This window comes from Diaporthe batatas (genome assembly GCF_019321695.1).
Source record: "Diaporthe batatas strain CRI 302-4 chromosome Unknown Contig00019, whole genome shotgun sequence".
Taxonomy (NCBI): Eukaryota; Fungi; Ascomycota; class Sordariomycetes; order Diaporthales; family Diaporthaceae; genus Diaporthe; species Diaporthe batatas.
In genome coordinates this window covers 330001-770000 of record NW_025408566.1, presented here as the reverse complement: position 1 = coordinate 770000, position 440000 = coordinate 330001, and the positions used below count along the sequence as shown (strand labels likewise).

Genomic DNA, 440000 nt, shown 5'->3' with positions numbered 1-440000 from the left:
TCATTTATGTTTTTTACTCAGAGATTCACTATAGAAACAAGAGTTTGGTTGGCCGCCGGCGGGCTGCTCCCCGTCTCCGGGGGGCCTCAGCTAAGAGGCCGGCCTGCGCCGAGGCAACAGTGGTATAAGTTCACAAAGGGTTTCTGGGTGCGCCAGGGGCGCGTTCCAGCAATGATCCCTCCGCTGGTTCACCAACGGAGACCTTGTTACGACTTTTACTTCCTCTAAATGATCGAGTTTGGATAACTTTCCGGCCCTGGGTGGTCGTTGCCGACCTCCCTGGGCCAGTCCGAAAGCCTCACTGAACCATTCAATCGGTAGTAGCGACGGGCGGTGTGTACAAAGGGCAGGGACGTAATCAACGCAAGCTGATGACTTGCGCTTACTAGGGATTCCTCGTTGAAGAGCAATAATTGCAATGCTCTATCCCCAGCACGACAGAGTTTCACAAGATTACCCGGGCCTTCCGGCCAAGGAGGAACTCGCTGGCTCTGTCAGTGTAGCGCGCGTGCGGCCCAGAACATCTAAGGGCATCACAGACCTGTTATTGCCTCAAACTTCCATCGGCTTGAGCCGATAGTCCCTCTAAGAAGCCGGCGTGCCGCCTAGGCGGCACGGGCTATTTAGCAGGTTAAGGTCTCGTTCGTTATCGCAATTAAGCAGACAAATCACTCCACCAACTAAGAACGGCCATGCACCACCACCCACAAAATCAAGAAAGAGCTCTCAATCTGTCAATCCTAGTTGTGTCTGGACCTGGTGAGTTTCCCCGTGTTGAGTCAAATTAAGCCGCAGGCTCCACCCCTTGTGGTGCCCTTCCGTCAATTTCTTTAAGTTTCAGCCTTGCGACCATACTCCCCCCAGAACCCAAAAACTTTACTTTCGTGTAAGGTGCCGAGCGGGTCAAGAAATAACACCGCCCGATCCCTAGTCGGCATAGTTTATGGTTAAGACTACAACGGTATCTGATCGTTTTCGATCCCCTAACTTTCGTTCCTGATTAATGAAAACATCCTTGGCAAATGCTTTCGCAGTAGTTAGTCTTCAATCGATCCAAGAATTTCACCTCTGACGATTGAATACTGATGCCCCCGACTGTCCCTATTAATCATTACGGCGGTCCTAGAAACCAACAAAATAGAACCGCGACGTCCTATTCTATTATTCCATGCTAATGTATTCGAGCATATGCCTGCTTTGAACACTCTAATTTTTTCACAGTAAAAGTCCTGGTTCCCCGACACACCCAGTGAAGGGCATGCGGCTCCCCAGAGGGAAAGGCCCGGCCGGACCAGTGCATGCGGTGAGGCAGACCGGCCAGCCAGGCCCAAGGTTCAACTACGAGCTTTTTAACTGCAACAACTTTAATATACGCTATTGGAGCTGGAATTACCGCGGCTGCTGGCACCAGACTTGCCCTCCAATTGTTCCTCGTTAAGGGATTTAAATTGTACTCATTCCAATTACAAGACCCAAAAGAGCCCTGTATCAGTATTTATTGTCACTACCTCCCCGAGTCGGGATTGGGTAATTTGCGCGCCTGCTGCCTTCCTTGGATGTAGTAGCCGTTTCTCAGGCTCCTTCTCCGGGGTCAAGCCCTAACCCTCCGTTACCCGTTGTAACCACGGCTGGCCAAGACCCAGCCGTCGAAAGTTGATAGGGCAGAAATTTGAATGAACCATCGCCGGCGCAAGGCCATGCGATTCGAGAAGTTATTATGAATCACCAGTGAGCCCCGAAGGGCATTGGTTTTTAATCTAATAAATACATCCCTTCCGAAGTCGGGATTTTAAGCATGTATTAGCTCTAGAATTACCACGGTTATCCATGTAGTAGGTACTATCAAATATACGATAACTGATTTAATGAGCCATTCGCAGTTTCGCCGTTTATGTGCTTAAACTTAGACTTGCATGGCTTAATCTTTGAGACAAGCATATGACTACTGGCAGAATCAACCAGGTAACTATCGTGAACGCCAGTAAGGGGCCCTTATGGCGCCTGCCGCTGGTTGCCCAGCGGAAGAGATTTTTGTCACCTTCGTGATGGCGCCTTCCCCGGAGTGCCTTGCGACAGACCGGCTGGGCGCCGCCAGGAGCAGCCCCCGCGGCGTGGCCGCAGGAGCCACAGCTGGCTTCCGCTATCCCCTTCCAAGTTCCCCAGGGCGCTGTCGGCAGGCACAGGTACCAGGCCCCCGGGGGGGTAGGTAGAGTGCCGCCTAGGCGCCCCAAGAGGAGGCCGCACCCCGGGACTTCAGCTATTCAGCGTCCGTCGAGGGGGCGGTGTCTCCTGTTGCTCGTGTTTCAGGCTTGGCCAGCGGCCAGTCATCCACAGAGCCCATCCTCAGGCGCCGAGCAGACGAATCCGCCGACGCCGTCGGGCATACCACTGACGAGAGCCCCCGGGGGGGACGCGCTCGTGGCGTTTGGTTCAAGCTATGAATCCCCCGTGACCGAGGCTACTGGGCCTGCTAGGCTGTTTAGAGGACCACGCAACAAGAACCGTACAAGATATGGGACAGTGCCTTTGGACTGCCACGACCCGGAGGCCGCGTGCCGCAGGCGGTTTTGGTTGAGCCATGTGCCCCACCGTGCCCCCCGAACCCGACTTATCGTCAACCACCTACTAGCGAGTTCCCCCAGAGACCCTTCGACCTCACGAAGAGGGCCGGGCCCGCATCAACCACTTTATACCCCGAAGGGGACCACTGGCTATCCCGATGAAGGGTCCACCAGTGGCCGCAGGACGCGCTGTACAAGGATGAATCAGGCCTAGGGCCCGAAACAGAGCAGAGAAAGGAACAAGTTTTCAGCGGAAGTTTACGCCTAGGAACGAGGTGCCCGGCAAGCCAGACAGCCCCCCCTAAGAGCCACAGGGCACACCACCGCTGGGGGCCAGGGCAAGCCCCGACTTCCCACGGTTTTCGTGTGCCCTCTCATAGTCCCTCCGACATCGTCTCACCCGCCAGCACGCTCTGGTGGGCTCCGGTGCGAGTTTGGCCGTGCCGGAAAATTCATTTGTATGGGGAATCGAAAAAATCGACTCACGACCACCAAACTCATCTCCCGGCACGCACGCACCGTTCGGACTTGGTCAGATTTCGAGCCGACGCCGGCGAGGTAGCCTAGCCACAGGGGCTTCAGCTGCCTAGCAGGGGGGGTGGGTTCTAGGGGCAGAGCGCTGGAAGCCACCGCTAAGCCCACTGGAACCCACTAAGTCGGGTTTGACTCCAACTTTTTTTTTTCCCCCTCTCATAGTCCCTCCGACATCGTATCACCCGCCAGCACGCTCTGGTGGGCTCCCGTGCGAAAACGCCCCACCCGGAAAATTCATTTGTATGGCAAGTCCAAAAAATCGACTCACGACCACCAAACTCATCTCCCGGCGTGCACGCACCATTCGGACTTCGACAAAATTTCGATTCCCCCATACTAAAGCGACCACTGCGAGCACGATGGGAGGTGTCCCAGACCTCGCCGTCGCCAACTGCGCCCACCCACGCCGCCGCCACCAGCCCACAGCCGGGTGCACGCCGACGACGGGCGATGCACCACACATAAAACACACCATTATGTGCGCCTTGACGAGACGGTTCGAATGGTATAGTTTTTATTGCCGTCGGACCTCGTTGGCGTGCTGCAGGGTCGGTTTTGTGCGGGTGCAAAAAAAAGTCTAGGGTAACTCTCCAAAAAAAGTCTAGGGTAACTCTCCGTTTTGCGGGCGGCTGCTCACGCCCACCTGCACCGACAGCCAGGCGGTGCATCGAAAATCTAAAGATACGGTTTTGACCGTCTAAACGAGCTCTTTCGAATAGTATGGTTTGCACCGCCGTCGGACCTCGCTGGCGTGCTGCAGGGTCGGTTTTGTGCGGGTGCAAAAAAAGTCTAGGGTAACTCTCCAAAAAAGTCTAGGGTAACTCTCCATTTTGCGGGCGGCTGCTCACGCCCACCTGCACCGACAGCCAGGCGGTGCATCGAAGATGTAAAGATATGTTTTTGACCGCCTCGACGAGACGGTTCGAATGGTATGGTTTTTGTTGCCGTCGGACGCCGTTGGCGTGCTGCAGGGCTGACTTTGTGTGGGTGCGCAAAAAAGTCTAGGGTAACTCTCCAAAAAAGTCTAGGGTAACTCTCCGTTTTGCGGGCGGCTGCTCACGCCCACCTGCACCGACGGACACGGGGTGCATCGAAAATCTAAAGATACGGTTTTGACCGCCTGGACGAGCTCTTTCGAATGGTTATACCCGCGCCACGGTCGAAAATTCCTACGCCGCGCTGTGGTGGAAAACGCGCACGCCCAGACTTTAGGCCTCACCTGTGCCGCCCACGGTGGCCCGCACGCGGCATGGATGGTACCGTCCGAACCGCAAAATTCAGCGCTATCAGCCGGTAGTACGTTTATGTCGGTGCGGTGAGTTTTGGTGGAGTTGCTCAGAAGGTATCGTGCTGGCACGGTTGTCCAGCGAGAAACGAGTGTGAGATGGTGCATCTTCAATTTCAAAGTTGTCTAAAAACACAAATCCGGCAGCCACGCCCCCTGTGGTGGCCGCACCGGGGAGCTTCATATACCGATCGATAGCCCTAATTTTTCTCGTTCGAATGATATAAGTCTTGCTGCTGTCGGACGTCGCTAGGGTGCTGCAGGGCTGATCTTGTGTTGGTGTGTGAAAAAGTCTAGGGTAACTCTCCAAAAAAGTCTAGGGTAACTCTCCGTTTTGCGGGCGGCGGCTCACGCCCACCTCCCTCGGCCGGAGCGCAGTCTATCGAGAATTTAAAGATAGGGTTTTGACCGGCTAAATAAGCTCTATCGAATGGTATAGTTTTTATTATCGTCGGACGTCGTTGCGGTGCTGCAGTGCTGACTTTGTGCGGGTGTATAAAAAAGTCTAGGGTAACTCTCTCGGGTGCCAAGAAGTCTAGGGTAACTCTCCCTAGAATAACTTTGAGATTTATTTGTGCCACCTATGGCGCACCTACGGGAAATGTAATGATACGGTTCTAGCGGTAAAAATAAGCTCTTTCGAATGGTATGCACCTCGCCGGCGTGTGGCTAATATTCAGAAAGTCGACTCCCACAACTACGGCGGGTGCACGTCATGTCTAGGGTAACTCTCTCTCGAAATTTCACCAAGTAAAAAAAAAAACACATGTGATAAAACTTTTTTTCCATGCTTAGAATAGCTACTTAGATGGGGGAGAGGAGGTCTCAGGGAAGTTTAAAAGTAAGTCTAAGGTAAGTCTAGGTAACTCTACTTGCCGGAGCGCCAAGAAGTCTAGGTAAGTCTAGGTAAGTCTCTTAAGGCCGACCTCAAGTCTAGGTAACTCTCCACCGCCGACGCCCTCCTCCACCGCCTCAACCCCTCCCGTCTCGACCCCTCCCGCCTCGCCCGGCCCAGCAGGCCCCAGCACTACTCGCGCCGCCGACCGCCCCCCTAAGCCGGGAGCCCCAGCACCGCCGTCGTGCAGGATCACGAGCAGAGTTACCCTATTATTTCTAAAAGAAAAAAAGATAGGGTAACTCCCCGCGTGCCGTGGTCTAGGGTAACTCTCCCTGCGCCGCGGCCGTCCGCACGAGACACCTCCGCCATGTCTAGGGTAAGTCTCCGCGTGGGAGCGCCACGACCAAGGAGTCACCTTATCTCTTTAAAAGTCTAGGGTAACTCTTCTCAAAAAAAGATAGGGTAACTCTCCTCGAGCAAGCAGGCGGGCAGCCCCCGACAGACAAGTCGGAAGAGCTGCCTTATAGCTAGTAATTAACGTTAATCTAAACCTCTTCGAGCCCCCAACCTAATCCGAGTCCTACTTCAACAATGACGCTCAAGCCTATAGCTCCATTAACTGGCGTTAAAAATTACGGCGACGCCCAGTGATTCATAGAATAAGATATTAAAATAGCCGATAAGGAAGTCGAGATCAATGTCGACAGTGTGAAGTACCTCCTAATACATATCCTAAAGGTTGTGGCCTATACCATAGGTCCCTGCCGTATTAAGTGTCTTTCTTCTTTACCTACCCTTTCCGTCCTTTCCGTTGTCGACTGATAAATCATATATGATGGCCGGGTTTGGGCATCGATTCCATTACTGCCGGCGACGGTGGCCCTGTCTTAATCCTTTTGTACCGAACATCTTCCGGTCAGACCATTTCCAAGTCTACTCTACAAGACTTTCAGAACAATGTGCTCGCTGCCGACGATGTTTTTCAGCCTTAGTTCTACCGCAATATGCTATTCTATGGAAGTAAGAAAGAGGATTTAAACATCGAGCCCGACGCTTTTAATTACCTATCAGATTGCAAAACTAAGAATACATGCTTTGTGGTCAGTGAAGCGGACACTCCACCGGGTCATTATACCATCAAAGGAGGACGATGTTGGCAGCCGTGGAGAATCTACCGCGACTTCAACTCGATCTTCATAACAACCTTCAAGCCTGCTATTGACCGTTCAGGGCACCTAGGTGAGTGAAAAATAAATTCATACTAAAGACATACAGGTGAGTGGCTGACCACACCACCACGCTAGTCACCCTCGACCCTCCATATGCTGGAACGAGTGGAAGAGTCATTGCACCATCTCGTTGCTATTAAAGACCGTCCAAAGAGCGCCCCTAGATGGAGCCCGAATCACCGTCAAAGATAATATCGATGTTGCGGGATACAAGACCAGCCTGTGCAACAGAGCATGGCTGGAGCTGTACCCAGAGAAGGCTAAAACGGCCGCTTGCGTTCAAGTGTTAATGGACGCGGGAGCTATCATTCTAGGGAAGGTCAAGCTCCAGGCTATGATCATGAGGGAGGAGCCATTGGAATGTGTCGAGTTTACAGCACCTTTCAACCTGCGAGCCGATGGGTACCAGGTCCCCTCGGGATACTCCCACGCGAGCGCTGCTGGTGTCGCTTCGTATGACTGGCTTCATTTCTCAATTGGGTCTGACAGTGAGTGCTTTGTAATATTTGAGTCTTATATTTTGCATATACGCTCACCACTCTGGCACAAGCAGACGGAAGTGGCCGCAAGCCAGCATCTTACAACGGATGCTATTTCATTCGACCTTCAACTGGTATCATGAATACGGAGGGCGTCGTCGGGCAGTTTCGGTGAGTCTGAACGATTTCCTTTTCACGAAGGCCGTCAACTCACGCTTGATTAAGTCTGTTTGATATGCCCGTTTTCTTTGGCAGGGATCTATCCACATTCTCGGAATTCATCTCCGTGTGGTATGGAGATTCGTCTATGCTTCACACCACTTCCGAGGTTTGTATCCCTAGTTAAAATTATACCAATAATTTCAATCTGCCGAACGTGATTAGTCATCCTTTAAAATCTTGTATCCTCCAGATTAACTTCCTACTCCCAACAAAGCGCAGACGAACCTTATCGAGAAATTCGTCAAGGGCCTTAAGGCATCATTAGGTGTCTCCAGGACAGATATATCATTATCCGAGCTCTGGAAGCTGGATCTTCCTGACGGCCCAGAGCATGACGACATTTCAAAGTACTTGTATTATATATGTGGACTCACTTTCCATCCCCAGGCCCTGCTAAGTAGTCACAGGCTAGGGCCTATCCCTACTATCATGACTCCTACCATAACCTTGCTAGTTTTAGGCATGAGTACCATGAAAAGTTTGGCAAGCCTCCTTTCATACACCACGCGATGCGATGGCAATGGTGAGCCAACCAGTCCATGCCGGTGCCAAGGGAAGACACAGGCTGATGATTGCGAAAGGGACGTTTCCAAAACGATATCTCTAGAAGAGCATGACAAATATTGGCGTCGTTCTAAAATATACCGCAAATGGCTTCTAGATCGGGTCTTTGATTCCGATTCCAGGACTGTAGTACCTGTCATGGTCTTCCCAATACAAGTCGGGGAACCAAACTACCGGGAATCCGAGATCCCGTTAGTCACTATCGCACCTCTTGAAAGTTGAGGCAGCTACTTACTTAAGTACACATTCACAGACTGATGTCCCTGTTGCCGGGGTTTGCGTCACTGAACATGTCCCCGGTTGCCTGATTTGCTGCCTCCGTCTTTTGCGTACTGACACGTCACTACCCTCGGCGGTTTTGACCGTTCAAGTGAAACTTCCAAAGGCAGGATTCCCCATTTCCTCCAGCTGGTATAAGACCGCTACCTCCCATAGTCAATTGCTGCCGGGAAATCTACGTTCAGTGCTGGAGCTGACATATTTCCAGCCAGTCATCGTTCCCCAGTCAACTGATATTACTCAACCTACCGGCGGCAAATATGATTACCATTCACCATTCTCAACAGCCCTTCTGATCCCTTAGAGGAATGGACATGGCAACGGGGAATGGAGAGCGGCCCAAGACATCTGTCATCTGCCGATGCAATACGGCTCCCGCCTCGACAAGGATGTTGCGAGTATCGACGCGCTATTTGGACTCAGCGAGCTAGCTATTCCAGTTCGCTGCAGCCGCGGAAGCGCAGTTTTTGAAATTGATATCTGAAATTGATATCTGCCCGGATTCATCGAAAGATGTCCTTCGTTGGATATTCGAACGTTGCGCACAACTATCCTACCTAGGTACATCACTCCTCAACCTCAAATACATTAAGACACAGCTAAAGCTTCACATGGACAATTTGTCTAAGATTACCAGTACTGTCAAAAATCGTCAAATCTTAGACTGGCCAAAGCCGAGCTAACCGCCAGCCCGGAGCGCCCCAGCTTCGCGGAGCGCACTGCAGTCCTACTGACCCTTGATTTCGAGCACCTGATCCATCGTGTGGGGGACCTAGCATGTGAGTGTGACTTGATTGTAGACACACTGGTTAATAGTTCTATACTAGATAAGTCTAGGCAATTATATTAAATGGTAGTAAAAGTGCAGAGGCTCACGATTATTACGATAATATTTATACCTCTTTCCTTTATATATTTAATTTAAGGTATAAACTTCTAAGAGTTTAAGTTAGAAATATAATTAATTTAGAAATATTTCGCTTTTACTCTACTAATTATTACATTCTCTATAATTATATACACTTAGGAATATTTAATTAAATTATATAGTATATTTAAAGCTTTAACTAGATTATATAAACGTTTATATATAGAGTGAGGTAGTTAGCCTCCTTATCTCTAAGCCCTACACCCTATTATAGCTGGACTACGTAGCTTGCATTCCGGGAAGCTATGATCCCACTTTAAAGACTCGATTAGCTGGGGTATTTCTAGTATGCACTACATGTGTGGTTACTTTTTTCAGACTGGGGCCTGGACACATTAGGCCAGTTCCGTTCTGGGTGGATTCAGTACATTTATTCTACCTCCTAACCACAGTGCCATTGATCAATCATACCTGAGGGGCTGGTTCATTTAACTATGTCTACTCTATGATGAATATATTCAGCGCATGCCCTAAATATTAAGTTGTGAACCCTAGGACCTGAGATATTCCAGAGCATAAAAGATTATATTTATTGCATTCTATATCTTTAATCGCCTAAATGGATGCGCCTCGGTGTTGAAGACAAAGTCGTCTAGGCTGACCAGCCCTGGGTCACTGAAGATTAAGTAGAAGTATTTGAGCGTCTCCCCCATCCAGAAGCTCTCCATTGAATCTGTCCCTGCCGGCATGTCCGGAATCATTACATCTGCGACTGCCGTGTTACCGTAGTGCCTAGATGTGATTTTGGAAATTGCGGTGAACATCTCCCATGCCGTGTCCAAAAGGTCTGCACGTCCCGTCACGCGGTAGAGAATGAAGACACTCTCGATAGCCTCTGGGCGCAGGATGTAACGACCATCCGGCACCTTGGTGAAACCCTGCGGCAGTTTCTGTTCGGCGATTATGGCATCGGCACGGCCAATATCAGAGTTAAAATCGCCGGTGGCCTCCTCACCAGCAGTGTATAACACCTGCTTCTTCCACTCATTTTCGTCCCATGCGCAAGCATCCTTGGACTTGCACGATGCTAAATGTAGCGTTTCAGGCATGACCCCGTGTGGCGAGGCCTTGTATGTCCAAATGCATCCTTCCGTGAGCTTTCTACCGATCTCAACGTCTTCATTTCTCCCATAGAGTTTGCCACCGAGGGCGTACATACCGCCCACGAAGCAGACTAAGTGCTGGCCTTCCCGCTGGGGGCTGATGAGAGTCCCACCATCCTCATGTGCTTGGACATGGCCTGAGATGAGAATGTCTTCATCTGTGGGGGTCATTGGCCGGAATAAGAGCCATTCGCTCGCCACGTCCATGGCTCTCTCATACATCTCCTGGTATTCGGGGAGTTTTCCCCCAAGCAAGGCTGACATCTTGGGCAGATATTCATACAATGAGTCGGCCATAGCACCAAGAGTAAAATGTGAACCCAGGTTGAACACCTCATCCTTGGGATTCACGACCAAAGGCCACATTCCGTGCAAAGAGGTTGTCATCTGTTGCTTGTAGAATATATCAGTGATTCGCTGCACAGCATCAAACCACTTAGGATCCCCGGTCAGTAATGACAGCCTCGTGAACTCCATGGTCAAGCTGCCAATCTCGGCCACAAGCTCACTGTCAGGAGCAACCTGTTTCTCTCCTTCTGCTGCTGAATTCACGCGCCACCTGGTTATGGGCATCCTATTGGGGGTGTCAAAGGCCTTGATGAGCATTTCGCCAACCTCATTTGCCTTCCTGAGCAGTCGTGCATCGCCACTCAGATCATAGGCGGCCAGAAAGCCACCCAGGTAGCGGATGTTTGTCTCGAAGACGTTGATCTCTTCTTGTTGGCTCTTTGTGAAGTCGATGGTGACAGCAGCATCAACAGCCTCAGCAAACTCGGCCTTCAGGCCCATAATCCAGAGCGTGTCGAGGGAGTCGACCAGCGTTGCCCCCCAGCCGCCGAAGGTATTGCGTGATTCGCCGCTGATGGGCGTAATCTCATCGGCAAGCCAGGCCCTTTCCCGATAAGCCTGCCAGCATTTCTTAAAAGCTTGCTTGACGGCGTCGCGATGGAAAACACGGTCGTCGCGTTGCTTTGATGTCTGTGGGAACTTGACAGCTTGGACCCTGGGGAATGGTTTCGACTTGCCCGAGGGAAGTGGCCGTACTGCTGAAGGAGGATAGTGGGTTGGGACCTGTTTCCAGAAGTAGTCGTCTGGGACCCTCCACTGTGAGCTGCCTGCCGCGGAGAAAGTCTCGAGGTTCGCATCGAGCCAGTTGTCGGAAGTATGACTGGCGAGTGTGTAGAATGCTGCGATGAGAGAGATAGCGACGGCGGCGATTAGCCATCTGACACCTCTCCTGGTGGCAAGCATGGTGAATAAGACTCAGCCGAGGTCGATAATGCAGAATAGCCGTCAGTTCTGTGCACAGTGTCGGGCAAGAGAGGGCACAAGGGGCGGGTCGAGGCGAGTTGAAACAAGGGCTGTAGGGCTGTAGGTTTTCGAGAAACGGGACCTAATCAATCTTTGGACGGTAATGGATATATCAATCGCGTAGGCAAGACAAGTAAACCACCACGGGCTTGGCTTAAGTTACGGTGCAGCACACAGTATGACGATAAAGAGTGGTTTGTCTCGCAGGACGGGGTAACAAGGGAAAGGGACGAAAGGTGGAAAAGGCCGCTCTCGATGCTGTTTCGCAGAGGGTGGATAGAGACGAGAGATGGTGCAGGGCTCGAGATTCTCAACGGGCGTTGGTGGCGCCCGCAGACAAAAGGAAGAGACCTACGTACTCGGGCGCTGTCTCGGAAAAACGAAGCAGAGCCCCCCCCTGGTAAAATTACCCCTGTCAAAATTTTTAAAGGTTTATTAAAAAAGTAGTCTTTTTTATATAACTTTTTTAATACTTAACTTAAAAATATATAGAAAATATATTTATAATTCTTATAAATATCTTTATAAAGTTAAATTTTTAAAATAATTCTTATTTAAAGTTTATATATTATTAAGATTATAGACTAATTACTTATAAGACTAACTAATAGGTCTGTATATTTTTTTATTTTATTAACCTAGTAGCCTCTACACCGCTTATAATAAAAACTTAATAATAAATATTCTAAAAATATAAATATATAGAGATTTTAATGAGGATTATAAATATAATTTTCCTGCCGCGGGTGCCTAATCAGGCAACTCTGTGGGTCCTGTGCCGGTTGCCTAATGCAGTAATCTGCGGCGCAGCTGCTATGTACCTGTGGCGCCGCCGCCGCCGCCCGCCCAGGTACCTCGTGTTCCCTGCCTATGTACCTCCCCCGCGCGGCCGGCTGCGTGCCCTGCTCGGCGGCCAAGGCTGCAATTGCGCGGTGCTTAGGCCCACCTGCCTCAGCTCGCCTACCGAGTGCGCATCCGCGCTTTTATGTACTATTCCTGCTATAGCCTTAGGGTGAAAGAGAGAGCCAGAGAGAGAGAGGGAGAGGGAGGGAGGTGCCCTTATTATCTATGGGCCTTATGTCGCAGGACTGACACCTATCACGCGCAACAAAGATGTGGGAGTTTCAGTGAAACAATTAAATTTGTTCTCGAGTTCGTAAGCGCCCAGCGTTCCCCCACTCTTAACTACCAATGTGTTCGCAAGGCAGCTAGCTCTTTGATGAGCCAATATCGACGAAGTCGTCAGGCGTCATCACGTCTGTCAGCGGGTAGTGCGTGTCCTGCCGCTGCATGAGAGGGATCACGTCTGATAGGTGCGCTGGGGTCGGCTACTCACAAGGACCATCGGAGGGGGAGGCCAATCGGGCTGATTTGGCAGAGACGTGTACGTGAAATATCGGTCGCTCCTGTGGATCACGACATACGCCTGGGCGCCAAAGTCGGCACGGAGCTGCTCAGCCTTTTTCAGGAGTCCTAGACGCCGCCTGCGAAAACGCTCAGTCTCCTTCCTTCTTGCCTTCGCCCCGGCGGGGCCAGTTGTGGTCCTGTGGGCAGTTTCCGCTGGCTGGGCTTCGGGCAGGGACGGGCGGCGGTGTGTGGCCGCCGGTGGACCAGTGGCGGGCACGAGACGGCGCGTGTCATACGAGGCATCGGAGATGAAGCCAGAAACGCCGCAAGGCTCATGGGACCCAGCTGTCTCCTGGGTAATCACGCCCGCGGTTTCCGTCTGAGGCTGGGCTGACATTTTCAACACGAAATTTGTTCAAGGCGGTTGTGGCACAAGGGAGAGAGGGCCAAGTGGGAAAGGATGGCCTCATCATTCAGGGCAGCGAAGATCAGACTGGTGGCACTTGGGGCGTCTAAGCGCTATATGCAGCACCATGTTGCTGTGGACCACCCAGTCTCCCATGCGCACCAAGGTTTGAGGGACACCGGCTTCAACATTGGCTTCAGCATGCAATGTCGCAACAGGAGTTGGCACCTGGGCGGTTGTTGCGGTTGTTGAAGTCCTGCACCGGGATGGCATGACGACGCTGGGAAGCTTTCGTGTTTGTGAAGTGTTCTATGTGAGCTGCCGGAAATCAAGCTGGTGAAATCGTGGCTTCGAATTCTCTGCGATCCGCCACGAATTCTTGCACGCCGCCACGAATTCTCTTCGAGCGCCACGAATTGTCCCCATCATTTGCTCAGCACTCCGATGGCCGTTCTCAAACCTTCGGGGGTGCACGGAGACACGTAACAGCGCGAAGTCTATCCCGCAAGGTGCTTGGAGACCTGCAAGGGTGCGGCAGTTGCACAAGGCAGCAATGCCCACGAAGCTTGCCCCTCAGCCCGACCCCCTCTCGCCGCACGGAAAGTTTATGCTCAAGCACGAGCCCAGACACGGTCCTTGATGGGCGGCAAAGGTCCCTGTGCTACTGCGCCGATTACTCGTCGATCTCTTCAGCAGGATGAAGTTGCCGTGGTCCTGCGTTGTCGCTGCAGGCTAGCAGGGTTGCCTCGTCGATTCCTTGGGAGCACCTTTCCAAGATTAACACCCCGAGCTCTTCCGGAGGATTGCGAAAACCACCAGGGGGGGCGACACTCACGATCTGCTCCGCAGACTCATGCAGCAGCTTGCAAAATGACCGCACGCGCGCAAAGCGTGGCCGCTTCGACGGACTGGCTCCCGTCCCAGGGTGCTCCTACGCTCCCGACCAAGAACCTACACCCGCAGTACATCAGAGACAACAAGCAGAGTGACTGGTTCATCTGCCTCGCATGGGCTATCGATGAGTACAAAAACGACCAGGTGCAGAGCAGGATGCTGTGCAAGCTGTATGCGTTCATGCTCGACTATATTCCCACTGGTCTGGCTGGCGACTTCGCCCATATACGCGGCGGCGACGTTATGGACCAATTGCTCTCCCACAACGAAAAAACAGCGTCCCGCCACAGGGTGACGAAACAGGCAGAAATTGTATTCGCCGAACTGGAGACGTGGATGAAAGGGCACAAGTCTTGGGAGGAAGCCCTGCAGCACCCCAGAGAAAGCAGAAAGAGCAATGCAAGCAGAAGACGAGAGCACAAGCCCCAGGCTAAAGCTACTCAGCTGCTCTCACCGGCAGGTAGGCTGCTCGATGTCTCCAGTCCCAGGCTAGCAAGCGCTCACAATTGCCGATCGCAGGTATGATGGCAGTCTTGGTGATTGCATATCCTAACCACAAAAGGTATAAGGACTACATTCACAAGCTAGACATCTCCTGGATGATGACCCAACCACGGGAAAATTTGGAGGTGCGAGGTGGCTTTTGGAAGGGGATCACTATTGAAAACCTCTACACGGTATTCCGCCCGGCTGAGGCTCGAGAGGCCGAGCAGTCGCATCTGGCCGATTACAACCAGCTCTTCGGGCAGGACTTCATGCGCTGCAGGCAGGATCTCAAACCGTATCTCCAGCCGTGGGCTCGGGGCCTGAGTCTCGAGGAGCCCGCCCCAGACGGCGACTCGGACGGTTCAGATGCAGCAGATGGCCAGCAAGGGACCGGCGACCAACCCGGAGGCCGGTTGGGGGAGGGCACAGATAGCGAATCAAGCGAAGATGACAGCGACCTCAGTTCCGCGGAAAGCACCAGCACCGCGGCGCAGAAAGACGTCATTGTACACGTCGCCGCCAGCAGGCACAACACCAGGGATTTAGCCGAGGTCTATGCTGTTCGCAGCCATGTGGACGCTCTCAGTGGGGCAGAGCTGACTGAACTTGTCCGGTGGCTACTCGAGAAGCTCGACTCCGAAACACCAGAGGGCCCAACCCATATCCTTAAGACCTGGTGCACGTACTGGGAGGGCCGGGTTGAGAGGCCCCAGGACGACCCCGGCCAGGACATTGTCCGTGAACTGTTCATGCAGAGCCTGCAGAGGCTCCGCAGTCTTGGTGCGACCATATCGGATGTGGCAGCCGCATACATGCTGGTGGATATGGAAGGGGGGATCCCGGGTTCCTCCCCGCCCGATTCGCGTGCTGCCTTGCGAAATGTGCAGTCTCTTCCCGGGTGGCGTGCACTCGAGGGAGCAAATAAGGAGTTCATCCGCCTCGCTCAGCTCTCGTCTGAGAACGCAGCGAGCTTCATCAAGCAGACCACAGAGGTGCAGAAACGCGTTCTGTCATCACTTGCCCATGAGTCACCCTACAAATCACACTTGGACACCGCCGTCGAGTTCGAGACCAGCCGCACCAATGCTATTATTAGGAACCTCAGAGATCTCCCTGACAAGGTTCTCCGTGGCCTGCCGGACACCACCAGTGCTATTCTAAGGAACGGAACAGTCCGTCACCTGAGGCTTACAAACTGGCAGTTGCGAGGTCTCCTGCTACCAGGGGCAAACTTCCAGGACCTGCTCACTCCTTCTCAGCGCACAGCCTTTGAGCAAGCGCTTAACCGTCCTTCCCCGTTCGAGCTAGGGAGTCTAAAACCCATGTCCAGCTATCCACTGACCCCGACGAACTACCTCCCTGAGATCTCTGAAAAGCACCCGGGTCTCTCTAACCTTTTCCGCCGCAGCGTGCTGGCCAGCCCAGTGCAACTCCCTGCTGGTCATGCCACAGATGCAAGAACAAGCACTGCACCCTTGCTGCCTGTGCCGCGGCGGAGCAATGCACCTGAACGCCCAAAGCCTCCGGCGGCAGACTCGGAGGGTGCACCTGCTATCCACAAGCCCAACGCATTCTCTGGAAGCGTATATGTGCCTGGGAAGCGGAGGCTGGCTTCCAACGGAAAGGACTCCAAGAAGCCGAGACTGGACCTTGGAGAGCTCATAGACGACAGAAACCAGCTTAAAGAACAGGTACTGACGGGGTTTGGGGATCTTAAAGACATGGTATCTACAGCGACGAATTTCCTGAGCGAAAGTGCGTCTCAGACCAGCATGATCAGTTCCATGTGTGGCGACATCAACGCCAGAGTCGGTAGTGTGGAGTCGATGCTGAAATCGAGTTCTGAGGGGTTCAACGCAGAATTAGGACAGCTGCGGTCCTGCACTGATAGTCTGAAGATGGAATTTGAAGGTCTCAAGCGTGAGCTGAGGACAGACATGGAGTCACTGAGACACGAGTCAGAACGACGTGACGACCAGACACGCTCTGTCCTGGACGCGATCAAGGCAGGCCTCGAGGCCTGTGCCCGCGAGGTGAAATCCGTCGGCCGGACAACCAAGCGCGTAAGGAAGGAGCTCCCGTCGCAGGCACAAAGCATTTTGGATGCGTTTAACAACCCAGCGAACAACCCGCCGGCGCAGGTAGGAGAGGATGGATTCCTCGGCGTGCAGTGCCCTGCACCAGACGGATGGAGCCAGAAGGAGTACGAGAAGCAGTTGGAACGAGCAGCCTGGTCTTACATATGCTTCCTAGGCAGCCCTGACGAGGGCGTATGCCCGGATGAGGACGCCCTTGCCACAGTTCAAGATCAGTTCCCCCACCTTGCGGAGGACCACATTGTCTCGGCACTGGATCACATTCACATGCGAATCTATCATCATCCTCTCGGTCGGGTTGTTCGCCAGGACAATGACAATTTCTCTGGGCAATGAGGGAAATCATCGAATTTATTTGAATTGTATTAGGTCTACTAATAAGTTCTGCTTCCTTCCATCACGATGGCTTCCCAAGCGCCTGTGTCAGCCCGATCACCTCCGAGGCCTCACTTCCGAGGCCTCCTTCAATCCGGCTGTTCCCCCCAGGATCGTAACAGTTTCCGCTCGAAGTCGCGGCCCTTCACTGGTTCGTAGAAGTCTGTGATGCGTGTCTGTAGTCTCCCTTTCAGAAGTAGCAACGGGGGTTTTGTCGACCCTGCAGTCGCTGGACTATGCTTGCGCATCAGTCGTGCGCCTCGGTGATGCAGGCCTCGGATACACCAACGATGGGTTGGCCCTCCATAGTCTACCCGCGCGCAAGGGCACCTCCCTTGGGAATGACGTGAGGTTGTCCGAATGGCCAAACCTGCAATACCTGAGCCGTCTGGACCAGGCATCGGTTTGTTGCACCTCTTCGCCCAGGCGGCCGCACAACTGTGGACTGGTAGCCTCCATAAGGATCTGAGCTGGGAAGCTCGCATCCCGTCCGCGGATACGTATCGGACCTCATAATGAAAAGTGCACCTGCTGTGCCCGCCAGCCTTTGGAGTGGACGCCATGCGGAAAGAGGGTAAGGAGGGGAGAAACTGTGAGTGGGAGGGAGGTGGGAGAAGGAAGGGCACGGCAGTAGGAGGCGTGGCTCTTTTATAGATGCGCGTGGGCACTTTGCCACGCCTGAGCCAACAGCCTTCTATGTCTACAGTGAAGTCACTAGGCAGTCCTTGCCGGGCCAATGCCGTAATCTGAAAGGGTCCGAGACTGTTGGGTCCGAAGGGTGGTGGGTTATGGAGGAGACCACAAGACAGAGAGAGGTGCACAGCGCCGACCACGTCCACAGCTTGGACAAGCCTACAGTGTGAGGCTCGCGTTTAGATTGATGACCGATGTGCTCCACGGCCACGGCCAAGAGACCCCAGGAGGGTTGCATCATGGACGAAGCTGCGCCTTGAGAGGATCCTCCTAGGCAACAAGTGGGCGAGTTGGAGTGCGAGAGCCTGCGCATATAAAGCCTGGTCAGGGCTCTTCGAGGAAGGCAAATTCTCCGTCTTTATCCCCATCCTCTAAATGTCCCACGGCTGAATCACCCCATATCACTCACGAATACCAAACATGTGGACTTACGTGGACCGCAACTCGGAGCTCGAGCTCTCCCTAATCGCCCGTCAAGTACACTTATCCTCCAGGGCTATCATAATAACAGGCGCTGGAATCAGCACCGCTGCAGGAATCCCGGTACGTCGGTCTCTTATCTCTTGAAGGACCTTGCTTAGAATACATAGGATTATCGTTCGCCGGAGGGACTGTACGCCAGAGGCGAGCTTTTCAGCGAGACAGCCATGCATGACGAGGCGTCGAGATATCAGCTGCAAAAGTCTGCTCTGAGCTTCTATCAGCTTGCAAGGTCCAGTGAGCCAACACGGCTCCACGAACTGATCAAGGAGCTCGCGAATAGAGGGAAGCTGCTCCGGTGTTATACCCAGAACATCGATATGCTTGAAGCCAAGGCCGGCCTCTCGACAGACCTGAACAGACCAGAGGTCGAGTGCGTTCAGCTTCATGGCTCATTTCGCCTCCTGCGCTGTTCATTTTGCTCCGAAACCTTCCCATTGGAGGCTCACGAGGTCGAATTCTCGACAGAGGCTGATCTCCCTTGCCCTCGATGTATGGAGTACTCTGCGGCCAGAGAGGCCGCAGGCAGACGTCGCGTGTCGGTCGGCATTCTTCTACCGGATATCGTCCGAATCGGCCAACAACAACACCCATCCGGAGAAGGCATCGCGGAAATCATTCACCGAGATCAGGCAGCGAACTCAAATTTGCTCTTTATTGTTGGCACCAAACTCGAGCTCGATGGACCGAAGCGGTTAGCGAAGCTTTTCGCGAGGGATATGAGAAAGAAAGGAGGGATGGTAGTGTATGTGAACTTGACGGAACCGCGAGCCGTGTGGAGGGACCTTGTCGACTACTGGGTCAAGTGGGACTGTGATGAATGGGCAAAGGATCTCGATCAGCGTCTGTTCATGTTCCGGATTAGGCGCCAGATTTACTGGCCTAGTGTTGGTTCGAGCAGCAAGCGTCCCATCCTGATAGATTAACGTTGAGGACAATTCCCTGCATCTTTTCAAAACAACCCGTGCAACATGAGGATACAAGAGGGCGAAACAAAGTGAATAAGCATAAGCCCATGAAGCCAACCACGGACACGACCCAAATCAGTGCACCACTGTCATTACTACCACATCATCGTCCTGGTATAAGCTCTATTCTATTGGTATCCGGACCCACTCCTCATGGTCCAGCGGAGGAAAGACGCTGTCCAAGGATGACCAAGACTTTTCTGTATTGCTTGCTTGAGAGTGTGAATCGACTTTGGTCTCCTGGCACTCGCTGAAAGACCATTTCAAACGGTAGTTGTATATGGGGTGAAGACAGTAGGCGAATGTGATACGGTATAAGTCCGGTGTGTGTGAAGGAAACAGGTCGTCCTGCTTGTAGTAAAGATCATGGTGTACCGGCTTTGTGGTCCCATCATAGTAGAGTACTGCTGTCGTGCAATTTTGCACGTCAATGAAGCGGTCTAGAACAGAGGTGATGGTCGATTCGTATCCCGTAACAAACTCCTGGATGTTGATGGTAATATCAGCGCCACGGAGTCGCACTTCATACCGATCTGGGTCATAGTGATGAGCTTGCATGTACGGCAGCAAACCTTGACGCGTCACGGAGTGGTGGGATGAGAGCCTGCCGGTCCAATCCATGGAAAGTAGAATGAGGGATATAGGCCCGTCAAGTTCTTTATTGTAGAGTTTGTAAACGTCGCGACCCACTAGGACCGGGTTGGCACCCAGCTCAACAGCGCCTCGAAGCCAAGTGGAGTCTTTGAATATCGTTCCCCAAGCTCGAGAATGTTTCATACTAGACTCCTCAATACGTATGCCAGCCTGCCTTAGACGCCATCGCTCTGGTGGCGTCAACTCGTCTGTAATCTTGTCAATCACTTCGTTTGGTTGCCGGTTCATCACTGCTAAGGGAAAGTGTGAGTAGCTGGCAATTCAATGGCGGTCCTATGAGTCTCGCAGGTAAACATATACCCTATATTCAAGTGCCCATCTAGCGCTGGGGTGACGATCCTTTTAGTACTGTCACGTCACAAATAGTCAAGCTTCCTGCTTCCTGTCTTTTATTTGCTGCTTCTTCTTTATTGCCCTTTGCTTCTCTTCTATCGCTTTCTGTTTCCCGTTTCCCGTTTCCCGTTTCCCGCTTTCGTCAAGCGTATTGCGGATAACCGTTCTCAGAAATTGTGATCCGGATCTTGAGCGCTTGACACAGCGCTAGTCAATGCGACGAGGACCTATCCAGACCCCCTGCTTGTCGCAAGGGAGGTAGCATTCTTTGCTCGCCCCCACTATCACTGCTAGGTATCGTCAGTTGGGGCATGTTCCCGCCAATCGTCAGAGCTTACAATGGCAAGTAGCTAGATCAAACATCACGGAGAGAGAGAGCACTCGAATTATCATAATAGGCTGCATTGTTACTTGTGTAGTTTCACGACAGTAGAGAGCTAGAACTTAAGAGCTAATATATTCAGATGTAAGCTTCGGTCTTTATAAGCCTCGCTTAACCCTTTTCCCTGAACAGAGCATTCAGATGTTGAGACAATGATGGCCTATACTAGTAATATGATTTAGTTTCCTATCATCCACTCATTTGAATCTCGGTTCTAAGAAGTTTCTATATAAATAATGTGTTTCCTTGACAGTATTCGACTTTATATCACTATTCACTTCACTGTCGACCTATTCCAGGATTCTTGTAATGTCTTCATCTCCGAGTCGTACCTCACATGAAGTTGAGGGTATTGCTTTCCTTGAAAAGGAGGCAAACCGGAAAAGAAACTCATGTAATCTAAAGCTGCACTCTAACTCCTCTATTATCCTCGCTCTGCTCTATGTTCTTCTGTTTACTGTTGTTATTGGTTGCTATCTTAAGAGCCTAGATCCAGTCGCCAGTTATCGCCGAACCTATGGGCACTCACCTCTCTATGGCCGAATCCATCTTCAACCATATCAAACAACTGTCAACGGCACCATCTGGCCATCTACAGATAGTGGTGTTGCTAGGCGTTTCCCCAATCCAATCGACGAGGTTACATGGGATGAGTGGGAGATTAAGAATATAATTCCTATTACCTCTGCCGAGATTAGGAGAATGGGGAAAGACCCTGCTACAGCAGCCAAACTGGAGGACTCAATCTGGAGTTTAGGTAACGATGCATACGCTGGTACCTTGGATTTGTTTCATCAGATACACTGCCTCAACCAACTGCGCAAGTATGCATATCGTGATTATTACGATGTGAAGACTGCGAATGCGAACCCACAGAACAGGACTATGCATGAGATACACACAAACCACTGTGTTGATATTCTCTTGCAAGCTTTGCAATGCTCTGGCAATCTGCGTCAGTACCCCTTCCACAAATGTCTGTTAGCTTTGAGGCCCTTTGCTAAATAATCCAACTTTCTAGAAATAGCCACAATGCATTGGACTGAAACACAGCTATATCCATTCCCTGACATGAGTATCCAAAGGCAGTGTGTTAATTTCGAGGCAATTGATGAGTGGCGCACGAAAAATGCAATCAGTATGGAAAATTATAAGAACGTCATGAGAAAAGACAGGCAACCGAGACCTGTGAGGGAGCGACCTATTGAGCAGGGCTATTGGGATATGTTTAAGAACTCGAATAAAGTAGAGGACACATTTGTATAGTTCAAGCAGGGCGTACAATGTAGGCGTGCTGTCACGGGTACTATAGATCGCTAGTCACCTTCATCCTTGCATCCCAGTCAACCGGGCTGAGTACTCCCCCCCCCCTCCCCCCTTTTCATCGCGCATGGGGCGACCTAGCGGCTTTTGATGCCAGTGCCTAATCGTGGTTCATGAGAAGAGGAGTATCATGTACGGCGCCACGAGAGTAAAACCGTTTCGGACTCGTTGCAGTCTAGTGGCCATTGGATCACGATGTTGCTGTATCGCCCGCCGCTGGCTTCAGAGTGGCATTGCGCGCCGATGCCATTTCGGCACGGTCCGGGGTGTCCAGGCAGCACTCGATGGGCCAGCCTTGGCAGAGCTTCGGTTGGAGCATCGCAGGCCATGTAACCCAGGAACATTCACTCGGCGCGAGGTTTCTCGCAGCGTATATAGTTGTATCCCCGAGGGCAGTCGATGCGTCGCGTCGCTTTGCAACGCGACAATATTTCAAACTCTGCAGCGCCGGGCACCGTCATCTCGGGCGGGCCTTTGCACCCTTCCGTAATTTTTCGATTCTGGAAGCTTCTTTTCGCGGGATCCTTCGCGAGGTTCGCTGGAGATTGACGTCGCCTGCCACCACCTGGCGCTGCTGAATCCGAGCACTGCGCCGGACCATTTTATCCTGCTGTCTCCATTTCGCAACCGGTCGTTTGCGTGGTGACATTTTTGGTTTCTTCGATATAGCATGCACTGCGCCGGTCGATCCATCCTCGGATAACTCGGCGTCGGCTTGCGAATCAGCGGGTGTGGAAGTCGAACCGCCTGTGGAAGGAGGCGTGGGGCGCGTTGTATCGATGGGAGGTCTTCGCAAGTTCGGTGGGTGTGGTTGTGATGGGAGAAAACCCGCAAAGTATCGTACATATGCGTCGAACGAGTTAGAGTGGTAGATGTGGATCGCGTCCTTCCACCGCGCATCGGAAGTCGACAGCAACGCCGGCGACGCTGCAATCTGGGTGAATGACAACTGCCAGAGATCAAGGAGCTCCTTCTGCCTGAGATCCCGTCGCTCATCGAGAAGATGGAGGAAGTCATCCCTATCGTGTGCCATGGCACTGAGCTCGCAGACATCACGATTGAATGCCTCGACGTCGAGGACGGGCAGCGTTATCGAGTTGCAACGCTTCGCCAGCGTGGTGAACAGCTCGTCTTGCCGCATCCCGAACTTCCACGAGGGCCATCTCCGGTCATAGTTCAGAAGAAAGTAATCCTCAGGTGCGGACGGGAAAAGATCAAAGGCTCGGGCCATTTTGGTCTGCCCTGGGTAGATTGCAGTGGCTCAGGCGCCGAGTCAAAACTGGCGATGGGGGGGTTGCTGGGTGGAGGACATATGGAGAAGGTGGAGCGAGCTGTGGGAGTCTGTGACTACGACTGTTTTTGGAGCTAAATTGGCGCCACCGTCATCCAGATCGGTCCCACCTAATTGGCCGTAGCTCCGGCATTATGCGCGCGTCTGGGCAGCTCTCGCGTTACTCAGATGGTCGATACAGGGTTCACCTAGTTTAGATACCTAGGTAGTTCACAAGTTGCACTCGCAGGTCTTCGCATCTACTAGACGGGGGCTGCTCGGGATGGACTACAATTGTCTCCAATCGCCCTGCCGTGTCCCGCACTTCTGGCAGGGCGTCTTTCTTCCTTGCGTTGTCCCGAGCCTTCGACATGACCGCAATCATGGCTCAGAAGAAAAGAGATTTTACCAAACACGTCTCATTCATATTGCCTGATGCATCCGGCGATGCCAGTCATAATGCCAACAGGGGCGACACTGTCGACCAGCTCAATACGTACCTTGAGGCACAACGGGCCCGCCAACGACGTATGCAAAATCTGGCGCTGGAACTCCCGATCGACCAGTCATATACGGGACCTCTCCACCGTGTCAGAGTCCTTTTGAAGCAGTCAGGCCAGGACAACAATCATCTGACAGTCTGCAATTCGGCATCCGATCCTATTAACACCGAGCTGGATGCGATCACACGACAAACGATCCTTGGGCAGCACGTTCGTGTGGGACTTCTGGCAGCCACTCAGGATCACCTTGAGATCAAGTGCTCATTCGCATCAGGGGAGGTCGCATGTGAGATCTACTTTGACCCTGCATCTGATGATGTCCTTCTTCTCAACACTGGACAGAGTGTTGTCCAAGTCAACCAAACTGTGGGAACTGCTGGTGCGGAATGCCTTCCTCCCGAGGAGCTCAAGCTGCTTTCCCCAGGTCTCTGGTTTGTATCAGTCGTCGGCGCTCATGCCCAGACTGTTGAGATGCTGGTGAGGCCACGCCACTACAGCCTCTCCGTTCAGGAGGTAGGTCAGCCAATCGCGAAGAGGGCTGGCGGGAAGATGCTCCCGCCGCCCCCGAAGAGGATGCAATCTTCGTCTGGCGCCATGGTTACATCAACAACGGCACAGACTCGCGGTGACTCTACTTCCAGTGCCGAGCGTTCTGCGCCACCTCAACTGCGGGCAACCATCACGAAATCACTGCATCCTCACGAGCTGGCCCAGACGGAGTCTGGGCAGAGAATCGTGATGAAGAACACGGACACGCAAGAGACTGAATACACACTTGAACGACTTGGAAACTGGGTATACGGTAAGACTCAGACGCATATGTTCACGGCAGTGCTGCGGAAGGGCGAATCAAGCCCCACTGTCGCGGTCTTGATGCCTAAGCTCTGGGAGAGCGCGTGGAGAGACCTGCCCAAACGTGAACTTTACGCCGCCGTTCACACTGCCAACAGGTGGTGGAGGCAATACGATATGATGGTGAACCTCAAGCACGTCAGTCTGTCTGAAAGCTCCTTTGGATGAGACACCAGCTGATCTTGTCCAAAGCCTAACCTAGTCTCATGTTTCGGGGCAGATCTCCGCTGCTTGTCTCTCTACCTACAATGGCCTGGTTCAATAAACCTTGCTTCAGCTTCCAAGGACGATCACTACACAGGGGGGCCGGATGACGTGCGTGTCATCTTAGCAGATTGCTCGCAGGCCCTCGACTATCTAGCGTCCCATGGTATCGTACACAACTCGGTCACTCCTTGGAGCATCGCCTACAGACCAGGCGACAGGGCCGGAGCAGTCCTTACGGACTTCGACTGTGCGATGAGGCGATCTGGCGTGGACGACACCAGACTTGCTCCTGTCTGTTACGCGGCGCCCGAAACCTTGCAACACAGTGGTAGTGTGTATAGTGATGTGTGGTCCCTCGGAGTGGTGATGTTGTACGTCATGAGACTCAGCGCTCTTCCTGGGACGCCGAAACACGTAAGGACTTTAGGACAATGCCGATTGGATCGATTGAAGGCTTGGCATGAAAATGTGGTGGCGATTCGTGCGACGCTCGACACCTCTGACAACGACGTCGCCGGCATCGTCGCACTCATGCTCATGCCTGAGGAAACTACTCTCACAGGCAGTAATGCAGGAAATGGCAGGATATCTCCCTCGGCTTTGGGGCGAGAGACGAGAAGGTGGGCGTCAACCAAGATATTCTCACCACCAACTCCACACTCAGCAGAAGAATGAGCTGGTCTCCTGTCCACGGTACTGCAATGATAGCGCAACGATTGATGAGGAAATCAAATTCGAGTTTTTTTTGACTATCAATTTACCATCAAACTCCCCAGACGTCCCCTACGTGCCCCGTGTCTCAGTGTTATTCCGTCTCATGGTTTTGATGCCGTGTACTTTTTCAGTATGATTCTGGAGATGTTTCTTGTGAATCAGCGCTACCTTGCAGATTGGACAAACGAAACTGTCACCTTCGCCTTGGTAGTTCAAATGGACAGTGATGAAGTGTTCGCGCAAATGATCCGAGCGAGAAAACGGGTGACAGAGATGACGGAATCTAGGATGAGACCGCCCAAGAATCTCAGCTTTGGCAACACAGAGAAAGCATCTCCGCACGTTGCCAAATGCAACGAGCGTTGCCTCCTTGTACTCTTGCATCTCAGCCTTGGGGGTCTGCTGTGGGTTGGACTCCGAAGCAGACATTGTGCCCCGGACTAGCAGCGGCACAACAGGGTCTTCCTCGCCGCAATATGCAACAAGCGCCTTGATGGCCTCGGTTCTCCGCCGAAGCTGCGCGTCAAGGTCATTGACCAGGGGTGATGTCAGAGCGTCGAACATCCTTTGCTGGACTACCCCCATAGGCTGCACAGAACGCGGGTCCTCGAGGGCCTGGGTGATGTCCTCCCCAGCAATCTGTCGCTCAACGTCCTCGACCCCCTGTGTCTTGCCCCAGTCGTCACGTATCTCGTCAAGCTTCCGCTTCTGCAATCTGGTCCAAAGTGCCTTACGCTTCAGGCCGAGCTTCCTTCTCCGATCTGATCTCGGCACAGCCGCTGTCCACTTTCGATCTAAGCGCTGGTAATTCGGATCCTTTTTGAGCTCTTCAGTCTGTTTCCGCGTCAGGTTGATCGGCCGACGGCGGCTCAGGGAGTGGCCGAGGCTTGTGGCTTGTTCGAGAAGGGCCTGTTGTGGTTCTAGACCACGGTGAATAGCCCACAAATCGGCACAGATAATGCGCTGAAGGTAGTGCTTTTGGAACGTGATAGAGTTGGGGGCATGGTCCATGACCAGATCGCGTAAAGCGCTGCTAATGTTGACTATTTCGTGTCAGATACAGCACTGAAAGCAGGCGTAGCTTCGATCTCGGAAAATGTAGCACACATACCATCGCGGTCCATGCTGTTCCCTGCCATGTAGCGGAGGCCGTACGCCATCGTGGGATGCTCGAAGCCTGAAAGCATACCCACCGTGGAAATACATTTACTTATCGTCCCCTGAGAGAGACGAGCCTCTCCCATACGGTATCCCATTGCATCTCTAATGGGGTTGCGGAAGATGTAGGTGTCGAGAATGCCGGGACGAAAAGCAAGCTCCATCTCTTTTTCACCTGGGTGAATACGTAGTTGTCCAAGTTCATGTGGATTCTGGTTGAGACTGGGTGATTTGAAAGCCCTGTGTCGGAAGGCAAGTGCAAGTAAGAAGACATGAGGACTCAGCAGCAGACTAGGATCACACATAATTTCCGGGACCGTGAATGATTTCCTTTGCCCCCAATTAGCTCTTGCACCATCGTTCCTTGTCTGTTTTGGTTGAGGAGATACTTACCTGGCCTTGGCTCCAAGATATGTCTTGGTGAATTCCAAGCTCAGCCTGATCACAAGCCTGGGACGCCCCTCGGGGTTTCCTGGGTCCCGGACGAGGAGGATGTTGATATCCCTGAATCTCAGAGATAGCACGGATGTAGGCCGAGAGCCCTGGGGAGCTAGAAGGAGAAGGAAGAGAACAGAGAGGATTCGCAATTCCCCTGTTTTAAATGACTTTTCCGTCGTAGAGAGCGTTGTGCTGATGAGAGTTTTCAAGTCATTGATAGTCATTGGTCGGTTGGGACGCACGTTATGTTCCAGGGACTTGCCAATCTCGGCGATACCCTATTGTTGTAAGTTGTGGTTAAAAAGATCAGTAGATCTGGGACAGGACTTACGTTATGCATCAACCCACGGTCAACCACGGCGTCGATCTTCATATTGGTCGCCCTTTGGTACGCGAGGCGAAAATTGCACCAAAAGGTGATGAGAGACTGCTTTGCCTTCACAGGCCGTTTCGCACCGCCGTTCTTGTTTGTCTTCTGCCCAAGATACCAATGAAGGAATTGGTAGGTAATCTTGAAGTTGATGCGCAAGAAGGCTTTGTTGCAGTCCTCCTCCTGCAGAACCGTGCGGCAGTACCTACAGGTGTCAGCTTCCCCAACCAAGCGATGATGCAGTCTCGATCAACTCACAGCTTCCAGTAATTTTTGACACGTAGAATCTGCTTCATGGTTCCTGGCGCGTACACTTTCCTCGTGTATCTGTCCTCATTCATATTCTCGATGCCACTGCGATAGTATTCTGGAGGATGCTTGTTGCCATGATAGAGCTTGTCGAGGTTATCATCATCATCTGAGCTCATTTCAGACATGTTCTCTTCAAATCGCCGAACCTGCTCGTCGATCTCTTCAACCTGCAAGGGATCGAAGTATCCACCGAGCCCATCATAGTCATCGGTGGAGGCATCACTGCCGTCGTCGTCGGTGTCGTCATCGGTCATGGAACTGAGATCCGGCTCAGAACAAGTACCATCGGATTCGTCCGAAGGTGTATATTCGGACCCAGAGTCTGAATACTCTGTGCTTGGGGTGTTTCGCGTGGGCATGGCTAATGCGTTGAACGGTGTACACAAAACGAGGAGACAATGCACAGGTGTCGAACAGGCTGGTTTGAACTAACACATAGAGGAGAGAGGATAGTGGGAATAGAGGGGACAGAGAACTTGGAAGGGAAGAGAGAGTGGAATGGGCACAGTCCGGGCTCATGCGACGGGGAGACCCAAAGACAACGCTCGGGGGGAGGGCAAATGCGGCTGAGTTTGGCCAAAGTTCAAGCAGCCTCGCTCATTCCTCAATGCTAAACGGTCTGGGCCCCAGGCCCACAGTAGTGAGAACTTTGTTGGTGTCGACTCCTCAACCTACTGCTACCCTGTTGATTTTGGGCAGCGTCACAGATGCCGCACATCACATCCCCCGGATGGAATCCATGGCGGCACTGAGCTTAGACACAACCAGACCAACCACACAGGTTGGAACATAGAGCAACCGATCCTTCATTCACCACGATTCAAACACACCTGCGCTAAGCGCCAACCTGACAATAGGCGCGGAGTGGATTTCCTGCTTCAACCCGATCTTGGTCGTATCCGGGCACTCAACCTCTGATGGGACGCCTCCAACTGGAGCGTCAATGTCAGATCCGGCCATGAAGCTATGCACACGCCCCTCCACTACCAAAGTGGTGATCTTTGACCATGTCATAGCACATGTGCTTGGGGACCTGTGAGCCGTTGGCTGTCCTGGTGACTTTCTGATGTTGGGGCTAAGTGATGTTACCACACCTGGGCAGTCGGAACAAGCATAGCTACCTAGGTACACATAACAACGTGTTAGTGTTGTGGTAAGGCATGTATCTATATCATTCCGATATCACAATGCAACCTGTTGCGCTAAGCCCCAAGTACCCCACACACACGTTATCGGATGAAATATACACCCTCCCACCCACCAACGCGGCAAAGCACCAACAGATGCCAATGCAACCCAACTAACATAGACCCTACTAGGCTCAGTTGCCACAGCCTTCCTAGGCAGCAGCACACCACCCCAAGAGGATCCAGAGTCCATTGCCACCCTCAACATACTCGGAGAAGGTTGCCTACCAACGAATTCCAGGAACCGGAACATGAAGTCGTAGGCCAGTTACGGGTCAGAATACATGGTGACAGTCCCTGGGCAGTTGTTCCCTTGGCATTTTGAAGCTCCCCGCTTGTAGTCCGTAGTCTCAGAGTACGGCATTATTCCACAGCTACCCGACACGTACAGAGTGAAACCGCCATGGTCGGCGCCGGAAGCGGTATTTCCTCGCCACTCTGTGTAGCCAGCTGGTAGCGTTACCCCGGCTCGACTCAATAGTACTTACGACAGTTAGCGGCCGGTACAAGATAGTGGTAGATAGATGTACCTGGAATCGTCGATCGCGCACACAGCGCACACATCACACACCACCGGGAGCAACTCAGGGTCGGAAAAATGCCGGTTAATCTGATCCAGTGTACACAACCGCCCGCAAGCCATGAGGCTCGGTCGAGTACAGCCACACAAGTACCTGAACGGTTCAACGACGCACATCTTTTCGGTGAGAGAACGTACAATGCCCATTAAGGGGTGTTGAGAGCCTATCTATTATATCTCCAAAACCGTCTGTGGGGCTGCTCAGTGCGCAGCTCCAGATCAAGGATCTGTGTTCTTGCAAACGAGATTCATCACTCCCTTCCTCCTCTCTGTTGCCCCTTGTTCTGGTACTTTACCAGCCACGGAGGCAATGGGCCAGGCCACCCTAGACCAGGCATTCAGCATAAGCCGGACCACTTCTAAATCACCGTGTGCCTGTGCAAAATCCAGGGCCGACTTTCCGAACTCGCCCTTGATGAAAGGACTAGCTCCGTGTTCTAGTAGTAGTCGTAGACATGCCGAGTGGTCGTACATGAGGGCAAGGATGAGAGGCGTATCCCCGAACCGATTTTGGGCATTGATTCCTTGGCGAGCGGCCTGCTGCGGGCGCCCATCACCAACCAGCAGCAGACGAAGGAGTCTGTAACCCTCCGTCGCACAATCGTGGTTGCGTTGCACAATGTTGGTAGCGAGGTGATGCAATGCAGAGTTGCCTAGTTGGTCATGCTGAAGGGGGTCGGCGCCGCACGTCAACAGGAATTTGACCGTGGCCGCCTTGTCGTGTAGAAATAATGTCTCAGGGGTATTCAATACATGATGCAAGAGTGGAGAACCCCGTGTGACAGTATTGAGGTCTGTATCCGGATCTACAAGGAAGGCCTGAACCATCTCGGGGCCACGAAGGCACGCCTCGAACAGAACCCAGCTGTATCCGTGCGAGAGGGTAATGTTGAAAGTGCCTATGAGCGATCGGACTCGGTGAGCCTGCCCCCGCAGCACGGATGTAGCTACCTCGCACTCCAGGTCCTCGTCGTATGGAGTGGCATTGGTTGCATCGGATTCAACGGTCGGCGATAGTCGATCCATGTTGGTGGTACATTGGCTTTTTGGAACAGCTTGCCCGGAATTTTGGGTCGTCGCAGCTGTTCATTTGTATCTCTGTATTTTGCTCGCGTGACGACTCATCCCGATCTGGTCTTCCTTTGAGAGTCGTCAGGAGATCGGGAAAAGCAATCGCCTCTCCCTTTCATCAGGTCTGTTACAAAGAGAACAGAAAAATACATTTCGAAACCTACGGCCGATTTCGAAGACAGAGATAGATGTAGTCCACCCTGTATGTCAGTGGAATGGGAATTGAGACGGGAAAGTGATGCTGTTTGGGGTGCATGCTGTGACCTTGATTCGGAGTCCACTGAGGGGCAGCCACATCGGCATCAGAAGAATCAGTTTCATTTATCGCTCTTGCTCATACAAGGGGGCTCACGGGATGATGGTGTTGTGTATAGTTCTGTTTAAGTGAAGGATGTTGTGATATTGTCCACACACGGGTGTGGCTAGATCTTGGTGATGTTCCTATCACCTGATGCGAAGTTGACACAGCCTATCCTCCATGTGGTCGATCTTGTCTACAATTGCTACGGACTCAACCGCTTCGTGGCTCTGACCACCAATTTGATCCAGGTCGAACAGCGTCCAAGGGCTGTTACTCAAAGGCACTCGCCCTTTGCCGAGAATGCTATCTATTTCGATGTCTATCATGGTTGTGAGAGACCGCACGAGAATGTGACATTGCCGCAAGAATTCACCCCCCTGCTTTATCCCATTCCACACATTGTCGTCACAAAAGTCGGCTTTCCTCATCGCCTCATCACCCTTGAAGTACATTTGTAACTTCCTGGTCCGCATCCTTTGCAACAACGTAGCGAGATGTGGACTTGGTTTGAGCCTGCATTTGATGCTTACTGTGACCATGAGGGGTGAAGCTGAGTAAAATATGGCTTTTTCTTGAAGCTCAACGTAGAAGAGTGAGACGAGGACACGGTCAGAAACTTCCGTAGGTAGGACTTCGAAGGGAGATTGAAGATTGACGATGATGTTGGCTGCTGAGTCGGGCCACAACCTTTTGATCTCACTGTCGACATAGAGCCCACCACCATCTTCCAGACTTCATTCATTGCTGTAAGTATGAGGTTCAAGTTTGTTTTGCCAAAGAGAACATACCCGCAGGCAGGCAGCTTGAACGAGCCGTGCTGAAAGGAGAGTCTCGGTCCATTCGTTCTCAGCTCGTCAATCTGGAATTTGAGACTGTTTCCGAATCGGATTTCTCGCTTCCTGGCCTTGATGTGTTGGATACCTCCAAGATGGTGCACGCAATCCGCTACTGTCGCGTTCTTGCAAAAGATTAAGGATGCAAAGAAGACGCCAATCCCGGTGGCGACCACGAGATCAAAGTACTCCTCCAGTGGGCCACCTAGCTGTGAGCGCAATGTTTGTAGAAGGTCTGCCAAAAGCTTGGCATCTTTTAGGGAACCTCCTAGGTGCAACACGCGAACACCGGCGGTTGGCGGCTTCAGACTGACGCGTATCGTGTTTGTACGACCGCATAAGGTGCATCTAGGCACCCATGGTTCTTGGTATGATGTGCCAGTCTGCTCCTCGTGGAGCGTGATGCACCTATCGCACAGTATGTGACCGCAGGAGAGGGTATGTGATGGGAATCTAGACAAGCAAGACAAGCAGGCAGTTGTTGCCCTGGCGGCCCATGACAAGTTATTGGCGTTGATGAAATTTTTCCTGCAATATCCATCTGTCTTTGACGTGTTCGCAGTGAGATTTAGGAATCCCTGGTAAACCATGCGGTCGAAGTGTGTAAGTGGTTTCAGGTCCAATTGCGCTTTTTTGAGAAATTCGAGGTAAACTACGCGGAAGATATCATCTGGTGGAAATGCTGCTTTCTTTTCAGTCCAAACATGTCCAGTCTGCTTTTTCGAGAGAGTCATGCGTACAGAATGTGCCTTGCGCATTGCTGTCAAGCAGGAGAGCCGACGCAATCAGTTGCCCGGCGGACCCGAGAAGCCTGGGCTTGCGTGCCACAAATTGAATGATCTTAGTTATTTCACTCTGCAAGCGTTCAGGCATTTCTGGTGAAATTCGCGAGCACATAATCAGGCTGTGTGGTTCCTGAAATGTTGCAGAGAAGCGGACACAAGCTGTCCGTAGGAGATAACTAAGCTGCTTCCCAGTGAACGGTGGGTGCACCTCAGTATTGTGGTGTTTTGCTTCAAGAGACTCGTCGAGTATATTTTGGATGACTGCGTCGTGATCGGCTGGGTGCTTGACCAGCTTCAAAGCGCTGAAATGGCGTCGCAAGACCTGTTCGGCGGACTTGACTGTGTGTTCTCGCGATGGGTCGAAGAATTCGATGAATTCACAAATTAGTTGACTCTCTAAAGACGTGGAGGAGCGCAGCGTCCCATCATCAGGGTTGGAAAATACAAGGACGGTGGGGCGGAGGCGTGGCTGAGAGGACGGGGATGAGGAAGCAATGAACACCCATTGTGCGAGCTCCCGCAAGATAGGCTGTAGCCCTGCATACTCCTCTTCTAGAAACACGACTACGTTGCTCATAGATGACAAGACCTTAGAATACAGATGCCTTGCAATATCTGCAGCTCCCATCAACTTGTCGATGCCTTTGATTGGATGCAGCATGAGGCCGCTTGGAATCGGCCCCGCCTTCTTTGTTGGAATACGTTGGCGTTGGTGTAGGCTGCAGTCCAGAACGACTGTCATAGATGAACCTAGCTGTCCCATGGAAACTATATTGCTGCATGGCCGTTTACTGCCTCTCACCAACATAACGGTACGAGGAAAAGAGTCAGCGTGGTCGTCTAGAAATTTGTAAGGCCCATGGTGCTCTTGCAAGAATGGATTCTTCATACCGCCGGCACCTAGACGAAGATCAAGCCAGGGGGTAGACATGATTGATAGTGAGATGAGATAGAACGTGATCCATGGACTTTTCCACCTCATCATAAATTACACAGACATCTCAAAGATATAAGACTCCTGTTCTTTCAACCTATTCTACCAGGCACAGTTAACCGCCTCGCAGGAATTGTTCCCAATCGTGCCTTTATGTTTTCTCGATTTTTAGAATCTGCGCACCAACAGCGACAACCAGTATCTATATAACAAAGATGAAATTATCATAAAGACCAGAAAGAAAATCACGACTCCGAGTGTCACCCAGGCGGTGGGAGACCAGTTTCCGTTTTTAGCAGTGTAAACATTAATCAGCACCGAAAGAAGCCCACTAAGTGAGTTTAGAAGGCCTGGTCTACCACCATAATTAGCGAGGACTTAATTTCGTGATGTTCTGATTGACCTTACAAAAGCAAATGCGTCAAGATCCAAACATAATTGTTTCTAAACCTGGACCAAAGAAAATAAAGCCCTCCAGCACTCATCGTGCAGCACATGGCGGCCATCGGGAGCAAGGTGATGTTTTGCACGACTTTCTGAACAGCCTGGCCTTGTTGGGATTTTTGCAGATATTCCGAGCCCTCAAGAGATGTGAATGTACCTGGGAGGACAAAGAACCCAGCCAACATGGTCCAGGAAGCTGCTGCCGCCATCATGTTGTAAATGACGGGAACCTCGTTGGATTCAATGATCATTCGGTGGTAGGTCGAAGCCATTGTGCAATAAACTGATTGCGAACGACTGTAAATGGCGATACGTGTGGATTCTTCAGCTTCACAAAACAATGAAATCCAGACGTTGCCAAATCCATTCCCAGACACTGAAGGCAGGTTTTCAATAGAGTTAATCCGGAATTTGGCAAAACAGGCGACCCGCTAATCAAAAGAGTTTATCCCAGCAACGGTGGAACAACCCACCGGTCTTGAAAGATCACCTGATTAGGTTAGATTAGCTTGATTCTCACTTTCCACTAGAGTGTGCCCTTACCTCGTCCTCGCGATGCCCCCAGAGATAAAATAACCAGCCAATCAGGTAGTAGAGAGCTGGATCAGTCGACTGATACATCCAGATAGCTACAATCGCGTTCACGGGTAGAATGACGAGACGGAAACGAAAGCTACAATGCAGGGTTGACCGAGAAATATAAGGCAACGGCCATTCCACAAGAAGTGTGGAGATGCCGAGGAAAAGGTTCAGCATCTGCAGATAGGGCACTGGCGCTACAATGACATCCATGCGTTTACTGACAACGTCGAAGAAGACCTTGGGATATAGAAATCCTTGTAGAGCTGCCCAGCCCTGATCTAGAAAAAAGAAAGATTAGCAAGCCCGTCTGAAATGATCGGGCTAGAATTACCGACATGTCGCAGCAGTTAGAACAATTAATCTAGCTACATGATTCTTAACTAATCCTCCCATTACTTTGCAAGTACGAGGGATTATTCTCCTTATACAATTATCGGCTGGACAATCTTCACTCAGAGATGTCCATCCGGCCTAAGTCGTTGGCAAGCTCTTCCTCGTCGGTTCTCGGCCTGCGAGACTCAGAGAATACAGTGCCAAATCTTGCAAAGCGCACAGTATTCCTTTTGGGTCGTCTTCTAGCAATTCTCGCGTTTTGAGCGGCAACGCGCAGTCTGTAATTGAGTTCGGCTTCTCGTGCCCTGCTGGATTCACGAGAGTGATCTGTCCCCCTCTCAAACCGGTTGAGACGTTCAGGTTCAACCCAGACATAGGGTGTCGGTGGCCTATCAGCGATTGAGCGGTATCTTGTCGTCTGTAATGGGGGTGGGCGGCGTGGGTGGCGAGCTCGGTCCTGCCGAGCTGGTGCAAAATGGCGTCGAGTCATTTTTAGAGGTTGTGCATGTTGTCTGGACTTTTGTCGGCGGCGGTTGCAGCCATTTTATACAGTCGTTGGTCTGCTGGCAGGTGTCGCCATATCCCGGTAGTCTTCCGTGCCGTTCTTGGAAAAAGATGAAGCATATCCGTTCCGAATTTTCTATATTCGTAACTCAGTCTACTCTTTATTTTAAACCCTTTTTCCATCCTGCCAGCAGGGAAGATTTGCCAGCAGACTCAATTCTTTTAAGTACAATGGCATCTTCCCTCTGCCAGCAGTCCGAGGTTATTATAATCTCACTCCGTACATCGTCTGTTGACAGTTTAGACCTGCTAGTAACACCTACATCCGGTAGCTTACCTCCCGATATCCAATCTGCACCATTGCCACTTCCGTATTCTAAACCTCACGCGGCGTCCTTCTCGGGAACATGGGCGAAGAACTTCAAATAGGATTCGGCCAACTGCAGCTGCAAGACTTACGGTTCGAATTAGGCCGTGATGTCACGGAAGAAATCATGCGTCATTTGGTGCCAGTAATGGAACAGCAGTGTCATCCGGATGTGCCTGACAACCATATCCCTGTTGTGCTCTTTCCAACTGAGCTTCATGCGCTCATCGCTTCTTCTGGTATAACTCTCGAGTCTCTATCTCCTTTACGAGCCGGACCATATCCAAAACTCACCGCTACCAACAAGGTAAATTGTCTTCATGGCAAGCAACGCCATGCGGCGGCTCTACGGGTTCACGGACCTCAAATGTGGTGGACAGTCAAAATATTTTGCATACCTGCCGGCTGCAACCCTATGCGACTACTCAGAAGAGAAGTAGAAAAACATTACTTCCAGACAAGTCCCTCGGATGGTGAAGTATTTACGAATGTTCGATTCTACGAGAAGAGTGGGGAAGTAGATCTCGCAGCAGATTGGCGATTACGACTTTCCCCTTACAAGAGAAAGGCCCTGGGCCGACTTTTAGGCAAGGGCTTGTCAAATGAGTTCATGACTGAACATCAGAGGCTGGTTGATGCATTGGACCGGCTGCTGGTTTTTCCCGGCCTGTGGTACGGCCTGGAGTTGGGAAACGTTGAGAAGCTCTTGGCATTACACATTAAGGAAGAGATGACCACGTATCTCGACCATGTTTACTCTGTATGGTCTGGCTTCACACTGTCTAATCCCGAGATTCAAGGCGCTGTTGATTTCGAGACCGTAGAAAACCTTCAGTTGCGAGCGCCTTGGGTTAGCAGCGTTGATCGTCATGAGGTACAGCGCATGATGCGCACAGGAGTCCTGTTCAAACGAGTTTCTGACCCTGCGTCACGCCAGAGGATAGAAGCGAGCATTCTGCATACTACTACTGTGATACCTAGTATAAGAACTTTCCATGAGGATGCAGCCTATCTAGGGATTGGGACAACGATTATAAAATCGCATGTTTTGGGTGGTATTGGCCGAGGCGAATCTGTCTTTCACGCGCTATCGAAAATATGGCAGCCTCCGTCATGTTGCATTCTTGAGTATCACGACGGCGAGTTTCAAGAAACAACATTAGTAGCTTGCCCACGGATAGCTTACCAACAGCTTGTCATTTCTGCACTTAGGCGCTTCAACAAGCTTTCCAACCTCAAACCGCGTTGCGAACCAGGCGAGGGTCCCACGTCAACACCATCGGCTTTGGTCGATCCAAGGCATCTTGGACAGTTACTCCGCTGCGCCAAAGCTCTGGGGTTTCAGTCCGAGCGAATTCAGTCAAAACTGGCAGAGATCCGCGTAGATGAGCCCATATCTCCGCTGGAAGCAGCATTTGCCAGCGGTCGGAGAGAGGAAGTGGAACTGAAGCGCAGGTGTGGCCGTCCATTTACGGCCAGCTTCGAACATATTTACCAAAATCTTTTCCTGCCTCAATTGGTCAATCTAATGTGTCGCCTTACCGAGTTCCCGACTACCATGTTTGTTCAGAGAAGCATAATATGCGCTTTCTTCAAAGACTTCCCCGAGAGCCTCCCACACGCTGCCTCACCTACTGGCATGCCACTTCCAGATTTCGAACAGTTTCAGACTTCCACAACAAATCAGGCAAACCTTCACCAAGATGGCAGCAGTCTGAACAATATGTGGGGAGACAGCCGAGACTCATCCATAGGAGCAACATCATTTTCTCGATACTCGGAGAATGGAAATATGCCATCCAAGCGGCATGGACCCAGTCACCAAACACAGCAACCTCCAAGAACATCCCGTGGCCTGAGGCATGGCGATTATCGCTCGCTGTTCTATCCACAGCAAGCGCAGCCCCAAAGGGCCACAAATGCAAGTACAGCAGAGGTGTTGTCTTGGAACAACTTCAATGAGGTCAACCTTGGGCAAGGCCGTCTTGGAAGTCCGATCCCCTTAAACCCCAGGTTCTCGGCACGTCGCTCATTAGCCAACCTGGATCAAGGATCCAATCCAGAAGTTGAGTCACTAGCATCGACTTCTCGGGTGAATATCAACAACCAAATGCAGTCCTCGGCAATCTGGGCGCAGTATTCTAGGGGGAAAAGACATTATCCCCAAGCGCCATCATCAAATGGTGGATCCGAGACTGCATCATTTTGTCTCTCTACACGTTCAATATGGAGACCGTCGCCCTTGCCGGGGACGCCACGTTATGTCACGACTTGGAACGCTGGAGGAACTGACTCAGATGTGAGACATTAAGTTGATGTGAAAATATAGAGTACACTATTGGAATACATGAGATATAATTTTGAAGCAACCCAGTCATGACTAAATCATGTTTGTGCATCATCAAGCGAGACGAATCTGTCCTGGAGTCAGACACCACCGGTCTTGATCCTCAGTCTGTTCGAACGTCTTTTCCTGGCCGGCGGCCCGTCCGCCTCGACGTGGTTCACGTCCCGCTTCAAACAGTGATCATTAGCCACCAATGGAGGGTTGGTGTTAGAGGCAGTGAAACGGTGTTGATTGACTGGAACGACAGGGCTTGGTAATCTGAATTCGGAAGTGTCTTGCCGTGTCGGAGCTCCATTGATGAGCGACGGAGAGGGGGCAAGACTCTCGGTTTCCGGCTCGCTGTGAGGCCATCGCGAAGCATTCGACAATCCTCGCTGTCCGTGGCTCTCTACCTCAGAAGCATGGCCAAGATCTGAGGAAGAAGTCAAGGGAATGTAATCATATCTTGAAGGTCTTGGTGAACGCGGATCAGGGGAAGGCACGAGGCGGATCAAGGGCGAAACATCCTCCACAACATTGAACACCTCGTGTGCTACCAGGGTCGTGGTAACTCTAATATGGATTTGCTGATCCACGGAGAACTCTAGGGTGAACGGCAGAAAGCGGCGATCCTCGGGTGCTATCTTGGCAGCAGCTGTAGCGCGGAACTCGATGCTCCAGCAGGTGTTGTTGAGAGCGAACACCCGGTCGGGCCGATGACCTTGCGCCATGGCGTAACGGTCATCTGGATACCACTCGTTCACTTCACCTTTCTCATCAGTGGATGAGATGTAATATGGGCTTGGATAATCGTGGCATCGCAAGATGGCAGTCAAGCCAGCAACTGGCCTCGCGCAACCCTGCGCCATGGCTTTGATCCCGGCGACCATGCCCGTCGACAGGAAACGACAGGTGATTGTCATGCTGTAATGATTGTGGCAAGAAGAGTATGAAGCGGTGCCAACTTCACAATAGACAATACCCTTTCAATACGTCTGTCCTAATATATCGATGGCATATGTCTGTCTGCTGACGCACCAGACGCCGTGTGCGTCGGTGATGACTATCTCCAACTCTCTTCCCTGCCCTTCTGAATTGCTCGTGTTGCTGACTTCATGATACCGGAAAACTGCCGCGGGTTTCGCACCATTCGAGAATAGGAACTGGTGGCTTGGTTGTTGGTTGTTGGTTGTTGGTTTAAGGTTGGGTTGCAGTGGCACTGCGAGACTTGGTGTGTGCAACGTTGGTTAGAATGGTCGATGTGATCAATTCCACCGGCGGAGGATTGGAATGCCTGCAAACATTCCAATACAACATTACGCCAACATGTGAACCACGCGGGATACACAGGGTCAGGCATCTTGGTGCCAAGGCAATACCTAGGTACTTTTACATCACTTTTGGCGACACTTTTGACGCGAGCGGAATGCTCGTCTGATGAGGTATCGAGCCAGTATTCTAATGTAACCTCGATTTTGAGTTCAATAGTGTAGTAACCTCAAGGTCGAATGCCCGTCTTGACCAGCCTCCATGTTCATGCACCTTATCAAACTAGTGGTATGTGCCGCCTGCGGCTCAGCACGGCCAACAACACATTCCTCCTAAACAGGAACACACCATGGATGTGGACTCTAGACGGTAGAGTCGGAATCAAAACCGCTATAGCAGACTGTCACCTCCTCTCCCCGGTTGGTCAAGACATCCTTGTAGCGCTGGAACTCGCTGATGATGGTGTCAGCAATATCGGCGATCAACTTGTCGCGGTGTTTTAGCTCCTCGCTGTGCCGCCCAATCTGTTCCGTCGACAAGCGCCGACGCTCCTTCTCCACGTCGATCTTCGCTTCTAAACTCTTGATGTGTCCCTGGAGCTCCCGGTTGAGCAACCTGATTTGTTCGTTCTCATGCTCCAGCAGTGAGATGTACGTGTCCGAAGAGAATGCCTTGGGCGCTGTTGGTCGTTTCGACGACTTGGGCCCCGGTGTGGGCGGCCGTGGAGGGAACGGCGTCTTGCTCTTTCCTGTAGGAAAGCCCTGTTGCGAAAGAGGTGGCGTCTCAATTCTTGGCGCCCCCGTCTCTGTGGACGACGAGATCTCTTTTGAGGAGGAGGGGGTTTTGGATGCCGGGGAATTCTCCATTGTACAATCTGAGGTCTTTACGGAACACTTAAGGTGAACAATCGAGTTTCAAGTGTACCGTGCCGTTCTTTTTATCGACTCTATAGTCCCTGTCCAAGTCACTGTTTCTGAAAAGACAATAACATTACTACAGATTTCGCAAACTGGCTATAGCCCTTCCAAAACTCGAGTGCTGCTACTCATCATGGTGTCTTTTACGTGCACATGAGGCCGTAATCACCGTCTGCTGACGCTCATCTCTATGATCTTCACCATTCTGTCCACCTTATCCTCTACGCGATCAAGCTGATTGCGACGTTCAACCTCTACTTTAATTGCATCAAGCTTCTCATCAAAGTTGTTCGTGCCGTTTTGAGTCACAACCCCCTTTGTATGGTCGTAGAGCTTTTGAATGAGGATTTGGACCTCGTTGATTTTCGTCTCCAGCCTTTCCAATGACCTAATGACTAAGCCTTAGTAGGGGTGGGAGGCAATGGCACACCGGGGTACCTACGCTTGCACAACGTCGCGGGTCAGAGACGGCCCATCGAAGCCTTGATGTGGGGAGCCTCCGTACTGGGTAGGCGCGAATTCCGGAGGATACATGTCCGATTGTCCTGAGGCTTGTACAACACCAGGCATAGCTCGGTTTGCCTCCTGGTAGAAGTTCTGTGGCGCTGCCATGTTGTAGTTTCAATGTTACTGGTGATGATCCTGTGTCTGGCTCGAAATAATTTACTGGACACAGAATGTTGTTCCTGCCTTTCTCTTATACTTTTCCGGATACTCGTCACACTGTTGGTTTCCTCAATCCTTTCGCTTAGATCCTTAGAACTGTTGGTCTCCAGAGTCTGGACTTGGTGTATATAAGGCGGCTTCCATTCGTACTCTACTGTGTGCAAAACGTCATAACCATCACAATGCATCCCGCCAATCAAGTGAGCATGTTGGCACTACTGCTTCTAGCTGGTCCCGTTTCAGCGATCATGGGTGAATCTTTGCCAAGCATCTGTCTCTCCCAACCGCCTGTCGCAGTGGCGGCTGGGGCTCCCTTCACAGCAATGTACGTCTTGAACTGCCACACACGAGGACTCTTTTTTTAACGTATCTACAGGATAGACAACCCACTTGGGAAAGCGTGCGAGGCAGTTGTCAAATTTTCTGATCCTAGCTTTCTCCCTGTCTTTTGGACGTTCGAAGGAACGACGTGCCCGTTGTATGAAGTGGCGAAGTTTTCGATCCCGACAGAGTCCCCCAATGGAGACGCTTACGTTTATTGGTGAGTTAGCCGCCCTGAAGTCAAGGTCCCCCCATTATTAACCTCTATTATCGGGATCAGGCGATGTGCCGGCCAGTCCGCATCCTTCTGCAGTCACGCCATCGTATCCGGGGGGGCTAACGACTCTCTCTCCATCGTCAACGCTCGAAATGGAACAGTTGGTTGTGTCCAGCAAATCACGTCGACCATGACCTCTGTGGTTACGGTGAGTGATGGCACCTCGACTGGCATCTCGACTGCCACTACGTTGACGCCCATCCTTACTACAAGCTTTGTCGCGGGTAGTACTCCCACATCCGCGACACTAGCATCAAGTGTCGACACCCCTGTAGACGCCAAGAGCCTGGTTCCTGAAGGCGCCCAAACTGCTCCGAGTAGCATGAACTCTGTGGGATCTGCGCCCAATACCACACTGCTAGAGCCAACGTCGTCGGCTGTTGGTCTTGCTTCAGTGGCCGGGGTCGAGACCGTGGTTGTCTACGCCACAGTCACCCAACCATGCTCTGCACCACGTCGCGGATGAGTCGGTCGGAATTTCGGGTCAGTGTTGCGGTAATAGGAGACCCTAGCTGGGATAGGGCCTGCAAGACGGCATCGTATTTAGGTCTAGGTTGATAGTGCCCCAAATTGTATACAATAGACCGCCAATATGCGAAAGGTCTGCTTCAGTCCTCAGTGAATCTCATCATCTGCATTGCACCTTGAACTTTCACCATGGAACACTCACAGCACACCTCACAGCCTACGCAACTCGCCGAGCTGCCTGCCCAGGCCATCGACCAGTCCATAATGACTGCACAGCTCAGGCTCAACCACGAGGTCTCACAACACGACCTTACCAAACAGGCACTTGCCACTTCACAATCGAGTTGCCAATGGTGGATAGCTTCGTGTAGAAACCTCGAGGCCCAGCTTAATGCCACCCGGGACCTCCTCACACAATCAAACGCCAAGAATGACGAGTTGTCTGGCGAAATTACCATGCTTGAGAACGCTTTGGTATGTCCTTTCATTCGACGGATTACTGCTTGGGTCGTAACTAAGGCTGACAGGACTCGCTGAAGTCTCAATCTCAAGCTAGCCTACCGGCGTACGTCCGGAACATTCCTTCAAGTCCACCAACCTGCAATCCGCGATTCATAGCACCGAACCCTTCGAATACTGTCATGCAAATTGGAAGAATTCTAGCCGAGAACGCCGAGTCCAGGAGAGCTCACTCGGAGCAGAACCAGCAGCCAGTAGACGATGAGCCCTCCAGCCCCACTCGTTCACTCTGAAGCTTCCTGTTCGCCCTGCTTGTCTTCATTTGTCGCCTCGCCGTCTCTACCTCTCCCTTTCTTTGTTTTCTGGAGCTTTTGAGGGACTTCGAAGTCCATTGGAGTGAGCATTATTGGAAGGGGATAGTAGTTTTCCTGTACAGATTAATTTAGTTTCGCTACAGTCAATCAAGTTTCTTCGAATCCATACAATTACTCCCGGCGCCGGCGGCCAGTTAGAATCCGTCAGGGAAGAGTACGTGAAATATCGATCTCCCATGTGAATGACTACATAGACCTGAGCACCGAAGTCGCATCTTAGTTGTTCTGCTTTCTTAAGGAAACCTAGGCGGCGCTTGCGAAACTTTTCCACATGTTTTCTTCGAGAAGCGGCTTGAGTAGACATGATAAACAGTACCCTAGGGTAGCAAGCAGCCTTGACGAATGGAAAAGGCACCTGGATTTATGCGTGTCCTTTCCAACCAAGTTCGTCTTAGAGGAGGACAAATTCCACTCATGAGAGGTCCTGTAGCACAAGAAGAGGGCCACGAGAACCATCTTTAGGCCGTTACGGATTTTCTCAAAATATTTCCGTAAACACAGAGGAAGATTGATCTCCGAGGGAATAAAGTCGCACTACCCCGGGACCGAGAGGGCTTCTCCTCCGCATCGTCAAGCTCATCACGGGCATCAAGAGCGGCGTTGGAGAAAGCCCGGTTGGCGCTACGGGGACGTTCCCCTGGTGGGGGCTTAAAACATGCTGGATATAGAGGGGGAGTGGCTTTAAAACAGAACTCACCCTAGTCTATCTAGGCGAGGCCCGTCCCGACACACCGGTACGGCATATCCTTGTCTGACTTTCCAGTTTCCAGATTCGAGTTAGTCAATTACCACTCTAGGAATCCCTGTTCGCCTTGCGCTGCTAGCTACATCCCAGAGCTTATAAAACTCTGTCAGTACGCAGGGAGGTCCCTGTACGAATTACCTGAAGAAGGAAGGCCCAGACCTGGCGAAATGAAATCGGCCGACCAGGTGAAAATAAGTGTACTTGCATACATTTGGCAGCCTTTCTCACTTTTACCACGACAGTGCAGGGGATGTAGCGGAGGCGCAGCGCGTCTGCATCGAGTATAAGAGGGACAGTCTTGGGTTCTAAAATATGGGCAACATGTAACCAGACTGCGATATGGGGAGATTCACGATAGCTATGATTTGCATTATCCTCGTCCCGTTCTTCCTCCGTCTTGCGCAGGATATACTCTTCCACCATTCTCATCCCTTACTGCTCCTGTGGGAGGCAGCACGAAACCTAGTCGATAATGAGACAGTAAGTCTGCCAAGCCATTCCTCCTAGTCTAGTCCTAATTGAGAACACACATGCAGTAGCGTCATGAATACACTTTTGGGCGGGAGATTCAGGCGAGGCAACACACCCTCCGAAAAAGTCGGGCCATGAGACCGGGCCGACTATGTCTTCAGCCGACATTAGTAATATACATTATTCAGAATTGTGATGCTTTCTGCTACCTTGATTCGATTGCCTCCCTGCATTCATCGCAAGGCTCTATTCGGGTCTCTGTTGTGTCGATGTAAGGATGCTCTCCCACTCTTTCCGGAGAGCACCTCCGGCCAGTTGCTAGTGCCCATGGGCATGGTTGGATTCTCGCGTTCGGCCTGTGTTGTTCACAGCCGCAGGCATACCGGATAATGTCAATGTAGCACATCAGGAGAAGCACCAGGCAGATTGTTGAGTTTAATGTGCCCGCCGGGGGGGGGGGGGGCATATGCTTAATTTATAATACTGCGGCGGCCATGGAGTCAGTGACATGACTGTAATGTAGGACTATTCGTCGCTTCCCCCTTCCTCCTTTCTTTTCCTCGTCTTTCCACCTGCCTTTATCTGCCCACTTCTCTATTCAACATACAAGCCCTAGACATTACCGTCACCCATCCCTACTCCTCAGGCACCCACTTTCTGGCAATGCTCTATTTATAATTCCATGTCGAAAAGGCGCCGTGTTTGATTAACATGCATTTGCATCGGCATTGCTTTGATGTGATCCATGAGATCCATGTTTGATACAGGAGTCGACGGCCTCTCAGAGCCACTCTCGATGTAACGTAGTTGGTCTGCGACGGTGATGAAGTCATTGGGAGACATCTTGTTTGTAGGTCTGACAGGACCTGGAGCCGTCTCAGGGAAGTTGCTGTGAGACTGGTATGCATGAAGCACGCCGTCCTTCTCGATGAAGAGGGCAACTCTGGCTTCAAACTTGTCGCGTATCTCATCAGCTTTCTTCATGATACCTCGCTTCCGCTGGTTCCAGGATTTCTGAACCTGATACGTGTTTTTGGTACTGCCCATTGAGAAAGACATGGTTTGATGGTGATAATAGTGTTAAACTATGGTAGGAAAGGGAAAATAAAATCCTGAAGTTCACCTACGCCAGGAAATTCGTTTCTAATGAGGGTTGTCACCGGAGTATCAAAATCACTTGAAAGGACTGGGTCTGGGACCGATCGATTGGACCCCTGGATGATCCCGATTAATCTATATTTTCGCGGGGATCGACAATCTGCGTGAGCATCTCTTCTGCTCGTGGAGACTAGAATCATCTAGACAGTCGGTGGGGTTCCAGATTCAAATAGCGCGAATCTTAACAGCTTTTACCAATGTAGAAATCCAGCCTGTACATTTCTCAGATTCTAGTCTCAGGTTCCAGGGACGTAGCTTAGTATAAAGTAACCTTGTAGCCTTGGTACCTGTACATGGGTTTTGTATGTATCTGGTATATCCGTTGTACTTTCAAGGAAAGTTTTCGTTCCATAAGTGGCGAGTTGACCTTTCTCCCTGTATCGAGACGAGTCTGACTACTCCAGAGTAACGAAATCCCTCCAACAATTTCCCGGTACTACAGAACGATACCTGCATTATAGGAAAACTAATCAATCATTCCAGGTCTTGTACCCCTTGTGCTTCTCACCCGTGGCAACTGAGCTCGTACTGATACAGTCCACCCTACTAAACGTAATGATGTTGTTGGAATCCATGTTTTCCTGGACCATATCTTGTATAGCGGTTGTGAAATCCATGGCGCCACATGCTGGTTCAGAACATGTCAGTATCACATGACGATCCGACTCCGAGATGTAATACCCTTACATATGACCATGGTGCGACTTGGTGTACGTAGTGAGTCGTGCTCTATGAGCCTGGAGGCATGCTCCTCAAACATGGCCACATTGTATGCCTGCCAATTTGGCTTGTCTTCATCCAGTTTAAGTTCATCTCGACGCGCCTTGTTGATCTCTTCGGTGTTTGTGGTATTAGGATAAAACTCCAGAATATGCACGTGTCGCTGTATTGCTAGTATTAGAGCGCGGATACCATTGACCGAAGAACACTTACAGCTGCAATCTGCCCCTTTTCCCATTGGAAAATCTCTCGAAGATGAGTAGAGACCTGTCCTGTATGGTCGCCGTCGTGTACGATCCACAACAAGTTCACCTTCCGTGCGACATCCCCAAATGGTCGCTCCTTCTGCACCCGGTCGTGTCGCTTCCGCGATGTTATAGCTAACATCATTGGGAGCAGGGTCAGTATGCCAACACCTTCAGCCACTAGCATGACTGTTTCATACTTGAAAAGCCCCATGTCTTCGAAAAAAGGCCCCGCGATCGTTGGGGTAAGGTTGCGAAACCTAGGTGTATCTGTGAATAGAAAACATTTGATGCCTCCATTCTCGGCACCGGTCCACCACGTGACAGGAACGCATTCACCATGTAGACCATGATGTAAATAGAAGTAAGCCGGGCACATGGTGTAAAAGGACTGTTTGCTGAGCGTGACCGAAAGTTTTCCATCCTCCTCAGCTGCCCTGGCAGGCGTGTAATGTGAACAAAGAACACGGCCGCCAAACATAATGACGGCATTCAGGCCAATGCAGGCAATAAAGGCCCACGGTACTGATATCCAGGGCTGGTTCGCCACCATCAAATGCCATGCTATACTAACAACAGTACATACAGATAGGGACTTGTGTAGCAAGAGAAGGCCATGTCCAAACCTTCCAAGCCTCCATGGTGCAAACAAGCAGCTCAGAACCAAGGATGCTAACACAAAAGTGCCAGACATGATAAGTATTGAGCCTGTGGGCTTTCTCGCCGTGCTAGTGACCGCGTGTACGATAGTTGAGGCCAGAGCCATCAAAGAGACGCACAAATGCGCTCGAAACATTGGAGCCCGACGTATGCGTAAGAAATTGAGAATTGGACTAGTCCTTCCACCAATGAATAGTGGCAGGAGGTTGAATAGGGCAAGTTGCGTGGATGTGTCTGTAGTAGGTGACCCTGCCCAGCGCGGGACGAGTAGCACGGAATTCATGACGAAAAAAATGACCGAGATGCAGACTTGATTTGGACTGATCATCCAAGAGGTCCAGGTGTGAGCCAAGTAACTGTTGTGGAACAAGTGAATGTGTCGTAAGCCGCGCTGGAAGAGTAAGTTCCAAGTCAGAATGATCACAATGACCACTGATGAACAAATGGTGTAAGTCCAGATTGGCTCTAACTCTAGCATGGTGACGGTCAGTAACTTGCAATTCTACCTATGTATGAAGGATACGGTTCTGGGTACGTGCTTTTGTATTGACAGCTATGAGTGGCTTTCAAGAAAAGGTTGCGGAACGTTGAAAGCACATAAATCAAAGTCTGAGGTCGTCATTCTGAGGATCAACCGATAGATTCGCAAAATAGTGAACACAGATGCGCGAAAGGAACTCTGGTCAATAGTTTCCATCCTTGCCATACGTGTTGTTATAAATATCCTAGTTTAAGCCATCTCATCGATTAAACCTCTCCAAACTTTGCTCACACAACATTGTCACAATGGAAAGATCAAAGAAGCGAAGGTCTGCCAATGATTCAATCCTTAGTCAGGGCGAATCAGTAATCATCCCAGCAAGAACGAGAGCACAGTCTCAGAGCCAGAGTCAACCTCCGTCACCTTTGCCACCCAAGTCACCAGGAACACTTAATTTTACAGTTCCACAGCTCAAAGAGATTCTCAAAAATAACGGCGTACCCTTCGAATCTAAAGCCACAAAAGCGCAGCTACTTCATCTCTATACTGGATGGCTATACTCGCAGGCCGAAGACCCAGACTCTTCAACTCCAGCATACGATAATACGAATTCAACAAATCAGGCATCTGGGGGGTACAACGGCATCATATCACCACCTGCAAACACTGTTGACAGTAATCAACCGGCATCGACACACGTTGAAGATGGTATGCCCCAGCAACCCTATGAGGAGGCTCGCGGTAGAAGCGCACAACGAGCTGAATACCAAGAGCTCCATAAAAATACCCCAGGCGGTGAGGGCAGAGCCGCGCAACAAGTTGTGGACCAACAAGACTATCAGGATATACTAGACAGTGGGGGGACAGATACATCAGACACAGTCTTAGCACAAGAGCGCCAGCGTATGGGGGTTGGAAACGATGACATTCCTGTCGGAGAGCAGGTATACGATGAGCAGGTCATGAGAGACCGTAGCTTGAGTCCACCTCGTCTCCCATATGGACATAGTGTACCATTTGGGGGGTTTTACAATACCCAGACTATAAGAGACCCTAATCCACCGGGTCATCAACACCAGTCACTCGGACAACACCCACCATCAAATCAAGCTAGCTTACCAAATCAAGTACCAACTCATACCAACCACCAGGGGAGCCAGCCATTTCAGGGGAGCCAGACATTTCAAACCATTCAGGCACCTCAGACATACCAGGACCCTCGGGCAAACCAGCCTCAGGCATACCAGCCTTTTCAAGCAAGCCAGGCACCTCAGACATACCAGAACCCTCGGGCAAACCAGCCTCCTCAGACGGTTAACCAGGCACCTCAGACATACCAGAACCCTCGGGCAAACCAGCCTCCTCAGACGGTTAACCAGGCACCTCAGACATACCAGGACCCTCGGGCAAGCCAGCCTCCTCAGACGGTTAACCAGGTACCTCAGACATACCAGGACCCTCGGGCAAGCCAGCCTCCTCAGACGGTTAACCAAGATCCCACTAATGATTACGACGAGACCGTACAAGTACCAGAAAGAGCAGGTCACCAATTTCGCGATGGGCGTCTGAGACTGGAGATGCTGGATCCTCAGCTTGGTATTCCAGTAACAGCTCGTGTTGAAGGGAAAATAGCCAAAATAGGTTTCATGGTCTCTTATGACCCTATTCCGAGAGAGACTGGCCGCCCTCGAAGATGCTTTGTCTATCGGGAACTTCCTATCGATCCCGAGCTCATACTAAACTTGAAGCGGGGCACCAAAGAGCAGTTTGAAGCTTTTCAGGGAAAGCTGCATCCACAGGATGCCGGGTACACACTTACGAACTTGGAGGAGCCCCAGCAGAATAATTTCAGATGGCATAGTTTCAACGATGACTTCGGTGTCGAACATCCGGACCCTTCCTTACCAACATGGTTTGCCTTCCAGATTTGTAAGGTCCGCCTTAAAAAGAACACATTAGCCATGTTTCTCAGGACATGGGCATGGGCAGGCCAGCCTCCCCCCCGAGCGCCAAGGCAGAGGGACGAGCGTGCAAAGCTCCAGTATATTGGAAACGAACTGAAGGATGAGGCCTCATTGTCGATGTGGCAACGTGCACGCAGCGAAACACCAGTCTTTAGCAGGGAAACTACGGCTGTTGCATCACCTGAACCTGAATCTGCCCCAGTAAAGTCCGCACTGAAGACTGGACCTGAACCTGCTCTAGTCAAGTCGGTACTGAAGACTCCTCGTGTTAAATTTGAGGAACCCGACACACGACCCAATGGCCGTTTCCCGGTGCGCATTCAAGCCCAGGAGGGATGATATCTACAACAGGACATGGGAGATGGCTTCCTGCTGGCAGAAGGCTGTCGAGGGTGGAATCAGAGTTGCTGCCTGCATTGTTTGATCTGCCTTGCCTTTATAGCTGCGGAATTTTGCTTTGAGTGTCGCTATATCCAGACTGATCCATAGCCTCCTTGTAATCCAATAGAGCACCATAAAGATCATATGTAGGTCTCAAATCGTGTGAACGTTGTCTGCGCCGCCACCGCCCCGTTTCGATCCCCCGGCTCCAGCCTAGCCAGCACAACTACATCGGCTCGTAGCGGAGGGGCCCCTGGGGCCAACATGAATGCGCTCGGAACACAAATGGCTTCACGCCGAGGAGGCAGAGGGATAGACAGTGTGTGCTGGCGCTAACGTAGAAACTGGGTACGATAATGTTGGCAATTCTATTCCAAAGCTTCTCTCAGCTGCGACTTAAGCCTCTCCATCGCAGTATCTAGAGTTGTGCGAACCGCGTCATCTAATTCATCCTCCTCCACATATGCGCTCAACCAAAGATCAACTTCGTGCCTGGTAGGGTAATCGCCGGCGATCTCATCGCGCAGCTCGTCGATCTGCTTGTTTATATGTGATTGAATGCGGTCCGAGATGTTTGAGGACGCGGATGCAGTAGAAGGTGTAGGAGATAGAGTTGAAGCCTCGGAGGCCCCAGGTCCTTTTACACGTTCCCGTCCTTGCTCCACCGACTGCATACCGGCAGCCTCACGCAAGGCCGCCTCCCTCTCTTGCACCTCTGTTAGTAGCAACGTCAGGCTGGCAACCTTTTCGTCTACGACCGCCTCTTTCGCCTCCATATCGGCCATCAAGTCTCTCATGCTCTTCTCTTTCTCAGCCATGAGCCGAAGTAGTCCACACAACATCTTGTTATGCTCTCCATGGGGCAGGTCAAGATGCTCCCACGTATGGTAGTCAGGCGAAGAAGCGGGTGGTGACACCGACGGTGTATCTGTTCGTCTGCGTTTCTTTGGAACGGGCGGTGGAGATGGTGGCGGTGGCAGGGGATTCGGCCCAATATTTGAGTAGGGTGGCAGCTTGTCGCCACCTGGTATTGATGAGAGCCTTGATGGGGGTAGCCGTGTACCAGACGAGGCAGTTGTCGACACGGCCGGGGGAGGCCATAACTCTTCATCACCCTCGATTATCCGACCGCCTGTACCCCAGTACAGTGACTGTAGATTTGCTTGAGTGGGATCTGGGCGTAGGTCGCCTTGGCCAGCAGCCTTGCACAATGCCGTGAACTGTGATGTTTCATAGCCGCTGTCAGGTAGCAAGACGCGCACAGTGCTCTGTTGCGCTATTCTGCGCAGAGTTTCGAGCGTGGTGTAGTCTGCCTCTGTGACAGGTTGTAGTAGAGGTTCCTGGGGAACAATGCGGGTGATACGGGTAGCACGGAAACAAAGGTAAGTAGGTGGGCCTGGCACAAGAGAAAGGCTTTGAATTTTATCAGGCGATATATCGAGAAATAATGGCTTGGGCGAAGCACTGATGACCGCGCGTAGGCGGAATAGAGCTAAGTTCTGGTCCGGATTGAAAAAGACTCGTAAGTTGACAGGCAGAGCTAGCGAGGATGGCGGCTCGGTTTCAATGTAGCAGCCATCGATGCCGGCCCGGCTGAAGCATGGTAGAAGATCGTTGGAGGACGTCGGCGGCATAGCTGCGGGAGGACATGCGTACTATCTGGGATCTTATGGACATAGGACTGGTTAGCACACAAGGAATTGAATACAAGTAAGTAGGAAAGGAGGAGAAACGAGTCCCCTGCATGCCCAGCGGGCACGCAGGATCAGCCCACCCGCCCAGGCTTAGATATAGAATGAGAAGAGAATGGGAGGGGGGGACTGGGAGCAGCCTTGACTCCTGTACCCGCGATTTTCCCGAACGTAGAGTTGGAAGAGAAGTAAGTAGATGCCTCATCAGCCCAGCCTCTGTCGCGCACAAGAAGTTCCACCTCTTGCTCCCCAAAGCCCAGTAGGATCCGAGAGTCACACCCCCGGGATCTGTTCTGTGGCATGGCAATGGGGCACAACAGAGAAGTGTATGCCACGGGGAGTGCACTGCAGTATACACAACTGGTATGATGGTTGACGTGTAGAAGGGGGGAGAGGGAGCTTCGATGAGCAGGTTTGGAAGTTAAGGTGTGAGAACGGGTAGTCGTGCAAAGTGCCAGAAAGAGGAGAAGCACTCGAGCGGAAACCAGTGATGCGGATTGGCATGTTGGGGTCCGCTCGCCTGCAGAGTCAGCCCACAGGCAGCCACGTTGGCCTGGTCCGAGGCCAGATGGTTGGCCAGGGATGTCGGTCATGCAAGGCAATCGTCCGTGCTCATCGCATATTTTACTAGCGCCCTCTTGGCACCTGGGGTGGATGGGTGAATTTTTCTGCGCATCCTTCGTGTCGCGCGGGGTCAGTAAAGTTTAATAGCGCGACCTAAAGTGTGGCCGCTCAGCCGTTGGGGGGAGCTTTAACGGGCGCTGGGATCCGGAATCTTGGATCCGGACAATCAATGCGCGCACAAGGGGCTGACATGGCACAGAACCAGGTCGAGGGTGCACGGAGGCGGACTCATGCAGCCTCGTTCGAAAGCGTACTAGTAGTGCCCAAGTAGAGCAAACGCTGTGATAGGCTGACGGCATGTCAGGCGAGGCTGGTCGTGGGTGGCAGTTTGACCAGATCTCGAGGCTGGTTAACGTGAACTGGGCCAACCCACTGTGGCTATCACGAAACTTCTTTCCGCAACTGTCGGGTACGACGCCCCGGAGTATTCTCATGGACAGCTGTGCATCGATTGACCGGCCCGAAGATGAAAAGGGTGCTTTTACGCAGGTTGTCCCAATTGCGTTCGGCTCGAATAAGATGTTTTGCTCCATCTCGCCTCCGCTATGAAACCAAACATAGAGGTCCAAAGCCCACAGCCCGCCTCGCGCATGCCAGTCACCATGACGATGCAGCAGGTGCGCACTCTGCAAACCCGAACGTTGGAAGCCCTCGTGAGCCAATTCAGACACAAGCTTTGGGACATATACGGGCAGTCGACAATGGATGTGGACGGATGGCAGCGAGCTACCGTCCTTGAGTGGCAGGCTTTGGTGAATTTCCACTTAGACCTCGCGGGATCCTGTTTGCTTCTCCTTCTCATGACCCAACCTTTTCAGTCGTCCATAGGACTGTCCAGGGAGATATGGCAGAGTATCGACGCATTCTTCTATCTACATAGCCGCTCACAGTCAGCTCCCGCCGGGCCTGCAGTTGCCATGGTCGATATGGCAGCTTGCGTCATGGCGCTGCTGTACTTCTATGAGCCAACTGATAGAGAAAATTGTTTCCAGAATTTAAGGGACCTGGGTCGATATCGGTGCGTATTCTCATGCGGCATATATTTCCCTCCGTGGCTGACTTTATTCAATGTTCTGCTGAGAAGACGGGCGCTGAGCACTCAAACTGGAGATATTGCAGAGCAGCTGACCTGGGCCCTCGTCGCTCGCTCGGACGGAGCCTTTAAATTGGATACACAAAGCGCCGTCAAGTCCTTGCTTCAACTGGAATCCATCCGGAATTGTGGCAAACGCATCGACCGGATTGTTGTCGGGTTTGTCTTTGGTCTTTATGTAAATTCGCTTCCGAACAGAGGCTCAATGGAAGGTCTGTTCTTTTCGCCAGCAAATTGTGTTTACAAGTCGGTCTTGGACACGGAGGGGAAGAGCAAAGATGAGGCAGCCTGTACCAATGTGACAACGGTCGGACTGGACAGGAAAGCATCGGGATAGTGCACCCCATATCGATGGGTCGACGATCGCAGCCATCTTGGAAGCAACGGAGATTTGCACTTTTCAGTAGTGCAAGGCAAAATGGCACTTGTCCGGCAACCGAGAGTGATCCATGTGGAGCGCGCCTGGAGTGGTGAGGGTGTGAAGGGTTTCCGAGGTGTCAGGGACCAAACTCAGCTTAGTTCTATGTTGCATCATGCCAAATCATCTAGGAATCCGAGACAGCGAGTCCTTCCAGTGATCCTCGTCCATGCACGATGTTACATTAGGCTGGGTAACGTCCGACCAACGGGCACATGTGCAGCCTCAGAGCCTTCTCCAAAGGATCTGGGGGCCTCGTCGTACATAAGGCTTGCGCAGCTCCATTTTGTCTTCAGCCATCTGCCTAGGTTCACTCTATTTTATCCACTACGTGTGAGCGATAAACATGACGACTGAGCAATCCACAAACTCTGAGCCCCTGGGGTTGGATGATGCCTACTTTCCCCTAACGGCGCCACCGGGCGAGAGCTCAATGAGAGTGGCACAGCCCTCCCCAGCGAGCTGTGAGATAGCAACACCATCTGATTCCGATGTCAAAGACGGAGAGACATCGTTTGAGGGCTCTTGCACAACACAGCCGTCCCCTTCCGTCGCAGGAACTGAGGGGTTTTCCGTTGAAGACCGTGAGACCTTGGGCCTGTCCATGCAGTTCGCGTATATTGCACCCACTGACACAAGAGACAACAGTTCAAGCCCGTCTACAGGATGTTTTCCTGCGTGAAAACGAAAACGAATTTCATCCCTCCGAGTCAGCAGATGTTCCAAAGGCCAAACCGCCCCAGTTCCCGCCAGCCCTGTTCCCCCATCCCACCATTTTCGAGAAATTGCCCCCTGAAGAAACCGTGACTGTCGGTTGTGTGCTTCAAACAACTGCAATTCAAGTGGAGTTTGACCAGGAGTTGTTCATCCCCTTTTCTCAAGACCCTCTCTGGATAACTGTCGGGCTACGTGGCTTGGGCGATCACGCAGTAGTCGACCACGCGTTAAAAGGCCCGACATCTTTCCAGAGCAGACCACCCGTCGCAGGACGTAATCACAATGGATTACGGGTCCTCAAGTTTGTGTTCTTCGCTCATTCTATGCGACTGAACAAGAAAGGCTGCTACCGCTTATTGTACAGCGTTCACTTTCCCGCTGCTCGGGGCTTCATGGCGCCCATCATTTGGCTCAGCTCCGGTTTCATCGCCCGCGATCACCCACGTTTCAGTAAGCGTCTACAATGCTGATGTGCTCAGAGTTCTTGCTAATCTTTTTTTCTGAAACACAGCCTTTGAACAGATGGCGTTCATTGAGGAGCAAGAGCGGCAAGGCAATGTACGACTTCGCGAGGATGGAGGTCTCGACATCCTCATGCCTCCTCCTCCTTCCGGCTACCTAAATGGTTTTGGCAGGAACTAAAGTCCATAGTTTTTTTCAACCCAAGTTATTTTAGGATGGTAAATTGTATTCGAATGTCAGTATTGCTATGGTCAATGGGAAAACAATATTGCGAGGATTTCTGAGCTTAAACCATCGGTGATTGCCACGTGCCGTAGATCAAAGTCAATCTCTAAGGTTTGTGCGCCTGTGATCAAATGCGTTCAGCGATGTGCCCCATAGGGGAGTCGGGCATGATGACGACCCTGCCTCGACGGAGTAGTCCAGCGCTTCCGACCCAGTGTTTGTCAAAATGTCCCGTACACTACTCTAAGTCTTTCATGGTAGCCGCCCTTTTGCTCTTCGCAGGCTGAGCGCGAAGCGTCAATGAAACCATTAGTCTCGAAATGTTGATGCTTTTGGCCTTCCGTGGATGCTTGCTCGTCGAGTAGGAGTAGGCAGACCCAACACATTTTTCCACTTCACACAACGACAAGAGTGCGACTCAGTAGTAGGTCAGCGTAGCATAGATAGAAGACGGGGCCGGCAGGTCGGCCACTGGCCCACAAGGCGACGCCAGGCTGGCCCAGCGTGGAGTGTGACGAGATGATCGTCCTCTGACGGATCCAATCACAATTCGATTGATGAAGAGCACGTCCACTCCGCTCACAGAGGGATCACTCTATTGAAGGAAGCGCTCCTTATTCGAGAATGGCCTCGAATCTTAAATATGCAGGCCTCCTGAAATGTCCCGCGACTAAGTCTGTGTGTGATTTCCGGTCAATGGTGTGAGGCAGCCCAGCTGAGTGGGTATATATGTGTCCGGTGTCGAGCCGCTAGATCGAGAATCAACTGGCTTTTAACATCAATAGACTGGCCCAATATGTCATTTCCAACTTACGATGTAAACCGATACTTGACTCCGCACTCGACCGACGAACAGATCGAGACGCGACAGCAGGCCTCGCCCGTCTTGGGGACTGGGCAAATAGATGGTCCCGGGTCACCTGTGCCACAGACAAGCACCAGCCAATTTAGAGTCTACTTGGATAAAAGCATCCCAGGTGAGCAGATGCTGAACCTTCAGGGCCCTGTACTATGCTGATCTTTTCTAGAACCTTGCTGGGCCTTGTGTAATATGAGAAGTCCGTTACACTTCCTTTTGGTTGCATCCATAATGGTGGAAGAACCTATGCCTGAGAGTCCTGTCCGTTGTCATCAAGACTGCTCTCTGTCCAGCTACGAGCTTGAGTGGCCTCTACCACCTTGGTGTACCGTCAGCCAAGCCACGAGCTACGAGGACGGGGAGGGTACACTGAACCTCAGCACGGTCATGCTTCACGCTTGGTTGACTTTGGATGAGCTTGCTTGGTTTGTAATGCATGGGGCAAGGGTGGAAGTGGCTGAATAAGGTGACAAAAAGTATTTCCGGCATTGTATTGGTGTACCTAAGTACCTAGGTATGGAGGACGACTCGCGAGAGAAGCGGTAGAGCAGTGAAGGCAGCACCGCCTTCCGCGTATTATGACCAGGATATTTGTACTTTCAACTTCATGAGTGACGGGTAGCAATTCATCGACATCTGCAGCATCTTTGATGTTCCTTGTAGTTGCCAGCACTTGAGGTGACAGGGACGCTCACTGCGTTGCCCCGCTTGGCAGATCACGTGCAGCGCTGAGCAGAACTCCAAATTGACGGCCGTAGATTAAGAAGGCTGAGACGGTGTTTCACACTCAACTCTCCTCTCCTGTGTTGTCTCCACATCAAGATGGCAAGACGTGTTTTTGTCAGTGTCTCGAAAAACAGTCCTTTGTTCAACGCTGCCTGGGAAGATCCTGAAATGGTTGTCTTGGAAGCGTTCCGTCTAGTCCAGCATCATGGCCTCGTCCCATCTGGTTCGGCTCCGGCGACTCGCCTCCTCGCTGTAGAGAGGTGGAACAGGATCCATCTCGTCTTTGACATCGGTCATGACGCCTACGATGCCGGAACTGCCCACCTTCCCGAGGAGAACAAGTTGACGGTTCTCGCGGTCCACTTCAGCGGAAAGGGCACACAGGGTACCGAGACTGCCAAACCGGCGCCCGGAAAATTGGCGGACGAGGTCAACAAAGAGATCCAGGAGATCCACGACTTGACTGGTATTGGAAGCCAGCCTCCTTTCATCATCGACCATGCCAATGGCAAGGTCCCAGTCTACTCAAACCCTCGGACAATGAGAAGGAATTAATGTGGTTCATGGAATGAATGCATTCTGCTACCAGCTGGAGTGCAATCCGCTGTCCGTCCTCACTCTCTCAATCTGACCCTGGCGAGGGATACGCACAAGCCTGGCACGTGCCCGTCCTTTCAACTGTGGTGCGTCCCGCATCATCATAAGCTGGGTGGTCGCCATTCCCACAGTCCACCGTCCTCCTTCTTGAGATTTCGACATTACAATTGTTGCATTTGTTGATCAACCAGTTGCACATTTTGATTGATAAGTCAGTCTATTTCGTGCAACACGTATCAGCCTTGTTCTGGCAACCGGAAACTAGTGGCCCCACCTGAAATCCTGAGTTCGTGGTGTGATACGAGCTGTTGCATGCAAAGGAGCTTTGGGTGTGAAGTTGGCTTGACAGAAAATGCGAGGAACTTGAGGGTTGGCTGTCATCAACTTATAATAAATCAAATGCTCTGCGATTTTGCTTCATACTTCCGAATCGTGTTGCTTCCCTCGCCCAGGCATATCCAATGTAACGGTCCACAGGTGTGGTACACAACAGCCACACGTCGGGGGATAATTTACTAGCGCAGAAGCATAAATTACTAGCTCGCTGTCACTTAGTCATCGCCGCCCACAAGGCCCGCAAGACCAGAGTGCGGGCAAGCTTCCGTGACTGGCCCGGTCCGCGCTGACGAGGCCGCAAGATTTCTGCCTGAACAAACGCATGCAGGCCTTCTGTCCACCATGCACCAGGGCCTCTTCGGTGTCGCAAGCGACTGCTAGTAAAGGAACGTGACCTCCACCGAATCTCATCCATCTCCCCACCCTGTCGTCCCGGACATTTGCCCGAGCCAGAGAAGCGCGATTACGCACTCCCAACCACCGACGCGGAGAACAGCCGGGAAGCGACTATGGGTGAGCCGGTACGTTGTACTACTCTCGAGCTGCGAGCTTCGAGCTTCGACTGATCTAACCGCGCTGGGCTGGCAGGACTTCACAGCGCTGCTACCATCCGAAATCGAGCAAGTCTTGAAGGAAGGTTCGATCCGGAAGTGGATAGAAGGGCAGAACCAGGTGGTGCGCTGGGCCGGTTCAACCGTGCAGCTACTGCAACAAAACGAAGATCAACAGTGGAGAGAAGCGAAGATATTGGGGCGCGACATGAAAGGGACGCTTCCACGGGGCTGGGTCCTCGAATTTTCAGGCGGCAAGGTTGTAGAGAGCCGAGGATAACAGATCCTGCAGACTGCCACGGAGGGGGAAAAAAAGAGGGAGTACTGAAGGATACACAGCGGGCTAAGGGAGCTGGAATCTTGATTTCGATGACTTGAACAACTTCTCGTACATCTTGGAGGCTTCCCTCCTTCCCAGTGTGACGATGAGGACGGCACCATCACGCGCGTCAGAGAAGTCAGTCATCATGACGCAGCGAGTGGCCTCATCTACACCGCGATCTGATAGCTCAATCTTGCGCCATGGAGCGGACTCAACTGCGGCTGCCACTGTCACGCCGAGAACATCGGTGACAACCTGGGGACGACACCCGTGGAGCCGTTTTGCCAAGACGCACAAGCCCCCGGGCAAGATCAATTCTCGCGATGTTCCGTTCGTAGCGAGGTACACATTATCGAACAGGAGGGATGCGATGCGCTCAACCCTCTCTGGGACGATCGTAATGGACATGAAGCAATTGACGTCGGCGATGCTATCCCTGGGGAACTCGAATGTCACGGCAGCGGTTCTGGGGACACGGTCGTGTCTCTTGATCGCTTCGCGCAGGACCTCGGGGAAGATCTTGAGTTCGTCTATGTCCGCTCCTGTGAGTATTTCCGGCTCTGCGGATGGGCTCAACTTGCTAGGCCCCTGCGCGGTGTCTGTGAATAGTTGCGAGGCCCTCAAGGGAGAGTCAGCAGTGGACGAGACCGTCAGCAAGGGCTCGCGTGGTTCTATAAAATACTGGTCAGCGCAAGGGCTGTTACGAGGAGGGAGCCGCCGGACCTACGAGGGGTCCAAGTTGGCACGGGTCCGTTCACAGTCGGATCGGCCCGTCGAGCAGCATCAGGAGATACCAGCGCATTGTCGTTGAGCGACTGAGAATAGCTAGGTGATGGGTATGCGGGGGATGACGGTGGAAACAAGTCATCGTGTTCTAGACGACGACGTTTGGAATGTCTCGAATTGGCAACAGCCGAGCCATCTGGTCGAGCTTCCTGCTCCATCGAACGGCTGAGGCTGGCGACCGTCGGGTGGGGTGGCACCTCGTTGACCTTCAAGGCAAGCCTCCTTTTTTCACTCGCGGGCAGGCGGTCCAATGCCTCGAAGTGTCGCCGGCGAGCGGCTTGTCCCTGAGCATTCGCTGTTGTCGGCTTGGCAATGAGATATGCCACCCAGGCGTTGAACCCAGACTCGAGGAAAATGCGAGACGTGTCGTCACTGGGCGCAGAAGAGGCAGCGTGGAAGGTTTCAAGATACCTGTACGGCAGACGGTCTCTTGTCCATGCTGTGGAAAGGGATCCAGCCAGTGACCTAAACAGCTGGTCAACGACTTCTGCGTCTGGCATCCTGTGAAAACATGGCCATGGCGGACCGCCGTCTTGAAGCTGATGGGGGTGTGCCGCTAGGAATTCTAGTACCAGGCAGGTGACAGGGTCTGGGACATCTGCCTTCTCCTGAGGGGTCAGAGAGGGGTCGCGGCCCCGAGGAGGTCGGGTGGGGCGGGGCGGCTGGGCGGGTGGCGAGTCATGGGCAAAGGGGGGCCTGCGATACACAGGTACTTTACTAGCGTCGCGCCTCCCCGGGCTCGTCCAGAGTCTGGACTCCAGACTCGCCTGCCATAGTACCTGGCTATGGCACCTGGACATGCCAAGTCCGACCCACCCGCGCAGCTGCCACGCCAATCTCGGCGTGCCTGAGGGCTCCAGGGCTAAAAACAACCCTGGGAAGCGTCTCGCCGCATCGCGACCAACGTCGCGAAGGGGACTCATTCTCAGCCACCGGTCAAGCTCTGGCACCAATCGCCATCCAACACGTTACTTTCTGGCGGCGCAGACCGCGCAGGCCAGGCGGAAGCGCATTTGCCGCAATCAGTTGGGTCGAAGCCAACAGGACCGGCCATCACCGAGGGACACGTTCCTCGTAACTATTCCGTCTGGACCGCAAAGACACAACTTCAGTCTGTTTCGTGGCTATGTACCTAGAGTATCTGTGTGCCCCTTCATGGAGACCACTTGTTTCTTGCCTGGTCTCGCTACCACCGAGAAGTTGCACCCGAAGAGGTCAAAGTCATATTGCTTCCCTACCGCAAGATTTATCGCCAAGACCACAATGTCCTTTTCCGCCACCTCTGGATGTTGCTTCAACCACCGCTCTGCATGCACTTCGTAGTCTCTGACCAGACGATCAATGAACTCATCCATGGCGTCGACTACCCTCGGCGGCGACGCTCCTGGCTTTCTATCCCCGAGCGTAAACTTGGTCCGAGATGGGTATAGTATCATGAAGGATTGGTCGGTCACAATGGCAACCCGATGGGATCCAGAACCGCACTTTTCAGTACCACCTGTGCCCACCTGTTCAGACTGGGCACAGGAGACCAATCCGAGGTTGGATCTCGATTCAACATCCCTACCCAATGGCTCTTTCCATGTCGTCTCAGGCAGCACAAGAGTATCGTGTGGGCGCGGCTCCCAGCTTTGCTCGCAATTCAAGCAGGAGGCAATAACTCGTTGCATCGCTGGGCAGGCTCCGTCTGCTCTGGCTGTTGATATATCGCCACTGGCTGTGGTAGGGCCAACGGAGACCGTTCGTGTTCGAAGTGGGCCGTTTGGCGGCTGAGATGCAACTGCTGGTCGCTCAAAGGCAGCTGTAGAGAGGCACACGCCTCACAACACTTCCCTTTTGTCGGAGCCTCCGGATCTTTAGGCCAGACAAGGGGGTAGAAACATGCTGCACTACTAACTTGCTCCGGCTGCGTCCTTCGACACCGATCTACATCCAAAATAACAGGAACAGATTGCTGGTCAACCCCCTGAGAATCTGCCCGCTTTCTTTTGGGTCGATGAATCAACGGTTCCCAGGGCACAGGGTTGCGGGGCTGACACTGTGCTACTGGTTGTCAGGACCTGGACCAACTCAATTTTCTTCTCTAGGTACGAGGCATACGTACCACAGGGCTTATCTATGGGCCATGGGTTGACGTGTTCCGCGTTCGGTCTTGGGAAGGGACAGCCTCGCTTCAATACAAAATCCGGACACCACACGGATGCTTGCAAGTATCTGTGCCCGCAGCTGTATTCTAACTGCCAACAAGAAGTCAGTTACTCTGACGAGGTAAAGGTAGGCCCGGGACAGTACCCACCAAACTATACCTGCACATGACCTCAAGTGCTAGGCGAACCACGCTGCCCTTGGATGCCTCTTTCCAAACTTCGGGTCGTTGCCTGAGGGAGACGGCAGACATCGGTGTCGTCTTTTAAAAAGGGGCTGCACAAACCAGTTTGGCAATGCAGAGTGTCGAAAGAGCATACGATCCGATTAGCCTGATGCAGAGGGAGCGGGAAGGACCTCGGTCAACGAGTTCTAGAACCACCGGCATGCGCCGTTGGCAGGCGAACTCTTCAATGCCTTTGGGGACAGTAGAATAAATCGCCTCTACGCGAGCCAAAAAGCAATGACCCCGGGTATATTTTGGTCGAGCCACCTCGCCGATGATCAGGTGAATTGGAATACCTTGGAGAATCAGCGGTATCTCACCTCGGCGATGGATGAATACGAGTCCCTACTACCCGCCCATGATCACGATGCACACACGTCAGAAAACGGCTTACACGGCTGGCCAGCATTTCAGGCGTCACTGGTTTACCACGTCAGGGCTGCCACACATACCATGTGTGATGCCTACGACCGAGTCAAGCACAGTGATGTAATTTCTGCCTCCTGTCAATTGCTGAAGGCGGGAGCGAGGTACCGCGCTCAAGCCATTCCGTGTATTTCCATCTCTTGCGCTTTGATCGGTGTCAACCTCCTGGGCACTAGGCTGGAGCCTTTGGTTCCTCCCCAAGCCCTCCTTGGCGGTTACCTTTTTGCCACTACAGCTCTGGAGTGGCTCGGCAAACTGGCCTGGACGAAATTTTCATGTGCCTTCGACGATTTCATTCAGCTGGAGGCTGCTCATCAGTCCGACGTCCCTGCCGAGCAAAGAACAGCGCTCAGCAAATCTGAAACCTTGGACAGTTGGGGCCATACCTTTTTCTTCAAGTTCGTGCCGACTATAGCCTCAGTAATTCTCATGTCAGCGGGAACTTTTCTCGTCCCACTCCTTGCTCTAGCAACAGTCGGGGTGCTACGGAAAGTGACAACACACCTCGGATTCAGCACACACATGCGTGTCTCGGAAAAGAAGGACATCAGAAACCAGAAGTAGTATGTATTGCGGGAACCCCCCTGCCAGATTGCAGCTGCCTGATGCTACATAGTAAATCCATTGACCGTGATGGTCAGGCAGAAGCCCAATCAGAGTTTACGGCGGCGAGGACTAGCAGGATCATGGGGTGTGGGCTACGACAAGGGTTCTTGGCCACTGTTCTCTTTGGTCTATACCTCACAACTGGATCTACATCGGGGGGCATTGTGGCAGGGATGGTTTTGAAGGATGTCATCTTGTTAGATAAGCACCTGGAAAAACTCAGCAAGAACTGGGACGCATCCCGACGGATGCTCGAGCTCAGCAGGGACACTTCGAAATGACTATTGGTTGACCCGAGATGCGTCCAAGACTCCTGGAGACATGGATCCTGCAGCTCTCTCCCTTGATTAGTTTGAGACGATTCCACGGGATGGAGTGCATCAGATAGCGCAACCCGGTCATTTATGGAATGGATAAACCTGATCGGGATGAATGCGGAGACGAGTGACCCACTTATTTGAAGAATAGCTATTCTTCAAAGTACGGAGAGATGAGTCCCGGAATTAGGCGTAGCCCCGCTTACTTTGAAGAATAGTGTATTCTTCAAACACGAACGAGAAGCTTTGTCTCTGGAGGAGTGAGCAAGAGGACTAGTAGGAGAAATGGCAGACGCGGCCCCGATCTCTCCTGAGGGGGACGGGCTCTTTATATCCGATCTCGAGATCACAGAGGCACTCCAAGTCAGACGGCCGGTTCCGAGGTTACACACGGACAAGGCCACCAGCATCCGTTTCTCAGTGAAGCATAACGGTTGTTGTGCTTCTGTTCGTATCGACATCACCCCTTTCCATCTCGAAGGCACGGTCAACTACGGATTTCGACCCTTTTGTCACGTCACTCCGTGTCAGCCCACCTTCGAAGACGGTCAACTATACGATCAGATCCAGAAGATCTACGATGTCATTGTCCCTTTTCAGTGGACCTTTGACGCCAGCTGGTAGGTACTTGGCTGCTGCGCCTGGCCTCAAACTGATGTCTCGCCCCAGCACCGATATCGTCCGGGAACAACCAAATGCCCTTTGCTGCCAGCTCAATACATCATTCAACTTGACGCACGATGTCCGTCCCAACAAGCGTCAGTCTTCGGCTCTACCGAGAAAACGAAGTCATAATAACACGTCCACCGCATCGAGCGATGTCATCGGCTCCGGGCTTCCGAGCCGGCTCGGAACTGCTGAGCAGGGTTCGAAAAGGCGAAACACACAAGAACGCAAGTCCTGTAAGGAGATGGTCGACAAATTCGTCTATAGAATAGTAAAAGGACAAGATCGTCTGAAGAAGAAGAAGCCCATAGAAACGAGCCTGTCCGGGATTCAGGCGATTCTATCACGATTTGAGGAGGCAGACACAAGACAGGTACTTGATGAACTTTCAAAGGAGTTCCACAAAGAGAGCGTGGCCAAGGATACCACAAGCGATTCTTGGGACTGCTGGTACTTCGAGGGCTGTATGGACTTTGTCAATTGTGGGAAGGGTAAGGCGGCCCCAAGCACGAACGCAGCAAAGGCGATATGCATCATTAACTCGATCGTGAACCAACTGCTCGAAACCGAGGGAGCGGTTGCCACGGTCCTTTTTGGCATCCTAGCCGGTAAGCGAAATGGACATCTTTTTGGGACCACGGCTGACCCAATTCAAGAGATTAGGGCCCGTCTTACCGATATTGCACGTGAGAGTTTTGCGATCCGTGGGCAGTTTGTCGATTCGGCTGTCCAAGCGTTACGAGGGAAGCTACAAATGCCTCCGAGATCATACGAAATGCCCAACGCGCCTGTCTGGGTCACTCTGGTGAAGAGTCGTTCCGGTGGGGACTCGGCGTACGGTTTTCAGGATGCTTGCCGTGACCTGGCCTTTCCCAACTTTGCCGTTTTGGATCTGAAGCCTCAGTGGACAGACAACTCAGGCAGTAAACAGCTCCTAATGAAGGTCGACTTTGCTCTTGTGGATGCGTGTTGGGTGAGGGCACACCCGACACACTCGGCACACTCGGCACGTCAGGCACAGGGCCCCGATTCGAGAACAATGCAGCCCGGCACGAACCCCACAGAACATTCTGCGACGTTTGATAGTGCTGACTCTATGTTGGGCGTCGTTACATGGGATGCGGACTGGGCAAATCTCGATGTCAACATGACAGCAAACATGGGCGGCATTGACTTTGGATCAGCTGAAGCCTTCGGGCTGGGCTCCTTGGATGGTACTATCGGTGAATAGAACAAATTTCAACTATCTTCGGTCTGCTGCGCATGCATCTTTTTGTCAAGTCGGACCAGTACGTATGTGAGCTCTCCCCTAGACACACAGATGCTGGTGTCTTCGTCAAAAAGATATATCTCCGACTTCACTTCTGTGATGGTTACCACCGAAGGCCGCTGGGTTTGTTGGTCGCGATTTGCCGAATGGAATATGATTTGGGTTGGCTCTGCGCTGGCACCCTGACCGATGGGGAGAAGCGCACTGAAATAGCCCGCTATAGAGCCATATCTATGACGGATGACATTGGCGCGCCACCTTATTTCGTCAGTCGGCCATCTCTCCCGAATCAATGTCTTCTGTGTTTGGTCAGCAGTATTGCCTCATCTGAAGCGGCCGTACATACGCTTTGGTTCACGACCTCTTGGCCGATCTGTTGCACCGCTTTGTTGTAAATAGTGTTCTCGATCAACTTTGATACATCCAAAATCTTCTTTTGACCAGACTGGTCATTGTCAAATTGGACGGCAACGAAGTCTTCCTGCTTGATGATCGAACGAAGCTCACAAGTGGCCGCTTCAAGCTTAGGGCTTCCTTCAACGCGTGTTGGCGGCATGCTGCTGAGAATTTAGATTTGATAGAATGTAGTACTAATCTAGATGCCATCTTCACCCTTCTGTTGGTTTTTGAGTCATTTTCACTTCAAGAAGGCTTCGAGGTATTGCATTCAAGCCTGGAAGTCAGTCGCTGCCTCCGCCCGTCAAGATCCCGCTAATCCCCTCCAAGAATTTTTCGGCGCTCGGAGAAACGAACTGCCGAGTCGATCAGCTTGGTCCACACGGACAGGGTATCTATCCTCTTACATTATCGTGGCACTGTTCCTTGGCCTGAACCTCCTCCGATTGAGCCCATAGAGCCTGTGCTGCTGGTACCACTACCTTGCTCCCCTGGGGACGCGCCGCCAACATTGCCCTCTTCTTTATTGGTAACAAGACAACAACCCATGGTACTTGGCATTGCTTGTAAGTCGGAGTTCTGTGCTTACTTAAGTATAGTGACACCCGAGGGCCGATTGTAACGCGATGCCAGTGTATCGTACGGCGATAGCTTGGTGTTGCAAGATATTGAATGCTGTTAATACAGTGGATATATATACTCTCGCAGTGACCGGCCTCCAGAACTGAAAAGCACTCATCGCTCAAGATCCTGCTCGATGTGTTGGATGTGGCCTTCCTGAATTCAGCAGCTACACCACATGAGGCGTTCTTGCTCATCGATGGCTAACACACTAAACCGTACGTAGAATGCGTGGACAACGCCTCCAACGCGCAGCAACGTGCTGCTTCCATGTTCCTGCAGCTGCATAGATGACAAGGGGTCGAATATTACGAATGTGTGATTCTTCAAGGGTCTGAACTTTACGATGTTGTGCGCTTGAGGGAGGGTGGGATACATCATGGAACCCGGCACCCATGATCTTAGGTGAATCCTGCCCGATTCAGACTTAAAAGCTGAACGCATTCTCGGCATTCTAGACTTGGTGTGACCATCTTGAATAGTCCAGTTGGCCTTTTTGAATAACCTCATACAACCTCCCCTCAGTCGTCATCATGAGCAGCTTGAAGAAGATAAATGGACCTCAAGTTAAAGAGTCCGCCCCAGACAGGTACGAGACTAAATTGTGCATAGGCAGTACGGTATGTGCCCGTGTTTCCACCTATACAGAGGCCTTGAAATGCTGACGAGCCATGATAAAGACTATCATGGCGCAGGGGGGCGGGGAAGTCGCAACCTGGGATGGTACCAAGGGTATAGTGCAGGTCCAGGTCGAGATCGAGGTCCATGTGGAAAAGCAAGTGGGCAGGCCGCGGCTTCGTCTCCGCAAATAGATTAGGCGTCTATGTCTGTACTCTTAGTATTGTGGAAGTTTTGTAGCAATGTGTTGTGCAGGAGCGACCATGGGCCATGTGCACGTATCACAAGTGTCCGATCAGCCTTCGAGAATAGCGTCCTTTTGAGTAGGGAAAATTCGAGAATAGCGCCGTTAATCCCTGCGGGTTTCGACTTTAGCGCCAGACGCATGCATGGCTACATCGCATCTACCAACTGTCTCAGCTTTCAGGCGAAAGGAGTAGGGAGTGGGGAGTGGGGTCAGATGTTGTGACACTTGCGGCTCTGCGGGGGTGACTTGTAGTCTTGTCGCCGGCCGTCAAGGGATACGTGTGATGATGCACGCATCAAACATGTCTACATCGTACCGAAAACATTTTCTCCCGCTGGAATCAAACCCGGACGTATTCAATAGACTGATCCGCTGTCTTGGCACCTCTCATCATCTCGAGTTCCAAGATGTTGTATCACTGGATGATCCAGACCTGCTACCCCACCCAGCACTCGCCTTGATTCTGGTCTTCCCTACGACTGACCGATATGAGGAGGAGCGGGCGCGCGAAGACGCGGCACACAGCCATTCCGAGGCAGATAACGAGGACATCATGTGGTTTATGCAAACCATCAACAATGCATGTGGACTCTATAGCATCCTCCATGCGCTCAGCAACGGGCCCGCACGGGATCTCGTCGGTAAGCATGATTTTTGTTACTACTTCAATGGATTTACTGACGTGTGAAGGTCACGGATCATTCTTTGCCTCTCTAATCGGCGACTGCTCCTCCCTGTTGCCGCACGAGCGATCTGTGTACCTTGAGAATTCGGTCGAACTTGAGCGTGTGTATAAACAGGTTGCGGTCGAAGGGATATCAGAAGTGCCAGAGAACGCCGAGGACGAGGTGGACTATCATTTTGTGTGCTTCGTCCAATCTCATAGGAACGGGCATTTGTACGAACTGGATGGTGACCGGAAGGGCCCTCTTGATAGGGGTCTGGTACTCGGGCCCGGAGACGACATGCTCGCTATGGGTGGACTGGGTGTTGTTCGCGAGTACATCGAACGAGAACAGGGCAAATGTACCTTTGGACTCATGGCCCTGGTAAACACGGGACATTCTTCATGAGGGAGAAATGCCACGTGTGGCAGAGGTAGACTAGGTACAAATGTTTTTGGTCAAGGATTGCCCATCGCGGTTCTTCTGAGCCAACTGATCCGCAGTCTCCCAACAGTATGTAAGAAGAGTGTCATCAGAGCATTTTCGTAGAAGTTCCACAGCCGAATCTGAACCCCAAGATGCGGCTATGTGTAGCGGCGTCCAGCCCTCGTCGTCTACTGCGTTGGCGTCCGCTCCATTTTCGAGGAGAAGCTTTACGATCTCCAAAAACGAGGCTCCTCGTTCAGAGACCGGCCCAGCCAAGGCGAGATGAAGCATAGATAAGCCGCCATATCTGCTCTGTCTGACATCAGCTCCACAGCGTATCAAAGATTTCGCGGCACACAACCAGCCATGCTCGACAGCCCAATCTAGAGCCGTCCTGCCTGTGAGATCCCTGGCGTGTAGAATGCTTAGATCCCCATTGTCCAAGACCGTTTTCGTGAGATATTCTTCCAGTGAAATGTCTGCGTTGAGCCTGAGCAACACATTGTGCAAGTCCGTAAACCCTTTCGAGGACAGGTATGATAACCAAATTTCCTCGGCGGGTTTCCCGAAGAGCCCACTCAGCTTGCTTAAAAGCGCCATAAAGGAATGGCCTCTCATAGCAGACTCTACAAGAAAGATGTCGATCATCGTGTCCAATGGGGTACTAGGTCAGTCAGACTTCCTGCTCATGTGATGTTGTTGAGATGGAAGAAAGGGCACATGCTTCCCGAGATTATCCACCCACCGAACGTTGGCACCAGCATGGACCAAAGCTTCGAATGTGGCGACTGAAGTCTCAATACCTCGGTTCCGCCAGCAATAATACGTTGAATAATAGAGCAAACCAAGATTGTACGGGTCGACCGCGTCGAGAGACGCCGAGCCTGACATCCACAGAGCCCTCATTCCCTCGACATCCCCGTTCTGCACGCAAATGAAGATGGGCGAGTCGTAGTCGAAAATGATCGGTATTCGGTAAAAGACTTGTTCGGATTGTCTGTTAATTCGTGTCGTGACGAGAGCCACGTTGCCTTGCGCGTCGTCAGTGGAACTGGCTGGCGTTGACATTGGTGCAGAATAACCGGATGTGACTCGGAGGGGTGCGAGGAGCTTTGTTAGAATGATTTCTTCCAGTGTCTCTGCCTGGAGCTCGCGGGCGTTTTTCGTGATACCTAAAAGTCTCAGTCTATGCATTACCTCTTCTCGCTCCTTGCCCTTGGCTGAAAGCCGGCGCTCCCAGCTATAACTGTCAGAAGTATGTGACCTGTCGGATCTAAGGGAGACCTACATAGTATCGCCAACAACGGTTGGTAGCAAGAAGAGGCATCCAGAACCCAAATTCCGCCTGAGATAGTTGTACGTGCGACCACGACTGGCCCAGTCCCGCCACATCCGTTGCTCCAGCTTACCGAAGCCAGCGTGGCAGATACTTTCAGCCTGAATAAAGAAGACTTTGAAGAACCTTGATCTGATGCGGTCCTTGAGACCGCCCCTTTTGAGGAGGTTAGCATGATGGATTTGCCTGGAGAGGTACCCCGAGAGGTCAATATTGACACCCGTATCCATATCGAGGCCCTCGAAGAAGGTCATCGGCTCTTTCTTCCAACGCTCGAAGTCCCTTCGAAGGTTTCCTGCAAGACCGACATCGGCGGGCTGTAGATGCATGAACGGTCTTAGGTCCTTCCGATCCAGAAGTTCGGAATACTCGGATACCCTGGCCACATCGGGTGAGCATATTTCCTCCGTATCTGATGTTCCCGGGGGTCGCTCCGCTAATAACAACAGGTTCTGTCGGGACTTGTCGGACAGTGATGAGCTATGCATTAACAGCTTCTTGATCACCTATTTATATTAGACATTTCAATCCTGACTAAAATTCGGAAACTCACTTCATCATCTTCCAACATATCATTGATGGCTGCAGCTCTTTCCCCTACAACGGCACTGAGGGTGCAGCCCATGTTGGTGCACAGTAAAGGCGTTGCTCGAGGAAAAGGTTGAGATCTCGAGGTTGGGATTATTCTGGGAAGTTGAAGAGAAATCCGAGATTAGCTAGGCATTTCCCAGGAGACCCTTCTTTAATAAGCGACCGCTGCATGCACTGCCTACTTACCTAGGTACTTAGGTAGGTATGGCACATGCACGCGGGGTTCAACGGCGCAGCACCTACATAAGTACTTGGGCTTCCATGCCAGCACGGCACCATCACACCTGTAGACTTGCAGGATGCCTGCCTAGGTACGTACCCAATGATTCTACAATCTCCTACAAGCGAAATCACATGAACCAACTTTAAAAACGGCAAAAGCTCTATATTAGAGTAATCAACACTAAAATTCAAAGACCACGTACACAGTACCTACTTAAGTAGGTAGTATGGATGGATGGAGGTAATGTGACAGCGTCGAGGTACTGCCAGTGTGCCTATCCGCAAACATTGAAGATTGCCTGCCGCCGCTTCTGTCCGTATCACAGTACGTCCATTAGGTACTCCTCCATGGATAAATCATCTGCCGGGGGCCCTCAATGTGTCGTTTCGAACCAAAAGAGCCGTCAGTATGGTCCTTTCCTTTGGCCAAGTGTGTCATCAGTTCTGCGGACGTCCAAGCAACAGTTTCGTAGGCCTTTACGACCTCTTTGTTCGCCCCCTTAGCAGTTTCACGCGCCTTTCTGACAGCTTGGAACAGCCTCAAAGCTGTAGGGTCGCCAGGTTTAGCTGAAAAGTCAGCTCGAACCACTTCCTCCACTTCCTCCATTTCCTCGTCGTCCTCGTCGACCTCGTCCTCCACATCCTTGCCATCGATTTTCACTGTGATGCAAGCACCTACTTCCTCCCCGGACTCCAGGAGCTCCTTGAGTTTTGCGTGAACGCCCTCACTCTGCACCTGCGTCCGTGCCTCCTTGTTCCTTGTATGGCCTCCTCCATGGGTGTTGGTCCCTCTGTGCGGGCCTGCCGACCTCCGAGCCCGTTCTTTCGCGGCCTTGGCCCCGACGAGCTCTAGATGTGATAGATCCCAAGGATAGTCTAATAACTGGCCCGTCTTCAGTCCGGTCTTCTCCCTTAGCCACCTTTGTAGATAAGGCTCTTCACCTTTTTCAAGGAGTCCGAGCAGGTGTAGCGAGCGCACAAGTCGGATGTATGGTCTCTGTGTCCTGTTTTGGTCCCATACCCGCTTAAGGACGGCCTTGCTTGCGAACTGTCGGTCCTTGGGGGAGACGTGACGAGGCGTTGTGCTGGCATCGTCGTCAGAGAGGCCCATCGCAAACGACCCCATCAGTACCAATTGATCCTCGTCCTTCCCCTGCATCCATTTCGCTGTGATTACTTTGAGCTCATGGAATCCCCAAATACTCCTCGCCGCCTGGCATTCCAGTTCAGAGGGGTTAAAGTCCTGAACGAGGTCGAATATCGGCTTGTTTCTTTCATAGACGAAGGATATGAGCAGACTCTTGGGGTCTACTGCGCCTATGCCGGCCCCGAGGAATTCAAGAGCCCTCAAAATTCCCATATACGAGTCCAGTGTGGAAGGAGCTTGTGGGCCCATAGTCAAGCTGTACACATGGTCGACATGGTCTCTTGTCGTCTGCTTGAGCTTGTAGAAGCTTTGGAGCAAGGCTTCGGTGTAGGTTCTGTAGTGCTCAACTCTGTCCCTTTTGGCATTCATGGCGGAGCACATTGTGGACTGGTTGCAAACGATGTGGGAAGCGTTGTGGTTTCTGTGAGTGAAGAATGGTGTGGATGGGAGTCTTGTTCTAATATGAGTATGAGCTGGGACTTGACGGCATTATATAGATACTGGAGCTGTCACGTTCTCGGATGGGGTCCATGGTCGACCAACAGATCGTGGTCAGTCTCGTCGCGAGCCGCGATCGACGTGCCAGCGCATCATATCGGTCGAGGGCCACGGCCCGCGAGTCCTTTTTCCACTTGGAAGGATGACAGAGGTCTTCGACCAACTGTGAGGCATCCGGTCGACGCGCCTTGCGTCAGCCCCCAATGGTAAACTTCCATCGACCGTCGGGCGCCATTGCTCAGTGGCCAGTGGCATCAGAGTGTGTCCATGATACTGGTGCCTTGACGCCTGCGCAGTTGCAGTAGGATTACAGCCTCGGCAACCACGCTTGCCCACGGCGTAGGAGACCAAGCGGCCGCCACTTCCATGGCGCCTGTGATCCCCTCGAGCGCCCAATGAGCAAGAAGGGACGGAGGGCGATGAGCAGCCCCAACCTGACGCTCTCAGCTTCCAAGAATTTGGGAAAGGATTGAATGGACGGCCGGCATGGTGTCACCAATCATGATAGGTTGGCCAAGGTGACCCAAATTTTGATGACATGCGAGATCCATGACTCCCCCTCCCTGTTCTATACAGCGGATAACTTCTGCTTTCGCCACTGCTGTGCCACAGCACTCGCGGTCCGACCCAAGTCGACCCCTATCCGATCATCGTTCCACCCTTTCTGCTTCAGCTGAGCAAGTCGACGCCGTTCCCTCGATGTCCACTGGCGGAGACGATGCACACTCCTCCTTCGGGGTCGTGTGTTCCTCCTGCCTCTACCGCTACCGCCATTGCTACCACTGCCGTCGCTACCGCTACCGCTGCCCCTTTCCTTGCTCTCAGCCTCTTCCTCATCTTCATCGTCAACATCGTCATCGTCGCCCTCAACACTGCCCCTTCCCTCGACATCGCGATCGTCGTGCTCACCGTCCTCGCTGTCTAGTGTAGCAAAGTCAATGGGGAAATCAAGAAGAGACTTAGGCTGGGAAACTTGAGAAGATGTCCTTGCCCCAGATGTCTTTGACCTGCTGTGTCTCCTGTCACGTATCTTCGGGGTCCGGCCTGACGGCAAATTCCGGGCGGGTCTTGTACGCATTATGTACTCTGCAGTGTGTACCACGGCCTGCATGCGTTTTATCGCCTTCGCCATTGTCTTTGCGATATCTGAAAAATCCTGGTAAAATAAGTCTGGATAGGTAGGTGGCAATTCCCGCGACTTAGCTCGCAATTCGAGTCGGCGGCACTCCTTGCTGCTTCGGGGGAAGACGTCAATCCCACTAACGGCCCGCTCGTCGGCATCATCCGGCCCGTGGTCGTCGGAGACACACTCGATATTGAGCTGTTCAACACTGACATCATGCTGATCGGGCCTTCCTCTGCGGGAGCCAGGGCTGGTGGGGGCGTCGCCAGCCTCGCCCGCCCCGTCTTGGAGAACAGCACAGTTATGGTCACCAGCCCCACCATCGCCAGATTTGTTAGGGTTGCTGACAATGAAGGGCGCAGTGACGACTTTGAGGACGTGTCCAACCTGATGTAGACGGCAGGTCGAACAAAAGTTTGTGTCCGGGCAGTCCTGGCATTCGTAACGCAGGTCGAAGAGCCTCGTTTGACAAGCCTTGCAGAGAGGTATTCGAATCTCCGTCCTAAGCATTTCGCGCGCTTCCTCGTCATCGTAACCCCCGGTGTTCTGCCTAGAATTATCCTCGTCCACAGTGCCGGCGGCTTTGGTCTCTACCTGGCCGGAGAGCCGCGCTTGTTTTGGGTAAGACTGTGTTTGGGCAGGGACACCGACACCATCGCCGTAGACAGAAGACTGGCTCGATGCGAGCCGCATGGAATCGTGCTCCTGCTGACGTGGGCCACTCGTCGTCCTAACCAAGGGCTCCACCAAATCGAATACATGTCCCGGATGTAAGACCGCCGAGTTGATGGAGCATTTGAGGCAGAAATGGATGTCTGGGCAAGTCTGGCACTGTTTCCTTGGCTGGTCACCGACGGGTCGTGAACAGAGACCACAGCTGTACTCCCTGGCTAGAACCGACAGGCCAGATACGGAGGTAGTGGGCTCGCCAGGTTCGGCCGCGTGCCGACTTGTCTTACTCCCTTTTACTCCAGGCTCACTTGTCCTTGCGCGTTTTGTAGGCGTGTGCACATCTCTGCTCGCAGATCCATCCGCAGGCGTGTCGGCGCCGTGGCTTGCCCTTCGTTTTCGAGGTGTCGCTGGGTGGACGAGTCGGAGACTGCGTGTTGTCCACGGCAGCGACCTGAGGTCTTGGAACACCGGCGGGCTGGTTGGCGGGCTCGTTGGAATACTCGACGTGCACCCAGCAGCGACGGCCTCTGACCTAGGCACCCTTGCCTCAGATGTGCCATGAGCCGCGGGGGCTGCATCTACGAGGAGGGCTGACGACTGGTCGGTTGCGGTCTCAATCAGGTCCGTGATGGCGGGTGCTCCTGAGGGCGAGCTGCCTGAGAGCCCCGGGACCGACTTGGAGGATGGGCCAGTGCTTCCTTGGCGCTCTGGTCTTCTCTGCCGCGGCCGTCGCCGGCGGAGCACTTGAGCGAATGAGGACGGGTCATGATTCCTGCTGCTTGCGAACATGATGCCTGACGGTGGTGTTGACTAGTCTGTGGTAATAGTGGACAACTGTTGCTGAGTGGGGCAAACCCGCGATAGTTCTAAGTTTAAGAAGGCCGGCCCCAAATATATATGAGGCGTCAGGCGGTGGCAGGCAGCCTCCATGGTGCATCTGGGGCTGTGGGGGCGGGGCGGGAGGGACATTGTCCTCCATGGAATAGTACTTTCGGTCACTGGACGGCACGCGGCAACGGTACCTAGCCGGGTCTTGGCAGTGTGGCTAGGCCCGGGGCACGCCACGCTTAATGAGGCATTTTGCATTTCCTTATTAGGAACTCAGCCCACAGCAGCTAATAAAAACAGTATAATTCTTATAAATATCTTTATAAAGTTAAATTTTTAAAATAATTCTTATTTAAAGTTTATATATTATTAAGATTATAGACTAATTACTTATAAGACTAACTAATAGGTCTGTATATTTTTTTATTTTATCAACCTAGTAGCCTCTACACCGCTTATAATAAAAACTTAATAATAAATATTCTAAAAATATAAATATATAGAGATTTTAATAAGGATTATAAATATATTTTCTTTATATTTTTAAGTTAAGTATTAAGAAAGTTATATAAAAAAGACTACTTTTTAATAAACCTTTAAAAATTGTGACAGGGGTAATTTTACAGGGGGGGGGCTCTGCTTCGTTTTTCTGAGACAGCGGCAGTTCCCATTTGTTAATTGGTCGCACTCGTCTTCGCGTACATGGCCCGAACATTCTCCATGACCACCAACAAGGCTTGGCGGACCCCTGACCCACACACCATAACCAACCTTGAAATCTCAGAATGTATGCTGGCTTCTTCCGCAAAAAGCGCATGGTTACCATGTGGTACTTTAAGGTGCCACCGCCGCGCCGCATGTATCAGACTGCCATGTGGACGCATCAGCCGCAATTGCTGCCAGCCACGCAACGATACCTAGGTGTCGCTCAGTCTTTATCGTGCTTGTGTCTTCCCCAGGGGTTTGGTTCTCCCGGCTCGAGCTTCACATCGTTGTCGGATGTGGCCTGATTCTGTTCAGCTGCTCCGATGGGGCAAAGCAGCCAACAACAAATAGTTGTTTATCGTCTCGATTATTTGGCTTGTTCTGTGTTGGGAGAACATCGCGCCCCTTGGCACCGGAAACGGTGCGACATAGGGGAAGCCTACGTTATATCTTAGGTTCAACAAAGATATAGTGTCAAATTGTGCCTCAGGTGGTGCTGGGCAAGCCCACCAGTCCTGCACTTCGCTGGGCCCTTCCACATAAAACACCACTTCTTCATTTAAGTGCAATAATGAAAGTAGAGGTGACGGGGTTTTCGATGCCTTCTTTGGCCGCCAAACGTGGATAATGATCTGTCACCTTTTCTCTCCGCCGGGGCTCGTTCGGTTTCCCTTGCCGCCGTACCCTACCCGCCGTGTTACCAACACCCGCATGGTCTGTAGGAGGAGCCTTGGGGCTGATAGATGGGACTGACTGCCTGCGCGAGTTCAAATGATTGCCCAGCTGTCCCCGGCAGGAGCTAGAACGGGTGAATGTTGCCTTCCTCGCGCACCCTTCGACTGATGGCGGTGGCCAGAGCAGACAATCGTCTGCTATTAGTTCCGCAAAACTAATCATGGCAGGACCTCTGACCTCTCTCATTGCTTTACTACTATTTCTCATTTCCACAAGCTCTGCAATTTGCTATTACTCAGATGGTACAACAGCTCCGCAGGACGTTCCATGCAATGACGACACAGACCATTCGACATGCTGCGGCCAAGGATACGCCTGCCTTTCTAATGGCGTGTGCATGGCTACGGGGGACGAGCTTCAGAAACCTGGAGCGTCGAAATACGTCCGCGGCTCATGCACTGATTCCTCCTGGCGAAGCTCCTCCTGTCCGAGTTTCTGTGTCAGCCCTCTATACGACAATGTCGCGGGCGGGAATGGCATGGGCCTGTGGGAGGGGACAACTGATGTCTTGTTCTACTGTATCGACATGCTGTCGTACAATTGCACAACTCAAGAAAATGTGCTAATTTTCTTTGGTAAGAGACCAGCCTATCCATCCAATGCTGAGGCCGCGCCGGCTGCGTCGGGGAGGCTACGCGTGTGCTCAAATGCACTGCAGGCTGACTCTATTTGACTGATACCAGACACCCCATCCGTCTTGACTACCATTGGTGTTATAGCTTCTTCCTCAATCACCACTACTTCAGCACAGGCCAGCACGCCACTCACTTCCGCCACGTCTTCATCGATCTCGACCGTCCTACCGACAAGCATTCCCACAACCAGAGCAGTGACCTCATCCACAATCTCACTCCCTACGGCGTCAACCATGGAAGAAGACTCCAGTCAACCTGGACAAGGCACTATAATTGGCGCTGCCATTGGTGTCTCCGTTGCAGGCGTTGCAGCTGGGGCAGCAGGCTTGTGGTTCTTCCTCCGAGCCCGAAAGAGAAAAAGCCAATCCGCAGCTGGAAATCCAGTTCACGGCGGGCCCACCGAATGGGTTTCAGCGGTCGAGCCCCACGGACGAGGACTCGGATATTGGGATCCCTTGAAAACCGATAGTACTAACAATAATCTGGATCCACGAGCTTCCGAATTGGACTCGACTCAGCGCAGCCACCAAACCTCAGAGTTGGATTCAACTGTCATGGCCCAGTCGGTACACGAGCTTCCGGCTTGGGGAAGAGAAATTAGATACTAGACTGGCAATCCTTGTCAATGAAAAGGCTGACTTGCGCGTGATGCGAATAAAATTGGCCGATGGATTTCGTCCAGGTCATATGATGAAAGATGAAGGAGCTGCACATAGGAGGTCGCGTGTGTCTGCAAATATGCTGTGAATGACATGATTACCTGGATAATTAATGATACCCAGAACTACTACTCACTGGAATTGTTTATATGCTGTCATTCATGTGCAAAACTATGACCGAGGAACTATTACTGCTATCCTGATTTGGAACTCAGATATGTACTCCTGATGCCTGGAAGGCCGCAAGGTTGCTTCATAATAACCCTTCAAAAATGGCCTTCACTCCATGACACTTGACCATAGCCTACGATAGACTACAGCAGAAATGCTCTCATGTAGAGTATTACGTATTACTTTAACCTTTTCAACCACCGGGTCTTGAGTGCTTACCACCGTATGAAGGCGCCATATATGTCCTCAAACGTATACGGAATGGAAGCGAAACCACAGAGTTCTAATTCCGCCCGAATACCTCAACTCTCCTGGATAAGAACAGCGACCATCGATCTGGGCCTCCACACCATGTCATTCGACAACACAACAGTTCATTCTTAACTACAACCATTTCCTCATGGATGGCAAAGGCTCTAAGCCATTCATGAAAGGATGGGCGAGCGTCATAAACGGCAGGCAAGCTGATGTTGTCCCCCTGGCCGGTGCTTAGAGCGGCCCGCTGGACGTGGTCCGCAAGGATATCAAACAAATGGGGACGAGAAATTTGTCTTGCGACACCAAGTGATAGATACCTGGGCATGGAAGACTTCCTACCCGAAGACAAGGCCAACTCGATGCAGGATCCAGTTTGGGACATACCGATATGTTCATCCCAGTCCCGATGGCGGGTCAGTTGCCTGACGCCAAAGAGGCGGGTGTTGTTCCGAAGCAGGCAAGCGCTACACTCCCCTCGAATCCCCTGGCGACCGCAGACGGCACGATTCGCAGCTGGTTTCCGAAGACCATAGCCGGCTTCATCCCGTTCGATAGGCCCTTCAATCTGATGCGCCTGTATAACCTATACCGCACCCTGACCAAGGCCGCCATCTTGAAGCCCGAGACTGCATATATTCAAGACAATCACCGCATAGCTTGAATCTTGACACCAGAAGCCAAAGAGCTGACAAAAGCGCCGCTGAGCGAGATGGAAGTCGATCTCTGCTGGTCTTTCCCTGCGCGCGGCTTGTCAGAAACGATTATGCTGAAGACGCGGCTGAACTCGGGCAGGACATCGTTTGTATGGAGACCTCAAGGGCACGATGTTCATCACCATCACCCGAGTCAAAAACCACGACTGGAGGACAACTGACTTCTCTGGTCCAGCCAAGTGCAAGTGTGCCCCTAGATAAGAGGAAAACCATGCGGGTGATAAGCATGATCACCACGAGGCGCTTGTCCGAGGTTCCGGGCCCAGCCTCGGGCCCGAATTTCATCTAAAGCGCGATCGACTTGCATGGAAATAGGACCATTTGCACCTTCTTGTCAAGCGCAATGTGGCCTGGGATGGAGCAACTACGCCCAACACGACATCATCCAGGCATCGGCCGTTGCGGACGACGCACCACGACATACATTCTCTCCTGACTGCTACAACTCCACGACTCATCAGATTTTGGACAGTCTCTCTGCCGTAGTTGACTCAAACAATCCAAGCCGGACTCCGTTCATTCCCCCTTTGCCGTCAATACTCCCGTACCAGCAGGTCTGGCGAAGGAAAAGAAACTCGGCACAATTTCTACTCGGCCGGACGGTCCCGAGAAACAAACGAGACGAGACGAGACGAGGAAAACAAATAAGAACCATGAGCGTGGGAGCAATCATCGGCATCGCAGGAGGAGGCATCTGCATCACCGTCATGCTTATCGTCCTGCTGTGCAGGATCGAGGCATGGAGTATTTGCGACGCGCTGCAGAGGAGACACCTTGTCTGAGATCAAAGCTGTGGGTTGGCGTTGGATTATCAGCAACATGCGATGCCGAAAGCATGGGACGACATTTGGGTTCGTGGGTCAGCATCTCACATGCACAAAAGGCATATTAGCACGCACGAGAGACACGGTCATCACGGTTGAATCTGAACGGTGTGAACAAAACCAAGTGTTCTGGTGGCTGTAGAGTGTGTTAGCTACGTTAGTTAGCCATTGTAATACTGCAACAATATAATCTAAGTTCGATGTGCAAGAATGTTTCGCCTCACACCCCGATCCAGCTTGATGGCTGAGCAACCACAGCAGCTACTGCTCCGCGGCCGCTTCACCGTTCAGGTGTTTCGGTACCCGCACGGGCACTCCTTCCTCACCGTTCCTTCCGCGAGAACTCTTCCCCTTTCTCTTGCTTGCCGATGGCTGCGGGACCCCCTCCGCAGCGCCCACGTCTTCCTGGCCGAGGTCAGGGCTGCCCAGTCTGGGGCTGCGCTTTCGCCCTCGTTCTTGATCGGCGCCGCGCGGAAGCCTGAGGATCTCGCTGGACACCTTCTCGCGGGCGCGGCTGCTGGCACGGCTACTTGCGCTGCTCGAGCGCCGTTGTCTCTCCCTCACAGCCCGGGGCTCCTGAGATGCGGTCCGCCATAACTTGCTCCCGGGAGCCCCATTCACGAGTTTCTCCTCTGCTTGGTCATCTGCCTGGTGATCTTCGATGAGTGGCAGGGACTGTTGGACGTTATTATAGTTAAGCAAGTATCGAGCATTAGTCTCGACATCCTGCTCTTCGTGGTTCGGCACTTGTTTCCGTAGCCGAAACCAGACCAACTTAAGGGTGGGGCGCCGCCATTTCTTCCTGAAGCGCTCATCCACGAGCGACTTCCAAGGAATCTTGGAGTCACTGGCAGCGCCCGAATCGTGTATTGCCTCGATTAATTGAACTTTCTCCTCGTCGCTCATGAGACGGTAGTCCTCTCGAGCGTTAGCCAGAGCCTCACTGACGCCATTGATAGTCCTGGACTCGGGGGCAGGCTTGGGAAGGTGTTCGTTCTCCTCCCCGACGGCGCCCTTGTCTTTCATCTCCTGCCATTTCCACCGGCATTGCTGCCGGCTGCGGATGAGCCCAATGGCTGAGCTAATCTGTTGCCAATCAAGCAGTGACTCGTCATCTAAGCCCTTGGCGCGTGGTCTAGGACGAAACTGGTCATTGTTTTCCCGCTGGATGCGAATCTTGTGGAGTGCTTCTTCGACCGCTTGTTTGAGCTTTTCGGTCTCATCGGACTTCCAGTAGTACTTGCGCTGTTGCTCAAAGACGACGTAATGATTACGCCAGTAATCTCTGATATCCTTTTGATCGCGGTTGATCAAGCCAGAAATCACAACGAACTTTGTGCCGTGCTTTTGGAAGAGTTCGTGCAACTCCTCTTTCTGGACTGTAGTCCAGCGGCCACGACCGACGAAGTTGTTGTACAGTCTTCGAGTCCGTTCAACAATCTGTTTTCTGCTTCTCTTCGGAATGGCCGCAACAGCACCCTCCCAAAACTCCTTGTGCATTGGGTTCGTATATTGAGGGCGTTCGTGAATCATAGCGTTGACTTCTTGTTGATCCATGTCATAAGACCTTCGAAATTGATCCACGACCTGACCCAGAGCCGTGAGTTCCTCCGTAGTCCAGGGGCCGGTGGCCGTCTCGCCTTGTGGCAGTCTCTTTCTTTTGGGTCTGGCTTCGGTCCTCTCATCATCGCTGGCGCCCAGACTTTTGTTCGTCTTCTTGGACTTCTTCCGCCTGGACGGGCCTGCGAGCAAGTTTTCCATCTCATCCTCCGAGACTTCATTGGTGCGCCGTTTGCGCTTCGGCTTGGACTGTTTCGGTGATGGATCAATTTCCCTGGGGCTATTCGCGTCCCCTCGCATGACATCTTTCAGCTTCGACTTTTGTGACAAGGATATCCGAGACTGAATGTGGTTCTCCCCTTCGCCGAAATCGTCCTCCAGCTGCGAGAGCGAGAGCGAGTTGTTTGAATGCAGGCACCGCTTCTTCTTGGCCTTCTGGGGCTGGCCCGCAGACACCTCGGGTTTGTTGACAGCAGGTGGCTCTATGTCTTGAGCACCAGCCTGCTCCTGAAGCTGTGATTGTATTGCCTGCTCCATGTCGCCCTCATCCTCATCAACAGTGTGCCTAATGGCCTCTGCGCCCAGTTCAACATCATCATGGTCGGACTCTTCAATCACATCCACATGCGTTCTCCTCCGAGCAGGCTGCGCGAGCCAATCTGAGACCTTTTCCACACTCGTGCTTGATGTTGTGTTCTGACTTTGATGCTGGCGGCTGGAACCTTGCTCGGCATCAGTCGTCTCCGCAATCAGGAGCTCGATCTGCTGGTAGTTCTTCGGCTTCCTGGCGGACTTTGGTCGTCTGGGTTGTTTCTTTTCAGGACTGGCATGTCCATTGGCGAGGTTCGGAGCATCCACATCCATTGGATCACCGATTACCGGGACGTCCTGCCTCGCGGACGACCGGGTTGAGGCTCTCGAAGCCGGGCGAGGTTCTTGGGTCCGAGCTGGGATGCTCTGGTTGGAACCAGTTGACGACCGACTAGGAGCAAGGGATGGGGATCGGCCGCCGGCAAACGGCTGTATAAAAGAGGTCAGTGGACGAGGGGAGACCAGCGTGGGGGTGGAACCGAGACTCACATTCTGATCGGTGGGCTTGTTCAAGGTCGGCGGGCGAGACACGGACCTCGACCTGGATCTGGAAAGCCTCGCCAACCTAGCTGCGCTTGGTGATGCCAAGTCGGACTCACTTTCTGACGACGGTGGCTCTGGCTTGACCTGACTGGGCTGAAGGTGTGGAAGGGATGCTTCGTCATCACTGTCGGGTTCAGGGTCGGGATTGTCGGCGATGGACATTTCCCGCTTGTGTATAAACGGGGACTTCTGGCGAGCGCGGTACCCATCCACGATGCTGTTGTCGGCGATACGGAAGGGCAGCTCGTTATCCGGAACGTCGATGTCGGGCGAGGGCGAAGGTTCGACGAAGGGCTCAGTTTTGAGCTGCCTTGGACTGACTTGGTGCAGACTGCCCATACTACTTCCGGCGGCCGACTCTTGCTCCGCCGCTTCGTAACTCAAGGTTGGGGGTTGCTCTGTGACTCCGTTGGTGATGGGCAGTTGGGCGGACGGTGGGGAGCCTCGGGCTTGTTCACCGTCGGGGCTCTGGACACCGTTGGCCTTGTTGGAGCGCGACTTCTTCTTGCCCCTGTGCTTCTTCTTGTGCTCGCGAGAGGGGGCGTTGTCGGCATCGGCGGCATCGGCGGGATCGGTTGGTTCGGCGGGGTCGCTGTCCGTGTGCTTGCGGTGATGCTTCTTCCTCTTCTTCTTCTTCTTTGGCGACTTGGGGCTCGCATTGGAGGGCGGTTCGCGGTGGTTGGCGGGGGCGTCGGGCTCTGGCGTTGGCGACATCGGAGAACCAATGACCCTACCACCGCGCTGCAGCTCCTCCATGTGAGCTTCGTGCTCGCGCCGTTTGGCACGAAAGCCGTTCAGGAAGTCGGCCATGCGCGAAGGAAGACCATGCGGGCGCAAGGGGAGCTGAGTGGTCAAAGATGGGGTGGCGAAGATGCGAGAGGGGGGGAATGGAGGCGGGTCGCAAGGTGTCGCAACAGGTTGGTGAGAGAAAAAAAGCAACAAAGAAGGTGTGACAAAAGGGAAGCCTGCATGCAGCTCGGTCGCAGGTCGCAGACTGTCTCTCTCGCACTGTCAAGTCGTTTGGTTTCTGCAGCAGCGACGAGGCTGACAGGCAGTGGGAGGTTTTGCAGCCCCGCAATTCCCTTTGCTGGGCCAGCGCCCCACGGCGGAAGCCACAGGGTGCACCTAGTGTAAAAGGCAGAGCAGAGACCCGCCCGACAAGAGCCACGGCAGGCAACCAGCCGGTCAAAATGAGGTGCACTTGTGATGGTGATGACAAGAAGATGGGCGACAGAGAAGGATGTTGCGGTTGAACCCGTGTTTAACAAAAGGAATGCAGGACCAAAGCCTTGGCAGGGTTGGAAGCTCAGGGCAACGCGCCAGAGTCGCGACACGCGAGGGGAACGGGGAACCTTAATTGTGAGGGGGAACCTTTTGGAGAGAGGCACATTTGAAAGCGACGGTCTGAGTTGATTGGCCAATGGCGCCGAGGGCAGACGCGTACAAAGAAGCAAGCGTGCACAGTACCAGCCAGGTCAGGTAGGCAGGGTAGGTGTGCTTTGATGGTCTCGCTGCTGCCGCCCAAGCTCCAAGCTCCAACAAGCTCGATCCTGCCCGCCCAGCAATTGTCCAAGCAACGGCAGTCGCCCTGGTTGAAAGGTCAACTACTTGAGTTCCCAACCTTGGAAGAAAGGAAGGACCCTAGGTGCGTGCTGTCGGCAACGTACCTAAGTACCTAGGTATCACTCATTGGACCTTCCCTTCTCAGCTGCACGGCACAGGTGAGAGGACAGGCTGATCCTCCCGCCCACTTGGAAACAGGGCCCGGCCAGGGTCAAGCAAGCCTCCAAGCCTCCAACCGCGCCCGAGGTCAGCTTACTACCGATCTAGATTAAGCACAAGTTCCTGTTTCGTAACACCGAGATCTAGCATATGTGACAGTGTGTGGCTTCCCCAGGTTTGGGTGGAGATCAATGCCTGCATCCATCCATACATAGGTACCTGGGTAATATTAAGCAACAAAATAAAATACTGTGTAAAAAAATGCACTTCTTCAGAAATGCATCTGATCAGCTCCCTGGGGTGTAGACTGCCTCCTTTTTCCGCAGGGACGTTTATTAAACACTGCACAGACCAGCCTAATCACCACCCAGACTGGACAATGTCACCCCGCATACAACACTCTAAGCAGAGATACATTGGTGGTATTAATATCTCTCAGAACCAGGGGTCCTGCCCCCTTTTGGCTCCCTCGCCAGCAAGGCCTGGAGGTCCGCAACCTGCGCGGCCAAGAAACGGTTCCAAGGCCCGATGTTGGTGGCCGGCCCTGGGAGAGTCTGTCTATCGTGTACACTCGGTACTATCAACAGGACAGCTTGACTCTTTGTCTGTACTCAGTAAGTAGGTAGTCTAGTCGCACAACAACAGCCCGAGCCCGCCCCTCTGCCAGCCAGCCAGCCAGCCAGCCCGTCGCCCGCCCGCCCCTTTGGTTGGCCTCACTCGGTAGCTTCACTCAGTCTAATCTCATCTTCAACCCGCCCTCTCCTTTCTCATCAAGAGCCCTCACCCTCACCCTCACCTCACCCGTTGTTCATCTACGCCAGCATCCAAAGAAAAAAAAACCCACCCACACCTTGCACCTTGGTGAATTTCTTCTCTCCTGTCTTTTCCAATTCTAATTTTATTTTGTTTTATCTTAATCTGCTTTATTTCTCGGCTCATCCTGTTCAATCTGAGCCATGCACGTGCTCTCATAGCCAGAGCCATCCATCCACTGTCCTCCTTTCCTCTTCACACTCCCGTTGTCACCCTGCGTGTCCGTCCATGTCCAAGGCCCAGGAGAAATAGGCGGCCAACACACAATCCCACATCATGGCCTCAGGCCAGCGCGTGTCCGGTGCCGTCCTGAAGCAGCTCGTGCGCCCCCGTGCACCATGCAGGGCCGCGCATTACCATCATGCACATTTGCCGCCCAGGCGCCTGCCCATGCGGCAGTCAGACGGCACGGCACCATGCACCACCACCACCACCACCGGGAATAAGGACGCCCTGCGCAACTTCTCGACCGGGCGATCATTACGCAAAGAAGAAACTCACATCAACCACAGCACCAGCACCAGCGGCACCAGCAGCGGCGGCGGAGGGGGCTGGGGCTGGGGCAGGGGCAGGAACAACAACGGCGGCGCCCACGGCAGCGATGAGCCCTCGCTCGGCTACAAGATGCTCGAGTCGGCCGCCACATCCCTCGCCTCGGTGCTGGTGCTGGCCGTCGGCTTCGCGACCGCCGCCTACGCCTACCACAAGCTGTACAAGAGGCTGCAGCTGCAGAAGATCGCAAACGCCTTCGAGCCCGGCGACCCCGTCCTCGAGCTGGCCGCCCTGGGCAAGGGCCGCTCCTCAAAGGTCCGGCCCTCGAATGTCCACCGCAACGGCGACGACGTCGACAAGGACTACTGGGTCCACCGCCCCGAGCAGGCCCAGATCGATGCCATCGTTGGTGGCCATGAGTACGGCCACTACCACCTCCTTCTTGGGGAGAAGGGCACCGGCAAGAGCAGCATGATCATCGAGGCCATGCGCAAGATTGATGGCGACGGAGGTGAGTCTTTGAGCTGCGCACTCCCTGGGTTGTTGATTTGCCCCCTGTTCTTCTTTCTACTTCAACTATTGTGTGGGGGATCACACCAGACGCTCCAGGCCACAGCATCAAGAATTCGCTCGTAAAGGGCCACGGGTCACGACCAAGAAACAGGCGGGTGCAGTCTATGAATCCTCTTCGTAAGAACACTATCGCTACCGAGTAGGATGCACACTTGTGCAGGGCCGTTCCGCCAGTACGGCGCGAACAACTCGGAACATTTCCAATCAAGATCCAGGCTTGTTGAGGCTCTAGGGAATAAGCCTACTATTCTGTCCCGGCTCCCAGGATGATACTTCTTGTTGCTGAGACCTGGACCGAGCCTGGACCTCCCAGATCCATTTCAATTTCATACCGATAGACTGAAGGGGTTCGAACAATCATGCTAATGAGATCCAAGTCGCCATGTTCGAGGCACACTCAGACCTGGAAATCTTCCGCATCCGGCTCGGCAAAGCTTTGGACTACGAGTTCCACGAGGACTACATCGGCGGCTACTTCAGCGAGAAGGGACCACGGGATGTAAGTAACGACTTTGGTGTGAGGCTTTGATGCTGCATGGAACCGACCGTGCCGCCCAACCCGGGAAGGATGCTCTCAGGAGCCGCGGGTGGCCGTAGAACCTGGGAGATCACCTGCGCCCAGCTTGAATCAGCACCTTCTCCACTGCGGCGTGGCTAACCGATGCCCCTCAACCATAGACAACCGCCCTGCTCGACATCGAGAGGGCCCTTAACAAGCTCGAGAAGGTCGCCCTGGAGCGCCGGGCCCAGGTCGGCCGGCCCCTGGTCATGATCATCAACCAGATGCACCTCATCCGGGACGACGAGGACGGCAAGGACCTGTTCGAGCTGCTGCAGCAGCGCGCCGAGCAGTGGGCCGCCTCGAACCTGGTCACCATGGTCTTCAACTCGGACGACTACTGGGTCTACGAGCGCCTCAAGCAACTCGCCACTCGCATGGAGGTCCTGAGTGTCCAGGACCTGCCCAAGGCCCCGGCCACCGCTGCCCTCAAACGCTACCGCTCCCGCTACTTTGGCGAGAAGATTTCCGATGATCTCGCCACCCAGATCTACGATAGGGTCGGCGGCCGTTTGACCTTCCTCAACCGTGTCGCCAAGAGCAAGGACATGCTTCAGACGTGCGACGATATCAAGGAGGTCGAAAAGACTTACTTCTTGAACCAGTGCTGGATCCTCGGCGAGGAGATGGACGACGACGTGATGGACCAGCAGAAATGGGCTGTAAGTGATCGCGTCCCTGGTCTCCAGTATCATTGAGACATGTGGGCAAGCTCCGCCAGGGGCCCGCTGCCCTGTCGCACTCATCATGTCGTGGTTTTCACTCAACAACCGGCGATGAGCCTCATGACACACACCACACCAAAGCCCTCTTACGATCCCCATGAAAAACTCACGTTACGCGAACCACCCGGCTAACAACCTCCAGGCGGCAGCGATGGTCCTCGCCCTGGCCCTAGTAGACCGGGAGCGCGAGCTCGACGACGCGCAGACGTACGACCCGGTCAGGGGCCACATGCTCCCCTGGTTCCCGATGCACAAGGCCCAGGAGATCCAAACGCGCGCCGACTTTGTGCGCCAGCTCGACCGCATGAACCTCTTCACCATCACGAGCAGCGCCCAGATGCGCGCCTCCAGCGTGCCCATGCACCTCGCCTTCCGCGAAATCTGCGCCATCCCCGGGTTCCGCGATCACCTCGAGGCCACCATCGACCGCATCTCCGCTATCGAGAGTCTCGGCCGCACGAGGGAGCTGGTGGCCAAGGACCTCGTGCTGGGCGGCAAGTATGAGATTTCCAAGGAGGGCAGCGGGTGGGGTAGCAAGGCTATTGTCTCGCTGAGGCAGCCGCCCGAGGATGAGGGTGGTGACGACAAAGGTGACGGCGATAGCGATTGAATCTCCCGTGGGGCCCGTGAGCCCAGCGCCAGCATTGGCATTGGAGGCCGGGGGCCGGCCGGATCGGAGCCGGGATCAGACGGCCGTCTGACCCGGTCCGAGGCCACCGACATCTTCGCAATAGCCGACCACCACGGCAACCGCTCGTTTCCCGCAACTTGGGATCCTAATTGCCCCAGCCCTGGCACAGGAAAGCGCTAGGCTAGAGCCAAGGGTCTCACCGACAAAGGCCTTCTTCGTCACTGCCCAACGCCACGCGCCGCATCGTCGACGGCTAGAGTTGCCTAGTAGCCTGGGGTGGGAGTAGACACGAGGCTGGGCAAAATTGACTGGCGTTAGGGGCCTTTGGAGGTTTGGGCGTCGAGGCGTGAACATGCAGGCCGTCCGAGCGAGGAAGAGGGAAAAAAAAAAATCAAGGCAATAGGCGGTGAGCAGGTGGAAAGGGAGAATCCTGCTCTCGTGGACTGAACCTACCACGTGGTATTTATGTATTATATTGTGTAAGATGAACTTGAATTGTCCAAGATCCCGCGTCACCATTGCATTGCAGCTCACAAATGCAACGGTCGGCCGATGGTGGTAGGCATATTCCCTGTGCCCCGGTTCCTGCCCCTTCCCCCGAACCTTCTGTTTGTTCCAGGCACCAAATCTTGAGCAACATTGCGGATCGACAGAATACAGACAGATGTCGGAACAAAGACGCAAGGCTGCAGATGCAACGGCCGTTAGAAAAGCATGACTTCATGTACGGGGGACGCCACATCCCAGTGTCCTGGATCTCGGTACCCCAGAGGGGAGTACAGCACAGCCGGAGTCCGGAGTAAGCAGGTGTTGGAAAGGAGTATAGAACATGCATGTGTTGTGTAACACGAAAAGAAGCCTCGCAAGCCAGGCATGTTTCTGCCGGTCGGTAAAACAACCGGGGTTGTCGAGCACAGCAACAGAAGATGCGAGGGCGCAGTGCCTGCCCAAGCTGTGCCGTGCCTCTTATCTCCCCACAAGACAGACGGGCTCCCGAATGACACCTTGATGGGTTGCTGGCAAGATAATAGTACAGATCTGCAAACCGACCACATGACCGGCACCAGGGCGTCAAGGTGTCGAGGGTTCGCTGGTGTCGGACGCGGTGGTTACCTTGCAGTTTCGGATAGTCCCCGCTGTCGTGCATCGGACCATGACGGGTGGGTGGCAGGCTGGCGAGGGAAAACACACAAAAATAAATCAACAGGCTGGCAGCTTGGCGAGGACGGGCAGACGACAGCTCGAAATCTTCGTGTCCCTGCGCGCAAGTGGACAGGTGGAGCGGTGCTGGGGTCAGACCCCTCCTCCCCTCCGTTGATGCTGGCACTTGCACTGCATCAAGGGACCCTCCTGCGTGGACCATGGCGCCAGTTGGAGGGGAATTGTGAGATGTGAGATGCATGCACGGAGGAAGAAAAGATGGGTACCGAGTACAGTAAAGGATTTGACACAGAGCAAGCAGACAGGACGGAGCCCGCAGTAGCAGTAGCGGGCAAGACCCGCATCTCCTCTTTTCCAGAGGGGAGCCCATCGTCGCACCAGCATGCACATGTGGTCGACGAGCTTCGGTTCAACTGGCCGAGGATGCCAACCGCGTGCCCACCCTCCCACTCCCTGGCCACCCGCACGACTGCTGCTGCGGCCGCTAGCAGCAGCTGGAGCCTGGAGCAACTTGAAGATCAAATGCGCTCGGTTCCCACTCAATGACGGCATAGGCGTGTGTGTGCCCTTGCTCCAGTCGGGACCCGCTTGTCCTTGCTGCAAGTGTGCGCAGTGATGTGCAGCCACAGCACCGCGACTTGGGGCCGCGATCCATCCTGTTGCGTCCTGCTGGCGCTGTTGGAGTCCAACATGTCCACTGTCCCAGAAGCACGGGTAGGCAGTGCGCGTACGCAGTGCGTGGGATTGTGCGATATCGTGCCCGGACGCCAGCCAGCCCGCCCTGCCCAATACCGGATTAGACCCCATTTGTGCGTGGGCAAAGGCCATCTTCCTCGTCAATCAGTGGGGACGATACGCGTGCTGAACGGTGACTGAGTCGGTCGACCAGAGTCCTGAAGCTGAGATTCGGCCCCCGCATGCAGAAACCGGATGTTGTTGGCGAGGCACGGCACGGGATGTGGCGAAACAAAGAGCGACTCCGACCGACGAGGGCTTGGGGGCCGGAGGTGCCTGCAAAGCTCCACGTCGCACGAGTCAACCTCAATACTCCGTAGCGTGTCAGTAGTGCAGCACCACCGACCGACAAGACTCGTCAAAAGCAGCCGCGTTGCTCATCCTAATCAGAGAGGCGCGCGTGTGTCCACGGGGTGACGGGTTTGCTTGTCGGCTGCCTGCTATCTGACTTGTTCGTGAATGGGCCGTGATCGCAAGCGCCGATCGGCAGACCCAGTAATCGTACCGCTGGTTACCGCCGGTCTTCAGTGGCACCTTTCTCCCGGAATTCCCATCACAATAGTGTAGCCCCTAATGAAGAGCCCGCGCTACGAGTTCTTACCATAAGTATCGTGGGCGGGCCAACATGCGTGGGCGGGAAACTAGACAGAGTGCATAGGATAGGATTGCGACAGGCCGGAGGTTCACTTGCCGGTGAACGATGTAACCTACTTGTAGTTGTTTGCTCATCTCGTGTTGCGAACGGGAGACATGCTGGTGTTGAGATGCCCTCGACATTTGGGTGGTTTGAGGGGACGGCATCAGGCAAGCGCTGGCTACCATGGACGAGCCGTGATGGATAAATGCATAACACCAAATATCGCACTTGCTGGAAGTTGGCCGAAGTACAGCCCTGGTACCCATCGCGATTATCCTCAGATGACCTATACTGAGTATGGCGTAGTGTCTGAGCCAGGTGGGCTGGCCTGAGTAGCGGCTTGGTTATTGGCCGACGTACCAAGGCATTGGAAACTGTAAAACCCAGTCGCCCCCTCCCTCGTGCATCACGGCCCATGCTATGGTTACATGACCACGACAAGCAGCAGTTCGCCAGCTATCGCTTGCTGTTCCAAATTCCGCTGCTATTAGGTCGTTCGGCAACGCGCCGTGCGTAGATCATGGGATTCTCGGCGTAAATCTATTTCCAATTCTCAACTTAACACGCGCCAATCCCTCACCAAAACCTGACCTGACTGCCAGACAGCCAGACAGGTTCGGTCGCGAGCGCGGGAAACGGTCAGAGCGCTCACATGGTCGACCGAAGCGGTTAGCAGTTGGGTTTCGTGGCCGGCAAGGCATTGACAACAGGGTAGAGAGGGGCTGGCGCGCACAGATGCTGGCTTCGAAGCTGTTGAGGTTCGAGTGGAGCCGTCGGTCCCGTCGGTTCGCCCCGTTTCCGTCAATCGCAATTATGGGAGACGCTCGACCCCTCCTTCCCGCCCGTCTGGGTATAGGGTGGTCCGAGCCCAGCATGTGCGAATTTGAGAACGTTCCTGGAGGTGCTCTGGCGGTCTTGTGTAAAGACGGAGGCTGAATGCGTGCGGGCTCACATGTGTCGTGACTCGCTCTTCTTCGACCATGTGTTGGTGTTTCATGAGTGCTGCGGCCGGTCAGCAGCACGGGTTTCTCCACAGCTTTTCCCGCCGCTACGCGCTGGAAATGCTGTCAGGCTGTCAGCTGCAGAGTAGATCGCATATGCCAGCCAGCCAGTAGTATGTCGAGTGGTGATCCGACCCCATCTTAGAGAATTATTAGTGTACATGTTTCCCAGTGAAACAGACTGGGTCGCTGAGCTGCAGTGAGCCGCGGCGTGTCCAAGCCTTTCCCCTTTGGGCAAGCCGACCCAGTCACACACAGAGCTGTCCTTCCCAGCGCGCTGGGGGACGACGCGGAATTATGTAGTGCATCTATACTCAAGATTTCTGCCTTACTTCCACCCGATGCTGGATGATCTGTACGCACGCATCAGGGGCGCCGGTCCACAGGGATCGATATGTCGACAGTTGTGAGATGAGGGCCTTGGCAGCTGCTTTTTCGTGGTTCCCCGGAAAATCGAAGAAAAAAAAGCAAGTGAGGCGACCGACCATGCCCGTTGCAGGCCCTGCCAGGACGATTAGCTCTAGATCAGGGTCCAGTTTCCTTGAAAGTCCCGGCCGCCCGTGCCAATGAGCCATGACGTCTGGTCAACGGTCGTCGGCCAGCTTCGCTCAAAATACGGTACAGTACGCACATGGGCAATTGCCGTCATAAATGCTCGAATGCCATCACGAAAGAGAAGCCCGAGGAAAACCCAATTCGGCTCCCGTTCGATGTTGACCGCACCCCCTCTGTCAATGCGGCTTTGTACCGCAGTACTACTATCTTGGGGCGGAAGCTAGGATCCGCCCTGTTGGTGTCCTGCACGGCGTGGGGGCTCGTCATGCCACTGCGTTGGGCTTCTCGCGTCCTTCGTCATCGGCAGCGGCAGTCATATTGTTGGTGACCAATGCCGCATAGCTTTGAAGGCCCAATCGCCAGTCATGAGGATGGGTTCTCAATAGTTTGAGATCAACGACGCAGGACTCTGCAACAGTTGCTTAATCGAGGGCGGACTGGAGCGGTGAGCGTGCTGCAGGCACCGTCCTTTCTGACATCCCACCGATACTCTTGAAGCTAGGAATATCCCAGTTGGCTACCATCGGTCTAGACTTGCACATAACCGATCTTGTAGAACCATGCAATGACGGGCAAAGTCGATCGACAGATGGCGCCCCTCGGTCCGTCAAGCCCTAAATATCTGGCTAGTCCCCAGCCATCTCTGACTTGCCCTGTGTTCGCAGCGGCCAGCACCAACACTACAAGACAAGTAGTGCCGTGTGGAGGGCTGGTGACCGCTAATGGCTGGTCAGTTGAGCAGTCGCTGCCGACCTGGCCATTTGTCCTGTTCAGACCAGCTGCATGAGATGAGGCTTTCGTCCAGCTGACAAGGAGAAGGACTAATCGACGAGCCCTCAGAGCACACAGGCGAATAGGTAGCCTCAATTGCTGTTTGTTTGACTAGGTCGATCCCAGAACAGATTAGCCCGGAGTCAAGGCCGATCCGAACGTGCTGTAAGCTCCGCCGGGCCGCGACTAGCCAGGAAGACGGTTGTTGGGCAAGACCGAGTGACATCGGTAATGGTCGGTCGTCCTGATGCAGGTGCATATTTACTCGGCCGACTCTGTATGGTGAAAGGATTGTACTGTGTAGAGTTGATGCAGTCACAATGTGATGCCTTGGTTCAAGGCACGGAGTCTCCGCAATGGTGTGTTCCGCCGCTTTGGGTGCTGCTTATTAGTGCTGCCAGCGGATGAAGCACGAGTCAAGCTGTGTGATGACAGGAGTGGGATCCTGGGATCCCCATCCGCGTGCACCAGATGGCCCGAAAAAAAAAAGTTGCCAGTCCGATGGCTGGACACAAGCATCCCTTTCTATTTGATGCGAGACTTGGAGGCTTGTGGCACTGCATGTTGCGGCAAAGGCCCTGATGAGGTGAACAGGCCAGCACTCCAACTAGTGGGCAGGAGGTGACGAGGACAGACATGTTGTTTCTTGTCTACGATCGCGATGTCCACCCCCTTCAGGGTGTTCGGTAGTCATTTGGTCCCAGCATATTACTACTGTGTCTGGTACATGACACATCACATTCCGGAGAAAAGCCGCAGGCTATACCTTGATTTCACATCTTCCGGACGAAAATCCATTGCTGGCCAAATGCCGCGATCCTGCGTGAGATGCGACATGGCGACGAAGCAAGCTGGCTGCAGCCTCATCTGCCAATTCTCAGTTGTGCGGTGAGCGAGGTCGGGTCCCACTCACAGCCTGAGACTGCAAAGTTGCTCCTAGGTTGCCCTTCTAATATTACGACGGAAGCCAGCCAGGAGGCCTTGGCCATAACTCAAATCTCGGGGCGTGCTGCGGTTGATCCAGTCAGGCGTGGCGGCCTCGCATGCATGCACATCGGCCTGTTCCAGAGCGCATTTTCGGACGGGTGCCCTGCAGGTCGAGAATGGTTGTGGCGCGCGCCAACATAGGCATCTACCAGTCCCAGCTGGCACGGAAAGAAGAGAGGGTGAGTCGGGGATGCGACTCTGGTCATCCGGTGCTGTCGTCGTCTGGAACTACCACGACGTTGTGCCACCTCAGCATGCGGTGCCGTTTAGAATATAGAGGAGCTCTTTTGAAATGCTGGTTCTCGTGCACAAAGTTGGGAGGAGTGATATCATGATACATGGAACTTTTTGCAGCACGTCACACCGCGTGGAAGGCCGAGGCGTCGAGTCAGTCCGGAAGAAGGTATGGGCAGAGAGAGAACCTCTGAGGCTGCAGAAAGCCCAAAGTTGAAAGCTGGGCTGTCTCACGGGTCCCGCAAAAAGGAGCTGGTGCGTTAGTGATGATCTGATCCTTCCTGATAGGAATGGATCAACTTTGAATGAGAGAAAAACGTTGTGGCAGGCCGAGAGCGTCTGAAAGACGTGGTTGGAAGGGCGCGCCCCGCCGTTGATGCACTGAGTTGCTGTCACCGAGGTTCCCTATGGGGTCGAGTTTCGGAAACAGGGCGGTACTCCTGGCAGGCACATCCACTGGAGCTTGTCTCTCTGGCGGTGCCGGGTCGTCTATGGCACCGCCCATTGGGGTGTTCGCTGAGAGACAAAGACATAGCGAAACCGTCGCCAAAGCTCCTGCAAATGCCTAGCTACCCAATGCAGAAGATGTGTCACAGTTCGTGCCCCAATGAGCCCCGAATCGTGGCCTAGGGACAGCTTGCTCCGGGAGGACTGTTATCCGTGGCCCGCCCAGCTGTAGTGTATTGTACGAGTACACTACTGCGGTAGAGGCTCAGTGGGCTCGGGCATGGCCACCTGGGCAGCGCACGGAGCGGAAACTGCACCGATGCCTTGCCATCCTGCCATCTCGTTGGGAGGGTCGCGCACCCTGGTCGGTGGGGCCATCTCAGTCTGCAGCGGAGAGGGAGGGTCTTGCATGAAGGGGTCGATGTAAATCTACGACAAGCATTAGCACAGCCAATGGAGGACTAGGTGGGGTTGGATGGGGGAGGCCACAGGCTGTCTCTACCGCGTGTGAGTGCGTTGAATGTGTGCTGCGAGAGACTGTAGCACGTACATTGAGCGACAGCGTTGGGCCAGACATGAAGTGCTCTCTCGTGGGTCTCCAGTTCAGGCCTGCTCTTGTCGACGCGGCTGGTGTTAATTGCCATGTCGGGCGGTCTCGGGCTGGGCGAGTGAAGGGCCATGGAGAGAAAGTTGCATGACATGGCGTCGCGTGACATTGCCCCGAGCGATGAATCAGTGCTCGGACGATGACTGATTCCCAAGTCAGGTACGCTTGACCGTTGCCTGTCACGGTCTGCCTCTTTCTGCCCGGCACGCACGACTGCTCGATGGAGAGTGTTTAGCCGGCAACCCTCGATTGACCCTGGATCACAACACACTATGTAGTGCAGTCATGGTACATGTCCTCCACATGGAAGATCCGCTGGGTCAAACGGGTCCAGCGAGCAGTGCTTGGCCAGATAGAGGCTACCTCTTTGAGGAACAGAGACAGCCAGTCAGTCAGTCAGTCAGCCTCGGGTATTTTGACAGTGTCCATATCCGAGGCCTAAGCTGGAACGAGAACGTCGTGCAGCGTAGATCATGCGGCCAATAACGTAGCGTTCGATCTAAAATGCTCCAGGTGTGGATGCCAAGCGAAGGCGGTCGGCACGGTCCAAGGGCCTGGTCACCCCAGTCACTGTGCTTGACGTGATGAGAACGAGGATGGGAGGATTTTGGCTTGCACGTGTTGACCGAGAACCTGTGTCTTCTTTGGTCCTGGGTCAAATTAGAGTTGGCGGGAAATATAATTGTCCATGGCCGGTGATGGAGAAGGAGCGTGGGAGGCGTGATGGTTAATGGTGTCGTGCATTGGGGCTGGTGCTACGCTGTTGTTTCGCTAGCCCCAGAATGAACCCCTCGTCGCTGAAGAGATTTTTTGCCTTCCTCTGTCAATGGCCACTGGACGATTGGAAGTCAATTGCTGACACACTGGAGTCGTGGTTAGTCGATTGCAGCCGTTGCGGGTGCCGATGGAGAAAGAGACTGGAGCCAGCCCCAGAATGACCGGAGTGACCAGAGTGATATGAGTGACATGTGGTGGCCCGTGCACCCGATGGTGTTGCTCTCCCTCCTGCCCTCTCTCTGCCTCTCGCTCTCTGTGTCTTGCAGGTCACACAAGACACACCACCTGAGGTGCATGCCCGTTTTGGACAGCTGGGCCCTTTACAACAAGCAAGTTTGCACGGTGCATCCTGAATCCATACACTACTTCCTGCAGCGCAGCTTGCAGCTCGCAGCTCGCAGCTACCAGACACTCACTACATAGTAGAAAGGGACGCACAAAATTGCAGGACACCAGGGCAGAGCGGAACGGAACAGACGAGCCCGCTTGCATTTGCTCTGCCAGCTTCACCATTACGATAGGGCATGCATGTACGGAGTGCTTTGTACGGGACAAGCGAGATGGTGTAGATGGTCAACGGTCGACCGTCTCCACACGCAGGAAGGATTGGAGCACAGACTGCAATCGGAGTACGGTCATGGTGAGCCACCGTCGCACGGCGGACCCCACTCACTCACTCTCTTTCCCTTGCAATTGCACTTGCACTTGCACTTGCTCTTGCTCCCCCACTTGGTCTGGGGCGACTTATTACTTGCTCCTGCACTTTGCGCCTGCGCCTGCACCTGCACCTGCGGCCTGCACCTGGGGCTCACTCTCCCGTGCCCTCTGTCGCAGGGGACTGAAGCAGCTTGCCTCGTCGCCTAATCGTCCTGGCAAAATGCAAGCACCACCACCATCACCAACATTGTCGGCGCCAACCTTGAGGGGTCCCCTGCTGTCCTCGCCTCTACCCACGCATCATCTCCTGGGATTTGTGGCCAGCTGACGAGTCTGGAGTAGCAGTCGGACCCCTCGTATCAATTGCAGTGTGTCTGAGTGTCCATCCATCTCTATCCAAATTGTGGGCTGTGGACACACACACAATACGGTTACGGCCAACAGAGGAGCCTCTCCCACTCTCTCACCCACACCTTTCCCCCACCATTTGCTGGGTGATATCGACAGACCCTGTCCCTTTCTCCATCCAGCACTGGTCCAATCCCCGTCCGCCGGCCCATGATCAGCAGGCCACCCCTGCTTGCCCGCTGTCTACGGTCTAAATGAATCGCGCCCAGGGCCTGACGCTGTCAGTCTGTGGGCAGTCGTTACCGACATCTCTCTATCCCGTAGATTGATCGTCTGTCTGCCATGTCTGCCATGGATCCCGACCCCCCATGCCCTAGTCGAACCCCCATGCCCACGACACGATTAGACACTACCAAGCTAACACACACACGTACACAGCTCAAAGCACACAGCTGCCCATCTTGACAGGGGCAGGGAAGCTGGCACTCGCGATGGCACCGGCAGGGACATGGGAAGCTTGAAGAATGGGTATGGACCGGGGCTCAGGAGGGGGGCGGCACCCTCTCAACACCACAGAGGAGAAATAAGACCTACTCTCTCCACCTCCCCTCCAACCAGACTACGACCACTCCGACAAACCCCTCCATCCCGCTGCCTGTGAGACTGTGGTTGACTGACCCATCGCCGCAATATTCAACCACCTCTCACTCCTCCTTGTCCTCATCCTCATCCTCCTCTTGCCTTGTGTCACCTACGTGGTCACGGGCTTCCTCGAGACTCCTCTCCTCTGCATCAGTCTCGGCCATTTCCCGACCCCTTCTCGCTCTATCTCTCCCTTTCTCTCCCTCTCTGTCTGCTGAGGGCTCAGCTCAAACGGTCGCTTGCTATCTCGTAGGTGGCCTACATCACGAGGAGAGAAGAGTCAACTCCTCTCCTCACCAACTTGCTGCTGTGTGTATCTCTGTGTCTGTCTCTGTGTGTACGGGTGCGTACGTGGGTGCGGCACGCCAGAGTGCATGCATTGTGTGGAGGGAGGCTGAACGGAGCCGAGTCGAGTCGAAGCGAGGCCGAAAACTCATGCTTGGTCGCTGGCTGCTTTGACTCTCATCGTTCCTTGGTTGGCCCATCTCTTGTTTGAGACTAAACACACACATACACCCCCACAGCAGGTGAGCACTTGACGCCTGACGCCTGCCGCCTGTCGCTTGATGTTATTATCCGACAAGCCGTATACATACAGTACTTACTGTCTGTCTCCCTGCTCGCCGACACGGGATTCCCTGCTGCTGGATCGTCGACTCCTCACTTGCTCCACAGTATCCATGCACATCCCGAAGTCTTGCCCGTCCTGCTCCCGCGCTCACAACCTATAGCTCCCAGGGCCCGGACAGGCATATCGTGATCGACCACCCAACAACGTGTGCCACCTTTCCATATTTGAGCGGCTCGACTGCATCATCCATCTGTTATCTCCATTTCCGCTCCCTGCATCTCTTCTGCCACATACCCAACCAGTTCCACCTATCACCCACCACCCGCGGTGCCTCACTTAAGCTCAACTTCAACTTCAGCCTCAACTCAACCGCCGCCCGGAGCACCCCCTCGCCATCTCGCCTCACACCACGCTCGACCACTTCGAGAACCAGCCCTCTGTCTTCTCGTTGGCATGCCCAGTCATTCCACCCCGGAGCTATGGAACATTCCCTTCATCTTGGTGCCCAAGATAGGATCTTGTCGTGGTCAGCGTCCAACACCGTCGGAAGCCTGGACTCAGACGAACGCAACCATATGATACTGCCACAATCCCCCCCATGGATGGACGCCCTGCATCATATCCACCCCGCCTCCATCTCGCATAACACCACAAGCTCGTCTTGCGCCTCCGCTCCTCCGTCCGCATCGACTGCGTCCTCGGCCACCGTACGACACCCGTTGAACGGCCAGTTGTCGCCCATCAGCACTGGCATGGACATGGCTGTTGGCCACTCACATGACGACGGGCAGTGTCCCTCCACCGCAGAATCGGCCACCGCTCGTCCCATGTCTCAGTCAGAGTCGTCGTCCGTCGCAGATTCTTGGAGCATGATCTATGGGGAGAATGCAGAGGATGTCAATGTGACCCATGCTGTGGTGGATCAAGACGTGCATTGGGACCAAGGGTCCGACGACGACGTCGCCGTTCCCAAGGTTGAACCCATGGATGAGGACATCCGTCTCGACGAGATCAAGGAGGCCCCTCCGACCCCTGTTCCAAGCAACACCAGCCCGACATCAGCCCAGCCAAAAGCCAAGCGGCCTCGTGGGAGACCGCGCAAGCATCCCCTCACCCCAGTCGTCGCCACCAACAAGATCACAAAGGGTCGGTCCAAGACCGGATGCCTGACCTGCAGGAAACGCAAGAAGAAGTGCGACGAAGCAAAACCTAGATGTACGTCACGACATCCTTTGGGTCCCCCCCCCTGTTTGCAACCTTTCTGACCACGCCTGGCAGGCATGAACTGCGAGAAGAATGCCGTTGTCTGCGAAGGATATCCCGAGAAGCAGATATGGAAAAGCGGCAAGGAAAAGGCTGCCGAAGGTATTAGACGAGATCTGTGGAACCATGCCTTCGCAGCGCTGACGATCCTTTCCAGGTAGCTTGAGCCTCAGCCAACCACTACCAGTGATAACGATGCAGCCCATATTCCACGGGCTCGAGAATGCCGAGGACATGATTTTCTGGAAGCACTACCACGCCCATTTGAGCACGGTGCTGACGGTCGAGGGCGAGCACAAGAACGCGTTCAAGGATCTGCTCATCCCAATCGCCACTAAGCATCGCGGGCTCATGCACTCCATCCTCGCCCTCTCAAGCAAGCACCTCGACTTTGAAACACCGTACGGCGCAAAGATTCTGACGGACAACCCAAATACGAGTCTCGATGCCCTTCAGCAGCGATCTGACTTCCACCATGAGAAAGCAATGGAGAAATTCTACGAGGATCTTGCGCGGTCAGGTGCAAATTCGGACAGGGGTGACAACGAGTACTCAACGATATTGTCTGCTCGGTACGGCCAGATGATGTGTTTGCTCCTTGAAGCTCTCGCCGAGGGCAACCCCCGCGGCGAGCACCGGGTCCATCTTGGAGGGTACCAACGTCTGATCCAGCACTCGCCGCCCGAGGACCCAGCGTTCCTGAGCTTTATCACTGAGTTCTTCCAATACCACATCTTCGCCGACGAGCTTGTTCGTTACCCCGACATGCACACTCCACGTCTGGCATCCGAAGACTGGACACCCAGCGTCTCCATCCACCCGCCTCGGCTATTGGGCGTTGCCGATGGCCTCTTCAAATACCTCTGTCAAATCACATCGCTCAGGAACACAATCAGGGCCAACATGGCTGCCGGGGTGGAACCAGCTGTTGATTACACGGGTCTGTACCGAGCTGCCGAGATCGACGCGGCGATCCGGGACTGGACGCCGTCATGGCCCCCCGGGGATAGTCGAGACCGCGTTGGTCTGCTGTACAAACAGATGATGTGGGTGTACTTGTTCCGGACGATATATCCACCGTCGCCCATGTCCCCGCCGCCTTCGTCAACGTTACCGCTCCTCCACAATTCGTCGGTTCTTGGCGGCTCGACCAACACCCCTCCACGGTCCGCAAACAACAGTTGCGCCTCATCACCTTCGATGCGGCCGCGCACCTCCGCATCCAACATCCCGCATCAGCCCGTACGCCGACACACCATCGCAAACTACACCATGTCCCAGGTACCCCCGCCAATCAAACATCACCAGCACACTTCCAGTCTAGAGTGCCACTCATACGTCGCCGAATCCTCGCCGCCAGTTCGTCAGCCGCCCAACTACGACCCTCGCGTCACCCTCGCTGTAAATGAGTCCCTCAACATCCTTGAAACGTTCAAGCCAAGCGATCCCTCGCAGAAACTCCTGTTGATACCGTGCCTTGTGATCGGCACGGCATGTTTTGCGCCGGAGCAGCAAGAGAGAATACGGACGGCGGTGAGAACCGTCAAGGGATATACGGGCTTGCGGAACACTGAGAGGGTCACCGAGCTTCTAGAAGAAGTATGGCGGTGTATGGAGCGTGGTGAGTGGGTGCGCGTCTGGGACTGGCAGGCCATTGCCAAGGGCATGGGTTGCGATGTGCTATGTTCGTGAGTGCATCGCGACTCATGCTGGAAGAACCCTTGGTCCGGTCCGGCTTGGGTGAGGTCTTGGTCTCGTGGAAGCCAGCTTCGACACCTCTGCCTCTGGCACGTAGGCTGTTCAAGCCTGTGGGCTCACCTTTGTGCAGGTCACAGCTTATGCACATCATCGAGGTTGTGATGATGGGAAAGATAGCCAGCCGTCCCCCATTCGTTTCTTTCCACCTTCTGTTCTTTGATTTACTCTCATTCTCGTGTACCTTGGCCAGGCCTGTATCCCGCTCGGTTCAGGCTTTTCATATACCCCGTTTCGCTTCCAATTGCTTCGGCGCGAAGGTTACCACGACCTTGCTATCTCGGACCTCGAATGCTTGGCATGTTGTGTGGCTGGTGGGGGACACTTATCGATGGAATTTGGGGACGGGTAGCGTTGGGTCACTTCCTTGTTTTGTTTTTCGTCCAGCATGTGCGGCGTATCTTGGTTTGTCTCTTTTTTCACCTGTGTCTCCTCTGTCTTGTTACACATATCCACTGTTCAGCATTCGGAGTTCAGTTTATCCGGGCACAATGTAGGCTCAGGACAGGGCGGCTGCTGTTGATTTTATTTCCGTGTCTGTTTGTTTTCTGTTCCATATTATTTCCTGTTTATATACTTTCCTCGCATCTACGGAGGCGCCATTAGAGGACGGCGAGGAGGGGGTATGTGACGTGCGTTTGGAGTAGTTTATCACTCAACGGGGCCGGGCTGAAATGGAAAACACTTGCCGGGCTGCTCGGAAATATTTCCGATGCCTCGGCACCCAACACAACACTTTGTCTCTCTCATTTCGAATTAGTGATATGTTTCATGACCAGTCGTAGCTGACCACGACATCACGGTAGCTACAATGTCTCAATCCATCCCAAGCTAGGTAAGCATAACCATGATGCTTGCCTCCGAATCGTTGTGAACAAGTGGGCATTACATGCATCCACAAGGTCCTATTCTAGCGTCATACCTAGGTATCCTATCAAGCATGCTGAGGGCATAAATTCCACGATGAGGCACAACCTCTACTATGATTGCAGGGCAGGACACACTCAAGTGGTCGGCGTACCTATGGGCCGCAGATATTCCTCGTGACAGCCGGTGAAAAGGGCCGACGCAACCAAAATTGCTTCGAAGTGACGACATGTGAAAAGGAGCATTAGGCCCTTCGCGACGATACTCCGCCAGTATCTCGTTGTTGATGGCATCCTAGTAAATCCCCCGCTTAACGCAACGGAGAGCCCAAAAGGCGCCCTTGGTTTTACGCTGCCCCTCGCACTCATAAGTGTAGCGCAAGCATGCCGCCATGTCTACCACGGGTCGCCGAGAGTGATGATAGGGATCCCATCCCGCTCGGGGATGTCCTCCCATGTTATGAACAATTGCGAAGTGGCAGGGTACAATGAATATAAATCCGGACGAAGCGTCGCCTAGCAAGTGATGTTGCGAATCTGTAGCGGGTGGCCCATCAAGATAAGCGCACTGCGGACAAGTCTTAAGGTTGCAGCGGTTCTAGGGATTTCAGCCCGCCCGCACAGCACTGTCATAGTTGGTTTGTCAAGTTCATGGTCTCTGTCATTGTGCGGAAGCTTCGTCGTGGCGTTATCTCTTGGGTCATTAAAAAAGGTCGCATCACCTGCAGGTCCGACAGTAGAACCCCCCTGCTCGTTATCGAGCAGCTCGACTGGCCATCTCTTGAGTGTTTACGTCGCAACCGCATGCCTGTAACGAGGTTTTAAAGTTGATGACCTGGTCGTTGAGGACTACGAAAACCTGTTGCGGTTCTCGAGTGGCTGGCTTTTGGGTTTGGTGTGCTACTCCGGTCCTTGTCTACCGGGGTGGGAGCTAAGACGAGTCCCAGCCCAGGTGATCATTTGGAAGACATGTTGATTCGGACAGGGGAACAGTTTCTCCGTTGAGGTCTAAAACGCATTCATTGGCTGTATGCAATCTCTCCGGCTGGGCAGGCCGTCGTCGGATGTGATTTGTCTGCGGGCAGCACTGAGTTGCTGGGAATCTGATGGAGTGATGCAATCAGGTCGAGTGACTCTGACCACCAAGTCTTTGGATAAATGTTGCTTGAGCTTGGTTTGAAAATTTTTCAAGGGAACAGGTTTCTTGTTTGGAACAAGATCGTGCCACAGAAGCTCGAGGTTCTACAAGTGTTGCGTTGAAGATGGCCCGCGCTATGTGAGATGCATCTGGTAGAGACTTGTGTATGTTTCAACCCTCTTCCACAAATCTCACAGATCAGATACCGGAGACTACAAAGTAACTGTATATCGTATTATAACTATTGTTATCGGCATCGTATTCTTTCCAAGCGCTGGGTCTTGAGTGCTTACCACCGTATGAAGGCGCCATGTATGTCCTCGGACGTATACGGAATAGAAGCGAAACCACACACAAAGTAACTGTGTACCTAGGTACCTATAATTCATCCGGCCTGCACTGTGGGATGTTCAACGGCTACGGGCAAACGTCATTCGCTGGGCGGGCAGACTGATCGAGCCGCATTGCTACTACTAGGTATTATGCTTGCATCCTGCGCTAACCTCCATTCGCATTCGTTTTCACTCTATTGTGGCATTGTTAGGCCGCCGGCGCAATCCAATGCCTAGCCCCAAGCCTTGCCGTCATCCATCAGTACCTAGGTACTAAGTACCTAGTTACATATGTCAGTTATAAGAACTTGAAGGGTGTCTGAGCAGACAGACTGCGACAAGATGATCCCAATTCATATCTTCGATAATATCTTTACTCTCAAGCCGAACAAGAGCCATCAGCACCCATTTGCCCACTCGTCAGCCATTCGTAATCAGCGTGGAATGTTTCAAAATGGTCGCCCTTGACAAGGTTCAGCAGTCAAATGCTCAGATCACCACGACCTACCCGACAGGTCTAGTTGCGGTCTTTGCTGGCGCCACAGCGGGGATTGGCGAGACCTCACTCCGCGAGTTCGCAAGGCACACACACAGGCCTCGGATATACATAATCGGACGCTCACAAGAGGCCTGCGGCCGTCTAGACGCAGGCCTCAAAACTGTCAACTCGGAAGGCCAATACATCTTCATCAGGTCCGACATCAGCCTGCTCCGCAATGTCGACGACGTCTGCAGGCAGATCAGGGACAAGGAGTCAGCCATCAACGTGCTATTCATGAGCCAGGGGACACTTAACTTCAGCAAACGTGGGTAAAGAAGCTATATTCATTGCGCATATGATTGATCACGAGGCTAATATGTCCACAGAGACGGAAGAGGGCACGAGCTACCTCATGAGCCTGACCTACTTAGGACGAATGCGGATGGCCAAGAACCTACTTCCAAATCTGCAGCGGGCGACCGGGCTGCGGCGCGTTGTCTCCTCCTTCACGGGCGCCAAGGAGGGCAAGGTGTACGAAAATGACTGGCAGGGCAATGAAGGCAAGCTCCCATTCACAGCCGCACGAGGTCACGGGGCAACAATGATGACACTGGGTCTTGCCGCGTTGGCGAGGGAGGCTCCGACGGTCTCGTTTGTCCACGCATTCCCGGGAACTGTCAAGACAAACATCATCAGAAGCGACGATGGTGCCATCTTGAGGATCGTAGACTTCGTCTCCAAGACCTTGTTCTTCATGACTGGGTATACGCCCATTGTGGAGGTCGGAGAGAGGCACACATTCTATTGCACAAGCGCGCGTTTTCCTCCCAAGAAAGGTGCAGAGGATCTAGGCTCAGCGGGAGTAGGTTTACCTGCTGGTGTGAATGTTGCGAACGGTGTAGATGGAAGTGGCGCCAGTGGTGTCTACTCAGTAGACACATACGGCGAGAGTGCCGATGCAAAGATCGAGGAGCTCCTTGCAGAATACACGAGTGATGGGACGGCAGACAAGTTGTGGAGATACACTGAAAGCGAGTGGAAACGAGTCACGGGGGCCTTGTCTCTGGAGGGCTGAGTTCAATATTGACAGCCTGGGCAGAGCGAGTGCATATCTAGACCGTGTTGCTAATCCTCTATTGATTCACAAGTCAATTCTCATATTTGGCACAATGCCATGTGACGCTTCCAAGGTTCTCACTCACTTGAATGCCGACCAAGTAGAGCCCCAAGGTTGCTAGTCGTCTTGTGACTTGCATGCCCAGGTGCTCGCCCTTCTGGCGTTCAATTGTCGGGGAATGAGTGGCATATAGCTCTGCATATGACACTGGCTTTATTCAGTCAAGCGCGTCTGCGGGTTGCAACCCGGCCAGGACTCATCTTTGTCCGACAGCTAGCATTATCGCAAGCGAATCAATCGATCGAGCAGCATATCAGCGAGGTGCGCTAAACCCCTTGTGCAGCAAATGGTGGCTAGGTCTTTGCCGTCAACGGCCACAGCTCTTGATATAAATGCACCAACTCAAGTGTCGCCTCACTTTTACACAAGAGAGACATGGTCATCACTCACATCTGACCCAACTGAGACGAGAAGGTTGTTATGGCAGCCCCAAATGAGCCCTTGTTTTCCCTGCATCCCGTAGTCGAAGGAGACATTCCGACACTGACCGCACTGTCCGGCCTCACCTTCGACAGCGACAGACACACGCAACTCAAAGCAGCCCATCCGACCAAGCCGTATGACCACGCAGCCGGAACTCCTGATGCTATCATGCACTGGCTCAGCCTGCCTCAGAAAGTAGAAGTCACCAAGGCAGTCGACAACGCGACCGGTCAGATCGTGGGCTGTGTCGGCTGGGTGTTCCGAGGTTTCGACAGAGATCCCAGCGCGACGGGCGCGGCTGCTGAGAACGCGCCAGAACCTACCAAGCCGCCTGCCCACTCGGTGTCGTCGGACTACGCCAAGACCGGATCAGCGGACCTCGACCCCCTGGAGCAGCTACGTGGGCTCACGGACGACCACTTCGCCCGGTTCATGAGAAAGATCATGCCCCCGGGTACGCGATGCATGTTCATCGCCGGCATCCAGGTGCACCCTGAGTATCAGGGAAGAGGCATCGGGCGTGCCCTCGTCCGGAAGGGCACCGACCGCGCGGATGTTGAGGGGGTGATATGTTGGGTACACTCAAGCGAGGCCGGGGCGGTGTTGTTCCCGAAGTGTGGCTTTAAGGTCGATGAATCTCTTGAGATTGACCTGGACGAGTGGGCTGGAAGAATGGATATCAGGCCACCGGCGGGTGATGAAAGATGGGGGCAGTACACGTTCAGGTATTTTGTGAGGCAACCTCATGCGTCCTGACATATGAGACAACATATGCGACTGTCATCAACAACGTTGCTAATTCACTCATTGTACAACTTATGATCCCTTGGCCTCTCCATCCTGATCCCTGCAACACGCTGTTGTTCACCTGGGCACTCAGGCCGTGTCATTCTCATGGAACACCAACGCCCTGACCTCAATGCTCTCCCGAGCAGGAACATCCTCCCTGTCAGTGTCCGGATCCACAAATGCCGTGTGCGGCACCCGCCTTGCTCGCCCGTCCGTCTTGGAATCAAAGCACTTGATAAGCAGCACCTCCTCCGGGGTCAAGCCACTCTTGTAATACCACCGATGCGCCTCATTATACTTCACCGAGAGCGTCTCGCCCCTGCGCGGCCTCGGTTTAGTATATATCAGACCAATGGGGACGAGATCGGAGTCAGGCACGGAATGGGCGTCCGCGACGGCAAGAGGGTCTCGGAGCACAGTCGAGATGGGTCGCCACACGTTGATGATCTGCATCCGGCCCTTGAGCAGCCGGCCGGACTCATCCGGGAGGTGGTGCGGGACTCTCGAGAGCGAGGCGGAGTAAGATTGGTCTATGTGCACCCGCTGGACCGGCCCTCTCAGGCTGCGGGATGCTGTGTCGCCGCCGCCGTAGGGCAGCTGGCGGCGGATGGTGTGGTCAAATATAAAGACTCGGGTTGCTCCGGTCCTAGATAAGAGTAATTCATCAGTCGACCAAAGGTCTCAATGTGTGTCTCATGGGCACTTACACGTCCTTGAGGAGCTGCTCGGTCTCCTTGTAGTACCCTTGCTTGATCTGCTCGTCATCAAGGAAGTCTTTCTCATTGGCAACGTGCCCATGGAACTGGAATCCATTTCTGTCGAGAGAGTAGTCATTTTGGTGCCCACTGACGTCTCTGACAGTCACAGAGTGGCTTTCGAATGCTCTGTTAAAAGTCTCAGGCCTGTCGACATAAGTAGGTTGAGGAGGAGACCCATCCTCATTCTCTTTGTGGTAATTCAAGATTGTTTTGACGTCATGAGGCTTCAAAGATGTTGGCTTCGATATGCTGCCGAGCTGGGTCTGGAGTTTGTCCTGGTCGTCAGACCCGAGCCCGATGTTTGTGTGTATCTGTTGGATCGCCGTGGCTGCCATATTCACCTGGCCTTTCTAATATTCGGAATAGTGCTATTGAGTGTGTAGTATTTGACGGTCTCTGCTATGTCTAGCTTTCATCTGTTGCAGGCGGACCATAACTCTTAAAATACACCTCCCGGCGACTTTTGAGAATCGGGCCGTGTCTGGCTGACACTACCCCAGTTCTCCACAGGAGCACGCAATATATTCTATCATCAAGATTGATAATAATACCCTACACCGGTCAGCTTTGGAGATGTCTGACTCCAAGACTCTCCTCCACAGTCACATGCAATCCCGGCGGAGTGATTAGAAATACAAGCCCCGCGTATCCCTAATACGCCCAGCCCGCGCGCCGCAGTCCGTCCAGTGAGACATGACGGGAAGCTGCCAACAGTCCAGCTGACAAATTCAGCTTGACTCACTGGAGTGCTCCTGGTACCAAGAAAGGGAAGGGTCAGCTGGTCACATTCAATCCAGCATACGTGTAAAAAGTTTAAGTACTGCATATGTAGCTCTCTTCATCCAACGGTTTCTAGGTACCTAGGTAGTGAGTCCTCCATGTGTACTTAATGCGGTCTTCACGTCGTTACCTCTGTTGATCAAGATGCTTCAAATGTTTCCCAGGGTTGCTAAGGCAAAATTCGATTGATAAATACAAAAGCATTATATGGTGGTGTCCTCTTATCTAAAAGCACCACCAACAACTTCTCCAAAGAGACTCATTAATAGGGGAGCAATGAGATGATTACTCGATAAAACTATCACACACTTCTCCTTCACCACATAAGAACCTAGATTTGAGGAAGTAGGTATAAAGGAAGTCATTATTAAAATTTTACCTTTTTTCTAAAAAAGAATTACAAATAACTTGTCTAAGAATTAGTCGCTATATTTAAAAATGGCAAGGGACAGATTTTAGGAAGAATCTGGGATATGGCCAGCATCCAAACCCTGTCTATTTTCTATTCTATGGATTATATCCAGCAATGTCCAGTCTTAACGAGTGACTATAGTGCACCGCCACTTTCAACTACCACCATATCATCAAAATACCTCTCATCACACATCTGCCCAGAGCACTGAAGTCCTGCATGCAGTGCCCTAGTTCCTAGTCGGTCAGCTCTGCTACCTGCTATTGGATGTGAAATTAAGCGGAGCCGTTGAGAGCATTCTGGATCTCCTGGATGTCCTCGTTGGAGAGGTTCTGGAATAGCATGGAGTCTGTGCCCTGAGGGACCGGGTTGCCAACGTTGAACTCGCCAGTGATGACAGTGGCAAGGGTCATGCAGGCAGGAGGCATCCCCTCGGCCACCCAGGTGGGCGGCATGAACGCCGAAAACGGATGCTTTGGCGGCGCAAAGGCGTACTGCTGCGAGCCTCCCAAGGCCATCGTGCCCCGCGGCGACGACGACCCATTTGGGGGTAAGCAGAACAAGGAGTTTCAGTTCCTCCTCGAGGGCTACAGGGAGAACCCCACGTGTCCTGCCACCATTCTGAACCCGTCCGAGGGCAGCATGTTCGGCCACACAACCGTTGCATTGCATCTCGTGGCCCATGCCAGTGGTGTAGTGCTGTCCGCCTGTGCCAGATCCTGCGGCGACGGGATGGCCCTCTGGACAAAGTCTCGCATGCGGAACCCCCAGACATCGCACAGCATGTAGGCAGCGATTGAAGGACTCTGAACGACCCTCGATTTGACGTCAACGGGGGCGCCACCATCGACGAGAGTTCTCGCGAGATCGGCCACCTCCGCTTCGAGATCCGGCTCCTGAACTGCTGGCCACGATGCTAAGGCGTGAAGGGCGGTCCATCCCTCGTCTGTCACGGCACCGGCACTGGGACCGGCACCATTCTGAAGCAGAAAGTTGGCCGTCATGCACATGTCATGCGTGGTCTTGCCCGCCGTCGGAGACAGGGCGCAGAGGAGAGGTGTCCATCCGTTGCTGCTGGTGGCGTTGGCATTCAGGCCGGCTTTCAACAGGAATTCCACCGTGGCCTCCTGCCCTCCTGCTGCAGCGTAGTGCAGTAGTGATTCCCCGTGAGAGTTTCGTGCTTGCATGATCTCGGCTTTGGGCGTGTGGCAGTGCGAAAGTAAGAGTTGTAGCTGCTCATAAGTTCCCGTCTTTGCGGCGGCGTGAAGCGGTGTCTCCCCTGCTTCGTCTGGGAGCTCGGGAAGCGCGCCGTGCAGAAGAAGAAGCTCAGCAGCAGTATTGTCAGGGCCTTCGCGACTGAGTGGACTGAATACGAGGTGAAGAGTCGTCTTGCCTCGAGCGTCTGGCCGATTGGGGCTTGCCCCCTTTTCTAGGAGGCCTCTGAGGCCTCCGATGCATTCAGGGGAGAGCACTGTGGTGTGAATGAGGGGCTGGCGAGACCGGCAGTCCTCGCTGTTTGGGTCCCCGCCTGCGTCGATGAGACGGGCGACCACTTGCCGTTGGCGTGTTGTGTCTGCAACAGTTGGCCCTGGTTCTGTTTCGTACTCGGGGAGACTCATCCTCTTCCCGGCCGCCCTTTTCAGAGCATCTTGAATAATTTCCTGCCCGTATGTAGCGCCGGGGTGGCCTAGGAGAACTTCCACAACGTCGTTGCACCAGACCGATGCTGCGTCAAGTAGCGCTCTGTCCTTCTCTTCATTGTCCCAGCCGTTCCACACGTCGAGGAAGTAGGCAGTGAGATCCGCATGATTATTCCTCGAAGCCACCTGTAGACAGTCAGGGCCAGGTCGGCCTCTATTTTTGGGAATGAAGCGTCCGTCAGGGCCGACTCGTTCCCAAAATAGACGTGCCATCTCGAGTCTGCCGTACTGCGAAGCGGACAGGAGTGGTGTGAAGCGGGGGTCCTCCTTGTCACGCGTACTGGGGTCCACGCCAGCGTCTAGCATCATCTGAACAGCAGCATCGTCGGCGTGGGAGAGGGCCCAGTGTAGGGCCCTGCCGATGTCATTGTCGGGGTCGATATCGGGACTCCATGCTTGTAGAATGTGTGCCAAGTATTGCCGATCTCCTGTCTTGTTTCCGTGGCTTAAGTACGGTTCCACAACCTCATAGTAGTGGTCTAATGAAGACATTGTGGTAATAGGGTCAAGGTAAGGAGTGCGGAAGGAACAAGAGTGGCCGTGAGGATGGCTTTTAATGTATCATTCAAGCTCAGTGGCGACATGCGCGGGGTCCTGCGCAGGCGAGTGTGAGCGCATGCGCGTATGTGGCCCCCACTGGTTGCCTAAGTAGTTATCCAACATTATGCTTATAAAAGGACTAAACTTATTTAGCAACTTCCCCCTACATTAAGGTGTTGAAAGTAAGCATTGGGTGCGTCGCCCGCCGGCAAAGGAGTGTGGATTGATAATTTATTCATGTTATGGGGGAGAAAAGCCCCCCCCCTCCAAAAAAAAAAGACCAGAGACGGCCTCCGTTTAAACACCCAGCCGTCAGCCTATCGCACCTTCCTGCCCACACACCCACAGTGTCTTCTATAAGTTATAATAGTGAGTAGTGTAGGATAGAGAGAATTAGTGTGAGATACCTATGAAAGTGGATATAGTTAGCCGCTAAACTAATCCCACTTGCTTACTACCCGGGGGTCAGACCTTCGGTTGCCCCCTACGCCGAAAGGCGTAGGGGGTGCCAAAACCCCCACACAGCCAAAACCCCCACACATTCAAAAAATCCAACTTTTAGTACAAAAACACACCAAAAGCCAAACTTTTTCAATAACAATCCACCACCCATACTATAACAAAACTATATATATCTAATTTAGTAAAAAAGAGGCTATATTAACTATTCTAATTTAAAATTAAATAAAAAAATATACAATCCCTATTAAAATTAAACTAATAACCTTCTATAAAATATATAAATTATAAAATAATAATTAAATTAAATATAAACACTCTATTAACTAAACTAAAAAATTATTAACTACTATCCTACTTATATACTCTAAAGAATTTTAATAAACCTATATAAATAATAATAATAAAAATATATTAAATTAATTTATTAATATACCAAATAATAATCTATACCTTTAATAATCTCACTCCTTTCTATTAAACTAAATATATTATTATTAAAGCTATTACTATAATTAAATTTAACTAAACTACCCTATAAGTAAAGTATTTAAAATATTTCCTTTTACTTAATATAAAAACTATTTATTAACTCTAAATCCTATTAAATTAATAATTAATTTAAACTAATAATAAAATAAAGTAGTTTAATCTCTATTATAATTTAATAAAATATAATTATTACTTAAAAGCTTTAATTTATTTATACTATCTAAATATAAAAATATATCCTTAAATTAAATAAATATTTATAATTAAAATTATTTTTAATTATTAAAAATAATTTTATAAAGCTTCTATTAAACTAATTAATCCTAATTATTCTATTATTTTATAAAATAATTAATTTTAAGCTATTCTTTCCTTATAATTAACTTCCTATTATACTTATATTTAACTATCTTCTATTAATCTATATAAATTTTAAATATAATTTAAATATATACTAACTTAACTTTATTCTCTTAAATATATACTTAATTAATAATCCTTAATTAATACTTAATTTATTAAATATTCTCCTTTTATTTAATAAACACTACCCTAATAATAAGTTTACTATATTAAATTAATATAATAATATTCCCTTTTAATTTATATTCCTTTTAAATAAACCTTTACTTATTATAATAATATTTAAAAGTAACTATTTAATTAATATTAAACTATATAAATTAATTCTTATAAATAATAAATTTTAATACTATTAATAAAATAATTAATAATCTCTTTTAAATATTATTATTAAAAAAATAATTATAATATATAATTATATATTATAATATATAAACTCCTTATCTTTTATATACTTTTAATTAATTAAATAATAAATTTAAATATTTTAATATAAAAACTTCTTACTTTTAATTAATAACTCTTTAATTATAACCTCTTATTAAAATAACTAAAAACTAATTCTTTTAAAATTATATATTATATAACTAAATTTAAAAGCTAATTTAATTATTAAATTAAATACTTTATAAATAAAATCCTTTTATAATACTATATATTAGTCTTTATATACTATATTCTATAATATATTTAAATACTTCCTCTTTAAATATTAAAAATACTCACATTTATAAATTATAACTTATATATTAAATATAATAATAAAAATAAAAGAATATTAAACCTATAAATATATATAATTATATCTATATTATAATAAATAGTAAAACTATTAAGAAAGAGTATTTATTAAATAGAGCTATTAAAAACCTACTTTTATTAATTATCTTTAATAAATCCTTATTATCTTTCTAATTAAAATAAATAAAATAATTAATTTTAAACTACTCTTTAAAAGTAACTTTATATTACTTAAAATATATATAATACTTAAAAATAATAATTAAAATAATAAAATTAATTAAATATAATATTACTATTTAAAAACTTTATCTTTAACTAATTAAATATAATATTCTTATATAAATTTTATACTTTAATAAAATTATAATTAAACTAAACTTTAAATATATAATATATAAATATAACCTTATTAATAATATTATTATAATTTATTAAAAGTATTAATTTATAGTTATTTAAATTATTAACTTTAAAGTTTATAACTAATTAAATATAAATAATAATAATAATTAAACACTTTTAAAACTTTTTATTATATTATTATATTTATTATTATTTTAAATACTTAAAAAATAAATTAATATATAAATTTAACCTACTTAATATAATTAAAAAGAAATTTATATTACTAAATAAAACTTTATAGCCCTTATAAGCTAATTTAATAAGCTTAATATAAACTTTCTACAATTTTAAATATTAAAAAAATTAAAAAAATATCTCTAATAAATAATTACTCTCTTAAACTATAAAGAAGGTTAACTTATTTAACAACTATAAATACTATTAAACTAAAACTATTATTATAAAGAAATTAAATATACTTAACTATAATATCCTCCTCCTATAATAATAAAATATATAAATAACTATTAAGTTATAATAATAATATTAAATATTTTATTATATTATATAATTAAATATATATATTAAAAGTTAAAAGGAAATTAATAGGTTTTAATAAAAAACTTATATAAAGGTCTTTTATAACTTTTTTAACTTAAAGTTAAAAATATATAAAATAGTTTTAAATATATATCTAATAGAAGTACAATATTCCTAAACAATATAAAGTACCTTCCACTCCTTCTTAACCTTATCCTCACCCTAATAAAATTATAAATACTTAAAAACCACCTTAATAATAGCTAGACTACTTATATTAACTTAAAGTAATTAATAGAATATACTCCAACAATAACTAATATAAAGCATAAATCTATACACTAGAGCCAACAAATACTATAAATAACTAATCTTAAAGCTAAAAATATATAAAAATAACCTCTAATTACCTAAATAAAACTATTAATATAATATACTTAAATATATAGTTATAAATAATAGATTTTATAGTTAAAATCCAACTTTTAGTATATTTTTACACTAAAAGTTAGAATTTTTAAATATACAGGGGTTTTAACCGTGCGGGGGTTTTAGCACCCACTACGCCAGCAGTGGGTTCCTCGGAGCGAGAGCGAACCCACGGGTACTATCTTAGACTGGAGCCCTTCTCCTCAATCAAGATTATATTGTCGCCCTCGAGTCCGCCCATAGCCCACCAGGTCAAAGTTCCGGGTCAAGTCTGTGGTCTTAGCCCTGCAAGTTGCATAGTAATTTTATTCAGTGGCCCGTTCATCACTTCCTCTCCAGCTCTTCAACTGTGTTTCTTCCTCATTCCATCCGAAGCCGACCCACGCTCAGCCTCCTGCACTACTGACTTCTCCTGCATTCCATGGTGACCTTCCTCAGCATCATCGTCAACCTCGTAGAGCGCGGGAAATCGCGCGACGTCCCGGCGCAGTAGATACTTGTTAGCGTACCATGGCGCCTTCTTTGCATAATACTGCGCGTGGTCACGGTTGCGGACGGCAAAAACGCTATCCAGCTCCTCAAGCGTGAGACTCTTAGTTTCGGGAAGGAAGAAATACGCGACCACGAAGCCGAAGACGTTCCACCCGGCGTACCAGAGGAAGGCCCCAGTGGCCGTGAAGCTTTCCATCATCATCGGCCACGTGAAGCTGATGATGAAGTTGAAGCCCCACGTTACGGCGGTGGCACTGCTCATTCCGATATCCTAAAAACTGACGTTAGCTCTGCTGCGGATCCTAAAGTACAGATTATTCCGACGCTGGGAATAAACGGAAGATGTAAATGCGTGACGAAAAAAATGTGGTGACTTGCCCGAATATGCAGCGGGAACGCCTCGGCACAATAAGTGAACGGTACTGGACCAGCTCCGGGCGAGTAGACAGCTGCAAAAAGGTAAATTCCGGTTGCGACACAGGCCAGCTGTCCAGTCCCTGCGGGGATATAAAAACTGAATGCTGTAAAGATCAAAGAGAGTGCCATCAACGGGAACGTGACCAGCAATAGGTTCCTGCGGCCGAATGTGTCGATCGTGTAGAAGGCGGGGAGTGCAAACAACCAATTGATCAGGCCCATTCCCATACTTGTAAGCAACGCCTCGTTTCTTTCAAAGCCGGCCTGTTCGAAGATCGCAGTGGAATAATACATACTTGGGCCTTTGTTAGCGCACATTTTGGGTGTCCTCGGGCGATACAATAGCTTACACGACATTGATCCCGCAGAACTGTTGCATGAACATGACGAAGTACGAGAAAGTGGCTGCCCGTCTGTTCCTACGAACCGTGAAGAACTCCTTCCAGCTATGGCCGCTCCTCGCTTTGGTCTCGACCTCAAGGAGCTTGTGCGCGTAGTACATGTCTCGCGTGGCTTGGATCGTGTGGCGACGCAGCCGCTGGACCGAGCGGAACGCCTTCGTATATTTGCCTTTCTCCATGTACCAGCGCGGGCTTTCGGGGCAGAAATAGACCTGTGCAACGTATACGCGGTTTAAGCAAAGTCCGCCGAAACACTGCGAGGAATCTCAGGGGTTAGCCTTACCTGTAGCATCACGATCAAGGGTGGGACGGAGGTGCTTGCCAGCATCCACCGCCATTGCGTGTTAGCACCAAGGAAGTCAGTGTTGCTAAAGGCCACCGAGACGATGAGACCCAGTGCGATTCCAAAAGCTACCACATGTTAGCAATACGAGGGTTTCTGCTCGTGAAAATCAGGGGGGCAAACACACCTGTCCACATCTGCCACATCATGGTCAAAGCACCACGAATAGCTTTTGGTGCACATTCCGCCGAGTATACTGATGTATAAAATTAGTATTTGTATTCTTGATCTGTTTTAATTTGGTCTGCCTCGTACCTGGTGTCGTGCTGCTCTTTGCGCCAACAGCAAGGCCGAGACCGAAGCGCGCAATCAAGAGATTGTACCAACTAGTTTGTAGTGATTAGTTGAGGAAATTTTAATTGAGAATGTGTGAGGACTCACGAGTCTGCTGCTGCCATCCAGAATCCGGTCACAACGGAGAAGAAACATGAGATAAAGATTGTGCCACGACGGCCCGTCCATTTGTTCAGAAATGGTGAGGTCCAGCACCCGAAAAGCGCAGAGAAAGCATAAGGCGCACCGTTCAGGAGCCCTGTACACATGTTAGAGAATCTTTCTCAATGGGACGCTGGGGAGTCGCGGACCTTGTATCTTCGTGTCCGTGATGTTGAAAGTGGCATAGTAGTATTCCTATTATCATAGATTAACTCTGTGCTCTGGATCCGACAACATCTGTCTGCGCGTACCTGGGCACCATTGACAGCGGTTTGGTCCATACCGTGCTATGTTTGTTAGCCAAAGGTATCAGTATATCAGGGGATGGGTTACATATCTGCACTATCGCCGAACCAGCACATAGCAGTCCAAGGAAGTAAAGCATGAAAGGCTGGTCCCAGCGATGGGTGACTTCTTTCCTGAGCGCAGCCTTCTCGTCTTCTGACAATTCGGCGATTTTCTCAAAACCATCAGGGGTATTGCTGACTTGGGCGACCAAGGCCCCTTTGCGAAAAGAATCGCGGTGCTCGCTCAGATCGTATTTCTCTGTGAAGGCGTCCACGTCTGCCATGAGCTGGCTATGAGAAAACCCCAGAAGCGGATTGCGCAACAGGGCGGCTGTAGAGATCTGGGCGGCCTTGTCTGAAGGGCCTTCATCACTCCCGGAAGTGCGCGTGCCCTCATTGATTCCCTTGTCCTCCGCTGGGGGAGACTCGATATCAACGTTAGCTGGAGGCATTGTAATGCACCAAGGATGGTTAACATGCAAAAGTTGACTAAGCCTGCAATCTGTGCGGAGCCCTTCTAGGGAAGTGATGTTGATTCGTGGGAAGAAAAAAAAAGGACGAGAGGAGATATGTGATCAGACCTCGCTCAAGAAGGCGAACGGTGTTTTTAAAGGTTGTGTGTCTGGGGCAATGGCTTTCACTAGATGGCCAACCAACAGACATATTGTGGGTCCGAAAAGATCATGGACGTCTGCTCGGTCCGATGACATTGACGTAACAGCGCTGGGCTATTCAATAGCCCCGTAAGCATACTCAAGAAGACTTGGGGGAGTGGAGCTCCCAAGAAATCAGAAGTCTGGAGATGCACAGGGGCACATGTGTGCGGTGGTCGGGCTGAGCACCTACGTGCAGCACGCAGTATCTGCCCAGCTGCACACAGTACAGTAGATTCGAAGATGATGTAGGGTACGAAATGGGTCTCTGAAAAGGCAACCTACCGTGAAAAGTCGTCTTGTAACGAAGGGCGGTTTGAATTCTTCCGTGCTCCCACAATAATTACACCCGTTTCCACGGACTTGGTGAGCTGGTATGCATCGCAGTGTTTGTCTGGAGGTCAAAATGAGTGCCCACTTCCCACTAGAATCATAAGAACTCTTAGTCTGAGATAATTTTGACCTTTCGTCCCCAGAAGGGCGGTGACAGACGAGTTGACAATCCTGTTTGTGGTTGAGGCAATGCTTCCATCCAAAGCCTTCCGCTTGGCCAATGCAGTCGGCATCGATCGATGCTGAAGGAAGCGTGGGAATGCTTGGAACAGTCCCAGCTAAAGATACACAGGACATAAGACCACCTTGCATGCATCTCATCCGAATGGGAACAGATGCAGCTATGAATGCACATGTAGCCTCCACTCTGCTCATGTACCTAGGTAGCGTGGCTAAACTATTGACATGTCGAAGCCACCCATTTTCTCCTTGCCAGCAAAATGACTCGACAAGGGAATGAAGAGGAATACAGCGAGATAAAATTTCCACTGGCCACTTGGAAAAAAGGTGTCCACCAAGGTTTGTTTACCATCCAACCCTTGAAATGCGGCCAAGGAGATACGGGCAGTACTCGGCTGATGATCGGCAGCGCGGCCAAGCGGGACGCGTCTCGGCGGCAACTTCTCCGTCACTGAGGATTGGAGTTGGCTGGGCGAGTCGACGCTCTCATCACAAAAACATCGGCAGAGTCAGGTCTCGGCGCTTGGCGCGGCGCGCGGCAAGCGGCACACACGAGGCTTGGGTGCTCACAAAGCCCAGAAAGTCATCCGTGAATTCCGTCATCTACCCTAGAGTCTTGCAAGTCGTCCACTCCCCCGAACTGGTCAGATTTGCTTATCCAGCTATGACTTCATACCAAGCCTTGCTCACCAAGGTCTCTCCCACCAGCCACTGTACGTAGTTACCTAGGTACTCATGTGGTTTCGCTTCTATTCCTTATACGTCCGAGGACATACACGGCGGCTTCATACGGTGGTAAACGCACAAAAAACCAGCGTTGAACAAAAACATACAATGTCGATAACAGTGGGAGAAACACGGTAGATCTTGGCATCCTTGATGATGAGAAACACAGGCCAGTACTTGTCATGGCGTGGTGTTGTAACACCACATGAGTGTTGTCAAGACTCCCTCCTAGCTGCCCACCGTGGTATCTGCCTATGAGAAAGACCTGCTCACAATGACAGATGATCGGTACAAAATCAAAGAGCTGGTTAGAACACGCCCAGCCACGTACGGAACTTCTGGTCCATGGCAACGACCGATCAAGACAATAAAAGCAGCCGGTACGCAAGTGTCAGGCAGTAGTAACTCTCATATATACTGACGCGTGGGAACATGCAGCTGGCCTTCGAGGCACTAGAAGCAGGAAGCTTCTGAATGTCAAAATCAATCAGAATAAACACTTTTCGGAACATTTACTGTATAACCTGGGCCTGGTGGATCGCCGTAGCCTCATCCACTCCTAGAACCCGTGGACAGCGGCTGGGTAGCGGCCCTGAGGGGTCCGGTGCTGAGGAAAAGGGCACCAGTGTTGTTGGGACAACAAAAGCCACTAATTAGGCACATGCCATAGTCTTCTACTCAAATTATCACTAAAAAGGCTTACTTAGAGGCTCTCACTAGCGCTGTAGGCTTATTAGATAGTATCTTTAAGTGCCTATCCCTTAACTCCCTACCTAGGTGCATGTAAGTCTTAAGTGTTTACTACTATATAAAGGCGCTATATATATTTTATACTACTTTTATAGAAGGCTATCTTATAGACTATTTTAAATAATAAGTATAATTATATAAATTTAATATAATTAGGTAGTTTTAATAGGAATAAAACTTATACTTTTTATATATATACCTATTATTACAATACTTTTTAAAAAGTTTTTAAAAATAATTATTAAACTATTCTTTTAATTATTAAAATATCTTTTTTAACTTTAAAGTAATACTTTATACCTTTTAATTATTTCCTTATTAATACTTTTTAATAATAACTATAAAGTATATTAATATCTTTCTTTAAGATTAGATTTTCTTTAAAATTAAAGGGTCCTTTAAAGACCTTCTCTTTCTTTAAAAGACCCCCTTTTCCTTTTTAAAAGTTTTAAAAGTTCCTTCTTTTAAAAGGGGAAGGAACTTAACTAAAGCTATCTAGGTAAGTAAAGTAAGTAGAGGGCTAGTTAAAGGTTTATTATAAAGAGGAAGACTACTAAAAGAATGGAAAAGGAATTCTCTCTTAACTAGTTTTTATACTAAAGTAAAAGCTTAATATTAAGGAATCTAAAGATTAAACTTTTTAAGACCTAATTTTTTCCCTAAAAACCTCCTTCTTACTTAGAGATTATTAAGGAAGGAAGGAACTATTAGTAGTTATAGCTGTTGCTAGACTGTAATAGGGTGGAGACGATTTTTAAAAACCCCTAGGGGTGCAGTACGGTAGGTATGTAGGTAAATAAGTACGTCAGCGGGCTGCCCCCCGCTTTGACCGTTGTACCATGAAACATGTCTAGACTAGATCATTTGTACCATAGGTAGGTTGAAACCCCGAAGCACCAAGTCATCGATCCTGAAGATGTGCGTCACCTTCCCGGAAGCAACTAGCTGTCAGGCACCCGGCAAATTTGTCTTTCCACCTCCCATCCACAGTCCCACGTATTACCAGCTCAAGATCAGGGACGTCCGAATGCTTTTTCCCATCGATCAGCGCGTCGATTTCCTCGAGCGTCTTGCCCCGGACTTCAACCCAGTACCATGCGATGAATGCGAACATGCCGATATTCCAAGCCCCGTTAATGATGTAAAGCTTCCAACCGATAATCTCCAGCGCGAAAAGAAATGCGAAGTTGCCCCAAATGCCTGTCACACAGATCACAAAGCTGAACATACTCATGCCCCAGGCACGAATGCTGAAGTTTAACATCTCAGCGGGTATGAGGAACAGAATGGGGATCCAACCGAAACCGAAACATGCGGTGAAGACGAAAATCATAGCCACTGATGCGTAAATACCAGGCTGGTAGTCTGTTTCCCCATAGGTCTTCGTCAAGGCACCGATTATGAACAAGCTGACGGTGAGCCCACCCGTTGAGACCAAAGCCGCCGACTTGGCTCCCAGCCTATCTGTATAGAAGCTGCCCATGATGGAAACGATCAGCGTGCAGCAGTTCAGACCCAAGTTGATGAGGAGCTGCTGTTTCGGGTCGGTAAGTCCGGCATGGTCCAGCACTTTCCCGATCTCGTAGGTCACAAGTGTATTTCCCATTACCATGGAGAACAGCGCACAGGTGCCGGTGATGATCAGCCTCTTTCTCGTGCCCCTATTCTTAAACATTCGGGTCCAAGGCATCGGGTTCCTCTCGTAATGGATCGTATCTACGATCTCGATGAATTGCAGTCGAACACGCTCGTCCTCCTCGTCACCGCCGGCGTTGATGCGCGCGAGCACAGTCAGCGCATCGTTGCCTCGGCCAACATCTACCAGCCATCTCGGGCTCTCGGGCATCCACGGGAGAAGTGCGATACACGCGATGCCCCAAGCGCCTTGGAGCAGGCTAGGCAGTCGCCACGCCCATGAGCCCTCGATCTGGGCCGTCCCGTACGTCACACCGGCGGCGGTCAGGGCTCCGACATAGAAGAGGTCGTCGAACAAGCCGAGGCCCCAGGCTCGCTGGTCCCAGGGGAGCGTCTCGGCGAGGTAGGCAGGGGCCGTGATGGCAGATGCCGTGGTGCCAAAGCCGATAATGATGCGCGCCGTACAGAACATGGCGATATCCTGTGCCGCTGCCTGTACAGCGGCCGCGGTGATGGTGATAACTGCAGCCCAGAAGAGGGCGACACGTCGGCCGTATTTGTCTGTGATCCAGCCCCAGAACAAGCAAGCGATGCACCCGCCGATATAGATGGTTGCGACATTGAGGGAACGTGTAGCAGTGGTCAACTGGAAGTAGTCTGTATACTGAGACATGATATTAAGGCCGCCCATCATCGCACCGTCATATCCTTGGGTCTGCGGAGGAGATCAGTTTGGTTTCAGACGGCACGCTCGTGCAACCTTAAAATTTCGCAAACGGCGCCATGGCATCTCTAGCCCGTGGAGGCTCACTTACTGCCGCCGTGATCACACAGCATGCGAGAAGGATGAATGTGTTGCCAGTTGCCGTTTTCGGGTACCATATTGGGGCATGAAACGGTAAAATACTACCCTGCCCGGCTTGACAGCCGATCGTCGGTGAGTCCACCATATTGGGAAACAACTGGGAATGAAGGGCATGCTCGGCCGAGAAGATCTTCCTCGCAGGAGAAGCCCACCAGCTACATAGGCACGAGTAGGTCGGGAGCGAAAATGCTCCGCCTTCGCCTACGTACAGAAGTCGCCACTGTTTCTTATAAAGCCCAAGGGCCTATTGCTATATCTTCCACCCAATGAAACTAGGCAAGGTAGCAATGACAGCGCACAGGGCAAAAGTCCCGAGAGTTTGATACCTAGGTAGCCAGCAGTCGGGTAGCTCGCCTAAGCCAATCTGAGATCTAGGCCGTGCAGATGCTCTGTTCGAGATCCAATATCACCACCCCGAAATTAATGGATGTGGCGAAACAAGCAGAGCCAAGATCGATTCCGAACATCTGTTTTTTCATGCCAAGGTGGGTCTAATCTGAGAGGGAGCGGAAAATTCTGGAAGAGTGCCTTTTTCAAGTCATCATTTGAAGGTTTGGCCGAGGAAGTCAAAACTCCCAGCCTCTGCATGTTCATCAATCATCCAGACTCTGCCGACATGTCATGGTTCCCTCGTCAAATCAAGTTCTATCAGAAGCAGGTCATGACTCGACAGAGCTGAACGCTGTTGCATCGCAAAGGGAGAGAGCGACGTCCGTCGATACAACCTTGTACGTACTATGTATTTGTTAGACTAGCCTGCTCGATTCTCTTAACCTATCATACCCAAGTAACTAGGTACCCTGGCCTGCTGTTGGCTTCGTACACCTCCACAGGGGTAATAAACGTTGTTTGGTGACCTCCCCACCGAAAGTCGCTTTTACTAGAAAGTTCGCCGAAGCGTGACCTGGTGGGTCCAGCCAACCAATAGCAAAAGATACAAGCTCAAACAACGTTTATTACCCCTGTGGAGGTGTAATGTTCCTCGGATCTTGCCAGGACACGTTCCCATGTATATTTTTTATTCACCAAAGTTCAGCTTAGCGTCCACGCTGATTGATGGCCAGACACACAGATCAGACCTATCATCTGTGTCGGTCTAAAATTAAGTCGTACAACATTAACTAACATCTGATCTTTGTCAAGCAGGGACTCTTTACCACTCGTGTAATATTATCTCCACAGATGTGCTCCTTGGGCTCTCATTTGCACCAGGACTCCTAATGCGTGGAGCCTGGAGACTAATAAATGGGATCGCAGCGCCGAAATGCCCTAATGAGTAGTGTCTTGACGTAGACCATTCACCCAAACCCAGTAACTACTACAGTACATTTGGTCCTAGCTACAGTTGGAATGGAGTGATATATGGACTGCAAGTGATACCAGACTGTGCGCCTACAGGTATCCCATGTTGTCATCTCGTGGATCCGTGTTCCTGGGTGTCTACATCTCATGACATCGATGAAGCCAAGTCTTTCTCCACAGCCGTCATCACCCGTTCTGCATTCTCCAAATAAGCTAACGCAGGCCGGCTTTTGACGCTAGGCTTGACTTCACCAAGACGACGCTTCCAGAATCCCCATCTCTCAGTACTTAGCCCTGGCATACCAGTCCACAGTTCATGACCACAGTATGCTCTCTTCTCTGCCTCACTAATATCTTCATTTAGCAAGGTCTCAACAAGAAGCTCTGGCCCTGCTTGAATGATCCACTCGCTAGCAACGGCGATCTTGCAATCATTTTCGTGTGAGTTAGGGCCAAGCTTCGTTTCCAAGCCCTCTCTCAACTGCCAAATAGCAAAGTTGTACCATCTTGTTGTCCCAAACAAACGAGCACAGTAGGAATTGAGGTTAAGCCACTCATCAGGAGTCAGGACCTCATCCTCGTTATGTCCGTCTTCCGTAGTGAATCCTGTACATGTGTATTAGAAAAGGATCTGTGATTCGGGGATGATATACTGCATGAAGACACCGCCGACGGCTTCGAGACAGCATTTAATTATACGGATTAAGAATGAAGGCACCCATCAGGAATGATGGAGAGTCTGGCTATGCTAATAACTTACCAATCCAGCCGTCCCTCATTTTCATGCCCAGTGCGCTTGGCCATCCATCACGCCATGCCTCCTCCGGTGAGATCTGAATCAGTTTGACAGTATGAACAAGTAGTTCCTGACCAATATGTCGACTTGGAACTTGCTGCGCAATACGCATAAAGAGCGAACACAGCTTCCCCAGAAAGAATGCATGCTCATTCTTATTCGCCGCCAGGGGTAAAATTATTTTGATTTCGGAAACCAGCGTTTGTGCTGCTTGCTGTACCGATACTGGCGAGGATGGCTGAGAAAGAGAATTCAGGCCGGCCTCAAAGGCGTCAACAATTTGTTCGGGCTCGTCGGCGGTAAATATTGGAAGGCGATCTCTAACAGTCTCTAGATCCGGTTGATCGTGGAAATAGCCGGTCTGAGTTAACTTTCGGATAGGGATTGCCATGACGGTTGAAGAACGGGGGTGAAAGAAAATGGAGAGTTAAGGAATTGTCAAGTGTAAGGGTGTGTAGGTGTCATCTAAGAGATATTTATCCCTGGTGCCCGCGAGTGGCGACCTGTTGGTGTGGGGGTTTTGTACTGTTCTAAATTGCTGCTGCCTAATAATTAATAAGTACCTAGGTGCCTAAGCAGTCTTCCAACTAATATTACAGGTCTAATGTAGAGCCTATCAACTATACTCTAAGTTTTTATTTTTACTTATAAATATACTATTTACTATAATAACAGATGTAATTTATTAATATCAGGGGATTCACGACCTGAAAAAGCCTGCTTGGCACGAAAGACGACGTCCATCGCTCATCACTGGTTGGTCTCACGATGAGCATCCGGCTGGCCCAGGCTTCGCAAGACAGGCTAATAAGGTCGTGTTGCCCACTCGAGGTGTCGCTAGCCTCAAAGTATGAGAGCTCTAGTTGGTTGCCAGACGCCCCCAACCGGTTGTAGAAGAGGTCCTTCGATAGGTCGAAGAGACCGCGGACCATGCGGCGCTGTACCCGGAGTACGAAGACAGGGAAGCTGTTGGCCATACCGTAGTACAAAGCTGACATCATGTGCTGTGGTGCAAGGGGGTTGATACTGTGTGGTTGCCCAGTAGTCTTATAGCGTGCACCAGCAGATAACGTCGCGGGTACTAGCTGCTTCGGAACCCCCTGCAAGGACAATACGACGGTCCATACGCCATAGCTGGAGAGTCTCAGCGACTGTAGCAGGACCTGCCTCGTCTAGGAAGAACTCGTTTGCAGTCTTTGTGAATTTTCGGACAAGTGGACTAGCGCCCACGTGGGTGGTGGAGAAGATGGCAGATCCTTTCCAGTAGATCTGCACCAGGAGTGCGTTGACGAGACCGCCCAGACTCTTGCCAGCCAGGGTGGCTCGAACAGACTCGTCCTGCAACTGCTTGTTTGGGTTATCAGTGCCATGGTCCATATCTTTGTCGTCCTCATCACCGTCATCGATGAAGTCGTTCGGGTTGGTATCGCCCTGGGGGGCTTCCCCAGAGGCTTGGGCAGCCAGCCCCTCCTCGATCAGGTTGATTATCTCTTGGACCAAAGGTAAGCGGCGCACCTGCATCAGGATCTCTCTACCGCAGGGAAAGTTGTCGATCTTGCCCAGGACAAAGAGGATGGCTGCAGCAGCACTCCCCTCTCTACACCACTTGGCGACATCTGTGTCGCTAGTCTCCGTGAACGAGGTGTAATGCGGGTCTGCTTCCCACTCGTCCTTGCCATGCTGTGAGCGCATAAACCCAAGCACAATGGCAGTCTCGACGTGCGGGGGATAATGGTGTATTGCAAGGAACTTGAAGTGGTGCTTGCATTGAACCCCGTCGAGGATGGTGAGGTACCGGTCATAGAAGACAGTAGTGGCTGCAATGGTTGGCGCTTGACAGGCGATCTTTCGATTTACAAAGGTCCGGGCGACAGAAAGGTGGCAATGAAATATGTCTTGCCTGTACCCGGAGGACCGAACATCAATAGTATACCACATGGTACGGACGAAGAGAACGCCCGGAACCTCTCCCTGGTATCAGTGTCAGGGATCATCTGCAAAAAGCGTCCCTTTTCACCAGGTGAGAGATGGGTCCAGAAGTCAACCTCTGAGTCCGGGACAGGCACAGACCGACCCAGTAGAAAGCCCTTCGTCAGTGGGCAAGTTGGGTCCCCTTGGCGCTTGATCTGGAGGCCATTGGCGGACCTTACCATCTCCAATAAAGGGTACTCCAAGCTTTCTGGGCTCTTCTCGATGCAATCGCCAATGTGGTCGCGAGGATCATTTGACACAAGATCTGACCAGCCAGCCTCAGAGGTCGTATCTCCGTCGTTCCGCGTGGCCCAGGTTGTTAACTTGGCCGATGTTCTTTTTCGTGCCAAACAGGCTGCGCTGGGCCGTGACTGTCCTGGTATTACCAAAGCAGAGATGACACAATTCCTGAAGGAGACATTCACCACGTGGACCAGCGACCGTTCCCACCAGAAGCCTGATGCCAATTCTATTACCACAGGTATGCACGACAAGACAATTGCTGTTGGTCGCCTTGACAAGGACCTCCCAACTGAGAAGGAGCTGGCGGAGGAGACAAAGCGCCGAGGCCTGTCCGCTACCTAGGTAAGCTGGTGAAGAGTCGCGCATACAAGCACCTACGCTCTACTCTGCTTGTGCAGACCGCAAACGTGCACCGTCGAGCTGGCGCCCAGGTCGGAATGAGGGCGTCTATCAAGAACGATACGCAGGTAAGTAATGTACATCTCGTGTTACCTTCTAAGGTCCCTATGCTTACATTCTGTAGGTCAAGTACGTTCACTTTGTGGATGAGCAAGGCAGGTTTCTGCCACTGATCTTCGACATGACCTGGTTCCCAGGTTATAATGAGCGCCGTGCCTCTTTTGAGGCGTTTGCCGCATTTGACAACTTTGAGCATGACAAGGTGAACAAATACAAACTCCGTGTCGCAATGTTCATTGCGCGCAATCGAATTACTAGCTGGGGAAATGGCTTCCTCCCCACCTTCCGCCCAATCAACGAGCCATTTGAATCCTTGACCCCCCTGAGCAAGATTCGCTCAAAGGCGGCTGGAATCCAGGGTGCCGCCATGAGTGCGGCCTACCAAGACCTCGTGGCCACTCCTGGCTACACTCTATACCCGGGAATCCCGACAGAGGATGTCCCCGTTCGGGCCGCCCCCGCCGACGGTGATGACGAGAGCGACGCCGACGGTGTTGACGAGCGCAACGCCGACGGTGTTGAAGAGGGGATGTGAACAGGAGATACCTTTCAATGTACCTAGGTAGATTCTTCTGCTCTCAATCCAGTCCGAATTTGTATTTCAGACATTATTGTCAGTAGAACAATCATGAGCTGTGAAGAGGCGGGATTATCCATATTATTGTAATTGGTGAAAAGGTTATTCCCCGCTCCAAATTGATGGTTTGACGATACATTTGCGACTCTCTTGAACAGCCATGCACAGATTCCTTGACCCATCCAAATTTGGCCCAGTCCAAATCGTCTGAGCCGCGGTAAGAGCAAAATAGACAGTGTCCTACACCGGGCAGCGCAGTGATGTATAAAGTGTCCGGATTCGTGTACCCTGGACTGCATGTCTCGTAACAATACGGGTCATCCACAAAGCATCCTTTGATGACGGAGAGTATCCCACAAACTTCGAGCTCACACAAGCCAAGCCCGGTCGTGAATGGCGGAAGATTCGTGTTTCAAAACAAAACATCCGCATGCCAAGGGAAGCTCCTGACGATCAAAGCTCGGCGGCGCCTTACTCAAGGTGCGGCCCTGTCCTCCAAAAGGCAATTTGGCCTGCATCGCCGGATTCGGCGGATCCCTTACCTGGGATGAACACAAGATTCACGATCAGCGACTGGGATGCGGCACTGATATGAACTCTAATGGAGACTCCTGCAATAACGAAGAAACTCTTGGTCCGAGGGGCGGGCACATCATGGATAGCTCCAGCATGCCTGGTTCGTTTATGGTTTGTTGCACGTGCAGTCTGTCGCCGTATGATGCTGCAATAAAAGAATATGAGGACAACCTGGCGCATCAGTAAACAGCGTTCTTCGTCACATCATGCCCTCGCTGTGCTGAGCCTCCCTTTCAAGCCACGCCAATCATACATATACCCGCCATGACGAGATTCTCCAAGATCGCTGCAGTGTCGGTGCTGGCCACCACGGCATACGCTCAGTGCGGCTCGGCGCCAGACGCCACTGTTGACGGGACAGAGGGCAGATACACGGCCACGGTTGGTGGGTCAGAGGTTTACTCCGGCAGTGACTACTACACTGCTATCACTACTTCCCTGGATGGAATATCGAGTGGTCAGACGGTTTCAATTCTAGCTTCTGGAAATATAGGTTCCAACACGATCAGCATTGACAGTGGCAAGACCTTTGAAGGCTGCGGGACTATTACCGCCTCCATCGCCAATGGAAAGGGGGCTATCGAGAGTTTGAACACCAAAGATGTCTCCATTCCGTACCTCAGTCTCACAGGAGAGGTTTACTTTGGCCTGCATTTCTATGGAACAACCGGCCTGACTCTGGGTGAAATCGATATGCAGCTTACTGCTGGAATTGGTATCCGATTCGACCGGGACGAGGCTGCCAACTCCAATGTGAAAATGGGCACCATCACCGTCACTGGAGCTAGCGTACGTCGCTTCACACTGTCCCTTCTGGCTTCTGAGGTTGTCTTGAATGATTGCTAACATCATGAACAGTCCCACGCAGTCGAGACTTGGAACATCGACGGCCTCACAATTGACAGTGTGATAGCCAAGGACGTTGGCGAGTGCGGTCTCCTCCTCCAGAAGACAACGAACGCTCGGGTTGGCCTCGTTCAAGGAGACAACGCTGGCTCCGGAACCGGTTACGCCACTCTGAGATTCGCGAACCAGAACGGCATGCTGAGCGACGGCAACTACGAGACCAACGTGGTCATCGACCGGGTTGTCTCGAGAGGTGGCGGCCGTGGGATATTTTGCGTTTCAGAGTCTGGCGGCGCGGAAATTGGCACCGTTGAGCTTTCGAACAACGAGAACAATGCCATCCTCATTGAGAACTGCTACAACGTGGCTATCAAGGGCGGCACTGTCCAGGGAGGTGGCGAGGTCCGCCTCGCAGCCCGTGACGAGTTTGCCATCACCCGCGATATCAGTCTCACCCTTGAGGTCAACGACAACTCGGTCAGGGAGTCTCCTTGCTCTGAGAACCCTACTTTCAGCATCACCGGTGACGCAACGCTGGATGTGTGCTAAGCGCATGGCTCGAGTAATGTTTAGCGGAGCGGTGCTGGGCAGCGTCTCAGATTCCTTTTCTAAAGATAGATGTTGCCAACTATTTTAAACAGTGTGTATATAAATCTATTGCTGTGTCCAACTCTTTTGCATAAACCTTTACTTGGTAATAGGAGTCCCAGACAAAGGGACGTGTTGACCTCGTCTCATTAATGCCGTTCCAAGTCTGGCGTCACCAACACACCCTACCATCACTGCTGTTCCTGTGTAGAGCAAATAACCAGGGCGCGCATTTACGGATGACGAGACATAATTCACTATCAGCTTCACTGGACCCAGGAACGATTGTGGATTAACTCGACGGACTGCCATGTGCGAGGCGTGAAATAACGTTCAGTGTTTATGTGGATGTGGGTCTCAACATCACATGAAACTTGAACGTTATACCATTTTATTCTCTGATGTATGCGACGAGCAAAAGCTCGTGATCCGTGAGAAAACTACCGGTACTGGTCGAACTAAGAGATCTTCCGTATCCAACGGCATTGGACATGTCACCGGGGGAAGAATCTAGATGTACTGTGTAATTCGCATGCCAAGCTGATTTTGCCAAGGATCTACATACCCTAAACTCCGTGGTGGGGACCTCGGGACTGCGTTATCGTGCAGCGGAACTCGCCGAGAGCACAACCTCATCTCGGCACGTTGAGGACGTGTTTATCGGGTTCGCAAGACCCACAACTTGACGATTGCTCCATGGACCAACAGGAAACAGCCTCGACTTCACACCAAGCACGCTCGAGCCTTTCCGCGCAGAAGAGTCCTCGGATCACAGGCGCCACCCAGCGTGGTGAGACTGCCGGCGATGCGGCGGGGGAACGGCCTTATCGGTCGCACCTCCGGCCGGCCTGCCAGGCATGCAGGCGGCGCAAGTCTCGCTGCAAGGTTGACGAGGGGGAGGAGAGAGGATGCATCATGTGCCGAGTGCATGGGACAAAGTGCGAGTTCCCAAGCACAACCTCAAAGACATCGACACAGCCGCGGAGAACTGCTGCGCCTCGCAAAAGGACCGAGCCGGCGGCGGCCCAGAAGTCCCGTGCAGGACCGCGATCCGGCCGAGCATCCTCGGAGACAGCAAGGCAGATTAGATCTCTAGATGAGCTACCTGACCCCCGGCCAGCACTGGCTCCCCAGGCCCAGACGGCCTCGTTGCGTTCGCATGGTCTGGCACGGGTGGGAGACAACAACGATGGCGCCGTCCAGCGTGCGACGACCCTCATCGCCGGCCTGGGGAGTCCCGAGGAGGAAGAGAGCCCACACATCCTCGGCCCCGTCGTGACGAGCGACACCCAGATCCTGGCGGAATACCTGCGCGCCGACCCCCACCACGGCGCAGGCCGGCGCCTGGCGCGGATCGTGAGGCCCGGCCGCGGTGGAGGCGGAGGCGGCGGCAGGGGCGGGGGTGGAGCAGCGGCCGGCCAGGGCAGCAGCTCCGTCATGTTCGCCAGGGTCCGCAGGCGGCCGATGGGCCAGACGCCGAACCAGTCGGTGGCATCGGGCAAATGCCTCATCATCGAGAGGATCATCGAGCCCTTTGGAGACGAGCTGATCGACACGTACTTCCGCAGGGCCAACGCGTGCTTCCCGCTGCTGGACGAGGGCTCGTTCCGGGACCAGTTCCGCCGGCAGCCGGCGCACATCTCATCTGCACTGCTGGCAAGCGTCTACGCCCACGCCCTGACCTTTTGGTCACAGCCACGCCGGGCGGCCGGGCGCCACTGCCCAGACAGCAGGTTTGTGTGGAACCAGGCCACCGACGCGCTGTACTCGGAGCTGCAGCTCTGCCCGGGCATGTCGACGGTGGTTGCGGTGCTGCTGGACGTTGGAGGCCGCCCGTCGACTTCCCTGATAGGCAACGGGGTCTTGATCGGGTCCGCGGTTTCGATAGCCCACGGCCTGGGCCTGCACCGTGACCCGAGCGACTGGGACATCTCCGAGCCGGAGAAGACGATCCGGGTACAGATATGGTGGGCTCTCCTGGTCCATGACAGGTGGTTCAGCCTCGCGTACGGGACGCCTCCGCACATTCAGGGGCAATTCCACGATGCCCCGAGGCCGAGGGCAGATGGCGGTGGGAACACAGTCTTCCTGGCGCTCGTCAGCCTGAGCGAAGTACTGGATGCGTTCCTAGTACACATCTACGCCCTCAAGCCGGACAGCCAAGGCACATCCGAGTTTGACCCGGGGGCTGCCCTGAGGCGATGGGAAGGGTCTCTCATCGGTGACATGCGCCGGCTCATCATCCAAGGCAGAGACCTCAGTGCCCCAGGGGCGAGTAACCTCCGCTTGTCGTATCTGTTCGTGCGGCTCCTCCAGCGGCGAATGGAACTGGACAGCAACACAGACAAAGGCCAGCACGCAGCCACGGATAACCTGTCAGCCCGCTACATTCACCTGCGCGAGGCTGCAGAAGACATCGTACGCCTGGCCCAGGCACTCCGAGCACCGCAGCTCAACGATTTCTGGCTTCCCACTGCCGCATTCATCTTCACCTCCACCATTGCCTTCCTGCTGCGAGTTGCCCTTGAGACGGAGAAGACAGGCAGCGGGCTTGGCGGGAGCGTCTCGCTGAGCCTCGCAAACGACCTGCTGGCTGCCTTGAAGGGCCATCAGCAGAACTTCGGGTGGGACCTGGGCGACGCTTGCATCGCCCAATATGCCGACGTCGTCGAGGAGCTGCGAAAGGCGACCCCGGTGGCTAGTAACGCTGGCCAAGGTGAGCAGGACACAGCTGTGTCCCTGGTAGACTGGCAAGACTTTGATATGTCAGGCTTGCCTGATGTCGACGAGTTGTTTCCGAATCTGTGGGACATGTTTGACAGTAACTATTAAGGGCATATCTGTACAGGTGCATGTGACTTGTTACAGTCCATCTACCGAAACCACCCATGCTGACTGGTGCTCGCAAGCTTATCCTGAGGTGAAAATGTGACTTGGACACCGGGACCTGAATGAACACACATGTTACATACCTGGTAACCAGAATGACATCTGAACCTCACCCAGCAATATTGTGCCCTGAACGCATTATCCGGACGCCCAGGTGCCACGACTCGGGCTGCCAATCATGACATGAATGAAGAGCAGAAACGTGGTTAATAGAGCCATTTCATTTAACCTTGTCTGATTAAGAGCATGCAAGTCGTCGCTGTAACGAGTAACCCAACCCCTTTTGCCCATTCAGGGGTCTTATCGACGCGACCCCACTTCTCCGAGTCTGGCGCATCTCAACGGTGCAACGTTAAGGTTAACAAGGGAGGGGAAGGGGCGATGCTCGCCACTGCGGGCAGATGGCTTGGGTGATTTCGAGATGGTCCATGTCACTCTGCTCTGCAGCTCTGCAGTCCTGCAGTGATAAGGTGAACCAAGCATCCTTTCCTCGTGTCAAGGTGCTGCGTCGCTGACTCCGGCCCGCAAGCAAGCCGTGCAAACCAGCCGACGCGTGAGAGCCAAACGAATAGTATTATCTAGGTATCGAGTATTGCCCTCGCTCACCACCCAGCATGGCTCGTCCAGGATGTTTGTGGCTCGCTGCCACCATTTTGTGTGGTCTGATTTCAACCGTCACATCACAGGATACGTGGTGCGGGAAGGTGTACAATGGGTAAGTCACTCTCACCACGGTGCCTCCATGGCTCCCTTGAGAATCGAGCGTTGAAACTGACTCTTCACATATCAGGTCGGCCATGATCATCCCTGGTGGCTTCATGACACAGCCAGAAGCAGCATCTAGTCCTCTGCTTGACGTTCAGATCGCCACTCGGCACAGCATCTACGTCGACAGCGAGACCACAGCGGACCTCATTGTCGATGCTGGCCTATCCCTCTACCACGGCGCCGTGTACTCCCCTCCCAGGCCTGCATCGGCCCCGGGAGGTGCGGCTGACAGCCTGCGTTTCACTGCCACGGTAGACGGCAACGTTCTCGTCACCGGGGAGGTGCCCGTCAACTCAACTGACAGCCTCTTCCCGTTCGACCTGACTGGGCTTACTTCAAGCACGTCGGCGTCTTACTCCATTGTTCTTACCGGAACCACGTCGAGCGGGGTCAACGTCACCGCGCAGACCGAGCTCTTCTACCTCCCTGAGAAGACCACCGGGAGTGTTGTCAAGGTCGACAGGCTGTATGGCTCGCTGCTGTACCGGAACGAAGCCTCGGGCGGCGTGTTCAAGCCCGTCTTCCCCTACGGGTACTACGGTAGCTATAGCGGGTACTTCAACGACACCGCCAACATCGCCGCCTTTGAGGCAGCAGGTTTCAACGCCGTCAACCCGGTTGCCGACTTTGCCGACTCTAACATGACGGACAGCATCGACGCCATGGACCGGGTCAACCTCCTCTTCCAGTACGACATGCGCAACTCGTTCCAGAACCTGACGTCTGTCGCGGAGCAGATCCCACTCGTAAAGGACCACCCCTCGCTGCTGACCTACTACACGGCCGACGAGCCAGACGGCTGGGGGTATACCTTCGAGTCGTCAGTAGACGCCTACAACCTGCTCGCGTCGCTGGACAAGTACCACCCGACGGCCCTCGTCCTGAACTGCCAGAACTACTACTTCAAGGAGTACACAGCCGGCGCCGACATCCTGATGGAAGACGCCTACCCGGTGGGGATCAATGCCACCTTCGCAGACAAGTGGGGCACCCCCTGCAACCTGACCTACGGCGACTGCGGGTGTGACAACTGCGTTGGCAGCCTGTTGGACGTGCCCTCGCGCATCGACGACTTCAACAAGTACGCCGCGTGGATCGGGGGCTCCGTGGCGACGCGGAAGCCCGTGTGGGCCGTGCCGCAGGCCTTCTCGGGCGAGGGCTACTGGGCGCGCGACCCGACCCCCGAGGAGACGTGGGTCATGGACCTGCTGGCGTTCAACCACGGCGCCATGGCCCGCCTGGCATGGATCTACCCGCCCTCGGACCTGCTCTCCAGCGCGACGGCGAAGCTCGCCAGCGTTGTCACGGTCGACCCCGTGGCGGGCTTCCTGACCGGTGCCAACCCCGTGCTGGTGGTGGACGGGCGGTCGGCGAAGGGGAGCCCAGATGTGGCTTACTGGGTGGCTGAGGATCAGAGCAAGGGGGTCTTGTTTGGCATCGTCAACCCGGAGAACTCGACTTCTGTGGCTCCTGTGCAGATCAACCTGCCGGAGGGGCTCAACGTGTCCAAGATTGCGTCGCAGCCGTGGGGCAGTGTGAGCTGGGACCTGCAGGGGTCGACCTTGGTAGCTGACGGAGGTCTGAAGGCACTTGATACCAGTTATGTGATACTTCAGTAGGGCCTACAGTAATATGCACCTGGTTCATATTTCTCGATAGCTGTCGACTCGAGGAGAGCTCGGATATGGCCAGCCGGTCCATGAGCCTGGGTTGATCTGGCAAGACTGTCATAACGCCGGGCGATGGATGAGACGGATAAAGGCATTTACGAGGTATGTAATGCTGCCCCAGGTCTGAAGGGCTGTATCAATTCCACCTGGGCAGTCACAAATAGCTCGAGGTCGCCTTTGCTTGACCAATGAGCTTACATGATGTGAAATTCGATGGCCCACACTCACACTCAGGTCTACCACCCCAGGCCACAGCATTCGAGTGTCACTGTTGGCATGTTGACGTCGGACGTATTTATCGTGACGACTCCATATATACGTATGTGCATCAATCGTCTGTGGTAGTTATGTGCTTGGCATGGATATTCACCACTATCGCAATGGCTTGCTCCCGACGACGCTCTTGGGCCACGGGAGAGGATCTCTCAATTTCCACGGCCGGGTATATCAAGACATATCAGCAATCTGGGCTCTGTCGTTCTTACATTGTTGCTCAAATTTGCAACCCTCAGACGCACGCCGTGCTCTCGCAGCTGAACTCATCAAGCCGGTGAACCACAAATGAGCCAAATTTCCATGTTGCCTTTTGACCACGCACACCTGGGCAATGAAACCCCCTGTGGTTTACGACAATCCGTGTATCAGGTTCTAGCGGCCGCAAGTACGGATACCTAGGTGCCCAGATGTGGAGTGCCGGGGTCGGTCCGCCGTCTAATAAACCTGCTAGACACCTGGGCAGCGTCACAGCCAAGGGGCGCGCACGTCCGCCGGAACCCCGCTCCAATTGCAGGAGGGTGTCGGTTGGCAGCTCTCACTTCCTTGTGTACACGAGTACAGGCACTCACTTACTTTGAGCGTCCTCTCAGCCCATATCCACACACACACCAGCTTTTGCCATGGCCTCACATCTACCCAACCCGGTGGTAGCACCCCCTCATGTCCACGAGCTGCTGGACCGGCTGCACGCCCGCTCGGCCGAGCAGGAGGCCAAGATCGACAGCGCCGTGTACAAGACGGCCGGGACGCCTGCCTTTGACGACCTCATGCGCGACAAGTTCGTCGCCCTGGACCAGGACAAGAGCCAGTTCGTGTACCAGGTGGCGCGCATGACTGGCGCCACCAGCGTCGTCGAGGCCGGCACGAGCTACGGCGTGAGCACCATCTACCTCGCGCTGGCCGTGGGGCAGAACGTCGCGGACGGCAGGCCGGGCCCCGGGAAGGTCATTGCTACCGAGAAGGAGCCGGAGAAGATCAAGCTCGCGAGGGCGCACTGGATGGAGGTCGGCCAGGAGGCTGAGCCCTATATTGAGCTGCGCGAGGGTGACCTGCTGCAGACCTTGGGCAAGGACTTGCCAGACGTTGACCTGCTTCTGCTTGATAGTAAGTGCATCTCCCTGGGTGCAAGTCCTCGATATGTCTCGCTGACCACCGCAAAGTATGGGCACCGCTGGCCCTCCCTACCTTAAAGCTCGTCCAGCCGAAGTTGAGGCCAGGGGCTGTGGTCATTGTCGATAACACAATATCCGGAGAGGAGCGATACAAGGATCTGTTACAGCACCTGAGAGATCCAGAAAGTGGTTTCAGTAACGTGACTGTCCCATATCACAACGGACTGGATGTCTCGGTTTACCATCCCAAGAAGTCTGCGTAGACTGAGTTGCCCAGGCGGGGTGATTCATGATACGGCTTTGTGGAAGTCCCAGGAGGCATCTGAAACTTGTTCAAAAGCGTATCAATAGATTTCTGGCCTGCCAATCATATTACTGTATCACGTATTCCACCAACTGGTTTCGCTTCTACTCCGCATACGCCCGAAGACATATATGGCGCAGTGATACAGTGTGGTAAACGCTCGAGATCCAGCGGTTAAAAATCATACAGGCTCAGACATTGACAGCATGGCATGTTCAAGACCAGGCAGTGTAGATCGTGCACAAGAGATTGAATGGTCCGCGTGTCATTTCGCGTGTCATGTAGTTGGTATGAAAAATTCAAAATTAGCTGCACTTCACTGTGCCCTGCATGCATTGTGTCTGAAATACAGTTGAAGTGCTGAATTGTTGGTACAAAGCCTTCACCACGTCATTCTTCAACATAGCAAAGTGACCCTTCTAAGCGCAACCCTCAATCAACTAGGCAATCGCATCATATGCTCACTCAACAATTCTCCGCATGTCAGCAAGCTCACATCTACTAGGGGAGAGGTGTTGACATGACTAGAACATAGGAAGTAACTAGATACTATTGAATACTTCTATAAGCATTTCCTACTACTAGTATATGGTTGTAGTGTTGCTTCTATTCCGTATATGTCCAAGGACATACATAGTGCCTACATACAGTGCTACTACTAGTGTACCTTTATATATTTTTTTACATCTTTTATATCATTAATATTTTATATTACATAAGCTTAGATTTTTAAAATATCTTTAAAAGTATTACACCTATTATAGATCTAAGCACGGATACCCTTCTAGAGTCTTTATAACTATAATTAAATGTGCTAGCTGTTGCGCCACACCCTTATTATAAGTAAGGGGCACATGAGACGGTAGGAATTCCGTTAACTGCCGGCACAACAGACCGCTCGGCTAAAAGACTATAATAACTAATTTAATAATTTATAACCCTAGTAGTTTATAAGCCCATACCTTCACAATATAAATAATATAAATATTAAAAAGATCGGAGATTTATAGGGCGAAAAATAAAAAGTATAAGGTAAGATATACCCCTAATATACTAACCTTAATCTACACTATTAATACACTATATATAACCGAAATTTACACTTATTTACTATATACTTCCTTATTAATTCTTAATTCCTTACCCTCTTATTATCGCTTCTAGTTTAGTGTTTTATTACTTTATTCCTCTTTGTCACCTAGGGCGCTCTAACGAGTACCTAAGCACTACAATCCACCTAGGTCTCCTTCTTATTACTAATAAGGTCCTCTACAGTTAGGTTAACCTGTAGTAGCTAGTTAATAGTCCTACAAGCCCTTGTATGGGGCTTCTTGGCTACTGGCCTAGGTATTGTTGGGTGGGTGAAGGAGGATTGGTAGGTCTATAGGTTAGGGTGTAAAAGGTATTTGGTTGGGGTGGTGTGGGTGGTGTGGTGAGGTTGAATAAAGCCCTCTAATTAGCTAGTGGTACTTCTTGCTCTGTACCCTCTGTTTTTCGCCCTGCAAATCTCTGATCTTATATTAAAACAGTATTTAAAGACATCCTAACTAGTGCATATACACTCCCCCACAATCCTTATATACCACAAATGTTTAAAAATGAAAAAAAAATATGGCTGATATGAGGACGGCCTGACCTATTCATTTGTTAGTATTAGACGCATTATAATGAGGATAGAAGGATTTCTCGCACTTGAACAGACAACCTTCTGGATTCTCCAGAGCTGGAATCAGACGCGCTACCGTTGCGCCACGTCCCCGATTACTAATACTTGGTGCGTTGGGGGACTGATGCTAAATTATAATCTATGTAATTTCACTTCTATTCTATATACATCTAAGGACATACATAGCACCTTTATATAATAGTAAGTACTTAAGACTTAGTACTTAAAAAGAATATATTTTAAAAATTAATTAATTATTCTTTAATTAATTAATATTTTCTTTTAATATTTTATAAATAAATAAACTAATAAATATATTTATTTTATTTATATTATATTTAAATAATTATAAATACTTTTTTATAATATTATTATTAAAATTATATACCTCTCCCTACTAAATATACAGCATAAGTTTTTAGTTGCCATCGAAGTGTGTATACACAACCCTGCCAGATAAAGAGTTACAATAGCTTCCGCTCCTCCGAGTATCAATCCGTGGCCAAATTCTACACAGCAGGTCCGTTGGCAAGGGAAAACTAAGATATGCGGGCCCTGCTTCTCAAGGGATCAGATGGCCCAGACAGTTACTACGAACTTTCGCGTTTTTGCTTAAGTTCAAAAGTCCTTGTTTCAAGCCCTTTCATACATATGAGAATGTGGGCAAACTAGCATCGTGCAATCCGATTTTATCGGCATTGCTGTCACCCAAAAAATGCTGCGACGCGTTGCGAAGGATTCGACGCATTTAGGGGTCAGAGATGCGCACCGGAACAACGGGGCCGTATGGGATAATCTCCTACCAGACAACCTCATAGAGGATAACCATGTAGGATGAGTGGTTTAGTATTGAACTGAGTACTTTAATATTCGAGTTATCTTACTTTTTGTTTGAGCCTTATTAGCCATTCTGCTTAGTTGGCCTTGTACAGGTGTACCCTGTGTTTGTACAAGTGCAAATCTCTGAACCACCTTTATGGCGAGACCGTCATCTGGGTAGACGCCGATGGTCCGCAGCCAACAGATGTGTGCTCAAGGGCGCTGTCTCGCATTCTCTGCATGAATCATCTTGAAGCTGTCGAGGTCTCAACGCCGGTTTTGAGGATTAGCCCGATTACCTAGAGCGCCAACCATCTGGCAAGCCTTTTCTAGGACAGCGGGCTCCTGTGGCAGCTCACTCTTACGGGGTACAACAGAAGCGAAGGACTACGAGAAGATTGGAAAGGACGGGCTCGGATATACACGATGCGAGAAGGCTGCACATGTGCGCAACATCTAACTGCATCTTTCTCACTATCACTGGGCTTTTATGGAGCTTGTGAACTTGAGATGAACCTCCAGCAGGAGAGGTACTTGAAGACTAACCTAAATCTCTATTGCTATACTTTGAAATCAGACCTATACGGAGGTCTTGTATCCCGGATGCCCACGGGACTATTGTTTTGCTTTCTGGATACTGAACAAAAATCGATGACTGATTGCATTTGGTCTCAACATCCATGATTTACCATACAAAATTGTCATCCTAGATTCAAGCAGTCAATTTTAGCATCGTCATGGTTCTATGGTTTGCATGTAGACATTGGGAACACAAGCTTTGCCCCGGTGCCCTATGGTTACAGCATCTACAGTGGGCTGCGTGTGGTACAAATCCCTGTGGGACACTCGGTCAGCCTTATATGTAGGCAATAGCTTTTATTGGAGAAAGTCTAGTATTAAATTGTTTTGTTCAAAACTTCCTACAGATCAACACAAAAGGTTAATAGTAAGCTATGAAATATTCCGCACGCAATGCTTGTGAAACATGGCAGCATTGCGGCAATGATACATGTGAAATTATTCTGTTCGAAGCTGGCTCGTCAGTCTTGTATCGGCCTTGTGAGCCGCACGAGCTGGTGGCTGAGTAAGGAATTCATGTTGAAACCTGGCTGCAACACTCGGAAACGGGCACGTCAGGTCATTACTGGTGACGTAAATATCAGTGGCAACATGGCACATGTTAGTAATATAGTTTGACACTTTTCTGCACCGCTGCGGGTAGGTAGGTGCAGATAATACGCTTCACATTTCACTTGACAGTTCACAAATATCTCAAGTCTTCTCAGACCAACGTCCACCAAGTGAGCATTAAATAGGGGCTAAGCTTGATGTCATTCACCAGCAGGCAACCAGATACGTGCCACATTCGAAGACTCGATGTCATTGCAGCACCCTACCATCGATCCATGTGAGCATTTGCTCAACACCACCCAACCACATTCGTGGTTTCTGAACTTCAGGCTTGAGTTAAATTTAAACCAGTTTGATGAACTCTTCGGTCATTTCATTCCAAAAGGTCTGGCCCAGGTCGAGCTGCCTATTTGTTGCTTTCTGCACGTATTTCCGGAGAACCTCTGGCGGTAAAGACGGGTAACTCCTCTTGACCACGAGTACTGCAACCATGATGACAGCGGGTCGATCATGCTTGTCGCGCATTCTGTAGATGTCTCCCAGCCTCTGGAGAACTTGGCGAACTGCCGGCGTTGAGTCCAAGGTCACCCTTCCAGTGAAATGTTCCCAGATACTGGGGCTGCCTCCCTTCCATCCATGAATATGACGAAAACTTGTTGTGAATGCCTTGACCTTTTGGAAGAGTTTATAGGGTTCATCAGGAAGTTTCTCTGCTGAGACAACGAGAATGTCGGCAAGAATGTGCTCAGAGACGCATGACCCCAGAAGCACAAGACAGTGTGCAGCGGCAGCGATTTCTTGCTGTTCTAGGCTGTTCCTGGGGGCTGGAGCAGAAGGGGGCCCTGAAACATCAATGAAGCCCAACAGCGAGTTGTACTTCAGAAGATTCCTGAATTTCCACTCCCAGACCTCGAAATCAGAGTCATAATCTAGCCTTGGGAGGGGCAGCGGGATGGGACGCCTTGGTGGGTCCCTGTCTGCGTACCATTCACGCTCAAGTTGTGAGAAACGAGTGGTGGAGCTCATTTGAAGAGCCTGAAGCCTTCAGTTGAGTCGAGGTGATTTTCCTTGGAGGTTTTCTGACTTCTAGATGTGGATATGGATCTATCCCAGGCTGAACTAGCACCCTGGCGTTTATATGTCTAGCTTTTACTGCCGAAAGTGGGACAATCCATGTGTGACTGTCGGTGCTGTGAGATGACAATTCTGCGGGTTTGATGAGTTATACGCTGGCTGGGAGGGAGCTGTTGTGATGCTGGCAAAAGGATGAGTCGGGCGCCAACATGACCGTGAGTACCTAGGTATGCTGTTGGACCAGGATTCTTCTCATTGTTTGCCGGTTGATTTCTGAAAGAGTTCAAACGTTGAGTAACGTCTGACTGAGCTTTTCTTCTTGAGCCACGGCTTCTGTAACCTCGCAAATTATTCACATTCGCTACCTGCATATGAGTAACTAAAATATGACCTGGGTCAACGTGCCACTGCACCATTCCGCACTCGGGCTGATCCACATGGCTTGCCGGCTATCATTTACACGTCTATTTCCTCTACTTCACAGGCGTCTATCCGTGTCTAAATTTCGGCGAGTCTTGTCTAAGCGCAGCGAACACAGTTGGCAGAGGGCATGACCTCGGGAACGACTGACTACAGGGCCAGCCCGGCTCACAGACGACTCTCCACCGCGACGGCCTCGCCCCCTGCCTCAAGCTCAGCTCTTGCCTGCTCGTTAAGCCTCTTCCACATGGCCTTCCTGAGCTCATGCCCGTCCATGAACAGCCGGAACCACCTCCTATCATACCTGGGCAGCCTCCTCCCCACCCCACCGGCGGGCTCCCCGGCAAGCTCCCTCACCGTCTCAAAATACTCTTCAAAGTCCGGGTGGATGGTGAGGAACCTGGGCCCTTCCCCCTTCTCCGCCACCCTCCCGGCCTCCCAGGCGCGCATCTCGGCCAGGCTGGGCAGCGTGCCCCTCCCGGCCAGCAGGCGCGCGGCGTAGACGGCCTGCCACTCGAAGATCTTGAACGTCAGGCCGGCGCCGACGCCCCCGACAAACAGCAGCGTGGGGTCCTCCTGCCACACGACGTGCTGGTACAGGCCCGGGACCCGGTTGTTGCGGACGGGGACCTGCGGGAGGAAGGGCAGGGTCCAGCTGTACCCCGTGCCGAAGATGAGGTGGTCGACGCCGCGGACCGCGGAGCCGTCGGCGAGGAAGACGGTGCGGGTCTCGGCGTCGACGCGTGCTATCGAGGGCTGCCTCTGTATGCGCGGGTGGTTGAAGGCCTCGTCGCCAAAGTAAGGGTTGAAGTTGTGGCCTATCACGACGGCGTGGACGGGGCCGTCTGTGGCTTTGCTCGAGGCCAGGTCGTATGCGATGTCGGCGGCTGACACGGAGGCGCCCACTGTCATCACACGCTGTTGGTCTCTTGTCAGCCTGTGCTCCAGCCATATGCCATATGGGCCCAGCTCGTCCCCCTGAGCCCGTGTGTGTCACTCACCTTCCCTCTGAAGCCGTCGCGGCCCCTGTACATCTTGCTGTGCAGCACGCTGCCCGGCCGCGACGACTCAAACTCGGCCAGCCCTTCGATGGGAGGTATCCACGGGACATTAAAGTGCCCCGACGCCACGACAACAGCATCGAATCTCTCGGCCCACCACTCATCCGCGCCGTCGCCGTCGCCCTCGCCCTCCCGCCGCAGCGTGACCTCCCACTCCCCGCCGACCTTGACCGCCCTCTCGACGGCAGTGTTGTACGACACGAGGTCCGCGTAGCCGTTGCGGCCCCACAGGCCCTCGACATAGCGCCGCAGGACCGTCCAGTGGCGGAACGGCGTGTCGGGGCCGTGCCTGGCAACGGACCACTCGCTCCGCTCGGCGGGGATGTCCTCGGCGCCGCCACCCGTGTAGCTCATGGCCACGTCGTCGACGTTGGTCTCGAGGTACGGGTAGATGGAGGACTCGGCGAAGCGGGGCTGGGCCGGCCGGGGAGCCCGAGCCGGGAGGGCCTCCGGGATGGGCACGGGCGGATCACCCTCGCGGCGGGCCAGCTCCGTGAGGTTTGTCAGGGGCGGCGGGGGTCTTGTGTCCCCTATCCTGTGCGAGTTGTGAGCGGTCATGGAACATGGTCAAGCAGAAGACGGGCTCCCTTCCCTGGGCTTACCAGCAGCCGCCGGGGCCTTCACGGCGCTCAAACACCTTTATCACGTCGAATGCCTTCTCCTGTGCCAAGGCGTCGACGGCGATGGCGCCAGCCGGGCCGGCGCCGATTACTGCCACTCGCTTGACGGGCATCTCGGCCACAGACTGCCGGTGTGTCTATGATCTCCAAGACTAGAACTATATATTGTGTGTCGAGCTGAGGTGGGCTACAGGTGAGGGATGCCAATGGCTGCTGTCATATCATCTCGGCCTGCTGTGAGCATCATCCACTATATAGTACGACTTTGTCAGACGGTTGTACTATGTATCTCCCACCCAGCAGTCCGGAAATATGAAATACGCAAAGTGGTTCCCACTGGATATGTGTCAGGACAAGGTGAGGTAGGCCATGTAAACCTTCATCCTTCGGCCGACCGGATGGTGTGAGATGGCGCCATCTGCTTAAGCCGGGATTAGCCAGTCTGCCGGTGCGCAATGGAGCACACCTATTGCTATGTGGATTGGTTTGTCCACCTGCACTGTTTATCAGTCTCTCTTTCCTTTTTTTTCCTTTTTTTTTCAACCTCATCGTTGCCTGTTGTCAATATTTGATATGCAATTTTGGTCAAGGGATATGACGATATGGTCTCGCTCAGATCATATGAAACGTGACGTGGGCGTCCAAGTAGATAGTCTGTCTACCAAGACCCTACGGTGTAGGGCCCACTGACGAACTCTGCATGGCATGGAAAAGCATATTGTTTGCAGCTCAAAAACACAGGGCCGCCCTTACAGCCTTATGGAGGCTGCTGGGTCGGCACTGACCACAACCGTCCAAGACATCAACCTTGAATTCTGGAAACCAGTGCCCATCATCCTGGCGCCTGCTATCATTGATGGAAGCCCATTTCTGCCCTGCTGATTCGTGATCTAGCCCATGTAATCCAAACGCCGGTCTATGCAGTATCATCAAGCCCTCACAACGCCATGCCAGCCAGCCAGCCAGCCTCTCCAAGCAGTTTGCCCGCACCGTGATGCCCCGCGGTTTGTCTCAGGCAAAATAACAGAGTTCGAACACAACCCTTCCTGCAGGCGCAGCATCATGAAGACGCCCCGTTCATCTTGACCATCTCATACTCGCCCGCGCCGTCTCTGCCCCTCCCCCGGCCCCTGCCTCTCGAAAACCCCTGCTCCTCATCGCCGTCCGCCGCCTGGCTGCTGCCCTCGCCTGCACCGCCGGCGGCGCTCCCATTCGCATTATTATTGTTGTTGCTGCTGCTGCCGTTGTTGCTGTTGTTATTTCTGCCAGCCCCGGAGGAGGCCCCCCCACCGCCACCAAAGAAGACGGGCCGTAGCTCCCTGTACTGGCACCCCCAGACGCCGAGGGAGACGCCGAGGGCGCTGGAGAGGGCCATGGCGACCCACCAGAAGACGTTGCGCGGGATCTGGCCGGCGTACAGGGACACGACGACGAGGTGGATAAAGTGGGTGGTGAGGCCGAAGTCGAGGACGAGCTTGGAGCGGATCACGATCATGACCATGGCGACGGCCCTGTGTGGGGCGGACGGAACGGGCAACATGTCAGCCAGCTCAGCAGAGGGAGGACCAGCCACCAGCCACCAGCCACCACCCACACCCGCCGGGGAATACTACTCACATGAACAAGCCCCCATCCAGTATCCACATGAAGGCGTTCAGCCAGCCCTGCGTCGTGTCCCCCCTGACTGCGGACCAGCCCAGCACCAGGTCGAGCGAGAACCCGCGCCCGGACACGAGGGCCGTGAAGAGCATCAGGACGAGGGCGGCGAAGTAGTAGAGGGCCTGCAGGGCGGCGATCTGGCCGAGGATGCGCAGCGGCGGCAGCTCCGTCAGGGCGCCCGAGCGCGGTGGTCTTCGTCTCCGCGCCATTTCCTTTTTGTGTTGGGGGGCGGGCTGCGACCCTCGTGGCAGGGTCTGTGGTGGTGGTGGTGGTGGTGGTGGTGGTGGTGTTGATGTTGTGGTCGGCACAGAAGAGGAGGAGGAGGAGGAGGAGGAGGAGGAGGAGGAGGAAGGGAGTGGTGCGCCGGAGGGGGCGTTCGTCGAGTCTCGTGGGCAGCTATATGCCTATCGGTTGTCGCAGGATGGCGGGTGGTCGCGTGTTGGTGTTGGCAACAAGGGTCGAGATCTTGAAGCTCTTTCTCAGAAGCGGTAAGGGAAGCAGGTTGGGGCGGCTGGATGATAGGGTATTCGGTACCTAGGCTAGGGGTGTGTGAGTGTGGTCGTCGCAATGACTCCTGTCCCTTGCTGCCCAGGTGGTTTCCCGTCCGCTAGGGACAGGTAGCCGAACCCTGCCTGCAGCTCTACCCCGGCAACCCGGAACACCACGGCAGTGCACCAAGCTCCCGGCACTGACGTACACTGCCCAGGCCCCTGGCCTGCACCCCTAGGCGAGGCCTGACCGCCCAAATAATTCTGCCACGGCGCCGCGAAGCTCTCGTGTGAGTGAGTGAGTGAGTGCGTGAGTGCATCATCCATCCATCCGTCCATTCAACACCAACCCGTACAGGGCCAATCTACCCCCACCCCCCTGCAGAACAAAAGGAAAATGGGCCTCACAGACTTCTGGAAGTCACCCACAGACAAGCGCGCCGACGAGGTCCGCAGCGGCGCCGTCGCCCCGACCCGCACGGAGCGCAGGAAGTGCTGGGAGAGCCGCGACGCCTACTTCGCATGCCTCGACCGCAACAGCATCCTCGACGCCATCAAGGACGACAAGGCCGCAGCTGCGCAGTGCGGCGGCCAGTCGGCCGCCTTCGAGAGGGACTGCGCCACCGAGTGGGTAAGCAACCAGCCTTCAGCCTTCAGCCTTCAGCCTTCATCAATATACCCTTCAACAACGTGGGCTTGGGACTGACCGCGCGGGGGGTGGCCGTTTGGCTTTCCTGCAGGTGACCTACTTCAAGAAGTGGCGGGTCGCAGAACACAACAAGAAGCAGAGGTTGGCCCAGCTGCAGGCCGAGGGCGCCCAGAGCGTCCAGATACAGACCGGGCCCGCCGGCTCATAAAAGGAAAATCCCAGCCTCGCAAGCTGCGTGTACATACCACACTGTATAAAGAGAAAGAAGATGGGCAAACACACCAAGGCATATATCACTTGGGACACCCAAGGGGGATTACAAGTCGCACTCTTTTACGAGTGGCCGTGGCGGGCGTTTAGGGGCGGGAGATCAAACTGTTTGTTTAATACCAGGAAACCATTCAACTCCAACCAATACCACTGACTCCCTTCACGTCAAGTGCAAACGAGTAGTCGTACAAGGCAAAAGGACAGAGGCTGCAAGGAGACCGACCTGAAGACCACCGGATCCGCCGCCGAGTCGTGGGCACAAAACACGCTTCCGGACGACCAGGCCAATGTTTCTCAATAGGCAGCAGCAGCATAGACAAGAGACAGAGCTCCAGTTCCGATGTTCATCCAATGTTAGTCTATGAGGTATCATTGAAGCTATATACAATGCCCCCAGCATGCAATAAGTCATCCAAAAACTTCCCCCTAGTCCCTTCAGTCAACTCATCTCCATGACCTCGGGGAGAGGCGGCGGTGAGGAACAGGGGATCAAGCCCATCCTGTATTTTGCTTTTCTCTTCCGGCGTGTTTTCATGACAATTGTGTAAAATCCCCCCCCCCCCAAAAAAAAAAAAGAGTGAGAAAGGGTGAGGGAAGGGCAAAAGGAGAAAAGTCCCGATTTAGTCTTCATTTTGAGATTTTTTGGCTGCTGGTGTTGTTGGTGTTGCTGAGGTTTGTTGTTTTATATCCATTCGTCGCGGGAGAGGGGTACCTGTCCACCTTTACTACCCTACTCGCTTCCACCCCAGAAGGGAGAAGAAACACCCCCAAACTTTCTTGTCTCTCCGCCTTCTCTTCCCATCTAAACCCGTCACACAAGAAACTCCGGTACAGAAACAGCAAACACCGTTTAAATTCGACCTGGCCAAATGAACGCAGGAACAAAGGAAAGGGAAAAAAGTGTAAATAAGCTGGATCGGTTCGACTGGGGTGGGCGTGTCAGTCGGAAGCCAAACCAAAAAAAAAAGAAGAAAAAAAGGTGGAGGAAGAAATGAAGCGATAGAAAGAAGACGAGAGATAAGCGGGTGGTCGTGTGGTCGAGAGTCAGGAGTGGGAAAGCTCAAGAAAAAAAGAGTATTGACAAGAAAGGTTTGATTCGATGCTTTCGATGCTGTGTAGTGGTATCATATCGTTCTTTGCGCGAATAAACAAAAATCAGCACCTTTCCCCAAGATGGGGAGAAGGGGTCCTGCTGCCTCGGATGTCTCTTCCTCATTATCGCCCCCTGCCTTGGCCGTTGCCACTTTGTCTTTGTCTCTTGTGGCCATGTGAAACCAGACCCTCGTTGTCTCCATCTCTGTCTGGCTGGCTCTTATCCTTTGCCGGGGTTTTCATTTACGCCGGCCCGTTGACGGCAGGCAGCGGGGGCAGGGCCTTATCCAAGCTGTCCCGGCTCATCTGCCCCTTGACGCCGCCCTTCTCGGAGAACTTTGATACTTGGCTCCCGCTTCTCGCCCGGCCCATCATCTCGTGCACGCCGATCCCGCTGTCGGCGCTCTCCGGCTTGGTGAGTCGCTTCCCGTGGCCAAATGCGCTGCCGTTGCCATTGCCTGCCATGCTGCCACTCGTCTTGGGCGGGGTTGGGGGCGCCCTGGACGGCTCACGCATGTTCGAAACCGCCGGGTTGCCCGATCCGGAAGGCGTCACTGGTCGGCCGTTCGGGCTGGCCATCCCGTTGCCTGATCTGTTTGCGCTGTGGTCATGCTCGCCGTTGGTGGAACCCTCGCTAGGCTCCTCCACAATGGGCAAGATTGCCTGGTTTGCTGTGTCATGGTTGTTTGAGATGGGGTTGCTGGTGCCCATCATTGAGGGAGCAGTAGCGGCCGCTATGGAGGGGAAGATGCCGCCGCTGGTCGTGCCAGTCGTCTTGATGACCCGCTCCGGGACTCCCTGCTCGGAATGGCCGTGCTTCTCCGCCTTGGACGCGACATGTTCAGCTCTCCGAATTGTCTCCTCCGCCTGAGGCGAGATGGCCCCGGAGCCGCGCCCCGGTGGCGGGGGAGGCTCGTGGGTTGGGGCGGCTGGGATGTTGTTACTACTTGACTTGCGGCCTGCACTGTTCCAGCTTGGCACACGCTGTTTTGACTTCTCGGCGGCTGCCACGGCCTCGGCATTCTGTCTCTCCTCGGCCTCCCGCTGTGCCTCCTCGGGAGACATGGTGATGCCGGTCATGAAGTTGAGGAATCGATCACCATACTGCTCTGGTGGCAAGGCTGAAATCTGCGTACGGTCGCTGGAGAGTCCTTTCCAGAAGTGTTCGATTTTTTTGATGACGCCATACTAGACCCAAGTTAGTGCTACCAAGTTCTCCCAGACAGGACATGGCCTTCCTTCTGGACTTACATGTGTCAAGCAATCGATCACTCCCAGGTAATAGATCTCTTCGCCGGGCGTGTTGTCTTCGTGGGTGGCGCGCATGCCGCCGTCGTCCGAGTAGAACAGCGAGTCAGACTTGGAATTGGCGACAGAGTCCTCCAGGACGTCGGGCATGCCAGACATGCTCTGTCCCATGGGCACCGGCCGTTCAGACTTGATCAGCTGCCGCATCTGGGCAGCACGGCGCTGGTTCTCGAGCTTGGAGGGCGTGCGCATCAGCACCTGATTGGGGTCCTCGGAGCCCTGGGCGCCGCCAGGGCTGAAGACCTGGAGGTTTTGAGCCCGCAGGTTCTCCTCGTTACCCTTGCGGGTGTCGTGCACGCCAATCAGGAGGGAGTAATCCATTATGTGAAGCTTCTGCATCAGCTTGACATCCTTCTGCAGCTGCTCCATGAAGAGCCGCTTCTTCTGGATGCCGAGTTCCAGGTGCCTCTGCCGCCTCAGCCAGTTCAGGTCCTTGAGCGTCGCGCGGGGGTTCTTCTCCAGGTCCTCCTCCTTGTAGTCTCTCCCAATAGTAGATCCTTTCAGGTCAAAGGTGGTGTGTATGTCCCGGTGTGGCGGGAACAGGTTGTTCATGACGACAAAGTGGATCTTCCTGCCCCAGGGCGTCTTGACCCGATGCAGGCCGTAAAACTGGGAGAGCAACGTGTTCGGGTTTTCGGTCACATGCTGGTAGTATTCCTTCAAAATCCTACGAAGAAACTTGTGCTCGCCATGGTGGATCGTCTTGATGATGAACCTGTAGTCCCTGGAGAAGTAGAAGAAGCTGCCGCTCTTTCCGGGTGACCCAAGCTCCGAGAGGATGTATTTTCCTGTCAGGGACATGAGGTAGTCGGCCGGGTCCAGGTGGAACAGCTGGCGCAGGTGTCGGAAAACCCAAGGCGCGTAGTCCTTAAACTTGAAGTCGTACTTTGCGGAGGGCACAAGCTCATTTCCGGTGCTGCAATTGCGGGACTGTTAGTGGCCGGGACATGGGATGCGGGTCTGTAAAGATGGCGAGGAGGGGGGGATGCTCCCGTGAGACTTACATATCGAATGTTGTTTTGGACTTAGCCTCAAAATCCGCGTCTGTCAACGGGCGATCCAGCTTGGCATTTGTGCGGGAAACGGCAACTCGGATGCCCGTCAGCATGTTGTAGGCCGTGACCCAGTTGGCATGCTTCTCGTCGACCTTGGTGCCGACCAGGACGCGGTCGTCATCCTCCTCTTCCTTCTTCTTCTTCTTGCTGGCCCTCTTCTGCCGGTATGCCTCTGCCCAGCGCATCGCGTCCTCGTCGGGGAAGGCCTCGTCGCGGGGGAAGTCGCTGTGCAATGAACGGGTGTTGCGCCTGACGAGGTTGATGGAGGCTCTCCTGGCACCGCTGGGGGCGGCATTGGTAGGCGAGAAGCGACCGCTGGTGACTGCAGTGTCTTGGCCGTCACGCGACCCGCGGGGCTGGCCGGGCCTGGGGACCTCTAGAGTGTGACGATGTTTCAGCCCTGGGTTTGCTGGGTGGAGATTGGGCGTGGATGAGTTGAGACTTGTGTTACCCGACATCTGGGCGGGAGAAGAGAAGCGCTGGGGGGGTGGAGGGTTGGGATCCAGGCTGGACCTCTGGTTTGCCGGGCTCGGGGATCGGATGCGGGAGCCCATGTCGCTGTTGGGGCCATTGAAGCTGCCGGCGGCGCCGTGTGCATCCCCCCTCTGGCCTTGGTGCATCGTCATGCCCGCCGGGGAGGGCTGGGCGGAGGTGGTGGTCGCAGAGGCCACTGATGTCCTTATCGAGGGCGGCTCCGCGTAGCTGTGGTACGAGGTGCGATCAGCTGTGCCGTTGGGCAGCTGTGGTCGGGGTGGAGCGGCTCGGTCTGGCGGAGAGACTGTGATGGGGGCAGGGCTGGACACGGGCGGCTTCTGGGGCCCGGCGGCGTGGGCGAAGCCATTCGTTGACGGCCAGTGGCAGTCCTCCCCGTCAATGGCTCCATTGTGGCCATTGGTTGTGCTCATAGTCGAGGTCCGGGTGTCGTTGCCGTTCATGTGGGTGGCGTCCGACGACTCGGAGATGTGTGTTGAGTGGGAGGAGCTGCCGTCAAAACTATCATTTGAGACGTGCGAAGAGTTGGCCGAGTGCGGGACGTGTCCATTGACCTTGATGTCAATGCTGGAGATGGCCTCGTGGTAGTGGCTGGGGCCGTTCAGATGGACGACTCCGGCGTTCTGGAAGTGGATTGGCGAGTTTTGGTCATTGAGGAACGATGGCATCTCGGAAGGAAAGAGAACAGAATACTAAATGAGCGATGATGGTCGGGAAAGCCGAGGGGGGGAGGACTGGGGAGGAGAGGTCGAAGGTCGATAGTCGAGGAACAGGCCAAGGGTGGTCGGGGGTCGGGGTCTGAAGCTGGTCCTGCCTTGGTCGAAAACCCACCCAAACAAGGGAGATGGTCCTGAGACTCTGTGCTCGCCCTACCCGAGGAGTCGATGAAAGGGTGGTGACGTCCTCAAGCAAGGCAAGGCGTGACGGTGATGATCGTGGAGTGTGGTTTTGGTGGTGTTTGCAAGGTGTGGTGGCAGCAGTAGTAGGAAGTGGTGGTGGTGGTGGTGGTGGTGGATTTGGGGAGCGAGTCGAGGAAGGATTTAGGGGATAACGAGACGGGCGAATCGCGTCGGCATTGCTTGTCAGGCAGTAGTAATCAATGGGGGGGCCGGGGGGGTGTGGTTTGCTGTGCTGATCTGAGTACGGGCCGGCTAGGATGGTGTGGTTGGTCCAAGGGGGCGGTCGCGTCTGGCACAGGCTGCTGTTTGTTGTATTGGCAAGCTTGGCTTGTCTGGAGGGGGCGGTCGGAAGGGTGAGGACAGGCCGTCGAGGTCGTCGATATGTAGGATGTGTGAGGATGAGGATGAGGGTGCAGGTAGTGCACGGCAATCAAGGCCAGAGAATTGAGTTCTGAAGGGGGGGACGTCGTCACTCTACTTCGAGATTGCGAGTTTTGCTGGGGCTGGAGCAGGAACTGGGCCTGGGACTGGGCCTGGGACTGGGCCTGGGGACTCGCGGAACTGGGCAGAATGCAACGTGCAGGCAGGCAGGCAGGCACAGGCAGGCAGGCAGGCAGGCACTGAGAGAGAGACACACAGACAGACAGACAGAGTCGAGAGAGGCTGGCAGGGCAGGGGGGGTTGGCGGACGGACAGAGAGACAAGAGAGGGAAAGGAGGTCCGGGTCGGGCTTTGGGGGGCACTAGGACTACCAGGGTATGGGGCTGGCTGGGCTGGCTGGGCGAGGGTGGGTAGCCGATCGGATTGGGCGGCTGAGCCACTGAGATGGGTCCCACCAGCTCCAATACAGCTGAAGTGCCCGTCCAGCCCGCCCAGCCCGTCCAGGGCTGCCAGCCCGTTCAAGCCGTCCTATTGTTAATAAATAACTCTGGCTCCCACGTTTTGCTGCGCGGGTAACAGACCCTGCCCGGGGCATCTCGGATAGGATACGACAGGGCCAATCATCCCACCAGACGCCCGAGGTGCCTGAGTGCTTGCAATCACGAGTGTACTGCAGCACAGCCTCTGACGGCCCGAGACCGAACTAACAATCAGGGACCTAGACAGATAATAATCAGATAGTTCAATCATATCGCGCGCGAATCACCAAAGCATGCTGATGTTCAAGACTAACTACGGAGTAGACAGACACTGCAATAAACTGACTCCTGTGCAACAAGAGCATGCACCTCGCCGTATCCACTGTTTCCTAGAATAACACCCTTGCAGATCCAACGACGCCAGCACGCGCAACCTCAGCAGACAGTCACGTACTGTGTAAACAAGGTTGGTGGAGTGGATGGATGAATGAATGTTCTGCGTCAGGGAAGACCAGAGAAACATCACCACCAATCAACCCACACCCGGTCGTTCGTCTCTGCCCCGACTTGCCCGACCAACAAGCATAATAAGCTGCTGCTACCTGGGCCAAAAACATGCAGGCAGACCTGTCACTGTCAGCCTGCCCAGCCTGCCCCAGTGCCACCCTGCTAGGGCTGCCAGGTACGGGGTACAGTACGGAGTACATACATAAATAGTGGGTAGTGCCACATACGGGCCCCCCTGTCGACGATCACCACCACCACCCCTAATCAATCTCCCAACGGTAATAATAAGCAGGTGAGAAAGCAGGTGAGAGGCGAGGAACCGAGAGAGAGGCCTGAGACCAGAAGGCCACATGTCAAACCGGGCGTGAATGAGGTCACAGCGTCGGATCATCCAGCCAGCCAGCCAGCCAGCCATCTGCCAGCCCTCCTCGCCCTCTCACCCTGAACTTCACTACATAAACAAAGAAAGAAAGAGAAGAAGAAGAAGAAGAAGAAGAAGAAAAAGACGACCTTGATCTGCACTTGAAACGACATGACAGCGAGCCATGTCCCAGGAAGGGGGTGACCCTTTCCACTTCCTACTCCTTTTCCTTTTGCCTTCCCTTCAATCCCGCAGTCGATCAGTCATTAGTCCACTCATGGGCTGGCTATATGGGACCCCTGTGAGGAGTATGCCTTTGAACGACCAAATACAGACGAGTATACACACAAACACTGTTGCCACAGTATCGACGCCCGCCTGATGTACGGGCACCACGCATAAGAACGCACCATAGCATATTATACTATGTAGCATGTTGGCAAAGCAAGCAAGACCCCCAAGACCCTGGCAGCGCATCCGCCTCACCAGCCCGAGTCCCGGCGCGGCGCACGCAACGGGTGCCAGCAGTGGGCAGCGAGGGTGGAAGCCCCACAATTCATCAAAGAGAGGGAAAAGGGGAGCAACGAGACAACAACCCAACAACCAGACAACCCAAATCTCGTGGCTCCGGGGACCCGCCCCCGCCAAGGCCACCAACGAGATGGGCAGTTGATCAAACCTGACAGGGACATCTTTAGTCACGCTTAATTACCCTGGTCGGGTCACGGAGCCGCGTGCCTTTATTTCCACGACGAAATAATAGTTGAGGCGGAGTAGAGAGTGAGTTGCGCGTGAGATTGCTTTGTGGTGTCAGGACTTGGATGGTAATTACCGTTCGGCCGTATCGAAAGTGCTGGGCTGCCTCTTCCTTCCCCCCCCGCCCCGGGCCCTCTTCTTTCAAATGAGATGACGGATGGGTCATTTGCTTCATTGGTGAATGCCACGTTCTGGAGCTGCAAATCCCTAGGCATGCCTGTGGTGTTGAAAGGTGATGAGCATCCCAGGTACATCGCCACCGTCCAGCCGGCATTGCGATGCCCACACGAGCCCGCTCAGAATACAGAATAGTCACACAACAACAACCTGTAAACCCCTTGCTTCCCACCCCTCCGTCGCCCGGAACGGAGTTGTCATCCTTGCCAACAAGCCACTGCCCGGTCAGAAGCACCGTTTTACCTAGGGTATCTATGCCCCGGCCACCACAGCCAGGCCGTCGTAGATCATCTTCTTAACCGCCCAGAACGTGCCACCCTGCTGCGGTGCCCCGGCGGCTGCCGGCACGCAGATGCTCTCCACCTCGATACGCCCCGTCGCGCTCTTCCTCACCGCGACCGCCCCGTCGATGAGCAGCGTGCCCTCGCCCCGGAACTCCGCCGTGTGGCCCGCCGTCTGCATCGCCCGCCGCAAGTCCGCGAGCCGCAAGTCGCCGACGTGTAGCGGCTGCGCCACCGACCGCGATGCCGACGCCATTGTTGTTGGCAGCACATCCAAAGTCGGCACCACTGGCACCGCCGGCACCAATGCTTTCCCGTCGGGCCCTTCTCCGGCTTCAGCCTCGCCCTCGGTCTTGAGCCGCTTGTGCGCCGCTTCTTCTTCTGCCGCCCCGGGCAGGTGCGGGTGTGTGTCGGCGTTGCCTTCCGCGCCCAGTAGCCGCGCCGTGACGGTGACGATCCCCAGGCCACGAACGTTTTGCCATTTGAGGCGTTTGACAAGTGGTTCGGCAAGTTTGACAACCCACGCATTCGTGTCTACACTGGCATCGACCGGCACGCCCACCCCTGGCGTCAGCACCTCGGCCGTCGTTGTGCCGTTGTCGGCGGTGGTGATCTCGGCGCCCAGGAGCTTTTTGCAGTCGGCCGCGAGAGCCATCGTCTCCTCCTCGCTGCCTGACACTAGGATGAGCTTCCGTGGCTCAATCAGAGGGATAAGCATGCTGAGGGATCGCTTGTCATGCAGGCCGCTGAAGTCAACGAACGCGATGCGGAGATTGATAGGGATGATCTCTTTCGTGACGACCAGTTTTGATGGGCCCAGGTTAGGCGCCTCTTCCTCTTCTCCGCCATCGAGCTCCTCGTCCACAGCTGTCGAACCCTCTGAAGGGGCGGTCATAGGCACGTCGTCAGATCCAGCTCTGTTCGGCTGTGGCCTCTTGTTGTTGGCGTTGGTCTTCTTGCCAAGGTCGTCCCACTTTCGCTTCTTGCCAATGCCCTCGGTTTCCTCCTTCTTCACAGCTCCTTGTTCCTGCCCGTCGTCCTCCCGCTCTTCTGCTTTGAGGAAGTCTTCTGGTCGTATAAGATCGCCAAACTCGTCGGCCCGTTTCCTTCGCACGGGAATGGGGAATATTCGCTCCCTGCCTCGCTTCCCACGTACATCGTAGTCATGTACGCCCGTCTTCTTGACCAGCACGTTGATACCCAGGTCTTCGTCCTTCAAAACCACCTTCTTCCGGCTTGCTTGTCCCATAGTCGTCGACACGTTCAGAGCTCTGCCTTGCTGTTCAGTCTCTGATTCTTCTGATTCCGTGGATGATTCGGATGAGGCATCGTCAACGCCATCCCCAACTGTCTCGAGGGCGGTTACTCCACCGGTCTGAAGTGTGGCCTGTAATTGCCTCTGTGTAGCAAGCCACTGCTGGTAAATTGTAAGATCGTTGCCTTCGAGAGGTACCCGTTGTGCCTCGGTGATCTCTAGCTCCCTCCCTCCCCCGTAAACCTGCTCAGCAGTCTCCCCGCTGCTCAGCTGTTCCGCCGCGACACCATCCCGACGCTCTTTCCACCACTCCCACAGAGTCCTGGATATCGACGGCGTGTCCAGTAGGCCGAGGTTTGGTTTCTCGGTAAGAACAACAAGGTTCTTCGGGTCCCGGGCAATGGATCTGAGGACATCTTTCGAGAAGCCCCATTCCATGCTCCGGTCGCTCGCGAGAACAACCATGCCCCGTGTCCAACCCTCCTCGGTCGACCTGCGAAGAAGACGCTCGACCTGTGTCTTCCGCTCCAGCAGTTTCAGGTGCTTAAAATCGAATGGGCCCGAGCTTTTACCCTTGTTTCCGTCACCATTGACGTTTTTGGAGCCGTCAGCGACGGCCTCGAACTCGCGCACGATGCTCTCATCCATCCACTCGAACATGCTCCTAGCATGGCGCAGGGTGCTGCTGATGTTCCTGGCTGCAAGATATAGATGGGCGCCACTAAGGCTGCCCGTGACATCCTTCCCCTTGGTCGCTTCCTCACGCCACGCGTGTTCCATGAGGTACGACAATTCAAGAACTCTGGCGCTGGAGTCGACCGGGATCAGGACCGTGCCGCCTTTGGCAACGCATGCGCGGATGTTATCAAGCAGTTGCTCGTCTCGTTTTGTGCGAGCCAGTGATGTTGGTGTTCTGCTACTGCATACAAGCGCGGTGGGCTTGCGCAGCTGCTCGATGACCTCGGCTCCTCCGTGCCCGCCTCCTAGCCACGCCGCGCCCGCAAACACGTTCTCTCGCGCCTGGTTCCAGTCGACAGCATAGACAATCGACTCCAATCCATGCTGAATGTGCCATATAGTGCCACCAAGCGTGTGTCCAGAGTTGTAGGCGGTAATGGTCAGGCCGTTGAGCGGGGGCGAGAAGGGAGACGGAAGGGGCTGGTGGGGTTGCGAGTATTTCAGGGGCTGGACGAGGGAGAAGTAACGGGCAATCTCTTCAGAGGTTGGGGCCTGGCGCAGGAAGTTGTCGTTGGGAGACGCTGGCTGGGTGTAGGCATACGAGGTCTCGGCAAGGGAGCCATGGTTGATAGTCGTGGCGGCTGCTGGAGTTGATGCGTACAAGTCCTGCAGCAGTGTTCTCCCGAGATCGATGACTGGCCTGGTGGCATAGACGGGGATCCGTGTGAACAGTGGAAAGTTCTTGCAGCAATGGGCAAAGGCCGCAAGGTGGGAGACCGTCGCGTGTGTAAGGAGGATCAAGGATAGCGTAGGGACTTGCCTGTGCCCATTTCCTGATTAGCGACGACAAGCGCGGGCAGCGGGAGGGATTGCGCCCGTGGAGGAGGGGAGCTCCGGCATACTTCTCGAGCTCCTTGAGCTTCTCGACGTCGAAGGACTCGTCCCAGCCGACGTCGATGAGGACCTTGACACCTCCGTCCAGCTCCAGCAACGACTGGGAGGTGGTGGACTCTGAGAGAGCCCCCTGGAGGGGGCAGAAGGTGAACATGGTCGCCCTGGTCAGGTACTATGTCGACATGCGCATCTTCTCCTACAATCTTCTGTTGCTTTGGATCGCGATAGGGAGATGCGGGCCGTTGGGACCCGTGGCGGGAAAACGGCGATCAGATCAAATGAACCTGACTCTGCTAGCCAGGCCTGATGGGCTTGGTAAGGACCGAAGAGTGTCGGAGAGTGTTTGTCGAAGAGTGTTGTTCAGGGAGTGTGTGCAGGGAAGATTTGGAGCTGGCTGTCCGATGCGTGCTGAGACACAAAGGACGAGAATCCCTGAATCCCTGACTGCAGAGACCTGACTCCAATTGACGTGCAGTGCTCCCCAGACTGCCAGAAAGTGATCAACACGAGGGGTGGTCCCGACCGGCAGGCAGTTCAAATGTTTGGGCTACCAGGGGGGGCATCGGGGTATCTAGGTACCTAGGCAGCTGGGGATTGAGCATGGATCCCTGTCTAGTGTTCCTGGTGTCACTTTTTGGAAAGGCCACCTTGAGCTTGACCATCTGGTGTGTAGCGACGATGCGGGCAAGGGCGTCCTCCCAATTCCCGTACCTATTTCTCAATACCCAATCACCCTGGTCCATTGGAGACACTCTCTTTTGAAATACATTCACGTCTGTGAACACACACATCTGATCCTCACCCATGGCCAGGCTGGTCTTTGTGCAAAGCCAATGAGCCTGTTCGCAACTCGCCTCACACTCTTCCCTCCCACTCCCTTGGCGCAAACACCAGCATCCTAGACGGGCCTCGGCCATCATCACCCACGACCACGCTGTCCCACGGCACCCACGCCTGACCTTGCCGACTTGCCCTCCACACACCCGCGCGAGCAGTCCTCTCGTGCAGACGGTCAAGATGGACCACGCCATGTACCATTCTCTTGGCATGGGCCAGCAAGATCCCAATGACCCAAACAACCAGTACAACCAGTCGAACCAGCCCGCACCAAACCAGTTCCAACCGCCCGTTGCTCCCAACCCATACGAGCAGCAGCAGCAGCAGCAGCAGCAGCAAGGTACTCCTCAGGGACAACAATACTATGGCACCCCTTCGCAGATGCAACCTGGCGGCCCCTCGCCACAGCCGACCCAGGGATACTTCCAAGGCCAGCCCCAGGCAGACCCAAATGATATCACAGCGCAGATGGCAGGCATGTCGCTTGGGGCCGAGGGACATCAGGTTGGCACGGGAAAACGGAAGAAGAAGGACAGGCACGCATACCACCAGGTCGAATCCACCGGCTCGTCTCAGGCCTTCAACGGCATCCCCCCAGCAGGCACACCTGCCACGGCTTTCCTGAACGCCGACCCCTCAGGAACCACCGGCTTCGTGGGCCAGCCAGGCTTCTCGCCCCAGCCGAACCAGGGCGCCTTCCCGGCTCCCCATTCCCCGTACACACCCGGTGGCGCTGCCTCCCCAGCGGACTTCGGCGCGAGGAATGGGTCTGCCGAGGCCGCTGTCGCGGCCGGAGGGCAGAACAAGGTCTCCCAGGACGAGCTTCCCAGCGTGCCCGCCGCCCGAGACGCTGCGCAACAGCACTATCTGACCAACATATACCCTACCTTCGAGAAGCATGTCCCGCCTCCTGCTTCTGTCTCCTTCGTCGCCTTTGACCAGGGCAACTCCTCGCCCAAGTTCGCCCGCCTAACCATGAACAACATCCCCGCCACCTCCGAGGCGCTACACACGACCGGGCTACCTCTAGGCCTCATGCTTCAGCCACTGGCCCGGGCTCAGGCAGGCGAGGCCGGGGTGCCCGTTCTAGACTTTGGCGACATTGGCCCGCCCCGCTGCAGGAGGTGTCGCGCATACATCAACCCTTTTATGATGTTCCGTTCGGGTGGCAACAAGTTTGTTTGCAACCTTTGCACATATCCCAATGATACCCCTCCAGAATATTTCTGCGCAACTTCACCCCAAGGCATTCGCGTCGACCGGGACCAGCGGCCGGAGCTGTGCCGTGGTACCGTCGAGTTTGTCTGCCCCAAGGAGTACTATAACAGGGAGCCCGTGGGCTTGCGATGGCTATTCGTCATCGATGTCACCCAGGAGGCCTATAACAAGGGCTACCTCGAGGCGTTCTGTGACGGCATTCTGGCCACTCTGTATGGTGTGGATGAAGCCGAGGAGAAGGATGAGAGCGGAGAGCCAAAAAGGAGACTACCGCCCAACTCGCGGGTTGGCTTTGTTACTTATGACAAGGAGGTGCATTTCTACAACTGCAGTGTAAGTAACTGAGGCCGTACTGTCTGTTCCTGAAGCTGACTAATAATTTCAGGCCGCATTGGAGCAAGCTCAGATGATGATCATGCCCGACATCGAGGATCCTTTCGTACCCCTGAGTGATGGGCTGTTTGTCGATCCCGTGGAGTCAAAGTAAGGACCGCCTCCTGACATTTCCTCACTCGAGAAAGAAGCGCTGACGATAGAATAGGGCCGTCATCTCGTCTCTGCTTACAAGATTACCACAGATGTTCTCCGCGATCAAGAACCCAGAACCCGCCCTGCTTTCCACCCTGAACTCTGCTGTGTCTGCTCTCGAGAAGACAGGAGGCAAGATCATCTGTTCCCTATCGGCCTTGCCAACATGGGGTCCCGGCCGCCTCTTCATGAGGGACGATGGCAAGCACCCGGGTGGTGAGATAGACAAAAAGCTGTTCACAACCGAGCACCCCGGCTGGAGGAAGCTGGCCGAGAGGATGGCTGCCGCTGGGGTCGGATCCGATTTCTTCCTTGCTGCACCCACTGGTGGCTATCTGGACATTGCCACAATCGGCTACGTCTCTGCCATCACCGGCGGCGAAACCTTCTACTACCCGAACTTCGTGAACGGAAGAGACAATGCCAAGCTATCCCTCGAGGTGAAGCATGCAGTCACTCGGGAGACGGGTTACGAAGCACTCATGAAAGTTAGGTGCTCCAATGGCTTGCAAGTCTCTGGGTACCACGGCAACTTCATCCAACATACGTTCGGGGCTGATCTCGAGATTGGAAGCATCGATGCGGACAGGGCAATCGGTGTCACTTTCAGCCACGACGGCAAGCTCGACTCGAAGCTGGATGCCCATTTCCAGTCCGCGCTGCTGTACACCACCGCAAACGGCGAGCGCCGGGTGCGCTGCTGCAACATTGTGGCCAGCGTGAGTGACAATGCCAAGGAGAGCATCAAGTTTGTAGACCAAGATGCCGTTGTCTCCATCATCGCCAAGGAAGCCGCGACAAAACTTGCGAGCACGTCAGCCTCATTGAAGGACATCAGGCTCGTCCTGCAGGAGAAGACCATCGACGTGATGGCGGGCTACAGAAAGCATTTCGTTTCGCAGTCGTACCCACCAGCACAGCTCGTCATGCCAGACAAGCTCAAGGAGCTCTGCATGTACATGCTTAGCATGATCAAGTGCAGGGCCTTCAAGGGTGGCAATGAGACCTCGGACAGACGCGTCCACGAGATGCGAATGATCCGGGGGATGGGCTGCCTAGAGATGAGTCTGTACCTCTACCCGCGCATGATAGCCTTGCACAATCTCCAGGAGACTGAGGGCTTCGCGGACCCTGCAACGGGCCAGCTCAAGCTGCCGCCCACGATGCGCAACACCTTCAGCAAAGTCGAACCAGGCGGTGTGTACCTGATGGACAATGGCCAGCAATGCATCCTGTGGTTCCATGCGCAGACTTCGCCGAATCTTATCCAGGACCTCTTCGGCGAGGACAAGACGACGCTGCAAAGCCTGGACGCGTACACGAGCGAGCTTCCTGTACTGGAGACGCTCCTCAGCGCGCAGGTGCGGAATATTATCGAGTTCTGGAAGACGCTCAGGGGTTCCAAGGGCTTCACTGTCCAGCTTGCAAGGCAAGGCATTGATGGCGCCGAGTACGAGTGGGCGCGCGGGCTTGTGGAGGACAGGTACGTAGCAAGACACGATCAGAACGAGGGACCACAAGCTAACATGACGATCAGGAATAACGAGGCGCAGTCATATGTGGACTGGCTAGTCAACATACACCGCATGGTGCAGCTCGAGCTCGCGGGCCAGCGAAAGAAGGAGGTCGAGTCGGAGAACTCGGCCCTGGGCACCTTTGCCGGTCTGAGGCCTGCCTACTGGTAGACCACTTAAAAAACACACGGTGCAAGGAGCCAGGGAGTTGCCGCGTCGAGGAGCCGCCGTCGCGTGTCGGGACCCAGAAGCCGGGGACGGCAGTTGCCGGTAGGCAGAGTCTTTGCATGGGAGAGAGAGGCGCTGAACATATGGAATGGTTTTTTTTTCCCGCACTTGGAGTTGAGCCCGTAGGGCCAAGATTATGCAAAGCGATGGTAATGTTCAATTGGAAGTATATGTTGTCGCATGGTGCAACTGGCAGTATGAAGATCCAAATCCAAATATTGCAAGATCTGTCTCAGCCCGGTCCCTGCTTGGGACCTCCGCCTCGCATTCAATGATGCATGTTGATAGAGCATAGCCATTGCCTATCTGAGAGGGCTGCAACATTCTGACTGTCGCGCTCGAGAAGAACAGCGTCTGCCTAACGCAGCAGTCACCCCACAGCCTGCAGGGGCCGGACATTGACGCAAGTTGTTCTTCTCTGGTGATGAGGGAGATGCGAGCCGACCGGCCAGGCAAAAGTGAGACGAGACAAATGATTGAGGGCTCCCGAGGTCGTTCCGGGCGGTGCCTGCGTGGACGAGCGAGTCGTTTTCCCGATCGGCAGAGAGGGGAGACCAGAGAGAAGAATCGGCTTCCCAAAAAAGTAAGTGCTTCGTACAAAAAGGGAAGCGGGATGGGAAATGATGGTCTGATACGGCACATACATGCATACAATATATGTACATATTGGTACATGACGTGCCCCCGTCGTGATGCGGGCTGCCGAGATCGATGGATCGCTCAGAGTACCCGTCCCCTACGTGCGTATTGCTCCTGCAGGAGACAAAACCAGGCAGAGGGTGAGAAAAGAAAATTCAACAATAATACAAGTCAGTCGGATGCTGAATGGGCGCCCACGTCGGGTAAGGGCCAGGATGAGAGAGGTTTTGCTGGCGTGGTGACGAGGGCGTCCCGTCTTGCATTGTCCATCTGCGTCTCGCCCTGTCATACATTACCATGCATTAGGCGACCGTTGGATGCTGTGGTTGTTCCGGCCTCTGGCGTTTTCTTTTGAATGTCTTAATCTCCGAGTGAGTGTCTGTCCCCCACCCTCTTGTCGACGTTGAGCTGCTACGTTGCACGGCAACGGCATCCAGGCTTGCACAGTGTATTGCTCGATGCCCAGTATTCTTTTGTGGCTCTGCTCTCAAGGTCAGTCCAATCCGGTGGTCTCTGTACCGTCATGTAGACTTGTCCTCTCTCCCATCCTCAACTCTCACCGCCCCTCCCTCTTATTCTCACGTGTCTCTCTCCGTCTCTCTCGCGCGCACACACACTTACACGCACACACACGTATAAGGAGCGTGTGCGTATGCTTCCTAGCTCCTAACGAGGCCCTGCCTGGCTCAGGAATGCATTGAGGCTTGATGCATGTGTCGCTTAGCCCTCTTCAGGCCGTAGGACCTGCCCGTCGTGCGACCTGACATGCACGATCGGTGCGACTCGATCTCATTCTTGCGTGACGTTCCGCTAGAACCACCGAGGATCCCCTTTCCTTTTTCTTTTCGTTCTGTGTCTTTTGTGAGGGGGGGAGGGGGCACACGAAGCGGTCGAGGGGTGGTGTCGTGTCGTGTCTCGTCTTGACGTGTTTCCCTGTCGTAGCGCTGGAGAATTATGTCAAGGCAAGCCACACTCTAATGTTCGGCACTTTTCCCACCACACTAGAGCCAGCCGGCCAGGCTGCCAGGCCAGCACAACACTATTGCACTGACATGAGGAATGTCTGTATATGCCTCACCGGGCTGTCGTGAGGAATGATATCCAGTCTTGTTACCTGTAGAGGTGAGAAACCCCTTTGCCCGACCCTCGCCTCCGTGGGTTGGACACAAATGTTCTCATGTCGCTTACAGACACAACACCTAGATGCCATTCGTGCTTATGGGAATGTGGATCTGTGGCCCGAGTGACGTCTCGGCAATCTGAGACAGTCGAGTACCATTTTCATGCCTTCACACCGCTTTGGGAGTCGTCTCCCCAATGTGTCGTGATCTGGGTCAGGTCTGGTCAACTGGTTCTATCACCTGGCATAGGCTCTGGGAACTCGACTGACAGAGAAAATGTGGGCTTGCAGGACATAGGAGAGGCTCCCTAAATGGAACTCTTTCTCTATACCTAGGTGGTTCAAGAAGAGGACCTGGATTTAAGCTCACTTGCGCTGGTTCATTGAAGAGCCAAACTAGTCACGTATGCCATTTTAAATGAACATCGGGCTGTGACTCGCATGATTCCGATTCTACCAGATCAATGTCTCAGTGCAGGGGGGCGTACAGCAAGCGGGTACTTGATGCTCGAGGCCGTCAATAAAATGTGCTTCGTCTGAGAAAGGTCTGGACTCTCTGCCTCATCTCCATTTCGTGTCTATTGATCGGCCTCGGTAAAGCTTTTCCTGATATTCACACCATTATTACATGCGCCCCGCTCTAGGGAAAAGCAACGCCATGCCACCGCCCGGCGATGTTGAGGCGTGGGGGTTTCCTTCTTCGCCCGGCGACTAGTGACGCGCATTTGCTTTTTGTATCATTATTTTGGGAGAGACGTTGCGGATGATATGCAGCACTGGATTTTTATTGTCTGATCCCGGCCATGCTGCCATGATATTTTTCCATATCCGTTGGGACGTGACAGACAATTGATTAAGTCAACCAACCACTCGTGTCAGCAGAGACAGCGCCCCTTTCCGCGACAGCAGTGCGAGACTCAGACAGAAAAGTGTGGGCCTTTGAAAATCGACACCAATTAGGCGAGGTCACATGAGCTATATCCGTCTCAGACGATTCAGCCTCCTTGGGTACACCGCATGAGCTGTCGAGGCTGGGGCGCTTCGGGTACGACGTCGTTCCGCATTCCTTAGACCACCACCACACACAGACACACACATAAGATGTCCTGAGACTCGCAGATCACAGATCTTGCATACGCCCTGCGCCATTGCTGCAGCCCTGGGAGCATGGGGTTGGGCAAGATGCTGACGTAGGCGGTGAAGCGTCCAGGGAGGTCCTGGGCCGGACACCGGAGAGACAGCCCGGATCGACATCGCGGTTGGGGATGGAGGGAAAAGGAAACACCTCTAATTTGGAAATTATTGTGTAAAAGTAATAGAGTAAAGTGACCTCAGACGGCCGGCCGGCCAGCCACCAGCCGGAGCAAATCTTTTTTGTTTTTTGAGAATCCCAGGAATCGAGTATCAAGACGAGAAACGAAGCTTCCTTTTACCAAGAGAACCAGACCTCCAGCACAATCCAAGATAGACGCCATCCTCCGTCAAAGTCCCATGACTGGACCGGCCAAAGTAAGCCACAAGCAGCCTCCGGCCGACTACCTCCCTGCTGTCTCCATTTGCTCATGTTTTGCCTAAGAGTAGGTAATGGTCTAACACACAAGGTTACCCAGTCCCATTCTTCCGTCGGGCTGCTGTGTGACTCTCTGGATCTCGGCTGGGTTGAAGACGCGTTCGAAGACGGCCATGTCCGTCGGGCAGACTGGGATCGAAGACGAGCCGGACGACTTTCCTTTCCCCTTGCTTGAGCTGCTGCTGCCGCCGCCGCCGCCGCCCGAGCCACCAGTACCACTGCTGCTGCCGCTGCCGCCCCTGTTCTTCTTGGCCGCTTCCTCGAGGATGAGGCGCATTGTGCTCTGAGACGGGTCCTCGAACACGAAGGCGACGTTCTCGATCCTGCCCCTGAGGTTCGTGTCCCATAGGAAGACCTCGCGCCATAGCTCGGCCATCTCTTGCGGCGGGTTGCGATACCAGTTGCCCAGGCCAAAGTCGCCGATGACGACGTTGCGTATGTCGTTGTAGGCGCAGATGCTAAGGGCCGCCCGCAGCTTGTTCTTGGCCATCTCGCGCTCGTCATCGAACGAGTACTTGGTCCCACCCTCCTTGAGCTTGGGGCGGCACATGGGCGTTACCGAGACCACGGGGAGCGCCCGCCAGTCCTCCAGTTTGCGCTCCTCGTACCTATCATGCGGGCCGCGGAAGACGACTACCCCATTCACAACAGCACCCGTTAGATGAGAGTGTCCCACGAATTTCTTCGGAGCAAGGGCTCTTGACTTACCAACTCTGTCAGAGTAGATGCCTCCCGCCCAGGGTAGAGGATAGTGGCCCCCAGACACGTATGACGCCGGGCCCGGCGTCGCGATCGTGGCGGATAGCGTGCTCCTCCGGCACAGGCGCTCCTCGTAGCCAACGACGCCCGTCTCCCAGTCCCCGCCGGGCCTTTTCTCGTTGGCGGCGCAGATGAACGCCACCCTTGTGTTGTTGTTCCGCGCTGACCAGTTCGTGGCCAGATCCACGGGATCATCCGTGTGGACCCCTACGATGCGTGTTAGTGAGACCATGCGGTACAACCAGGTACGACGTGTACCCAAAAAGCCGGGGCCCCGGTTGTGTAGACGCACAAAAGGTCGGGTTTGCAAGACCCATTGGCCGCTGAGGAAATTGATCTGGTGTGAAACTGAGTGGATTTGAAAAGAGGTAGGAGTACAGCGGCCATGTGTTGGCGTAGTTCTTGCGGATGTAAGGGATGGTGCTTCTCTTGGTCTGAGCTGCCACCTCCGAAGGTTTCGGCTTGGATGATCTGGATGAGCTACCAGGCGGCATTTTGTCAAGTGTCGTCTCCTTCGCAAAGACCGGCAGCGGCGAGCAGCGACCTGAAGAGAGAGGGAAAACGAGCCAGTGTGACAAGACTGGTCAGCCGCAGGCAGTGTGGACTGTGTGAACTGCGGGAGAAGGGGGGCAAAGCAACTGAATGAGAAGAAAAAAAGGAGTGTCCGTTGGTGTTGGAGGGCCAGATTGGGGGAATAGCACCGGGGGACGATTTGGGTCAGCCCATTATATAACTGAACAGCTTCAGACAGCTTGGGCATCAGATACAAACCGCGGGCGGGTGTGGTTGCAGATATGTCTTCGATTTTCGGCAGCAGTGGGCATGGAACGGGCAAGTACGGACCATCCCAAGCGAAAAATCAAAGACTGTCCAAGGCGGCGGTGTAACCAGAGTGCTTGAACATATCCACTCATGTCTTGAACATTCAATGGGAGGGCCAGGACTTGTGACGAGCCACGAGGGGAGTTGTTGAGATTTGTTTATACACTGGCTCTCTGGCCCGGGCTGCCTATCTCGTACGGCGCTCGCTATGGTGGGAACAAGAAGGCAGCCGATTGGTGTAGGACCACCTGATCCAAATTCATGGTTGGCGGGTTCAGAGAGCGATATGAAGGTTGCAGGCGGCCGTCCGCAACCTGCTACTGCAATCTGCCGTCTGTTACACCAGATCTGGATTTGGTTGCTTTGTGACCTGTTCCCTAGCGCCCATACGCCTCCTGCCTTGCCTCTCTGCAGGTCAACGATGCTATGAAACAATAGGAAACGGGACAGGCCTGGCGGCCGAGTGAGCGGCGGCTCTGGGCTATAGCATGAAGGGGCGCCTCGCAAGACTGATGTGGTTTAGTGACGAGCCACACAACGGTTTCTTGGTTCGGATCCTGACCTGAAAAACAAAAAGCGAGGAAATGGTCTGTGATTTTTCTGTTGGTAGTTGCTAGTGCCTCACCGCTTAGCAGCCCTCGACACGGAAAGCAAGAAGACAAGGTCCACAAGGCCATACCTTGAGAGAAACCTGGGCACCCAAGAGGCCAAGAGAGGAAGTTTGTTGCCCTCTGTTTGTGAGCCAAGGCCAGAGCTTGATTCCGACAGCCTGGAACGTCCCACAGTAACACATTGCAGTAGAGCCGCTGCAGGCCGAGTGTCAAACGACGAGGCCTTGCCCGCAGTCTGTGGCAGTCGCATCCAACGGTCCCGGCAGCTTGGGGCTGGATGGCCAACAGCACTGGTATGATTGTCCTGCCTCTTCTGCCTCCCCGGACAGCGTCGCCCGCGAGGCTTCGCAGCTACCGGTGGGCACAGCTGGGCAAGGCATAGGCAGCACCATCATCAGCACCAGCACGTACATCCAGCACGTACATCCAGTCCTTGATTGTCCGCAGAGGAATAAGACGAAGTCGACGCACAAGGCTTGGGCTTGCACTGCCTGACCAGGCACCATACACGGAGCATTTCCTGCCTGACAGGGCCGGTCCTGGCGTCATGGCTTGGCGGGTTGAGTCCGTGACCGGAAGAGACGATGGTCCTCTCCAGATGCTTGGTACTTTTGACACGCAATGCGCTCCGGAGGACTGAGGCACCGAGTACCCGTTTGCTCTTAGCCAAGTCGGACGGCAGGACCCAAGCTACTCACGCGGTGTTCGCGGAGCTGTGGCCCGCGCCGTTGGCAGATGCTGCCTTCCATGTGATATGTGACGGTGCAGAGTGTCAGACAAAGAGATGTGAAGACCATTTAGCAGGTGGAAAGGAGTCAGAAATGATCTGCGGCACTGGCAGTCCTCCTCCCAACACCAGGGCCAACGACAACGCTCTCGTCCTGATCGAGCCTGGCGTGACGCGGAGAGGGAGGTCATTCCACACGCACGAGTCTGAAACATACTGTAGGGATCACCTGAAGGCGTGGTCCCCGGATAGATGTCGACAGGTACTCTCGAGCTGGACAGGTTTGAGGCTGCTCACGGCTGGTGGTCGATGGGGGTTCAGACAGGCCTGTCCACGCTCGCAGCACAACTCTCTCCACCTCCGATGGTGTTTGGTGACAGCACAGCCCCTGGGCCCCAAGATGAGGAATGTCGAGACGTGCTCGGGTGCTCTTGACAGATGTGGGATCCGTTTGCCTGTTTACTTGAGTACTTCGGTACCTACTAGAGTCAAGCACGTACGAAGTACCAAGTATCCGTATCTAGTGGACAAACGGTCGGAGAAGTGGTCTGTGCGTATGTGCTTACATAATGCCCAAGTCGCCCAGTTCCTTTCGCGCTGAGCTGTGCCGGCACCTCGCAGCGGCCGAAGACGTCACTCGAGCAAATTATCATGTCGCCGAACGCGAGGCCGATATGATGCAGATCACGCCTCGGTGTCCTTGAAGTCTCGGCTCTTCTTTTTTTTATCTTGTATCTTGCTCTGCCTCAGTCCCACTGCCTGGCGGAGACATGCGCGCACCCCGCCTGGCACTAGCTGCTCGGCACCTGTCGTTGAGGAGCAAAGCATCCGTCGCGTCTCCTGCAGTGATAACGCTCCCAGCGCGTCGCTACGTGGCCAGTGGAGGTAGCAACGCCAGGCCCAGGCCCATTTCGAGGTTGCTGGAGTGGGAACCGCAGGAGGGGGCTCGCGATGTCGTCGTCAATGGCTTCATCCGATCCGTGCGGTCCATGAAGTCACGCTCCTTTGTCGCTCTTGGAGACGGCTCATCCCTTGCTTCTCTGCAGGCCCTCGTACCCTCGAGCCAGGCCGAAGGGTGCGTGTTCTTCTTCCATACACTGCTGTCTCGGGGCGATCCTTTGAACGCTGACGCTTCTCTGCTACGTAGTCTCGCCATCGGGGCGGCCGTTCGTCTGACCGGCTCCTGGGTTCCCTCCAAGGGCAGCGGACAATCCCATGAGCTGCAGGTGGACACCGTCCAAGTCTTGGGTCCTTCCGACCCAAAGGTGCATTGCCGTCCCGCTCATCTCTCTCTGCAATTGCTGGGACTCGGGCAAGCCTGACATGTCCTGCGCTGCGACTGACCATCTTCGCCTTCAGACATTTCCGATTCAGAAGAAGTACCAGACTCCTGAATACCTGCGTACCATACCTCATCTTCGGCCGAGAACCCCCTTCAACTCCGCCATCCTCAGGCTTCGGTCCGAAAGCATCGCATCTTTGAACCACTTCTTTGCCACTCGTGATTTCGTCCAGACTCACCCTCCCATCCTGTCCTCGTCTGACTGTGAGGGCGGTGGGGAGGTTTTCAAGGTCGCCCCTGCGCATCAGGACGACGGCGAGGACGCCGATGCGTTTTTTCGGGCACCCAAATACCTCACCGTGTCGACCCAGCTCCATCTTGAGGCACTCGCACAGGCCGTCGGGAATGTGTGGACCCTGTCCCCGACCTTTCGTGCAGAAAAGAGCGACACTTCGAGACATTTGAGCGAATTCTACATGCTCGAGGCCGAGATGGCCTTTGTAGATCACTTGGGTGGTGTCATGGACATTGTGGAAGAGATGCTGCGCCATCTGACCACAAGTCTCTACGAGTCTCGAGTTGCCCGGGAGCTTCGTTCCCCAGCCCAAGACAGGGCCTCTGGCGAGAGCGCCGCGGACAGGGCCACTCCAGAAGAAGTGGAGAGGAGATGGCAGGGGATGATGCAATCTTCCTGGCCGCGTGTGACCTATGCTGAAGCCATCGATGTCCTGGAGAGAGATGCCGGGCTCTTCAAGCAGCCGCCGTCTTGGGCCGCAGGGCTGCAGTCTGAGCACGAAAAATACATCGCTCACGTGGTCGGAGGTGGCAAGCCTGTCTTTGTTACGGACTACCCATCAGAGCTCAAACCTTTCTATATGCGTGCAACCCCGGAAACCGGCTCGCCAGGTCACCACACAGCCGACTGCTTCGACCTCCTGGTGCCAGAATATTGCGAGATTGCCGGCGGCTCGATGCGTGAACACCGCCTGCCAGAGCTCCTGGATTCCATGAAGAGGCACAACATGTCCACGCCTGCTCTCGATGGCGCTGGTCTTCCAGCTGCGGGGTCCGCGACGTCGCCCCCCGGTAGCCTGGATTGGTACGTTGACCTGCGACGTTGGGGGTGTCCTCCCCACGGGGGTTTCGGACTTGGCTTCGATCGTCTACTCGGTTATCTGTCTGGGGTTCAGAGCATCCGGGACACGGTGACCTTCCCCCGCTGGCACGGTCGATGTGACTGTTGAGCGGCACACAGGCACAATGGATCTAGATGATCTCGGGCACAGATCGGTCCATCTAGACAGCTCTCCATGCTGTGCTCGTCAAAGCTTACCTACTTGGGACGTCCAAGGCCGGATCGTGCTACCAACCACAATAAACAGGTCCTGCGACACGACGCCGGTCATGTCTCGCTGGCAATTAATCATGCAGCCTTCCTTACGAGGATTATGGAAGACCATTTCCTGGCCAGAGCACGGCTCCAAGGATGAGGCTTACGAATGACAGGTTTCGAGATGTTTTCCGGGCGACCTCCCGTGTGACATCTCTAGAAATTACGGCCGCACGTCCAATAAATCCTCGTAAGTAAGCGGCGCGACTGCACACTGCCGCCTCGCTCGCACGGGTTGAAAACGTTTCTAGCCGTCCTTTGTATGGATGCCCTCTCTAGGAGATGCTGCCACAATCTACTACCGAGCATATCAACCACACTCTCTCCCGTCGCAACCTATGTCCATCACGTACGATACTTTGATAGTGTACTCCTCGCCTCTTTTCTTGCTGTTGTCGTGCAGCTGGGCCGTTGTTCGTGGAGTCTTTTGTCCATGTTTCTCGCCATCGCGCCGAGTGGTTCACTTAAACTACAGGCTTGCTGGCAGTCCTGAACACCCCCTCCCCCTCCCCCGAGCATCCCATGTAACGGGTCGATGGATCAGCCTATTGTCCAAGAGAGCAGGTATCGGCTGGACGAAGCCGGGCTCGGCAGTTTGTTTCAGCCCGCAATCTGAGGCGCTGTCAATTCATCCCGTCTGAAGTTCTTTGCCCACGGCAGAAAGGCAGGATCTGCAAGAGTCATTCTAGCGATTACTAGGCGGGTCGTTGGCTTGCATCAAGTCGGAGGCATCGCAGTAGTTCTGCCTCGAACTCATCATGAGGTGCCGTCCTTGGAGCACGGGAGCATGCCGGTGTATGCTCTACGACTGATCCACAAGATATCAACATCGCCAAGTCAAACTCTATTGTGTGGTGGATAAGACCGCTTGTGAGAGGGGCTGGCAGTAAACCAGATACAGTGCCCTGGGCTGCGAAAGTGTGTTGATCTACGGCAATGAGTGGCGTGAAGCGACGCTATCTCTCCTCGCCTCGCAACGTCAACCAACTCACTGGGCGGCTTCCCATTCACTGGGCCCGCGAGAGCATCGCGTGCCAACAAGACTTTTGCACTGGGGCTACATGTGCCACAGGTGGAGCCGTCTTGAGTATTCTCACATCTAGCTCTACTGTCGTGCATTTGCCGCGAACTGGTGGCCGTTTACACGAATAACTCGCGGCTCGGCGGGCAATCACGCGTGTCAGCAATGGGTGCCCAACACACCCGATTGTTCGCAGCCGAACTGCAACTGCCAGCAGCGAGTCGAAGCCGATCTTCGGGAGCGCATCGCGGGTAATGGCTGTCTGCCAGGCAGGAATGGTGAAGACAAGCCGCCGTGGGTTCGCATTGGACAAACCCTACATCGGTAGTCTGTCTGGTGGAAAGTATTGAAAAATCAAATACAGAGGCCCGGACAGGGAAAACCTCGCAAAGGTCCACGTTCGCGGGTGTTGAAGCATGCCGGGGTGACTATTGCAAGCCGACCAGTTGGCTATGCTACTCGCACACGCAGGTGGCGGACACTTCGAGGGCCCGACGAGGGCGGTCAGTCAGGCAAAGGTGACGAGTGTCTGGGCAGCCGTCCACGTAGTCGGGCATCGTGGCCCTTCGGGATTGGGAGTTTCACGGACTCCGCAATCTAATAGGGCTAAGTCGTCCAAGATTTTGACCGCCGATGACAATACCGCAACTGGTTCATGCAATGCTTGGGCTATGAGTCGCCATCTCGGATCTGGAGCAGTGTTTTGTCTGTGCGTATTTTGCACCCACGCGAAGAAAAGTTTACGCATAGCATAGTTCACCGCAATCATCCCTTCGGCGACGGCGGGAGCTACCGCAGAAATAAACCTTGTCTTGGGTTGTTGGAACTCAGGCCGGCTCCTCCCCACACTTGATTGAGTTCATGACAAAGTTAAGCCTATGGTGTCACCGCCAGCCCTGTCTATTGAGCTGAATTAGCAACCCGCGCAATGCCCTGGCCATGCACAGGTATTTACGCGACAGCTAGGCATTGGCCGGCTTGTAGGAGAAATAGTGCGATAGTTTGCGTATGAGAACCCGAAATGCCAGGCGACCGCGCGCCCCTATCTAGGCTTCGTTCCCGACATGCATTACTTTGTTTGGCTTATGCTCCAGAAATGTGAAGTGATGAAGTCAGCCCGCTCTGCACACGAGTCGGGACGCCCCATAGGAGCTGTGCGCCTTATCGTCGATCACATTGGTCTTGAGACCTCTTATCAGCAACGAGAAGGCAGGTCGGTATAGTTAACGGCACGCGCGACTCCGATGAAAGAGGAGCAGCTAATAAGCAGAGGAATGAGCAATCGATGATCTGCGAACCAAGAAGCTTGGCGGTTCACTCGAAGAGCTAAACTCTTGGGAGAGGACCATCCGGAGGTTCCGCAGCCAAGACGAAAGGGGCTGTCTCGAGACTGGGGGAGATGGTGAGAGAGGATATGTGTCCCATGGCCCCGTGGGGACGCTAGGTTGGGATCAAACGGGTGAGCGACAGAGTTTAAACAAGCTCAGACGAAGATCAATCTTTTGACGCGGCTTGGTTTTGGCAGGCGTGGGCGGGCACAACCTATTGCTGCTGATCGGGGTTTGAGAACTGGGTTGTGGATATAGTGTAGGCCTGCCACTATACATGGGCAAGTTTGGCCCTGTCAACGTCTCACATGCTTCTGGAAAAGCTTCTCCCGCAGCTCTCCTTGGTGGAGCCATGGTGACGGCCTGCGACGGTGGTCCCTGACAAGATTTATGCAAAAGGCAAAAGGGAGGCAAATGGCAGTTTATAAGTACACTACTGGCCTTTGACTTTATGCAGGGCGAGCAGATTGGAGCAGAGCTTAATCTTATGCTGCACGATAGACGAGATTAATGTTCTGGGCAGATAGATGAAGGCGGCCGGCCCTGTGGAAACGTCCTCGTTTCGACCTTTAGTTCGGGCTCCCAACTGCCCTGGCATCCATGGATACTCGTATGGAAGGAAAAAGGAATTGCGGATTCCAAGGTTGCTCGAGGGTCTGCATAGCAAACCCTAAATTCGAACCCACCTCGGAACCCAGAAGCCTGGCCGAGATCTCTGGAAAGGGCCCGGTCCAACTGTTCAGGGCTCCCGAGCTTTCAGCCTCGAGCATTTCTACGCGTTGTATCTCAACCCGCGCCTTGAGTCACATGTCGATCGAGGAGGCATCTCGGTCGCTCGACATGCCCTGAAAGGGTATGCACGCCCGCAGGCTATCACGACACTTGGACAGCCCCCCACCTCCAGGAAGAGGTCCGTCGCATGGCAGCAATCTATACACTATCCTACCTATCAAGGTTGCATTTGAGGCGTCGCGAGGTGCCGGCTTTGGGCCCGCTGTCAAGTTAGGGCCAGCGCCGGTGGACCACAGACTGACCCGGACCCTACCGGAGGCTGGCTTTGGATCCTTTTTCCTCAAAGAGGGCCGCGTAAGCTTGAAGCTCTAGCGGCTCCGCTCGGTTGGGTACCCTTTCATCACACACACAAAGAGGCACCCACATGGCAATTGCCGCTTTTCCTGCTGGCTTGCTTCCTCTCTCTTTTTTTTTCTTCTTTGTCGCCAAGGACTTGTACCCGAGAACTTGGTACTGTGACAGCCACGCCTGGCGAGGGCCCCCCTGGTATCAGAGTGCTGCCATCCGGAAGCCGTCTCAAGCCACCGGCGATACGATGCTGACGCACTATATTTCCCCGTAACTACCTAGTGTAACTTACTTGGCCTCTGATAATGGACACGCCCAACCTGCACGATACCACAACGAGGACCTGTTTTGCCTTGTCACCGGTCCGGATATCCACTCAGGTGATGGGTGAGCGGCGCAAGAGGCAGCAGGACCAACACCGGAAAATATGCTGGCATGAAACCACATCGGATCATAGTGGAACCCTCTTCCCTCCTCTCAGTGTGGACACGTCCATGCACGCACATTGGCAGCTCCACTCTTGGCTCCGCGCTAAACAAGTCCTCGAATTAAGCTTGTTCTGCAAGTCGGGATTGGAGAGCGGCGGCAGATGCCATGGAATTAAAGACGCAGGCAAGGGGGGCAAAGGGGGGCCGGAGGGGGGGAGGAGCCTGAAAGCATGTCTGTCCTCAATGATCCCATCTCCACCGCACAGGTGAGATACGAAGGCTGGCTGGTGTCTGGTTGATGACAATCGACGCCTCGTCTCACACGCCCGACACAATTAGGTCGACGAGCGAAGGGCCCAAGACGACGAACTCACAGCCTGGCTTTGAGGCGTGCCACTGTACGCCGCCCCCCCCCCGCCCCCCCGTCAGATTTCCTTGGAAGGGAAAAATGGCGCCTTTGCACTCGAAGATCTAATGATACCAAGCACGTCCTGATGTCAGACCTGTCTCCAAGCGGCCCCTCGGCGTGAGCAGGTGAGCGAAGCCAATGGTTTGGCTTGCTTCCTTCCCTTCCATCGGCCAAGCCCAGACCACGAAGGGTCAGGCGATGGTGGCATCCTCCTTTTTTTTTTTTCTTGGTCTACACTAGGTCGAATGCGACCGTGAAGGAACTGGTGCCGGCTCGAGATCCATCCTCGGACACCCGGCACCATGACTACCTCCACCACCGCCTCTGGACGGCGTGTAAGCGGCTCGAAATTGGTAATTTATGCCAAGACCCCCGTATTGAGCAAGCGAACGAGCTTAAAAATTTTCTTGGGTTGAAGCGTTAAAACTTAAACTTGGCTGGTGCAGTGCGGGAGACACGTGCGGGTCCTACGGTACAACAGTACAGGTACTGTATATACCTCCTGGCCAAAGCCCCGAGGATTTTCCAGAATGCGAGCGAGGGTGTATCGGACCAAACGCGGTTGCGACTCTTGTGACGGCAGGCACTTGTGCGAGACGGAGCAGGGCCATCATTTCGTAACATTTGAGAATGTTATTTTCCCTCCACTTGACCACGATTCCGAGTCCCCAGCACAGTATGGGGGCCATTGTGCAGTCAGTAAGCTCCCTCTGTCACGGAAAGTGCCGGATTTCCTCGGACTCGTGCCAGGGTTCACTCGTGCCGTGAGCCGCAGGCTTCGTAAAAGACTGGCTAGTCGATTGCTTTCTCCGAGCCGAGAGCCTGACGCTCCGACATCGTACCACATCGAGACACACCATCCCAGTGCGGCGTCGTGGGAAGGGAGAGCTGTTGTTGCTTGGGCTCCTCCTCGGTCCTTGTGCCTCGACATGGTAAATGGCGACCTCGGGAGGCTTTGCTTACAGGTGCACGAGGATGCCGACCAAGGCCTCGGACCGTGTGTGAGATGCCAGACAGTATCACAGCAGCGCAAGGACTCGACCGCCCTGCCCTGGGTATTTTTAAAACAAGATGCACACCTGTGGTGTGTTGTTCAGACACCGCGGTGTCTCGAGTGTGGCCACACATCTTCACCCGCCCCCCTTCGCCTGCACATCAAGGCTCCAGGGCTGTCAGATCTCGAAGCCACAAGCGGAAGGTCAGCCCATTGGGCCCTGCCGCCTTGCTGCGTCTGTTGATTGCGCCGCACATGCAGACAACTGCAGTGGCTACATGTTGTATATGCACACGCACACACGCAAGCACACGCCATACGCCCCGAGCCATTTGATAAATCTGACAAAGCCGGCACATACATGCGAACGAACCAGCGCCGGTTCCGAGCCCTACCTACCCGCCTACGCCCCCGAGGCGACATGTGGTGTGACAATGAGGATCCAAATCTGACATGCATATGAGAAATCGTGACATGGCCGGCAACTTTATCTCATATCGTAGGGCTGCCCGCCTACGCCCCGTCTCTTGTGCAATGTTCTCTCATGTTTCTTCGTCTTATGTGCATGCCATACTTGTGTACCTAGGTAACAAGGTGCAATCACACCGGTCCAAAAAAGGCTCGTGTCACCATCCGCATCACCCATCTGAAAAGGGGCCCCCCGTCACGAGGCTGTATTGGGACCTGGGCGTGCATATGAGTTCGTAACGACATGTAGAAGAAGGCTCCCGGTTGCCCCCAAGGAAGGGCACCAAGGGCAGAAATACCTAGGTAGACAAGCAGGGAAAAGCAAAACCGTTGTAAGCCAGCCATCGTCATTCCCGCCCAAGATGCCGATCTGGTGGTCTCACAAGGGCGGCGGGAACACGCAGCGACACGATTCCGCGACCCCATGCGCAAATCTGATCGATATCAATACGCGGCTAGCCGAGACACGAGTGGACACTATCATGGGCACCCAGCTTGCGAGAAGTGGTGAGGGCAGGAATTACATGGCTCGCCTGTGTCGTGCGTTGTGACTGATCCCGCAGGCCAAGGAAGAGGGCGGACGCCACCATTGATTTCTTCAGCCACCCTGCCTTAGGCGAGGGTGGGGTGGGTACCGCGGCGTACGCGTATACAAGCACCAGGTCCCGGAGAAAGGGGCCGATGTGCTTTTCGGGCAAGTCGGGGCATTCTTGGACCACGAGCCGGACATCTGGGTCTTGGGTGAGATTGGTGAGATGATTGCGCGTGCGGTCCCGTGAGCCGCGGCGTGGTAGCCGATGCCATCCAACACAGCATCGTCGTGATGGCTGACGCCCAGGAGGGGGTCCGGCTCCCCGACTGGCGTGGCCATGTGTGCCATTGACACTCCGGATGGCACAATCAGTCCATGTTGGGATGCAACATCCTTGAGACACCCACCTGCCCACATGCCGATTGATTAAGAAAGGGAAAACGAAAACGCCAGCTGGAACAATAACCCCGTCTGGGGTAATATACTATTAGATGGGCTACCATGGGATTAAGCCTCCTCTGCCTGTTCAGGTCATGCACCCGCCGGCCGGATTTTCCTGTTTGGTCTGTTGCTGACCACCGACATCCCGGACATGATCGATTGCATATCACGGTGGCATCTCACCGCAGCAACTCCCACGAACAGCACATACAACATTGAGCACACGTGCGCATCCGACGCCCGGGGCGTGCCCAGGTGTGGGGGCTTTGATAAGCTGACCGCGTGGCCTCTCCTCCGGAGCCAGGAGGGAAGCCCGCGGACGGTGGGCGCGCCCGGATCGGACCCCGATTCCAATACCCAAGCAAGCAAGATGAAGAGCAACGTCAAGGAAAAGCTTGTCGGGCAATCCATTGAAGCCTATCCGGGTGCGGTGAGCGAACATGGCAGGGCATACCTACCCGGGCCACTACGTGACTAACCCGAATTATACTTGGCAATAAGATGCAATGGCATAAGACGAGGCCGCCAAAGCTTGTATTTGGCCAGATCTGCTGGCGCTGGTGTGCTGTGCTGTGCAGCCTGTGCTCTACTGCAGTCTGGTTTGATGAGATCATTTGTGCACTACTCACACAGTACATACTGTAGTACAGGGTGGTGATTGACATGACTCGGCCCAACCACGCGTGCCCCAACAAAGATAAGACGGATTGACTATTGGAAAGAAAGCATGTCAGAGGACCAACGGTGGTGCTGGGGGGGGTGTTGGGCTTGGCGGCATATCCGAGGCTCTGCCTGGAAAGGGAGGGGGAAAGAGAGGGAGGGAGAGAGAGAGAGATAGAGAGAGAAAACAAGGAGCCTGCCGATGGGAGACGGGGAAACAGATCCTGCTTATCTGGCGCCGATCTGGTGGTTGGAGGCGTTGGTTGGCCGTAGGCGGTTGGTTGTTGGCTTTGTTCTTTTTTTCTTGGCACCCGTCCAACATGCCAAAAGGGAAAAACAGGCAGACAGGCAGAAAGCCACCCAAAGATTTAAGCTCGCCATTAAGCTCATTAAGGTTCAGGCGCCGCCAATGCATACAACCTTCTTTGGACGACCGACAACCCCGGGACGCCGTGCACGTCCTTTGTTTGTTTACAGCCCCCCCCCAATTTCGACACCCCCCCTCATTCTCTCTGTTTGACTGTTTTTTTTCTTTTCCGACCTTTTTTCCCCAAATCCTTATTTGGGGGCGTCTCCCACCACCCACACCCTCCTCGATCGCGTGGTTTGAGATTGATCTTAGGGCTGCATGCCGTTCCACGAATAAATACCGTACACTCTGACTAGCGAAATATATTTTCTTCTCCAAGCACGCGCTGCGGTGCATCGGAGCCTGCTGCGCGACTCGTCTGGCCTATATTGATTTGCAGCTAATTTTGCTCGGCACCCATTGGGAACTCTGCATGTGGCATTTCGGACCAGCTCTGATCAGATGGAATAAGTCACCGGCATTGATCTTGAAATACATGATTCGGTGTGTCTCAGGCACACACCGAACTCGTCGCCCAAGGGCTGCCGTCCCTGCAGCACTATCGAGTAGCCATCCGAAGTTTCTTTTTCCTCTGAGTTTGGAGCTTGGGACGGAAGATTTCCTCTCAGCCTCAATGAGATGTTTCATGCAAGGCATGCTCTGCTGCGACGCTGTAGCTTTTACTAGATGGTGCGCAGAAGGGGCGGCCGCAATTCCTGCGGCACCTGTCGACTGCACCGCGGATTGGACTCGTGCGCGAAAGATTGTTGGCTCGATCGGCCACAGCGCCAACCGCACAGGACATAGATAGACACAACCCCCATAGCATCCTCTCGATATTACTCGACCCGCTTGCAGGACCAACAACATACTTAGGTACCACCCCTTCCCTCGCACGGTGTGACGCCCCTGCGCCCCTTGGCTGGCGATGTAACTCGGCGAAGAAGCAACATTGAACCCGTTGGGGCTCTTGCATCTTCAAGGGCCGCATTTCGTGCCTGGGTAACCGCCGACATGCCGCCGCCGCCGCCGCCGCCGGCACACAAGGCCAAGGTCGCGGTGAATGGGTCAAACGGCGCTGGCCTCACATGGTGAGATGATGCAGTCCACATAAGGACTCCGGCGAGGTCAGTGCGGGGCTGTTCAATCTCGGGCGAGGAAGGGATGTTCACTCGGATAAACTCGTGTGAAACAAGCTCTTGGCCTTGAGTATACCTCTGTAATTACATGCCCAGGCATGCCAGGCAGCGGGATAACATTCCACCCAGGACTGCCAGGGCTCCCAGGTGTGGAGTCTGGCAGGTTTCGTAGACGGGGCGGGCTACCCGAATCGGGCATTCACTTGAAGTGACGAAACCCGTCCCAGGGCAACTCGACGCGGCGATTGACACGGGAGGCGGTCAAGCTCCTCCTGACACGGCGGGAGCGAAATAAGCTTATCAGCCATCTCAAGGGCCGGTGCTAGATTGGATTGGGTTGAGCTTCGGTCACGGGCTCGAAAACACGCAGCAGATCTGGCATGCGATCGTTTCTGTCCCGGGCCTCGTTGCTTATTATAGACTGAATCCGATGACTTCAGACCATCAAAGCACCCATTGGCCTCCAGTGTAGATGCAGAAATGTAGGGAGCTGGCGGCCGATGGGCATCACGCCAATGGCTGACACCTCTCTTCGCAAGAGGGGCTTTTTGCGTTGGATCAGAGAACATGGTGTTTTCTTAGCCCAGGACCATGTGACACACCACACACTCCGACACACCCACATACACGCACAAAACATACTAGCACAGAACACTCAAACCGCCAACGGTCTTATCATGGCCGTAATGCGAATACCCGGCGGGAGGGACGTGAGCAAGACACACGGTGACCTGTCCCTCGGCACCATACTTTTGGGGCCGGCACCATGGAGGTGTTATATACCCACCGTACGAAAAGTCTCCATCAGATGAGCTCGGGCAAGCAAGCCTACGTCAGAGGGCCACAAGGCCGAGAAGGGACCGCAAGTGTTAGTGTTGCTCGTTACTCCTCCGTGGCCGTTGCGGCCCGTCTGACAAGCAAAGGAAAGAGACATGCTACCGAGTTACGCGTATCCCGTAACAAGTGCACGCACCACGGGACGCGACCGTCGAGGTGTTGAAACTGGCGATGGGCGGGGACTTCAAGGCTGCCGCATGCAAGATGACACAGTTACAACTTCCTCGAAACGTGCTCCTCCCAGGAGTGTGCTTTGTTGGATAGCACCCTGCCATTCCTAGGAGATACGGAATTACGGGATACTAGTAGTGTTTGCATGTTTCCGATGGCCCAGAAGGAGGGGCGGGCGAGGGTTTGAACAAATAGAATACTTGTAGAATAAAACTGGGTTTTTTCTTTGACGCTGTTTAGCTCGAGAGTCCCACCGGCCGCCGTGAGCCCCCATGCTTCTCTTCACATCTAACCACAGACCCCACATCAGGATCCCTCTCTCAGCCAGAGCCAGGCGTGTAGGAAAATATTTTGTCAGGGACAAAACCAACAAAACGACTCCAGTTCTCGACTGCAGCCTGCGCAGTACTGTGTACTAGTGGTGCAAGGTCATGCCGCCAAGCCCCGTCAAGGTGGTCCCCTGCCAGCTTACGAGGCCCTCACGATGGGCCTCATCTGAAGGGGGGCCCCACAGCGAGGGCGACGATCACGATGATCTCCGCCCCACAAGAGCAGCATTGTTAAAAGACGCTTAAAAGGTAAAGTACGGATTAGGGATGGCCGCACCGCGCAAGGCACTTCCGTTTTAGGGACCCTGGCCGCTGCGGCGGGTCCTCTTCGGCGGGGGGTCCCTGTTCATTGAACGGAAATGTGAGGATGCTGTGGATTATGTGTTGTGGATGAATAATAAGTGGATAGCAGGCAGGCAGGCAGGCAGGTCCGGTGTGGGCGAGTCGGTAAACTTGCTTTGGGGGCCAAAAGGTTGTGGGTCTACAGCACTTGAGGTACAAGAGACCCGGTTGTGATGGGCCGTCGTCTGCCTCAGTGCGGTTTTGGGAGGAGGCGGTTCCACTCATCTGTTGGACGATGTGCGTGTGCGTGCGTGTCGTCATGTCTGGTTCACCTGCTTGTTTGAAGTCCTCCTGCAGTAGATCCCTGGCATGTGAGGTGGGACAATGTGGGTTCGAACGCAGCCGGCTTGTACTAGACGTGCTGTTTTTTTAGACAAAGTAGACACGGTCGAGAATGAGCATCACAAGTGCGAGGCAACCATGATCGCCACGGCCGAAACGCATTCGTGCCATGGAGAACCAACGGCAAACAAGGTCAAGAGCGCATGGCCGTTTAGGACCGCATCCGGGACGAAGCTCGAGTAAACAACTCGATGTGCTGCGAAGCCTTCCCACCCTCTTGAGAGGTGAAACGTAGCAAGAGGCTTTTCCCGTAGCATCGAGAGGATCGATCTGAGCAGCCAGCCACACATCAAAGACTTCCCCTCCTGTCTGTTGAACCATGCCGTCTCATCGAGGACGCCGCCCGCTTAGGAGTCGCAAAGAGAGACAGATGGCGGAGGGGAAGGAAAGAAACACCAATGTACAAGCATCAATACAAAAGCCACATATCACAGTATGCCGCTTTTCCGTATGTGGCAGCCATTGCAATCAATCCAAATCATCGATGCAGCAGCAGCGCGCGGATAATCGGCTCGGCATCTGGGGGGTCGCGCTCTCGTGGTGCGACCGTTCATTGTGGGTTGCATCGTCGCACTTAACTCTCCTCACGAGCGCAACGGGTGTGAATTTGGCGTACCGGCCAGGTGTGACGTTGCTGATCTCGGGGCATTAGATTAGCCTGCATTTGTGATTTGATAGCGCCCATTGCGTGACATGCTGCCTCTGCAGTGACTCCGCGAGTGTGGAGATACTGGTACACACACTCACACGTACACACGCGCACAGAGGACAGAGGATAGAGGACAGATAGCAACCCGCAAGGATCCAGAGTAACGCAAGGACTCGGCAGCTATAATTCTGTGCACGTGAACAATACCCACCTGGGCACCGACAAGTGCCAGGAGACCAGCTGGACAGCTGGACAGCTGGACCATTCAGGTCTCGGGTGCCAGAGGTTAATTGCCGTATTCGGAAACCTTGCCTCATCCCGTCTCCGCCGTCCGCTGACGCCTGGCCATCAATTGGCAATAATACCTAGGTAAGGGGTTCCGACCCCCAGTGGTTGAGCCTAAAATCTTAGCTGAGCCATCGGCTTGGCCTTATGGGACGCCACATGCTATGCGTTTTGCCCCGTGACCGCACTGCTATTGCAAAAAAGGGGGACACAGTCGAGAAGAAATGATCTGTGCCAATTTGATCCAACGATGAGGTGGATGGAAGTCCGGCGTCACAAGATAAGGTAGCGAACAACAACGCTTGGCAGGGCAGGGCAAGTAGGGCCGAGATGGGATCCAAGAACGAGGCTAGATAGATCCTGCGAAGCCCACAGTCCCGCCACCCGTGAGATTAGTCTTTCCCGATTGTTCTTCGATGACAGTTCTATTCAGGAACGTGTAATCCTACTCATCCTCCCGCTCGTAACATGTTTCCGGATGGGGGAGGAGATGGCGTGCTTACGGCCCCAAGGATCGGCTCTGTGTGTATCAATGTCTGGCCATTGTAAGATAGGGCCAGGCTGCCACTTTGTGGCTCTTACACAGCATCCTCGAAAGGATTGTGAGAGGCAAACGGGATCCTCGAGCAAGGGCCTTCTCTAACTATCTACCGTCTCTGTATGCTTGGGGGATCGCTGGTACCGAAGCGGGAAGGCAGGCAGCCGTCAGAGCTGCGGCCTCATCGATCTCGACCTCTCCAGCGATATCCGGACGACCACAGCGTCACGGATACGCGGGGAGGTACAAGAAATCGACGAACGCCTTGACCTCTGCGGTGCATTGATGAGGGGCGTGGTCTTAGTCGACGCGGCATGATGGCCAATGTCAACTGGCTGACCGAACTTGAATGCGCGGGTCATGCCCACGCGAATACGGATGGCTGGGAGATGAAAACAGAGAAAAAGGTTTGCATGCCTAGGTGGCCATCATGGGGGAAGGGAGGACAAGAACCCGAGGACCCGACAGGAACTATCATCTTGGGATCTCTTGGGAGCGATCGAGACAGACAGGCAGGTGAGAAACAGGTCCCCCCAAAGGATCATTGGGATTCTTCACGAGGGCCATGAGCCAGCAGGTAGCCCACCCAATGAAGGGTGACCTCAGTCCGACTGGCTGGGAGACAGAAAGAAGGTTATCCTTAGCACCTCTTGGCAGAGGGCTCAGGGTACCATCTGATCCAGAGAGGCGTCGAGCTAGGCCCTGGGCATGGCCAGCGGCGCCTGTTAGGGGAAAATAAGCTTGAAATTAAACCATATTCCCACGTCAAGCCCGGCACCGTCAGCCAAGCCCCTTGTCTTTTTTTTGATCCCCTTCTACTGGTGCTGATTATGTCTTGTCTTGTCGCATCCGCTTAGTGTAATTCCCACGCCCATACCAAGACTGGCATTGAAGGGGCGGAAATTATGTGGCACAACCCCCCCCCCCGGATCACAGTCTAGTCCTGTCAGACTATAGTTATGTCATGTCATGTCATGTCTTGCCCTGTCGAGTCAAAGTACCGTTCCTGCGTAACCAGGACACACGGCGCAGCGCTCAGAGACGCCGAGGCCCCGGCTACACAGTACACAAGGACAAATCACCTCGGGACCCGGGGGGGGGCGGCGGCCAGCAGATTGCTCCTGATGCCGCCCAGGCTGGGCCACAGCATTGGCACTTTGCTTGGTTTGCTTGGTTTTCTTGGCCCCTGCTGATCGCGCGTGCTTGGCCTGGTTCTTGCAGTCTTGGTACCCCCTTCTGAGCCCGTCCTGAGGCCGTGCCTAGGCCTGTGGTGGGCTGCTTTGAACGTGGCGCCGGGCCGTTCACTTTCACCGACGCTCCCTCTTTGGCCAGTCGTCTTGGCCTCCGCGATGCCCTGCTGTTGGTGCTGCTGCCGGTGCTGCCTCTCCCCACGCTTGTGTTGTCTCGTCCATGCTTTCATCAGGAGGGGCCTCCCCGCCGAGAGCAGGCAGAGAAAAGCCGATACGAGGCCAAGCAATAGCAGACCAGCCAGCCATTCAGCCGCTTCATGCGCTTCCTCGCTTCCCGCATTCCGGTTTTGTCTTTGGGGGTGCTGCTGTCCCCGTCGCCTGAGCAGGCGTCATCCCCATCAGGCTGCATGGGCTGCGTAGTATACCATTGCCTATCCAATTGCTCCTCTCCCCTGCACTGACTCATTATTTGCTAAGAAAATCACACACACTTGAAAGGAGAAACACTTCAGCCCAGCCCCCCAGCTGCATGCCGCTCTTCAGCGTTCCCGGCACGCCTGGCTGAGACGACAAGGGCCCCACTAGTAGTAGAGATCAACCGCTTCACTGGCATCCGGTATCGACCGTCGTCAAAACACAAGATTTGATAGGACAGGGCCAAAGGATAGGACGAACGGCGCCGAGAACTGAGCCAGACCGCAAACTCCCTTTTTGAGTTTGAGCTACGGGCCAAGAGGCTCCAACAGAAGGGGCGTACCCATCTTGCCATCCACCCAAGGTTCAGCGCCGAGCCGAGCGAACCGAGACGGAGGACATGAGCCTACGAAATTCACAACAACGTCATCATCGATCGCGAACAGTCGATTGCGTCTGCGTGAGTGTGCATTGGTAAGTGTGAGTGAGTGACAGCGCGGTGTGTGGGTGTGCTCTTGGCCCCATGAGGGTGGGAGCGAAGCGAAGCGAAGGCAGCTCTCGGCTGGGTATTGGACCTACGGTAAGCTTAATTAATGCCCATTTCGGAGGAGGTGCAAGAGGGAGGTTAATAACAACCTTATTTCGACCGCTCATCTCTTGTCACCAGGCAGTGCAGGGTTATCACAAGACCGGGCCAGCGGTGAGCCCGCACAGCCACCAGCTCCCTCCCACAGTGGTCATTATGAACACACCTCTTTACTGCCGACTATTTCTGTTCTGATCCGGGTGGCGGCGCGCCCTGCTGTTTTTAGCCCGGCCAAAGAAGACCGGACCAAGAAATAAGGTTTTCCCTTGGCGAGGATCTTGGTGAAGATCGAATCCAAGCTTTTTGACGTTCAGGACGTTTCAAACTGTAACCCGCGAGTCGAGCCAGGTGTGCCCTCTCTAAAACTAGCAGCGAGTCCCCCTTTTCCGGCGGAGGACCCGTGCAGCCCGGACGGAAGTAGCGCGCGGCCCTCAAGCTTTGAGGGGCCTGGTTGACGGCGGCGGGCCCAGGCTCAGGCCGGACACGGCGTATCGAAACTAACTCTCTGAACTTATTTTTCTGGCTCTAGCCCTGTCTCCTTGTTCTTTCCAGGCGGACGGAGGAGAGTCAGTCATTCGGCTTACGATTTGACTTTGCACCAGCGGTCTGAAAAATAAACACAAAAAGGAAAGGATCGAGAAAAGGGAAAAATAGGGGGCCAACAGAGTTTGCACGGCATTGAGCAAGATACCGGGGTTGATGAGCAAAAGAGAGGTTGTGCCAAGAAAGTCAAGACTTGTCCTTGACCTCCAAGTCGACATCCCGTCTCGAGCCCCAAGTGCCCGGAGGGGCCCCCAAGACTACTGTGGTAGCCTGACTACCTAGAAGCGCCTTGGTATCTCTTGTCCTGGTCACAGAGGTGCCGCGAGACCTCTGCACAGCCTCGATCTTCTCTCGCATTCGCCATTTTGACTCACTGCGCCTGGCTGGCTCCGGCCCTGGCGCTGACGCTTGCTGCTGGGACCGAGTCATCCCAAGTTCTTGTCCAAGAGATTCAAGACAAAGACTTGGCTCTGGCCTGAACCCGATTGCCGGGACGTGGATAGCGCCCGGGCGGTGGAAATACTCCGTGTTTGATATTATATATCTCGTGTGTAGAAGCAGCCCAGGCCAGACCGCCGCGCGCAAGCACGGCCTGGACTGTGGATCCGTTCCCTCTTTTTTGTTTTCTTACAATTTCCCCAGACTATTGCGTCAACAAACACCCGGCGACGTCTGCCCCCACTGCCCGCAAGGAGAACTAGTTGAGGGAGGGCAAGGGCAAGGGCAAGTCGAACCACCCACCCACACAAAGACCCAAGGCAAGACCGAGCACACGCCACTCTTGAGGCGGCGAGGAGAAGAAAGCGGCTGCGTAGTCAGAAAATAAGGACCGCCAGAAGGACAGGAGGAGCCGAAACCGGCCAGAGGTTGTCAGCTCGGCAAGTCAGGCAGACAAGCGACAAGGATCTGCGAGAAGGAACCGAGACCTTGAAGAAGTTGACCAAAAGACGACGAGACTATTTTGGAAGCATCGGCACCCGCCGGGCCTCGACCTGGTGGACTCGACCGACAACCCGGGTTACATCTGGGTTGGCAGGTTGGCTTGAGAGGCGCCCTGTTGGCTGCTGGCTGCTGGCTGTTGGCTGCACGCTGCATCAAGCGGCCTGCAGCATCTTCCCAGTCGCTCCAACAATAGTCGGCCACTCGAGCTGTCGAGGCACAGCCAGTTGTGCCGGTGGCGACGGAGAACAGGCCTGGATCGGGCAAACACACGACGCCAGGTGAGTGAGAGGGTGAGAGAGAGATGAGAGAGGATGAGCAATAGTGATTTCCCCTTCATGTCATGACCACCCACCACCGACATCAGCACCAGCCAGGCACCTCCTAGCCTTAGCCACAAGCCATTCCAGGGCCCAGATCGTCCAGACAGACCTACACGTCTGTCTGTCTTTCTCCCTTGCTGAGGCCACGCCAGTGCCAGTCGTACTCATCTTGCTCTTTTTCTTCTTTTTTTTTTTTTTTTTTTTTTTTGCCGCATTCGTCGTGTTCCTGTTCTTATTTTTAAACACTCAGCAAAGACCCCACCTTGCACCAGCCTTTTTGTTTCGAGGGATCCGAATGTGGGTCGATACCGAGAACCCCCTTCCCCTTCCCACCTCTCCTCCCAAAAAAAAAAAAAAAAAAAGGACCATCTCCCTGCAGCCCCAAGTGCGGATGCGCAGACCCCCAACGCTTGAGCGACCGACCGATTGTGTTCCAGTAAAAGGACGGCACTAATCTAGAGGCATCAGACCAAGCCCGCCTAGGGATTGAGCCAAGCTTCTTTGCTCTTTCCTGACACGACCCTGTCTGGCCCACCACTTAGCCGCGTACCCGTGCCGTACCGTGCCTGCACCGCAGAGTGCAAAGGTACACGCTGACTACCGGCTACCTGCTACCCAGGTAAGCTAGCCTTGGTGCCGTCGACCTCTTCCCGAGGTTCCTTCCACCGACCGTTGCGGTTTTTTGATCTTTTTATTTTTCATGTTTTCCTGTGATCAGGGATTTGTTTGTTCTTGTTGACTGCATTTGGATGTGCAGCAGCTGCCAACTTGGTACTGACTGGTCTGCACGCAGACGCACGCAGACACAGGCACTTGGCTCTCGCTTGCCGTGTGTCCGAAAATAACCTGAATTTAACCTTAAATTCTGCGACACCCGACCCTGGATCGCCGACTGCAAACCGCCCTCTCTCGCGCCCGATTACGACCGGCGAGCCACAACACCAACCAACCAGCCTCGGAGACACCCCGTCTCGACAGACACGCGTACGTAACCTATTTGATTGATGTCTTCGTTTGCTGCTGCATCCACCAAACACTGCACCAACCCGCACCCAACTGCCACCATCGCATGGTTTTCATCCTGCCCCATCCCGCCACCCCCTGAGCCCTGGCCTGACCCGGCCTGGCCTTGCCTTGCATCCCCAGTGGGAACCGACTCAGGTCGGGTCAGCTCGGCTCGGCTTAGGCCAGGTCTATTAAAACAGGGCAGGGCAGGGCAGGGCAGAAGATGGGCTGAGGACAAAAAGATGAGTGCGCCACATCACATCCAACAGTCAGCCTCAGGCACACACGTACTCGCACTCGCCCTCGCACGCATCATCCATCATGCAGAGTCCCACGGGAGACGCAGGTCGCAGCGGGTGTGCATACAAAGCTGTGTTGCGCTCCCGATCCTGGCCCTGGTCCCGGGACAGAGATCAGTGAGATGAGATGAGGCTCAACAACGGGTTCCCTGACACGCCGCCGGGCACACGACGGCCCACACATGGGTGAGGATGGGAGCAATCAATCAATCAGTCAGTCAGTCAGTCAGTAAGCAGAAGTGACTGGTCTGGTCCGACCCATCGCAAATGCACTCGCATCAGTCATCCTCCATCCACATCCGCATCAAATCAAGTCACATCACACGCTCACTTGTCCAGCCCTGCCCGGCCATTGCCTGCCTTGAGCAGAGCACACAAGAGTCAGCTCGTCTGGTCTGATGGGTCCTGCCTCTGTCATCTCTATCCCACACCCCTTCGGCCATTCCTCCATGACAGTATCAGTGACAATGACAATGACAATGACGATCCCCCTTGGTGCTGCCCGCGCCAGCCAATATCCACACCCCTACCCACTCACATCCGATGCCGTGTGCAACGCCCATGTGCTGTTGGTTCGGCCTCTCGGTCATTTATTTGGACCTGTCGATGATGTTCTTTTTTTTATGTTTGATCTTATTCCCGCCTGTCACATCATTGCGCCCAAACGGCAAGGCATGGCCAGGCCAACCCTCGTCACCGCCCCTTTATTTTCTGGTCCCCTCTGTCCCTTTTCTTCCCTGGCTTCTACACTACTCGGTACTATACCCACGCGTCCACCGACCACCCAAATCTCGGGAGCCGTGCAAGGACCATGGGCCCCTCGGATTGGGAGGGCTCTGGATCAAAGAATATCCACACCCAACCGAACCAGGCACCAGGCTGCCTGGGCGGATGAGTTAGTTATGCCCTCAATGGGACCTCGGGTGATGGCAGCCCTGACTGGGCAAGCTAGACAAGCTCAACCTTGCCCTGGGGGGGTCCTGGGGGGCCTGGGGGGTGGCGCCCTGTCATATATGTACGTACCGCACCGTACCGTACTGTACTCCGTACTTGGTACTGTATGGCACCGTACCCGCGGGCGGACTGCCCTGACTGCCTGACTGCATACGATCCTCACTCATCCCGGCCCCATTTTTTTAGGTCTGGGCACACGGCTTGGCATTGGCACCAAGGAGTCTACCTGGTACTTGGCTCGGAATTACCACGAGCCTAGCACCGTCCCTTTGCAAGGAAGAGGGATAGCAGGGCCAAGACCAGCGAGCCTGTGCCTGCGCCTGTGCCTGCGCCGTATTGTTATTCCCAGCAGACCTCGTGTGTACGGGGGCCACTGGGGCAATGGGCCTGCTGTTCCAACAGTGGTGCCTGTGCCTCTTGAGCTGCCTGTCGTCTTTGCTCCGTACTATGGTGGATATATATGATGTGCGCCCAAAACACTGCACACGCATGCCGCATGCCTGCTCTCAGCTTCATAACCGCAAAGGGCCAAGCTTTCCCGGCCGTCCCATCCTGCCATCAGAGAAGCCTGTCACCCCGTGCGTCTCGAAGGACACACAGTCCCACCGGCTTCTTGGGACGTCTGAGACTTTTTATGAATCGCACCTCCCCCCCTCCGAATCCCCATTGTGTCGTCACCCATACGCTACCCTCTTTTGCTCTCGTCTGTCGTCTGTCGTCTGCTTCTTCTTCTTCTCTTCTCGTGTTTCTTTTTTAAGCACCTCCCAACCTCGCTCCCTGATATCCAATTGGCGTCATCGTCAATCGCATCTCGACTACTCTGAAGATCTTCCGGGACTAACATCACTGTCCGTGAAAGAGGAAACAGCAATACCAAGGGGATCCACGGACCCCCTCCACACCAAATTTCACACCCTCGGCCAGCCAGCCTCCCTCGGATTCAGAGAGGGTCTGCTCACTGCGTCCGGCCCCCCTCCCCCCTTCATATTCACGCAGCCCCTGCCCAACCGCACATCACAGCGCAACAACGCCAATCAAAGGCCGATCAGCCGGGTTACTCCTCCCGGTGGGGCGATTGACATAGCGCCGCGCAAGCCTCGCTCCTCCTGAGTTGCAGGACAGGGTGTTGGTACCCTATCCAGACAACCATATTTTAAAAGTTACTTTTCTCGATTCGAATAGCGGGCCCACCCTGCAGATCTGGGGGCCATCTAGATTTCGGTTGCACTTGTATTTAGGAACTTGAGCAGCCTGCCACACTGCTGGGTCCTGGCCTTTTTTCCTCCCACACGTCTGTCTCTCCCACTTCACCAACCACCAAACCACCCCTCCAGCCTAGCCTTCACATCCCATGGCTGTGCGACAGAATAACATGATGGAAACATACCACGGTCTCGTGCGGACTCCCGCAGACGCCATCAAACTATTCGAGGCCTGCAGGCTCGGCCTGCTACCCCGTGTGCAGCGCAGGTTATCAGAGAAGGAGCGCCAGTCCATCCGGTCCGGGTCCGTCTTCGTTTGGGACGAGAGGGAGGCCGGCATGCGCAGGTGGACAGACGGGAAGTCATGGAGCGCCAGCAGGGTCTCGGGGAGCTTCCTCACCTACCGGGAAATGGAAGGCAAGCGTGGAGGTGGCTTCGGCGCATCGAGGAGGAGTGCCGGCAAGACACCAGACTCTGGCCGCGGCAGCGACGAGGACAACGACGACGGTGAGCCCGACGGGTACCGGTACAAGGCCGACGGCCTCATGAAGCAGTCCTTCAGCATCACCACCTCCCAGGGCCAGCACCTCCACCTCATCTCATACTTCTCGCGCCCACACCCCAGCGAGCCAGAGCTCCCACAACCCAGCTCGGACCCCAGCCTGAGGCACATCGTGCCCGTCAAGGGCATGTACCCAGAGTCGAGCATGAACGAGCAGCCCGTCCCTGCCATGACCAGGACACCCATGGCGTCGGCATACGCTCCAGCACCACCACACCCAGCAGCAGCATACCACCCACAATACGCACAACAGTCGCCATACCCAGGCTGGCCGCCATCGCCTGTCGCGACGCCGCCTTACAGCCACTACACGGTGTCGGCTCCTTACCCGCCAACGCAACTTCCCCCACCGCCACCACCTCCATCGGCCGGCGCTCCATACCCGCCTCCCCACCACGGTCATCCCCACCACTACATCCCAGGGCCACCTCCTTCGCATCCTGCCTTCGACCGTCCCCAGCTGCCACCGCCGGGATCCGCCTCGCAGCCAAGGGTCACCCCGTCGATGCTGCCACATTACAGCCAAGGGCCACCCCACAGGTCACCTCACCTGGCGCAGATCAGGATAAACGACGAGTCGCCACGTCTGCAACACCTCCAGCTGAAGGCAGGCGGTGGTCCCGGAAGGACGATGCCAGGGCCTCTTCCCTCGGTACATGCCTCAACGCCACCGCCTCGCGCACTGTCACAGTCGCCGCCCAACGCCAACGGTAACAAGGCCAGCCTGTCGGCGCTGCTACACCCGAACCCGACGCCATCGAACTCGGAGCCAACCAGCGCAGCAGGGAGCAACAGTGCGACAAGCAGCCCACGCGGGGCGGGCGCAGCAATGGGCAGCGGTGTCATGAGCAGTGCCGCCATGGGAAGCGGTGCCGCCGCAGGGTTGATGGCAAAGGGCTTCCACGAGGACGCCAGAGCCTTGGACGTTCTCAACAAGAAGTTCTCCATTTGATTTTTGTATCAGCGGAAGGGGCTCCAGCGAGCACACAGAATATCGGGCATGGTGACCTGGGAGCTGGGAAAGGGTGGTCATTTGCATTGTTACGGCGTCGACATTGGAATCAGCGAAAAGCTCTCTGCTTTCCTTCGCGGTACGGATTTGGGGGGCTATCTTTGATACTGTTCAATTTTTTTCATGTTCCAATTCAAGGCATGGTCAGGTCCAACATTTTCCAGCAGGTTTGTACCACTGGAAGCGGCGTCACGGAGGAAATACCAAGGAAGATATCGGTGGGACTGCCACCAAGGCGGATATATGCACTTTAGGTAGCATCAGCTGGTGTGATCACTCTCACCCAGCCTAGATAGCTTTTGCGAACACTGGAGCTATTTTGTTGTCACTTTCGTTTCTGCCCACGTGTGTCTGTCAAGTGATTGTGTGTGCTTCACTGAGATCCGGTTCCCTCTCGCAAGGGGTCATTATATCCTTCAGTCGCCATCATCGGTCTTGCCATTCCTGGAACCACCCGTACCTAGCTCATCCATGCGCTCGCCCACGAGAAGAGAGGAAAGCGGCCTCCCATACTTCTCAGACTCACCTCGGACTGACCAGCCCAACTCATCCTACGCCCGATCCGAGTGATGCTTCCGCACGGGTCTCCTGGTTACCAAGGGAGGACGTCACGAACAAAAAGTCGTCGTCACCGGAATCCGGCAACACGGAAGAGGTCGGGGGGGTGGTCCATCGATTATCCACTCCATGCGCCCGACCTGTACGTCTGCTCTAATGCTGTTCCGTTAACTCCTAGTCTCCCACTGCCTCGGTATTTTCGTCGTCAGCCCTGTGGCCGAGGTTTGACGCGGTTAAAAAACATTAAGAAAATAATTATTTGGTCTCTCCTCTGGGTCCGCCCCGTGCCAGTGGCATGGTCCTCGTCTGCTCCATCTGCCCTCCCTCACGCGCCAGAGCACCTAAATCCGTGGGACGCGTAGAGGGGCATGGCTTGGGTGCGCGAGTCGCCCACATCCCGGGTGGGTGTTTGCGTGGACGGGTGGCCTATCTGATTGGGACCTCGGGCTTATCTACACACGATCCCGAAGATGCGGCTCTTTCGGCGGGCTACTATACTACCTAGGTAGTATTGGGCGGGCGGGCGCCCCCCAGATGCAGCATCTTGCTTGCTGTGGTCAGTCAGTCATCGTAGTCCTCGCCCTGGAGCCATCTCTTACGAGGGGGCGGCCCCATCTCACTCTGCCTCCCTTTGTCCCGCCCACGTACTCTGTAGTCCCTCCCTCCCTACCTAGGTACCGTTTCTGATTCGGGGAGCGCACACAGTACCTGCCAAGAAAAGTTCGGATGGGATGGGATGGAGAGCCATGCCCACCCCCCACTTTGTCTGCGTCGTTGTGCTGGCCGCCAAGAAAGGGGGGGCGAGTAAGCTTAATATCGCGACTCGTAACGCGCCGACGACGCGGTGGTCGACCTGCCCGGGGTCTTGGTCTCTCCCCGACGCTTTGCCGGCTGAACTTGATTTCTTCTGACTGAGGGACTGACTGACTAACTATGTAACCAACTCACCCCGTCCAATGTACACAGTATCTCCATGCCCCTGTGGGAGGGCGAAAGTCTATCTTGCACCATCTCGGTCGATGGCATTAGGTGCAATAGATGAATGACTCTTGTTTTTGCGGGTTGAGTTCCAGGAAATGAATGACATCTGGGGTGACTGTATGTACCAGAGGGAGGGGGGGGCTGTCATGAGCATGAGCACGCACACATTACTCCCATAACTCTTTGTACATACACTAGTACTGTAATGTACAGGGTCGAATGATTTTCCGATCAACGCAACTCTCGCTTGAAGCCCCTGGTGGGAACAAAACAACCTACCTAGATGCTCATCCGGGCTGCCCATTTTGCGCGGCAGAAGCAGGGATTGTGGCTCGCCGCTCGCATTACGAGCCCACGACTCCACGCAAAGCAGCCGCCTCCACATGGGCTGTTCGAGCCAGCCTGTCCCAACTAGACTTGTTGCTCGCTGCTCATCAGTGGGCTGTGCTCGTGCTCCATGTGGAAGGTTCCTCTCCTTCTCCTTCCACGAGCTGGTGCGGTGCGTCTGCCGTTGCAGATCGCCTAAGCCAATATTAATGTAATTAATTATTCTGACGTCCTTCGCTTGCAACCCCCCCACCCCTGCGGTTCCCCACTTGGGCGACCTCGCCGTCGGTGAATTGGCCCTTCTAGAATTGTTCCATTTTGGTGGGGGCCGTCTTGTATATTGCAGACGAGACAACGGGCGTTTTTCGATGCTCGTGATAGGAGAGTTTTGTGCTTCGGCATGGACTCTATGCAATGCATTGATGGTGACGCGTCAATGTCCGGTTCATGCGGGTTCTGTAAGGGAGCAAACCCAACAAAAAAGTTCAAAAGGCCAGATAGAGGGTTAGGGTGCTTGTACGTTCTCTCAGTTCGTCTTGGTCGTGATGAGGCAGTCACTGGCAGTTATCCAGCACTGAGGTGTCCTGATGCAGACCCGGTCGATCACTGACTACTGCAATACACCACTGGCATAGTCTGAATAACTCGAAGTCTATCAGCCGTTCATCCATTATCACAAAAGCTCGTGGATGCCAAGAACCCGCCGGCCACATATCCGGTGCCGTCTTGTGCTTCGGAGCCGGATCAGGAGATGAGACCAACCACCACCAGTGGCAGTTAAAAGTCCCTGACCGGGCTCGCGAAGATTGCTGCTCACAAATTCGGTCCACCCATCGAGCCGCACCCCCCCTCCCTTCCTTCCACAGCCCCACCAGCTCTCATACGCGCGCACGTATTCATCAATGATGTTCGCACACTCTCTCCCTAGACTCTACCTCGCACACCCACGCACGCACACAGACAGCTGACTGAGCTGTGCTGCCGGGGACTTTCAGGGAGTGCCGCCGGACCTGCATGTACTTGCCAACACCTCCCCGGCACCGTCCACTTTCCCCTTCTGGCCGCGACGATCGCCTCATCATCTTACATGCGCAAGAGAAGAGAGGAGATCCGTGCACCAGTCCAGCACAGTTCACGTCATTCAGTCAGTCAGCCAGCCCACCTTGGGATCAGGGGGAAGCCGGCGGCAGATCGCAACCTCAATTGCGCCAAAGGGCCTCGCCTATGTGACGACCCCCCCCCCCAAAAAAAAAACAAGATCATTGCGGGATGGCCTTGATTAGAAACTCTTGCTACCGCAGAATGCAAGACCCTTTTTCCACAGTACTGTTGCTTTCCCTGGCCTGGGGGTCGGGGCTGGCCTGACCTACCTAGGTAACCTGCTCTTATCTGCCAACATCCGCGTCTTGTGGAATGTCCATCCCAACCTCCTCCAACGACGCAGATCACCGGCCAGCCCAGGGTGATATGTGCTACCCGGTGGGTTGTGCGTCAACAGGTAATGCAATGTGAAGCTCCTCATGTCGCTACTACCTGCATGTTGGCCTGCGCCACACAGAAACTCCCGATATATCGACACGTCCTAGAATAGCAACGCCGCTTGCGACCGGAGGAGGCTGTGAACTGGACGACCGGGCTGGGCCTGGTGGGTCTGACTCTCCACATCTCTTGCTGCGAGTCACACCAACAGCCTGCCTGCGCGCTCGCCTATACGTAAAAGAGTGTGCCCCGAAGTCCAAGGAGGCACCAACCGCGCGTTTGTACCTGGACCACCCCAATGTGGGCAGTTGGCGCTGGGGGTGATGGTGGTTGGTGGTAAGAGGCGCATCCGCGTGCCTTTCAAGTTTTGTGTGCAGACTGCCAGCACTTGAGACTGCCAGATTTCAGGATGCCAAAAAACAAAAAATGCGGGCCAAGGGGTTGAGGGCGTACCAAAAAAAAAAAAAGCACCGAACGCGCGCCGAGCAAACCCAATTCCCATGTCTATCCATGTGCCCCCTGCGACTGTATGGACCGGCACGTATTTGGCTTTGCTTGGGCCCGAGAAAAACGGCTCGACGGGCGGCGGCCCGTCCTGGAAAGATTGTGCCGCCCGCTGCGTATGTCGTGGCCGGTGACGAACTGCGGCTGAGATGGTTCATGCAGGTCATTATGCTGTAGTGCTGCTGTACTACCTACTGGTCGCTCTCCCCAGTATCCGTACTGTGCATTAAATCATGCTCATGGACATGCCTGTCAATGTCTCGGCCCGCGGCGCCTGTCAAAGCTGTCTGGGCCGCCGGCGGTATGATTTTCACGTCGTGCATCGCAATTGGCAGGTGTGCAGAGAAACTCGGAAGACCCGTGTTGCGGTGCCAAGGCGAGCAACTGATTCACAGGCAAGAAGGGTTGTTTCAATGAGAGGACCTCAAGCTCGCAGCGCTCGGGGCCCGAGCCAGTCGCATAGGCGCGGCTGGGGGCGGCGCTGCTCTGGGGGGTTGCCAGGAATAATCCCCGTGCTTGGCCCAGAGCCCCGAAGCTTGGCGTGCCGGTCGCGAGTCGGTTGTGTCCCACCAAGTAGACAGAAACAAGGGCTCGTCAAGCTCTTGTTCTGTGGGGAGGAGAGGGGTGGGGAAGGGGGGGATCCCCGGTGCTGGTTATCATGATGATGGTGATGATGATGACGACGGTCTTGCGGGCGTGGCACGCGAGCGATTCGTTCGGCGGGAGGATTTACCTTTGATGAAAGGGGAGCTCGGTGCCCGGGTGGATCTCTCCTTGGCTGTTTCCTCGAGTTGGCTCGGAGGGCCCCACGAGGCACGTCGTGCGGTCGCTATCGCTTCCCTCAATCCCTTTCCGCGCGACGATCGCGACGGGGCGATGGAGGCGGCACTCGAGGCTAGGTTGTGAACGTGTCAGGCCAGGCCAATCGGGCATTTTTCTTTTTGAAACGAGGGGACCGAGCCCGCCGCCTTGATCATCATCATCTTTAGGGGACAGCGGTGGGAATAATGTGGGCATCGGGAGACAGCGAAGACGGGCTCCATTGATTCTGGGGGCTCTTCTGGCAAGGTGTCATGGCAAGTGGGCTTCTTTCGCATCTGGTGCAACCGGGGGCAGATCGGCGACGGGTTGCCCGGACGCATCAACTTAATCTGGGCCGCTGCTGTTCGCAAGGGGCAGCAATAGAGGGAACTTACTGACACGAATCAAATAGAGTACTGTGAAGAGATACCTAGGTAGGGTCTATATGGAATCTGACCATGGGCGTGGAATAATGCCTCCGACCTCGTGAAGCAACATTGCCCGGGTATCAAGACAATACAGAAGACAAAGTCCACGGAGACGCGGTCCGTCCGTCATCTGCCTGACAGACGCATGTGCAACCAGCTGTTCTCCAATGTTGATGGTCTGAAAATTCCGGGTTCTCCTATCTCTGTCCACTGTGGGCAGCCTGGCGGGGGCGTGTCAATTGTCCCCATCAAGGGGGTGGAAGGTGCACACGATATACTGTCAACTAGCACAATTCAATAGGGGCATGACATGATTACCAGCGTGATATTCATGAGCGCCTATAGTCAAATTCAGCGAGGGGCTGGTTGATGCTGGTCCTATTACCGGGCGAAGCGGTCACTGTACCGAAATAGTTCATTTCATGTTGCCCTGTTGTCTTCTCTTTTTGAGATGGCCGAGCTTTGACCGAGTACAATTTTGGATAGTCTTACAAGTTGCCGTATGTGATATCTGGATAACGCCGTCGATATGAAGGCGGCATGAGGTTCAGATGTTTGCACGATAGGTCGAGACATTCGGACGACCGAAACCAGTTACATAAAATGAATATCAAACGTAGTAGTATGCAAGCCTAAGACCCCGAACCATATTATCCCAAGTTTCAGAAGTGGCCACCACTGTTATCGGCATTATCTCTTTTTTTAGAAACGAAAAAAGAACACCGGGTCTTCGAGTGTTTACTACTGCATGAAGACGCCGTATATGGCTTCAGACGTATACGTAACAAGAAGGAAACCAGATATCTTTCTATCTGGTTTGGGGTCAGCGCACTTCCCTGCCAACTCGGCGACCATGAAGTAGAATCTCGGGAAGAACCTCGAGATACCTTGGCAGACACTGACAAATACCCTGGGTCACCCTTACACACGAGAAATATAAGTAGTAGAATGGAAGGCGGCTACGGTACGACCCCTCTGGAAAGCATTCCCATCTCCACCGCGCCGGCAGGGAAACAATAGTGGCCTTGAGCTGTGGCAAGGCGGTCATTGACCCTGTTCGCCAGGTGACACATACTACTTCATGTTGTGGGGGCACAAATCGGCCCAGGAGCGCTGGCACTGCTTACGAATGTGGCTCATACCCCCGGACGTCCGCACAATGTGGTGCGGGTTGATATAGCAGAGCTGGGTCCCGGACTGCGGGTAGTCGCGGCCGCGGCGGCAGACTTGAGCGATGAGAAGCCTCAATGTTACCACCAGCGGTCACCAGCGGAACCGGGGTTGAGGAGGAGATGTATGATTCTGTAGCCCTGCCAGCTGTTATGATCCCAGGGCGGTGCTATCTTCTTCACCGGACGGCCGGACGTGCCCCTCCCGTTGGCCTTGATGACCCAGAAGTCCTCCAGAGTGGTTGGAGGTCGTGGCGATTTCTTCTTGATACACTTGACCATCTTTGTTAGCCCAAGATGTGTCAGCACGTGCGCCGAAAGGATTCCTTTCTGCTACGCCTGGTCATGATCTACACCCTGGTAGAACCTCCTACAGGTCGCCTCGCGGCGGTCTTTGTGACTGCTCCTCATGAACAGCTGGGTGAGGTCTAGCTCGCGAAGGGCTTCGTCCATAGTCGAGTCGATGCTGTCGACGGCCTTTGTTAATCTCAGCTTCCACTATGACTTATTGTCTCCGTGGAAGATATGGTTGTGTTGGAGCAGTGTCGACATCCGCCATGGGATCCTCCTCGTTCTGACCTTCTCTCCAACGCACTCATCGACCTTGGTGGATGAGGTTGGGGGCAAACAAAAGCGCGTCTATTCATTGAGCCCGTGGATTTATCATGTGAGCAAAGATTTGACAAGCACAGCCAAAATATGTAAATCTAGATTTGATGCCACTTCAGAGTTACCCTAGGGAGGGTACTTAGACGCTTTTAAAGTAATATTCTTTCTCGTTCACCTTACAACTTATGATAGAAATTGAAGCGTCTTGCTAGCGGTGATGCTTACGCTTAGCTTGAGCTGTCCATGACCAAGTACAAGGAACTAGATGGCCCTATGTGACGGTACGAGTTTATAGTTGCTAGGTTCCAAGTTGTGAGTATGTATGTCCTCGGACGTATACGGAAAAGCACTTGAGAAGCGAAACCAGCTAAGTAGTGAGTCAACTTGTAATTGTGGTTTTTGGCCGTGGCGTCTATTACGTAGCAGTTCTAAAGTTGACAGGTCCGTTTCGCCCTATGGATGCAATTTATCGACTGTACGGCAGTGGGACTCTTTCCTTTGGGCTTACAATTTATCTTCCATTCTACGTGTTGAGCGTGCTGTGGTATCCGCATTCTCATGATATGTATTCATTATCAGATTTTAAAACTAAGTATTTGAGGAACGTGTCAGACCCCTGGGGAATCAGGCCTAGTTGAGTTGCACCTGGTGACGCGCGGGCAGTGACTGATAATTATACTAGTATATACTATGTCAGATTATGAAAGCGAATAATATGGAACCTGAGCTGGATTTTAGATTTTGCAAGACATGTTAGTTTGACCCTACTGATGACCTCGTCGCAACGATAGTTTAGCTACCTGCTTAGCAGGTAAGCAGGGAAGAGACCGCCAAACCAGATAATTTGGTTTCTGCGTGCGCTCCATGCCAGTACGTGACGATAATGTCCCGCACGTCATTAATGGACAGGTATGGGCTCCGGTCTTGTAGCTTAGCGGACAAATAATTCAGCCTCCAGTGCTCGACCTTCTTTTTTGGTGCATTCTCTAATCACGAGGCGCGTACACAACTAGAGTGTGAAAAGCATCCCCAGACTGAGAAGGTGGTCGGTCATGTGGCAGATACCATAGTACAGGCGGATGGCGCATGGCGTGTAGTCGATGAGCAAAGGCCGACCAAGCACATGTATCGGAGGGGCGCTTGAGGTCAATGGCACCGCACTTGTCGGGATTCGGCATAGCCGTGGCGTGCGATGGGCTGCTTGGTTGGTCTTATCCTGGAGATGTTAAGACCAGGCTAGGCCCGAAGTGAGCTGCCAGACGTGAGACACGGCTAACAATAGAAAGGCGGCTGGAGTATGATCTGAGCTGGGGGACATTCCATCCGAGGGGGGTCTCGGTGCGTGATTGACAGGTTGAACGTCATGGTGCCTGGCGATCCTTGAGTCGAAGGTGCCATCCGATCGTACTGTCACAGGGTCAATTGACCTGGACAAACAGGACCTAGGTATATGCCTATAATGTTATTGTGCGAGTGTCTCGGGTCTCTCTAAAACCTTGGAGGTCTATCCAGCCGCGACTGATGCGGAGGTGAATAACAGGGTCGACTATGAAAATTGTTGATTTAACGAAGCACTGCAATGACCCCTATAGTGCATCGTGTGTCATCGTGGACAGAATTTGAGGAAGACTCCGTTTGTTATGTACACCCTCACCCTCGCGACACGTTGATGTTTTGCTAAGTGTCTACAACGGGGCGAGCGTTTCGTGAGGCGCCTGCCACACGAAGTATCTGGGAAATGGCAATTTGGGTGCCTTGTTGTATTCCTCTTGCACTGCTGCTGGCATTGCGTTTACTACTGTGTGAAGGGACCGTACACCTTAGGGATGTATGGACTATGGACTAATGAAGAACGATACCACTTAATCGCGTGGCATCATTCGCTCCATCGATTGTGCTATTGGAACAGCAGCTACCGCGGCCGGCACCAGCCAGACGTGGCATATGTTCGCGCCGTTGCTGAGGAGGATCGAGGGACGTCTTAGTAATCACAGATGTTGATGACACCAAGCACTCGCCGGGTGCCTCCTGTGGTCTCTGAAGACCTCTCGTGTATCCGACCCATAACCCTGGGCAGCAGTCGGGATGGCCTGTGGCCTTGACTGGGCGTGTTGGACATGGAGCATTTGAGCTCTTGCGACCCGTGTTTGCGTGGAGTCAACCGGAGGGACCAAGACGCTGTGCGTGACATGTTGTGCATGTGATGTCGTCGTGCCTGGCATCCTTCAACCCTCACTTCTTGATGCAGTCAACCAAAGACTTTGTCTGGTGAGACGTCGGGCATTGATAGCACAAGTTCGTCTCGAGGAATGTCGAACGAAAGAACACTCTCACATAACCATGATCTCGTCGGTAGCTGGTGATGGAGGCCTGCGATGGGTGATTTCCGGCCAGGCCGGCGGCAAAGGCGGCGGTAATTGGGCTGCCGAGCTCATGACACACACAAAGTTTCGTTGGTGCTCAGGCGCAGCAGGAACCAGTCTTGTCCCGACCCTAAATCTCCGTGTCGACCAGGCCAGGAGATCTGGTAACCGAGATGAACAAGAACACGATCCGTCGTATGTTAGTAGTGCTGGTGTTGACTAATGGCGTGGCGGGTTCTCCTCGGCCACGTTGTTGTCAGACGCCCAATGTTGTGTCACCAATGCAGCCGCCCTCCGCGAACATTGAATCGGCGAACCCCGGCGATTGAGGCGTTGGGAAGGACACTTGAGATTCCCAATGATATCGCTGAGCATGTTTTCCTACATGCGTAGGATTGTCTTGCTTGCTGCAGTGGCGTGGGTTGGGGCCGTGTCGCGGCAGCGCGAGAGGCGTGCGAGGCGCGAGGGACCGACGCCCTTCACTCCCCAACAGCGAAACTCTGGCTTCTGTCGGCAGCGTCCTGAGGACATGATTCCTCCCCCGAGGCTTATTGTAGACCACGCCCAGCGAGAATGCCATTCGGATGGAATATTGGAGAAATGTCTGTCAGTCCGTGATGCTGTGCTGAACTGCAGGACGAATCGTGTAAACATGCTGCCGACCACAACACGTCGTGCCCATGCTGTGCAAGCCATGGCTGCGGCATCACATGCAAAATGAATTAAAATGAGGAATAGAAATGAAGGCAGGAGCTCACTCGAGCACCCAGTAGCTTTTCAGGCCATTTGAAAGTCCGCAGGGCTGGGGGCCGGCGTTGGAAAGGAGAGGGCAAAGCTGCATCGTGGACGGGCGATCGTGAGGTGAAGCGCGACTTGACGAGAAGGCGTGCATTGCGACACAACCGTCGGAAAATGAAGCAAAAAGATGGGCATGGCCTTTAAATTGATCCACTGGTCAAGCCCAGAGCATGAATTGAGTAAAAAGCAGAGTTGTGGTGGCCTGGGGCGGATAAGTTGAAAATCGGTCGTGAACTTGCGGATAGCTTCACGATGCAGCCCAGACGCGACCTGGCGACAGGACACAAAAAAGTGACATGCCGTGGCCCCACTTATATTGGGCATCCAGACAAGACGGATCACGTCGAAACCGTGCTCAAAAGAAATCTGACGTTCCAGTTGATCGGGCATTTGTATTATATCTCTACAAGACATGGGTTGTTGGCTCGCCATTGGGAATGCGACCGAACAGGTCGCAGCCGGGCTGAGGTGGAAAAGGGAGCCCGCCCGACTTGGGCATCTCGAGCCTCGGCCGGGGTTGTGACAGCGGCTTGGGAGACGGCGGGCATGGGGCCAGCTGCACCGGCCGCCAGTGCACGGGAAATGCTAAAAGAAAAGCTTATGGGAAAGGAGCCAATAACGCAAAAGGGCGTGGCAGAAGCACGAGAATGGAAGAAGAGGGAGAAGGGCGGGACGGTGCAAGAGGAAATCGGGGGGCGCGAGGTGATTGACGTGAGAGCAGCGTGGACGGCATGGCGATGGCAGCGGGCTGATTGTGAGAGCAGAGGAGGGGGTACAACAGGCGAGACGTGAGGTCGAACTGGCGCCCCCAATCGGGGATAGCGCCTGGGGCCCTCCCGGACAGGGATCCGGTTTTCGACCCATTTCCTCTGCTAAAACGTGCGCGGGCCCCGCCGTGCAAGTAACGGACTGGCCAGGAAATCAGCAGTTTAGCCAGCAGGCCCCCGTATTTTTTACGACCCCTGGCTCTGATTCTCTTATTATACCCTGGCCACTTGACACTTCAGGCATGCTGGGGTTACTCGGGCCATATCGAGGAGCAAACCCAAGGGTCCTTCCTTCCTCAGCAAGCTCTGAAATGAGCATTTGAAACCACGGCACAGCACAGGGAATTGCCCATACTGGAGATTTCAAGGTGGCAGACAAGATGGAAATCCCACCCGCCCTGCCACGCCTGTCTCAGTGTAGCACCTGGTGGAGATTCCATCACACACGTGGGATGAATAAGAGGAAACACTGATGATGGTGCGGTGGTGGTGTGTGTGTGTGCGTGTGCGTGAACATGTAAATGCACGATAAGCTGGCAGCTCGGCTGTGCAGCCGGGCCAGACCAGCCCCTCCCCCCCAAGTTCCAACCTAGAACTCAAGCTCAAGCTCACGTGCCGCAGCTGCACGGCAGTGGGATGCGAGTCTGGATGGGGGCCGGCGAGGACGTACGGAGTAGAGAGCTACACGCATACATGCAAGCAAGCTGGAGAAATTGCCAGCCCCAGGCAGAGAGGCTGGTGCAAGAGGACAGCAGGAGGCTCGACGGTGCACGGTGATAGACAACGGTGGTCATAATATCGATCGAGAGATGGGAGGACAGGGAGTTCCGAGGCGGGCGAGGTCGGGAAATAAAAGTAAAGTATGGGGTGGGAGGCACAGAACAAGCCAAGACGAGACGAGACAGCCCGGCCAACAAGGTTGACATGCAGCCAGACAGATGGCAAAGTAAGGTTTCGGGGGGGGGGCATCAGGAGGATTATGAGGTCGGCCGAGAGCAGAGGGAACAACAGAGTGGCAAGACAGAAAAGAGGAGATGGGAAAGGGAATGGATGAATGAAGTGGAGTGGAGTGGATGGGGATGATCGATGGTTGGGCCGGGGCAGCTCCTGCCCCAGAGCCCCCAAGCCTCAGATGATGCCAGGTCGCAAGGTCCCCGAGCCGTTCGGGTGCCTACTGTGGTAGTTAGTCTTGGGTAGGTGGTATCTACGGTAGGTAGGTATTAGTGGGGGTGGGCGGCCAAGGGGAAAAGGGAAAAAAAAGGGTGGAGAGTAGAGAGTATAGGAGGGAGCAGGAGGGAGGAGCAGCAGGAGGCGTGGGCTGGGCGTGGGCGTGTGCGTGCATTGCGGTTTACTGATTCAAATCCAGTTGTGCATCCTCGACCAGTCCGCCCCGCTCTCGTATATAAACACAGGCGCCCACCATGACCGCTCCCTCCTTCCGCCCCGTCCTCCTCCGATCTTCTTCTTTTTTCTCTCTCTCCATCTATTCATTCCACACACATCTCCCGTAGACAACATCAATTCGGCCACCGTCCATCCCGTCGTCAATCCCGTTTATCGACCCCAGCCATCAACACAACCGTCCCAAACCCACATCATCCAAAATGCCTCCCAAGAAGACCGAAGGTGCCACCAAGGCCAAGGCTCCTGCCTCCCACCCTACCTACCAGGTTTGTCGCCTCTGCACCGGCTGTTTCTCAAGTGCATTGTCATCTAACGCTCTACAGGACATGATTTCTGAGGCCATCACTCAAGTATGACTCTCCAACCCATCCTTTCCGGCGCAACACGCGTCGCATCCTGTGTGTGTGTGTGCGTGCCGGCTGTCACGCGCCTGCTGTTGATGCACCACCACGTGCACCCGACAGCAACCCGAGGCAGCCTCCACAGCTCCACGGCAGCTCTACCGTGTCTTCGTTTTCATCTCACTAACGCGTCTTTCCAACTTACAGCTCAAGGACCGCAATGGATCTAGGTAAGCCGGCTCCTACCCCAACTCGGGTCCCGTGTGTTTCATGCCCCGCATTTGGTGCATGAAGCCATCGTGACTCGGCCTCGGTGTGAGACAAGACCAACGCTAACTCTTCTCTCCCAATAGCCGACAGAGCCTCAAGAAGTACGTGAAGGCCAACAATAACATCCAGGCCCAGACCGACTCCATGTTTGACTCGCTCTTCAACCGTGCCCTCAAGGCCGGTGTCGACAAGGGAGTCTTCGTCCAGCCCAAGGGTAAGCACTCGCCCCCCATGATGCTCATGCCTCACCACCTCCCCCTCCTGTGCCTGGGTCCCGACTCGACCATGACCATGCCATCCCATTCTTTATTATCATCAATCATCACACAGTCTAACAATACCTCTAGGTGCATCTGGTGGCACCAAGCTTGCCAAGAAGTCTGCCCCTGTCAAGAAGGAGTCTGCTCCCAAGGAGAAGAAGCCTGCTGCCGAGAAGAAGGAACCTGCTAAGAAGGCCACCGCCAAGAAGCCTGCTGCCAAGAAGGAGGGTGCCACCGCCACCAAGAAGGCCGCACCCAAGAAGGCCGCCTCCACCGCCGCTCCCAAGAAGGCTGCGCCCAAGAAGAAGGCCGATGCTGCTGCCCCGGCCGCTGAGAAGCCGGCCGCCCTGACCAAGACCAAGTCTGGCCGTGTCGCTAAGTCCACCACCAAGCCAGCGGCCAAGAAGGCTGCCACCGCCAAGAAGCCAGCGGCCGCCAAGAAGGAGAAGACTCCCAAGAAGGCTGCTGCTTCCACTGCCGCCGCCTCCTCGGCATAAGATGGTATGGAGAGAGGGCTCCAGGCCATCATCGACAGCGCACTTTGAGTTTATTGTTCCACGCGTGTAGGGCGGTTCTATTGGCGTTTGGGGGGGGAAACAGGATTGTGGGTTCAACCAAAGGGTCTACGTTCAATGTATCTTGCTTGGGTCGGCGAAGGTGTGCACATCATTCCGGGGTCGCGGGCCACCAACGAGTGTATTTATTTACGAAGGGGGTGACTGCCCTTGACCTGTCTCGGCTCGTTGGGCCGAGGTGCGTGTCGCGCCCACTGCGCTTCCGGCGCGGCCGAGGTGGTACGGTCCAGGCACGACGATAGTGTTATTAGCAAAGCAGCCGGTTACGGGAGGATGGGGCTGTTAAAGGGATGGGCATCTGTAATTATACCAACGAGTCCTGCTGGTGTTTGAATTGCAGATTCGGAAAACTTCATAATTGCTGGTCTTGTCGTGATGCGGTGCTGGATCAAAGCTGGTGTGGGAGTTGAATTGTGTGGGTGGCGTGTCCGGTTTGTTGGGCGAGATGGGTCTTGGCCAGTTTCCAGAGGCAGGCCGTGGCACGACGCGTGGTGCAGGGGGGGGGGAGGCCGGCGCGGGAGGTGGGCTGGGTTTGTTTACTTTGCTCCGCTGCAGGCCTCACGTGCCAGATTTGTTTTCTTAGCCCTGGTTCCTGGAACATGTTCGTGAATGTGGGAAGTCTTCTGCCTGGATTGCGAGAAACAATCAATCGGTGCACGTTATCACTACTTATTACGATAGAACTATGCCGTTTTCCCACAGACGGCCGACGGCTTCTTGAAAAGGTTTGCCCGTCGACGCACTTGGACCGTCAATCAACCAACCGTTGCCGTGCCTATTTTCGGACTGGAGATTCCGGACTCGCTCGTCAAAGTGCACTTCTGTTCCTGCATCCTGCTGCTTCTGGGTTAAATCAACACCGTCAAGAGCGCGCTGCCCTCCACCGCCGTACTACGCAAGTCCTCTTTCTTGTTGCACGTCATGTTTCAGACCTTCCCGAGATGGCGCACCTCCATGTGGGTAGCGAGACGTATCGTTGATGATTGAAACGGAGTGGGCGACGGGCGGCGGGCGGGCGGGCGGGAGTGAGCGAGGATGGTTCCTTCTCAGGGCAGGCGGGCACCCTGCCCGTTGGGCATGACGTTTTGACCCACTTGAGGCTGATTGCTGGCCGGCCGGTGCAGTACGGAGTAGTCTACGGAGTACACTCGCTCACTCACCACTCGAGTCTTCCTCCTCGGGACAGCGTTCAAGAAAAACGGAATGAAGGCCACCCTTGCTCGGACAGGTGGGTATGGGTGGCGCTTCATACATTGAAGTTTAGGCCGAGAGCAAGTTCTTGTCACTGCTAATGCCAAAGCTTGGAAGGGGAGGAAGCTCAAGCTCACTCACCACTCACTCACTCACTTGGTCGTCTGCAGCTTGCACCGACAACGAGACTGGGGTGAGTGGGCTGCTGGGCTGCTGGGCTGGCGGGCTGGCGGGCTGGGCCCAACCTGGCACCTGGTTGAAGATCGCCTACTAGTGTCGTTGCAGCATATGCCAGTGCAGCTGCCGATAAGGCAAGCACGGTCTTCTTATCTTGCCTGCGGGTGCCATAAGTCAGGTACCAAGGTACCCAGGTACGGATACCAGGTAGCTAGCTCTCCGCACACCCCTGCCCCGCGGTACGAGACTGACTGACCATAGGACGGGACGGTTACCGATGGGGGAACGTTGACCAGCGACTATACCACACACGGTACTCCGTACCTCACTCAACCTGCCGACTCACCACTCACTCGTCTTCGGCTTCGCAGCGAAGCACAAGACGGCACAGTCCCACGACACCCCCCCATAACACAGCATCACCACTTGCCACGACACTGATCGCACAACCTGTATATACAACCTGCCTGCAGACAAGGCAATCCATCCATCAATCAATTAATCGATCCCTCCGCCCGTCCGCCCATCCGTCCGTCCATCCACCCTCCAGCCCAACAACAACAACAACCACTGCAGGCTTACCCTAAGTCCTTCTCGGTGCACCACCTGCAGCCAAGCTTGGCAGCCTTGATCCGATCCCGTCCCATCCGCCCCAGAGAGACAAGACCCCCACGGCCCTCACCAGCACCAGCACCACCACCACTACTGTGTACTTGACCCTCCGACGATGCTACAACATCTCCGTGACATGACACGACTCCCAGCTTGAAAAACCACCGGCCGCCATGGCTTCTGAGTCGGGCTTCGGCTCCCACAACCCCTTCCGTCGCAGGACTGCCGCCCCCTCGGCCGCCGGAGCTCAAGCTCAACTCGAACCTGAGGCTGGAGCTGGAGCTGCCCCGCCTGCCTCGTCCTTCGTATTACACGCAGACAATGCCCCTCTGAGGCCTCAGGCACCACCACGCCCCAGCGGCAACGACTTTGCTAGATCTCTGACCTTGCTCCCAAAAAGCGATGCCCCCCCGCCCGCCACCTCCTTCCAGAAGAAAAAGCCAGTCAAGAAGGTCAGGGTCCAGAGCCCTCCACCCTCGAGTCCCGAGTCCGCCAGCGCCGAACGCTCGTACCCAAAGTACCCGCTCCCGCCCCGCGAAGAAGGCGACGACAGCAGCAGCCTCAGCTCCCCGTCCCTCAATGGCGAGGCAGAAGATCCCTTCCAGAACGAGGCGCCGCCTCTCCCCGAAGATGCACTGGCCTCCATGGGCAGGGTACAGGCACCGCAGCCGCAGCCGCTCCCACAGCAGTACACCGGCCGCGGCCCCCCTCCCAACCCCTTCCAGAAGACCCTCGAAGACATGGAGCAGGCTGCAAGGGACGGCGGGTCTGGTGCCGCAGAACATGCCTCCCCGGCAGGGAAAGGTCTGGATGTTGAGGCCTTCAAGAAGCTGCTGCTGACGGGCCAGGGTCCTGCACCCGGACCTGCCGGCACCTCGGGCCCGGCCACCCTGCACCCGACAGGTGTGGCTGGTGATGGGGGCAGCATGACGGATGCCTCGTCCGTATCACGGCAGTCCATCTTCGAGAACAACAATCATTCGCTAGAGTCGCCACGGACGTCGCACGAGATATCCGAGCCGGAGCCGGAAGGCGACGAGGAACAGCGTGGACTGATCAGCCCGCCCCCGCCCAAACAACCCGGCTCCCGCAAGAAGCTGCCGCCGCCTCCTCCTGCAACAAGACACGGGAAGTCCATCAGGGCCGGACCGGTCGCACAGGACCGGTCGCAAGCATTAGAGCGCCGTGCTTCTGGAGGATTGGCTGACGCGTCGTCTGGCCGAAGGGCTTCTCTTAGCCCTACGGATGTTAACAAGCCGCTTCCTGAACCGCCAGCGCCATCCGAATATGATCCTAAGGAGAGCATCTTTGACAAGGAAGCCGCAGGCAAGGTGCCCGAGGTCGACATCGACCCCGAAGCTGATGTTGTGCCGCCGCCGCGACCACCCACGCCGCCGAACACGTCGCACTCTTCCTCCACCCCCGTCCAGAACCCGACATCGACGCTGAGGAAGCCCGCGCCGCCCCCACGCAGAGGCGCGCACGCCAGGACCGAGAGCAAACCACAAGCTGAGCTGCCTGAAGAACCGCCCACACCGTCTCGCTCCTCGATGGATTCTGTTAGGTCACGCTCGTCCAGCATAAGACTGTCCACCGCGGCTCCGGTCCCGCCCCCGCCGAGGAGGCCTGCGGGCCACCGTCCGTCGCCTTCGGTCTCCAGCCCTGTTTCAACCATGCAGTCCTCGGCCTTCCCCTTCCCGGCCGGACAACTGAGCCCTAGCAGTGATGTACCAGGCTCGACATATGCCGCAACCCAGCTTGCCACCGATACAAGCAGCGCAACGACGGGGTCATCAACATCTCTGACGCCCCAACAACACCCAGGCGTGTCCAAACTGACGCCGCCGCCGCCTCCACAGCGGAACCCTTCTCTTCGCAAGAGTACCGCCTCCTCGGCAAACAGACCAGCCTCGTCCAGCTCGGTCGAGGTACCGGCGCGGAAAGGCGGTCTCCCACCGCCTCCGCCCCCGAGGAAAAGAGGCAGCAGCCGCGGCAGCATGGAGGGCTCGGAACCCAAAGGCGCGAGCACGGAGGGCGTGAGGAAGGCGTCGGGGGACAGCTTCGCCGGCAACGTCCCGCCCGTGGCCGAGGAAACCGAGACGGTCGACGACGTGACCACGGCTGACGCGGCTGCAACGGACCCGAGCATCCAGGCGATGCTGGCTGACCTCGACGCGCTGCAGCGGGAAGTGGAGGCTGCGAGGGCGGCGGCTGCCGGAGGCGGTGCCTAGTGGGCATGAAGCGACTCACTCCCGCTCACTGCTGAGACTAGAAACTGTGCAGGTGGAGACTGGATTTACTCCCGCCGACATGGCATTGAAGTGCATTTTTTATCCTTTTTTGGAAGGTTCAACATTTACATGGTGGCTATTTGTATATAGACGGACGGCGCAGCATGGGAGTGCGAGTTGTTGTTGGCATGCTCTTACGACGGCAGCGATTCTTTTGACCTGATTACACGACATTATGAGTCAGGATGTACATTGAAAGCACGAGGTCGTCACAGCTGTTACTTTTAATAGACTCTTGACCATGCAAGTGCTTTCATATCTCCAGGGAACGAAGAGGTCTCTGGCTTCCATGATCGATAGAAACGGCTTTTTTTCCCCTTTCGAAGCAGGCTTTATCAAAGCAGATCACTGACTCGATAGAACTTCTACAGATGTGGACCTGTCTGGCAGCATGCGGATATCATATCATGTCGATACGAGACGCGAGACCTGACAACAAACTTATACAACGAAGACATGATGCATCAGAATATCCCAACCCAACCTTGTGACGCCGGACACCTGTCAATGCAGCCAAGAATCTTTCTGGCACACAGCAGCGCTCACGCCGGCCTCCTAAAGGGGTGCGCCTCCGTGTTGAGCACAAAGTCGTCGAGGCTGATCAGGTCCGGAGGTGACAGGGCCAGGTAAAAGTACTTGAGCGTCTCGGCGAGCCAGAAGCTCTGCGTGGGGATGGGTTAGCCAACAGGGTCCCGTCTGGGGCGGGAAACACCAACGCCAGCGCCAGGGCCGGCCTACTCACCTCCATGTAGTCCTCCTTCTCGAGGGGGTAGTTGGCGCGGGTGACGTCCATGACCGCGGCGTTGGCATACTCGGTCTCGGTGCCGTTCGCGACGGCCCGGAACATGTCCCAGGCGGCCTCCTGGAACTCGGGGCGGCCGGTCACGCGCCAGAGGACAAAGAGGCTCTCGATGGCCTCGGGCCTCAGGATGTACCGCTTGTCCTTGGCCGACACGACGCCCAGGGGCAGGTGGTCCTCGCTGTCGGGCCGCCCGGCCGACTCCTCGTCCCACCGCGCCTGCGACCAGGGGCACCTGTCGCGCGACTCGCACGGCACCGTGCCGAAGCGCTCCGGCATCATGCCCGTGGGCATGACGCGGTACGCCCACGCGCAGCCGTGCGCGAGCCGGGCGCCCACGCCGACCAGGTCCTCGCGGCCCTCCAGGACGCGCCCGCCCAGCGCGTACGCCCCGCCCAGGAAGCAGGCGAGGTGCTCGCTCTCCGACTCGCGCTCGACGGGCCCGCCGCGCTGGTGCGCCTTGGCGTTGGCGGCGAGGAGGACGTCGTCGGCGCCGGGCAGCATGGGCCGGAAGAGCAGGTGCTCGTTGCCGGCGTCCATCCACCCGGCCGACATGGCGGCGTACTTGGGCTCGTGGCCGCCCAGCAGCACGTGCATCTTGACCGTGTACTCGAACAGCGAGTCGGCGCCGCTGCCCAGGGAGAAGAAGTAGCCCGAGACGACGTCGGGCGTGCTCATCGAGACCCACTGCGGCCAGATGCCCGGGATGTTGGTCTGGTTCTGGCCGGCGTGGAACAGGTCTGCGATGGGGGCGATGGCCCCGTAGTACTTGGGGTCGCCCGTCAGCTGCGTCAGGCGCGTGAACTCGAGCAGCAGGGTCCCCGGCGACGCCGCCACGACGCCGCCCTCGACCTCGAGGCCCTTGCCGGACTGGCTCTGGCCCATGTCGAAGAAGTCGACGGGCATCCGGGACCGCGTGTTGAAGCCCGCGAAGAGCATGTCGCCCAGCTCCACCGCCTTGGCCAGCAGCACGCTGCGCCCGCTGAGGTCGTATGCTGCCATCAGGCCCCCCAGGTAGCGGATGTTTGTCTCGAACATGTTGACCCGCGGGTTGGTGGCCTGCCCGAAGTCGACTGCGAGTTCCATGTCAGCTATTGGGGCACTGGGGAGGAGGAGGAGGAGGAGGGGTCCTCTGTTTTCAGCCAGTCTCGAAACCTTGAGCCCGACAGAGGCTCAAAGGCAAGCAATGAGACAGGCCACAGCGTATAGCAGGCATCTCATGCTCCCTTCAAAGCCGGAGCCGTGCGTTCCCGGGGGGAGGGGGGAGGGGGGCTGCTTACTGCGTGCCACGGCGTCAACCGCCTCGTCAAACTCCTCCCTCATGCCCATGATCCACAGTGTGTCAAGCGCATCGACCAGCGTCGCCGACCACCCGGAGAACTGGTCACGGCCCCCGCCCGAGACGGGCAGCAGCGCGTCCTGCATCCAAGCGAAGCGCCGGTAGCTCCGCCAGCTCTTCTGGAACACGGCGCGGACCTCGTCCCGCCTGGCCTCGCGCACCGCCCGGGCGGCCGCCGTCTCGGGCGGGAACCGGTGCTGCACGCGCGGGAGGAGGCCGCCGGGCTTCTTCTTCTTCTTCCTGGCCCCCGCCCCCGCCCCCGCCCCCGTGGGCAGCGGGGCCGGGTCGCTCGGCGGCGGGTACCTGAAGTCGATGGCGCCCCAGTCGAAGCTGCTCGTGACGTCCCAGACGCGGCGGGCCGAGGCCTCGTCGTTCATGAGCCGCTGCAGGCGGACCGACTCGGGCTCCCGCCGCGCCGAGCCCGGCCCCCACGCCGTGTAGACCAGGTACACGAGGAGCACGCCCAGCAGGGTCAGGGCGACGTCTTTGCGGCCGAGGCGGGCCCGGCGGCCCCGGCCGAAGGCGGAGAAGGGGGAGAAGGGGGAGCGCGGCAGGGACGGCCCCGCGTGGCGCTTCTTTCTCGCCTTGTATGGCTCCGGGGGATACATGTTTACTGAGTCCTGCGGGGGTGGATGAGGTGTCCCGTCAAGGGAGTGGTGACGGGGTGGTCAAGCCAGACAGGAGTGCACTCAGAGGAAGGCTCGCAGGAAGAGAGAATATACAACCGCAAGAGTATTCATTATCAGATGCGCAACTTTTCACACCCAGTCTACGCTGGAGGTCGGAACCATCAGGTCATTTCGGCGTTTCAGCTGCCGCCATTTCGCCTCGGTCCATACAAAGAGAGTTCAGAGCGTGTTTCTTTCCGAATGCCAAAGTGGCCGATGCCAAGAACACGGCAGACATGGGAGATCAGCCGAAGAGCGTTTCGAGGCATTTGGAGGTCAAGGGGGTGTGTGCTTTTCGTCTCCTTCTGGTTTAGCCTTGACGCAGATAACCCCCAAACCTTATTAAATGTTAAGAGCCCGTGTCTTGCTATTGGGTGCAAAGACGCCACTGTGACTTATTAAAACCAGCGTGGCATCTTGGAACTGAATTCGGCCGTCGACAGCCATGGTGTGCTCGTTGGTGCCGCGGCGTAGAAATACGCCATTTCGGACGGTTTCCTCTCCGTCTATGGCCTACTACTAACGGCCTCTATTAGTCCCTATCAACGAGTCATATTTGTTTCTCTTGATTTCTATGGATATCTAGTGGGAATTTAGATGCCGACATCTAGCCGAGAATTATCTATGAATAAGGGTTCTTCATTGCTCCTCCTCCAGATCTTGAGTTAAGAGAATTTATCCCTACTTTCTTACACGCGGGCTGCTCGATTCGGCCAGTTGCGAAGACCGAGCATATCCTCATAGTCTGTGCTTCGAAGTTCACTTCATAAACAGCTCATGGTCCAAATCTGCGCGATTGCTGCTTTCAATGTTGTAGACTGCTCATCAAAGGTGTCTCACTCGCGGCCACAGACCCGTCTCAAGCCAGATTTTGCAATTTAAAGCCTGCAGACACGCAGATCACTGGCCTTTCAAGCTCACGAACACGTCGTGAGTGCAGCGGCTCAAAATTGACGCGAAAATGCTTACATTCTGCTCGGCTTCCATTTCTTGCCGTGTTCTAAGTGAGGTATCTGCCAGTGTCAGAGCAAGTAAAGCATTTGGATCGCCAACAAAATCCACCTCGCCAGCTAAATGTATCATGGGCACAAAAGCTTCCAACCATGACTTGAAACGGTCTGTATGAGGTGCTGCGCTATCGCTTGAGCAGAAGCTTGCAATAGAACTTGCTCGTGCAATCAAAACAAATTGGCCATAACGGCAACGAAGAAGACTTTTGTCTAAATCATTGGGAAAATATTGTTCTCCCGTAGCTTTATAGTCTCCTAGAGTACAATCTGAAGGAAGAGGACATTGAACCGCTCGAATCTCCGACCTCATGCCTGACTTAAAAATGAGGAGAGATAGGAGGTCACGCTGCGATCTTGACGGTCATTGCAAGTTTGTGGTAGCTGCAAGAAATTGCACGTCTCTGGTGGGAAGTGAGCCCTCTTCAATTTACGGACTGATGACAAACAATCTTGCTGCTTGAGGCTTCCTGTTCGCACCGGCATAACACAACTAGGTCGTAGACTTCTCTTCAGTACCGCAGGAACCTGGTCTGGCCGTGTTGAATAACATGCACAGATTAACGAAAAGTGAGTTTGCGGACCCTTTTGTTGTATTAGGGTTTGAAAGCGTCGGACTCCTACCTTTCTACATGTCAACTGGTCCAAACACTTCGACTGCCATTACCATCGGCTGGTCGTTTGGCTCGCTCTGACGTACCTAGGTACAGAACTCTCCCGACAGTGTATAGTACCTACTTAGGTAGGTGGATGAGTTCCGGGTTCAGACGTAGATTTCTCATGACGATAGAACTCTGAACACCAAGCGAGGCCACGTGCCCACGTATTGTATTTTCTCTGCACTGTTATTGGGTCTCTTGAGAGTTTACCACTGTATGAAGGCGCCCCATATGTTTCATATGTATCGGGATCAGAAACGAACCACCAACTGGAATACCATGCGGTGTATAATATGATCTCGGATTTCCATTCTTCCGGAACATTCCCTTCACCCATGGTCTCCGTTCAAAAGAGTGAACAGGTCTTTGCCGTACAAAAACTCACCCTGAGCTCACAGCATTGAAGTGACTTATCTCGGAGGGGCGCAAGGGAGCACCCCTACAGTTACTGAGGAGAGATAGACCCTTGCCGTGGCATGATGGTGAGTGTGATTGAGAAGCGTTTGCATACCGGCGAACAAACGTCTTGTCCTGGTGAATGGGGACAACATGGAATGGAGCGCACACATAAATAAGTCCGCTGCCCTCTGCATCTTTCTGCCACGAAAGATGTAGCCACCCACTTCATTCAACTGCAAACATCGCACGTTTTGCAAGCTTCGATCACTACCTCCACCCACCCATACTGTATTTTCTTGCTGCACCGTCGTGGGAACATGTTATATACGCTGCTTCTCACGGCCCTCTTTGTGGCGATTGCCACTCCATCATTCGCCCATGCTATCCCAGCAGACAACGCGGCCGGGGGCGCCTCGACCCCTGGCCAAGCTCACGGCAGCATCAGTGGGCAGTCCCCAGTAGCCACCGTATACACGACTGCCCAGTCAAAACTGGAGATCAAGATCGCCAATAATGCCTCCGATACAATGTACGCCTACCTTACGGGTATTGACCCCAGCAACGGCAAAGCAGTCGTGTTCCAGAACGGTGCTGATCGTGGGTACTATCCCACACAATCCGGTGTTATCGACTCTGTCCTCAACCAGCTCGAGATCGAGATCGGGACCAACACCGACAAGACGGTTACATTGAAACAGAACCTCTCGTCGGGTCGGGTGTATATCGGTGCGAAGAAGATGACCTTTATGGCAGACCCATCAGGAAACGTGCTCACGCCCTCGCCCTCGGATCCCAACGATCCCAACTACGGTTTCCCCTGGGGCCTCGCCGAGCTTACATGGTCCAACGACGGGCAGCTGGCCACTGACCTCTCATTCGTCGACTCTTTCAGCCTGGCCCTCGGGCTGAAGGTCACGACAACGGACGGCAACGAAATTTACAACCCTGGCCTGCCGGCTGGGTCCCTGAAGAAGGTCTGCGACCAGCTCTCAGCCGTCAGCGACGACTGGGGCAACATGTGCGTCAAGGACCAGAACGGCAAACCCGTCCGAGCGATCGCGCCGTCCAAATACATCAACGATACCACAGCCGACAGCATCAAGACCTTTTATGATCCTTACGTAGACGACGTGTGGAAGAGGTACTCTACGGACGAGCTCACCATCAACACCCAGCAGGAAGAGTGGGGCCAGAACGTGACGTGCAAGTGTGGCGGGAGCGTCATGGCGTGCGCCCAGCCCGACGGGAAGACGTATAACTACAACAAGCCGACCACCATGGAGATACTTGGATGCAACGGCGGGCCCTTTACGAGCTCAGGAGACGGCAACGACCTCCAGTCACGCACGTGGCCGCGTCTCTGCGCAGCCTTCACGCGCTCGACACTGCTGCTCGATGGCGGCGACGTGACTCCCAGCTCTGAGATGGGTGCGAACAAGTACTACACGACCAATCGGACTAATCACTACGCCCGGATCATTCACAACGTCGCGACACCCAGCAGTGTGGGAACATATGCCTTTGCGTTTGATGACGTTAACGCGCCAGGCACGGGTGAGAACGAAGCTGGCTTGTTCCAAGTCGGGAATGCGAAGTCGGTCGAGATCGAGGTCAGGGGTACTTGACAATGCTGGCATACTTTGGTATGTGGACAAGAGTACTAGTAGTACTATGGGTTTCTGAGGCATTTTGACTACCGGGTTGGGTTGTCGCGCCCACCATTCTTGCCTGATCTCTCACAGTTTGTACCAGCAGGGCTCGAGAAGTAGATACGAGCATTCATAGAACATAACAGTGCAAATGCGGTTTGTGCCCAAATTTGATGCAAGACCGGACTATGGTTCCCGTGATGGTAATTCCCGTTGATTCAATATTATTAGACCAAGCACGCATTTGCAATTTGCATGTAGTGCAAAGCAAATGAGAGAAGGGAAGCAATCACAAGGGCTACTAGCATCACTACGGTAATAGAGGTGTCCATTACGCGGCGACCGCATCTATCCCACAACCTCCCGTGGCATAGACGGGCTCGTGCAACACATCTCCGTCGGGATGGTCTATCTCAGGAAGACATCTCAGATGAAGACTCTCGATAAAATGAATCTCGTGGAGGAACCAGACAACAGTCAAACAAGCGACAGCCCCGGGTATCCCCATTGCCAATTTTGTTTTTCTACTTAAGTAATGTGGCTCTGTGCTATGGTGAAAGCATACATGATCTGTCCCAGTCAACTTTGCGCTTCACCCAAGAAGAAAAGGCGATGCGGCAGATAGGCTTATGAATCCCCACACACCCACCTCCCCACCCCCGTATAAAAAGTATCCGAAAGCCGTGATAGAATCCAGTACGCACTTGTTCTTGACAAATGACCTTAGGACCAACAAATAGTTGGTAGTGTTCAAATGTTCAATGTTAGGAACAGGCTAAGCGCCAGGTCGCCCGACGAACTACCCGCTTCATCTGTCAAATGAGGTCTAAAATTAACGCGTCAATGAGCTCACCACGTTACATTAGCTCAACCAAGTCACATGTATGCTCTATAGGTATCCTGAGGAATCGGTGCTCACACTAGCGCACTGACAGTCCCAAGCTGTCTCGATGACATCTGTCAGTCACAGTCCTAGTTCACGACCTCGAGACCAAGGCAAATCACATTGGAAGATGTCAATTTAGTGCCCGAGCTGTCAAACAGATGAGAAGCTTGGTTGTGGACCGCGCCTTCTTAGGGAGATATGGTCTACGCCCTAGTCAAGGCCACAAATTCGACGGTTTCCGACTGGCCTCTGAGTTCTCTTATATTTGACAGATTTGACTCCACCCGATCTCTGGTATTATTTTCTCCTTTGCACCTCCTTCACACCTCACGTATCAACGACTATCGAGCTCTTTTGGCCGCAAGATTACCTTCGCACCAAGCGAGAAACCATCCACCAACAGCTTGTGCAGGCCGCAGTGTCCCTCCCACTATTTGAAGCCGACCACGTCGTCCTACACCCAAGAAACCAAGCAGCCATGCACATCTCATTTGGTCAACAGCTGGTTGGGCTACTTGCCGTATTCTCCACGGCATCCGCCCTCAGCACAACAGTCGCCGATGCCGACATCACCGGAGCCAGCACCAATGTCTCCAGCACCTTCTCCACCAGCGTCACCGGCACTCGCACCAGCACCCCGTTGCCCAACCCGTTAGAAAAGAGGGCCCCGTCCCCATCAAACCTGGCGTGCTACAACATACAGAAGAATTGCAAGAACAACGAGGTTTACGAAGGCGTCATGGCCTCGATGGCAGACGGTATGTGCCAGAATAGGGATATCAAGGAAGTGGTCGCCGGGCCCGACTTTAGGGGGGTGGGCGTTCTAGCAAAGAACAAATACTGGCTCTCGTATAACGTCAAGATATTGTGGAAGAGCGGCTGTACCATGCCCGAAGGCACCATGAGGATCGACGAACCCGGGTACAAAGTATCCTGCGCCCATCTGGTCAAGTCTACGTGGAATGACTGCAACAACGGCGGCCGTGGCGGCAGTATTGACTATGGGTGTCTGCAGTACCACTTCAATATCATCAACGGCGAAGAGGCAGGGAATGGCTACTGCCGTGACATTCCGTTCGGCAACTACACGGGCTAGTCAGTGGCATCACTACCATCCAACGTCTGAGGCTCTCTTGTTGACCTGGGTATCGTTTCCAGGATGGTCTTTCATTTTAGTTACGACTTGCCCTACTTCTTTACATCACCTTCAAAGGTCGTGTTCGCTAGGGATGTGGAAGTGAGACAGGTGAAAAGTTTTTCTTTGCGATTTAGTTTTACAATACAGAGTCTGGTTTTAAACTATGAGGGTCGAGAATGACACCCAGTGTTGCAGTCGAGTAGACAATACGACAGACAGTCTGCACATGTGAAGACTGCATCGAACATGGTGCCAAATGTCGGAGACGAAGCTACCTGAGGTCCATGGATGTAAGGGAACAAAAAGTGGTAGATTTTCCCAGTGTGCAGCGGAATATTCACGCTGAGTACCTAGGTATTGGTAGAGCGGATTTAGGCTCGTAGCCAAGCTTTTTTGACAGCGACCACGGGTCCACCGGGTTCCAAGCAGAGGGGCAGTTGCTTGGAACTGAGACCATCAACCGAGTTCATGGCCATATTGTTCCACTGGCCGATTTCTATGTGGTCCTTGGATCAGTTTGTAGGGGAATAAACCAGCAACTTCTGAGCTGACGACAAGAATTAAGCCATGATGGGTAGGAATAGAGAGCAGCAATTCTCCTGGTGTGCAGATGATGAGAGGCGCAAGGCGCTCTCGGAACCGTGGGCGCCCGGAATCAGCAAGGGTGCCGCCATTCACCGGAGAAAAGCTCCCAGCATGCTGGAGAGCCCCTGCAGCCGTGTAAAAGACCAGGGCTCCGGGCGGCAGCAACAAGCAACCCTTGCCTGGCGAGGGGGCTAGGCTTATTCGGGGTGGTCGTAGGGCTCGCGATGCGGCTGAAACCCAGATCTGCGGCTCTCTTCGTCTCACCTCCTTCGACGGCACCCAGGCGGGCATGCTTGCGGTGATAAGCTTTCCAGGGCGGTCACATTGGACGGAAAACTCTGCCTTTATCTGCCCGTGGCCAGCCCCTTGATGCAAATCCTCATCACACGTCGGCTGCAGACGCCATCCAATCGCCAGCTTTCCCCGGCCGGGAACCTTGGAAGGAATTGGTCGGGCGAGGAATGTCGTCCATCTTGGTAGTCGGCTTGCGGGAGGGAATCTGCCTGACAGATCTCGACAGGGCTGACCCTGACGGTGCGGCGCCCCCGTGTCAGGCAGCATGACGAGAACCTCACCCGGGGCTGTGCAAGCGACGTCTGAGAAGGCGCCTGTGTGTGGTGAGGGGCTGGCCAGAGTGATTCTGTCCAGGGCCAGAACACGGAGTCATCACGTCTCATATTTCCAGGGTCATGATCGACGACGAGGTGGTGTAGTAGTGCCATATGCTGCACGAACTATGATCGCTCATGATCAGCCAGGATCGGCTTCGTCCCAAGTCGTGAGTCGCCTTGTTATATATAGGCCTGTGCTGATCTCCCTCTCTCTCTCTTGTTTCTGTCTCCTTCTTGACAGCCTCAAGTCTAACCACCACCACTGTCATCCCGTCTGTTCGCTTCCCGGCCCAGCTGCCATCCAGTCATTCTTTACTGCAGAGTTCTGTGAACTCTTTCCATTCTTTACGGATCATCTGATTTTAATACTCTATTCTCGGCATTGACCGCACTCAGCACCACCACCATACCTACCTCAAGATAACCTTTAAGCTTAAACAGCAGCACCATCCAAAAAATGAAGACATACATCACCGCACTGTTCGCCGCCTACCTGGCTCTGGCCTCGGCTGCCCCGGCCGCCAACGACGACGGGTGCGATGTTGCCCCGCCGGCTCCCACCTCGTCGTGCACGACCACCACCACGACGGTGCTGGCCACCAACGCCGTGTCCATGATGTCGACACTGGCGTCCTCGGCCGCAAGCGTGCAGACAGCCTCCGTGTCTGGTGAGCAACCTAGTCCATACCCTGCCCCAACACGCCCCTCGCCCCTCGCCCCCTGCACATGCTAACCCCCGGCGACCAGGAACCAACGTGCAGGCGTTCACGGGCACCCTCGGCGGCGCACCTCCACCGGTGGTGTCGTCCGCGGGCGACCGGCCCTTCTCGGTCAACGGCGATACCTTCGTGGGGTCGGGGGCGGCGCTGGGGCGGTCGTGCGACGTGCAGCACAACGCGTGCGCGAGGGCGGCCAACTCGGGCCAGCTGGCAGGCGGGGTGCAGCAGTGCGACCAGCAGAACCAGGAGTGCCACGCGGCCAACAACCTGAAGAAGCGGCAGCACACGCGGGACGTCCGGGTCCGGCCGGCGCAGCAGCAGCGCAAGCGGGCGGGGCTTGACCTGGGCTCGTGCTCCAACGCCGAGATCCTGTTCGAGGCCGGGCTGGACGGGCGCAACACCAACGCCTTCATCGCGGCCAACCAGCAGGACTTCAACCACGGGTCGGCGCTCAACATCGCCGTGATCGCGGGGTTCATCTGCCAGCGCCTGGGGAGCCCTTGCAACGCGCCGTCGGGCACGCAGCAGTCATGCGCCCAGGCGAGCTCGGCGGCCGTGGCGGCCAAGCAGGACCAGTCGGCGGCCGATGCGTGGAATGCCATCATGGGCGGTGGCGCTGCTGCTGGTGCACCCGCTGCACCTGCTGCCCCTGCTGCCCCTGCTGCCCCTGCTGCGCCTGTTGCCACTGCTGCGCCGGCGACGCCCACCGAGGCGGGCGGTGACGATGAGGCATGCGATGTTGAGCCCGAGGCGGCTGCGACGCCGACCTCTGACGTCGTGTTGATGACTGTGGTGACGTGCAGCTGAGATGCCAGATGCCTCAAGGCCAACAAGACACGGGCGGGGGGCGTTTCGAGGGTCGGGTCAGAGCAAGGGATGATGGGCTGGCAAGGCTGGGTAATGAGAAATGATAACAGTGTCAGCTCTTGTGTTGCTTCGCTGTCTGCAGGTCGTGGGCCGTGCGCGAGACAGGGTAGAATGTGGGGCTGCACTGTGGCTGCACTGTGGGTGGCCCTAGGTACCTAGGTACTTAATCAGAATGATGCAGGGGTGAGGACCAACACTCAAAATAATCTCCACCTACCTGCGCAGCCAGGCTGCTTGAACTCCATCATCGCGTCGGGCTCCCTCTCCGCATCCTGACCGTATCTATCCTAGCATTCTGAACACAAGCAGAGTCAACAAGAACATGGCCGCCTCGAAGCTAGGCAAGGGCCTTCTCTGGGGCACCATCGGCGCAAACATCTTCATCTGGGGCAAGTGGCATGTCTTCGCCGACGCCGAGGCCCAGAAACAGGGCCGCGACTCCCATGCCTACCACCTGGCACAGGCGAGGCACGTCAGGCACATGAACGAGAACTACACCCTCTCCCGCAGGAACATGGCCGACGGCCGGTGGTGGACCCTCATCACCTCGGCCTTCAGCCACTACGACACGGCGCACCTGGCCATCAACATGCTCGTGCTTCGTGAGTGATAGTCTTGCATATGGCCAGACACAACACCTGCGCAGATGCTGACCACACCACCACTCGATTTAAAAAAAAACAGACAGCACCGCCTCGCTGGGTCTCTCCGCCGCCGTAGGTCTGGGCCCCGCCCGCCTGGCTGTTCTCGGCCTCGGCTCGGCTGTGTGCGGGTCACTCGGGTCGCTGTACGACTACCAGAAGTCCGCAGAGGCCGGACTGCCCGAGTCGCGCGGGCTGGGCGCCTCGGGCATGGTTGAGGGTATCATGGTGGCTACCATGCTTGCCCAGCCCAGGTGGCCGGTGAGTATTTATTCCTTCTTTCTTTCTTTTATGGCGGCCCGAGTACCAAGTAGTGGGCGGGACGTCTACTGACAAAAACAAACCCAGATGATGGTCTTCCCGATCCCCGTCGAGATCCCGTACTGGGCCGTGGTGGCTGGCTTCGTCGGCTACGACATGTACCGTCTGTACCAGGAGAAGAAGTCGGGCCAGAAACACGTCAACTGGATGGGCTCATACACCGGCTACGCCGCCCACCTTGGCGGCGCCGTATTCGGTGCTGCTTTCTACTTCCTGGCCTTGAGGAGGGGCATGCTCATCCGTAGGGCCGCTTGGGCCCAGAAGTTCAGGAACATGCGATGAAAACGGGTGAACAGACGTGGGGCATCACGTTTCTGGTTGCAGTCCTGCACTCTGCTGCACATCAAAGACTCTGTCTCGCCCCAGTAACGTCGAGGACGAGTGTGATCGGAAGAAAGCCAGCAGGCTGCTGATGGAGCTGATAACAGTATCTCGAGAGCTCTGGAGGATTCACGGTCGTGGATGTGAAAAGACTCCATATTATAATGCCAAGAACAATGGTATGAGAAGCTGGGTCTATGAGCGTTTACCACTCCAGGGCTGTGTTAAGGGAGCGTTAAGTACACCTTAGCGATGCATTCGGAACAGAAACAAAACCAGACTATTTAACAACAAATACCCCCAAGAATGAGTACACTTACAGACCTCAAGGTCTTACGCGGGCAAGGTCCAACAAGAATCCGTCCAATGTGGATGAAAGCAAGACTGTGTCTTTGTGTTTATCAACAGAGTACATGGATTCCACAAAACGAAAAGTGAGGAAGCGTAATATATTGGAATCGACCAACTCCACAAGCGTGTCTATAAACATTGTCTAGTCGCTAATTCTTTTCTCTAAGATTGAAAGACCACATACACCTGGGCAGTCCGCACTCCCAAAACAACTTGAACATCACACCATGATGTGCTCATTAACTCAGTGGTTATCCCTGGGGGGGTCCGACTGCGCCACACGCTGGAACTGGACAGCACGCTTGAGAACCATGCCCTCGCTCAGGCCGCCGACCTCACGCCGGAATATATCCTGCCATGGCGTCTGGCTCGGGGGCCCGTGGTACCCGCCGCGGGCCTCGAGCTCCCTGCGCCGCGCCTGCAGCTCCGCCGCGGGCAGCATGATGTCGACCCTCCGCGCGCCGAGGTCGACCCTGACGCGGTCGCCGTCCCGCAGGAGCGCCAGGTTGCCGCCGTCGGCCGCCTCGGGGGTGGCGTTGAGGATGGACGGCGCGGCCGAGGTGCCGCTCTGCCTCCCGTCGCCGATGCACGGCAGGTCCTTGACGCCCTGCCTGAGCAGGCGCGACGGCGCGCGCATGTTGACCACCTCGGCGGCTCCCGGGTAGCCCAGCGGCCCGACGCCGCGCATGACGAGGACGGTGTGGCGGTCGATGCTGCCCGCGTCGGCGGCGGCCTCGAGCCGGGCGTGGTAGTCCTCCGGGCCGTCGAAGACGGCGACGCGGCTCTCGAAGGCGTTGGGGTCGCCCGGGTCCTCGAGGAACTCGGCCCGGAACTCGGGCGAGATGACCGACGTCTTCATGATGGCCGAGTCGAAGAGGGTGCCCCTCAGGTGGAGGAACCCGGCGTTGTCCCTGAGCGGGTCGGAAAAGGGCCGGATCGTGCGCCGGTCCCACGTCAGCTTGCCGCGGGCGTTCTTGTCCGTGCTCTTGCCGCTGCACGTGAGGGCGTCCGGGTGCGGCAGCCTGCCGGCCTCGAGGAGCTCGGCCAGGATGGCAGGGAGGCCCCCGGCGCGGTAGTAGTCCTCGCTGAGCATCTCCCCTGCCGGCTGCATGTTCAGCAGCAGCGGGACCGTGAAGCCGAGGCGGTCCCAGTCGTCGAGGTCCAAGGGCACTCCTGCATGCTTGGCTACGGCGCAGAGGTGGATAGGGGCGTTGGTGCTGCCGCCGATGGCGGTGTTCACGACAATGGCATTCTCAAAGGCCTGTCGTGTCACTGATAACGTAGCAATCAGTACTATATAACTATGGTGGCTGTAAGGGGGTTGGGGTGGTCGTGTGATAATAAGAGGGGGGGCGTCAGAGCATAACGACTCACTAATATCGCATGGCTTCATGTCCTCATGGACCATCTCAACGATGCGGGTGCCTGTCTTGTATGCCACCTGGGACCGCTCTCGGTACGGCGCCGGGATGGCTGCTGACCCGGGCAGGGCCATTCCCAGGGCTTCAGCGAGGGCATTCATGGTGGAAGCTTATTATCCGAGCATCTCCAGTCAGCGATCCTCGAAAGCCAGCCGCAGAGGACGCTGTGGACCAAAAAGACTCACCTGTTCCCATGGTGTTGCAATGCCCGGGCGAAGGGGTCCCGCTCGCGACAAAGTCCGCAACCTCGTCGTCCGCAATATATCCGGCGGCGTGCAGCTCACGAGCCTGCCACACGACAGAGCCGGAGCCGACCCTCTGGCCGTTGACCCAGCCGTTCAGCATGGGCCCGACATTGAGGCAGATGGTCGGGATGTTGACAGTGGCGGCGGCCATGAGGCAGGCCGGGGTGGTCTTGTCACAGCCTGTGAGCATGACGACGCCGTCGAAGGGGTAGGCGTGCATGAGCTCCACCAGCCCCAGGTACGCAAGGTTGCGGTCGAGGGTCGCCGTGGGCCGCCGGGTGGATTCCTGGATGGGGTGCATGGGGAACTCGAAGGCGACCCCGCCGGCCGAGCGGATTCCCTCGCGCACGCGCTTGGCCAGCTCGAGGTGGTGCCGGTTGCACGGGGCGATGTCGCTGCCGGACTGCGCGATGCCGATGATGGGCCTCCCGGACACCAGCTCCTCCCTCGTGATGCCCGAGTTGAGGTAGCGCTCGACGTAGAGCGCGCTGATGGTCAGGTCGTCCTTGCGGCTGAACCAGTTGGACGACCGCAGCTTGGGCTTGGGTGCGCCGCCGGGCTTCTTTGCGTTGAGCCTGGCCAGCCTCGCCTCTACCTCCTTGGTCCTCTTCCGGAGGTCCGCCAGCTCCTTCTCATAGTCCTCGATGTCGGCCACGCTGCAGTCGTTGCTGCAATCGCCGCAGGGCACCTCGCATCCCATAGTGGTCGTGTGAGTTCACCACCAGTTGACGTCCGGGGGTTTTCAGGGGTGGTTTAATGTACTCCTGGCACGGGTTTCCCGTTCCAATGGCACGTCTTTGCTCTTCCAATGTCGTCGTCGTGGCCCGGATCCTTCAAGACTGTGTACCAAGTATACCTTTCGAGAGACTCTGACTTCCGCAGCATGCCACTGCGTGGTGAGCCTGTTTGGTTGCCGCATGCATTGACCCGCTCTCAATGGATGGCGGCCGATGACTGAGCCGCGCAATTGGGGCTGCTGCTGAAGCGACTGGCCGTTGCGACTGGCCGTTGTATTCAGTTGAAAGATTCGGCATTGGATGCGGTGAGTGTTTCGCGGTCAAGCCGGGTCGACACGAGCCAAGGCGTTATAAACTCGGCCCTAGCCTCCGGCGCCGGGGGTTCGGCTTGCATAATTATCGTATCTTAACCAGAACAATGTGGGTCGCCGTTAGCAGGCGTGGTGCCGCCGGGTATCGTCGACTAATATCAGTGGCATGAAACGTTGGCAGAGTTTTATCAGCAAACACTAATAGGCCAATGGCAATGGCAATGGCCAACCCCAACTCTGAGCTTGTTCCTCATCTACGGGCTGGTCTCTTGCCTCACGAGGTCGATTGCCTATTTCCCCCCTACATTAACGTCCTCCCGGTTACATGACGTGGACTCGCCCCACTATGAGACAAACGCCAATAATACCGGAGCTGGCTTGAAACGCTGAGACGAACCCGTCGACCTAGTTGCGGAACGGGAAAGTCTTGAGACGGGCCGGCTCGTGAGCGCGGCAGATTGGGCATCGGCTTAGATTACGGAATACTGAGAGGGCACATTGGGCTGTACTGGCTGGAAAGGGGAGGATCCCGCATTGACCGAATCTGAAGTCAAACCACAGCAATTTCTGCTGACATGGACATGCACTTCGACATGACTGGCTCTCAAACAGCAGCACACAATGGGATTGGCCAATGCGAGACAACCAAGCCCCACAGACTCCTAAGTCATTACATTCGGGAAGCAAGGTGTCTCCCATTTAGTATACTTTGATATTGGCTCGACTAGTAATTCAAGTCGCCTGTCGCCATCCACGCACAGTAAGTACCTACCTAGGTATTGACTGTCTTGGCCAGTCAACACTGCATATGTGCAAGTCCTCGCAGATTAGAGACAGGAACGCCGGAATGCGAAAAAGTTCTGGCAGCCCGGGAGCCACGTTGTTTACTCCCCTGGCCGTCCACCATTGTCTCGTCACAACTATACCATTCGCCAATACTGCTCCACATTTTCCCATTCACCCCTCAGGATCACCATCCACCTGAACCTCGCATTCTGCGAACCTGAGGTGGCAGCATTGAACATGAAAGGCTGGGTCTCTCCGTGCGCGCCCTGTTGATGCCTTCTCTCGCGGGTGTGCCGATGGAGTATGATGATTAAGAATTGAAACTGCCTTGGTAGTTTCTTTGTTCAAAGGTTATTAGAAAAGCGCTGTGTCTATGAGCCTTTACCACTGTATAAAGGCTCCGTAAGCATTCAGAGGTGTACGGGTCAAGAACGAAACCACTTATGAATGTGCACGTTTCCCTAACCTCTATTCTAAAGCTCAGTGAACTCCTAGAGGCCCGCCAGGTAGACACCATGGCTGGTCTCCTGCGAAAGTGGTTTCGTTTCTAATGCCCATGCATATAAAACGTAGGTGGCGCCTTCATACAGTGGTAAATGCTCAAGACGCAGCATTTTCTTTTACAAAAAAACACAAAGCTAGTAACAGTGCGGGTAGAATACAATAAATCTGCGGGCACGTTGCCTCAGCCTTGTGCCGCACGTCCGAGGAGGAAGATTTACTTAAGTAGTCGTCACGCACCGCCTCCCGGGGATCCGCATTCAGACCAGCACCAGGCTGCCGAGCTTCTTCACTGACCTAGCCGCCTGCTGGAAAAACCGACAGTTCCAGCGGAGCGGACAGCTTGAGACCAACAGCAAAGGGCTTACCAAGGAACGTGGTACTACCATGCAGCAGCTTTCCGGCAACGGCAGCCCTATCGCGGACCATCACCTGGCTCTGCTGGCGGCTATCACTGATGAGCTTCGCGTGGTGCACCAATGGGAGCGGGGAGACCTGCTTGTGTACGATAACCTCGTTGCCGAGCACGGCCGGCAGGGCTGGGAGGGGGAACAGGGCCGCCGGTTGATACTGGCTAGCATGTTCGATGCCAAGGAGTAGCCTAGTACTGATGGGGATGCCGATTGAGTGCAAATTGTGCATACTACGATGTAGAGTATTACAAGTACCTAGTGATATCCATTATGGAGTGTGGGGACAGTGTTGGTGTGCTGATGTTCTCGTTGGCGTCAGGTACCAACATCCAGACACATACTTGTACTCGGCACATGCAATCCTCATACATTGGGTGCGGAGACCAAATTTTGGAATGAGGACGCACGAGAACTTCCCACGTAGGCTTCCTCCTGTTTTGGGTCTTCGCTACGTATTGTAGGATTTCGAAAGTGGAATCCGGAATGCACTCCCCATGGGGCCGCATCTTGTGGAGCCCCGGGCCAAGTCCCCGCGACTGTACATATACTACTATACGGAGTACTCCGTGCTATCAATTGATAGAAACAAATTGTCAGCTATATACGCCAACTTGCGCCTCCACGCTGCAGCGTCAAGCCCACCGTTTGACGAATACAGGGGCCCTGCAATATGACTGCAAACCTTGGGAAATGACTCGGCCGGCCAGTACTGAAGGATTACATATGTACCGACTTCCGTCCGTGGCTGCATCTCTGTTGGTCTGCCATGATATCCACCTGATCTCGGAATCTGTCCGAGTTCTTGACCTCAGTATGACAGGTCTCAGTCTCAAGACTCTTTGAAAGCCTTGAGAACCCTTGGGCAGACGCACCGTCTCCTTGTGCCCTGTCCAAGTTTAGAGCCAACTTGGAACTTCTCAGGCACGGCTAATCTAACATGCAGCAAATAATTTCATTTCAGTCGCAACGTGTGGATTGCTTCCACCGGTCACGCGCCCCAATCCTGCCTACAGACAGCCAGCGAAGCCCTTTCGACTCTTTTTCTCCCTCTCATCCTTCCACACGTTCTCAAGCATGAGCAGCAGCCAAGGGCACTTTGGCATGCAAGGAACACTGCAACGGCCCCTTGTAAATTGGGGATAATTGACAATGCAATGATACGTGAATACACTTTCCCTTCTGACCGAACCGAGCACTCGATATGATCTTCATTGTGTTTTATTTATGCAGTGTCGCTGTAGGCTAGCCGGAGTTGAGCGGCACACCTCAGATGGATCAATTAGGAAACATCCGAACCAACACAACGCGTTACCAGTACACGGACCACGGCCCGCTGCGGCAACCAACTGCAGGCAGGCAGCCAGTAAACACACGCAGAAGCTGCAGCAAACGCGACAATCAATCAGGCAACTAACATGGAGTCGAGTCTCTGTGCCTCTGCCATTGAGCCACATTCCACATTCCACTGGTTTCTCACCTCACCTCTGCTCTTCTGTGTGTGGTTTCGCTTCTATTCCGTACCTAGGTATACGTCCGAGGACATACATGGCGCCTTCATACGGTGGTAAGCACTCAAGACAACATGGTGAACTCAGACACGACGGGGAGCATGCAGCTCGATCCTTCACCCTACCAGGAGAAAGAGGCCTCGATGCAGCCAGGTGGTCAGCACGAGCCCAGCCAAGCTCCCAACCAAGCTCCCGGCCAAGCTGTCAGCCAAGCCCCTCGCCAAGACGCGAACCCGTCCCAACCTACAGTGGAAACGAAGGGTGGTTCCACTCCGCAAGTTGTCGAGGTCGAGGATCCATTCAAGCATCTACCTGACCACGAGAAGCAAATCCTCAAGAGACAGCTAGACGTCCCCGCCGTCAAGATCACTTACATCACCCTGTACCGCTATGCAACAAGCAAAGACAAGGCCATCTTGGCCGTTGCCAGTGTGGCAGCAGTCATCGCTGGCATCCTCGTGCCCATGATGACGGTGCTGTTTGGTGGCCTCGCAGGTACCTTCCAGAACTTCACCCTTGGCCGCACGTCTCAGAGTGAATTCGCCCACGAGACTGCCAGGTTCTCTCTCTACTTTGTCTACCTCGCCATCGGCGAGTTCATTATGGTGTACGTAGCCACAACCGGCTTCCTGTATGCAGGCGAAGACATCTCGTCCAAGATCAGAGAGCAGTTTCTGGCCGCCATCCTTCGACAGAACATCGCATTCTTCGACGAACTCGGTTCCGGTGAGATCACCACGCGCATCACAGCAGATACCAACCTGGTTCAGAAAGGCATCTCAGAAAAGGTCGGATTGACTCTGACAGCCGTTTCCACATTCCTGGCTGCCTTCGTCATCAGCTACATACGATACTGGAAGCTCGCGCTCATCGTTTCTACTACCATAGTGGCCATCGTGGTCACAATGGCCGCCGTTGGCACCTTCATTGGCAAGCTCAGCAAGGTGTACATTGCGCATTTCGCCCAAGGCGGGACAGTCGCAGAAGAAGTCATCAGCTCCATCCGGAACACAACCGCCTTCCACACCCAGGACAAGCTTGCTCGACAGTACGACTCATACCTAGTCAAGGCAGAGAAGGCAGGGTTTAAGCTCAAGTCCACCACCAGCTCCATGATAGGGTTTCTCTTCCTGTAGGTCTAGCAAATGGTGGACTGCACTGCCGTCTGGGGCGGGGGGCAGTCGCTCGATCCGTTTCGAACACGAATGACTGACGTGATCCATCGGCTTATCCCAAATCCTTACAATTCAGATGGCCATCATGCTCGGTGCCTTTGCTCTTGGAAACGTCGCACCGAACCTTGAAGCCATCACCTCAGCTGTCGCAGCGGCAAACAAGATCTACGCAGTAATCGACCGTGCATCTCCTCTCAACCCTGAATCGACCGACGGCATCAAGCTGGATGTAGTCCGAGGCAACGTGGAGCTCAGGAACATCAGACACATCTATCCCTCCCGGCCCGATGTTGTGGTGATGGATGATGTGAATCTAATGATCCCTGCTGGCAAGTCAACCGCGCTTGTCGGTGCTTCCGGTTCGGGCAAAAGCACCATCGTCGGTCTTGTTGAGCGTTTCTACGACCCAGTCGGCGGAGATGTCTACATCGACGATCACAAGGTCAAAGACCTGAATCTAGCCTGGCTACGACGACAGATATCACTAGTCAGTCAGGAGCCTGTCTTGTTCGCCACTTCTATCTACGACAACATCAAGCATGGCCTCATTGGAACAGCCCAGGAACACGAGTATGAAAAGACAGTCCGCGAGCTGGTTGAGTTTGCTGCCAAGACTGCGAACGTAAGTGTAGCTACTGGAAACAGGCCTCCCTCACAAAATACTATCCGCACAGATCATTTGACGAAGCAACATTTAGGCCCACGAGTTCATTACCAACCTCCCTGAAGGCTACGAGACCAACATTGGGGAACGAGGCTTTCTTCTCTCTGGAGGTCAGAAACAACGCATTGCCATTGCAAGGGCGATTGTCAGCGATCCCAGAATCTTGCTCCTCGACGAAGCCACATCTGCCCTAGACATCAAGAGTGAGGGGGTTGTTCAAGCAGCGCTCAACAAAGCTGCCCAGGGACGAACGACCGTGATTATCGCTCACCGACTGTCTACCATCAGGCATGCCGACAACATTGTGGTCATGTCCAAAGGACGCATCGTAGAGCAGGGCACCCATGACGAACTTTTCGCGAAGGAGGGGGCTTACTACAACCTGGTCGAGGCTCAGCGTGTTGCCAGCATCCAAGCTTCTAGGAGTGAAGACGAAGATATCATCACGCGGGAGGAGGGTGGCTTCTCCGATCCCGAGTTCTCCAAGAATGCAAGTATCTCGAGCAAGGAAGCGCATGGACAGAGACCTGGAGACCTTCAGCTTGACAAGACACCGACAAATGGGACACCTTCGAGGCTGGAATGCGCGAAGGGAGAGGATCACGACGGTGACAACTACACCTTGTTCGAACTGCTGAAGTTTATTGCCAGCTTGAACAGGCGGGAGTGGAAGGCCATGGTCTTTGGAATCTCGCTGTCTGTGATTACCGGTGGGGGCAACCCAACACAGGCCGTCTTCCTCGCCAAGTCCATCACGGCCCTTTCGCTCCCTCTCTCGGAGCACGAGGAAATCCGCAGCCGAGCCAAATTTTGGTCCCTGATGTTTCTGATGCTCGCCTTTGTGCAGCTCATTGCCCTCATCGCCCAGGGCGTCGCGCTCTCGTACTGCGCCGAGCGGCTCACTCACCGCGTCCGCGACCTGGCCTTTAGACACATCCTGAGGCAGGACGTTGCTTATTTCGACAAGCGGTCCACGGGCGCCCTCACGTCTTTCCTGTCGACGGAGACCAGCTACCTGGCCGGGATATCGGGGACCACCCTCATGACGCTCCTCTTGCTCACCACCACCCTGGTTGCCAGCTCGGCCATCGGGCTGGCCGTGGGGTGGAGGCTGAGTCTGGTGTGCATATCTGTGATTCCACTCCTCCTTGCCAGCGGGTACTTGCGCCTGGCCATGCTGGTCAGATTCCAAAAGCAGAGGGAGAAGGTCCACCAACAGTCTGCGAGCTACGCTTGTGAGGCAACCTCGGCCATTCGGACTGTGGCCTCCCTGACCCGCGAGGATGACGTGTTGAGCCACTACCGCGAGAAGCTTGCTGGGCAGAGTCGCCACCTGGTCACGTCGATCCTGAAGTCGTCCTTGCTCTACGCCGCGTCTCAGTCTCTTCAATATCTTGGCATGGCGCTCGGCTTCTGGTATGGAGGCGGCTTGTTTAGCAGGGGAGAGTACACCATGTGAGTGGATGAGATACTCTTGCCATGTGTCGCGAATTCGAAGCTAACTTGTAATTTCTAGGTTCCAATTCTTCTTGTGCTTCATCGCAGTCATCTTTGGAGCAGAGTCTGCCGGCACCGTACTGGCCTACGCACCGGACATGGCGAAGGCTCGGAATGCCGCTGCCACCCTGAAAGCTCTTTTTGACAGGAAGCCCGAGATTGACAACTGGAGCGACGACGGCGCCAGTGTCCCGAGCGTAGAAGGCCACATCGAGTTCAAGAATGTGCACTTCAGATACTCGACACGACCAGACCAGCCCGTCCTCCGAGGTCTCAACCTCACAGTCAAGCCAGGGCAGTACGTCGCCTTCGTCGGGGCCAGCGGATGTGGCAAGTCCACCGCGATTGCCCTGCTGGAGAGATTCTACGACCCCACCACCGGTGGGATCTTCGTCGATGGCAACGAGATCTCGTCGCTCAACATCAACGAGTACCGCTCCCACCTAGCCCTCGTCAGCCAGGAGCCAACAATGTACCAGGGCACGATCCGCGACAACATCCTGCTCGGCACCGACCGGCTCGACGTCTCCGAGGACGAGATCGTGCGCTGCTGCAGGGACGCCAACATCCACGACTTCATTATTAGCCTGCCGGGCGGCATGGACACCCTTGTTGGCAGCAAGGGCTGCATGCTGTCGGGGGGCCAGAAGCAGCGCCTCGCGATCGCCCGGGCGCTGCTGCGCCGGCCCAAGGTCCTCCTGCTGGACGAGGCCACGTCCGCCCTCGATACCGAGTCCGAGAAGGTCGTGCAGGCCGCGCTGGACGCCGCCATGAAGGGGTGTACCACGATCGCCGTCGCCCACCGCGTGAGCACCATCAAGGAGGCGGACGCCATCCATGTCTTCCACCAGGGGAGGATCATCGAGTCGGGGACCTACGACGAGCTGATGCAGGCCAAGGGCGCGTACTTTGAGCTTGTCAACTTGCAGAGCCTGAGCTGAGCGTGGATGTTTTGTGGGGTGGCGGTAGCTAGGTGTGAAGGGCACGCATTGTCTGACACGGCAAAGTTGGTGATGGCCCTCTGGCCAGCCGTGCGGCTGTCGATCAGATTCTGGAACTCGGGCCCGTGGTAGATGCCTCGGTCCCGCAGCCCCGAAAACAGAGCTTCGATGTCAACCTTGGTTGCAGGGGCGTCTCCCGCGCTCCCACGGAGGTAAGTGGCCTCCCGAGGTGACTCCGCCTTGCGAGTCAATTAAGCAGACCTGGCGTTCGGCCTGTCGTCCGTCGGCAGTGACAAATGCCTTGCAGTGCTCTATCCAAGAGCCACCAGACGTCAAGGAGCAGAGCTTGAACTCTGACCGGCCGTCGTGGTCCAGGTTCTTTTGCTCTCAGCTCTGGAGACTGAGCTGAATCTCCAGGCCCGAACTGGGGTCTGGAATGACCATGGCGGTCATGATGTCGATGTCCCGCAGCCTGTTACCTTGCATAGTTGCTTCTGAGGGATCCGTGAGAAGGCGTACAGCCTCGAGTGCCAGAGCAATGTAACCAGCGCCAGGGAAAACCACCGAGCGATCGATCTGGTGATCTTTCAACCACTCGATCTCGGACAAGCGGATGAAGTTCCTCCAGGTTGGTATGAGAGAGCGTTGCCCCCATTTACCGGCGACCCAAGCTGTTCGTGAGGTGGGAACTTCTTGTATCTCTGTTCTCTGCTAATCCGAGGTTCGACCCAGCAACGCTTTATTTGACTTCAGGGGTATGACGCAAGGTCCGTAACGAGCCGGCCTTCTTCCCCACGAGGTGATTTCACAGCCTTGATGTTGACCGGGTAGCCCCGGGCGATCAGGGCACAAGCAACCTGCTGCATCATATCAACACCGTCCTCTGGTCGCTTGAGACATGAAACGTGGGGCAGCTCGGTGTCCCGTGCCTTGAGGATTTGTCGCATCGGGCCTTCCAGAGTGCTATGTGCGCCGACTTCGACGATCATGTCGACGTTGGAGGTTCCTGTTTCTGAAAAGCACATCCTTTTCAAACGCCTGGCTGAACAGAACAGGGTGCGTCATGTTTCGGGCCCAATGCTCCGGGGCCAAAGTACTCGGCGAGGTGATCTTGTCTCCCGTCACAGGCGACACAAGGGTGGTTTCGTTTTTTAATCCCCATACATGTAAAATGTACGTGGCGCCTTCATACAAGGGTAAACGCTCAAGACCCAGCGTTTGAAGAGATACAGTGCCAATAACAGTGGAAAGAGAATACAGTACGTGGGCACGTGGCTGAGCCTCGTACCGCACAGACAAGGCTGGAAGGCGTCGCTCCCGACGGACCCTGCAAGTACCGCATTGGGGAGGATCTCCGAATCTTTGATTTGGATCTCATGGTACCTACAGATGTTTACGTATAGGCGCGAAGGCATACCAGGTCCCCTTCCACAGGGTATGGCCCCGTTAAGGAATATAAATTGACAATCTGGGCTAAAGCCTCTGATCAATGGTGCCAATTGAGCCTTAAGCATGGCGGCGGACGCGCCCGATCCGTGAAGAGCTATAATCCTTATTTTTGTTAATGTGCTAGATTGTATGGGAACGATCCTGAAGAGCAAATATCTAAGAAAGTACGGATGAGTGTGAAGAAACGATAATCCTCAAGCGTCAGCGCTAGTTGCGAGAACTTCTGCATCTACTATAGAACTGAACGATGAGTTGCGTGATATCCTTTGGGTAAGTCTCCTAACCTCAAGCTCGGAACTCTCCTATTCTGGTTGTAAGCAGGGTAGCCGTACACTACACTACATACACTGGGCTCTCTAATGTAGTATAGTGGGCTTAGGAATAGCTTCAGTGTAAGTATAGTATAGTGTAGAGGGCTTTAGTGTAAGTATATATAATATAGTAGATAAAATATAAATAAGGGGGGGGGGAGAGGGAATAGGGGGTCTAGGGTAAAGCCCTAGAAGAAAAATCCTTATCTTATCTTATCTTATCTAATCTTTAATAAGATACTCCGTACTTAATTAATAAGAAGGGGGATAAAAGGAGAGGAGGGGGGAAGAGGGGGGAGAAAGGGAGATATTCTCTATATTTACACTTAAACCTATTATATTACACACACTAGGCTCTTTAATAGAGTGTAATAAAATTTAAAATAGCTTTAGTATAGTATATATAGTATACTTATTTATATATATTTAGTGTAATGTAGTATATTAAGTGTAGTGTATAGCCACCCTGGTTGTGAGGTAGATCATTCGCAGCTGACGAACTGTATTTAATATTTGTACGCAGAAGTTATCAGCTCGCTTACAGGCCTCCTCCTCTTACTTACTGTAAATTCTGAGATCTCCTTACAAATCCTAGTTAATTATATTAGAACGGTTTTTACCACATAAGATTCTGGAATAGAAAAACTGCTTGATTCGAAGTGTTGAGACATATCCAGGCTCCCAAGATTGTAATGCACCATGGAGTACCCATCTGGCATGATATGGGCTGGGGCGTTTTTTGTGTTTTTCGTCGTACCGACATTATTTCTCAACTCGGGGCCACGTCTTCCCAAAGGTCTCCCGATCATCGGTGCACGCAAAGGCGAGTGGTTTCCTTTTTGGGGGGCCACACTGCGAAACTCGCTCGACGTACGACCCACTGTACCCCAACCCCCTCACACACCGTAAGATTTGTATGCTCACCCACTTTTGGTATTGGGTAAGCGTTGACTGCATGAGACTATTTGTATTCTTTGAGTCGCTCTATTAAGCCGGAATAACTAAAAAGTTGCCTACATAGCTGCGGAAATCCATGCCCGGGTCGATAGCGTCCGGGATCACCAGTCCCCCGGCACCTTGATCGGCCAATGGGTCCTGGCACCAGGGAAATCAAGTACAGCAACATTATGTGCATATTCCCTTGTTCATCTATCAGCACAAATCGTTGACATAATATATCTTGACTACTGTTATCGGCATCTGGCTTTCTAGTTAGCGGCGCCGTCGGGAGCGATGCCTCCTGGCCTTGTCTGTACGGCACGAGGCTGAGGCCACGTGCCCACAGACATACTATATTGTGAATAGAAGTAAAACTATATAGAGTGGTCTCCTATCGTATTATAACTACTATTATTAAGATTATATTCTTTCTAAGCACTAGGTCTTAAGTGCTTACTACTATATGAAGGCACTATGTATGTCCTTGGACGCATATGGAATAGAAGTGAAACTATATATATTTTATATGTCTGTGGATTAGAAACAAAACTACTACCTATTATTGGTACTATAGGCTCTTTTTAAATGTTGGGTCTTTGAGCGGTCAACAATTTACGAAGGTGCCGTGTGTGGCTTCGGACGTATATGGAAAGAAGCGAAACCAGGTCTACGTGGCGGCAGTGGGGATCAGAAACGAGACCAGCTGGGCAGTTGTACCACTAGATCCACCGAGCACCTTACCCCGGGAGAAATTCATGCTTCGGCCTTGGAGGAACTCCTATTGTGCGAGGGAATCAGAATTCTTCTTATCAGTTCATATATTGTTTGTGAGTCAAGGGGAGAGGATGTGCGATTTCACTGAGACACCGTGCTGAGGTGCCAAGCCCAAGGGTGTCTCCGTAACAGGCTATTTGCAGCTGAGGTCGAGACCGCCTTCTGCGGCGGAAGCCGTGAGTGATCCTGGCCACGTGGGCAGCTCCGAGGACGAGGACTTGGCTCTCAGGGTCTCCAGACAGCTCGTGACGCAATGCCGAGACCAGCGGTTCCACCGCCGACAATAACGACGTCAAAGGCATAGAAATTCCCAATCACGTCAAGTGAGGTGATGAATCATGTTGAAGCTCAGCCTGGACACTTCTGGCAAGCCAAGTGCTTGTAAAGCTGGACTATCAGAAGGCCTACCTGGGTAATGGGAAGTTTCGTGAAGGTGGAGCCGCTCCGGTTCGCTGCCGGCACAGCCGTGGCTTTGCAGTCACCTCGCTCGTACGATCCCCGAATAGTCTATTATTAGGCGGTTACATTCTGTTCCAACGGGTGCATCGGTTGCCGCCCCAAGAGTCGGGCTATGCTCCGTGTACGAGCTATTTCAAGTCGCTGGCGGAAAGTGCGGAGATGGCCTGATAATGCAAGCAGCCATGTTCATCAACAGAAATCGGGATGCACTCATCATCAGGAAGGGCTCTCCTGCCTAAGAAAGTGTCTGGGTTCTCTCGAGTCCCCAGAATCCAGCTCCTCAGTCACTGAGCTTCTGCTCGAGTTACGCGCGCTGCGGCCATGGCATCGACTGCAGTCAGCGCACTTCAGGTCCAAACAACATGTCGACATCAAAATCCATCTTGGTCGCAGGCTGTTCAGCCGAAGGTATCGGAGCTGCTCCGGCACTTGTAAAGTCCCCGCTGCTCTGATGAAATGCCTCGAGAACGTCACGATTGTGACCCTTGATGTCACAGATGCAACATCGATCACACGTGCAGTGATAACTAAAGGAGTCTGGCCGCGGGTTAGATGTGCTCGTCAACAACGCCAGCGTGGGCTATTTCCTGCCCGTAATAGATGTTGACATTAATGTAGCATATAGGCTACCGAGGCATCTGATGTTAAACTACGGGGCCCTTTACGTATAATCCAGGCTCTCGAGAATCTGAACGTGAGATGCTCAGCCTCTGAGGTCAGTCCGCCCTGGTTCTGTAAGTATTCTCACAACATTATTTCTCTAATTAGTCGGTGCTTAACTAAACGCCCACCAATGGTAACCTACCTAGGGTATGCCGCATCGAAGGCTGCGCTTAAGACGCTGTCACAAACACTGCAGTTGGAGATTGCGCCATTCGGCGTGAGCGCACACATGTGGTCACTATCCTCCCCGGCGTCGTTGATAGCAACCTCCACATTAGCGATTACAAGCGCTTCGACATGCCTCCTGCCTCTCGATACCTGGCAATCAAGAAGACAGTGGTCTTGAGCGCTTACCACCGTATGAAGACGCCGCGGATGGCCTCGGACGTATAATACAGAACGAGACCAGTTAGCATACCTGGAATCTAATAACACTCAGCTGAAAGGGAGTCCTGAACATTTACCAAGTACCGTGATAGCTTGGCCAACGACAGATGCCCAGGTGGCCAACATAAAAAGCGGAGCAGGCAATCGCCCTTGTTATGCAAGCATTCTGCTTGGATAAGAAAAGGAATGAGACAAGGTGGACCCGAGGATGAAGACTACTCCTGCCACGGCTGGCCTGCGCGAATAGAGAAGGGAATGGCCCACACAGCCACACATGGCATGCAATATCATGTGTACCCAGTCAATAGGACTAGGACCTGTTGATGCGAGCGCGCGGGAGACGAATCCAGAAAAGACCCGCAGGGACGCGGATCATAGTGCCGGCCCTCCCGAGGATTTAAGAGCCCTGTCCTCAACTGCAGTGCTTATCAGATGTGCATCTCGATCAAAATTGTCACGCGATCGTTGTTGAAAGGAACTGGGCCACAATGCTATAGCGAACTTGGCGAGCTGCCTTGGATTTTGTCCGCAAGGAGAGGTCGCGTGAAGGGAGCTTGCTCAGCTGGCAATTGGGGAATGTTTCTCTCAGTGTCTTTGATAGGCAGTGATCTCCCAATAATACCCTGCGGTTGTTCCCGAAAATGGCATCTGTCAACTGGTGTCACCGTCGGTTGATGCATGTGCAGTACGGCAGCGTTGGACCTAAGATTAGCTCTCCCACCCTGTACCTGACAATGGGTCCGTTCTGGCCCCTGAATATTCCTAACCCACTCACTCATCATGTCCAGATCCTTCAAGTTCTGTGATCTCGGAAGATCTTGCCCCATCGGATGGGCTCTAGACCTTTGCTCAACTGTGCCGCCCTCGCCAATTGTAACTCGCTGGGTGCGGCTTCTATGCCGCTACAACCGTCCGGAAATTTGCCGAACGCCCTAACTTGGTAGAGAGCGGCACAGCTGTGCGGATGTCAGTTTCCTGGAAGAAGGTACGATCCACATTCACCAGCTGTTGTCGAGGGTAGCTGGGACTACCGGTACTGTTGGTAGGGTGCCGCGACTCGAACTTTCTCCTGAACCGCAGCCAGATGCTGGTGACGTGATACAAACGGGAAATTGCACAGGGGTACAGCGGCCATCAGGTGTATTTTCTACACATTGATCGTGTTTGCATGGCCAATCTTGGGTTTGAGTGCTGACCTTGGGAAAAAGAGGTCAGCACGTAAGAGGTAGAGATGCTCGCGCCCTACGTCAAGCCGCATCGGCAGTTTGCCCCCTTGCTCTCTTTCATATCGATTGGGCCCTCCAAGGTGCTGGACAAGTATAATGGACGCGATTGCCACTCAGCCCTACCAAAGCCTGAAGTTGTTGATCTCATCAGATGACACTTTGCTGGGCCCATGTCAACTGGTCTCCGGCAGATAAACAAGGGGCTAGGATGACCCCAGGCCACCGTTGTTTTGCACCTGGGCAGCGAACGGGCCTTTGCTACAAATAGTATTCAGAGTGAGAGGATTCCACGCCATTCCGTGGAAATTTTCTGAATTCGTTATGCCGTGGATTCACCAAGCAGCCCAAGCGGGCTGGGCGATCACCCCACAAACTTGGCAACCCAGACACACTAGCAGCCATGCCCATGTGAGAGTGGACCAACAAGGCCTTGCGCTACGCAGTGGCAGACGTCGTCCCATATACACTAGTATATTCGGCCCATTTGCCTGGGACCGGTGCATGGGACCGGCCGCAGCACTCCCTGTCCGCCGTGTACGCGTAACCGCTCGATAGAAACAGGTTTAGATCGACTTCAGACGAACATGAAAGGGGGATTCACCGCGTATTTCAAACCTGCCCGAGTCATGAAATTCATCTTTTACCCACCGGGCCAACAACCGATGAACGGAGTACAGCCTTGATGAGGTGGAGACGCGAGATTGAGGACTTGAGGCTTAGGGGATGATCGGTTGGGATCCTGGTTGGCGTGGATAAGGTATCATCCGGGAAGATCGCCCAAAACAGAATGCCACACAAGCCTGACAAGCTGAAAGCCTATGCGACTTAAGCTTATCAATCAGTCAATTCAGGACCCACCTTGTGTCTTCCGCTCGTGCAATGTAATGGAAACGTGACCAATGCTGAGTGATGACGATCGCCCTTGTACACCTCCGCAGGGGGAACAACAGTCGATTGAGGTTGTATCTTTTGCCATTGACTGGCTGGACCCACCAGGTCACGCTTCGGCGAACTTTCCAGCAAAAGCGACTTTCGGTGGCGAGGCCACTGGACAACGATTCCAAGGTTGTTACCCCTGTGGAGGTGTGCTCCATCGCGACGCCCGCGAGGCGAGGCGATGCTATTCCAGGTCCACTGAAGGATGCGGGCAGCAAGGGGGCTGGACGGTTGGAACTCCCGTCTAGATAGATGAGTTGTTTCGAAACCTGGAAGTAGTACTGCATAGCAGAATATAAGTAACGAGGTTTTCCTGGCCCGGCTTGAGAAACGAGTGACCGTGTGCTCAGTCATCTTTGGATCCATTGCAATAATTCAGACAGCTCTTCTCTTGCTGTGTTCATTCTTTTGACAAAATGTTCTTCTCGCAGATCCTGGCTCTCGCCTTGGCCACTGGGGCCCTGGCCGACAACCTGCTCTCGTTCAACACGGCACCAGTCATTGAGGACCGTTCCATCGATGAGATCTACAAGGCCGCGCTCGCCGAGGGCGGCACCGTCACCGTCTGGGCCGGTGGTGACGAGAAGAACCAGCAGAACTCCCTGAAGACGGCTTTCGAGGCCGCTTTCCCCGGCATGACCCTGAACATCACCGTCGACGTCTCCAAGTACCACGACGGCAAGATTGACCAGCAGCTGGACTCGGGCAACGTCTACGTCGATGCCACTTTCCTCCAGACCCTCCACGACTTCCCCCGTTGGTCGTCGCAGGGCGATCTTCTCAACTATGCCCCCGTGGGCTTCGACCAGATCCACCCAGCCTTCCGGTCGACCGATGCTTCGTGGTACGGCCTGTTCTTTATCCAGTGGGGAATCAACTACAACAGCGCCAAGCTGCCCGGCATCACCATCAACGAGTACCCTGACTTCCTCCAGGAGGGCCTGAAGGACAAGCTGGTCCTCACATACCCCAACGACGACGACGCGGTGCTGTACCAGTTCTACCTGATGTAAGCCTCCACGTGTGAAACAATATGAGACTGTCACAAACTAACACACATATACAGCCTGTCACAGTACGGCGAGGCCTGGTTCGACAAGCTCCTGGAGCAGAACCCCCGATGGGTCCGCGGCACCGCCACGCCCAGCACCATCCTGAACACCAAGAACGCCACCGAGGCCGCGACCTTCACCTCGTACGCCTCGCCCTACAAGCCCAGCAACACGAGCACGACCGTGGTCGCGTTCCCGGAGGAGGGCCAGTTCGTGTCCTGGGCGCAGACGGGCGCCATCCTCAAGGGCGCGCCCCACCCCGAGTCGGCCAAGCTTCTCTTCAACTGGATCCTGTCGCCCGAGCACCAGGCCACCGGCTGGAGCGTGCGCCAGGACGTCGCCGTCCCGGACACCATCCCCTACCCTGACCTCTGGCACATGAACGGCACCAACCCCAGGACCTTTTTCGACTTCATGATGGACCGCCCCAGGGTCGAGAGGCTCAAGCTGTACTTTGAGGACAAGATTGGCACTGCCCAGGGCCTGAGCCCCCTCATTGACGACCTGTAGATGCTGCGACTCTTGGAACCTGGTGTTGCACATGAAGAAGGGCCCCAGGGGGGGCCGGACTACAATCCCGGCAGTACTTCACTTGTCAATATTCCCATTTCAGCTGTGTATATATTTTTGTAAATAAGAATAGCTGTCGAAATCGAACATCTGTCACCACATCCCCCGTGCACGCTTGGCAAGCTGACGTCGTTGGAACTGACTGACTCGACTCAGGCGAAACAACATCTTTGAGTTTCGGCAGGGGAGATCTCTCGTAGAGATCTCAGAATAAGCTTCACGATCTAGCGTTCTCAATCGCTCCCCCAGGCTCATGACTCTCCGGCAAACCATTCATCCAGCCCCTGTCCCTGGCCAGCCCCCAACGCCGTTTCCAACCCGTAAGCGAGACCGCTTTCCTTTTACGCCGTCCAGCCCTCAAATGAAGGATTTTACCCGCCCTACCCAGTGCCATCTCGGTTCCTCGACGCCCGGGGCACATTCGAAGGTGGAGCAAGAGCAGGAGCCAGGCGCCATCATCAGCAACAGATCTCACAGAGCGCGAAACAGCAACACGCCGCCAGGAGAACCTCGCAGATCCCACCATTCCTCCCGCCGCCCCGGGTGTTCATCTCGTCGTCCTCGGGCGATTGGTGCTGGTGCTGCTGCTGCTGCTGAAATAGCCCAAACGGGTTCTGTCGGCTGAAGCTGTCCTTCGGGGGGCTCCCCGGTGGAGAGTCATTATCCGGGATGGTCGAGCACGGGCGCTCAGGGATGTATCCAGCGGGTGGCGTGATGGGCATCGGAGACTTGTCCATGACTCGGCTGGGCGATAAGCTCCCTTGAGCTGAGAGGTCGGAGTGGGCCATCTTGGAGTTCTTTAATTGTGATGTGACGATCAAAGCTTCGCCGACAGTGTGGAACCGAGAAGGGGGGGGGGGAAGAAAAGAAGAAGAAAAAAAATCAAAACAAAAGAACCCTGAATGTGTCTCTATGTCGACATGTGGAATGAGATGCCAGAAACAGTCGCAGTCAAGACATCAAGAAAATAAGCGGGGCTCGATATTTAATGTTCATTCTAGACCTATTCCATAGGTCAGGCCAGTTGGTTGCTGCTAAAATCGGCCGGCTGAGAGAGCGTAAGCAAGCAGGCAAGCCAATTTTGATACAGCTGATGTGCGTGGGAGGAAGGGGCCTGCAACGGTAGGATCCCGCCGTGCAGCGGGAGCCTCACGGATCGGGACCTGAAACAACGCCTTGTGGTTGAAGATGTGCTAAAATTGGGGTCGCCCTGATCCGTCCAACAGCCACGGCAGTATAATAATAAGCTGCATGTGGCCCGTGGGACGGCGACGTGGTTGCAGGAGTGGTCTCCGCCATGGGCCGCTGTTGGCGGCAGGCGGGTGGCGCATGAAGTCATCGGCTTCATGAGAACGCGGCCACTTTGCGCACTTGTTGGTATTTTCGCAGACCTGAGCTTGCCAAATTAAGACTATAGCAGTGTGACGTGCATGGCGGTGGTGACCGCCACAGTTCGGCATAAATCATCAAACTCGAGGTCGACCTTTGCCGGCCCAGGCCCTTTGCTGCCCACCACGCGCGTGAGCTCACTAGAGAAGAACACAGGAAGTACTTCAAAAGGGCATATAGATTATTACGTACGAAATAGGTGGGAGCCTGAAGACGAAGGCCATGCACTGAAACGAGGAGACCAAGGGCGCGGAGCATTCGTCTTGACTTGTGTTATTACTACAACACTACTCCATCTTCGGAAAGTTGTAATGTCTAAGTAGAGCCTCTAGTGCCCGCCTGTGACTAGTCAATCTACAAAAGCTTATTCTATAAACCTTATTTTTAGAGGGCTCTCTAGGGGTGATGTCTTACAAGAGGTTGGAAAATAAGTGCGGTGGCCGTACAGGAGACACCCAAGCAAAGCCCGAAACTATCAAGTCCAAACGGAAGAATTGCGCTCGACTTGATTTGACACTTACCAGGGAGAAAAGGAGGCCAGGGTTCTTCACAGATAAAACTGCCCACCAGCAGCCAGAACACTGGACGAGAGAGACGCTAACGTTGAAATAAAGCTTCTTGGTCTAGTTTCAAATATTTCGATACATATGTCACATAGCTCGGTGCCCGCCACACCCCACAATGGGCCGACCGTCTACAGCTTCATGCCTCCCAGCATCTTAGCAACTCTCATCGACTGCCGCATGGACAGATCAAGCCTTCTGAGTGTTAGCCACCTACTCCAGTGTCGAGGGGGGGGGTGGGTCAAGAGGGAGAGAAGAATGACACTTACATGATCTCTTCCGAGCCTCCAGGAATGGCATAGGCCCTCACATCACGGTAAAGCCTCTCGACCTTGCCGCCCTGGCCGCCGCGGGAGTACGAGAGCCCGCCAAAGATCTGCGAGGCCTCGCGGGCGCAGAACTCAAAGGTGACGGTGGCCTGCGCCTTGAGGCCGGCGATGGGCCCGCCCAGGCGCAGCATGGCCTCGGTCTCGCCCATCTTCTCGCACTGGTAGATGAGGTTCTCGAGCCAGTTGTACGAGGCCTCGATCTGGCGGGCCATGTGGGCCAGCTTGAGGCGGATGACGGGGTGCTCCATCAGCTTCTTGCCGAACGTCTTGCGCTTGTTGGCGTACTTGACCGACTCCTCAAAGCACACCCGCGAGAAGCGCAGGCACTGGATGATGATGCCGATCCGCTCGTGGTTGAAGTTGGTCATGATGACTGGGGGGGGGGGCTGCTGTTAGCTGGTTGCGGCACGTGGGGCCGGGGGGGTTTTGTATGGCGTACCTCTGAAGCCCTGGTTCTCCTTGCCGAGGAGGTTCTCAACTGGCACCTTGACATCCTCGAACGTGATGTAGGTGGTTCCGGACGACCACACACCCTGGCAGTCCATCCTCCTCGTCGAGACACCTCCAGCCTCCCTCTCGATGAGCAGGAGAGAGACGCCGTTCATGCCGGGACCGCCCGTCCGAACGGCAGTCGTGAAATAGTCAGACCAGATACCGTTTGTGATCCACTTCTTCTCGCCGTTGACAATGTAGTGCTTGCCGTCCTCGCTCAGCTTGGCCTCGCAGGTCAGGTTGGCGACATCACTGCCTGCATCTGGCTCCGTGATGGCCAGGCAGATGCGCTTGTCACCGTTCAGGATGCCAGGCAGGATGCGGTCCTTGAGGGCCTTCTTGCCAAACTTGACCAGCGGCGGGCAGCCGATGCCGAAACCGCCGATGACGTTCCAGACGAAGCCACCGGAGCCGGCGCGCGAGAGCTCGTCGGTGATGAGCATCTCGTGGAAGAGGTCCCACTGCTCTGGGGCCACCGACTTGATCTTGTTATCGGTGTAGTCGCTCTGGAAGGCCGTTCCGAGCAGGCCAGCCAGGTAACCCCGGCGGCCCATCTCCTTGTAGATCTCGGGAGGAACCTCCTTCTTCTCGTCCCACTCGGTGACGTTGGGCTCGATCTCGTTCTCGACCCATTCGCGGACCTCGGCTCGGAGAGCGGCGTGGGTCTCGTTGAAGAAGGGGGAGTGGAACTGCAAGAATCCAAACGTCAGCGGTGACCAGGACGGGGGCCTACAGCAGGGAGGGGATACTGACTCCTTGGTACCAACTTGGGTCGGAAAAGGGAATCTGCTCGCCGAATGGCTCCAGGGCCTCGGCCTCCTCCTCGCCCTTGGGGGCGACTGGCTTCTTTGCGGGGGCTGACTTGGGAGCAGCAACGGGCATTGGCTCTGCTGCAGGCTTGGCCTCTACCTTTGGCTTGGTGTCGAGGCTGCCGACCTGCAGTTGCCCTTTGTACTTCTTCAGGATACCCTCGTTGTGGTACTTCCAGAACTGTTTGGAGGCATCCTTTCCGGCTACTCTTTGGAGGATCTTCTTGCCGCCTGTGGATCGTTGTCAGAGGGCGGGCGGTTTTGGAAGAGTGCAGCCGATGCGCCGGGAATGGGCTGGAGGCTGATCACTGGTGGGTCTTACCTGGGTGGTCATCTTGGAACTTTGTCAGGTCATAGACGTCCTCGTCGACAATGATCCATAGGGAGTCGGGCGTCTTATGCGACGCGACGTCGTTGGCGCTGAACGTCTTTGACATGTTGTCTTGGAAAGGAGGGCGGTGCTACAGCAAAGCGAGGATAGGAGGATGGACAGGGACGAATCACTCGATGGCGATTACCGAAGGTGTGGAATTTGGGAGGGAAGAATGAACAACAGGCCGGGAGTTGTGTTAAAAAGGAGCGGCCACAGTGTCGGCTATGGCACGAAGGGCAAAGCAATCACATGCTCGGAATGGGAGGGATGCGAAATGCAGCGCAGCGCCAGCGTCAGAGAAGACGGGCCACGAGGACAAACCCTGGACGCCTGTGCCCACCACCCCCACCCCCAGAAATCCCATCGCTGCTAATGAAGCTGCTAGACCAGTCAGCCAGTTCGGTGCCCGTGGGGCAATTCTGGGGAAGCCTTGGACAAGGAAATACATGCCCAGGTACCTGGGTATGTCTCCCTTCTACCACAGTAGCGGCGGCAGGCCGGGCTGGGGTTGGTGTGTTGCACCAATGCAGCTCTCAGATTTTAGACATTTTAGACAGAGTCATGTGCCTTTCTGCCTTTTCTCCATCCAGCCAGCCCAGCCCAGCAAGCCTATCCGCTGCCCTGGGAGCTGGCATGTGAAAAGCCTGACCAGCGTGTCCCGGCTGACATCATTGACAGCCCCTGGGGGACTCGGCCTGCTCGGCCAATGGAACGAGGGCTGATTCGCAGCGACCTGGGCTCGCCTGGGGCCGAAACGGGTAAGAGCCGAGGCTCAGCACCGCGATTGTGGGACCCACTACCCTCCCACTAGCCACTGCCCCAGACTCTGAATTTCCGACCGGAGCCAGTTCTAATGTTGCAGTGCTGCAATGTTGCCCGGCCTGACAGGTCGTTTGGAGTTAGGACGGGCTTCATACAGGCGGCTTTCGGGCGTCCGAGGGAGGCCATGTTTGCTGCCATGATGGTTTGGTTTTGCAGCTCCTGATGATTCAGACTTCAACTTGCTCTGATTTTCTCCTGGCCATGTCTGCCGCGTCTCAACGCATCGGCTCGAGATGCCTCCCAATGCCCTTTTCCGATAATAAACTCCGGTAGCAACGCCAGTCCCCAGTCCCCTGTTCTTCAAGGAAGTATCCCTCGGTATCAGTAGAAAACGAATAAACAAACAAAAAAGAAAACTGGCAAAGAAGCAACTGGCTCGTGGTAAATGCCCGTGACATACGGCTCAGGACAACACACATGTGCCCGCCTCGGCACCTGCGATTCCCCGACTTAAGCGGTGCCACGGGGCTTCGCCTTGGCCTTGGCCTTCTCCTTCTTCTCCTCCTTGAGCTTCTTCCTCTTCTCCTCGTTCTTCTCCTCCAGCTTCCGCTTGTGGGCCTTTTGCTCCTCTGCCGTCTTGGGCACCGGCTTGAAGAACCCCTCCAGCCGGCTCTGCTGCGAGCTCTTGAGGTCCTTCTCCAGCCTGCTCGCGCCGGACCGGACACGGTCCTCCGAGAAGCCCTTCTCGTTGACCAGGAACTGCACCAGGCCGTCCACGTCCGGCTTCTCCCACTTGAAGTCGCAGAGCGGGTCGTCCGCCGACCGCACGTCGGGCTCAAAGAAGAGATCGCGTGCGTCCAGGTACGGCCAGTCGTCGGGGAGGGTGTACTTTCCCTTCGGGTCGTTCTTGATGAACTCGACGATCTTCTCGAGGCTTCCGTGCTCACGGATCAGCTTCAGTGCCGTGTTCGGTCCGACCTTGGGGATGGGGTCGAGGTAGTCGCAGCCGAGGAGGATACAGAGGTCGACGAACTGGATGCAGGCACCGTAAGTAATCAAGTACATGCTTCATATTTTTTTTTGGGAGGGGGGGAGGGAGGGCGGGGCGGGCTATGGCTGCTTCATACCTGTTTGCGGTCCATGTTCAGTCCATCCAGGACCTTGTCCAGGTGAATCTCCTGGATGGGCTCCTTGCGTTGCTCGCTGAACGTGAGGTGGCGCAGCAGGATCGGGGTGTTGAAGCAGAGGGTGTCCATGTCCTCACTGGCCGCGGCGTAGACCTTGCCTGCGCGCGCCAGAACCGCACATTGTGCCTCTGCCTCGGTGGGGGCGATCAGGTACGGGACGCCCATGAGCTTGAGCAGGCGCTGGCACTCGGCGTTGTGCTCCTTTGTCACGCGGACCGTCCTTCGCGAGAACTTCTCCACGTCCTCTGCCGTGCCCGTCTCCTTGGCCTCCTCGAGGCCCTCGTTGGCCTCTTGCTTCCGCTGGTATCGCCGCGCGAGCTCGCCCGACTTGAGCTTTGGCGGGGCACCGTCGAAGACGTAGACCGGTTTGATGCCATTATCACAGATTCGTAGGGTACGGTAGAACATGCCCATCAAGTGGGAGGTAGTCTCGCCCTCCTCGTTCATGAGTTGTTGGCCTTCGGATCGGACTGCGATGAGGAAAGAGTAGATGCTCATGGATCTGTGATTTGGTCAGCGTAGGTAGTGGTGTCTCTGGCATCGCTTCACGTACGCATCCTATGAAAATGATCAGCCATACGAGTTGCAATATAGGAGCGATTGGGGACTTACAATGGCGACTTTGCGGCCGAAATGGTTCTTGATCTCGCCCTCCTTGATGGCCTCGGGCGCCTCATCCTTGATGATGGAGAAGAGTTGCTTGATCCCCATCCTGACTGTCTGCGATGTCGCACCTGTTGTAGTATGACTGAGAACTCTGATTTTTCGGACAACGGGTTGATAGGACTGCACGCAGCAGGAGGGTAAAGGGTGCCTTTCAAAGGGCTGGATTGGGTTGCCTAGAAATTTGGTGATGTCACGCAAGCCTTCTCCAAAACGACGCGCCGCGGGACGGTCAGGAGGGTGGCGCGACGCGACGAAAGGGACGTTTTAAGTGGGGCTCAATTCGCTGCAGGGGGTACCTAGGTACCTGGGTAGCTTCCCGTCTACTGTCAGCTACCCACTGTACTTGCACCCGTTCAGCTCCCTCCTAATCTTGAGCTCCGAATCTACAGCTTATACTACTGCTCAATCGGCATTTCGATGGAAGAATATGAGCGAAAGAGAATCACTGGACACGGTTCAGTCTAACTGACCACGACCACGCGGCTTCAATCGCCCTGGTCACTCTCCGTCTCTGGCTGGACAACACAAGGCAGGTACTTAGGTACCTAGGTAGTCTTCCTTGGAGACTGGATGTCACCACGCCTAGATTTTTGTTCCGGCATATATAGGACTGACAGGGTCTCTTTTGAGAGCAATTACCTCACATACCGGAAGTGATGGCTCTCATCGCCCAGCTCAGCCAGCTCGTCGTCTGACAAGTGCTGGTGATCCGCATGCACCTCGCCAGCTTCCCGCCTCTTGTTCAGGCTCCTGAACCACAAAGACATGAACCCGTATATGACAGTCGCCATTCCCACGAGCGATAGTGTTACTGCATGGCCCTTGAGATACCGCGGGCCCTCGCTGGTGGCATATATGAAGGGCGCCATGACTCCAGAAGCGTTTCCTATCGTCAACTGCATCCCCGTTGCTGTGGTCCGTTTCCCATACCTGGGACAGTTGTTCGGGAGCTGCAGGCGCAGTCAGCTTCCGGGTCGTGTTGGTCAAAGAACTGCAAGGGGGCAAGATACTTACCCAAGCCAGAGGGATTCCCACCACGACATACAACCCCATGGCGACGAGGAAGCACCCGAGGTAGTGCACCCCGGACGGCGTCGCTGATATCAAGAGGCCATAACCAATCACGCTGACGAATCCGAAAATCACACAGAACAGACCTCTCCTCTGGATGCGGTCAGACCAATAAGCTACACACATGTAGGTGGCCGCGCCAAGGAAGTAGCACGGGATAGTCAACAGCTGGACCTGTGCCGGAGTCCACCTCCCCAGGCCGTTGATGATGGTCGGGAGAAATGTAGAGTAGCCTGCATGAGGCGAGGTCAGCCAGTTCTCCTACGATGCATCCCTCGATGGCTTGACCAAACCTACCGTAAAGCATGGTGTCGGCCCCGAACTGCGCGATGCAGAAGATCCAGACCTTCCAGTCCTTGAAGGCCCTCATCATGTCGTGTTTCGAAAACTCCTGCGCGCTCGCCGTGTTGCCGTACTCCCTCGTACGCCTCACGATCATGGCCTTCTTCTCGGCCTCGTCGAGGAAGTAGGCGGACTGCGCGTCGTTGGGCAGCAGGAAGAAGGTGGCCACGCCAAGGCAGAGGGTCGGAAGCCCCTCGACTGTGAGATGGTTAGGAATGGCTCCATTTTCCCCTATTATCCAGCGGCACCGGGTTCGTCTTCTTACTGATCATGATCCACCGCCAACCGTGGAGGCCGGCCACGCCGTCCATGTGGCCGATGCCGTAGGCCAGCAGCCCGCCGAGGGCACCTGCGATGGCGGCCGAGACGAAGAGGTAGCCCATGCGAAGGGCGAGCTCATGCCTGGTGTAGAAGAGCGTGAGGTAGACGGCCAGGCCGGGGAAGAGACCCGCCTCGACGGCGCCGAGCAGCAGCCGGCACGCGATCAGGCTGCCGTAGCTCTGGACGAGCCCGGAGAGGGTGGCGATGATGCCCCAGGCGGTGGTGATGAAGGCGATCCAGTAGCGGGGGGTGAACTTCTTCAGGACCAGGTTGGACGGGACCTCGAAGGCGAGGTACGGCACGAAGAGGATCGACACAGCCGTCTGATACTGGTTGCCGACCAGCCCGAGGTCCGCCTCGAGGTGGTAGAGGCGGGCGTTGCCGATGTTGACGCGGTCGAGGAAGCTGAAGGCGTACAGGCTCATGACCAGCCAGACCAGGTACAGGTCGAGCTTCCTCACCAGCTTCCTCTCGTCGACGCCCAGCGCCTCGGCCGCGGCGCCCTGAGGCACGACCATGCCCGCTTCGTCCGACTTCCTGTCGGCGGCAGCCACATTGAGCGGCGCCTTGGCGGTTTCCAGGTCTGAGGAGTTCATCGTGCCCAGGTGGTGATGCGGGACTGCAGAGTCTTCTGGTCGGGGCCTTTCCCCAACGCATATATCCGCGGACCTGATCCGCAGTCGGGGTCGAGCAGATAACGGTAGACACACAAGTGCGAAGTGCGTCTTGTCCCACCAAGAGAGACGTGTCTCACCTTATGTGTCCCCCTATATGGGTACCTTATCAGTCTTCCCCTCAACTGAGGAAATGCCCAGCTATGTCAGCCGAGTGATAAGTTGCCCTCGCCCCAGACCGGCCTGCCAAGACGCAAATGCCGTTAGTTGCGGGTAAGCAGCGATAACGTCCACTGCCGGCTGCGGCGGCGCCATGGACTGGCCCGATGAAAATCTCGCCCCATCCCGTCGTCAAGTGGTCCCGATTCGGTGGGGCTGTCAGTGTAAAAGTCTCCGATTCTGCGCAGGATGGCCCGACAGCGCCGAAAGAGGAGGCCGCAAGATTGACTGCACCGAACTCGTGCGAAAAACTTTACACTGAGGTATTACCAGTGTTACTGTTGCCAAAGTGCATGTATAATGATCAGAACGAGCTCTGCTCAGGTGCTCGCCAACCTTGGACCATATGGCCTCTTGGTCCACATGCAATCTTCTATAGAGTAGTCAGTTCCATCGAGACATCTCTTCTCAGGTGGTCTCCCGCGGAACAACGTCCTACAGAATAACATAGCGGAAGTGGGAGTTCGGAAGCAAGCCATGCTCCACGATATTGTCTTCCAACTTCCATATGTGAACAGAATGACTGATCATACTCGCTTTGCAGCAACATGAATCTTGGAAGTTTCTTGCACTGGAAAACGAGCAAAGTTCACACAGCATTCTAAAGTTTTGGCCCAGAGCCCATCTCAGGCACAACTTGGAACTAAGGTTCGGCTGACGCTGCTCTCAAGTCGGTCGTGGTCGTGCACATCACCAACACGTCACTGTGCTGAAGCGAGAACAGACGGTTTTTGCATCGCATTGCCGATGCGCCGCCGTTACCGATTCCAAGATTGGCGAGCAAACAAACCTAATCGCTCGTCTTCGAGTGACTCCTGCGCACCGACATCTTTGCGGGTGAGAGATATACGTTGCCTCTGAGCCGTGGCGGATGGCCATCTGGATGCACCCGTGGACCAGGGCAGCATACGATGCACAACTTGCTTTCTATGTTGTATGTCTAACGTTCATGAAGGGCCAATTTTACCAGCCATATCGGCGTCCAACGCACGTGCAGCCTACCCCAAATCGAGCACTTCTTGGCCGCCTGCTCCGAGTCTCCATATAATGTTATTGTGGTATCAGAGGAGGGGTGTGGGAAAAAGATTCTTGGCCATATCCCACCGACGCAGATCCCTTGGAAAAGGACGGACGAACGCTTGGTCGCTACCGTGCTCGCCAACCCTCATCCACCCAGCCAACCAGCCAGCCCGTGTGAGCCAAGATAATTAGCCTCCATCCGGTGTAAATGTGATCTACGACGAAGCCCTGCCGCCGCGCCGAACCCCTCTGCCCTATGTACATATGTGAACGGGACCCAAGACTCCCTCTGTCAGGCCATGATGCAACCAAGATCTCACAAGAGCCCGCGCCCGCGGCCGGCGCAAACTCTATCACGGCTGCCGGGGCGCGTAGGGCGCCGGCCAGCCGCTGCGCCGTGACGGGAGACCACGAGACAAGCACCTCAAGCCTGCAGAAGAAGCAACCCCCAAGAGGGGGCCGCCGTGGCCGGCGATTTACAGGAGCCCAGTTGGGCAACTTGGGCCCCAGAATTGGCGCTGACAAGCCGTCTGAGGCCCCCCCTCCCTCAGGAGTCAGGCCACGAGGGCGCCAAGGGCCTTGGAGGGGCCCCCTCGGCGAGCTTGGGCGAGCTTGGGTGCTCTTGGTAGCCTCTCGGCGCGGCACTGCACGGGGCCAAGGGCTGTCCGTCTGTCCGTCTGTCTTGACACCTGGCTGGCTGGCTGGCTGGCTGGCTGGCTTGCTGGCTGACAAACTGACTGACATGACATGACAAAACGACCCACGGCCCGGGACAATGGCATTCATGGGACACTCGCCAAAACCGGGCATGGGAAGGAGAGACACAGACCAAGGGTTCCCGGGGGCAGCAACACACGTGCGAATCCCCGCAGGCCGCCTTCTCCTGTCCCCTTGGCGATGGGAGGGAAAGGGTAGGCAGGTTCCCTCGTCGAGAGGCCATAACTCTAGAACACGGAAGGGCTTCCAACCCGACCATCATACGTGTCTGGTAGCCAGGCCGGCGGCGGACTGGGCAGGCAACCTCCCTACACCCTCCAGACAATCTCAAGACAAGACATCCTCGTCACCAGGCACGAACATCACCAGCCTCACGGGGGCGTGGGGGCCAATGCTGGACACCGACCACCTGGGCACCTTTCGCACCACCAGAGAGTCCGTCCGCCCGCCCCGTTCCCACGTGTAAAACGCGCCGCGGAAGAACCCAAGAGGTGACTGCGCTGCACGACGAAAATAGGGGAGAACGAGGGTCAAGGGGAGGGAGGGGTGATGTGATGTAAGATGGGTGCCGTATGATGTGTATGCCGCAAGAGGATCTTGCTGGCGATGAAGGAGGACGACAGGAAAAAACGTACGATTTTTCGTCGATCCCAGACCTTTCGCGTTTCGACCGCGGGCGCCAGGCTGGGGTGTGCGTGTGCCAGCCGTGCCAGCCTGCCAGCCTAGCCGCCCTGCCGGCCCAGCCTGGGTTTCTATCTTGGCGATCCCGGGCTCGCACCCGGTGGGACGGGGCGTGCTTGATTGGTGGGAAACGGGAGGCTGATTGGGGGTAAGGCAAGTGGTTTATGCTGTGTCAGATTGGCCTGTCTCGAAGGCCGGTTTATCACGGGGGAGAGGATTAGGTGTACGCGTGCGGCCTGATCGTGTCTGGCAAACGTACTACAAACCGGCTGGACGGCTTCACAAAAGGGGTTTGCTATATTGAATGGTCAGTGGCTGTGATATTGGACATGGTGAGGGAGGCTGAAGCACCCTCTGGAGCGAATCACATTGTCTCATGCATGCATGTTTTCGCAGTAGGATCGAGAGAAAGCCCCTAGGGCAAAAGCGTGGTAATCATGTACAGCTTTCTATTTTCATAAGATAATCGCTAGACAGATGAATAGCATCAAAGGGTAGGAGCAACTAGCCGCCTCCCATGTCGACCGCAAACAGAGCGGGACGTCGTAATCGTGATGACTCTAATGTTATCAGCACGCAAGCTATGCACGACATCTTCCCTTTCTCCTCTCACTCGTCCGTGGACGTGGAGACTCCCCTAGCCCTCCCGTAGCTCATGGAAAATGCCACCTCAGCCAACCCTCCTCGCCTCTGCCTTTTCCAGAGGCATCGTGCCGTCGTGTTGATCGTCGCACGCGCTGTTCTCTCGAAGCCCAAGTCCGTATCCGTCCGGGCAGCCATTGGTAGGCACCGCTCCCCGCAAGCTACCGCGGCTGGCTTGACTCCAAGATGAGCTTTTGAGATGGTCGCACAAAGGCTATCTCGCCAACCAGATTACTCCGAATGAAAGTTGCGTCCGGCGCGCCGATAATTAGAAGAGTTTTGGATATGCATGGCCGGGTCAATCTCGGCCAGCGGTAGAGTTTCTTTCTTGGTCGCGCGTTGGGTATGTGCGCTTGTATATGAGTATTAATATCGGAACACGAAGAGGTGACGTCTAGAAGTTCTCCTTGCCCCACACGAATGCGAACCTAAGTTATGGAGTCAGTATTTAACACATTACATGAAGGAACTGGAAGGGGACTCACCCAGGTTCGCTGTACTTGTTACAGTAAATGTGCAACGAGCTACCCAGACCCTTGGGACCACAGAAGAAGACACCTGCCTCGGCCGGCGCGTGCAACTTCCTGATGCCACGGAAGATCATGTCCCAGTTCGGGCGGCCAAAGTTCGTTGGGGCGCGGAGACCGGTGATGGCGTCCTTGTCGGCGTTGGCGTCGTTAATCATGATGTTGGTTGCGTCATCAGCCTTGATCTTGGCCGTGAGATACGTGTGGATCTCAATGCGCTGGTCGACATCCTGGGCTTCGATGGCGAGCAGGAGGGACCGGAACCACTCGAACGAGCCGAAGTCACGGCAAACCCAGAAGAAGTACACCTTGGCCAGGCGGGTCTTGGTCTGAGGGTAGTTCATGCGGTACCAGATAGACTTGAGGATGGAGGCGAATGGCGTCACACCAATACCGGCACCGACAAGAACTGAAATCTCATACTTGAACACGTCCTCGGATGCAGAGCCGAAGGGCCCGTCGACGTAAACCCGGGGAAGCACGCGGCGGAGGGCCGGGTCGACATCGCTGTTCTCGCTGTTGACGCCAACCACGTTGGAGCCCTTGTCCTTCTTGTCCCACTCACAGCCCAAAGCCTTGGACACCTCGCGGGTGAAGTCACCGACGACACGCATGTGGATCGAAATGTAGTCCTCCTCTGGGGCGCTGGTGAGGGTGAAAGGGTGGTACTGCCAGATCGAGACCTCCGGGCAGCTGAAGAAAATGTACTGGCCAGCGCGCGTCTTGGTGTTCTCCTTCTTGATCTGGATCTCGCACACGTTGCTGGGGTGCTGCACGACCTTGGAGATGTATGTCTTGTGTCGTCCTCTCATCTCACGGGCGATACGCTCGCCAAGGTAGATGAAGCCTCCGTACATCCAGTACTGCCAAAAGACTCCGATCGCCTGGGTGCCCACTGAGATACAGAATGGGGCAACGTCTGGCTGAATCATGCAGAAGGCTCCGTGGAAGGACCAGAACAGGAAGAATATGACGAACATGTGGTGTGTGTACCAGAATCGCTCATAGTTGGCACGGCGCGTCTTCTCCACGCTGGTGATCACCATGCCAGTCAGAGCAATCAGCATGATGTATCCTGTCCAGCCGGGACCGGACACCAGGTTGGCCAACAAGAAACCATAGATGCCAAGGTTGTTCTTGGCGGCGATCTGAGCAAAGTTGTTCCAGTGAGCGATAGTGTGAACCCAGCTGAAGAAGAAAATGGACCAGGCGGTTGTGATGTGAAACGTGATGTTCTTGTCGAACTGTATGATTCCGTTGAGTGGTGTCTGACGCGCCAGGGAGATGAATGTCCTGCACACCGGGAACAGGATCATGGCGACGTCGAAATGCAGTACCAAAGCCGCTGCACGAGCTATCATATACGTCGGCCCGAAGGTGTCCCGAGCGACCTGCAGGTTGTCCTTCACTGCGTAGTTGACAAAGCCAAATGCGAACACCATGGCGTGTAGAACAGCGAAGACGAAGACGAAACTGCGACACATGTTAGCAATGAAGCCCCGACTGGATTACCCACATTCACCCAGACGCCCTGGATGAGCACGTACAATCTTCGGTAACCTTCGTTGACCATCCACCGGTCAAACTTCTCTCTCGACGACAGCTCTTTTTGCCTCTCCTGTGTCATCTCACCAGACAGGAGCATCCTCGTGAGTGGCGTCCATCGTGACCGCTCCGACTGCTTCTCATACCCCCCAGAATACCTCGAGTCGGAGTAGTAGTCGCTCATCGTGAGGACTTGGTGACTTTCGCCGTCTTAGATGTCGGTTTACCCCCGGTAGACTGTCCGTAGACTCCTCACAGGCCCACCCGTAACCGAGATCCGAAGCTTCCTAGTCGTCCTCCACTGTGGTTTCTTGGTGTTTCTCGTCGAAGGCGTCGATGGTGATTATCCGTGCCAGTCCTCCCAAATAGTATTAATCGTTTCCAACAGTCGATACCCAGCGACGGAATATTCAGAGCCTGCTGAACTAGCAAAAGTGATACATAAAAGACAGTCGGGAAGTGAACTGAGCGTCTATCCTGAGCGTGGACAAGGTCTGCTGGGGCCGCAAAAATACGACGGAGGATCAGCAAACTGCACAGCAACAGGTGGTAGAACCTGGCAAGATGGGAAGGGTTGAGTGTGGCGAGAGGGAAGAAAAGGTGTGGAAGGGAAGGGCGGCGGGAAGTGATCGGGTTATGAAGCACGCCAAGGGTATTCGAGCAGAAACAGGGTGGATCTCGTTGTAGATCATACCTGGACGCTATGCCTGTTGCCCACGCTTTCGCATGTAGCAGACAGATTCAGCTATTACCAGGCTAGGTATAGCGGGTTTGGGCCAGGACAGCGCGGGTGCAATTCACAGCAGACAGCGCCGCTGGTGGGTGTGGCCGGGAACAGGAAGATCGCTGATAGAGAAAAGAAGGGATGATACCTGATAGTACGGTGGTGAGAGGCGAGGCGCGCACGATTGTCGGAATGGCAAAGGGAAGATAAGATGAAGTAGAAACCGGTGGAGTCGAAGCCAGAGAAGGACGGAATGGGCCAAGACTTGAAGCCCGTCGAAGCAGGCAAAAGGGGGCCTAGGAGGGGGGCTTGAAGGGGGGTCACTGGTCTTGGGCCCCCTCGAAAACGAAAAGAGGAGGGTGTGTAACGAACATGTCTGAGGGCCCTGGCACCCTCTGCCGGGACAGGAGACGGGCTCGATGGGCCATGATCCTTGGCCAGGCGAGCCAGGCGAGCCAGGCACACAGACTGAACGGCTGCAGTAGTAGTACTCCGTAGGCGACGGACCGCGGCGGTGGGGTGGCCTGTCATGCACACCCCTCGGGGTGCGGCCACCGACTGGCATTGTGAGGCTCCGCGAGCCGCCCACGCCTGAACAGAGGTACCACAGTAGCCTCAATCGGGATACCTCGAGGCCCACGCCCCAAGCTAGGAGTCGATAAACTCGGCGTTAAGCCGCAGCCAAGAAGCCCAAGATGACCGCCCCGTCGGACTGCTGGAGCTCCAGTCCAGCCCGGTGGAAGCTTTTGGCATGTATCCCGGTTGCCGTACTAGGCAAATGCAGAGCACCTGCTGTGGCCCATGATACAGACAGGCACAGGGAGTTCGCTCTCGCTAACAGGAGGAAGGATATGTAGAGTCATGGCCCGGGCTAAACCATGCCAGGCAGGCTAACAGTGATGTGATTTCGCCTCGCCGGCACTGCTTCGACGGCACGCATCTGCTTCACAAGCGGCAGCACAAAAGCCCGAGGGTTGCACAGGCACACAGGAGCGTTGCAGCCAGGCGCAGGTCAGAAGAGGAGCGTCGTCATCTCGTTCTGGAGTGATACCGACGCCGTCTCCCGTCAGCGGCAGAGCCGTGTTTGGGAAGCATCGTTCGTCAGCGATTGAGGATGATCGACCGGTTTGACAGGGCCTCCAAGAGTGGGTTATCGAACGATTTCGCTCCTGTGGTTCGTGCCAGGAGGCCTTGATGGCGGCATGTGTGCTTCACCAGGGCCTGGCATGCTGTGGTAGCACAGCCAAGCACAGCCAGGCACAGCCTGGGCGCTATGGTTATGGTGGGATTGCAAAGGGCGAGGCGAGCCATGGCCCATGGGCGTGTGGGTGTGACTGCGAGGTGGGCGTGTGGGCGTGTGGGCGAGTGGGCGCGTGAGTGGGCGCGTGGTCGGAGTTGGGTTGTGGTGGACTCTGGGGCGGCCCCTGACGAAACTCAGCCTGCGACACGGGCCAAACGGGCGGAAACCGACAAGTCTGACGGAGCCCCATTATGGGCCAATCACGGAGCTTGGAGACGGGGAACAGCGGGCCCGTTCGTGCTGACTTAGCAGAGCCACGCCTGGGCCCCCCGGCCCAGCCCAAACCCGCCAAGATTCCTTCAGACACTCTGACACACCCTCTCTCTGCCTTGGAATGGCAACTCTTCTCGTAGCCTGGCTGGCCACAGTCAGACTCCTCGCTCGCCTCTCTCGACTCGACGCCACAGCTGCGATTGGCAGTCCTGCCCAGCGGGTCACACGCCCACACGCCCACACCCCGCCTCCCGTCCCGTGTCGACAGCAAACTCTCCGTCAACTCTCGGAGATCCCTGGAGAGATCCACCCAGAAATAGACCTTGCATATGTCAATTGCTTCGCTTGAAGCTTAATCTCCCACGACACACCTCTTCCGCCCGGCAATGTCGCCATCTACGGCGTACGTGTACACGCTATATTCTGGCTTCAATACCTCGTGGCCCGGCCAATAGTTCCCAGAACGGGCATGCTGTCGGATGCAACCATCAAGATTATATTATCCAGCGAAGCCCACTGGTTCCTCAGGAGATATAGGGGCTGGGTCAAATGCTGAATGCTGAGGCTGTCGTGGCCCACACCCCCACCAGTGCCGCTGCGCTTTGCCGTGTGCTGGTTTGGGACACGAGTTCACAGGGATCTCGGGTCCGCTGAGAATATCTGGCACTCATGATTGTCCCGGCTACCCGGCAGCACGCTTGAAGGTCTGGAACGCGCTCAATGGCGCGGGATTCCGCAAGGATCTTCTAACAACCGTCCGTGGGCCCATGGAACCCGGCGTCGGGATCTATACTTGTCCTGCTTTAACCTCTCAAGGAGAACGCCCAAAAGATTTTCATGCTGTACAGCTTTATTAAAAGCATCAGGCCTCTTTCCACGAATGGGGCCAGACGTTTCTGCAGCGAGAATCGTCGTCACGCTGAGCACTGTTCTAAGCGGAACACAGATTTGGCGGCCCGCACTTGGCATGGCATCACATCTGTGCAGCCAGCCCACGATGAGCTCACCAACCTCCATTCTGCCACCAGCGTGGTGTGTTCGCTAAGTCTTGCGATTGGTTGTCGTGGGCAGCTGAACGTCAACGTGGGAATAGTGTTCAAGTTCCGTTATCATCCCAAGTCCCTCGCGCGCTTTGAGTTTGCTTTGTATCATCCCAGCTGGGGCCACAAGCAATGCCGGCGTCTGAGCAGAGCCTATGTTTCTAAACGCCCAGGAGGGCTCTCTGGCTCCCACAGCCCTCCCGTGTGTCTGGGCAGCGGCCACACTCTAGTTTGTTTGGCCCGATCTCACCTGCAAAGGGTTTATGATGCTGATCCCGCTGTTCGCAGCTGCTTGGGTACGCGCCCAATCAGTGCCACCGAGCCCTGGATGCGGGATGGGATGCTCAGTATGGTTTGGCCTGATATCTTGGTCCTATCCTGCTCCCAAGGGCTGATCTTCCAAACGATCTCCGAGTGGTGGGTGCAAGAGAAAACCACGACCGTCGACTCGGGGAGCAGGCGCCCTTGATACATCCGTATCCAAGTATACGAAGCCCCTCAGTCCTGCCGGAAGTGAACCCATCGACACGGAGGTGGCCGTTTGCTAACTGGCCATGTTTGGACCGATCTTCTAGTGATGCCATCAGCCGCCCGTTGCCCATCCCACCATCGTGTGAGATCTTGCTGGGAGCCAATCACAATTGCGGTTGCGGTTTATTGTGCGAGTCGCTGACTCCTACCCCTGTTCTCCAACCTAGCATCGCAACATTCACTGCAACTGTATGGCTACCATCGCTCGGCGTTTTCCCGACGCCTCGGTTTACACAACCCAGTACTTGCTGAGCCCAAGGAGGCGACCCAGGAGGCCCGGGCACAATGTTTCCCAAACAGTTTTCAGGTGTCTGAATCCCTTCAGGGCCGGCGTTTGGTTTATGGCACGGCCCTTTGAGGTTCCACTCTCCCCGTCGCCTGGCTCGGCTCTTGACGGTCATGATATTGGCCCCGGGCCGGTCACTCGGCGCGACACCTCAACCGCGAGTCACGTTCAGGAGGCGTAGGGCTAAGTGAGATGTTGTAAACAAGGGCTCAGTCCCACTTGCGACGGGCAGCATTGGACATATTGTCTCATCTCATCGTGTCTTGCTTGCCCTTGGGTATGGAAACGTATCATCAAGAGAGGGCTGATTAATACATCTTGAACAGGTCGGCGACAGCTTCCCTAGGTATGAGCATAGTATGAGCCTCGGATCAATGAGACAACTTAACGGGACCAGCCGGAAGTGATTGCCGGGGAAGGCATACCCATTCCTGAGCTTGCGGGCTATCAAATCTCGGCCGTATCTCTATCTCAGTAATTTGAGTCCTGGATATGGCACGAACTCGCCGTGGTGGGTAACACATTCTGGATAACGGACGTATTGGGACTTGCCTTGCCAGTGCTAAGTTTGCATCCCTCGTGGACTATAGCCCAGAAGCCCGTTTCAAACTGCCTGGAGTAAACAAAGCTCGACAAGTCTAAAGCCTTCTACGAGTCTACCCAGAATGACGATTCTATCAGCGTTGTGATTGCATGATTACCACACTCAAGTAACGATATTGCGAAGCTCGAACAGAAAATGGAAATGTTTGATTCCACACTGTGGTCCTTGACCATTTTCAATACTGCTTCCCGAGGTCTACTTCACATGAGTTGTGTACGAGAGTGAGCGCAACATTTGATACAGACGTAACGAGCTCCAAACCTGAGCAATAATAAGCCGCGGTGGTGGGCACAAAAGACTACACCATGTTGCCCACACCCACCCTCTGGCTGGAAGCAATTTCCTTAGAACAAGCACAAGTTGCCTCGACAGTATCATTTGAAATGCTCCTCATGTCTTGAAATACAATAGTATCCACCAGCTCCCCTATAAGCACTTGAGGGAACGCCTGAGACAGTGAACGGCGGCTGTCGGATGACAGTCTTGGTGAGTTCTGCCTTATCCTGAGACAGCGGCCTGGTAATGAATGTCTAGATTGAAGCAACAGGTAAACATACCGCACTGTCACTGAAGCAATAAAGTACTTGGGTACTGACAAGCACGGTGAAGCCGGCACACTAAAGGTCGGCACACATGCAAGGGGTTTGTCACACGCTTGGGTAGCTTCTACATAGGTGCCCTAGGTTCCATACACGGTCAACCCGTAATATTTCATATGACATGACCTTTGGTTAGGTTCAAAGTTAGAGAAGGTCATGGTGTATTACCAATATGCTTTTGCTCCTGTGACACAGACTACAGAGGGTACAAGACAATGCTCGAGCACTTATGGTTCAAGAGCACAGCATACTCTCTCCCGTGTCATTTTGCGATCGTAGAACTCTGGCTGAAAGTCCAGCGAGTCACCCAAGGACATCTCAGGTTACTTTGGTCTTTTTGTTTCGGGGAGGGGGGTTGGCTTTTCTTTTTTGGTTTTTTTCTTCGTCTGAGTAGATCTTCAAGTGTGTTGACCTGCATTTGTACAGTTGACATCTCCTGTTTTCCGGGAGGGGATTGATGGTTTCCGTATCCTCTGCCAATTGACTTGCTTCCTCGGCCGTAATAGCCATTGTATGCGAGAGTGCCGTCAAGACGGTGCCCCTTAGCCTTGTCTGTGCGTCGCAAGGCTGAGGCCACAAGCACATATCGTATTACAACTATTATTATCGACATCGTATTCTTTCCAAGTGCTAGGTCTTGAGTGCTTACCACCGTATGAAGGCGCCATGTATGTCCTCGGAAGTATTTGGAATAGAAGCGAAACCACATAACATGTGTATAGCGCCTTGACACAGTAACAAAGGCTCATGATCCAGCGCTTAGAAAACCATAATTCCGATAAAATTGCAGAGAGAATACAACACGCGTGTTCGAAAACAGACACTCAAAAAGACACACGTAGTTTAGAAATGCTACATAGATGAAGACCTAGGTAGGGAGATGTGCCAGCGCACAAAACTTTAGAAGACATTTAGCAGGAGTTCCTCAGCGCCTTCGTGAATCATCAGCATGAGAGGAATAGAATGTTCATTGTGCTAGTATCAAAAATGACAGTAATTCATCGTATTGCCGCATCTACCATGAGGATCAGGTCCCGAAGTTGGGTGTTGATTTTGAGAGTGTTGCTCAGTTAGATGTCCACCTGCTTACTTTGGGCCATAGCTGACCAGCAAGTGCGAGCACCCCGGGCCTCGATAGGGTAGGAAAGAGTTAAATGATCCCCATCGCCGCCTAGTAGACCGTCGGGCTGCTTGTGTCGGCCATTCTAGGCAGCGGACGCCGTCTTCAGCGACGCCACCTATCTAGGGCAGCCTTGCCTGTGCGGCACGAGGCTGAGGCCACGCCCACGGGTGTCCAGTCTTCTTACACTGTTGCTGGAGTGTCATCAAGAGACCTTACGCCTTTGGGATGTATACGGATTAAGAACGAAACTACTTGAAAAAACGAAGGCTTAATGCGCATCAGCTATCCTATTTGGCTAAGCCCAAATACTTTTCGCGTGGGTCTCCCACCTCAGGAGGTCTGGACCGCATTCAAGATCACAACAGCAGAAAAGAAACTTGTTACCAAGTACGGTGGGGAATAAGAGAACGACCAGTTTGCCCAGCATCCCCAACCCCATGCCCTCGTGAGCAGTCATCCCTTGGGCAAGTCAGTCTGATGGAGCCTCGTGCACGGGTTCTGTACCAACAGGAGGACAGTCTACAGCCCGACCAAGAGCATAAAGGGATGAGAAATAGCGAGTATGAGGGAGTCCTCCTCGCCTTTCCTGGAACAATTTATACCGGTGCCGCAACAAGCACACAGGCTTCCCGGGGCGATGGAGAAATTCTCGGCTCAAGAGTACCTAGGAGAAGGGTGAAAAGAAAAGGGAACACCAGGCCATTCCTTATACAGCCACTGGTGGAAAGCCAGCCACAGTCGATCACCCTTCCACCCAAGACGTGGCTGGACCCTCCCTTGTGCATAGTCAGCTAACTGGCCCCCCTCGCATTGTTCCTCGCAAAGAATCTACAACGTAGTACAAGTGCACGACAGACGCGCTCGCAGAAACCATGCATTCAAGGGAGGGGAGGGAAGGGGGGGGGGCAACAAAAGATCCCAGACACAGTTCTCCTCGTGCCAGCTGGAAGAAAGTTGTTGGAGTATCGTGCGAGACTCGGCCATGTAGAGTTAGTTAGTCGTAGGCCCAGTCCAGTCTCCCACTGACATTCTCAGCTGAGGCACAACAGCCTTGCGCTTGGCTTGGCCTGGGAATGTGCACCCTCTCAGGCTTTCTATCTACCTGCTTCTTTCCTGTAAGCCACAGGTGGTGAGCCAACCTAGCGATGTGAATCCTCCTCTAGACTACGTCGTAGCCAGGGCTTCGCTGGACAGTGGTCCCGCGGATGTCCGTCATTTTGCCCAGGAGTTTGAGGAAACCACCCACACGGTCCTTGCGCCACGTCCAAGTAGCCTTGTCACGGTCTTCCTGTTGCTGGGACAGACAGAGCCCAAGGAAATGTATCACTCACTGAGCTCCCGCCAGCCACAGCAGACAGGTTTACAAGCAGCTAGTGAGGTCCATGGTACCGTGGACCCAACGTGATAAAAAAAAGGACCCCTCCAAGAAGTCGAACAAAATCTGTATCAACAAAAGTTGATCTAAGATGCGAGCCCGAGGGCAGCACAGCACTTGGAACGGCCCAACACACAAACACTTGGCAGTCAGTTGTCTGGGAAAATCCCCCGGACAAATGCCAGCAACAATCACCTGTACTGCGCCTTGCCAACGCGAGATATTGTCGCAACTGGAGCTGGCGCTCATGTCATGATACCCACATCTCTTCCTTTGCTGTCTAACTATCTGTATGCATAGCATTTCTCCCACAGCCTCGTACGTTGGTCGTCAAGAGAAAATATCGTGACCCAAATCGTCAACCAAGCGGGTCCACTCCCGGAATCAGTCACTCGGAATGCAACGCCAGCAGCCAGCCAGAAAAACAATAGTGCAGGAAAACGTGTCCGTATTGATGTTGTTCTACTGCAAGTCCGAGGGGGATGACACAGTACCCTCCTCATCCTCGCCATGCGTCCACCATCTCCCCAGCTCCCAAATAACCACGCACAGACCCGGGCCCCCGGAGCAGGCGCGAGGCTAGATGGCGTACTTGCGAGTCCACTCCCGCGCAGTCGACTCGTATTGAGATCGGTTCGTCTTGTACACATGTGCAATCTCGGGGACAAGAGGGTCATCGGGGTTGGGGTCGGTCAGCATCGAGCAGATGGACAGGAGGACTAGAGGTGGGTTAGTCATGGCTGTTAGACGCGGAGGGAGGACCAGAGCCCGCCGCAGCCCGCCGCGGGGCCCGAAAAGACCTGGTGGTGGATAGCATACCTTTGGAGATGGTCAGGGCCGGGGACCACTGGTCTCGCAGAATGTCCAAGCAGATGCTGCCATTGCTGTTGATGTTGGGGTGGTAGATGCGGGTGGTGAAGTTGACCTTGGGGGGCTTGAAGGGGTAGTCTGTTGGGAAGTGGATTGCGAGGAAGAACACGCCGCCCGAGTATGGGGAGTCACTCTGCGAGGCTATGGTCAGCATCATGTCCGTCCGGCTGGAGGTCGAGCTCGAGCTCAAGGCGAGGAGGTCCGTCCGCTCGACGGCCGGCCAGCCCGAGTCAGGGGGACAGGTGTCCGGGATGGGGTCCCGAACAGGTGGCATCGAGCACACGAGGGCAGAACTGGGAGTCAACCTACAGGTCCCATGATCGTCGCCTGCCAGTGAAACTGTGTGGCAGAGACATGTCAGTTGAAATTCAAAAACAGTCCCAAATGATGGATGATGCGGGTGTGATGGGTCGCGTGCCAGGCTCGGTCGACTGCGAGTGGTGTTGGGGCTTATCGGAGAACAAGGCGAGGGGCAATGCGTACCAAATCCTCTCCAACGGGACCAGCGGAGCACGACGAGGGAGGGTCACTATTGAGGAAATGTCAGCATCGCGGTTTCCAAAACGGCGAGATGGCCTGGCCGCTTCTCGTCTCCTCCTCTGAACCGCATCGCATCGTGGATAAGGTAACGTTTGAAGGTTGATGGCTGTGGCGGTTGATGTTCACGATGAATGCCCCGCTCAAAGCCAGAAGCAGCTGCAGCAAACACCCCACCCTGCAGCGAGCGATGACGGCTGCTGCTGCTGCTGAGGGAGAAGAGAGGACGAGACAAACGGCCTGAGGGGGAACAGGCGAGATGACATACCGGCCCAGGTCGGTGAGTTCCTTGTTGATTCGCTTCAGAGCCATTTTGTGTGGGTTGCTGGGGTTGTGGGATGTGTGAGGCTGGTTTGTCCTCGGCTAGGTGGTTGGTTTTGGGTGGTGGTTGACGAGGAAGAAAGGAGTCGACGGGCTGCAAGGTCGTGTTTTAACTCGGGTCAGCAGTTGGAACCAGACAGAAGGTCAGTGAATCATCAAAGGGGACAGGCGGGCAGGCAAGCGACAATGAATATCGCGGTCTTAGGGGGGTGCAGGCAGTTGGGCTGGTCCTGCAGGCTGGATTTTGTTTGCAGCTTCAACTCACAAGATGCGGGACAAGTGGCGGGGTGGTGATGTGCTGGTATCGCAGTCGTGGGGTGGTCGGGAGCAGATTACAGTGAAAGTCGAAGGGCAAGAGAGAAGGTGGTCTGTCTGGTGAAGGGCGGCAAATACGACTACTACTAGGTACTACTACTGTGGCCGGCAGGGCAGGGCAGGGTTAGGTTATGGTGGGTAGGTGGGTAGGTGGGTATTGGTAGGGGAACGAGAAAAATCGGAGCAGAGTCAGTCAGTCCAAGTCCAGTCAGGTCGCTCAGGCAGTCACGGAAGGTGGGCTGGCAAGCTGGGCAGTCAGTTCCTGCCAGCCTGCCAGCCTGCCAACACGCTCAGGCACAAACACCCAAACGCCCACAGACCAGGGCTGGCAGGACAGGCCACCTGGGCAGTCGCTGGCTGCAGGTGGATGGGGCCCAAGCAACCTTGGAAGTCAAGTGGGACAAAGAAGACTGCCCAATGCCTGATGAAAAGACACCAAGGGCCGCAGTGGGTTGACCGCGCATGGCCTGAAAGCACGGCCCCTCCCTCCCCTTTCTGGACTGTCTGAACACCCTGCCAGGCCATGTGGACTGCAGCCTCCAGCCTCCAGGCACGCTCTTGACGCCCAAAAGCTCTTATTATAGACGCCTGCAAACACGCAGACATCTTAGCCTCCAAGGTTGTCTGTCAGCGGTGCTGGCTGCGGAACCCACAAACACGGCCAAGTACCCGACTCCCAGGGTTTGCGCTAATAGTACCAGACTCACAATAGTGCAGTCATACACCCGCACAGCCACCAACAAGCTGTTTATTGATTTCTCATCCTTCGCCATGTCTGCTTTGCCTCCTCCTCCGAGGGTTTCAAACCAGCACCCCAACACCATCACCCACATAACCATCTGCCCTATCTGCCGGCAGACGCAACATCCTGGCATGCTCGACCGGCTGCCGTGCACGGCACGCATGTCAAGCTCAGCAATGACGTCGATCAGTCAGGCTGCCAGGGGCGCTAAAGTCAGGGGTTCAGGGATGGATCGTGGTATGGGGCCCGGCTCGATCCGATGACGCCGGCCTGGCCGGTAGAGGTCCCGGAGGCAGGACGGGGAGATCGGGATGAATTTTTCATGACCGGCGCTGAGCCCGCAGGAAAAACAGCATTTACAAGCTCCTCAGGCTTACGGCATGCATCGTGAAACGTTGTTTTCCTGCTTACTGATCCACATGCAGAACATCTATCTTGTTTTTTATGTCTGTCTCACCTGCACCGCATCTCATGATATGATTCATGGTGCGCGGCATATACGGACGGTTACTAGATACACCCCTCGGATCTTGAATGCTCATGTCTTGTACAATCATGGTGTATTGTACGCTCAAACAAAGGCCTGTATGCCGGTGATGGCCCTGCCAAGTATCAGGCCTGCGTCTTGTGTGTCAGTAGTAGGCCCAATACACCTAAAGGGACGCTGCAGGGAGGAGTAGCGGGCTGAACTCACTGTGGATATCACTCTGGCCCTCATAAGTCTGCGTGACAAACAGGTTGGCCACATGCCTTCCGATGCCGTACTCGTCACTGACGGCATTGCCGCCAAACACCTCCTGCAGCACCCGGGCGTTGACCAGCGCCCGGTCGCAGTTCTGCCTCTTGATCATGCTGATCATCTCGGGCGTGGCCTTGCCCTCGTCCTTGAGGCGCCCGACCTGGATGGCGGCCAGCATGCCGTACGCCGCGTCCGTGGCGGCGTCGGCCAGCTTGCGCTGCACCAGCTGGTACCGCGCGATGGGGTTGTTCTTGAACTGGCGGCGCTCGAGGGCGTAGCTCCTGGCCCGGGCGATGCAGTCCTCGAGGGCGCCGATGGTGCCCATGGCGATGCCGTAGCGCGCGCTGTTGAGGCACGAGAAGGGGCCGCGCAGGCCCTCGACGTCCGGGAACATCATCTCGTGGGCCACGGGGGCGCCGTCCAGCTGGATCATGCCCGTGATGCTGGCCCGCAGGCCCGTCTTGTTCTTGATGGCGGGCGTCTCGAGCGTCCCCGGCGGGCAGGCGTCCCTCTCGACCAGGAACCCGCGGATCCTGCCCGTGTCGGCCAGCTTCGCCCACACCATGAACACGTCGGCGATGGGGCTGTTGGTGATCCACGTCTTGGCGCCGCTGAGCAGGTAGTAGCCCTTCTTGTCCGGGTGCGGCCTCGCCGTCGTCTCCATGGAGCCCGGGTCCGACCCGTGGTTGGGCTCCGTCAGCCCAAACGCCCCCAGGATCTTGCCCCTCGCCATGCCGGGCAGGAACTTGTCCTTCTGCTCTGCCGTCCCGAACTCGTGGATCCCGCCCATCACCAGCGACGACTGCACCGACATGCCCGACCTGTACCCCGAGTCCACCCGCTCCACCGCCTTTGTGATCAGCCCGCCCGCCACCGTCGACACGCCCGCGCAGCCGTACCCGTCGATCGTGGCGCCCAGCAGGCCGAGCTCGCCCATCTCGCTCAGGATTTCGCGGTGGTAGTTCTCATCGCGGTAGGCCTCTGTAGTATTTCCGACGGACAAGTCAGCGGCTGTTCAAGAAAAAAAGAGAAAGGGGGGGGGGAGGAGGGAAGCGGGTTGGTGCAGCGCGTACGAAGGACCCTGGGCAGCAATTGCTCCTGGCAATACTTCTCTGCCGTCTCCGAGATTGCCAGCTCCTCCTCGGTCAGCAGGTTCTTCGAATTGAGGGGATCCTGCCAGTCAAAAGGCGGAGCAGAGGAGGCTGCTGCCGCAAAGTTCCGCCTGGCGCCGGCCCGCAGTGAAGGAGCGCTGCGCCGGGCGCATCTCGAAAGCAGGGCTCTGGACATGGTCGCGAGGGTGCAATTGGTCCCACAGGGGGTTGAAAGGAGAGGAGTTGTAAGAGGAAAGTAGCCGGGCAGGAGGGGGATGCTGCCCTTCGTCTCTCCACTTGCTGCACCACAGTTGTCCGGTCTCGGTCTCGGTGACGCCAACGACGGCGCGAGATGGCAATCAGAACCTCGGCTCATCGACCCCCTTGATCCCTCCATGTCACGCCCATTTTTGGCCACCACAGGGTTGCTTGCTGAACAAGTCTTCCATCAGCGGCTACTGGCAACTAAGGGAAGCCTCCTCATATTGGTCGCAAATTGATCCGACTGAAACCTTGGTTGGCTGTTCATTCGGTGCGACACTCTCTCTCTTCATCCCTACCAGTCTGACGGTACGTAGCACTGCATCTCTCTTTGGTCACTACCTGTCTACTGGTCTAGACACTCACTTTCGAAAATCATATGCAAGGGTGTATGTTGTCTCATTATCTGGGTTTTCATAGTCTGTCTTTACTCGTTAAATGGGGTCCCTATTAATGCTTGATCGACCCACACCCTCGGCGGAGAACCAACGCAATTCAAAAAAGCGCCCAACACCCAGGTCGACGGAGAGATACATTCAGATACAAAAGGAATAATATACTAATATCATGCGTGTCCATCCGAGACGATGCAACGATGAACAGACATCCTTATAATAGGAGGAGCGCCCCAAAGGCGATACCGCTCAGCAGGACGAACATCTCTACAAACCGGTCCATGCTCGCCCCTGCCGTGACGGGGATCGTGGGCTTGGCGCCCTGGGAGCCGTTGTATGCGCCGGTGCCGTACCCTACGTTGGGCGGCGGGGCCGGGGGTCCGGGGACGGGGCCGGCAGCCCCACCCGGAGGCCCAGGAGGTGCTGGCGGCGGCGGCGGCGGCGGAGGGGGCTGGACGGGGCCCGCCTCCTTCGTGGGCAGCAGCCTCTGCACGGTCCTGGTGACGGCGACCAGAACCGTGGTCGTGTACTTGGTCGTGAGGTAGTCGACGGTGGTGACCACCACCGTGCTCTCGGCCGGGTTGTACGGGATTCTGCTGATGGTGGTAGTCACCATGGGCGTGACGACGCCGTCAGGCCGTGTCTTGGTGTAGGTCACCTCACAGGGCGTCGTGAAGACCTCAGCTGTGATGCAAGTCGTTCCGACCGGCACCGCGAACAGCGTGACCTCAGGCTTGCACACGGGACAGCGCGTGATGGTGGACGTGATCGTCTCGTAGACGGTGTTGGTGTACGATGGCAGCACCGCGCTGGTCGACGGTCCAACAGGCAAGGTGGGCAATGACGGCGTCGGCAGGGGGCCGCCAGGGGCCACGATGAGCAGCTCGATGGCGAAGGTGTACACGCCGGCTGCCTGTCTGCGCTGCTGGGGCCCGTTCGACCCCGTGGTGGGTTGGCCGGCTGTCACGGTGATAACAAACGGCCCGGCAGGGAAGTCGGTCGGGATCGTGCCGGAGAATGATGTGATGTTGCCATTGTACAGTAACCAGACCGGCGATGGGATCCAGGAGAGCGCCTGGTCGCCAACATTCCTGAGGTACCTGACGATGTTGATCACGAACGGTTGGCCGGGAGCCAGAGGCACAGTGGTCTCAATCGGTGCGCCGCCGGCCCCAGTTGCGCTGGGCGAGGCTGTGCCGCTGGGCGAGGCTATCCCGCTGGGCGAGGCTGTTTCGCTAGCCCCAGGAGGGGGAGGGGGCGGGGTGCCCCCGGGGCCAACAGAGACGATAAAGGAAGACCCCGGTCCTGGCGCTTCAGACGGGCCCGAACCCGGGCCTGAACTCGCAGGAGGCGGCAGGACCCCACCAGCACTGGTGCTCGGGAGTGTCGGAGGGCCACCTCCGGCCGAGCTCGTCGGGGGGATGCCGGGGGTGCCGGGGACGCCGGGGGTGCCGGGGACGCCGGGGGTGCCGGGGACGCCGGGGGTGCCGGGGACGCCGGGGGTGCTGCCCCCAACGTCGCTGGGGCCTGGAGGTGTGGCGGGGCCTGGAGGTGTGGCAACGCCACCTTCCGCGCTTGATGTCGGCGAAGGGGGCGTGATCACCTCGCCGCTACTAGATGTCGCAACCCCTCCTGGGGCAGTGCTCCTGGACGAGGGCAACGCATTCGGATCCGCAACCCCGGCGTAGTAGCTGTACAGGAAGCCGAGCGTGCTGAGGTCGATGCCGCCGCAGTACTGGTTGCTGTAAGGGTCGTCGCAGTTGAACGAGCAGTCCGCATGCCCACTGTCGGCGTACTTCTGGGTGGCGACGGGGGACGATGCCCAGCAAGAGCAGAACCTGGATAGCGTCAGGGGGTGTGCTTCTCCAAGGGGCTAGACCAGGCGCATGAATGGCGAGACTCACTGGGCCTGCAGACCCGCGTACGAGTATCCTATGCTATTGCAGTATGCGAGACATGACGACGGACCCTGAGGATATAAATCGATGGTCCCCTTGATGTTGGAAGTATCGAGGGAGGCGCAGCCCAGATAGGACATTTGCGCCTTCGCCCCGAGGGCCAGCAAGGCGGTGCCGGCGGCCAGTGTATGCAGTCTCCCCATGCTTGGTCGACGGATTCTAGAACGAACGAATGAATGGTCGGTCGGTAGGCGCGAAAGGGGCAATAGAGCAAATCACCAAACCGCAACCAGAAATGATTGCATTTATAACACCGACAGGCAGAGAGAAGGGAGGGAACAGAGACGACACGCAAGAGGAGCGCGAACGCCGTCCACGGTCCTTTTCAATTCCGCGCAACACAGCGCATCCATCCTATGGCGAGCCACACAAGACATAACAAGGCAAGACAAAGGCGCTGTCCAACGCGTCGTCGTTGAGATGGCGATGTAAGCTGGCGGCCAATGAAGCCGTGCGGGCCGAGACAACTCGTGGTTGAAGAATGGGCTCATCGCCGATAGTACGGGAGCCACGTTCCAGTGCCACCCAGAGGAATGTGCGTGACCTCTTGGAGCCGTGTCAACAGACCGAGGTCTTAATTCAGCTGCGCAATCCAATCCTCCAAAATGTCCTGGATGGCGTCGCTATTCTTCTCTAGAAACATCATGTGCCCATTGCCGTGAACCCCGGCCTTGCCCAGCTCGACGTATTCCAAAGAAGCGCACCCTGCCTGCCGGAGATAGTCGACGGTGCAGTAGTCGTATTGTGCATGAAATGACGACTCTGCCGTCACCACCAATATGGGCTTATCAGCCAGGTTGGCCAACCTGCGCGGTGCAGGACTATCGGCCTGCAGGGTGCAGTCGACGTGATCCTCGTCTGGCGCCGGGACGATCTTCCTGACCAGGTCGGCGGCAGGGTCGTCTACTGGCGGATCATAGTTGAGAGGGATGTCCGTAACCCCCCAGGCGCGAGCCGGAGAGCTGCCCTGCACGCCGGCGTTGGTGAAGGGCGGCCCAGATGGCTCGAGGAGGATCAGGCCTGCCGTGAGACCTGGGCGTGCGTCTGCAATGACCATCGGCAGCTGACCCCCCGAACTATGACCCACGAGGATAACAGGCTTTCCGATTTGGTCGAGCAGGGCGGCACCAGCAGCTTGGGTCTTGTGTTGCTGAAACGTCAGGTTTGCAGTGTACTGCACCTGGGATGCGTAAAACCGATCGAAGACGGGGTCTCCCATCAAACCTGTACCGTTCCACTGCGTATGCAGGCCTGCCTGTGGCCACAGGTTGTACTTCTCACTGGCGGTAAATCGCTGCTGCAGGTTCTCAGCCGCAAACGGTGGTTCCAAGCCAGGGCCGGTGGCTGGCTGCCATGTCGAGCGGCCCCTTGAGGGCTGGTCGACGAGGAAGAGCTCGTAACCCAGCTCGACGAAGCGGGAGGCCCAACCTCGACCGCCATCGGGCTTGTTGAGCCAGTTCTTCCGGAGGGTCAGCGCAGTTTTTTTTTTTCTGACGCGTATTCTCATCCCGGGCAATCTGGGGACGACGCACTAACCGTTGCTGTCTGTGCCGAGCCGTGTAGGAAGACGATGGGGTGGTCTTGGGTAGCACCATGCACGGGGCGCAGGTGTTCGACGTAGATCTGGTCTTGGAAGATATGCTCTCCCGCGGCGTTCTCGGCATACTGGCCGCCGGCACACAGGTAGTCCCGGATCATGGGCGCCTCATGTTGGGCGGCCTGGGCCTGGGCGAGGGCAGACGCGACGCCGGTGGCAGGCAAGGGGATCGCGGAAACGGCCAGAAGGAGGGTAGCGAGCATAGTGGAGGCCGAATTCCGTAGACCGGTCAAGAGTGTGTTATTGCAAGAGGCGAGGCGACCAGGATGGAGAGCGAGAGTCAATCCGCTGCCGACGACAGTTGGTTGCCTTTATGTGAGTCGTCGACCCATGCGGCGTATCCGGCGCCTCACCCACACAATTCCTGCCACTCTGCCACTCTGCGTCCCGATGTCAGTTCCGGAATACATGACGCTAGACTGCGGGGAACCCTGGGACCAGAACTGGGGCCGACTGGGGAGCATGTCCAGGGCAGCGGTGGCAGATGGTACACAGTAGAGCGGTAGAGCGGTAGAGTGGCAGAATGGCAGAGTGGGCAGCCAGGCAGCCCGGGACCAAGGCAAAGATTGTGTGCTTGCTTGCTGTGGATTCATCGTTACAACGGGCCGCCGATCCTGGCCTGTCCTGTCAGCGGGACAGATCAGATTATGGCATGTATGTGAGATGCAGCCAGCCCAGCCAGCCAGCCAGCCAGCCAGCCAGCCAGCCAGCCAGCAGGGCGTGTCGTCTCGGGCTGTGGCCGAGGGCGCGAGGCGCATTTCGCAGGACGAGACAGGACGAGACAGGACGACAAGAGACGCAGGCGCGACGAGGTGGCAGTTCTCGATGAGCATGAGCAGGCATCCGCAGGCATGAGCATGGAGGATGAAGGAGGGTCATGGACGAAACGGGTTCGACCAGAACCAGACCGGTCGAGCATTTTTGTGTCTGGTCATCAGCCGCGTTGCCGTGACGGCACGATCGAGGTCAGAATAGGGTGTGCAAGAGGTGAGCCTGGAATGGCAAGCGCAACCCCCGGCGCAGGCCAGCGGCAGCCTCCCCCTTCGAGGTGTGGTCGGTTTTGGTGAGTGTGGGCAGCAGTGGAGGCGCTCGAGGGGGCTCGGTCTGCTGGTTTGGTCCTCCCACGAGCCAAAGACCGTGCAGGAGGCAGGCAGGGCAGGGCGACAGGGGGAGACTAGGTAAATAAGGTCAAAGCCCGTCCGAAAGAGGCGTCCAATGGCAGGCAACACCAAACGCCATATTACCCCGGGCCCAGGTCGACCATGGGACGAGATTCGGTGCTTGTGTGGTTTGACAGGCAGACTGGCAGAGTGGCTGGCAGCCCGGGGGGGGGTGTGAGCCCTGGGTGCCCTGCAGCAAGGGCGTTGTTGCACACTGAGAGCAACAGCAAGCAACCTTGGGATGAACGGCATCGGACGGTACTATCAGCCTGTCTATCAGTCAGTCAGTAAGTCGGGTGGACTATTATCATTGATGTGTTACAGGTACCTAGGTAGTTGTCATTGAATCAATCAGTCACCCTGTCTGCCGTGGTACGGCGGTAGTGTACTTAGGCAAGTTACTTGGATAAGTACCGAAGTACCTGGGTACCTGGGTAGCCACTGAGTCTGTGTGATTTACCCCGTACCTAGCTGTCGGTAATCTGTCGACGAGCGTATCAGCGCACGAGCGCATCAGCGCATACCACAGTACGGAGTACTCGGTAGTGTCTGCTGTGCCAACACTGGCTGCACTGTTGGGTCTTTTGCCTGGCTCCCAGCCTGCCAGCCTGCCAGCCCTCCCGGGGGTCCTGTCATATTCTGTCGGGTTCCATCATGTCCCATCACTGCCAAACCCGTCCTATCAGGTCGTATTTTACCAGCCAGCCGGCCTGTCTGTGACGTTGTATCACAGGCTGGGGAGCTGTTCTGGGCTGAGCTCTGGCCGATTGTTCGTTGCGCTGGCAGCTGGATGTACTGCCAGGGAGCCCCAAGTACACCACACTCCTTGCAGATAGGCGAATGCACCCAATCCCCCACCCCTGAGCTAACAGCCTCTACACCCCTGCTCGTGACCACAACCAGCCCGGTACGGTGCCAGAGCGGATCCTCCCGCCTGCCCGCCTGCCCGCCGACGAGCATCCCCGCTTTCGACACAAGGTGCCAAGTCCGTCCGATTCAATACCAGGGGTCGATGAAGGGGGGAGGGGGAAGGGGGAGGAGAGGGCCCGGGAAGGCAGGAGGGAGAGGGATGGGCAGTTGGCAGGATGGGCAGCTGGCAGGATGGGCAGATGGCGGAGGAACGATTTGAATCCTGTGTCGGACGGCATGATGGGGACGACGGACGGCATGGATGCCTGCACGAGCAGTGGCCAGGCGATACCGGTGGTCTGGGCCAGGAACACACAGGCGACGGACCAGCACCCACCCTTTAACACGCCCACCCTCACACACACCTAGACACACGCCTCTCACACTGACAAACCCGCAACCCGCAACCCAGGCTACCTGGACTACTTATTAGGTAGTTATCACCACCCTCACTCCCTCCACCACAGACCAGCGCCCCGGGACACCCCAGGCCAGACGCGCAGGCCTTGTTACACCTCTGGAGCGCAATCACCCCGACCGACATCCCCCCAGCACTCACCACCAGCTGCACCACCACCCCTCCCTGCCTCATCGACCCGCCACGCCGCCAACCAGCAGCCGCACCAGCAACACGGTATCATTGCCACGAGAGATGGCGCTTACATGATGACACGGGTATTCTTGGAATCGCCTGCGGATCCGGTTCACTTGATGACAGCCAGCCGGGAATAGCCACCCCAGACCGCACGCACCACAGACACACACACACACACATGTACGTACACAGGCACACACAGACAGACAAGACAGACAGACATACGGACAACATACAGACACACGCCCCAACACGCACCACGCCCTCCACCACGGGCGCACAACAGCAGCAGCAACTTCACGACGCACAGCATCAAGCATCATCACGCATCTAGCATCAAGCACTCAAACCACCGGCAGCGCCAGGCATCAGGCATCAGGCACGACGGGCTCCTTTCCCTCTCGTACCACCACCACCACCACCCCGTCCCCGTGTCCCGTCCCCCTGGCCCTGGGATATACCATGACCCTGGGTCGCAGCTCTTGACAGCATCCCACCTCTGGACTACCACAAGACAAAACCCAAATCCGTTCGCCAGACCAGAACACTACATCTCAAGCGCTGTCTCGTCTCCGTCCCCGTCTCCCATCACACAACCTCCGCCGCCAGTCCCCAACAATCCCCAACTTGTGACAGACAATTCTTCCCCATGGTTTCGGACCAGCACACACTGACAACCATGAGGGCTGGCCAAGCAAGCCAGGGTTGCTGGACATGCAAGAGTGAGTAATCGCCCCTGTCTGCCCCGACGCTTACTTGTTTTGTCGTCGCTGCTGGTGCTGCTGCTGCTGTTGTTGTTCTTGCTTTTGTGTCATCCTGTTTGGTGTTGAGGCTGTCGTTGGTGTTGGCGCTGGTGTTGGTGTTGGTGCTGGTGCTGGTGCCGGTGTCGGGTCTCGTCTCTGCAATATCACTCCTTGCCTTATTCTTCCACTGCCACCCCTGACTTGGCCGCACACTTGGGGTCAGATATTGATCTGATCCGATCTGATCTAATATGTTTTTCCCCCTTCCCCTGCGCTGGTGGTCCCTGCCCCTTCTCCACCCATCTTTTGCTGCCGTCGATCCGCCTTCGCATCTGGTTGGACTTCGTCTTTGTTGGCTGCCAAATCCGGGCTCCTGCTGACACCCGGCTCGTACTCGCGCGAATAGAAAGGAAAATCGGGTGTGATAAAGGTCTGCCTTCATGCAACAACTGCGTGAGGACGGGCCGAGAGTGCATGGGATATGGCCTCCGCCTTGTTTGGCCCGACATACCAGATGGCCGCAGAAAATCACCCAAACTCTCCCTGCAGCACTCGCACGGCCAGCTGCAGGCGTCCGGTTTGTATTACGGACAGCAGTTCCTCAACATTTCATTCGACGATATCGAGCAGAACCGCCAGGATGTCAGCACCTTAACCCTCCAGGACCACCACGCCCGCCCTCAGCAGGCACTGAGGCTTCACCCCGATCTGGTCGGCCACGAGGCCGAATTGCTTGCCTATTGTGAGTTGTCGAATCCCCATCCCCGTCACTCCTTGACTCTCCCTGCCCAAGCCTCTGACCACGCCTCCAGATGAGCACAAGATCTCCCGCATGATCTCCACCGTGGATGCCAACAACGGCTTCCGCCATGAGCTCATACCCATAGCCGTCAATGGCTCCAGTTTTGCCGCCAAGGGTCTCCGCATGGCCATCCTCGCCCTGTCAGCATACCACCGTCACGGCCTTGGGGCTGCCCTACCCTACAAGATTCAGGCCCTTCGGCTCTTGTCCCACTCCCTGGAGAAGGAGTCGTCAGCCGATGTGCCCATCGAGTCCCAGCTCGCCGCCTCTATGATGCTATGTGTGTACAACGTAAGTGCCCGCTCCTCGTTTCCCCCAATCATGGGCCCTCGTCATAGGCCCGGGCTGACCTCTGCAGGTTTTTGACGAGGCTGAGGGCAAATGGCATCTCCACCTGAACGGCTCGAGAAGCTTACTGCACCGCTATGCCGACATGAGAGGCGGCGCACTCGACTACGACTTTCTCAACACCTGGTTCCTATACCATGAAATACTGGGCTCTTTCAGTCAGCCACACAAGCACAATTACGAGGGTGCTTCATCACTGGATCTGCTCCAGGGGAGCGATGTCGACAGGACCCTGATTGTAGGCTCCCTTGGGTGCTCGGTCGAGATCATGGAAATTGTTCACCACATCAACCAGCTGCGATATCCGGCTGCACAGAAGTTCCACGAGAAGAGCGGCAGGTCCGAGCTCCCGTCCGTCATGTGGACATGTCAGGGCCTGCAAGACAGACTGAGCAGACTCAACCAACGACTGCCACCGGAGATCGAAAACCAGTCGATCAGGGAGCAGACAAAGGTCCGCTTGACAGCAGAGCTCTACCGCATCGCTGCGGTGCTGTACCTGCGGTCCGTCTGCCCCAACATCGACGCCACAAACCAGACCCCAATGTGGCTTCAGGCAGGTTTCAGAGTTCTAGCAAACCAAGATATCTGCACGAGCCCATGGCCATTGTTTGTTGTCGCCTGCGAGTCGCAGGCTGACGATCAGAGAATAATGATCCTGCGGACACTCGACCGCATGGATGCAGATCGCAAGATCGGTAATGTTTTTGTCTTGAGAAATCTGATCGAGAAGTACTGGAAGCAGCAAGACCTCCAGGCAGACGGCGACCGAACCAAGCCGCTGAAGTGGTGGGAGCTGATGAGCTTCGACACTGCTGCGCCGTGGTTTATCTGACCACTCGGCGTCGGAGGAGCGCGGGCTCATCTCATAACGAAAGAAAGAAGTCTCCACAGCACCATGACTGGGCCATCTTGGACCATGTGTTGCTCTTCCATTAGTTATCCAGTGGGCTTTTCGGCCACACGAATGGCTTCGTTTTGAAACAGTGGCCCCGGCGCTGAGAAACATCGAGCGATTCGGGGAGCCTTACGAGATGAGGTTCCTCGTTGCCTTTCATTGAGTCTGATTCAACCGGGGGATATTCCACCGATATGTGGCCTGCTTCGATCATATGATCATGCATGGCCAGTGCCATCATTGCTAGCGAGGGGTTTCGGATTTGGCGACCGTTTTCGCCGAACATTGCCAGAGGGATTTCAGTGTGTATAGATACCCGGGCTTGTTCGACGGCCTACCACCACAGTACCTGCTGTTGCGATTTTAATTTTTCATTAGCGAACTGGGCATTTACGAGTAAGGGACTGTTTGGAATCTCTAGGGTAAAGGATAGGACCAACTTGGACAAGGTGACGAGTATGGAGCGAGGATTTTCCTCTGTGGATGAGCCTAAATAACACTGGGGCTGGACAAGGAAAAGTTCACCGCTACGATTTCGCGGGACGGGTTTGTCGGGGTCTAAATTGAAGGAACTCACTTTTGAGTGTTGCAAGAACACTGACGGTTGCTCTTGACGAGGTCAGGCCAGGGGGAGACGTTTGGGGAGACTGATGTAATAACCTCGGAGGATTGCAAGATCCCAAGTAATGAGATTGATGTCAAAGTTTACTTCCATCATCATCAGTGCAGTAGACCTCACATGGATTCTCTACCCGAGAGCCCGGCCACCGAATGGATTTCAGGTTGGCGCCCAGGCGAGTCAACATTGGGACGTCCCCAAAAGCTGTTTGAACAAGCTGAAAAGGATTATTCAGATCTGACCAAGATGCCACTGGGACCATCAGATTTCTGGTATGCAATCACCCCTGGAATATCACATCTACAGCCCTCAACACATCCCAGGAGGACTGACTATTCAAGCTTTGTAGCCTGAACCTGAAGGCCCGAGATGGGCCGAGAATATAGGACCGTGCTGCACACACCTCTGTCCACAAACTTGGAAGACCACATCACCACTTTGACCACGACCAAGTTCCCGTGACCTGAGGTCAACCACGGCCGCAGATCATCACCCCATGATACTCCGCAAATGAAACCCCCGCTGGGTTCCAGACAACAGAAAGAAAACAAAACCATAAACTGCCCCGTGCACCAAAGAAGGCCCGAAGACGGCAAGACGGGAACTGCGCGAACAGATCCCGTGGACCCATCATCCCGGCGCCGCCTGCCATCACCTCAGGTATCACCCACCGGCAGCCTCAAGCCGACAGCTGCCAGGCGCGAGCTTCATAGCTGATCGTTCGCGCTAGGACCTGGCGGTTTGCCCCCCGGGTTTCTTGCTCCCAGCCCACCCCGGTCTGGCACCAGGAACATACCCCTACCTAGGTACTGTTGTTAGTATTACCGCCCATACATCCCGAACCCGAGCCAAGGGCCGCGTTCGGCTTAATATCCATACCGCAGGGGGCGGGGAGTGGGCCGAAAAGGGTAAATGTCGAGAATTTTGAATTTTGAATGTTTGGATTGGAGGGGGTGTGTGTGTGGACTATACTATGCTGTCTGAATATACGTCGAATGAGCGAGAGCGAGAACTCCGAGTCATGGTGCTGTTTTGTTTGACAGTAGGGCGGATTGCGAATCCGCATGACAACTTGGTCATATCAATTATTTTTGTGTTCTACGCAGATGTCAACCCAGTGTCGTCAAATTACGATTCACTTTGTACTCTGAGCCGGGTCCAGGCTTTTTTAACTGAATACAACAGGCACGACACATTGGTATAAAATGAATACAGAGCGCGTTAACCGGCAGGGCCGCTCAAGAGACTAACACATGAACCGGTTCGGTTCCTAGTGAAATCGTTGGCAAACACCTCCAAGCAACTGGGATGGGTAGGAAGGATGTGCAAGATAAGCATAATAACCCGTCCATGTCGATCTCCGAGGTCAGCCTACCCTCCTCCAACCCGGGCTGTCATCCGAGGCCAACCCATCAGATAGATTGAATAACTGAGGAAAGCCCAGGGGCGGCTGCAGGGATCCCATGGCCAGCTGTTGTGTCTCGGCCGACCACGCGTGCCGAATCAGGCCAGCTGCCCGAAGACAGACCTCGCTCTCCAAGTGGTGCTGTTGGCTCGAAACATGATCTCTTTTGGCCGGATCGTGGTCGAATCGGCTTCGACCACCTCTAGTATTCCTGGGTGCGGTGCGGCGCCGACCTTGTCCAGGATGATGTCGTGTCGTGCCACGACTCTCACCCACACATCAGCCGCGCGCTACCCAGGCACCCTCTGCCGAATCCAACCTGAGTCCCGCGGCTTGGGTCGTTATGTGTGGTCACATCCGTCACCAATGCCGTTCTTGGACATGAGCTTGAGTGCTTCCATACGCCAGGTGCATGGCAGTGGTTCAACGGCGTGCCGTCGGCCGGCTCGCTTCTTATTTTTTTGCTTTACCCAGCTTGCTCCTGGACAATATTGTAGAACCCGACTTTTTGGATTCGGCACCGTGGGCTTGTCAGACGCGCTGGGCAGGGCACCCCGACCCGCAAGCACAACTTGAACGGTTTTCTGGCGACCGGGCCTAGTCGAGAACTCTCGGACTCGTTCCAGGCTTTTAATATGCTCGGCGTTACTATGGTGGCGCCATCGGCAGCAACTTGAATTGTGCTTCCGCGGACTCTCTTACTCAGAAGCAAGCCAGCCCTTGACCAATCTGAATAAGCTCTGGAGCTACCGTGGAGGAATATATTGTTCTTGTCAAACGGGCCGTTTCTTGCCCCTCATGGCGGCGCTTAGTCCCCGGCATCCAGGGTCGAAATTGCCCCCAAGGCCACGGTTTGTGGGGCTCTTTCAAGCAGGATGTCTAGAGCTGGGCAGGTAGTCGTTTGGAAACGCGGGGAATCATATAACAGATCTCTCTTTGTCTGTTATTGTGGGGGTAGACAAGCATCATATACGGGCCACATGGCGAGCTACCCTTGTAGGTGTGCAATATGTTTGGGACCCGAGAGTGGCTACTCTTGTCTTGGTGATAGCCTCAACGGCCCTTAGCACTGGGGCACATGTTGGAAGACGCAGGAAGCTCTCGTCCATATAAACCACTGGAATTTCCCTCGAGAGTGTCAAAATGCCTTCTACTGCCTCAAGCTCAACGCTCACTCATCTTCTGTTCCCTCTTTCCATTGCAGGCTTCTTTCTCTTCAGCCTCCTTCGAAACACAGGTTGTACCTGCGTCTTTATATTATTCTTCTCTTCACCAACACTCGCTCTCACTTTCCAATTGTATCAAACAGAATGGGTTACTCTAAGTTTCTTGCCCTCCTCGCAGCAGCCGGCCTGCCCCTTTCCCAGGCAGCCGTGCCCACTATCCCAGGTTTCACCCTGACGTGGTCAGAAGACTTCGTCGGCACGGCCAACAGCCTTCCCAACACGGCCAACTGGATCTTCTCCACGGGGACCTCGTACCCGGGCGGCGCCGCCAACTGGGGCACGGGCGAGATCCAGACGTATACCTCGAGCGCCGCGAACCTGGCCCTCACCGGCAACGGCACCCTCGGCATCACCGCCCGCAGGGACGCCTCGGGCGCGTGGACCTCTGCCCGCATCGAGACGCAGCGCACCGACTTTGCCTGTGCCGCCGGGGGCAAGATGCGCATCGTCGGCAGCCTGAACCTGCCGCCGCTGGGCCAGAACGGCGTCGGATACTGGCCGGCGTTCTGGGCGCTCGGCGCGCAGTTCCGTGGCAACTACCAGTGAGTGATATATGAGCAGACACTCACCCGTCTTGCGAATCCCCACCACGAACAAAACTCCCCAACCGGTCCATGCTAATACCACCTTCTCCCTCGTCAGGAACTGGCCCCAAATCGGCGAGCTCGACATCATGGAGAACGTCAACGCCGTGAACAGGCTGTACGGCACGCTCCACTGCGGCGTGAACCCGGGCGGCCCATGCGATGAGACCAACGGGCTCTCGGGCAACACGGTCCCCTCGCCGGCGATGCAGGGCAACTACCTGACCTACACGGTCGAGGTAGACCGCACCAACCCCTCGGCCGAGGCCATCCACTGGTACCTGGGCGACACGCTGTACCACACGGTGACCGCGGCGCAGGTCGGCGACGCCACCGTTTGGGCTAACGCTGTTCACGGCTCGTACTTTGTGCTGCTCAACCTCGCTATCGGCGGCTCGTTCCCAAACAATGTGTATGGGAGCACGACGCCTATTGCTAGCACGGCGGCGTCTGGCACCATGTTCGTCGAGTACGTTGCGGTTTACAACAGTGTTTAGGCAAGCTGTCTGGATGACATGGGGCCGACGTGGTGCTGCTGGGCCAAGATGTGACAAAACCAGTCGAGTTGATGGTGGCGACCGGACGAAGCTCGCAGTGCGGGTGCGATCAAGTGACAACGCGCAGGATGGGACCGTGCTGAGTATGGACAAAGCTTGTTCGATCATCCGTGTGCCACATTTCATTTCTTGTGTATCTGGTTTCGCCTCTATTCTATATATGTCTGAGGACATACATGACTTCTTGTATATATATATATATCCATTCTTCCACCATCTTCTTTGAGCAGAGACCGGATGAAATTTTACAAATATCACTTCTTGATTGAGACGGTCTCAAGAACTTGAAGTATGCGTTGCTTGCATCGGACTGTGGGCTATAAACCATGTTCTAAGTATTTATCTATTTGTCTAAATTCTGTCTATTATGAGTGGAAAAGGGAAACGCCATGTGAACTCCGCCTCTTAAAATATTTACAAGCCAATGCAGGGCTGTGTGAGTCCAGCTCGCGCAATATGTACAACCTCGCGTCCTAACACCAAGCACGACAGAAAAGGAAGATTAAGCAATGGGGAGTCGGTTCCAAACTCCCCGGGGCTACTTATGCAACCACGGACTGCAGCGTTTTCCAGCCGCTGGCCAGAAGCTCCGGGTGCTCCCGCGTAGCCCTCAGCGCCATGATTCCTCCGATTGCTGCAGTGGCCGCGAACACGAGCGCCGCCGGGGAGAGGGCCCCAGAGCTCGTCCTCTTCTGGAGCTTCTCTTCGTCGTCGAACAGTACCGAGTGCTTCGGGACGTTGGGTGCGTCCCAGTTCTTCTGGAGCGCCACGCCCGTCTTGATAACCTTTGTGGCGTCGGCGCATTGCATGGAGCTGGGGAGGGTCGGCACCAGGACCTTGTACATGAGCTTGGAGAAGGTGGTGCCCCATCCCATCGTCCACATCGCCTTCTCGGACAGCCCGACGGCCTCGGTCACGGTCTTGTACCGCGTCTCGGCCAGCTTGGTGAAGGCCTCTTCCAACGGTGCCGCGTCCCAGACGTTCGAGGTCTGGAGGTTATCGCCCAGGGCTTCTTGCAGGCAGTTGATGAGCGTTGCTGCCGAGACCACGCAGTTCATGCCGCCATGGCCGGGGAGAGGGTTGAACTTGTGCGAGGAGCTGTCGTGGTGTTAGCAGATGATGTTTTTACGGGTTGGGAAGCCCGACTTACTCTCCAATGACCACAGTGCGGCCGTGGTGCCACTTCTTCAAACAAAAGTGAGGCAAGGCGGTGACGCCGGAATGCACTGGATCTCTCTGGTCATACAGCTTGTCGAAGTCGACGTTGAGTCCCTTGTCCCTTGGGACCTGAGCGAGGATCTTTTTGGCACGGGCAATTTGTCTCTCATGCTCCTCTTCGCTGAAGCGGGGGATGTTGTCATGGTCGACCATGCGGGTTTCCTGCGGGAGCTTGTAGAACCAGAAGGTGCTATAAATGATGCTGTGGTTAGTAGAGGTATCGGAAGGATGCTTGCCCCAGGGTGGCGAAAAGGGTCCAAGTTGAAGGTGTCCGAACATACAAGCAACGTCCATCTTTGCCCACCATCCAACCGGCGGTGAAGTCCTGCCCTGCAACGCTGCCGGCTTGACCCCGTGGTAGGTGAGACCCGTAGTCGGACACACCAAAACATGTGGCCCAGTCACAGATGATTTCTGCGCGTGTGCGTTAGTGAACTGGATCATTGCGAGAACAAATGTGACGAGGCTGATGCAGCCGGCTCTACACTGACCTTTCTTGTCCTCCTTGGGGATCTCAGCGCCTGACTCCTCGGCGTCCCTCCACATCTCCTTACGGACAGTAGAGCGGACGCCGTCGGCACCGATGAGCATCTGCGCCTCGAACACATCTCCGGCCTTGGTCTGAACGACCACTCTGTCTTTGAAGTTGTCGACACGGACAATCTTCTGGTTAACAAGGAGGCGGTCCTTCTCCCGGATGTTCTTGTGCAGAACACAGAGCAGGTCGTAACGGTTGAAGAAGCCGGTCTCGTAGCCATGCCTCTCTTTCAAGATTGGTGCTATGCCCAGGTCGTGTAATTTGCCGCTTGAATCACGTCAGTTATCCGAACCCCGGTCTGGCTTAAATTGAGACTCACGTTTCTGCGTCAACGCTCAGCATTTGCTTCACGGGCTGGTAGACTGCTTGAATGTCCTTGAGTATGCCCAGCTGGTCGTAGATTCGGAGCCCGTTGGGCTGGACGGCGATACTGGCTCCGACATTAGGGGTGCAGCTGCCGTAGGCTTCGAGGAGGAGGTAAGGGATTCCGAGATGCTGCAGCATCAGCGCGAGACTGAGGCCTGTGAGGCCACTTCCTCCGATGAGGACCGTGGTCTTGCGTGTTTGTGTTTGTGTTGACATTGTGAGCTTGGGTGATGTGAGTGATGTGAGTGATGTGAGCGATGTGGGTAATGTGGGTAATGTGGATAATGTGCAAGTCTTTAAGGAGACTCAGGAGAGTGATAAGGAGAGGGGTAGTGGGGTAAAAAGCTGGTGTGTGATGAATTTGGATCCAATGAGACCTTAACGAGGACGCCACCTAGATATACTTATAATGTCTTCGAGAAAGGGGCTTTGGGACGGAGTCGGGCTCTCGGGCGTCAGGAGTAGGCTGGTGTTGCTTGAAAAATTGAGAATATCGTGGCGTAGTGTATAGGCGTGGTGGATACGTCGCGCTCGCCCTGATTATGGAGCTTCCCGAGGTCTCAACTTGTCCAATGCTGGCTTCTAATTTCATGTGAAGCCTCCATGGCTGCCAGTGTACATCTTAGGCCGCCAAGGCCAAGTCGCACAGGTGGGTCTCTGCTCCATAAACGGACTCCTTACTCGCCCGCACCCCGAGTCACTGGCCATGCCCATTTGATTATCAGATCTCCGTTCCTTTATTATCTCGATCTGTGCATCGATTTCAGGAGCGGAGTCGGAATGATTTATCGGCGCCGGCCGGTTACTGCTCTTCCCGTCTCACGGTTCAGTTGAGCCCTTCACAAATTCATTCATGAACGAGCGTGCGATCTTCGGTACCAGGCCGTTTCTATTCTTGATTAAACCTCACTAAATTGGATCGAACGGAGTCGGCTTTTCGATGGATGATATCTGACGAGAAGTGCCACCACCTGAGCATTGTCGGCACTTTTTAAGGTTCTGACATCATTGCAAGCGATCACTTGTTGGCCGCGATCCCGGTTTCAAGGTTGGCCAAGACTCGGACCTTATCTCAATGCAGGCAAGTCAGCAAAATCCTAATTTGGCTTTCGGGAGGCTGCCGATGTACAACTGTGTAGAAAGACTATCTACTTAGTTTATCTTATCAAAACAATCAAGACACCCTGGTCTCCAAGGTCAATAACCCTGAACCGACTCGAGCATGTCAGCCAGTATCCCGATCCCCATCGGCGCCACATCCGAGTTTGCATTGTTCCAGTCCGAGTTGATGATGGCAAAACTCCCGAGACCCTTGCGAACCATGTCCACAACCCACCTAACCGCGTATCCCGAAGTCAACCCGCTTGTCGCGAAGTGGTGGATGAGCACGGCGGACCTGTCTGCGACGCCCTTTGCCGCGGCCGTGGCCAGCACGGTGTCATTATACCACTCGGCCGAGTTCTCAAAGATGACGACCGTGTCGGCGATGCTGAAGTACTCGTCGTGATTGGAAGCCTGCCCGAGGTTGAAGACCTTGCTGTACCCACCGCGGTCTGCCAGCTCAGCGAGCTGCTGCATAAAAGAGACATCGTTTGCACCCTTTGTGCCTTGCCAATTAGGGGTCTCGTCGAAGAAGAGCCCATCGAGTGTAATATCTGCTGCCGTGTAGTGATTCCACCCATCCCAGTTGGTTATGTCCGTGGTGATGTCGGCCAGCGCCTTGGCCCCATAGCCGACCCGCACGTAGCCCAAGGTGTCTACGTTTTCGTAGGCATGCAGCTTGGAGACGGCTGAGATCCAGTGGTTGTTGTATCCTGGAGTTGACCCGCCGGGTCCGGAACTTGGGTTGATGACGATCTGGAAGTCGATGGACGGATGTGTCTCAATGGCGTTGTAAATGCTGCCCCACCTATCCAGTGGGATTGGATAGATGTACAAGGGCAGAAGGATCTTGGTTGCGGAGGCAGTGGCTGCTGCTAATATAGCAGGATGAAACGAGCGGAGGTGCATCTTGAGGCACCAGTCTTCAGAACCAGACGTTCTGACGGATATACTAGGTGAGCTGTTTGAGTGGAGATACGTGTGAAACGAGTGTAAGACAACTCTAGGGACTTTTTCATAGGCAAAAGACTGCTGTTATAGTCTATGCGAGCACGGAAAGCAAAGACTCAGCACACTGCATCCGAGTCACCTTGTGGTCACAAGCCTGAAAGCATGGAAAAGGTCTGGGCCCGGACGGTGAGACTGGCCGGCGAGGGGAGGCACGGAGAAGACACCCAAGGCGGACGCACTCGCCTTCTGGACCCAGACACCCATGACTGCATTACAGAGGAAGGAACGCGCGGCGTGTGAGACGAGCATCTAAAAGACGATAGTAGAGCTCGCATGCGGCATACCAAGCGAATAGCCTCACTGCCCGTCCCGATGACCCGAAGGCCGGTCCCCCGCTGCGGCTGAAATGGGGTGGGAGGCCACGCTATCGATGACTTGGCGAGGCCCTTAACCATGGGACGTTGGACCTCGGGAGCTCAGTTCTGGGCGACGACGTCGGGGAGGGACCCAGGAAGTGATTTCGAATATGTGCAGGCTCTGGCGTGCCGCAAAGGACCGAATGGCAAGGCCCGCGCCGAGTCGCATATTAGGCCACTAAGGCAGATATTGGCCCTGCAGCATGCCACGCTCTTTAGCCGGGCTAAGCGAGCCAAACACCGTCACAGCTCAGGCAAGGTCAAGAGTTTGGGGCTGCGAACTATTACCTGCATTTGTAGGGGGCAGAATGATCCGAGTGGCCGGCCATCCTTTGCCCTTTCGAAGCGACCTGGCGATGATGACATGCACTTCAGAAGTCTGGTTGCGAGGATCGAGCGAATCAGCCACACTGCGCACGTTTCTAGAACCGTGAAAAGTCTGGTTCTCTTAATCAGTCTGACGGCTGTCAACGAGATGTGTCCGCAGCGTCGCATTGGGCCCAAAATACTGCATGTAGTCGGGAACAGCACACATGCAAAAAGGACTAGGTTTCTCTCAGCAAGATTGCATTTAATGATTGGTCAACTGGTCACCAAGCAAGAAAATGGAAAGAAACGTGTGTAGAGATGCAATGGTACATTTGGAGACTGACGATGCCTTCAAGTTGTGAGGGAAGAGTGAATGTCAAGAGGCTTCAACAACGACGCTGAAAGATGAGAAGCTTTACGGAAGTGGTAATTGACAGAGCTCTAAGTGGTGGTCCCTGCCTAGGTACCCAGGTACTTCCCAACTGCCAAAGTCCGACGCGTGCATTCCCAGGCACCAGTGGTGGACGCAGCTTGGGTGGAGCTCGTGCCTACCTCCTGCCATGTCCCAGTATGCAAACGACTTTGGAAGGGACAAACCCGCCCTCAAACTTGACAGGCAGAGATGTCAGTCCGGGCACAAAAGCCAACTCTCTACCTTCGCGCGTTAACGACAACGCTGAACATCGAATACTGCCCAACGATTCTCAACACATACTTCGTGATACATGGTCGCCTGAAGAGCCTGCGCCAACATGGCTTCTGAAGCGCCAGATCACCTTTCCCGCTTGCCCGCCGAACTCCTCTGCCTGGTAGTCGAGAACGGCAGCCTGTCGACGGGCGATCTTGCAGCTCTCGCGGCCACTTGTCGAAGATGCTACATCCTCGCCAATCCCATCCTCTACCAGAAGCATCTCAAGGAGAATGCTGGCATTGCTTGTAAGCCAAACCGTTTCCAAAGTGGTACACACAGTACAAACAAGCCATCGCTGACTGAAATGAATGCAGTGATATGGGCAGTTGAGCGCGGACGCTTCGGTACCATCACGAGGCTCTTGGAAAATGGCGCCGACATCAACGACGACGGGATGTTTTGGGCTTACGTGGAGCAGAAGGAGACCCTGGATGCCTGGAATGTGGTTTTCGACTGGAATCCTCTTTCCATCTTCACGCCACTGGCACTTGCAGCAGCTCTTGGTAGCGACAACATGGTCACTTTTCTGCTGGACCACGGTGCCGATGTTGAGCAGCCAGGCAAAGGTCTATGCACTTGCGCCAACGGCGAGAATTGTGTTGGCCTGAACTTCCCTCCACTTTCGTGCAACGGGGGTGCGGAAGATGAGAGTTACATCATGGACCTTGAAAGTGAGTTTGCTTGGGCCCCTCTGCACTTGGCCCTGTGTCGTGGCCACCAGTCAACGGCGATACTACTCATGGAACGAGGTGCCGACCCGCGAGGAACATGTCCTGGCGAAGCAGGTCCATGGAACGCTCTGCACACAGCAACCAGACTGAAGCAGGAGAATGTCATCAACTACATCTTGGACAACAATGTCGTCGACATCAATGAAGGTGGCCACGAGGGACTGACACCGCTGCTCCTCGCGTACTACGAGGGACACTACCACCTCGTTGACCGCTACATCAACCTCGGCGCAGATATCAATGCGGTCTGGAAATCCAGCGACGGTGGCTGGACAATATTTGCCATGGCCTGTCTGCGAGAAGAGTGGGACCGGATCTCGTACCTTCTGCGACTCGGTGCGGATCCCGACTTCGTTCTCAAAGACGACGAGTATGGAGATAAATGGACGGCCCTTGGTCTCATCTATGGAGGGTTGTATGGGGATGGGCCCAGGAAATGGAGCTGCTCGTGCAGCAAATATGTTTTCGACACCGATGAAAGAATTATGGTCGAGCAACAGATCATCCAGGCCAAAGTAGACAAGGCCGTGGCCCAACGATTACAGGGAGACGCACCCTGAGGTGGAATTTCAATGTCCAGGGAAACTGACGAGATTTCACTCTATCTCACCTAGCAGAATTTCTCGAATCACAGGTTGCAAGTGGTGCTCCACGAGTGGGAATTTGCATTCAAATAGCTCTCATCGAAGCTTTACAAGCCAAGTTCAAGTTCACAAGTTTCAACACGTCGCGGGGTCATTGTGATTACATCAATTAATATGTACAGACATGCAATCATAAGCTCATTACAGGAAATTACTCCTCCCTCCAGCTCCCTCACACCGCCTAAGCCGAGACGGGCGTGATGGTGGTGGCGACCCTCAGGTCACGGCTGGAGAAGCCGACGTGGAGGGTGAACTCGCCCTCGGGGATGAGCCACTCCTGGGAGACGACGTCCCAGTAGCTCAGGTCCCTCCTCATGAGCTCGAAGGCGACGGTCTTGGTCTCGCCGACGGCCAGGCCGACCTTCTCGAAGCCGCGCAGCTGGCGGGGCGGGGTGCCGGCCAGGGCGGGGTCGCCGGTGGGGAAGGCGACGTAGAGCTGGGGCACGGCGGCGCCGTCGTACTCGCCGGTGTTGCTGACGGCGACGGTGACGTTGTAGACGGTCTCCCAGAGGGCCGGGTTGCCGCCGGGCTGGAGCTCGTTCTCCTCGGGGGCCGAGGTGATGCCCTCGGCGGTGGCCTCGGCGGCGGCGTCGGCCAGCTCGAAGGTGGTGTAGCTCAGGCCGAAGCCGAACTCGTAGCGCACGCTGAGGTTGTGGGCGTCAAAGTACTTGTAGTCGATCTCGAGCTTCTCGTCAAAGTTGGACTGCCAGTCGTCGGGGCCGTCGGTCTGGACGGAGGTGGTGACGGGCGCGTTGTAGTCGGTCTCGTTCAGGGCGATGGTGTAGGGCAGGTGGCCAGAGGGGTTGACGTCGCCGTACAGGATGTCCACGAGAGAGTTACCCGACTCCTGGCCCGGGTAGTGGGCAACCAGGATGGCGGTGACGTTGGGGTGGTCGGCGAAGGGGAGCATGTTGATACCGGACGAGTGGCTGACCACGACGGTGTTGTTGCACTTGCTGGCCACCACGTTGACGAGCTCGGCGCCCTGGTAGTCCAGGTCGAAGTTGGTGCGGTCGGAAGCCTCCTCAGCCCAGGTCTTGACGAGGACGATGCAGACATCGGGGGCGTCGGGGATCAGGAGCACACCGCCGAGAGCGCCGGACTCGCCGGAGCTGCCCAGGTTGTTGATGGCGAAGGTGTTGTTGAGGACGTACTGCACCAGGGCGTTGTCCTGAGCGGCACGGGCCTTGATGGCCTCGAGAGGGCTGACGACGTAGGTGGCACGGCCGGATCCGGAGCCGCCGCCGACGTAGAGAGTACCGTACTCCTCGGTGTTATCGCCGTACAAGCCGTTGGTAACGTCAGCAGCGTCGTTTCCGAAGACAACGATGTTCTTGGGGGCCTTGAGGGGCAGGGCACCCTCGTTCTTCAGGAGGATGGTACCGGCAGCACCGTGCTTGCGGATAAGCTCGCTGTGGTTGCCGCGGACGTCACGGCTGGACGCACCGGTCAGGTTGAACTCGTCCCTCCAGGTCGACATCGGGGAGAAGGTGTTGAGGTAGGCAGTAGAGGGGTCGATGGTGGGGAATTCGGCGGAGTCCTGGCCAAAGAGGTAGTAGGGTGTCATGATACGGACGATCATGTCATCGACACGAGTCTCGTCAAGGGTGCCGTTGTTGACGGCCAGGGTGATGTTGCCTCCGTAGTAGCTGCCGCTTCCCCAGGTCGCGCCGTAGTTTCCGAGGTCACCGGGCATGTTCATGTCCAGACCGCCCTCGATGCTGGAAAGACCAGAGTGCGTCGCGCCCCAGTCAGACATGACGTAGCCCTGGAAGCCGAGCTCGCCCTTGAGGACGCCGTTCTGAAGGTGGGAGTGTTGGCAGGCGTAGGTACCGTTGATACGCTGGTAGGCGCACATCATGGAGGCGACCTTGGCCTTGACGGCGTTGGCGAAGGGCCACAGGTACTGCTCGTGGAGGGTGCGGTCGTCGAGGTTGGATGAGACGGACTCCTGGAGGACGTCGGTGAGGGTTCCGTTCGGGTCCCAGGTGGGGTTACGCTGGGTCTCCTGCTCGTTGGCGATGAAGTGCTTGGCACAGGCCTGCACACCGTTTGCCTGCACAGCCAGAATAGTCTTCTCCATGGCAACACCGGTGAAGTAAGCGTCAGGCGAGAAGCCTTCCCAGTTACGTCCGGAGTAGGCAGATCGACCCATGGGGGAAGCGACGGGTCTGAGCACAACAACGATTAGTCTTGGTCTGGCAAAGCCATCTCGCGAGAGAAACGGAAGAATGCTTACCCAAGGAAGACGTGGGCACCCTTGGCCTTGAACTCCTCTCCCATGGCGTATCCTCGCTCGTAGAGTATCTCCTTGTCCCAAGACGAAGCAACAGAGACACCAGCAGAGAAGACACTGGCGTAGTCTGCGACACGGATGCCCAGAGGGCCATCCATGAGACAGAGGCCAGGGAAGCCGAGACGAGGGATGGCGAGGATGTTGCCGACACAAGGTCCGGGAGTGCCAGTCACCATGTTGGCCTTCTCCTCGATGGTGAGCTCGGCCGTGAAGGCCTTGGCCTTGGCCATAGCGTCCTCCCAACCACCAATACCAGTGGCATTTGCTGAAAGAGACGGGTCAGCAAGGCGAGGGATACCGTGGGGGGCGTATCAAGACTCACGTGAAGGGTAGACGGGCTCTACATGGCCGTACTGGCCGATGATGGTGGTGTTCAAGGGCTGGACATGGGAGAACTGGCCGCGGACTGCGGGAAGCAGCAGGGCAGCTGACAGCAGCAGAGACGAAGCCATGACTGTTGAGTTGATGGCGAGCTGAGGAGGACTGGTCGCGCTGGAGGGCTACGAGAACAGACTGATGCAAGGCGGGGGACGTCTACGTCTTTATAGAAATGGATGTATAGCCCACGATCGTCGCCTCGCCCCCAGCCTTCCGGTGCAACCCATGGGGCGGTTCCTGCCCCCGGATGCGGGCCTGGCATGGCCGGGCCCTTGGATCTGCGTGACATTGTTGTCGACGGGCAGACCTTGCGGGTACCGGCTGGGAGGCCAGGCGGCAGAAAACCGACAGAGATCAGCTGTGCCCAGATGGGGACGGAAAAGGGCCGAGGACTCCGGGATGGTGAACTGAGGTCACTCGATACTGGGGGTGGAGTGGGCGTACGCGGTCCAGAGGTGACCGAACGAGAGACGAACTGTCGCCCGATGTCTATTTCCCTAGCGCAGTCGACTTGTGTGGGGGAACCCAGAGGCGTGGAATGGGGGTGGGGCATATTGATATCCTTCGGGTGGAAGCACCGGCAGACCCCAGAGCTGTTCCTGTGCCTGGCCGGGAGGAGATGCCACCCTCGCAGCCGTCGCCGGTGTTCCTGAATCAGCGATTCAGCATACCCCAGGATCGCCAGGTTGAATGCGACTCCGGCACGCTGGCAGACATGACATGACACCCATGCATGTGGGTATACCTGTACTACTATGTAGTAGTGTAGTAGCAGAGTAGTAACCACTGGCCACCCCGTGGTATAACCTTATTAGTCAATGTGATGCTCGATCACATCTGACAGACGGCCGGGGAAAATCTGACGAGGTCGGCCCGCTGGGCACGAGGTCGGCACTTGGAGTGGCATGTTGAGATGTCGTCATGCAACAGCAGAGGGTGGAAGAAGTCCGGGGGCCACGCCTTGGAACCGTCGGCGTGGTTTTTCGTGGCGCCGTAAAGGGGCCGAGAGGATGGGGCTTTGGGATGTGGGAGCCCACCTGCTTTACCGGATACGGCCAAGCGAGCAGTCGTGTATTCGTGTATTTCTCCGCCTGCATCGTCAACCGTCGATGCCGTGGCGGTCATGTGCGTCGCCCACGCCCGAGATGGCCATCTTTTGCCATGGCAATCTGTGGAAAACGCATGCCTGACGGGTATCAGACCGCCTGGGTGTTTCAAGAGGGTACCACATACCACCAACAGCATGCGTGAAGGCAGGCAGGGCGGCGGCAGCAGAGGAAACGAGGAAACGAGTGGCAGGCTGGGTTTTCGCGGAGATGGTGGGGTGAGCCTGACAGCATAAATCCACCCGCGCCCCAGATTGCTCTTTCTCCAGACCCGCAGACCCGCAGAACCCGCTCCCTCGTGAGTTCTGGGGCGCCCCTGCCCTGCCAAGCACTGTGGCCCTGCCCGCTCTCTCCAGTTCTGGAATGCCGAAATGTGGGGATGCATGGGCCCTATCAGGCCTGTCTCCCCACGAAAAGCCTCAATCAACGCCATCACGCACCTGCATGCAGGCCACTTGGCCACCCCTGCCCCGATGGCTAAACATCGGCCTCTTTCTTTTGCCAAGGCGTGGGGGGTGGGCCAGCTTCCCCAGCCAGCCACTAACTGTGTAATTCACTTATTAGTCTACATAGTACTATAGTATCGCTCACAGCACGGATATTAGTTCTGCACAAATAATAGCGAGAAATATTCTGCGTCATGTTATACGGCCAGTAAATGGTTCGACGTGCAGAATCAGGCAGGCTGGCCCAGCATTGAACACCTGACTCGCCCCTCCACAACCGACTCCATCTCTTCAATACTTGGCAGAGCGGAGGAAATGAGCCTCGGGATCGGGACACAGAAACTTTGGACGACCTGCCCCGCGTTGTGCCCAGGCCCTCGCGGTGAGCCCGATTCCTGGGCAGAGGCTGGTGCATGTGGGATCCATGCATGTCCTCTTCCCCCGTCACCGCTCACGGCAAGTTCCTCACCTGGCAAGAAATCAACGACATTCTGAGGTCAACAACAGCATTCACACTGCAGTATGGTGGGACTCTTGTTGTTAGACTAGCTTGCAATCACTGCCAGTGGTGTTCCTTCGTGTATACCACCAATTGGTCCTTCAACATACATCTGCCCGTCCACAGTTGGCTACTGTACTCTTACCTGATGCACCGGATCTCAATGAACGAAGGAAGACAGGTGACGTCGGCATTCCCCCGCGACACATACCCCAGGTGCCAACCCTGGTCTCGAGACGCTCAAGTCCGACTTCAGAAAGTGTGTGCAATTCAAGTCTCGGGGGTTGAAAGCATAAATGCATGACTGTAACAAGTAAGATTTTGATGCTTCTGTGCCATCAAATCATTCGGGTACACCACATTGTATTACTCGTACTTGACGACAGGCTCCTATGTTATCACACAATGAATTACTACCTAGGTAGCAATAAACACCACAACGCCGCGAGCCAAACAGCTGATATCGTAGCCGTGCCGGAGGGAATTCTAATACTCGTAGGAAAGGAAAATGCCAGTCTTCACACCAAGTCATATCTGAAAGGATAGATCCAGCCAGCCCCCGCAGAAACAGATTTAACTAGGCATCGTTCTTTGCCTTCTTGCCCTTCTTGCCCTTCCCTTTTCCTCCAGCCTGGGCTCCAGCATTGGCCTTGCCCTTGGCCTTGCCCTTGCCCTTGGCCGCGCCTGTTGCCTTTGCAGCGCCTGCACTGGCTGCTCTTGACGGCCCGGTTGCCTTTGCGGCCGGTGCCTTTGCGCCCGATGCCTTCGCGCCAGCTGCGGCGCCTGTTGCCTTGGCCTTGGCCTTGGCGGTTGAGGATGCAGCCTCAGCTCGGGGCAGGATGTTGTCAACTGGCGCACGTGGATCTTGCAGTGCGACGGCACTGGCTGCTAGGAAACAGATTGTCGCCGTGATGAACTTCATGTTGACTAGGGGGTTGGTTGTCTTGACTGTTGAAGAATTGAAATGTGGGTGGTTTGAAGCTATGGGATCTTTTGCTTTGGGTTGTTGATTTTTACCCGGTCGTTGAATTAAAAATTGAATATTCGAGGACTTCTGTAAATTGTACGTACAAGTGAGGGATGAACAGAGCGCTGCTCAATGCTGGATTTAAATGACTGTAATATATTCCTCTGGGAAATTTCTATAGAGACCCAGATACCCATTTGCCACACGTGCACTGTCTTTCCTTTTTATGCCTTGGCATTTCCCGAAAACGAGCGTGTTGCACCATTGGGATCGAGCCCATATTCATCCCAAGAGGTGTAGTGTTAAGGGTTCTAAAGCTGTGAAACCGGGAGGACGGGGACACGGGCCATGCGTCGTCTGGCCGGTAACCAGCCTGATGAGCCTCGTCCGTAGTCCTTAACAACACAAGAATCAGAATTGCCGTTCAGACGATCTCGCTCGTGTCGCAGCCGTTTTGGTCCGAAAAATCTGGCGAAATAGTGGGTTTGAACTCTACAAGCAATTGGGCCGGGCGCTCAAATGCCCAGGCGTCCGGTCCCAAATGCCCAGACGGCCCTGCGAATCAACGTGTCCGTGGCGGAATATTGTGTCTGGCGTTGTCCAATGCCTAGCACTTGGGGACTTGGAGATGGTGGCGCAGAGTCAGCGCCTGGTTTCGTTGCAAAGACTTGTGCATGGTCTTAGCACATGATCGAAACAAGAGGTTTGCCCTGCGAAACTTGAGCAGTCTGTGAAGAGCGCCTCCGTGGGGTTACATGAGCAAACACTTTTAGAAATTCGATCGGCACACGGCAGATCGGCACAGGGCACGATGCCGGGCACGATGCCTGAGGTGGTCTGGCTCGTCCCGTGCTGCCATGAACAATGACGACGATTACAAATTGATACTAGGCAGGACCTCGATGGCTGCACAGACTATGAAACTCCGCATGCCTCAATTCCTAAGTGTTGTTGTCTCATTTCTTAGGATGAGCTCTCTGTCTCGCTCTCGCTCATCCGTAGAACCTACCGCAGAGTGGTCTCATCCATCGGAGGACTGGAATCAGTCGACGCTGCACGGCAACCAAGCCGTGATTAATCAGTTGCAGGGCTTCGGCCACATTATATTATTTATGCAACTGTTTATCTATTCGTTATATTCTCGACTTTTAAACTAGTTACTCCTATCTCTGTTGACAAGGGCGGTGTGTGCAAGATCGTGTGAATTGATATAGCCCTCGCCTAACTATTTTTAATTAATAAGTTGGACAGCCACTTCTTATAGGGGCCATTTTGAGAGACTATTCTAGTCTCACCGTATGACTGCTTTACCAGCTATTAGCCCTTAAGCTACTTATATCGACAATTCTAGTACAGTACCGTCGGGAGCGATGCCTTCCAGCCTTATCTATATAGTACGAGGCTCAGCCACATACCCACATACTATATTCTCTTTCCACTGTTATTAGCACTATATTTCTTTAAACACTGGGTCTTAAGCGTTTACTATTGTATAAAGCGCCATGTATATTTTACACGTATGGGGATTAAAAACGAAACCACTAAGTTGGACAGCCAAGCATATACAACAATATCCGCCTCCCCTCCCCCTCCTTTGATTAAGTTAGCAACAATTATTATCTAACCTCCCGTCTGTATTCCTCTCTGGAGAGCAATACTAGTTGTTAATCCTCCTAGTAAATTCACCCTAGCTTTAATAATATATTAATTGAAGACACGCAGGCAGCCCCATCCTCACCCGGGGCTCATCAACAAACAATGCTCGCCGCCCGTGCCTACGCCGCTGTTGTGCAGCCAGGACTAGCTCTTCTTGACCCTGGGCTTCTTCGGCTTGGGCTCGGCACCGCCAACCGTATCCCCACGGGGCTGTCCTTGGGTGCCGTCCAAAGCAGGCGGTGGTTCATTCTCCTTGCCGGGGGCCACGAGAGAGGCCTGCTTGTTACTCGGCCTGTTCTTGTTACCGTTGCTGCTAGCCCCTATGGCATATGGCTTTGGAGCAACCATCACGGTCTTTATACGGGCCTCACGATCAACTAGTTCATTCGCTTCCTTGAGGCTCATTTCATGTTTGCTTCGGAGATGAGCAACCAGAGCCTTTTTTCGGGCAAATTGTGTCTTGTTGGTACATGTCGCAACGACGCACTCGTGATTGACCCACTCCTTTTTTTCGGTATGCGGTAGGTACGGGGCATAGGACTCCGGTGTCGAGAGGCCGTGTTTCCCACGTAGATATCGGACCAGAGAAGCGTATGCGTCGAACTGTCGCATCTCATGGCACCCAGGAAAGAGACAACCCGAGGGCCATCTGCCGCTGTGCGCCTTGGTCCTGTGTCTTCGAAGCAAACTATCCGTCTGATAGATGACCCCGTTATTGCAGTCCTTACACGCCTGAGGGGTGTAGTCGTGTAATCTCTTGATGTGGTGGTGCAGAGCATTTTTGCCTCCAGCAGTCTTGAAGGTACAACCGGGGTGGGTGCATCTGAGGAAATCCGCATCAGGTATATCCGCGGTTCTCGCCTTGACGAGTTCCGTCCTGCAGGTATTCTCATGCGAGTCCATGTGTGGATGGTGCTGCAGTCGCAAGCCTTGGTCTGGCGGTATTTGAAGAAGAAAGGCGTGGGCTTATCGTGGGAGTCCCCCCTGACTGAGTAGCGGCCGATGGAATCATTAAAGGACGTATACCCTTTAGAAAATTTCTTCTACTAGCCGGCGAACATTTGGTTGTTTACGACATTGTACCTTGCGTAGGTATCGATCCACCCTGGGTGGCTTTTGGACGCCGTCCAGCTATTAAGCTCATCCTGGCCGAACAACACGCGGGTAGCCTCCTCAATGTCGTTGCCTTGGGCGGCGGCAAGACCCGAAGCCGCGCCTTCGAGGACCGCCTGGTCTTCTACCCCATTCCCGTCCTCCTGCACCCCGACGGCGCCGGGATTGATGAGGGCTTGGAGAGCCTCCACGTCTGTGTCGTCCACACGGAGGGACTCCAGTGTCCCCTCATCCAGAAGGGCCGGATCGATTTTGGACAGGAAGTCGAGGTCCTTGCTAACAGTAGCAGTTTCACCCCTCACCGGAAGCAGCAGTGGTGGTGGCAGCTGTACTGACGCGGCTGCTGCGGTGTGGGCTTGGCAATGATGACGCACCGGCGATAGATGCGTCTTCTGCGCCAGCCTCGACCGTCGGCGGCATGCCTCTCGCGGGTGGTGAGTGAGGCGGTGGCTGTGGCGCCGGGGGTGCAGAATAGAGAGATGATGGTGCTGGCGCCACCATCTTTGGCTCTGCGTCCAGGGCCGCGGCCCGCTTACGCCGGACGTGGTCGCCCATGGTTCTCCGCTCGCTGCCAGTGTGCGTTAAAGAGGCAGGCTCCCGGCCGGGCTTGCACTTGTCGATATATTCCTGGATCTCGCTGGCTTGTATGGGCTTCTTGATCATGTCCTAGTAGTCCTCCCCACCGCCGCTGATGGCGAATTTTGGTTCCTGGTTGTGGTTAACACCCCTATTTTCGGCCCTTGCGTTGTAGAAGTTGTGGGTGATATTACCAGCATACTTTTCCGTGACTCTTTGTTGCATGGTCTTGAAAGTGTGGCCTGTAAACCTCCTGGTATTGTCGACACTCGGCAACGAAGCCTGCCCGGCAGCCTTGTCCAGGTGGGTAAAGTCCCGGATTGCGCTATTATGAAGCGAGTAGGTGTAGATCCTAGATAGTATCCATATTATAACAGCTAGATCCCCTTATAAAGGCAGTGAGGATAGGGCTTTTAGGGTACTTCCACTTAATGTGAAGGTTAGACTGGGCTGTAGTGTGGGTGAGAACCTCCCCTATTGTGGTGCTGTGGACTAGGCCGTTATGGAGTGTATGAACTATTAGTAAGGCGATTGGGTAGATATGAATAGATTGAGTATTGAGAGGCTGGAGGTATTTGACCTGTGATGCGTTGTGCTTGTCCTTGTGGCTCTTGTAATATTTGAGCGTGACGACAGCCTGAAGATCCTGGAAACGGGGCTCGCCGCCGCCGCCAGCCCCTGCCTCTGCCTCCAGGTAGAGCTCTATGTGCTTGTAATGCAGGTACTCGGGGCCCGTGTACTTGGCAGAGCGGGCAGCATCACCGCTCCGGCAGCTTGAACGTGGCCAAACGACAATTCTTTCATGTTGTTTAATTGGAGCATCAAGGGAAGCAAGCATTGCCGTACAAACACAATCCAAGACTGTTCATGTTTTCATCGAGTCAAACTTCGAGGGTATTATTCATTATTGATTATCGACGGTCACTAAGACGAAACGACGCGAACTTCTGTTCTCATTATGATGCCTCTGAGGCTCGAAGCGTCGTCATCTCTATCGAGCTCTCGTCCACGAGAGGCGCGTGAAGCCGACGCGTGGTACATACCGGCATGCTTATTTAATGAGTCAAGCTTGAGTGCAGAGTGAAGGTGTCTTCGCCTGAGGAAACTCCCGTTCTGATGTATACTGTCAGTTGAAATCCCAAACCCTCGTCCAATATATTGAGACAGCATGTGGGTGTTGTGGATATATATTTCACTTACTCCGCCAGTGAACTGTACGTTCGAAGATGATTCGCAACACCTGAGCAACGTGTGTAGAGGAGGCAGCGAAGATGCTATCACTCCCAAACCGCATTCGATATTTGAGGACATGTTGATAACTCCTAGATGGTCTATACAAACACAATCTCGGTTAGTCATAGTTGCCAGAATCGGATCAGATGCACTGGCAGGGCACACAACTCACGTAAGAAGTCGTCTGGATATTCATGCATGTCCCTATACCTCAAATAAGGCACACGGAAGCACGCAGAGATACTTGCAAGAATGCCAAACCCTAGCACGCCTGTGGCTAGCAGTTTTGGGTGGCGCCTCATTCGCGTTGCTACCACGATAATAGACGGAATCAAGACCAAGATCCAGTCTGTGGCCAGCTGGGTCATGAAGACGAGATAGCTGAAAGTTGTCTCTCCCAGTGTCTCTTGGCATGAGCCCCTAATTTCAGATCAGTTCTACAAGTCCACGATGCCGTGTTTGGGATGCCTGCGTTTTGCAGTCATCCTCGCCAAGCAAGGCCCAGGTTACTGAAGCTTACAGTAAGGGATTCCATGTTGCTGCAAGGGGGCGACATGTGGCAAAGATGTAGATCAGCGCCAACAGCGTAACGACTACCACAACCGACACGTTGATAGACATTGGGATGACAAATCGTCTCCGCGTATCGAGTCGCATGCAAGTGAGCCCAATGGCACACTTGGCCATACAGGATGACAGAAGATACAAAACCTCCCAGTACATCACGTATTCAGCGGCTCGGATCCGATAAAGTGGCGAAGGAAGTTCCGAGTCCGGTGTACCAAGCCCATAGCGGGTGGCGTAAACGGTGAACACGATTGCAGCCGCGAATGTGAGCTGCCAGGTTGAGATTCCATGGTCAATTTCGTCGCATATTTTCACAGCCCTGGAGTAGAGAGACCTTCTCGCTCCGGCTGGAAGAGCGGTGGCTCTAAAGGGGCAACTCACAGTTCCAAATGCAGCTAGGTAATCGTCTGGACCCAGAGGTCTGCTCAGACCTGTCGAGAACCCAAGGCGAACGTAAAGGCGTAGAAAAAGAGCGATGATGGCGATGACCCCGAGAGCAATCCCGACCGCGTCGGTGGCGAAGCTGAGTCCTTTGGGCGAGAGAGACGGCAGCTGGTAAGCAACAGCTTGAATTTGTTCGCCGGACGCCAATGAGTCCATCCTGAGGACGCCCGCCGCAGGCAGAGCACGATCCGTGTGTGTCTCCAGGTGGCCGCAGCGCGAGAGAGTCGTGGAGACCATCCGATCCGGGTCGACAGCGAGACGCGGAGGAGATAACAGAAGAGGATACATTGAGCTATATCAAAACCAGGAATGCCATCAACAGCAGGCCAAGCTGGAAATCCAGCCCCTCTGATCCTAGCCACCCAGCAAATCAGAGGCCTGGAGTGGGCGGTGGTCGTATCACAGACCCGAAGCGGGCAACGGGTGTTCCGGGGCAGGACCGGGAAATTCGGGGCTAGCCTACCGCACCCAGGAACTCAGGACTGCGAGACGGTGAGCCCGTTGGCCCGCAGCTGGCCCGCACGCCGTAATCCTGGATGTGATCTGCCGTGGACTGCATGGGTTCACGGCACTAGAGTCCGCGCCACCAGGGAAAGGTGACAGCCCTAGTCGCGCTTGAAACAGTGTGGAAAATAAAGGTGCAGCTCGCGTTGGCGCGTCGGAGAAAATCCCAATTTCCATCTGCCTAGCGGCTCTTGACAGAGTCAACACATTTGCACTGCTCATACAGTGACACCGCGAGGCTTCATTTGGATATGGTGTTCCTCGCGCGGTGAGTGTGTGGGTTCATGCATCGCTGCCGAAGGGTTCCTCCAACGTTCGATGGGGAACCATCTGAACATTAGTTTGAGCTTATTCCTGATGGCTCAAACCCGTGTCTGTAAAGGTTCCGGTATGATATGGAGGCAAGGGAGGATCAGAAACAGGATTATGACCGCGACGGCTTCGATGCTGCCGGCATCTGGACAGGCTGATGCGATTGGACTGGGCACATCACACTTGGGCAGGGTTGGCCAAGTGGCACTTGATCATGGTTGATCTTCAGAAACATCTGCAACTACTGCCATCTGGTCCTGAGATTAGACACTGACAGGTCAAGGATATCCATGCCGTCGCTCTCCACACGATACCACTCAATGTGGCATCCTCACCTTTCCTCGGCTGCGTCAGCCGCCACTAGTGAAATAGAACCCAAAATTGCAAATGGTCCGGATGGTCTAGAGAGAGCACCCAGGCTCCCAGGCTCCTCAGGCTTGAAAGCTCCTGAGTCGTCCTGGACACTCGTTACCCTGAAAGTGAGATCCTGGCAATAGAATTCACCCCCAGATTGATAATAGACACTCCTTATCTTCACATGCATGAGCCAACAGCACTTGGGCCGAATGGGCAATTTTCCAACATTTGAAGCGCCCCTGCAATAATAGCAAGCACACATATACCGCATCTTTACAGAAGTTCTCCAGATGGCAGTCGAGTCTTGCGACTCGAACAACTCTTTCCATTCAGTTGTTGGTTAATAATATGACTGATATTCGACGGCGAGTTTCGGTTTTACTTTTACCAAGTAGCTCACTCGAGAGAAACACCAATTGATGCCAGCTTCGGTATTTCCCTACCTTCAACCCGGTATCGAGGAAATTGTGAGAATCCAGCACACTGCATCAATAGGTCGTGCCTAAATGCGGTTGAGTAGCTGGCATCCACGTATACGAGGAAGACAACTGCTTCCTCCCGAGGTCGCTCGAGATTCGGCAGTGACAGCCGCCGCCAGCCAGCCCCCGTAGGAGTACTCCATCGAGAGCTCTCCCTCCTAGGAATCGAAACCTCACGAGAACCGAAGCAAACAGGCACTTCTGCGATCTATTGGCGGCCATAATGGAAATACAACCACTCGCGGAACGAAACTTGGTCCACGGGTGATATGGGAATCCACCTGGGCAGTTGGTACCGATAGAAAGTCCACAGTCGGCAGATATTTGGTTCTCTCCAACGCCGAAAGACCATTATCCTCTACTAGTACCGGCGGTGCCTACGGTAAGATCGGTGATGTCGGCAGCACAAACTTACATGTAAGGCCTCAAGTGCTACTTTTCAACCCCCTACACGAAGTCTGCTAACGTCACCAGGACATGAACGCACATCATCATCATCATCCAGTATCTGCCCGGAAGCCTTTCGAATATATTGGCACGTGTCCCACCTGACCGATGTATTCGGTCCTTCATCTTGCACCAGTGCTATCTGCTCCGGCCAAATGCACTCGTGATGTGGCTTGCTTGGATGTGTTGGCCCCGAGAGATCAGCTGTCAGCTGTGAGTCGTGTGCCGTGAGCCGTGTGCCGTCCAGGCTAACTACTCGCTTTGGTCATGATTTGCGGTCGGTGAAGAGGCTGTCCGACAGCAACGTATTGGCTGCCTGGTGCGTGGCTTGGAGTCTCACCTCTTGGGCCCAGGTCAACTTGAACTGAATGACACCGAGATAACTGGCAACGTGGTGTGGACCATCACGACAACCTCCACGGTATAGCGTGTCACCACAGAATCTGCTCTCCAAAGTCGAGGAAAAGTTTGGGGTCGTTCAAACTATGCCCATGGTCATTGCCAGAGGCTCTGAAAGCGCAGAGCGTTCATACTCGGCGGCCTCGCAGACAAGGTCGTCGCCGGGCTCCCTTCAGAGGTGTAAATCGCCAACGTTTACGCTGGAAACCTCGCAGGGCGTGAGGACTAAACCTCTTTGACGCAGCGTTTCAAAAGAGTTGAACAGACACTGACTAAGTAACGACGCTGCCAAGCACATTGAGCCCGGGTATTCACAACCTCGTGAGGCGGTCGTTCTTCGGCACTTTTGACTGCAGGCGGCCCTCATGTCTGCGGACAGAATCCTGCACAGCAATCCTGAGCTGGAAATTCGTGGCTAGAAACTCATCCTCGGTCCTTCTTATTTCAACCCCGTGGGTGTCGTGATACATTGCCTTCCAAAGTTGGCCATTTGCCTGTGACTCTTGACAGGTCATCCGTTCCGCAGGTCGGAATGCCGCCTTTGGTCCTGCCGGCCACAAAACCTCTGGTAAAGGGCACGTGGGATGCGTTTACGTGCCGTGTTTCTCTTCAAGGCGAAGGTTTTGCCACACATCGCGGCAGCGTCCGAACGGTCGAGAATGCGGGCCGAGGAAATCGGGGGCGTGGCATGCATCGGATGCCGGCCACATCACGGCCCTACTCACCCCGCGCTGGTTTCCAGTTCCAGATATGAGGCCCGGCACTAATCGAAAATGTGCCCCGGAGGCATGCTCCCGCACCTGGGACAAGCTTAGATCCGGGCAATCGAGTGCGGGTAGGGCCGCTTCGCTTGGGGGTATCTCGGCGCTGTCTGCACATGTGGTCACCTGGACAGATATTGTGCGGCGGGATGGTTGAGTCTCGATCGCGAATAGTGGCATCACGAGAGCGCGCGTGGAAAAGTGTCAACTCTAAGTTGGCTGTTGCTGGATATAAAGGTGGTGAGGTGTTTGATAGAATTCGAAATGGACCTGGAAGACATTGCCATCCACTCGCCGAGATTGCATTCGAAGTGTGCGACGAAGCATCAATATCAGTCATCCCCGCACCGCGACTTGGTCTCTCAACGATGAAGTCAACATCTGCATTGGCCTTTGCCAGTCTCGTGACGTCCGCTCTTGGGCATGGATACTTAACCATTCCCTCCAGCCGTACACGGCTTGGTTCGGAGGTACGGGAAAAGACATCTGGACCCAACTCCTCGTCCTCGTCTACTCACATGATGCATGCAGGCTGGCATAGACACCTGCCCCGAGTGCACTATTCGCGAGCCCGTCGAAGCCTGGCCAAACGTCACCGCAGCCACTGTCGGGCGCAGCGGGCCTTGCGGTTATAACGCCCGAGTGAGCGTTGACTACAACCAGCCGTCCGCCAACTGGGGCAACTCCCCAGTGGCAACATACACGCCCGGTCAGACGGTTGACGTGGAATGGTGCGTCGACAACAACGGAGACCACGGCGGGATGTTCAGCTACAGGATCTGCCAGGACCAGGAGCTGGTCGACAAGTTCACAAATCCGAATTACCTGCCCACCGACGCGGAGAAGCAGGCCGCCGAGGATTGCTTCCAGCGAGGCACCCTGAAATGCACGGATGTGTCAGGCCAGACCTGCGGCTACAGCCCTGACTGTTCAGAAGGGCAGCCCTGTTGGAGGAACGACTGGTTCACGTGCAACGCGTTCCAGGCCGACAGCCGACGAGCGTGCCAGGGCGTTGACAACGCGCCGCTCGGTTCTTGCTTCACCACCATAGCCGGTGGATACAAGGTGACCAAGAAGGTCAAGATCCCCGACTACGTGTCGAACCACACCCTCCTCTCCTTCCGCTGGAACTCGTTCCAGACGGGTCAGGTCTACCTTACCTGCGCCGACATTGCAATATCTGGTGGCGGGAGCGGAACCAGCCCCCCTCCGGCGACGACCTCCGGCTCAGGCTGTGCGGTTGCCCAAAACGTCGCCGTGACGTTCAACGAGATCGTCAAGACGACACCGGGCCAGACAATCAAGATCGTGGGCTCGATCCCGGCCCTCGGGAACTGGGACGTCTCGTCGGCGCCGGCCCTCTCCGCAGCGCAGTACACGAGTTCCAACAACCTTTGGTCCAGCACGCTGACTCTGGCAGCGGGGCAGACTTTCGAGTACAAGTTTGTCAACGTGCCGTCCAGCGGGACCCCGACGTGGGAGAGCGACCCGAACAGGTCGTACACGGTGCCTCGCGGCTGTTCAACAGCTGCGACTGTAAGCACAACCTGGAAGTAATCTGTTGAGGGCCAGCCGTGAAGGATAGAAAGCATCTTGAACTGTATTCAACGGTGCCGGCCGTGGCGGATTTGAATTCGAGTATGTATTCATGTGGAAGGAGTATCGTGGTATTTTCTTGTGCGTTGTATATATGAACAAGCAATATTATTGACTTTTGTCTCAGCTTTACTCTAAATGATTTGTAGATCTTACACCTTTCCCTCTTGAATGCAATCCATTTACTGTTATTATTAATAGAGTCACTTGATACTATACTACACATATGAAACTTTGTAGTACAATAGAATTAAGTTTTAAGTATGTTAGAGAACCAAGACCCAAGACAACCAAGTCTAAAGCGTTGTGCCTCAGTTCAGCTCCTCTATTAGTACCTGGACTTCTGAGCTGTACACCGGTGCAGACGCAGATCCCAACAGGCATCAAGGAAGATGCTCGTTGAATCCTGCCGCAATTAACCTCTGACCAGCCTCCCAGACATCCTCCGGGATATCTTGTTGTATCTGGTACCCCTTGGCGGGATAGTCTCGAATCCTGATCAGATCCCCAACCATGATGTTGGTGACCAGATCCCGCGGGTTGCCCTCGTCCGGATACTCTGCAAACTCGAGCTGTGGCGAAGTCACGCTGAACTCAACCGCCTCGCCGCCACCGACGCCTGCGCGGTCAATGCCCGGCCACTGCCTCATGAAGGTAGCATAGGTCCTCCTCTCCATGTACGGCTTCTGCACGAGGATGAACGACCGGATCCCGCCCTCGCCCCCGAGCAGGCCCCGCCGGCGCAGCAGGTCGTGCGTGAAGCGCACGTTCTCACCGGTGTTGGTCGACCGCGGCTCGACGATGATGGCGCCCTCGGGCACGCCCTGGGCCCGGGCGATGTCGGCAAAGACCTCTGCCTCGGGCCTGGTGAAGCGGCCCTCGGTCAGCTTCCCGGAGCCGCCCGAGAAGATGAGGTAGCGCCCGTGGCCGTCGAGGTGCAGCTGCGCCGCCCGGTGGGCGACGCGGACGTCTAGGCTGCAGAGGCAGAAGACGGCGTCTGCGCTGGCGGGGAGGGGCATCCGCGTGCGGTGGTAGTTGTAGACGAGCTCTGCGTCTCGCATTGTGTGGGCGTCCATTCTGCTACGGTACCGTTTTGAGATGCAGCGAGGGATGATGGGTCTTTTCCGCCAATTCTATGAGATCGTCACACCACCGGGACACACGGTCGAATATCAGGTGCCCTCATGGGCAGACCATGACGACAAACAGGAGGATCTGGAGGTCAGCAAAGGCACGACGCATTTAAATACCCTAACCCTTCATGCTTTTCGACCAAAATAGTTGTCATTTTGTGAAGGTCTTCAAGTTGAGCGTTTACCATTGTATGGAGGTGTCATGTATGTCTCCAGACGTATACGCAATAGAAGCGGACCGGTTAGAATAAGACCGGGAGCACACTTGTTTACATCCGTTTCAGTTGGCCGCTTGTTCTCTGACTGTTGTGAATTCGGAAAAGGAATCCCGGGTCAAATTCCGGCCCTGCAGACCCTCCCTGAACAGGCGCTGCAAGAAAAGTGCCGGGACAGATAATTGCGGGCATGCAAGAGCAACAAAGTGTGACCTTGCCCGGGTTCTATTTTCGTATGGTCTGGTGATGGTCTTCCGATCTGTCGGAGGGTTGTGATACTCACTCCCTCCGGGAATGCGCTGCGGGGCATGATGACGTTTAATCCCACCCTCGACACCAGACTCGGATCGCCATCATCTGTCATTTTCAACAACAACGTCCAACCCATTTAACCAGAATAACATCCCATTGCAAATAACCATTACTACCGACCGGCAATCATGGGGATCGTCCATATTGTGATGTTTGCCTTCGAGCCTCTGGCTCCTCCCGAAGACGTCCAGAAAGTGAGTGGTGTGACAACCCGTCTACTGAGCCGTGCCTGTGAAATAGACAGCTGCTGATTCGGATTTTGGATAGGCCTGTGATGCAATGCTGGCCCTCAAAGACAACTGTATCCACCCGGAGACCAAGCAGCCGTATGTCAAGACGGGAACAGGAGGCAAGGACAACAGCCCCGAGGGAAAGCAGGTAAGCTCCAAGTCCTAAAACATTGGATCCGGGTGGAGGCAACGAAGAGCATGCTTGCGTGAGGCTGATCCAAAACACCTCTAGAACGGCATATCACATGTGTTCATCAGCGAGTTTGAGAATGAGAAGGACCGGGAGTATTATCTGAATGAAGACCCGGCTCACCTGGCCTTTGTCAAGAGCCTCGATGGTGTCGTTGCGACGGCACAGGTCGTTGACTTTACCCCTGGGGTGTTCTGATGGGTGTGCCATTTGGAAGGAAACACAGTTGGTTTCTGGAGGTGGCTTCGACGATGGACCCGTGGAGGATGAAGCGCCTCGCGGAGGAGTTGGGCCATGATAAGTGTGCAGAAATATTACCTTGTCTCAACCTGGCTGGCGGACAAAATGCATTTAGCCTCCCCAGCACGGCTTCTTTCCTAAGCTTCCCATCCATAGAACTCTAAAAAGTCTGATGCAACTTGCAAGCCATTCATCAACGGCTCAGTTGAAGTTAAAAAGCCAAATCTCACTACTGCTTCGGGCAAGCTAGCAATGATACTATCGTCTGCCCCACCACCTTCGCTCAGACTTGAGTTCTGCCTTGACACTGTACTCAAAACTAGTCTGGCATCTCGGGTTATTGGCATGCCACTCCCTTGTTCCCCACCGTAGAAAGAAGGATTCAACAGAAGCTGTCTGCGATGAAGCGGTTATGCCGATATCTTGGCATCCCGGATCGGTGTCCTCCTTACCCCTCCCGGCCACCGTTGTCACTCTGACTCGCTTCAATTTACCACGAGATATGGCGGCTTACGGACATGCACCCCCGCTAGACCAAGACCTGGGGCTCAAGACAACCCCATGCTACCCCAGACCCTGTCCAGAATTGGAAATTATCCTCCGGGCCCGTCGCTTGAATGACGGACGAATGGTTCTAGCACTTCTCTGGGCGGCTCGCCGCAGAGCCACATAAGTAGTATCAAGAGCTTCAGCATGTATATGGCTTGATCCACTTCCTTGCTGCTACCGCTCAGATCAGAACCCAGAACATAAGGGCACAATATTAGCCAGGATTCAAGATGTTGCCTTCGCTGGCACTTCCTGTTGTCTCCACTCTGCTTCCGCTGAGTGCCGCCTTACAACATACAGGGCGCCAGAGCCGGCGGGGTGGCAACTCTTCCGACATACGCCGTGACCTGGCCTTGAATGTGCCGTTGCGGCTGTATTCCGTGAAGCGGCCCATTGACGGGTCATGGCAATCCCTCTCCATCGAGTTCTCCTACATGGCGGACTACTTTGGGAACCTGACGTACGTGAGACCTCGGCCAAGTGGCCTGCCTGGCTACATATGTGCGAGACGCAGAGACGTGCAAGCTGATGGGTGCTCTTTTCAGAACACCAAACCAGCTCTCATACAATCTTCTGGAGAACCTGCAGAGCCTGTCCGGGTCCCCCATAATCATCCGCGCGGGCGGCTCGACGGCCAACGTGGCAGTCTTCAACGCCAGCCAGGAGCTCGCCGTCGAGAACCACTGGAACGGGTCGACCAACACCGGCCTCGAGGGCGCCCGCACCGACCAGCCCAGCCTGACCAACATCGGGCCGGCGTGGTTCGAGGCGTTCCTGACGTCGCCCAAGGGCACGCGGTTCATCTACGACCTCAACTACCGCGACAACAGCTCCGCGGGCGTGGCGTCCACGGTCGACGTGGCGAAGCGCGTGTGGGACACGCTCGGGTCGGAACTGTTGTATGCCTATGAGATCAGCAACGAGATGGAACGGTGGGGAGGCAGGTATCGGAGCGACGAGTGGGGGCCGGAGCTGTACACGGAGGAGTACCTCATGTACACTGATCTGATCGAGGAGGCTATCTGGGGCGGCAGCGAGGACAGTTCTCAGTCCCAGCCGATCTTCCAGATGGGCACGTTCATGGGGAGTGGGAACAAGACCATCAACACGCCATGGAACTCGGAGGTTGTGTTGGACCTGGGGATCAACAGGAAGCAGCAGATCAGGAGTACTTCGCAGCACGACGTGAGTCCCGAGGGATTAGCCCGCTAACCCCCCAGTTGTGTTTCGAGAGCTTGACTGATGAAGCATTTATTGCTTGGGTTAGTACCATGGCTCCAACTGCGCCTCGACCAAGGAGATTTCGACGCTGCGGCAGAACCTCCTCAACCACACCAACATGGCCAACCGCGCGTTTCCCCACCAGCAGATGGCGCCGTATGTTGACGGGACGCATGGCATAACCTATGTGATTGGCGAGACCAACTCCATCTCATGCCAAGGTCGCGACGGCGTCTCCAATGTCTTCGGCACGGCGCTGTGGTATCTGGACTACACGCTCTTCATCGCGTCCAACATCTCGGCGGTAGGGGGCATGTATTTCCACATGGGCACGCCCTACCGCTACAGCCTGTGGGCGCCATACGAGGGCGCGACCAACCATAGTGCGCTTGTGCGGCCGTCGTACTACGGCGCGTGGGTCCTGGCTACTGCCATCGGCAACGGAGAGGTGTCGTCGGGCCAAAACGAGTCGGCCGGGGCCTACTCGCCGTACTACTCGGGCGACGGGGCGCCCAAGAAGGTGGTCCACGCGCTGATTGCGGAGGAGACGCTGACGGCGTATGCGCTGTACAGGACAGGACCGTCGCACGCCATCGACTCGGTCATCATCCTGAACCTGGAGCCGTACAACTCGACGGCCAACTACACCCGGCCGTCGATCAGTGTGACGCTGCCCGAGAGGATCCAGACGCGTGGGACGGTTCGACGGCTCACGGCGTCCGGGAGCGACGTCAAGGACCTTGGGCAGACGGACATAACTTTTGCAGGACGGAGCGTGAGCAAGGAAGGGCTCGTCCAGGGGGAGGAGGTGACCGAGACGTGGGCGCCGGGGGAGAGCGTCCTGGTTGGCGACGCTGAGGCGGTGTTGATCACTTTCTGAGGCTTCTGTTGGCGTGGCACGTGGGCGCAGCGAGGTAGCAGATAGATAATACAAGATGTTTCTCGCCTAGACAGCTGCTAGACTGGCTCAGACTGGTACTGTTCGAGTTGCAGTGTCCGAGTGTGGGGCACTGACGGCCCCGAGTCCCCGACTGGTGAGTGACAGGGCGGGCAGGGGTCCCAAGCCTTACGTCACTCGGTCGATGCGCTTAATGCGGGAGGTACTCTGGCTGGCCAGGGCAGCTTGAGCTGAGCTGAGGCCTGCGGTAGAGCGGTCGTTCAAGCGCAAGGCGAGCTGGGATGTCCAGGGGAGACTGACAACAACTTCCCGCCTCGAATCACCCATGCAGGCCAACCAGACAGTCCAGGGCCAGGCCGCCCAGGCTGACTTTGGGAGTTGGACCTTCACCTCTTTGGACAAAGACCGCATCTGCATCTACGTCTGCACCCGTCCATGTCCATTCGCCCATCCATCCATCCATCCATCCATCCATTTGTGCCGTCACCCCTTGTCTGCCTGACCGACTTGACTGCGCGACATCACTCGACATCACTCGACATCGCCGTCGCACCCACTTTCTCCACGCAACACCGGCGACGACCTCGTCGCGCACAGATACCAGACACCGTCGCAGTCGCAGCCCGACTCCTCCCATCGTGATTCGTCATGGCGCAACCACATCCCACCCTCATCAACATCCCCCAGCCGCCCTCCAACCCGGACACGCCCTCAGAGATGCCGTGAGCTACCCCCCATTGCCCCCAGCAGCACTGGTGACTGACCTGCCTGAACCAACAGCGGCACTCCCACCTCGACGACAACCTCCCTCTCGGCCCTCTCCACCACCGCCATCAGGGACGGCCACCGCGGTCACGCCACTGCCACAACCCACCACCCCGGCCACCAGCAGCATTCCTCCCAGGGCAGCCTCGAGGCCGAGCGCGCCGACCGCATCTCGCGCCTCGCCGGCCTCTCCAATGTCAATCAGCTGCGCTCTCCTCCCAGCGCCGGCTCCGCCGCCCCCGCCCGCAACAGCAACAGCCCTCAGACCACCCCTACCTCCGCCGTCTTCCCACATACCACCCACCGCCCCATCGCGCCCCTGATCCAGGGTGCCCCGGCCTATTTCGACTCCAACGGACAGCCGGTCGCCGTGACCAAGATGTCTACGTCCGGCACTGCCTCGGCGACCGAGAGTGCAAGTATACCTGGCCAGCCAGTCGGCACAGCGCGTGATGCTTTGTGGTCCGTGGCGCCTTCGCTGACAACCATGCTTCAACAGGACATCGACATGATGAGCACAGATACCAACTTTGCGCGTGACACGGAGGTCGACTCGGCTAGCGGCTACGTGGGCACCGGTCACAACGAGCAGCCGGACATGGACGTCGACGAGGACTTGACCAGCCGCAGCGTCGGCCAGGCCGAGCAGGACGACAACATGAGCGACGACGGCTCCGCCAGCCTGGTCGGGTTTGGCGAGGGCGCCAACAGCACCATATCCGGCCCCATCTACGTGCGGCGGCCCCTGCCCGGCATGGAAGGCCTGCAGAGGAGCAGCTCTGGCCTGAGCGAGGGGGCGATGCTGGCCGCGAGGCAGCAGAGGCTGGACCGCGAGGACGCCAGCGCCTCAACCGAGAGGAGGGACGCGCGCTTCATCGACGGCGTGGCGTCAGATGCCACACCAGGCGGCGCCGACGAGGACGCGTTCGTGGACACGACCAACAGCGGGCCCGTCCCCGTGTCCGGCCCGGGCTATACCAGCTCCCTGCGCGAGACCCAGCACGGCGCCCACACCCGGCACCACCTGCACCACCAGCAGGCGCCTACGGCCCGCGAGGCTGCGGAGAGGGCGATGCGCGAGCGCGGGCTGGACCCGAGCCAGCGGGGTGGAGGCTCTGCGGCCAGCAGCCCCAGCAAGAAGCTGGCTTTCGAGGACCAGAAGTGATGCAAACGGGGCAAAGGATAACGCTCCTGTACTCTTGTACGTGCCGGCTTGTCCTCACCAGCACCTGTTATTCCTGATCTGGTGTCGCCCCAGCAGCCGGCCTTGCAAGGCTGCGCCAGACAAGTCCTGCGGGAGGGCAGGTCTACTGTATGATGGTTGAAAGGCTCGGTCATTCTACCTTTGGGAAGCCCGTATGCTGGGGGCGCGGGCTGAAGATTGCCATTCTTTCAAGTCACCCCGAGGGTGGAGGCTGACAGTGTGTGTGTGCTTTGTTCTCTCAATCGGCGTACCGGGCGAACTTTGGAGTCATTTGGACAGGGAGAGAGAGATATCACATACTGGCTTAGCGAAAATTGACCAAGATATACATGGTCTTTGATGAATAAAATGAGCTGTACCATCATATGGGTGTCCAGGTGGACCAAGTCCTGCATCAAACGCCTGGCGGGTACAGCTGTGTTGCAGTTGAGCCTCAGATTCCCTGTTTTGGTGTCATCCGCCTCACTTGAACCATGCCACGAGAACATGGAATTCTCGGCACCTATTCATTCCGAGTGAGTCATTCAAACAGCACCAGCCAAACTGTTGGCGATGCCTCCTATTCGTGTGCTATTGTGACCGATATTTCTACACGCTGGAAAATTGTTCCTGGCACTCATGCCGCGGAAACAGACTCAAAGGATGCCCTGAGCATGCCAGTGACCTCAAAAGATCTGTACGGGCTGCCGCATGAATGCGTTTAGAAGGGCCCCAAGGCCACGGTGCTCTCCGTTCAGAACAGAGACAGCGTGCCACTCGATCAGTCCGCGCTTTGGAAGAAGGGATGCCAGGAGTGGCCATGGTGTGGTTCTATTTTCTCGGAGAAGAAAGTATAAATGGTAATCCTTAAGCTGTAGGACTTGTAGATAGATACCTGGTGAACTGCGTGCGATGATGTAAAAACTCAAAAATCATACATTTGTTGTCTGCCTTGATGTGTTTGAGGCTGGATATCTAGGTACACATCACTGTGCTGCCTGAACGCTACCTCCACTTAGGAAAAAAAGAGCATCGAGTTTCAGCTTGCACTACTGCTAACCTACATTGATTAAACGACTTTCATGTCTACCCGCTAGAAATAAGTACCATTCGTTGCGTGATTTCTCCACAGCTCAAGACAGACTTGTACATAATCACGTTCGACTCTGAAGGTGCTTGTGTGTTGTGCGTGCCACAGAATGACGGCGCAGCGCCGCGTTTTGACTACCAATACTGTGAAATTTTGCCTGATAACTTCATGAATACATTACAGTGAGAGCTTTTGTGTCCCTTCCCGGAGCCGGATGCCCATGTCTGCTGCTTTGCTGGTTGGAATGCTTTTGGTGACAATTGAAACAACGACAACAATAACCGCCCCCTCCCGTCCCGGAAAACAAAAACAAAGATGACATCAGGGGATTTCCTGAAAGCAGAACAGACCAAAAGGGACACCGGATCGGATGGTGGCATGTGGGGCCGGAATAAGGTGCAGTCAAGCCATGAGTTGACTGACGCAAGCTCGGAAGCCCACCGTGGAAGACCATGGGAGAGCCAACGGATGCATCCACGAGCAGCACTATCAATAGCAGATGTGCTCGCCCCCTTTAGAATAATCGACGGGGACTCGTGGACAGGAATCGCTTGCCTCGCCCACCAGTCCACACGAACACAACACCCAGACCCACTACCTCACAAACACCCCCCGCGGGAAAAAGATACACGGCTTCCGCACCTGCCTGGTGCCATCCTTGTGGACGGTCTTGTGGCCGTAGCACCTGCCGCGGGCCTTGCACTTCCGGCGCTCACCAGCAACGCGGTCGGTCTCGATGACAATGTGGTCGGGGCGCATGCACGCATCCACGTGGCAGGTGTGTCCGGCCTTGAGCTTCTGGCTCTGGTGCTGCAGCAGGCTGTAGAGGGACTGCTCGTCGTGCCATAGACGCACGGCCAGGCGGGAGAACGAGAAGCTGTGCGTCTCCCCGGAGTCCGTCAGCTTCATGCGCAGGTCGCACGCCGCCCGCCTCGACACCACCCAGCAGCCCAGGTGCGTGCTCCCGAGGTGCGTCGTCTCGAAAAAGTCCTTACCCTCGATGAGCCTGCAGAGACGGGCCAGGATGAACGCCTGCGGAAGCCGCATCAGGAACGCAGTCGCCTCGCTGATGTGGTGACGGTCGCGATCGTCAAATTCGACCCTGGGGTTGAGGCCTGATAAGGGGCGGTTGAAGACATCGTGCTGGATCCGTATTTGGATAGCGTCTAGCATTCTTTGAGCTGGGCGTGATAGGGCTTGTGCCTGTCGGGTATTGTTCTGTAGGCTTCTCGCCGCACACTGAATCCGTTCGGCTTGGCGGCGTTGCTCCTGCTCCAGCTGTTGCTCCAGCTCGAGGTCTTCCTGCCTCTCTTGCTCGATCCGCTCTCGCTCCCGTTCCAGCAGGCGGACTCGAGCCACGCGGGATGATCTCCGTCGCTTGCGCTTGTCTCTCCTCTCGGACTGACAGGTATCTTGCCGCTGCCGTTCCTCTCTTCTCTCGGATTGGCGGCAAGGAACGGGCGCAGGGGGGGAATCTTGATGGGCAACATTCGGAAGAGGGCTATCAACAGCTGGCTCTTCGACGGCCTGTGGTGCAGAATCTCGTACAAACTCCTCAGGCTGCCGTCGTCGCTGCTCGAGATCATCGATCCGTGACTTCTGCTCGGCAAGCAGCCGCTTCGTATCTTCCAGCAGGGCCCTTTGCTGCTCCATTTCTTTTTCGTGGTTCTGAATTCTCGCCAGCATCCTCTCCCACTCCGCAGCCTTGGACCCTGAGTCTGCACCCGCAGCCTCGTCGAAGGTCCTCTTCCCTTGTCCACGCAACGCACTTTGCGAAGGACCATGAGTTCCAACAGATGGAGCTATTCTTACGGACACAGCTCGCGGCGTCACAAAAATTCCAGGAGACGCAGGTGGAGGCGCAGTCCGGCGGGTAGATGGGCCAGGGGTTACCACCCTCGACCCACGGCGAGACAATTCATTCGCTGGTGGGTTGCTGATGCTGATTGACTCTACGGGCGGCTGCTCAACGCTTTGCATGATGCGACCGGATCGTGCTGGCCCACGTCTTTGCTCACCTTTCTGCTGGGAGGTGTCTTTGGCAAATCGAGGGCCACGGAGAGGCAGCGACGAGGGTCCTGGCACTGACTTACTCACGGACTCACTGTGCTTCCGTGTGGAATCAACCGGCGCACTGGCGGGATGAGTCTCGGCAATTCGCATGGCTCGCGGTTCTGTGGGGGCATTTCGGGGCGGCGGAGATGCACGATTGATGGGCATGAACCCCAGGACGACGGGCGAACTATTGCTGGGTCGGTGGTGAGTGGAATGAGCGGTACGCTCGGCCTATTCCAGCAACTCAGTCATTTATCCCGATAATGAATGCGGTGATGTCAGCCTACCTGAGCACCAGTTGGCTCTACCGTCGCCGAGATGTGAGATCTTGACGGGCCAGGGAGGGCCGAGGCTCCCCGCAAGGAATTCGCAGGTAGGTCAATGAAGAAGTCCAATGGTGCGTGCCCGGATCCAATTGACGGTGCGTTCTGCAGTGAGCGCCGAGACGGAGACGCACCCACCAGGTTGACAGAAGCTCGTTGGACGCCAGTCTCCTTACCCCGTGTCCTGAGTGGGCTTGATCCTATGCTGGAAGCAGGCGTAGTTGGTTGATACACGCTGGCGCTTGCATCATCATCAGATGATGAGTCCTCGCTTGAGCTCGAGTCCGAACACGAATCGGACCCGTCTTCAGATTCCGACGAGTCTGAGCTATCAGATCCCGAAGAGTCCGAGGATGAAGATGAGTCGCTTGGAGGATGCGATCTTTGCTGAGACTGTCGCCGACGTAACTGCTCATCAACCCGAGCTCGTCTTGTATCAGAGGCAACAGCAGCATGTCTCGTCTGCCCGTGAAGTCGCTGTGGTCCAGATTGATCACCCGAAGGCTCTTGCTTGATGCGAGGCTGGCTAGACTGACGGTCCTGTTCAATGGCACGGAGCGGGACACGCGAGCGTTCGCGCTTGACAGCTTGCGGCCTAGGGGAGCAAGGTCTCTCGTTCTCACCATCGGAGAAGATGGTAATGACGCCAGGCCTTGCGGGGGTCAACTTGTATTTGTCCTTGCCATTGACTCGCTCTTTCTTGACACTCGGGGCTTGTATGTCTGTGAACGTGTCCAGACGCGGAGGAAGCCGTGCAAGCTTCAGGTCTTTTGGCTGGCCCATTTTGACCTGATGAAGATTGCTGTGGTGGATGTATGGAATTTGCCGAAGCTGAGGATGATACAGAGAGAGAAAAGGTGTATTTGGCGACCAAAAGGGAGCAGATCTTTCAACGTTGTAGCCAAACGCGTCGCGTTACCACCCGCAGCCCTTGCGCACAGCCAGGGAGCCGACGCGTAGAGTGGGATACCGAGAATCCTCGCCAATTGAGTATAGGGAGAAGGGTGTACATATGGCCCATGAGGGGGATACATTGGTGCAGGTGGGCAAGAAATAAGGCGCTGTTAATACTTTCACTCGAAAGTATGGAGAATGTAGACTTCGGCCTATCCTCCGAAACTCTAACCGTTGTACTGTGCAGCTCGGCCGCGCCCCTAGGTACACGAGGCCCAGCCTCCATCAGGGGAGAAAGAAAAGGAAACCTTCCCTCGGGTATCGTTTTCACCGCCACCATGTGGGTACAACATGCATGTGTTGGTCCGTTCATGATGCGGCAGAGCGGAAGTACGCGGAGGGCTTCCTCCTACCTGGGCGAGAAAAAGCACCAACGAAAGGGACTAGACAAAAGTCCCTGCAGGCCAAGGAGTCGATGACCACGGTCGTGGCATGATGAGGTGCAGAGCAAACGAACAATCTCGGTACGATTCGGTATGACCTGCAGATACCCAGCCTTTCGGAGGTCAGTGAGCCTCAAGTCTCCGGAAGCTCGACGCGTTCTGGCGCCGACGAAGCGTGACCGGGGGACAGCGACGGAAGACGTCTGAGAGGACAGCCAGTTGGACCTCAGTCTGACTCTTAACGCGGCAGGTGTGCGGATCACGTTTTCTCTGGAATCTGCTGCCCTTGTCTGGCAGTCTGGGCACACGTTCCACATTCCACATTCTAACTGCGCGGTGCCATGATCGCGAGGCGTCGGGCCGTCTGGGGCTCATCCCATGGGCGCCCCGAGGTTGATCCCATGCAGGGGACGAGGCCCTGCATGCGGCCCGATGTGGAAAGAGCATCAAATGTGACAGCTCAGATAGAAAGTTGACACGATATCCCGCCCAGAAGCAAACCGAACGAACGGTGGAGAGCCAGGTGCCCGGCTGCAGGGAACGAGCTCAACACCGTGCCTGACGGCTGGCCCTGGTTTCTACTGAAAGAGTCCAGTTGAATGCTGGCTCTCATTTAGCATCAGTGTTCATTCCACCCGCTGGTCCAGAATGGAAATGATGCGCGCGTCTCGAGGGCGACGTGGAGCTCGTGCACAGGCAGGGTTGAGGTGAGACATGGAGCCGCGCGCGGAATCCATCCCGCGCTGCCCTTGAGCTCGGGGACTGACAGACAGAAGAAGAAGCATTAGAACCTGTCCTTGGCCAGCGGCAGGTAGACAGGTAGACTATGCGTATGCCGAGAAGTGCATGGCTGAGTGGCCGTCGGCTGGAAGAAGTATTGCGACGTGCCCGGTGCCCGCTAGCATTGGAGCTGCCATCACGCATCACGACATGACAGCGAGGCCCTCGGGGTCGATGGACGGTATCCCGTGTGACCTGATGCGCGTCTCATCTCGGCGCCCTGCCCGCCCCTGAACCTTTGGCCCAGCTTCGCAAAGCATCCAGGCACCTGCAGCCGGGCCTCAAGAGCTCGAGATCGGATGGGAGGACCAACTCAGGTGCTGCGGTCGGCCGTGCTGTGCGAAGGCCACTTGAGTGGCATGCTGCCGGTAGAGCAGGGAGTGGGGCAAGTATTTGCGTTGCTGGAATCAATAGCGTCCTGGTGGTGTTCTTCGGCAGATGCGAACCGCTCTTGACGAACAGGTGCGACTCTGGTTGCTGGTCGTGGTTCGGTGTGGCAGTAGTAGAACGAATGCTGCTGTAATGTTGCTGTGTGGTTTGTTGGGTACGTAAAACCACTGGACCATCCAGTCGGAGGGCACTTCACGGCAGGATATGGCGCGCTGGTCATGCAGGCCCTGCGTCGAGGGCTGCAGATGCCGAAAGTTTAATTCAGAAGCCGCATTGAAACGAGGTGAGGTCATTACTCCATTTTTACTCGATCTTTACTCGATAGTTACTCGATCAAAACTGCTGAGGCCATCGTCAGAGCGAGCCTGTTCCGAAAGCGGAAGGACACTTAATCTGGGCCTCGCATGGAAGGTGCCACTGAGTAAGCCTCAGACGTTGGGTGAGCCGGGCGAGATTAACCCGATGCAGTGGGAAGCGGGCCCATTGCTGCGACGTCGCCCAATCGTGCCACGCCGATAAGCAGCCAGGGGGCCTCCTGGCTCCTGACTCTTTGTAGGGTCTTCCTTGCCCCTGATAACGAACGGTAACCGTCCAGCCGTCCCGACGCCCTTTTTTTTGTATTGCGATTTACTAGCCGCGGAAACACGAGAACCGCCGGGCTAAGGAGGCCGGAGACGGCCGAGTCTAACCTCTACGACGCCTGCTAAGATGACGGCACGGAGGACTGGCGGTATGGGCTCGCTGACAGGAAGATTCGCGGCGAGGGTCTGGACAACAACAGCATGTGCTGTCCGTGTGGGCCTTGGTCGTAACTGCCGACTTGTCAGGCTTGTCTGGGTCCAGATATTTCTCTTTGACTCTCTCTCTTGTTTCCTCGTTTCTTCTCCTGAAAAAAAAAAAGAGAGAGAGACAGAGAGAGAGAGAGAGAGATAGTAAAACAGGTCAACAAACGGTCAACCTCTCACATGTTTGCTGTCCCTCCTCGTGGTCCCCTTTGAGCCAGCCTTATCTACTGAAAGATAAGCCGCCTACACCCCAGCGTCCACCATCCCACCATCCCACCATCCCACTCTCGTCACTGCTGATAAGGACCCTGAGGTGGCAGAGCAGACGGGGTGGTTCTCCTTCGTTTCGTCCTCGATCCCACCTGTTGACTCCTAATCTCCAAACTATCCTTCTTTCCAAAACTGTCCTGCCCTCACCGTCCCGCCAGTCTGAACAACCGTCAAGATGACCGTTTCTGCCACCTTATCTGCCTCTGAGCCCCTGACCGTCTTGGTGTCGACGAGGGCGGTGCTCACCCTCCCTGATGATAGCCTTATCCTGTCACCAGCAACCATATCAGTCTCCCCTCTCACTGGCAAGATCATTTCGATAGTCCCAGAGGTCCTCCCGCCCTCCTCCTTCCCGCCATCGACCACCTATGTGGACCATGGTTCCAAACTCATACTGCCAGGCCTGGTGGACGCCCACGTCCACTTGAACGAGCCCGGTCGCACAGAATGGGAGGGCTTCGCCACCGGCACCCGCGCTGCCGCGTCTGGCGGCGTCACCACCGTTATCGACATGCCTTTGAATGCGATCCCCCCCACCACAACGGTCAGGGGCTTCGAGGAGAAGCTGGCTGCTAGCCGTGGGCAGTGCTGGGTCGATGTCGGCTTCTATGGTGGTGTCATTCCTGGCAACGCAGACCAGCTGGTTCCTCTCGTGGAAATGGGCGTGAGGGGTTTCAAGGGCTTCCTGATCGAGAGTGGTGTAAGTGCTTCCCAGGTGGTACAAACTTGAGAAATGGAGAGACACGATGGGAACACCACTAACAGAAGACCATCTTCAGGTCGACGAGTTCCCGGCCATCTCCTCCCACGATATCGAGCTTGCCATGCGCGCTCTCGCCGGGCGCCCGACAACCCTCATGTTCCATGCTGAGATGATCCCTCCCATCGCCGATAGCGTGGGAGACGCCGTACAGTCATCAGAGCCCCCTCTCGCCCCCACCGGCCAGCTGACGTCTTACGACACCTTCCTCGACTCGCGGCCGCCAGTCTTCGAGACATGTGCCGTGGAGGAGATCTTGTCGCTGGCCCACCTGGCACCACAGCTGCACCTGCACATCGTGCACCTGTCGGCAACCGAGTGCATCCCAATTCTGAGGCAGGCGAGGAAGGACGGCGTCAACATCACAGCCGAGACATGCTTCCACTACCTGGGGCTTGCCGCCGAGGACGTGGAGGACGGGGACACCCGCCACAAGTGCTGCCCGCCCATCCGGTCACGCATCAACCAGTCCGGCCTGTGGGAGGAGCTGTGCGCAGACCCAAAGGAGAGCGTGATCAAGACCATTGTCTCTGACCACAGCCCCTGCACGCCCGAGCTGAAGCTTCTGCCAGGCCACCTGCAGCAGCAGCAACACGCCGACCCCGTCGATGCTGTCGAGGGCACGCTGTTGCACTCGGACTCGGGCGTCGACGTGACCATGCCAGGCGAGGAGGGGTCCAAGGCCCACACGGCCGTGGGCGACTTCTTCGCCGCGTGGGGCGGCATCTCGTCCGTGGGGCTGGGGCTGCCGATCCTGCACACGACGGCCAAGGCCGGCAACCGGCCGCTGGGGATCGTCGACATCGTCCGGCTGTGCTCGCAGGCCACGGCGGCGCAGGTGGGCCTGTCGCACCGCAAGGGCGGGCTCAAGGTTGGGCTGGACGCGGACGTGTGCGTCTTTGACGACGCCGAGGAGTGGACGCTGGGCTGCCGCGGCATGCACTGGAAGAACCGCTGCTCGCCGTGGGAGGGCAAGAGGTTCACGGGCCGCGTGCGGGAGACGTGGCTGCGCGGGCAGAAGGTGTACGAGTTCGGCGGTGCAAACAGCGGGTTCGTTGGCGAATCACCTGTTGGGGCGGCTATCGTCGAGAAGAGGACGGTCTAGGTCGAGACGCATCGTCATTTGCATGAGGGTTTCGGTTTTGATTTTTTGGGCATGGTTTGGGACTGATATATCCTTATGAGGCGTTGTTTGGGCGGCTGCATTGCATGGTGAAGGGTTTCCTCGAAGGTCTGGATGACTTGGAACTTGGGACAGACTGCTTGTGTATTTACATCGTGGGCCAGGAATGCAATTCTCAATCTGACCTGTCGTATTCCACCCTCGAGGTTGGAACAAGAAATCGCGTGATGCGGAGGTGACGTGCGGCTGACCCCTCGCGTTCTTCCCCCGTGACGTGCCTAGGTAGGATACATACATACAGTCGAGTGTCTTACAAGAGCGTAATAGAAACTAGGATCGGATGCGCCTCGCTGGTTTACCCGCCTCTGCACCCCCTGAAGGACCAGGAATCTTTATTTGGTAGTCTAATTATCGGGGGTTCAGGCTGTAAAATACCCTTGTTCGCAACTCTCGTCTGGGTGTCGATTAAATGTGCACCACCATTATGCGCTCAGATGGATGCACGGGATGAGAGTATTCTCTCTGCTGGGATTCCACGACAAACCTTCTCGTCGAACAGCTCCCAGCGACGATTTGGACGGCGGATTGGAAGTAGACGCCTAGGAGCACAGGCACGTTGCAGATCCGACGTCAACATGTAGCGACAGACAGGCACATTTCAGGCAAATTGGTAGCAAGACATGAAATAAATGCGGGTATTGTGTTGAATTTTCCCTACAAATGCGGTCCTCCGTTTTCATGTACAGGTCCCGGCCCAAATGAACTCCCAAGCACATACTCACACACAAGATCAATTAAAAAGACGCGGCTTTTCCTTAAAACTTGTTCTGGTTCGCGTTCTGCATCAACATGGTGTTGTCGGGCTTGTACTTCTTGGAGACGAGGCGCACGTCGTACTCGACGTCGAGGACGGCACCGTTCTTCTCGCCGGTGACGGGCTTGAAGGTGAGCAGCAGGTCGGGCTTGACGGCGCAGGCGGTGTCGGTCTCGAGGTACTGGTCGTCGCTGGGGTAGAGCTGGGCGGTGACGCCGACGTAGTCGTCGTGGGTGACCATCATGTGGATGTGGGCGGGGCGGTAGGGGTGGCGGCCCATGATGCGCAGCAGCTCGGCCGAGGGGCCCGAGGTGTCGATGGCGTACTCGGTCGGCTTGAGGCAGTAGAAGTAGAACTTGCCGTCTGCGTCGGTGCGGAACTTGCCGCGGAGGTTGTGGCGGGTCTCTGAGAAAAAGAACACAAAAAAAGTCAGCTGGCTTGTTTGGTGCCGGGATGGTGGGTGAGGGTGTGTGTGTGTGTGTGTCAGTCAGATGAGGGAACTCACGGTTCTCAGGGTCAAAGACATCGTATTTGCCGTTTGTGCTGGCCTGCCACATGTCAAAGACGGCGTTGGGGATGCCCTTGCCCGTCTCAGCATCCTTGATGACACCGTGGAAGAAGGTGAGCTGCCCATCAGCGGGCATGTTCTGGACTACGCTGTCGCCATTGTTGCGGAAGGGCGTCTCGGGCGACCAGAAGGGGCCCAGGATGGTGGATGATGTGGGCTCTGCGCCGTTGGCGGCCTGAACCTTGTGGTTGATCTCGTCGACGAGCCTATACGCGGGGGGAGGAAAGAATACCCCTGGTTAACCATGTGAAAGCTTCGGGCGGGATATCTTATCGCCTGGGGAGATGCCGGCGGTCCAGAACTACTCACGACTCAATACCGAGGATGTCGCACACCCGCCATGCCTCGTTGCGGTTCTTCTGGTAGGCCTGGCCAATGGCATTTACGTAATTGACACCGACAATCCACTCGTCCTGCTTGAGCTCGACCTCCCTGCAGAAGTCGTGCATGTGGCGGATCAGCGAGGACAGGATCTCCCTATGCCTGGGCAGGGTCTCTGGGCTCATCAGGTCGATGACATGCTGTGTGAAGTTGGGGTCGTATTTGCTGTTGTTGTCCTTGGCGGCAGCGCCGTTGGTCCCGTTGGCGCCGTTGGAAGCCATTGTGGCGGTACGAGCAGTACGAATGGGTGATACAGATGGCGGGGTTCCGCGGGGTAGTGGTGATCGTGGTGATCGTGTTTGGTGGGTGTACAGCAGGCGGGAGGTTACGCAGGGTGCAAAGAGGGATGTCTGGGAGTCGATGATGATGGGGTTTGGGGTCAGTCTAATAGCCTCCTCTTTCCTTTGCACGGACGAGGAGGGCCTCACTGGCATTAAGTAGGCTAGTAGTACATGGCGAGTGCTAGTGTCGCTTCCGACTGCTGAAGATCGAAAGTCCGGGGTCGTATGACGCGGCAGAGTGGGCGGCATCGAGGGTCCCACGGGTGGCAGAAGAGGTCGGTATTTCGCCCGGGGCCAGGGGCTGAGGGGGTAAACTTCGATCCGGCCCGCCGCGATGTCCTCGGGCGGACGAGCTGCCCTCTGGCCATCGACTGGACCCGTGGTTGCAACCGAGATGCCTACATTGGCCTCCAGGTGATGATACGATGCTACCAGATTCGTATGCACAGCAAGGGCTCGCGCTCTCGCGGGGTCTGCATATAAGGCCGACCAAGTGTGCCGTCGGATAACTTATAACACCCGAACTATTGCACTGATAATAATAAGTAAGAGGTGCAGCCGGTGACACACAGGCAAACATACACACACACTCACCTCAACAAGGTTTCAACATCGGCCTATTATTATTAGGACTGGACTGGCTACACCAGACCACCGCTCTCAATTGCTGCACAAAACAATTTTCCGAACACTCCCAGATGCAGCCTCCCACCATGACAAGTCTGCAGGCCGGCGTGAATTCGTTTACGCGCTCGCGGGCAGACTTGTTCGATTCTCGCGAGAATGCTTAGCCGCGGGGATTCCAGTTGACGCGGGCCAATACACCAGGCCCAAGATGCCATGACCTGGACCCGACACACAGGCTTGGGTCGGAGCTCCCCTCCTCCCCTGCTCCCCTGTCCGCGCTCGGTTCCGCGGTGGGTAATCCAAAATCGTAGGCCGTTCATAGGCCTGTGCCTGCGTGCCTGCGAGAGAAATCTGGGGCAATATGGAGAAATCGCACGAGCAATCCCCCACCCCCACCTGCCCTCCAGGCACTCTGTCCTTATCTTATCGTGGCGTAGTGTCCTGCTGCTGTGCTTGCGTCGTGTTCGGAACACCAGCCGAGCCCTGACTTGCCTGCTGTGTCATGGTCGACGAGATTGGGTTTGTGCGAGCCGCAGCCAGCCAGTCAGTCAGTCAGTCAGCCAGCCAGGAATCATCACCACAATTGAAGAGTATGGCTTGCCCGTGACAATGTCTCCGACTCATGCTGCACATGCAGCGCGACAAAGTCCTCTTCGTCGCGATCCGACCGCTCAAGAATTAGCCCGTCCTGTCATGGCCTGCATGGCAGGTACACTAGTAGAACTAATAGAGTTCTGGAAGCAAACAAGACCCACGATGCTACTGGATATCCAAGATGCGGGGACAATGGGAGCATCCCGTGTCGACAGCACAGACACCACATCAGAAAATACCTCGAGTCGCCACGATGCCACGATACCACGATGCCATCTTTGACCCTCGTCAGTCTCATCTCCCAATGGCTCAGCGTGCGGCTTGGATGCCACCCCAAGCCGTTCACATCCTTGGTTGGCCATCCGGGCCAAGAAATCCACCAACTCGGCACAGGCCCAGAATGGGTCGTCTGCAGGCCCAACATGCCAGATGCGTGCTTGCGTTGTGCGACCCAGCGTCGCACTCATCATAACCCACAGCTGCCAAAGCGGTATGGTGGCATATGATCCTTCGCTTATGTTGTTCGCTTATGTTTTTTCAATGGACCCCTCCCTTTTCGTACTCGTTCCTGGGTACCATGTGATACCGACTATAGGTATTCACCGACTGCCAACCATCTAGAGCATTCTTGTCTTCTTGGATTGATAGCCACACATCTCGCTCATCATGATATGACCCGATCTAGTGGCGACCCCAATTGACGGGTTGCACACAAGCACTGAGATCCGTGTTTGCCTGACTTGTTTGCAACGGCTGCCGAGATCAGTTGGAGTGTCCTCTTCGCCGGGGTCAACAGCTCCGTGACCCGTCGTTTTGGCCAACACCCCTGAAGCCCGACTATCATGGAGTCAACACTCGCCAGTGAGCCGGGAGGCTCAGATGATACCGCGCCGCAGCCTCAGCGTGAACGCCCTACCTCCTCGGTCCTAGACATGGACAAGACAGACAAGATCGACCGTGCCAGCTCCGTCGCGACGAGCATGGACATCCCGGCCGGTGGCCCCAATGCTCACAATCTGTCCCTCGGCGTGGGCAATCACCTGAGTCTGGACGATGTTGCACCAGTCGATGTCCAGATCCGCAACCTCAACGTGACCGTGGACACGTCCCCTTCGGTGTTGGAGCCGGCCACATACCCGGCGCTGCTCAAGGACCGCTTCGGCCGCTCCAAGGCCGGGCCGGAACCTTCCTCGTACACCAAGGACCTGTTGTCTTCGGTCTCGGCGTCCCTCGCCCCGGGCACCCTCACCGCGATCTTAGGGGGATCCGGTTCCGGAAAGACGACCCTGCTGAACACGGTGTCTTCCAGGATCGCTTCGTCTCGGCTCAGTCAGTCCGGCAGCATTCTTTTTAACTCCCAGCCGAACATTGAGGCGATCCGCTCGGCGTACGTGACCCAGACCGATATTCTTCTGCCAACCCTGACGGCGCGGGAGACGCTACAGTACTCAGCCGATCTGCGCCTCCCGCCACCCTCGACGTCCGAAGAGCGGCAACGCGTCGTGGAAGAGGTCATCATGGAGCTAGGGCTCAAGGAGGCGGCCGACACCCGCGTCGGAAGCACCACCCACCGCGGCCTGTCGGGTGGTGAGAAACGGCGCGTGTCCATTGGTGTGCAGATGCTCGCGAACCCGAGCGTGCTGTTCCTCGATGAGCCGACCACGGGCCTCGACGCCAGCAGTGCCTTCCAGCTTGTCCGCACTCTCAAGAACCTTGCCGCCAAGGGTCGAACGGTCATCGTCACCATCCACCAGCCGCGGTCCGAGATCTGGGGCCTGTTTGACAACATGATCCTCTTGTCACGGGGCTCACCTGTCTACTCGGGCCCCGTGGCCGAGTGCCTTCCGTGGTTCGACGGGCTGGGCTTGAGGATGCCCTCGTTCGTCAACCCGGCTGAGCACCTGGTCGACCTCGCGGCCGTAGACAACCGCACCCCAGAGCTGGAGGCCGAGAGTCTGGCACGGGTGGAGCAGCTCAAGGGTGCGTGGAGGGAGGAGAATGAGAGGCGTTTCGCGCCTACGGAAAAGGGCGCGGAGACACCGGCCGAGCGCGGTATGATGCTGAGCAAGCACACCAATGCAACGTCCTTCACCCGCCAGATGCGTGTCATGACCTCGCGCACCTTGAAAACGACGTACAGAGACCCAATGGGCATGATGGCCGCAATCATGCAAGCTGTCGTCATGGGCCTGTGCACTGGATATATCTTCTACCAGCTAGGGCGGGATCAAGCTGGCATCCGGTCGCGGCAGGGGTTCCTTTATACCACCAGCGCGCTGGAAGGATATCTCTTCCTCGTCTTCGAGGTGTACCGGCTGACACAGGAGATCGGCGTCTTCGACCGCGAGCACAGCGAGGGGTGTGCAACGGCACTGCCGTTCCTCGTCTCCCGCCGCATCGCGAGGTTCGTCACCGAGGACTTTCCGGTGCCCCTGATATTCGCCGTCATCAGCTACTGGATGGCCGGGCTAGACCAGGCACCCTCACGCTTCCTGACGTACTTTGGTATCGTGCTGCTCAACCACTACATTGCCGTCACCTGTGCCATGTGCTGCGTTACGGCCAGCAGGAATTTCCCCGGTGCGAGTCTGATTGCCAACTTAGCATATACGTTACAGTCGATGGCATGTGGATATTTTATCCAGAGCAACAGTATCGCGATATGGCTTCGCTGGCTCAAGTACTTGACTTATACGGTGCGTTGCCCGCATGTGCTCTGAGCGGTGGGTGAGCTTACTGACATGGCCACAGTACTACATCTTCAGTGCCCTTTGTGGAAACGAGTTCCACGACTCGTTCTACGACTGCCCATATCCGGGCGGCGAGGCCAACCCGTCCTGCGCACCGTACACCGGCTCATATATCATGAAGTCACTCGGTTTCCCGAGGGACTGGCTGATCGCTCCGATTGTCATAGCGCTGGCCTTCGTGATCTTCTTCTACCTCCTGTCGTGGGTCGGTCTCACCTTTGTGAAGAAGGAGATGACCATCGCACGGGCACGTGTATCGGAGCACGACTACTCGACCGGCAAGGAGAAGCTGGCAGCGCGCTCGATCGAGGAGATCCGCACCATCGACCTGGGGCTGGAGAAGTTCGCCCTCGACCTGGACAAGAGGTCACCGTGGGGCAGGAAGCTACCTAGGAAGACGATCCTGCACCCGGTGACGTCGACGTTCGAGGCGGGCAAGCTCAACGTGATCATGGGGCCCAGCGGGAGCGGCAAGACATCCTTGCTGAACGCCATGGCGCTGCGCTTAAAAAGCTCTCTGGGCACCAGGTACCGCCCTGCTGGGAAGCTAACATTCAACGGTGCCGAGCCGTCTGACTCGGTCATCCGTTCGGTATGCTCTTACGTCTGCCAGGACGACGATGCTCTTCTCCCGTCGCTCACCGTCCGCGAGACACTGCGCTTTGCGGCCGGGCTCCGTCTGCCCAGTTTCATGACCAAGGCGGAGAAGAACCGACGCGCCGAGGAGGTGTTGATGAAGATGGGGCTGAAGGACTGCGCCGATAATCTCATCGGTAATGAGCTGGTAAAGGGTATCTCTGGGGGTGAGAAGCGCCGTGTGACGATTGCTGTTCAGATCTTGACGGACCCTCGCATCTTGCTGTTGGACGAGCCGACCAGTGGGCTTGATGCGTTCACGGCCAACTCGATCATGGAGGTGTTGAGCGGCCTGGCCAATGAGGGTAGAACTCTGATCCTGTCAATCCATCAGGCCCGGTCGGACCTGTTCAGCCACTTTGGCAATGTGTTGCTGCTTGCCAGAGGTGGCAAGTCTGTGTACAGCGGAGCGGCAGGCGGGATGCTGGGATATTTTGCGAGGGTTGGTAAGGAGTGCCCTCGCAACACCAACCCTGCCGACTTCGTGATGGATCTGATCACGGTCGATCTCCAGCAACAGAGTCGGGAAGAGGAGACGAGGAGATCCGTCAATGTGCTGATCGAAGCGTGGGACAACAACCTCAAGAACCCCCAGGTCCCTGATTCCCAGACGGCCGCGGCTCAGGAGAGGCTGGAGCCCATCACCGAGGAGAAGACCAGTGGGTCTCCGCGCCTGTCCCGAGATAGCAAACTCGCGGCCAGCACCAGTCAGCAAGGCCAGCCACGACGATCCAATGGGAAGAGCCATCTCGCCACCCCCGCGGAGCTGGGCGCCCTCGTCCGCAAGCGCACCTCATTCCTGACCTCGTTTCCGCTGCTGCTGCACCGAGCGACTATCAACTTCCGACGCCAACCGCCGCTGATCCTGGCACGGCTGATGCAGGTGGTCGGGCTGGCGGTCGTGCTGACTGCCTTCTTCGCACCCCTCAAGTCAGACTACACTTCGGTGCAGAACCGTGTCGGGTTCGTGCAGCAGGTGAGCTCCTTCTACTTCGTGGGGATGCTGCAGAACGTGGCCGTGTACCCAGCCGAGCGGGACGTCTTCTACCGCGAGCACGACGACGGCACGTACGGCGTCGAGGCCTTCCTCCTCACGTACACGACGCTCGAGCTGCCCTTTGAGATCCTGTCGACGCTCATCTATGGCATCCTGGGCGACCTGGCCGTGGGGTTCCCGCGGACCGCCGAGATGTACTTTGTGTGCGTGTTCTCGTGCTTCGGCATCGTCAGCTGTGGTGAGAGCCTGGGGATCATGTTTAACACGCTCTTCTCCGACCACACGGGCTTCGCCGTCACGCTGACCAGCATCCTGCTCTCGGTGGCAAACATCATGGCGGGAATCATGAGCATCGACATGCCCCGCCTGTTTGACGCCTTCAACTACATCAGCCCCTGCCGGTACGCAGTGCGCGCCCTGGCGCCGGTGAGCCTGCGGGGCCAGCGGTTCAGCTGCGACGCCGACCAGACGCTGCCCGACGGGAGCTGCGTGCTCGGCACGGGGGAGCAGGTGCTGGACCTGTACAAGCTGAACGTTGATGTCGTGGTCAACATTGCGGCGCTGGCGGGGATCGTTGTTGGTTATCGGGTTGTGGCATATCTGCTGCTGAGGCTGGTTCGTACCAAGTGGGAGAGGAGGGGCAAGCTGGTCAGATAGAGGCGGGGTTGCGATGCCTTCTTTTTACTCTCAATGCGATGGTCTGGTGCTGGCCGTTGTGCTTGGGTCAGACAGCATGCGATGTACCTCGTGGATGGAGCAGGGGTCGAGGGGGGGTCGAGGGGGGGTCGAGGGGGGGTCCAAGGGGGGTCCAAGGGGGGCGGTCGATCTAGGTACCTAGGTACCTAGGTGCTCAGACCACACTGTCTCCCATGGGACCCCAATTCATAAGGAATCAAAACCATTTGATTTTCACCGAAGAAAGGGCCTATAGTGTAGTCTTAAGGAGTACCGCGACATTCACAGAAATTTGGATGGAGTTTGCTTGCTATAGTTCCCCTGTCAAAGGTGCCTGGTTCAATCCCTGGACACAGCATCATCTCTTTTTTTCTTTTTTACCTTTTTACCTTTTTAATCCCTCACCCTCTCTCTCCATCCCTTTTTAATTATTTCTTCCCTTCCCAGGACATCTTTCTCGAGCGTTTTCCCTGCCCTCCTGCCCTCCTGCCCTTCTACATCCCCTCCTGAGGTCTTGACCTCTCCTTGGGCCTGTAGCACCACTGCTTATTTATTTCCTTAGTTGTTTAGACTGATGATAACAATGCCTATGTGATAACATGGAATGATGAAGGGGAAGATTAGCCTAGACATGGATGTTTAGTACAACTGATATTCAAGAGAATAAACTGTCCTGGGATGCCCCTAAACTAGAGAACGGCTTAATCTAGACTTGTATGTAAGAAACAATCTGGAAGTTTCAATAACCCCCCCCCCCAAAAGCTATGCTAGTACACCAAGCGTATCAGGGCCACCAAGTATGAGGACCCTGTCTTGAGACCAACACTACAGCAGAATATCCTATCTCTATATCTCCTGAGGTTGCATTGGTGTGCAAGCCTGCTAGACTACTCACGCTCGTCATATCTCCTTTTTCTTCCCTTTGAATCGGCAAGACGCTCTGGCAGCTCGACTTGACCATACTGAGGAGGATTGGCAGGGGCTCGGAGCGTCCGACTTGGTCGTGGTGAAAGGGGAGTGTATCTCTGGCGTGGGCAATTAGGGCGGACTATAGGACCAGGAATGCCGGTCGCACGCTTGCGAGAGTAGCGATTACCCTGGCGCTTGTTGTTTCCTAGCAGAGAAATCATGTCAAACATGCTCAATTGAAAATCGTTGGTGGAAGTGTGGGTATCATTAAGACGTACCTTTTTTTCTGACAGCACGAACTTCAGGACGCTTCGCTTCCAAGTACTCAAATGACCTCACGTCCTCTGGGTCGTTCTCCTCGAACCACTCCGACACCTTGGTGATCTTGTCGTTCAACTCCTTGTTTTTGTTCCGAGGTCCTTTCAAATTGTAGAAAGCCACGTGGGCGCTGACGAGCATGAGAGTTACATGACGAACAAGACGTTGGCTGAAGTCCCTGGCAAAGGACGACTCGTCAATGACTGCCTGCCAATGTCGCTCGCGACGTTCCTGGAGGCTCATGTGCGGCGGATCCCCCTTTCCTCTCAAGCGCAGGTCGCGATGCTTTGAGACGACGCCCAGAAACATGCAGAGGCAAGTAGTAAGTCTTGTAGTGCCAACACGGTTAATTGCAACGTCGTGTGTCCTAGCGGCGGCCTTGAACACTTTCTCGGCGTCGCTCTCAAAATGGAACCAGTTGAGTGGAATGCAGAGGTTGTTCTTCGGGATCAGGTCCAGCAAGCGATTCTGCGCATCATGGACGGGCTCATCGAAGTATAGGCCGTTGCGCCTCCTCTCGTCAAGTCTCTCTTGCTCCTGCATCTGAGGCGTGATTCTCTTGTACTTGGGGCCATGGAGGTCCACGTCGAAGCCTTCGGCTCCATAGTGCGGCTCGCCCAACTCTCGAGGGTCGAGCAAGCAGTACTCATTGAAGGGCATCGTGAGAAATGAGGATGAAGCATAACTGAAAGTGGTTTGAAGGTGTAAGTTGAAGGGATGGTCGTTTGTGTGTCCGTCCAGGTGTGGGCGGAAGGACTGTCAACTGGTGAAATCGCTGCGAAATTACCGCTCGCTGTTGTTGACATGACCCTTCCCAGCCCACCTTGACATTGCTTCAAATTGTTTGCGTGGCAGCTGGGTAGTCCATTCACCCACGAACCTTCCAACCGCCCGCCTGAGCTCCTACACCCCTATCCGTTCGAGCTTCCACCTCGCGGCAACAAGTCTACCGCCTTCCACGACCTTTGCAGCACCTTGTGAGCAGCAGCACTTGTGTGGACGCCCTGAAATTCACTCGTGACCCTGCCAGCCAGAGCGCTGGTTCCAAACCGTCCTCGGCCCACAAAACCCCAGAGACCAGATCGGGCGTCGCTCTTGCATTTTACCACAACGACACCAGCCCAGCCTCTCATTCTTTCTTGGTCACAGCACTCCAACGCACCCCCGCTGTCTTCCCCATTCAAATCCTTGTCTGCATCTGCAATTAATTCTCCTGAGGACTCTGCAGCTTCACTCGACATGGGCACCGAGACCGACAATGACCACGACCCCGAAGTCATGGTTCGCCGGTCCAAATCAGACCTCAGGTAAGCGTTGGCAACTTCAGCGTTTGGTTCCTACCTGTGGAGTCATCCCTCTCATTTTAACGGCCACCAGGCTCCTGAACACTGGAGAGTTCTCTGACTTCACCGTCATCTGTGGAGATCGCCAGTGGAAAGCGCACAAGGCAATTCTCACCAAGGTTCCGTACTTCCACGCAATTTTCAGCGGTGGTTTCAAGGTATCGACCCATCCCGCCAGCCTCGGCAACAGATTTGACCAATGTAGTGACAAGTCAACTACACCCCAGGAATCCACTCAAGAGAAGATCACCATCGAGGGGTTGTTCGAGCCCTTTGAGATTCAGTGGCTTTTGGCCTACATTTACTTCCCCCGTAAGTCATCGACATAACTAGGCGGCGCAGTAGAGACGCAACCGAAGCTAAACAAGGCGTCCGCTAGACTTCGATCCGTTCTCTGCACGACATGATAGCCCCAGCGCGTCCTTCATCGAGACTATCGTCCGGCTTTGGCAGCTCGGCGACTACTTCCAGGTCGAGGGCATGACCAAACAAGCGGAACGTAATATGGATGTCTGCTGTAATGAGTTGCGTGCGAACTCTCAATCCATGGACAGAGACAGCCTGTCAGACCCCGTAACCTTCCCCGTTGATGTCGAGTGCGCCATCCGTCGGGCGTGGCATGAGGACCTGGCTTCGGGCCCTCTGCTGCGTGAGAAGCTCACCAATCTCTGCGTCGATTTCGCCCCATACCTCAAGCGTCAGAAGTCTTTCTCCACGCTGTTGGAAGAGGTCCCTGGATTCGCCATTGCATTTGCGCAACGGGCTTTGGGCACTCTCACGACACACCCGAGCCTGCCGATGCCGCCAGCCAGCCCAAGGACTCCCGAAGCCCAAAATGTGTTTGACTCTGAAGATTTCTCAGACTGAGCTATGATGTCAGAAAGGGCCGCGCTGGTCATGGCGTTGTCTTCGAACGACACAAGCCGCGGTGTGACGTTCCCAATCAATCAGCTAGTTGACTTGGGCATCTTCAGGTCAAGACCTCAAAGGCGGTGCTCAGCAGGTCTGCTGGCATAAATCAGGACAGAAACGGAGTTCTCTGGCGATCACTTGAGTCGTTGTACGCTCATACTGGCCACATTCCAAAGTTGCTGAGTACTAGGGCTCAGGTTCCTCGCTGCCACAAAGACGACTTGATGTTCATATCTCGGCAGGCCTATAGGGCCTGCCTCGGCAGTGAGGGGGATTAATACTGTCCCCTGGGTTCGCCCACGGTACCATCCTACTGGAGGTCATGTCGTAAGACAGTGAAACCTTTAGATTTGCAGGAGGCTACCATGTGGGAGGCCAACCTAAGGGCATGGGAAAACAAAATAGAATTTAGGCCTATACAATGCAAAGCTGAATGGTGCGCTTTGTTCTTCCTCATGCGTTCAGCCTCAACGTGCTAAATCAGCCCGTGTCGAACTAAGAATACCCGGCTTCGGTGTCAACGGGGCACAAAGGTCGAGTAACCCAACGGTGGGAAGGGAATTATTCCCTTTGCATTTGAAGGATAAGGCAAAATGAGCATGGAATGTGATTTCAATAATGATCCTATTGCTATGGTAGGCATAGCATCAGTGAATCTAATGGTTGGAGACATGACTTCGTAAGCAGCATCCTCCTTGGGCAACCAAGGCCCACAGTACTCCAGATCATGGCCCATTAGTGAATCCCATCATACAGTCATTAACAAGTCCCTTAGAAGCCTTGCTTCTCAACCTGGGCCTCAGCGGCTTTAATAGTAGCAGCCGCGTTGGGGTCGACCTAATGATGTGTTAATCAAGTGCGACAGAGCAGTGCCTAAAACACAGCAGAATGGATGGGGGGCCGCAAGAGGAGAAGAGAGGTTGCGCTTACGAAGCCACAGCCAAGTTTGCCGTTCTGCTCGGAGGCGGCCTCGGCGGAGCATATTCCGAGGCCAGAGCCGGAGATCTCGGCGCAGCAGGCGGAGGAGCAGTCGGCGTCGTTGACGCAGCCGCCGGTGATGAACTGGGAGGCGTCACCGGCACCGACGCTCTTAGCACCGGCATCATTGGGCTCCAGAGCGAGAGTAGAGAAGGCAACTGGGAGAATGGGGTCAGCTTTGTCTTGGTAGTGGGTGGGTGGGGGTGAGGAAGACTCACAAGCCAGGACAGCAGCAGCAGTGATGCGAACCATTTTGGATGTTGGTAGAAGAAGATGGGTTGGTAGAAAAGTGAACGTTATATTAATAAGTACTTAGTGAATGAGCGACGCCTGGCCGTGTAGAAATGCTTGAAGAGAATGTGATTGTTGATGATGGAGATGATCTGGTAGGTCTAGGAGAAAGATTGGTCTCTCTTATATAGTCCTCGTGTCGTCGCATGGTCAGGCGTGAGTGACGACGATCTTGGCCATTCCGGACTTCAGGACCAGGCATGTACCACATTACTAGACGCCTTCGGAAGGCATTTGAAATCGCCGTCCCTGAGCGCCGTCATGCTCATCCGGGTCGTCTCGAATTTCCAGCCCGCCGCGCCCGCCACCGATGAGCTCGTAGTGCTTGGGTTAACGGGGCAGTGGGTTCAATGGCATAGGCTCGAGCTAGACGAGCATCGAGTTTGTAGCAGGCGGGCGTGTTTGATCCACCCCAGAACCATTGTCCAAAAGCTTGGCAGGGATCGGCCGCTGAGCATTGCACGTCCCCCCGGATCACTGCGATCAGCTGGATCTGCGACAAGTTCCGTGTTCGGACGACCTTGACTAGGCATCATGTTCAGACGAGTCTCTGTCTCATCCGCAACGTCGGTTCGGGCCCGTGGAGATCATCTGATACGCAGGTCGAACGAGGGTTCACCTTTCTTGGGTTGTTCCTAGGGTTATTATCGTCTATTACTGCTTGAATCGCGGGATGGTGGGGGCGGGTTGAGGCGGCACATATGCTGTGACACCCGGGTGGTTAGCCAATGAGGTGTTCTGTAAAGGTGGGCAGGGGCTAGCGGTTTTCAACGACGCCTCTCACGCATCCATTTTTAACCTCGACAGGACCAAAGAAACGACCACGGAGGGCGGGAATTCCGAGCACAAGAGACACTCCAACTGCCGGCAATCGTCGTAGCAACGGTGAAGGTGGTCAGCAGTTGGCAGAGCAGGGCAATGGCGTCGATCGAGAGCTTACCTTGAGAGCACAATCCAATTCTGCCTGAATTCCCCTGACACGTCTCGGGTGTCGGACCTTTTTGGCTGTCAACCCCCATACCAACGTCACCCGGCAGATCTCCGACATCGAGCCATGCTCTTTTCAGACGACAACCTTCTGTCTTGTCGGCGGCCCGAGGCGCCTGCCTCGTCCGAACCCGGCATGCCTCCGATACCCGAGGCTCTGACCGTCATCATCACGACGTCGCCCACGCCCTCGGCGCCCTCCACTGAGTTGCTCGACACAATCCTGGCCTCGTTCCACGAGCATTGCCCTCTCCTCCTGGAGTGCAATGTTGTCGTGGTCCTAGATACCTATGACAGGATTGCGCCGGTGAATCGGTTGAAGAAGGGGTCGGTTACGGCCGAGGGCGCCCAGAACTTCGCTGCGTACAAGGACAATGTGAAGCGACTCGTCCTGAAGGAGTTTGTTGGGGCCGAATCACTGGAGGAGGTCTTGTTGCTCGAGGATTGTGGCCAGGCAGAGTATGGGTCACCGTGCATCGCGACCAACTTCACGGCGCTCAAGATCCAAAGGACTGAGGACGAGCGTGTAGTCTTCATCGAGCCTTCGGAGCGGCTTGGCTTCGGGCTGGCAGTGCGTTCGGCGCTGAGGCTGGTCGACACGCCGTATGTGTGGGTGCAGCAGCATGACTGGAACTTGATCGTCAGCATTCCCATCCAATCGATCGTAGAGGTCATGGTAGAGAGTGACTCGAGTGAGGATGCTCCTGTAAAGTACGTCTGCCTGCCCTCGCCCCGGATGCTCGAGTACGCAGACTCCTCGCATGTCAAACCCTTCCCCGGACTTCGGGAGACGACTGCGGCCCTCAAGCGAGACTTCTTGGCGCCATCGAGCCCGCACAAGGTCCCTCTGACGCCTCTTTTCTTCTGGCACGACAAGACTCACGTCGCCTCCACGAAGCACTACCTCAACCGTGTGTTTCCCACGCGGCTGGCAATGGCGAGAGGAGCCTTCATAGAGGACCACATTGGACAGCGGGCGCGCAATCAGATGAAGGAGGGCTTGTTCACGAAGTGGGCGTGCTGGCTTTACTACCCCGACGGCGGTAAACTGCAGTGCCTAAGACACCTCCATGGTCGCACTTGGCGTGGAAGGGAGGCTGAAAGGGAAAAAGTTGAAGCTAGCAAGTTGCAAGGTGGGGCCTCGCTTTCTGTTGAATCAACTGAGGTTTCTTGCAGCTCCAAGCCACCTGGGTAGGCAGCTCCAAGCTTTTGCCAACCTACCTAGATACCTGCGCTTGCTTGCAAGGTCAACTTGACCGCTTCAAGACTACCAACGCAAACTGTCTTTTATCCTTCAGAAAGAGAAAATCCCTCATCAGACTTACAATTACTGCAATTCCTTTCAAGTTTGACCTTGTCAACAAGGTTGTCGCCATGGCTGGAGAGGCCAATGACCTAGTCTGGTCGAGCGCGCAAGGAGGAGATCAGGACCAGTTCCTCAAGTAGGTTCGCCACTTGGGCATCTTGGTTTTGTGAGATGGTTTCCTGACTTCACAGGCTGTTGGAGAGCGGGGAGCTTTCTGATATGAAAGTCACTTGCGGGAAGCGCGAATGGAGTGTCCACAAAGCAATCCTCTGCGCCAGAAGCGGCTGGTTTAAGCGTTGGACAACCTCGGACGAGGTCAAGGTAAGAGTTCACGTTCACACCGCACGAAACACATACTGACAAGCAAGCATTTGATAGGCGATCAAGGCAGCTAAATTCAAGGAGCACGAGATTGACTGCCTGCTGCAGTACATCTACACAGGCAGTATGGCTTTTACTTCTGAAAACAACATCATAAGATACTCTTGGCTAATGCTTGTTTCAGGTATCAATGTGACCGAAATCTACCCTGTGACTGGTTCCGTCGCAAGCATTTCAATCTGGACGTTGGGCGAATGCTTCGAAATTCCAGATCTTTGCAAGCTCGCGCTTGATGGTTTCAAAGACCAGCTTCGGAAGGCAAGTTGGGAATTTGCCGGCGCTTCAAGCTCGGAGAACTGGGATGAACCTATCGGAAACTGCGTCGACTTCGTCCGCGTACTATACCAATACCGAGGAGGACCCATTTTCGAAGCCTTTGGACCCACCACCCTGTCCTTCTTGGTCTCCAGCATTCACATATTTGGTGAGAGCAGAGACTTCAAGACCCTGCTGCGCGACACCCCGGCTTTCTCCTCGGACTGGGCAGTTGCGCTCACGGACAGCATGTCATCCATTCAGACGCCACCACGCTGCTCAAAAAAATGTACCAAGTGCAGAAAGCTGAGGACATCTCACCTCAACCGTCCACGGTGGCTCAAGGAGGGGAAATCTGAACATCTGTGCGAGAAATGCTTTCCTCTCTAAACGCCTAGAGAATATTCCACGAGGGTAAAGGGTGTCACATGGGAGGGTGTTCCATGGAAGGTTGATAGGAGGTTGGAAGAGAGATGCCGCGGGCGCGAAGTGGACACCCGAGCATTTGATGGCAAAACTTAATCGATTGATCCGAGGCACAACCCGGGAGTTTGGTTCAAAGAGCTCGAGGCGTGTGGGTAGTTTGAAACCGCTTTACCGTGTCCATAGCTTGAGCTGGTGCATAAATTTATGTACAGAGCCCCATGGTCTCAATTACTCTCTAGAACACAATGATTCAACAGCCGATGTGTAATTACATGAGCATTATGAGGAGTAACGTAGTTGATACCCTTGGCTCGGCTAACTCGCCACAGTAAATACGGCAAACCTGTGTGTGATTTATCAAAGCTTCAATGTTGGAGGGGGGAGGTTGACCTTGCCTACGACTCCCATTGCCGAGCTACGCAAGAAGGTTGCCGAGCTACGCAAGAAGGTTGCCGAGCTACGCAAGCATCACAAGATGCTATACAGCTGACATTAAGCCAGCATCCTCGAAGCTATTCCTAGTGCCCTTAAGACCTCTGCCACTTCATGACTTGAAATCGAGTGCTCCAATCCCCAGGGAAACCCCACGGCCATGATTTCAAGCCATACTGGTCTTTAATGTTTGATACCTTACCCACAAGCCTTGTTCATTGCACCTGGTCTCATTTTCAGATTCCTATTCTGGAAGTACTTTCCCAAAGCGGAAATCTCTATTCTCATCACTCTGATCTCAAGTCTCAAGCACCTTACAGATCGAGCCACATACTCCAGGGCTTCTGAAGGGGCGTTCACAAACCTTGACAAGTCCAGAATCGAAGATGGCCGAAGAGAAGGGCCCCGGCATGTTGGCCGTGGAATCGAGCATTCTGAGAACAAAAGATCTGGAGTAAGTTGCGATGGTGCTCCTGTCTCAAAAAATCAAAATCTGCTAACAATTGGTATACACAGGCTGTTTGAGAGCGGGTTTCTGGCCGACGTGGAGGTCAAATGTGGTGGCCAAACGTGGAAGTTGCACAAGACCATTCTCTGCACCAGGAGCGTATGGTTCAATAAGGCGCTGACGGGCGTATTCAAGGTAAGAGCAATTTGGCCTGGCCTGATAAAATGCCCTATCAGGATGTTGACGGTGAGACGGCAGGAGTCAGAGACCGGAGTCGTCGCACTGCAAGAGCAGGAGCGGTGTGACATTGACTGTTTCCTCAAATTCATCTACACTGGATCCATCGACCTTCAGAAGTCATATCCCGGGGACGATGCGTTGGTGGCCCTGCTGCGGGTCTGGAAGACCGCCGACTACCTTGTCCATGCCCCCCTCCGTGACCTCGCTGTTCGCGGGACCAGCAGTCACGCCCGGGAGCATGCTCAATCCCTCTGTACCGCTTTTCCAGGGGAAAACCACGTGGAAGACACGGAGAAAATCATCGAGAGCTCGCTCAACCCGGCTATCAGTCTTCTCTACAGCGAAGAGATGGGATCACTCAAGAAAACTTTTCTGCCGATATACATGTCAATGGCCATCGCCAGCGTGCATGGCCTCTCAAACAGCAAGGCTTTCGGTTCATTGCTTCGGGACTGTCCTGAATTCGCCGCGGACTGGGCCACTGAATTGATGAGAGGATTCCGCCAATTGAAGCCCGTGAGTCCGGGGAGGGCAGCTGGCCGCTGCAATCAATGTGGGGAAATGATGGGCGGCAAAGGTACTGTGGACACTTTGAAATGGGTCCGGGATGAGTATCTGATGGTCGTGTGTGACCAATGCTACAAAGTGCCGGCTTTGGAAGAGTGGCAGTCCAAGAGAAAATGAACAAATATTGGCAGGTGGAGGAGGGCCTCGCGTTCTACGAGCACCCTGGGGCATGCAAATCCCCTGCCCTGCCAGAATAGATGCCAGCCGCAAGTAGGCGAAAAATTACAACTGCGTTGAATTGAGGCTCCTTGGAGACAAACCGACTTAACGGGCATTTCGTGTCCTGTTTCATGACACTGGCAGAGTATTTGACGGTCCCCGAAGATTCGGATTCATGTGTGCCGCGTAACGAATATATGACATCTGAGTAGAAGCCGCCGCTGAGGGACAGTCAGCTCTAGAGCCGTTGTGAAAGATACATGCCCAGGTGGTTAATCGGAGACTGAACTTGCTTGGTGCACTCACTTTTTGGTCAGATTAAGCCAAGTACTAATTTATTAATGTTCTCCCAGAAAATAACTGATTTGATTGTGCTGATGTATTATGAGAAAGCCAACCTACCTAGGGTATGTGTACTGCCACCCTCCGTCCATCCTTTCCGATGAAAGTACTTCGATCGATTAAAGAAAATTACAGACTGCTTGCAACATACTTTCCACTTCAATTCACTGGTCACTGGATGATTGCAAGGCCTTGTCTTTCGAACCCTCGGCAGCAGGCCCCTGCTGGACGTGATGAAAGTCAGGATGATGTGCTCTGAGAGGGCACGGGAGAGCTGCCAGGGACCAGCGAAGTGTGTCTGCAGACATAGCGAACGTCTCCTGTGTTGGATCCTCAAGATAAGTATCCAGGGCCTCCTGCAGCAGCTCATGTTGCAAGTATTTCTGCTCGGGGAAGCTGCCGGTATGGCCCCCTCGAAACCACTCGCAGCCAAGCCAGTGCCGCTTGATGACGTTGAGGAAGGCTCCCGTGATGACGCAACCCTTGATTGCGGCAGGTCTCCGCTTAATGCGAGCCCGAATAGCCCAACCTGCGGCCTCGAGCACAAAGGATGGGTTGTTCCTATTCTGGCGCACGTCACACGGCGGGAAGGCCTGCCAAGTCAGGGGCTGATCGACGGCGAGGGCCTCGTAAACATTGCCCACGATGCTCGCTGACAAATGTGACAAGACATAAGGCAGCAAGCTTTGGGCAAGTTCGTCCTGCCAGCCGGCTTTGGTGTCTTTGATTTTCCTGGCAAGTTGCCAATGGCTCGTCCTGGCGGAGCCGCAATTGCAGCTTGAGCCCTGAGACGAGTCGGGGAACACTGAGCTGTCTTGGAAATCTGCTTTAATCTGGCGCACTTGCGCCCGAATATAACGATATAGCTCTGGGTCTTCTGTCAATCCGGTTAGATTCAGGAAGCTGGGACACCCACTACGATCAACCAGATCCAGTTGTGCGATCACATTCCTCTTCGGCTCGAGGAACGCCAATGCCTTTTTGAAAATGCGAGGCATGACTAATGGACCAGCCACTTTGCAAAACCGTTGGCGTATGAGACGTGCTCTTTGCGCTTCCGATGAACTGTAAAGCAGCCCGGCCGTAGCGTCACAGACAAAGACCTGAGGTTTATGCTTGTGTTGGATCCACAACTTCCTGCCGGTGATCTGGATGCAGATCAATTATTTATATGTGGTTCTCCTTTGTACTTGTACAATAAGGGATTCGCGCGGCATTCCGTCTGCCACATGTATTGTACAACAAAGCCTTCTTCAATAGCATTTTCTGCCATGCGGTGACCTTTGAACACGCCTTTTATGAAGTCTATTGTTGTCCAGGGGTGGTCTTAGGCCGGAGGGAACTTTGTGAGGTCATCTCAGCCTTTAATCATATCGACCCATGAAATTATTTTGAAAGAAGTTCGTGGGGCCACCGCACACGACTTCCTCGTGTTACACGCCAGAGGGATTCGTTCTCTTCTAGCCCTGCCCCCAACTCTCCGGAACTATCGCGAGCCGATTGAGTCAGGAAGTTGTGGGGGATTATCGGCTTGCTGCGTCAGTTATGATACAAAATGTCTTGTCCACGTACCCTTTTCCTACGTAGATTGCTGCCATTGGCTCACGTTGTTGTGCGATGGAAGTCAGCCTCAAATGGCCCCGTCGGAACCCGTTGAGCCCCCAAATGCTTTTTCGTGCCGTTATTTGAGCACCAATCACTAAATGATCACTAATTACAACCTGAAACTTCAGCGTTCACCGCCCGCTTCTCGCAACCCCAGCCTATCCACGTTCGCTTGTTCCAAGAGTGCCTGTACTAGCAATGCTGGTGTACTCCAGATGTCAGCATCCTGCCTAATTCTGGACCATGTACATAGGCACACATCTCTCATGTCAATGATCATTCATCATAAACCTATCGCAAGCGGCAGAGCTCAAGTGCTCTTCGCAACCGCAACCCTCAAATATAAACCGTTCAATCCCATCAACTCCGCTTCATGGCTATAGCCGAGGCTGGAGGCAGTCGAATTACACTGGATACCTAGACCTTCCGATATCGCGAATCCTGGAGATGCCGCGCTCACCAACACACTCGCTCACATTGGCCAGAACGCTGTCCATAGACTCGCTCTGCATGCAAGACAGTCAAGATTCTCCGTCGACCGCGCAACGAGAGTACTTCCCACCCTCACCTCCTGCTGCTCTTTATGTTCACCACCAGCAGACAGCTGGGAACTCTGTCATGATATTGTCAGCCTCTGATCCAACCACAACAATGGGCTCTAAAAGACCAGCAGCTTCGGTTCATCAGTCCAAGCACCTCGACTGGAAGACCCCATTTTTCAGGGACAAGTGGCTTTGGGAGATCTCTTGCATTGTTTTCAGCTTGGCCTGTCTCATTGCCATTACAATTCTCTCTCACGAATTAGATGGCACCTGGACTTCGAAATGGTCGTTCTTCTTGCAACCCAGTACGATATTCTCCATCCTCATCACAGGCGCCCAGAGCTCCATGATAGTCGTCATCTCCGAGGTCCTCGGCCAGCTCAAGTGGCTGCAAATAAGCCTCTCAACGGCTCATTCGGTAGCGGACTTGGCCACTTTCGATTCAGCCAGCCGAGGACCACTTGGCTCGCTCAGGCTCATTTGTCGCTGGAAACCCCACATGAACATTCTGCCTCCAATGGTATATGCAGCGTCTTTGATCACGACAGGCGGAATGGCTATGGGCCCGTTGACACAGCAATTGATCAGTGTCCAAGCAGGCGGCTGGGCTCCAACGAGTGGGATCAACTCAACCACTGCAGTGGCGAACTACTACAACTATGAACCCTCAAACCGGGGCAATCCGAGCCTGCAAATCGACGGAAACGGGTCCCTTGTCTTCCCCCTAAGTGGGCAGCAGCATTTCAACATAGATCCTTATTTTCAAGGAGCCTTCTACAACGGCTACTATCAGTTGGGCGAACCCCTCATTGACTTCAACTGCCCTTCCAGCAACTGCTCTTGGCCAACCTTCAACTCGTTGGGACTTTGCAGCTCATGCCAAAACGTGACCGACACCGCCGAGATCATTCAACTTGAACGCTTGGCACGCATCACAACACCTAGGGGTTGGACTTTTCATATCGATGAGGGGACAAAAGTGAAGAGCATCGCGAAGATTTCAGCTGTTGGGGTTTCCTTGGACACTATTTCAGCTCATCTCGTATCCACGGCCATTTTGCAGAGGTCCCCTAACGATTCAGAATTCTTTGACGTGCGTCAAGGCCTTGTAATCACGGAATGTTCAATTAGCTGGTGTACGAAACAGTATAGCAATGTCACCGTTGTAAGCCCATGGTCGATGCCTCTCATCGGTGCTGATAAATTGACTGGGATACTAGTTGAATGGAACACTCCAGGAGTATTATTCCATCCGAGATGTGGAGCTCAGGCCTGTTGCGAACCAGGCTCTCAGCGGCCTCAACACCAGCAGCATACATATAAGCACTGACGTCTACAATTGGCCCTTTATGCTAACACCGGATATCGATGGTAACAATGTCTCCAGCCCTCTACCCCCTTTCGACCACAGTGAGCTCAATGTCAGCCTGTACGACCACATTGCTCTGTCGACAGATCTCTTCACCAAGCTCAACTTTCTCGACCACACTGTCTCGCCCGGGTTCGGCGAGGGAGAAAATGTGAGTTCGACTCTCGCGAACATCGCTAACAGCATGACCAACGCTATAATGAGATCGGCGAACGAATCAGTGGCCCTCGGTATGGTATGGCAGCAACAGTACGTCGTCAAAGTCCGATGGGGCTGGTTAACCCTTCCCTATGCTCTAGTCATCGGCAGCGCCACCCTGCTTTCATCGATGATAGTTGCGTCGTGGCACTACGATGTTCCACAGTGGAAATCGTCCCCATTGCCGTTACTGTTTCACGGCATTCGAAATTGGAACGACGATGAAGAGCTGGATTTGGCAAAGGGTCGACTGGAAAGGATGTACGCGATGGAGAACAGGGCAAGGTCAAAGAAGGTCCAATTGCGCAAATGTCTCGGAGGCGGGAGGTGGTTGGCTGAGTAGATCAGCTTGCTGGGAATTTGTGTCAAAGAAGTAATTGTGCGAAGGAGATTAATCACATGGGTACCGGCTGGACTGTCAGGGTGGGAACTGGATACCTAGATATATGACTTCAGGGACCACAGCCCCATGGATCGCAGCGGATGTTGATAGGGAACGAGCAAGATAGTCCATCCCATCAGCCCAGGGATTTTTAATTATTAATTAACATACCCTTTTGTATGTATGTACGGGTCCTCCTAGGCGCCTAGCCTCTCGACCTCCAAGCTTGCCCACACGAATGCCGCCTCACCCAGAGGTGCGTCAAAAACAATAGGCCGGCCAGTGTAGTACTCATATGTAGCAGTCGAGTTGAGACTGCAAACAATGACCGTGCCGTTCCAACCCAGCGTGCCATTCCCGTAATCCACCACAAACTCGTTGGCCGTGTAATCATACGCCCGCAGCGCGACGTCCGCCAGGGGCTGGTTTTCCTCCAGCAGTCCCAGCCGGAGGGCCTTGAGGATCGAGAAGATGTACAGGGCCGTGGACGAGCTCTCGAGGAAGTTGCCCTCGCGGCCGGGGAACGTGGGCAGCTGCCACCAGACCCCGGTCTCCTCGTCCGCGTACTGGGCGATGTTGGTCATCAGCGTGGAGGCCTGGTCCTTGATAGCAGCCAGCAAGCCCGCACAGCTACCATCCGCGCCGCCACCAGCACCGGCACAGCCCCCATCCTCACCATCAGCGGTCAACACCTCCCATGCGTCGACCAACCCGGCGAGGTACCAGCCCAGGCTCCGGCCCCAGACGTACGGGGACGCCCCCGTGGCATTGTTAGCCCACACGGCCGTCTTGGACGCATCATACCCGTGCACAGCAAGCCCCGTCGACTCCTGGAAGCACGCCTGGTACAGCAGCGTGATCTGCAGCAGCATGTCTGCCGCCGAGTAGGCAGCGCTTGGCTCCTCTGCCATGTACGGAAGGAAGGCGGCGGCGCCGTCGAGGTACGACCAGTACGGGTAGACGTAGTAGAACAGCCCGCCCGCCTGGTTGCGGCGCTGCAGCGCAAGCGACGAGTTGAGCGTGTCGAGGGCGAGCGACTCGGTGGCCGTGAGCCTGCCAGCCGCGCCGGGGGCCTCCTCGAGGTTCGTGATGGCCTGGGCGATGGTGAGGCGGTCCAGGGACTGCAGCGCCGCAGCCGTGGCGTTGGAGAAGGCCGGTGCCGAGGTGACGCTGGCGATGATGTCGTCGACGTAGGACGCAAAGTCTGTGACCTGCTCGGACGGGGTGGACGGGTCGTCCCCGTACAGCTTGAGCCAGGCCTGCGTCGCCAGGGCCAGGACGCCGGACTCGAGGGTGCTGGTTGACGCCCCGGAGGAGACGACACCGTGCTGCCGGCCGATGGCCGACTCGATCATGCGTGTTGAGAGCGGCTTGGTGATTGCATCTTGGGCCGAGGCGGATGCCGTCACGGCGCCGAGGGTGAGGAGCACACCTGTCCTTGGAGAAAGCATGTTGGAAAGTTTGGATGAAAACTTGGTGATCACCAACACGACCTTGCCTGGTGCAACGAGTGGCTGGTGTGGACGGCAGCAACTTGAAGGGCTTTTTGATCTACCATGCCAGTAGAACTTCAAAACAGTCCTCACTGTGAACAATGACTCGCCGCTTCATTTCCCCTGAGCATTTGCGAGGATTTGTTTCTTTCCCGGCTCGTGGCCTCTCGTGTGTCATCGTTGCGACCCTCCTTGCGGGATCGGAGGTCGTCATCTGTCACGGACACCCTCCGGTGGCACTGTTTGTTTTCTCAGTCTGCAAGCGATTTGTTCTCATTTCGGATACATCCGAAGGCGCACACGGTCCCGCAATAGAGAAGGTCAACGCTGAAAGACCCATCTGAGAAAGGCTTACCGAAAAAAAAATACACAATGCCGATAACGACTTAAACCGACCGATGGCCCAAGCCTCGTGGCTCAAGTGCTGCCGTCCAGACGATGCTAGAGAGAATCGCTCCTGACGGCGTCGTCGACTAGAATCGTCGACACAAGTAGCCCAAGGACTTACTTACTCGGTCTGTAGACACGGAGCTGCCGTGGGTGGACCTACGTTGCAGTCATGGTTCGCGATCCACCTCAATGGCCGCGTCAGAGGTCGACCATATGAATACTTGTAGAATTATTGAGCGTCGTGCTCTGTTTCCAGAACACACTGATTCTAGGATGTCCATCGTCTATCATTAGGAGGCGTACAATATTTGGCCACAAGGCCAACCCATCCGAATAAAACGCCATGCTGACCCAGATTGTTGTCGTGATACCTCTCTGCACCAGAATGAACGGAGAGAGAATCCGCCTTGGAAGCAGCCGTGGCAACTCCCGTCTAGCCCTCATGAACCCATGGATGCAGCCCTCTCTCATCCGTTCCTCGTCACGCCGGCTGTTGCTCTGTTCCTCCACTCCTCTGCATCCAGACTCATTACCACAGAAACAACAGTGTATGTTATTTTCATTATATTAGTCATCACACCCCATCCTGCAAGGACGACTCACTGTCGTCCCACACCCGGGTACCCGCTCCCTGCGCCTACTCAGGCCTTGATGGTCCAGCAGTGCAAGACTTAAGACGGTTTCCCGATCCGTTCCAAGGCAAAGCTTTCCGTGGCTGAGCGTCGAGGTTCAGCTTTCAGGCTGTTCCACGATTCCCTCCAGGGCAGGCCATCCCTCAGCCGCAGAGTCGCCCGAAGGGCGCACTGGAAGGTCCTCTATCTTCCCCGCTCGTTCTCCTTCGAGCTATCGTTGCCCGTGTCGCTGTGCCGCGACGGGCTGAGCGGGCTGCGCTGGGCCATCGGTATGATTGCAGGATTGGCCGACATCAGCGAGGCGTTGTTCCCGCCCATCAGCGCCTTGCTCCCGAGCGACTTGTTCCGTGCAGATGGGCCGTCGGGCGAAGTCAGGGGCATAAGAAACTGGCTTCGCCGCATCACTCCGTCAATGTCCAGGTCATTTTCGTCAGGCCCCGTGTCGTCTCCTATGAACGTCCAGCTCTCCTCCTCGGCATCGTCGTCGAGGTCGTCGGAGCCCGATGTCGCTGCTCGTTCGGCTGCGGCTGCATTCCTGCCAGCTTTCGTCTCGATGAGGGACTTGGCATACTCCATGTCGCGATAGATGCATTGAATGGCTGTGTCGACACCATTCTCCTTTGAAACATACAAGTCAGCGGCCGAATAAGGTCGACACACGTGTTACTTAACAAGAAGAAGCTTACCTTGCGAATGTTCTCCCCCAACACCCTCGCCTTGACGATCATCCTCTCTGAGTGTGTTGCCTCCCACAGCGCCCGGGCGAAAGAATTGACGCCCCACTTCCTGAGGAGAATACCGACGCCGAGATCATCGACGCGATTTCCGAAGAAGAACTGATCGCCAAAGAAGGGGCGCACAATCGTCGGGATCCCAGCCCGCAAGCTCGCACCTGTTGTTCCAGAGCCGCCGTGGTGGGCCGCGGCGTCGATTTGGTTGAATAGCCAGTCGTGAGGAGCAGACTTGATGAGGAAGATCTCAGGCGGAAGAGGAACCTCAGTCGTACCACCCTTTCCGTCATGCGTCCCCTTGGTAGCATCGTCGCCCTCGGCAGCGGCAGCTTTCTGGGCCTCCTCGGATTTAGGATCCAGACGGTCACTCCATCCCTTGCTGAGAATGCATCGTACATCTGCCTTCAACACGGCGTCGATGATCTCGCGGGTGAACTTAGCGGGGTTGTCCATGATGATGCTGCCAAATCCGACATAGACGATCTTCTTGTCGTCTTTCCGGGCCTTGTCGATGAAGGCCACCAAATCTGCTGGGGGAGTCCAGTCCTTACCACCTTCGTCGAGGAACCAGTAACCGGTGACACGGATCCAATCGCTGTAGTCCAGCGGCGGAGGCACGACGTGCTGAGAGAAGTTGTACAAGAAGGGGACCTTGTTCGGCTGCATCTTCTCCAGGCTAGTGTTTGGCAAGCCCAGTGTCTTGTTGCGCCACCGGTTGATCTGGTGCGCAGTGAACTTCCAAAAGACCGAATCGAAAAGCACATAGGTAACCAGGTTGTAGGCACCGCCCATCTTTCGCTCGGGCATCATGAAGGCGTGCGGATAAGCCCTTGTCCTCGTCCATGGCATGCCAAAGGCCCGGAAGTAGGGTATGCAGAGCTTCTCGGCAATGTGGATGCCTCCCATGGCGGAAGGGCTTTCGATGAGGACGTCGGAGCCCTTGCAAGCCAACCAGCTGCTTGCCAGAAGCCCATCGAGCCAGCTTCGCATGGTAGAGCTGGCTTCGCGAAGGAAGGCTACCGTGAAGGTGCCGTTCTCGATGCAGAGTCGCATGAGCTCTCCGGGATCGCCCTCGATAGGGGCGAACTCGATACCGTGCCCCTCGATCCAGTCCTTGAACTCGGCATGGGTCGCGATCTTGGGCTTGTGGCCTTCGGCAAGCAACCCCTTGCAAAGCGCAATGTACGGCTGCACGTCACCTCTGGAACCAATAGTTAGGCAGGTGATCCGAAGAGAATTTTCAGGTTTGAAGTTGATGAATGACGCCTTCGGATCATCGAAAATGATGGTCGGCCCGTCGGACACATTCGAAGCCTGGCGTGGGAGAGCGATCTCATGGTCTGGGAATTCGTCATGCCGAGCTTCCTCGAGAGCCTTGTGCTCTTCCTCTGCGTTCTGCGCGTCTTCCTTTTCCTCAGTCCCGAGCTCTTCAGACTCGCGCAGGAACTTCGCAGCTTCGATTCCCCTGAGCAGGAAGATTGCCAGGTCGTCGCGCAGCGCCGAGTCACCGAACTCAAAGAACAGCTCTTCGTGGCCGCGGATAACAACAACCAAGCCGGCGTACCCAAAACGGAAGCCACTCGACTTTGTGACATTCTCGATGTCCCGGATTGGAAGGATCAATTTGGTGCGAGACCCAGTAATTAGACTCCGGAAGCAGAAATTACGGTCGCTCATGTAAACCTTGCCATAAAGTGGCAGCACGCGCATGAAGTACCCGAAGTAGGTCGCCCTTAGCTTCTCTGACCTAGGCAGGGCAAAATGGTCCTGGAAGCGCTGCTCAGAGACCTTGTCCTGTTCCTCATCGTCGGCTTCATCGTCTGTTCGCAGCGCAGCTGGCTCGTCGTAGTGCCTCTGGCCGCCCTTCCACATTCCCGACATCTTTCCGGCGTAGCCTGCAGACTCGGTAGCCAGCAGGCCACCCATACGCTTCGAGTGCCGGCCCAGGTATTCCGCAAACGCGCCGACTCTCTGCAACGGATACGAGCCCATCTTGCTGATCGCCTGAAGGGTTGGCGTCGACGGGCTGCCTTCCGCCTTGTCGCCCGAGGACAGATCGATTCCCTGGCCTGTGGTAGCAGCATGGTGCGGCCTAGGGCCAGGCGATACGTGCTGATAGGGACTGCGAGGCGACTCGCGTTCGTTGGCCCTGGTAGCTGAGGCTGACCTCCGAACCGTGGGACTGTGGAAGACATCACTCCCCCTGAGGATTTGGCTGGCTGACTGGTCCATCTCCCCGGAGGTCGTCATGGCTGAGATGCTCGCTATGCTTGGGTCCTCGGTCGACTCGGCGTTTGAGTCTGTGGACGGGAACTTGTCTGCCCCAGATTTGCTATCATCATGGCGATGCCTGCTGGCTGACCGGCTGTCCCTGCTGTAGCTGCGTCGGGGGATCTCTTGGCGACTCGTATCCCTACTCCCTCGGCCAAATTGTCTTATCGCGTCAAAGCTGGTCCTCGAGAAATCACCACTAGCGCGAGGAGAGGGGCCCTGTGGCGACTGAGGGGATAGGGGAGACAGCGTAGCCCTCACGTTGTCTCGTATCTTGGCAGTGCGTATTGGCGCAAGGCCAGGGCTAGGCTTGAAGCCAGGCTGAAGCCCGGTCTGTGTGCTGCTCGTCGCTACCGCAGCTGTTTCGTCGACAGTTGGCGGGACGTCAAGTTTCCTGGGTTGGCTGTCGTTGGCAGAAGACGTGGAATCCTCGATAAGGATTCTGAGCACGCCGATTGCCTCCTTCCCGAAGCTGAAGAATGAGAAGAAGTACTGTTGAATGTTAGCCAGAAGTTCAGACAAGAGAGCGGTCTTTTTGGGCCAGTGCCATACCTCGTCAATGGCATATGTCTCATCGTTGTCGATGACACGTATCTTGCAAGTGTCTGCGAACTCTAGCATCTGTGTCTCTTCGATGTCGATAACATTCGCGATCGGCAGGCTGATTTTGACACTGTCGCCGTCGTTGTGGCTTCGGAAGATAACCCGCTGCAGACACTTGACCCATTCCTTGGCGCTGGGTGCGCTGTCTGCCCGAAAATGATATGTCCTGTGGTCGGTCTCAACCGAGAAATGCAGGCCGTCCTTATCCTTGTCGGTGATCGTGGCCGAGATGCCGTATCTCAAATCGATCTGGCCTTGGGGGAGGTACAGGTTCGAAGGATCACGGAAGTATGACAGCACATCGCCCTTGAGCCGGAACCAGTACCGGTTGTACTTGGGGTTTCGCTTGCCAGACTTGGAAAGGTAGCCAGACTTGGTGACCTCGTGCTTGTATATTGTGAGTGTGGTATCCTCGAGGAGTGGCCCGGGCAGACTGACCGCTTTCTTTGGAAGGTATGCGTAGAAGCAGATATGTCTAGATGTTATGTAAATATAGCCTTGCAGGAGCACACCTTGGAGTAGCCAGCACGGGTATTCTAGTTTTGATGTCAGTTGCCATCCACAAGTCAGACGTCGGGACAGTGACCAACCTGAAATGAGCTCTTCGGGCTCCTCAAAGTCAAAGATCTTCTGCAGCCTCTTGGAGAGTTCGGAGGGGCCCGGGTCCGTGGTCTCGGATGATTCGTCCCTTCGATCGATTGAACGTCGCTCCAGGTCAAAGCTCGGGCGTGCCGACATCTCAGCACGTGCATCAAGCATCCGGCTCATCATAGGCGCAAGCCGAAGTTCTTCGTTTGCCGTCCCATCGCCGGCGGGGGACTCGGGCTCCGACTCTTCCTGAATCTGAGAAACGGCTTCCTTGCTCCCCCTCTTTGAACGACTCTTAGTCGACAGCCTGGATAATATTGGAACCGACTTCATCAGTTTGCTGTCGCTGAACTTGCGACGGTGTTGCTTGTTGGCCTTGGACGGCGGCTGCTTAAGCACTGTGGTCTGTGCCAGTTTCCCGGTGGCAGCGCCGTCCTTCTTCTGCTTGGAACGTGCTCCATCGTCGTCGGACTCGTCCGCGTCCTCTTCCTCGCTGCTGTTCCCCTCGAACCTGTCGTGGAAGTCGACCTTGGGGCCGGCGGCAGCAATGAGACCGAAGATGCTCTGGTTCAGGTTCATGAAGGATTGGTTGCCGTTGCCAAGCCCGATGGGCAAGACATCCTCCTCTTGATCCTCGTCCCCATCTTTCTGTTGGAGTTGTTCGGGGAAGTCCATGCTGGACAGGTGAGGGGGCCGTCGCTTTTGGAGCTTTCGATGTGATACTCGGCGGCGGGACTCGTCCTCGGAATGTCTGTGGGGAGACCAGGCACCGCGTTGGCGGAGTGGTTGAAGGATAGTCGAGGTCGTATCGGGGTCTCTTTGTTGGTGGGCACGGTGTCTCGCGTCAGCCTGGGGGTCGGCAGGAGGCTGTGGAGGGTTCGGAGACTGAGGTAGATCGGGCTCCATCGTCTCGTGGGTCGGTCCAGGCAGACCACTGCCTAGGTGGGCAAAGGATGGCTGCAAGGAAGGCTGGGGCAGGCGTTCCTAGTGGATGACGCTGAGGTGGGACGAGATGCAGCAACTGTTGGACAGCAGGGTTGAGCTCTTGTCATGCAGCCCTCCCGGAATGGACGTGATCCACGGTGCAGGATAGGCCGGATACTCGGGCTGGGGCGGGCAGCAGGTGACCCGGGTGAAGAGGTCCAGGGTCTGCCAGAAGCTGGGCCGAGTGACGCGCTGGTCCCGGCGGGACAAAGAGGAGCAGCCACCAAGCAGCGATGGGTGTGGTGGGTGGGAGCCGAAATGTGGGTATACAGGATATACGGTCACAAGCCAGGCTGAGTACCTGATTATGTGGGATTCGTCGGGGGATTTATTAACAGGAGACGAAAGGTGGCCCGGCGATGGAGCGAGTCCTTAGATCGGAACGAATGGGGTGTGCTGCTGTTGGATAACAAGAAGACGAATAGGCACCTAGGGATAGTTCCCGGACGAGGCCAGGAACAGAGAGGGGGCGGGGAATGGATGCTGGTATACTCCGTAGGCAGTATTTTTAGGAATATCGCCAAGTCTGCGGCGTAGGTGGATAGATGATGCCTTGGGCCCGGGAGAGTAGGAGTGGCCCAACTGAAGGCCTCGGGGTGTCGTTGTGTTGGAGGCCAAGGCAGGGCGATGAGCATCACCAGGACCCTGAGTGACGGCACGTTCTGGTCGAGGGGCCTGTGACGACTTGGGACGGAATGATGGAGTTGGCGTGATAGATAGCGAACGAATGACCCCAGTGTCGACGACTGACGATCCCATCATTGGCCAAGCTCCGGCTGTCTGTGGGTACGGGCAAGACCCACCCGCCACTTAGCGCCTCTCTCCTTATCGATTAGAACCCAGGCAAGCGTGGCTGGCGCGGGAGGAGCTGCCAGCTGACAGCTATCACATGCCAGAGGTCATCACTCACTCGCTCACCCACTCGAGCTCACCTGCTCTGTTCAGACCAAGCCGCCTCGATCATGTCTCAGCGCCTCAGCATCTCAACGTGCCTCCATCTCGTCGCGACCCGCGCACCGTGGCCCTCAGCCACACGCACACGTGTCGGGGTAGCGACCACTTCCAGCACTGCTAATCTTAGTGGCAGCCAGGTAGAGACTGCTCTCAGGGGTATCCTTTCCTGCGTTGTCGTCCAAGCCACCGGCTTCCCGATCATGGCGGCCCTTCGGAGTAACCGCGACGTTTTCAAAAACTAAACCCAAAGAGCCAACAAGATTTTTTTTGTGCATGTTTATTATTAGTGACCTGTGTATCTTTCCCAATAAGCCAAGCCTGCCCTCGACCTTTTTATTTTTTTTACCTTTGCAATTGTTCAAATTGACTTTGGGCCGTTGAGGCTACCAACGGCTGTTGAATGGGCTCGCTCAACAAGGCTGCCCCACCCAAGATCGCCCGCCATCTCTTCAAGGATGACTACACTACAGCGCATTTGAAGGCTTTGGCCTAAAGACCAGGGTAGAGACGGAATCGACCTTCCAGCTCTACGCTGCCATCCGCCACGTGCTGCACAGAACAATCGCACGCCGACATTTAGTACAAGGTCGATGGGCCAGGGCAGAAGGGACCTGGTGATGCGTAAAAACATTGCCTTAGACTTCCCTTCACTGTCGGTTTCGATATTTCAGCTGGCCCTGGCTGGCCTGGGGACCGTCTTCTGTGAGCTGGATATCTCCCCAATAGATTTAAAGGTAACTCTGTCGAGAGTCTGTCGCTCATTAGTTGAAATAGCCATCTCCCACATATGAGAGAGAGCTGCTGAACCCGATCTGCTCGTTTATGCATCTACCCCCATTTTTGACCCATTGCTAACAGAAACTGGCATATTCTTTGCTCTAAAGAATAGCCTTCCTCAATTGGAGGCCGTTGTCCCTAAAGGTCGCAGCCATTTCACTGTGCAGACACCATTACTCGACGAAGTCGACACCATCTTGCAGGAATGCAACAAGACCATGAGGGACTCGGACATACCTGATGACCAATGTCTCGTGTTCAAGATACAGCGCGCAAGGTTTCCAGCAACTAAGAATGATGCTGGTAATCTGGACGCTTATATAGGTCAATGCAAGACCGATAGCCCAGGGCGGATGGTCAAGTAGAAGATTCTCGACAGCTACGGACATGCCGTGGACCATTGGCAGTACGTAGCGGAGCGTATTGGAGACTCAGACCACGGAGAACAGTCAGAGAGAGACTCCATCTACTTGGGCTGCGGGCCTGGCGAGAAAAGGGGAACAAAGACTGTGCACGTTCTTCAAGTCGAACTGAGGGACGGGGTTTGGCACCCATTCGACGCTGCGGATATGGATCAGGAGGCATGGAGCGAGGCCTTTGTGAGCGAATAACTGGTCATTCTTGGTTAAGGAGGAAGTGGGGTGGCTTGGTTGACCTGACTACAAGGAACAACCTGAATGGCCTGCTCAATTTGCCCTAACACCGCCTTCTTTGTGACGCTCGGGGTAGGCCCACCTTTTGAGGGCTGAGCGTCGCCTCGTCTCCCCCGTGCAGCCTGGACCCTGAAAGGGACTCGGCCGAGCAGTGAACGCACTACAGTCCTATTCTTCTTTTCTTTCTAGAAAATCAATGCCCAGCGGCCCGTCGCAATCCTCAAGAGCTTTGAACATGTGGCAGATATTCGAGGGACATGATTCTGTCTCAGCAGTAGCCATGTCGGTCTACAGGTCTTCAGCAGAAACGAAGCCGGGGCATGGGATTAAGGAGCGAAGAGTCCTGGGATGCTGCCAGAAAAAGTGCCATGCCGGACGGGATGGTGAAGTTAGAATTGCGGCATACCGGAGTTGTGAATTATAGGAGGTGGGAATAGTGTGTCTTGTCTTCACAATTGCGGCCTTATACCTAGTACCCACAGCTCAGTGCTCCATAACCCCGTACTTTAGTCCCTGTCTCCCCGGAAGCCCGCACACCAAGCCCGGCACGAGCCATCAAGAAAGGGGGTTGAAGATGACTTCAGCACTCAAAAAAGAAACCCATTGAGCAACGAGATTGTGGGCTGGCAAAATGTGGAGCGGATGATCGCATTGCCAAGTCAACAAGACTAACTCGAACCACTTTCCCTCTATTTAGCGTTCGTGTTTTAACAGGGGTAACAAATACACCGACTCAGAACAAGGCACGTCCCAACAGCACTGAACCCAAGGGGCGCATATAAAGAAGCGCCTTAGAGACGGGCTTGAGAAATCAACACAACAGGTCCAGCTCACCCAAAAGTCTTGAATCTAATAAAACACACGACACTCCTCAGTCTCGCCATCAACCCGAACCACCCACATTCAATCACCACATACGTTCAAAATGAAGACCTCTGCCGTAGCCGCCGCCGCCCTCGCCTGCGCCAGCAGCGCATTCGCCCAGACTGGTCAATACTTCAACCTGGTCGCTTCCGCACCAGGCTCGCCCATCGACGGCGAGCCTCTCAAGCCCCTGGGTCGCTACTGGCACATCGGCGTTGAGTCCAACTCCTCGTGCGGAGATGCGACCCCAGCTGTGCACTTGATCGATGAGGCTATGGCTGTTTACAACGACGGCACATCACACCAACAATTCGGTAAGTAAACTCGCATCACAAACCGGACACAGGAACGCACAAAAGAGTTATCATTTTCCCGGCCTGCCCATTGCTGCCCACAACAATAGCTTACAAGTCCCCAGGATTCGTCGACATCTCTGGCGCAGCCGACGGCCTGCTGGCCCTGACCCCAGCCGGCTCACCCGGCGTGGCCCCCGCAGGGCCCTTTGCGCTGATGGGCGCCGAGCAGAATGAGATCTACCTGTACTACGGCGGAGCCGAGGGCCTCGACAGCCAGTGGCTGGCCTGCCCCGACGTCGCCGAGGGCGAGTACTGGGTCTACCCGGAGGCGGCCTACGGCAAGGCGGTTGGCAAGGACGAGTGCACCGTCTTCCAGGTCAAGGCCCAGGAGATCGAGCATCCCACCGAGACCTGCATCTTCTACTAGGCTCTGGGGGTGGTACCCATGCAGGAGGGGTTGATTTCGGACCTCGTAAAAAAAGTCGAAAGTTTTCGTGTAAATAATTTAAACTTAACTCTCATGGAGGGCAAAACTTAATGTTCGAGTTAATTCCCCGGATTGTCCGAGCCCTTGAATCACCCCATAGCACATCAAGTGTGCATCAATTGATCTTATTCTAGTTGTTCAGAGTGCACGTCATTTAAACACTCTATGCGTTGGAGCTCTAAGCAGCAGCTACACATTTGAAGACCCAGCCGTCACGTTGAGCAACAATGTGATGAATTGGACCCAGTTCAAAGTAGATTGTCTACGAAGTGTTTCGTTTGACCTCCAAGAACACATCGTCTCCTTGTTTTGGGGGCAGCAAGCCACCTGCAGGAATGGCAGTGTCTGCGCAAGGGAACCGAGGCACGCTCTCGCCAGGCCGGGGAACGAGCTTGACATCGAACCGGAACAATGCCAGGGCCAAGAACATGTATACCTCTCTCCTTGCCAGAAATCGACCCGGGCAATGTGTCTTTGCACCGCCAAAGGGCCGCCAACTTGTGCTACGCTCCAAACTCTTGTCGTTCATAAATCGTCGGGCATCGAACGCATCGACATTAGCGCCAAATACAGACTGGTCAAGGTGCAACTGCTTGTATGGCATCAAAAGTTTGCGACCAGGCTGCAACTCCTTGCCACCAATGGTTACCGGATCCGCAACTAAGCGGATACCAACAGGCCTACAACAGTGGATAAGTCAGTATCACAGACCTCAAGAGAGTCACTGGGCAGGAAAGAAGGCGCGGACTCATTGTTCAGTCTCAGCATTTCTTCGTAAAATGATGCAAGCAGAGGGCAATGGTTGAGTAGGTAGCCCATGTCGACGGTGCGGCCATCCCAAGCTGGTTGGATCTCCTTCTTGATTTGTTCAAGTAACGCCTGATCATGCAAGATATAGGCGAGGCACCAGAAGCACTGCCGGTACGCGTTGGTGTTGATCCTGAAGTTCTCTGTGAGCACAAGAATATCAACCTGCGTTGCGCTCGATGCAATATGGCTTACAGGTTCTGCAGGCTGAATAACATGGCGCCGCATTGGGTGGGCTCGGAAATGCCCAGCTCTTCCATGCCTCGCTCAAGCTGCTCGACAAGCCAACAGGCCCCAGGCCTCTGCTGTTTGGGCAGACGCAGGTAGTCAATGAATACCTGAATGCTGCGCTCTAGAGAATTAAAGGCTTTGGGGGCAGCAAACCTGGGGTATTTGGAGTGTATCTTCCATGATTCCAGGTTGTATGTCCAGAAGTTTTCCAGGCCGTTAGGGGCAACTTTGGAGATGGCGTCACCGAAGAAGGCATGGGTTGCAGCGTCGGAAAGGACCGCCCAACTCCAATGCCACAGAGACACCGTTTTGGAGTCCTTGGTGGAAGCCAGGACACAACTGCTGGCAATTGAGTCAAGATTCATCATGCGGTCAATATTGCCTAGGAATTGGGTCTCGACACTCTTCAGACGGTCTCCTGGATGCATTTGCAGCTTAAAGTCGTCGTGAGTCTTGTCCATCCAGTGCTTTGGCCTGACTGTGGAGTCAAACATCTTCCCCAGTGTTTCTTTGGTGCACCCAAAGTCAGCCATGACGTCCTTGATGAAGCCATCAAAGTCGAGTCTCTGGGTATCGCGGTACACCGCGGCGACGTCGCTGGCTGAGGTGGCGATATACATCTCCTCTCCCATCACTGTGACCGTAAAAATTTCTCGCGAGTTGCCAAAGTATTCCCTGAACAATGGTCAGTCTTCCTGTAAAAGCGCTCAAATAACTTCTTTCCTAGTGCCCAAACAAATCAAGTAAGGGTCAGGAATGCACATAGTTACAAAATTAGCCCTACCTCCCGCGCGTGAATGTGGCGCCTGCATTTTGGGCCATGGACACAACATTTCCGAAGACTTTTACCAATCTGTGGTCAGCCAAATAAAGTGCTGCCACCAAGACAGGGACGGTAGCATTGCTCACATGGTACAAGATACGGGAGAGGCTTAGGGCGGCGCGGGTGTAAAGCTGGTGAGATGGAAAACCTCCACACCCTCCAGCTAATGTAGAGTGCAGAAATTGTGACGAGAGTCGGTATGAGACGCTGCACTCCAACCGGCAGTCCGTCAAGAAATTCGATCAGTGCCATGTTCGAGGCAGAAACGAGGGCTGGTCGGGCCGAATTTGTCAACCAAGCGAAGAGATCGTTTAAAGGGTGGTCGAAGGCTTGGGGGTCCAGAAGCTTGGGGCCCGGCCGAGACCAATGGATTAAAGAGACTTCAAGTCTCTACGTAGACACCTAGGCAGGATCAAGACGACACTGGATTATGGTGTCAAAGTCTGAATTGAACAAGCTAGCGGCATTGCCAGTGTGAAGTGCGCGTGGCCATATTCGCTGGAGCGCTCGCTTGCCAACATCCCTGTTCGGCTCTGCAAAATTTCAGTTGGCCCCGCCAAAGGCAACAGGATCTGAGACTAGCAACATTTTAAAAGATCTCCTAGCCTCGTCTATATAGTATAAGGCTAAGGCTATAGACTTATGTATTACAAGTTCTCTAAAGTATTCTCAGTATTACTCTTTCCTATATATACTAGACCTTAAAGTGTTTAGTACTATGTGAAGGCGTCATATGGAGATTAATTGATAGGAAACGAAACTACAAATAGAACTGGACCAGGTTCCGCATATCTCGCTATCTTTATCACTAGGTGTCAGGAATGAAACTCTGTCCTTTGTATATCAGCAGCCATCACCTAGCGGCCACAGTTGGCAGGACATATGTACATTCAGCTGGTGGGTAGATCGATTCATGTGCCAGTTACTTGATCAATCTGGTCAAGCTGGCCAGGATGCATTCGACAGAGGGTACAGCGAATCATTTGGGCAGTCAAGGAAAGCGGGTGGTACTTCTCATGAAGCGACTAACACGGGAAACACGAGGCTCGAGTTCACAATTTACAATCCATATTCAAAGACTGTTGCAAAGCTGTATGCTCTGACATCGACCTACCCAATCCTGTCAGCCACCCGGCGAGGCCCCGCGCCGGGTGAGTGCTGCACGCCATTAAGGACTTACCCAACCAATGCGTGCCAACTCACATCCACAAGCACACTTTGCCCGAGGCCGTCCCACCGACAACCCAGTTCTGAGATGGATGCAGATGCGCAACGGCCGGCACAGCGGTAATGCCCTCGCCATCCAGCTGGGCCAGCTGCTCGCCGTTGGCATCGTACACATCCACAAAGCGGTTCATGTTTCCAATCGCAAACTTTTGAATGCCATCTGTTGGCCGCCGCTGCCATTGTGGTTTCAGGATCGTGACCCATCTTCCAGTCTGGTTGTTGTGCTTTACAATGCTCGACGGCTTCATATCTTTCTCCCTAATCTTGTGCCCCACCTTCCACGAGGCGGCATCGCTAAAGTCGTATATCTTGATGGTATCGTCGTAGGAGCTGGTGGCAATGTGGCCACCGGGGCTCCACGACGCGTGTGATACCGACAGCCTCGAAACATGCTCCTCGATCAAGGCCGGAAGCCGTGACTCGCCCTTGCCTGAGATCTTTCGCATATCCCATATCTTCATGGTCCGGTCGAGCGACGCCGTGGCAAAGAGGTGGGGAGCGTGGGGGTGTAATGAGAAGCCACCAATCTTGGAGTCGCTGAGTTCCCAGACCTCTGCTTCGTCCTTGGTCCGGACGTCGTATCGGCCGACGGATCCTGAAAGAGTTGAGAAAATAATTGTGTTGGCGTCGTTGTGTGCCATGTCGATCGCACTTATAGGTAGATCCTCGTCGTCGCTCGGCGCAAATATCTGTACAGAAACCGGGGTGCCAGCTCCAAGGTCCAATTTCCTGATTGAGGAGTCGTATGAGGCCGTGTAAACTGATTTCATGTCTGTGAGTGGGAAGTGAAATGACGAAATGGTTCTCGCATGTGTCTTGAACGCTGCGATGACAGGATCAGCAATCTCGGCATCTTCGTCGTCGTCGTCGACCTCGGGGGCCTCCTGGGATGCGTCGAAAATCCCCATGGCGCCTTCCTTGTCCCCGGCAAAAATGAGTGGCTTCTCCTCTGTTGGGTGGAACCCCATCGAGTAAATGCGCTGTGGTACAATCTTAATGTCTGCGATGCGTTCAGGTCAGCTGCCAGCCCAGACGGGACCGTTCCGAGTGGCGGTCAACCCACCATTCACAGCCCACTTGTCGTAAAGTTCCAGGCTGTTCATCTTCTCCCGGGTCTGGCGCAGGTCTTCATCGGTGGTCTCCTTGATGTCGTCCTCGTCAAATGTCCGCACCCCGGGTTCCGCACCCAGCCTTGGCAGAGCAACGAGGCCTGTGATGGCATCGACCCCATTGGTGAACTTGCGGCCCTCGACAAGGATGTCGCCGAGTTTCAAGTCCTCATTGACCCTTACTTTCTTTGCCGGCCTATCCGGAGGCAAGAGCGAGGCAGGAACCGAGTCTTCAGCTTCTCGCTTTGGAGTTTCGCCCTTGAGGCGTGAGCTTGCGCGAGTGGGCACCGCCCTCTCCCTCTTGGGTTGCTCTCGTTTCTCGACAGGCTGCCTCTTAGGCCGCGGGCGAGGTTGAGGTTTCGGAGGTGGAGGCGGTGCGATCTTTGCAGCCGTGGTTGAAAGATCCTTCAGTATCTCGTTATTGGCCTTGATGTTGTTTAGCCGGCGGGCCTCAAAAGCCGACACGGCTTCCTTCTGCTTCTTGACAGGCATTCTTTTGTTTTTTTTTAAAGAAAAAAACTTGACGGATGAGGCGATTCAAATACAACAGATGCGGTGCTCAACAGGAACCTATGGTCCAGGAAACACAGTGAGAAACAAGCTTGTGGTGGGCGGCAATGGCGAGGTGATGAATGCGTCAAAGAAAAAGCACTTTAAAATGTGACGCGCCGGACCGCGGCGGCGAGACGCGAGTGGCACACGCTTGCACGTTCCTGGTGGAGGCCACATGGGGGGAGCTGCCTGCAGCTGGGCTGAAGAATAGTGCAGGGGTTGCTGATACGGCGATGGCCCGAGCGCCCAAACTCCTTATCGCCAGAAATTTTGGAGAAGCGGCGCATATCGCATCGCGGGTTGCTGTCTCTGCTTCAACAAACAGCTCGACGAGCTCACGGCTGAAGACTCATGGGACTTCTCGACTGAAAATGTCTGCAACTCTGACACCGTTCCTATTCCAGACACGGACACTGGCCCGGTACGCAAGATCCGGACCTGTTGCTCCAACTCGCCTCGCCCGGTCGTTGCACGCATCGCCGAGTCGTCGACGACGACAAGCCGAGCGCGACCCAATCCCCTTCGAACTACCTCCCGACCTCGAGAACCCGGACGCACGCAGAGGCTCGGAGGTCGGAGTTAAGGGCACCATCACCCCCCTTGAGCGCCAGGCCTTCGAGTCGATCTTCAGGGAGATCAGTGAGAAGGGGAAGAGCCTGCCCACTGTCACCCCAAAGAAACAGAATGCGCCGAGCCTCGCGCAGAAAGAACCGAACTTTCTGAAAGGTCTTTATGATGGCGCGCCCTTCAATGTCAACGCCATCATGCAGGATGCTGCCGAAAAGCAGTCAGCCTCCACGCCAAACGTAAATGAGCTGGACCCCCTCTCGCCACTCCAGTCGACGTTCTCGGCCGCCGAGCGGGAAGAGGCACTCCTACAGTTCCCACCGAGTCTGAGGCGGGCGGCAAGAACGGCTTACGGCATGATGGAGTCTGCCAGAGACATCCCCGTGGCTACAGAAGGCGGCGGTCAAGAAGGCTTGGGGCTAGAAAGGGACGCAGTCGAGGCGGACGCAGTCGAGGCCGTCGCATCGACCGACAATCTAGCCAGGAAGGTCGAGGCGGACGCATCGCGTCGGGAGGCAAGGCTCACGATCAGGGCCAAGATGGAAAAGGCCGAGAACGACTTTGCGCTCTGGGAAGTCGTTGAGAAGGAGGTTTTCAGCCTGGTCGACAAGCTCGGTCTCGCTGCAGCGCCGCCAGGGTCAAAACCGCAGAAACAGAAGCCGAGCAGGAAGAAGAAGGCAGCCGCAGGGGACGAAGGCGCCAATGCTGATGCCTCGGCGGCGGCTCCTAAACCTCTTCTCAACATGGACACCTACGGGCCGATCTACCCCATGCTCCTCCTCGATGCCCTGCACATGTTAGACAACAAGTTCTCCCGCCCATCGCCCTTGGCCTTCTCGCTCCTGCCACGCATCAAAGAGCTCGGGCTCCCGTCCTATGTTCTCGGTGTCAGCACATCATTCTACAACAAACTACTGACCGTCATGTGGGAGCGATTCGGCGACGTGCCCGGGGTGTTTGCGCTGCTCGAGGAGATGCGGCACGCCGGGCTGCAGTTTGACGAGGAGACCAAGTCGGTTCTGCATCGAATCGACTATGTCCTCCGCTCTGTGCAACGCGGTGAGAGCGGGTTCTTTCTCCGGAAAATGATGAAGATGCCCGAGTACGAGCCCATTCTCGAGACCAGGATGTCGAATTGGATCGGACACATTGATTGGAATATCAACCATCGGCTTGGCAGGCTCAGAAACCGGAGCCAGAGCCTCTGAAGGGCCCGGGCTAGCCAGGCGCTCGGACTGGCACGGAGCGACTGATCGGGCCCGGTTGCTCCGCCAGGCTGTGGTTGTTTGCACATCAGACAGAAATCTCAAATCGTTACCACACGGGCAGGCATGTGACTCTGATTGACTCGGTATCGAGGTGCGCCGTCCACTGTGTCCATCGCCCATCCTCCTTGACTGCTTTGACAAAACATGGGTGATAAGTCGGGGGGGCGAGGTTATATTGTTTTATGGTCCTGCACAAGGCTTACGGAATTTCTTGTTATGGCAATTTGAATGCGAATACGATTAAGAGGCGTGGTCCTGGTGTTGAAACAGCGGGCTGTGCTGAGGCAATGGTACAAAGACGGCCAATCACCTAGCTCTTCCCCATGGACAGCTATGATGCATCAATTATAGGACGGACGAGATCAACATCGCCTGTCAACAACGCCACGAGCTTCTTTCCCATAAGACGACGCTTTTAAATACCCGTAGCTCTCCCTTCCAAAGATCCCGTGTCAGGGTCCTTCATCATTCCAAAGCTGCCAGCACCTGCTCACCCATTCCATTCCCTGAAGCTCTTCACCACTGTCAACGATGGGTAGGTGCAAGTCCACATCCAAGTAGGAACCGAGCTAACAGGTAGTTCAGGTCGCTTCGAACTGACCTTCTCGGGCCTGATCCCCGCAGGCGTGAGTAGAGAAAAGGCAGTAGCGGTGCTGCACGACCATGGCGGATATTTCCGCGCGGCAGAACACTACAAGTGGCACAAGGAACTACCAAATGACAGCGGCGCCGACCACAAGCTCCCTTCGGAAATCCAGGACCGCAGCGCCGGCTCCGGGGCCGACGTCAAGTTGTATACCGTGCAGAACGAAGTCCCCAACCCCGTCCTTGACTCCAAGGTCAACACCGATTATGAGGTCGTCGACCTTGTGGATGGGCTGTGGTACCGTGCCAGCTCCGCGATGGGGGTCGTCAACGAAGGGCTGTGGACCATCGAAGAAGGACCGGATGGGTTGCAGCTGAAAGTGAGCATCCAAGTTGATTGCAATGTGATGCTCAAGGGGCTGGTGAAGGGCCAGGTTCAGTCTGGTGCGGAGCAGATTCACAAGAATCTACTTGCGGCTATGGCAAATTAGTGGTTCGGTTTTATTCGGCCCTGAGAAAGGTATATTTCGTCAAGAAAGGGATAGGTTGCAATCCAAAATCATTCAGTGCATTACATGGTCAGTGTCAAGCACCTAGGTATTCCGAACGAACAGGCCCACGCAGAGAAAATATTTCATTGCTTGTTTGGTATTCAAAATCCATGTGATTGTGAAAAGGAGAACTCGTCACTGCATATTGCATGGTCAAATCCCTATCCCCATGGGTCCGCGTTCTGTTCATGGCATCCCGAGGCCCACGGCCCCAGAGGGTCGCAATGACCCAGGAGTCGGCACCCGCTTCAAACACAATTGTCAGCTCCACACAAAAGATAATTGGGAGGATTCCTGTTTTATGGGAACTAAAATCTGTTAGTTTTGTAGGGACCACCAAAGCTGTTGCAGACATCGACCATATAGGCCGGCTGATAACACACACCGTTCCGAGCCTGTGCTGCCTTGTGCAAGTGTCCCTATCGGCCCAGCAATAGTCCTGGCTGGGATCACACTGGATGATATATGAATTAAAAGTCAAACTACTTTTAATAAAAATAGAATTTATATAGATTATTATATCTTTTTAGATAAAATACGTAGGTTTTATTACATTAGATTAATAAACAAACTCTTATAGTCTACCTCTATAAACTGGTCCTGTCTAAGTGGCTAACAATCTGCTCTACAAGTCTCAGTATTAGGCCGTCCCTATGCGCGCTGGTCCAGTTGACAAGTGCCAAGGTTGAAGCTATCGTGAGATACGAGTAGCCTAGTCTGACGCCGGTAAGCACTATGTTAATATGTGAAACCGAGCCACTCATGACCTCGGGAATACCAAGTTGAAGGTCCTCGGAGTCTTGTAATTGTGCCCTTCAGATGTAGCATCGGATGCGCGTGCATACACACACTAGGCTTCAACCAGAAGATGCTCGTGGTACATTCTCACGTCAGCATTATTCGCATACCTGCATTTATTTCACTTGAGTGCTGGTGGTGTCGCCTATGCACATCTTCCCCTCTTTTCCAGAGGTTAGTCAACTGGTTTTTGGCCACGCACACTTGTGCAGCGACAACCTCTCGTACCTACGTACGCCCCAGACTGTGAGCTTCAGATGCCCACACCCACGCCGTGAGAGCCCAAGACATACAACCATAATGGCAAACCCGACGAACTTGCCGCCTCGTTATGAGATCCGCAAGCTTGAACCAGAGCATGCGCAATGGGTCGGTGCCATAATGTGCCACAGCAACGTGTTCCACAGCACCATCTTCCCTAATGTCTACCCAGAGGCCATGGGCGCCCGCTTCAACAGAATGATGCAAGGGGCTGGCTACCTGGTGCATCACCAGATCAGCTCCGGCATGTCTATTGGTGTCTTCGACAAGGAGTACCAGTACAAGAAACCTGAATCCGCGTTGACCAACGGCAGATTCTACTGGGACCCCGAGCACAACGACTACACTCGGGAGGAGCTCCTCGAAGCGATGGACTTTCCCCTCGTCAGCATCGCCCTTTGCTATGACGGCATTGACAAGCTGGACAACGACCGCATGGAGCCGCTGGTCGCCACACTGCCTGTCTTTGGGACTTGCTATGCCGAACTCGACAGACGGGACCCCCGGCCCTTGCAGAGCTGGAGGCCTGCGAAGCGACGGGGAGAGATCCTCATGCGCAATGCGACCAGCACAAGATACGAGTATGAGGGAAAAGGAATCATGGGCGCTCTTGCTCGGCACCTCATGCGAGACGCCGCGGCGAGGGGGTACAAGGCGGTCAACATTGAATGTTTCAATGATGCTGTGACGCATGTCTGGTCGGAGCCCCCAAGCCCGTTCAAGGGGGAGGTCGTTGCTAGTTTCAGAACTGATGAGTACGAGGAAGAGCACGATGGGAAGAAGGTCAAGCCATTTGCTTCGGCCAATGCCATAGCGAAGCAGCTGATTACCAGGGTTTGGACAACACTTTCGGACTAGTTGACTGGTGGCAACGGGGTTCTATCAGGAGAGCTTCAACAAGGATACTTTGAGCTTACGCCTACAAACTTGAGTGGCTGTTCCTCACGATCATTCAAGTGAATTTCAGTGGGCACAAAGAATCGGATGAACGTGTCCTACTGTCTATCCAGAAATTTCGAAAGTAACAAAGAGTGATATACAATGGCCTCAGAACCAGAGATATCAATAATTCTTGAACTCATTTCTATGTGCCAGTGAGGACAAAAGCTGAATTCTTGCGTACTGAAAGAATACGGCAAATGGATCGATACACGGTCTCCACAGAGGAAATGATTTGGCCAAGGGCAGCAAGCAATTTCTCGTCACGGGAGCATCAAAGGTTTTATTCAGGTTGTAGTGTCACCTTTTGACGAGCCGGCTTCCATGTCCCAGACTATCTGGGCTGTGGAGTTGACACTGGAGATCAAGTCCCGAGGTTCACTCCAGCGGCGTAGTCCAGTCAACACCCTGCCCGAGGCCCTCCTCGACACCGACCCTTCCCAGCATGACTTCAAGCAGCCTGAATGCAGCACTGGGATTGTACTCAGGCAGCTCATGGCCCGCACCAGCAACATCAACAAACACAACGCCCCTTTCATAGGCCCAGGTGCCCATCTCACCTGCCTGACCTGTGAGGCCGGCATCCCCTCCTGCAGGAGGAACGATAAAGGTTTGCGTGGGCTCAGCGCTGAAGCCAGTTGCTCCCCGCCAGGTCACGTTCTGTAGGGCGAAGAGGGTGCCCACCGACGGGATCAGCATGTCCAGGGCGCCATTGAGCACCAGGTTCAGCGGCACGCGGTCGAACACGGCCGGCAATGCTGCAAAAGACGCCGGGGGGGCCAGGTCACCGCCATTCCCCGGACCTCCGGTCGCGCTGTCATCAACAAAGACGGATCGCGGAGCACAAGTGGAGTAGGAGACACGTGGAGCGTTCATTGCCTGCTGGACCTCGGTCTGGTTGAAGTAGCCTCCTAGGCTGGTGTCTGCGGAACTCAATGTTTGGAGCGGGTCATATAGGCTTGGGCATGTATCGGTTATGTGGTAGACGTTAAAGCAGGGATTGATGAGAGCGGCAGCCTCTGTGACGTAGTTCCGGAAAGGTGAGGACCCCTCGTCTATGTCAGGCCTGGTCGGCATGGGACCCGCCGTGGGGAATTTGAAATAGGTCTCGAAGAAGGACGAATAATTGTACTGGTCTCGATGGGCTATGCGCATCTCATCCTTGAATGTGGAGTTGAGGCGCAGAAATGCTTGGTTGTTCTCGACATAGTTGAGCATGGGAACTGTTAGTCAGTCAGCTTGCTTGTAGTCTGGAGAAGACGGGCTGTTGGCAGTCAGGGTCACAGAAATATCAGGATGCCCCGTGTGAAGCCATCGGGGTCAAAAGTGACAACATGGCAGTGGACGGGGATCAGAAAACTTACTCTCAACAAGCACCACGTCTGGGCCTATTGCCGGATCAATCAGCATGGTTCCTTGAACGTTGTAGTAGCCAGGCTCCGTATCATTGGCATTGAGCATCGCCTCCGCAATATAAGGAATATATTTCTGGCGAGCAGCAAGTCAGGATTCTGCAAGGCTTGAATTGGTAGATGTGATCTCCGGCAAAACTCACGCCGGCATAGCTCTCTCCTGTGATGTACACACTCCGGCCCGTCAGGTTGAATGTGTCGATGAAGTTCTTCCAGAACCCCAAGAACTGGTCAGCGGTGTCGTCCGAGCCATAAGCGGTGGGTTCGCCCTGAGAGAATCCCGCGCCGACCGGCTGATCGATCCAGACCATGTTCGTGAGCTTGGTCCAAGCCCAGGGGTTAGCGACCGGCTGCGCTGTGCCGGCCTGCCATAAAAAATTGCCATTCTCCTGGAGTAATCCAATCAGACTCGAACACCCAGGCCCGCCATTGAGCCAGATGGTGATGTCTTCGCTGGCTTCGGGGTTCTCGGATGGCGAGAACCAGAAGTATAATTTCTGGGTATCGTTGGGATTGGACGAAACGGGAAGGAGTCCACCATAGGACTCGCCTATGTCGAATGGTACATAGGGGAAGTTGTAGCGATCGATGGCGAATTCTTCAGATCTCTTGTTGAGATGGGAAGAGGCACCACAGAGCCCGACGAGTAGGGTGAGGATGTAAAAATACATGTTGAACTGTCCTGACATGCGAGTCCAGTAGCTATGCAAGGATTAAATGTTGTAGTTCGCTCGATGCTGCACTTCAAGCATCTCAAAGATAGAAGAAGGTCCATTTGAAGCTCTCGACCCATAGGGGGCTCGCTGGAGTGGTGCGGCGGGGAAGGAACGACGATTCAATTTCCCGCCAAAGCAAGGCCAGCGCCCCATCCTTGCCATAAAGCAAACAGTAGCACAGCATGCATGCTTGCTGCGAACGGGCTCCGGCGTACCTGGGTACCTAGGTACGCGGGCACGCCCGGCTCCATCCCGTCCTGCCAAAGGCGATCCCATCTATTTAAGGTTTACCGCCCAATCTTGGCCGTTGATCATGCATATGCACAAGCTCTGCAGCAAATGCAAAAATCACAACGTTGAGAAGATGATTTCTCGAAAATTGCAGCCCTTTCATAAACAGCATGAGCTTTGCGCGGCGGCTTGCTAACTACATGGCCACAAGATGTCTTCTGTGGAAATTCATCCTTGAAAATAACAGATCAGAGGCACAATCCATAGGGCTCCTCGCTCAAATTCTTGGATCCTTTTCAACGTGGCTGTGACAATGTAAAATGTCTGTGAAACTCGGTGCCTATTCTGTTTCTTCGTTAGTGATGTACAAGCCAGCAGGCAGCTCATCTGAGGTGAGCCAGCCGTATTTGGATACTAGTATGTCTAAATGGGTAGTACTTCTGTGCGCTTGGAGTACTGTCATGACATCTGGCGCCGTGCTTCGCTGGCATATTATTCAGTATTCTTGTCATTAAGCTTGCACGTACAACAGCAAGCTCCTATGACTGGAATTGGGCGAACTAAGACAAAATGAAAAGCATAATTCAACATGAATGTAGTGCTACATCTAATATCTCATACGACCATCTATCTCAATTTAAGACATCGACGCCCTGGGCCATACCCGAGAAGTTCTCCATCGCTGCGTTCAGCTCGTCAACCCGCACCTTGATCATACGCAGTGCATCATCACCAAACGGAACCCTGATGAAATCCTTTGGCTTGCCCTCGAATGGGCCCGTGCCATCAACAGCGTGCACGACTACCTCTGACATACGATCTGGGTCGATCTTGAACGCCGCCGGGTCCTCTACCATTTTCACCATGGCCTCCACCTCGGTTCCCCTGTATTCGGATCTCAGCGATGAACTGCTATGGGCCGCAGAGTTGTCCGCAAACGGCGTGCGGATCCCGGCAGGCGTAGTGATGAGGACGCGGATGTTGAAAGGGGCGACCTCCGCTGCCAGGGCGAGGGTGAAGGCGTCCACCGCCGCCTTTGTTGCTGAGTATACCGATACGTTGGGGATGGGGAGAACACCTGTCGTACTGGAGATGTTGACGATGCTGCCGCCGCCCTGGGCCCTCATCAGCGGGACGAGGAGCTTGCTGAGTCTGATTATGCCCCAGACATTTGTCTCGAAGACGCCCCTCGCGGCGTCTATTTCAATGTCCTCCACGACGCCCGTGAGGCCGATGGCAGCGTTGTTTATGACGGCATCGATCTTGCCTTTGGCTAGCGGGAGTATAGTCTCTTGAAACTGGGTCTCCAAAGATGGAGAGGACACGTCCAATGCGGCCCAGAGTCCGCCCAAGGAGGTGATCTCGGCTACCTTTTCTGGCGTCTTGGATGGGTTGCGTGAGGTGGCTATGACTTTGTGGCCGGCTGCGATGGCTGCCTTGGCGAGGGAGTAGCCCAGGCCGGAAGAGCAGCCGGTGATGAGGAAGACTTTGGGTTGTGTTGGCATTTTGGTGCTTTGCTTTCAGAGGTTTGGCTTGGAATTTTTTCCTTTGAATAGCTTGATAAAACTGGGCGGTCGAGCTCTTGTTGCCCGGGTGGCAATGCTCTCTGTGTTTAAATATCCGTACTCATGCACATTGCCTTACACCAGTTGACCGCTCTCAAGCATGTGCTGTTAGCCTGTGGCGTATTTGACAAATTCAGAGTTTCCGGGTCCCACTAACAAGAGTTATCGACGTGATTCATGAGCCAGTCCTACAATGCGCAGCTATTACAGTGGTTCTCCGTGAGTCAGGGGTTGACATTCTCATGCGGCGCCGAATTGATCCCGCACGCCGGCACCGAAGCCCGGCAACTTCCAGGTCCAACCCGGCTTTCGGACAGCACGCATGCTCCGAGACAAAAGCTTAATCTCCGTTGCGTTGATATCTGCCCTTGGAAACAGCATGCGCTCATTGGGGAGATGTGGGTTTCCCGATATCAACCATGGTGTTAGACCATAGATCCGATTATCTCCAGCTCCACCAGTGGGGCAGCCATAGCTTGGCAGTGCTGTACCCACTCGCGGCCCTCGAGCAGCTACTACATAGTACATTACTGTGGACACAGTTTCCTACGATATACTCTCGAGAGCCCATCTCCCTTCGTAGGTTTATGTGACTTCAAATGTTTGTGGAATGTAACTCGATCCGGGTATATCAAAATGCCCAGCAACCAAAGTAGAAAAGAACTCGCGCTAACCACTTGGTGACATGAAGGAGCTGCCCATATTTACCTAGGTAGTTCTAACGTTCGGATTCTGGCACATGGGCATTCCCTCGACAACATGCCTAGGTACAAAAGACGGGGGCTATGTGTAGGGCCCATTGGATTGTAGTTGACGGGGACTTTTGAGTCTTGCGAAAGCTTTATTCGATGAGATTGGCCTTTCCGTCGGGATGCTTCCAGCCATATTTCTTGTCTTATCCTGTCCTTGAAAACGGATTTTGCTTGTTGATAGGCAGCCTTCTTAGACTGGCATATGCTTACTAGTATATGTGTCTCTATTTGTGTAAGATAGGAGTTAGGTCCTAGCTATAGAATTGATAATTATTTGCCTAGGTGTTCTAATTATAGGTTTAAAACCTAAGGGCCATGAATGTGTATGATGTGTTACTGAGAAGTAGTGTAGAAGTATGGCGGCGAGCCCTGCCTCTGAGACCTGCGCCTCGAGCTCGCGGTCAAGTGTATGCCGACGTGTTCAGCCCTAATGCATTAGGCGGGAGGAGACGTTTACGCCGCACTCCGTCTTCTGACTGTGGGCCAGCTTTCTCAGATCCGAACATTGAAGTGGTCCTCTACTAGCTGGTGACGCCGTGCCGGTGGCTGCTCGTGGTTGGTGTTGCCTAGCTGGGCTGGAGGGGCAGGTAGTTGTAGCATATCACTGTGTCTCTCCCAGAACTATTACCTCTGGACCATTAATTCCTAGGTACCTGGCTTTAAACACTCCCTGGCCACGGGGAATGTTAGTTGGAAATCCCAGGGGAATCTCAGGGAAATCTCAGGGAAATCTTAGGGAAATCTTAGGGAAATCCCAGGGAATTTCAGAGAAACCTCAGTGAAACCCCAAGGAAACCTAAGAAAAGTCTTTTGTGCCAGGGAAATTTCAGGGAATCCCAAATCGGAAGGAAGCAACGCCATCACTACTCTTCTCCTACCATCTCTCCATCACCCACAGCCAGCTGCACAATTTCCCTCCCTCGCAAGCCTCTTCTGCCACACGCCTCAGCTACCTAGGTTCCTATAATGACCAAACCAAAGAGGCCGAGGACGGCCGCCCAGCGACGGCCAAGTTTTCTAGGTAGGATTTTAAACGCACTCCATCAAGACGGTGCCCCTTAGCCTTATCTATGCGCTACAAGGCTGAGGCCACATGCACCTATTGTATTTTAACCACTGTTGTAGATGGTATATGTTTTTTGAATGCTAGGTCTTGAGTTTTTACTACTGCATGAAGGTGACATGTGTGTCCCTGGATGTATGCGGAACAGAAGCAAAACTAGTTCTGCACAAATCCTCTGGAGCCGGCGTCTTCACAAACCGGTCGTCCATTTCGTTGGTGCCTATGCAGGGGATATGCTGTGCTCTACACTCGTAGATTGATGAGAGTGTGGGTGTTGAGATTAGGGTATGGTGGGCCAACGAGAAAATGGCCTCCCCGCAAACCAACGCCGACCTCCTTTATATTGTCAACGTGAGACAGGACAGTGAGGCTCCACGGGGAAAGATTTACCGCTCAGTACCATATAGGGGTTCAAAGGGCCCTAATATGGTACGTTAGAGATAACATGCTATGGAATTAGAGACATCCCTAGGTGTTTCCGTAATAAATCTGCCTGGTATGGTATGTTTGGCTGAGGGAGGCCTCTAATTGATTTTCAGCTAGATTTTAAAAAAGAAAACTAAGTGCTTTCCTTCGAGAGTATAGAACCGTGTCTCTTATTACCGACCTGACTATTCATTTACAAGTTTACTAACATAAGGTCTTAAGTGTCTACCGCTGTATGAAGATAATATATATATGTTATATGTATGGGGATTAGATGTAAAATAACTTGATAATTTAACTATAGCTATGCTTATAGTCTATAGAGATTTCGGAGATAAGAATATACTCTTAAGCAAACACTTAGTCCGTAAAAGGCAGGTTTAAATCTAAATAATTTAACCCTTTGAAAGTGTGCACAGGCCATATGGACGCTGTGTCAGGAAGCCGACCTACTTGTGCAGCGGATATCTCGCAGCACTTTGGCATGTCAATCATTTCTCTATCTTCCGAGGGACGGGACGACAAGATCCCCGGGCCGGAACCGTCAGAGCAAAACTTTAAGATCGGCCGTCTCATTTGATGGCATGTCTGCTTCGTTGGGTCCAGGAGACTGTTAATAAGCCTCCCATCAGCCTTATTGCCGCGGCTTAATAGGTAGGTGATCAGCACTCTGGGAGGTCCCACTCCAAGTACCCATTAACTTATGGTCTCATCCCGTATCAAGCCGCGAGAACAGTTTCATGGGGGCTTGGGCACAATTTCAGAAGCAAGACCGGTCATGACACCTCGATACCAAACCGCCGCAATATATAGCTGCTCAATCAATGGGGGATCAGTTGGGATTGTTGCAGGGGGCGAAGATGAAGAAACCACAAAAAGCAGATTGTGATGAAGATCAATTTCGACATCTCGGGTTTCTGCCTCGAAACCCATGCCATCTTGTCAAGGTTATCTGATTCGGAGCCCTAACCCTGACGTGGGCGCCGGGGCCGTGGGTTCCCCGACAGCCAGTGGCGGTCGCTGTGCAAGGTCTCGTAGGGCCCGGCTCGCCGCACCTTTTTTAAGACCTCGTATCTGTGAGGGTTCAGATACCCACTGACGCGAGTATTGAGGCCGAGAGAAATGCCGCGTGGTCAGTTAGCCGTCCTGCCGTCCTTGTGCCGAGTCGCAATGCGTCTGTTGTGCGCAGTTTGTTTCTCATCTCTCGTCTCTCATCTCTCATCTCCCACCGAGGCCAGCGACGACGAGTGCACGACTGGTCCTGTGGAATTCTCCGACGTGCGACTGGCAGCCAGAGCAGCACGTGGTGCGGAGTACGTAGTACGGGGAGGGTCGAGCACCACGTTCCTTTTGCCTCCATTTGGGTTTGATTGCGTCGTGCAGGCGGATCACAGGGTATCTCGGGTCATTTAATTGGCACTTGAGGGGTTGATTGCTTGGTCACGGCTGCGGACGATGGAGAAACGCTGGCGACATTGTTTTAATCTCGTGGTATCGTCGGATGCTTCACTGCGTGCATGTTTGTTTTGTTTTGGGGGCCATGTTCATGCATTGTCGGCGTGTGAACGTGTCGTCATGTCGTCACCTGCCATCGACCGACTGGCTGTCGTGACACGCCTGGCAGCCTGGGTGACGGTGACACGCCATGGTGATGCATATGGCAGCGTCTATGTACTATGTACTCCGTCAGCCCGTACGCAGATGCGCAATACGATTGATCCAAAACCAGGAGCCCAGCTGCTTCAGAATGCCGAGACAGCGCGAGTCAAAACCTGGGGAAGGGCGAGCAGAGTCGCATCTATTTTCCAAGCGTCACATAGGGGAGCCCCTCTAATCTGGCCGCTCCTTTCCGCTTCCGACTCGCCCCTGCCGTCCCCATTGGCCAATCGTGGCGGCCATGGGCTGCCCGTTCCTGCATTTAATGTGGACCCTGCATGGACGTTGCTGCTGGGGTCGACAGGGGGCCCAGGGGACGCGCCAGGGGGGCCATGGCCATGCGCTGGAATCTCCAGCAGTAACGTACCACTTCCTGCCACAACTGCCACACCCACGGAGCCCGCTAATACAGAGTAAGCTTTTGCCGCCGCAGGAACCCAGCAACCCAGCAGCACAGGAGCCAACAGCCCAGAGTCCAGACAGTCCAGGCCTGGCAAAGCCACACTCTCTGCTCCTCCCGAGATCCTCTGACCACCAAATTTGGGCTACCCCCGTCCTCCGTGCCTCTGTGGTAGACGGTGCACCGTAGCCTCTTGGCCCTCGGTCATTACGGCGCCTTGTTTTCTTTCCATCGCGCCTTCTTCGCCTTCTCTTCTTATTACCTCCCTGTCCTGCCTGCTCTGGGCATCCGGGGCCGATTTCCTCTGCTCACTCCTTCCATTCCAGTCTTGCCACTCTTTTGTTTCCACGCAGACGCTGCATTTTTCTTCCGATCCTTTCCCTTGCGCCAGCCACCCTGCACCTGCCAACCCGCCCTCACTTTCCCTTGACAGCACTCGAGCCAGCCCCCTTTCGTGTTGTTAGTGAGGTGTGGACCGTGTGGATTTGCAGGCTGTGGGTCGCCGCGGACTGGGCCCCCTTCTAGCCTTCTCCCTACCTTCTCCGTGCATTCCTTTGTCCTAACCACCAACCGACCGATCGACCGACCGACCTTGCCGCGGCACATCGATCACGCAGGGACTCTCGGGGCCGTTTTCACCACTTCAGCACACTCATTGACTCGATTGACATTGCCGTTCGCGACTTGGACCACCACCTTTGGTCCCATTCACAACGTCGCCGCTGTTTCTATCTGCTGTCTCTGTCTCTGTCTCTGTCGTCTGGCGACCGCTACACCACCCTCAGTCCACCTGCAGTCCACGCTCCGCAGCCTCGGCAGCCACGCTCCTTATCCCCAGTACCTGAATCTCGGAGAAGCAGCAGGACGCACCACACCAGACACACCACAGCACGCACCATGGAGAGGTTACATTCTCGCGACATTCGGTCACCGGCAGCCCGGGCAGCGATGGACACAACCATGGCCACTGGCTCCGTCCCCAGCTCCGACAGCCTCCTGAGGCGGGGCATCAGTATAGCCCGTTCGGTCCTGGTTGCTCGAAAGGACTGTGTAGACAACGATCAGGTCAACACCTGCGAGAAGCCCTCCATATCCACAGACTCCAAGATCGGGATCGGGGCAGCAATTGGGTACGTCTTTGATAACCTCCGTGTGACCTGCAGCGCCCGGGAGGCGGTCGGCTGATCGGTCGCTGATGTCTTGCAGAGCCGTCTTCCTCATGGCCGTCATCGGCATCCTGTTCATGCTTCACCTGCGGGCCCAGCGCAACGCAAAAGCTGAATTCGCAAACGACGACCACGACGCATCCGACTACGGCCTCGACGTCATGCCTAGCAAGCAAGGAGCCAAGAGCGGCAACCTGAATTCGTCACACGCACAAGCCAATCGCTTGGCTACACAGCAACTCGTAGAGGCAGATAACCCGTTTGGTGCAGGCGCGGAGCGAACCGACATAAACAAGTTGCAGGGCAAAGGAAGCCCGCCCAAGTATCCCGACGCCGTGAAGATGTAGGACACCGACGAGAAGGCGATACACAATCGGGCAGTATATGATTCGCGCGTTGTAGGTGATGCGCCATGGGCCCTGAAACCAATCAAGGAGGGGGTTGTGTGCCAGTTCTGCACCAGGGATCGAGTTCGAGGGCATCCGACCTGGAACCACGTGTTGAGCACTGTGGGAGAGCCAGCAGCGCAAAACGCCCAGACAATGACAATCCGTGCATTCCTTGCTCGGCTCGTAGCATCCTGTCGGCGACTATGGCGGCTGGAGGCCTCGGGCGGTCCTCCGGCCAGCGAGAAGGAAGCAGCGCCGTAAGATGCCTACCGCCGACCAAGAACCCCGTTGACCCGGTCATCTGCATCACCGATTGGCATAGCTCCCACTCAGAGGGGGCGGCTTTCGGTGTTTATTGCAGAGGTGGCCGTGGGCATCTTCTTGCAACATTGACAGGAGAACGCAACAGAGGCTTTCGATTAGAAGATCGGCAAGTTTTACGGGTCACGATATCACGATAGCAGCATTAGTAATTGTTTACATTCTTCTGAGACACAGACATTACACGGAATTTACCACCATTGAGCAATGCCGGGTGTGCAATGCACCCCCACTGCTCTCGCGGTCGCGGGAAATCTCCCATAAGCTCGTCGTGATCACGCGATCTCTGGTCAACACCAGCTGCTCATGCGCCAGCCTTCTGTTGAAGCCAAACTGCATGCCCAACCGAAAGCAGCAGGATAACTTATTTATTGCTGTGCGTACAGGACGTGCTGTTGATTTACAAGTTAGCTTTGCCGTAGCGGCGTAGCCAAGCTCTCGCGGGAAGCTTAATCGGCAGCCGCCCGGGTGTCGCCGCACAGGAATGACGACAACAAGCTTCGAGTGTGTGAGACCAGCGATTGACGACCCAGAGCATCGGACGATGCTACTACACACTCATAGGCCTGCAGCGCCCGCCCCTCCAAAAAATGTTTTGTCTGTGTTACACACAGGCGCATGATAAATGACTTGTTCTGAGCGTGTCATTCAAGTCGTACATCTCTTCCAAGCTGGGCGTGACTGGTATGTACTCTTCAGACGCGAAAGTGGCCAATGTTGGCTGCATGATTGTCGTGTGCCTCTGATGTTTTACAGGCACTCGAGGATGGCAAGTGAGACCAGAGATGTCTACACGACCTTGGCGCCGTTAGCGAGCCGTCTGTCAGCCGCCAGCGAGTGCCGATGGGCACCTGTTCTGAAGAGAGGACGTCAAGCGCAACGAAACTTGGCAGCGACATGACCCCGGCATCATCCGTCACTATACTCGGTGCCCAAGGTCAAACAAAGAGCAATGTTACATCAGTACCTCTGCGGGCTCTCTTGTGCACTCGGGAAGGCAAGGGGGGGTGCGTGGAATACCACTTGATGGCCAGAGTGATCGCCCCTCCCCCCTCAGCCCTTCTGGTTAGGCATGCATGCCAGGGCAGACAGGATGCGTTCCGTGATGTGCATCCCCACGGCTTGGCCTGCCCTGGCGATCCGGCCTTCAATAGACCGAAGACCCATGACCCATGGGTGTTTCTCCCAGCAGAGTGGTCCATCCCCCAGAGTTCTCCGCACCGCTAGGCAGGCTAGTCACGCCGCCGCCTGCTTGTCTGGGGAAGACCAACGTCGACTATGGGGGGAGCCCCACTGCCATTCCAATTTCCCATCTCCACCGCCACGGACTTTCACCCTCCTTCGCCAGCAATATTCCGCCCAATTGACTGACGCATGACCATGCACCGAGTCCATCCTCGGGGCAGCGTGCCACGACGGGCCAGGTATATCTGCACGATGGCGACATCTCAGACGCGTGCGACGGGGCCCTGCCTCTCCCTTGGAGACGGTGCAAGGGCCTGGGCAAACACTCTCTCATTCAACCGTCAAGATGCACTTCCAACCGCTGCTTAGGCGAGGCATCCTGCCCCTCCTCTCGCTCGCAGCAACTGTCCAAGGCACCCTGGTTGCGAACCAGACCGACGCGTACCTGCTCCTCGCCAACGACAGGCTGACTGCCGCCGTCAACAAGTCAACCGGGGCTATCAACTACCTCTACCTGGATGGGCAGAACCTGCTCGGCACAGCGGCCGGTTCCAGCGGCATTGGGCCATACCTGGACTGTTACTGCACCCCCAAAGGATTCTACAGCCCGGGGTCCCAGAATGCAAACTACACCCTTTACTCTGGCGTTGACTCGCTGAACGTGTCCTACGGAGGGATATCCATGAGCCAGGTCTATGCTCCCACCGGCCAGATCCTTGAGCAGTACTGGTTCCTCCGAGACGGCGAGACTGGCCTGCACATGTTCAGTCGCTTTGCCTATCACAACAAGACAACCCCTACGTCGGGCGTCTTCCAAGAATTCCGGACCTTGTTCAGGCCCAACACACCGCTCTGGACAGAGCTGGTCACAGACTCGGAGTTCCACGGGCCCTCACCCGTCCCAAACCCCGCAGCAGGCAACTCTTCTTTGGCATACACCGTACAGGATGCGACTTGGTACCTCGGCAACAGGACTGCAGATCCGTACGTCGAGGCTGTCTCTGACTACTTCACCAAGTACACCTTCTCCACCACGTGGAGGGACCAGAAAGTCCACGGCATGTTCGCGGACGGCAAGCACAGCAACGATGGGTCTACTTTCGGCTCTTGGTTCGTGATGAACACCAAGGATACCTATTTCGGGGGCCCGACCTGGTCGGACCTGGTGGTTGACGGGATCGTGTACAATTATATTGTCTCAAACCACCACGGAAACCAGGCTCCCAACATCGTGGACGGCTTTGACCGTACATTCGGCCCGTCGTACTACTTCTTCAACAAGGGCGAGCCGGGCACGGAGCTGCAGGACCTGTACAATGAGGCTCTCGAGCTGGCCACCCCGGAGTGGAACGCACAGTTCTACGACGACATTGCCCATCTCGTGCCGAACTACGTCCCCACTTCCGGCCGTGGCTCTTGGAAGGCTACGGTTGAGATCCCCGAGGGTGGCGAGGACGCGATTGCGATCTTGTCGGTTCCGGGCTTCGACTTCCAGGACAACAGCAACGACACCGACGCCTACCAGTACTGGGCTGACATCGATGCCGAGACGGGCGAGATCCAAATCGACCGCATCAAGGCAGGCACGTACCGGCTCACCGTGTACGCAAGCGGGATCTTTGGTGACTATGTCCAAGAGGATATCGTGGTAGAGGCCGGAGAGACGACAGACAGCGGGGTCATCACCTGGGAAGCCGATTCGGCCGGCAAGGAGCTTTGGAGGATTGGCACGCCAGACAAGAGCGGTGGCGAGTGGCTCCACGGCGACCACCCGGACCCAGACCATCCCCTTCACCCACCAGAGTACCGCATCTACTGGGCCGCGTACGACTACCTCGACGACTTCCCCAACGGTGTCAACTTCCGCGTAGGCACCTCCGATGAGGCCACGGACCTGAACTACGTGCACTGGTCCGTCTTTGGCGGGTATGCCAACTCTGTCCGCCCGACACAAGTCGAGGGCGACGGGAACATCAACAACTGGACCGTTACTTTTGACGTGGACGACCAGGACCTGGCGGGGACGACTGAGGCTGTCTTCACCATCCAGCTCGCCGGGGCGAAGTCGGCCTCCGGAAACACCGACGTGTTCAACGCTTCGCAGCCGTACGCAAACATTCCTTACACCGTTGTGATGAATGGCCATGAACTCGAGACCTGGACGATCCCGTGAGTAACCAGGCCCAAAGCATACCGTGATTCTTTTCTGGTTGCGGCTGTATGCTAACACATGACCTCGACAGATACTACCAGTCTTCCTCGTGCGCTGTTCGCAGTGGTATTACATGCTACCACGTCTCCAACAAGTGGACCTTCCCCACAAGCTACTTGCATGCTGGCAAGAACATTACGAACGAGATCATTCTCAGCCTGCCTTTCAATGCTACGGACTATGAGAGCGCACTGTTGCCGAGGAGCATTTATGTACAGTACGATGCTCTAAGGCTGGAGGTCAAGTAGCTCTGGATGCAGAGGCTTTGTATATAGAACAGGAAGGAGGGTGTACATTCAATAGACCGGATAACTCATCACACACTGTCCATGACGCCAGGGTGGATGACTTCAAGCTTCGCTGCCAGCTCCGCCCACAGCTGCCGCCCAACCCGTTGGCCCTCTGGACCCGTGACGAAGGCGGATGGTCTGGGACACACGTCAGTCATCGGACAGTCGGACAGGCGCTCTCTTGCACTTACACTCCGATCTTACAGTCATCGAGATACTGGCCGTGCGTCTCCTGACCTCCCTCTGCTGCGTTGACGAGGATCCGCCCACCTTCCTCTGCGGTCCTGGCCAAGAGCGCCGCCAGGCAAACATAATAGATGTGAAACAACCAGGTGCTGTCCCTCATGATGTCTGTCCTCACGAAGCCGGGGTTGAGGATGGACACTGTCACACGGCCCGGCTTGGACGATTTAGTGACCTGTTCAGCCAGCTCCCGGACGAGGAGCAGCTCCATCAGCTTGGATACGTAGTACCTGCCTCTCGTCAGAACCTGGGCCCCTTGACATGCAGCCACGAAGGGTGATGAGAAAAAGATGCTTACCTGTCTGGCATCCTCGCCGTCTTCTCGTCCGCCAACGCCTCAAAGATGTTATTTTCCTTTCTTTCCGGGAATCCTGTCATCAAGTGAACAAAGCTCCCCGTAAAGGTCAACACAGCCTCCTTGTCACACCTCACGCTCGTCGCCCTCAGCATGGGAAGCAGCAATACCCCCAGCAGCAGTGTGCTGGTCACGTTGACCGCGATGGTCACCTCGTCCCCCTCGGCCAGGCTGAACCCGCTCTTGTACACATACATGCCCGCGTTGCAGACCACCGCGTCCAGCCGGTCCAGCTCGGCCTCGGCCCGCGCGGCAAAGGCCCGGACGCTGGCGTGCGACGCGAGGTCGAGCGGCCACACCTGCACGACGGCCCCGACGCCCGCCCGGCCTGGGAACGAGGCCCGGATTGAGGCTGCCGCGGCCTCGCCCTTGCTTGTGCTGCGGACTGCGAGGATGACGCGGGCGGCGTCGAGGCGCACGAGGTGCCGGGCTGCCTCTAGGCCCATGCCTGTGTTGGAGCCGGTTATTATTACCGTCTGGCCACTGAAGGACTTGGTCGGGATTGGAAGGGTGGTGAAGAGTTGGGATTTGAGGTATTGTCTTATCCTTGGCCAGGTCATTTCTGCCATTATGAAAGAATTTATATCGCGTATTTTTCTTGTTGAAATTGTGGTAATGTCACTTGTTGTTCCACAATGCGCCTGTGTGTGTACTCTGGAAATCCGCCCATATTTAAGTCGTCCACTCATGGACACACGACTTGCTCTTATACGTCTCTTGAAGACTCGGACCACATGTTAGACCGCCGGTAACATCTGTGATAACATGGATCTCCACCTAATCCAAGAACTCCCCGAGGGATCATACGTCCGCCCTGTTGTAAGCCCATTGCATGTGGATCTTCGGCAGACCTCCCGAGCCCTGACCCCTGGCAGCCCTGCTTACCATTCCTGGGTTCGGCCAACGGTCCTGATTGGTTTGTCTTCTTCCTTGAGACTCAGCCAACCCAGATCCGTGTTAGTGCTGTAAGCAGGTTGCATATGCGCTAGATTGACTAGATCAGAGGAAGCGGCAGGAATGGATCATGGGGTGGGCTGGTACGTGAATAAAGACATCGAGCCATCCAGGTGTAAGCAGTTTGCAGGTCTCCCACATCATCATATCCATCCTCATACCCTCTGCTCAAACATGGCGGAGTGGCGGCAAGGCGGCACAGAGATGTCACTAGCCCCGATGGCCCAGCTGCGGGATGCGAGATGCCCCGAGGACGACTGGACTGGGCTTCGAGATCGAGCTGAGAGGCGGAGGAGACAGAACCGGCTCAACGTCAGAGCCCACCGCAGACGGAAAGCGGCAGGCTCGCAAAGCACGTCCGGATGTCCTGAGGGCATTGTCTCCCTCACGCCGTCGGGACATACCGACGCCCGCCGGATGACAGAACAAAGCGCCAAGTCTGCTTCCGTGATAATCACCACGCCAGCAACCGCTTCAGGACCTCGTCTCCCTATGCTGTACAATGCGGACAGAAGCTCTACACCACCGGGCTTCGCCTTCCCTTTATCCCGAGACCACCTCATCACCATCATCGAGCTCAACGTGTACCGCGCCTCCCTGACGAACGTCTACATCCTCGGGGCGTACAGCCTCCTCTGCAACGCGGCCTGCGGCTACGCGGCAGACAATTCCGAGCCCCCCTTGTTCCCGTGGACCGGCTATCAGCCGTCCGGGAACATCCCGGACTCCCTCCGGCCGACACCACTTCAGCAGAGCACCCCTCACGAGGTGTGGATAGACCTCCTCCCGTCCCCCAGGATGCGGGACAACGCCATTGTCGCGGTGGCAGAGGGCAGGCTGCGCCAGGATGACTTTTGTGCGGACATCTTGAGGGGTCTCTGCGGGGAGGGCACGGGGCAGGGAGGGACTGCTCGGGGTGGTGAATATGCGGGTGAGGCACGGCTGATCGTCTGGAACGACCCGTGGGACCCGAGCGGTTGGGAGGTCACGGAAGGTTTTCTGCGGAAGTGGGGCTTCCTGGTCCGAGGGGATGGCCAGGACGACATATTGAGGGCGACGAACCGTTGGCGGGCGCTGAGGGGCGAGGATCCTATTGTTTTCGAAGTGGAGTGAGGGATGCCGCGGCTGGCATGGGTTCCTAGGCTATTGAATAATGTACTGATCAAATAAATGAAGATATATGATCGCCGCCGGAGGTTTATAGATGGACGAGTCACGATGTTGACGCGGAGCTCTTGGCTATATCTCGCCGTGGCCGCGACTCAGGTGGCAATATATCGATGTGAATTGTTCCCATGATTTTGATCACCAAAACAACGGGCCAGAATCAATGTGGTCGTCAGGTCGACGGCTGAATATTCCTGTGAGTCACCGCTTCCACCGTCGTAATTGACGTTGCCGTCACAGGGGCTAGTCATAGACTTTACTCACGCTGTAGTAGCCGAATATGTGGTCAGAAGAAGACATGAGGCTCATTGTTGTGCTCTGATAAACAAGGATGGACCCGATGATGTCGGGCGCAGCGCAGTGCTGGTGTACTACGTCTTGAAACGCGTGGAAAAGCCAGCTTGAAAGGGAGAGGCGAACGAGGGAGCCGAAGAAAACGAATTTGGACCTTCCCTCAGCGGGTTCCATGTCGGTTCATCGACACAGTCTTTCACATCTAGACGGAACGCCTCCACATGGCAGTAAACGCTCAGAGGCCCAGGGATAGATTTCCCACTTAACACAGTGCATTAAGGGGCAGTTTGAAATTTGTATACAAACCTGTTACGAAACAGCGCCGAGGTTGCTGTTTGCAGACAGTGTCGCCCGACTTCAGCCCGGCGCAAAGGATGCTATCGTTAACAAAGCAGTCGCCAGAAAGCAGCTGTTGGCGAATCATCCGGTGACATTTCTCCTCAGAGATTACTAAATGACCTGAACGCACTGCTTATGACCTGGGCAAATCTGGAAGCATGTGACAGATTGGAACTCATCCTCCCCGCGATGGTGCTTTGAGGGAAACAGACGCGATCTGTCATGATATTGAGACCGTATACTCACGTGTCCCGTGAACATTTAGGCTTTAGAGTGCGAAAGTGATGGGGCACACTCGAAAAGCTCATCTTATTACATTCGCTCGACCAAGATTAGTGATTGAGGGTTTGATGAGCTGGACGAGCCGCCTGATCCGTGGAACTGCTTAACATTTGGTCTAGCAAATCTATTGTTTACCAAATTCCTGACACCGTATGAAGGCGCCATGTATGTCCTCGGACATGTACAGAATAGAAGCGAAACCACTTACCAAACTCCTGGGAGTCGCATGGCGATGCTGCTCAGGATAACCCAAGGATGTGGCACTTGCTCGGATGCTCCGAGAGAAAGGAGCCTGAAGAAGTGAGGTTGCTAACGCATCCTCGTTTGTCACCGGCAGGCTGCTTATGAAATGAGACAGCCGGGGAGACCAAACCTAGGTACGTAGCTCAACGCCAGATACCTAGGTATGCATGACTAGGCGCGCCAATGAGGCAGAAACCTATTCCACCTGCTGGTCCAGATACCTCACAGCCGTGGTTGGACTGCCAGCGCCCTATTTCGCGGGAAGCCCGAGAGACACTGGCTTGGGCAGCTGCTTCAGCTGGTGGTTGTGGCTGGTTCTCATTATTGAAGATGCCCGGTGTCGTTCTCGGGATGCGCGGAGCAAGACCAGGCGTGCCCTGTGTCCATAATTCCACAGCTCAACATCGAAAAGCATGAGTGGCACTGAGCTAAGAGATCCATGGATGGCGATCATTGAAGCGTATTCCTTGGGTCGTGATCTGGGCCTGCGGCGGGAAGTGTCAATAGGCAGAAGGTAACGATTCAGGAGTCAGCCGCGGCCAATAATGCCAGGGCTTTCTCACATCATTTGATCTCAGGCAGCCACAACCACGGGACTTGCCATGCTAGCCCAAGGGGGCGTGGCGCATCTCGGTCAGTGGTGCACATTGACTTTGGCACGAGTGAGGACGCAATACGAGAGACTGCATGGCGCCTGTGGCTTCGCGGAATGATCGGCAGGCGGCCGGCCGGGCCAAAGTCACAACCGGCGGCAACGCCTCGTCTGACAGGTTCGAGCAGTCGGTAGCGAGGTGGGCTGTGGCCTGGATGGCCCGGCCGACGTTATCGAGAAATTGGCCCTGGCGACCACGTTGTGTGGCCTTGGAAAAAGCAACCCTCAAACGATGGGCGGAAGGCTGAGAGGTGGTTGCACACTTCAATGTTGCATGCAGGAACGAACCAACGGGGCAGATAAGCTTTGGGCCACTCATCAGCCACCACCCTTGCACACCTGCCAGGTTAAGATGCACACCCACACACACACACACACACACATCAATCCCCCGACCAAAAAGTCAGATGATATGAGATTGATAACCTGCCGCCAGCAATCTCGCTGAGGTTACAGCGTCCTTTGTTAGACTTCAGCCGCAACCACGGCCGCGCCAAGCAGCAATTTGCAACAGCGACGCGCTGTGTCTGCCTGCTGCTCTCAAAGCAAGCCATCATGGACGCCGACGCCCTGACGCTGCCTAAGACACCCAGCCCAGCATCTGTGGCGCACGACGTCAGCCAATACCCCCCTCGATGACAGGATGGTCGCCAGTTCAAGTAGGAAACCACCTGTTTCTTCCTGGGCTAACGAGACGGTAGCGTGTGGCTGCATGCAGCTTATCGGGTTGAACACGAAGGCGTCGCTCTGCCTCTCTGCTATTTGTGGAAGGGCAGCAAGCGCTGGCCAGCAGCGTGACAGCTGCAGGTCTTGCAGAGGGACGGACCGCGGTACTTGACTGCATGCGGCGTGATTCGGTGGCAGCCGGGACAAACACGTCTCGTATCTGGCCCGTCAGCCCGTCTCTCTCTCTCTCTCTCTCAAGCTCTCTCTCAGTCATAATGGCTGCACGAGAATGCCATCCACGCTATGACGGCATTGCACGAGAATACCACCGCACTAGAGCGAACCCCCACGGCTACTCCCCCTGGTCCCGTAAGCTGCCATCCCAACCCGACCCGAACAAAAGAAACCCCTTTCGTCAAGCTACAGGCCTGGTCTCCAGGACGGCAGGAGGGCCCCTTCGACCAAGCATTTGCCAAACCGCCGGGATCTTCCAGGCTTGATACCAGCCTCGCATCCACTAGACCTGCCGGCCGTCCCGCAGCCTTGGCGTTTCTGGAAATTTTTAACCGAATTTCATCAGCTTTCGCCTGCCCTCAGAGCTCAGACCTTGAACCCGCCAATTTCGGGCCCGGCCCAGACTGCCTGACCGCCAGCCAGGCTGCCCAGAGACACCTCCCGCCTGGTGGGTCCCACTGAGAAGTGGGAAGGAGAGTTTGCCAGCCAGCCAGCCAGGCCAGCCCACCGAATCAGTGCGGTGTTGGCCCATGACGAAACCTGGGTCGACAAGATGGGTGATCCGGACCCACTGTTTCTATTTCGAGACCCTCTCGGTTGGCCAGAGGCCAGATCGTATCCTGTTCCCGATCCGCACCGTGCAGGCGTGCAGGTCTTTTCTCGCCCGCACCAGAGCACCATGACGGCTCTTCCAGCCTCTGTCGCCCCTCCTGCCCTCTTCCCGTCCTTGCCCATCAGTGGGGGGGGGGGGGAGGGGGGCCTCAATTCTTGCACCGCTCACTGCCCCACGATCTCGCAGCTCTGACCCAGCCGTTGGCGCCCAGTCCTGCGGGCCGTCGCCGTTGCCTTGGGATCTTGGGGGAGTTGGGACACGCCTTTTCTAGCAATGACCAGGCCGCCCAGCGACACCCGCGCCATTGGCACATGTGGCATGAGCTTGACGACGTATCGATCCCGCCAAGCTAGGCCCGAAATGACGAGGCGGTGCTGGGGCCGTGGTCTATGGACTGCCAGGACGGGTACGGTCGTGGACACGAATAGTCCTGAATAAGGTTGCGCCCCCACTCCCCTGTCTCAGTCCCACAGAACAGGCTTGCCCTGGCGAAATACCCGAGCCGACTTGGATCACCAAGATCTGCCGCGGGATCAGAAAGCTCTGGATTCTGGACCTACACAGTACCCCCGGGGATCTTGTGTGTGCCAACCTCGCCCATCCGCCCGACTCGGCCTATGGCACCGCTGCCAGCGGTCATCCGTCACCGCTTGCGCGCACCACGCTACCCCCATGTGGTGGCAGGCCACATGCAAGTCGCGCAACAGTCGTACTAGTAAGGACAGGAGCAGCGTGACAGGGTTCTTTTTCACGAGAAGGCCGCAGCCAATTGCTTTCTTATCTCCTGGGTTACCTGCAGGATGTGTGACTCGGGCAAGCCCATCAGAGCCCGCCTCCACCAGAACCTCTCTCTATCCCACACGCACGAGCTTACGGTGGTTCACAGAGCCAGTACCGCCCGGGCGAAGCCCCCTATCAGGGATCAACGGGACCGAGGCAGAGGTTTTCAAATTCCATCCAGCCCACAGTGGGAGTCCAGAAGTATCGGTTGAAGGTGGAAATCGAGCCTCCTTTTGCTTCAGCCGCTCTGGCTGGCCCGGCCGGGGTACACAGTCCCACCATGATGGACCCCGCCACCACGAACATGCTAGCAACGGCCAGCGCACCTGCCATGCACTTCCTGGCTCTCGCTAACATCTCCACCCTGCTCCCCCGGGGACCGAGTGTTAGCAAGCATGTCCAACGTGCTCAACAGTTCCCCGTCACTATGCATCACGGATAGCATGGCTATGACCTCGTATCCCCTTGGTTGTGGACCTGTCCTGCCTGACCCACGGGGGCGGCTTCGGGAGTCGTGCGAGCCAGCAGGTTTTTCCTTTTGACTTTGGACCATCTTCACTGATGGTCAGCTTTTCTCGATCGTTTCTTTCCCGTACTCATCCTCTCGCTTTGTTCTCCTGCTTTGTCATATCTGAGGTGGCTTGGGTAGTTGTTTTCCTGTCTGTCTGTCCGTCCGTCTGTCGCTTCGACCTTGTCACTCGCTCGTGTTCTTTGTCAGACCCTCGCTTTTCTCCTGTATTCTTATCTTGTTCTCAGGGCCCGACACAGATAAACACCAGCACGGCCAGAATTTGATGCGGGCTTCGACTTTCGCTGAGGGACCCGCAAGATGTTAGTCCCGGAGAGCTTGCTTCTCCTCCTGGGGGCTCTCATACCAGCTCAGGCCCTGAAGTATGACCCGGATTTCGTGGAGTGGAACTTGAACACAAACCAGAACACAGAGAATCCGTTGGAGTATTCGGGAAAATGGGAAGACCACACATTCCATCCTTCCCCCCCGAACTGGAGATTTCCGTTTTACACGCTCTTCTTGGATAAGTACGCCAACGGCGATCCTACCAACGACGATGCCAACAACACGGTCTTCGAGACGGAGACTTTGGGGACGCAACTCCGGTTCGGCGGCGATATACAAGGGTTGATGGACAGTCTCGATTACATTCAAGGCATGGGAATCAAAGGCCTCTATATCGCTGGCTCGCCTTTCATCAACCAGCCTTACGCGGCTGATTCATATTCGCCGCTTGACCACACGCTACTGGATCTTCATTTTGGCAACATCACAGTCTGGCGCCAGGCCGTAGACGAAATCCACAGGCGCGGCATGTAAGTAGTCACCCCTGATGGTGTCGCTCAGCGTGCTCGATGTTTTGTGGGCAGCGATCGGCTTGGCGCAAAAGCTTGGCCTGTTCCTGCAGATGCTGACAACATCATTCCAGGTACGTCCTGCTCGACAACACTGTCGCGACCATGGGCGATCTCATGTAAGCACACACTGGCCCTCGCACAACCGAAGCTCCTGGCGCTGACCTTCTCAAAGTGGTTTCACAGGATATCTGAACAAATCAGCCCCATACGTCCCTGAACACGAACACACCGCCCTCTGGAAGACTTCCAGGCGCTATCACGACTTCACGTTTGGAACAACATTCAACGAGACTTGCGAGCACTTTCCCAGGCTGTACTGGGACAACGGATCCGAGGTCGGATCCGCGGTTTACGACAGCTTTGGTGGTTGTTACAATGGCGACTTCGACCAGTTTGGCGACACCGAAGCGTTCGGTGTCTACCCTGACTACCGTCGGCAGCTCACCAAATTCGCTTCCGTGCAGGATCGGCTGCGCGAGTGGGTTCCTGACGTGCTGGAGCGGATTTCTCTCTTCTCGTGCTTGACTATCCAAATGCTGGACATTGACGGCTTCCGTTATGACAAGGCAACCCAAGTCACGGTCGACGCCGAGGGCAGCTTCTCGGCTCACCTTCGCAAGTGCGCCAGGGACGTGGGTAAGGACAACTTCTTCCTGCCCGGCGAAATCACTGGTGGTGACACCTTCGGCGCCGTCTACATTGGCCGTGGCCGCTCGCCTCCTCAATATATCGACAACGAGGAGAAGGCCGTCAACCTGACGAATGTCACGGCGGCCGACATGGACGTCTTCATCCGCGAAGAAGGCCAGCAGGCCCTTGATAGCGCAGCCTTCCACTATTCCATCTATCGTAATTTGCTACGATTCCTGGGTATGGACGGCGGCATGGAGGCCGCTTACGATCTTCCCAAGAACTGGGTGGAGGCTTGGAACAGGATGCTGCAGACAAACGACTTTATCAACGCCGAGACTGGTGTCGTGGACCCTCGGCACATGTTCGGAGTGGTGAATCAGGATGTTTTCAGATGGCCTGCCATCACCTTTGGTATTGAGCGCAACCTCCTGGGCCTGTTCATCACCACCCTGCACATGCCCGGCATCCCGCTACTCTTGTGGGGAGAAGAGCAGGCGTTCTACGTCCTCGACAACACGGCGTCCAACTACATGTTCGGCAGACAGCCGATTGCGGCAGCCCCAGCATGGCACGCACACGGATGCTACACCCTCCCCGGTGAGCTGTACTTCGAGATGCCGCTCAACGCGACCCTGCACGGATGCCAGGACGAGACGGTGGCGTGGGACCACAGAGACCCCAGCCATCCAATCCGAAATGTCATCAAGCACATGTACTTTCTCCGCGACCAGTACCCAGTGCTGACAGACGGCTTCTATCTGGAGCAGCTGTCCAACCATACCGAGTGGATCTTCCTGCCTGGAAGCTCCGGTATTGGCACGGAGCAAGGTCTCTGGTCAACCATGCGCTCGTCGTACCTCGGCATCCAGGACTTGGACACGGAAACGCCAGTATGGCTGCTCTATCACAACCGCAACCACACGTATACATACACATTCGACTGCACCGACGAGGACAAAGCTCTGATCTCTCCTTTTGACTCGGGCACAACAGTGAAGAACCTGTTATTCCCTCACCAATCCATGGATCTCAAGGACTCGCCCAAGAAGGTCGGAATCAACGGTTCCACAGAGTATAACGGCTGCGTTGATTCCATCACCCTCGACGCCTTTGAGTACCGCGCATATGTCCCAGTGAAGCAATGGGTTCCCCCGCCGCCAATGCTCACCAAGTTCAAGCCTGGTCACGACTACAGGATTCTTTCGACAGAGGAGAGCAACACTGTTCTCGTTGAGATACACGCCAACACCCTCATGGACTGTGACTCGTTCACAAAGGCTATCAACTTCAGCTCGATCACGGAATCAGACCTCACCCCAACGGTCGACACTTCCACGGTCAAGTGCGGTAACGTTACGACCATTGAGCAGCCTGACTACCCGGGTGTCTTGGAGTCGGCCTGGGGATGGTCTGCCAATATCACCGGCCTGGCCCAAGGAGTCCATCAGATCATTGTCAACAATGCTACGACTGCTGATCTGGGCTCCTTCACCAACTCCACGGACCGGTTTTTCCTCCGGATCGGCGGCCCAGACAACCCTCTCGTCTGGCCCCAGTCGTCCAACTACTCTTCGACTCTTGCCAGCAAGAATCCCGACGGAAGCCTTACTCTCAAGCACACCGCCCCAGGTGCCAGCTGGTTCCGCTACTCTACAAACTGGGGCTCGTCGTACAGCAACTGGACAAAGTACGAGCCGACTACCGTTGTCGACCTGCTACCTTGGGAGGGCACAAAGGACCAAGAGTGGGAAGGGGAGCACGTCGTCGTGCAGTACCACAGCAAGCTCCTCGGAAGCAGTGCCTACGAGCAGCGAGGTGATGTTGACTACAACGGGCCGGCGCGACGGTTCCCGCATCTCTGGTCTTCTGGTCCCTTCAACCAGTATGGCTATGACGCTGGTGCGAGCAATCAGTTCAAGCATTTCGCCGAGTCAATGTGGCAGTGGCATTACATGGATGAGTGGCCAGCGACTGTCCAGCTCAGTGTCTGGGGCATGAACCCCGACAAGAAGCCAGACCAGTCCTTCGTCTATGGCGACATTGATTCGGATGGTGTCCTCGACCGTCTGCCGCCTTCTTCCCTCGTGGAGAGCAACATCAACATCAGCAAGGCGCCGGCTAGACCCTATCTGGCATACAGGATGGTCGTCCAAGATTCCACGCTGAAGTACGGCTTGATTCCCGCGGGCAACATGTGGCAGCAACTGGTCTTGTATATCCTGCTCTGGATCGTTCCTGTCATCCTCGGTTTCGCGGCAGTGCAGGCGTTCAAGCGCTCTTTCTACAAGATCAAGTTCAACGAGGTCGGTGTTACCAAGGCTTCCGGGTTCACGCTGCTCGTGTCCAAGGCCAAGGACACCATCGCCAGTTTCCACGGCAGGGACGAGAAGGACGCCAGCGCCCTGGTTGCTGCAGCTGCAGCAGGGGACGCGAAGCGCAAGCGTGTCCTCATTGCCACCATGGAGTACAATATCGACGACTGGGGCGTCAAGATCAAGATCGGCGGTCTGGGTGTGATGGCCCAGCTGATGGGTACGGCACTGAAGCACCAGGATCTTATCTGGGTTGTGCCCTGCGTTGGGGGTATCGACTACCCTATTGATACGCCCGCGGATCCCATGTTTGTCAAGATTATGGGCCAGTTCTATGAGATCCAGGTGCAATACCACAAGGTTGACAACATCACCTATGTGCTCCTCGATGCACCTGTGTTCAGGAGGCAGACCAAGGCAGAGCCATATCCACCGCGTATGGATGACATGGAGAGTGCTATTTACTACTCCGCCTGGTAAGTCAATGGCTGCAAATATCCCCCTGCCCTCCTCCGTCCGATTCGGCTTGCTGACACCTCTCAGGAACCAATGTATTGCCGAGACTGTCAACCGCTTCCCCGTCGACATGTACCATATCAACGATTATCACGGTGCTTGTGCCCCGCTGTACCTCCTGCCCCGCGTGATTCCCGTGGCCCTTTCTCTCCACAATGCAGAATTCCAAGGAATGTGGCCTATGCGCACACCTGAGGAAAGCAAGGAGGTCTGCGAGGTCTACAATTTACCGGAGGAGATCGTCAAGGAATACGTGCAGTTCGGTTCAGGTAAGCCGCTCGCTGCCTCACATTTTCATATCACAGACACTGATAAACACATAGTCTTTAATTTGCTGCACGCCGGTGCTAGTTACCTGCGAATTCACCAACAGGGATTCGGTGCAGTCGGTGTGTCCAAGAAGTATGGTGACCGCTCCTTCGCGCGTTACCCTATCTTCTGGGGCCTTAAGAAGGTTGGCCAGCTGCCAAACCCCGATCCAACTGTGAGTGACGAGCCAGCCTTTTGCATTGAAGATTCCCAACCCTCTGTGACCCAAGTCTGACATCTGCGTGCTTAGGACACCGCCGAATGGAGCAAGGAAACCGCATACACCACCGATGCTCCCACCATTGACAAGGAGTTCGAGGCAGGCAGGGCAGACCTCAAGCGCCAGGCTCAGGAATGGGCCGGTCTTGAGCTAAACCCCGAGGCTGAACTGTTTGTCTTTGTTGGTCGTTGGTCTCTGCAAAAGGGTGTTGACCTTATCGCCGATATCTTCCCTTGGGTCCTGGAGACATACCCCCAGACCCAGCTTATTGTGAGTACAGCAGCTCAGATACGAGTCTCTCTGGCTTGGAAAACTAACCATTCGCAGTGCATTGGTCCTGTGATCGATCTGTATGGTAAATTTGCGGCTTTGAAGCTGGCCAAGCTGATGGAGAAGTACCCTGGCCGTGTTTACAGCAAGCCTGAATTCACGGCGCTGCCTCCCTACATCTTCAGCGGTGCCGAGTTCGCCTTGATTCCCTCGCGAGACGAGCCCTTCGGCCTTGTTGCCGTCGAGTTCGGCCGGAAGGGAGCCCTGGGTGTTGGTGCCAGAGTTGGTGGTCTGGGGCAGATGCCTGGCTGGTGGTACACGGTCGAAAGTACCAAGGCAAACCATCTGTTGCACCAGTTCAAGAATGCCATCGTGGCCGCCCTGAAGACTGACACGCAGACCCGGGCCATGATGCGCGCCTACTCCGCCAAACAGCGATTCCCCGTTGCCGAGTGGCTCGAGAAGCTCGAGAAGCTACAGCAAAACGTGATCAAGATCTCCGAGAAGACTGCCAAGAAGGCCGGCAAGAAGAAGTTCCTATCCAGCACGATGAACCTCCTGAACCCGAGCAAGGAGGCGCTGAACACCGAGATTCAGCTGCAGGACCGCACTCCAGCTTGGATGCAACAGGTTCCGGACCATGACGACGATGCCTCGATCAACAACCAGTCGCGCCTCACAACTGCCCTGAACACCCCGATGCAATCCCGCCCCGTGTCGCCTGGTGGGTACGAATCCGCCGTGAGCTCGCGTTCCGGGACACCCTTGCCTTGGGCACCCGGCCACGACCGCATGGAATCTGAATCTCCAAGCGTTCTCTCCTTCTCCCGGCCATTCGCGCTAGGCATGCAGAACAATGCCAGTCGGGCGTCCATGCTCAGCGTCGACGAGGTTGTTGGCGAGCGACACGACTTCAAGCTCCAGCAGACGGATCCGTTCTTCACGGACTCCAGGGGTGATTTCTACACCGAGTTCGAGAAGAAGCTGGGCACGCTGGACGCAAGCAACTCAATCTCTGACCTGTGCATCGAGGACTACCTGGTCAAGTCCGAGAAGGAGTGGTTTACGGAGTTCCGTGACGTGCGGCTGGGTCGTGGCCGGGCCCGCGACGCCTCGGCATCTAGGCCTGGATCCCGCGCCTCGTCCCGCAATGCGTCTCGTAACCGCTCTCGGTCGCAGCTTCGGCTGTCTCTTGGACACGAGCGTCGGCCTTCCCGTCTCATGAACGCCACGCCTGCAGGCAGTGACGCGGGCTCGCCTAGTGAAGACGACGACTATGAACGCCAATTTGAGCTGCCACAGGACTACAAACCACCCAACGGGTTGCAGAGGTATCTCCAGTACCAGCTGGGAGATTGGCCCATATACGCCATTCTCCTGTCTATCAGCCAGGTCATCGCCACAAACTCGTACCAGATCACGCTCCTGACGGGCACCGTTGGACAAACCGCCACCAAGCTCTACGTTGTCGCTTCCATCTACCTGGGATCCACAATTGTGTGGTATACCCTGTCCCGGACCCTCAGCCTCGTCTACTCGACCGCGATACCCTTCTACTTCTACGGTATTGCATTCATGATCCTCGGCTTCTCCCCATTTGCCACAGATGAGGTTGTGCAAGGATGGGTACAAAATGTGGCGACGGGCTTCTACGCCTTCGCCGCGTCGTCCGGTGGCATCTCGTTCGCTTTCAACTTCGGCACCGACGGTGGCTCTACCGTGTCGACCTGGATCATGCGTCTGGCCATCATCCAGGGCGTGTCCCAGGTCTACACCGTTGCCCTCTGGGCGTGGGGTAGCTCGATCAGTGATGCTGTAGCCACCGGGGAGACCGGTGCTTACTCACTGGCCAACTCCCCCTGGATGCTCGCAGTGTGCCTTCCCGCCGCCCTCTTCCTCTGGGCCGTCGGCACCGTGCTCTTCATGGGCCTGCCCGATTTCTACCGCGAGACGCCCGGCCCGGTGCCGCAGCTGTGGAAGACACTGCTCAAGCGCAAGACGATCGCGTGGTACCTGCTCGCTGTCATTATCCAGAACTACTTCCTCTCGACACTCTACGGACGCAACTGGTTCTTCCTCTTCTCGTCAGCAGTCCTGCCGACCTGGTCCGTCATCCTAATGGCGCTCTTCTTCTTTACTATCCTGTGGTGCGTGGTCCTCTTCGGCCTCGCCAAGGTGTCAGAGTCACACCCGTGGCTGTTCCCCATGTTCGCCGTGGGACTCGGCGCACCCCGCTGGGCTCAGATGTTCTGGGGCTGCTCTCGTATTGGTCTCTGGCTGCCATGGGCTGGCGGCGCCGTCGCTGGCGCCGTGCTCAGTCGCCTCCTGTGGCTGTGGCTCGGCCTCCTCGACTCGATCCAGGGCGCAGGTATCGGCATGATCCTCATGCTCACGCTGACGAGAGTCCACGTCGCCGCCGCCGTCATCGGCGCGCAGGTGCTGGGGTCCCTGGCCACCATCGCCGGCCGGGCCACGGCGCCCGACAACCTGGGCCCCGGCCCTGTCTTCCCCGACCTGTCCCAGGGCGCCGGGCACGTCCTCGGCAGCGCCTGGTTCTGGGTTGTGCTCCTGCTCAACCTTGGAATCTGCGTCGGGTATTTCAAATTCTTCCGCAAGGAACAAGTTAGCAAGCCGTAAGACGGGCTTGAAAATGTCACTGATTTGTGTTTGGAATTTAATGGGCGCTGGAAGAAGGGTGTATATTTTGGGGTTTCGGTATATATGGTATATAGATATTGGGCTTTTGGGTAAACCGCATGGAGTACGGAGGCTTGCACGTATTGGACTAGATTCCTAATGTCTATTTTACTTGTTCAATAACGATATCCTTTGAGTAGATCCTCGTGTGTTATATGCCTTGACTGCGATCCGGGTTGGGTGCCCCTGTGATCGATGCCCGCCCCACCGTGATGATTTTGGAAGCGGCGCCTTGCTGCAGCCATGGGACGAACTGATCGAGAAGAGGACAAGAAGACGAATTCTGGGCACAAAGCTGTATCGCAAATCTCCCACCGGGCATCGTGTCTCTCCTCAAGCATGGCACAGAAGCCTTCGGGATGGGGTGGGCGGGCTCCGCGCACGCGTTTCGGAACTGCGGGGATGCCGGAGGGAGCGATGTCACCCTCCAGCCCTATATATGACTGATCACTGCTATCCACAGCACTTGTTCTCGTCAGCAGAGGGGAGCGTGTGGGGGTTTCCGATGGGCTGTACACTATGTGGGTATTGGGGATGCCAAGGATGTCTTGGAAAGGCTTGGTCTTTGTGAGCTGGGCTGTTATTGCCGCTGGTGTGGGGCAGGGTGGTCTTGGAGTCATATGGCTGGCTGACCACTTGTGAGGATTTTCTGTGGTAGAGATATAAGTGGAGGGGTCATCAGATGTTTCACGTTGTACAGGAGGCTCTTTGGAGCTCCCTGTTGTGTTGGTCAGTCTGGCCCTGGTCCGTTTCTGAAGGGGAAAGTTGAACGCGGCGAAAACAGTGTTGTTCGGACGGTACTAGTGTTCTCTCGGTCTCTTGCAATTTCAGTTCATTCTTTGGGGCCAAAGTTCGGGGATATATACAGACTCTTGCGTGCATTAGCTAGTAATTGTTGTACCTAGGTAGATGGTTCTCTTTTCTGTTCCTGCAAGAAAAGAAGCCAAGGTTGGTCCTCGGGTGCTATGCCTTGGGGGCCGCCCCAACCTCTGCTTAATACCTGAGTAGGAGATGGTCTGTGGTGCTGCCTTGATCAATTTCCATGGGTGTCTCTGTCCTTTTTTTCCACTTTGTGCTTACTTCATAGCGTTTCCAGGATATTGTAGATATTCTGCATATAAGATCATGAGGCTGTGTTCCAGATGTCATATTCCAAAACAGTGAACTGATGTTGAAACATCCTTCTTTCCGTTTTCCTCAGCATAATAGTCCCAACCTCTGCATTTGACTATGAAGCAGTCCTAATGTTCATTCTGAGGAAGGCTTTCAAGATGGTCATCGTTCTTCCAGCTCGGCACTGCAAACTTCTCTCATCCGACTTCTAACGGCTTCTGCAGTACCCTGAACTTTCATCGGACACAGAGCCAAGTGCCCCAACGGTACTTTCCAACAACAGTCTTCTCCCGCCCGTTGTTGACGCGACCAGACGCGTACCATGCAGCGGTATCCATGCAGTCTTGAACATCGAGGTCCCCGGCATTCCCGAAATTCCGGGACCGCGATGCGGCGTGGCGCCGCCGACCATAACCTGGCATCGAGCCGGCCGACAGGATGGCCATCGGTGTTAGTGCATGGATCGGAGATTTTCCAATTGAGAATCCCGGCACGGCTTTGTGTTTCGTCATAACAAATAGAAGTGTCCATGTGACAGCGACCGTGTGCCACACCAAGCTGCACTCTTGCCGTGTCCACTCGTCCGTGCCGATGCGGTCTCGACATACCTTGGCCTGTCTTTGAATTTTACATAGACACTGGTTCTCAGATCCATTAAAATGTGAATGTCACATGACAGTTCATAGAGGAAAGTTGTTGGTAAGTCCTCGTCAAAAGCTTGAGTATATTTCGAATATCCGACACCTCAGTTCAACCCAGTTGTGTCTGATTTTGAGTGAACAGCCTCATTAATCCGATCGACCTAGTCGAACTCCCATGAATCGCTAACTGGACATGATTACATACTTTGGTATCATAAATCATCGATATGCACCATTTCTCCCAAGCTTCAGTGAGCATGCGGCGCCTTCACAAGCACTCCTGTAATTCAAGAACTCCAAAACGAAAACTAGATCAAAAGGCACATGGCCACGATGAAAATGACAAAGATGGCAAGGATGAACAGTGCCGGGTGCTCCTTGGAGAACTCCTTCATCCCCCTCCAGATCTTCCGCATCCAGCCCTTGAAAGTCCTTGGCCTCGCCTCCGGGGAGGAGGCCACGCTGGGCTCCTCGATGTTGACCCACTGGTTGTCCTGCTGGTACAGCACGACGCCCCGCTCCGACTCGGCCGAGCTGTCGGTGTCCTCGTCGATGCTCTTGGCGCTGCTCTTGTTGAACCTCTGCTTGGTCGACGAGATCCTCCTCTTCAGCACGTACAGGTAGCGTCTCCTCTGCCTCGGCTCCGGGTCCTCCTTGCCGATAGGTCGCGGTGCGCTGTCCGGGAGTGGGGTGTACCCTGGCAGCGCAGGAGGCAGGTCTTGACCGAGGCTTGAGAGGTCGTACTCGGGCGGATCGTCATTGTATGCCGGACTTTCGAATGGATTCTCGGCGGGCGTCTCGGGCGTCTGTGTCCTCTCTGACTGGGTGTCCGATCCTAGATTCGGCATGGTGTCGTCGCTTACAGCAGCGTATCCGTTCCGCATGCGACGGAGTAGAGTGCGTCCCTTGGGGTCTGACCGCGCATCGGGAAGCTGGTGAGGCTGCACATGCTGGCCTGAGTGCCAGAAGATAGGGGATGTGAAGACCATGTTGTTCGAGATTGGCCTGTTGGTGGGTTGCAAGAGGATGAAACTCGAGGGCCGGGATGTCTCTGCAGCTGGAGGGAAACAGGTACTTCAAGTTCGCAATGTCCAGAGCCTTGGCTAAAAGCTACTGGGAAGTGAGGAGATATGTATTTAAGAGTGATTTGAAACCCAGTGAATTTCCTGGGAAGGGGGGATAATTGTACGATGAGAGTCTCATATAAGAGAAATCGCACATGTGCACGCTTGGAAAATAAGGTTCATACAAACCAGCACAGAAAAATTAACTTTCATGCTGCCTCTCTGCCGTCATCGCGAGCCTGAGTGCTGCAGCCCCAGATCGCGCACGGCATCGAAATTATCCAACGATGCAATGCCTTTGACTCTGGCGGTAAGGCCGGCCATCGGTTCCAGGCGCGCCCAAAACGCATCCCGCCGCACATGGGATTTTTTCCCAGACCAAGGGGCCGCTACCGACCTCAATGCAGAGGAATTCTTGGCTGCTTAGCTCCAAGATGGCCCGGTAGCGGATTATGCAGCCTCACCTGCCCGCCTACGTGTCGGCCTCTTGGCGCCGGCCTCGCTGGCCGTCCCCTGCGGCCGGCGACTCGGTTCCTGTCGCAACCGGCCTGCTCCAAGGTTGTTGCTGATTGGCATAGCCTCGTGGCGGCCGGCCATCCGGGGTCGCCCATGGTTCGGATGTGCATACCGCCAGAAAGTCCCATGTTGGGCATGGACAAGTAAACGCCCAAGTGGGAATGTGAGACGGATCTCGATCCTCGCAGCGCATTATGGCTGCTAGGGCGAGCTGAGTCGTTTTCTTCCCTCGCGTGTTCGGATGACCAAGCGGTTGGAGCCTGCACTCCAAGAAGCTAGCCCTTTGTGAGACACTGTTTCATACGGAATTAGTACAATCGAATCGACGATGGTACCAAAGCACCGGGTCTGTAAATATGTCTCTGATCTTCGATGGCTCAAGACGTCATCGATTCTTACCACAGTAAACGTAGGACTCCATCTTCTAATTTCCTTCTCCTGTTGTGTCTCTGCAAGGAAGATATTCTCGGCTGGCAGTTGATGCTGGCGCCCTGGTTTGCCCCTGATCAAGCTCCTTGGACGGACAGAAAACAAAATACTGCCAGGTGGCAGACCTCGGCTTCAAAATCGAGACACATTCAGTCTGAGCAATCAATTGCCATGCCTGTTAGTTCAAGATCTCAGCGTAGACTCTGGGTATAAAAGAATTTGTGCATTTGGTTTGAGCAATGTGTAATTCGGATTGTATAAATGATATGTGGTGATAACAGCTTGGAGACATCTCTCAGGATTCAAACAGGCCGCCGATCAGTAGAGCATAGTGTGGTATAGTATTCAGGTAGACTTTGTCACAGGAACACTCTTGTATATATGTATATAGATACCTGCCTGCTTTGATCCGTCCCATCACCAATCTCAGGCAGTTGGAATGCCTGTGATAGGCTGCACGACTTGGGACGAAAGGAGCCAAAGCTTTGCTTCCGTCCGGTGTACAACATTTCCAGGCCAAGTCGAGGTCCACCTTATTTGACCGTCTTCGCCCTTGGAGATATGGAATAGAAACCAAGGATCACTGTATGAAGGCGCCACATACATTTTATATGTATGGGGATTAGAAACAAAACCACTCACAAATCAAGGATCTCACAACTGGTGGCTGCTCCTTCAAGTGGCTCAAAGCAAATAAAAATAGATGCTGACTGGGCAGTCCCGAAAACTTATTGCCCAAATCACAAGACCATGACTTCCCGGGCATAGAGTCTTTGTCAATCCCGCAAACTACTTAGCGAACTGCGGGACAAGCTGGTTCATGGCGCTGAGTAGTTTCGTTCTTAATCCGCAAGGTATACACCTGAAGGCGTATGGTCCCTTCACACAGTGGTAAACACTCAAAGGTCCAGCGTTCAAAATCACAATGATGCTACTTGATGTTGCCTCGAGACTTACAGGATGAAGAAGCAGCCCTATAGTTCTTTGCAGCTGGAGGACCAGTCAGTCCAACTTACAATTTAGGACAACCGGGCGGGACTCGTTCACCCGGGCAGTCATGACTTCGGACCTTAGACAGCAGGCAGTACACAACTCCGGATAATGGACAACCTACAGGCCCTGTTGGACCCATAACACGTCCACTTTGGTACAAACACAGCTCAGAACTGAGCAATCTCTTCCAACCTCCCCTCGGACTTGCCTTCCAACCTGATTCAACAAGGCCCTTTGGGACAAGCACCACCTTGGTAGTAACCAGAACCAGAAATTCGCCATCCTTCACCACCTTGGTAGCCACCAGAACCAGAAATTCGCCATCCTTCACCACCTTGGTAGCCACCAGAACCAGAAATTCGCCATCCTTCACTACCATGGCAGCTGTATGTGCCCATTCCTTTTTTCCCCTACATTAGTGGTATGAGTTGCTGATGTGAGCTGCAAACCCAGGCGGAGCTCAGTGATGGTGGCCGTACCGACGGGTACTTGAAGTTTAGGACTTACATGGACAGGCTGCCTAATGTCAACGAGTACTTCCTAAGTCGTTGCATCAACGCTGTGGACACAGAAATCTACAGAGGCCAAGGCAAAGAGGCGCAGAAACAGTCCCGTGATGACTGCTTGACCTTCGTCAAGGCCCTCAGGACGCTGGCCCGGAGGATCTGTCTGGACCCAGGCGAAAATCTCCGCCCTGAGCAGACTGCCGAGATCACCAGAACTAGGGAGTTGTAAGCACCCAGGCCCATATCCATTGCTGTTGAAGGAGGATCAAGACTTGCTGATGCTTTCATAGCTTGGGCCCTGAATTCTTTCAAAAAATGGGCTTCTATGGTGTGGACATTGTCCATGCCGCTGGAGTCTGGACCTTTACGGAGTCTCGGCGCGCAGAGGAGGTGGTCGATGACTACGAGCTTGGCATTACACGCTTGACCTCTGCAAATGATGGGCACCAGGGCCATTGACCTGGCAACAGAAGGACAGCAGATGGGAAATGGACTCGAGATGGGGTAAAGATCACCGAGGGGGGTTTGGAGGGTGACGCTGGCAACAGGTGAGCCTCTGGGTCCTGCCTGGTAGAGGTTCCAGATGCTTTATAAGTTGATCATGGTGGAGAGGTAGCGAGTTGACACAAGCAATGCAGACATTGTATCTCATTATGACCCGGTCTTCTGGCTGTCTCTTGGCGGCCCCAGTTTGCGGCTCAGTGCCGGATTCAGGCCTGTGAGGCACTCAAAACAGGTTGGTATTGAGCACCAAAAATGGTCGGTAACGAGCACTAGATTCGGCAAACGCCACGAAGACTGGGGCGAAGCAGGGGGTGGCTCTGTGTGATATGAGAGCAGTCAGTGTCTATGCTACTCCTGCGCGGCCCTCTTCTCGTCCTCCTCTGGCGTGAGGGCCTTGATCTGCAGGGCGTGTATGCCCCCCTCGCGGGCGAGTTCCTCCTTGAGCAGCTGGTTGACGATGCGGTGGCGCTGGATCTGCCTGGTGCCGTCGAACTCGCCCGAGACGATGACGAGGCGGAAGTGTGTCTCGGCAGAGGTGCTGCCGGCCATGGCCTTGTGGTGCTTGTGCAGGTGGGAGTCATTGTAGATCTGGATGTTGCTCCCGAACTTGTCGACGAGCTGCATGCAGCACAGGATCACGGGATGGCGTCAGCTCCCCGGTTGCTGGGGCGGAGGAGGGGGTTTGGGGTGGGCACCTTGGAGCGGATGGCCTGCTCGACCGGGCCGCCAGACTCGGAGCTCCCGGCCGGTTGCGACATGGCTGCGAACAGCCGGTTGTTCAGGGTTGGTCTGCTCGGGCTCGGGGCGGATCGCAGGGAGCGCAGTGATTGACGCAGGAACATGAGTGCTGGGGCTGCTCGGGACGGGAAGAGCAGGCGGGGGATCTGGCTGGACTAAAATGGACGTATGGGCTGTCGAGCTTCAAAGGTCAGAGGTCCGGTAAAATGGCACAAGCTCGAGAAGGTGCGCATCATACCTAGGTACTTACCTATGCAAGCAAAGCACATGGTAACATGGGCATCAAGGGCCGTGCCGATCCACCCAAGCTACCCTGCAAGATCGATAAATAATAATGGGTGTTACCTAAGCGGCAAGCCCAGCAGCAAGCCCCTGACACTAGAACGTTCGGAGTCGCCGCAGGGAAGGTCCCTGCCAGGGCGGGTCGTGAACAGACCGTGCAGGGTTCGGGCGGCAGCCATCGAGACACGTCTGCGACGACAGGTCGGCCAGTTCCAACTTGCGCCTCGACTTCTCGACATCTCGACAACAATAATAATAATATTTTACAGAAAAAAAGATAACGACACCACCGTGCACAATGTCCGGCATCAACTCCCCCGAGCTCGCCGCCGCCTACGAGGCCGTCCGCAGCGACAAGGACGAGACCAAGTGGCTGCTCATCTCGTCGGGCACCACCAGCAAGCAGATGGGCCTGCAGGAGTCGAGCAGCGAGTCCTTCGAGTCAATGGTCGAGAAGCTGGCCGACGACCAGATCCAGTACGCCTACGCCCGCGTCGAGTACGCAAACGACTCGGAGAGCACCCGCGTCAAGTTCGCCCTGATAATATGGAACGGCCCCAACGTCCACTCCGCAAAGCGCTTCAAGATGCTCGCCGAGGTCCAGGAGCTCAAGAAGGTCCTGAGCCACTACAGCAAGGAGTTCAACGCCGACGACAAGCGCGACCTCGTCCTTGCCGACATCGTCAAGGAGCTGCGGCGGTCCGGCGGCGCCGACTACAACGGCGGCCGCGGCTAGACCCTGGAGGAGAGGAGGAGGAGGAGGAGGAGGAGAAGAAGAAGGCCAACAGGAACAACACGGGTGGTCGCGAGCGTCAGTCAGCATGGTGTTTTGTGGTGGATCTGGTCGAATTACAAAGGGCGGGCGTTTGGTTGGATACGCATCTCGTGGGGCTTCGGCATTCGATACATTCGATACAAATACAGCGCGGCAATCTACAATTGCGACTTTTTTACTCCACCGTCTACGTCCAGCTTGTTGATTTACCCCAATCCCCAATCCCCAGGGCAATGCCCGTTGTATCTTGGCTACTACTGTCACACCCTCGTCCCTCAGACTATGCGAGACTTGTCACCTACTGGGCTCGCTGGAGCAAGATTCTTTTTCGTCTTTTCTCCAAGAGGAAAAAAAAACCCACGGCCTGGGGCATGGCGAGAAGCTCTCTAGTGTGGCCTCGCACCGGCGCCGCTGGTGAGTAGCACGGAAATGTTGATGAAAATCTCTAGGTAGCAATCCAAGCCCTACGACCACACACATTATTTTGGAGGAAATGGAGAGTTTCCAGCCCATTTAAATCGAGACATTTGCCCCAAATCCACGGTGGAGCATCATCCTCTTCCATCTCAACAACTCAATAAGGCTTGCCAAATTCTAGTCCACGAACCACTTCTACCACCTCTGACCACCTCCCATCACTTCGAATACAAAACCGCTCACGGAATTCAAGACCCGCCAGGATGGATGATGAATTTTCTGACCTCGTCTTCGATACTTCGGCACCCACAATGCCCCAGGATGAACGCAGCCTGCCCACAAGGCCCTTGCTTTTCAGCGACGGCGCACCCATGTGCAAATCTCTCTCCAAGGGTGGGTTTCAATGCCTGCGCCTCACAGTCAAGACAAGGCTGATCGAGCAGCCGCAGGGAAACACGCATTACTGGGCTTCCGGAGAAATGGCCTGGTGGTTCTACGCCGCCAGGGTGGTGCTGGAACACTTGCACGGGGTCCTGACGTCCCCAAGGCCTTTTGCAAAATCTTACATCTATCTCCTGTGTCTGTCCGGCCCGTGGCGGTGTGGTCCTTGGAAGTCTGACGCAACATGGCTCTCGCGAGTCATCCACCATTCCTACGGGTGTGTCGAGGGCTCGTTCCTGCACCCCTATGCACCGTGGATCGACAAGCACCTCATGGACCGCCGCGACTTCCTGCGCTTCGACATTTTCCTCCTCCAGTGCTGGTCCCAGATGGAAATGGACTCGGCGAGGAAGCGGACAGTTGACACAATCTCATTTATCAACGAACAACCCCCAGAGGTCTGTTTCTATGTATTGGACAGGTACATGGAGAGGGTGGCCCCCAGCCCGTATCGACGAGGGCCCGACGAACCTTCGGCCAGCGACCGGCGTACCGCCTACCCGCGCGCAGACTTGGACGCCTGGTCCGACCTCCATCCGGATCTTGACGCTGGCCACCGGGTCAGCTTCACCGAGTATGCCTGCCATCTGGCCAAAGAACTAGCACTCGAGCTGAAGGCGGTCCAGGTATTAGTCAGGTCCTGGCTCCTCCCGCCCGAGCGCGTCTCTTCCCTTTTCCAAAAACGGTGCGTCTTCATGCAGACGCGACTTGATTCGTATATCGACTGCTTTATAGCCTTTGCGCAGCGACAATTGGAGATCTAGCGGCCTACTGTCCCGTCGTCCGCTTCGTCGGCTCCGGCTCCGGCTCCTCCGCCCAGCCCCGCGACGCCCACTGCTGAGGAGGATGCCGAGTCGCCGAGCCATTGGCAGTGATATCAGCAAGGGATGAGTGGTATGACTGCCGAGCGACCCCGTGGGGGGTTCGGGCGACTGGCAGCGTGCTTAGCTGGTGGTGTACTGCAATGGCGACAACATCTCAAATGAACGAGGGGACACTGAAGAGAGGGCGTGATTGGACAGATTTACGAAGTCTATTGATGTTCCATGCTCTCTGATATGATGCTATGATGCTATGATAAAGAAACAATTCTCTCAATGCTCTGCCACCTGTGAAATTCAACGTGATGGACGTCGACAGCCACCCGGGCACTACTAGTTCTTGCTGGGGGGCAGCTGGTCACCCTCGGGCTTGGGAACCCTCAGCTGCTCGCCCAGCTTCTCAAACGCCTCCAGTATCTCGTCCCTGTGGCCTTCGCTCCAGTCCTTCCTCGTGTCGTCCCCGATCTTGCCCTCGAGCACGGCCAGCATGCCCTCGGGGCCACGGCCGCCGAAGAAGGCCAGCTTGGGGCGCGGCTCGACGACGGTCAGGCCCATCGCGGACAGGACGCCCTTGGCCTGGTCGTTGGCGAGGATGCCGCCCTCCACGCCGTAGCTGACCAGCATGGTCGGCTTGCCCGTGAAGCCGTTCATGAGGTAGTCGATGGCGTTCTTGGCGGCGCCCGACATGCCGTAGTTGTACTCGTTCAGGACGAAGACGTAGCCGTCGTGGGAGTTCATCTCGTCGGCCCACACCTTGGAGGTCTCCTGTTCGAACTGCGCCCCGCCCGGCGCCACCATCTTTGGGATTGCGGCCTCGCTGAAGACGGGCAGGTTGAAGGACTTGAGGTCGACCGTCTTGAGGTTGATGTCCGCGGCCTTTGCCGAGGGCTCGAGGACTTTTGAGATGAGAGATGCGACGTTGGGTCCGACGCGGACTCCACGTGTCGATGTGACGACGACGGCGACACTCTTAATTGCAGCGGCCATTTTGATAGATTCTTAAGGCTGTTTCTGGACGGTTATGAGAAATAATATTTGCTGGGTGTTGCAAGATTCGATTGGCCTTGCATTCAATCAGTCGTCGCTGGAAGAAACAGCACATTTCCTCCATTTTATACGAGAGACGTCCTCCTTCAGCGTCATGTCTCCTTACAAATGGTTTCTGGTGGTTGAGGTCCGTGGCTTTGCTTTGCAATCAACCGCGCGGGACGTCTCACAGTTATCGACAGCCATGGAGACGCATCTGGAAAACGAGCTGAAAGTAGTTTAAATGGTCGTGAGGGAAGGGAAGGGCGAGCCGAGAAGGCCTAGCTGCTGACTCTCAAAGACGGAAAGGCGAGACGAGGCGGGAGCTTACTTACCTACTTAAGGTAAGTAGCAGTTAGCATATTCCCTTTTCAGACCACCACGCCCAAGGCAGCCGCCCAAATGCCATCGCGACTTCACATGCGTTTGTGCAAAATGAGCATCATTCAAGGATCTAACAGTCTCTTCGTAATGGTGCAAACCTGCCTCCGAAATAAGCTGGAGACTGTGCCCAGACTCAGAATGCAGTAAGAGCCAGAGCAACGCCGTGGGCTCGACTGTCAACCACCATTCCCAGTCAGCACGCCAGCAAAGCCCTGGTGTCCTCTTCAAACATCAGCGTGCACAGGCAGCAGCCTGCGACGCTGACTTTCCTCCCCTCACAACATTCCGTCCGCCTCCTTCTGGGCCGCAGGACTCTCACGTCCCTGCCAGCAGTAACCGGTTTCCTTCACGCAAAACTCGCAGCGCCAGGGGACTTCCATGATCCTTATGTTTTCCCCTGACGCCTGTGGGTCGATGTTCCAGCTATTGGCGTACTTTGACTTGCGGCTGCAGTCAGAACACTTTGTGTACACAGAGAAGTTCCTGTAGTCCCCTTTGGAGTCTCCAGCCCACTTGCTTTGCCGTCCTTTGAGGGCAATCATGAAGAGGTCCGGCCCGAGCTCCGGGTAGCTGGAAACCATCTCAATGAATTGGTCTGAGCGGTAAAGGTTGAGCCTGATTGCATGGCAGTAATCGAGGAGAAGCTTTTTGCATGGCTGAGTGTGTGGTAGCTCACGGTAAGTGGTGTCCACACAGTGGAAGAATTCTTGGATGATCGCTTGGCATTCCGGGGAGTCGACGAGGAACTTTGCGTTGCACATTTTTTTCATGTTTTCCTCTAGAGACTCTTCCATTGCGGCAAGTATGTCGGCCTTTAGTGGTTCCATGAGGAAAAAGTCTGCCATCGACCAAAGGCGGATGTATGTGCTCAGGATGCACTCGCCCTCGCACCTTTGCACGGCGGCATTGTCTATAGCTGTTGTACCGCAAATCAGCAACTGAAATCAATAGAAGCCCAACAAAAATACATACCACCTGAATAGAGGTAACGCAGCACGACTTCGATTGGCTCCGGCGCCATGTCTGTCAGAGTGATCGTCTTGGTCTCGGACTCCTGAGTGGATGGAACAATTAGCGAAGCCCTGGAATCTCAGTGTCCCGTCAAGAGTTCTAAACTTACCAAGAAGGGGCCCGTAAGGGCTTTCTCAAACCATGCGCATCTCTTGCAAATGATGCTTCGGTGCACATTCCAAGCGTGGTTCCCACAAACAAGCACCGCGTCGCTGAAATGACCGGTTTCAAACAGGCTGCATTCAATGTCAGGGATAAGGCTCGAGTGCGAAGCAAGAAATGAATGATTTCGAGTAAAGATCGCACCTTAGGTCACTTGACATGAAGAGCTGGCGTGAATTGTCGAAGTTGAGCATTTTGGGCGAAGTTGCGATGCTGTCGGCAACGACAACTTCTTCTGTGTCGTCGGATTGAGACATCTCGATTGAACGGGAGACTGCAGCTGTTGCGAGGCATGGTAGAAGGACTTGGTGGTCTGTCGTTGTCCTCGTGACTGGAAAGTTGATTTTTGAGTTGAGGCAGAAGGAATTGCAGGTGGGCAGCCCACATGGGTAGGAGGTGCTAGGTAAGTCCCTGAGGTAGGTCAATGCCCATGTGGACGCTTCATCTCGGTACCCAGGTACCTACAGTCGATTACTTTCTCTACGATCTGGATTATCTGCCCAGACTCCGCAATGGTTTTCGAATGTCACGCCAGTCATCCTCATCCCGTACACCATCAGGAAATGTATTGAATGCTTTCAGATTTCTTTAAAGAGCCTTTGGTCACACTGGCTACATCACAAGTCCCATCATGCTCCACATACCCCAAAGCGTGCGACGCTCGGGTCGTGGTCAGACACAACATCTTTCTCAACCGCCCACGTGTTGACGTGGACATGCTCGTATTCAGCACCCTCCTCGAGCACCGGGCTGACGTACATGTGGTCCAGGGCCTGAGTGTTCATGTCAAAGGTGTACGTGTACCGCTCCTCCACAGGAATGCCGACAACCTCATCCAGCTCCGCCAGGCCAGAGATCTCGGCAAAGGTGACAAGGGGCTCCACGAATGCGAACTCGTTGAAGTCCCCTGCGGCTATGACTGCTGCCGATGGATCAATGGCGAGGATCTCGGCGATGAAAGACTGTGCTTTGGTTAGTTCCTCTCCTCGAAACCATGGGGAAGACGCAGGACAGCTGGGAACACTTACGCCTGTGACGTTGGCTTGGATGAGCCTGTTGTTGACCACTCCATTGACAGGCGGTCTCAGGTCCCCCTGCAGGCTCGAGCTGCCGCCCTTGGAGCTCCAGTGCACGTTTACCGTGAAGAACGGCTTCGTGGCGCCCTCCGCGAGCCAGGTGGCCACCAGCGGCTTCCGGCTGGCATCCCAGCACGGGTTGGCCGGGTCGATCCGGCCGGGGTTCAAGGTGAGCTCCGGGCCGGAATCACCAGCCACGACCCCGGTGGCCGTGGTGCTGTCGCCCGGGTTAGGCTTGTACAGGCTGACCACTTCGGGGCGGTACAGGTAGGCCACGCGGATGTTTCCTCCGGGCTGGCCACCGTCCTTTCCGTCCTCGGGGGCAATCTCCACGAAGGAGTAGGTGACGTTGCCGACGGCCGCGATGGCGTCGACGAGCGCCGTGAGGGTGGCGTTGCCGTCGACAACGCCATTGTTGGTCGGGCCGCTGCCGTCCTGGATCTCCTGCACGAACACGAGGTCGGGCGCGCCCAGGTAGTTGACAATGTGGTCCGCCCTGCCCTGGAGGTTCGCAGTTGTCGGGGCCAGGTTCTCGACGTTGTAGTCGCCAACGGTTATCCCCTCGCAGGACCGCGTGCTCTCGAGGGTCGTGGGTGGGGCCGTCCCCTCAGCGAGGGCGGTCAGCTGGTACGCTGTCAGGGGCAGGATGTAGTAAGCGCCGAACTGCTGGTAGACAACGCCCGTGATATCGGTCGCCCTGTCTCCAATCTTGGGCGCGGCTGGGTTCTTTGTGCCGTCGAGGGGATCGTCGATCTTGATGACCTCTGGGTTTGAGTCCAGGGCCGTCATGGTCAGGCTCCCCCGCTCGCTGCGGCCCGTCGCTGGCCACCCGCCAGTGACCCATGTCTCGCCAAACGAGCTGGGCCGGGAGATGATCGTCACGTTCTTGATCGTGACGAGCTCTGCACTGAGACTCTCCCAGAAGTCAAGGCCATAGTTTGCCGGGTCCAGGACGGGGTTCACCGCTGAGACGTTGGCAACAGCATTGGGCAGGGCGTAGACGTCGCCACCGTCAAGACTGGAGAACTGCTCGGTCGGAGGGTTCAGGGTGTCCTCGCCAATCACCAGAGGCTTGACCGTGTTGTTGCTGGAGACAACCACGACGTTGGTCGGCGAGGTGAGTTCGGTCAGGTAGAGGTATGTAGAGCCACTGGACCTGTACTCGCTCACCCTGGCGCTGAAGGTGATGATGTCTCCGACACTGAGCGAGCCGCCCACGCTGCTGCTGTAGATGAAGGCGGAGTCGGACGTTGCCGTGTCATTGTCCGGGGCCGTGGACCGGACAAAGACGCCCGTGGAGCTCTTGGCAGTGACCAGGCCGCTGATGTTGGTCAGGCTCTGGCCGTTGTACGGCGACAGGAACTTGTTGCCATTGATCTCGGAGATGCTCACCGCTGCTGCAGAGCGGGTGAGCAGAGCGCCGGCGACGCTGCAGAGGAGGCCCTTCATGCTGGGTGGTCGGCGGGCGGGAGCTGGGCGGCAGGTGGACACAGATACATCCTGCTCGAACACTGCCCGTCCCCGGGGACGGGTAGCATTTGTAGTCGTCGACGCGTCGATCCCAGCTGAGCCTCACACGGGGCGAGATGCAAGGGGCAGCTGGGCCAGCAGGTCGCCAAGCTGCTCAATGCGCCGTCTCCGAGCCATGGGCCTAATCATATCGCACCCCGGAGGGCACGTTGCGATCTATCAATGGCGGCCCAGTCCCAAAACGACAGGTCCAAGTCGTCGTTTATCACGCCAAGGCGGCAAAGGCACCAGACAGGCAGTGCTCCACCGCGACTAATCTCAGCTGTTGGGCGAATCAGGGCCGTCCTCACCGCCTTCGAGGTCCCTGGCATCTCGCCAAGACCCTCTCCCCGCGGCCACGGCGAACATGGCTCTGCGTCAGTGCCTCGGGGGCAGCCATAGAGATAGGAGTGATGAGATCTTGTAATTCAGTATGTATTATGCGCAAACCTGATCGAAATCCGGATATCCGGCATGATGTTCATACAGTGACGGGTTGGGCCTGAGCCCCAAGGATGTGTGCCATTCAAATAGGCAAACTCCCTTTCAACTCCCTGGATCCAGCGATGCAGTGCTGTGATACTCAAGCCAAATGCTTTCATCGGGTTAGCACCCACCCCATTATGAATTCCGCGTCGGACGGTACAGGCCAGGATTATGAGCTGACGCAGCTTTGAGCATCCGCAAGCACTCACATGCTGTGTACGTTGCCAGTCACAAGTTGACGATCCTGGATGATGATCTAGACTTATTCCTTGATGAATCCAGCCCAAAGATAGCCAGACTTTCCACCGGTGCACACGCAGGGAGAATTTCTCCACAGCCACGGCTCGTGGGGTGCGGATTGTAGATTGGCCGGAGCAAAGTGTACTGCACAACTGACCCCGGAAGCTACCCGATGTGCCGTATCTCATTGTAGTCGGAGAACAGTACAATGCAGTGAAATGTTCTTATGCCAACAACAAAGCAATTACAATGCAATTTTCAGTCGAAATACAAAGCTTGCCATGCGGCATTGTGGCACTCGTTCTTTGTCGGGAACAGGGACATGGTATGAAACAATCCTGGTTGTTCGGAAGTAAAGCATTATTGTCAAAATCAACCATCCTCTTGTTCTGGCTCCTCCCGTGTCAATGCTGGACTGAATGAATGTATTGTTGTGAGCGGTCCGCAATCGTACTTAAGTGAGCACGACCTGACCAGAATGTTTTACCACGTGCCCATCACCACACAGCTTCTGGAAAGGTTGAGAATCCCACCTCACGCTCGTTTGAACACAAACCCCAGGACTATCCGGCATAGTTCCACGACAACAGAACTCGAGACATGTCATCCCCTCAAAGACTTTCGCAGCTGCCTGTCCAGTCCCGGAAGCGAAAGCACTGCGAGATCAGCACGCTGAAGAACGACAGGCCCACCAAGAGGAGGCGCTGTGTCCCCGGGGAGGAGACGAACCTCTGGACGACAGTGAAGCGTTATTTGCGAGACCCGGCGGGTCGCCCGGCGCCTTCAGTCTCGTGTCCCATCTGCGCGTACCCCATCGCGATTCGTGGTATCCCCACCCAAGAGCCCGATCCTTGGGAACTTGCTGACGGCTCTCAGAAGGTTGGCGTGGTGCTGCCCTGTGCCCACTGCCTCTGCCAGGAGTGCTTCAATGGGCACAGTGCCGCTCAAGACGAGCTGAATCGGGATAAAGACAAGACCTGTCCAATCTGCCGCGCCAGCCTTCTCTTCATCGGGTGTCTGCACCCCATCCCTCCGCAGAGGCTGCCAGTTACCACCGGTGAGGACTACTCCATGGTGCCACTGACCATCCCCGAGCTGCATCCGCACGAACACCGCTTTGCGGAGGACTGCTGGGACTGTACGACAGACTCGTGTGAGGAGTACATCGACATCAGCATGCGCTTCACCGCGGGGAACCTCTACGGGGTCGAGTACCCCGTGGGCGAGGGACCGCTCCAGTGGCAGGAACATGTCGAACGCCACCAGGTGTTGATGTGGGACTACCTGAGCAGCCTGCGATCCATGCCCAACTGGCGGAACGGCAGCGTGCCTACCGGTCTGCTCGGGGTGACCTTTGCCGAGGATTCAGATGTCCCCGTCCATATACTAGACGGGTTTGTGAGTTTTGACGACGACGCCATCGTCCACAGCCCCACAGGCCGGGAGTTCTGGTGGATCCCTGTCCATCGGTCCCAGCGCCCTCATTGAGCACGAGTTTGTTCAGGTTCCAGCGCGTAGGTTTCGGGCGGCGCCGGGTTCGAGATTGTAGACCTTGATTTGTGCACTTCACATATTAAAGTAGTGTGGCCACAGGAGTTGTAGATGGCGACCTTCATTGCCCATGCCAGAAGTGATTCGTCGGCGGTTTAGTATGCTTCATAGTTAGCCTGCATCAGGGAACTTGTGGGTGTGGACTCAGGGAGTCCATAACCAGTTCTGCGCGGTTATTAAAAACGGCTTTAATGAATATTCATGTCCAACCTACTCCTCGTGGACCAGGGATTTATTCCGGCTAATAATTGCGAGTCCCCTCACATGGCTTTTTCTTTGTTGTCCAGCGCTTGTGGTGCCAGGCTTTGTTTGACCGAGAAGTGTCTCATCTCAATTTCTTCCCGGGAGAGGAGGTCTAGGGGCTTGACAAGTACTTAAGTATGTATGACCTTGAAAACTTCAATGCTCTCGTCCTCAGTGTGCTCGTGTGCTGGCATGCAGCACCAGTCGGTGAGTACTACAATAATTGCTCCACGCATCCGTGCAATCAATCCGTTCGTGCTAGGGTTTGTGGAAACAACAGTTGCGATCAGGCTGATTCAATGCTCTTGGTTCTATGACTCTGGCACGGCGATAGCACTTGTAACTCTGCGCCGCAGAACAGCCCTCCCTTTTCAGGTCGGTACGATATCCAGCAAGCACATGATAGAACGCAAGTGATATTGTATGTTCGCCCCAAACTTTGAAATGACTCCAGCGGACGCGGTTGCCCTCAGTAACACATGAGCCTTGAAGCCGCATTGCAGTGGGCTCTTCCGGTCTGTTCAAATCCAAGCCGAAGCGCTTAGACATCTAGTTGGGTCTCGTGGTATGAGCCTCGTTTGTGACGACACTGAAGATCGTCTTTGCATTAGTTGCTCGTTATAGATGCAGCTACAAGTCTTGGGGATTTTGAAACGGTGTGCTTATTGTGCAACCCAGATAGTATGGTCTGCCGGCTGCTGAGACATTTTGGCTCATTCCCTGCGTGGTTATTGAATGCTGCATACCCGGGCGACAACTCATGATGTCGGCAGCGACGTCCTCGGAGCGTGGCTTGGCAACAGCGGCTCCCTTTCCGCATCCAACTTGTCATCAGGCGGGACCAGCACGTCGTCCACAGCCCCACGATAGAGGTAGTAATGCTGGAAGAAGGCTATCAGGTCGAAGAAGACGGTGACGTTGCCCAGGGCAAACTTGGCAGGGTTCGCCAGGACCGCGGACCAGTCACCGCCGTGGGCCGCGTCAATGAAGAGCTGGACCAGCGACAGCACGGCACCCGTGATGTCGAGCGAGAACTGTGAGATGCTGAGTCCCCGGGTCGACTTGCGCCGGATGTTGAGCCATATCTGCGGGGCGTACTTGACGACGGTGAGGAAGGCCTTGACATTTCCCATGAGGTATATCTGTGAGAACGGGGTTTAGGTTATGCGCCAAGCCTGCTTCCCAGTTCAACTCACCACGTCGAGCCACTCCCATCTGAAGGCAGTCGGGTGTAGGCCGACGACGAGTGCCCCGAGCAGCACGGCAGCGATGCAGCCCCAGAAGAAGCCGAGGGTCCAGCGGCTGCACCTCGAACTCGTGGCCTGGGAAAAGCGCCACAGCCTCGGGTAGAACTGCGAGTAGATGAGCACCGTGATGATTGCACCATGGACAGCGTAGGCGATATCATTTGGCTGCACGGTCGGGGTGGGGCTCCGCGGGTAGCGATGGGCATACTGGGCCCTCACGACGGGAGATGCAAACAAGACGACATTGTGGATGGCATATGAGGTCATGCCCAGGATGTTCAGGAGGGCAAAGTCGATGGAAAAGCCGACGGTGGTTCTGCGGCGGATGTTGAGGAGGACCTGGGGGTAGAAGGAGGCGGTCCAGCAGAGCATGTACGTCCACCCGATGATGCTCGACAGCGTCTCGACCGCGTCCGAAGCCATGGGGGGCTGCGTGTGTCGGCTGTGATGGAGGGCTCCTTTCGTGGATCGTGACGTGAAAGGGTGTGTCGCGGAGAGCGGTGTCTGATTTCGTGCCAAGTGACGGCGTGGTCCTTGTGACACCCGGCGGACCGGCCTGACCAGAGGCCGATCTAGCTGCATGATGACCGGCGGCGGCCACTACCGTGCAACTCCAGTCATCCCTGGCACAACCTCGGCTCTCCGGCCGGTCTGCTTGTTCTGCGGCGTGGGGTAACAGCACAGGTTGAACACACTTGGGGACACACGTCAGCCTGGACTGGCCGGAGTTTGGGATGCAATTACCAAGAACCCTCAATAAAGTCCGACATGCCTCACCCGGTCTCGTGAACGGCGGGGGGTTGGATTTATAACCACAAACCACACAAGCCATAGGAGTTCTGCTGACCTCTCAATATCATCCCGCTCCTCACACGCTTGCGGAGTGGCCGCGAGCGGGCTGAGAAGAGCCTCACTGTTTCCATGGCAGCATGGCTGTGACCGACTCTGTAGTGATGGACCAGCTGATGTCGTTGTGTTTTCGACGACTCGTGGCGGGAGATCAAAGACAGCACTCATCTAGGCCAGCTGCACCAGCCGCAGAGGCATGGTCGTGTGCAAATGAATCTAGAACCGTCGCCCAAAACTGGATGGTTCGCATCAGCAAAGACTATTCCCTCTTGCGGTGATACTTCGGGCAAAAGACGTTTCGTCAACGCTGCTGGGCCTTGATTGCGCCATGATCCGAGCACCTGGTCCCGTCCCGAATTAGCGCCTGCGATGGACGTTGGCGGCGCAGGCAGTAAGCACTTGAGCAAAGCCGACAGAGTCCCCTGGACAGCAGCCAACAGTTGATATGTCAGCCAGAATTACCCAGTTAAAAAAACACCAAAAAAAAAACACATCGCAACATAGCCTGGCACTCCTTTTCTTATCCACAGTCCGCATTCTAGTTCGTTCTAACGCCTTCTTAGCAGGTAACATTATTCAATGCGAGCCCGCCTAAAAGCCCCACTCGCCGAGGCTCGTCGGCGATCGGCGACCCTGAAGATGACTAAAACCAGCAGGGCCTGAGCCGAGGCATGGCGACTGTCTGTTGACCAGATTTTACACTACCTCCGTACACGCAGCGGCACTTGGCTGCACGAGAGTGGGAACCCTTTTTCGGGCTGGGACCGCGGGTAGGGGGTCGACCTGCATTATTCATCAGAACGTCACCGTGAACAGGATATAACAGCATCACCCGCCCTGACTCGACAGCCCAGTTGCCCTGGGATAAACCACTTCAACCCCCATCAGTCTTATCGCCGTCCTCGTTCCAACCACCCAACACCATGTCTACCCCAAACAAGACCTTCATCTTCAAGAAGATCCCCCAGGGCTTCCCCGTGCCCGGGCAGGATCTTGCCGTCGAGGACAGGCCCATCGACCTGGATGCCGTCCCCGAGGGGGGTCTGGTCCTCGAGAACCTGGTCGCATCCTTCGACCCCTACATGCGCCCCCGTATGAGGGACCCAAGCATCAAGTCCTACAGCCCGGCCTTTGACATTGACGGCCCCATTGCCAACACCTCCATCGGCAAGGTCCTCAAGTCCGACAGCCCAGACTTCAACGAGGGCGACCTGGTCTCCGCCTTTGTCCCCATCGCCCAGTACGCCTACGTCCCCAAGGAGCTCATCGCCGCCGGGCGCGCCCGCAAGCTGTACAACCCCCACAACTTCGACCCTGCGCTCTTCCTCGGCCAGCTGGGCATGCCCGGCCTCACCGCCTACTCGTCCCTGTACAAGATCGGCCAGCCCAAGAAGGGCGAGACCATCTTCATCAGCAGCGCCGCCGGTGCCGTGGGCCAGGTCGTCGGCCAGCTCGCCAAGCACGACGGCCTCACCGTCATTGGCAGCGTCGGCTCCGACGACAAGGCAGAGTTCATCACCAAGGAGCTTGGCTTCGACGCCGCCACCAACTACAAGAAGGAGTCGACATCTGACGCCCTGAAGAGGCTGGCCCCCAACGGCATCGACATCTACTACGAGAACGTCGGCGGTGAGGTCCTCGAGGGGGCTATCGAGGCCATGAACGTGCACGGCAGGATTGTCGCATGCGGCATGGTAAGTGATGTCTCCAGCGTTCCCCCTTTCAAATTGCACCGAAATACTGACAAGGCATCGAAGATCTCTCAGTACAATGTCAAGGACCGGTCTGAGCGGTACGGGGTCAAGAACCTGATGGATGTCGTGTCAAAGCGCATCACCATGCAGGGCTTCATCGTCGGCGACGAGGGCTTCGGCCCGGCCTACGCCCGGGAGCACCAGGAGAAGGTGCAGGCCTGGATCGCGGATGGTAGCTTCAAGACTAAGCTGCACGTCACACAGGGCATTGACAACGCGGCGGAGGGCTTCCTCGGCCTGCTCAAGGGCGAGAACCACGGCAAGGCCGTCTTGAAGATCAAGGACTATTAGACACGTTTCGCACAGCATTCCATAGTGATACCAATTGTTGATTTCAGCTTCACGAGCAGACCCTTGTGCGAGTGATGTTGACGTGCATATATGCATCTGCCACAGCAGCAAGCTAGCGGCACAGCAGACACCTGGACCCACCCAATGCAACGAACGGTCATCGTATTGCGCCTGGTTCATGTCTAGTGTCAACTAAGCCTCAAGCCAAGAAAATACTGGAGTAGATATGTCACTTCTCATATTCCACTCTGGATAACCATGGCGGGCAAATCCAGCACCTATCCCTGAAGACGAACCTACCTCTGGATCACTCATAAGGCCAGACTCAAAAGCACATTATACCCAAGCATAATTATAGCCTTTTTGAAATGTATTTCATAAATTAGAAGTCATGACACATTTGAAGGTGCTGAGGTAACGTGGGGCCACTGACCCTTGGCTTCCGAGTCAGTCAGACTCCACATATAATCCACCTTTCCACCGTTTCAAGCACATACGGCCATAGATAGTGGAAAATACGGGATCCCGTCCGCTCTCCCATAGTCAAGCCACTAATCGCTGGATTAGTAGTTGGGTCGGTGACGACCAGCGAATACCCGGTGCTGTATGTTTTTGGTCTTTTCTTTTTGCCTCTTCCTATGCTGGTCGCGGCTCTACCGAGGTAGGGACCTCTCCGTCTGTGGCAGCTGCCGTAGCTCTCCACGGCAGCTCGTCCAACTTCATCTGCTAAAACAGATGTTAGAAAGTCGCTCCTAGTGTGACATTTGTGGAAATGCGTTGTGATCCAGCCACGCGAGAGGGCTGTATCGTCTCCCGGCGCAGGGGGCAACCAAAGGTCTGGAGTATGTACAACAGCTTTACGGAAAGAGGTGAAAGATTACAAATTGACGGTGTGCGGAACAGTACTTTCGGTCTCCATCCCAATGGGGAACACATCAGGGACTGTCAAGCTCAAGGTTGTCTGAGCTGAAAGTCTAGCTGAGACTAATGTGGCTCCCTGTGAATGGTTTCCCAAGGCCGATGCCATAGGTACCTAGATAAGTGCAGCACCCGCAGAGTCTTTTCAGCTTTCAGTCCAAACCTTGATAATTATTAAGGTTTTTTTTATAAATCAAGGTTGTAGGTGTAAGTGAGGAAGGATAGCTGTTGAGATCCTAAGCTAGCTGAAATTGTGATAGGCTCTGGTGCTTCCCATTCTATAGCGACACGATCTCCAATTGATGCCAGGTCCCGGCACAGCTAACGCCTTGGCATCTCGCGCTCGCCCTCAACATCGCGTGCCGAATAGAGAAGGCAATACCTGTTGTTATTGTAGTGATCTGTAAGCGCGGTTCTGCTTACGCAATGTCTACAAATCTTGCGAAGATTGGATGATGCCCGGCCGCCCAACTATTTATGTTTGCCAACTGCCACAGAAGTCAGAGACACTAACTTCGCAACACACTCAAAATCCACCTACCAAGACGCTGTATCCGTTCAGATCCTTCAATCAATCAAAACTCAAATCGAAATTCCCTCTAGCGAAAAATGACCCCCACAGCACCCAAAAGGAAGATCCTCGGCATCGGCATCCTCAAGGAAAGCTCCTCGCAGGACCCTGCCTACAGCCCCGAGCGGGTCCAGCAGGAAGTCAACCGGGAGCTCGAAAGGCTGAGAGCAGCGGGATTCGACTTCACCCTCTACTTCGCCGACAGCAAGGACACCGGCGCGGCACTGCCGGCGATCAGGGAGCTGCTGAGAGGCTCAACTTGGGACGGCGTGTCCATCGGGTTTGGCATCCGTGGGGCGGTCGAGTACACGGCTCTCTTTGAGGATATTGTCAATACTATTGTCGCGGAGGTGCAGGGCCCCGTGCCCAAGTTCATGTTCACGAGCTCGACTACGGATATTTATGATGCTGCCATTAGGGTTTTGGGGGAATAGGTCCGTGGCTGACCTGACAGTCTTTCCAGTCACAATCAAAGATATAAATGTATGCTGTACGACCTCTTCAAGTTCGGACTATGGATCGATTTTACCCTGCCTGGCAAGGTCGGCCGGCCCAGCTCGATGAAAGTGGGCAAGGGCAAAGATATATTTACGGTCGTCAATCCCTAGCCAGCCAACGACCTCACGAGCAACCTCACGCAACTGGCTGTTCACCGCATATGGAGGGTGACCCGAACAAGTTGAGGTACATCCTCATGTACGCTGTCGCCTGTCGGGTAGACGGCCACGATGCGCCAATCCTACCAATCTTGCCGCTCGACGCTCAACTCCTGGTTGACTTTGGAGCCTTGCCGCTATCCATGGCGCTATTGCGGTATAGAAACAGCCAGGAGAACGGCATCGCGTCACACGGGGACATTAGAGATATATAGGTATGACGCCATGAAGAAGTCAGCCACCCCCAGCCCTCCCAGGGACGAGATGGCACAGAGGCTGTTCCTGCTCAGGACCACGGTTGTTGCTTTCGTCACCAAGGCCCTAGACAGGCTGCGCGATGGAATGTCCCAACGCAAGCTGTTGCAGCCCGCAGGGTGGTATTTCGACGAGTGGGACAAACAGGAGCTCAACCAGTGGCCGAGGCAGAAGCCGAGGGACTCTGGGGCGATGCCAGCGCACCTGACACACAGTGTCCTCCGGTGGCGGGCGGAGCACTCCATCAGACAGGCACTCGAGTGCGTCGAAGGGCAGTACCTACTTAGTATATGACGTGTGCGAGAGGCACTGTCCCTTGACTGCAGAGTGTCTGAACGACATACTGGCAGACCAGGACGGCGGCCCGACCCAGAGCCAGCTTGATGTCTCCAGGGGGCTCGTCAGGCCCAGGATTGGCCTCCACCTCGGCTCGGACGCCTGGCGGATCCCCGATAGTGATTATGACCCAGCTGCTCCGAACATCAGGAAGAAGGTCGCGTCGCGCGCCCCGGACGCCATGACCAGCAAGCCGAGAAGTCTAGGTCGGACTATCCCCCGGAGCAAGACCGACAGGGCCGACAAGATGGCACTCACCTGTCGCAACTGCGGCTCGGAAGACCACCAAGAAAGAGTGTGCCTTGACCCCTTGCGTGGGCCCTCCAAACAGTGCCCCTTTGCATGCAGATGCCGTGACCGTCCAGGACACACCAGGCAGGGTTTCTGTGTCCTGCCGCATTCGTACCCGATATCTTAGTAGTATATGCACCTGAAAGCAAAGCCAATAACAAACAGCACCATGATAGTGGGACCCCATGGCCTTAATTATCATAGCTGTAGCTATTCTGTCCTTGCCAGTCGCCGCGACTGGGGCGGCTTTCAAGGCGAGGCGGGAGCCCCCCGCGGACTTCAGGATGCAGTGTGATCACCCATGTCCCCACCACCGGCGCTGTACCACCTTGAACCGTAAATGAGCCCGACCAATTCCCACGCATAGGGGTCATATCCGCTCGGAAGGACTTGCCGAGCAGGCGCAACAAGCACGGAGACCTGGGCATTAACGCGGGACCACAAATCAGCAGACATGTCGTCGACACCTGAGTGGCGCACGTAGACCCTGAACGATAGAACGTCCAAGTGGGGGCGAGATCAACAATACTATCCCAGAGGAGACAGGTGCATGGGGGCACGCACACGAGCGAGAGACCGATAGGAGGGTTAGATCCGCGCATATCAGTGAGCAACTAGACTGGTGTATGTGCCGGCACAATGGGCGAGAGGCAAGTGTATGCAACGGCGTCGTTGGGCATGCATGGGCGTGGTGTATAGGCCGAAAAAATGTGGTGCGACAAGCCATTACAAATAGTCTTACTCTACAAGGACCAGACATTAACAAGAGGCATTCTACACACAAAATTCAAGACATATCACGCGAGCATCATCAAGTCACACTGGGCGGGGCATGTAAGAGAGACGAAGAGTCAATTCATCTATTGTCGAGGGCGACGATTCGTCAGGAGGGCTGGGTGTGCTCCCTGCAACGCCAGCAAGAGGCCGTAGTCCATGATGTCCCTGACCGGTTCGTCCTTCGGCCACAGTTCCCTCGGTATCAGCATCTGCGACATGATCGGCCGCAGATCGGCCGGACCGGTGTAGACCTCCTCGACGGCAGCGGTGGGGGGCTGCGCACCATCAGCCTGTGTACCACCCCCCAGGACGGCAGCTTCGCTTGCCGTCTGGGCGGCGGGATCAGCAGCCTCGTCGCCGCTGGCCGGCCGTGAAGCGGCCCCGAAATCCGCTGATACCTGGCTGGACTGTCTCGCCCGCTGATCACCCGGGGGCAAGCCGGAATGGTCGTCAAAGACCATAGGTGCATCATCCTCGGGCGGCACATCATCCTGCGGGGCGGCGCTCGAGGGCTGACCAACCTGGCCGGGAGAGTCTGCCACCTCTCGATGACGGGAAGCCCGGCTGGGAGGTGGCGATACCACGAGGCTGGCTCTCGCAGAAGCTGCTGATACCCTGGCACTTGGCGCCTTGCTCCGGGGGATAGTCCGCCCTGACCTTCTCGACTTGCTGGTCATGGCCTTGCTCCGGCCACCGTCGAGGTTCATTTCTCTCATGGTCTCGAAAATCCCAGAGTTTAGCTCGGCCGTGGCATCGTCCTGGCGCTCCTTTTCCCCGTCCGCCTTCTTGTCTAGCTCGCGGAAGTAGTCCAGCTTGCGTGCCTTGGGGATGACCTTCGTCTTGGTGCCCTCGACCAGCTTCCAGGTCTGCATCTCCTTCGTGGCTGCGTCCTCGACCGCCATGTCGGGCCGATGGAAGTTGTACTGGAGGACGATTCTCTCGAGTTCCCACGGCAGCTTCCGGCCGGCGTCGAGCTGCTTCTGGACGTTGTCCTCGAGCGCCCACTTGGCACGCTCGTCCGCGCGCTTGGGTGGCAGGAGCTTCATGACAAACTTGGGAGTCAGCGGTCCGGCCTTCCCGTTGAGATCCTTGGTACGTTCCTCGATTGACTTCTCCACGTCGAGCAGGTAGAGCTTGCCCAGGAAGACGTCATTTAGGGTGTCGTCGTGGACCAAGGTCGGGAGGCACCGGCGGTTGTACCAGATGACCATCCACTTCGTCGCCAAATCGTCGGGGTCGTAGTGCTTGCACTCACACCACGCGTGCTCTGAAGTGTCGCACACGGGACAGATCTTTGTCCGCCCGTCCTCGGTGTTGGGCCTGGGGCAGAAGCGGATGTCATGATCCTGATGACAGGCGCCACACTTCGTCCTCCGAATCTCTGGGATCTTGAGCCTCGGCTGGTCACCTCTGGGCGTCTTGCCCGTCTGCGACACAGTCGAGCCACCCGCTGGCTCAGCCGGTCTTGGCTCTATCAGAGCTCTTGGCTGTGGCTGGGGCGGTGGCGGCATGGGGCCACTCGGGTTATCACGCGGACGAGCAGTAACGCTACGGCCCCGGTCTTCCCGGCCACCGCGGTTACCGCCTCGTCCGCCACCACGGTTACCACCTTGGCCACCGCGGTTACTGCCTTGGCCACCGCGGTTACTGCCTTGGCCACCGCGGTTACTGCCTTGGCCACCGCGGTTACTGCCTTGGCCACCGCGGTTACCGCCTCGTCCGCCACGCCCGCTCGCCGGTGCGCCGTCAGAGGGAGGACCGTTGTAGGTTCGGCAGAAGATCACAGTCGGGTTCGACCCATATACGCTCGGACCTGGAGCTCCCGGGTCGTCTGGGCGATTGCCGTAATCGAGCTCGCGATAGTCGCGATGGCCTGCTGGTCGCGAGGAGCCTCGTCGAGACTGGGACCGACCTTGGCCGCCATTGTCGCGACGAGGAGATCGACTCCTATCGTTGCGTCTATTTGAAGACATGTTGTAATGTGTCATCAATGTATAATCAAACAAAGATGACGGGGTGAGTCCAGTTATAATCTTGCACTGAAACTGAAGAAGAAAAAAAGAAAGGAAGGCATCATTCCTGGGACTCGGCTTGTGTTTTGTGGGGTAGGGCGGCGGGTGGTGGGGCTAGCTGCCCCTGCAGGTCTCTAGCGCAGGTACATGCCTACATGTACCCCCAGCTCGCAGGTCAACCCAAGAACCATGGCTCCTTTTCATCACATCTGGTAGGTCTACCCAATATAGTTGAATCGCCCTTGTGATATCTTACTCTTAGACTTTCAAGCCACACCGAAAAGAATTTGCGTGCTGCCTCCACACACACGTTCCGCCATCACCTGAGACATCATTTGTACTGTACCTCGACTTGCCCGACCCACCGGGGAGGCTGCAGATCGACGCGATGTAACGGCGGCTAGATCCGCCCGAACGGCTCCCTAGTGTAGTAGTGCACGTACTCCGTACCTAGGTACCTAAACGTGCAGCCCAACGGCAAGGACGTTACACAAGCCCGACCGACGTCAGGTCATCACCAATGAGTCCCGCACTACAACCATAAGGGCTGCGCTCATTCCCATCTCATTAAAATTACGTGTCACTGGCATAAGTTGGCAGGCAAGTGGCCTGGGAAATGCCAACAGCCGTTGGGGTCATATGTCTGGGTGGAACATGGGGCTCAGCGGGTGCTGTCGTCAGGATGCGGGCAGACTTTGATCGATTTGCATTTTCCGCATTCACCCTTATTTTTGCGTCCACTGATACAAGTCAAGAAGGCACGTGAGCCGAGTCTTTGCGATTGAGCTGCATTTGGCCCCATGGCCAGGCGGGGTGGTGTGGGGCGGCCAGGTGCACAACCAGGACGTGGGTCGCTGTCTTGCATGCTCTTGAACGACAATCAGACTGCGCCTAAGAGCTCTCTGGCTGGCACTCATGCGACCAGAGAGCCGCCCACAAATCCTGGCCGTGGCCCGCTGGCTGGGCAGGTCTCTTGCTTACCGCAGGCCAGCAGCCCACAGGGCGAGCAAACAGAGGCCAGAGACTGTGTAGCTTGCGCGGGACTTATTGCATTTCCAAGAAGGACTACGATCGGGCATATAGCCTCTTGTGTGGATTGGGTTCGTGAGACATTGTGGGAAGGGTGATACAGGCTTCTGTGGGTTCCTAGCACGTTGCCCAGCCCCTTCTCTCCACCGTGGCGCAAGGCCCCAGGCAGAGGCTGGCGGGCCACGTCGAGCGATGGAAAAACACACAAGACAGAGACCAGGTGGAATACAAGGTACATAGCAGCTCCAACTGGGGGGTCCCACATTTCTGGCTGCCAGGATTGGCCGCAGGGCTAGTGTGCTGCTGGAGGCCATGGCCTTTAAAACCCCACGCCTCGTCCCAGACTTTGTTTTTTTCGACTTTTTCTTTTCTTCAGTCCTTCACAAGCAACATGTCGCAGAATATTGAAGTACTCACCCAAGAACTCCGCCAGCTCAGGGCATACTACCCTCAGCTGGTCAACGAGATGATGACGGCGATTCGCCTTCATTTCCAGTCAGGTATCCCACAGGAGCAGATGCGCAGCAGACCGCTGGCACTGGTCCTGTACGAGCTCGTCCTCAAATTCGAGGCAGATCTTCGTAAGTAAACACAGCTACCCAGGCCGAGCGACGCCCCAGTCCGACCTCACACATCCTCGTCATTGGAGTTACAAGACACTGACGACTCCCTTTGTCCCACGAGCAGGTAAGGTAGGCTATCCTGTGCCACCACCTTCACCCCAGCGCCCGACGATCGGGTCGCTGTATGAACCAGGCACGGAGATCACGTACCAAGAGGTCGTCAACTTCATGAATGCGAACCAGCACATGCAGTCGCTCGACGCTCTTGACGCGTTCGCGAGACAGGTGGCAGCGCGCAGCGCCTCGCGCGCGGGGCAGGCGACGCCCACACTCGCCAACCCCTTCGCCAGCACTCAGAACCTGCCAGCAGGCCACCCAGGGGGAGGCTTGCACGGCCACCAGTACGTGTTCGGTGCGACAGCCCCAGTCCAGCCCTCGACAGGGTATGGTGCCGGCTTGTCTAGTATGTCAAGCCCACCATTTGGGACCCATAACCCGCAGGCGGCCCCTGCATTTGGAACCTTCAGCCCACCTGCTGCCCCACTAAATGGAACATATGGAGGGGGGTCTGCGATGGGTACTGGATTCGGCATGACTCAGCCGGCGACCGAGCACGCTGCCTCGCCATATGGACTTGCGCCCGCAGTGGGTCCTGTCTTTGGCGGGGCACAGCCGGCGACCGAGCAAGCTGCCCCGTCACATGGAGGCATGCCCGCGATGGGTAATGTCTTCGGCATGACACAGCCGGTAACGGCGACTGCTGCCTCGCCATATGGACTTGCGCCCGCAGTGGGTCCTGTCTTCGGCATGGCACAGCCGGCGACCGAGCAGGCTGCCCCGTCACACGGAGGCATGCCCATAACACAGCCGGCAACGGCGACTGCTGCCTCGCCATATGGACTTGCGCCCGCAGTGGGTCCTGTCTTCGGCATGGCACAGCCGGCGACCGAGCAGGCTGCCCCACCATACGGAGGCGTGCCCGCGACGGGTACCGGTGTCGGCCAGGCAAGGCCTGCGACCGCCACCGCACCGCAAGGCCTGACAGGCTCGTCGGGCTCGTCCTTTGGCGTTCCCTGCTCACAGGCAGAGCCTGTGCATGGGTTCGACCAGAGGACTCAGTCTCGGTCCCAGGCTCATGGACAGGCCACTGGTCCCACGGGTCACGTCGACACACAAGGCCGTCCGAGCCTCGGTGGTGACTCCTCCATTGGACCGTACAAGGGTCAGAACTTCCAGCCAGCGGAGCCGCCAGTCCAGGCCCAGGGACCTGGGGCCAAGACGCCTTCTCAGGAACCGATCTTCCGCGGCTGCTCTGAGGAAGAATTTCAGGCTGAGTTCGATAGGGTGGCAAAGCTGGCGATTTCAGACGTATCGAAAGGGAAATTTGGCGAATCGTACTACCAGCAAGGCGACGAGGATGCCATGGCGAAGCTATCGTTACAGAAAGATGATGGCGACGCTGGCCCGGCTACTGCGGCTTCTGGCACCGTCCAGCCTGCACGTGTGCCCGCCTCGGCCACGCCACAATCTGCGCGAGGCCCAGCCACTGCAGGCTCGGGGGCTCGCACGATGGCCCAGGTCGCGCGAGACACGTCACCGCCAGGCAGCAGGGACATGGTGGTAGAACCTGCCCAGTTGTCCCTCCCGTTCTCGAAATCCACCAGGTGATGAGAATGCAGGATCTGCATCTTGCGGTGTGCGCACTGCCCGACGAGGTGACCGAAACCGAACGGGCACGCCTGGCACAATACTTCTACAGTCGCGAGAACTTCAGCCCACTCAGCCGAGCGGTTTACGGCCCTGCGACACCAGCTATGCGACCGACATCGGCTGCAGCCGCTGCTGGGCGAGGGGTGAGGTCTGCGTGCTGGATGGTGAGATCCTCATCCCGAGACAGCCGCCCAGGAACCTCGCGTTGGGGTGCGGGACCTGCGAGCGGCAGGGCCTTGATTGCTCTTGGTGCAGCCCCCGGGACATTGCCTCCCGCCTGTACGCGTGCGACCACTGCAGTCAGACGGGCATGACCTGTCGCACGCAGGATTGTGGTCGCACACAGCTTGAGCCACGCGCCGGCTGATTTATTGCCCTGCCGTGGCCCTTGGGGTGTCGTGGCCCTTGGGCCCGTGGCAATATAGATAGGAGGTACATATTAATGCTAATGTGACTCTCCTGTATGTGAACTGCCTGTGTGATATGTGTGTGTGAATATAAATAAGTGAGTGTAGTATTTGTTAGTGAATGTAGATATATAAAATTATACCTTACCTTTAGTTTTAATACTTCAATGTGAAAGTCTTAGAGTGGTACACTATAAATTGTTTCTTTATTTTAAGTTCTTTTAAAGTTAGTTATATATTTAAATAGAGGAGCTATAATACTTACTTAAATATTTATATTTTTAAAAGATAATTTTTTAATTAAGATTTTTATATAATTTATTTATATAATAGTTATCTTTAAAAATTAAGTTTTATTATATAATTTTATTATAATATTTTAATTAATATTAATATTAAAAAATTTATAAGCTTTATTTATATATTATATTATAAATATAATATTATAAAATATATTAATATATATTTAATAATATTAATATATTTTAACTTTAATATAAAGTTAAAAAATATTATTAAATTATATTAATATATTTTAACTTTAATATAAAGTTAATAAATATATATTAAATTATATTAATATATTTTAACTTTAATATAAAGTAAATAAATATATATTAATAATATTAATAATTTTAACTTTAATATAAAGTTAAAATATATATATTAAATAATATTAAATAATATTATATTAATATATTAAATAATAATTTTATATTAATATTAATAATTTTAAAATTTAATTTAAATATTTTAATAATTAATAATATTATTAAAATAATATAATTAATAATAATATATAATATTTATTATTTTTAACTTTATATTAAAGTTATAATATATTATTATAATATATTTATATAATTTAACTTTATTATAAAGTTAAATAAAATTAATTAAAATATATTAATATATTATAACTTTATTTTAAATTAAATTATATTAATTTATTAAATTAATATAATTTAATTTAAAAATAAAGTTATAATATATTTATAATATAATAAAAGTTTATAATTAAATCTTTTAATTTAAATTTCTTTTATATAATTTAATTTAATTAATAAAATTATTTTATATATATATATATATATAATATTTTTAATATTTATAATTATTAATTTAAAATTAAAATTATTTATAAAATAATATAAAATATAAATTCTTTTAATTATAAAGTTAAAAACTTATAATTATAAAATTTTAATTAATTTTTATTTAATTATTTTATTATATTATAATTTAATTTAATTTTTAATTTAATTTAAATCTTTCTTTAAGTTTTTAATCTTTTTTAAATAAATTAAAGCTTTATATTCTTTAAATTTAAGTTTAAAATTTTATAAATTTTAATATACTTTAAATTAAGTTTATAATCCCTTAGCTTTTTTAAAAATATATTAAGTGTTTTAAATAATAATAACTTCTCTTTAAAGTAAAGGTCTATCTTTATATAGTTATAAATTTAGTTATTAATAGCTATTTATTTTTTTATAAAGCTATTAAAACTATAAACTTAGAGTAGCTATAGAGTATGGTTGCCTTACCTAGTTGTCTCTTAGTTTAATAGATTGTATAGTAGGCTAAGTAACTGCTTTTAAGTAGTTTTACTTATAATGTAGTGGAGCTAATGGATAGGTGTTTGCTTAAATAGAGCTAGAACCCTAATTAGGGGAATGGTAGTTTTATTTTTACTTATTTTAGCTAACTTATATTTATATTTAAGTTATATAATAAATTTAATACTTATATATAATACTTACTAACGTTAAACTAAGTAGCTTATAGTTTATAATAGCTTTAACCTTTAATAAACTAATTTATATTAAGGTTAATAATATTAATTTAAACTAATATAATCTAATATATTAATATAGAAAGGTATTTTTAATAATAAATAGTATTATAAATAATTATAAAGTTATTATAAAAGTTCTATATAGTAAACTTAATTAAGTTAATTTTAAAAATATATTATATTTTATTTTAAAACCTTAATTATTTATTTCTAATTTAATAATAAAATTAAAAATATAAATAGTTTATAATTTATAATTTATAAAATAATATAAAATATAAATATTATTTAAATTAAAAATAAATAATATATATTATTTTATTAATTAATTTATAATTATTAATTTATAATATTTAATATTAAAATAAAATAATAAAATTATATAAATATATTTTAACTTTATATTAAAATTAAAATAAATTAAAATTATATTATTATAATTTAACTTTAATTTAAAGTTAAATTAAATATATTAAATAATAATAATATATTTTTACTTTATATTAAAGTTAAAATATATAAATAATATTTAATATATTTAATTTAACTTAATATAAAGTTTAAATATATTTATATTAATTATAATTTAATTTAATTTAACTTTTATTATAATTTATAATAATTTATTTATTAAAATAAATATTTATATAATATATTTTAAAATTAAATATAATTTTATAAATTACTTAAAATATTTTATTTAAATATATTATTTAATAAACTTTAAAAATAACTTTATTTTATTAAATATTATATATTTAAATTAATTAATATTTAGTAATTTAATTTAACTTTAATCTATTTAATATAGCGCTCCTTATAAATAATATTTAATGTACCTCTCTTATTATATCTTATAGAGGTAGGGTGTGTAATATAAGTTAAGAGCTTATAAGTTAAGAGCTTGACGGTAGGCGCTAGCATCGGCCGTCAGGCACATCCCCTAACTTAGCCACAATATACTTTAGTTCTAACCCCCTCATAGTAATTTAAAATATATCACTAGGACTCCTGAGACCTGAGGACCTGGAGTTTGAGATGCCGGATGAGGAAAGGCTGTGGAACGTGAGGACCGAAGGACAGTGGCACCAGCTCCGGAGAGAGCGTGTGATTCGCGACCCGCGGATTTTGGGGTCCGTTCTGGCCGATGTCATGTCCTCTGCAGATGCATCCTCTCCCTGGACTTCCCAGATAGTAACCTGAAAACAATCAGTGGATAGCGGGCCTGATGCGGAGAGCTTCGGCATGGCGAATTCGGGCGGCAGCGGATCAGAGCCGAGAGCTGCAGGTGACGGGGGCTCGGGCTGTGGCCATTGTTCCTGATCCGCTGCTGCTGCTGTGGCGGGAAGATCACAACATACCCAGTTGTCGCTACCCCTCCGGCACCCCTTTTCCATGAAACCAGGGACACATCTCATATTATGTTGCGCAGGTCGGTAACGAAGCGGTCCTAAGACCGTACGCCCAGAAAGGCCCTCGCCGAACAATCCAGCCGATAAGGAAGAGAACCCATGCGAGCCCAAAAAGGTGATGAGTGGTGTAGAGCGTGATGAAAAGGCCAGGGGGGCGACTGACATATCTTCCGGGTGACTGTGTGCCATTTTTCCGTCATGGCGAGTGATGTCCTCCTTGTTCAACGCCGGACCTCATGTGGTTGCGGAGGTCACTTTTGAGGAGGGACTGACTGTGGGCGAGGACCGCACCAGCTGGCTCGGTGTAGTGCATGGAGGCCGAGCCGGAGGTTAGAGGGTTCAGCGGCTAGCTCCTAAACAAGACAAGAGAGAGGCAGCGCGCCTCCATTATAGGCTAGGCCTAGCATGTAAAATACACCACTATATACGCCCTAATAAGCTCTATCTAATAGTATAACTTTCTACTTCTAGATATTATTAAAATATTAAATAAAAGATAATAAATAGAGATTTATTAAATATAAATATTATTAAATAATATTATTTAACTTTAAATTAAAGTTAATTTATATTAATATTATTTATTATATATTTTAACTTTAAAATAAAGTTAATTAATATTAATATTATTTAATATATATATTTTAATTTTAAAATAAAGTTATTTTATATTAATATTATTTAATATATATATTCTAACTTTAAAATAAAGTTATTTTATATTAATATTATAATATTTAAATTTATTAACTTTAAAATATAATTAATTTATATTAATATTATTTAATATATATTTAAATTTAATTTTTATTTTAAATTTAAATTTAAAATTATTATTAAATAAAATAATTTAAAATAATATAATTAAAATTAAAAATATTAATATAATATTTATAAAATAATAAATTATATATAATAAATATTTTTAATATAAAGTTAAAAATTTATAAATATTATTTTTAATTAATTTTTATTTAATTAATCTTTTATTATAATTTAATTTAACTTTATTTATTTATTTTAAAATTAAATATATACTTTTAATTAAATAAATAAAATATTTAAAATTAATTATTAAATATATTATATTTTAAATTAAAATATAATTTTAAATAAAATAATTATATTTTATTAATATTTTAAATTTATAATTTTATTAATTTTATAAAAATAATTATTAATAATTAAATTTTAATTATATATAAATAGAATTATATTTTAAAAATATTATTAATATTTAAAATAATTAATATAATTTTAAAAATATAAAGAAATATAAATTTAAATATAAAAATATAAAACTTTAATTATTTTAAAATAAAAATTTAAAAATTAAAAGTTTAAATTAAATATAAAATTTTAATTAAATTATAATAAAATAAAATAATTACTTAAAAATTAATTAAAAATTATAATTATAAATCTTTTAATAATATTATTATTATATTATTTATATTTTAATAATAATTAATATTATTTATAATATTTTATAAATTTAATTATAAATATAAAATATATTATATTTATATTTATTAACTTTAATTTAAAGTTAATAAATATATAATATATAATATTATTTAACTTTAAATTAAAGTTAATATATAATATTTAATATTAAATATATTATTTTACTTTATATTAAAATTAAATAATATTAAATAAATATTATTATATTTATTAATTTTAAATTAAACTTAATTAATATTATATATTTATATTATATAAAAATAATTATTTTAATATTTTATAAATTTTAATTTATTTATAAATAATTTATTTATTTTAATAATAATTTAATAATTTAATTTAAAATATTAAATAAATAAATTATTTATTAAATAAATTAATATTATATTTAAATTTAAAATAATATTATTATTTAATATATATTTTAATTTATATTAAAGTTAATTTATATTAATATATTATATTATATTTAATTTAACTTTAATATAAAGTTAATAAATATAAATAAAATATATTATTATAAATTAACTTTAATATAAAATTAAAATTATATATTAAATAATAATAATATTATTTATTTTAATATAAAGTTAAATAATATTATATAATTATAAATATAATTTATAAATTTTTAAATTAATTTATATATTTATTATAATTATAATAAAAGTTTTAAAAGTTAATTATAAAAGTTTATAATAAAATTATTATAAATATAATTATTATAAATATAATTAAAAAATAAAAATAAAAGTACATTAAAATATTATAATAAAATATTTAATTAAAAGATTTTTATTTTAATATTAAAGAATATATAATATATAAATTAAAGTATAATTAAATAATTTTATAAATATTATTTAAAATATAAGTTTATTCTTTTAAAAATTATAATATAATTTTAAATTTTTAATATTTATTATTTATATTAAATATTATATTATAATATTATATTTAAAAATAATAATAATAATAAATATAATTAATTTAAATTCTTTTAAAATATTATAAAAATAAAGTAAATAAAATATTAAATAAAAGTTTTATTATTATTTATTATATATTTTAATTATTTAAATTATTTAAATTATAATATTTCTTTTATTAATTTTAATAATTAAAATTAATTATATAAAATTAATATTTAATTTTAAGTATTATTATAATAAAATAAAAATTATATTTTAAATAATTTTAATTTATTAATATTTAATTAATTTAATATAATTATATATTATTTTTAAGTTTATTTATATATAAAATTATTAAAATATTATTAATAATTAATAATTAATAATTTATATTAATTAAAACTTATATATAATATTTTTAATTAATAATAATAAATTTATATAAAATATTATTAATAATATTATAATTAAAATAATAAAATTATAATAAATAATAATTTTATAATTTTAATTAATATTAAAAGTATATAAAATAATAAAATTAATAATTATTATTAATTTATATTATTAAATAAATTTTAATATAAATTTATTTTAAAATATAATAAAAATAATTATTATTTTAAATAATTTATTTTAATAATAATAAAAAATTATTATATAAATAATTAATCTTTTAAATATAAAGTTAAAAATTTATAATTATAAAATTTTAATTAATTTTTATTTAATTATTTTATTATATTATAATTTAATTTAATTTTAATTTAATTTAATTTTAATTTAATTTAAGTTTTTTAACTTTTTAACTTTTCCTTTTAAATAAGTTAAAGCTTATATTTTTAAACTTAAATTTAAGATTTTTATAAATTTTAATATACTTTAAATTAAATTTATAATTTTTAACTTTTAAAAATATAATTATTTTAAATAATAATAACTTTTCTTTAAAATAAAAATCTATTTTTATATAATTATAAATTTATTTATTAATAATTATTTTTATTTATAAACTATTAAAATTATAAATTTAAATACTATATATAATAATAAATATAATTACTTTATTTAGCTATCTCTTAGTTTAATAATATAGTAAGTTAAATAACTACTTTTAAATAGTTTTACTTATAATATAGTAAAGCTAATAAATAAATATTTACTTATAAAGTAAAGTTAAAACTTAAAGGAATAATAGCTTTATCTTTACTTATTTTAACTAACTTATACTTAAGTTATATAATAAATTTAATACTTATATATAATACTTATTAATATTAAATTAAATAGCTTATAATTTATAATAGCTTTAATTTTTAATAGATTAGTTTATATTAAAGTTAATAATATTAACTTAAATTAATATAGTTTAATATATTAATATAGAAAGATATCTTTTAATAATAAATAATATTATAAATAATTATAAAGTTATTATAAAAGTTTTATATAGTAAATTTAATTAAATTAACTTTTAAAAATATATTATATTTTAATTTTTAAAACTTTAATTATTTACTTTTAATTTAATAATAAAATTAAAAATATATAAATAATTTATATAAATAATTAAAAATAAATATTATTATTTTATTAATAAGTTTTATTTTAATAATTTAATAATTTAAAAATTATAATAAATAATTATTTATAAATCTTAATTTAAATTATTTAATAAATTTATATTAATATAATATATTAAATTTAATTTAATTTTAATATAAAGTTAATATATATATATATTATATATTTTATAAATTAATTTTAATATAAAGTTAAAAATATATATTAAATAATATTAATATTATTAAATTATTTTTATAATTTTAATATATAAATAATTTATATTAATATTATTTATTATATTTTAATTTTAATATAAAATTAAAATAAATTAATATTATAAAAATATTATTTTAAATAAATATAATAAAAATAAAAATAATATTTTATTTTATAAATAATAATATAATATAATAATATAAACTATTTATATTTTTTTAGTTTTATTATTAAATTAAAAATAAATAGTTAGGGTTTTAAAGGGATAAAATATAATATATCTTTTAAAGATTAACTTAGCTAAGTTTATTATATAAGACTTTTTATAGTAACTTTATAATTATTTATAACGCTATTTATTATTAGAAAACACCTTTTTATACTAGTATACTAGGCCGTACCTAGTTTGTTCGGGCTAGCGCCGTTAGCCCGTTAAAGGTTAAAGCTATTACAAACTATAAGCTACCTAATCTTAACGCTATTAAACACTATATACAAGGTTATTATATAATTTAGGTGAATATAAATTGGCTAAAATAGGTGAAGATAAAGCTATTATTCCCCTAAAGGTTCTAACTTTACTTTATAAGCAAATACTCATTTATTAGCTTTGCTGCGTTATAAGTAAAACCACTTAAAAGCAGTTGCTTAGCCAAACTAAAAGACAACTAGATAAGACAACCACACTCCATTATTTGGGTTTATAGATCTAATAGTTTATAAATAGAAGAAGAAATGGCTATTAACAACTAGATTTATAATTATATAAAGGTAAACCTTTATTTTAAAGAGAAGTTATTAATGTTTAAGATGGTTAATATATTTTTAGAGAAGCTAAGGGATTATAAGTTTAATTTAAAGGAAATTAAAATTTATAAAAATCTTAAACTTAAGCTTGAGGGCTCCCCTTTAAATTTAACTCTTTTAAAGAGAAAAAAGCTAGAAAAGCTTAAAAAGAAGCTTGAATAAGGCTAGATGAGGTTATAATAATATAATATAGTTAAATAAAAAACTAGTTATAAAATTATAATTATAAGTCTTTTAGCTTTATATTTAAAAGGGATAATATAATAATATATATTAATTTAATAATATATTTATTTATATAAAAATTATAAATTATATATAATTAATAATTAATATTTAAAATATATTATAATATATTTTAAATATTAATATAAATAAAATTTAACTTTAAAATTATATATAAAATAATATATAATATATTTTAACTTTATATTAAAGTTAAAAATATATATTTAATAATATAAATATAAATTAACTTTAAATTAAAGTTAAAGATTATTATTAATATATAATAATATAAATTAACTTTAAATTAAAGTTAAAAAATATTTATTAAATAATATTAATACTTTTTAACTTTAATTTAAAGTTAATTTATATTATTATATATTAATAATATTTATTTTATAATATAATTAATAATAATATAGCTAGGGACTAGTGTAAGATCCCCTAGTATACCGTCATTGGCGGCATGCTAATCTAGTTTATTATCGCCGTCTTTATGCTGCGCTTCATATAGCAGTCATTTGTTACAGCCTTCGGACCACCTAGACCGTCGAGGACGAAACCCGTCAACAAGACGACAATGTCCGTCTTTTAATTACCTATATAGCGCTAGTTTACTCCTTTCTTTCTTCTACTGCCGGGGATGGGTCATTAGGAAAGCAGTAGTCACCACTCGCTGCGTCCTCGGGGTGAGCTCATGTCGAGACTTATCCAGCAGTGTGTCGACAGCGGCTGCCAACCTCGCCGCCCTGCGCGCCTCTAGTACTGGCCTCGGCCATGAGGTTGTCGTTTACTCGCAGCTCTCATTACTCTGGCCGCAGTATTATTAGCGGCACCCTTATGTGGACCTATTATTATCGCCGATTGGAGAACATCGCGTGTGAAGCCCCAGCCGACGCGGGCCGCCAACCGCGGGCCATCAGCGACTTCCCAGACAGCCTCGCTCATAGACGGGCTCGAGGGGACGCTGTGCGGCCACATCGGACTGATCGAGGGCGAGCGGGCCAAAGGCGTTTGGAACATGGTTTTTGTCTGCTGTGACAATACCCCGGGGCCGGGCGTCGGTCTTGCGCGGCTGGTCCTGGTCGTCGGAGCTGGCGATGGTGATGCCTGGCCCGGGCGGCCCAGGCGACCGAGGAACAGCGGTGGACGATGATGAGGAGTTCCACCTGTTGTCTCGCCAGCTTTACTCTCTGTGGCGTCTGGGAGGAGAGCCCAAGCCAGCTGTGTCCGGTGCCACCATTCTCCTCCGGCGTGGCGCCATAATGTGACGCCTTAATATAAATAGTAAGTACTAAAGATCCGGAAAGCCGTACTATAATGTCTTGGAGGGGCAAGCCATGTTGTAGACAATGTTTGCAGAGCTGCCTAACCACACCCCAACTTGTATGTTGCATGCTCTCCGGTGATGAAGTGAAAATCCTTTGACTAAACGCTCCGTCGCAACATCTTGGTGTGCTTCTCTCCGCCTCTTGTCCTTTTCCCGGCCGCACCCATGGAGGTTCTCGCCGCGGATCCTCATAACCAGCTCCCAAGGCCCTCACCACAGCTATAATAAATATATAGCTTAGTTTAAGGAAATTATAAATTATAAATATTATTAAATAGTATTTTTTTACTTTAAAATAAAGTTAATAAATATTAATATTATTTAATATATATTTTTTAACTTTATTTTAAAGTTAAAAATATTAATATTATATATTATTATAAATTAACTTTAAAATAAAGTTAATAAATATATATTAAATAATATTAATATTTATTAACTTTATATTAAAGTTAAATAATATTTATATTATATAATATTATATAAATATTAAATTTATTTATTTAATATTTTATTTTATTCTTTTAATTATTATTAAATATTATATTAATATTATATAGAATTATTATAATAATAAAATAATTTTTATAATAATTAAAATTAAAAATATTATATATATTATTATATATTTTTAACTTTATATTAAAGTTAAATTTTATTAATTTATAATAATAAATATTTTTAACTTTAATATAAAGTTAAAAATATTAATATTATAAATTATTATAAATTAACTTTTATTAAAGTTTAAAAATATTTATATTATTTAATTATTTTAAAATAAAATATTTCTTTTATTTAAAATTATATTAATTAAACTTTTATTTTATTATATTTTATATTATAATTATTATTAAAAATAAAATTTAAATAAATTAAATTTAATATTAATAAATATAAATATTTATTATTAAAGTTTTAATTTATATTATATACTTTATTTTATATAAAATAAAATATATAAAAATATATTAAATATATTATTTATAAAGAATATTATATTAATAATATTATAATTAATTTATAAATTAAATTTATAATATTATATATATATATATTATATATATTTTAATTTTAATATTAAAGTAAAATATATTATTATTATATATTAATTAATTTTAACTTTAATATAAAGTTAATTTATATATTTTAAATTATATATATATATATTTACTTTATATTAAAGTTAAAATAAATTAATATATAATAATAATATTATTTAACTTTATAATAAAGTTAAAGTAAATATTTAAATAATTTATTATAAGAAAAAATAAAAATAAAGTAATTATTTTTAATATATTAATTTAAATTAAAATAATATTATTTTATATAAAATAAAAGGTTTAAAAGGATTATAAAAGAAGGTTTATATTTTAAAAATATAAATAAATAAATAATATTAAATAATTAAATAATAAATAATTAATAAAACTTTTATTATTTATATATATATATATTTATATAATTAATTTATAATTTTAATAATAAAATAATAATTATAAAAGTTTTAAAATAAAATATATTTTAAATTTTATTTATATTTATATTTATATTTATATTTATATTAATAATAATTTTAAATTTTATTTATATTAATATTAATATAAAATAACTTAAAATTAAAGTTAATTTATAAATTAAATATTTATTTATATATTTTAATTTATATTAAAGTTAATTTATATATATTATTAAAGATTAATATATTTTAACGTTATATTAAAGTTAATTTATATATATTATTAAATATTAATATATTTTAACTTTATATTAAAGTTAATCTATGTATAATATTTAATAATATATTTATAATTTTACCCTTACCTACCACCCCGGCACCACCTTCTTTAGAAAATTCATAAACTTAAAAAGCCCCACCGCGTACTCAACATTCCCCTCCGGGTCGACCACCCGCTGCGGAAACGCGATGCCGGCGCCAAAGAGCCCCGGGATCCTCCCCCCGGACGCGGCATCGACAAAGGCGCCGGTGGCGTTGTCAAACCGGGGGGCGACCGTCCTCCCGTCGACCCTCAGCTCCGGCAGCGGGTCGGGCTTGTACCCGATGGCCTGGCAGACGTGCGTGCAGCCCGCGAGCTCGCGCGCGTACGTCTCGGCCTCGCTGCCGTGGCTGGTCGCGACCTTGACGAGGTGGCCAGACACGGACGACGAGGCCAGCACGCCCTCCTCGAGGTTCTCGCGCGCCCAGGTCGCAACCTCGCCCTTGAGCCCCGTGTTGTCGCGCAGGATCCAGCCGTCGCGCTCCTCGGCGTACCGCAGCGGGTGGCGCGTGAACCACTTGATGCGCAGCCGCGGGTGGGTGCCGGACGCCAGGCGCGACAGGTTGCGCAGGACGAGGATGGCGGAGTGGGAGGCGCCGATGACGCCGATCTGCACGGGCTGGTCGGTGGGGAGGGTCCTGGAGAGGAGCGTGGGCGAGAGGGCGGTGTCGAGGTGGACGTGCTGCAGGTGGCTGACGGGCAGGGGGCCGCTGGTCGGCGAGGAGCCGGTGCACAGGACGAGCCTGCTGGCGTCGACCTGCGTGGGCGTGCCGCCCGGCCGAGCAATCGAGACGCTCCAGGTCGAGCCTGACCACGCCGCATCGGTGACCCTCCCCTGGTGCTTCGTGACGCCCCTCTGCTCGTCCAGCCCGTCCGTCAACATGAGACACAGGTCCGCCGCCTGTGCTATGTGACATGTCTTCTCTGCGTCCAGGCCGAGGAGGTGGCTCATCGCGTTGGGCTCAGGGGTCTCCTTGGCGATGTCCCTGAACACCTCGACCCCCTCGGCATACCTGGTGAAGAACTTGACCTTGGTGTTTGAAGGGACCTCGCGGTAGTGCTTGTTGAGCCGGCCCCCGTCAAACGCCTCGTCGGCCCACAAGATCGGGCCCTTGTTCGCCTCGAGGAGGTTTCCGACAGCCCCGATGCCGCCCGGGCCTGCACCAACGACCACCGTCTCGTACCTCCTCCCGCTCGAGTACATCCTCGTCCACCCATGCGGGCTGTGGAATTCACGCGGGGGGGTAAATGTGCCCATTGTTGCTGGCCTCCCGTTGCTCGCGCCCAGTGCGGTCCAGAGGCACCGGGCTTGGCGGCTCCCCATCCTTATAGGGGAGGCCGTCGGGACTGTGCGTATCATCCTGCAGGTGACTGTGGTGCGAGTTGCAGGCGAGGAAGCAGGTGTGACAAGGGCAGCGGATGACAGAACGGTACCTGGTGTGACTGTTCGGGAGCCGATGCCGGGCGGTTTTTAATGGCGGAAATGACTATGCACCAGGGCTTATGACACTGGTAAGGGCCGCTTGCTGTCAGGCAGTCAGGATTCGTCAGAACTACTGACGGTGCCGCGCGGAGCATTAGGGATAGTCACGTGGAGATAAGATTCTAGTAAATTATATAGTGTTTTTAAGGGTTTATATTATAAAGGATATATATAAAAAGAATAATATAATTATTATTATAATATAACTTTAAAAGTAAAATTAAAAAAATAATATAAATAAAATTTAATATATTTTAATTTTAATTTAAAGTTATTTTATATTATTTTTAAATTAAATATATTTTAATTTTAAATTAAAGTTATTTTATATTATTAAATTAAATTAAATATATTTTAACTTTAAATTAAAGTTAATTTATAATAATAAATATTTATAATATTTTTAACTTTTAATTTAAAGTTAAAAATATAATTATAATAATTTAAATTAATATTATTTTATATTATATTATAATTTTATATTTTATAAATATTTAAATATATAAATTATTTATAACTTTAAATTTTAAATATTTTAATATTAAAATTTAAAAATTAAAAATTATTAAATAAATTTTAATTTAATTTATATTTTATATTTTATAATAATAAATATATATTAAATAATTTATTAAATAAATATAATAATATAATTAATAAAAGAAAGTTTAAATTTTTTTAATATAAATTTTATTAAATTATTTATTATTATTTTATTTTAATATAAAGTTAATTTATAATATTATAATAATAATAATATAATTAATTTTAATATAAAGTTAATTTATATTATATATTAAATATTATATATTAATTTTAAATATATAAAATAAATTATAATTTTATAAAATATATTATTATAATATTATTAATAATATTTATATATTTTATAATAATTATAAAATAAATTTCTTTAATAAATTAATTTTATTAAAATAAACTTTAAAAGTTTTAATAAATATTTTATAAATTAAATATTAAATATTATATTTTTATTATTATTATTATTAATAAATAAATAATATTTTAAATACATTCTTAAGATTCTTTTAATATTTATAAAATAAATAATAAAATTAAATTAATAAAAAATAATTAATTTATTAATTAAAATTATTAAATAAAACTTAATTATATATAAATATTAATAATTATTTATTTTATAACATTTTATAAATATAATTGAATTATTATAAAAGAATATAAAAGAAATAAAGTTTTAAATAATATTTAATTTATTTTTAAAAAAAAACTTTTAAAAATTTTAATATTAAAAATTTAAAACTTTAAAATTATAAATAATTTATATATTTTATTATATACTTTAACTTTTAATTTAATTTAATTATAATATAAATTAATAAATATTTTTATATTTTATAAATTATTTATATATTTTAATAACTTATTTTTAAGAATTTATTATTTTATAAAAAAATATTAATATATTATTTATATTATTTATATCTTAACTTTAATTTAAAGTTAATTTATATATATTATTTTTAATATATAAATATTAACTTTAAATTAAATTAAATTATATTAATATAAGATATTAATATAAATTAACTTTAATTTAAAATTAAATATATTATTATATTATATTAATATAAAATTACTTTAATTTAAAGTTAAATTATATATATATAAATATAATATTAAAAGTTATTATATTTATTAATTTAAATATTTATTTATTAATTTTATAAATTAAATAATTATTTTTAAATAATTTTATTTATAAAGTTAATAAATAAATATTTATTTATAAATAAAGTTAAAATTTATATATATTTTTAAAAAATAATAATTCTTTTTATTTATTTTAATTAATTTAAAAGATTTAAATTATATAAAATATTATTTAAACTTTATAATATAAAGGCTTAAGTTTATATTAAATAGAGTGGATTTAAAAAGTAAGGTTATTTAAGGAAGAAAGGAAGAAAGGAAGGTTACTTTTTAAGCTTTAAAGTAAGAGGTAATAATATAATAACTTTATTAATAAAAGAATTTATAAGAACCCCTATAAAGCCCACCTACCACCCTTAACCCCTAACCTTAATTTTATATAATAATTTTATATATAATATTTAATAATATTAAAATTAATTTATAATTTATAATAATTTTAATTTTTAATATATTAATAATATTAATTTAAATTAATAAAATATAATTTAATATATTAATATAAAAAGTATTTTTTAATAATAAATAATATTATAAATATAAAATATAAAATTAGAAAAAGTTTTATATAATAAACTTAATTAAATTAATTTTTAAAAAATTTTATATTTTATTTTAAAACTTTAATTATATTTTTAATTTAATAATAAAATTAAAAATATATAAATTATTTATATTTTTAATTCTACTATTAAGCTAGAAGTAAATAGTTAAAGTCTTAAAGGGATAAGATATAATATATCTTTTAAAGATTAACTTAGTTAAGTTTACTATATAAAACTTTTTTAGTAACTTTATAATCTATATCTATAATACTGTTTATTATTAGAAGATACCTTCCTATATTAATGCGCTAAGCTGTGCCTAATCGGTTTAGGCTAGCGCTATTAGCCTATTAAAGGTTAAAGCTATTATAGACTATAGGCTAGTTTAATGCTAGTAAGCACTATATATAAGTATTAAATTTACTATATAATTTAAGTATAAATATAAGTTAGTTAAAATAGGTAAAGATAAAGCTACTATTCCTTTAATTAAGGTTTTAACTCTACTTTATAAGTAAACACCTATCTATTAACTCCACTATATTATAAGTAAAACTACTTAAAAGTAGTCACTCAGTCAACCCACCAAACTAAAAGACAACCTTTAAATAAGGTAACTACACTCCATTACTACTTTAAGTTTATAGTTCTAATAGCTCTACTATAAATAAAAAAAGAAATAACTATTAACAATTAAATTTATAATTATATAAAGATAAAACTCTACTTTAAAGAAAAGTTATTAATATTTAAAATAGTTAATATATTTTTAAAAAAGTTAAAAAATTATAAATTTAATTTAAAGGAAATTAAAATCTATAAGAATTTTAAACTTAAGCTTAAAAGTTTTAATTTAATATTTATATTTATAAAAATAAAAGCACTTATATAGCTTAAAAGGAGGCTTAAATTAGGTTAGAGATTAAATTAAGTTATAATAAAAGAAACTAATTAAATAAAATTAGTTAGAAAATTATAATTATAGGTTTTTTAACCTTATATTAAGGAGGGATTAAAATATATAAATAATTTATATATATAAATTAATTTTTATTTTAAAATTAAATATTATTTATATTATATAATATTATATAAATATTAAATTTTAATATTATATTATTATTATATAAAATTATAATAATAATAAAATAATTATTTATAATAAAAAAGAAATATTATATATATTATTATATATTTTTAATTTTATATTTAAGTTATATTTTATTATTTAATAATAATAATTATTATTTTACTTTAATATAAAGTTAAAATATTAATATTATATATTATTATAAATTAACTTTATATTAAAGTAAAAGATATATTAAATAATATAATTTTAATATATATTTAATTTATATTTATATTAGTTAATTATTTTAAATAAATTATTTTTATTTAAATTTATATTAATATTTCTTATTATTTAATTTTAATTTTAATATAATATTAAAATATATTAATATTATTTTTAAAATTTAATATATTTAATTTATAATAATATTATTAAATTTATTTATATTATATATATAATTATAAAATAATTAATTATATATTTTATTTAATTTAATATTTTAATTTTAATTTTAATTTTTATATATTATATTAATTTAAATATTAATTATAATTAATATAATATTTATAAAATAATAAATTATAATAAATTAATTATTATAAATAAAATTAATAAATTTATATTTATATATAAATTATATTTAATTATGTTTAATTAATTTAATTAAATATTTTATTATTTAATTAAATAAACTTTTAATAAAAATAAATATATATTATTTTAAATATTATTTTATATATAATTAAATTAATTAATAATATATATATTAATTATTATTTAATATATATTATTAATATTAATATAAATAAAA

The 440000-nt window shown here is 53.5% G+C and overlaps 118 protein-coding genes across 118 annotated transcripts; 58 read left to right on the top strand and 60 right to left on the bottom strand.

The window, feature by feature from the left end:
- Positions 1-9458: 9458 nt before the first annotated feature.
- On the bottom strand, positions 9459-11653 carry KVR01_012361 (uncharacterized protein; the record flags this gene model as incomplete). Its single annotated transcript, XM_044783801.1, has 1 exon — positions 9459-11653. Exon 1 carries the CDS (start codon positions 11271-11273, stop codon positions 9459-9461), a length of 1815 nt encoding a protein of 604 aa, XP_044638549.1. The 5' UTR covers positions 11274-11653.
- Positions 11654-13956: 2303 nt separating this feature from the next.
- Positions 13957-16898, top strand: KVR01_012433 (uncharacterized protein; the record flags this gene model as incomplete). The annotated part of the gene is made up of 2 exons (XM_044792555.1): positions 13957-14440; positions 14500-16898. The coding sequence occupies 2 exons, from the start codon at positions 13957-13959 to the stop codon at positions 16896-16898; spliced, it is 2883 nt and encodes a 960-aa protein (XP_044638621.1).
- A 1152-nt stretch (positions 16899-18050) lies between these two features.
- On the top strand, positions 18051-19036 carry KVR01_012484 (uncharacterized protein; the record flags this gene model as incomplete). Its single annotated transcript, XM_044786956.1, has 2 exons — positions 18051-18173; positions 18221-19036. 2 exons carry the CDS (start codon positions 18051-18053, stop codon positions 19034-19036), a joined length of 939 nt encoding a protein of 312 aa, XP_044638672.1.
- A 1720-nt stretch (positions 19037-20756) lies between these two features.
- KVR01_012407 (uncharacterized protein) lies at positions 20757-21455 on the top strand (the record flags this gene model as incomplete). Its single annotated transcript, XM_044793918.1, has 1 exon — positions 20757-21455. One exon carries the CDS (start codon positions 20757-20759, stop codon positions 21453-21455), a length of 699 nt encoding a protein of 232 aa, XP_044638595.1.
- Positions 21456-22227: 772 nt separating this feature from the next.
- KVR01_012483 (uncharacterized protein) lies at positions 22228-23001 on the bottom strand (the record flags this gene model as incomplete). Its single annotated transcript, XM_044789801.1, has 1 exon — positions 22228-23001. The coding sequence occupies one exon, from the start codon at positions 22999-23001 to the stop codon at positions 22228-22230; it is 774 nt and encodes a 257-aa protein (XP_044638671.1).
- A 299-nt stretch (positions 23002-23300) lies between these two features.
- KVR01_012333 (uncharacterized protein) lies at positions 23301-25352 on the top strand. The gene is made up of 2 exons (XM_044790838.1): positions 23301-24533; positions 24588-25352. Exons 1-2 carry the CDS (start codon positions 23412-23414, stop codon positions 25275-25277), a joined length of 1812 nt encoding a protein of 603 aa, XP_044638521.1. The 5' UTR covers positions 23301-23411; the 3' UTR covers positions 25278-25352.
- A 33-nt stretch (positions 25353-25385) lies between these two features.
- Positions 25386-26803, bottom strand: KVR01_012315 (uncharacterized protein; the record flags this gene model as incomplete). The annotated part of the gene is made up of 2 exons (XM_044790680.1): positions 26428-26803; positions 25386-26359 (listed from the first exon to the last, which is right to left on the bottom strand). Exons 1-2 carry the CDS (start codon positions 26777-26779, stop codon positions 25386-25388), a joined length of 1326 nt encoding a protein of 441 aa, XP_044638503.1. The 5' UTR covers positions 26780-26803.
- A 60-nt stretch (positions 26804-26863) lies between these two features.
- KVR01_012343 (uncharacterized protein) lies at positions 26864-27623 on the bottom strand (the record flags this gene model as incomplete). Its single annotated transcript, XM_044790136.1, has 4 exons — positions 26864-27190; positions 27244-27387; positions 27448-27487; positions 27541-27623. The coding sequence occupies 4 exons, from the start codon at positions 27621-27623 to the stop codon at positions 26864-26866; spliced, it is 594 nt and encodes a 197-aa protein (XP_044638531.1).
- Positions 27624-33689: 6066 nt separating this feature from the next.
- Positions 33690-34001, bottom strand: KVR01_012364 (uncharacterized protein; the record flags this gene model as incomplete). Its single annotated transcript, XM_044785066.1, has 1 exon — positions 33690-34001. One exon carries the CDS (start codon positions 33999-34001, stop codon positions 33690-33692), a length of 312 nt encoding a protein of 103 aa, XP_044638552.1.
- Positions 34002-39472: 5471 nt separating this feature from the next.
- Positions 39473-40639, bottom strand: KVR01_012368 (uncharacterized protein; the record flags this gene model as incomplete). Its single annotated transcript, XM_044784755.1, has 4 exons — positions 39473-39871; positions 40035-40083; positions 40197-40415; positions 40470-40639. 4 exons carry the CDS (start codon positions 40637-40639, stop codon positions 39473-39475), a joined length of 837 nt encoding a protein of 278 aa, XP_044638556.1.
- A 9146-nt stretch (positions 40640-49785) lies between these two features.
- Positions 49786-50518, bottom strand: KVR01_012386 (uncharacterized protein; the record flags this gene model as incomplete). Its single annotated transcript, XM_044785689.1, has 2 exons — positions 49786-50270; positions 50335-50518. The coding sequence occupies 2 exons, from the start codon at positions 50516-50518 to the stop codon at positions 49786-49788; spliced, it is 669 nt and encodes a 222-aa protein (XP_044638574.1).
- Positions 50519-52076: 1558 nt separating this feature from the next.
- On the top strand, positions 52077-53386 carry KVR01_012402 (uncharacterized protein). Its single transcript, XM_044789673.1, has 2 exons — positions 52077-52750; positions 52817-53386. Exons 1-2 carry the CDS (start codon positions 52278-52280, stop codon positions 53160-53162), a joined length of 819 nt encoding a protein of 272 aa, XP_044638590.1. The 5' UTR covers positions 52077-52277; the 3' UTR covers positions 53163-53386.
- Positions 53387-56302: 2916 nt separating this feature from the next.
- Positions 56303-57249, top strand: KVR01_012506 (uncharacterized protein). The gene has a single exon (XM_044782530.1). The coding sequence runs from the start codon at positions 56329-56331 to the stop codon at positions 56785-56787; it is 459 nt and encodes a 152-aa protein (XP_044638694.1). The 5' UTR covers positions 56303-56328; the 3' UTR covers positions 56788-57249.
- Positions 57250-58059: 810 nt separating this feature from the next.
- On the bottom strand, positions 58060-59324 carry KVR01_012428 (uncharacterized protein; the record flags this gene model as incomplete). Its single annotated transcript, XM_044787814.1, has 2 exons — positions 58060-58637; positions 58766-59324. The coding sequence occupies 2 exons, from the start codon at positions 59322-59324 to the stop codon at positions 58060-58062; spliced, it is 1137 nt and encodes a 378-aa protein (XP_044638616.1).
- A 3505-nt stretch (positions 59325-62829) lies between these two features.
- KVR01_012502 (uncharacterized protein) lies at positions 62830-65145 on the top strand (the record flags this gene model as incomplete). Its single annotated transcript, XM_044789999.1, has 3 exons — positions 62830-63164; positions 63214-63818; positions 63867-65145. 3 exons carry the CDS (start codon positions 62830-62832, stop codon positions 64439-64441), a joined length of 1515 nt encoding a protein of 504 aa, XP_044638690.1. The 3' UTR covers positions 64442-65145.
- A 1497-nt stretch (positions 65146-66642) lies between these two features.
- KVR01_012355 (uncharacterized protein) lies at positions 66643-69543 on the bottom strand. The gene is made up of 4 exons (XM_044782159.1): positions 69343-69543; positions 68742-69295; positions 68178-68693; positions 66643-68117 (listed from the first exon to the last, which is right to left on the bottom strand). Exons 1-4 carry the CDS (start codon positions 69412-69414, stop codon positions 67466-67468), a joined length of 1794 nt encoding a protein of 597 aa, XP_044638543.1. The 5' UTR covers positions 69415-69543; the 3' UTR covers positions 66643-67465.
- KVR01_012438 (uncharacterized protein) lies at positions 66664-67435 on the top strand (the record flags this gene model as incomplete). The annotated part of the gene is made up of 2 exons (XM_044790469.1): positions 66664-67003; positions 67053-67435. 2 exons carry the CDS (start codon positions 66664-66666, stop codon positions 67433-67435), a joined length of 723 nt encoding a protein of 240 aa, XP_044638626.1.
- Positions 69544-69936: 393 nt separating the features above from the next.
- KVR01_012457 (uncharacterized protein) lies at positions 69937-71130 on the bottom strand (the record flags this gene model as incomplete). The annotated part of the gene is made up of 1 exon (XM_044791175.1): positions 69937-71130. One exon carries the CDS (start codon positions 71128-71130, stop codon positions 69937-69939), a length of 1194 nt encoding a protein of 397 aa, XP_044638645.1.
- A 685-nt stretch (positions 71131-71815) lies between these two features.
- On the bottom strand, positions 71816-73166 carry KVR01_012507 (uncharacterized protein; the record flags this gene model as incomplete). Its single annotated transcript, XM_044791590.1, has 2 exons — positions 71816-72738; positions 73148-73166. 2 exons carry the CDS (start codon positions 73164-73166, stop codon positions 71816-71818), a joined length of 942 nt encoding a protein of 313 aa, XP_044638695.1.
- Positions 73167-78676: 5510 nt separating this feature from the next.
- On the bottom strand, positions 78677-82601 carry KVR01_012490 (uncharacterized protein). The gene is made up of 2 exons (XM_044788249.1): positions 81211-82601; positions 78677-81150 (listed from the first exon to the last, which is right to left on the bottom strand). The coding sequence occupies exons 1-2, from the start codon at positions 82072-82074 to the stop codon at positions 78832-78834; spliced, it is 3183 nt and encodes a 1060-aa protein (XP_044638678.1). The 5' UTR covers positions 82075-82601; the 3' UTR covers positions 78677-78831.
- Positions 82602-83760: 1159 nt separating this feature from the next.
- KVR01_012313 (uncharacterized protein) lies at positions 83761-87154 on the top strand. Its single transcript, XM_044793588.1, has 4 exons — positions 83761-84802; positions 85242-85363; positions 85543-86085; positions 86291-87154. Exons 1-4 carry the CDS (start codon positions 84076-84078, stop codon positions 86756-86758), a joined length of 1860 nt encoding a protein of 619 aa, XP_044638501.1. The 5' UTR covers positions 83761-84075; the 3' UTR covers positions 86759-87154.
- A 6402-nt stretch (positions 87155-93556) lies between these two features.
- KVR01_012419 (uncharacterized protein) lies at positions 93557-93884 on the bottom strand (the record flags this gene model as incomplete). Its single annotated transcript, XM_044789441.1, has 2 exons — positions 93557-93736; positions 93858-93884. 2 exons carry the CDS (start codon positions 93882-93884, stop codon positions 93557-93559), a joined length of 207 nt encoding a protein of 68 aa, XP_044638607.1.
- A 1544-nt stretch (positions 93885-95428) lies between these two features.
- Positions 95429-100617, top strand: KVR01_012463 (uncharacterized protein). The gene is made up of 3 exons (XM_044783781.1): positions 95429-98124; positions 98188-98274; positions 98330-100617. The coding sequence occupies exons 1-3, from the start codon at positions 97389-97391 to the stop codon at positions 99862-99864; spliced, it is 2358 nt and encodes a 785-aa protein (XP_044638651.1). The 5' UTR covers positions 95429-97388; the 3' UTR covers positions 99865-100617.
- A 2100-nt stretch (positions 100618-102717) lies between these two features.
- KVR01_012437 (uncharacterized protein) lies at positions 102718-103819 on the top strand (the record flags this gene model as incomplete). Its single annotated transcript, XM_044783186.1, has 2 exons — positions 102718-103069; positions 103131-103819. 2 exons carry the CDS (start codon positions 102718-102720, stop codon positions 103817-103819), a joined length of 1041 nt encoding a protein of 346 aa, XP_044638625.1.
- A 424-nt stretch (positions 103820-104243) lies between these two features.
- KVR01_012494 (uncharacterized protein) lies at positions 104244-105162 on the top strand. Its single transcript, XM_044788540.1, has one exon. It carries the CDS (start codon positions 104342-104344, stop codon positions 105098-105100), a length of 759 nt encoding a protein of 252 aa, XP_044638682.1. The 5' UTR covers positions 104244-104341; the 3' UTR covers positions 105101-105162.
- Positions 105163-105220: 58 nt separating this feature from the next.
- On the bottom strand, positions 105221-106226 carry KVR01_012344 (uncharacterized protein; the record flags this gene model as incomplete). Its single annotated transcript, XM_044790270.1, has 2 exons — positions 105221-105779; positions 105841-106226. The coding sequence occupies 2 exons, from the start codon at positions 106224-106226 to the stop codon at positions 105221-105223; spliced, it is 945 nt and encodes a 314-aa protein (XP_044638532.1).
- A 1132-nt stretch (positions 106227-107358) lies between these two features.
- Positions 107359-109275, bottom strand: KVR01_012485 (uncharacterized protein; the record flags this gene model as incomplete). The annotated part of the gene is made up of 2 exons (XM_044790794.1): positions 107359-107580; positions 107689-109275. The coding sequence occupies 2 exons, from the start codon at positions 109273-109275 to the stop codon at positions 107359-107361; spliced, it is 1809 nt and encodes a 602-aa protein (XP_044638673.1).
- Positions 109276-113038: 3763 nt separating this feature from the next.
- KVR01_012486 (uncharacterized protein) lies at positions 113039-115522 on the bottom strand (the record flags this gene model as incomplete). The annotated part of the gene is made up of 8 exons (XM_044788843.1): positions 113039-113458; positions 113566-113899; positions 113955-114217; positions 114289-114322; positions 114472-114544; positions 114604-114674; positions 114730-114880; positions 115117-115522. 8 exons carry the CDS (start codon positions 115520-115522, stop codon positions 113039-113041), a joined length of 1752 nt encoding a protein of 583 aa, XP_044638674.1.
- A 3091-nt stretch (positions 115523-118613) lies between these two features.
- Positions 118614-120041, bottom strand: KVR01_012509 (uncharacterized protein; the record flags this gene model as incomplete). Its single annotated transcript, XM_044787706.1, has 2 exons — positions 118614-119378; positions 119892-120041. The coding sequence occupies 2 exons, from the start codon at positions 120039-120041 to the stop codon at positions 118614-118616; spliced, it is 915 nt and encodes a 304-aa protein (XP_044638697.1).
- A 1618-nt stretch (positions 120042-121659) lies between these two features.
- On the bottom strand, positions 121660-122701 carry KVR01_012491 (uncharacterized protein; the record flags this gene model as incomplete). Its single annotated transcript, XM_044790569.1, has 2 exons — positions 121660-122120; positions 122275-122701. The coding sequence occupies 2 exons, from the start codon at positions 122699-122701 to the stop codon at positions 121660-121662; spliced, it is 888 nt and encodes a 295-aa protein (XP_044638679.1).
- Positions 122702-123357: 656 nt separating this feature from the next.
- KVR01_012379 (uncharacterized protein) lies at positions 123358-124248 on the bottom strand (the record flags this gene model as incomplete). Its single annotated transcript, XM_044788282.1, has 1 exon — positions 123358-124248. The coding sequence occupies one exon, from the start codon at positions 124246-124248 to the stop codon at positions 123358-123360; it is 891 nt and encodes a 296-aa protein (XP_044638567.1).
- A 429-nt stretch (positions 124249-124677) lies between these two features.
- On the top strand, positions 124678-125518 carry KVR01_012362 (uncharacterized protein; the record flags this gene model as incomplete). Its single annotated transcript, XM_044781944.1, has 3 exons — positions 124678-124762; positions 124867-124991; positions 125048-125518. The coding sequence occupies 3 exons, from the start codon at positions 124678-124680 to the stop codon at positions 125516-125518; spliced, it is 681 nt and encodes a 226-aa protein (XP_044638550.1).
- Positions 125519-126400: 882 nt separating this feature from the next.
- On the top strand, positions 126401-127531 carry KVR01_012312 (uncharacterized protein; the record flags this gene model as incomplete). The annotated part of the gene is made up of 2 exons (XM_044787176.1): positions 126401-126925; positions 126995-127531. 2 exons carry the CDS (start codon positions 126401-126403, stop codon positions 127529-127531), a joined length of 1062 nt encoding a protein of 353 aa, XP_044638500.1.
- A 723-nt stretch (positions 127532-128254) lies between these two features.
- KVR01_012350 (uncharacterized protein) lies at positions 128255-130652 on the top strand. The gene has a single exon (XM_044791508.1). The coding sequence runs from the start codon at positions 128267-128269 to the stop codon at positions 130400-130402; it is 2136 nt and encodes a 711-aa protein (XP_044638538.1). The 5' UTR covers positions 128255-128266; the 3' UTR covers positions 130403-130652.
- Positions 130653-130736: 84 nt separating this feature from the next.
- Positions 130737-132894, top strand: KVR01_012497 (uncharacterized protein). Its single transcript, XM_044789779.1, has 3 exons — positions 130737-130929; positions 130993-131174; positions 131250-132894. Exons 2-3 carry the CDS (start codon positions 131074-131076, stop codon positions 132844-132846), a joined length of 1698 nt encoding a protein of 565 aa, XP_044638685.1. The 5' UTR covers positions 130737-130929; positions 130993-131073; the 3' UTR covers positions 132847-132894.
- Positions 132895-133542: 648 nt separating this feature from the next.
- On the top strand, positions 133543-134643 carry KVR01_012378 (uncharacterized protein). The gene is made up of 2 exons (XM_044785971.1): positions 133543-134277; positions 134334-134643. Exons 1-2 carry the CDS (start codon positions 133794-133796, stop codon positions 134546-134548), a joined length of 699 nt encoding a protein of 232 aa, XP_044638566.1. The 5' UTR covers positions 133543-133793; the 3' UTR covers positions 134549-134643.
- Positions 134644-139613: 4970 nt separating this feature from the next.
- KVR01_012342 (uncharacterized protein) lies at positions 139614-141769 on the bottom strand. The gene is made up of 3 exons (XM_044788891.1): positions 141363-141769; positions 140701-141295; positions 139614-140617 (listed from the first exon to the last, which is right to left on the bottom strand). Exons 1-3 carry the CDS (start codon positions 141491-141493, stop codon positions 139868-139870), a joined length of 1476 nt encoding a protein of 491 aa, XP_044638530.1. The 5' UTR covers positions 141494-141769; the 3' UTR covers positions 139614-139867.
- Positions 141770-141997: 228 nt separating this feature from the next.
- Positions 141998-143352, bottom strand: KVR01_012404 (uncharacterized protein). The gene is made up of 2 exons (XM_044790168.1): positions 142998-143352; positions 141998-142891 (listed from the first exon to the last, which is right to left on the bottom strand). The coding sequence occupies exons 1-2, from the start codon at positions 143246-143248 to the stop codon at positions 142441-142443; spliced, it is 702 nt and encodes a 233-aa protein (XP_044638592.1). The 5' UTR covers positions 143249-143352; the 3' UTR covers positions 141998-142440.
- A 13-nt stretch (positions 143353-143365) lies between these two features.
- KVR01_012493 (1-phosphatidylinositol-4-phosphate 5-kinase) lies at positions 143366-149407 on the bottom strand. Its single transcript, XM_044788097.1, has 3 exons — positions 147851-149407; positions 146790-147762; positions 143366-146726 (listed from the first exon to the last, which is right to left on the bottom strand). Exons 1-3 carry the CDS (start codon positions 149059-149061, stop codon positions 145782-145784), a joined length of 3129 nt encoding a protein of 1042 aa, XP_044638681.1. The 5' UTR covers positions 149062-149407; the 3' UTR covers positions 143366-145781.
- Positions 143925-144384, top strand: KVR01_012516 (uncharacterized protein; the record flags this gene model as incomplete). Its single annotated transcript, XM_044793277.1, has 2 exons — positions 143925-144158; positions 144268-144384. 2 exons carry the CDS (start codon positions 143925-143927, stop codon positions 144382-144384), a joined length of 351 nt encoding a protein of 116 aa, XP_044638704.1.
- A 1354-nt stretch (positions 149408-150761) lies between the features above and the next one.
- KVR01_012421 (cleavage polyadenylation factor subunit CFT2) lies at positions 150762-155584 on the bottom strand. The gene is made up of 2 exons (XM_044786855.1): positions 155070-155584; positions 150762-154987 (listed from the first exon to the last, which is right to left on the bottom strand). The coding sequence occupies exons 1-2, from the start codon at positions 155213-155215 to the stop codon at positions 152206-152208; spliced, it is 2928 nt and encodes a 975-aa protein (XP_044638609.1). The 5' UTR covers positions 155216-155584; the 3' UTR covers positions 150762-152205.
- Positions 155585-155693: 109 nt separating this feature from the next.
- KVR01_012398 (uncharacterized protein) lies at positions 155694-159621 on the top strand. Its single transcript, XM_044783764.1, has 4 exons — positions 155694-157449; positions 157502-157599; positions 157658-159127; positions 159182-159621. The coding sequence occupies exons 1-4, from the start codon at positions 156079-156081 to the stop codon at positions 159327-159329; spliced, it is 3087 nt and encodes a 1028-aa protein (XP_044638586.1). The 5' UTR covers positions 155694-156078; the 3' UTR covers positions 159330-159621.
- A 2629-nt stretch (positions 159622-162250) lies between these two features.
- KVR01_012401 (uncharacterized protein) lies at positions 162251-164266 on the bottom strand. Its single transcript, XM_044786022.1, has 2 exons — positions 163424-164266; positions 162251-163348 (listed from the first exon to the last, which is right to left on the bottom strand). Exons 1-2 carry the CDS (start codon positions 164232-164234, stop codon positions 162735-162737), a joined length of 1425 nt encoding a protein of 474 aa, XP_044638589.1. The 5' UTR covers positions 164235-164266; the 3' UTR covers positions 162251-162734.
- Positions 164267-166277: 2011 nt separating this feature from the next.
- KVR01_012321 (asparagine--tRNA ligase SLM5) lies at positions 166278-170472 on the top strand. The gene is made up of 3 exons (XM_044782486.1): positions 166278-166709; positions 166782-166899; positions 166994-170472. Exons 1-3 carry the CDS (start codon positions 166405-166407, stop codon positions 168158-168160), a joined length of 1590 nt encoding a protein of 529 aa, XP_044638509.1. The 5' UTR covers positions 166278-166404; the 3' UTR covers positions 168161-170472.
- Positions 170473-183773: 13301 nt separating this feature from the next.
- On the top strand, positions 183774-190005 carry KVR01_012396 (uncharacterized protein). The gene is made up of 4 exons (XM_044783034.1): positions 183774-184940; positions 185112-185262; positions 185437-185627; positions 187761-190005. Exon 4 carries the CDS (start codon positions 188253-188255, stop codon positions 189615-189617), a length of 1365 nt encoding a protein of 454 aa, XP_044638584.1. The 5' UTR covers positions 183774-184940; positions 185112-185262; positions 185437-185627; positions 187761-188252; the 3' UTR covers positions 189618-190005.
- Positions 190006-200574: 10569 nt separating this feature from the next.
- Positions 200575-204264, top strand: KVR01_012406 (histone H1). Its single transcript, XM_044784330.1, has 5 exons — positions 200575-202131; positions 202189-202215; positions 202414-202436; positions 202560-202690; positions 202824-204264. The coding sequence occupies exons 1-5, from the start codon at positions 202066-202068 to the stop codon at positions 203231-203233; spliced, it is 657 nt and encodes a 218-aa protein (XP_044638594.1). The 5' UTR covers positions 200575-202065; the 3' UTR covers positions 203234-204264.
- A 550-nt stretch (positions 204265-204814) lies between these two features.
- KVR01_012435 (uncharacterized protein) lies at positions 204815-207911 on the top strand. Its single transcript, XM_044783885.1, has 2 exons — positions 204815-204886; positions 204941-207911. Exon 2 carries the CDS (start codon positions 205465-205467, stop codon positions 207520-207522), a length of 2058 nt encoding a protein of 685 aa, XP_044638623.1. The 5' UTR covers positions 204815-204886; positions 204941-205464; the 3' UTR covers positions 207523-207911.
- KVR01_012514 (uncharacterized protein) lies at positions 207909-210758 on the bottom strand. The gene is made up of 3 exons (XM_044783199.1): positions 209662-210758; positions 208325-209454; positions 207909-208244 (listed from the first exon to the last, which is right to left on the bottom strand). Exons 1-3 carry the CDS (start codon positions 210326-210328, stop codon positions 208125-208127), a joined length of 1917 nt encoding a protein of 638 aa, XP_044638702.1. The 5' UTR covers positions 210329-210758; the 3' UTR covers positions 207909-208124.
- A 2012-nt stretch (positions 210759-212770) lies between these two features.
- On the top strand, positions 212771-214078 carry KVR01_012414 (uncharacterized protein; the record flags this gene model as incomplete). The annotated part of the gene is given in 2 exon segments (XM_044788563.1): positions 212771-212897; positions 212913-214078. 2 exon segments carry the CDS (start codon positions 212771-212773, stop codon positions 214076-214078), a joined length of 1293 nt encoding a protein of 430 aa, XP_044638602.1.
- A 1388-nt stretch (positions 214079-215466) lies between these two features.
- Positions 215467-216084, top strand: KVR01_012480 (uncharacterized protein; the record flags this gene model as incomplete). The annotated part of the gene is made up of 1 exon (XM_044794011.1): positions 215467-216084. One exon carries the CDS (start codon positions 215467-215469, stop codon positions 216082-216084), a length of 618 nt encoding a protein of 205 aa, XP_044638668.1.
- A 1695-nt stretch (positions 216085-217779) lies between these two features.
- Positions 217780-218848, top strand: KVR01_012465 (uncharacterized protein; the record flags this gene model as incomplete). Its single annotated transcript, XM_044792160.1, has 2 exons — positions 217780-217990; positions 218070-218848. The coding sequence occupies 2 exons, from the start codon at positions 217780-217782 to the stop codon at positions 218846-218848; spliced, it is 990 nt and encodes a 329-aa protein (XP_044638653.1).
- A 382-nt stretch (positions 218849-219230) lies between these two features.
- Positions 219231-220152, top strand: KVR01_012380 (uncharacterized protein; the record flags this gene model as incomplete). The annotated part of the gene is made up of 3 exons (XM_044786516.1): positions 219231-219510; positions 219593-219810; positions 219898-220152. The coding sequence occupies 3 exons, from the start codon at positions 219231-219233 to the stop codon at positions 220150-220152; spliced, it is 753 nt and encodes a 250-aa protein (XP_044638568.1).
- Positions 220153-220786: 634 nt separating this feature from the next.
- Positions 220787-222908, bottom strand: KVR01_012504 (uncharacterized protein; the record flags this gene model as incomplete). Its single annotated transcript, XM_044787993.1, has 3 exons — positions 220787-221814; positions 221917-222072; positions 222149-222908. The coding sequence occupies 3 exons, from the start codon at positions 222906-222908 to the stop codon at positions 220787-220789; spliced, it is 1944 nt and encodes a 647-aa protein (XP_044638692.1).
- A 3468-nt stretch (positions 222909-226376) lies between these two features.
- KVR01_012358 (uncharacterized protein) lies at positions 226377-230741 on the top strand (the record flags this gene model as incomplete). The annotated part of the gene is made up of 6 exons (XM_044794773.1): positions 226377-227378; positions 227409-227543; positions 227716-228261; positions 228338-228506; positions 228540-229758; positions 229820-230741. Exons 1-6 carry the CDS (start codon positions 226539-226541, stop codon positions 230739-230741), a joined length of 3831 nt encoding a protein of 1276 aa, XP_044638546.1. The 5' UTR covers positions 226377-226538.
- Positions 230742-231128: 387 nt separating this feature from the next.
- KVR01_012448 (uncharacterized protein) lies at positions 231129-231730 on the bottom strand (the record flags this gene model as incomplete). The annotated part of the gene is made up of 2 exons (XM_044786703.1): positions 231129-231412; positions 231538-231730. The coding sequence occupies 2 exons, from the start codon at positions 231728-231730 to the stop codon at positions 231129-231131; spliced, it is 477 nt and encodes a 158-aa protein (XP_044638636.1).
- Positions 231731-238261: 6531 nt separating this feature from the next.
- Positions 238262-239447, top strand: KVR01_012392 (uncharacterized protein; the record flags this gene model as incomplete). The annotated part of the gene is made up of 2 exons (XM_044790662.1): positions 238262-238894; positions 238952-239447. Exons 1-2 carry the CDS (start codon positions 238302-238304, stop codon positions 239445-239447), a joined length of 1089 nt encoding a protein of 362 aa, XP_044638580.1. The 5' UTR covers positions 238262-238301.
- Positions 239448-239538: 91 nt separating this feature from the next.
- KVR01_012478 (uncharacterized protein) lies at positions 239539-240681 on the bottom strand. The gene has a single exon (XM_044793806.1). The coding sequence runs from the start codon at positions 240293-240295 to the stop codon at positions 239966-239968; it is 330 nt and encodes a 109-aa protein (XP_044638666.1). The 5' UTR covers positions 240296-240681; the 3' UTR covers positions 239539-239965.
- Positions 240682-241590: 909 nt separating this feature from the next.
- On the bottom strand, positions 241591-243526 carry KVR01_012454 (uncharacterized protein; the record flags this gene model as incomplete). Its single annotated transcript, XM_044786711.1, has 5 exons — positions 241591-241654; positions 241729-242161; positions 242228-242969; positions 243034-243320; positions 243412-243526. The coding sequence occupies 5 exons, from the start codon at positions 243524-243526 to the stop codon at positions 241591-241593; spliced, it is 1641 nt and encodes a 546-aa protein (XP_044638642.1).
- Positions 243527-250784: 7258 nt separating this feature from the next.
- Positions 250785-255862, bottom strand: KVR01_012511 (uncharacterized protein). The gene is made up of 4 exons (XM_044784749.1): positions 254471-255862; positions 253779-254270; positions 252190-253704; positions 250785-252132 (listed from the first exon to the last, which is right to left on the bottom strand). The coding sequence occupies exons 2-4, from the start codon at positions 253958-253960 to the stop codon at positions 252099-252101; spliced, it is 1731 nt and encodes a 576-aa protein (XP_044638699.1). The 5' UTR covers positions 253961-254270; positions 254471-255862; the 3' UTR covers positions 250785-252098.
- Positions 255863-261424: 5562 nt separating this feature from the next.
- KVR01_012314 (uncharacterized protein) lies at positions 261425-263977 on the bottom strand. Its single transcript, XM_044793786.1, has 6 exons — positions 263565-263977; positions 263247-263393; positions 262925-262970; positions 262751-262780; positions 262391-262574; positions 261425-262290 (listed from the first exon to the last, which is right to left on the bottom strand). The coding sequence occupies exons 2-6, from the start codon at positions 263288-263290 to the stop codon at positions 262151-262153; spliced, it is 444 nt and encodes a 147-aa protein (XP_044638502.1). The 5' UTR covers positions 263291-263393; positions 263565-263977; the 3' UTR covers positions 261425-262150.
- Positions 263978-264927: 950 nt separating this feature from the next.
- On the bottom strand, positions 264928-266382 carry KVR01_012366 (uncharacterized protein; the record flags this gene model as incomplete). The annotated part of the gene is made up of 3 exons (XM_044791451.1): positions 264928-264974; positions 265051-266076; positions 266169-266382. 3 exons carry the CDS (start codon positions 266380-266382, stop codon positions 264928-264930), a joined length of 1287 nt encoding a protein of 428 aa, XP_044638554.1.
- Positions 266383-267056: 674 nt separating this feature from the next.
- On the bottom strand, positions 267057-268943 carry KVR01_012462 (uncharacterized protein; the record flags this gene model as incomplete). The annotated part of the gene is made up of 2 exons (XM_044784283.1): positions 267057-268680; positions 268747-268943. 2 exons carry the CDS (start codon positions 268941-268943, stop codon positions 267057-267059), a joined length of 1821 nt encoding a protein of 606 aa, XP_044638650.1.
- A 431-nt stretch (positions 268944-269374) lies between these two features.
- Positions 269375-270600, bottom strand: KVR01_012370 (uncharacterized protein; the record flags this gene model as incomplete). The annotated part of the gene is made up of 2 exons (XM_044790509.1): positions 269375-270259; positions 270337-270600. The coding sequence occupies 2 exons, from the start codon at positions 270598-270600 to the stop codon at positions 269375-269377; spliced, it is 1149 nt and encodes a 382-aa protein (XP_044638558.1).
- Positions 270601-272584: 1984 nt separating this feature from the next.
- KVR01_012334 (uncharacterized protein) lies at positions 272585-276559 on the top strand. The gene is made up of 5 exons (XM_044793278.1): positions 272585-273241; positions 273300-273783; positions 274211-274546; positions 274617-274897; positions 274965-276559. Exons 2-5 carry the CDS (start codon positions 273711-273713, stop codon positions 275787-275789), a joined length of 1515 nt encoding a protein of 504 aa, XP_044638522.1. The 5' UTR covers positions 272585-273241; positions 273300-273710; the 3' UTR covers positions 275790-276559.
- A 2627-nt stretch (positions 276560-279186) lies between these two features.
- Positions 279187-280183, top strand: KVR01_012420 (uncharacterized protein; the record flags this gene model as incomplete). Its single annotated transcript, XM_044785255.1, has 3 exons — positions 279187-279281; positions 279312-279456; positions 279854-280183. 3 exons carry the CDS (start codon positions 279187-279189, stop codon positions 280181-280183), a joined length of 570 nt encoding a protein of 189 aa, XP_044638608.1.
- Positions 280184-280527: 344 nt separating this feature from the next.
- Positions 280528-283046, bottom strand: KVR01_012418 (uncharacterized protein). The gene is made up of 5 exons (XM_044784479.1): positions 282319-283046; positions 281953-282266; positions 281743-281875; positions 281394-281651; positions 280528-281341 (listed from the first exon to the last, which is right to left on the bottom strand). The coding sequence occupies exons 1-5, from the start codon at positions 282579-282581 to the stop codon at positions 280786-280788; spliced, it is 1524 nt and encodes a 507-aa protein (XP_044638606.1). The 5' UTR covers positions 282582-283046; the 3' UTR covers positions 280528-280785.
- A 405-nt stretch (positions 283047-283451) lies between these two features.
- KVR01_012335 (uncharacterized protein) lies at positions 283452-284828 on the bottom strand. Its single transcript, XM_044789294.1, has one exon. It carries the CDS (start codon positions 284373-284375, stop codon positions 283563-283565), a length of 813 nt encoding a protein of 270 aa, XP_044638523.1. The 5' UTR covers positions 284376-284828; the 3' UTR covers positions 283452-283562.
- Positions 284829-285440: 612 nt separating this feature from the next.
- KVR01_012468 (uncharacterized protein) lies at positions 285441-287332 on the top strand. Its single transcript, XM_044781885.1, has 2 exons — positions 285441-286078; positions 286148-287332. The coding sequence occupies exons 1-2, from the start codon at positions 285895-285897 to the stop codon at positions 287122-287124; spliced, it is 1161 nt and encodes a 386-aa protein (XP_044638656.1). The 5' UTR covers positions 285441-285894; the 3' UTR covers positions 287125-287332.
- A 21-nt stretch (positions 287333-287353) lies between these two features.
- Positions 287354-289988, bottom strand: KVR01_012432 (uncharacterized protein). The gene is made up of 3 exons (XM_044790918.1): positions 289827-289988; positions 289448-289769; positions 287354-289379 (listed from the first exon to the last, which is right to left on the bottom strand). The coding sequence occupies exons 1-3, from the start codon at positions 289954-289956 to the stop codon at positions 287390-287392; spliced, it is 2442 nt and encodes an 813-aa protein (XP_044638620.1). The 5' UTR covers positions 289957-289988; the 3' UTR covers positions 287354-287389.
- A 2522-nt stretch (positions 289989-292510) lies between these two features.
- Positions 292511-292855, bottom strand: KVR01_012319 (uncharacterized protein; the record flags this gene model as incomplete). Its single annotated transcript, XM_044786476.1, has 1 exon — positions 292511-292855. The coding sequence occupies one exon, from the start codon at positions 292853-292855 to the stop codon at positions 292511-292513; it is 345 nt and encodes a 114-aa protein (XP_044638507.1).
- A 3395-nt stretch (positions 292856-296250) lies between these two features.
- KVR01_012471 (uncharacterized protein) lies at positions 296251-300151 on the bottom strand (the record flags this gene model as incomplete). The annotated part of the gene is made up of 5 exons (XM_044783698.1): positions 296251-296323; positions 297989-298017; positions 298190-298315; positions 298427-298687; positions 300074-300151. 5 exons carry the CDS (start codon positions 300149-300151, stop codon positions 296251-296253), a joined length of 567 nt encoding a protein of 188 aa, XP_044638659.1.
- A 1891-nt stretch (positions 300152-302042) lies between these two features.
- On the top strand, positions 302043-303305 carry KVR01_012351 (uncharacterized protein; the record flags this gene model as incomplete). The annotated part of the gene is made up of 2 exons (XM_044793072.1): positions 302043-302218; positions 302280-303305. The coding sequence occupies exons 1-2, from the start codon at positions 302117-302119 to the stop codon at positions 303303-303305; spliced, it is 1128 nt and encodes a 375-aa protein (XP_044638539.1). The 5' UTR covers positions 302043-302116.
- Positions 303306-303516: 211 nt separating this feature from the next.
- On the bottom strand, positions 303517-304867 carry KVR01_012426 (uncharacterized protein). Its single transcript, XM_044782647.1, has one exon. The coding sequence runs from the start codon at positions 304418-304420 to the stop codon at positions 303728-303730; it is 693 nt and encodes a 230-aa protein (XP_044638614.1). The 5' UTR covers positions 304421-304867; the 3' UTR covers positions 303517-303727.
- A 53-nt stretch (positions 304868-304920) lies between these two features.
- KVR01_012510 (uncharacterized protein) lies at positions 304921-306116 on the top strand. Its single transcript, XM_044792661.1, has 3 exons — positions 304921-305198; positions 305272-305382; positions 305467-306116. Exons 1-3 carry the CDS (start codon positions 305133-305135, stop codon positions 305620-305622), a joined length of 333 nt encoding a protein of 110 aa, XP_044638698.1. The 5' UTR covers positions 304921-305132; the 3' UTR covers positions 305623-306116.
- Positions 306117-306443: 327 nt separating this feature from the next.
- Positions 306444-308314, top strand: KVR01_012447 (uncharacterized protein; the record flags this gene model as incomplete). Its single annotated transcript, XM_044788988.1, has 3 exons — positions 306444-306673; positions 306759-307398; positions 307481-308314. The coding sequence occupies 3 exons, from the start codon at positions 306444-306446 to the stop codon at positions 308312-308314; spliced, it is 1704 nt and encodes a 567-aa protein (XP_044638635.1).
- Positions 308315-308608: 294 nt separating this feature from the next.
- Positions 308609-311015, top strand: KVR01_012473 (uncharacterized protein). Its single transcript, XM_044788467.1, has 3 exons — positions 308609-309054; positions 309113-309512; positions 309597-311015. Exons 1-3 carry the CDS (start codon positions 308981-308983, stop codon positions 310260-310262), a joined length of 1140 nt encoding a protein of 379 aa, XP_044638661.1. The 5' UTR covers positions 308609-308980; the 3' UTR covers positions 310263-311015.
- A 479-nt stretch (positions 311016-311494) lies between these two features.
- Positions 311495-314531, bottom strand: KVR01_012423 (uncharacterized protein; the record flags this gene model as incomplete). The annotated part of the gene is made up of 2 exons (XM_044783556.1): positions 311495-313656; positions 313713-314531. 2 exons carry the CDS (start codon positions 314529-314531, stop codon positions 311965-311967), a joined length of 2511 nt encoding a protein of 836 aa, XP_044638611.1. The 3' UTR covers positions 311495-311964.
- A 2954-nt stretch (positions 314532-317485) lies between these two features.
- Positions 317486-319175, top strand: KVR01_012360 (uncharacterized protein; the record flags this gene model as incomplete). Its single annotated transcript, XM_044791483.1, has 2 exons — positions 317486-318010; positions 318090-319175. The coding sequence occupies 2 exons, from the start codon at positions 317486-317488 to the stop codon at positions 319173-319175; spliced, it is 1611 nt and encodes a 536-aa protein (XP_044638548.1).
- Positions 319176-319618: 443 nt separating this feature from the next.
- Positions 319619-321609, bottom strand: KVR01_012481 (uncharacterized protein). The gene is made up of 3 exons (XM_044793102.1): positions 320885-321609; positions 320513-320781; positions 319619-320412 (listed from the first exon to the last, which is right to left on the bottom strand). The coding sequence occupies exons 1-3, from the start codon at positions 321484-321486 to the stop codon at positions 320009-320011; spliced, it is 1275 nt and encodes a 424-aa protein (XP_044638669.1). The 5' UTR covers positions 321487-321609; the 3' UTR covers positions 319619-320008.
- A 1433-nt stretch (positions 321610-323042) lies between these two features.
- Positions 323043-327590, top strand: KVR01_012397 (uncharacterized protein). The gene is made up of 2 exons (XM_044791085.1): positions 323043-325154; positions 325210-327590. Exons 1-2 carry the CDS (start codon positions 323301-323303, stop codon positions 327496-327498), a joined length of 4143 nt encoding a protein of 1380 aa, XP_044638585.1. The 5' UTR covers positions 323043-323300; the 3' UTR covers positions 327499-327590.
- Positions 327591-328403: 813 nt separating this feature from the next.
- KVR01_012345 (uncharacterized protein) lies at positions 328404-329403 on the bottom strand (the record flags this gene model as incomplete). The annotated part of the gene is made up of 2 exons (XM_044792151.1): positions 328404-328630; positions 328704-329403. The coding sequence occupies 2 exons, from the start codon at positions 329401-329403 to the stop codon at positions 328404-328406; spliced, it is 927 nt and encodes a 308-aa protein (XP_044638533.1).
- Positions 329404-329982: 579 nt separating this feature from the next.
- Positions 329983-330953, top strand: KVR01_012393 (uncharacterized protein; the record flags this gene model as incomplete). Its single annotated transcript, XM_044793775.1, has 3 exons — positions 329983-330050; positions 330121-330398; positions 330466-330953. 3 exons carry the CDS (start codon positions 329983-329985, stop codon positions 330951-330953), a joined length of 834 nt encoding a protein of 277 aa, XP_044638581.1.
- Positions 330954-331587: 634 nt separating this feature from the next.
- KVR01_012452 (uncharacterized protein) lies at positions 331588-332848 on the bottom strand. The gene is made up of 3 exons (XM_044787017.1): positions 332195-332848; positions 331929-332134; positions 331588-331835 (listed from the first exon to the last, which is right to left on the bottom strand). Exons 1-3 carry the CDS (start codon positions 332226-332228, stop codon positions 331770-331772), a joined length of 306 nt encoding a protein of 101 aa, XP_044638640.1. The 5' UTR covers positions 332229-332848; the 3' UTR covers positions 331588-331769.
- Positions 332849-333321: 473 nt separating this feature from the next.
- KVR01_012324 (uncharacterized protein) lies at positions 333322-334449 on the top strand (the record flags this gene model as incomplete). The annotated part of the gene is made up of 1 exon (XM_044792349.1): positions 333322-334449. The coding sequence occupies one exon, from the start codon at positions 333322-333324 to the stop codon at positions 334447-334449; it is 1128 nt and encodes a 375-aa protein (XP_044638512.1).
- Positions 334450-334628: 179 nt separating this feature from the next.
- KVR01_012431 (uncharacterized protein) lies at positions 334629-335586 on the top strand (the record flags this gene model as incomplete). Its single annotated transcript, XM_044787912.1, has 4 exons — positions 334629-334696; positions 334752-334881; positions 334939-335005; positions 335066-335586. The coding sequence occupies 4 exons, from the start codon at positions 334629-334631 to the stop codon at positions 335584-335586; spliced, it is 786 nt and encodes a 261-aa protein (XP_044638619.1).
- An 854-nt stretch (positions 335587-336440) lies between these two features.
- Positions 336441-337426, top strand: KVR01_012505 (uncharacterized protein; the record flags this gene model as incomplete). The annotated part of the gene is made up of 3 exons (XM_044786902.1): positions 336441-336508; positions 336571-336697; positions 336761-337426. 3 exons carry the CDS (start codon positions 336441-336443, stop codon positions 337424-337426), a joined length of 861 nt encoding a protein of 286 aa, XP_044638693.1.
- Positions 337427-337974: 548 nt separating this feature from the next.
- On the bottom strand, positions 337975-338808 carry KVR01_012369 (uncharacterized protein; the record flags this gene model as incomplete). The annotated part of the gene is made up of 1 exon (XM_044781612.1): positions 337975-338808. One exon carries the CDS (start codon positions 338806-338808, stop codon positions 337975-337977), a length of 834 nt encoding a protein of 277 aa, XP_044638557.1.
- Positions 338809-339862: 1054 nt separating this feature from the next.
- Positions 339863-341867, top strand: KVR01_012446 (uncharacterized protein; the record flags this gene model as incomplete). Its single annotated transcript, XM_044787422.1, has 2 exons — positions 339863-341122; positions 341178-341867. 2 exons carry the CDS (start codon positions 339863-339865, stop codon positions 341865-341867), a joined length of 1950 nt encoding a protein of 649 aa, XP_044638634.1.
- Positions 341868-342103: 236 nt separating this feature from the next.
- KVR01_012341 (uncharacterized protein) lies at positions 342104-343357 on the bottom strand (the record flags this gene model as incomplete). Its single annotated transcript, XM_044783060.1, has 1 exon — positions 342104-343357. One exon carries the CDS (start codon positions 343355-343357, stop codon positions 342104-342106), a length of 1254 nt encoding a protein of 417 aa, XP_044638529.1.
- A 642-nt stretch (positions 343358-343999) lies between these two features.
- KVR01_012391 (uncharacterized protein) lies at positions 344000-350355 on the bottom strand. The gene is made up of 5 exons (XM_044788067.1): positions 348617-350355; positions 348465-348562; positions 347976-348413; positions 345108-347915; positions 344000-345039 (listed from the first exon to the last, which is right to left on the bottom strand). Exons 1-5 carry the CDS (start codon positions 349518-349520, stop codon positions 344605-344607), a joined length of 4683 nt encoding a protein of 1560 aa, XP_044638579.1. The 5' UTR covers positions 349521-350355; the 3' UTR covers positions 344000-344604.
- Positions 350356-352907: 2552 nt separating this feature from the next.
- On the top strand, positions 352908-353569 carry KVR01_012352 (uncharacterized protein; the record flags this gene model as incomplete). Its single annotated transcript, XM_044784642.1, has 2 exons — positions 352908-353160; positions 353265-353569. 2 exons carry the CDS (start codon positions 352908-352910, stop codon positions 353567-353569), a joined length of 558 nt encoding a protein of 185 aa, XP_044638540.1.
- A 322-nt stretch (positions 353570-353891) lies between these two features.
- KVR01_012330 (uncharacterized protein) lies at positions 353892-355032 on the bottom strand (the record flags this gene model as incomplete). The annotated part of the gene is made up of 3 exons (XM_044783046.1): positions 353892-354309; positions 354378-354569; positions 354632-355032. The coding sequence occupies 3 exons, from the start codon at positions 355030-355032 to the stop codon at positions 353892-353894; spliced, it is 1011 nt and encodes a 336-aa protein (XP_044638518.1).
- A 1477-nt stretch (positions 355033-356509) lies between these two features.
- KVR01_012469 (uncharacterized protein) lies at positions 356510-358496 on the bottom strand. Its single transcript, XM_044786983.1, has 2 exons — positions 357781-358496; positions 356510-357717 (listed from the first exon to the last, which is right to left on the bottom strand). The coding sequence occupies exons 1-2, from the start codon at positions 358316-358318 to the stop codon at positions 356690-356692; spliced, it is 1566 nt and encodes a 521-aa protein (XP_044638657.1). The 5' UTR covers positions 358319-358496; the 3' UTR covers positions 356510-356689.
- Positions 358497-358658: 162 nt separating this feature from the next.
- KVR01_012445 (uncharacterized protein) lies at positions 358659-361456 on the top strand. Its single transcript, XM_044794748.1, has 2 exons — positions 358659-360748; positions 360799-361456. Exon 1 carries the CDS (start codon positions 358750-358752, stop codon positions 360151-360153), a length of 1404 nt encoding a protein of 467 aa, XP_044638633.1. The 5' UTR covers positions 358659-358749; the 3' UTR covers positions 360154-360748; positions 360799-361456.
- An 877-nt stretch (positions 361457-362333) lies between these two features.
- Positions 362334-363499, top strand: KVR01_012374 (uncharacterized protein). The gene has a single exon (XM_044794790.1). It carries the CDS (start codon positions 362448-362450, stop codon positions 363264-363266), a length of 819 nt encoding a protein of 272 aa, XP_044638562.1. The 5' UTR covers positions 362334-362447; the 3' UTR covers positions 363267-363499.
- Positions 363500-363616: 117 nt separating this feature from the next.
- Positions 363617-365430, bottom strand: KVR01_012348 (uncharacterized protein; the record flags this gene model as incomplete). The annotated part of the gene is made up of 3 exons (XM_044783944.1): positions 363617-364570; positions 364712-364835; positions 364903-365430. 3 exons carry the CDS (start codon positions 365428-365430, stop codon positions 363726-363728), a joined length of 1497 nt encoding a protein of 498 aa, XP_044638536.1. The 3' UTR covers positions 363617-363725.
- Positions 365431-366338: 908 nt separating this feature from the next.
- Positions 366339-367211, bottom strand: KVR01_012363 (uncharacterized protein; the record flags this gene model as incomplete). Its single annotated transcript, XM_044793063.1, has 1 exon — positions 366339-367211. One exon carries the CDS (start codon positions 367209-367211, stop codon positions 366339-366341), a length of 873 nt encoding a protein of 290 aa, XP_044638551.1.
- A 5254-nt stretch (positions 367212-372465) lies between these two features.
- Positions 372466-373081, top strand: KVR01_012316 (uncharacterized protein; the record flags this gene model as incomplete). Its single annotated transcript, XM_044786954.1, has 2 exons — positions 372466-372698; positions 372775-373081. The coding sequence occupies 2 exons, from the start codon at positions 372466-372468 to the stop codon at positions 373079-373081; spliced, it is 540 nt and encodes a 179-aa protein (XP_044638504.1).
- Positions 373082-374210: 1129 nt separating this feature from the next.
- On the top strand, positions 374211-377089 carry KVR01_012417 (uncharacterized protein; the record flags this gene model as incomplete). The annotated part of the gene is made up of 3 exons (XM_044794975.1): positions 374211-374231; positions 375063-376798; positions 376873-377089. 3 exons carry the CDS (start codon positions 374211-374213, stop codon positions 377087-377089), a joined length of 1974 nt encoding a protein of 657 aa, XP_044638605.1.
- A 68-nt stretch (positions 377090-377157) lies between these two features.
- KVR01_012475 (uncharacterized protein) lies at positions 377158-378175 on the bottom strand (the record flags this gene model as incomplete). Its single annotated transcript, XM_044785074.1, has 3 exons — positions 377158-377269; positions 377323-377604; positions 377673-378175. The coding sequence occupies 3 exons, from the start codon at positions 378173-378175 to the stop codon at positions 377158-377160; spliced, it is 897 nt and encodes a 298-aa protein (XP_044638663.1).
- Positions 378176-378746: 571 nt separating this feature from the next.
- KVR01_012400 (uncharacterized protein) lies at positions 378747-379796 on the top strand (the record flags this gene model as incomplete). Its single annotated transcript, XM_044787973.1, has 1 exon — positions 378747-379796. One exon carries the CDS (start codon positions 378747-378749, stop codon positions 379794-379796), a length of 1050 nt encoding a protein of 349 aa, XP_044638588.1.
- Positions 379797-382463: 2667 nt separating this feature from the next.
- On the top strand, positions 382464-392639 carry KVR01_012382 (uncharacterized protein). Its single transcript, XM_044791924.1, has 7 exons — positions 382464-385279; positions 385393-385437; positions 385494-388742; positions 388810-389051; positions 389106-389266; positions 389342-389581; positions 389639-392639. The coding sequence occupies exons 1-7, from the start codon at positions 384783-384785 to the stop codon at positions 392216-392218; spliced, it is 7014 nt and encodes a 2337-aa protein (XP_044638570.1). The 5' UTR covers positions 382464-384782; the 3' UTR covers positions 392219-392639.
- A 1701-nt stretch (positions 392640-394340) lies between these two features.
- Positions 394341-395021, bottom strand: KVR01_012482 (uncharacterized protein; the record flags this gene model as incomplete). Its single annotated transcript, XM_044790535.1, has 1 exon — positions 394341-395021. One exon carries the CDS (start codon positions 395019-395021, stop codon positions 394341-394343), a length of 681 nt encoding a protein of 226 aa, XP_044638670.1.
- A 2390-nt stretch (positions 395022-397411) lies between these two features.
- Positions 397412-397999, top strand: KVR01_012453 (uncharacterized protein; the record flags this gene model as incomplete). The annotated part of the gene is made up of 3 exons (XM_044792385.1): positions 397412-397420; positions 397488-397765; positions 397831-397999. 3 exons carry the CDS (start codon positions 397412-397414, stop codon positions 397997-397999), a joined length of 456 nt encoding a protein of 151 aa, XP_044638641.1.
- KVR01_012492 (uncharacterized protein) lies at positions 397611-399032 on the bottom strand. Its single transcript, XM_044781699.1, has 2 exons — positions 398740-399032; positions 397611-398662 (listed from the first exon to the last, which is right to left on the bottom strand). Exons 1-2 carry the CDS (start codon positions 398884-398886, stop codon positions 398393-398395), a joined length of 417 nt encoding a protein of 138 aa, XP_044638680.1. The 5' UTR covers positions 398887-399032; the 3' UTR covers positions 397611-398392.
- Positions 399033-399362: 330 nt separating this feature from the next.
- Positions 399363-399800, top strand: KVR01_012336 (uncharacterized protein; the record flags this gene model as incomplete). Its single annotated transcript, XM_044791360.1, has 1 exon — positions 399363-399800. The coding sequence occupies one exon, from the start codon at positions 399363-399365 to the stop codon at positions 399798-399800; it is 438 nt and encodes a 145-aa protein (XP_044638524.1).
- A 719-nt stretch (positions 399801-400519) lies between these two features.
- KVR01_012499 (uncharacterized protein) lies at positions 400520-401710 on the top strand (the record flags this gene model as incomplete). The annotated part of the gene is made up of 1 exon (XM_044791636.1): positions 400520-401710. The coding sequence occupies one exon, from the start codon at positions 400520-400522 to the stop codon at positions 401459-401461; it is 942 nt and encodes a 313-aa protein (XP_044638687.1). The 3' UTR covers positions 401462-401710.
- An 80-nt stretch (positions 401711-401790) lies between these two features.
- Positions 401791-402938, bottom strand: KVR01_012466 (uncharacterized protein). The gene is made up of 2 exons (XM_044794395.1): positions 402672-402938; positions 401791-402581 (listed from the first exon to the last, which is right to left on the bottom strand). The coding sequence occupies exon 2, from the start codon at positions 402503-402505 to the stop codon at positions 401852-401854; it is 654 nt and encodes a 217-aa protein (XP_044638654.1). The 5' UTR covers positions 402506-402581; positions 402672-402938; the 3' UTR covers positions 401791-401851.
- Positions 402939-403203: 265 nt separating this feature from the next.
- Positions 403204-404295, bottom strand: KVR01_012461 (uncharacterized protein; the record flags this gene model as incomplete). Its single annotated transcript, XM_044792742.1, has 4 exons — positions 403204-403844; positions 403901-403982; positions 404049-404175; positions 404246-404295. 4 exons carry the CDS (start codon positions 404293-404295, stop codon positions 403204-403206), a joined length of 900 nt encoding a protein of 299 aa, XP_044638649.1.
- A 357-nt stretch (positions 404296-404652) lies between these two features.
- Positions 404653-406889, bottom strand: KVR01_012429 (uncharacterized protein). Its single transcript, XM_044786683.1, has 2 exons — positions 405130-406889; positions 404653-405063 (listed from the first exon to the last, which is right to left on the bottom strand). Exons 1-2 carry the CDS (start codon positions 406624-406626, stop codon positions 404731-404733), a joined length of 1830 nt encoding a protein of 609 aa, XP_044638617.1. The 5' UTR covers positions 406627-406889; the 3' UTR covers positions 404653-404730.
- A 1094-nt stretch (positions 406890-407983) lies between these two features.
- Positions 407984-408900, top strand: KVR01_012415 (uncharacterized protein; the record flags this gene model as incomplete). The annotated part of the gene is made up of 1 exon (XM_044791553.1): positions 407984-408900. Exon 1 carries the CDS (start codon positions 408013-408015, stop codon positions 408898-408900), a length of 888 nt encoding a protein of 295 aa, XP_044638603.1. The 5' UTR covers positions 407984-408012.
- Positions 408901-409202: 302 nt separating this feature from the next.
- Positions 409203-411740, bottom strand: KVR01_012498 (uncharacterized protein). The gene is made up of 2 exons (XM_044790094.1): positions 410403-411187; positions 409203-410348 (listed from the first exon to the last, which is right to left on the bottom strand). Exons 1-2 carry the CDS (start codon positions 411033-411035, stop codon positions 409965-409967), a joined length of 1017 nt encoding a protein of 338 aa, XP_044638686.1. The 5' UTR covers positions 411036-411187; the 3' UTR covers positions 409203-409964.
- Positions 411741-411770: 30 nt separating this feature from the next.
- Positions 411771-413399, top strand: KVR01_012405 (uncharacterized protein). The gene is made up of 2 exons (XM_044787448.1): positions 411771-412996; positions 413060-413399. The coding sequence occupies exons 1-2, from the start codon at positions 412226-412228 to the stop codon at positions 413345-413347; spliced, it is 1059 nt and encodes a 352-aa protein (XP_044638593.1). The 5' UTR covers positions 411771-412225; the 3' UTR covers positions 413348-413399.
- A 1475-nt stretch (positions 413400-414874) lies between these two features.
- Positions 414875-415270, top strand: KVR01_012403 (uncharacterized protein; the record flags this gene model as incomplete). Its single annotated transcript, XM_044786488.1, has 1 exon — positions 414875-415270. One exon carries the CDS (start codon positions 414875-414877, stop codon positions 415268-415270), a length of 396 nt encoding a protein of 131 aa, XP_044638591.1.
- Positions 415271-415717: 447 nt separating this feature from the next.
- Positions 415718-416440, top strand: KVR01_012503 (uncharacterized protein; the record flags this gene model as incomplete). The annotated part of the gene is made up of 3 exons (XM_044787900.1): positions 415718-416033; positions 416074-416378; positions 416432-416440. The coding sequence occupies 3 exons, from the start codon at positions 415718-415720 to the stop codon at positions 416438-416440; spliced, it is 630 nt and encodes a 209-aa protein (XP_044638691.1).
- A 794-nt stretch (positions 416441-417234) lies between these two features.
- Positions 417235-419075, bottom strand: KVR01_012508 (uncharacterized protein; the record flags this gene model as incomplete). The annotated part of the gene is made up of 2 exons (XM_044790751.1): positions 417235-418882; positions 418957-419075. The coding sequence occupies 2 exons, from the start codon at positions 419073-419075 to the stop codon at positions 417235-417237; spliced, it is 1767 nt and encodes a 588-aa protein (XP_044638696.1).
- A 1508-nt stretch (positions 419076-420583) lies between these two features.
- On the top strand, positions 420584-422423 carry KVR01_012384 (uncharacterized protein; the record flags this gene model as incomplete). Its single annotated transcript, XM_044794071.1, has 2 exons — positions 420584-420773; positions 420949-422423. The coding sequence occupies 2 exons, from the start codon at positions 420584-420586 to the stop codon at positions 422421-422423; spliced, it is 1665 nt and encodes a 554-aa protein (XP_044638572.1).
- A 12007-nt stretch (positions 422424-434430) lies between these two features.
- KVR01_012389 (uncharacterized protein) lies at positions 434431-435879 on the bottom strand. The gene has a single exon (XM_044786144.1). It carries the CDS (start codon positions 435749-435751, stop codon positions 434438-434440), a length of 1314 nt encoding a protein of 437 aa, XP_044638577.1. The 5' UTR covers positions 435752-435879; the 3' UTR covers positions 434431-434437.
- Between the last annotated feature and the right edge of the window lie 4121 nt (positions 435880-440000).

Coding starts and splice junctions, on each gene's coding strand:
- KVR01_012333 (XM_044790838.1), top strand. CDS start 23,412: ATGACCGCAATCATGGCTCAGAAGAAAAGAGATTTTACCAAACACGTC. Junction 24,534..24,587: donor TGATGGTGAACCTCAAGCAC/GTCAGTCTGTCT, acceptor TCTTGTCCAAAG/CCTAACCTAGTCTCATGTTT.
- KVR01_012402 (XM_044789673.1), top strand. CDS start 52,278: ATGAAACCAAACATAGAGGTCCAAAGCCCACAGCCCGCCTCGCGCATG. Junction 52,751..52,816: donor AGGGACCTGGGTCGATATCG/GTGCGTATTCTC, acceptor TCTGCTGAGAAG/ACGGGCGCTGAGCACTCAAA.
- KVR01_012506 (XM_044782530.1), top strand. CDS start 56,329: ATGGCAAGACGTGTTTTTGTCAGTGTCTCGAAAAACAGTCCTTTGTTC.
- KVR01_012355 (XM_044782159.1), bottom strand. CDS start 69,414: ATGGGCTGCACCCTCAGTGCCGTTGTAGGGGAAAGAGCTGCAGCCATC. Junction 69,296..69,342: donor ATATGTTGGAAGATGATGAA/GTGAGTTTCCGA, acceptor TAATATAAATAG/GTGATCAAGAAGCTGTTAAT. Junction 68,118..68,177: donor TGGGTGGATAATCTCGGGAA/GCATGTGCCCTT, acceptor TGACTGACCTAG/TACCCCATTGGACACGATGA.
- KVR01_012490 (XM_044788249.1), bottom strand. CDS start 82,074: ATGGCCGACTTCCTGAACGGCTTTCGTGCCAAACGGCGCGAGCACGAA. Junction 81,151..81,210: donor ACAAGCCCACCGATCAGAAT/GTGAGTCTCGGT, acceptor TCTTTTATACAG/CCGTTTGCCGGCGGCCGATC.
- KVR01_012313 (XM_044793588.1), top strand. CDS start 84,076: ATGGCCTCAGGCCAGCGCGTGTCCGGTGCCGTCCTGAAGCAGCTCGTG. Junction 84,803..85,241: donor CAAGATTGATGGCGACGGAG/GTGAGTCTTTGA, acceptor ATGAGATCCAAG/TCGCCATGTTCGAGGCACAC. Junction 86,086..86,290: donor TGGACCAGCAGAAATGGGCT/GTAAGTGATCGC, acceptor AACAACCTCCAG/GCGGCAGCGATGGTCCTCGC.
- KVR01_012463 (XM_044783781.1), top strand. CDS start 97,389: ATGGAACATTCCCTTCATCTTGGTGCCCAAGATAGGATCTTGTCGTGG. Junction 98,125..98,187: donor CGACGAAGCAAAACCTAGAT/GTACGTCACGAC, acceptor CACGCCTGGCAG/GCATGAACTGCGAGAAGAAT. Junction 98,275..98,329: donor CAAGGAAAAGGCTGCCGAAG/GTATTAGACGAG, acceptor GATCCTTTCCAG/GTAGCTTGAGCCTCAGCCAA.
- KVR01_012494 (XM_044788540.1), top strand. CDS start 104,342: ATGGCAGCCCCAAATGAGCCCTTGTTTTCCCTGCATCCCGTAGTCGAA.
- KVR01_012350 (XM_044791508.1), top strand. CDS start 128,267: ATGGACCAACAGGAAACAGCCTCGACTTCACACCAAGCACGCTCGAGC.
- KVR01_012497 (XM_044789779.1), top strand. CDS start 131,074: ATGGCTCGTCCAGGATGTTTGTGGCTCGCTGCCACCATTTTGTGTGGT. Junction 131,175..131,249: donor TGCGGGAAGGTGTACAATGG/GTAAGTCACTCT, acceptor TTCACATATCAG/GTCGGCCATGATCATCCCTG.
- KVR01_012378 (XM_044785971.1), top strand. CDS start 133,794: ATGGCCTCACATCTACCCAACCCGGTGGTAGCACCCCCTCATGTCCAC. Junction 134,278..134,333: donor TGACCTGCTTCTGCTTGATA/GTAAGTGCATCT, acceptor ACCACCGCAAAG/TATGGGCACCGCTGGCCCTC.
- KVR01_012342 (XM_044788891.1), bottom strand. CDS start 141,493: ATGCCCGTCAAGCGAGTGGCAGTAATCGGCGCCGGCCCGGCTGGCGCC. Junction 141,296..141,362: donor GAAGGCCCCGGCGGCTGCTG/GTAAGCCCAGGG, acceptor CAACTCGCACAG/GATAGGGGACACAAGACCCC. Junction 140,618..140,700: donor GCGACGGCTTCAGAGGGAAG/GTGAGTGACACA, acceptor AGAGACCAACAG/CGTGTGATGACAGTGGGCGC.
- KVR01_012404 (XM_044790168.1), bottom strand. CDS start 143,248: ATGGCGCGGAGACGAAGACCACCGCGCTCGGGCGCCCTGACGGAGCTG. Junction 142,892..142,997: donor CTGGATGGGGGCTTGTTCAT/GTGAGTAGTATT, acceptor CGCCCCACACAG/GGCCGTCGCCATGGTCATGA.
- KVR01_012493 (XM_044788097.1), bottom strand. CDS start 149,061: ATGCCATCGTTCCTCAATGACCAAAACTCGCCAATCCACTTCCAGAAC. Junction 147,763..147,850: donor TCCAAAACAACATTCGATAT/GTAAGTCTCACG, acceptor CCGCAATTGCAG/CACCGGAAATGAGCTTGTGC. Junction 146,727..146,789: donor TGATCGATTGCTTGACACAT/GTAAGTCCAGAA, acceptor ACTTGGGTCTAG/TATGGCGTCATCAAAAAAAT.
- KVR01_012421 (XM_044786855.1), bottom strand. CDS start 155,215: ATGTTCACCTTCTGCCCCCTCCAGGGGGCTCTCTCAGAGTCCACCACC. Junction 154,988..155,069: donor AAGCTCAAGGAGCTCGAGAA/GTATGCCGGAGC, acceptor AAATGGGCACAG/GCAAGTCCCTACGCTATCCT.
- KVR01_012398 (XM_044783764.1), top strand. CDS start 156,079: ATGGACCACGCCATGTACCATTCTCTTGGCATGGGCCAGCAAGATCCC. Junction 157,600..157,657: donor GTCGATCCCGTGGAGTCAAA/GTAAGGACCGCC, acceptor ACGATAGAATAG/GGCCGTCATCTCGTCTCTGC. Junction 159,128..159,181: donor CGCGGGCTTGTGGAGGACAG/GTACGTAGCAAG, acceptor CATGACGATCAG/GAATAACGAGGCGCAGTCAT.
- KVR01_012401 (XM_044786022.1), bottom strand. CDS start 164,234: ATGCCCAAGCTGTCTGAAGCTGTTCAGTTATATAATGGGCTGACCCAA. Junction 163,349..163,423: donor CATCTACTCTGACAGAGTTG/GTAAGTCAAGAG, acceptor TGAATGGGGTAG/TCGTCTTCCGCGGCCCGCAT.
- KVR01_012321 (XM_044782486.1), top strand. CDS start 166,405: ATGCGCGCACCCCGCCTGGCACTAGCTGCTCGGCACCTGTCGTTGAGG. Junction 166,710..166,781: donor CCCTCGAGCCAGGCCGAAGG/GTGCGTGTTCTT, acceptor TCTGCTACGTAG/TCTCGCCATCGGGGCGGCCG. Junction 166,900..166,993: donor TGGGTCCTTCCGACCCAAAG/GTGCATTGCCGT, acceptor CTTCGCCTTCAG/ACATTTCCGATTCAGAAGAA.
- KVR01_012396 (XM_044783034.1), top strand. CDS start 188,253: ATGGCTGTGCGACAGAATAACATGATGGAAACATACCACGGTCTCGTG.
- KVR01_012406 (XM_044784330.1), top strand. CDS start 202,066: ATGCCTCCCAAGAAGACCGAAGGTGCCACCAAGGCCAAGGCTCCTGCC. Junction 202,216..202,413: donor TTTCTGAGGCCATCACTCAA/GTATGACTCTCC, acceptor TCCAACTTACAG/CTCAAGGACCGCAATGGATC. Junction 202,691..202,823: donor AGTCTTCGTCCAGCCCAAGG/GTAAGCACTCGC, acceptor CAATACCTCTAG/GTGCATCTGGTGGCACCAAG.
- KVR01_012435 (XM_044783885.1), top strand. CDS start 205,465: ATGGCTTCTGAGTCGGGCTTCGGCTCCCACAACCCCTTCCGTCGCAGG.
- KVR01_012514 (XM_044783199.1), bottom strand. CDS start 210,328: ATGTATCCCCCGGAGCCATACAAGGCGAGAAAGAAGCGCCACGCGGGG. Junction 209,455..209,661: donor GGTTGACGCCGTGGCACGCA/GTAAGCAGCCCC, acceptor TGGAACTCGCAG/TCGACTTCGGGCAGGCCACC. Junction 208,245..208,324: donor AGAAGGAGGACTACATGGAG/GTGAGTAGGCCG, acceptor ATCCCCACGCAG/AGCTTCTGGCTCGCCGAGAC.
- KVR01_012478 (XM_044793806.1), bottom strand. CDS start 240,295: ATGGCCCACTCCGACCTCTCAGCTCAAGGGAGCTTATCGCCCAGCCGA.
- KVR01_012511 (XM_044784749.1), bottom strand. CDS start 253,960: ATGAGCGACTACTACTCCGACTCGAGGTATTCTGGGGGGTATGAGAAG. Junction 253,705..253,778: donor AACGAAGGTTACCGAAGATT/GTACGTGCTCAT, acceptor CATGTGTCGCAG/TTTCGTCTTCGTCTTCGCTG. Junction 252,133..252,189: donor AACAAGTACAGCGAACCTGG/GTGAGTCCCCTT, acceptor TCCATAACTTAG/GTTCGCATTCGTGTGGGGCA.
- KVR01_012314 (XM_044793786.1), bottom strand. CDS start 263,290: ATGGCTCTGAAGCGAATCAACAAGGAACTCACCGACCTGGGCCG. Junction 262,971..263,246: donor GAACTCACCGACCTGGGCCG/GTATGTCATCTC, acceptor TTTCCTCAATAG/TGACCCTCCCTCGTCGTGCT. Junction 262,575..262,750: donor AGGCGACGATCATGGGACCT/GTAGGTTGACTC, acceptor ATAGCCTCGCAG/AGTGACTCCCCATACTCGGG.
- KVR01_012334 (XM_044793278.1), top strand. CDS start 273,711: ATGGTTTCGGACCAGCACACACTGACAACCATGAGGGCTGGCCAAGCA. Junction 273,784..274,210: donor GGGTTGCTGGACATGCAAGA/GTGAGTAATCGC, acceptor TCGCGCGAATAG/AAAGGAAAATCGGGTGTGAT. Junction 274,898..274,964: donor TGATGCTATGTGTGTACAAC/GTAAGTGCCCGC, acceptor TGACCTCTGCAG/GTTTTTGACGAGGCTGAGGG.
- KVR01_012418 (XM_044784479.1), bottom strand. CDS start 282,581: ATGTCAACACAAACACAAACACGCAAGACCACGGTCCTCATCGGAGGA. Junction 282,267..282,318: donor CTGAGCGTTGACGCAGAAAC/GTGAGTCTCAAT, acceptor ACGTGATTCAAG/CGGCAAATTACACGACCTGG. Junction 281,876..281,952: donor CCCCAAGGAGGACAAGAAAG/GTCAGTGTAGAG, acceptor GCACACGCGCAG/AAATCATCTGTGACTGGGCC.
- KVR01_012335 (XM_044789294.1), bottom strand. CDS start 284,375: ATGCACCTCCGCTCGTTTCATCCTGCTATATTAGCAGCAGCCACTGCC.
- KVR01_012468 (XM_044781885.1), top strand. CDS start 285,895: ATGGCTTCTGAAGCGCCAGATCACCTTTCCCGCTTGCCCGCCGAACTC. Junction 286,079..286,147: donor GGAGAATGCTGGCATTGCTT/GTAAGCCAAACC, acceptor AAATGAATGCAG/TGATATGGGCAGTTGAGCGC.
- KVR01_012432 (XM_044790918.1), bottom strand. CDS start 289,956: ATGGCTTCGTCTCTGCTGCTGTCAGCTGCCCTGCTGCTTCCCGCAGTC. Junction 289,770..289,826: donor AGAGCCCGTCTACCCTTCAC/GTGAGTCTTGAT, acceptor CGTCTCTTTCAG/CAAATGCCACTGGTATTGGT. Junction 289,380..289,447: donor GGTGCCCACGTCTTCCTTGG/GTAAGCATTCTT, acceptor TGTTGTGCTCAG/ACCCGTCGCTTCCCCCATGG.
- KVR01_012426 (XM_044782647.1), bottom strand. CDS start 304,420: ATGGACGCCCACACAATGCGAGACGCAGAGCTCGTCTACAACTACCAC.
- KVR01_012510 (XM_044792661.1), top strand. CDS start 305,133: ATGGGGATCGTCCATATTGTGATGTTTGCCTTCGAGCCTCTGGCTCCT. Junction 305,199..305,271: donor CTCCCGAAGACGTCCAGAAA/GTGAGTGGTGTG, acceptor GATTTTGGATAG/GCCTGTGATGCAATGCTGGC. Junction 305,383..305,466: donor ACAGCCCCGAGGGAAAGCAG/GTAAGCTCCAAG, acceptor AAACACCTCTAG/AACGGCATATCACATGTGTT.
- KVR01_012473 (XM_044788467.1), top strand. CDS start 308,981: ATGGCGCAACCACATCCCACCCTCATCAACATCCCCCAGCCGCCCTCC. Junction 309,055..309,112: donor GACACGCCCTCAGAGATGCC/GTGAGCTACCCC, acceptor CTGAACCAACAG/CGGCACTCCCACCTCGACGA. Junction 309,513..309,596: donor CTGCCTCGGCGACCGAGAGT/GCAAGTATACCT, acceptor ATGCTTCAACAG/GACATCGACATGATGAGCAC.
- KVR01_012481 (XM_044793102.1), bottom strand. CDS start 321,486: ATGCCGCCCACTCTGCCGCGTCATACGACCCCGGACTTTCGATCTTCA. Junction 320,782..320,884: donor GACATCCTCGGTATTGAGTC/GTGAGTAGTTCT, acceptor CCCCGCGTATAG/GCTCGTCGACGAGATCAACC. Junction 320,413..320,512: donor TGTCTTTGACCCTGAGAACC/GTGAGTTCCCTC, acceptor TCTTTTTCTCAG/AGACCCGCCACAACCTCCGC.
- KVR01_012397 (XM_044791085.1), top strand. CDS start 323,301: ATGGAGTCAACACTCGCCAGTGAGCCGGGAGGCTCAGATGATACCGCG. Junction 325,155..325,209: donor TCAAGTACTTGACTTATACG/GTGCGTTGCCCG, acceptor ACATGGCCACAG/TACTACATCTTCAGTGCCCT.
- KVR01_012452 (XM_044787017.1), bottom strand. CDS start 332,228: ATGGTTCGCATCACTGCTGCTGCTGTCCTGGCTT. Junction 332,135..332,194: donor TGCTGCTGCTGTCCTGGCTT/GTGAGTCTTCCT, acceptor CCATTCTCCCAG/TTGCCTTCTCTACTCTCGCT. Junction 331,836..331,928: donor GCAAACTTGGCTGTGGCTTC/GTAAGCGCAACC, acceptor ACACATCATTAG/GTCGACCCCAACGCGGCTGC.
- KVR01_012391 (XM_044788067.1), bottom strand. CDS start 349,520: ATGGAGCCCGATCTACCTCAGTCTCCGAACCCTCCACAGCCTCCTGCC. Junction 348,563..348,616: donor GCCCGAAGAGCTCATTTCAG/GTTGGTCACTGT, acceptor CATCAAAACTAG/AATACCCGTGCTGGCTACTC. Junction 347,916..347,975: donor AGACATATGCCATTGACGAG/GTATGGCACTGG, acceptor AACATTCAACAG/TACTTCTTCTCATTCTTCAG.
- KVR01_012469 (XM_044786983.1), bottom strand. CDS start 358,318: ATGCCTGTCAAGAAGCAGAAGGAAGCCGTGTCGGCTTTTGAGGCCCGC. Junction 357,718..357,780: donor CGACAAGTGGGCTGTGAATG/GTGGGTTGACCG, acceptor AACGCATCGCAG/ACATTAAGATTGTACCACAG.
- KVR01_012445 (XM_044794748.1), top strand. CDS start 358,750: ATGTCTGCAACTCTGACACCGTTCCTATTCCAGACACGGACACTGGCC.
- KVR01_012374 (XM_044794790.1), top strand. CDS start 362,448: ATGGCAAACCCGACGAACTTGCCGCCTCGTTATGAGATCCGCAAGCTT.
- KVR01_012382 (XM_044791924.1), top strand. CDS start 384,783: ATGTTAGTCCCGGAGAGCTTGCTTCTCCTCCTGGGGGCTCTCATACCA. Junction 385,438..385,493: donor GCGACCATGGGCGATCTCAT/GTAAGCACACAC, acceptor ACCTTCTCAAAG/TGGTTTCACAGGATATCTGA. Junction 388,743..388,809: donor GCTATTTACTACTCCGCCTG/GTAAGTCAATGG, acceptor GACACCTCTCAG/GAACCAATGTATTGCCGAGA.
- KVR01_012492 (XM_044781699.1), bottom strand. CDS start 398,886: ATGTTCCTGCGTCAATCACTGCGCTCCCTGCGATCCGCCCCGAGCCCG. Junction 398,663..398,739: donor AGCAGGCCATCCGCTCCAAG/GTGCCCACCCCA, acceptor TGCTGCATGCAG/CTCGTCGACAAGTTCGGGAG.
- KVR01_012466 (XM_044794395.1), bottom strand. CDS start 402,505: ATGGCCGCTGCAATTAAGAGTGTCGCCGTCGTCGTCACATCGACACGT.
- KVR01_012429 (XM_044786683.1), bottom strand. CDS start 406,626: ATGAAGGGCCTCCTCTGCAGCGTCGCCGGCGCTCTGCTCACCCGCTCT. Junction 405,064..405,129: donor TCCAAGCCAACGTCACAGGC/GTAAGTGTTCCC, acceptor ACCAAAGCACAG/TCTTTCATCGCCGAGATCCT.
- KVR01_012498 (XM_044790094.1), bottom strand. CDS start 411,035: ATGCAGCTAGATCGGCCTCTGGTCAGGCCGGTCCGCCGGGTGTCACAA. Junction 410,349..410,402: donor GATGGGAGTGGCTCGACGTG/GTGAGTTGAACT, acceptor CCGTTCTCACAG/ATATACCTCATGGGAAATGT.
- KVR01_012405 (XM_044787448.1), top strand. CDS start 412,226: ATGTCTACCCCAAACAAGACCTTCATCTTCAAGAAGATCCCCCAGGGC. Junction 412,997..413,059: donor GGATTGTCGCATGCGGCATG/GTAAGTGATGTC, acceptor AAGGCATCGAAG/ATCTCTCAGTACAATGTCAA.
- KVR01_012389 (XM_044786144.1), bottom strand. CDS start 435,751: ATGATACGCACAGTCCCGACGGCCTCCCCTATAAGGATGGGGAGCCGC.